General features: G+C 48.0%; 4 protein-coding genes across 5 annotated transcripts; 2 read left to right on the top strand and 2 right to left on the bottom strand.

The window, feature by feature from the left end:
• Window positions 1-79,460: 79,460 nt before the first annotated feature.
• Window positions 79,461-86,118, bottom strand: LOC142592805 (phosphate-regulating neutral endopeptidase PHEX-like). The gene is made up of 2 exons (XM_075704484.1): window positions 84,750-86,118; window positions 79,461-82,350 (listed from the first exon to the last, which is right to left on the bottom strand). The coding sequence occupies exons 1-2, from the start codon at window positions 86,090-86,092 to the stop codon at window positions 80,475-80,477; spliced, it is 3,219 nt and encodes a 1,072-aa protein (XP_075560599.1). The 5' UTR covers window positions 86,093-86,118; the 3' UTR covers window positions 79,461-80,474.
• A 72,455-nt stretch (window positions 86,119-158,573) lies between these two features.
• On the bottom strand, window positions 158,574-556,033 carry LOC142558408 (major facilitator superfamily domain-containing protein 4A-like). Its single transcript, XM_075670544.1, has 11 exons — window positions 555,320-556,033; window positions 188,770-188,965; window positions 186,108-186,332; window positions 185,369-185,486; window positions 183,624-183,727; window positions 182,371-182,463; window positions 180,726-180,806; window positions 178,310-178,457; window positions 175,235-175,305; window positions 171,703-171,820; window positions 158,574-170,694 (listed from the first exon to the last, which is right to left on the bottom strand). Exons 1-11 carry the CDS (start codon window positions 555,601-555,603, stop codon window positions 170,453-170,455), a joined length of 1,680 nt encoding a protein of 559 aa, XP_075526659.1. The 5' UTR covers window positions 555,604-556,033; the 3' UTR covers window positions 158,574-170,452.
• LOC142592804 (uncharacterized) lies at window positions 329,219-473,979 on the top strand. The gene is made up of 9 exons (XM_075704482.1): window positions 329,219-329,694; window positions 412,254-412,651; window positions 437,880-438,050; window positions 439,710-439,900; window positions 440,790-441,104; window positions 442,736-442,948; window positions 444,396-444,582; window positions 454,986-457,485; window positions 470,402-473,979. The coding sequence occupies exons 1-9, from the start codon at window positions 329,555-329,557 to the stop codon at window positions 470,469-470,471; spliced, it is 4,185 nt and encodes a 1,394-aa protein (XP_075560597.1). The 5' UTR covers window positions 329,219-329,554; the 3' UTR covers window positions 470,472-473,979.
• Window positions 481,455-510,441, top strand: LOC142592803 (uncharacterized). 2 transcript variants are annotated; one of them, XM_075704481.1, is made up of 4 exons: window positions 481,455-481,802; window positions 496,305-497,242; window positions 499,246-499,426; window positions 506,669-510,441. In XM_075704481.1, the coding sequence occupies exons 1-4, from the start codon at window positions 481,796-481,798 to the stop codon at window positions 510,004-510,006; spliced, it is 4,464 nt and encodes a 1,487-aa protein (XP_075560596.1). In that variant the 5' UTR covers window positions 481,455-481,795; the 3' UTR covers window positions 510,007-510,441. The 2 variants fall into 2 exon arrangements, with proteins under 2 accessions (XP_075560596.1, XP_075560595.1); XM_075704480.1 differs by lacking the exon at window positions 481,455-481,802 and adding an exon at window positions 490,686-490,774.
• Window positions 556,034-576,716: the final 20,683 nt, after the last annotated feature.

Here is a 576,716-nt window from a genome sequence, read left to right as displayed (position 1 = left end):
GCCTAGGCCGACCTCACCCAAGGCGTCCAGGACGGCTTGATGGGTTACGTTGTCATATGCGCCTTTGACATCCAGGAACATCGCCGCTGACAGTCTCCTGAGGCTTTTTTCGTGCTGAACAGGCGAGACAAGATCTATAACGTTGTCTATAGAAGAGCGTCCGCGTCGAAAGACTGCCATAGCGTCAGGATATAACCGGTAGTGTTCTAGATACCACTCTAGACGCGTCAGCACCATCCTCTCCATCACCTTTCCTAGACAACTGGCCAGAGCAATGGGACGATAAGACGCCACATCTAGGGGTGATTTACCTGGCTTGAGCAAAGGCACAAGGCGGCTGGACTTCCAAGCAGCTGGAACTTCTCCATCACGCCATGAATTATTGTACACGTCTAGAAGTGCATGCCGGGCTGTGTGACCGAGGTTTCCAAGAGCTGCGTATGTCACCCCGTCAGGCCCAGGCGATGAGGAACGTCTGCACGCTGCCAACGCCGCCTGCAACTCCTCGATGGAAAACAGATTGTCCATACGAGAATCCCGCGAGATTGGAACATCACGGGGATCACGTATAGCTAACGATGGCGGTAAACCAGCAACTTTGAAACAGAAGTCCTCCGCTACGTCGATCTCTCTGCGACCTTGGTAGAGAGCCAGGCATTTGAAGGGGTGGCGTTGTTGCGGTGATGTTCGAAGACCACGCACTGTTCTCCATATATGTGACAGGGGTTTACGTGGATCAAGGGTATCCTTCAGGGCAAAGCTTCCAATAAGATAACTGTAAGAAGCTCTAGGAAGCATCTAGTTAAATTGTTTTGAACTTCCTAGTTGTCATGCGCTCATATTTCCTGCGTTCTAACGAAGGACTGCGATATATAAAACACGTGACATGACTCTTGCGCGCTGCTACTGCGGTACTCTCAAACGTGCCGAGTATTGATGAACAGCGCATTTAGCCTGGTGTTTTTTTCTCTTTTAAGAAGTGTCAGGGTTATGTGCCTAATCAAATTCTGGGGTTTTACATGGCAAAACTAAGATATGATATTAAGGCACGCCGTACAACATATCGAGTTCGGATTAACTTAGACCACTTGGGGCTGTTTAAACGTGTCTCCAATGCACGGTAGAGGGCGATGTTGCATTTCGCCCCCATCGAAATGCGGCAGCCGCGACCGGTGTTTTGTCCTGCGACCTTGAGTGAGGTGCTTTCTTCGCAGTGCTAGATGGTGGCGATGAGCAGACTGTAGGTTAAATGCGCTGTTCATTCATGCGCGCCACGTTTGAGAATACGGAAATCGCGGCGTGCTAGCCGCCGTGTCACGTGCTTTCTTTCACATTTCGCGGACTTTCGTTAAGTAGCAGAAAAAAATGAATACGTGAACAAGTTGGTTAAAATTGAGTTTAATGGCGCAAAAGCAACTAAGGCCATGCTGCGCCAGCCACGAGGTATTACAAAATCAATTTTTAAGGCATCAAAAGCTGCGTTACTTCTATTTTCCGCTACGCCGGTTTCATCTAGAAACCGGTTTCATCTAGAAAGTTCAACTCAGTGAATGGCACTAGCGGATCATCTCCCAGTATTGAGGTGGGGTGTAAACATATGTGCAAGTGGTGCAGATTGTGTAGAAGTTTCCGTCTCTGTGTTTCGATATGCGGACATCTGATGTGTCATAACAATGTGCATTACTGTAAGAGGTTCACGGCACTTCTCGCAGGCTGGCGGGTTTTCTTTTTGAAGTATAAAACTATGAGTCAGATGTGTGCGCCAAATTGGAAGTCGACGTCAGATCACCCCGTAGAACGCTTCATGGTGGCTGCACGACTTCCACTCGCCAAGAAAAAGTTCCGTTGCGTGTAGCTTGCAGGTTATTTGCGCAAAAGTTCCATTTTTGTTGCCATCTTGATGCCATGGCCTTATGAATTGCTCGGATACTGTCTTTGTATGAAAGTGTTGCGTGTGTTATGCCTTTGTGCGCCGCCAGGGACGCGCATTTATCTGCTGTTTCATTCCCTGCTATACCAACACGACTTGGGACCCAACATTCCGTATTTGTTACAATGTACTGTATTTAATATATCACCAAGCAGGGATTCACAGGCGAAGTTTAAATTCAAAACTCTGAGTGGACTGAATGAATCGGTAAAAGTGATAGCATCTTTTGCTTGTCGCTGATAATTTTTTTTTACTGCCGCCCATATCGCATAAACTTCGGCGGTAAAGGCTGTAGCAAAATGATCTATCAGGATACTTATTGCCCAATTTTTCTTTACGGTTTCGACACCCACGTATTCTGTTTTAGAACCATCTGTGCAAAATTCTGTGTGATCTTTATCTTTGTCTTGAATGAAACGGAACTCTTGGATCATGTGTTCTTGTGGGTTGTCTTTTTTCTTTAGATATGTTAGTGTGTAATTACATTCAGGAACTCATGAGAAATATCATAAATCTGACAATATTTCTCGTGTCATAAGAAAAGTGGCCTATTCATCTTTGGCTTATTTGTGTAGTGTCATCATGAGTTATATTGTGTGAAGATGTGTTATATTCTGTTGCGATTGTGTTACGGCATATGTGCTTTGGTGGTGACCGAACTCTGAGTACGTAAGAAAGCTTAATACCCGCCTTGCTTGATTAGTGGCTGTGGTATTAGGTTGCTAAGCACGAGGTCGCGGGATCAAATCCCGGCCACTGCGGCCGCATTTCGATGGGGGCGAAATGCCAGAAGACCCCCGTACTTAGATTTAGGTGCACTTTAAAGAACCCCAGGTGGTCAAAATTTCCGGAGTCCCCCACTACGGCGTGCCTCATAATCAGAAAGGGGTTTTGGCGCGTAAAATCCCATAATTTAATTTTAATTTAAGAAAGATTTAGTAGTGCTCTGCGGTGCTGTGAGGAAGGCTCATTGCAGTCAACGCAGAAACTTTGGACAGGCAATGTTCTGTAGTCACCGCTTGCCAGCTGCAGGCTGAGATTATGCATTGGATCAAGTCGCTGAATGTAAAATTGCCTAGCTGCACCATAAACTACACTGCCATAGCAGAGAATGCTACGCACGGACTGGTATATACGCAGTAGGCATGTTCGGTCGGATCCCCAGTGCTTGTGCGATAACTCTTTGAGAATATGTAGTGCTTTATTTGCCTTAATTTTCGTTGTGGCAATGTGGGTCAGGAAGTTTAGTTTTCTGTCAAAAGTTTGTCTTAAAATTTGCAGTCGATCTTCCTTGACCGACAGCGTTGCATCATCGAATTTCAGAACTGGATCGCAGTGTAACCCTCGCTTCTGGGAAAGCAGAACTGTAATAGTGTTTTTTTTTAGTGGAGAAGCGGAAACCATTTGTCACAGCCTATTGCATGAGGTAATTTATGGTTATTTGTAGTTGTCTTTCGCAGGTTGACAGACTTGAGGCGCGGCAAGCCACTTGCAAATCGTCGACATATATTGATTGAATATAGCTAAGGATGGAATGATTTTATTCGCAGAGTTCATTTTGAATATGAAAGCGTCGTGCTGAGAAAACAACATTGTGGAACACCATTTTCTTGTATAAATGTACGTGAAAGTATTGTGCCGAGACCTACCTGAAATGTTCTGTTTGACGTGAAATCAAATAGGTGGGTAAGTGTTCTGCCACGAATCCCCAAGTCAACCTAGGTCTCTCAAAATTCCATGTCACCACGTGGTAGCACACGCTTTCTCTAAATCAAGGAAAACCGCGAGAGAGTGTTGTTTGCATGCCAACGCATCTCGTATTTCACGTTCTAGCCGGGCCAGATGATCAGTGGTGGAGCAACCTTTTTTGTATCCGCAATAATGCGTGTCTATAGGTGTCTTGATTGAAGGATGAATGTGTCTTGCGTTTGTCGCGCTCTCATACGATTTTGCTATACAAGCTGTTAGTGCAGTGGGTCTCTAGCTGCTTGGGAAGGCTGTGGGTTCACCAGAGTTTAGAAATGGCACTACTACTGCGTTTTTCCAATCTGTGGGTATTATCCCAGATTCCCGTCGTCATCATCATCATCACCAGCCTGGCTACGCCCACTATAGGGCAAAGGCCTCTCCATACTTCTCCAACTACCCCGGTCATGTGCTAATTGTGGTCATGTCGTCCCTGCAAACTTCTTAATCTCATCCGCCCACCTAACTTTCTGCCGCCCCCGCTACTTGCCTTCTCTTGGAATCCAGTCCGTAACCCTTAATGACCATCGGTTATCTTCCCTGCTCATTACTTGTCCTGCCCATGTCCATTTCTTTTTCTTTATTTCAAGTAAGATGTCATTAACCCGCGTTTGTTCCCTCACCCAATCTGCTCTTTTCTTATCCCTTAACGTTACACCCATCATTCTTTCCATAGCTCGTTGCGTCGTCCTCAATTTAAGTACAACCCTTTTCGTAAGCCTCCAGGTTTCTGCCCCGTAGGTGAGTACTGGTAAGACACAGCTGTTATACACTTTTATTTTGAGGGATAATCTGAGAATGCCTGCCAAACGCACCCCAGCCCATTCTTATTCTTCTGATTATTTCAGGCTCATGATACGGATCCGCGGTCACTACCGGCCCTAAGTAGATGTATTCCCTTACCACTTCCAGTGCCTCGCTACCTATCGTAAACTGCTGTTCTTTTCCAGGCTGTTAAACATTAGTTTTGTGCAGATTATTTTTTAGAACCACCCTTCTACTTTGCCTCTCCAGGTCAGTGAGCATGCATTGCAATTGGTCCCCTGAGTTACTAAGCAAGGCAATATCATCAGCGAATCGCATATTTGCATATGTTGTTGAAAAAGGGAAAGAATGCCTTTATCGATCCTAGGTGTGCTAGCATATCGATAGGTGTGCTAGCATTAATTAGTAGACATGGTCAAGACTTGTTGCCGCGTTTTAGCGACAGAAATAACTGTGTTTAATTCCTGTACTTTAAGAGAGTCTTTATCAAGTTTACTCCAAGTACTCCAAATAGTGAGCAATCTGTGTTTTTCGGCCGAGTCTTTGTATTTTAAAAATGTATTTCAATGATTCGCTGAGCTTGAGATGTTGTAAAGTGTTGGCGTAATAAGTTGGCCTGATATGTTTGTGTGCCTGGACTTTTAAGTAGTGGTATTGTGCATGATCAGTGCTTTCTTCTAAACTTTGTCACCTGTTCCCGCATTCGAATTTTACATGTGACCGAAATATTAATTGTAAATGTGTATTTTTCCTCGATAATTTCTCCGCCTGCTTTCCAACAAATCGTGCTTTGGCTTTGGCCTGTATGAAGCCTATTCCCGACGCCCTATCTTGTTGTTTGTCTTCAGTAAAATCGCCTGTCCACCAGGGATTTAAGTTGCTTGCGCACAACAACGAATGACTGAGGAATCGCCTTTTTCTGCGGCTGAGATTATGACCTGAATGAATTTTTCGTTAAGTTCGTGAACGCTCAGCAGTCACGTTGATTGCCCAGTTGTGCGTAGCATTACTGACTCTACAAACAAAATTTCATCATGTGGGGTATCTCTCGTTGCTCAATGGATACCTTCACACGTGGCAATCGCCGGAAATGAAGAGGCTGATCGACTGGCTTCAACTTGCGCTCATAACAACTGTGTCTGCCCTGAAATTTTGTGCAAGCTTGATGACCCTCGTCTGCCGATTCATTGGCACCTCCTCAAGCAGCATCCAGACCAGCGCGTCGCAAATAGAACGTTCCCACCGCGTGTTGGCGGCCGAGGCTTGCCTCGTCGCGCTAGAGCGCAACTATTCAAGCTGAGGGCTGGCCTTGTGAACGTGTGGGAACGGAACGTCTATACAGACAAGGACGCGGGGCCAGTTCATCGTGTACGTCTTGCGGCCGCTGCCAGACACTTCAGCATTTGATATTTGAGTGTCCCTCTTTCAATGTGCAGCGCATGTCGCAAGATGGCGCATCATGGCCTTGGCCTACGGTGTACGACACCCGGCGAATGTTTCTACCCCAGTGGTTGTGCGTCTCGACGTGATCAGGCTCATCGCGCTCTACTTACTTTTCTAGAGTTAACTAACTAGGGTTCATGTTCGTAGCGTCGATACTATTTCTTCTATTTACTATTCTGTAGTTGCGTGACCTTCAGTGACCGGCCCTACTGTGTGTGATCTGTACTATGCGTTCTACTTTATACTTTCAGATTCGTGCTGTTGCTCTTTCTTTCCTCTTCCTTCCCCTTCTTCCTTCCTTTTATTTCTGTGTTGCTGTCACCTCCCTTCTGAAGAGCAGGCAGGCGTTGTGCCTCTTCCCCTGGCAGTACCAGCCTGTTGCTCGCTTTTCTTTTCCAGTAAAATATATATACGTTTTCAAAACAAATAATAATAATAATTCTGGGGAAAAGACAACTTCAAGTTCCGCATTCTGCATAAAAACCGGCCAGTCAGTGAGTCGCTATATCCACCGACGGAGCTTAGCGCTCAAGATTGGTGGCGATGGCAAAATTTTGATGATTGCGTGTAAGGGATCACTACCACATGACGTGTTGAGGGCTTCCCATTTAAGATCACTGAAAAGAGCTGGTGAGCAAAGCTTCAAATCTAAACAACTTAAAGTGCGCCAAGTCTCTGGAAAGTGTGTCGATGCATCTGAATTTAAAAGATGTGGGGCTTCGGGCTAACGTGCCCGGACCCGGCTAGCTAAGGTCTAAGGAGACACGTAGCTCGTCCCCACTCCGCAGCGCACGCAAAGGGGCGCCGCGGCGGGTTCGCTGACTCACCGGCAAGGCGTAGAGACGACTCCAGCCGTGGCACCAACGAATGGGGGTTTATTTCCTGCTATGTACAAAATGCGAGTACAATACAGGAATACGGCACTGGGGTGGCAGTCGCAGACTACGGGTGAAAGCTCCCGGGAAGTCTGCTCCGCCACGCTGGCTCTTCCGAGCAGGTTCGCCACACCAAAGGGGGCCGCCTTGCTCAGAGGGGCGCGGGACCAAGGGGGTCCGCACGTCCGACAGCCATGAGCACCGAAAGTCAATCTGTCCGGGCGAAAGCGCCCGCGCACCTCCGATGCTGAAGGAGAGAGAAACCGAAGAGAGGGCGAGAGGGGCCCACCTCCTCAGGCACTGTTCTTACGCGCGGCGCACGGCGTAACGTGAGCCGCGCGCGCAAGCGGCAGGCTCCGCGTCGCGCCGGCGCCCGCGGCCGCGGGGAATGTACGCTATCCAAAATGAGGCTTGGACTGCGTGTCCCCAGCGATCGCGCGGCCGAATGGCCCAAGTCGCGCGTGCACAGGAGACAGGGGTCCCAAAAGGGGTCCCCACAAAGACAGATATCATTGGAGAGAAAAAATCTTCGACGAGCTGCCCTCCTTGGTAACAATAAAATTCAAACAGCGCTAGACGACAGGACCAGAAAGAGGAGGAGACAAACACGGCGCTGAACTACATCTATGCTAAAACCAAAGCAGGAAGCCGGGTTCTCCTTCAAGAGAAACATTACAACTGCCTCCGAGTTAGGCACAACAAACGGGTTAGCCACGGAAAGTGCTGACAAATGCTTATTGAGGTAAGATGATACCACTAATTGCCAAGTTTGGCGTTCAGAGACTATTGCTCGAAAAGGAACGCTGGGCTTATGTGTTTTTGCCGAGAAGAAAATTTCAAGCAAAGAGCGCTCTGCATCCTTAACTTTATTTGCCAAACTTAGAAGCCCCATGCCTTCAATAATGAAACGGCTTCCTTCTTATTCTTTACCGGTTCCTTACTAGTCACTTTAAAATGTTTGCCTATTGCATCAAGCGCCTTTTTTGAAAACTCTTTCTCAGAAAGTACAACAAAGCAACCTTCTTTGTCGGATTGCACGACACGCAAACGGCTATCACACAAGTAATCCACCAGCAATCGAAATCTATTGCTGCGCACTTTAGGGCTGTTACTACTGGCCACAGCGTCAGCACACTCTGATACACACCTAGTTCTGTCCTCGGGCTGAGCCTTAGATGACACATTATGGGCGAAGGCCAACTTTTCAACAGTTCTCAGACCAGGGTCGAGGCAAAACTTAGGTCCAAGGGGAACCCGGCTTCGTGCTTTGGTTTTAGCATAGATGTGATTCAGCGCCGTGTTTGTCTCCTCCTCTTCCTGGTCCTGTCGTCTAGCGCTGTTTGAATTTTATTGTTACCATGGAACACCAACTCGCCCAATCCGCTGCCCTCCTTGGTCCGTTTTGTCACTGCCCAAATAAGTACCATGAGCATTAAAATATCTCCTACCAAAACGAAAGGCTCCAGACACTGTTCTGTTAAATTTTCTAGTTGTTTAACGGCAGAATGGACATGGGGGTGGAATATACAGTGAGCAAATGAGGATGGTTTTGTGAGACGGAACGGTGAGGGCTACAGCCTCGAAAGATGTGTTAAATTCGACATTTCGGGTAGGAATGCCGCCCTGCACGACTATAGCGACTCCTCACAAACGGCTGGAACATTCGCGGTCCCTTGAGACAATGGTGAAACCTTTATGAATTAGACTATTTTTGGATCTACGTTCGTTTCCTGATGACAAAGTGCCAGTGGCGAAATCTTCTTGATGATGTCTTCGATGTCACCTAGATTGCGTACGAGACCTGTACAATTACAGTGTACAACGGAGACCATGGTTATGACATGAAAAAAAATGTACTTATATGTGTGAACTTAAATGTTATAGGTGACACGGTTTAAAGAACAATACTCGTTTGAAGGGTGGTGACAGTCAGGTTACCTGTTCCTTTTTCGGTGCAATTAGTAGGAGCTTGTACTTCTTAGACCGCTCAAAAGAGCGCTTTTCTTTGGGCTCCGATGTCACCGGCGTTTTGGGGTCGAGGTCCATCGCTTTCCCTGAAGCACTGGATGATGGAGAGCGAGGCAACGAGACCGGCGTCTCGTGCCTTTGTATTCGATTTAGCCTTTGGACCTGTGGAACCTAGGGAGTGGATGGAGCTGCTACGGGACATCTGACTGTGAACCCTGTAGACCCATAAGACGCCATTGGCAATAGGCAATAGACTTAATTTCTTTCTGAAAAAGTAAATCTGCGTATATCCGTTTATTCATCTCGTAAATCGGCGTCAACGTGCGGTTTATCATTGAAATTGGTGAAACAAGGGTTTTTCGTTGAAGTGAATGGACTTACCTGGGCCGACATGTTAGTGAGCCTTTCTTTCTGAAAAACCTGACCAGCACATATTTGTTTCTGAATCGCGCAAATTGGTGTCAGCATGTGCATTAGCATGGCGATAGGCGTGTCCATCGAAGCTACGCTTTCCGTTGATGTGAATACACCTACCTCGGCCGACATAATAATGGGCTATAGGCTTATCTTTTTTTGGAGAAGTCCATCTTCACATACCTGTTTATAAATCGCGTAAATCTGTGTCAGCACGCGCACTAGCACGTGCTGCGCCGAACCAGTGTTTCTTTTTATTGTGTGATATTTAGGAGATGTTGTCGCCTTTAATTGGCGCCGGCTACTCCTTTTCACATAGGGTTTTTTTTAAGAAAAGAAAGAATCATAAAAAAAATAGTGGAATAATAAAAGTACACTAATGTCACACCATAACTGGAAGACAACTCCAAATCATAAAAACGCAAAATCCAGTCACGTAAGGTAGGGTAAAGCTGCGTGAAAAACGAGGACAGCGATAGAACAACACAACACAACACAACACTGCGCTCGTGGTGTGTTGTGTGTTTCTTTCTCTGGCCTCATTTTTCGCGCAGTTTTAAGCTACCTTCAAGTTGGAATCAACTAGCCCTCAAGAACGTCCTACCAGTCACGTAAGTAGACTAATGCCTCACTAAAAGTGAAAGTCAACTCAGAAACACAGCAGCATAAAGTCCAGTCACATATGTGCACTAATGTAAACACAAAGTCCAGTCACTTAGCTAGATTGAAATAAGGGCACATCAGAAATCATGGAATAGATTATTATGAAGGTACAAAAACCAGGCATTGGATTGGCCAAAGTCGGATAAAAGAAAAAAAAACATAGAATGCTTCATCACATTTAAACACTTCACTCAATATTTTATTTCTCGCTTCTAGGAGGAGGAGGAAAGAGAAAAGCAGAAGGCAGGAAGGTTAACCAGAACAACGTCCGGTTGGCTACCCTACACCGGGGGAATGGGACAGGGGAAAACGAAGTCATACCCGCCGTGGTTGCTCAGTGGATATGGTGTTAGGCTGCTGAGCACGAGGTCGCGGGATCGAATCTCAGCTACAGCGGCCGCATTTTGGTGGGGCGAAAACACCCGTGTACTTAGATTTAGGTGAACGTTAAAGAACCCCAGGCGGTCAAAATTTCCAGTGTCCTCCACCACGGCGTGCCGCGTAATCAGTAAAGTGGTTTTCGCATGAAAAATCCCATAATTTTATTTTTAAAACAAAGATGACAGGGAGAGAGAGGAGGGAAGGACAGAAGGAAATCAGCGGTAAGTTTGCTGACGCGTGTGATCTAATAGTAATTGCACTAATAGTCGCAGACGTTCACACAGGCCCGTCGTCCTCAAGAAGCACAAAAGTGCCTTCACTGCTTTATGGAGCGATGGGGATGGTGTTCCAGCAGCACCTGCACGGAAAGCAGATGATTGTCCAGTTTTTGGCGACCGTTATCAAGTCCTTATCTTTGTGAGGCATATCGTGAACAGTGGCACAGCAGGTGGTCAATATTTTCTTCAGTGTCGCAGACATCGCATGCTGCACTGTCGGTCACTTCAATTAATGTAGAGTATGCCTTTATGAACGCAACTCCTAATCAAAGGCGACAGAGAAGGGTAGCTTCACGTATAGGAAGTGCGACTGGAGGTCGTAGTTGCAGTGAGGGGTTTAACCAATGCAGTCGTGTAAGTCTTAAGCTTGGCGAGTTCCTCTCGGTCAGTGAGGGACTGCATGCCAGGAGTCGAAGCTGCCTTGCGGCGTCTGTCCTCGAAAGTGGAATTGGAACGCTGTGCTTTTATTGATGCGATGTGCGAGCAGCGTTATCGGCGGAATCATTGCCACTGATTCCACAATGGCCAGGTACCCATTGAAAAACGACCTCGTGACCTTTTTGTTGGACATCATGGTAAAGTTTCACGACTTCGTAAGTCAATTGGTCATGACATCCGTGTCGGAGAACTGACTGCGTGTACTGTAGTGCCGGTTTTGAATCACAGAACACAGCCCATTTTCTAGGTCTTTCAGAATCAATGAATTCCAGGGCTCGACGCAGGGCCGTTAGTTCTGCCGCCGTTGAGGTCGTGACATGCGATGTCTTGAACCGCAGTGTTATTCCTTGCGTTGGTATAACCACCGCACCACCAGAACTGGACAATATAGTCAATCCATCGGTTTAGATGTGCACGTTGTTGCTGTACTTTTCATGCAACACCCGCCATGGTTGCTCAGTGGCTATGGTGTTAGGCTGCTGAGCACGAGGTCGCGGGATCGAATCCCGGCCACGGCGGCCGCATTTCGATGGGGGCGAAAATGCGAAAACACCCGTGTACTTAGATTTAGGTGCACGTTAAAGAACCCCAGGTGGTCAAAATTTCCGGAGTCCCCCACTACGGCGTGCCTCATAATCAGAAAGTGGTTTTGGCACGTAAAACCCCATATATTATTATTATTATTTTCATGCAAGAGGACTAAGATCAGTTGTTTTAGAGCAGGAGCAGATAGGTCTGACTTCTTCTGTGTGCCTGGAATCATTTTATGTACTTGTGGACGGCTCAAACACCACGGAGGAAACACTGGCTTGGCCGCAGCTGCGTACCCTGAAATATACGACGCACGATGTGCACTGACAATACCGCTAAATGTCGAGCAGGGCCTTTCAGGAGTGAGGCTCGCCAGGTGGTCGGATGGGGTCCTAGCATAATGTCTGAAGTGCATATGCATTTGTCTCAACGGTAATGTGCGTCGTGATTGGGCAAGCCTGCGCAATGGCAATGGTTTAAGCCGGTGACGCATTGCGTGGTAAGTCAATATATATCTTAAGGGCATAGGCCTGAATTCTCTGACTCGTACGCAGGTTAGTCTTGCAGGATAGTTGGATATTGCAGGCAGGCTGTACCGCAGGAATCCAACAAACAATGCCAAGTACAGCTGTAACATAGCCTGCATAGATAGTCCCCAACTTTTTCCTGCAAGGAACCTGAACAGGTGACATATAGCAGTCAGCCGCTTTTTCACGTAATTCATATGCGGAGTCCAAGACAGATCTCGGTCAATTACGACTCCCAAGAACCTGTGACTTCTGCTGTATGGTATAAGTTGTCCGTTAATTGATATGCCGCAAGCAGACATTGGCTTCTCGTGAATGCCACCATTACGCACTTTCCGACATGAAATTTAAAGACCTTCTTGACGAAGGTAGTATGATGTTATTGTGGCTGCCTTCTGAAGCCGAGCGCGAAGCTGAAGTGGTGTTACACCTGATGCCCAAATGACGATATCGTCCGCATAGATGAAAAGTCGTACGCTGCTTGGCAGGTTGTCAACTAATCCAATGAGGGTTAGATTGAAAAGCGTCGGGCTAAGCACTCCGCCTTGAGGCACTCCTCGGCTGCCGTAATGCTCGGATGTCGGGCCATTTTCCGTGTGCACGTAGATTGATCTCCTCTGTAAGTAGTTGCACACCCACATATTATCTTACCACCAAGTCCTACGGCTTCTAACGCGCTAAAGATGGCTTCATGGGTGACATTATCATAAGCCGCTTTGAAGCCTAGAAGCAGCAGCAGATAGTCGTTTACAGGCCTTCTGGTGTTGCACAAATGTTACCAAGTCAACAACGTTGTGTGTTGACGAACGGGCACACCTGAATTCGGCCATACGATCTGGGTAGATTTCATAGTACTATAAGTACCATTCCAGACGTGTTAACATCATTCTTTTTATTGTTTTGCCGACACATCTGGTAAGTGCGTTCGGATGGTGTGAGGAAATGTCCAAAGGCGACTTGTCAGCTTTGAGAAGTGGAACGAGGCAACTTGACTTCCATTCTTGCGGAACCGTACCCGTCTGCCAGGAGTCGTTGTACGGGAGCAAGAGTGCCTTCCGAGCTTGTTCTCCTAGGTTACACAGGGCACGGTATGTAATGCCGTCAGGTCCTGGCGCTGAAGAACGCCTGCACAAATCCAGCTCAGCATCTAGTTATTCCATAGAAAGAGGGCATTCCATGCGGGCATCGCGTGAGAACAGTGGGTGGTCGAGCGTTCCCGTACCTGTTCCATCGGAATTTGCTTCGCCAGCAGTCTTTCTGCAGAAAGATTCAGTGACGTTAATATCTCTACATTGTAGATGGAGTGTCAGAGCTTACCAAAGGTTGTGCGAAGGCCACGCACAGTCCTCCATATAAGCGACAAAAGTTTTCGCGGATCCAGGGACTCGCAAAAGGATACCCATTGTCGTGAAGCCGGCTTGTCCATGTGACGCTGTATTTTCTTTTCTGTTCGTCTAGCCAATATCAAAGCAGGATCGGAATCCGTGCGTCTATATCTTCGTTCCGCACGACGGCGAATTGCTCGAAGTTTCTCGAGTTTCTCGAGTTCAATGTCGAAATCGGTGCAGCCAGAACTCTTCAAAAGCGAATTCGTGGTTGTCTGTATGACATCCTATATCGCGCCGTGTAGGTTATAAGAGGTGCCGTCACGACAACAGTCTTGCATGATTAGTTTGTATTTAGGCCAATCGGTGCGCTGGACGGCTCTAGAGGACAAACCTTCGGTAAAACCTTCGATATTCAAATAAGTTGGGGATATGGTCGCTACCCCGCGTTTCTAAATCCAAAAACCAGTGCACTCTTCTCGAAAGCGAACGTGAAACGAAGGTAAGGTCCAAGCAGCTACTATACGATCCATGTAGATCAGTAGGGCTTCCATCATTTGACAGGAAAAATTTGTGTTGAGAGGCAAAGGACACCAACGTAATGCCTCTAGAGTCCACTTTGGAGCTACCCCATAGGTAATGGCGCGCATTACATTGGAGTCGATGTCAAAATTCCCCGTAAGCGCTCACAATCTAGACGACTTGTTGGAGATAAGTAGGCTCCAAGAATTGTGAAGGCGAGCTTTTTCTTCACTGTTAAGCAAACGTATTGATTTACTTCGTTAGGAGGCACCGGGTGATGTACATAAATCAAGTTACGACGTATAAACGCAACAACCTTGCTGCACTCTCCGTGGGTAGAGATCACAAAGCTCAGGTAGACAGGTTGGGCTCGCAAATCACGATAATGGGGAATTGGTGCGTAGAGATAAACTGTCTAAAGTCGGACATGCGTGACTTGCGCCCTCTGGCGTTCCGCTGAAAGACAGATGCATTCTTGTTCTTGCTTCTAGAAATCTTTGAAGGGCCAGTAACGCTCGTCTTTGCAAAGAGTATGTTGGCCAAGGACCTATGATCAGCGGTTCCTGCGGGCCTACTTAGACCGGCCTGTTAATGAGTTTTACGCTTACGTTTTTTTTATTCAGAAACGCCAATCTGCACTTATCTGATTATTAATTACATAAATCGGCGTCAGCACGTGCATAGTGATAGGTATGTGCGCCAAACCACAGCTTTCCTTTGAAGTGAATAGACCTATCGTGGGTTGACATGTTAATGGCAATATATATTTATCTTTTCTTTGCAAAATCCAGTCTGCATATATCCCTTTATTCATCTCGTAAATCGGCGTAAGCAGGAGCATTACTATGGAGATTGGCGTATGTGCGAAGTCAGCGCTTTCCGTTGTAGTGCATAGGCGTGTACTGAGCTGACACACATTATGTGGCTATAGGGTTAGCTTTTTTTCGGAAAATCCTTTCTGCACATATCCGTTTAATAATCGCGTAAATCGGCGTCAGTACGTGCATGATGGAAATTAGTGCATGCGCCGAACCAGTTCTTTCCCTTGAAGTGAATGGTCTTGACTGGTTGGACATATGAATGGGATTACCCATGTTTTTTCGAAAAAGCTAATCTGCAAATATCAGTTTATTAATCCCGCAAATTGGTATCAGCATGTGCATTAGCATAAATATTAGTGTGTGCGCCTAGGCATTACTTTCCGTTAGAGTAAATGGACATACCTGTGCCGAAATATCAAAGGGCTATAGGCTTACCTCTTTTTCAGAAAAGCCAATCTACATATACCTGTAGATTAACTGCATAAATCGGTGTCATCAGGAGATCGGTGTATGCGCCGAACCAGCACTTTCAGTTGAAATGAATCGACCTATCCTAGGTTGACATGTTACTGCTTAACTTTTTCGGAAAAAAACAATCCGCACAGATCCGTTGATTCGTATGTCTCGTAAATCGGCGTCGGTGCATGAATTATTGACAAAATTGGTGTTTGCGCCAAGCCAGCGCTTTCTTTTGAAGTTAATGGACTTGCCTGGACCTGCATTTTAGTGGGCTATAGGCTCACTTTTCTCCGAAAAAGCCCTTCTGCATATATCGGTTTATTCATCTCGTAAATCTGTGTCAGCGCGTGCATTATCATAGAGAATAGTGTAGGCACCAAACCTGCCCTTTCAGTTTACAATGGGCCTAGATGCGCCAATTTATTAATGAGCAATAGGCTTACTTTTCTTGGGTCACTAGGTATGTGCTCGTGGTTGCCTGCGCCACTTCAATAAACAATCTTTTACGCCAGTTTGGGTAACTAAGTATGTACCACAGGGAAAGTGACTAAGATGGCAAAAAAAATCGCGTAACTTTTTCCGATGCTGAGCGGAATTGCTCGCACGTCACAAGGGTTCCTCAAACATGACAACCCATCGCTTTTGCAGCCTGCGTGACAAATGCACTGTGTATGTACCGCTTTTCAATGAATGTCTTTCACGCCAGTAGCTTCGCGAGCTTCGCCATGAATGCATCAGGCATGTTCCGCTGCTGAATCATTCTCTCGCCCGCTTGCAGTCGCTGAGTATGGACTTAGTGGGCGACAAGGGAGGGAACAATTTTCAGCCTTCGCACCCAATGGCGCGCGCAGCGCGTATAGTCTCGGAGGCCACGCACAGGCTTCTAGACGGCGCCACTGGATGGCGCCATGCGTTCAGAAAGAAGCACCAGGGCTGAGCCCAGTAGGAACCGAGGCTGCGCACGCTGAAGGAATACTTTCGACACAAGTGAGTGGACTTCGCGGGGGCGACATTTTAGTGGGCTACCTATTCTCGCCGGAAATCCCATCACCACTTATCATTTCATTTATGGCGTAAGTCAGCGTCAGCACGAAGATTACCGAGAAGAGTGATGTGTGCGACGAACCAACGCTTTCCGAGTGAATCTGGCTACACAGACTTTCTAATGGGCTATAGGCGTACTTTATTGTGATTGTTCATAGCTGAAGAAGTTCGCCAAAGTCTGACGTATTTTCGTCCTATTTAGTACACACTCACCGGTACTACGACAGGTCCGGTTGGAGACATGATGCTAACACATCATATTGTGCAACACCACTAAAATTGTCTCTAAAAAGTATGCATCACTCAGATGCTGGTGGCTCCGTAGCAGTAGCGCCAGAATAAAGTGGCCAAACATCCTCCACAAAAGATTCCGCTTCAGTACGGTTGTCGCACCTGGGAACGTCAGGGAAATAGATCCATGCCGGCAATCCTCTTCGTTCCTGTGTTGGAGGTGGCCTTTCAGCTGGTCTCCCAAGGCTATTTGCTGCTACTCGCCCGCCTCTTCGTCGTCGGCGAATACTGGCCGTCGGCGTTCGTCCTGGTCCCGTTGGTGGGAAGGGTCGTTCTGGGAGGACTGGTCTGTGTCCCCGCGCTCTCGGTGATGCGCGACTTCGCGGTAAACGTCGACGTAACAGTGAGCAATGATGCGAACAGCAGCAATTCGCCTGCGCTGACTGTCGTGGTTTCGGTGGCATCTCTGGAGGCAGCGATGCTGCCTGGAGAAGCGGTGATGCTGCTCCGTTATGTTCACCTGTGCACATTGAGACGTCAACATATAAACGTTATTGATCGCAATATTGCAAGGACGCACTGGGAAGGGTAGCGAAACGCATTTAGAAAAGGTGTGGAATTTGATGGGCGATAGAGATCAAGGAAACTATTTGGTAATAGTTAGAACCGCGATAGTCGACGGAGAGTTCTTGGGAAACAGCTTTTTGATTTTGACTCGTTCATTCAGCGTTGACTGCGTCCAACTGCCGCAGATGAGTGCTTTCAGACAACGTGAAAACTTTCGGATACTCTTTCGGAACTTTCTTTCGGACATTCACATGAGTGGTTCACATAAAGAACTCGATTATCGCGAGGTAACCAAACACATGAATGGCGGTCTAACAATACCAATACTACAGAAGTTTCCTTAGCAGCGAAACTGAAGCTGGGATGTTTTCAATGTATGTGCAGTTATAGTGAATTTTGAATATACTACCTCTGCGGCATATCTTGTATTCTAGCAGTAATCGCCACCTGTTTTGCGCGCGCTTACTTTCCACGTTTTGCACTCAGAACTGAGCAGTCAAGAGCGTTATGCGACGCCACAGTATAAGTGCCATTAAATTACGTTTACTAGAGTATTGCGTAACACGAAGAAATTCCGGGAAATTGTAGAAAGGAACACTAACGCACTTCACTTTATCACTTCCTCATATTTGGCGCCCAACAGTTGCCACGGAACGATTTTTGTGTTGCCCAGTCACTTGGAGCTGCCGAATTTTGACGTGTGCCACTTTTGAGCGGCCGAGAAGGTCCGAGTTTTGCAACAACGCAAGGTACCAGCTGTCTTTACAACAAATGACATTACACGAAATAGTATTAGGCTACAGAACGAAATTTCCTGACGCCCTACGTGCGTTGGCCATCTGGTAAGCACGTTGGGCCGTGAGATCAGCGTGGATAGAGGTTTTATTATCATTGTTGAAGGAAGGTCGAATCACGCAAGATGTACGCAACCTCGCCTTCGGCCTTCGTGATTTTTGCGTATCTCGATATATCTAGTGAGCTCGGGCCATGGTTGCGTAGCGCATGGCTATGGCGTTACTCTTGTGAGCACGAGGTCACCGGATCGAATGCCGGCCTTTACGGTCGTATTTCGGCGGGAGTGAAATCCGAAAATGCTCGTGTAGGTTGATTTAGGTGCCCGTTAAGGACGGTCAATCCGAAGTCCACCACTGGGGCGTGCCAGATAATGGCTTTGGCATGAAAAGCCGCAGAAATAAATTTTTCTTGTCTGTACAGTGTGCATCAGTAGTCGAGCTAGAGATGAATGAATGAATGTGCTTGTGTTATCTAGTGGCGCAAGGGCCAGTTGTGGCCAAAACGCGCCATGCCAGTGTCAGTGACTTCGCAGTCGAGCAATGAGTTCTGTGAAGTTTAAGTGACGTGGCTGTAAACGGGCCTTAAAAACTAGTCTCTGTAAGGTGCGTAAAATGTACGTGTAGTAACATTGTGACAATTTGCACTTATCCGATTATTAATGGCGTAAATCGGCGTCAGCACGATCATCACCATGAAGCGTGGTACATGCGCCGAACTATTGCTTTCCGTTGAAGTGATTGGACCTGTACTGGTTGGATATATTATTTGGCTTACCCTTTGTTAAAAAAAAATAATATTAATGGGCTTACCCTTTTTTCGGAAAAAGCTAATCTGGAGGTGTAAGTTTATTAATCGCGTATATTGGTGTCAGCATGTGCATAAGCATAAATATTAGTGTATGCGCCTAAGCATTGCTTTCCGTTGAAATAAATGGACATACCTGGGTCGAAATACTGAGGTGTTATAGGCTTACCTCTTTTTCGGAGAAGCCGGTCTGCATATACCTGTTGATTAACTTCGTAAAAAGGTGTCATCAGGAGATTGTGTATGCAACGAACCAGCACTTTCAATTGAAATGGGTCGACCTATACTTGGATGACATGCTACTGCTTGCCGTTTTTCGGAAATACCAATCTGCATTTATCCGTTGATTCGTCTCGTAAATCGGCGTCCGTGCATGCATTTTCGCCAAATTTGGTGTTTGCGCCAAGCCAGCGCTTTCTTCTATAATTAATGGGCCTGCCTGGACCAGCGTTTTAGTGGGCTATAGGCTTACCTGTCTTTTTTTTCGACAAGGCCCATACGCACATATCAGTTTATTCATCTTGTAAATCTGTGTTACCACGTGCATTGTCATAGAGAATAGTCTAGGCGCGAAACCTACCCTTTCTATTGAAGTGAATCGGCCTACATACGTCAAGTCATTATTGAGCTAGAGGCATACGTTCTTTTTCTTGGGTCACTAAGCTTGTGCTCGTGGTTGTCTGCGCAACTTCAATAAACGCGTTTTACGCTAGTTTGGGTAACTAAGTATGTACCACAGGGAAAGTTATCTTAAAATGGCAAAAAAAAATCGCTTAACATTTTCCGATTCTCAGCGGAATTGATCGCACGTCACAAGGGCTCCTCAAAAATGACAACCCGCCGCTTTTGCAGCCTGTGCGACAAATGCACTGTCCACGTGCCGCTCTTCTATGAACGTCTTTCACGCCAGTAGTTTAGCTAGCGGCACCATGAGTGTATCAGGTTTTGTTCCGCTCTTCAATTATTCTCTCGCCAGGTTATAGTCGCTGAATATGTGCCATTTGGTGCGCCAAAAGGAAGGGAACAATTTGCAGCCTTCGCAGCCAACGGCGCGGAACGCACATCATCTCGGAGGCCACGCACGGGTTTCTCGGCGGTGCCATTGGATGGCGCCACATGTTCAGAAAGAAGCGCCAGCGTGGAGCCCAGTAGGAACCGAGGCTGTGTACGCTGAACGAATACTTTCGACAGAAGTGAGTGGACTTGGTTGGGCCGACATTTTAACGGGCCGGAAATCGCATCACCGCGTATCCTTTCATTTATCGCGTAAGTCAGCGTCAGCCCGAAGCTTACCGACAGGAGTGTTGTGTGCGCCGAACCAGCGCTTTCCGAGTTGGATCTGGCTGCACCGACTTTATAAAGGGCTGTTGGCTTATTTCCTATGGGCTATATGCGTACTATATTGTGAATGTGATAAAATGTGTCTCAGTAAGTAAGTTCATAGCTGAAGGAGTTCGCTAAAGTCTGACGTATTTTTCTCCTATGTAGTACGCATACTCAGTTACTACGATAAGTCTGGTGGGAGTCATGATGTAACACACATATCGCGCAGCATAACGAAAATTGTCTCTAAAAAGTATGCATCATTCAGATGCTGGTGGCTACGTATCAGTAGCGCCACAATAAAGCGGCCAAACATCCTCTACGAAAGATTCCGCTTCCATACGGTTGTCGGACTTGGGAACGTTACGGAAATAGATCCATGCCGGCAAACCTCTTGGTTCCTGTATTGAAGGTGTCCTTTCAGCTGGTCTTCCAAGGCAATTTACTGCCTCCCGCCCGCCTCCTGGTGCTCGAATAATGGCCGCTGGCGTTTGTCCTGATCCTGTTGGTGGGAAGGGTGGTTCTGGGAGGCCTGTTCTGCATCCCGGCGGTGTCGATGACGAGTGATTTCGCGGTGAACGTCGAGGTAACGGTGAGCAATGATCCGAACAGCAGCAGTTAGCCCGCCCTGACTGTACTGGATCCGGTGGCATCTCTGGAGGCAACGGTGGTGCCTGGGGATGCTGTGCTGTTGCTCCGTTATGCTCACCTGTGCACATTGAGAAGTCAACATTTAAACGTTATTGATCACGTTGAGGTACCCTTCCCAAACACACTGGGATGGGTACCGAAACGGAGTTAGAAAAGGTGCGGGATTTGATGGGCGATGGAGATCAAGGAAATTATATGGTAATAGTCAGGACCGCTATAGTCGATGGAGAGTTTTTGGGAACCAGCTTTTTGATTTTGGCTTTCATTCAGCGACGACTGCGTCCAGCTCCGCTGATGAGTGCTTCCACACAACGTGACAGCGTTCTACACTCTTCCAGAACTTTCTTTCGGACATTCACATGAGTGGTTGACATAAAGAACCCGATTATCGCGAGATAACCAAACACGTCAATAGCGGTCTAACAATACCAACACTATACAGAAGGTTCTTTAGTAACGAAACCGAAGCTGGGATGTTTTCAATGTATGTGCAGTTATAGTGAATTTTGAATACTTTACAACCTTTGCGACATATCTTGTATTCTAGCAGTAATCTCCACCTGTTTTGCGCGCTTTTACTTTCCCCGTTTTGCACTCAGAACTGACCTGTCAAGAGCGTTATGCGACGCCACAATATAAGTTCCATTAAGTTGTTTTCTAGAGTATTGCGCGAAACGAAAACATTCCGGGAAATTGTAGAAAGGAACACTAAAGCACTTCGCTTGGGTATTTCCTCATATATGGCACTCAACAGTTGCCACGGAACGATTTTCGTGTTGCCCAGTCACTAGGAGGTGCCGAATTTTGACGTGGGCCACTTTTTAGCGGGCCAGAAGGTTTGAGTTTTACAACAGCGGCAAGGTGACCAGCTGCCTTTAGAACAAAAGACGTTATACGAAATAACATTAGGCTACAGAACCAAATTTCCTGACGCCCTACGTGCGTTGGCCATCTGCTAAGCACGTTGGACCGTGAAATCAGCGTGGATAGAAGTATTATTATCATTTTTCAAAGAAGGTCGAATTAAGCAAGATGCACGCAACTTTAACCTTCGTGCTTTTTGTGTATCGATATATCTAGTGAGCTCGGGCCATGGTTGTGTAGCGCGTGGCTATGGCGTTACTCTTCTGAGCACGAGGTCACCGGATCGAATGCCGGCCTTTACGGCCGTATTTCGGCAGGAGTGAAATCCGAAAATGCTCGTGTAGGTTGATTTTGGTGCCCGTTAAAGACGGTCAATCTGAAGTCCCCCACTGGGGCGTGCCAGAATGGCTTTGGCGTGAAAAGCCGCAGAAATAATTTTTTCTTGTCTGTACAGTGTGCATCAGTAGTCGAGCTAGAGATGAATGAATGAATGTGCTTGTGTTATCTAGTGGCGCAAGGGCCAGTTGTGGCCAAAGCGCGCCATGCCAGTGTCAGTGACTTCGCAGTGGAGCAATGAGTTCTGTGAAGTTGAAGTGACGTGGCTGTAAACGGGCCTTAAAAACTAGTCTCTGTAAGGTGCCTAAAATGTACGTGTAGTAACATTGTGACAATTTGCACTTATCCGATTATTAATGGCGTAAATCGGCGTCAGAAGTGCATGGTGATTGGCGTGTGCGCCAAACCATTGCTTTCCGTTGAAGTGAATAGACCTATCATGGTTTGACATGTTAATTACAATAGGTGTATCTTTTCTTTTGAAAATCCAATCTGCACATATCCGTTTATTCATCTCATAAATCGGCGTCAGAACGTGCATTATAATAGAGAATAGTGTAGGCACGAAACCTGAACTTTCCATTGAAGTGAATGGGCTTACATGTGCCAATTTATTATTGAGCTATAGGCTTACTTATTTTTTTCTTGGGTCACTAGATTTGTACTCGTGGTTGTCTGCGCCACTTCAATAAACGTCTGTTATGCCAATTGGGGTGACTAAGTATGTACCACAGAGAACATGACTTTAAAATAACAAAAAATGGGATCGCTTAACTTTTTCTGATGCTGAGCGGAATTGATCGCTCGTCACTAGGGCTCCTCAAACATGACAACCCGCCGCTTTTGCAGCCTGTGCGACAAATGCACTGCCATGTGCCACTCTTCTATGAACATCTTTCACGCCAGTAGTTTAGCGAGCTGCGCCATGAATGCATCAGGTTTTGTTCCGCTCTTCAATTATTCTCTCGCGAGCTTGTAGTCGCTGAATATGTGCCACTTGGTGTGCGATAAGGGAGGGAACGATTTTCAACCTTCGCACCCAACGGCGTGGAACGCACATCGTCTCGGAGGCAACGCACGGCCTTCTCGGCGGCGCCACTGGATGGCGCAACCTGTTCAGAAAGAAGCACCAGGGCGGAGCCCAATAGGAATCGAGGCTGTGTATGCCGAACGAATACTTTCGACAGAAGTGAGTGGAATTAGTTGGACCGACATTGTAGTGGGCTATCTATTCTCGCCGGAAATCGCATCATCGCCTATCCTTTCACTTATCGCGTAAGTCATCGTCAGCCCGAAGATTATCGAGAGGAGTGATGTGTGCGCCGAACGAGTGCTTTCCGAGTTGGATCTGGCTGCAGCGACATTATAATGGGCTATTGGCTTATCTCCTATGGGCTATAGGCGTACTATATTGTGAAAGTGATAAAACGTGTCTCAGTAAATAAGTTCATAGCTAAAGGAGTTCGCCAATGTCGGATGTATTTTTCTTCTATTTAGTATGCACACATCGTAACTACCTGAAGTCCGGTGCGAGTAATGATGCTAAAACACATATTGCGCAACATAATCAAAATTGTCTCCAAAAAGTATGCATCACTCAGATGCAGGAGCTTACGTAACAGAAGCGCCACAATAAAGTGGCCAAACGTCCTCTACAAAAGATTCCGTTTCCGCAATGTTGCTGGACTTGGAAACGTCACGGAAATAGATCCATTGCAGGCAAACCTCTTGGTTCCTGTGTTGGAGGTGGCCTTCCAGCTGGTCTCCCAAGGCAACTTGCTGCCTCTGGCCCGCCTCCTGGTGCTCGAATACTGGCCTTCAGCGTTTGTCCTGGTCCTGTTGGTGGGAAGGGTCGTTCTGGAAGGCCTGGTCTGCATCCCGGCGCTGTCGGTGACGTGCGACTTCCCGGTGAACGTCGAGGTAACGGTGAGCAATGATGTGAACAACGGCAGTTCACATGCCCTGACTGTACTGGATTCGGTGGCATCTCTGGAGGCACCGGTGGTGCCTGGGGAAGTTGTGCTGTTTCTCCGTTATGCTCACCTGTGCACATTGAGAGGTCAACATTTAAACGTTATTGATCACAATATTACAAGGACACACTGGGAAGGGTACCGAAGCGCAGTTATAAAAGGTACGGAATTTGATGGGCGATTGAGATCAAGGAAATTTTTTGGTAATAGTTACAACCCTGATATTCGACGGAGAGTTCTTCGGAAGTAGCTTTTGGATTTTGACTCTTTAATTCAGTCACGATTGCGTCCAACTGCCGCGGGTGAGTGCTTCCAGGCAACGTGACAACTTTCGGACACTCTTTCGAAACTTTCTTTCGGACATTCAAATGACTGGTTTACACAAAGAACTTATCGCGAGGCAACGGAACTCGTGAATATCGTTCTAACAATACCAACACTACAGAAGGTTTTTTAGTAACGAAGCTGAAGCTGGGATGTTATCAATGTGTGTATAGTTATTGTAAAATTTGAATACTTTACAACCTCTACGGCATAGCTCATATTCCAACAGTAATCGCCACCTGTTTTGTGCGCGCTTACTTCCCACGTTTTGCACTCAGAACTCACCTGTCAAGAACGTTATGCGACACCACAATATAAGTGCCGTTAAATTATGTTTTCTAGAGTATTGTGTAAAACGAAGAAATTCCGGGAAATTGTACAAAGGAACACTAACGCACTTCGCTTGAGTACTTCCTCATATTTGGCGCCCAACAGTTGCCAGGGAACGATTTTTGTGTTGCCCAGTCACTTGGAGCTGCCGAATTTTGACGTGTGTCAGTTCTTAGCGGTCCAGATGGTTTGAATTTTACAACAGCGCAAGGTGACCAGCTGTCTTTAGAAGAAGAGACGTCATACGAAATAGTATTAGGCTACAGAACCAAATTTCCTGACGCCCTGCGTGCGTTGGCCATCTGGTAAGCAGGTTGGACCGTGAGATCAGCGTGGATAGAGTTTTTATTATCATTGTTGAAAGAAAGTCGAATCAAGCAAGATGCACGCAAGCTTGCCTTCGTGCTTGTTGTGTATCTCGATATATATAGTGAACTCGCGCCATGGTTGCGTAGCGCATGGCTATGGCGTTACTCTTCTGGGCACGAGGTCGCCGGATCGAATCCCGGCCACGCGGGCCGTATTTCGGCAGGAGTGAAATGCGAAAATGTTCGTGTAGTTGGATTTAGGCGCACGTTAAAGACGGTCAATCCGAAGTCCCCCACTGCGGCGTGCCATATCGTGGTTGTGGCGCGAAAAGCCGCAGAAATAAGTTTTTCTTGTCTGTATAGTGTGCATCAGTAGTCGAGCTAGAGATGAATGAATGAATGTGTGTTATCTAGTGGCGCAAGGGCCAGTTGTGGCCAAAGCGCGCCATTCTAGTGTCAGTGACTTCGCAGAGGAGTGATGAGTTCTATGAAGTTGATGTGACGTGGCTGTAAGGGGGCGATAAAGAATATTCGCTGTAAGGTGCGTGAAACCTACGTGCAGTAACATTGTGGCAGTTCGCACTTATCCGATTATTAATTATGTAAACCGGTGTCGGCACGTGCATGGTGAATGGTGTTTGGGCCAAACCACCGCTTTCCTTTGATGTGAATAGACCTATCTTGGGTTGACATGGTAATGGCTATAGGTGTATCTTTTCTTTGCAAAATCCAATCTGCACATATCCTTTTATTCATCTCGTAAATCGGCGTCAGCACGTGCATTACCATAGAGAATAGTGTAGGCACGAAACCTGCACTTTCCGTAGAAGTGAACAATCCTACATGCGCCAATTTATTATTGAGCTGTAGGCTTACTTTTTTTTCTTGGCTCACTAGGTTAGTGCTTGTGGTTGGCTGTGCCACTTCAATAAACGTCTTTTACGACAGTTGGAGAACGCTACCAGCGGCGGAGCATAGCGGACGCACCTCACTTCGGCTCCGTGAATTTTTCCCCGAGATACCGGATATTTCACCGTAAATGGCCTGAAACCTGTCCCCAAAGGTCAGTGCAGGTGCCCGGCACCCGTCTTCACCTTTCTTCGGAACTTTCCGACCGGATCTTGTGCGCGAGAAGCGCTTGTCTATCTGACGTGGTGGCCGCCGCGCTATAGGCCTACTTTACGCCTAACGCAACCGCAACGAGCGTCAAGCCACGACATCCGGTTAGGTCTTTGCCTACCGGCGTCTGTTCCGACCCCGCTCAGCGCCATGGAGCCGTCCTTAGAGATGGCTTACTGTGCCGAGGGAGAAAAGATCACACCAGAAGAGTTCACAAGCGGCCCAAGGTGGCAGAGGGCCTTTGCAGCCCGGAAGGCTGCCTACCCCAAGCTCCAACACCTGGCGCCGAGACCGCTCCCGGCGCCATCGGCCGGTTCTACCGGCAGTGCTTCTAGTTCAACCACCCCACCGCCGGCTCCGCTGACTTCCGGCAAGCCAAAAAGGCACGCTCCTGACTCAAGCTGCCCAAAACGGACCTCAAGATCTTATTCCGACCCGGCGGCGGACTGTGCATGCGACAGTGCATCGGCGGAGTGCTTCTCCCACTCGTGTGCGCGAACGCCCGCATTGACTATAACACCCCCCGGCAGGACGACAAACTGCGCATGAACCAATTTAACAACTCGTTCACGGTCAGCACCCCTGCCAAGGACCGAGCGAAGTGGTATGCGGCTGTGGACTCTAATACTAGACACCGTGCAATATCCGCTCCGCGCTTACGTGGCCGCCCCTGACGACGCGGTACGTGGCATCATTTATAATGCGCTGTACAATCAAACTCCAGAAGAAATCATCCAAGATTTGGTAGCCATGAATAAGAGCTCCCAGTACACGATCACTGACGTAAGACCTCTGGGCAAAACCAAGTCTATCTTAATCACCTTCATCGATGTGCAAGCGTTCCTGAAGCAGCTGAACTATGGTACTCTATATGCCTGCCGCCATTTCAAGGCCAAAGTGGAGTCATGCCACAATTGCTGGAGGGCAGGGCACAGAGTGGACGCTTGTCCGCACCCCAAGAGCAACCGCTGCCCGCGATGCGGAGTAGAACACCAACTCGTCGAACCACCCACCTGTAACGCCAAGTGCATCCTCTGTGGAGAGGCGCACCTCACGGGGTGAAAAAAGTGTAAGGTGCGGTTTGACCGCACCGGCAAGACCAAGTCTCCACCCGCCACCGGCAAGGTGGCCTTGATTGAGAAAAAGGCTACCCCCGACTCCAACCAACAACGCAGCTCCCGCAGTCGCACGAGGCTGCCCTCGGACCCCCAGAAGAAATCGGCCAGGGCCTCTCGCTCCAGGACGTAGTCCAGGACCAGGTCCAGGAACCGATCCAGCACCGGGCGCAGCCGGACCCGGAGCCGCTCCACCTCCTACCCCTCCTCTACCTGGGGCGGAGATTCAGTCCACGAAACAGGCGAGCTGGGGGCCGCGGTCTCAGTCTCTCGAGCGGGAGAACAAGGAGCTCAGCGCCCAGCTTCAGAAACAAAGTGCCGAAATCGGCGAACTACGTGAACAAGTTCAATCACCGCTGAAGCGCGACATGCATACGCGCAGAACCGACTCTCCTAATCCACCACCCGCCGCTAGGGCTCCCTCTGTCAGACCCCCCTCTGTGCCGCAGGTATTTAACCCTCCGTCACAAGCAACGTCCCCCACCACGAATCTCCCCCCCCCCCAGAAGCGCCGTGCGCAGACTGACGGCAGCGGAGAAAATTCCCAAACGGGACCATTTTCATAATAGCTTTGAAAACGCTATCCAAAGCGTGCAACAAAGCTTCATGGCCATACAGAAAGATAATGCTGCCTGGATGGAAAATATAGCTAATAGATTCACGGCGGCCGAGAAACGGCAGGGCACCCAGGAAGCAACCGTGTCTCAGATACAAACTCAGCTCAATGGGCTGCTAGCTTCAATTTCTACAACCTCGGCCTCCGCAGCCGAGTCCCTCCTCCACAGTCATCATCATGGCAGCACGGCCTAACGGGGCCGTGGTATGGCAGTGGAACTGCCGGAGTTACAGGGCTAAGCGCAGCAACTTCCAACTCCACCTACAGTCCCTGCCCACAGATCAAACGCCCACAATCATAGTATCTCAAGAATCACAAGGGCCCGCAAAGCTCTTTAATCACACACCTTTCGAGATAGCCAATGCGACCGCCAGCAGGGTAGCCACATTGGTACACGAAAATTATACAGCTACGCTCCATCCTTTTGATATTCCGGACATTGATGGAGTGCTCATAGAACTCCTTCCCCAACACAGACACGGCACCAGTCTATTTGTGCTCAACATCTACAGCCCCCCCCCCCCCAAGGACCCCGCATCCCCGCTAGTAAAGGCGATACGTAAAACCTTAGACATTTGCGGAAGGAACCCATTAGTAATAGTGGGTGACTTCAACGCAAATCACACTACCTGGGGATACAGAAAGAACTGCCGGAAGGGTACCCCACGCTATGGACGCTCATCCAAAATAACGGGCTCTCGCTCCTCAACGATCTCAATTTTCCCACGAGGATCGGCAATAGTGTCCAACATAATACAAAACCGGACCTTACTCTCACTAAGCACATAACAAAAGGTACATGGCTCAATACGCTAAACTCATTGGGCAGTGACCACTTCATCCTTAGCGCCTACGTTCCTACCCGCACGCTCTCCAGGACAACGCCGCCACGTTGCCATCACTGACTGGGACAGGTTTCGAAGGATTAGCGCAGCCGTACCTGAAACCATCGATAACCTGTACACGTGGGTGCAGCAACTAATGGCAGATGCCACAAGGGCCACATCCCAGGTACCAACCGCGTCAGACTCAGAACTCGCAGTCAGTAGGCTATTACACGTGTGGGAGGCACACAACACTTTACAGAAACGCTGGCTAGCCAATAAGCACAATCGCAAACTCAAAACCCGAACCGCGGCCCTTGTCAAGGAAATGGCACGCAACACACCTAACACGCCAACAGTGGGGGCAGCTCTGTGACCGCATGAGCGCGAATTCGGGCCTGAAGGACATGTGGTCATTCCTAGGATGCCTGCTAAACCCTGAAAATAACAAGATCCAACAGCGCAACAGTTTCGCGGCTGCTGCACAGCAACCCAGCGGAAGACAAAGCACTACTGGACTCTCTGCAAACCCTATATCTGGCGGACAGCACAAGGGTCCCCTTACCTCCTTACACCGGCCAGGACAATCCAGAACTAGATGCAGACATCACTGCCTCAGAAGTCCGCGCAGCCCTACATAAGCTCCGAACCACATCCGCTCCAGGGGAGGTTAACATCACGAACAAAGCCCTTCGAAACCTTGATGACAGATCGATACAGGCGATAACCCCACTAACTCGTACTAGGCCGCAGGAACCCGCACACCACAGTGGACCCACGCAAAGACAACCTTTATTCCCAAGTCAGGCAAGCCGCTAGATCTAAAAAAACCTACGCCTGATTTCACTCACTTCATGTCTAGGTAAGCTCTTCGAACATGTCATACTAGAAAGACTTCAACAGCATATGCAAACACATAATCTTTTCCCTCACACAATTATTGGCTTCCGCGGGCCTGTATCCACGCAAGACGTCATGCTTCAGCTCTTTCAAGAAGTCCTGCACCCCCGGCATGCCAAACGCACAAGGGCCATACAAGCACTCGACCTCACCAAGGCCTTTGACAATGTGGAACATACCGCAGTGCTGAACGCCTTATCCAATCTACACGTAGGCGGGAGAACTCACGTCTATGTCACAGCCTTCCTACAGGCCAGGACCGCAGTCCTTACTGGGGGAGAACTGACAACAGACAAGCTCCAACTGGGTAGCAGAGGCACACCGCAAGGGTCTAATATTCCCAACATCTCGCACTCCCTGTATGCAGATGATATTACCTTGTCGACCGCTATAGACAGGCAGCATAGGCGACATGGAGGCGACCTCACAAGCAGGGGCAGATGTGGTGGTGGAACGGGCTACGGCAATAGGTCTCGCGTGCTCCCCCACCAAGTCGGAACTTCTTGTTCTTCACCGCCCCAACAGTCACACAGACCCAACTCCACCCCTTAGCATCCGTATCCCCATGAGGACATACTCCATTCCAGAGGTCACACAGCTACGAGTGCTTGGCATGGTCATGCAGAACAACGGCAGACACACGGCGACCATGTACAAACTCACCAGCACAGTACATCACACTGTGAGCCTGATTAGGGGATAGCCAATAAGACACAATGGGATAAGAAAGCATGACTTGAGAAAGTTAGTGCAGGCCTTTGTCATAAGCAGAGTAGTATAACCGCTCCCATACCTACATCTCAATCGGGCGGAAACGGAAAAAGTGGATTTCCTTATACATCAAGCGTATAAGACAGCACTTAACCTCCCCAGGCACACGCCAAATGAGCGCCTCCTTCGCATGGGGGTACATAACACATTTGATGAGCTCACGGTAGCCCATCGCACAGCCCAAATTGAGAGGCTCTCCTCTACCACCACAGGTCGGCACATCCTGGACAAACTAGGACTAATCCCGACCTCCACGGTCAATCAGACATGACCTTTACCATCGGACATACAAAACTGCATCACTATTCTCCCCCTGCCTAAAAACATGCACCCCGTGCATCACGAGGCACGCAGGCAGACCAGGGCAAAAGCCCACTACAAACACCAACACGACCACCTAACTGTGTGTCGACGCCGCTAGCTACCCACAGAAACCGGCCTATGCCGTAAGTGCAGTGTCACATCAACTTGGTTACATCACAGCTGCCACAATACAGGCGCGCACGTCCATAGAGGTGGAGGAGGCTGCCATAGCGCTGGCCATCTGAACCACCGCTGCCGAGGTTATCCTTAGCGACTCCAAAACTACAATCCGCAACTACTCGAAAGGCCGAGTTCATGAACCGGCAAGGGAAATTCTCAATCATAAGACCCCCCTCAGACCAATTAAGCTCATCTGGGTGGCCGCGCACGCAGGCCATCCAGGCAATGATATGGCACATTATATCGCTCCAGTAGCCGTCAACCGAGTCATGCCGTCCGATGACCTCGATAACGCCAGAGACCGATCCGTAGAATATCACGAGATCACCCTCCACTACCGCGAAATGCGGTTGAGATACCCTCCCCCAGATAAATACTTGACGAAATTCCAACAAAGTACCTGGCGCCAGCTTCAGGCACAAACTTTCCTTTCTCCAGCTTTTCTCGCCCTGGTTCATCCAGGCCTATATCGACAGGAATGTACGCTCTGCGGCGCGCCTAGAGCCAACTTTCATCACATAATGTTCTTATGCCTTGAGCTCCAGCCACCCTCTGAGTAGCAACACACCGACGTAGAGGGATGGGAGACCGCGGTGTCTAGCTCCAACCCAGCCGACCAAATACGGCTGGTGGTCTGGGCGCTGAGGGTCGCCGAGGGCCACAAACTCCCGGACACCCTACGGGCTCCTGAGCCCCCTCACAAGTAATGTTGTAAAAAGGATCAAGTAATAAATGCTTATCACCACCACCACCACCACCACCACCACCACCACCACCACCTTTACGCCAGTTTGGGTAGCTCAGTATGTACCACAGGGAAAGTGACTTTAAAATGGCAAAAGAAAGATCGCTTAACTTTTTCCGATGCTGAGCGGAATTGATCGCTCGTCACAAGGGCTCCTCGAACATGACAACCTGCCGCTTTTGCAGCCTGCACGCCAAATGCACTGTGCATGTGCCGCTCATCTATGAATCTCTTTCACGCCAGTAGTTTAGAGAGCTGCGCCATGAATGCATGAGGTTTTCGTCAGCTCTTCAATTATTCTCTCGCCAGCTTGTAGTCGCTGAATATGTGCCACTTGGTGCGCGAAAAGGGAGGGAACAATTTACAGCCTTGGCAGCCACCGGCGCGGAACGCACATCGTCTCGGAGGCCACGCACGGACTTCTCGGCGGCGCCACTGGATGGCGCCACGTTTTCAGGATAAAGGCTGTGTACCGAGGCTGGGTACGGTGAACGAATACTTTCGACAGAAGTGAGTGGACTTCTTTGGACCTACATTTTAACGGGCTCTCTATTCTCGCCGGAAATCGCATCACCGCATATCCTTTCATTTATCGCGTAAGTCAGCGTTAGCTCGAAGATTACCGAGAGGAGTGATGTGTGCGCCAAACCAGCGCTTTCCGAGTTGGATCTGGCTGCAGCGACATTATAATGGGCTATTGGCTTATCTCCTATGGGCTATAGGCGTACTATATTGTGAATGTGATAAAACGTGTCTCAGTAAATAAGTTCATAGCTAAAGGAGTTCGCCAATGTCGGATGTATTTTTCTTCTATTTAGTATGCACACATCGTAACTACCTGAAGTCCGGTGGGAGCAATGATGCTAAAACACATATTGCGGAACATATTCAAAATTGTCTCCAAAAAGTATGCATCACTCAGATGCTGGAGCTTATGTAACAGTAGCGCCACAATAAAGTGGCCAAACGTTCTCTACAAAAGATTCCGCTTCTGCAAAGTTGCTGGACTTGGAAACGCCACGGAAATAGATCCATTGCAGGCAAACCTCTTGGTTCCTGTGTTGGAGGTGGCCTTCCAGCTGGTCTCCCAAGGCAACTTGCTGCCTCTGGCCCGCCTCCTGGTGCTCGAATACTGGCCTTCAGCGTTTGTCCTGGTCCTGTTGGTGGGAAGGGTCGTTCTGGAAGGCCTGGTCTGCATCCCGGCGCTGTCGGTGACGTGTGACTTCCCGGTGAACGTCGAGGTAACGGTGAGCAATGATGTGAACAGCGGCAGTTCACATGCCCTGACTGTACTGGATTCGGTGGGATCTCTGGAGGCACCGGTGGTGCCTGGGGAAGTTGTGCTGTTTCTCCGTTATGCTCACCTGTGTACATTGAGCCGTCAACATTTAAACGTTATTGATCACAATATTGCAAGGACACACTGGGAAGGGTACCGAAATGCAATTAGAAAAGGTACGGAATTTGATGGGCGATAGAGATCAAGGAAATTATTTGGTAATATTTACAACCCTGATAGTCGATGGAAAGTACTTGGGAACCAGCTTTTTGATTCTGACTCTCTCATTCAGCAATGATTGCGTCCAACAGCCGCAGATGAGTGTTTCAAGACAACGGGACAATTTTGGACGCTTCTTTTTTTCGAAACTTTAGTACATTCACATGAGGGGTTGACATGAAGAACTCAGTCATCGCGAGGTAACAAAACAGGCGAATAGCGTTCTAACAATACCGACACTACACAAGGTTTCTTTTTTAAATAAGGAAACTGAAGCTGCGATGTTTTTAATGTATGTGCACTTATGGTGAATTTTGAATACTTTACAACCTTTGCGGCATATCTTGACTTCCGACAGTAGTCTCCACCTGTTTTGTGCGCGCTTACTTTCCACGTTTTGCGCTCAGGACGGACCTGTCAAGAACGTTATGCGACGCCACAATATAAGTGCCGTTAAGTTATGTTTTCTAGAGCATTGCGTAAAACGATGACATTCCGGGAAATTGTAGAAAGGAACACTAACGCACTTCGCTTAAGTACTTCCTCATATTTGGTGCACAACAGTTGCCACTGAACGATTTTCGTGTTGCCCAGTCACTTGGAGCGGCCAAAGTTTGACGTGTGCCACATTTTAGCGCTCCAGAAAGTTTGAGTTTTACAACAGCGCAAGGTGACCAGCTGTCTTTAGAACAAAAGACGTTATACGAAATAGCATGAGGCTACAGAACCAAATTTTCTGACGCCCTACTTGCGTTGGCCTTCTGGTAGGCACGTTGGACCGTGAGATCAGCGTGGATAGAGGTTTCATTATCATTATGGAATGAAGGTCGAATCGCGCAAGATGTACGCAACCTTGCCTTTGGGCTTCTTGTGTATCGCGATATATCTAGTGAGTTCGCGCCATGGTTCCGTAGCGCATGGGTATGGCGTTACGCTGCCAACCACGAGGTCACCGGATCGAATCCCGGCAACGCGGGTCGTATTTCGGCGGGAGTGTAATACTAAAATGCTCGTGTAGTTAGATTCAGGTGCACGTTAAAGAACCCAAGACAGTCAATCGGAAGTCCCCCCCCCCCCCCCTGCGGCGTGCCAGATAGTGGTTTTGGCACGTAAAGCCGCAGAAATAAATTTTTCTTGTCTGTACAGCGTGCATCAGTAGTCGAGTTAGAGATGAATGACTGAATGTGTAAGTTAATTAATTTTGGTTTAATGGCGCAAATGCTACTAAGGCAATGCTGCGCCGGCCACAAGATACTAAGGAATCAAATGTTACAGCCTCGAAAGCTGGGTTATTTATACTCTGTGCAAGAAACTGGTTTCTTCTAAAAAGCTCAATAAGTGAGTCAAGGGCACTAGCGGTTCATCCCCGAGTATTAAGGCGGGGGTGTAAAGGTATGTGTAAGTTGTAGAGATTGTGTAAAAGCTTCCGTCTCTGTGCTTCAGTGTTTGGACATGTCATAATATTGTGCATTACTGTAAGTGGCTCATGGCACTTTTCGCAAGTTGGCGGGTTTTCGTTTTGAAGTAGAAAATTGTGTGTCAGGTGTGTATGCCCTATTCGAAGTCGATATAGGATCACCTCATACAAGCGTTGCTGGTGACTGCACGACTTCCACTCAGGAAGCAGGGGTTTTATTGTGTGTAACTTGTTATTTATGCAAGAGTCCCATTCTAGTTGCCGCTTTGATGTCAGGGCCTTATGAATCGCTCGGATACTGTCTTTGTATAGAAGTGTTCTTTGCGTTATACCTTATGCGCTGCCATGAACGCGCATGTATCTGCTGCTTCGTTCCCTGGTATCCCAACATGACTTGGGACCCAGCAGAATCGTAAGGTTCTTCCGTATTCATTATAGGCCAACATGTTTAGGATATTGCCAAGTAGGGCTTCGGACGCGGAGTTAAGGTTTAGAGCTCTGAGTGCGCTTAACGAATCGGTATATATGATAGCGTTCATCTGCTTGTCGCTGGTAATTTTTTTGTTACTGCCGTCCATATCGTTAAAACTTCGGCGATAAACACCGAAGAAAAATTATTTATCCGAATGTTATTTGGCCTGTTTTCCTTATTATTCCGACACCTACGTAGTCTTGTGTTTTGGAGCCGTCAGTGTAAAATTCCGTGTAATCTTTATATATATTTTTTTAATAGCTCGGAAATCTTGTATTATGCGTTCTTGTGGAATGTCTTTTTTTTAGATGTGTTAGTGTCCAGTCACATAGTTGGGAAAAGCTGTACCATGGGGGCAATCTTGGTGGCCTTTCAACAACCTGCAGGACCTCATGAGGGACTTCATAAGTCTGACAGTATTCTTCGTGTCTTAAGATCAGTGGCCAAATCATGTTCGGTTTGTTTGTGTAGTGTATCCGTGATTTTCACTGTGTTACGATGCTGTAGCACATATGTCGTGGTGATGACCGAATTCTCAGTATGTAGGAAAGTGTAAGTGGTGCTCTGCGGTGCTGTAAGGACGGTTCATTGCAGTCAACGTATAAATTTTGGACAGGTGATGTTCTGTAGGCACCGCTCGCCAGTCGTAGGCCAAGATTGTGAACTGGATCAAGTCGCTTAATGTAGGACTGCCTAGCTTCACCATAAACTACACTACCGTAGTCGAGGATGCTACGCACAAGAGACCGGTATATACGTAATAGACATGTTCGGCCAGATCCCCAGTGCTTGTGCTGGGGATCTGCTGGAAGACCTTGAGGATATTTAGTGCTTTATTTGCTTTTATTTTAGTTGCGTTAATGTGGGCAAGGAAATTCAGTTTTGTGTAAAAAATTACGCCTAAAAATTTGTAGTCTTCTTTGACCGGCAGCGTTGTACCATACGATGTGAGAACTGGAGTGCAGTGTAACCCTTGCGTCTGGGAAAAGAGAACTGTAACAGTTTTGTGTGTTGAAAAATGGAAACCATTTTTGTCAGCCCATTGTGTCAGATTATTTATAGTCATTTGTAGTTTCAAAGGTGAGTAGATTTGAAGCGCGGCAATCCACTTGCAAATCTTCGACATATAATGAGTGCATAACAGATGATGGGACGATCTTATTAACAGAATTCATTTTTACTATGAAAAGTGCCGTGCTTAGAATGCAGCCTTGTGGAACGCCATTTTCTTGTGTAAATGTGCGTGAAAGTATTGTGCGGAGACGAACTTGAAACGTTCTATTTGACATGAAATCACATAGACAGTTAGAATTCTGCCGCGAATCCCCAGGTCAGCCAGGTCTCTCAAGATTCCATATCGCCACGTCGTATCATGCGCCTTTTCTAAATCGAAGAAAACCGTGAGACCGTATTGTCTGTGTAGAAACAAGTCACGTATTTCCTGTTCTAGTCGCATGAGATGGTCAGTGGTGGAGCAGCCCTTTTTCTATCTGCACTGGTGCATGTCTATTAGGTGTCTTGTTTCAAGGATGAATGCGAGTCTGATGTTTATGATGCTCTCATAGGATTTGACTAGACAGCTTGCTAATGCAATGGGTCGGTAGCTGCTAGGGGATGTTGCGGGTTTACCAGGTTTTAGAAAAGGCACTACTATCGCATTTTCCAATCTGTGGCCATTACCCTAGACTCCCATATCTTATTGAAAAATTTAAGAAGTGCCCCTACCGATGCTTGAGATAGGTGTGCCAGCATTATGTAGTGGACACGGTCAAGACCTGTTGCCGTTTTTTTACCGGCAGAGAGAACTCTGTTCAATTCATGTATTGTGAGGGAGTCATTATACATTTCAGCTGATGCCCCAGTGGTGGGAAGTCTGTTTCTCCGCCGATTATTTATATTTTAAGAATGAATTTGAATTGTGTGCTGAGCTGGAGATGTAAAAGTGTTCACCCAATGAGTTGGCCTGGTCCTGTAGTGTTGTTTGTGTGCCTGGACATGTAAGTAGTGGTATTGTGTAAGTACTCTCCTCTAAACTTCCTCACCTGGTCCCACATTCGTTGCGATGTAACCGTACTATTAATTGAAGATATATTTCTTTGCCATGATGATTTTTCAACCTGTCTTCGAATGAATCGCGCTTTGGCTTTGGCTTGTTTAAAGTTTAAGAGGTTAATAGGTGGGGTACCTCCGTAGGATTCTCCAGGCCTTTTTCTCTTATTTTTTAGCGTTGGTACACTCCTTCGACCACCAGGGGTTTAGCTTTTTGCGCACAATACCCGATGACTAGGGTATCGCCTTTTCTGCCACTGAGATTATTACTTCAGTGAATTTTTTGTTAAATTCATGAACGCTTAGGTCTGGCGAAAAGACATCTTCCAGCTTCGAATTCTCCGTAAAGAACGGTCAGTTAGCGAGCTTTAATTTCCATCGGCGTGGCCTAGTGGTTAAGGTTGGTGGTGATGATAAGAGTGTAATGACTGCGGGTAAGTGATCACTACCATATGACGTGTCGAGGGCCTCCCAGTTAGAATCATTAAAAAGATGGTGAGCAAAAAACTAAATCTAAACAACAAACTGCGGGAGGTTGGTGAAAAGTATGTCGGGACACCTGAATTTAAAAGACAGATATCATTGGATAAGATAAAATCTTCAACCAGCTGTCCTCTTTGGTCAGTTTTGACGCTGCCCCAAAGAGTACAATGAGCATTAAAATCTTACTAAAACAAATGGTTCGGGTAATTGATCTTTCAAATTTTCTAATTGTTTAGTAGTGAAGTGGGTGTGGGGTGCAATATACAGTGAGCAAATGGTGATGGTTTTGTAAGGTAGAATGGTGACAGCTACGGCTTCTAAAGATGAATTCAATTGGACATTTCGGGTAGGCGCGCCGCCCTGCACGACTATAGTTACTCCACCTGACAAACGGCTAGAACATTCGAGGTCTCTTCGGACAACAGTGAAACCTTCGAGAACTTGACTATTTTTGGACCAAGATTTGTTTCCTGAAGACATACTGCAACTGGTGAAAAGCTGTTTACGATGTCTTTGACGTCACCTAGATTGTGTATGAGACCTCCACGATTCCAATGGATAATAAAAGCCATCTTGAAATCGAAAGGTAAGAAATGGCACTACGGAAAGAATAAGAGGAGAGATTTTAGGTGACATGGATTAAAAAGGCTTATACAAATGAGCAATAACATTTAGGTTATCGCTTTCTTGTTTTGAGCGATTATTGGGATTTTGTCCCTTTTACCGCGCTCGAGAGAGCGCTTGTCCTTCGGTGTCAATGACACCTGGGTTTTTGTGTCGACCTCCATCGCTTTCTCTGAGGCGCTGGAGGACCGAGAGTTTGGCGCCGAGACACGTGTCTCGGGCCTTGGAGTTCGCTTGACCTTAGGGCCCTGCGGGACTGGGGTTTGCAGGGCCTTTGAAGAGGATGGAGCAGCGTCGGCTGCTTCCATCACGGGGGCGGGAGGGGTCACGACGGGACCACTGCGCGTGGGCTCAGAGGACTCCAGAGACCTCTGTGACGCTGCCCCCATCTGCGTCACACCGGCGTAACTTCTTCACGGAAGGTACGATAGCCGCTTTCTGGCTTCATGGAACGAGATTTTTTCTTTGGTAGTTAGAGCAATTACTTCGTTTTTCTTCTTTCCAGCAAGGGCAGGACCGCGAATAAGCTGGATGATCTACCTTGTAGTTAACACAAAATGGGGAAGAGGTGCGATTGTCAGTTTAGTGATCGTTGGAGCTGCCTTTAGCACAGGTTGTTCGTCCTCGACATGCATGCGAAGCATGTCTAAACCTTTGGCATTTCAAACATCGTCTGGGGTTCGGAATATATGGTCTAACGTTTACCTTTACATAACCTGCATCCAGCGAGGTAGGCATTACACTTGTTCCGAAGTTGAGTATAGCATGTTTTGTGGAGATTTCTTGGTCGTTCCTGCGGATGACAATTCTGTGCACTTTGGTAACATTTTGTTCCTGGAAACCTTCCAGCAGTTCTTGGTCGCTCAAGCCAATAAAGTATTCCTCTGATATCACACCCCTGCTTGTATTTAGTGTTCTGTGCGGTGAAATTGTCACTGTTGTGTTACCAATACTGGTAAGTTCTGAGTTTTTGCGCTCGATCTTTGTCATTTAGTTCTAGGAGGAGGTCCCCGCTAGACATTTTTGAAGTTTGTATGTAGGTCCGAGTTTTTCTTTTAGACACTTCGCCACTAGGAATGGGGAGAGCTTTCTCACTGGTACATTGTTTTCGCTGTGCAGTACATAGAACTTGGGAAATGATGGAGCATTGCTCCGAAAAGAGAACTGAAACGTTGCTTCGGTGCAGCATCTTTTCAGACGCCGATCATAGAGAATAGAGGCTTGCGCTGACATGAGAAAAATGAGTATGTTCAGCAACAGCGCCGACCGCCCACCACGGAGCCCAAAGCGGGGACGCGGCAGAGCTTGTGTACAAGTCCGCACGACGCCAGTCGTACGCCGTCACTATAACCAAATATGGTGTACCCTAGGTAGGATAGCCGCACAAGGTTAAGCCTTGCAGCCGTGGAGAAAGAAATTAAATGAAAGGGAGAAGAAGACAGAAAAGGTCACAAAGTGAGCGATAAAGACGAAGATTTGAGGAGAGAGAGGCAAGAAATGGAAAAGGTGACTGCCGATTTCCCCTAGTTGGGTCACTCTGGAGGTGCTGTCTATGTGAAGCGGAAACCAAAGGGGTGTGTTGCCTCCACTGGGGGCCTTAAAGGTCCAAACACTCAGCATCGGCTCAACCCTTAGGATCCCCTTTTCCCGAGACACGGCTAAGCCACGCACAGCTACACCAGGGAGGGGCCAACCCTCGTGTGCTCTGGTACGTGGTGTAGTAACACACCAAATGGCTGCTGACGCAGACACCCCTGCGGAGGAATGAATGTGTGTTATCTAGTGGCGCAAGGGCCAGTTGTGGCCAAAGCGCGCCATGGTTGTGTTAGTGACTTCGCAGTGGAGTTATGAGTTCTATGAAGTTGATGTGACGTGGCTGTAAATGGGCCTTTAAATATAGTCGCTCAAAGGTAACATTGTGGCAATTCGCACTTATCCGATTATTAATGAAGTAAATCGGCGTCAGCACGTGCATGGTGGTTGGTGTGTGCGCCAAACCACCGCTTTCCGTTGACGTGAATAGACCTATCGTGGGTTGACATGTTAATGGCTATAGGTGTACCTTTTCTTTGGAAAACCCAATCTACACATATCCGTTTATTCATCTCGTAAATCGGCGTCAGCACGTGCATTATCACGGAGAATAGTGTAGGCACGAAACCTGCACTTTCCGTTGAAGTGAATGGACCTACATGCGCCAATTTATTAACGAACTATAGGCGTACTTCTTTTCTTGGGTCACTAGGTTTGTGCTCGTGGTTGTCTGCACCACTTCAATAAACGTCTTTTACGCCAGTTTGGGTAACTAAGTATGCATCAGAGGGAAAGTGACTTTAAAATGGCAAAAAAAGATCGCTTAACTTTTTCCGATGCTGTGCGGAACTGATCGCTCGTCACAAGGGCTCCTCAAACATGACAACCCGCCGCTTTTGCAGCCTGCGCGACAAATGCACTGTGCATGTGCCACTATTCTAGGAACGTCTTTCAAGCCAGTAGTTTAGCTAGCGGCGCCATGAATGTATCAGGTTTTGTTCCGCTCTTCAATTATTCTCTCGCCAGGTTGTAGTCGCTGAATATGTGCCACTTGGTGTGCGAAAAAGAAGGGAACAATTTGCAGCCTTCGCAGCCAACGGCGCGGAACGCAAATCATCTCGGAGGCCACGCATGGGTTTCTCGGCGGCGCCACTGGATGGCGCAACCTGTTCAAGAAGAAGCGCCAGGGCGGACCCCAGTAGGAATCGAGGCTGTGTACGCCGAACGAATACTTTCAACAGAAGTGAGTGGACTTGGTTGGCCGACATCGTAGTGGGCTATCTATTCTCGCCGGAAATCGCATCACCGCATATCCTTTCATTTATCGCGTAAGTCAGCGTCTGCCCGAATATTACCTAGAGGAGTGATGTGTGCGCCGAACTAGCGCTTTCCGTGTTAGATCTGGCTACACCGACTTTCTAATGGGCTATAGGCGTACTATATTGTGAATGTGATAAAATGTGTCTCAGTAAATAAGTTCATAGCTGAAGGAGTTCGCCAAAGTCTGATGTATATTTCTCCTATTTAGTACGCACACACCGTTACTACAACTCCGCTGATAGTCATGATGTTAACACCCCTCCCCCCCCCCCATATTGCGCAACATCACCAAAATTGTCTCTAAATCACTCAGATGCTGGTGGCTACGTATCAGTAGCGCCACATTAAAGCGGCCAAACATCCTCCACAAAAGCTTGCGCTTCCGTACGGTTGTCGGACCTGGGAACGTCAGGGAAATAGATCCATGCCGGCAAACCTCTTGGTTCCTGTGTTGGAGGTGGCCTCTCAGCTGGTCTCCCAAGGTTATTTGCTGCATCTCGCCCACCTTCTGGTGTTCGAATACTGGCCGTCGGCGTTTGTCCTGGTCCTGTTGGCGGGAAGGGTCGTTCTGGGAGGCCTGGTCTGCATCCCGGCGCTGTCGGTGACGCGTGACAACCCGGCGAACGTCGAGGTAACGGTAAGCAATGATGTGAACAGCGGCAGTTCGCATGCCCTGACTGTACTGGATTCGGTGGCATCCCTGGAGGTAGCGATGGTGCCTGGGGAAACTGTGCTGTTGCTCCGTTATGCTCACCTGCGCACATTGGGACGTCAACATTTAAACGTTATTAATCTCAATATTAAGGACACACTGGGAAGGGTACCGAATCGCAGTTAGAGAAGGTAGAAAATTTGATGGCCGATAGGGATCAAAGGAATTATTTGGTAATAGTTAGAACCGCGATAGTCGATGGAGAATTCTAGGGAACCAGCTTTCTGATTTTGACCCTTTCATTCAGCGATGATTGCGTCCTACTGCCGCAGATGAGTGTTTCCAGACAACGGGACAACTTTCGAGCGCTTCTTTCTTTCGGGACTTTCGTACATTTTTATGAGGGGTTACCATGAAGAATTCAGTAATCGCTAGGCAACCAAACATGTGAATAGCGTTCTAACAATACCAACACTACAGAAGGTTTTTTTTTTTTAAATAAGGGAACTGAAACTGAAATGTCTTGAATGTATGTGCACTTATGGTGAATTTTAATACTTTACAACCTCTGCGGCATATCTTGGCTTCCGACAGTAATCGTCAGGTGTTTTGTGCGCGCTTACTTTCCACGTTTTGCACTAAGAACGGACCTGTCAAGAACATTATGCAACGCCACAATATAAGTGCCATTAAATTATGTTTTCTAGAGTATTGCGTAACACGAAGACTTTCCGGGAAATTATAGAAATGAACACTATCGAACTTCGCTTGATCACTTCCTCATATTTGGCGCACAACAGTTGCAACGGAACGATTTTCGTGTTGCCCAGTCACTTGAAGGTGCCAAATTTAATGTGTGCTACTTTTTAGCGGTCCAGAAAGCTTGAGTTTTGCAACAGCGCAATGTGACCAGCTGTCTTTAGAACAAAAGACGTTATAAGAAATAGTATTAGGTTACAAAACCAAATTTCCTGACGCCCTACGTGCGTTGGCCATCTGGTAAGTACGTAGGACCGTGAGATCAACGTGGATAGAGGTGTTATCATTATGGAAAGGTCAAATCACGCAAGATGTACCCAGCTTTGCCTGCGTGCTTTTTGTCTATCGCGATATATCTAGTGAGCTCGCACCATGGTTTCGTAGGGCATGGCTATGGCGTGACGCTGCTGAGCACGAGGTCGCCGGATCGAATCGTGGCCACGCTGGCCGTATTTCGGCGGGGGTGAAATGCGAGAATGCTCGTGTATTTGCATTTAGGTGCACGTTAAAGAACCCAAGCTGGTCAATCCCCCGCTGCGGCGTGCCAGACAGTGGTCCTGGCACGAAAAGCCGCAGAAATAAATTTTTCTTGTTAGGAGGTCCTGGTAGCTCCTCAGGATTAAATAAAGTTCGTTGTCTGTATTTCTGTCTGTTGTATGTACAGTGCACATCAGTAGTCGAGCTAGAGATTAGTGAATGAATGTGTGTTATCTAGTGGCGCAAGGGCCAGTTATGGCCAAAGCGTGCCATGCTAGAGTCAGTGACTTCGCAGTGGAGTAATGAGTTCTGCGAAGTCGATGTGACGTGGCTGCAAAGGGGCCTTAAAGATAGTAGCTGTAAGGCCCATAAAATCTATTTGCGATAAGATTATCGCGATGACTGTTGATGTGTACTATGAGCATCAAAATACACGGCGAAAAATTCGCTCTTCCACCCGAAAGGCGAAGCACCGATTGCGATAGCAAATTAGTAGATAGCTGTACGAACTAACGATAGTGGTTTTATCGGCCGTATAAACTTGTAAACATTCGCTTACTAGCTAAATTAACAATGATAGGATGTGTGAGCGTGACTCAATGAGGACTTAGAAAGAAACACACGCAGAGACAGTGCTGTCTTTGTGTGTCTGCTTCTTTCTACGTAGTTATTCAGTCGCGCTTACAAATTCTATCTAGGATTCAAGCCAACTAGCCCGCCAACGTGTTCTAACTAAATTAACAAGCATGGTGTCACGTGCGCAGAGGTAACCATGAATACATCTCGCTCGATGAGCGTGGGAACTAGCTGTCAAAACCTTGGAGGGAGGAATCGCGGCAATAGCAAGCGAATTCGCCTTCGTGTATCTCTCGTTTCAGCGCGAACGAAACATGAACGCACAGCACATACTAACTATCGGCACTACGCGCACTCTGCAAAGATTGCAGATCACTTGAAGATTAGGCCCGCGAGGGCGCGCACTTGGGCCACGTCGCCGATCGCTTTAGACACACGAACGCGGGCAACGCGTCCCTACGGCGTCCGCCAAAGGCGTCTACTACGACGGCGCTTGGCTGCAAAGACGACGAATCGAACTGGACGCACCGCCAACGCTTAATCACCTCGACGACGGGGCAAGAAAGGGCAAAGGCGATTAGCTCAAGCCAAGGTTCATTAGGGAGCTCATCTCAAGGTGGGCTCAGATGCCGGCTAAGGCGTACCTACGAATTATATAAAACGTGTCAACTTTGGTTGCAATTCCTTATATGTTCGACCAGATTCAACGTAAAGTGAAAATAATACGCGTACGTATATCATGTACTTAACCTGTAACTGACGTAGTAGTTCTCTCCACCTTGCGGGTTTCCGCAGAAGTAATTAATGCTTCGTGTGTTGTCGACAAATTCGACTTCGCCCTGCCATCTGCTTAGCCGTCTAGTTAGCTCAGGTGGTGGAGCGGCTGCCCAGGAAAGGCGGTGGTCCCGGGTTCGAGTCCCGGACCAGGACGAGTTTTTCTTCTACTCTGAGGCTTTTCTTTCGAGGAACCCGTATGGGTTTCCTTTGCAGCAATTGCTACGAACGGGTGGTTGTCTGATTTTCTCGTTATTAATTGACCTGTAACCGCATTGTATAATGTTAGCACCACTATTTGCCTTACTGCTACTTCTTCATTGGACCCGCAACTAGCCGTTGGCTATGGGTCTAACCAGATTTGAAAACTATATTCTATGTCTGCATAACAAATTGAAAATTGAAGTTGAAAAAAAGAACCCACTGAAATGCTTTTATGTGAGAACCCCTGCACCGATTTGAATTAAGTTCGTTGAAATCGTCAAAGGAAGTTAAATTCTAATGACTGCAGCTAGCAAAATGTTTATTTAAAACAGCTGAGTCGTCTTACGAAAACTAGCGAAGCGTGAAGTTAAAAGAAAAGTTTAGAATTTAAGAAATCGGTAACTCCGCACCAAGAAGAGACATCGCAGTTGTGTAAGCTGAATCAGTAATAATTCTGTTTTCCATTGCCATTAAAGTTTGTCTTTCTCAAGTACAACAATCTTTTTTTTTTTTTCAAAGTGGTAAAGCGGTTGCCTTAAAAAAGCATTTCTGCAGTTTAGATGTAACTGAATGTGAAAACGGGAGTTGGCCCCGAGCGAAGGCTTCCTCTTAACGGCTGTGTGTATGCGCTGGTCTGAGCAGTAAACGCTCAGCCGGTGCTATCTAATATTTCACACATTTCGCTACACTATCGGACATCGTTCTGTGGCAATGAAGGGAAAGCTACGGGGGCGGAGGCTCTGCACATGTGTTACCGCGCCAAGCAGTCCGCCAGTTTTTCACAGTGCTCTTGGTTGCTCGGAACAAACGCTGAATCGACGCAGCTTACACGCGCGACGGTTTCGCGTTTGCCCAGACGCTGAAGCGAAAAGCCGCAAAATAAGTAAACTTACATTCAGCGGTAGGTTTTGTCCTTTATAACTGTTGCTAATAAGGTTTCCACGTTTTCTCTTTCCGAGCTTAAACTAACGTGGATGAAAACACCGGACTCTTTTCAGAAGCGCTCTCTCTTGTGCGCGCTTTGCCTCCGTAGCTTTCCCTTCATTGTCAAAAGCCGCGTTTACATGAATGCGACAGTGTCGCATCGCATGGAATTTCTAGCGCATAACATTCATGTAAACAGCAGTAACGCGCTAGGAAGGCGCATCGCATTAAAGCGCTAGGCGAGGGTAGATTTACGGGCGCGAGTCGACTCTCGCGGAGCATGTAAACGCAGGATCGTCGCATCAGGAATGATGGGAAGGAATTAGCCATCAACATGGCGGCGGTCCCGGCTGCCCGCTTCGAATTGAATTTGGCGTTGCTTTTGTAAAATGCACTTCGTTCGCAGCAAATGATTGTGTAAACGGCTTTCGCTTAGTCTCAGGCCGCTTCGACGACAGAGTATTACGGATACCCTTGTGGTGTTTTCGAGATCGCTTCTCGTTTCGAACGAGTCGAAGCCTAACGAAAGAAACATTCGAGATTTCAGCGCTACCTATCGCTGGAGTCGGAAAATAGCCGCAACGACGGCATATGGCCTCTGAGATCCGAAGATCTCGCTGGCCAACTAAAGCTGCAAAACACGTGCGCGGCTTTGCGTCCGCTACACTATAGCGTATGCTATAAGTTGCGTACGTTAAACTAAAGCTGTCTATTTCTCGGCACTCAACCACCAACGTGCACTCGGCCGACTACCGGAAACCAGTTACACCGGAAGTCGGTTGCACTTCCCTTATACGGCACCATGTGGCGCTACGTTCTCGCGAAAGTTAAGGCGCTACATGTAAACTGCGTCGCATCGCCTTTCCCAAATGCGCTTGGAAATGCGATGCGCCACTGTCGCATTCATGTAAACGGGGCTAGAGAAAGTTGTCCGCGAGTGTAAGCGCTCACCGACGCCGACGGGTTTGCCGTCGGTCTCGTTATGTGCACCGTTTAAGTGCGACGCCCGCAAGGCCACTGGCGGCGCTCAACACGCCAACGTTTTGAGACGCCCGGCAGCTTCCAGGGTGCTGTTTCTACGGCATGGCAGGGGGCTGCCTTGCGTTTTGTGTGACTACAGCATGTCGCACCCAAATTAAGGGGTAAGCACCATAGGGCTACTTACCTCGGAAATCTGTGCATGCGTCCGTCTGTCGGTAACGCATGACACGATGCGCTCTTTATAAACACGCACGGGATCTTATGGGAGCACACATACGCACGCGCACACGCGCACACATACGACGCCGTCACGTGACCACACGCGTTCGCATACATCAGAGAGGCATGTGTGCAGCATGAGAAACTGGAAAGGATGCTTACGTACTATCTGAAGCGTCCCACTAGAGAGTTCCTGCAGTGTCTGTTTTTTTTTTGTTTTTTATCTAGGAGGCCATTCGTCGAGTCCCAGCGGAACGGCAGACCTTGCTATCGCTGTCAACGCTTCGTCTTACGGGTGGAACTGCCAAACTATTTTGACAGGCTCTTTGACATCGCCGCCGTGGGGCCAGTCAGGGGCCGCTTAACAATCAATTTTATTTTGCTTTGTTCCTTTCTTCTGATACCTCGTGATATGTGGCCCGTCCTTGGCGACATTAGAGAGTCAAATACGAAAGCCAGCAAATAAAGCTTAGGCAGTTCCGCCCGAAGGTATTCGAAGCGATACCTAGGTTTGGCATTGCGCTCGAGCTCCTCACACGGTGCTTTAACAACAAATATAAGCGGCATGGCGCGGTGCATAGCCCGCAAAACAACTGCATCTGCGCAGTAGGAACATCGCCCTGGCCGGTACCAGGGTTCTCACAACGCTGTCGCGATGATTAACGCCGGCAGCGATGCCATAGGCATCGCATCTTGATGCATGGTTCAGGAAGTAAGGACAACAGAGAAGCGTACTATCAGCGTCAAATGAAGCTTGAAGAGCGGAGCGCGTGGCCCAAGCATAAGTGAAGATATAGTGCGCGCCGTCCAGTCATCACCATTGACAGGCGCGCACATCCGGTTTGGCTGCACTGCGCGATCCCCCTCTAGTGAGACAATATCGCTTCTGTTCTGGTTCTTACATTTGAAATGAAGAAAATAAAAAATAAAAATGAAGCTAAAATATTGCAGTTTACGGCGAGCCATGTCACGCAGATCGCCGAAACCACAAGTGCTGTCGGCCCGAACAGCGGTGCGCGTGGTGCAGTTTGCACCGTCATCGCCCGCGCCGCGCGGACGAATTTACCTTGCGATGACGGTGCAAACTGCACCCACAGTGCGTGGGATCTGCGTTTTTTCTTCTAACTGTCGAATTTTTGAATTTTTTTTAAAGGGACAGACAACCGTTCAGAACATGAATCGAGATAACCCCGCTGATAGAATTATTTCCTATCGTAGTGGCAAAGACAAGCCATGTTTTTCTCATTGAAACTGAATTGAAGTTTTAGTTCTCTGAAGTCGCGAAAAAGTGACATTTGGCGGGCCACGTGGCAAAAAGACGAAGCTGCATAATAGGTATAAACCACGTGACCTGCTGCTAGCATACGCGGTTCCTGATCTTTTGAGTAGTATTGAAATTCAGTATACTTTTCATTATTATAAGTGTTTTTCTCACTTACAATGTGCAGATATGCTTTCGTTTGCAGTGAGCAGAAAAGTGGCGCTGCCGTCGCCTTCCTTTTCAATGAGCTGGCTTGGCTCGTCTATCGACAGAACAACGACGACGGGAGCCAGCCAGCCATGGCGTAGGCGTGTTCGCGGAGAAAAACGCGGTACAAATATGAGAAATGTCTGTACAACAACGCGAACTTAGCACACCAGCTTTTTATTTTCGAAAGTGGTTGAAAAGGTCAAAATGTAGGGGATTAGCCACAGTTACATATATTCGCTCCTGTGAAAGCAGAACGATGGGTGTCTTTCACATTTTGCAGGTCAGGCTCTCGACATCGCTCTCATTTGTCGACGTTGCTGGAGGCTCTTTTTAGAGGCCGCTCAGATCGAAAAATTCTGCTTATTAAATGTCCGCGTGCCTTTGGAAGTAACTGCTGCAGATGTATGTTAGATGTCTCGTGTTAAATTTCTTCATAAGCTAGGAGCTGTGCTTAAAAATGATAAAGTATGAGCATGGATTAAAGCCTACCTTACAAACCGCCATCAGTTTGTTACTGTAAATAAAACCTCTGATATAACTGTTGTCAATTCTAGCGTCCCACAGGGATCCGTTCTTGGCCCCATTTTCTTTTCGTTACATATAAATGATATTGTCACTAACCTATCTGTTAAAATCAGGCTTTACGCTGACAACTGCGTTCTGTACGATGAAATTACAACGAAGAAGACCAACTACGGTTATACAGGGACTTTAATAAGGTAGTTGAGTGGTGCAAAGAATGGCAAATGTGCATTAATTTCGAAAACAAAGTATATATGCGAATCCTTAAAAAAAAGCCACTGTTATATCACTATGGCACACAAAGCTCTTTTTTGTCAGAGGTAATGCAATATAAGTACCTTGGCTTGTACATAACAATGGATCTTTCCTGGTCAAAGCACGTTAAAACAGAAATAGCGAGCTGTCGCCACAAGTTGTTTTTTTCTAAGACGCGTATTAAAATCCTTTACTCCAACAGTACGTCTATTGGCATACAAAACACTCATCCGCACCATTTTAGAATATGTTGTAGGTATATGGGACCCGTTCACTAAAAGTGACATTGGAAAGCTAGAAAACTTACAGAAAAAAAAAACAGTTCAATCCATCCACAATACATCTGGGCGTAGTTCTGTAACTAACCTTTTATCTCTGAGTGGCTTGCCTTCTATAAGTGATAGAAATCGTGTATGTCGTTTAACATTCTTTTTCCAACTAATAAATCGTCACTACAACATCGACACGTAACACATTATCACCTATACAATAGGTTACGCTACCAGACAGCGACACTCACTATCTGTAACTCCATTTAAAACACGTGTCAACTGCTTCAAGTATTCCTTTTTGACTAGAACTACAGTAGATTGGAACAAGCTGGTCCATAAAACTGTAACACAGGACTCATCACTTTTCGAGACATATCTTTAATAAAAATCATTTTTTGCACTCGCTGAGATTGTTAGGGATAGCACTGTTTGACTGTATGATTGGAAAAATCGCTGAAGTAACGTTTAAGCGCTTGTTCTTGCACCTATTTTTCTTTTTTTGCGCTTGCGTGAAGCGCTTGTGTGAAAAATTTTTTTCAGTGCAGTTCCCCATTTTTGTATTTGTTTTTCGTATTTATGTTTTGCAAACTTATTCGTGTACCGCGCTGATAAGATCTTGTTTAAGATCGCAGTATCTATACATAAATAAATGAATAAATAAATAAATAAATAAATATGTAAACACCACCGAGGGTGAGCTTTGCGTTGCGCCATAGAAAACTAGGTCCTTAAAAATCAGTTGTCAGTGCCTTTAACAAAATTCAGGCACCAAACCGAAATTCCGCCTCCAACAGTCACTAGAACTTAACTTTCCCACTCAAATGTAACAAGTTCAATTAAAATAGGTTCAGGGGTTAACTCAGAAAAGCATTTCTACGTTTTACATGTATTTGAATAGGCCGCGTTGGAGTTGTGCCCGAGCTAAAGCTTCCTCTTAAGTGGGCCATCTCTATGAAATGAAATGGTTACAATATGACTGCGAACCAATACGTGCTCGTTGGCGAAGTTATCCGTAGCTTTTAGCCACAAGTTACACGAGCGAGTGAAAAACACAACGCCCGCGTGTTCAAAACCACAGAGCGGCGATCCCGTCAAGCGCCCGTGCGTGCATGTTCGAAAGATTTCTATGTGTACGTCGTCGTGTGGGCCAATTGAAAATGGCTTTCGTACGATGCGACGGCGGCGCCATGAGCGGTGCACCTGAACGGTGCGTGAAAAATTTACGTAGGGTTAGGTAAGGTCTTACACGGGGCGCGCCAGTCGCTTCAGCCACGTCGGAAACAGCTCTGAAAAAAATTATGGGGTTTTACGTGCCAGAACCACGATTTGATTATGAGGCACGCCGTAGTGGGGGACTCCGGAATAATTAGGACCATGTGGGGTTCTTTAACGTGCACCTAAATCTAAGTATACACGGGTGATTTCGCATTTCGCCCCCATCGAAATGCGGCCGCCGTGGCTGAGATTCGATCCCGCCAGCTCATGCTTAGCAGTCCAACACCATAGCCACTAAGCAATCACGGCAGGCAGAAACAGCTCTGTATGCCATCGATTGCGCTTCTTGAACGTCTCAGCATTCTTCCGACTACCGGTCGGCAACTTCATGACCGAGTTTGGCACACCATACAAGATCGGTTGTTCACACCTGCGCCAAACCTGGCACGGCCGTCGTGTAGTACAGACACCCAGTTTATGGTTGACCCACACGACACCGTACAGAGGGACAGCCTACTCGAAATCCATTTTCGCTTACCAACCAAAAACTATTTCTTCCGTTCTGTGGCGTTCAGGTATCTGTCTTCCACTGCCGAAGGGCTGAATAGTGCAACGTTGGCAGGCTTCGCTTACCTTCGCCGCATCTTTGCAGAACAGGTTGCCACTGTGACATGCCTCCTGCCTTCTGTCACTTGCTACGAGCTAGGGTGGTGTCCGATCTTCAGTTGCCGAATTCACCGTACTTTCGTCCGCTGGATCTATGTAACCCATAGCGGTATGTCAAAGAAGATTTCGGCGCCACTGGAACGAGTGCCCTATCGACCACAGATGTGGCGAGTCACGTCAGTCGCCAAGCATGCGGTCTGCGCACCTCTTGCGCCTAATCGATCGGCTCGTGGCACATTGTTAAAATGACCACACGCACCTGATAGGAGGCTCGAAGGCCCCCGCTGCCTTTCAAAGGACATTAAAGGAAAATGTTATGCCGAGTTAGATCGTGAGATGATTTTGTTAGATGATTTTGCTAGAAGTGTGTCGCCGTTTTCTGTCTGACAAAGGTGTGACCTTGCTGCGTAGAACATTGCGACCGAGGTTTCGAGCTACTGATTTTCAAGTTTTTTATAGCCCGCGCCGAAAACGGGATGAGTTGACGTAATACTCGCGTGACCCCCCTGTCCGCCGCTCTCAGTGAATCAGCGATCGTTGACGTCACAGGAGTGGTATTACAGTCGGAAATAGGGGGCCCGTGCACTCCGATTTTCGATTTTACAGTGAAGCTGTATATGGGGTTCCATAGATTTTTTCTTGTCCGTGCGTCAACAATAAATAAAAACAAAACATGCAGCAGCGCTTGTCTGTGGTATTTGTTTCCTTGTGTCCTCGTCTTTTTCGCGCTGTTTCACCTCAGTGCTAAGTATGAACCAACTAGCCCTCATCAAGACCTTACTAAAACATGAGCGTTGGCTGATTCCGGAGATAGTACAATTGCGGGCCGACCACGGTGCAGGTGAAGCAGCCTTCAAGCACTGCGCCCCTAATAATAATAATAAATAATAATACACAAATAAAAATGCTCTGTTTTAAGTCTGGAATCGTTTGTGAACAGCACACGAACTCACGAGCAGGAGGCGTTGCCATATACGCCAAGGACAAAATGTATGTTCAAACCAAGGAGGTTTAAGAAATTGAAGTTTTTAGACCTCCTTGGTACAAAAACCCTTGACTCGCAAGAGGACAATGCCTGCCACTGACTGTGGGGATTTCTGTGCTGTGCAAACGAAAGACGTACATGTGATAACCACTGTGTATATATGTGTCTGCGGGCGCACCCAAGTGTGATATCAAGAAGCTCATGACCACGCACTTTGCGAGGATTAGCCGTGATGACACTAGCCCTGTAGCGAGGTCAGAGCAGGTATGGGGGGCTTGGCAGCTTCCAGTTTGACGTACCTATTGTAGGCACTGTTTACCAATGTCCAGGAATTCAAAGAACATTCAAATGTGGCACTTAATTTTTGCTATCCGTCCACTTCACAGGTTGCCTTCTTTCAGTTGGCAGGACATGATAGCAAATCAGGAGATCGACACCTAGAAAGTCCTTCATTTCTTCTGCCAACATAATGAAGATGTCGCCATTCTGCTCAGCACACCGAGCGCTTTCTTTTACAATGCAGCGCTTTTTAAACACAAGTACAATATTCCAACTAGCCCCAACGCAAGTCCTAATGAATTATTCTATAAACGCTCTCTGCAGATCTCTAATATCACAGCAACAACAAATATCTTTAGTGTTACAAGATCCGCCGGTTCTTGCAATGGAGACAGCGCTTTATTTCACTACGTTGCACGGCGGAATCAGCTGTGACTAGCTCAGTTGTACGTGTCTTCATCCATTCGATGGCCTTTTGACTGCACATATAGTTTTTCCAAAAAGAAATTAAGAGATTTTTGGCTACCTTCACTCTTTCGTTATTTTGGCGGCCTTGAATATTTCGCATCCCCGCGTGTTCTGCATCAATCTCTGCACTAACATTGTCAACACCTTCTAAGAGTTGCAAATATTCTTCGTCGAGGTCTGAAGCAGATTCACTGTCGCTTTCATCAAATAAAATCTTATGTAATATCTGTGTCCGATACAAGAAATCTGCGCTGTTTTCCAGCCATAATCTTAGAAAATAAATGTCTGCGTCTAAAATAAAACTGGCCACCACGTGAAGGAGCAAAATGAACAAATTCATTCGTTTCAAGCGGCTATTAGAGCTAAAAGTGCCACCCTCAAGTTAACGCCGCCAAATGAGATCTAGCGTTCCGTCACCGTACGCTGGAACACATATGTCCCAATGCCTCTTTCTCAGTAAGAAAAAGTAGATTGTGCTCGTTTACGTTCGAGAACTTTGGCTTTTTGAAATCTTTTGATCACTGCACATTATCACACATTATCTTTATTCACTGAATAGAGAAATCTGCGAACAAGTACTTAATTCGCCGACGGTGAATTCAGGTCTATCACAGTTGGCCACCTATTGCGCAGTTTGCAGTTAAAAGCCCATTTTTTATCGCACATGCCTAATCTGTACGAATAAAAATGAAAAGGCCCATCTTATTTCAGAGCTCTACCTAATCAATAAATGTGGTGACAGGTGCATAAACCAGGCGTCACTCGCACTACACAACAAGGAAAGATGTTTTGTAGAAGCATCTAATCGTTGAAATTATCGGACTTCTTGCTTTAGCGCTCGTCTTTCTTCTTTCGCTTTTGGTTGAGGGAATGAATTGTGCGCGGGTGTATGCGCATGTGTGAGCTTTCCTATTCATATGGCTGTTTAAATGCAATAAACTTTTAGTCGTGAGTCAGCGCGCGTGTTTCGTATCTCTTCCTCGTCCTTGTTATTAGTGCGTGCTGTAAATAATAATAATACGAATGTATGCCGCACCTGATGAGCACAAGGAGAGTGTAACGTGCTCATTAAAATGTACCAACAAGGCATTTTGATAAGAACACTGTCGAAACATAACTAGGTGTTCTGTGCAGATGAATATCATGACTAATGTAACGAAAGCTGAAAAGGAACACGAGGGTTTAGGACAAAGAAGATGACGCAGAGTATGTGGACTGCTCAAACAGACCAGTGCTCGCTTAAAGGGGCCGTGCAGCACTTTTTAAAGCCACAATTTTTGCTCTAGACCTTTCCTTAGCATTTCAAAGAACTAAGAACGAAAGGAAACATGATAACCAATGCACACACACCCAAATTATCGGTCACAGAAAATTCAAAATGCAAGCAAAATGAGAATAACTCCCATGCCGAATTTTCATGACTCTGGATGCCACATTTCACTCTCCCGTAACATGGGAGTGTAACACCCAATAGAGGCAAAGCGTCGATGTTGCGTAAAGAAAGTTCGCGCGCCATTGTTGCCAAGCTTACTCAGCTTCTTGATGGAATCATCATGGCCGCCGCGATCGGGTGGCATGCAGTTGGAGGTCTGAATGGTACAACTCTATGGTTGCAACAGCTTCGGCAGGGTGGCTGTTAACACATCATGGGCTCAGCATGTTCACTCATCGTTCCCGTGGTTGCAACACCTTCTTTGTGGCTGTGTGGTAATTAGGCGATGCTTAAAATGGCTGTAAAATGCAATGCCGTAGTATTTTTTTTTCCGCAGTACTGGCAGTGCGAGCGTAAATCACGCATTGCAGTTTTAACCAGTGGTCATAGTGCTGCACATCGATATCACATCCACTGCATGACATCACTGCATCTTGATGCTGCTATTGGTGCCACCAAACAACCTTCCTCAGGAGCATCGCAGAGCCCCGTTAAAGGCAAGCTACGACAAATATTCTGTAAGCTAAATTTGTTATAAATCAGTAGTCTATAGCACTGAACTAATCTCGGCATAGCCTCAGGGCTGGTAATTGTACAGTTTGTTTTGTTAGTAGTCTTTAAACAGCACCTAATCATACGCTGCATGCACCTGGTAGTGTTTCTATGATTTGAGTCCCGCCATGCTTCGTCAGAGATTTTTTAACATGCTATGGGCACCGGGCACTCGCGCTGGCTGGCGTAGCCACACCTGGAGAGCCACAGAGACCATTGAGAGCGCTGGGTAGCTTGAGCTTCTCATACGGGAAGAGGGCTCGTTGCAGCACGCCGCCGCAGCTGTAATATCTACACTACACAAGCAGCATGGCCTCCAAGGTTATGGAGGTTATGCCGAGGAGCAGAGCGTTAGATCATGCGTCACTTCCAATGAGCGATGATGGCGGTGATTTTCCAATTTCAGCATCAAAAACGGTTATTTTGGCGTCTCGCGAAAATTCCCGCTTGTATTTCAAACGTAAAATTTTGTACGGAGGCTTCTTTACATCTACACTACCTTGAAGTAGTCTTTTTACACAGTTCAAAATTTTATTGCAGTTGGACTTAAGATAGCCACAGTACTTCTCCCCGTTTCTTCATTATGCTAGTTTAATTTGAACTGTATAAAAAGCAGCCTCAATCATTTATCGCACAGGCAAGATAATATCCCACCTCGCGTAGCCAAGCCACATGATTTTGAGAGACTGTGTCCTAGGATGCTGACTGGCTTGCTGATCCCAAGAATTGCTTCTTCATGGATGATGTAGCAACAGGAGAAAATGTGAAAATACTTGAACCAACATAACAAACTTTGCTACGCATGTACTCTCTGATGAGGCAAAAATTAAGCTCATGCTCATGTTTCCCAAATCGTTCTACAGTCCACCACAAATGGAAAGCACTGAATATGGGCCCTGATAATAGAACGTACATGGCTGGCCAACTACATAGGGATGCATATCCACTGCTTCTGCATGGGCCCTTCTCACACAGGCTCCAAAGGTGAATATTCAATGAGCAAGAACTTCATTTAGTCAAGACTGCAGTATGACTGCAGTGAGAAGTTAGAAGCTTGCGATAAAATATACGTGCCCATCTATGGAAGCGTTGCAGAGAAATCGAAAATTTTGTTAGATTGAAGCTGACGTGACATCTCCATGTGCTACAGGACCCGCTTAGTGCGTACATGGCAACCTGCTGCACTCTCAATGAATCCTTTCTCACGAATGATTGCCAACTACACCATATTCTGTTCATGCCCGAGTTGAGCATGAAAGTTGCACAAAATGTTCCAGGTATGCCCGCCAGGCGAAGCGTAGATTGCGATAGCAAATTAGTAGACAGCTATACGAAGCAAGGATAGTAGTCTTAAGGGCCGTATGAACTTGCAAACATTCGCTTACTAAGTTAAGAAACATGGTGTCACGCGAGCATAAGCAAACATGAACACCGATGACTGCGGAAACTCGCTGTCAAAACGCTGGACTGAGGAAGCGCGGCAGCAGCAGCGAGCGAATTGACCTTCGTGCTGCCTGTCCCTTCAACGCGAACTAAGCGGCGAGAACAAAACGTTCACTACGCTATGAAACCTCGGCGCACCTAGACTCTGTACTCACTGCAGATCGTTTTCAAGAAAAAGCCCGCGTGGCCGTGCCATACGCAGCAGCAGTCGAAGTAGAACGCTGCTTTGGAGCCATTGGACCCGAAAGAATATCCCATAAAGGCATGGCTCACATCACAATCAGCAATAGCGGAAAAGGTAGGTCTGCCATTGGTGGGCCAACCAGTTTAGGATTTGGAGAAATTTTTGGAGCAGAAAAAAATCGCATTCTCGAGCAGTTTAGGAGCAGCCACACCAGCATTTTGGAGCAGTTCCGGAGCAGAAAAATTCGTCTTTTTGGGGCACTTGGAGTAATACAGCAGTAATCTGTAGCCATTTAGAAGCTTGTTATCACTTTGCAATCAGTAAGTGCTGTCCAACAGTGAAGCAAGACACAAAGCCAACGGCAAACAATTACGCTTGTCTTCGCACGGACAGTACACCATGCATGAAATGTCGCGAACATTTTATTTCGGTATGCAAGTAACTGAATTTTGTAAACAATCAAATAAAAGAATGTAGCCTAACGAGAACAAAAATATGCGCCTAAAGCTTTGAATAATCCTAAAGGCCTACTAGTACACTTATAGGCGTATCGGTGCTCGTACTGGGATAGGAGATGGCGGGTGCTTGCATGTATAATTAAGGGAAACATACCGTGTCCGGTGACAATTTCCCCTTCCCACTATTGATATGCTTCACCCCAATACTTTGCGTATTCTTCACCGCGTAAGAATACTCCATTAAGGCAAAGCTAACTTTCGAAAACGGTCGTTATGGAACGCGTCGTACTTTCAATAAATCAATCAATCAATCAATCAATCAATCAATCAATCAATCAATCAAACGAACTTTCTCCACGAAAAATATACCTAAAAAGTACCTACAAAATCCAGCAGCAAGTGAGCCACACTACATTTCTAAATAATATGTTTATGGGAAACAACTAAACATACTTATTGAAAAAAGATACTTTGACAAGAGATAGACAGATAACATGCAGTTACTTAATAGAGAGCAGAATGAGTTTTAATTTGTCATACAACGTGAAAATATCTGAGATACAGGATAAAACAAACTACAAAGCTCTGAAATAAAAAAAATTAAAAAGAAACAATAAATAAATAAAACATCTCCCAATATATGAGGTTAAAAAATCAGCGCCGCATTGGCCAGGTAGAATCTAAAGAAAAGAGGCAATGAAAAACAGTTTGCCATTTGCTCTCACTTGTCAATTAAAATAACCTTAGAATTCTAAAGAACAACGATGAAAAAAATCGAAAAAAAAGAGGCACAAAGCAGAAACATTCCTGACATATAGTAAAAAGTTAGTACCAGCAAAACTGAACAGCGTTCGAGAAAAATAAGACAGTCAGACAAATACAATGCCATACAAATACAATTTGACACCGTTCTGCGACTACTGCAACAAATAATATGCAGTATTGCTGAAACTAAGTAAGCAGCAGCCGGCAGACGACTTGACGAGTATGTGAGCTAAGTCATATCTTGACCTGATAAGAGCAAATAAAACGTGCGCGTGGATGCCGTCTCAGCGATTACGTCATGTTCGGCATATTTTTTAAGAGAGCAGCTAGTTCGACTGATTAGTGACTGATAGCGACTAATTTGCGTAACTTGTGTGGCATAATTGCTGGAGCCAAGGATCCTGAATTCTTGTGTTGCGTAAGCAGTGTCGCCTTGCTAAACAAAACGAGCCGATGAAGTCACTGTTATTGGTTTTTATGGCGAGACGGTAAGTACAGGATAGACGGAATGCGTAGGTAAATTCCCCTTTCAGTATAATAAATGCGTTAAATTAAGGATATATATGAGTAGCACAATAAATGTTAGCAATTGCTCTAACTGCGCGCTTTTGACATAGAATGGGCTTTTTAATGTTGTCTAATGACGTATTGCCACGTACAAGATGTCAATAATTTAGTGTTGATAAACATAGTCCATTGTAAGTCAAACGTTTTACATTTACTGGTAATATTTGACGGTTTTTATTAATCAGTCTAGTGACGCAATTGGATTTGTTGCAGATATTTTCCACTTGCTTGTTCCGTGATAGTGTCTCGTAAAATGCAACTCCCAACGCCTTAATCTTGTTAACAATACTAACTACATCATTATCAAGATATAAGGTTTCTGTGAGTTCAACGACTGTGTGCTTTGTGCGAAAATTTATAGCCTGTGTTATTTTTCTTTTTCGTTGATCTTCAAACAGTCTCTTCTTGACCAAGTTTATACCTGTGCAAGCGCATAATTTGCTAAAGGCACTAGCCTATCTGGCTTTATACTCCTGAAGAAGTACTGTATCATCGGCATAGCCAACCCATTTACACTTTGTAGCAGAGCCAAAAATGTCGTTTATATAGACAGGAATAAGAGTAGCCCAAGAGTGCTACCTTGATGGACTCCAGTGCTAGTGTTTTTAGACTGTGAATTTAAATTACAATTTGAGACAAACTGACTTCGGTACTGTAATATGAACGCAGAAGGTCGTTAGACTTCACCCGCATGCCATACTGTTCCAGTTTATACATTAATAGATTAGGTTGAACGCAGTCAAAAGTTTTCAAGAAGTCAATGCATACACCTAAGACAAGGTTCTTGCCCTCAAATGCATCAAGAATAAGTTTTTTTTATCAAGAAGGGCTTCTCAAAAAAATAGCATCGGACCAAGTAAATTAGAGAGTGTTTATTTAAGAATCCAAGAATTTTTCACGTGCATAATCTTTTCCAATCCTTTGGATAACACTGGTAGTATAGATATCACCTTAAAATATTCTAGATCACTTTTGTCACCCCCCTTGTGAATCGTAATCACCCTCGCTATTTGCATCTGTTGCGGAAAACAGCTAGTTTTTAGCACAGAATTAAACATTTGGGTCAGGATAAGAGCATTTATATCTATGATATATTTGATAGGGTAAATTTGCATCTCATTTGCGCCCAGTGTTCTTTAACTTTTTAATCTGTTAAATATCTCGATAACTCATTCTCTGCTGTCGGGAAAAACATCATACTAAAAGAGAATGTACTGGTTCCCCGAATAGGACACGGATTTACGTTGTAAGCATTTGACTGCCCTACCGCAACAAAATGGTCATTGAGTGCATCTGACAAGTCTGCTCCATCTTGCATTTGACCGTTTATGCACAGACCTGAAATCGCACACTCAGCCTTAGGATTAATTATGGTTTTTAGTCGTTTCCACAGCAGCTCAGTATTGTTGGCCACGACAGAGAAATAAGTATAAAATATTCTTCCTTTGCGCTCTTCAGTCTGGCATTCATGCGGCACCAAGCGATGCCAATTTGTTGTAGCAGGCGTTGATATCGTGCTTCAAGTACGTTGGTCTGACGGCTCACTCACGAAGCAGCAAGCAGCCATCCAGGCAAATGATGAATCGACTGCAAGATGCAATAATCCAGACTGGTGCATGCACCGTTAGAGTACTGCTGCCGAACAAAGTCGCCGGTGAATGTGACAGCGGTTTATATGGGGGCTATAGAATATCGCCGATACCTACGCATGCGGCGTTCTTGACCAGGGGTACAGTAGCGCCACCAAGCAATGCCAATTTGTTGTTGCAGACGTTGATATCGTGCTTCAAGAACGTTGGTCCGACGGCTCAGTGATGAAACAGCAAGCAGCCACCTAGGCAGATGATGAATCCACTGGAAGATGCAATCATCCTGATTAGTACATGCACCGACGGAGCACTGCTGCCGAACAAAGTTGCCGAGCTTCGAAGACGTTTTCGAGGTTTACAAAGTCAGAGTCGCTGCCATCACTAACACTGGCGAAATGTTGCAACGAAAAACACGGCGCCGCACAGCAATAGCTTGGTAGCTAACGTCGAAGTAGCTAGGCCTAGCGTTGCCGCGGTAGTGGCTGCTGCTTCCAGCGGATCTGCGTGCGAGAGCGCCGGGTCGAGGCTTTGATTGATGCAATTTCGGACCTTTGGTCATGGCAAAAAGTCCGAAAAATCAGACGACGAAGTTTTCTTGCGTCAGAAATTTCAGACGTTCTTATACATTGACTTTATGGGTTACGTGAAAGTGCCGCGATGCGTCCGGAAAAATCGGAGGTCCGGAAAATCGGTAGTTGACTGTATTTGAACGTTCACAAATCGATTCGCATAGTGGAGTAGGTGCATAACCCTACTGAAAATATTGCATTGCCGTGAAAACGCGAAAATACCGCACTTTTGCGCAGTTGGAGGAAATGGCGAGTGGGCGCAACCAAGAGCAGGCGAGTCGAATTGTAGCAAAATGGCGCTAATGGCGCAGTTGAACCACCACTGGTCTATCTTAAGTAACTGTCGGGGTACGCACACAATGGCAACAGAGGCAGGCGCACGACATGTGGGCACCATAACTTTATGCCACAAGGAAAGAGGTTCGGAGATGGGGGCATGCGCATAATCTTTATCACAACAAATGAGCCTGTCTTAAGCATACTGAGGCCCTTCTGACCACTGCATGCCGTGGCTAGCTGCACATACCACACACAGCACTTTCTTATTATTTTTGAAAGATCATGCGTAAGCAGTCACTTTGGTGTGCCTCTATAGTCTTCATTGCCTGGGATCTGGCATGCCGATGTTGTATGTGGCCCGCTCCATGTAGGCCAGTGGACCTGTCAGGCCTTGTGCTGCGCCACCCATTGGCATAGACTGCTGGTTTTGTGTAGGCATGCCTTGATGTGTGCCACCTCTTGGAGATGGTTGTGGCTGCGGCTGCTGTTCAGTTGCATTCGCTGTGTCATTCAGAAGGTTTTGCCAGTAGTGAATCTTCTCATTGTACTTCTGTAGCAACTGTTCTTTGCGGGCCAGCTCATTCTTCAGCTCTGTGTTATCCTACAGAAGCAAAATCATTCATGCTTTAAGTCACTATTAATGCCTTCATGCTGAGCGAAGCCCCTTCTGTCATTACTATCAGAAAGCAAGCGCAGTAAATAATACGCACTGCTTTCGATATAGGAAACAAAAGGGGCCCTGCAACATGTTTTCTACTAACAGATACATAAGCCTTTCCGCAAATAAGTAATGCTGCGGTGAACACCTCAGCCAAGTATATGACTTTCCTGCACAGAGTAAAGAACCTGAAACGACAACATCAAAATACGTGATGCCACTGCAAACTGATGCGGGAATTACAAGGCGGTGTTGCCGCCCGTATTTAGTTTTTGTCTTTTCTGGATTGCTAAGCCTCTTCTCGCAGTAAGAGTCGCTTTACTGGAATTACAGAAGGTTAATTTACTAACACAGCACAAATCAATATTCTCTTTAGTGTCCTCTTTTAACATGTTCAGTCTGTCATGAGTCACCTGGGGCAACATACAGTGAGCCGAGCAATATAAATATAGAAAATTTTCAATAACAGGCTCAGCTACATCAGTTCATATGGGGACGTATTCTCAGACGATCAGTTTTGGCGATACTATCGCCTTACTATCGGCTTCGCATGACGTAGTGCTCAACCAGCAAATCTGCGCACGTCTGATGGCCTGGGCGATAATAGGACCAAAAGTGACCATCCCATGGTTGCATACTTAGGATACGAGCAAGCAGATGTGGGTTTGTTGGCTTTTACTCTCATTTTGTCCACATTTTGTGAAACTTTTGTGCAAATAATACCCGCCTTAAAGAAAAGGGCACCTGGAGCCTCTAGCTGGGCAGGAACACAGTAGCCCATGCCACACCATGAGAGAGCAGGAAATGCCCAGCACTGTGTGGGCCATTAGTGACTGATACAGGAAACTTGGCTGCTTCATTACATTTCCTACACTACAGACTAGCAGATAGCGCTGCTGTCACAGTTTGGAAGAGGTGCATAACATTCCCAAAATAATTGTTAACAGAAGCAAAACGCAAACTTCAAAAGTCAAAAGAAACCGCCAATGTCCTTGTGTAAATAAGACACTTCCATCCAGAGCAATCATGCTCCAGTAAATACAAGTTGCAACACATACAATGCCTACCCTTTTTCACAAAAACGGAAGATCTGATTGCTACAATTGATTATTATTATATCTGAGCATAAATCTACCATTAAGAAGCCAAGAACATTTCAGCGTTCCTAATAGTGCAAACACAGCACTTTTTCTTGTCATTAAAGGTTGCAGTGCTTTGCAGGAGCCTTACTAAAGAGTAGAAGATGATCTGTGGTGCAAATTGAAGTATTAATAATACCTTAATTTTAGCTTTTAAATGGGCCCTGAACCACCTCTTGGGCTTGGTGAAAAAAGACAGTCCGCGCTGCTGTTAACACCTCAGCCAAGTTCTGTAGTCGCGTGCGGCAGGTGGAGCTCTCAAGCAAAGTGCGAAGTCGCCTTCTGTTAAACACTCTCTCTTCAACAGAAGCCTGCTCTTCACTCTCTTCGAGACGCTTTATTTCGTAATATAGCAGATTCCCATACGCGGCTGCTATTGGCCAATAGCTGACATCAATCAAGAAGGGTGTCCTACTGTTACTGTGTATATTTATTAGTGTGTATATTTAGTGAGTTTAATAACAGGCTGAAGTAAGCGAACATCTGCTTTAGGATTTCTATATTAACTACGCACTTCCGGAAGAAGCCGACTATCGTCTGCTCACGCTCGGCCAACGCAGCCCGCATAGAGAATGAACTTTGGCCACCCTGCTTATCGGTGTCGTAGCCATCGCGCCTCGCTATTGTCAACTAGTTTTGAACACTCAACTAGCCTATAACCACGCGAAACTTAAGGTCAGACCACACGTACGCTTGCCAGCACGCGCTCGCTCCTTGCTGCTCCTGATATCGAGGAGCCTTTGGCAGACTTCAATTCGTATTGAGCTATTGATGGCGCTTCAATATACTTGTTTAAAGTGGCTACTATCGGTCAGTCAAGGTGGTGCAGGACGAAGCCTGTCCGCCTCATGTAGCACGCACGAGCGCGTACTCAAACCCGGTCGTGCACAAAGCAAACGATGCGCATACGCACTACAGTTGCATGTAGCTGCGGCCTGTTACGTAGCGTAGATGCCGCAATCGCTGCGGGGTGCCATGACAAGTCAGCTGGCTGAGCGCGCTGCAGCTCGCTTACCGCGTTTGGCTTACGTTTGGCGCGTCATAGGCGCCATAATTACAAGTAGTACCGTCTAGTGAACATCCAAAATCAAATTTGAACTGTGCGCCACGGTGAGGTTAAGTAGGCCGAACGTTGCGGGGACACCCCGCTTCGCGGTAGCCTTCTCAGTGCTCCACTCCTGCTGAACGCATTGAAGTAGCACTTTTTGCAGCAAAGTACTTCTGAAATAGTCTAATTAAACTTGAAATGTATTTCTCGACTTCCATAAAAAGATATAAAGTAGTTCAGGGCCCCTATAAGCATTGAAATATGAAGGGATGTGTTAGGCATATGTAAAATACTAAAATCCTTTTTTTTTGTTTTACAGAAGGAGCACTTTGATGCAAACACATTGTATGTAGTTGCACCATGTAGGTTGACTACAGTCCCTTGGACGAGGCAAGATCAAACACCAAATCATAAAGAGCACTTAGATCACCTCAACTTCAATCGAATACAGAATCATTTGGCTAGCGAAACATCCGTTTCTCATTTTTGTCATTCACCAATCAAGGCTGTTTAAAAAACGGAATTTAATCACTGTACTCGACATGTGATTAAAATTTCATGATTGCGTGTGCATGGTTTCTGCATAGTGCTAATGTAAAGGTTGATACTGTTATGTCGTTTATCATCGCGTGGAAGGTTTCATATGGTAACATATAAAAAGGCTACACTGTATTATGCATGGGCATAAAGCTTCTTACCAAAATTTATAGAGGACAATCTGGCGTTGCAGTCATTCAACAATCATCCGGGTGATCGGCAGTGTATGGATCTTTCTGTAATTTCTGATGGCTTCAATGAGGAAGCAGACTGTACCTCCATTTATTCTTTGCGATTCAGGCTCAAAACTCTTTCCACACAACACTTCTTCCTTTAATTCTTTTATAGCATAGAGTGTTTTGTGTTGACAACTTCATTGTGTTTGGTCATCTTCAATGCATACATAAATCTCGACATTCCGCGTATTGTGTTGCTAGCCTCAATGGCTTTTGGGCAGTGACACTCATCATGGCGGTGTACATTAGATATTCTCTAGATTTTTTGTTTGCAATGTCCTAAAAAACAAAACGACGATAGAAATTAGATGGTAAGCAATCTGATAGCAATGCCATGAATAAAATTTGAGGTGACAATAATACGTTAAAACAAAATTGAGAAGCTGTTCAAAGCCAAATGGACTAAATCTCAACAAATTTGTGTACTGCCCATTATTCCCATTCTGAACGAAGCATTGCACTGACAGCATCTGCAGACACTAAACCAGATTTCCCCCCAGTAATCTTGGTATGAAAATCCATGCCCCTGAGTGACAATTATGTTTACACTGCTGTACACAATGCTTACTAAATATCTACCTTTCTCATGCCCATCCTTTTTTGGTAACTACACACTACTCATCCAATTTACACAAAGCACAACAGTGCATGAACAATTGATACCTGTGACAGTGAAAATGATAACTAAACACAGGAAAATACTTCAGGCATAGCTATAAAATGCAATGACCATATACTGGAAAAGGACTTACCTCCATGACCATTTGTTCTGACTTCTGAGCAGACAGTACCAGCCTTTTCTGGACGAAGAAACTCTCCATCTGCTTAGCTACATCCAGGAACCGCTGTATAGTCTGCCCAACTCCTAAAAGCAATGAACCAAGCAAGGGCAACAGCGGTTTTACTAGAGTGGATCATGACAAGAATGAAGCTTAAACAGTGTGGCGTAACAGATTTTTGTCACAAAGATTTGGAAGGGTTTGGAGGGGATTACCCATTTAGAATCTATGCGCATGTGCGGCCAGCTAATTCTACCAGTGATGCGATTTGTCCGAGACACCTTGAACCACCTCTTGGAACAGCTAAAAGCTCACTTGGAAGCGACATGTAAAAATTTTGGAACAGTTAACAGGCATGCATTTTTCCATATTTAAGAGCACACACTGCAATGTAAACTCGCTTACTACAATATCAGTTTTAACATTATATTGGATATAACAATGAGATGCCGCAGCCCTGTGAACTTTTGTAAGTGCTCTATGGTAAAATAAAACGCTTACTACGATGTTTTCATACTGCACCGTTGCTCATAACAGTTAAATATGACTATTGGGTGTCTACGCCGTAAGAAAAAAGGACGCAAAATCCTGGAAAAAATAGCGCTATTAGTAAATCTTCCTTGTGACGGTATGGTTTGTGCCAGTACGCCTAAGAGAAAATTATGCACATCTCTCATACTGTAGAAATCGAAGTTATGCGAAGCATTCTGCAGGTAGCTATATATATATATATATATATATATATATATATATATATATATATATATATATATATATATATATATATATATATATATATATATATATATGCATTGCTACATGCGTTTGATATTTGCTTGTTTGAATGAGGCGCGTGGGCGCCATCACTCGAGAAAAGAGGAGGAAGAACAAACTCGGCTCGCGCTGTGAATCTAACCAGTCAGCGCTGCAACCGCTGCTGTAAATGTAACCTGTAAATAGTTGCTCGTCTTACTGACGCGTCCTTCGCGTAACCATATATATAGCTAGCATATAGTATATGCTCATGTTCGCGTTGCCTAGCTAGCCAGACAGCGTGTGTGTGTGCGCGCGCACACTCTCACACACACATACTCCTCTAAGCCCTCCCACCACCTCTCCACCATGTGACCGGCTTCCCACACTTCACACACTTTTTTTCGACTTTGAAACTCCTAATGCAACGTTTAAAAAATGCAAGCTGCACCCCCCCCCCTCCGACGTGGATGTATGGATGAATGTTATGAGCGTCCCCTTTGCACCACGAAGCTCTTGCTATTATACTGCGTAAAGTGCTACCTAGGTAAAAAAAAAGAAAAAAAAATAACCATGATGAATTTTCAGAACCAAATTTTCTGACCCCCTATTGTGAACTTTGTTTTTGTACGTCTCCGTTTTTTTTTTCCTTTCCCTACTTTTCTTCCAGCAATCTTCCAATCGCCTCTTACAAATCTCTATTGCTGACATGTTTACTTTGTTTCTGCTCTCGCTGAACCCAAAGGCTTCAAGGAGGCCAGTGGTGCCTTAATCGACCGCTGGGCAGATATCTTCACATTCCAATAAACCGTGCTCATGCATATATTGTTAGTCAGTGTGTCACTTTTTACGTCAGCACTGTCGACCAACGCCACCTAGAGGAAATTGTGTCGACTGTCAAGGAGTGGAAGGGAGATGGGAGAGAGGCGCTCGATGCTGACGATAAGGCGAAAGGGTGCCGTGATGCTTGAACGGTACACAGACTGGTTTGGCGGCTCGCCTTCTTTTTTCTTTTCGAAGATTTTGCCTTCTTTTTCCTTTCGGCGCAGACACACGGTAGCAGCCACATTTAATTGTTACAGCCAATAATGTGGCATGGGAACATTGCAGTAAGTGGTTCGTTTTACCACAGAGCACACACAAAAGTTCACAGTGCTTCGGCTGCTCAGTGTTACATCCGAGTATTCTTAAATCTGGTAATGCTAGCCTATAAGTAGGCTCAATGTACTTCTTGCTGGCTAATTAAGACGTTTTGATGGCTGTCCCCTCTGTTGTTTTTTTCGTGCTACCCGGTTATAACAATTATCTGTTATAACAATAAAATTTGCTTGGCATTTGAATGTTGTTATAAGTGGATTCAACTGCGTTTCCATGTTCTTAAATGTGAATTAGGATATGCACATGCGCACGTCCATATGTGTTTTACGATATCAATTAGCCCAGACCAGTCACGTGACAGCGAACGGGCTTCTTCAGTAGGCCATAGCAGGTGACAGTCAACACCATAAGCAAGCTTTCCTGCCATAATTCTTGTGAGAAAGCTACACAAACTTTGAGCTCAAGAGGCCTTTTTCAGCAGCAGGCAAGGCAGTTCATGCAATCTGTGCAGTTGCAGCAGAGAAGTCAAGTTGACAGGTGAGCAATGAGCCACCGCCACGGGCACTGTAGTGTGTTGCCTTGCAGTGTGCCGTGAGGACACGGACAAGCGAACAACGCTGATAGAGCTTCGAACATCACCACTCAAGTGAGATAACGAAACATTTCTGTTGCATTATCTCACTGACAAGCTCCTGCGTCTACCATTTTTTCCTGAAATCAATAGAAAGAACTATTCTGTCTGTATTAGGCTCATCATTTCTCTCCTTGAGCACTCCTTCTGAGCTAGTTGTGATTTGGCATTTCCATATTAAGCGCTTTTTGTATAATACAAACCCAAAATTACAATTTGTTTTTCTTATAGACATTTTCCGTCTGTCCGTTGGCTGATTGACCTTAGGGTATAATAGTGGAAGTTGAAAAAAAAACTCAGGATCAAATAAATGTTGGTTCTTCTATGCCCGAAGCATATAGTGAGCTGTGAGCGACACCATGATGAGTCATATTAAGTACACATTTTTTTGCACAATCGATGCACATCAGAGAGGGACTGCAGTGGCTGAGATTAGGTACCACAACTTTACACTTCATGGTAGAATTCCATAAGCGCTGAGCCACTTCCAGGTGAAACTCTTAGGAATAGCCTTTAGTATAAGTATTTGAAAGCAATCCTGCTGCGCCTCAGCATCACTTTGAACAAATGGTGATACGGCATTTTCAAGTTCCCGCTTTTTTCGTAAAATAAAATACAAATCCTAATTCTGCGGTATTGCACGCTAGAATTTCAATATGATTATGGGGCACGCCTTAGTGGAGAGACTCCAGACTAATTTTCACCACCTGTGGGTGTTTCAACATGCACCTGAATTTAAGCACACAAGCGTTTTTGCATTTGGCCTCTATCAAAGTGCAGCAGCCGCAGCCGGGATCGAACGCCTTAGCCTCTCAGCTGCCAAGCGGGTCGCATTAAAGGAAAGGCCTGTACCTCAATAACCTACAAAAATACACTGAAGCCAAGCCTTTAGAGCATTCTTAATTTCTCTTGAAAGCTTTTCTATCAACCACCCTAGGTTTTGTTTGCCAGGAAGTGCAAATGTCGTGACATCATCAGGCAGAAGGTGGTCTTGAGTGAGCAGGACATCTTGACGTCTTGGCACTCACTCTAGCTTTTTTGATCGTCTATTGTACTGCTACACTGAGCTGTGTTGCGAGTAGCAGCAATGCAGACAAGTGAAGGAGCCCGAGCGAGCGCCGAAAGGTTGTAACGCCCAGCTCCCATGTCACCATCATGTGGTATGACGACACCTGCACTTTCTGAGAAACAATACCTAAGCTACTTCGCAGAAAAGATTTCATAGGAAGTTAAGTATGCGCTCAAGTTTGCCAATAGTATCAAAATGAAGGTCTATGACCTTCATTTTATGCAACAAACGTAAAGTAAATAATGTCATGTTAGTACTCCGTTAATGCAACATTGCCCTTTGTTCAGCACTTATGCAGTCACTGGCTATCAGAGCCATTTCACAGAACCACACAGGTCCAGGCGCCACTTCCATGTGGGCAGTGGCAGATTATTAGTGGCTATTTTTTAGAGCACACGCCTGTTTTTTCTCATGGCCACACAAAATGGCAGCACAGCTTTGAGAGATTGAACAATGAACTTAGAGCACTTGCAATTTATTTTCTGAAAGGTGTCAAAACACCCTTTTGGTTCTGGCGGAGAGCAAAATCTTTTAATTCTGTCTAAGTGCAGCAGAATGTAGTAGGTTTAACCTTTTGGCTCAGGTTGGCGAATTTGGTGTAGCAATCACGTCACTGACAGATATACAAATAATCATTAAGGTAATAAAAAGGGATAGGAAAATATATGCAAGCCTCTGTGCCAAACTTTTTTTTTCGAAGTAGACTCTTATACAGCAGCACTCCAAATCTAGAGAACTGTGCTGCCTCAATTATAACCAGCAGCTTGTCTTCTGATTGCACTTTTGAAGAAACACAATATTTGGAGCATATGGGGCATCCATGCAGCTTTTATGTTGTTATTCACTAGCACCTATTAGACAACAAATATAACATTTAGCGACGTCTTAAGAATGCTACGTGCACTTTACAAGCACCACCACCCAGCACAACGAAGCAAGAACATGAATTAATTGACATACCTGTGTTTACTTCTTCCAAGTCACGCACATAGAAGTAATGTGGATCTGTGACTGCAGCCAGACATGCCTAAAATAAATGCGTGTTAAAAACTAAGCTACTTAAATAATAACAACGATCATAATCTTATTACAAAAAGTTTGTGCACACATGTATTTGTATTGTCTGCTAAAGCCTTGCAAGAAGTTATATAGCTAGAACCTGGCAGTTGAGAAAAAGCTACTTGAGAATACATTACAAGCTAGCACCATATCTGCGCTGAAAATGAACACAAAAGAACACTATTACGAAAGTTCGCAGCTTCAAGTACATCAAGTTACAATACTAGAAAGTTAAGAAGCATTTTTAATGCACCAATCACTTAAGTATACTTGCTGGATCAGCATAAATATCTCAAAATCTTATCATGAGCTACAACATGGAGCAAATGCAAAAAAATACAAATAGACAATATTATAGTAACAGTTACAGTTCATAAAGAAGGCCCATATGTATAGAGAAACTGAGGTCATAACACCTATATTAGGTTTCCTTCAAAATAAACTGTTCTGCTGCAGTACTGAAGTGCGGAGAATGTTAAACAAATTAGTAACATGATGTTTAATATAAACGTGGGTCACTGAAAATAAACTTGTTAATACTTAGCTCTCGTCTGTCGTCTCTTCACTTTTTTTTCTGTCCGGGTATGTGTTTTCTGCGCTACGATTTGTTCTCCCCCCCCCATGTCGAACCAAGCCCAAACAACCACAATTCTGAATGCAATGCATTCTTTGCCCTTTTCTATAATTTGTCAAACGAACTATGCCTCTATGATGTTTACTGGTCCTGAAGAAGTTCACAGAAATTGTTGTCACTAAGCTATTAGGTCACACTAGCAGAAGCAAATGCTTGTTAGGCTTAACTCTATGTGATTTACCTTCGAACAATGGTGTTGTGCGAAGTTGAGAACTGATATATACGCATAATATGCAAAGTAAAATTCAACAACGTTGTGTGCGCAAAAGCTCTATTTAAACGCTGTTAAGGAGCTAGATGAATTTGAAATATAGTCTCAAAGTTTTGGTATTTTGATAATCAGAAAACAAGTTTTCCTCGTTTAAGTTATACTCCACACTGCGAATATTACTAGTTATAAAGGGAGGAGGAGGCATGAGGCCTCTGAGGGAAATGAAGGGTCATTGTCAGAGAGCGCTTAGTTTCAAGATGGCGTCTTGATGTACACGCCAGTTGGCAAGTGGTCTCTTGTGCTGAGAATAGACCTGGGCAGAAGAAAGGTTAATCAGACTCCCTACAACTATTTAAGCAAGCTACTTTAGGTCCCATATTTTGTGGCAAATAAAAGCTGTGTTGCGGAATTCACTTGTGATATGTGACAATAATCAATACTATACCTAAAGGCGTACACAGACACATGCAGGTACAGTGGTATACTGCTGTCATGTTCCCAGTTGTTTTCTCCTGGCTGCTGTGTTGCGTTTGCACTGTCCTAGCGCAGAGCCCATAGAATCGAATGTATCATGTTTTCATTTGATAAGTCTGGTTTTTAATGACTGGCACAACTTATGCTGCATTTGCTATGATAAGTCTGGTTTTTAATGACTGGCACAACTTATGCTGCATTTGCTATGAACTGTTGATGTAAGGTTGCAAAAGAAATATGCAATTTACTATGCAAACATGGTGTATAACCAGCAGCCTTAGCCATTACAGCAATTACCCAACCATCCATGGCATGACATCGTCCCATTTTCCAGCTAGTTGTCTTCATAGCCCATGCATGAAAAAGCCAAAGGCATGTGATTACTTCTCGCAAAAATGGTGATCGTAGTTTCACAACAATGGTAATCCTTATGCATGATATTGCTGTGTCTGTGTGTGCCAAGCAGCTGAAAATGCATGGCACAAATAAGGAACATATATAGATGACACTATAAACACCCAAAGCAGCAGCTATGTGTATTTCGTTCTCCATGTCTTGTCCGCCGTAATGTTTACAACGGTATGGATTATCAACTTGCACAAGCTCATATCACGCTCTTCTGATCAGCGCCCTTTACAGTGGTTGCCAGAAAAAGGTGCTTTTTATTCATGAAAAATTAAAGTAACTCCACTGAAGACTGAAGATATTCTGCCATGGTACGAGACCTACTAAAGAGATGCAGATGGCAGCAATGTGCTTGAAGCACTGAACAAATGACACTTCAAGCTTTCAAGTCCAAGTGTTTCGAAATAGACCACGATAATGTTAGTGACTTCACTGTGTTCATCCATTTTAGTGGTTCCCTGACTAAGGCTTTCCCAGCTCTTACGGTTTCTTCTTCACAATTCCATTAAAATGTACGCTTCCACGGGTATTTCAAAGCAGCTAAATAAATATTGCTGGTATTTTCTTCGTGTTTGTTACGACCCCTCTTGGGAACTGTTACAAATATCTATAATTGTACTCCACAGCGTCTGCATACGACGGCAGCAGGTTTTTAGCACCACATGTGAAGAATTCGCAGGCATTTTTTAGGATGAAGCACCGAGAGGATGGCGACGTTTTTCTCTGCGTGTTTTTCACGGAAAGAACTCGCGTGTGTTTAGTAAATCTGAAGGTGATCTTAGTACTGAGGAGGAATATATTCTGCCCTCAGATAAGCCAGCACACATTCTTGGGATGAGAGCACCTAAGAAGAAAGCGACAATTAGGACACAACAGAAAACCGTTTCTGCAGAGAAAACCCCCACGTGATGCTGGAAGGGAACTGTATACTGTGCAACAGACTTAGCAATAACGAAAACTTGCTAAATGAGTCATTTACTAGGCACTTCTTGAATGATCGTTCTGACCAAAAAAGGTGTATGGGTGAAATAGTAACTGTGTAGACAGAAGTTGAGTTCGTGCACAATAGCATGCACAATAGCATGAGAGGAATTGGCACTGGGGAGGTACAGCCGTGCTTGCTCGCTGCATCTTACAATATCTTGTTGCCAGCACACCCTAATGTTCGTTGGCTGTCATTTCAAAACTGCTGCTCTGCAGAGGTTGCTATTTTTATATAGCTCAATCCTCTACCACATCCAGGAGCAATATTGGCTACCTGCAGCAAGACAACTCGACTACTTTCTCACAAGCCTTCACAGGCCTCCAAGGCCACCCTGCCGTAAAGGCACCTGTAATACTACTGCTACTACCTACAATAGCCGAGATACTTGTATGCAGAATGCCGAAAACCACCAGCCTCAGTTGAAGACAGTGATGAGAAACTGAGATTGACCACAATTCAAACAGACAACAATGACGCAGTGCTAGCAAATAAATTCTGCTGCTTGCAGGTCGAACACACTTCTCTCACATCATTGGCGTGTGTGCTGGCAATGATATGCAAGATGTGCAACAATCTCCGAAGTAAAAATTGTCATCTGTGTACATCAAACGCGGAGGACGACGCTCCACCTCACTATTTTGTCCACCCCGTTCTGTCTTGTTTATACGAGTGATTATGACATAACTTACTTGACTCTATCCTATATCTCATGCGTATTATGTACATGGCGCAGCGATTGAATCGTGATACTCAGCGCGCATTGCCGCCCGTGCTGGTGACACCTAGATCATGTATTATCGCCCAAATGAAAGCCTTTATGATGCAGCGTGACTGCATTTAGGTCCCCCAGTTATCACCTAGTGCTCAACGGTGGCACAAAAAGCGCGCGTCGCCATACACTCCGAGTATCGCTTATCGTTAGCTGAGCACTCTACATCACAAAGAGCATAGGCAACAACGAATAAGCCTGGCGCACGCCTTTCTGAATGTCGACTGCCTCACCAATAGTTAGTTTTTTCTGCACTATCCGTACTTTGTATTATATGCACATTTTTTTAGTAGCAATATGTCATCTTTCTCCAAAACTTTATCCTAAAGAAACTTCCAAAATCTTTCAGTGCTTACACTGTCAAATGCATCGTTAATATCAAACAATGCAAAGTATGAATGTCTGTTCTTTCCACTTGCTATTTGTATGGACTGAGCGAATAGGCCATCATTTATGTGCCAGCCTTTGCTGCAACGTTTCTGTTGTTCTCCCAATATCTCATTCTGTTGTGCCCATGCTTGAATCTTCCATTTCGTGGCCTGCACTGTCAAAATGATTCAATTTGTCTGTAGGATTTAACATCCGTTCCATCTTCTTTTCCTATGTAAATTAACGTACTGTACTTTGTCGCCAAACCTCACGTATTTCCAGATTCTAAGCTTTTTGGATTTAGTTCGTTAATTAGCGCCATGTGTAATACATCCAGTCAGATTATAATGCATTATTGTTTCTATCCCGTGCAGCTTGCCCTGCTGTTCAGGTTCTTCAGAACCAATTCTTCTCATTGGTGACTGCAATCAGCCTAACTTCGTTACCTCTCAAGGGTCGTTCTTTCAACGCTCTTGACTGAATCGATCAGTTATATATACTATGATGTAATCTGGTGCGTGTTTCCCCTCTAAATTCTTTTTTTCTTCATCTTAAATGAAAGCCTGAACTTTTTCCCCATTCCAGAGCAGACAAATGCATTCAACATCACCTAACGATAACTCAATCTTGTCGCGAACGGTTCGAGCAGTGAATAAATGCAGTTAATTTATGAAGACAGTACCTGAAAAGAGTTCTCAAAATCATCCACGATGTCGTTGGACGAAGCCATCTCTGCACAGGCGCGGGCACCTCACGAGCACTTGGTGATTGAAATTCTGCAAACAAAGTCCTGGTTTAGTATTCTAGGGCTGCACTTGATTCACTGGCAGTTGCAACAAAGAGAGTAGAGGCACGTACTACGTACTGGTAGTACAGGATCAATCCCATAGGGAAAGAAATTCAGCAAGAGGGCACACTCGGTGAAAACTGGCAACTGATAGGAAATGCTGGCGTGTACTAGCGGTGTGTTCCAATTCTGGCCAACATCGTAGACGGTCTACGCAGACAGCTAAGGTATGCTACCATATCTAAGGAGAAAGCCGAGACAGCTTTGAGCATGGCCACAGGACAGTTATAATGCATGGCTTCTAGGCCACACAATGGAACACGTTTCGAACTGTCTGTAAGACGTGATGATGATGCCTGCGGGCAGAGCCTTTTGAATCGGGAGATCAAGGGGGAGTCCCGCATCAGGCCATAAAATAAATGGGAAAAGAAAAAGGAAAATGGAAAAATATGGAAGACGCGTCCAGTGTTGCCAAATATCGGCGAGCAGAAGTAGCTAGATCGCAACGTGAAGTAGCTAGGAGTAGCTAAAAAATCCAGCAAGGTGCTAAAAGTATGAATGTTTTTTTTTTCAAGTGCATTTTAACATATTCTGCGTAGATAACACATTGATTGGCAGCTGAATTATCTGAGAAGATGAAGCACAGCTCTCAAGTCATGCTTTCTTGCAGGCAATTACGGAGATAATGTATGAATGAATAAAAAATGTGCTCCAGTTTTGATTCCAACAATTTAGAGCAGGGGTACCTTTCACACAACGTCAAGGCTTGCGCACTCACAAAAGACGAGTGGCGAATGCATCACTGCTCTGTAAATATGTAAAAAAAAAATGAACTACATATATTTTATGGCCTTCCCCAAAGGCCTACGAAATTGAAACTAAGATTCCTATCAAAACGTGCAACTGTAAAAAGTTGAAAGAAACAGAAAATTGCCTCGTCGACACTGAGGACTAACAAAATATTGGATTTTTGCCGCATATTCTGTAGCCCACGCCAACCATTTCTATATTGTACCTTGTTGCCATGTTCGTCAACCCCATTTAGTTACCGTGCAGTGGCATGGAGGATGGCCAGTAGCCGGGAGACATCATGGAGGAAGGAAGAAACTTTGTATTTTCCTTCCTCCATGGGAGACATGTCGGGAGACGTCGTTTTCACAACTCATCTATAACTCGCCCAACTAGGGCGGGGCTTCTGCGCCGCCACCTTCAGTGACATCACATGTCACGTGCATGGCAGCTTTCTTTTTTTTTCATTTCCTTGGCTTAGGACGAGTGTTTCCTGGGCGCGTACGTCTTGGCGCACATACTCGTCTGCTTTGCTCCACGTGCGATCTGTTTGTTTATTAGTGCAAATGGCAGTGGCCTGTCTACAATGAGAGATATGCTCAGGGACCCATTCTTACAAGACACTTGCAGTACTTAAACATGACGATAACATCTGATCTGGCTGCTTAAAATCGGACGACGAGCTGAAATAGCTAGAACGATCACTGGCTGTTGCCAACGCGTAACTGGCGGTTCGTTCGTCACGAAGAATGTCGGACGAGTGCACCAATCGGTGGAGGCTGTTCATTCTGTCAAGAGGGCACTTTCGATCGCGGATTACCTCGATCCAGAGATAGAACTAAATTGGGACCTAGCTCATATTTTCTATCGCATATTTGACTTTGTCCGTCCTTATCCCAAATATGGTATGAACGTTTGATTCGGATTGTCAGATCCATATGTCAGATTGTCATATCCAGAATGACGCCAGTTTGGAGATGTGCACCATCCAAACTTCTCGTAATAATGAACTGTTGTTTCACTTACTTTCTTAACAATATGGTCTTTTATTAATTGAAGTACGAAAGTAACTTCAACGCCCATGTATTTTGCTCCACACTTTTGGAAATATATCGAAACTAGTGTCATCCTGGAAATTAATTTCAAGTGGATACCTCTTGCAAGCACACCGGCTACAATGCGTTAATCGCAATACGTGTTGTAATTAAACTAATTAGGAAGTTCATTAGCGAAATGTCGGTAATTGAATATGTGTTTTAATTTCCGGTGCACCTCTTCGAATAATCCGGCTCATCGATGAGAACTTTGTCATCCCCAACCAGCGATATTTAAAAATTGCTTAATAATTAAAAATGATCAGCCTGTATCAAGTGTGCTCATGGGCATCCCTAAAGAAGAGTACATGATATTCATAAAGGTTTTATTGCTTCAGCAATGAGTGTCGCATACAAATGTTGGGAAAACGTGAGGGATGTAGCCAAATAAGAATTGTTTCCTTTATTTCGCCCTTGATTTTGCAGTAATGTCTTTTCCGGAAACTAATGCCTTTCAGCGCATTTCGCGTTCGTGAGTGTTGAAGGGACACTACGGCCTGCGCGAAGCAACGAACGCAGGCGCTCACGAATGTGAAAAGTGCCAAAAGGCATTATAGTATCGCTAATAAATAGCAGACATGCACGCTCAAAACTTCGCCACAAGTACTACTCGGTTTCAATCTCGTGTCCCTGAGGCAACGTGCAATTCTTAGCGAGACATGAACGCCATTGTGCTATCACACAACATTCGCAAATTTTTGTGAGTTCCTACGCCCAACACAGACTCTGGCCATAATGCTGTAGCGGCCAAGAAGGACGTTTATCACATAGCAAAGAAGTTCTTCAGAAAATGTGTCTTAGATGAGTGAACCTGCCGTTTTTTATAAAATTTCTTGTGGGTGTATTACTACAATCACCCGGATGACGGGGTAGTGGTCAAGTAGGAAAAGACGCTTATTCCTGAGATTTATTCCTGAGATTGCACAGCCATTGGGTGGTGCAGCCAAATACTATATCCCATTGCGCAAAGTAGGCATGGTGTCTACATTGCTTCACAATGAAGCCTGCATGGTCAGTTGAGGAACCAGGTTCATCTCTATGAAGTTAAGACTCTATGTAGCCCTACAAGTACAATAAGTCTTTCATCTCCCCATTGAAAAAAATCACCGACGGTTACAATACTCCCTAATGAGAAGAGCGTAGCTGTATCGCGACAGGAAGCGCGTGGCTGCGGTTCAAAGCAGCCACCACAGACAACCTCTACTCATGGAGTGCTTTGTTTCCAAGCAGACGACGCACTGTACTCCGGTGCCGTATGGTAGCCATCGTAGCCATAAATGCCCTCGTGCGCAGCACTACACTTCTCACACTTTCGCCATGCTTTCCTCCTCACGCTCTCTTTCCTCTCGCCGCTTTTTTCATCCCCCGCTGCGCTCCGCGTTCGCTCTTCTGCTGTGCTCGTTCATTTGGTTACAAGGTAGGGCGCCCACGCTCGCCGCAGGAACGGGCGCCCAAGAGATGCGCTATAAAACTAAAGCCACTTTGAGATTTTTTTTAATTGTCAGTTACAGCATGCTTTACAAAAACATTCTTGCAAAGCAGTTTTTCAAAAAGGTGCAGCAATGGCTGCATTGCGGGCATTACTGGCATTAGCAGCAACACAGGCATCTAGCTATCTTTGCACACAAGGCCTAACAATCTCCACAGAAAAATGTACGTTAGTCACTTTTGCTCGAAATTCGATATCTAGTCATCTACTATACATGACTGGCCAGCCTATCTCCTACAAAAGAAATCATCGGTATTTGGGTGTCACTGTTGACCGAGACCACTCTTCGAGCCCACAGGTTACCCACTTAATTGGCCATTTCAACCCCTTTCACTCGAGTATTAAATTTACTGCGCACAACTCTCCTAGTCAAATCCATTTCCTCGACACGATGGTCTACATAGAAAATTGAAAACTGAGACCGACACTTTACCGGAAGCCTACAATATTTAGAATACAACAGTCATCGCCCGCGACACTGCAAGCAAGGAATTTTTGTCGGACAAGCGAAACGAATAGGAAGAATCGGCAAAGAAGACAACCATTATATCCACCACTCAAATGATATTAAAGCAATGCTAGCAAAAAGGAACTATACAAGTTCCTCTCGACAGAGCTTTTGACGTCGCGCCAAGATTGGAGAGACAGTCAGAGTTAGCTAAGAAACAGCCTACACAAGAATCTGACAGACCGCCAGCCTTTATAACAAAATAGCCCTCCCAAACATAAACAACATCCTGCGAAAATGCCACCCAATATTATGAAGTAACGATCGTCTGAGAAAAGCGTTCCCGCTGATACCAAGGGTTACTTATCGCCGCAACAGAAACGTTAAATATATATATTAGTTCATGAAAAACACAGTCAACATCATTCCCCCGTAATAAAAGCATGTTGTCGGCCCAGGTGCAAAACCTGCAAGCACCTTCGAAGTGACATTAAAATTAAAAGCACCGCAAATAGTTATACACACGAAGTGAAAACTAGCTTTACTTATAAAAGGTCGGATGTGATTTATATGCTTGAATGGTCCTTCAGTAAGAATCAATATATCGGCGAAACTTGTCAATCAGTAAATGTCAGGTTAACGCACATCGCGCGGACACAGCTATAACGCTTCCCAAAGCCGTCGCCGAGCATTTCAACCAACGAGGTCATAGCTTTGATGAAATTGGTGGCAGGACTTATATTTTGCGGGCTTCTTTTTCTTTTATACATAAAAAAAAGATAGCCACACAAAAAATCGCGTGCCGCAAACAATGAACGACTTTAGAAAAGTCAACGGCACCTATCGCGTCAAGGCCATTAAGGAAGGGTCAGTTTCGCTTTTGGAGGTCATGTTCACCGTGGTCATGTTCTCCGTAGCTAGATACGGAGGCCGCCGCTAGGTGCCGCGACAAGCCATCCTGGAATCGAACCGCGCAGAAAACCGCGTGCTCAGATTGTTTTCGGTGGTTACAGGTGTGTGGGTGTGGCGACGCGCACGAAACGTCTGGCGCTGTTCTGACCCCACGCCCAGAAATGTGTAGGGGGCCAGCAGCGGACGTTTTGTTTTCAGGCACTCAGCCTACGCTTGCCGACGACTGTTCTGCGACAAATGCCTGATAATTTACCTGTCCCCCATACGCGTGGAAGTCTTGTAAACATTATCGTACGGTTGTTGCAATCACTCGGGGTGGCGCAGCGTTTCGTGAAGCAATGTGCCCTCGTGTGCAGATAAAAAATCTTTTGCGAAAGCGCTCGTGCGCTTTTGAAGGTGTTACCAGCGCACACCAAGGCATATTTTTCAGCACACGCTTATACAAAAGCGTGAGTCGCAGGTAATGTTTACGTTCAATGCGTTGGTGGCCTTGCCAGACTTGTCAGAATGTGTTCAAAGACACATTCACAAATATAAGTTCAAGGCTGTATTTTGGCATTCTTACCAGCACGGCGTATATTCCAGTGCATAACACACACGGATAAGAGCCCCACGAGGCGCCCTTTACGCGTCGAATCACTTTAAAATTGATTGCCGCAGGAAGGACTCCGTGCGTATACGTACAGCCGAAATGCAACAAAGTAGTAGCGTAAAACATACCTTGGGGGGCGGGGGGCACTCTAATGGCGCGTCACTGGCTTCTCAACAGTGCGTCGGGGCTGTGCGTTTTATACGTTTAACAAAAGCAAACCGCGACCCTCGACAGAAAGAAAAAAGATAGTCATAACATTTTCAGTCTCAAAGGAAGAGGCCCTAGTTCGGACCTGCTGGTGAGTTTATGCCTGCTTACCTGGCACGTTCTTTAGCTTCGCTCTGCAGGCAAAACAAAAAACAAAAACAAATGGGTGCTGCAGCATGGATGCACTGGGCGCACCGACTGCACGGAGAAGTCTTTCTATCATTCATTCGAGCCTGTTGTGCTATGGTTAGCTAAAGCGGCTGCAAGTGAAGCGGACGATGGAGCGCCTTCCCTCAAGAGTCCAGTAATACCACACCAGCGGCCGCTTGATAGTGCGCGTCACTTTATAAATTCGTCCATGCATTGAAAATGATTTCTTACAATGTTTTATGAACCCTCTAGCATTGACAAATATGCCATGAATACACTAATCAGGGTAATTAACCGACACAAACTGGACGCTTCTTCACATCACTTGCTGACAACGTAAAACTCGTTTCAACCACTCAGACGACATTTCTTTTCTTCTTTAATGTTTCTGCATGATGGCTTAAGCACACATCTGCGATAAATGCATAATTGCCAATACGGAGCTCATGCTGTCCTATTTTTCGTCCTTTTAAGGCCACTATTATGTTAAGCTACGAAAGTGCTGAGCTCGCTTTTTTTATTCATGATATGCAGTCATTATAATTTGTGGTAAACAACACACATACAACCAATATGTGCCAGTTGCTTTTCTTCCAAAGGTATTGGCATGTAATAATAAACAAGACAATATGGAGCATTTGGAGCATTGCATTATGATCAATTTTCGTTTGCAAAGCGAAAGAACTATGATACATAGGCAGGAAGCCTTTTCTCGCGATGATCTGCAGCAGTGGAAACTTCAAATTTTGAAGTTTGTCAGAAATTTATGCCGCATACTGACAAATATGATGCCATTAACGGAGATCGCCCTGTATTAGTAAAAGCGAAAATAATGTCCCTTTAATACCGTTTGAACGGATATCAAAAAATAGTGCGTCTCACACACCTATGAACAGGAAAGCGGAAAACAAAAGACAAAACAATTTAAAAACAATATAAACGGTCATTGATCTGGGCCTAGGTGACAAGTGCCCGTGATGCGTCATGGGATCTTCGACAGCTGCAGTCCGCTAGTCCGCGTCGCTCTCCCACAGGCCGTCTCTGCCGTCCCGGTTCCACACGGGACAGCGCGACGCACCCAACTGGTGGGAGCACTTGAAGGCGTCCCGGAACTCTTTCAGGTCCAGGAGTGCGAGGTTGACGCGGGTGCGCGGCGGTAGGCCCAGTCGGTAGCGCAGGCGCTCCCGCACCTGCTCCTGCTCCGCCTTAGGAGCGCAAAAACCCGCTGCGTAGTTTATGAAGAACAGCCTGTCGACCGTAAGGCCGGCAGACCTGTGGCCGGGCACGAATAAGGCGCCGTGCGAAAAGCGCCTGAAGGCCGCCATCAGCGGCTTCAGTGCGGCATTGTCAGCCAGAATGTCGGCGAGGAAGTCGCGCACGTTGGCTGCGGAGGCATTGTCCTGACGGACGCCGTGCTTGTAGCGCCTCAGCAGGCAATACTGGAGCGCCTGGAAGCGGTCCCGAGTCCAGCTGGACCACTGCGGGTCGTCCAGCGACGCCAGGAACAAGGCCCGAGTCACGTCGGCAGCCAGCAAGGGGAACAGCGTAGAAGGGTAGTTGGACCGCGTCACCAGCGACGCGGCGGCCACTGTGCTCGAAGTCAGGTATAGCCTGAGCGCTGACTCCGGCGACCGGGTCCAAGGCACGTCGAGATTAGTGAAGCGTTCACTGAAGCGAGCGTCGTAGTTCGCGCCGTCGGCGCTTGACATCCAGTACTTCCGCAAGCTCTTGGCTAGGAGCTCGCCGTAGTAGCGCACAGGGTTTTCGGGACCGGAGTCGGTGGCCTTTACCGTTGCGTAGTAGTGTTCGACTTCTTCCTCGACCTCTTGGCCAGCCAGGTAACCTACCTGCAGGGACTTGAGACGCTTGATGGCGTCCACGGTGTCTACGCTCTGCATCCAGGTGGTCCCCGCTCGGAAGGTGTGTTCCAGCGACGAGACCATGCTTTTGATCGTCACGGCCCATTGGCGGTCAAGGTCGGTGGTCCTGGCCAGGATGTCGCGCAGTATCAACCGAACACCGTGTGGGAACACCCGCTCGACCAGGTGGAAGCAGCTCTGGGTCCTCGGATTCAGGCCGTGCTGGAAACTCGGGTAGCCCACGCGTAGGAGGTCCCGCGGAATCGACTCCTGCGGAAGCAGCGGGGCTACGAGTGCAACCATCCGGACGCCGAGGAAGTTTAGGATCGTCCGCGGACTGGTCGCCCGAAGAATCTCGTAGAGTTTGCTGGCGTACACGGGGTTGAGAACCACCACTTCGCCATCGTCTCTGGAGCGGAGATGTGAGAGGTAGGCGTCCACACGGAACTTCGGCATGCGCGGGAACTTCTTCACAGGGTAGGTGACGTCCTTCTTCCAGGCTGCCTTGTTGAAAGGCTGTGACGCTTCTAGAAGCTGAGCCTCGAAGCGCGCGACGTCCTCGGCCAAGTCGTTGCTACCGGAAAGCGCCTTCCAGAGGGTCAGCACTTGCCGAAGTATCTCCCTGTATGGTAGAGACTCGTTGTTCTTCTGGATCTCGTACTGCACAAACAGGAAATTCCTTGGCGCGTCCAGGTGCAGATCGTACGAGCGGGTTTCCAGCGACTTCCGCAGTGAGACAAACACGATGGGAAAGATGGCGAGTTGCCGGTCAATGCGCTTAAGCACTCTGTCGAGCCGGAAAGGCTGCTGTGGTTGCGCGGGCGGTGGCTCGGAGTAGGGCCAGTCATCTAGGCCTGTTTCCCGAAGCAAGCCTCTTATGCCGTCCCATTGTGTCACGTCCTGGGCAGCCGTGTTGTTGAGACAGGAATTCAGCACGATGCTGGAGTGATCCAGGAAGCTCTGCTCAACGTGCTCGAGTCCTGCCGTCCCCGCTGCTGGCATGGTGTGCATGTGTTCCTGGAGATACCTGGAAAACGTTGTAATCGAAAATGCTCGTAGCCTGCTCGTAGCTTTTCACAGGCGGTTTCTCCATCTGAAATGATTTTCTTTGATGTGGACGCATCGAAGTCCCGTCGCCCTTGGCTTCGTCGGTTTGCACTACTGTCGCGAACACCTCACTAAAGCGTATTTCATACCTTTTGCTCTTTCGTTGAAATAGCGTGTCGAGATAGCATGTAAATTTTCTTTGTAAATAATATGTGTATTGTTATTACGTTGCTAAAATTTGCTACCTGGTAGCTTGGCAAATAAACAAGTATCTGGGTCACCTTACACTACTTCAATTGCCCAGAACAGGCTGACCAGGTTGCTTTGAGCTATAATCAAGTTCTTTCTCAAAACAAACCAAATTACGCACCACCATTGTTACTAGACTATCAAGAAACTAGAGGAAAATTCCGTCAGGGAAACCCACGGGAAAATTTTCCTCTGCGAGATTCAAAGTGAACCCGGTCATACCCTCATATTATGGCTGGGCGACTGATCGATTAACCTGAGAAATATTTGTTAATCGTCTAATTGTGACAGATAGCACCGCTCCACCTTGCCTTAATATTTCTGCGAAGCAGATACGACTTTTAATTCTGTAGTTCTGTCACGTGCACTAAACTGAATAATTAAATGTCCATTAGTGAATCTTAAGGTAGCTAACCTGACATTTCATTCTGACGTGAAAGTAATCCTTGCCTCAGCAGGTAATCTTTCTCGAGAGAAATAGCTTTCTACGTATACTGTGGTGCCAGCTAACATAAGCCAAGCTGAATACGAAAAAAGAAAATTTAGAAATCACGGAGCACACTAAGATTTTAAGAGCTACGGTGTTCGGTCGTCAGACCTCTGACGACCGAACACCGTACGTCTTGAAATTGTATCTTGCTCCGTGTTGTATGAATATTTCTTTTTTGGTTTCCCAGTACCCCTATCTCGTTAATCTATAGTCTTGTGGCAGGTGACTTCTTATGCCCACATATCTTCTAATTCCATCTCAATGCCTAGCTCCGACTACGCCTCTCCAATTGGTACCCGTTCTTGCTCTAGGAGACCACCACTTATGTGCTTATACGCACTTCATGTCCTGCCATACTCAACTTCTTCTTCTTAATCTCAACTAGATGTATCGCCAACCAGTGGTTTCTCTCTAATCCTCACAACTGTCTTTCTGTCGCTTAACGTTACTCAATCGCTCTTTGCGCGGTCCTCGATTTTCTCAAACTTCTGTGTCAACCGCGAAGTGGCTGCCGCATATATGTTAGAACTGGTTGAATGCAATGATTGTACACTATTCGAAGATATCAGTAAGCTGCTGATAATGACTTTAGGACCAAATATAGTCCTACGTACCGTGAGCGCGCGCACTCATTACGTCACGTTGGCGAGAACAACAGCGTCTACGGTTCGACTGATGCCTCGACCAGGCTTGACGCCCCGGCGCAGCCAGCGCATTACCGGACGCGGCCAACGCGCCCGGCGTCGAACGACGCTCGCCCACGCGCCGATAGCGTCGGACTATAAACGCACCTTTAGTAATGCCAACCGTATAGGCTACGACTAATTTCTATTCTTCAATAAGTTTGTTTCTCGTTATCAGGGTTCCCTGTAACTTACTGGCCTATAAACATTACTGTGCGCACATATAGGGGCTGACTGCCAATCACGAATTCTCCTTTTCGCCAGGTTGTTCGGCATTACCTCAATTTTCTGAATAATAATCTTACCACACACTCTACATGGTGGCTGTCTCCTCTACTTGCTCTACTTGTACAATTGCGATCGAAATAACAATCCCTATTTAACTGCGACCAATTCAATGCACGCCCCAAGCGCATCGCTTTTTCTGTCGAGAAGCACGAGGCTGGTTACATCACGGAAACGTGTGGCCGAACGACGTTACTAATACATGCGCCCGCCAGTGATCCCAGTCACGGCTGCCTCTTCACAATGGTTGAAGGCTACAACACGACCATGTCGCCTGCAACTGGCCCTATGCCGTCATTTTTCCCGCTGTCTTCAATATGCGGTCGTCAGAAGTCTCGGCTCCGAACAAGTAGGTTTAGTATGGATGAACTGCGCACGGGACAGTGGTGTCTGGTACCATGTTACTCTCAGCTTCATTTCCAGTGATGTGCCCGTGGCTGCGCTCTACTTGTGCGTGCTGAACTGATTGCATACTTGTGCGTACTGAACTGATTGCATCAACACGGAATGCAAATTAATTATGTGCAGGGCTGTGCTGGTATCTCTTGAGCGCGCCATCCTCATCGTCGACGCCGAGCGACGCCGGGTCACGAAACGCCAGAAAACGCTGACTGTGGGGCGGCCTTTAGGTAGTACAGCAGGGCGCGGCAGTCCTGATTACGGTCGACATACCTGGTAACCTCGGTGATCACGAAGGCGCGTCCCGCTGCCCTGTATGGCAAGTGGCCGTCCAGGTCCCAGGCCGCTGAGCAGACGTAACCGTAGAAGTCGACGCACGGGTCCACGCTCGGGTTCAGTTTCTCGTCCACCAGCCGGCTCTGCCAGCGGCAGGCGTCGGTGTCGCACTCGAAGTCGTACTTCGCCGCTTCACCGGGAGCTTTGGTGTCCTCGTAGTCGACCAGGGTGAAGACAGGCTTTTTAGTCGCTTTTGGCACCGCACGCGGTGTGGGCGGGCGTTTCACCACATGCTCCCGAATCGGCTCGTCGCCAACCCTGGCGTTCCTATCGGAGCCTTCGGGCGGGTGCATGCGTCCGGTGACGACGTTGCCGCCGTTGCCGACGTTGCCGACGTTGCCTGGATTGTCCTTCTTCGGAAACCAGCCGACGACCATGATCGTCAGAAAAGACGCGAGCAGCAGTGAAAGCACCACGATCACAGCACACTGTTTCCCCAAGTGCTTCACATCGAATTCCCTTCCTATTATGTGGGAAATGGGCGAATACGTATTGCTGCCAGTGGCGGGCGGAAAGTCGCCAGTCATGGCGAGGTTCTCCTCGACACCCTCTCCTGCGTACGGGGTCTCCCCGTCATCCCATATGCCTTCAGTGGGAGTGAAGGCACCCACTGATGCTACTGTGGTCATGGCCGACGAGCTGTTGTCCGCGGAGGGTGGCCAACGATCGTACTCCTGGTCCGGAAAGTGATCTAATGGTTCCGGAGTCCGATAGTTGCGTGACCAGCCAGTCTCCCGAGCCGCCGTGCTAGTTGCCGTTGCGTTCCACTGTGGTCTATCTCTGGCTGTAGTCGCGGCGAAAGGAGTCTCCGGCTCTGCAGTTCTGGTCGACGTGTCTCTGGCTCCTACATTTCTCGGCGTGGGCGTGTTGAGAAGTGGTGTTCTGCTGATCCCGCGTCTTCTGCTCGCCGCTGCTCCACTATTTGCAACTTTCGCGCCGGCGTCCTGGGATGGAGGGGATCTGACAAACGCAGGCTTGGCGCCTTTCCTTTTGAACTCCGCAGTTTTGGACGCTGGGGTCTCTGACGCAGCAGTCCTAGATAAAGGTACTGTGATAGATGTAACACCCCGTCCATAGTTGACGGTTCCATGTGTGGCTGGTTGCTCTGCCGCAGCGGCCTCCTCTTGCTCCTGCCCTTGTTCGCTATCGTCGCTAGGTATTCGCTCCTGTTCGGGAAAACGCGTGGTGTTGGGGAACAGCGCGTCTTCAAGAGACCTGCTGGGCATCCGCATATTTGGTCGCAAATATGAGAAGGGCCGGTTTGTCGCCCGGTGGTCCATTGCTCACGCGAAGCGGGCCTCTCCGATTCAAAGCGTTGCACCGAGACACGACCGCGTCCCAAGTAGCGGAAAGTTGACGGTGCGGTGGGCGACGGACGAACTTCGCCGGCAAATTGGTATCACGAGGCGAGAACCTGACGAGCGACCTGCGATGTTCCTCCTGAAACGAGCGAAAAGAAATTGAAGAAACTGCGAGGAAATCTGAAGCGTTCTAATGCTACGGATGAACCTTTCGCCACTGGGAAATGGTACCTTGCAAATCAGGTCGACTTGTCAATGGAGTCGTAAGACGAAGGCTGAAGCTGAAGGTCGCTGCCTTTGTCACCTGCAACGCGAGAAGGATCGCCCGTGCTGTCAGTGAGGATGATGACGACGATTTCTCAAACCATGACACGTACCCACAATGGGGATGGGCTAGAAATGTGGTGCCTAGCTGTATAAAAAGGTAATAAATTCAGGAAAAAAAATGTATTGAAAAGGTATCACTGTAAATACGTGTAATCGAGAAGTACGATTAAATGAGGATAGGCGATTACATTTTGAAACAAATATAAGGACGATTCCTTGAACAATTTAGAATGGAAGCAATTAAGAAAATTTACAATACCATTAAAAAGGAAGGTCACAAATAGCGTGATATACGTTTTGTTGCTACAATAAAATCACAAATAGCGCCAAATACGTTTGTGAGGCTAAAACCCACTGTCAAGGCCCCAATTAAGAGTAAAACTCCAGCACTTAAACTCGAGCTTAGTTTATCAGTGTGCGTGAATTGTAGTTTCTGAAACCGAATCAAATACAAATCGAATATCGCCATGAGAGAATCGACTCAAATCTCAGATATTTATCCAACAGCTTGCGAATAATGTACAGCTTCCTCACTATTACTGTCAAAGCAATTGCACATCCTGGTATTTTCAACACTAAAGAATATCTTCACATTACAAAGCATGCTTTGCAAAAGCACCAAGACAGTATTAGCAACAAGTAACAGCAGTTCGGAAATTCGGGCTCGTTGGAGCCTAGGTGGCGTTACGGTTCACTATTTGCGGTGATGAAGGAAACGGACTCCAAGCGCCTGAGACATGACGTGCCTAATCATCACGCTCGTCAACACGAAAATACTTGTCCATCGGGTGTGTGCGACGGGATTATGCACCAGTGCACATCCTACCCTCGACTGTCCTCCGCTCAACCCCTCTACGCCAATGAGGGGTTTCTCTCCGAATTCCTGTGTGTGGATTGCCCTGTGCGTTGACCCTAGGTTACCTACGCCCCCCCCCCCTCTGCATGAGTGAGGGAGTTTTCTCCGCATTCCTCAATGTGAACCGACCAGTGTGCTGATACGGCCCTCTACCAGAAAGCAAGAGAGAAAGCGGTTGCCCTGATGGTGTAGGGCATGGTGTACGCTAACCCGTAACGACCTGTTAAACCTCTGTCATTTGTTTTTACATCATCTCGTCTTCCCTGCCGGGCCCTGTCCGATGGTGACCGGGCCCTGTCCGAGCTCCGAGCAGACGCTGTCGAAGGTCGCCGAAACCCCATCCCCGTAACAACTGGAGGCACTAGCTCGTAACAATTGGTGGCAGCCGTAACGGTGGTCATGTGTCATTACATACGTTTTAGAAATGCAGCCTTGTAAGCCAAATCACAAGTGTGTGCCGTCTGTGGCGACAGCAAATGGAAATAAAAGTGCTTTTTAGTTCAAATGGTCACGGGAATAGGTGCCACTATAGTACAAAGTACGTTGTGAGAGACCTTCTTGTTTAATCCGATGAGACGACACACTTTCTGCACCTCCAAATAGTACCAAACAATACTCACTGCCGAATAGTGCGTCCAACCGGCATCTTATTGCGAGTGATCGTGTTTAGCCGGAAAAGTTTGATTGTCGGTGCCACACAGCCCAATACAGTGACACTCTCATGTTATCTAAACAGTGAATGCTGCGAAGGTTATCGCATTTTTGCTTCAATTTCATGCTTAATCGTGCACAGGGGAAGAAATAAATTATTTAGAAACTACTCAAAACTTAGCCGGATTTTAATAACGACTACTCGATTCGAAAAACGAATAAAATATTCAATTCGTTATTCGAAATCTTCGAGTATTCGCATACCGCTCCTACTTTATTAGGCGGCGCTTCCAGAAGTCTTTGTCTTCGTAAATTTTAAAACGGCGACAGATTTAACAATTATGATCCACAGATTGAAGTTCCCGATAGAATTGACATAGGAGCAATATCACCAAACCAGACCTTCGTAAATATTCGTTTAGAAGGGAATACCCTCTATTTGTCTCGATGAGAACCAGTGATGTTTAGTCAAACCTCAGACACTGGAATTCTCTCATAGTCGTTATTGATCGTCCGATAAAATCACCACGTATCTAAAATTTGCGGTACCTAATCGTTGCAATGTAAGCCGATACTGGGAAAATATTAATTATTGGTGCATTCAGGGATGCTATCGCTAATGAATCGGCCATTTCGCTGAAATATAACCCTCAGTGAACCGGTACTGATAATATTATGTTAAGGTTTAGCTGCGTGAAAAAAGCTAATGATAGAAACGCTTTTAATACTGGTGAGTTGCGTGAAATTACTTGTTCTTTTTTTTCCTATTGTGAAGGGAATCCTTGCTACAAGGGAATAGGAAATGTCTATACTCAGCGAAATTAGCCACATGAAAATGCAAGCAGCGTATTTTATTTTATTTTCATTTGCTGATTTAGATTACTTCAAACGTGGCACATACCCATGATGGGGACAAAAAGAGTGTCTCGCAAAAAATTGAAAATTTAAACAAACAAAGAAACAAACAATCAATCAAACAAAACAATCGTTTCTCGTGGTGTTATGCCAAAATGTAGAAAGCAAATGTTTTGCTCTTGTTTCGATGCCTCGTACTTGTGCACTGGCTTATGAGGGACGCTGTCGTAGCGGTCTGCATATTAGTTTTAGCCACGTGGAACTAATTAGCGTGCGCCCAAATGCACGCGTGTCCTTGCAAGTCGCCTTCATTGAAATGCGGTTTCTACGGCCGCTAATCGAACACGTAACTACTCGTACTCCGAGGTAGAACGCCATTGCCACTGAGATACCATGGTAGTTGTGATCTATCTATCTATCTATCTATCTATCTATCTATCTATCTATCTATCTATCTATCTATCTATCTATCTATCTATCTATCTATCTATCTATCTATCTATCTATCCGCCAACTTGAATCCCTTGTATAAGTCCTAGGGCTAATAGGTAGCGCATCAAACTGTTGTGCTAAGGGAATAGAGTTCGAAACCAACCATCGAAGCGACTTGGTCCACTGGGTATGTGGCACTGGGTATGTCCTGCTATTCAGTGAACTTCTTTGATGCCAGCTTGGCAACTGGCAACAATGGGGGACTGGGTGTGTGCCACTCTTTAATGAACTTCTTTGAGGCCAAGTGCGGTCACTGGATGTGTGCTAGTGGGTACGTTCCTCTCTTCAGTGAACCTCCTTGAAGCCAAATCGAATCACTGGGTACGTGCGGCTGGGGATGTGCCGGCCTTCACTGACAAAAAAAACATTATAAATTAATCCACTGTCGGACGGAACGAAGCTCACGTCATGTAGATTTAGGCAATCTTCTCTGAGTATACATTCACACACGCACCACGCGCTGACTTCACGGCGGGCCCGCCAGATGACGCAGCGTGTGAAGCAAAAGAAAGCGAGAGAGGAACCATGGCTACATGCGCGCATAATTTTGCAGGATTTGCAGGATTCTAGCGCGCACATTTTTTTTAATTAAAGGTGCGTTCAAATTTGCATGCACATTACAATCGTAACCAATTCCAGTCAAAATCAAGAACGAAACCGTTTCTCAGTAAAAAAAAAAGGAAAAAAACGCTCAATAAAGGCAGCAGGCCACACAGCAATCGAACGGATCATCTGAAGAAAGCGACACTCGGAGGCATCGCAGGGTGGCTCCATGGTGCGTGGAATGCCCTCCCGCAGACAACGTTTGCGCGAGCCTCCAGAAGTGTCGCATTTCTAATGAATTAAATGGAATTGGAGACGACTTTCGGAGGTCGGTAAACAGCAAAAAGTAGGTGTCATCGTACTCCGATCGCAAGCAATGCTAAGATTCAACTGTTTGCGTGTCTGTGTGTCTCTGTATGTTCCATAAAATTATTGGAACACAGTGCGCGTCGACTCCGGTTTCGCTACTTGATGTGCACGGTAGAATCGGCAGCAAGTTCTTTTTGTTTTCATATTTGGGTGGTAATATAACTGCTATAGAATCGGTGGCGCGGGATTATCGCGCAGATACGGGTACATGACCCGCTTTGGCGGTTGTACTACGGTGTGCCGTTACATTGCTTCAATGCTAATCGTATTGACGTCGACATCCATCGTGAAATGGGTTCTGCTGGATTTTCTTTTTTTTTTACTGCACTTATCTGCTGGATGGGCCCAAGAAAGAGGCAAAAGGAACACATTATAGAAAGAGACCTGCCTTATACGGAAAAGTGGTGGTAACTCACCAAGGTAGATTTTGTCCTCAGAAACCCCGAGCGTGATTTGCACCTCTGACCAGGTCACTTCTAACCCGACACGCTATCCCGCTGTCGCACCTTTTTTTTTCGGCTATCAGACTAGTTTTCTTTTAACAACGAAGCTTTCTTTTCGGAACCTCCAGGGTTTGGTTTGGCTGCCACTGTGTGCTGTTCAGCGCCAGAAAAAAAAAAAAAAGGATATGCAGACGCAACGTACAGGTTGGCATCTATGTGAGAAAAAAAAAGAATAAGCGGTGAAATGCAGGAAGGTTGATCAGATTAGCTGTCCGGTTGGCTTCTCTGCACAGAAGAGGTAGAAAGGAATAAAAATAAGTAGAAATGAGAAGAATAACAATAAGGAAGGAATAAGTAGGTACGAATAGAATTGTTCTCACAAGCATGAGGAAGGCAACTGGCCACGACAACAGTCATTGAGTCCTGATGCTCGAGAGCTACTCGGGTTAACGTCGACTGTGACCAAGGTACAATAATTTTCTGTCCTATTAGGCGATGCTTGTCAAGCTTGTCAAGTGTGGCGCAGAGCGTTTTGCCTTGTGCACGAAAACCAGTCAATTGCAGAGAAGATGCACATTCGTCTCTTTTGACCCACAAATATTACATTTGTGTCTGGTGGGCAATTCTGATGAAAAGAGAGTAAGCACTTGTGAAGGCTACTCCAAGTCATAGACGATAAATGAGAGTCACGTGCCGTCGAGTCAAGTCGTGCGGAAGGCGGAGATATGAGGATCCAGCGAACAAAGGCACTAGTTTCGTGAGGCCGCCAAGTTCCACTGGGTTAATGCAAGCTTGCGTGCGAGCGCGCGAAGCTTTCCCACAACACCAGCGCCGGCCATCGGGATGGCACCGTAATATGCACTGTCAAGGGCAGATCAAGAGGCTGCCTTGGATTTGGTCATCCTTTACCACATCACCATAACTTGGCAACAATTTAGCGACAACGTCATGTCTTTTCTCAACTGCCTAATGGCAAATTTCTCGCGTGTCCGCGACAAGTTGTTCATGGGGTGCATGGCGTAATGCAGAGAACAATCTGTGAAAGGACGTGGGGGGGAGGGGGGTGTACCTGGAGTTTTAACTGCGCCTTGGCAAGGCCAAATCAAAACGCGCCAAGGGTCTAAGCGCGCTTGCTTGCCTGCGAGGAGTTCATAACTCGAAGGACCACTCAGCGGCTTTAATCGGACATGAATGATTTCGCATTGACAACTCATAAGAAGTGCTTAGGTGCCCTCGGATTTTTAATTCGGGCCACCTATAGATAACTGAAACCCACTCCACTGAGAAGGCGTATGGCTCCTGTGTATACGAAACCTATAGATATGCAGACTTTGTGCGCTGGTAATGTACATTCACGCATTCACCTTCGCAGAACTTTTTTGAATCGGATTGTATGTTGGATAGCGCATTTGGTGAGGTAAAGCAGGTATTCGTAAAGGTAAAGCAGGCATGACACAACGAATTGAGTATATGCTATTAACAACTTGAATTTCATGACGAACCTAAGTAGTTGCAGAATACTGAAAATCATTATTCTGTATTTTCGTTTCCTTTCTTTTGCTCTACTGTGATGGTAATAATGAACACGTAGACGTTGAGAGTGTTCCGCGAAGCTTTTGTACTTATGGTCGTATGAATACAGCCTAATAGCGCCAGCTTCGGTGTCATCTTCCGACTTTTATTGAACAACACGACCAATAGATTAAAAAAAAAGAAGAAATAGAAAGAAAGTAATACAAAGATAGAAAATACAGAAAGAAAGAAGTAAGAAAAGGAAGGAAGAAAGAAGCGTTTTCAAGAACGTGGCATCAAAGATCCTCCAGTGAGAATGTTTATCTCTAAGTAAGAAAATTTGGATGCCCCATCATCAACTAGCTCTGTAATTGCGACACTCAGCAATTTGGCTACGCATGGCTGATGCTAACTCGAAAGTAACAGCTTTCTCAGCGTACCGCTAAAACGTAACGGTTATTCACGAAAGCGCAAAAGCACTTACGTGGTGAGCGCACGAGACGTGTTGTTGCATCATATTGGGAGGGCAATTTCGGATAATTGTCGCGCTCAGTCTAAACGCAAATGTGCTGTTGTGGAATCAAGAAAACTCGGCGATAATCCCACTACATATTCTCAACTTAAGGGAACTCGCACATTATATCTCGTAACTCATAAACAGTTAGACGGAACTATACCCGCAAGTTATTACTGAACGTTAATCGCTATACGTGCAAGGGGGGGGGGGGCAGCCCCCAGGTGCGGATTATCGCCCAATTTCCGACGTTACGTCAGAACGACTGAGATTATAGAGCGGCGAGAAATGACGCAGTACGCCACACTTGATGAGGTAAGGAGTCTGGAAAGTTTCCTCACCGTCAGCAATTGCCATGTCACGGTAATTTCAGTATCCTTTATTGCGAAAAAAAAAAATACCAACGTGGTCAACTGCCTCTCAAAGTAGCCTGCCCATCTACTACGTGACGAGACAATCAGACGCGTTCTTGCGCAATGGGAGCTTAATCGGTGCGAAATTAAGACGCAGACGATGAGGCCTGGTCGGAGGGCGCCGTAAATTGCCTTCTGCCTCTTCGAAGGTCATCGGAAGCTTCGAACCAGCGGCAGCAGGAGGACAGCAGACGACACAATTAGAGGTCTTCGTTGAAGGCGAGACCTTCGGGGGAGTCAGCCACTCCTCAGTCTCCTCACCACCACGCGTAATGTGGCGTGACGCGTACGATTAAGTCGTCATCGCGCGTAATTCTGCCACGGAAAGTTGCACTCCGTCAGTCACGTGGCAAACATACAGCGACGCGCGTTCTCGAGCACAAGGAGCCTGAAAATGAATGGCGAAGGTTAGAGGCAGCTGGCCGGCGTGTTGTAGCTCTTTGTCGAAAATGAGCGGATCATGCCGATCGGGACCAGTCGCTGCCCGAGCACCAAATGAGACAGGCGGAGTGCGCTTACTACCACCCCACAGCGTGGGCTTAAATCTCGACATTCAAATACGACAGGAACCCAATATTGCCAGCCCATATCACTGTCTCAGGGGCAGGAGGGCTCTGCTGTTCTGCCAAACTCAATTTCTTCTTCTTCTTAATGTCAACTAGAGTATCGCCAACCAGTATTTTCTGTCTAATCCTCACAGCTGCATTTCTGTCACTTAACGTTACTCCATCGCTCTTTGCGCGGTTCTCAAGCTCGTTTTCTCAAGATTGTGTGTTAACCGCGAATTTAACCGCCCCCCCCCCCCCTTTTACCTTCTGGGTCCGCCCGTGGCCGACACTAAAGTAATGCTTCCCCAAAGCCCTTGCTATCGCGCTGGTGGAAAGAGTGGTATACTTGCGTATATCATACTGAGCAGAATTAACAAAACAGTAGTTTTCGAAGACGGCCAACGAACCACAGACGAAGCGAGCAACCGTCAAGGCCAATGACTTGGAAAGCTTGAATCTCGCAATTTGCTACGCTAGCCGTTGGTGCGTTCCCACGACACGAAACGTTTTGCATCGTCATCAGCCGCGTGCCTGAAAGATCGACTAGATGGAAGCAGCCTGCACGCGTCGGACTATCGCGATAACATCGAATGCGCCGTTGTTTGCTCACGTCGATACCCACCGCGGGTTTCGTAGGATAACGCGTCTGTCGAAACAATGGCGTTTCTGTGTTCTTACGCCGAGAGATCCGGTGACAGTCGTGGGACCTGCATGCTCCGGCGGGAGCCTCTACAGTTCTTGACCTTGAGCCTTTATTCTCCGCGGAGCGCCTTGCATATTGGCGCACGTGTCGCAAGTCAGACGCTCTTATAAATGGCGTCCTTGCGCGTCGTCTGCATCATCCGCGCACGCGATGTTGGCGGTGAATGTAGCATGTACGCGTAGGCGACGCTAAGCTTTTGAATACGACCATTTCTTCAAGCGCCTTAGTGATGAAAGAAGCGGCAGACAATGACGGCTAACGATTATACACCATCGGTCACGTAACGTCACGTTATGTACGAAGGTCTGTGGCTCGTGGAGGTCAGACCTTATCTCGCAAGACCACTGCGCCTCCTTGATTGGGCCTTTCTGACAATCGCGGCTAATGACTCAGGAAAAAGAAATGTACGCCCCAAAGATAGCCCATATTTCGCGCTTGTATCTACGTATTCCGTTCAAGCCCGTCAGCTTTTGTTAAGTAGCGAGAGACATGCAATTTATTAAAAAAGCGGTTGTATGTCCCGAGCCAACGGCGCCGGCACGACGTTCTTGCGTGGTGCTTTCTGGTTGGGGAAATTAACCAACGTGGTTAAGTAATTTAGAAAATAACGTAGCGCAACTTCGCTTATCATTGAGAATAAACGCTCATCGGTGCCTTTTTAGAAAGGGCCTACGTTACAGGCGTGCTGCTAATTACCAAAGTCTATGTGCGTTTGCAGACCCTGCTTATGCAATGGCACCCGGTTACTTAGCGCAGTCAGGTGAACCAGCAACAAGCGACGCCTGTTCCGTGCGAAATTTTTTGCAAAGAAAGAAGAAGTAGAAAGAAGAAGAAAGAAAGAAGAAGTAGAAGAAATGTAGAAGTACCTCACATGGAGCTCCGGCTTTTTCCACTCACAGCGACCGTCAGCCTATAGATTTCCTGGAAGTAACCATCGCCACTACTGCGGGAAGTCATCAGGACCACGACGAGATCAACATCTCGGCAAGTGCTTCCATATCCATCCATAAAACGCCACATTTCCTGCCCGGTTCGCCGGCCGCCGCGTTAACCCTAACGCCGGTTCGGCAGCCCGGCATCTCTACCAACTCATCAGGCAACTATGGAAATAGAAGTGGAGGGGACTGAAATCGCCCCGGAAGAACTAAACGAGGCAGGATGGCTCGCCGCCCATAAGACCCTACAGCGAAGCAAACCAAGCCTTAACGAATCCAAAGCCATACCGCGTACAAGAACTAATTCGGTAGCGCAGACGCCGTCGTCCCGTCCGCGTCGGCAAGTGCCGAAGCCTCACCGCTGCCGGAAGACGACTTCAAAGTGGTTCTCCGACCGCGTGACGGATTCAATACAGCCGGCTGGAGCTCCGCGCTCATCACCGACAACATCATGAGAACGGCCGCTCTGGAAGTGGCAACGCAGCTAGAAGACACGATCCGAATCAACACCAGCCAAAATATCATTATTGTCAGCACACCAAGAGAAGACAACGCCGTCAAATACAGCCAAATCAAGGAGCTCAAGTTACAGGAGAAGAAATTCAGCATGACTACGTACATTACGGCGCCCGAAAACTCGGCCAAAGGAATCATCCATGGGATTCCGGACTACGACACACAAGAAGACATTATTAGAAGTTTGGCGCGTAATACCCCCCGGGTCCTGCACGCCAGGCGCATGGGCAAGACGTCCTCAGTTATCATCGTTTTTCAAGGTGAAGAAGTACCACACTACGTCAACTACCGAAATACTACGTACCGATGCCTTCTGTACAAGAAGAAGATCGAAGTGTGCGGAATCTGCCGAAAAGTCGGCCACCGGGACGATGTGTGCCCCACCCCGAACGAAAAATGTTGTATCCGGTGCGGCAAGCAAAACCCGCCAACAGACCATGACTGCGAACTAGTATGCGCTATCTGCAACGGCAACCATCTCTCCGGCTCAAAGCAATGCAGGAAACGTTTCCAAATCCCCTACATCATCCGACAACGACAGTGGCAGAAACTCTCGGTGGAAGCACAGAACCACCCTAACGAGCGCAGGCAAAGTAGATCGCGAGAACGCCGATCGACGCAGAACAGCCAAGAAACCAGTGCAAGCTTTTTTCCCGGAGGATCGAGCAGTAGGAGCCGATCTCGGTCTTACCCGAGACTAAGCTCAACTCCGAGTGCCACCGACTCCGACGGGACGTCGCGGAACCGGTCGAGTTCCGGGAGACGAACGACCCCGACTAACAGCGGTCCACAGGTGAGCTGGGCTAACACGGTCTCTTCTCCCAATGCTCAGTATCCTAAGATGCAGGCTCTCGAGGCAGAACTCCAACAAATGAGGCAGTTAATAGAACAACAGAGAACCGAAATCACTAAGCAGCGTGCAGAAATCACCCGATTACAACAAAAACAACAGGAGCGCAGTCAAACGCTGCGCCCAACCCCACCATATAATCCCTCACTCAACACCACAGCACCCCCACATAAACGTAAGGCAGAAGATCATACAGACAACTCTTCAGACATATCCCCAAGATTCGAGAAACTAGAACATATGATTACTGAACTTGCCAACCAGATGCTTCAGCAACATCAGGAGAATGGTGCCCACTTGCAACAAATAAGCGAACGTCTAGACGCTCTGGAAACCAGAACCACCAACCTAGAATCTCGGGTAGCCGCGACCGAAGCCAAAGTACTTCGCTGGGAGTCGAGATTTACATCCACGGCCTCCGGCTCCCTTAAGGGCGTGGCATCCAAATCCTATGACCGTCCACCCCTATCCGAAATCTCCAAACCGATCGCTGAACCCTCGCCACCTCAAAATGGCTCACACTCCTAACTACAATATCTGGCAGTGGAAATGCCGTGGGTTTCGCCGCAAACGGGGAAACCTTCAGCAGTTCCTTCGGGGTAAGGCGGCCCCTGATATCATTGCCCTTCAGGAGACGGGAGGCCACGCAAAATTGGCAGGGTACAAATCCTATAATGCTTCTGGGTCGGATTCCACCACCGCTATTCTAGTTCACAGAAATCTAACAGTCATTAAACATGATATTGAAGAAGTCGACATAGACCACGTCTTTATTGAACTCATTCCTAAACGTAAGGAGGATGAAAGCATATTCATTCTTAATGTCTATAGTAGCCCAAAGTGCCGACGTCACAAGTTCGGAACTCTATTCAGGAAGGTTCTCAGAATCTCCCAACAAAAGGCCATATTATTATTAGGTGACTTTAACGCTCCCCACACTGCATGGGGAAACCGCACAGAGGTAGTCAAAGGTCGTAATCTTTGGCTAGAAGCCCAACAACAGGGACTGACTCTCATCACAGACCCCCAGACACCCACCCGTATCGGGAATAGTGTCAGTGTTGACACCACTCCCGACCTAACTTTCATCAAAAACATAGGCAACTATGATTGGACTAATACCGGGGAAAGCCTCGGTAGCGATCATTATATCATAGAAATCCACATTCAGGCGGGTCCACCCCGCAAGAAGGGCAAACGAGTTTCGCTCACGGAATGGGACCGCTTCCGCCAGATTCGGGAGACAACCGCCACCGAGCATATAAACGATCTCGAGGCCTGGATCGGGGATCTCAGAGATTGCGTGAAACGCGCCACGAGGGAAATCCCTGAAGACGATGGTCTGGTAGAGGTGGATAGCCGCCTCCTGCACTTGTGGGAAGCCAAAAATAGCATGCAAACCCGCTGGAAAAAGAATAAACTAAACCGTACACTCCGCTTGCGCATCGCGCAAATTAACATAGAAATCGAGGAATACGCTAACCAATTAACCAAAAACCAATGGGAAAAGGTATGCGACAGCATGCAGGGACAACTCGGTCTAGCCAAAACGTGGAATCTCCTCCGATACCTTATGGACCCGGATAAGAGTAAATCCGAGCAGAGGAAAAGCCTCAATAAGATCACTCACCAATACCAGGGCACGAACGACGAGCTCCTAAAAGAGCTCAAAACCCGGTACATAGGCACAAATGCACAAATCCCCCAGAAACCATACGCTGGTCCGGAGAATCTTAACCTAGACGCACCCATCCTAGAGGCTGAAGTACGAGCCGTCTTGCTCAAAATCCGAACTAAATCTGCACCAGGCCCCGATGGAATAACGAATAAGTCCCTCCGAAATCTAGACGACGTATCTATCACTGCCCTAACAGAGTACTTCAACCGCTGTTGGGAAACAGGTTCTATCCCCTCGCAGTGGAAGCATGCACAAATAATATTCATACCGAAACATGGTAAGCGACTACAGCTCGAGAACTTACGCCCGATCTCTCTGACCTCATGCGTAGGAAAACTCATGGAGCACGTTATACTTAACCGCCTCCAGAATTTTGCGGAGGACAACAACTTATTGCCGAACTCCATAATTGGCTTTCGTCCAAAACTTTCCACGCAAGACATCATGCTTCAGCTTAAACACCAAGTTCTGGACCACATACCTAAGAATGGTACCCGGGCTGTCCTGGGCCTTGATCTTATAAAGGCCTTTGACAACGTAGCGCATCAGGCTATACTAGAGAACCTGCAGTACCTAGGTGTGGGCCAGAGGACCTACAACTACATCAAAGATTTCCTCAACCACCGCACAGCGGAACTAAGAATAGGAGAACTACAATCGGACAAGATCCCTCTTGGAAGTCGTGGCACACCGCAGGGATCAGTCTTATCCCCGTTCCTCTTTAATTTAGCGATGATCAGATTACCGGAACAACTTAATCAGATTCCAGGTCTACACCACAGTCTGTATGCCGACGACATTACCCTGTGGGTGGTTAAAGGTAGCGATGGAGATATAGAAACCACGCTGCAACAAGCTGTAGACACGGTTGAAAAGTACGTTACCGACAAAGGCCTCGCCTGCTCCCCGCAAAAATCAGAACTCTTCCTACTCAGAGCCCCTACAAACCGCAAATCCGACACTGCGCCATCCCCAGAAATCGCTGTGCGAGCCGGAGGAGGCGCGATCCCGGTGGTGACCACCATCCGTGTACTAGGCCTCTTCATGCAAGCTCACGGGCGCAACGGCAACACAATTCATAAACTGGAAGCATGCGTTCAGCAGACGATGCGACTCATTTCAAGAATTGCCAACCGACACTCTGGCATGAAAGAAGCCAACCTCATAAGGTTGGTACAAGCCTTCGTTCTCAGCCGCATCACCTACATCACCCCGTACCTCTGCCTCAAAGCGGCTGAGAGAGAGAAAATAGAGGGGATTATCCGGAGGGCCTATAAACAGGCTCTTGGGCTACCTATAAGAACGGCCAACGCTAAATTGCTAGCCCTAGGTGTGCACAACACCCTCGATGAACTAGTAGAAGCGCACCTTATATCTCAATACGAAAGGCTAGCTCAGAGTGCCGCCGGGCGAAACATCCTCCAGAATCTCGGCATCAACTACGAGTCGATGCAAAGCATTAAAGTAGACATTTCTCACGATCAGAAGCTCCATATCAAAATTAATCCACTCCCTAAAAACATGCACCCCGAATTCCACAAGGAAAGGAGGGCCGAGCGGTCCAAAGCCCTACATCAGAAATTCCACTCCTTCAAAGACGTAGTCTATGTCGACGCAGCAGAATACATAGAACGCAACTGTATGTCCCTTGCAGTGGTGGACTCCTCAGGTCAAATACGCGCTGGTGGTTCAATTCGCACCAGAAGCTCCGAAACAGCGGAAGAGGCGGCTATCGCTCTGGCAATAGCCTCCACACATTGTCATTACATTATTAGCGATTCCAGAGCAGCAGTACGCAATTTTGCGAAAGGTCGGGTCTCTGCTCCCGTGAAACACATAATAGACACAAACCAACACCCACGACCAATCCAGATCATTTGGGCACCAGCACACTCCTCCCTACCCGGCAACGATGCCGCCCACACCGCCGCTCGAGGACTCGCCAACCGAGCACCCGGACGGCTCACGCTAGGGTCAGGGAGGGATCGCATGGTCAGTTACCAGGAAATAACTCAGCACTACAGGTTAGCCAGGGCAGAGTACCCGCCAGCACACAAATCGCTTAACAAGCGACAAGAAGTAGCTTGGAGACGACTTCAGACGAACACCTACCCCAACCCCGTAGCCTATCACTACTACTACCCGGACCAATACCCTAATACATGTAAGCATTGTAAGCAAAAAGCGGATCTATTCCATATTATGTGGTCGTGCCCAGCCGAAAATCACACAAATCACGAAATAAGTAGTACTGAGCAGTGGGAGGCCGTGTTGCTCAGCTCCGACCCTGACCTGCAGGCCAAGGTCATCGAGAGAGCTGAGGAAGGCGCCCGGGCCCAGGGGCTCGTGGCTGCCTAACAACAAGGTCATCCGTCAATACCTTGTTTTCAAATAAAGTCTTTACTCACTCACTCACTGCAAAAGTGACGAAGCACACTGAGAAACAGAAAAACAAGAACTTTTCGAATAGTCTATATAAAAAACCTACACGTTTTCTATAAAATATCAAAACGTTTTTTGAGGCTATGAACTTCTATTTCTTCTTGCAAGTGCTCGGTCTTTAGCTGGCTATCTTATGTGAGCCTTCTTAAGAGAACCTGTTTGGAAATTTGGTAGTCACCAGTCAACCTAAAGAAATTGCGAATAAATGTGGAATAAATGATTGGTCTATTAATGATTTATTGGGTGCGTAAATTGTTTTAATTTAGGCGCACAGTTCTCACTGAATACTTAAAACTGCCTTTAACCTTACCGTATATCGGGGAGAACGCCTCTAATAAAATTCCGCGTTCAAGTTTTTCTAAAATTAAAACACGACAAGACACTTCGCCGCAACAGACAGACCATTTTCACAACTCGTATGTGGGCTACGTCGCCTGAGTGAGTGTCGGAAACATGATATTATTACAGCAATCACTGAACGACTTCTAAGCGATGAACACATATTGCTCGCGGTATACAAAAGTAAATTCGCCTACCCCACATGCACAATAAGCGAAGGAAGTCACACAAGCAGAGCCATGTACGCAACTATATGAATATGTTGACTGCCATATTCTACACAGGATGAGTTATAGATTAGAAGGAGGAGGAGGAGAAACTTTATTATTGCAGAAACCGTTGCGCGGTTTATTCCTGGGTGGTTCCCTCTGACAGGGCTCCACTGGCGATCGCGGCTCGCCGGGCCTGGTCGAGGGTCGCCAGTTGGCTTCCCAGGTCCAGTTCGGAGAGTCTCGCCTCCCAAGACCACGTAGTGAGTGTGTGTGTTGTGACTCGTGGCGAAATTGCGTCGCCCGGACGGTCGGTGCATTCGTGTGTTATGTGCGCGAGTGTCGCTGTGTGGTTGCTACACCAGGGACATGTTCGGGACGTATAACTGTCTGGGTAGATTGCGTGTAGACGAGACAAGTGTGGGTATGTGTTAGTTTGCAGGCGGCGCCAGTCCCTTGCCTGGAGTTTATTGAGAGCTTTGTGTGGGGGAGCGTATTGCGTTCTTCCGAGCCGTTGGTCCTGTAGTATTTGTTGACCTGTCGTTAATAACTCGTGGGTCGCTCGTCGGTCTGTCGGGGGCTGAAGAACGGTGTGGTCTGCCGCTCGGCTAGTGAGACCTCGAGCTGCGCAGTCCGCCTCTTCGTTGCCCCGCAGGCCTTCGTGCCCGGGGCACCAGACGATACCATGGGTCCATTGTAGTGTGCGACCCAGGATTCGAATTAGAAAAAAAAACAGTTAAAGCCACCTTGCCATTCACGAAAAGTGACCTAATTTTGAGTGCGCGAATATCGAAAACTTTGAACACGAACTGACTGTTCTTTTCCATTCGATTCTCACATTAACTAGTTGACACTGTCGAATAATTGTTCGCTTGACAATAATGTATAGCAATAGTATACGACCCTCGGGCAGAAAAAAAAAACTACGACGCAACTGTAGACCATTCCGAATGATACAGCTGAAGTAGCACCACCGTTCTTGCGGCACAGAGGAACCGGCCCTTGAACGAATGCACGGGGCAGACAACTTCTGCGCAGTAAATTCCTGTCATCCAGTGAGATCGCATCGCTCCTAGGAGACCCATGAATCAGTTTGGACTCCGGCGAAGCAGCATATTACTTGTCGCAGACCCGTCATGTTGGTATCCCATTGAAACGATGTGCAGCGTTCTGTAGTATCACCCCTCGGCTCCAACAAACGCCGCGCTTCACGTGCATCTAGCGACACCCTTCAGTTCCCTACGTTTCAGTAATCTCATTATCATAATGCGTCAGACAACCGAAACTCAGTTCATTATCATTAACGAACGCTTAACCAGATGGCGGGCATCCACTTGTGAACGGTATTGTGTGCACGTATGAGATAACGCACGTTCACGTTGTAATTGCAGTGAACAACCAAAGTGGCACACCGCAGGACACGAAACTAAATGTTCATTGGGCGAAAACTTGTGCCCAAGAAAGCAACACTCAGCACAGTGATAGCGGCAAGCACGCTCGTCAATCGTCGATATCTAATCTGGGAGTCAGACGCGTTGGCTATTTGTACTTGGCTCGTCGAACATTCCTGCGTAATGGCTGGTGGGCTCGCAAAGGTTGTGGAACTTAGAACACAATTCGCGTCACGCGTGCAATCTTAATACGAAAAGATTCGGCGACAACCCAGACACAAATAGAATCGGCTACAATATTCGTGAATGTTCTCGCACGAGCAAACACTCACGTCTTTGTGCCGAGCCATTTGTTAGCCGGTCAAAAGTGGTCACAGGAAAAAGATAAGTACAGCAGGTGTCAATTTATAAGCCTTCTCTGACAAAGAGACTACACAAAAACCTCGCATTTTGCTTGAAAAGCAAAATGCGAGGTTTCATTAGAGCGGCAATTTGAGCTACTCGATTATTAATGATCGTATAACAACAGCGCTCAAAACGAGGTACGGACCTAGAAGAGACGTACGCCGCTCCGACTTCCAACTGTTCTTTGTTTTGTCGAAGGGCGCACATTTACAGTCTACACAGCAAAAAATTAAAGGAGTTCGTATGTTGCGCACAAACACCTTTTCCTAGTCAAGAAGAAAGAAAAAGTGCTCACACATTGCTCGCCAAGTCTGTCAATCCAATCTGCTTCGATAATTTCTCTTGTCTGCCTTTTTGCTTTCTACAAAGTGCAGGCAAGATTGGCTTGTCTGCACTCTCCTACACTGTATACATGTGTTAAATTATCTATAATTCAAAGATCGCGCGGCAGAGACCGACAAAAATTTTTTTTCTCCACAAAACAGCGGAATGGGCTACAAATCACGCACTATACACCGGACAAACGCATTTTTGTGCCAAATGGTGCATCCTGGCACTTTTGTTCAGAAGTGAGAAATATTCGACATTGAATTGTTTATTCGAAAATCGTCTTTCTCGAACGTTCTAATTTGATTCGACTTAGAAATCTCACTACTCGAAGGCTCCTATAGTTAAACCAAGGAAAGACCATGACCAGAAATCCAACAGAAGAAGCCTCGCAAGGCTGTCATACCTGATCAGGTCCCCAGAGCTCCCGCAAAAGGCCGTCGTCTAACATCGTCACCGCTGACGATCATCTGTTGCTATTGATAAAGCAAACCTGCTCAAACCAAATTGCGTATGCATCGAAACGGGCTGCCCCGCGCTAAGTGTGCCCAGCGCCTTCCGCGGTGTTGACGCAGCAAACATCGGGGGCACGAGGTATATAGCCTTTAGATTTAAGGAGCCACAAACGACGGCCAGACGAACAGATGGTCAATTAAGAGCCTCAAAGAAGGCGGAAGTCTGGCGAAGTCTGGGTTGAAGGTCACGGACGCGCAGACGCGGCTTTGTCGTTCACCCCTCGTTCGGCCACGTGTTCCGGCCTCGCAACCAGTCACGCCTGCATAGAGCTGGGGGCGGGCGACCATCGATTGCCGAAGATCTAATTAACGCGTGAGAAGAGCTGATCTATGCAGCATCGGTCGAGCACGTCGTGCGGCTTTCTCCTTGAAGGTCAACACACTAAAGTGCTTTTCACGTTCGCGCGTGCGTTCGCGTGGGTTGTGGCGACGGAAGAAAGATGAATGGATATGCTAATGAATGGGCAGGACAATGGCAATTGATAAAACGAGTCGGTGGCATGAAGCTCGCTCTTCTCGCCGCATCTGGTCTTTTCCCTTGAGCTGCTCCGAACGGTGGAGGCCTTAAGTTACGCACACAGCCAAAGGGGCACAAGATGTACATTTCCCGTTGCTGCGTGTTTTTCCTCATTTAACACTATACCAGTCTTCAAGCCGTTCTCTCAATACACAGTCCAATTCCATGCCTATTACTTTTTTCGAAAATAATCTTGGAAAGGTTTGTTTACATGGCTTAACGCTGCGGTAAGAGACCTGGAAACCAGTCACAAAGCAGCGCTTAGCATCATGGCACACATGGTGCCCAACTTCGATGTACATGCTCAACCTTACCAGAAACATAGCATTACATAGCATAGAAATGGGTAATAGAACATTGGATAATTAACATATCATTAAGTAACATGAACCTAGTATGTAGAACAAAACATGAGTATAAAAACATGTTAAACTGAAGCGATGTGACAAGCAATACAATAAGTTAAATCGCGTAACAAAGGTATGTAACACTACAGGATATTGCCTAAAAGAAAGTAGAACAGCAACAACAAACACATATACATTCACTATTGAGGAAATTACACTATATAAAACCAACCAACCGGAAACACAAATAAGCAATTAAGTGATTATTTCGCAACTTAATCGTGACCAAATCAGCGTAGTAAACATGCTGCAATAAAATGTTATAGTACGTGCAAAAAAAAAATAAAGCACTTATATTCAGCGTTTTAGGAAGTGGAGACTATTCATGTGAAGTTGGCTTCGCTATGTCGTTGTAACTATTAGGAATTACTATTCTAGATCTTACTATTCTCCACAGCGCCTCCAAAATTGATTTTCCAACCCTACCTGGCGATGCTCTCTCTCTCTCTCTCTTGCAACATAAGCCCACGGCGCTATGTACAACTTGAACATTAGATGTCAAAAGAAGATGGACGCCCGAACACTATACGCCTTTCATCGTATGAAGTCCTCGTTTGTCGCATTAAGTGTTTTGCAATACTGCTAAGAGAATTCATTATAAGCAATTCAGCTTCGACGATTCATGCAGGAAAGCAAGAATACTGCGATCATCAGTGACCTTTCGTCACAGCTCGACAGACGTAAAAATTGATGAAAAGAATGGCCCGCACCTGAAACATCACCACAAAACGGTTGTGTCACGGCTGCTGCAGGACTAACGTTATGCCCAGCCACCTCTGATGGCCATTCATCGCGTGATAGCTGACTTCACCAAACGTCTTAATGCTTTCCAATGTCACGCCATGAAATTCTCTGTCATACTGTAGTACATTAACGAATCAGGAATCGCCTAAAGTTATTCAATCTGATTGCTATGCTATTTCGTAAACGCGAAGAATATGTTCGCGCATTATGTCTCTCTTTGACCCCATGACGTACAAGCATGACGCACTTGCCCTGTGACACATTTCAGATTGGCCTCGCTCTATTGCCCTTGTTTTGTTTTTTCTTGTCGACTGTGCAAATTACAGAGCAGAGCTGTAGTACTCACTAACAGCAAGGGCCACAACAAACTTTCTGGGAACCACATGTAACGCACTTCATTGGGAAACATTACTTCTTTTGCCTGCTGCAAGGCCTTCGATGTTTCGTGTCATCTCACTCGTAGCCGTCATCATCACATCTGGTTATGTTGTGCCAGTCATTGAAGCCCGAAGTCTGCTCTCGTTAAGAGTCATCAGAGAACACGTCTGCTCACAGACGTACGTTCTTCCAAGAGACGCTAGATTCGAGGCATTGATATATATATATATATATATATATATATATATATATATATATATATATATATATATATATATATATATATATATATATATATATATATATATATATATATATATATATATATATATCCGTATACCTTCTCATCAAAGTCCTTACAAAACCGGAGGAGGGGATGCTCACGGCGCAATGCTTTTAACTCAGGCGAACACTGCGGGTCGATGAGCTGTACTTTCACTGTGGAGTGGCAGTCTACTAGCGTCATCATGAACTGGTCGGGAAACAGGTGGGTAGCGCCGATTCTCTTCTTCAAATGACTTCAATCGCTGTTGGCACCTTGCCGGAAGGGTTTCGACATGTTGCGCGTAGGTGACGCTTGCTGACCTCTGCTCCTACCCAGCATGAGAGAGCTCTCACGTAGTAAAATGCACCATGTTCCCGCACGTGGGCTGCGACATGACGTAACGCACTTTCTCTTGGAAGGCGAATATGGCACTCAGGGCTCCGTTATGAGACGACCTTTTCCTTGCAGTTCGGTGTTAGGCTTATTGGACGTAATCACTTTCTACTTCATCCTGGTGCTCTTTATGTATTCTATGGCTCAACCCGTGAGAACGTACGAGGTTGACGACTGGCGTCACGATCGCTATCACATGCTCAGATTCCATAACATTGGCACAAAGTGCTTTCTGCTACAGCCACGCAGTGTTCCTTCTTAAATTGCACGTCGCTGCATGCATCCAGCAACGCGACGGCTCCCTTTCTCTGCCAAACCATAGCTGGGGCTCCATCTGTGCAAACAGCTGCGAGCTTTCCTTTTCCCACTGCAGGTTGAGTTTCTCGACGACGTGTTTTGACTTCATGTTTATCTCTTCTGCTATTCGCGCGTGCATTGAACACAGCTACGCAAGTTCCTGGGCAACATCAAAGTTTTCACCCACACATCGAATAAAAACAAACAACTCAGCAGTGTATTTGATGTCCGTGGACTCGTCCAAAGCTAAGGAGTTGTTGGCGAACTTGCTGCAGCGCACTTGGAGCTGCTTTGTTAAGTCGTCTGCAATATCATGCACACGTCTCTGTTTCTTGTTTTTTCTTGTTTCTTTCTTCACGTCTCTTTTTTCTGTTCGCAATATCATGCACACGTCTCTCCTTCTTGACGAGATCAGAACTTGAAAGCTCAACTTTTCACCCGGGCACGCCTCTTCGCAGGCCATGATAAGGCACTTCTTTATGACGTCGCACTCAGCGAACGTGCGACCTGATCGAACGAGCAATAAGCTAGGTCATTCGGAAGGACACCCTCGTAGGTGCCTCCAGATGCATTCTTTACTTTCGTAAAGTACACTTTGTTCCGGAAGCAACTTCCGCCTTGAATCCATAGCCCTCGTCTATATGTAGGCGCAGGTAAAGAGCGCCGAATTCACGAGAGTGCGTTGTCTCGTAGTATCGTCGAACGTTGCAGTCCTTCGGTACGGAAAGGGAATATCGACCCGCAAGACAGTTGTGCGTTGACGCACTTTCAACGAAAAAGTACTTGTGCGTAATTTTCGGCATACTTGATCGATTTCTCTATTCTTTGGAAGCGCACTCAGTTTTCAGTATTGCGATCTGAAAACTGCAACACTGAAAACCGCTGTAAGATAGCCTACGCCTCCTGTTTGATGAGTGAGTCGTAACCATCTAAAAGAAAGATACAAATAGTGAAACTGAAGCCTAAACTTCACGTTTACCTGCAACATCGACAGACCTCCGGCGACAAATTTCGTTTTTGGCTCTGAACTGCTTCGTTGTCGCCGCGCGCCACCCTGAAAATTGTATGCGTGTTCCAAATGTTATAGTTCTTATCTGCAGAATGTCAACAACCTCCGGGTGGTACACGGCCGCGGGCCGCTGAATATTCTGTTGTGGGCCGTATGTTGCGCAATATTGTTATAGAGTGTGAATGCATAATTTATGTTCACGGAAAGGCGAGTAGCAGGCGCCGGCCTACAGCAACAGCTAATACAGAAAAGCAGCGCACAAATTTATGAAGTATGACGACCACGCGCTGTCATCATTATGATACAAATTGCGACAACTGGCTCCTTCTACAAAAGTACTTAAGTTACAGATCTTGCTGTAACTGTATTCAGTTTTGTATCTCTGGGAAAAATATTAGAACAGCACCAAACTTGGGTTAATGTCTTTGTAAGCGGTAGCTTGCGCATTACAAGATACGAGTTGCAGATTTCAGTGACCAATGTGCACCTGAGCCACCATAGTGGACATCGAAGAGTAAGCGGCAAATTTAGTCAGCATTAAAACATGTTCAGTCACAAGAAACGACGTGCTTGATATTGCAGAAAGCCGTCACGTAATAACACTAGGGTCAGAGACACACAGCGTACTTCTCGTTGCCAAAGAATGGCTCATACCCACTACGAGAGATTGGCTAAGTAGCAAGCGGTTTGACGATCGTTCTTATTAAAAGGCAACCGAAATGAAACACACCTGTCAACCGTACCAAATGCTCTCTTTAGGGTTTTAATAAGGCTGCGGCAACTGTAAGCAATACAGAAGTCCAGTTCGCTGAAAAAGTTTGATCGGTCTCCGAACTTTCCGCTGGAAGTCTTCTGACAGTGAGAGGGTGTATGCCAGGTTGAAAATTGATGGTAGCGCTAAAAGGGACGAACACATGGTGAAAAGACGACACGACGTTCCCTCGTCGTCATGTCGTCTTTTCGCCGTGTGTTCGTCCCTTTTAGCGCTACCATTAGTCTTAAAGAATGCATCGCCAATTAGACCAGCACCAAGTTTTATTGAAGCATATGCCAGGGGTTACTCACTTGGAGAAAGTTTATGCAGACAAGTTCCTGAAGCATGCGAAATCAGCAGCGAATTCGCTCAATAAGTCCCACTGATCTAAAAAAAAATCTGTTGCTTGTCAGTGTGTGCCATTAAAGTTTGATGTTGCATCTTTGTTGCGCCTACAGTCGTTAGATGATCGTTAAAAATGATCGTTAAACAAATTTCGTACAACTATAACCTCCTAGAATCTTACGCTACGTAGAAACTGCGCGACGTTCTGCAGATTTCATGATCGCCCACGTCAATCGTGTTTTTAACATTCCTTCGCCCAAGTGCACTGGTCATCGTCATTTTGATCTACAACACATGAATTATCCACATGTACCCGCGAGTCGCTGATTACGTCACAATCCGTGTTTCTCACGCTTACGTTCGCCCATTACCTGTGGAGAACCGAACAACCGCCATGTCGTAGGCCCGCGTCGAACGGCTGGTGTAGAAAGCATGCCGTTGCCGTCATGTAATCGTGCACAACGAGGTGGTCGACCTGATGCTGGCGTCACCAACACATGCGCTCGCGACCCTCACAAACACAACTACTCAATCTCAATTTACGGGAGCCCGTTGGTCCACTGGGCATCGTAGTACGGAAGCCCTAGACAATCATGGATAGCCAGGTACCCGCAAAATACTTCGCATGACGTAAGTTTCCACAGTTCGCGGGACCGAACGAACTGCACATTTTATTTATTTATTTATTTATTTATTTATTTATTTATTTATTTATTTATTTATTTATTTACGCATTTATTTTACTTTATTTCCAGCGACAACCAGTGGTATATCTAATGTCCCACGTTGGTCATAAGCAGCCAGGAACAGACGAATCGCAACGTTGGCGGAAAATCCACTGAAAGGTATCGCTTTAAGAACGCCTGCATGTATTAGCACGCTTACTCCAGGCCACTGCGTTCCAGGCGCTTCGGTATGTTCTCTCTTAAGGTGCTCTGGCAATAGCTTCCTGCCTTCGTGCAAGTACTATAAAAAGGCATATGCCATAACTTTAACCGGAACTTTAACAGCTAAGAAAAACCCATAATCCACTAATAAACAGCGATAATCCTTTATCACAGCAAGTGCCGTCGTCTACTAATGAAAACTCGAAATCGGCCTAACGTCCAATTTCGCCGCCAGGCAAAACGTACAACCAGTGCACTACTGTACAACGCGTTTGAGGCAGCAAAAGACCCGCTAACACGACGAGACTATGGTGGAGTCACGGGCACGCATACAGAGGTCGCCACTCTGCTGCTAGTCGTGGAGTGCCCCGATAGAAGCAAAGATGGCGCGGTAGGAAGTTCGTTGTGTTCGCTAAAGAATGGGGTCCAAAATGTTTCTCACCGACTGTAGTTCTACAACGTGCACCTGAATTACGATATCTGAATCTATCCTATATGCACACGATTGCTTTCGAGTGCATAAGCCGGATAAAATTGGACACAGTGTATTCCTTTCGCGCTCAAATGCGCCTAAATTGTTTTTATTGTTGCTCCAACCGTTTTAGTATTCATAACTCGAGAAACCTACTTGCCGTAACATTATAGGGGATTTGCAAGCATGTAGGCTGAAGTCGGCTAAAGGCAGAAAAAGGTTAATGGAACTGCGTTTCGCTGGTGAGAGGCCTTTGTCCAGTAGCAGACATAAAATGGTCATGGCAAAGGTTATCCAGGAACAGACATAAATAGACCAATGTCGATGACTGTAAAAATTGACATAAAGAGTCAATGCGAACTGGCCAGGATCTGGCACCAATCGTCAGTCAATAGCCGTGCTTACGCCATTAGCCGGCTTAAGGAAGCCCAGCCGCAATTGTGAACATTTCGGACGGCTGTACGCAACTGGCTTGTTTGTCACGCTTCTATAAAGTTGCCCATTATGTTGACACAGAGAATACATTGATTTCTGCACTTCTCGTTAGCCAGAGGATGAAAATAATTGATTTTCCTTCAGTGGCTAACAAAGAGAAGAATAGCAATTCTTTTTAATGTTGATTTCACTTTTAGCGAAACAACTAAATGAAAACAAACATCGCTGCGGTGACCATAACTATGTGCAGGCCCATGTGGTTATGATAAATGGGGATAAATGCGTAATACATAACGCATGTGTTAATCATAATATATAATCTCACGTTATATTACAGGGACCCCTGATAAAAAGGCACTGTCACGCGATGCGTCAAGAACGTAACTTTTTATTCAACGAACTCGTGCTTAGAAAATTTAGCTATGGGGCTTTCCGTGCCAAAATCACAATATGATTATGAGGCGCACTGTACTGGGGAACTGCGGATTAATTTTGACCTCCCGAGGTTCTTTAACCTGCTCGCAAGCGTTTTTGCATATCACTCCCTTTTAAATGCAGCCGCCCCGGCTGCATTTAACCAGATTCCAGATTCTGAATCAACCGTAGTACTAACTCAGTTGGGAGTGCGAAAACACCCGTGTACTTAGATTTAGATGCACGTTAATGAACCCCAGGTGGTCGAAATTTCCGGAGTCCTCTACTACGGCGTGCCTCATAATCAGAAAGTGGTTTTGGAACGTAAAAAACGCCATAATTAACTCAGTTGGGTCACAGGGTACGTGACATGGACTTTGTGGCGTTCTGCAACTATAACAAAATTAATTTGTCCTGTGCTGGACGGAATCCAGCCAGCGTCACATATACTCAGACTCTCTTGTCTGCATTGCGGGGTTCTGACCCGCGCTATTGGGACAAAGGAACGAGAACACAGTAATGCAAACCACAAGGGCATTTATTGCACCTTTACAATCACAAGGGCACTTATGCCTGCTAGCCGAGCTGCTATCCCCAAAACATGCCGATGGGCGCGCGACGAATCGCGGAAGTCGGACTGAGTGCGACCGGATAGCGAGCGAATATTTTCGCCCCAGGCTGGATCCCAACGCCTGGTCGTTCGCGCGTACGGTCACGCGAACGGTGGCGCGTTCGAACGAGCCCTCGCGAGACGGTCTCGCAGAAGCATGGATCGGCGCACGCGGAGAACGTCCGCGCTTCTTTCCCAACTCGAGCCAAATAGTAAGAGCCTTCTCCTTTTCGCGCCCAAGTAACCCCGCCGTTAGGTGGCGTTAGCAGCGCTACACTCGCGCCATTTCTCGTGCTGCGCTTCAATCAGACCAACTGCCACGGGCAACAGGCCGCGCGGCGAAGCCGAATACAGGAGACGGGAGCTATGCCGGAAAACAGCATATCAGGGGACGCGTGAGAGTGGCGCATCCCCACAGCATTTAATACATGTTCAGACACGCTCCACACGCGGACTTCACGGCGGCACCTGTAGATGGCGATAGATGGGAAGCGCGATAGAGGGGCCCGGCTGCATACAGGCCTGATACGTGACGCGTTTCGGCGTAAGCAATACGGTGCGTTGCTACATTGTTTCAATACTAATCCCATTAACATCGACATTCACCGAGATATGCGTTCTGCTTGAATCTTTTTATACCAACAGTCCCTAATTACGAAGAGTTTTCTATAAATGGGTCATAGTCTTATGATCTTATTCCAAGGTACTCGTAATTGCCTTGACGGAGAGCCACCGTGGTAGCACGCTGCCTTGTTGGTATATTGAGTCCACAAATATATAGAGCAATAAATATTAATCCGATGTACATTCAAACATCTTTGCGTGTTTCATACAAGCAAGTTAATCTCCTGCCCACAGAAAATTCATGCGCAAGTTAATCATTGGCTGCAGGCATTACAAGAAAGCAAAAGCTATTCTTTCGCCGTTACAGACATGACGCGGCACTTCGAACATGCCCGTCAAGTACGGCAGTTCCTTCGTGAATGTGGCCGTTTCTAGCATCGGCGCACTGAATATGAATGGAGCCATGCTGAGTATGTACAGTATTCAAATTCACCGGACGCCCAATGTTTCTGGTATTTTACTTGCCACCATTGGTTGTAACTGGCGAAATCGCGTCGCGATCGCGAATTTTCGTCACGGACAGTAAGAGAATAGGGACACTAAACAAAGATACTGAATTAGTTTGTATAGATAAAATACTTTTCGAAAACACTGCTTTTGTTACATTCGTAATAATAGGTTGAATAATATTAGAAAAAACAAATCAATTTCCTTTTTTTTTATTTCGAGCGGAAACCTTAGCGCAGATACGTCACTGCGACGTCATGGATTTAAAAGTATTATATCGCATTTAGGCTGTTTTGGGTAGTAAAGCATTTCAGACATCGCTCACTCCAGTTCGTTACACCTTTAGAATTCAATGTAGCCCATCTTTACTGATAAACAATCAACAACGCCAGAACAGAAGTCGTAAAATTTCACACCGTCGGGGCCATGCTGGTGAGAGAACTTCTCAAGGCGGTGTCACTCGACGCCTTTCGTTCTTGCGTCTTTTCTCGCTTACCCTAGCGTCTTCTCGGAATAACAACGGCTTTTCCTTAATTGTTATAGAGGCTTAATATACTAACACAGCTCAAATGTGATCTCTCTCTTAAGTGACCCCTTAAGGCAATATGACAGCGGTAACTTGGGAAAAGCGTGTGGGTTATGCCGAGCTGCCAGAAGACGACGACGCAATCCCGAAAGGAGGTGGAGAAACGTGATGCCGTTACCCCCGCAAGACGGGTGCGCAATCGAACGGAATGTCGGTTGCATATCTCGCAGTCGCTTTCACTCGGTCGCTTCACCTCTGCGCAGGGATGCGGTGCGCAAAGGCATATTTAGTTCTTCGTCAGCTCAACTTCGATGACCCACCAATAAAAGCCATCACATAGCAAGGCCTATAGGTAGCCGGCTAAGCTTGCCATGTCGACACCCATAGCTTATCGGCACCATAATATTGAGTAGTCATTTCAGAGTCATTTACACTGGAGAGTTGCCGATCCATCAGTATAAATATGTACGTGGTCGGCGTATACCTCTCGTGCAAAAGGAGCAGAGTTAGTTGTTTAAGAGCAGGTGATGACAGCTCAGATTTTTTCCTGATTCCTGGTACGGTGAGGTGCACTGCGGGTCGAGCCAAACACCATGGAGGAATCGACGGCTTATTTTAACTAAATACCGCCATCACGAGCCATCTCAGCAGAGGGCGACGAGGGCACTGTTGCGGTTTCTGAGGGCGACAGAATTGGACAGGCGGCTGTAGCCTGAACAGATGTTGATAGTGCGGCAAGTGTCACTGTGCTGTGCGATGACAGTATTCGGTGCCAGTGACCGATTGTGATTGTGTGTCTACGCTCCTTCCTTTCCTTATCTCTACTTTGTTACCACTTTACCTCCCCCTCCCCTCTCTCCCCAGTGTAGGGTAGCCAACCGGATCTTTTTCTCTGGTTAACCTCCTTGCCTTTCCCCTTTTCTCTCTCTCTCTCTCTCTCTCTCTCTCTCTCTCTCTCTCTCTCTCTCTCAGAGTCATTTAATAGTTGCAAAAAAAGTATTGAATTACTATGGTCATATTTACGGATATGTCTATTCATTCTGTCATACAATTGAGTGAATCGAGACAGACCGAAGGGCTAAGCCGCGATGATGACAAACGTTTATTTATTTATCTACTTCGGTATAATACCATCCGAGCAAGATGAAATATGGAGGGGAGTAGGCACATCGGTTTGATGACTTATACAGTCTAAGATAATACAATACTTTAAAATGCGATGCATAAATGAAGAATAGTTAAACAGGATTAGTTCAGTAAAGAATTTTATCGAGTGCAGAACAACACTTCTGACGAACGGTGATGGGCGACTGCAGATCCTGAGAGGTGGTTTCAGTCAAGTGATGTTCGGGAAATAAGAGTAGCACGGCGTGCTTTGGTGAGACATGCCATAATGCCAACTTTATTCAAACGATCAATCCAAGCCGATACGCATGAAGGGAGAAGAATGAGTGTGTCGCGAGGAGTACGAATGTGATAGTTGAGCTTATGGAATGAGCACAGGTCGGCAAATTTACGACGAGATGCCAGAAGCGGTAGCACCAGTGAGTTCTTCAAGGCGCCTGCTGCGCGGCCGTAGTTACGAAGAAATCAGCAACAAGAATTTTTTTTTGCATCATTTCGAGGGCATCAATAAAATTCTTAGAGCCGGGATCCCATACCGCGGCGGCGTATTCGCGTTTCTTACGGAATGATGTCTTCCACACATGAGTAGCTATAGTGACATACCTGTAGAGGAGAGGTTACGGTGGGTGTACCGTGTAGCATGCGGTTTGTGCTGATAATTACGTCACTGATAGGAAGAAAGGAAGTTATACTACCTCTTTCTTTATTTTGTTCTATTTTTCTTCTTCCGCTTACTATTGTTGCTTCGCAACGACAGCTGTACAGGCGGGAACGTGCCACCTCGCATCACACAGCGCGTTTACTGTAAGCCTATACTGTATAGATCCGGTGTTGGGCTGCCGCTCGAACACGAGGTCGCGGGATCGAATCCCGGCCACGGCGGCCACATTTCGATGGGGGTGAAATGCGAAAACACCCGTGTACTTAGATTTAGATGCACGTTAAAGAACCCCAGGTGGTCGAAATTTCCGGAGTCCTCCACTACGGCGTGCCTCGTCATCAGAAAGTGATTTTGGCACGTGAAACCCCATAATTTAATTTAATAAATCCGGTGTCAGTGACACGCGAGCGGCCATATTCGCATAGTCGTCGTCGCCGTCGTCAAGCCATCGTCGACGCTTCAGTCGTCGCTCACTAGTCGTCGTCCTTGATGTCGTGGGGTTACGCTGCCGGCCTAGCTGCCACAGCTTTTCGTGGAAGCATCTGGGTTTTGAGTGGGCTGTCTCGAACTTCCTTTTCGTTATCATTTTTTTTTTTGTTTGGTGCGGACGAGGCCTCACGTTATTCATTCTAACATACTATACTTCCTAATTCTCTGCTACATCGTACGCGTTTCACAAGCGCTTTGGCGAGCTGCAGAGAGTGCCGAACAACTCTTCCGCTGAGTGACACGGCCCACGTCGGAGGCATAATGAAGGTCACGGATGGAACCGCTACCGAAAAATCCCTCCCCCCCCCCTGCTTTCCCAGTTCGTCGTAAGGGCGAGTGCGTTTAGGCAATGTGTCGCACTAATGTATGCAACGCTCGCTACGTATTAATTAGTATGGCGTGAACGGAGGGGAGGGCGGTGTTGCCTCATTTACCGTTGCGCTGTTGGGAGAACGAGCTCCTCGCGCGTAACATCGTGGGGACCCTTCTCGGAAATGATCGCGCATCAGCACGCTCTGCAAAAGCGTCGTCCGCTTAAGCAACAGACACGAAATTCTGGTTGAACGCCAAGTAGCTAGTGAGTGTGTTTGTACGACTTTGTGCGTGTGTGCGCCTGTGTGTCTCTGTGTATCTTCGTGCGTGCGTGCGTGCGTGCGTGCGTGCGTGCGTGCGTGCGTGTGTGCAAAGGGATATCGAAAATAGACAAAAAATTGTTTAATCTGACAAACTGTTTGAGAAAATCATGCTGCCTTTCTTTAGCCGGAAATAAATTGCTGATCACGGAGGGGAAACAGTAGTAGATACGTCACTTGGATTACACACATTAAGCCACGTAGTCCATGACATCATCCAGATGACGCGAATTTCGCCGTAAGATGACATATTTGTGTCCATATTACGCAAGACAGTCATTAGAAGTTGGTAGCGTCTCTTTTCGTTTACATTTAATGTATTGTAAATACCTTTTCGCGCAAATTACCTTGAGCTTTCTGAACTGTTTACAAGATAAATATGTGTTATAGTTTAAAAATTACATGCAGATCCAATGGACCTGCTGGAATATATGTGAGGCGACGCTTTACTGAGGCAGTTAAATAAATACTTTACTAACGGCGATAGCCACAATTGCTTTTGTTTTCATTGTATGTGACGTGTTACTTTACGCAATGTTTATGTTTATAAGCACCGCACACGTGACAACTTTATTTTCGCGAAATGTTAACACGCTACAACGTTCACGAGCCACACGTAAATGCAAACTCGAAATCAGGCGGATGCATTGTGTGATGGGACATCGACGCAGTCACGTGACGAGTACGAAGGTGGCGTACGATGCTTGTCGAGAGAATAATGGTGATGACAGCTGTACGTGCAAACAGAAGTGTGACACATGTCTAAATAATTTATTGTTTTTATACCTCTGTTGTCACCATTCGAAAGAACCTCCATATTTTTTCCCCCCAGGGACTGCGCGCGGCCTCCATACAATTTTTTCGTTGTTGTTGTTGTTGCTGTTTCCGAGAAATACGTTGACCAACCTGTCCTCGGTCCTGTGCCTCTGGTGCTTTGGAAGCAGAAGTCAGCGATAAAACGATCCAAAGCCGTGAAACTTGCTGATCACGATACAACGTGCAGGACAAACGACCCTGCCATCTTCAAATGCGACCTAGAGCATTCGGCGGTTTCCGCTTTCATCATCTCGGACCTTCCGATTCTCGAGGTGAATCCTCGTTCGCGAAGCGTGACTATAGGATCTTCTATGGGCTACCGTTCTACGAGACCAGCTCATTGCACGCTAAGTTTATCCGCTGTGCGTCCTTTGTTCGAGGCTAGCCACGTGGAAGGATCCGTCCATACATATGTGTAATAAAAATAGAATCTTAACGAACAGGTTCAAGGTGTCGGCGAGCGTGCAGCAGCAATGGTAACACATCTGCATAGACGCGCGCAGTACAACGCACCATTCATTGGCCCCGAAGGGAAACCTGCGGTGTCGCCCTGAGCAGACAGAAGTTTGAAGGGCGGGAAAGGCCGGCATCGAACGGGCGTGATTAACTGGATAATTATACGTTAATGAGTCTTCGAACACATTGGTGTGAACGAGAGTTGGCTGCAGGGAACCCCACGTTTCTTATAGCTGTGAAAAGATCATGTCGTTGGAAGGGCGCCTTTCTCTCTCCTTGATGAAGAAGCTGGTTGACGTTTGACCTCGACTCGTATTAGCCTTATCGATCCCTTCCCCAGTTATTCACACGCCTTTGTCCTTCAGAAACGATCCACGCGTCAATTCAGCGTGCCTCGCTGTGTATTGAAAGGTTGATACTTATGCGCTTTGTTCGGTCTTGTTGGTTTGTCAGAAGTCGGTTTGTTTCGAGATCACTGACGCTTGTCACTGGTCATGCTTTGACCTTGAATGTTGCGTGATTTTTATATATTTGCAACCTTACGTCAAGCTTCTAACATGGTTGTATTGCGTACGTAGTAGCTTTGCGTCTCTCTAAAGGACTGCGGAATCTTTAACTTTCCATATAGGTTGTTCTTCCATTTAGAGCTTTCCGTTTGTTTTAATTTGCCAAGACAGGCGCAGCATTGTAACGGAAAACAATAATTTTCACTGTACTTCTCAACTGTATTGAAACTGACGGAACAGTAGTAAAAAGTGCGCGGGATACCACCCGTATCGGCTTATTTTATGCGCTACAGGGAACGAAATCACTGTTGCGGGCCATCATAGCTATCCGTTAAGGCAACACAGGAAGCATGGATCACCGTTATTACCATTGCTCCGCATCTGCAAAAGAATGTAGAGTGTGTGCAAGGTAAATGGGTTCTTGCTTCTTTACTGCGATGGCAAATATACCGACGCCCGAGGTACGCGTACGCACCGTCGCCGCCGCCGTGCTGCTCAGGGTGCGACTGCGCAAGCGCGATCGGCGATGCCCAGCCAGCGGCCCAGCTTGCCAAGTCCAGTCGGCCCGCGCGGCCCGCGCACCACGTGTTTTAGGTGATCACGTGATCAGCTGCGGTGCCAGTTAGCCGAGCGAACGACGAACACGCGAAAAAACCGAAAAAAGGCAGATCGAGCTGCGCTCACTTGATGTGTACTGTGTTAACGCGCGCCTTTTGTCAGAGGTCACGTGATCTGCTGCGTCTTGGAGGAGCAACGCATTTGAAGTGATGAACGGAGCGGCAACACGGAACGTTCGCTTTTGAGTCAAACACCCGGTCTTCGCCGCTTCGGACGCTCCTCAATAGAGAGTTTTAGCGTAAAATCCTTGCGTTAGCGTTAGCGGGCGACGCAACGCTAACGCAAAGAAAGACTGCACTGCGCGGCACAAGGTAGTGTTTTAGAATAGCGGAACGGAGAAAAGCGTTAACGTTAACGCAAACAAATACAGCGCCATCTAGATGTAAAAACACAAAGTACTGGAAAGCCAAATCCACACGAAATGTCGAGCTTATCCAATGCCGAATCCGCAAGTGTGTCCCTAAGTCAAGCTTATCGAAGGCCACAGTCGCTGCGTTAATTACGCATGTAGGTGTTTGGTTTGAGCTTTGTTTTGTCGAGAGTCGCGAAACACACCGATTAATCTTGGCATGCCGCGATCGAGTGTTCTGTGGGACCCATATTACGTGTCCTTTTTAAGTTGGGATGATATAGACGCATTCATGCTTCGGGAATGAGAGCGACCGCGCAGGTTATACGTGTCCTCAAGATCCACTCAACGTCGAAGCTATACCGGAGGGGACGTTTCGCCGGCAATTTCGCTTCCAGAAAGCGGATTTCCCACTTCTTTCCAATTTTTTGCAACGGACGCCCACCTTGACGTCCATCCGAATGGGTTCAAGGCGAAAACCTCCTTCACGAAGTTCATATCGTCGTCGTTGGTAAAACGCACACTCATTGTGACCACAGCACCGACCACACTACTGTGTTTTGCCGCGGAAAACATGACATGCATCGGCTTCATATGCGGCTTTACACCAAGCGAACGAGCGAAATACACTTGGGCGCCATCTCGAGGCGGATACAGCAAACATGAGCAAACATTAGCAAACCCTCTAGTTAAGCCTACCGCCCGGCTAATCGAGGACGTATATCGCAAAAAACGCCCATTTGTCACCTGTGCGCCGCTGCCGAAGCATCATCACACAAATCTAAGGCGAACACGAGCATTAGTGGGGAAGGATAGAGCCTAGCAGTGCAGGCAGACGACACGATAGATCCGAAGCGGGCTGCTCTCACTTCGACTGGCGCCGCCATCTTGCCGTACGTAAGGCTCCCCTTGCGTGCGTTAGCGTTCAACGCTAAATCCTGAAAATAGCGTACGTACGTAAGAGCTCCAAGAGCGTTTACGTATAGCGCATGCACAGTGTGGTGAACGTAACGCTAACGCTAACTCTTTGCGTTTGCTGCTTTACGCTATACTACTAAAACTGTCTAATATGCCAGCGCTGCGACCACGTGTGCCGTCATCGAGTCAAACCTGCTCCTCCGTGACTTTCAGCGCCTGTCTGACTACATTCGGGCTTAGTAAGAGAATGTTTATTACCCTTTATACTGCCCATAAATCTGCGAGCCTTGCTTTGTGTAATTCTCTAATATACTGATATCGCTGCGTTTCATTTTTCGGGTAGATCTGCGATATTTTCTTCTTCGCCTATTTCTGAGCGCGTTCTTTGTGGCAAGACAGTTAGTGCTAACACGCCGTGGGAGAAGGTGGCCGTTGCTTAGTTCCGCAGGCTCCGTCAATTCGCAAGCGTTAATTCAGTGGCTGTTGAAATGGTTTATGTGCTGTTAATAACAGCTCTGTTAAGTCAAGAGAATAGCCGCTTGAAAGGCCTTCAAAATTTCCGTGAGATTCCTGCATAACATGTATTTTTATAGCAGGTTGAAAATGTGTATAACGCAAATGCGTCTAAAGAAGTCTTCGAAAGGGGTCTATTCGTTATTTCAAACGAAATGCCATTCATGCGTATAATATTATGATCATTACACATATGTCTTTCTTCTCCTATGAGTACTCAATAACAAATATTTCATTAACCGAAAACAGACACTGTTGGACCTTCTTATGCCAATGGAAAGTTTCGTAGACAATTTTACTGCGGCATAGCTACCGGCCTTTTCATTCAAGCTGCTTTATGTATTGCTGAAGCTCAGTATCTGTAAAATAGACCTATCTGACACCATAAAAGGGTAAAACAGGAATCCAGCTTACTCTGATTGTTTACGAGTGTCTATTTTGAAAAAGGAAAATACAAAAAGAAGTGGAGTTTCATGAGAAATACTAATTGTTTACTAGTGTTTATATTAGAAAAAAATGTGACAAAGAAGTGGAGTTCTGTAATGCGTCAGGCAGATAACCGGGGGTCTATTAGAGAGAAAAGGATGCATGGAAAAGCAGGGAGGGTAACCAGAGGTAGTTCCGGTTGGCTACCCTGCACGGGGGTAAAGAGCAGGGGGATTAAAAGAGAAAAAGAGTGGAAGGGGTGATAAAGAGAGAGAAAGAGAGAGGGGCACGAACAAACCGTGTACATTATAGAGTGGTAGGGGGTGGCGTTCTTGAAGTCTATCGTGAAGGCCCATAGACCGCAGGAACCTCACTAACGTGAGTAAGCCCTTCAGCGCGGATATTCTTTGGTAGCATTGACCTAAAGCTTTTAGTTCTGATAGTGGACGATTGGCAAACTGGTTCAGCACTTTGCCCATCAGTTGTCTCTGGGCACTATATCGCGAGCAGACACAGATAATGTGTGCGAGCGACTTATCGCTACTGTATGTCCCTCACGTGGGGTTTTTGGCCATTCCGGGTGGTCTATTAGAGTTACAAAGTAGGTACAAGAAGAACGGAATCGCAGACCAGGATGGCAGAGAGCTAGATGTTGTGATGAAAGGTGGAATTTCGCAGGCATTGCACGGATTCAACTGACGCAAGAATGGGGCAATAGGTCGTGTCTAAATACATGCCCCAGCGACAGCTCTCGCTGGGTAACAAAAGCCAATTTCGAAGGCCAGACATGTTTTTGTTGACTGCATGTACCGGAAACGTTTGTGGGTCGGGAAACACGTCATAGACTTCGCATTTTAGACATGACGTTTTGTAGATCGCTCGGACGGAGCTTCGTCCGGCAGCTCACATAAAATGGGCTGGTGATTATGACGATGGTGACGACAACGACGGAGGTGATATTATAGTCATTATATCTACAGTATAGCGTGTAAACTTTGCCTGAAAGACGGTTCGGTTATGCAGAGCAATGTTGCGTACTTCTTCTAATTCCATGTAAGGCTGAACATCTTGAAGGTGACGAAGAGGAAGGAGATTATTGAGGCCTACTATATCAGGAAGAAAGGATCGCGTTGTGTAAGCATGCCATCACTAAATTTGTATGACAATGAATTTGAAATTTTAAACCACCTCATAATGTAGCATTAGATTACAGGGTTTTGTGTTTTTGCTTGCGCACTGATAATGGCGCCATCGATGGGAAAGCACGTGGCTATGGGTTGTAGTACATAAGTTTGTGTATGCCTTCGAATAAAGTTAGTTGTGAGTTCAGCGCTGTCCTGTGTGTTCCTGACTTCTGTCTTCGTCGTCTTGCGCTGCCCCTTCAATATGTTCAACCAGTACCAACTCGCCCATATGTCGATCCTTCTCCATGTAAGGCGTGTACCACGATGCGTGTGGCAATAAGAAGGACAAGCATCACAGGATCAGATGTGCTGACCTCAACTGTACTCCCGTCCAGAAACTCTATTGCCCTTCACTTTATATGAATTAAAAGATCAATTGTAGGGTTTGACGTGCCAAAATCACCAACTGATTATGAGGCACGCCGTAGTGGGGGCTCCGGATTTATTTTGACAACCTGGGGTTCTTCAACATGCACCTAAATCTAAGTACACGGGTGTCCTTGCAATTCATCCCCATTGAAATGCGGCCGCCCTGGCCGGGATTTGATCCCGCGACTTATATGAACGCGCTTGCATGGTATAATGGATACGATATTCAAAAGCGCGTGTTGTTTGCAAAGCAAGTAACCATTTGCAGTAGCGCGGTGACTTATGTTCTGTGCCTATGGGAGACCTTGGCGTGTCGTCACAGCTAATGCTTGACCACGTACTTGGGCTGACAACCTGCGCAAGGTAGCCAAGTCACTGCAGTAAACATCGCTAAAGTGGAAGGAGTGTCACGAAAGGAAAACTTACTCATCCGTGCCTGGATGAGTCTAAGATTTTGTACTTATATCGATCGCAAATTTCACTGTAGGACAATCTTGCGGTTAGTGGATCTCTGTTTGCACGATTGACTGCGAAAATAAACCTTTCCGTGTTTCTTTTTAGAGCGCAGCTCTTAAGCAACCGTTCCTGCGGCGGGCTTCGGCGTTGTACGTCGTAACCGAGCGAACGAGCACAGCGAAAGATGAGAGCGAACAAGGAGAGCAGCGCGCGATGAAAGACGGAAAGAGCGAAGATAGCGCGAGGAGGAAAGCGGAGCAAGAAGGTATACGGCAAAAGCGTTAGAAGAAAAGCGAAGTGCCGCGCAGGACAGACGGACTATAGCGATGATGGCTACGAGATGGCGCCAGAGTATCGCGCGCCGTTAAGGCGTCTCGATCCGGTCGCTCGCCTCCGCTTCGTTCGCGGGGGCGCGCGCATCGAGGCACTGACGATTCGTCTGTTCATCAAAGCGCTGCATGAGCGGAGGTCTGTCTGCGCCGGCCGCTGTGAATCAAGCCCGCGCGTTAGCCACGTTCTGCCTCTCGCGATGTTCCGATTGAGGAGGCAGTCGCGCATCACTTCGCTCCGTCTGGAACGTTCCACACGAGAAAAATTGTCCGCGCCAGCCAGTATATTGCGAAATTAGAACACGTATAGAGTTGCGCTCAAATTTCGCATAAGGGAGTATCGTAATCGGCAGTGAATTTTTAGGGTGTGTGTGTACTTGCGCATTCAATCATGCTAACAATTTGAAGAATAGGTATTTACTATTTGACCAAACAGGGTATCTGGTTGGAAATATGGAGAGTTCCCAGTAATATTTTATCGTTAGTGTAAATGTGATAGTAGTAACTACAACTTGGCAGCCTGAATAGGTAGCTGTCGGACCCTTTCGCCACCACTCGATGAAGCTGCTCATGAAGCTAGGCCAGAAATCAGGCGTTCTGAAAACGTGGGACTCTCACCCAAAGGAAATTCGAATCTGAAACACCGCTGAACAAAACTTCGCCCCATCTCTAGAAGGTCGCTATCGATCTGGTTATGAAAGAAATGATTTTGAGAGCATTTATTCGAAGAGGATATTAATATTGATGATCAACTTCATTTTCACACTCCACTGTACTGCACCTTTTCTTCATGTTTTATTTTAACGATTCAACTCCTTCAACCTGCTCTTAGGCCAAACACCCGAATGCTCAGTGTGCTGTACAATAATTTTTCTCCCACCAACACAACGAACATATTGCGGGTGCCGTCAAGCTGCAAGCCTTGTAAACGTATGCATTTTTCATCGAGGGGATCTAAGACTTGTGTTTTCTAACTGTCGCGCCGATGCAACTTGCGTCGAAATAAGCCTTCATACGCAAAAGGAAAAAAAGAAGTTTTAGGGGAAACAAACTCGCACGTCAGCAGTTACATATTTCTCACTCTGACACGCAGTAGCACGCATAGTGGCAAAATATTTTATGTGCGCATACGTAAGACCACCTACGCCTTGGTGAAACAGACATCGCGCTCTCATTTTTTTCCTGACATCACTGACATGTACATGCATGCTTCTCCGTTTAGCAACTTTACCTTTCATACTCCACAGTGCAGTGTTCTGAATCACAAGGACGCGAAGCTATTTCCTTCGCTGTGTCGTTTAGCAAAGAGTGGGAGACGAACAACCGTGCGCATTGAATATTCAGCATTCGCAAGGCTTCGCGACTGAACGCGACACTGCTACGTCGTCGCGCGCTCTCGAAGCATTATGAATAGGTCATGCGCCCGCATGACGCCATTCTGACGCAGGGATATCAAGAGAGTGCAGTGACCTGTCCACATTTAAGATGCACTGGAGAGGTTACGCAACGTACATCTGCTGGGGCAAGATAACCCGCTCAGTCCAAGCATAAGACGTAATCAGCACTACACATTAGTGGCATTGAAGGACCGGGCTAAGAGGATTAAAAGAAGATTTGCCCCAATTTACAAGCTACGCCCTTGTACTGTAAGCTGGCGGGTATACATCGGATTGCAGCTTCTTTAGCGATCCATTAGTTTGCGTGCATTTGCTTCTAACCATGCATATTTTGAGGATACTTGTTTATTTAACTACGTTCTTATTTTATCATTCCTATCGCTTTGTATTTGTGTACCTCTACTAGGATTTTATATAGGTTGAAGTGAAGGGGTGGCTCCTACAACCCAGCTTTTATGCTTGTCTCTATCACTGACAAGGGCGCAGACGATCATATTCCTCTGATAATTACGAACGGAGTAAGAAGAATGCAAAACAATATACTGTGTTTATGTCGTTCTTATCGAAATTTCAATGGAGATCCTACTTACGCGAAAGCTAAACAACGAATCAGTCATGACCTCCAATAGTTCTATCAAAACACGTCACATTGCATTCCTTATGAGCATCGCTTTACATGTGAAGTGCATAATGTGCGGCAGAAAAGCACAAGAACGAAGATTTACAAATTTATGTCTGATATAACTTCCAAATCTGCTTCAATATGTGTACGTTCTTTGAGAGATCACCTGCTTTAATTCGGAATTTGAAATATCTACACTAATGTATTCAGTAACCCCTCCACAACACTTAGGTCATAATGGCCCCATCTGTTTCATTAACCATAATAAGTTCAGCTTTGTACATAAGTGTATTTAAATAAAGTAATGTCGTAATTCGCCTTTTTACAAAACATTCCGAAATTGCGACACGGCGGCAATCCGACTGACAGTTGGGAAGGGCATAGTCCATGTGTGCGAGGGACCTCGATGATGATATGATGCTGATGACCACGATGTGTGTGCCGTTCTATGGCGCAAAGACCAGGATAGAGTGATGAGACGAGCTGCGTACATATTTTTGGGACGTTTCAAGCTAAGGCCAACCTGCTTCAGTTAGGTTTGCTTACGTGGGGTACACCACCAAAATTGGAGGAGGCTTAAGCTTCGCCTTCAAGAGTGGAACGCGACAGCGTTATCGCACCCCGTTCGGCATGCTCTTGAGTCACACAAAGACATACTTTTCATATATAACCCTTCTAAGTCCACAGCACAACTTTTTCTAATTATTTGTTCCAGGAGCACCGCGCAAACGCCTGACTCCTCGCCAGCAGCACGGCACACATCGCAAGGGACGCTTTCCCACCAGACGCGCTACGGCGCAGCAATCACGTCAGAGGCGCCCCGCGCCGGACGCTGCGCCTAGGAATCGCGCTGTCAGCAGAAAGAGGAGCCGCGTCGCCTAAACACGAGGGTTCGAGGGACGCACTCTGGAAGTTGCAAGGGGAGAGAGCAAAAAAAAACTTATTAAACGCTAGGGTACTGGGGCATCCGCGCACCGGTCCCCGCACGGCCCCAATGCGCTCAAACGAGACGAAGGGGAGAAGAGGGTGAGTGGCACGCCACCTGTCGAGGCAGCGCCGTACATTGCGAGGAGGGGCTCTTCTGTGTTTGCCGCAAGATGGCTCTGCGTGTGCGCCAGGCGCAGAAGGAATGTAGCGGAAACGTGCTTCGCTACTCGTTTAACTGCGATTTCTGTAATTTAGATGCTCATAATTACCGATATACACCGCAGCATAACGCTCTACGGCACGTTTATAAGGCAACATCGCATTCACTAGAGGCGCTTTTGTCCTGCTTTGAACCAACGAACTCATGACTGAGTGGCAGCGTCTCCGTCTCACACTCCGGAGACCCTGGTTCGATTCCCACCCAGCCCATCTTGCAAGTTGTTTTTATTTATGAATTGCCTTCCAGGATTTTCGCTCACGGCCGACGCCGACGACGCCGGCTTTTCTGCGACAAGAGCTCCTTAACGCTGTCGCGTTAATATAAGAACACCTAGGTGTTGTGGTTCGTCGTGGCGGCTTCAGCAACGAAGGAGCAGGCAAAATTAAAGAAATCATGTGCTTTTACGTGCCAAAACCACGATTTATCGAACATGGGGCATGCCGTTATGGGGGACTCCGAAAATTTGGACCACCCGGGGCTCTTTAACGTGCACCTAAATCTATGTACACGAGTGTTTTCGCACCCATCGATATGCCGCCGCCGTGGCCGGGATTCGATCCCGCGATTTCGCGCTTAGCAGCCAAGGAGCGCGCGCGTTTTTCCGATGAAACGCACGATTATTTGCCGCGCTTGTAATTCGAAGGTGGAAAGAAAGAATGCGCCTTCGCACATATGCGAGCATCGCTCTTTTAAGTTGGTGTGACTGGTGACGCATGCGCAATACAACCAAGTCATGCCACTTCAGTTATCGCGATAAAGCGCCTGACACGACACCGAGGATACAATGGCATCCGGCGACCAATGCCATTTCTTCGCTACCATCTAAGTCTCTGTTGGAAAGCTGTGCTATTAATAGTGTGAGCTTATAATTTTCGAAATCTGTACGTCAATGAAATAATTCTTCAACCGGAACCGGTTCCTTCTTGCACCAACAAGAAACTGGTGCCGGCTGAAGTGGTATCCTTTCCTGTCCGATTGTTTCCTTGTGTTCGTTTCTTTTGTCTCTCAAGAAGTATTAACCAACTAGCCCAGCAACAAGTAGTCGTACATTCCATAATTGATTAGGGACATGGAAGAATAGCTTAATTCATGCTAACAAAAAATACTGGGTGCAAAGGGGGATGTCATTTTCGTCTGCTTTGTGACATTTCATCAGGACAGGAAATACTACTCTTCACCACACCGACCACAAACTGAAGATTATTTGTCTAAAAATGCAGGAGCGGGTCACGTACGCATGTCCTCATACGAGCCTGCAGAAAGACGCATCGATTGGTCGTGCTTTCTTTCCTAATGCCAATTTCCCCAACTGTCACTTGCCTATGGAGAGTTTGAAGTTTCATTTCCCCGTTGTTGTTGCCAGTAATTTACTAAATTCTTGCGTAGGAAGGACTTCATGTTTACGACAATAATGTTAACAGCAATGGAGGCGTGTGGCTCGGACAGCATAACGCAGCAGAGGGGTGAGAGGAGTTACATAAAACAAGAACTTATAAGAATGGTAAATTCACCAAATTGGTAGGTACTCATGTTGACAGTTCGGCGCGATGAGTATGGAAAAAGACTAAAAGGAGACATCTTCGTGTTTTGTCTATATTTGGAGCTGACATTTCGACTTGGAACAAGAGCGTTTTGCTGGCAGAGCCAATCGACATGCACGAACTAACGCACCAAAACGCCATGTTAATATTCCACGATGCAGTTTGACATTTAATAAGGCACGTGTTGAGAGCGAAGTGCGTGCGACATCTTTTCTGAATGTCACAAACGCGAAGCCACAATGCATATATTGGTTTGCTGTCTTCCGTGACTAAGTGCTCCTCAGCGCATCACTGGAAGACTTGTTTTTCAGCCATGCCAGCTGATTACCGTGATGCGCATCTTAGCTTGCATTTAACGCAAAATTTTGAGACAGAGAGAGAAAGTAGGACACGGACCAACTTGCGCATTGTTGAATTTCGCTTTCACGAATTCTTTGGGCTATATACTTCTTGATAAGTCATAACGATACGGTCGAAACTCCACCCAAGCAATACGATCTGCTTTCGTTCTCTCAACATGTTCTGGTTTTCAGGCGACACACTGCTTGAAAGAGACATAACCTTCAGCGAAATTTGGGAGTAGGTTGGGGTCTACTTACGAAAGCGAAGCGAAACCAGCGGAACACAAGTTTTAAAATTTTAGTGCCACTAAGTCTTCTACTTTTTTTATATAAAGTCGGCCCGTATTAAACAAAGTAAACATTAAGCAATAGGGTTCTGCCAGTATTTTCAATAATTCGACATCTAGTCGACATGCAAGCATTTGTATTAGGGTTAATAACATTTGTCCATGTAGGCTGAGCACAGGTCGCGAGATCGAATCCCGGCCACGGCGGCCGCATTTCGATTGGGGCGAAATACGAAAACACCTGTGTACTTAGATTTAGGCGCACGGTAAAGAACCCCAGGTGGTCCAAATTTCTGGAGTCCTCCACTACGGCGTGCCTCAAAATCAGAAAGGGGTTTTGGCACGTAAAACCTCATAATAATAATTAAAAAGTTTGGTTCACCTAGTGAATTCTCAAGCACACCAAATATCTGGAGCCATATAGTGTTACTTTTCAGCGAGCAGCCGTACTATAGAGCATCGAAGCTAAAGCAAAAGAAAAAGAAAAGCCCACAAAAAAATCGCTTGCTGAGGCCTTCAGACATTCCTCCGCATTCGTGGGATTATTACACTCATGCCAGTGATTCATCAGTCCGTTAATATAACGGTGCTGTTGAAATCGCGTTCCAAAGTCTTGCAGGTATAACACATCTGTAATCGGCAAATTGGAACGCATCCTTCACATACGCTAACCACACCATGGCACCTAAATGCATGTTAACAGTCGGAAACCTTCCCGCGTACACGGTTTTTGCGCCCCCTTGTACGTAGGAACGCCGACGTACGGACACTGCGAAGGCAATCTGAACGGAGTTACGCAAACGCAGCTGTAAGGTGAGGCGCACGGAGAGAAAACAGGATGCAGCTTCAGTTGAGAAACAGGTTGCAGGCTTGTTTTGTGCCTGCGCGCAGTAACGCGAATCGCTGCCACCGCAAACAGAGACGGCAAAACGCTGCCGTGTGAGCTTTACACGTACAGTTAATGAGACGGCACGCGCCTTCCCTTGCGCGAATTAATGTAATATGCGGGGTGCGCAGGATGCGGGCAGAGCTCTCGAGCCGCGCGCTCAAGACCAATTTGCGCTACCCTCGTGTCGGAGGTGTTCAGGAATCGTGACTATAGTTTGCTTCGGGCATTACCCCTCAACGTCGATAAAGGGCCCGCATTGGTGACGAGACCTTGAAAGAGGTGCACGTTTATTTAATTCTCTTGGCTGCTTGAAGCGGCACATGCCGCTTGATATGCTCGGTCGGCTCGCCTCGCGGCGAGAAGCAGCACGGACCAAATTGACGCTGGCTCTTACGTCATCATAGCCGAACGCGGTTTCTGCAATTATTCCAGGCTGAGAGGAAAAGAAAGAGAAATAGAGACCATTTCTTTAAGGCTTCTTCATCCGAGTTGTCACTGTCGGAGCGCAGCTGAGCCCTCGGTGTTGGTACTGTTTTTATTTGCCTGGGCCCATTGGCGTTTTTACGGGGGCCACCAGCAGCGACCAGGGTGTTTGGTGGCGTAGCTCTTGCAGGAAAGCAAGGGTCGGGAGGGGGAGTGGGTTAAAAAGATTGTGGGGAAGAGGCGTCCAGAAGCGTCCTGGCGAGCTCGTTTCAGAGACATTAGTAGCCCCTTAGCAACCGAAGTCACCAATGACCGCGAGAAGCCGGCTTTTCGCAAACACTCAGATTCAAAAAGCGAGCTGTCATGACGAAAGTGCAAGCAAGATTGCTAAAGAATATTCGTGAGGATGAGTTTGGAAAGTGAATTGTGATGATTAGCACTGTCGGAGACATAGTGCACCTGGTATAGGCAGAGCATCAGCGTTATCCCGTTATGCATGATTTGTCACACAGGCTAAAAAAAAATTGCAAGTATTGAGCCAACATCCGCGCTGTTTCTACGGAACCTATTTAAAACGTAATTACCTTCCGAGGTTTTTCATGCCAAAATCACGATCTCATTATGAGGCACGCCGTAGTGGAGAACTCAGGAATAATTTTTGACCCATAGAAATGCAACCACCAGGGCTTCGATTTCATCACGTGCTCTCGTGCTTAACAGCACAACGCCATAGCTACTAAGCCACCACGGCGGATAGGCACACTACAAGCTGTCCAGCTTATGCAGGGCTAGGTGTAAGACGCTTGGAACAGTCTGGGAATCAAAACAAAAGAGCCTGTTTGGCCCATGTTGGAAAGGTGTCGTTTATTGGAGTGTTTTTATGAGAGGGCTGTTTTTTGAGAATGAAAGGCGGCGTTTTGGGAGAGTGTTTGATTGCCCTGATTATTAATTGATTTAGTTTATGTTCACGAAGCGGCACAAGGTTTCGGGAGGGGAAAAGGATGAAAACTTGACAAGTTTGTATTGCTGCATAGCTGATATCTACGGCGCACTCTAAACGAAGACGAAGGAAGGCATAGACAATCCAAAATTAAGCGTCGACTATCAAATTAAAAATATTATTAAATGAACGAGTTGACCCCTTAATGGCGGCACACATAAATACCCTAATTATTTTTTCTATCTCAATGAGCGAAACACATTGAGAATAAGCATAAACTGGAAATAGGCTTCACCCGAAGCCCCCTATGGCTTCGTTAGCAATTTTTACAGACAGTTCTCGCCATATTTGACCCATACGTGTACATTTCGTTTGCTATACATCACGTGTGTCACAGTACTTTGCGTCAGTCTGTGTCATCCGACCGTGCTTTCAGAAAGCACGGTCGATGAAGAAAGCAAGCCATGTGCCACAATACTTTCTCGTCCTGTGTTCCTACTCTAAACTAATAAATGACGTTTGCTGCCTGTCACTCAGTGTTGGCCGAAGCCATTTAGCTGAAAACTTGGTACTCAATACCAAGACTCGGCAAGAAAAAAAAATTGCTGATGTGTTGCCTGTAAGCAACCCTCCTAAATAGAGTTATTATACACTTCCACTGCACATACGCTTGTTAGGCAACGAATGACGAAGAGAAGGAATTGTGGTTAGATCAGTTAACACAAAAACTGTGGTTGTGAGAGGCTGTAGTGAAGGGCTAAGGAATAATTTTACAGCGAAACATTTTAATAAAAGTCCCACAGCCGTTTTCGTGCGGCGTGCGGCGGTGTGGTCGATATCAAATGTTGAAGCATCGCTTCCTAATTTCTTTTTTTAGGTATCTGTCCAATGAAGCCAAAACCAGGAGTCAATGAGAGAGCGCCACTATACCAGTAGTTGGTTGCAGTTTGTAGGGGCATGGTTAGGGCCACGCCAGTTATCCTTCATGGCATGTGTTTGCACGTCACAGGCAAGGATCGGGCTAGCAGGCCAAGCAGCGGAAACAACGGCCAGCTAAAGTTGTCCATACTCAAGCTATAGCAGGCGCCAAATTACTGGGAATATCGTGCCACCGTAGTGAATAAATGTATTAAAGGTTATGGTCAAACAAATGACTAGCAATAAAACTGCGGCATGTAGAAGCCGCGAAGCGGTTACCGGAACGTCGGTGACAAGGCACAGCCGATCGCCATAGTCGGTTATGAACTGTCACTGCAACGCAACGCATCTCGTAACGTAGCCCAGAAGTGGACATATGTGACCTTCGGAACGCGCGGTTGGCGTCAGTAGAGGCGGTGCGGAATGCAGGAACATGCGTTTGGTATGGCAGAGACTTTATTATAGTGCTGTTGTAGCGAAGCGTTCGAAAGAAGATTCGAATATAGCGTAGAAATGAGACTGAATAGAATGAAGCGCTTGCGAAGTCTTAGGTATACATTGGGGCGTGGAGCAAACAACTGCTTCATACTGCTTAGATCTCACTGATGCACAAGTTGCTCGGGCTGGCACACATATCCGAAGTGATTTTCAACTTTGTTCTCTTGGAGTTCCGCCGTACGCCCAAAGAGCGGTGACCTAGCGTTTTTTTTTATCGTTTTTTTTCCATACGAACTCGCCGCCGGGAGTGGAATGCCCGACATTCTGTGGAGCAGAATGACATCGCCACTGCGCCACCAGTGGTGGGTACCACTACGAACAAAAATATTTGGCATTTGACAAGAATCTCCTACGCCGGACAGTACACGGCCGTCCGGACCGCACAAACATTGCGGCTAACCGGCATCCGCATAACGTCACCGTACAGACCCGACAAGTTTTGCGAACAAGGTCGTGCTGCAGTGTAGATGGCAGCAAGTACCCTCTCTGGCGGTCGCTCAGGTCATGTCGATTCGGCGTCAGCCCACAGTAACGGCTATGCATGCAAGGCGCTCCCGCACCTGGCTTGCTCGACCACTCGCCAAGCAGAACATGCGCTTCAAGCGCTTCAAGTGGCGCGTCAAGCAGATGCAGATAGTACAGTGGCCGGCGATTATATACGTACGCCTCAAAGAAGAATAGATTAACTGAGATTACACTTACTATGCGCGCCTGTACGCAATGCATACACGAAATCGACGTCTTCCGGAAGGACCTAAGTTCGCTGGAATATCGCTGCCCCTAGAGTAGGACGGTGATTAGGCGCGATTGAGGAATCGCGCGGCGGCGTTTCGCTGCATGAAGCGGGCGCTTGGTGCAAGCAGGAGTTACTAGGGTAAATAAGGAATTTGATAGTAGCCGCAAACAGGCCTTGTTCATATGCTTATTTCTCAGGTGTTCGTTATGCAGGCATACGTTGAAGAAAGAATAGTCGAAACAGAACGCTATGTTTGTTGAAAGTAACGCCCGCTGTTTTCTTCTTCCCTAAGTAAGTGTGGTATGCAATCAGCTTAAAGTGGAAAGCCACCTGCGAGGGAGAGCTCGTGGGAACAGACCTCGTGCTGACGCCGTAAATGTTAAACAATTATTACGACTGTATAGCACCCAGGTTGGACCTGGACGATGAGAGAGGCGAGGATGGCGCTAGAGCCTGGTATGCGCGCGGTCAGTTGTAATCAAGTCCTACTGCCTCGCAGAAGCCTGCAAGCTGCTAAAGAATTTTTATATTAACCAAATAACACGGTGAATCGATGTATGTACGTGTGCATCGTTACCACGTTTCTTTAAAGGAAAGATGGTTCTATAGAAAAAAAAATCCCAGATGTCCACAGCTATCACATAAGAGACGCGAAGGCGAAAGCCTTGTAAAGCTTGCTGTGATCCACCTTAATCCACTCTAATCGACCTCAATTCACGCTAATCCAACTTAATCATCCACCTTAATTTGTCCTAATCCATTCTGATCCACCTTAATGCCCATAATCTACCTTAATGCACCCTAATCCGCCTTAATCCACATTAATAAACCTTAATCTACCTAATCCTCCTTATCCTCAATCATTCACCCTAATCGATCTTAGTCCACCCTAATCCACCTTTATCATCTTTAATACATGCTAATCCTACTTAATCAACCGTAGTCCACCTTATTCCCCCTTAATTTTCGTTTATTAATTACTGACTTCGAAGTGTTTGATTTCAACCTTTTCTTTCATAATTATTTCTTTTGCATTTTGTATGTGTAATCAAGCATGTGCATTTTGCCTCCCTATCTACCTTTGCCCCCTCCCCTCTGCAACGAACAACTATGCCTTGAGGGTATAATAAATAAATAAATAAATAAATTCAATCACTAATCAATCATTGATTAACTTTGATAATCATTAATCATCTCTTTTACACGGCTGGACATGCTTTGATTCGCTTCTGACCTTCCTCGGGTCACGTGATACTATTTCCGGTACCTCACAACGCAACCTTTAAACATAGAGAGCTAAGGCTTTCGCCTTAAAACATTTGTACAATTAAAGCAGCACGAAGGAATCAGCTTCCACAACGTCTAAGGGCTTCAGGTATGAGGCAACTTAAGATTACTGCTTGCTGAACTATAGTAGGTCGATTCACGTCCACAGAGAAGAATACTGAGCGCGCGATAAAGCGCGCTCATTGAACGTGGGATAGGTACAGATAAGTTAGAAACGTGTAGATAAGACGAATTCTCTTATCTATACATGTATCTATGAACGTTTGTTTGCCTACGCATTTCTAAGCTTGCCCACGCCTTCCATTTAACGCACAGACTAACGGCGTCATTAATCTTTTTCAAGGCTGGATAGCGCTGATATTCCCGAATCGCAGTGTTTGTTCGATATACACAGAGGGTTCATCAGCTGAACATTGATCACACAGTCATTCACTGCACTGAGATTACTCTTATAGAAATTATAGTATAAATTAACGATTGTCAGTGAGTGCCCCCCCCCCCCCCCGCCCCCGCAAGTGTTCTTGCATTTCGCCTCCATATAAATGCGGCGTCCGCAGCCACGATAGAAACCCCGCACACTCGACCTCGGCAACGCAAAGTCATAGCCGTTAAGCTACCAAGCAATACGCGCTGCGCGTCTCTAAACTGCCACAATTATCACAGCAGAGATAAGTGTTCGTGAATGCTATATACGTTCAGTTCTGTATTGTACTTTAAAGGAGCCAAAGACTGAACAAAGAGGAACTGTCGAGGAGCTTTACTTCACCACAGGGACCTAAACGGGAGTGATTACGCCGAAATCTTTGACGTCAGATCGATGCGCCGTTACTGACGTTTCGGCGCGAAATTTGAAAAATGTAAACCTGGTTTTCAAACTCGGTTCTAGCAACAACCTCTTACCGCACGCGTACTTCAATAAACGACGCTATAAAGTAAAGCTCTCGCGAAAACCATGAGCAAATTAAACGTTTGGAAGTCGTCTAATCATGCGTGCTTTACGCAACACATAAACAAAAAGATATATATCGTGTACATACGAAACGTTCAACTCTTAAATGACGTTTAGGCGTTACCCTAAGGGCTGGTGAGATAAAGAGCTTTCATACTATACCAGATCTGTCGAAATCTATATAGTGTGTATCTTTGAAGTGCTTTTAAAAGCATGCTACATAGAAAAATGGTTTGAGACGCATTAGTAAATTATCCTTCCATAACTAGTAAAAAGGCCACTCTTATAGGGAGAGGAGGCTGGGTAAGTGAGAAAAAATTGCAAAAACGAAAGATCGTCATGATTTGGAATTCAAGTCACGGATTTCAGCGACACCTTGTTAGTTTTTGTTGTCGCTAGAGATGGCACTGTAGTATTTTAAGAGTGCCCAAGAACTTAGCAAGTTTTGAGACTTTTTACTAGTGAAAAGCGGCTCAAGTACTTATAAAATACTTTGAAATCCATGACGTCACACTCACGTATGGCGCTGGATCTTCTGCGCGAAATAAGAAAAAGAAATGCAAGTCTTACGTTCGGTTTATTTTTCGATAATTTATTTAGACATTACCGCGAAATCATCAAAAATGTAATTTTGATATTATACTTCGTCCATCTAAGCTAATTTAGTGTTTCTATTTAGCGTCCATTTCAACGCTCCTCCGAAACACCCGTTAAAGCTTCCCGAGGCGGGGATGGACTGCAGAAGTGCGCTCAGTTGGGCGTCGGCGTCCTTGGCTGTGGCCAGCACGCAGGCCCTTGGGAGTGTGTGCACAGTTGAAATACCGACGCCCCATGCAGCCACCTGGTTGCCGCCGCACGTCACCGGGCGACGCGTCGGCTAAAGCGGGTCAAGAGCAACGGTGAATCGACGCGGAAGTGCAACGCGGGGAAGCCGAGCCAGCGGGAGTTGAATCGGGTAAGATATGCATGCGTTGATGCATCTGGAGAAAAAAGAAAGTTGGAACGCGCTTCTGTTTCGCTGCCGAGAAAAGAAGGCCGCATGCAACCGTCACTACAAATATATATAAACCAGGAATTTTTTCAAAGAAATTAGGAAAGGCTGTATTACTGTGGAAGCTCCGACCAATACCCCGTAGGCACCGGCTGTGAGAACCGGCGCTAGAGAGCCTTAAGATACGGTATTTGTAGACAGTTTTGACGTGAAGCCATGGACGCAGCTACTCCCCGAACATGGCGGCCACGATGACGTCAGTGCATCATATTATCAGCCATACATTATTGATTTCTTTTTTTTTTATTGTAACCGCTTTTCAGAGGATCTTCGCTGTTGTCTATTTGACGTCCGCAGCAAAACGCGCTCAACGTGCGTGCTGTCACGTGTATTTACGTAGCTTATCGACATGCCGGTCCCCCAACATGGCGGCCACGATGACGTCAATGCAACTGTCCATATGCACTGCATTTAATTTCCTTTTCCTTTTTGACAGCGAAGCTGTCCGCCTATAGTTCGTCGAGATCTTTCGTGGCACGCTCACCTAAAGAACGGCAGCTGAAGATGGGACTTGTGTTTGAGCTTCCACGTAACAAAATTATGTTTTCTCGTATACTTACATATCTTCCTTTGAGAAATTCAATTATTTCAATAACGCACTTGCGCCACGAGGAGAGCCTGCAAGAATGAGGAACGTATGCTGTTGCTAACGGTACCGTCACCTGGCAGCCGCGCCCACTCAGTCAGACTTCAAACGGCACCTGAACAAGGGCTTTGTCTTTCACTTTCTGCGTAAGAGATTTATGGTTTCTCGCATATTGGAATAACAATCCGAAGTTATCATTTCTGCAGCTTGCGTGTAAATCGCGCTTTACGCGCTTTCTAACGCAATTGAATTTTAAACATCAACTTAGTTCAACAGGGCACTTGCGCTCGGCGGACGGCCTAGAAGAATGAGGATGCAAGCTGCACTTCCGGTCACGTGCGTGCGCGCGTGACGTACGTCGCTTGTGGTGGTGGTGCTTGCGCAACGTCGCCTGACGTCAGTTGGGGTGGTGGAACTTGCCTAAGGCCCGCACTAAAGCTTTGCTGTACACATCCACTTTCACAGGGTGGAAATGAGGTGGATTGTTTGCTGCTTCAGACTTTCTAGCATGTTAATCTATTTTTGCGTTTCTTTAGCCTACGCGTGCAAATCAACAAATCTAATTATTTTATTAATTATTGTTTGAAAATGTCCGGATTGAAACGTCCAGCCCCAGCCGCGAGGACGAAGCGCCTTGAACGAGCGTTCTCCGTCTCGCGTCTTCCGCCACACATTGCGCGCGATGGATGGCATTGAACTCTGTCAACGGCAACACGATGGCACTGTGTGCTGGCATATCTGAGCTTTCTATGTGTCAGTCCTCGCGCCTGCATAAAGGACGCGCAGGTATTATACATGCAGTGTGGAACTGCTTCCAGATGACTACGCGGGGTGTTGGGCAGCATGTGACTCATCTCGCTGTATTTACTCTGGCCATGGGCCTCTCTCCAGAGCGTCATTACCGTTGCTATTGCGATGACTGCGAAAGTGAGGAGAAAAAGTGGAAGAGAAAAAAAGAGACGAGGAGGAAGAAAAAAGAAGGAAGGACAGAGAGAAAGAAATAAGAAAAAGGAACGTTGCCTGACAGATAACTTCCCGTTTTACATCGCAAGCACGAGGTACCCTTACAAAAATGACTTTAGACTGTCTATAGAAAGTCTATAGACTTTTCATAGACGACCTTTCCTTTCTATAGATTTGGACTTTTGTTGATATAAAGTCTATAGACTGTCTATAGACGAAAGTCGATAAAGTTTCTATTTCTTTTTGTCTATTCGCAGTCTATAGACGGTCTATAGAAAAAAGTCGATAAGGTGTTTGTTTCCTTTTTGTCTGCTTCCCCTCTATAGAATGCCTACAGACGAAAGTCGACACAGTCTCTATCTATTTTTGTCCATACTTTGTCTTTAGACTTTCTATAGACGAAAGTCGATAGGGTTTCTATTTCTTTTTGTCTATTCGCAGTCTATAGACGGTCTATAGAAAAAAGTCGATAAGGTGTTTGTTTCCTTTTTGTCTGCTTCCCCTCTATAGAATGCCTACAGACGAAAGTCGACACAGTCTCTATCTATTTTGGCCATACTTTGTCTTTAGACTTTCTATAGACGAAAGTCGATAGGGTTTCTATTTCTTTTTGTCTATTCGCAGTCTATAGACGGTCTATAGAAAAAAGTCGATAAGGTGTTTGTTTCCTTTTTATCTGCTTCCCCTCTATAGAATACCTACAGACGAAAGTGGATACAGTCTCTATCTATGTTTGTCCATACTTTGTCTATAGACTTTCTATAGACGAAAGTCGATAGGGTTTCTATTTCTTTTTGTCTACTCGCAGTCTATAGACGGTCTATAGAAAAAAGTCGATAAGGTGTTTGTTTCTTTTTTGTCTGCTTCCCCTCTATAGAATACCTACAGACGAAAGTAGACACAGTCTCTATCTATCTTTGTCCATACTTTGTCTATAGACTTTCTATAGACGAAAGTCGATAGGGTTTCTATTTATTTTTGTCTATTCGCAGTCTATAGACGGTCTATAGAAAAAAGTCGATAAGGTGTTTGTTTCCTTTTTATCTGCTTCCCCTCTATAGAATACCTACAGACGAAAGTGGATACAGTCTCTATCTATTTTTGTCCATACTTTGTCTATAGACTTTCTATAGACGAAAGTCGATAGGGTTTCTATTTCTTTTTGTCTACTCTCAGTCTATAGACGGTCTATAGAAAAAAGTCGATAAGGTGTTTGTGTCTTTTTTGCCTACTTCCCTTTATGGACAACCTATAAAGGAAAGTGGATACAGTCTCTATCTATTTTTGTCCATACTTTGTCTATAGACTTTCTATAGACGAAAGTCGATAAGGTTTCTATTTCTTTTTGTCTACTCGCTGTCTATAGACGGTCTGTAGAAAAAGTCGATAAGGTGTTTGTTTCTTTTTGTCAATTTCCCCTCTATGGACTACTTTTAGACGAACGTCGATACAGTGTCTATTTATTTTTGTCCATATACTTTGTATATAGACTTTCTGTACACGAAAGTCGATAAGATTTCTATTTCTTTTTGTCTACTCGCAGTCTATAGACGGTCTATAGAAAAAATTCGATAGGGAGTTTGTTTCTTCTTTGTCTACTTCCCCTCTATATGGGCTACCTGTAGACGAAAGCCGATACAGTTTCTATTTATTTTTGTCCATACTTTGTCTGTTGACTCTCTATATTATGGACAATAGTCGACAAGGTTTCTATTTTTTTCTCTACTCCTGGTGTATTGAATGTCTATAGAAGAAAGTCGATAATATGTAATTCCGAGTTCCCATACCCCCCGCCCTCTGCGAACGCGATGATATGGCACTGGTTCATGCACGACGGCACCGCAACCCTGGCGCGGCGGGCAAACCGTGCAGACTGCTAGTCTGCGTTCGGTGCAGCTGCACCGAACGAGGATCGCGGCGGAGCAGGCACCGTCCGAGTCACCAAGGTCTTCCAGGCACCCGAAGGCCCTAAACCTGGCTGCTTCCCGGACGTACACTTCGCGAAGACCAGGTGGTGAAGGTCAGATGGTGAAGATGTGGCAAAGGGGGTGAATAAGTGGCGAAAGCCCGCAGACCAGGTGGTGAATTCACCACCTCTGAGTTGTCGTGGTCTTGCATGTCTATAGATTAACAATAGACAAACATCGTTAATCTGGGCCCAACCCGTGTACGCTGTAACCAAGCGCAGGTACCGGTGGATAATACATAGCTGCATTTGATATAAGCCACTAAAGTTGTATTCTGCTGAGATTGCTATAGAGCCTATTTGTAGACTTTAGTATACACATAGTGTATACCTCCGCATTTGTTGACCACATATGATCTACGTAGTCACTCTCGGCAATCCCAAGACAGTCTTCACAGTTGTCGCATCACTTTTGCGGCAGTAGAATAACGGAAGCAAAACGCCGATCCAATTGTTAAAATATATGTTATGAACGCCAGCTTCAGATACAAGTGGATTCGAAACAGGCATCAAGCTAACAGCAAAGACACTCGTAATGTTTGTAGCTGACAACGCGGACTTTGTGAATGCGCCATGAACCGATGTCGCGCATGTGGTGTTCGCGTTGTGTGTCGTCCGATTCTCGGATACTTTTCACATTGTCTTCATATCTCGGCTGCGTCACTAACATCGGGCGACTTTTGTTGCCTAATATCCTGCACTATAAGCTCATCAACGTTTCTCATTCACTTAAAATAGGTGCCAAATTCTCTGAGCCCACCCAGTATTTCGCCGGCGGTATGCCTGCGCAGCCACGCATATGAGTACCTCAATGCTGTACTGATTGCTTTGACCTATCATCGGAACAGAAAATTAGCACTAACATACGTGCGGGCATCACATTTAGCGGTACGCTGGAAGATATGCTACAAATACGCTGTATTACTCATCGACGCTGACAATAATGCGTCTAAAACGTCTGAAGGGCACCGTAACGGCTTTTACAAACAGCGCATTCATGTTAGCGTTCCAGTCTGATACGATAACCCACAGCGTTTGTCTTACAACCTGCCAGCGCATATCCTTCGTCCACGAAAAAAATGCATAACGGAAAAGAAAAGCCACCCGTTCCGGCGCGCATGGCGCATCAGAGAAAGAGAAAGAGACAAAGAAAAAAATGAAGGAGGAAAAGGCGCTCACACTCCTCCGAGCGCGCACGCCCTCCGCGCGGAGCTCCTGCGCATGCTCGGAGTTCTTGCGCATGCGCGGCGGTGCGCCGTTTCAACGAGCGCGCCAGGCACGTAAACGGTTGTGCCGGTGTGCGGTGTCTCCCTGAGCGTTGGTGTCTGTATGCGTGTCTTCTTTGCGGCATCACACGTCAACTACACTGAATGGTAAGCTTTATCAAAGACGTTTTGCGTCAATGCCTCATGATTATGTCAGCGCATTTCGTAGCGCGAACCGGCTGCACGTAGCGCAGGCGACTCGGGTATAGTGTCGGTTTGTCGTTGACATGGTTTGATAACGCGCTCCTGTTCTCGCTTCTACTATACGGAATGTTTTACGGCGAGCGATCGCTCGTGCTTGTTGATTTTATCATTATAGCTTAGGTGCGTAAAAAAGGAAGTACACCATGTTTTAACTTGATACTGAGCTACCACTAAGCGGATTGTGTGTGTTGGGCAGCCAGTGTGGTAGATCTCATTTAGTGGCGCTTGATCCGGCCGCGATGAATGCTGCACCGTATGTGTAGCGAAATTCTCGTGACACGCTTTACGCATATATCTCGAAATTGTGTTAGCATCAAGAATTTTCAAACAGACAGGCATAGTTGAATAACTGCTAGCGTACTAGGATGAAAGGCCGTGTTTGCGGGGCATGCATCAGCAGTGTGTGCGCTGCCGTTTTCGCATAGTTTAAAAGTAGCAGTATTTTTAAGGTTCCTGGCAACCAATCTAAATAATTTTGGGAAGTTACAGCAAGCAAAACACGAGACTTGAAGAAATATCTAGTAGAAATCTCTAGATTCACCCAATCTATTTATATGCAACCACAAACGCTTTTGGAGCATGAAACCTGCGATAAGCTTAGTCACTTGCAGCTCCGCAACTTAGCCGAAAAAATTAGAGAACAATAAATTAGTCGCTCCGGTGTTTGGGATCGGACTGCTGGTACGATCTGTTGGGAACTCGGCGCTGACGCCCGTGGTTGTACCTGGGTCGCAAGCCCCAAGGGTAGCGTTGGCCTGGCGGCCTGGGGTACAACTGGAAGCATCCGAAGGTCCCGGCAAAGCATGAGTCGACTGGTAACAACAAAACAACTTGTTTATTTTAACATCGCAAAGAGTTGGCGGTCAGGTTGACCGAAGTAGAGAGACGGGAGAGCACTTCACTCAACAGAAGAAATCGGAGCCCTCTTTTTGGCGTCCGGGGGCAGCTGTTTTTATACTCTCGCAGTTGAGGGCAAGAAGGAACCCCTCAAAAGACGAGCACGTGAATGTACAATGGGCTAATGGTGACGCACACTGTCGTAGCGATGCCGTAGCACCATGTCGAGCACGATCTCGTAGCACCCTGTCGTGGCGCTGCCGGTCGGACACAATGACTGTAATGAGAGGATGGTCCCTGCTTTGGCATCGCCTGTTTCGGGCACAATGACTGGAACGAGATCCCTGCTTTGGCATCGCCTGTTTCGGGCACAATGACTGGAATGAGATCCCTGCTTTGGCATCGCCTGTTTCGGGCACAATGACTGGAATGCGAGGATGATCCCTAGGCGGTCGCATCGCCGCAGTCGCGCCTGGAAACACCTGGCGATGAGTGTTGCGGCGACGACGATCGGGCCAAAATGTCTGCCGCCCCGCCGCAGTCGCGCCGGCAAAACCACGTGTCGCAGGCGAAACGCAACAGACCGCCCCGCCGGGGGAAGGAGATCCCGATGGACAGGGGACTGCATCCGCTGTCCGGAGGGATGTCGCTCGATGATGCTCATAACCGAAGTCGGGCGTCCCTCGACGTTTCTTGAGCGCAGCGCACAGAGAAGGCCTCGTTCTCTCGTTCAGGTTCGCACGGGACACTGCAAAGTGACTTCGGGAGAGTTCACATTTTTGTTCTCGTTCCCGGCAAGCGTTAGAACTACGCTGAAACTCAACCGCTCAGTCAGCAAGCACGGCACAACCCTCACTAAGCCCTGCCAGGCTCTTTCCCCTTTTTATACCACTGCCTAGTTCCTTACAGTAGTCTAGCATCACTCAGAACGCGTCCACAAATTGAAAAATTGCACTAGAAAGCATATCATCACTTTGAAACACTAAACAAAAGCAATATGTTAAAAAAAATCCTGCCTCAGGAAGAAAAACATCAGTAACAAACAATTTTGAGGCTGATTCCTACGTTAGGGGCTTCGACTTAAGCCATCGGCGTTACCGTTGAGACTCCCCTTTTTGTAACGCACCTCAAAGGAATATTGTTGTAAAGCGAGGCTCCAGCGCAGGAGGCGGCCATTTTTGGGAGAGATGGTCTGCAGCCATTGGAGAGGGCAGTGATCCGTCTCAATGATAAACCTCGAGCCGGCTAGATAGCATGACAATTTCTGAACGGCCCACACGAGACACGCACACTCTTTCTCGGTGGCGCTATACGCCTGCTCACGACTGGACAGCTTACGACTAGCATACAGGACGGGGTGTTCTACTTCTCCATTTTCCCGTTGGCACAGTACAACGCCCATGCCTCGCTGACTAGCATCGCACTGAACAATGAACCCTTTTGTATAGTCTGGCGATCGTAGCACAGGCTGGCTTGTTAGGGCACTCTTTAGGGCGCTAAAAGCTCTTTCCTTTGTCTCGTCCCAGACGACTGTTTGAGGCTCTGTCTTTCTTAGAGCATCCGTCAGGGGAGCCGCGATATCAGAGTACCTAGGGATGTACCTCTGATAGTAGCCGGCGACACCCAAGAACGACCGAATATCGGTCTTTGTGCGCGGTTGCGGAAAGTCTCGCACAGCGGCCACTTTTATTTCAGAGGGGCGGCGACGACCCTGACCAATCACGTGACCGAGGTAGACAACCTCGGCCTGTGCTAACTGGCACTTAGGAGCCTTGACTGTCAAGCCCGCTTCGCGCAGGCGGGTTAGCACTGCCCGCAAGTGTGCCATATGCTCAGACCAGGATGCGGAGAATATCGCTACGTCGTCTAGATACGGTAAAGCGAATTCTTGCTGTCCCCGCAACACTTTATCCATGAGACTTGAAAAACAGTATGGCGCGTTCTTCAAACCAAAACCCAACACTTTAGGACGGAATGTTCCCATTGGTGAAATGAACGCCGCATACCTACTAGCCTCTTCTGTAAGTGGAACCTGCCAATAACCCCTGACAAGATCTAGGGTGGAAATAAACTGAGCGCTACTAACTTTCTCAAGGCGCTCCTCGATGTTAGGGATCGGATAAATTTGATCCTTAGTGATGGAATTAAGCCTGCGGTAGTCGACGCAAGGACGAGGTTCCTTGCCCGGTACCTCAACTAAAATCAAAGGGGAGGTATAATCACTCTCACCTGCCTCAATAACACCGAGCTGTAGCATTTTCTTTACCTCAGCCTCCATAATATCGCTCTGGCGGGGTGACACCCGATACGCCTTGGATCGTACTGGCTCTGGGGAGGTAAGTTCTATATCATGAGTAAGTACAGAAGTCCTACCAGGCCTCTCAGAGAACAGACCTTGAAACTCTTGTAATAGCTGGTGTAGTTCGGTTTTCTGCTCAGGCGACAGCGGCGCTTTACTGATAAGGTCACTAATGACTTGACCGGTGTCTTCCCTGTTCGTCACTGAGCCTAGTCCCGGAAGCTCGACCGGAAGCTCTTCAGGAACGTTTACCCTCATGCACACCACTGCTTCCCTTTGTCTATAAGGTTTGAGCAGATTACAGTGGTAAACTTGCTGTGCTTTCCGCTTTCCTGGCAGACTTACCACGTAGTTAACGTCCGACAGTTTCTGAACAATTCGCGCTGGGCCCTCCCACTGCACGTCTAGTTTGTTGTTTAGCGATGTGCGCAATATCATGACCTCATCGCCAACCTCAAAACGACGGGCCCTGGCTGTCCGATCATAATAAACCTTGGCCCTCTGCTGGGCCTTTGTCATTGCTTCACCTGACAACTCCTGTGCCCTTCTTAAGCGTTCGAGGAGCTTAAGCACGTACTCCACCACGACTGGGTCGTCGCCCCTACCTTCCCATGATTCTCGAAGCATGCGAAGCGGAGACCGAAGCGAGCGACCGTACACCAGTTCAGCTGGCGAAAACCCCGTAGCCGCGTGCGGCGCGGTCCTTAAAGCAAACATCACCCCAGGCAGACACAGCTCCCAGTCAGTTCGATGTTCAAAACACAAGGCTCTCAACACGCGCTTCATGACGGAGTGGAGCTTCTCAACGGAATTCGACTGTGGGTGGTACACTGAGCTGTGTAACAGCTTTACCCCACACCTTTCGAGAAAAGTTGTCGTCAAAGCGCTAGTAAACACTGTGCCCTGATCTGATTGGATTTCCGCAGGAAAACCAACTCGCGCAAATATGGACAGTAGTGCATTAACTATCTCAACTGAGCTGAGTTCTTTAAGCGGCACTGCTTCAGGGAACTTTGTCGCTGGGCAGATCACAGTCAAAATGTGTCTGTACCCCGTGGCTGTTACCGGCAGAGGTCCCACAGTATCAATAACGAGCCGTCTAAAAGGCTCCGTAATGATAGGTACCAATTTCAACGGCGCCCTCGATTTGTCCCCTGGTTTGCCCACCCGCTGACAAGTGTCACATGTCCTCACGAAATGGTCTGCGTCCCGAAAACACCCTCGCCAATAGTACTCTTGCAAGAGACGGTCCTTAGTTTTCTTAACTCCTAGGTGTCCGGACCACGAACCCCCATGCGACAAGCGCAACAGATCCTGACGATAGCATTGAGGCACGATCAGCTGATCGAACTCCACTCCTCTTCGGTCTAGATACTTCCGGTACAGGACTCCACCTCTTTCCACAAAACGCGCAGTTTTCCTGGCGATACCTTCTTTGACATTGCAGCGCACGTTTTCCAGGCTGCCATCCTTTTTTTGCTCGGCTATCAACGCCGTCCGGCTGACTTTTAGCAACCTATCAAGTCCGTCTGACGTAGGCGCGATGAGCAAATCAGTAGATAGCTCTTCTAACTTTCCCGAATCGGGATTTTCCTCTCCAGTATCTGGCGCCTTCAACGCTACAGACTCAATTTTATTCAGTTCGGGCGTGCTCTGAATATCAGCTTGCTGCGCCTCTGACCCTTTTTCGTTGTTTGATAACGTCGGCCCCGCAACTACCGCCTTTGCAGCGAGCTCCCGAACCTTCGATCTGGTTAAGGCCTGAACACTAGCTTCACCAAACAAAAGCCCCTTCTCGCGCAGGAGGTGATCGGACCTGTTTGAAAATAGGTACGGGTACTGGGGTGGCAGCATAGATGACACTGCCGCCTCTGTCTCAAGCGCTCCGAAAGGTCCTTCAATAAGCACTTTTGCTACCGGCAGACACACGCTATGAGCTTCCACGGCTTGCTTGATCCATGCGCACTCGCCCGTGATCATATGGGGTTCTACGTAAGATGGGTGAACTACATCCATCGTAGCTGCGGAATCGCGAAGCACTCGGCACTCTTTCCCGTTCACGAGGAGGTCTCGCATGTAAGGCTCGAGAAGCTTCACGTTCTCGTCAGTGCTGCCTATTGAAAAAAACACAACTTTTGGTGTTGTTTCTGGACACTGCGCCGAAAAGTGACCCGGCTTCTGGCACGTATAACAAACGCGCGCTCGCCTCATCTCGAACCGCTTTCTGCGTTTGGCTGCCGCCGTCTCTTTACGTTTGGTCGGACTGCTTTCACTCGCATCCGCACTACGCGTGTTCCCCTTTGCTCTCATGGGTGTGAACTTCGGCCTCTCAAACTTCGAGCCAAATTCACCCTTTTGACCGTCCTTAGCTCCGCGAGCTCGACGCGTCACAAACTCCTCGGCTAGCTCAGCGGCTCTAGCCACCGTACAAACGTCTGGCCTATCCAAGACCCAGTATCTCACGTTCTCAGGTAACCGACTATAAAACTGTTCTAGCCCGAAACACTGCAGAACTTTATCGTGGTCGCCAAACGCTTTCTCTTCTTTGAGCCACTCCTGCATGTTCGACATAAGCCTATACGCAAACTCTGTATATGACTCACTTCTGCCTTTCTCATTTTCCCGAAACTTCCGACGGAACGCCTCCGCAGACAGCCGGTACTTTTTTAGCAGACTCGATTTTACTTTGTCGAAATCCTCTGCTTCCTCTCTATCCAAGCGAGCGACTACGTCGGCCGCCTCGCCGGGTAACAAAGTGAGCAAGCGCTGTGGCCACGTTTCCCGAGAGAACCCCTGCTTCTCGCACGTTCGCTCAAAGTTAACCAGGAACAAACCAATGTCCTCTCCAAGCTTAAACGGCCGCATCAGGTCAGTCATTTTGAACAATACGCGTTCTCCTGCACCGTGTGCCTGACTTCCATTACGAGCGCGTTCCATCTCTACCTCAAGACGCTTCATTTCCAAAGCGTGTTGACGGTCACGCTCTTCTTTTTCTTTCTGCTCTTTAAGTTCGCGCTCCTGTTTCTCTTTTTGCTCTTTAAGTTCGCGCTCCTGTTTCTCTTTTTGCTCTTTAAGTTCGCGCTCCTGTCTTTTTGACCTGTCCTCAATAGTCTCAAGGCATTCCGACAGCTCGTCATCCTCAGCCTCTAACTCAAGAATAGCCTTTAGCAGTTCTGGTTTTCTGAGTTTGTCTGAGACATCCAGACCCAACTCTCTTGCAAGCTCCAACAATTTCGGTTTGCGCAACGACTTCAAATCCATGGCTGCTCTGAATGCTGCTTTCTCTACTGCTTACTATTGTCTTGCCGCAACTAACCCGGCAGCAACGACAACCACAATTACCAGCTCTGTTTCTGACACTAACAAAAGCCTGGCAAAGCTCAGAAGAAGAAAGTCCCGCACTCACCAAACCTCGCAGTCAAGAGTTCCGCGCAGTCGTTCCGCTGCAGGCAACCAGTCGTCACACAGGGCTCGTTGCACTGCTCCCGGATCGTCGTTGAGCTGCTCAGCATACCGTCAACTGCATCTCTTTGCTGCTGGCCTCCGTTGTCGCGATCTCACCGCTGGCAGACAGTTGTTTGAAGTCGGAGGCGATCTCACCGCTGCCAACCAGATGTTTGGGATCGGACTGCTGGTACGATCTGTTGGGAACTCGGCGCTGACGCCCGTGGTTGTACCTGGGTCGCAAGCCCCAAGGGTAGCGTTGGCCTGGCGGCCTGGGGTACAACTGGAAGCATCCGAAGGTCCCGGCAAAGCATGAGTCGACTGGTAACAACAAAACAACTTGTTTATTTTAACATCGCAAAGAGTTGGCGGTCAGGTTGACCGAAGTAGAGAGACGGGAGAGCACTTCACTCAACAGAAGAAATCGGAGCCCTCTTTTTGGCGTCCGGGGGCAGCTGTTTTTATACTCTCGCAGTTGAGGGCAAGAAGGAACCCCTCAAAAGACGAGCACGTGAATGTACAATGGGCTAATGGTGACGCACACTGTCGTAGCGATGCCGTAGCACCATGTCGAGCAGGATCTCGTAGCACCCTGTCGTGGCGCTGCCGGTCGGACACAATGACTGTAATGAGAGGATGGTCCCTGCTTTGGCATCGCCTGTTTCGGGCACAATGACTGGAACGAGATCCCTGCTTTGGCATCGCCTGTTTCGGGCACAATGACTGGAATGAGATCCCTGCTTTGTCATCGCCTGTTTCGGGCACAATGACTGGAATGCGAGGATGATCCCTAGGCGGTCGCATCGCCGCAGTCGCGCCTGGAAACACCTGGCGATGAGTGTTGCGGCGACGACGATCGGGCCAAAATGTCTGCCGCCCCGCCGCAGTCGCGCCGGCAAAACCACGTGTCGCAGGCGAAACGCAACACCGGGAACACCTTTACACGTTTCAAACTGAAGGCATTGCGTTTGACGGTAGTTGGAAGATTTGTTTTTTGTCTCTTTTTTAAACAATTTAGCAGCAGAAGTTATCTTTCGAGCTATATGAAAAGCGTTAAGCGGCTTCCGATGCTTCGGCGTTCTGTAGTTTACGTGCTCTTAATCACAAGGCAGCTGCTGGCGCAGATTCGCATTGTGCTAATCGTGCATGGTATGAAGCCATTGTCGTGCGTAATAAGTGTTCCGGTTTTCATTACTGTTGCATGTAGCGCCGTCGTCTTGGACAGACTGCATACAATATGCGCTGTACAAAAGAAAAAAAGAGCCAGATTATCAATTTGGTGGTCTTTTCTAAGTAGATAACGCACAGATTATTCAAATAATTCAGTGGGCATTGCATTTGTTCTACCCTTATTAACACACCTAAGAGATCGTAACATGTTTTAGTTGATAAGTAACCTGATCAGTACGCCCCCATTCATGTGCATTCTACTGAAAGTGTGGCAAATGTATTCATCTCGAAGTATGAGAAAAGAGACATTGCAGACTGTTCTAAGCGGAAGTAAATTGCAAATCTTAACGTGATTGTTCAAAACTGCAGTCAGTATGCTGAGCATGTTCGTTCGGCACGGGCATATTGTATTAACACCTGAAAAATGTGCACAGTCCAGCCGGGTATCTTTGTTTCAACAAGTATTATTATAGGAATCGTTTTGGATTCTCGCATTTCTTTTATTTTTATAAGTACACTGTGTGTCACATGAACCTGTCCTAAAACGAAACGTACCGTTGCTGGCACCGGCGACCATTACGGTTGTCTAACTGCTTATCATACTGTAGTATAACGAAACATCATAATGGTACTGATTAATATTCCCATGTAGTCTTTAGTCAGAGGTAAACAAAGTTAACTAGAGGCATAAGTGATGAGAGCAAATTATATTGAAAACTACTACTGAAGCGTAAAAATAACTAATTGTATAACTCATTGTATAGTTTTTCCTCACATTGTTGCATTTGCTTTACGTGTGTCTCTGTGTCTTCCGTGCTGTACTCGTGTGGCCATCAATTACGAACTTGCTGAAGCCCTTGTCAGCTTTATTAATCAAGGGATTCAAGTCAGTTGAATCTAACACTGCATGTCAAGTGACTGACGTGTTATTCGTTTTATCTAAATATTATGGACTGGCAGTACTTGGCAAGCATTAAACCACAATATTTTTTTTATTGCACTTAAGCTGCAGGCGTCATAGATTGCCAGAAAATTTTCATGAGAACAGTCAGGGAAGGCTTGGAAAAAGATCGGGAAATTTTAAAATGGCCACATAGGTATGCTGTCTTGTTATATGTCATACAAAGTTTCCAGAGAATCTCTGAGTTAAATATATTTTTAAAACGTTTCACCTGATAAAAATTGAAGGAAATTGGTTCCATTTATTGAAAAATAAAAGAAAGTCAAGCTTGCTGACAAGGCATTTCTTACTCAATATGTGTTTTTTTTGCGTTAACTAAACGTCCTGAACCTCGATAGCCTAGAAAAAATTTTCATCTTTCAAAGCACCTTAAATAATTTACTGTAATAGAATTCATTCGAACTATACTATCAGTTCTGTTTCCTAGGAGGTGCATATCTGTCGTGCCATGACACAAAGTGCTCGTGTGGTATTTCGGGTGCTCATGTGGTATACCTAACTTGGAAACCTGTTAGCACGCCCAAGAGGCCTCATTACCTGTAACAAATTAAGTGACCATATCGATAGAATCAGCCCATCTGCCTTCCGTTGAAGTTATGGCCAATCACCCATTCATTTAAAAGTATGAGAAAGACATTTAAATGTGTATTAAGCAAAATAAATTACAATCTTAGGCATGATACTGTGAATATTCCAGTCACGTCTTCTGAAAATATCCCTCTGCACGGGCATACTTAACTACCAGCCAAAAAAAATGTACAGACAGCCCAACTGGGTAACGTTTCAGCAATAAATATAGAGACCATTTGGGATAAGTACAATAATGCATCATATATGAACGTGTCATAAAAGGGAACATACTGTTGCTGGCACGAGCAGCAGTTGTGACTGTTTAATTGTTCACCATACCATGCAATAAAACATTCTATAAAGGTGCTGATTTGTATTGACAAGCAGCCATTAGTCATAGTTAAACCGCATTAAGTATTGACTTCGATGGTTTGAGCAAATATATTAAGCTGCTTAATGAACACACAAAGAATATACACTTGTTATTTTTGCCTCATATTGCTGCATCTACTTATTTGCAGCATACACCTGCAGCACCTTTGGGACTAATGACACAAAGGTCAAGGCCAGCCTGGCGACCATGCTTGCCAAGGAGTAGTGTAAATATTTAATCTGTTTCCATAATAGCATACGACATGAATTTAAGGAATTCATCTATTATATCGAGCAATAAAAACGGTGAATGCATTGCTGGCGCATTTGTTTTATTTTTCGCACTGCATGATTCAGCACTATATAAATTCTTTCTGTTTGTGCAACATATATGAAAGTACAGCTGGTTCAGAAGCATTATTAATCTACTAACGGTAATGCATAAGTGCAGATGAAAAGGAACAGGTGCACATGCATAAATACATTCAAAACTTTTTGCTACCGCATGTAAACAAAAATGTAAACTAACTTGTAGATAGCCGCTATGGAGTTATGGCCTTATACACTCTTTGTAGACTTGTCTATAAGATGTCTGTGTATATAGAGTGCCTATAGATTAAAAAAAAATTAATATTTGTTAACAAATATCTGCAGAATGTCATAGAAAAAAAGTGTATCGGACTATAAAGTTCTGTTTTTGTAGACTGAAGTCTATAGAATGTCTGTAGACTATCTATATACATTTGTATATAGACATTCCATAGACTTCAGTCTACAAAAGTAGAACTGTATATATAGTTCTACTTTTGTAGACTGAAGTGTATAAAATGTCTACGGACAAATCTCATCTGTAGACATTCTATAGACTTCAGTCTACAAAAGTAGAACTGTAAGCCTATACACTTGTCCATAGACAGTCTATAGACAGTCTATAGACTCAGACTTCTTATAGACTAGTCTATAAAAAGTGTATGGCCATAAGTCTCTAGACTGTCTATAGGCAGTGTATAGACAGTCTATAGACTCAGACTTTTTATAGACTAGTCTATAAAAAGTGTATGGCCATAAGTCTATAGACCGTCTATAGACAGTCTATAGACTCAGACTTCTTATAGACTAGTCTATAAAAAGTGTATGGCCATAAGTCTATAGACAGTCTATAGACAATCTATAGACTCAGACTTTTTATAGACTAGTCTATAAAAAGTATGGCCATAAGTCTATAGACTGTCTATAGACTGTGTATAGACAGTCTATAGACTCAGACTTTTTATAGACTAGTCTATAAAAAGTGTATGGCCATAAGTCTATAGACTGTCTATAGACTAGTCTAAAGAAATGTCTATAGACAGTCTATAGACTCAGACTTTTTATAGACTAGTCTATAAAAAGTGTATGGCCATAAATCTATAGACTGTCTATAGACTAGTCTAAAGAAATGTCTATAGACAGTCTATAGACTTCATAGACAAATGTCTATAGACTGTCTATGGACTTTCTATAAAAATTTTTGTAAGGGTAGTAGCACTGAACGTTACGAACTTTGGCAATATTTGTGAATTTGCTACCACCTTGTGAATTTTCTACCGTGAATCGCATTCTTATTTATGACGCTACTTGTTTCGCTTCAGGAGCAAAAGCACATCTCTCGCCCACCCAGTGTCGGGCCGAGGAGGCGCACACGGCTAGTTATCTTCCTTTCTTCTTTTTATTTTTTACTGGATTATCCTGCTTCGTGATTTCCTCCCAAGTAAGCGGGTCCATTTATAAAGAGTGCGTTTTAATGCAAAAGCCTGAGGTGGCGCATGGGTCGAAAAATCCGACGACCGTCCGGCGTTATGGCACCAACATTCCGGCGCATGCGCCAGTAAGCCATCAATTTCTTTATCAGTAAAATAGCTCAATTATCTCTGTTCGCGTTGAACGGACACGCTTTTAAATCATCAGTGCGGCCACAAAAGTGTCTGCGTGTGGATTTCTCCGGTTTTGTTAGCATTTGCCGAGAAATGCACGCGTGTCTTAGGATGTTTTCAGAGTTACAAGTATACGCCTGCGAGAACTGGCAGTAAATCTTTTGTTCAAAGCTAGAGCTGCGCGTTTGTCTAATTTGCCTTTCCGTGTCCCCTCTCAATCTGCCTGCGAAGCAAGAAAATAAAAGGCACCATATATGCGAGTCCACGTGGCTACTACCCTCGTTGAATAAAGTGTTAAAAAGAAAGTCATTCAGGTAACCTGCGCGCATTTGTCTTAACGGTCTTCATGCACTTGCCACCTCCGTTCTAAAGTGCCATTAAATACGCAGAACCAGTGGAGATGCCTAGGCGACCGAAAAAGAGAACAAGAGAAACGAAGTAACAGAAAGTAACAACGCATTCGAATTAGAATTTCAAATAATTTAATGAATGTCTCGTGATCGCGTAGGCTTGCGCCTTCATCCTCATTAGCGTACACTGTAAAATAATTTACACTCTAAAAAGTGAAAAAGGGTGTAAATGTGTCACACCCTTAGGGTGTTAACAATATAACGGACACCCTAAGGGTGCGAGTTATAGACACATTTACACCCATTATCGCTTTTAGGGTGTAAATTATTTTTTAAAATTAACTGCCAACTTTTTTTTACACCATGCAGAACTTCAGATAATCAATTAGCGTAATTGTAGTCGTTGAGTTGGATTAGTCGATGCTAAGGGCATTACTCACACAAGAAATTTAAATGCATATACTCGACAACTTAATAAAGATTCACCAACTAACTTTTTAAACATCTACATTCAGGCAAAAATTGCAATTTACGTACTGTAGCCGGCGAGTTTGCTAGGCATATCCTCTTGGCACGAATTCCAAGGATCGCATATTTTTCGGCATATGCGCCGTGAGCCGTGAGGTAAAAATGCGCCCTTGCTGCACTAGCGTTTTTAAAAAACCACCGTTTTATGCATTGCGTGAAGGACGGAAGTAATGGAACGCCCCTGTATTTCGTCGCGCACTTAGGGAATGTATACCTCGAACGTTGTCATCCTGCAAATTCGTCCCAAATGTAAACTTTATGGAGGAGATTTAAAGTTTACCAAGGAATTTCCTCAGCGACGCGTAATTGAGTTTCTAGACATTTCCTTGGTCTTCGAAGAAAATCCACGTTTGCTGGTAGTACTCCCCAAGACCTTCGAAGCGCTGTTGAACTTTTATTCCAAGCATTACAAAGTAGTTAAAAACGGGATTGCCATGTCGTGCCTTAAATCTTCTCTCACGTGATCCTGCATGCACAAAATGAGCGCCAGTTTTATTGCACAGGTCCGGCGCCTATTAGAAGCAGGTTATCCGAGTGTAGCAGTGGCCACTATGGCTGAAGGCCTAAAGGAGTCGGTTTCGAGGGGGACGGACGGGATTACAGAAAGCAGTAATAGCAAGAAAAGAGTAGTGGCTATTTCGTACATTCATTCAGTGTCGCACAGGCTTAAAAATGTTGCAAGTAGATATGATGTTAATGTTGCTTTCACTGCTCCCAATAAGCTAGGTAAGATATGCGCTGCCATGCAGAGGAAAAAGGAGCAGGTAAAAGGCAAAAAAAAGAACAGATATTTGTCCAGTTAAGCACAATAAGAACAACAGTTTTACTGACTGTCGTATGGGTGTGGTTTATAAATTTCCCCTTAGCTGTGGCCAGTTCTACGTAGGGCAAACGGGGCGGTGTATCAATCAGAGGCTAATGGAACATAAAAGGTCGTTAACCGGTGGATCGTCTTCTAATCTTTCTTTACACTGCCAAGATTGTAACTGCACGCCACAGTTAGATGAATGCGCGATATTGTACGGGCATAAGAATGAAGATACGTGTCTTATGGTAGAGGCACGGTATATTTATAATGTTGGAAGTGCGTGCGTGAGTTACTTTACATAAGGAAGAGGTTAAGTGCTTTAACAGTTATCTCTCACGTACACCGGCACATGTACCCGACTGTCACGTGGTGATACCATTCCTGAGCTTTCGCAGATGAGTTTTGTGTATTCTTTCTTTTTTCGCCTCAGTGCTCCCTTCAGTTGATAGTCGGCGTTCGTGTTGTGCACTTCTCTACTCTTGTGTCCTGTCTGCACGCCTCACCTCTGTTTTTGCATAATAAGTATTTGTTGTTGGATTTTGGGATAGTCACTTCGTTCAGTGTGTCCAGAGCAAAATTTCCAGAGGCTTTCAAAAGAACCGACACCTCATTTCTTGTGAGACGTTTGGTGCCGACTCGAAAATATACTCCTACATCGTGTGTAGGTAGTTTGTATTAACTTCATTGTGGCCATTATCTTGCGGATCTAGCAAGGCAAGAAAATGCGCAAACAAGAAACGCGACAGCATGACAACACACGACTGGTGCGTTTTGCGCCCAGTGACCTATCGATAACAGTTAATCTAGCCTTCTAGAAAGCACAAGGCGTGTGCACTCCTTTCCATGACGTCATGCTACCTGGACCGACTGCCATAGAATCTAATGGGTATGCTCCCGGTTCAGCCGAACGGCTCGTAGATAGCGCAAGGCCTGTGCACTTTCATCCATGACGTCATGCTACCTTCTCCGACTCAATCTATGGGGATGCTCCCGAGTAAGCCGCGGTGATCTTGAAATCACCGCCTTCGTCACACCTGGCCTTTGCCATGAAAATCGTCAAGGTACCATGACAACATAGATCGGAGCGCCACAGGTGTTGTGCTATCTTGAAGGCGTTGGTTGGACCGACTGACTTGTACTGACTTCGTTGGGTAGGGTTTGGGTACGGGCTAGTTGGTATTCCAATGCAAACATCACTTACAGCGCGTACATAGACAGAGGGACCGAACGAACGACGAGCACAAGCGCTGACTTCCAACTGATCTTTATTTTGAGTGACAGGCATATACATATATAGCAAGGAGGGGGCGCTTTTGTCTTGGTGTCTCGGTATATATGCGTGTTACTCAAAATAAAGATCTGTTGGCAGTCAGCGCTTGTCCTCGTCGTTTTTTTTTTCTTTGGTCCCTGTCTATGTACGCGCTGTAAGTGATGTTTCATCGGGTACCCCGTCTGTGACGGGGAAGTTATCTACATCTATACGCAGAACATTCAGCGGCTGTCATGCAATGTAGACAGGTGCCAGACCATCGAGCTCTTCAATGTGATGGCGAAGCGTACGTGAACTCATGCGCACATGTGGAAGCGTCCGCCAAGCTGCCACGGAAGCCCGCGCATGATCAAGTGCAATAATCATGTTACGGGTGCGAAGGGCATTGGAGGGTTTCCTGTGGCGCACGCGAAAGGCTTTCGGGCCTGCAGGGCGCATGTACTGCACGTTCTGTGCCCACAATGAAAACCAATGGTCGTCACGCCCACTCGATTAAGTCTACTTTGTTTACTGACCGACCGTTTCATTGTCTTCTCAAGCATGCTAACATGTACTGAAGTGCGCGCTAAAGTGCTGTCATGAGCGCTAATAAAGTGTATCGCAAATACTGAAGGAATCCTACTTATATGTTTGGGAAAGGTGCTTCGCTGGCTCGTTGCTTTGTGAAGGTCAGTTAAATTAAATAGCGGCAGCTTACGATTTACCGGCATCACAGTGTTTTCTACTCGAGATGCCCTATCGCAGTGCGCACTTCAATACAACTTCATGACACTAGCGCATTAGGCTGTATATTGCGTTTGGCTTTCCTTTTCTTAAAAAAAAAAAGATATTTTTTCTTACTGCAGCGATGCGCCCAGTGCTGAGGCAGAAGTCGCAGGAGATAAGAATGCAACAAGGGCAAGCGCTTAAGAAGAATTTAAGCTCCCCCGCAGCCAGAATATAATCACCACGTAAATCTATAGCATTCGACTCTTGAGGACACGCAGCGCGTGTATGTCAACGCGTCTACGAAAACAGTGTCGGGTTCCTGAGTACATATCAAAACAGACAAAGCACTTACCCAATTAAGGACGGGTGAGATCAGAGCTAGGAAGAAGGGAGTGAGGCTTTCGCTTCAGGCGGTACCCGGTACATGGAAGCTCGCTGCTTGCATCAGAAATCACGTCATTGTGCATGAAATCCTGGGAAGATACGGTCAGTCTGGCCGTCATCTGTACGCAGACGAGCTTCGTGCGCGCCGGCCATGTCAAATGTGCCAAAGCCAATCCGAAATTGACTGCGACCCTTAAGTGACCGTAACCCTCATGGCGGTAGGTTTCTCGCTATCCTTCACACAGTACTTGCAAATTGTGTTGGCACACCGCGCTTAAGCTTTCCACGTGTTCACGGCAGTGCCGGAACACACTGCCTACGAGGGGGGAAAAGCAAAATTTGAACGACGCGATTGACAATGGCGATGCTACTTCCGATGGTCTATCGCGAAGCACTGAGAGTGCGTGCCACTTGTACGTGGTCGCGAAAACATTCCCAAGCTTGTGCTTTTCCGGGTGCGTAATGCACGGATGAGCGATGAGACATATGGGCGTGCCTCTTGGCGTTTGGAACATCGTTTTGTTTCCTTCGCAGTCTTAGCGGCTGGTGTCGGCGACAGCTGGAGTGTGAAATGGCCAAACCTGAACTACATGTGCCCAGAAACGAACTATAAAAGCGGTTTCACTAGACGTAATTGCTTTCCTTTTGTTCAGGCGATCCGCGGTTTGGTTGTGCGTGAGCTGGTCGGCTGTCCTAGAGACCTAACCTCCTCTGAACGAGTTCGACACCGGCTCGAAGTCGGTGTGGACGGCTGTCAGAGCTCACAATCGTGTATTTCAACTCCGGAAGCAAGTTTTTTGTCGGCTCACTTTGAGTGCCAATACATATATATATATATATATCCAAGTGTATAGTTGCTGCGCCACCATATCGGTCGCCTGCTCGGATGCTGAGTGATCGCTCAACATCCGATATCCCGAAGGAATCACCAAACGACGATCGGGAGACTGCATGGTTTAGGCAGCGTTGGCGAAAGCCTGTCACACTGCACGACGACTCACTGTCGTTGGTCGCGTTGGCGGCCTAGTACAACAGAATAGAGAGTTTTAGATAAGGGACGTACGCAGATACTAGGGGCCATGGTACTGCGCATGCGCAGATCCGTACGACTGAGTCTGCGCATGCGCATTACTGTCGTCCCTAGTTCTTGCCTACGCAAGCCGATTGCGTCCCCTAACCTAAAACTCTCCAATGCCTCTAAGTGAAATAGTCCGCTGGCTAGTCAGCCTATCATCGACGTCTTGCCGGAATTGGTGTCGGCTCGGCTCAGATTAAAAATTAAATAATGGGTTTTACGTGCCAAAACCACTTTCTGATTATGAGGCACGCCGTAGTGGAGGACTCCGGAAATTTCGACCACCTGGGGTTCTTTAACGTGCGCCTAAATCTAAGTACACGGGTGTTTTCGCATTTCGCCCCCATCGAAATGCGGCCGCCGTGGCCGGGATTCGATCCCGCGACCTTGTGCTCGGCAGCCTAACACCATAGCCACTGATCAACCACGGCGGGTGGCTCAGATGCGGCGTGCCATTAGGAAACTCGATCTCCTTAGATTTCCTTAAAGGTGATCATGTAAGAAACGCTGTGCACTTCAGCAACCCAAAAACAGTAAGGATGACAGGACACAGAATCTGCTGAGACAGGAGGAAATATTCTTTTTTTATTTATTGCATCATTTTAAAGACAACTATATGCATGGTAAATAGATATCGCCATGTAAGTTACACATGTAAACACACACACTCAATCATGTTCTTTTTTTATCGACATATATGACTTTGGGTGAACCGGGGTGGTTGTTCGCCAACATTGGCCAAACATTTGCACCATCACATCACAAAAAGAAAAGGGAAGGCTACACCACCTTTAGCTAGCACTCGCACCTTTGTCAAAGGCAGATTAGAACACCTGCGCACCTGTATATTCTGACACAACGCAACTGAAAGCACCAAGAGTACTCAAACACACTGGAGCAAGTTCAAGTTCCTGCATTCCCTTGATTGACTTATTGAACCAGCCCCAATGGCTGGCTTCAGTACTGTACTCATGAAGACGGCGATTCGCGGTTATGCGGTAAACAATGACGAGGTCGTCCACTAGCCTGCGCAGGTTACATTAAAATGCCCCATGTCACGATGGTCACCATTTACTCGCATGTGACGTCTCACTGATTGCTCGGTCGCGTGGAACCAGATTGTCTGATTTGAACGGGTTTGAATGCCCTTGTCTTCCGTGATTGTTCTACACGTCACCTCGACAATTGAATCGCAACCACAAAGAAGACATTTCCGACCCATTTCTGGCGCGTGTTTGCACGCGGCGTGACCCAATCGCGAAGCAGACTTCTATTGGCCAAAGTACGTGCTATGGGGTTCACGCTTCGGTCTCTCTTACATACCGAAAAACACGGTTTGTCCGGTGTAACAGCGCAACTTACAGTGTGGTCATCGGACAGTGTAAGACAGTGTAATATCAATGCCGGGAGATCAGATGAAACGCGGCCAGAGATAAGTCGGAAGCGTGATCGTTGTGGTCACCATTTTGCGGTGACACCTGACAATGGGGCGCGAAAGGAAGACACCAGAAAAAAAAAATGCCCTCAATGGCGAGCGAATTTTCCATCTCGTGTTATTTCTTCATTTTTTGTTTTCTTCAAGAGGTCAGTTACGCCTCAAACCGTTTACGTGAAATCAAACGAATGGCCCGAACCCTCATTATCGTCTCGCTGCGTTTGTAGCAGCCCTTCTAATAAATTGAGGTCCCTGCGTTAATTTCTAATGTACCTTTTTTTCTTTTGTTATTATGACCATTGTGGGCACAACTATGTCAGGGAAACGGAGAAGCCAGAGCAACCTATTGGCACTAACCTTACGTTAAAACAGTTAATAAAGTAAAGCGGTCGCTTATCATGCAATCTCGAACCATGTGCTAGCACATGCTCGCAATAATCTGCGCGACATTATCTCGTGCACATGTATTTGACACGAACAAACGTGGCAACCAAAAAGGATGACAAGCTTTATCTTGGGAAAGACCAGCGAAACGGACAGCAGGAGATGTCCATGGAACGGAGTCAGTCTTTTTTTTTTTTTTTTTTTGGCAGGAAATTGAAGGCAGTGGGATGACGTACGTATTGGAATTACGGCTACAGTTACAGACGGCATGAGGTTCGCATTAGCCACCACGCACTCAAACAGCAAAACTGATTAGGAATAGGCGTGCAATTTCCTTTACTAGTGTCCTAAGGTATTTAACAGTACGCCTCGTTTCCTTGTTTTGCCGTCGTGCCTTTTGCAGAAAGGAAAGCGTTGGAGACTAGCAATGTCAGCGATCGAAAGAAGAAAATGGGAAGAAACTGCTCCACGTCGGAGTCTAAAGTTGCAAGAACTGTCAGAGGGAAAACACGTGGAAGGCGGGAGATGGAAATTCAAGACGATGAGCAAAACGAGAATAAGGTGAAAGCAGGAGCCAACGCTTGGACAAGTGGACTTGTCTTCTTCAAGGCGACATATGCTTTCAAGAACTGTCAAAGTAGTATAAGCGTGGATTTGCAAGTACCGGGGAGGATCGTGTTGTTTCAACCTACAGGGGAATTTGGCGTATTTATTGATTTATGCGTCCATAACTCTGAAGCATCAGATTATGCATACTTGAGCTCTCTTAAAATCGTTCATTTCGGTGAATTTCACAATAAAATTGTGGTTCAGATAACGAAGCCTGGAATCATATTTGAATGCAACATGACAGTGACCGGCTGAGATCCAAAGGCAGTGCTGCTTTCGAACAATAAGTCTTGCACTACGCGGAGAGAAGAGCTCCCAGTGGCGATAATTTCGTCAGTGGCGTGCGATCAGACTCTAGCTCTGAAGCGCAATGACGGGTACATGGTTCGATAAGTGTTTTCTAAAACAGCTTTTAACAAAAAATTAGTTGGTAGCTTCTGACAATATCTCAATCTTTCGATAGTACTCAGGTGGGTACTCGCATAAGTGACTGCGCTAACGAGACCAAATCATGAGAGCGAAACGTTGAATGTAGCGTTAGGTCACCGTGAGTAGTCTGCTTCGTACGCCGCGAACGAAATTCCCGACAGAGGTGGCGTTTTAAACTCAGGTGCAGTGGCGCCTTGCAAGGGCCGCACGGAGCCTATAACCTAACAGGCTTGAGCGCTACGTTGTGATGTTTTTTTTTTTTTTTTCAGTTGTTGCACTGAGTGTAGGGTTAGAATAGCGCACAGCTGCCAAAACTTTACTTGTGAAGCCGGACTATAAATGCGCGCAAAATGCTATTCACTGCAAGGCGCAGGTAAAGCTAGCTCTGTGCAGTTATCACGCACTAGAAGTGAACTTGAATATAAAAAGAAACACTTCTTTCTTTTTTTTGTCCAATGCAGGCAGTCACTCCACGCGCACGTTATAATTTAAGGGCCTATAGTGAGTGCTTCACTTGTGAACGGCATGGGAACGTGCGTTTAAGACTGCGAGGATAGGTCTATATAGCGACAATAGCGTATATTATACTATTAAGAAGACAACGGGTGTACACCGACGATAACAGTATTCACAACACGGAAAAGAGAACAGTTTCTTTTCTTTATACATACGTGTTACGAGTATACACACACACAACACCAGAAAAAAGTCAGCATGTATAAAACAGCGCTGCAAAGATGAAAGACATCGGTTTCAAGGCGAGAGCTGAACGTTGGCATAATCTTTAGCTTGCGCTTATAATATGTATATGCGACTACTAGACTAACATTAAATTGCATGGCTTTTTTTTTTTGTCTTTGACATTCAGCGCTGCCAGGACGCAGTGCTCAGCACTATACTAACTTTTACCCAAGCTTACCATTAGGGGAGTGCGCTCGAACTCTCGTTAGCAACTGCGGCGCGATAACCCGGCACGCGTTCTTTGTTTTGCAGCGTCACGCACACTGCAGAGCAAGGTCTCTCAATTCTCCTGTTCTTACCTTCTTACGATGCTCCCTGTACTAAGGGAGACGTTATACACGATTTGCTTGCTGATTCGCGCCTGATTTTCAAGTGACACGTTTCGGATGCAAAAGGGTCGTGCCATCGTGAAGACCGATAACTGCTCTTAGTCCTATCATAGTGACACGGACACATAAAAAAAAAATATTTTGAAGACAGTCGTTACTGCGGCAGCTTCAGTTTAGAGTGACAAGCGAATTACACACGCAAGCTGCTCCAAGAGACAAGTGAAAATGTTCCAAAGTATTTCAGCTCATGTCTGCGTGACGCATATGCGGTGCGTTTCTTGGCAAACAAGTCTAACGGGATTTATAGAAGAAGACTTCGCTTCGTTACACGACGGGTAAGCGGGAAGATGTTGACGGTTAAAATCACGCTTAAAGGTATCTGCGGTTACGCCCTGAATTTCTGCGCCTCGCGCAGCATATGAATGCGGGACACTTCGCCCGGATCCAGAAACCGTCCGAGTGTTTTCGTCGCGCACCCTGTCACTCTTATGGGATGGTGGTAAAATGGGCTGCAAATTTCGAATGACACGAACAGGCATTTTGAAGCACTGTTGCTGTGTATGCTATCAGCAAACTATCACTCTTCGATGCTACAAACATAATCCCATCCACAGCTTTGGAGAAGAGAAATTGCGATTGCGCCGTCGATAACGCTGAAGCAATTGGTTTATAGCAGCCTCCTGAGGCGTCAGCGTGATGCGTTTTCAGTTTTCCTGTTATTCTGAAGCGAACATCGGTCATGCCTAAATTGACTTGCGGTGATCAAAACATAACATAACACAGAAGTAAACAGCATAGCAGAGGACAACATAACACAGCAGGACTTGATACAAATCATATATAACTTGAACAGGCACTGTACACCATTGCATATCATAACAGCGTAACAAAGTATTTTGTGCCTTTTAGCCAAGCAGCAGACACGTCGACTGGAGTGGAAAGAGTGAAGAAAGCTGCCCATTCCAATTCGTAAGACCACCAAGCGACAGTTAAATAACACTGAAGAAGACGAAAAGAGCAAAATACGGAAAATATAGTCGCACTTATCACGCATGAAAAAGTGAGTCCAGTTATACTTCAGGCATTCGCAGTCGGTGCCCGATAAACAACTGCGGCTATTCAAACGCATTTTTAAAGAATAACGCAGTCAATTGTATATATTTCAACTGCGCAAACTTTCGTTTTTTTTTTCTGCCAGTGGCTTATAGATGATAAGCCTCTAGCCAATGGCAGCAGCTGCTCTGCTCTTGCACGCGGCGCAGCTTTTGAAAGACTAGCGGTACCATAATATCACTCGTGTAAAACGAAGGTATATTTACTATTCCTATAATTATTTTCGAGATGTACACGCAATAAGACACAATACTTCCTCTCAAGTTGGAGCTTTTAAAAACAGTGGTTAAGAATGCGAGCGCAAAACACCTCGTTGGACAAAAAAGAAACCTTGCCCCGCTTTCACTTCATTTGCATACTTCGTTGTGGATGGAGCAATCGCCCGCAGCGACATTTCTTATAGCCGTATTTAGAGATAAATCAAAATTCTGCATGATATAGCATCAAATATTTACGTGTGCAACTAGTGTGTTCTTTATTGTTTAAAAAAAAGGAAGCTTTAAACATTTCTGAAGAGCGAGCACACAAACCGAATTATAGACAATGCAGTGACAAAGAAGTTTGTTCTTTCCTAACCGAAGAGATAACATAATCTCGCTCAAGCATTCTGTGTCGTTCGTGAGTCAATTAGGTATGCATAGCATCGTTCTTGGCTTCATGCGCGTCATTCTGGAGGCGCACATCAGGCGCACGTCAGGAAGGAAGAATGGCTCTTGTTGGCTGGCTTTGTTACTCCGAGGAAAAGCGCCAAAAGAAGAACTGCACGTTTTGCCTGGGCGAGTCAACCGATCCAGACAAGCGAGTGACAACGGCTTAGGCCTTTGCGAAAAATTTCCCACTCATCTTTTAATGAGAAAGATCTCGCTGTACGTTGTTGTTCAAGTAAATGTAATCTTTTGATAGAGAAGTAGCCACACTGCTTTTAGCAACCGTGCTAGCCAGCAGCTTGGTTTTAGCAAGCTACTTTTTTTCTTTAGCAAGCTGCTTGTGCTTGTTTTATATACCGGCGAGTCTCCAGCGGTGGGTTCGAGCGACCAATAAACAGCCCACAGCTGCGAAAAGAAACATGCCTTCTGGATAAGATGGTTTACCAAGGAGTCAGAGAATGTTGCTCTGAAATTTCAAAAGCAGCGTACGAATGTTGTATCACCCTTTTGTCAAAGGAAACAAATGTACTCCGCGCATTATCGCAGCTGAACCGCGTTGTCTAGTGCCCCTTTGTGCTTCGAGTAGCTGCGCTCCTCGAAGCACAAAGTTTCCTATAATTCTGCAGGGTAAAGTGTCGTTGAATGCATGGGAATGCCAGAGAACGAGGACCTTGAAGTAACATCTTCCAAAGAGAGCCAGGATATGCCATATTGGAGTCTGGCGACGAATATTTTGGCAGTCACGAAGGCTTAGCTTCCAATGAAACAACTTCTTGTTACGTTATTTTCATCTTCAGCCTAATGTCTGTCCACGCCAGGAAAAACGCCTTGCTCGGCAGTCTTCAATTACCTTTGTCTTTCGTTATTGTAAGGAATCATAGAAAAAAACACGAGTATAGGTCTCAGAATAAGTGGGGACAACAACAACCGCACGCAGTAACTCGATTTATTCGCGCATTCATGACCACATTTTAATCCGAACTCTGTTGGACACAAACTCGAACTTTCCATTAGACACCATCCTTAACGTGCCCTCAGAGCACCCTTTAAGAAAATGCGACAGCCAGTGGCATCAGATTTATCTCTACGCAGTATTATAAGAAACTGTGGCACGAAATCAAAGCATATGTCGGAATCGCAGAATTCCACAGACCTGAAACAATGCAGCCAAGATACAGCAGCATTTGTGCTCTTACTGGCTTAGTTTCTTTCTTTATTTGGACAGAGGCTGTCCGTCGCAGCGTTACCCTCAACCGAAGCGACGAGAAGACTTCCAGCTCTTGTGCCGACTACCTTATGACTTATATCTTTCACATGTTTCACTGCTTCCCGATGACACAAAAGAAAGCTTACGAAAAAGAGGAAAGGATAGATGAAAGGCAGGGAGGTTACCCATGACTGTGTCTGGTTGGCTACCCTGCACCAGGGGAATGGCAAGGGGGAGCATAAGATGAGAAGAAGCAAAGGAAGTTGAGTTCAGGCGCCGCTGGAGTTACAAAATATAGTTTGTAGTTCCACTATCTGGATGAATATCACGTTCCTTTATCTGAAAGACCTTTCTGTTGATTGACTTTGCGCCGAGTTTGCTATAGCGCACAATATACCATCGTAACTGCCCGAAACCGCAACAAAAGCCAGTGTAGCCTAAGTCGCAATTTCATTCTTGTACTTTCCTCTTAAAACTATGCAGTTGTTTTAAGAGGAAGGGGAAATGGAAACAGCCTGTGCGCATCTGAGAACTAGCATTCAGAAAAAAAAGTGGTTTATATATTCCGGAAGCAGATCGCGTCAAGTAAATGGCGCAGAAGCTAAACAAGCGCACTGCCATGCTCTGCAATTGAAAGGTTCCGATGACGCGTTGCAAATCCGATAACGCGGCGTCATTGCAGCGCATAAACAACATCATTGATTGCCTGAGCAAAACTGTTTTCAATTCACGCTTGTAAACAGTGTTTTCCGACAAAATAAGTCGTAAAGAAGGAATTCTTGTCGAGAAGTAGCTGCCAAAAACGTGGCGTTGGGCTCTGATCGTCTCTGAACTCAAGCAAATGGATTGCGCTCTTGAAGCTTCGCACGTTTGCTTCTTTTGAATTCGAGTAGGAATGAGTGTCCCCTAAATATGTGAACGTTGTGTAGCCACGAAGTATGGTCTAAACGCTATGTTTTGTTCTCACCTGATGACTTTAACGTGAAACGACACTTGTGATATTGATGGCACGGTATGCCGCCATAAAAAGAAAAAGAAAAGGAAAGCAGCTTGATTGTCGGAAAACGAATTAGTTGATTAAAATTATCCGAAAGCGATTTTCGCAAATCGAAAGATAGATAGATTGATTGATTGCACATTCCCATATTTTCTGTCGGCTCTTACATTAACGCTTTTCGCTCAGCAGCGTGTCACAAGTTCAGCGCGTTCATAACTTTTCACCGGGACAGGTTGCTTTTTTTCGTTAACGACACATGGTGATGGAGACCAGCGAAGACTTAAAACAATGTGATTGCTACCATATCAGGCCTCACAATATTTATCACGGAAAATCTCACCAGGCCCAGTCACCGACTGCATCAGATACTTCTGTTCTCAGAAAATGGGCGGTAGAGGGCAACACAGCTAACACGTCCCCTCTCAGAGCTGTTCCGTGTAATGAACACTATTCCGCATATTAAGTGAGGCAGACACCGCGCCTTCACATAACACGAAGGACGGCCTTCGGACGCTTGCGGTGATTGAGCGAATGTCACGTACAACGAACAGAAAGCGTTTGTCCCACTTGACAAACGCGTCCGCATCAAATAACTACAGTCGATAACAAATGAAGAACAAGCGAACTGCAGTGTTTCAAGTGAAGCGCAAGATGTAGGATTGATGGCATGGGGATAAACTTTAAAAACACAGAGTTTGAATGTGGAAACCACGTGAATGTTATACCGCTGTCACACGGACGCGGCTAAGGTCCTTTTAACTCCCTTCAACCAAGGACGCCTTTATCTCGAGGGAGGTGCGCCCCGTGTCACACGGCAGTCCTTTAGCAAAGGAAGTTTAAGGAAGTTCCTAGCGAAAGGAGATGGAAGATCTCCCTTGCAGACTGAAGGGAGTACTCTTGTTCCCAGCGTGCTTGAATTTCGAGTCAAGCAATCACCCTCATTTTTATTAATTTCACTTTGCCAGCAATTATAACTGTTTTTATTGCATATAATATAGTATTTGAGCACCGACAAAGATATTTGAGTTCAGCAGCTGCATTCGACTCTCGAAACGGGCGTTCTCGGAATGGCTGCTGCGTTTGCCCTGACTGCACGATTTTTTGTCGTAATAAATAATTGTATTTTGTAAGAAAAGTCAAGTAACCAAAACTTTTTTAGCAATATATAACGTGTTTCTTTCATGACTGCGTACGAGGTGAGCAGCGCCTAATGGGCCCCCAGTGGCAGCTTTCAAAAGCTCGCTTATAGTCCGTGTAACACGGAGCTAACTCCTTGGAGCTGAAACTCCCTTGCGGTCCTTGAAGGGAAGGAAGTTTGAAGGAGATCCGAGTTGCCCGTGTGACACGGGTATTATAGATTGTACATGATTGTACTTTTGTGTAATCCCTAAGAGCACATTGAATGGCGATGCTGCCTTGTTGGCTTGCAGCGCGTTAAAACTTAAGAAGATGTTGGCATGGGTTGCGCCTTGAAAGGCAATGACCCAGTAAGGCACACAGATAAACGCGAGCGTTGCAGCAACTGATATATAGCTGGTCTTGTTGTTGATCTTCATACCTCATTGTGTCCCTGCCTTCGAAAGCGCAACCCATACCAGTACGCAATCCCAACTCGCCCAAGTAACAGCATTATTAAAAATATATAACATTGCGTTTATGAGACTAGACGAGAGTTTGAAGAACTAAGGCGGCGTAGGGGAAATGGGGAAAGGGGGGGGGGGGTCGGGTTGGCCTCCAGCCGGCAGGCCACATCGAAGTCATTCAATAAGCGAAAAAAATCGCTGATCAGTTAATAAGAGGCGGTTCTGGTCTCAATCAAAGTGACACATGCGGCGCGAGAAGGCACGCATACGAAATGGCTTCTTTTGATTGTTTACGATTTGTATGCGGCCTTAGCAGATTCTTGTACAATCAGTGTCTTCTTTCTGACCGGTGAACAACACAGTTGATTATAAGACGTCAACGCGGACTCACATTATAATGTGAGTGCGTACATAGGGACAATCACGTGACCGTATTCAACATAAAGTTCCCGAGTTTGCTTCTGCAATAGCTGCGTGAACGCGCTCCGGGAAATATTTGATCAGCCCGCCATGGCAGAGACGATCATGCGATGGCACTCAAAACGAGAAAGCTTTTGCAATAGGCATAATTAGTTAAAAATCACAGATACATGAACAAGCGTGGAATGGTTAAATGTTGAGAAAAGGAAGCCGTCTTCATCAACACGCGTTGTCTATAAAGAGCTAAATACTCGGCTATCCTCAAACCTTTCGGTCAGCACTAGCGAAGATTGTCTTCATGAAAGATTTCCGAAAACGAAGACAGCACGAAAAAAAAAACGCAGGTTCTACACACATTAACACCTTACGACCCTAAACACTTGATGTTCACCTTAGGTGTCAAGTGGCACTGATAGTCTGGCATCGTCAACGTTCTCGTACGCCTGATAGCCACTATAAGTATACCTGCATACCTCTTTTTATTATTCTTTTCTTTCTGAATGAAACAATAATCTACCCTCGTCCACCTGAGGTTCTAGCCACAACACAAAAAGAAAAGAAAAAAATGATTTCGAAGCGTCCCAAGCATAAATGCAACATAGAAAACAGTGCTCTCGTACCACAACAACGACATTTTGTACGAAAACAGACTTGTTTGGCTCTCTCGTGGTAGAAGGCATACCAAGGCGGTGCGGACAATCAAAAAGAGCAATCTGACGAAACATACCCAGACGTTTGAAGAGCTAGGGCGCGAAAACACGAACGTATGCAGCCTGGACACATGGCTGGCTGACGAAAAGGGGTCAGCCGCATTAGCTCACACACATTCCTTCATGCTGCCGGTTTGTCCCCTTTCTGTCTGAACGGAGCAAAATCAAGCGATAGCAGCAATCTATCAGGCGATAATGTCTCGGCAACCGAGTTACTGCATGATCGGTTTTCTGAAATACTAGTTCTCGCGGCCCCACCATACTGCTGGAAGTCTATTCATTTACATTACTGTCTATTAATGAAATCAAAGGAAACTGCTGAAACGCCTGCAAAAAGCAGGCCTTTTAAAGCGGCCAGTAAGCCGACGGCATCTAGGCTGTATATAGCGTCGCAGCCTTCGCACACAGGTGAAACCGTACGACACAAGCACGAGGCAGATTGCATAATGCTCGCGCTAGGTCACGTTGCTTGAGCGATCGCATCTATGAAGTCACTGGAATGGAAAGGAAGCATGCTGCGATGATCAACTTCCGTGCGTACGCAGCAGTTCAGAGACTTCCTCTATCAGTGCGCAAGCAACATATCCGAACGCTTCAGCCTGTTGCGTCACTGCTCCAACGTCAGCGTTACAGCTCTTTCCAAATGCCACGAACGTATGCACTGCTCTGATTGGCTAGCGCATCCCCTTTACTCCAGCGCAGGCAGCAAAGACAAAGCAGAGCGATAACGTTACGCTAAAGCGCTCCATTAGACATTTGTAAACTTACGTATACGCAGATTACCGCCGCCTAATTACCATGATGCGTAGACGGGAACACCAAAGCTGCTGGCAATAGTGTGAGGCGCCATGCTGGGCTAAACTGCAATGCAAACACCACCGCCTTACTCGATCCTTCTTCGCAATAAAGAAAAATTTAAGAGCCATAAATGTTATTGTGGGGCCACCAGCATCATTATGGCCGCAACTTAGCACCACAAGTTCGTTCATCGTCATACGTGTTTTGCATGCTTCGTTTAAATACGGCATTACGCGATATCCGCAATCAGCATCAACACAATTGTTTCATTCTACTTCTCCACAATCATGGCCATCAGGAAAGAGAGTTGTTTTCTTTTTTTTAGCTCACCATAAACGTACAAGAATAGACGCCTACCGGAATGTGGAATGGCATAGGCGGTAGCGACAGCTCCGCTGGCATCATTTTATGACGCCGTGTTCAACCAAGTATCTGCATCCGACACATAACATACGCCCCACATAATGTAAACATGATGGCTCAATGCAATAACATAAGGCGAACACTGCCGCTCCGTGTAATAGCATTTCTACGATGTTTGGTTGAACGCAGTGTCATAAGAAGCTGCGAACCGTGCCATTCTCGTGTATTTTCACATTCGCGTATGGCTATTTACTAGTACGTTTAATCAGCTCAGACGCTCTGTTCTTGGTAATGTGCATACGCCCCGTGCATAAAACCTCTCATTAAAAACGTTATACCATGCCCTGCTGCCATCTGAAAACGCCGCTTGCTATGCGGTATCATTTTCCGTTCGGCAGTGGACAATGAGACAACTGTCCACTGAGCGCACGGCTGCGGCAACATTTTGTCGTCTGGCCTGGCTAAGATGGTCGTCTGGTTTGGCTAAGATGGCAACACGACATGGTTAAATCCGCTTTGTTTAAAAGAAAAAAGGTCCAGCTCCTCTCTCGCATAGCGCCGAGTTCGCCGCCAGACCGCGTGTCCGAGTCTGCCGCGTAATGACGGAGACCCTATAGCCACCGTTTGGTAGCTTAGGTTAAGTAGGCATTACAAGGACGTCGTCGCCGTTACTACTGCTGGAACGGGTTGAGCGTGCCGCCCGACGGGGCGACGGGAGAAGTGGCGACGGCAGGGGGCGCTTGCTGCGTCGCCGGCGGCTCCGGGCCGGAGGTGAGTGTGCTCTCGTGCTCGTCGACGCTGTTGTCGGACAAGTCGCTGCGCATGCGCGAGTAGTAGCGCACGTGCTGCGTCATCAGGCCGGAGTCCTCGCCGCATTCGGGCTTGGCTCCGAACAGCCATGCAGTGATGAGGCCTGGGTCCGGAGAACAAAGGAAGCGGGGAGTGGGGGAGACAAGTGAACACGGTGATGGCGTACACATCCAGCGCAAGACGAGACAAGTAAGTTAAATAGACAACGAAACGGGGAGTACCGCCGATGATACTGAGTAATGGCCGGAAGGTTCTTCAGTTTCATATCCTCCCATGAAAGACCGACGTGCCCATATTTAGCAATAAAGAGGTCACCTTCACCAATGTATGGGCCTCTACAAAATAACAATTTACATTTGCAGAGGTAAGCAACTATGTGCGCTTGCGATAAAATAAATGGATTTATACACCACAACACGCGGCAAATATTAACGCAAGACAGACTACCCGCCAACCCTCGTGCAGTGTATAGTATACAGTTACGCTTAATATGAGCTGAAACGTGTCTGCCCGTAGTTAAAGGTGCCCCAAGACCTCTGCGCGGCGCTGACATGCGAAAAATTTTAGAATTAAACATAGTTCCAATTCAATTACTGGTACTTATGAAGCCAATTTTTCGTCTGCTAGAGCCGCCATGAAGTCCTGGAGCTCCAGTAGTACTTGCTACTGGGCTAGTCGAGGCCCCATGCCGTATAATAATAAATTTAACTCCGAAAACACGATCACAGAGAAGGAGGACACAAAGACAGGACGACCTACTTCGACCCCTGGCACCGGTATACGGGCACAAGAAAATCACGCAAGTCTTTAATATATTCTTTTTGTTTATAGGAAGACGACCATGGTCCGAGCAACCATACGGAAGCTTCCGGGATGCCACAATGTACGCAGTCTGAAGTGGGTCATCTTCTGTATACGATGTAGACAACGGGGCGTGTAGGTCACTTCGAAACGTAGGCGGTACAAGAGTTTGCACAAAGCCCGTTCTCTCAAGCTGTCGAACGACACGAGACGTTTGTCCTGACAGTTCGAACTCTTAGCCAAGTACTCTTAAGAAGCGGCGGCGCGCCTTGCAAGAGTAGCAACGAAGCCGGCGCCACATGTCCCACACCTCGTCCTCCGGTGAGCTGGTGGCCCACAGCCCAGAGGCCAACGTAGACGACGCACGAGAGCACGCATAGGGCCATGCAGGTGATTGGAAAGGCCGTGGGTCCTATGCGGTGGAACTCCTGCAACACAAACGGCATGAATTACTGAACGAATCGACGAATCAATCATAGAATCCGAATGAAAGGACAGCGTCAATGAAGATGCTGTGGAGGGACAAGGCAGCACACACGCCTATAGCTCGGTAGCAATAATATGCACTAGTCGCTCTGCCAGTTAACTAGAAAGGTTTTATCACAACCGGTACTAATCGCGCGTGACGTGCTATTTAGGCGTGACAATAATGGTATTACAGTTGAGTGTCTTCTCGTCCTGAACAAACTTTTTATCTTAGTGATTAACTTGGTTATATACGGTGTAGCGTGCTATGTTCTTCTGGTCGTTTGCTGTCGTGCCGCTTGAATACATAAATATTTATTTAGGTGAGGTTATTAAAGAAAGTCACACTGTATGTAATTGTTTAAGTTATCTGCTCATCTTCAACAGCTCTTGCTCTACAAAAACCCATGCACGTTGCGGCCAGTAAATGTGAGGCCAAACACTCCTAAACTGCGCATCGTTATTATACTTATCGGCAAAAATGTCATCACCCCTTAAGGCAGACGTGCAAATCCACAACAAAACTTAACGGAATACTGTTTAGACATTACGCTTTCAACTTCTTGGTTCACCATGTAGGCCGTAAAATCTATACGACAAACTGCCGCTTTGAGGTCCAGGATAAATGCCCTGGCTTTTCGGGAGTTCAGTTTCTTGTTTTTTTTCGGAAATCCCTCATCCCGTAAGCTTTCGTGCCAGGCTGTATGTCATCACATTATCTATGTCACATTTGTTCAACATCAAAAACGTCTGAAACGACTCACTGCAGCATTATTCCTTGACATGAAAGGTGCCTATGATAATGTACCACATTATGACATTGTAGAGGCTCTAATTGAAGCTGAAATCGATGGTCGCACTTTTCAGTGGCTGTACAGTCATTTGACCGACAGGCGTTTCTTTGTCATGTCCGATGATGGCACAACGACTGAACACCAAACATTTTGTGGAATACCGCAAGGCGGGGTGCGTTGAGCCCGACGCTATTCAACCTAGTGCTCGCTGGCCTAGTCACATGCTTGCCCAACACAGTTCTTAAATTATGGCTTTTTACGTGCCAAAACCACTTTCTAATTATGAGGCACGCCGTAGTGGAGTACTCCGGAAATTTCGACCACCTGGGCTTCTTTAATGTGCACCTAAATCTAAGTACACGGGTATTTCCGCATTTCGCCCCCATCGAAATGCGGCCGCCGTGGCCGGGATACGATCCCGCGACCTCGTTTTCAGCCGCCCAACACCATAGCCCCTGAGCAACCGCGGCGGGTCCCAACACAGTTCAAGTATCAATGTATGCTAACATCTGCATCTGGGCGTCTGCTGGAACACGACTGCAGCTACGAGTAAAGGTACAAAAGGCAGCTAAGGTAATATCAATGCACTTGCCAAAACAGAACTTAGAGCTTTCTTCAGAGAAATGCTGCCTTATTATATTCACTCGGAAGGCAATGATGCCTTACTCTGTAAGTGTCAATGGGCAAGCAATTGCAAACGCACGGAAACACCACTTCTTAGGGGGTAATTATCGACCGCCACCTATCATGGAGCCCGCACGTTTCATACCTAAAGAGGAGGTTAGCTTAAATAATACATCTCCCTAAATTTCTCGGCGGAAAGAGACGGGGCACATCGGTGCGGTCAATGCTGCAGCTTGGTAACGCCTTGTTCCTCGGTTTCGCAAGATACAGCCTCCCTGTGCTTGGTAACACCTGCGAAACAAACATGCATGTACTCCAGGGACTACAAGCTCAAGCCCTAAGGACGTGTCTCGGTCTTCCGGGGTGTGCGTCTACAGCGGCAACAATTGTCATAGCTCGAAATCAATAAATATCAACGTATTGGACAACCGACGCTCTCATGGCACTTATTCGGCACGTTGCCCGACTACCTTCTCACTGTCTTGCTATTTTACTTGCAGAAAGGCCACACACTACTTTCAGTCGTATAATTGTTGCCAATCGTACCTTGTTGCCATCGAACTACATGCCTGCAGCAACGCCATCCTCCCCTTTATGGTGCCTGCACAAACCTGAAATACGCCCCACGATCCCAGGAATCGCGAAGAAAGCTAACAGGCCGTTATTTGCCCCGAAGCAGGCCATATTAGCACTTTTACATGAAGTGCACAGTGGCCGCGTACACGTGTACATCGATGGTTCGGTCACACATACAGAAGTTCAGCTGCCGCTGTGGTGACACCAGCAAGATCCTTCAAAATACAGCTAAAAACGTAACGTGTACCAGTATCATCAGCGACAGCTGCTCAACTGGTAGCCCTGCGTGCGGCTCTTCATTTCATTCAGGAGTAACCACCCCGCGCAAGGTCAGTGTTCTGTGATTCCAAGGCAGCACTACAAAGTGTACTCTCAGCACTGCGCCATGGATCACATGAGCAGCTCGTCGCAGAGATCAGAGAAGTCCAGCATCACATAGTTGACGAAGGACGCGATAAGGTATGTGAGTGGTTGCCTAGTCACTGTGGCATGCAGGACTATGCTGGAGTGGACGCAACTGCCCGATGTGCCGATGACAGCGTCAACTGCGTTGCCATTCCGCTTTCTAGAACCGACGCAGCGGAAAAACCTTCCGCACTTGCGTGTGATCTAACGTTGGCTCAATGGAATTCATACGAATTCACAAGTGCAGAACTTCATACCCTCGACCCTGATTTACAGCTCCGTATTGCGCCCGACCTTCCACGACGCAACTGCACCCTTCTAGTCCGTCTATGGCTTGGAGTAGCATTTTCAAATGCGTACTCCTTTCCTATCTGAATGGCCAACAGCCCACGTTGTGACTTCTGCGGGTGCAGTGAAACAATCGCGCACCTTTTTTGTGAGTGCCCTCGTTTCAACCAGCAGCCCCCTCAGCCACCCTAGACCAACTGGACAAGCACCCAATAACGAAAAACAACATCCTTGAAAACACCAGCGCGATCCACTATGAAGTCTCTGCTGCTTTACTTAAAGGGCCCCTCACCAAGCCCCGTAGCAAATTTTGTTTATACGTTGGAAGTTGTTATGTGTCCTCTAGGGAGCGTTATGCCGATAAAAAGTTTTCAAATCGGCTCGCTAATAGCCGAGATAAAAATATTTCAGTGCCGCGAGCCCGTTAATTCAGGCGGCAAGCTCCACTGCCAAGCGGGGTGCTCTCTCCACTCGCCTTGTCTAGACTCCGCAAGCAAAATTCCTTCCCTGAGTTCTCCCATTCTTTGCCTTTCTCTCTCTCTGTCTCTCTGTACATCATGACGCATTGGTATATAGCTAAGCTGGAAGGATACAAAGCTCGGTATTAGCAATAATAACTTCTCTGTGATCACGTCGTAGGATGCATTAAAGGCAGCGAGAAGAAAATGAGATGTGCTAGCAACCACTCACGTGACCCAAGATGACAGGCATCGACATCTCGCCCAGCGCTGCGCCGAAGACTAGCGTGCTTGTTGTACGAGCTGCGAACGTATCAGAACAAGAAAAAAAATCACTTTTAAAAAAGCGACACAAGTTCAGGTTATGCCAAACGTAATTACATCACAATTTCAAATGATTGGTTTGTTTTGTGCTCGCTGAGACCGTGTCGACTGTTCTGGAAGCAGAAGCGAGCGATTGCAGCCGAAATGTTCTGAATAACACCTTTTCATTTTTAAAATATTTCAAGCATTATGAACATTGAATGACTCTTCAGCAGCTTGAGACACCAGCTTCCTCGTGCCGCAATTTCGTGATTAAAAACGCACTCCCCCCAGTTGAAACGTTATCAAGTATTTAGTTATTCTTTTTTTTTTTTTGCCGCAAGCCTTGACTTGACTAATGCGACATGCGGAAGGGGGTGAAGAAAATGACAGTGGCGGTTGAGATCACGCAGTCAGAAATACATTGTTTTTCTCCCATGATATCTTGAAAAGGGAGGTTAATATGATTTTGCTGCTTGCCGGTGTCCCGGGGAACGAAATTAAACATACTATAAAGGAATACAGTAAGAATTTTTGCATTCTGAGCGTTTGCGTTCATCATACGGCTAATATCCTTCACTTCCATTGTGGAAAGAAACAAATTAAGTTTTCTTTTTTGAAGACTTTTGCGGTAAGTAAATATGAAGAAACGAAAACAGACAAAACAAGAACTGTATGAAATAAACTTTTATAGCTATCACCGTCAAACTCTGGTGTTAAGATACTCCGATGCACACCAGGTGATCATAATACGTACAGTTTTAAGCTTCGGCTACTCTCATTCCAAGTGTAATTAGAGCCCGCTGTCGTGTAAAGTAGTTTCATTTTACAGCCTTAAGAATAAGCTCATCAGCCATAGAACATGGCAAGACCTTAAGGAATGTCAAACGTTTCAATATACAGTAAGAAATCTGAGAGCTTACGTAGGATTAATGCTCTGTTTTATTTCAAACCGCTAATCAGCGTCGACTCTTGCAGGCGTAAATGGCGAGGTGTGCTAGAGGGTGGCTGCAGCGGAAAGACAAGCAAATATTTTGGCAAAAAAAGGGGGGAGGAGTTGGGGGGGGGGGAGGGGAGTGCTGCGCGGTGGTATTACTGTGAGAAACCCCCGGCTGTAATGCGTGGAGCCACAGCGTCGCGGAACAGGATCACGTCTGTAACATCTTTCCGGAATACCTGAGGGATACACCGATGGGGACTGGCGAAACGTGATCGAACCTTCTATAGCAACCTCTCGAGTTTTCGTGGTTAATTTGCCTATGCTCAACGGATTTACTGGCGAGTTTCGGCTGTCGCTGCAGATCACCGCCACAGCAATACGCGTGGCTAAACTATTCGTCTTGTCGAAAGTAAATAAACAATCTCTATTGTTTGGTGCATAATGTCGCCTCAGCGATACTAGTAGTTTCATTTGTCGTCAACTTCGCTTGTTCACTATGATTGTGTATGCACGTGTCGCCCACAGAGTACATAATGCGAAGGTTGTGGGTTCGGTTCCCACCTGCAGCAAGTTGTTTTTTCATCCACTTTAATTTAATTACATTAATGTCTCATTTCTTTATCTAATTTATTAAGCACAAGTAACTTCACCTATGTTGTCCTTGGTGTCAGTGTTTGTTGGCTTCTTATTACATGAATAATTCACGAAAAGTGGCATGTCGACGTTAAACCAGAGGCAATGTCAACTAGACGATAAAAAGAGCGTCTTGAAAGCGGCATTTGTTCCTGACTGCTGAGAAAACTACCCATTCGTGTCGTGAAGAAGTGTATTCGCTAGAACATCTGATCTACTTCACGAAACCTTTTTGTTTTTTCGTGTCCAATACTGGCTTGCGTCTCTATGCTTTCGCCAGAAGGTGATATATTTAAAAGCGCTAGCAATACGATACAATAATGCAACTTAATGTTTCTATTCATTTATTGTCTCACCTGTAAAGCAACACATAGGGGTGCTCATTTCACCTTTCAATGGTCTAAAGTGTAGCGCAATTTGCGTTACGAGCTCAGAAGACAGGTCACTGCCGTAATGCACTGCACAATGTACGCATGTTTACTGGGAAACGTGACACATCACAGAGACAAGAACTGGCTGGATAAAAAGTTCACTACTGATTACGATACTCCATAATGCGAAATTTGAGCGCAGCTGTATACGTGTTTTCATTTCGCGATATACTGGCTGGCACGGACAGCCTGTCTCGTGCGGCACGTTGCGAAAGAAGCGAAATGTGGCGCAACTGCCTCGTTTATCTGGAGAAAGCGAGAGGCAGCTCGCGGGTGACGTGTGGGCACGATTCACAGCAGCCGCCGCAGACAGACCTCCCAGACGACGCGCGCTATTCTAGCGCCATCTCGTAGCCATCGTCGCCGCACTACGCTTTTCTTCTCAACCTTTCGCCACAGCCTCCTCCTCCGCTTTTCTCCTCGTGTCTTTAATCACTCGCTGCGCTCCGCGTTCGCTTTCAGATTTCGCTGTGGTCATTAATTCGGTTACACCGACGCCGACGTTCTAAGAGCTGTGCTCTAAAGGACGCGACATACGCAGTCGTGCCCCAACCTTTGTCGCTTCTTTCGCATTGCCCAAGTGAGCCATCATTTAGTAAAAGCTCCCACCGTTCAGTCATTCAGCCCATGTCTTTCTATCTCTGTCATTAACGTTGCTGTTTTTAGTTCTTTTACAGGGCCATGTACATTTTAAGGCTGGTATTAGCCACGCACCTACATCCTACTGTTGATTGCTGTGCGCCACTTTACGACTCGGCAACTAGGAACAACGTCGAACGCAGTATCTGTAAGCATCTCTGCACAGTCGACCGAATTCGCTATTGGACATAGCCGCTCAGGTGCTCCTTAAAAGACAGCATGAGCTTTCAGGTAACTGCCAAAAAATAAAGCACGTAAGATGTGTTCTAGTGTGATGGACATGTACACTCGTATGCAGAAACTAAGCAGAAATCCCATGATCACAGGAGGTAGCCAAAGAAGGCAAATACACATGGCTCACGTGACACGTAGATGCATTGCTCGGCGAGCGACAGTGCGGTTGGGAAGACGCTGCTCATGAAGATGCCCATCAACATGGTGCCCATGATGAGCACGGCCTTGCTCCAGGGGACACATAGCATGAGGGTGACACCCAACGTGCAACCACACTGCGCACGAGAGGCCAAGAAAACATGAGATAAAAATTACCCCCCTACGATACCACCAGCGTCCAACGTAACGCATTCTCATTTGATAAGCGCGACATTCATTCGCGCTTTTATTACCATAGAAATGGAGCTCTTGTGCGCTCGGCTTACCGCACCCCGGTAAGCGCCAGCATTTCTTAATTGAACGCGCTTTATCTAATAGCAGTCGTCACCGATTCTCATGTTTTTAACTTTTTTGTTCTTCTTTGTACAGTTTTCTGCTGATGATGATGACGACGAGGAGCAGCGAACGAAGAATTTCAAGCACTGAAGTCTCCTTCATACACTTGGACATTCCACCGTGATCTTGTCAAGCACCCTTCAGCATTCCTGAAAACTCAGAAAGGACTCTAGGGCCACCTGAAAAACTAGTGAAAATGCATGGGTGTCTACTCAGCCTGAATAACATTTAAATTTGCGTGCAGTATCAGAGGTGCACTGTTCACAGTACAATTAAGAGGCAAGCTCGGACGTGTGAAACATAAACATGTCTGGTTGCGCATACTCAGGAAGCGTTCCTGCTTCATAGTAAGCCAGAGGCGCAATTTCAGCTTTATCGTAAGTTACGCATGAACGACTTGCACGCCCGGTTTATGAGACCGTTCAGTAGTTCTGACATCTCTATGGCCTTGTTACGTCTCAACACGGCCAAAGGCGTTAATTAGACGTTTGCCACGAGGCGACTCCGCCCATTCATCAGTGCTTACCAAGTAGTCAACGCAGCGTTGACAGCGACTGCAAAACTTAGCAGGCACGACATGCGTGTTCGCATAGTAATGAACGACACTAGTGAATGTTATAGCCAAGCCAGGTATTTCTACCTTTGAGTGTCGGGTATTTTCGGAGGTGACGCACCCCCAGTGTCGGGTTTCTTTCCCGGATATTGCAAAACGGACACAGCTGTTTATTTTCGGTTATGCAGAGAAGAAAAAAAAATTCACCGACGATTATGATACTCGCTAATGCGAAATTTGAGCGCAGCTGTATACATGTGTTCATTTCGTGATACATTGGCTGGCGCGCACTATCTGTTTCGTGCGGCACGGTGCAAACGGAGCGATGCGTGGCGCGACTGCTACGCTATTCGGAAGATCGCGAGAGGCAGCGCGTGGGTGACGCGTGGGCGCGATTCACAACAGCCGCCGCAGACAGATTTCCGTTCATGCAGTGCTTTGTTTCCATATACGGTATCGGTGGCGTAATTGGTGAATTGACGACGCCCGCTACTCTGACGCCGTCTCGTAGCTATCGTCGCCCCAAAGCCCGTCTTGCGCGGTGCTATGCTTTTCTTCTCACGCTTTCCTCATGCCCTCTTCTTCCGCTTTCAGCTAGCTTCGTGGTTCCTCTGCACACTCCTCCTCCGCTTTCCTCCTCACGCACTCTTCGCTATCACCGTATTTCACCCGCGCTGCAAGTTCGCTCGTTCATCCTTCGCTGTGCTCGTTCGCGCAGTTACGAGGACGCCGAGGGACGACGCGGACGCTCGCCGCAGGAACGGGCGCCTGAGTGCTGCGCTCAATATCGACACGGATAATGGCAAATTCACCCTCAATGTAGTCCTAACACTCCTGTCTTCGTTTTCTATCTTCTACGTAGTTTCGTTCTGACGTGTACGCTTCCGCGATAGCGCCGCCGCGTCAGGGTGAAACAAAACCTTACATAACCGTACGACAGATGGAAGAAGCACACAAGAGTTGTGGCCACGCACTAAGGGGCGAACATTTGAAGGAAGAATCGCCGCAGTAACGGGCAAAGTCTGGGAGCCACCCTTGCCACCGTTCCCATTTGCGGCTGCGCACTCGCCCGGAGGAACTACGCCCGCGAAGGGGCGCGCCGCGCAACGTTCTAACAAAAATGCAGTCTGAGCAAAGCCAGAGAGATGAGGAAATACGCTTCTAGAGATATGCACAGATTGCGGAAGTAGATGGAGCTCGCCAACTTCGTGGTTACTGCGTACATTTCGTTGGAGAGTGTATAGAACGTACGGGTACGTCAGTGACATTACGGGACAGAAACGCGGGAACGTACCGGTACGTCAGTGACACTGAAAGAGCTAAGCGACGCAGTTCAGCGAACCTCGCAATACAGATCGGGCTTTTCAACCTGTGCATATTATCAAAGCATTAGTCGGGACGCTCTAGGGCATCAGAAGCCTTCGCACCATAAAAAAGATCAATGAACCAGTCACAGTGATGAACGAACCGTGGTGTGATGGCAATGAAAACTCACCACGTTGCACAGCAGCATGAGGGCTGGGGCCAGCTTGGTGGCCAGGGCGATGGATATGAGCCGACCCATGGCAAACATGCCCTGCGAAGAACAGGACACGCAAATGTGAAATGGGAACCGTGGATCGCGTTCCATTCCGGTAAAAGTTCTCAGAGCAAGTGCGGTTCAATGCCATTAGAATTCTACACTCTGTTTTAACTCTGTAGACCAGACCTCTAGTTGATCGACTTGTTCGCGCCAGCATGGTCTTCTATACTCGTTCATGTGGTAGCTCGTTTCGTTCTTTCTTCGTTTATTTTTTTCGTTGCTTTCGTCGCCTATAACGATCCACTTACGTCAGCTCATTTCAGAGCTCACGATTGAGTTGGAGGCCTGCTTGAAGCGTTCACAGGGCGCCTCGATACGGCCGTGGCGCCTGCTTTTGTGTGACGTTTTGTGTTATGGAACAATGAAAGCCTGCTGCGGGGCACCCCAAGCGCTCATAAGCGTTCATGTCTTTAAAGCGCTCAAGCTGTAGGGCGCCACCTCGTTAGCTCCTTGCGCACTTGGCTCGCCAAGCGATATAAACACGCCAGGTCTGCAAGCCTCCGGTGGCTGTTGTGTGCCCTGGGCACGGAGTAAGACATTTAGGAGGGGAAACTCCCGTCAGCGCGAGCGAGTGCGGGCGACCAGATAAGGTCACAATTGTTGTATGCGCCGACGGGGCCGTATACAGTGGCGGCGCCATGCGGCGCGTCGGAGAAGCCACAGCGAAAAAAAATATGCAGCGCCCGGGCAAGCGGCTCCGGCGCGCTCTCAACGGCGGTAATTTCTTTCCAAGCCGCCAGGCGCCGCCAGCACGATAACGGCTCCGCGGGCTTGTGACTTTTTCTGGTCGCCGCAAACAGCGGAGTTTCCACTCCTAAATGTTTCTTGCTCCGTGGCCCTGGGTTGCTGCGATGTGTCCGGACGTGTGGTACTCAGGGAATTCGAGCAAAAGGTGCTTTACAAATCACATGTTTGGTCTGTTCTGCTTCACGCTACAGGCATGAAGCAGCAAGAAATACCAGAAAAGCGTATTTTAGTGTAGTGGCATCGATTCCATTCCTTATCAGATTTCCTGGCAGCAAAATATGAAATGTATTCACATTTTGTGAAAAGCGACTTCTTCTCCAGCGCTTATACTCTTTTTAGCCATTGTGCGAATACAGGACAGAAAACATGCATAATATATATCTTCAGTGTTTCGGACAACAACAAAAACAAAACATCATTTAGCGAAAGCAAGGAAGCTTGCATCATAAATCACAAAGAATTGAGTGAAACGCGTATGCAAAACAATTAGCTAATGGTACAGAGAACACTTGTGCTGCTGTAGAAATCACTTTGCCCAATACCGTGCACGAGCGTGCCTACATGTCGGAGGAGGGAGTCGCTTGTCAAAACGTGAAAGCCACAAACCACGACAACTTATTCTGCCACAGTATGCAAATTCCATTCCTTCTAAATGTAACTGGCCATAGCGACGCCATTGTCACGCCGCTGTTTGGCAGAAGTTGCTATTTCGACAGCACCTGATTCAGTAACACAAGCAGGTGCCGGCCGCAGTGCAATGTCGAATATCGCGACTCCAAGCGGGCTTTCTTGGAAGAAGGCGTGTACTGACCCAGAAGAGGGCGTTGAGGTAGGCAGCGTCGGCTCTTGGAAGACGCGCAGCTCCCTTCACGGCGTAGGAGTAGATGTAGCCGCCGTACGCAGCCTGCAAGGAGGGAGAGGTGGGTCAGCGTGAGTCACGAAGCATTTGGGCGTCATTACGTTTGCATTTGCTAATACCAAACTGTAAACAAAGACAGTTTCTGCAAAGAACTACTGATGGACTGAGCGTACAGGTACGGAACTAACTCTGATATTAAACTCAAGAGCCTAAAGCAAACCCTTCAAAAGCCGATGCCTGGCAGTCCGAATGTTGAACGTTATTGCACTTGAAGCATTTCATCGGCGTCGGTTCAATCACGTCGATACAGTCACTTGTTTTCTGCGCCTGAGCGTCGATTATACACCCTGCACGTAGAGTCGGGTCTGAAAAAGGTCGCCATCAGCGGACGCGACTCCGGCTTCGCAAAAACATCAAGCATGCGGTGTTGTTTGACTGTGCGCTCTTGGCGTGTATCGTGCTACTTGGGCTTGGCGTGCTATCGTTCTGTCGCACTCAATGCGGCAGAGATAATAGCTGTGAGGGTTGCCTATGGTTAACACATCGCGTGCGCGCATCCACAAATACACACATACACGCACACAAATAAACACACAAAAGCACACGGACAAGACACACGCACACAGCGCACCAAAACACACACACACACTAATACACATACAGACACGTACGAACACCCGCACACAATGCATAAACACACACATGCGCACACATGAAGCACGCACACGCACGCACGCGCACGCACATAAACACACACACACACGGACGAACGAATGAACGCGCATGCACAATATTTTGTTCTCATTTGCCCTTCCCACCTGTTAAATACCTGATTTATTTCCCGTTTTGATATTTCAGCTGTCTTTTAAACGTACTTGCGCAAAAAAAAAAACAATATTGCACCATCTTCACTGACTTCTTCCTACAAACTTGTACACTATTTGGAAACGTGATGGAAAAGTTGGGGAGTAACAGAGGAATAGTCTCTGTTAACCCAGAACAGACGAATAATGTACAACATACTTATCTGTGCTTATCTTGAGCAGAAACAAGATTTAGAACACAGTCATATAGTGTCATCTCGGCTGGTGCTGGCGCAGCTATCGGTGGCGTGTTAACAGTTTGAACGTCCGACAGGTTTCCTGCTCATTGAAAACGTGTTGTCTGACTAATTTTTCTGACGTATCAAAGCGCATTGACATCACCTGAAGTCCGTCATAGAGGAACATCATGGCCGCAGTGAGGAGCGCAACCAGGATGATCTGCGAGGTACCAGTCGCCTTGCCCGTCTTGTCCGGGACGGCCGGTACTGCGGCGACAGAGCGGAAAAAAAGGAAAGAATAAAAGAACATTATGCGGGGACCTGCGACGAGTTTCGGCAGCTATACATATATCAGCTATTATTTCGCACTGATTATGTCGCAGGTACCGTAATATCATGCGCTTGTTATGAGCCAGTTTGATGAGGACATTGCACATTGTTAGGTATGGCCGGACACCATGGGCGATACGTCATCCCCCTACCTTCTATATGGCCGGACACCACGGGCGATACGTCATCCCCCTACATTCTATATGGCCGGACACCACGGGCGATACGTCATCCCCCTACCTTCTACTTGGCCGGACCCCACGGGCGATACGTCATCCCCCTACCTTCTACTTGGCCGGACCCCACGGGCGATACGTCATCCCCCTACCTTCTACTTGGCCGGACCCCACGGGCGACAGGTCATCCACCCGACCTTCTCCCAGGATTCGTCGAAAAGAGGATTGACTTCTCCTTCCCGTGCTCGGTAATGCAGGAGAGGGACCCTCTCTCTGTGCCTGTCACGTGACATCGACGGAAGCAAGATCCCGCCCACAACTTGTGGAGAGCCTATTTAAGGGGCTCCGAAATGTACTTTGAGAGACTTCATACTTGAGACTTCATACTTCATGCTTTTCTTATTTTCTTTCAGCTACCTTTTAATAAACAGTGCAAGTTTCGCACTAGCAAATCGTCTCGCCCTTGCTCGGTCGCCATGGTCTACAGGATGCCTGCAGCCCGCGGACGACGCGATGCTACCCAATAAGTAATGTCGGTCGAGCTTCGATAGGCAGGCGTCCCTACTTCTCGGCAGCAGTACGGTACGCTACCCTGGAGTACGCAACAACATCTAGCTGGTGTCATCTTGTGCCACCCTGTTAGAGAAAACAAGGTTGCACCACGAGCTGCGCTTCGCAGTGTTGCGGATGTAATCATAAATTTTAAAAAATAATAATTTTAAGCCAGTTATTTCGGCTTACATGGCCATTTTGAAATGTAGAAACGCGGAACTAGACTTTTCTGACGATTTCCTTCAGTTTTCCAATACAAACATGTGCGGTAAATTTTGTATTTTATCAAGTTTATTATTATTATTCCTTTAATTAGTGAATTGGTTGCTTTGGTTTTTCTTGAAAAGGATTTCCGCCGGGGCATATATTTAGCCTGTAGTTATGTGATTCATGTAACTTTTGTGGACTTTCTTTTTTAAAGCGTTCTAAGTAAAAAAAAAAAACTAACGCACACTGTATTATGGCTTGATGATTGCTGTTGCACGCAGTATGCCAATTTGTGAAGCCAGGGCGTGGCTGAAAATTAGCCATTGAAGTACACGCGACACGTTAAACTGAAATTCATGCTAAATACCCACGTATTGGTCCAAGGATGGAAAAATAATTGAAAAATAAGATATGTGAAATTTTAAATAATCACATTGTAGCGTTTGATAAACAAGAAACTTAGAATCCATAAGACTTCAACTAGTTTCTAAATATGCACAAAAGGGTTTGAAATTCTAAATTATGAAACTTAGTTCGCTATGTTTTCCTTGAATGCAGAAAGGCTGCGTACGTTAGAAGGAAACCAAGCAGTAACTGTTAGCATGCGTCTGGTTGACCATTCAAGCCAAGCCCGCCGACTTACCGGATGGATCGTCCACGGATTCGTACCAGGCCTGCTTGGTTCCTGGATCTTGGGAGGCAAGGCGCCGCCGGTACCACTGCTTTCCCACGAGAGAAAGAGCCAACAAGACCACGGGGACCTACGGATAGAAGAGCAGCTAACAACACCGTCACTTCTATTGGTTATATATATTTCCCCTCAAAAGGCGGGAAATGACTCGAGTAATTTCAAAATACTAGCTGTCCGAAAAGAAGCCGTGCAGCGAGAAAATAAACGCAAATATTATGATGATTGTGAATGACACCGCGGTTTCACCTGCGGTTACCAGATCAGTACGTCTGATAGTGTCTGTGAGCTGCACTCGAAAAAGAGAACGCCCGAGAACATCCTCACGCACTGCAGGAGCTACAGACTGCCATCACCCGCCGCATTGCACACAGAACTCCAGCAACCCTCCGCCGAGTGTTTAACAATATGCAGCGTCCTGTGCAGAAATGTCTTCAAGACAGTGGTGAACGTTTTCAGCATCCCCTTTGGTGATAACTGCACTGCCAGAAGTAGAATTTCAAATTTTTAGGCAATTACATGCAGTCGTTCAACGTCAAAGTAAGATCGCTACCGATTCATTTACTGATTGTGACATTGAGTAACATTGAGCGCAACAGAGTAAACTTTATCTTTCCTATAAAAGAGTTCATCTCTCTTCTACTCCAGCTGAGTGGCACTAGACAAAAAAAAAATTAAAGACGGTGGCACTCGCCATGAGCAGGGCCATGATCCAGAATGCGTAGTCGATGTGCGTCTTGCGTTGGGCCTCGGCGAGCGACGTCGCCGGAAGGCCTCCCCCAGAAGGATTCATGTCCTCCTGGTCCAGCATGGAGTCCGAGCTGTTGTCGATGAACACCGAACAGTCCTCGTTCAGCAGGAACGGCTGCGCGATCATCGGGCTCACGAACGCCCCGATGCCATAGAAGAAATGCAGCGCCTGCATCGAGCAAAATGTGGCGATGCATAAACTAAAAGGAATAGGTCTTTTATGTGCGAGGAGGGGGAGGAAGGAAAAGGAAGGAGGAAGCATGACGTCACGCAGCAAACCTCTGTTTCCCAGCCGTCGCTTCATTGTTTCCTTCTGCAGTGCCTCCAAAAGTCGGTCCAGCAGGTAACATTTCGCTCCGCGGACTAAGACCAAGTTGTTTGGTTTCCAGTAGGTTTTAATCGACGCGTACTTTTTCAGGAGATTTGAAACAGCTATAGCCGCGTTTGCATGAATGCGACATATGGGCGCATCGTATCGGATTTCTAGCGCACCGCATTCATGTAGACAGCGGTAATGGAAAGCGCATCGCATTAATTCGCCAGGCGAGTGCTGATTTACAGGCGCGAGCCGACTCATGCGCATGGCTCGACGTTCTCGCCATAGTTAACGCTCTACATGTAAACAGCGTCTTATCGCTTTTCCCAAATTCGTTTGGAAATGCGATGCGCTGTGGTCGCAGTCAAATCCGCGACAACCAGCTCAACCCTGCAACGCCATACCCTCCGGGCTATCGCGGCGGGGTAAACTTTGCACGTAAATTTAGGCCACACAATGACGGTACGAACCTACCGAGGAGCCAGTGCCTTTTCAAAAACGTCACAGACATCAGTATGCCCGATGTTCGGACAACAGGTAGAGAGAGAACGCTGGTCACGCCAGTCTGAACACTTTCCCGAAAGTTTGCTTTATTTTTTTTTCGGGACAGTCCCTTACAATTCACTTACAGTTCTCTCTAGGCATGCATAGTAGCGCCGCTTGGAGGTTCTCAGCTACGCTTTTTACTTACGTTGACTCATGATATTGTTTCACCACCGACAAACGCGCGTCATTTTTGCACTTTTGCCATCCGACATTGACGTTAGTCTAACTGTCAATGAGAACGGTGCGTCCCGTTTATGCTCAGCCTTATGTCGGTCGTGGGACTCTAGGCTGCACTCTCTGTTCCGAAACACTACGTTGCGTAGAAAGTCCAGCGATACAATTATTAGGCGCTCATGGCACAGCTCGTCTTGGTGCAAGCGCTTCCTGAAAAACTCTAAAATATTCTTGCCCTAACTACTCTGGAAAAACGCAACTTTTAGGCCTCTTTCTTAATGGGCGCTTTGCACATTTCTTGATTTCGATTTTCAGTCCTCCAACGGCACCGGCATCTTTTGCGGTAGTGGCGACGCAGCGAAAATCCGATTAATTTGCCCAATCTTCCATTTATGCTTTTCATTAAACAAGCTTTATATTGCGGAGTGTAATGGCAAACACTCTGTTGTTGTGAATACGAGTACGTAAACTTTGTTTGCTATTAACGGTGAGGAGGCAGTACATTATTCGCGAACTGTTCGAAAAAATTTCATAGTTGATTCTATTCGAATCGCATCTGGCACTATTTGATTGCGTTTGATTTGTTCTCAAAAACTTCCAATTGCACACATCTACAGAATTTCTCCATACGTGTTTATGTTTTCGTTTACGTAATAATGAAATCTACGAGACAGGCAGTCAGATCCCTAACTGATTCTTGCTGGGGTAAGTGCGGAGCCTCTCCCCACCCCCAGACCACCCGCCTCTCCTGCTCTTCATTTATTTTTGTGCAACTTCACCTGCTACCTAACCTGTAGGTGCTTCATCTGAACGTCACGAATCAGCCCGTGTCACTCGCAATACAAGCTACAGCGAGAATCTCCTTGAGGAAGCGCATGTTGGCCTCTCGTGGACAAAAATCCACCTGACTCACGCCACTTTCACGTTGGTGGAAGACAGTAACTAAATTGCTTCGTTCGGCGTTTGACATTTCTTTTTTTTTTTGTTGTTTTCTAGCATACACACGCATTCACCCGTATCTACATTTCAAGAGGCGAAGGCAGTGGACGTCCTAAGGGTGATAGAAGAGAGAGAGTACGCACAAGCAGTATAACTAATGACATTGTTTTTTATATCATTACCATTAGCCCTGCACATCGGAGGAAAAAAAAAACAAGTTTCTGCAATAGGAAATTACAACTCAACATCGCTCGCCTCATCTGCCACTGCTCGCGCTTGGACGGACAATGCCAGACTCTCCAGCATCCCTAAAGTAGACTACACGATCGGCTTTTTGCCAAAGCAAAGGTCCTGCGGGCCTTGCCTCACAGCTCACCAGTCTGGAAAGCCACACGAGCTATTCTTCAATGCACCCGAAGGCGTCAAACTTGATTGCCCGTCTGTAAAAACGCTGGACATCGTCCAGTGAAAGCACATAATTTGAAAGTTTCTCTTTTCTATCTTATTTCACTCCGCCCCTACCCGCGTGTAGGGTAGCACAGTGGACAAAGTCTACTTCGCTCCTTTTCTTTCTCTCTCTCCACCAACACGCGAGCATGCTAAAACTGCGGAATGCGGAATCGTCACTCACTTGTAGGAACGGCGAGACGTCCTTGGAGTATATGCGTATCATGTACACGTTGGCGACGGTGTCGATGCACCCCATGAAGAAGCCCATGATGGCCAGCACCACGGCAAGCACGGCAAGCACGTGACACACCGGGATCAGCGCCATGGTCATCGTCATCATGGCCGTGCCCAGCACCAGCGTCAGGTTGGGCGTCAGCCTGCGCATGTCGTGGCGAAATGTACATTTGGTGATCTAATAAAAACATTCTGTGGTCAGTAAATCAATCAACAGTGGCAGTTGCTTCGGGCTGCTTGTCACGACGGCTGAAGCGCGTGGAACAGGTGACACATTCGCGGATGTACGTTGAATTACTTGCGAACGATTAAACATTCTTCTAAAACTAACGTTGTGATTCACTTTACGGGAAAGCTTCATCATTAGAGCGAGAAAAAAAAAAGCGCATTCTACTCGCCCCCCTTCCTCCTCCTTTCACCTTAAATTTCCCTTCCAAAACCTCAGCGCGGGTACCTCAGTGTATTGTAAGGAATTTCAAAGCGTTTCTTCGCATTGTAACCGTTTATTTACTGCAAAAAATTATCGAAGCTTGTTGTGCTGAGCTCTTACGGGTTCCTTTAGGATGCAATGTAGGCCTTCTTTACGGATAGAATATAAAATATACACCACAGTGGACGCCGTCAATATCAATGGCGGTACGGGTGCAGGTGAGGCAATTTCAAGTTGCATCGCAAACCTGTTTTTTGGTCTTTGCATCTTTTCCGGCTTACCGAGCGTCCGATCGCAGCAAGACCGGTCGCTTCGCTGTGCCTATGTAATATAATCACTTACTATCAAAGCTTAGTTTACTCTTCCTCGGTGGTGTCACTGTAAGAGGAAGCTATAGCTCGGGGCCAGAAACTCCGATTCCGGCTATTTAAATGCATTTTTATGAGGCAACCGCCCGGCCAATTTGAATAATCTTTATTGCATTTGACAAGGAAAGTTAAATTATAGTGGATTCTAGGAAACAGTATTGGTTTGCGCCCTCAGGTATCTTACAATAATTGCCAGAAATTGGCAAGTTTCGAAAATAGAAGCACGAAGTTTACAAATCCGTAACTCTAGACCAAGAACGGACATTGCATTTTTGTGAACTCCATACGTTAGAGCACATGCGGACAGACATGAGATACAAATTTAGAGGTTACCTAAAGTTGTTAGAATACTAACCAGAGTTTCGTAAGAATCCGGCTCACAAATTAGTGGTACATTTCAAACGGTGCTTAATACATCAATTTTCTGCGCCCTAGATGTATTATTGGCGGGGTTTACACGATTGTGATATAAATTTTAATCGCTCAGTTACAGAGTTGTAAACTTGATACGCAACTACTTCTCAGTCTTGCGATTTTCAAGAACTACTGTAAAGAAATTGCCTGCATAAATAAATAATCTTCTTCTTACAGTCACTAAATTTTAACTCTCTCTTTTAAATGCAACAAACTTCATCGTGGAATTTGGTACAGTGGTTGCCGAAAAAAATTATTTCTGTCTTTCTACGTATTTAGGTAAGAAATTTCCAGCCAGATCTTCGTATGAGGGTCTCATAACAAGTTAGCCGCAAATCAGCTAGGTAAAATGGAAACGTGAGGCTGATGGTTTAAGTTCAAACTTGCAGTTATTCAAATTTACATTTTTTTTTTCGCTACGTTAACACAGATTAGCGGCAAGAAAAAAACGACATAACGGGCACAACACAGCCGGGACTTCGGTCACGTGACTTTGAGGCCAGCTGCAGACAGCATTGGCAGCTGATACCGCAGCCAGTTACAGCTTCGTTTATGTCTGAAATCGTGCAAATCGGCGGGAATAGTTTTTCTGGAGAAAAGAGAACTTCGATGTCGAGCCCCACCGCGAGGAGTCAAGTGCAGTTAAGGGAACATGACTCTGCCATTAAAACCAACTTGCTAATTCCAAAACATTCACTGTCGTTCACACACCAAGACAATAGTATGCGCAGTTGGGCGCCACGATAGGACTGAAACACAACTGATAATATCAGGTATGAACGCCACTCCTTCTTGAAACAGCTGACACGCTCCACCTGGCATGGCAGACGCTAAGACTGCGCAAATACAGAAAAAGAAAAAAAAACAAAGAAAGCGTCGAGTCCTCGCAAATATTTTGTCCAGCCGTCTACGCGTTTAGAAGGCCTACGTGTGTTTTAATACAAATAGTACAAAATATCAACGCACCCTTCAGAACTTCATACACTGTGGCACTTTTTGCTTTACGCCATTGTGCAATTTCCTCCATAAACTTTCTCTAAGTAACTCGACCGAAATATCTGCAGAATTCTACACGTGGAAAAATAAATATATTCACAATTATTTTTGTTTCTAATCTTTGGACAATACCTTTTCAACGGACAAAAGAATTCTACGACCAGTAAAAGCCGACCTATTTCAGTTTTACAGAAATAAACAGTAGACGGTACGAATTCGTATTCTTAGAAATCAATACGTCCGGCACCTACTGCCGCTTACGGTTATCGCTAGCGGCACACCGCACACCGTTTCTCACAGGGTGCGCACGACGGGATGACCTGCCGCCACAATTCACCCGGATCTCTGGGTCACTCGGGCCGGCGGCCACGCGGTGACCCTCGCGTCCGAGGAAACGTCTTCCTCCGGGAACGCGATTCCGCTTAATCGCTCATGGAATCGTTCTCTCCGGGGACGCACACTCGCGCCGACGCAAACGACGATACGCGTCGATCACGCGGACAAATTGCGGCACTATGCAGACGCCGGAAGAAAAAGTCGACGACGGCACAAAGGCGCTCCATCTCTCGAAGCACGGTGCGTCGACGAAGATTGCGGTATACGAGTCCGGGACACGCGCACGATTGCGCGCGCTCGCACAAAAGCGATCGCGCCCTGTTCACACACGCAGCGACGAAAGCGAAAGGTACGCGGAAAGCGAAAAGCCAACACACGACAGCAGAGAGAGAGAGAGACGATAGGGAAGGCGTGCGGCGTTGCTGCTCGATCCCATCAGCAGCGCGCACTGCCGGAGACAATCGACTCCGGAGTGAGACGTCCGTGCGCGGAGCTGCGATGGGCGACCTGGCCGTCTCTCCGCGAGAGGCCTCGCACAGAAACGATGTAGTTGGCGTGATCGCAGCGGCGCGCGAGGTTAAAAAGGTGCGCGCACTGTTTTCCTGACATAAATGCTTGAGCGGAAGCTGTGAAGTGACCGAGAATATGCATCATGATTTCACGTCGTGCGTGGCCTTCCAGGTGCAATTGGTCGTGCTAAGCGACGGTAGCATGCGAACGACTGGCACGTGAGTCCCATAGCCGTTCTCCTGTCGCCGTTACACGAGCCGCTGAAAGGTACTGAAGGAAGGCGTAACCCTATACATTGCGCAAGCTACTTTCTTGCGTTGTATGCGGACTCGGACAAGTGAATTATAAACAACGAGAGAGAGAGAGAGAGATCAAGAAAACGTTCACTGAGATTTGGTGATGTTAAACGACTAAAGTTAGGCGATGTTGCACCAGTAAAGAAAGAAGAACTAAAAATGAGCGAGCTCATCACAACTTCGTCGACTAGTTTCGACTCTTAGTTTAGTAGTAGACTCTTGTGTGCTCGTCTGTTCGGTACTGCAGTCCAAAGAATTAGGGATTTCGTCTGAATGATCCGGCACACACCGCTTCCATGAGTGGTCTTAAAGAAATACACGGAACCGAATCGTCACTTCTACATGAACTGATCGCTTTGAGCCATCAGCTTACTCGAAGGAGCCAATTATTCCAGTGGTACGTATGTGGTATTCTGGACCCTGTGATCAGCTGAATCACTTAGACAAATGGGTGGCCTTCTCAATACAGCACCGAATGGGCGACACGGTTTGTCCCGAAAGAGCTTAAAGTAGCTTATTTCTTCCTTGGAACGGAACGTATTAAAGACAGAGGTTCGATACTCTTTTTTGACGTAGACATGATTAACTGAAATATATAAATAATCGGCCACAAACTCGTCATCAGCATTAATTACAGTGCTAAGTTTACATGTCTATATAGGTGACCAATTACGATATATGAAGTTTTGTAGCGTTTGTTTCCGACGTGATCTAGCGACGCAAATGGCTGAGGCAGTTCAGGTTACATCAACATGTGATCATGCAATTTGATTCCTAACGGCTCGGCTATGCATGCTCCATCTGTTCGTTTCAAGGACTGAGTATCTTGCATGCCAAAACACTTTGCCCTGCCACGGCCAACGCCAGCCTCCACAAATAATAATAATAATAATAATAATAATAATAATAATAATAATAATAATAATAATAATAATAATAATAATAATAATAATAATAATAATAATGATGATGATGATGATGATGATGATGATGATAATAACAGCAGTGAGAAGACAAGAAACGTGAGATGCGTCTATGGCGTTTTACAAGCTCATAGAAATTGAAGCGCTCATATTCAACTACAACATAATGGGCCAAACATCGTCAGCAAATTCTGGCTTTGGATGCTGCCAAATTGCGAAAAATATTTTCGAGTACCACCACGTTTCCATCTTCAGCGTAACAAAGAGGCAAATAGACAGTGGCACGCCAGGCATCTTGATCGACACAACATTCAATTAGAGAGTCAGTGAGCCGCATCAGACTATATATACGACGGCGACTTACGCGCCGTGTGACGGACCTGCAGTCGCGTGTTACAAAAACGCTGGGCCCACGAAGGCCGCGTTTGCACCTTTGGCTATCTATCATAAAACCGAGCGCGTGCACTTCCTCGACTGTAGGAAACTCGCGCAAGCGACAGATCTTCGTCGACGCGTGTATACGTTCGACGCGGGCGACCGTTCAGGCAGCGATCGATGACTTCCGCATGCCGGAGGTTATACGCACCGTCGGACGGCGAGACGCAGAACATCTCGCCGCCTGGGGATCGGAAGTGGCCAACGAACTTCCGCAACACTGCGAACACTTACATACACGTTTCTTTTTCTTATTGTTTTTTATCCCTAAGGTTTCCTTGCACCTTCTCAAGGGTTCGTCGTCGTTTCTTCGCCTATGGCAGGCAAACAACTGGGTTATATCGCACGGCACGTACAGTTGCGTGAAATATGACTTGCAACACCCTTGTTCGTGGTCGAAGGGGCCGCGCGGTGGCTCTGACAGGCGAAATAGCGGTTCAATAAATACCACTAATCGAAGCTGTGTTCAAGTCTGGAACTTACCCTGTGCCTGCGCAGCCATACAGTCTTGGAGCCCCTTCGGCCACGGTCATACTGGCCTGCAACACTGCAGGCCAGTATGACCTGCAGTGTTGCAGGTCATACTGCACGTGACTGCACGTGCCTGTCGGTATATGCCACTGCGTACGCGCACGAATACAGGACTTGGGCCACTGTCCATTCCTTGGCCCATCCTCCAGAGTGGGTGCCACCGTGACGCAGTGGGTGCATAAGCGTTAAATGTATTTACAGATCCTGTCGTACTTTTCTGTGCAGGCACCTGTTTTCAACTGCGACGCTTCTCAAGTATCATACCTGGCCTTCGTCATCGTTACACGTACGGGCGAAGAGACCGTGCGAGTGTCATCCACAATGACCGCGGCCTCCATAACTCGAACAAGCTTTTGCTCTATTTAGATTCCATCATTTCCATGGATCCGCGTGTTTTTCGTCATGTTGATTAAAAACACAGTGCTGAACGACTTGACTTTTAAATTCATGTCTTCCACATATGCATTCTTCCCACATCGCTTGCCACTACTGAACATGAAACATTTACTAAAGCATGAGGCAACCTTGTATGATATAACGATGCCGTTTTTGAAAGTTGTAATAGTATGGCTATTTACATCCTCAAATATTTTATAATTATTCATCTTTTCCCATCTTTCACTCGTGATGTCAGTGTTCTTTTCCAGAATAACTTTCATTCACACGAAACGACATCTTGCGTCCCAATTATATCGCATGTTTATTCGTCTTACTGCGCGAAAAACAGCCTGTATGGTATTTGTTGACCTTTATGAAAAGCAAGCAAAATTAAAAGATGAAATAAGATGCGTGTTATCGGATATGTGCATCTATGAAAAATCTCTATAACTGTTTTGATCTATAAAATATACAGATCAATACATAAAAGTTGTTCAGAGTGAGACAAGATATGTATGAAAAGAAGCAGTCGTCAGTTATTAACCTTAAAAATGCCTAGTAACAAGACTAGTCACAAGACGTAGTGACAGACAGGCGCAGGAGCTGCAGTAGTACATTTATTTATTTATTTATTTATTTATTTATTTATTTATTTATTTATTTATTTATTTTGAAATCAAAGACTACGGTTGCTCATCGGAACGGGCTCGCCCAGCGAACACCGTCATCTTGGAGAGAAAAACTGCTTCGCGACACACTCAGCGTCGTGCTCGTTCTCTAAAAGTATTGCTTGTTATGGACTCCGAAATTCGTTTCCAGAGGTCGTCACTCTCCGATTCCGCATGGCGCACAATGCCTCGCACAAATTGCGAGACGCGAAAGTTGTGATTAGCACGCCCCGCTCCCAATCGCGCGTTGCTGCAGTGCAAGAGTTTGACCGATCTGAGGGAAGATGGATTGTTGATCGGCGCGCCATGAATCTCGGAGGCCACACAAGAGGACCCAGACTGCGCGCGGACTTCGAAGGCGCGCGGCTAGATGGCACAACGTGTCCAAAGGGAAGCACGAAAGAGGAACCCGGCTGCAGTACCCGGCTCAAACATGGCGCGGTTTGGCCGTGGCAATACGGCGTGTCGCGACACCGCTTGAAAGCTAATAGCATTAATGTCAGCAGTCCTCGTGAAATGGGTTCTGCTAGAATTTAGTTTGTGCCTGTGCAATAAATGCTATCATTTTTTCTCGAAAGCTGACAGCAATAAGATGATGAAACTAAATACATGTACTGTGCCACGTCCATCTGACTTAATATGTCTAGAGGTATTTCAGGCTATCACTTCCGAGCTAATATTCATATAAATGCATAATTTGATGCATCGAGACTACAACAGCAGACGACAGAAATGATTCCCCAGCAGACGAAGAAGACGAAAAGCACGCGTTGTCTAAACGGAGTGCACGTGCAAAGTAGACGCGGCAACACGAGTGGTAAAAGAGCAGACGCACTTTAGAACTAGTTGCCAAATGCTTCGTTCTGAATGTTCGGCCTTTACCAGTTTTGGTATGTTGTTGGGTGTACGAAACCAACAGGATCGGGCGCGTCAGTGCTGCGTCCTGGCAGCATCGACATGCCCTCGGAGTGCTGGCCTCTGTCCCGACCCGGTACCTGGCGTCCCCCAATTTGTCCCGGCCGAGGCTGTGGCTCGGTGTGGCGACGCCGTCGACAGCTGGGACCCGTGCTCGGCTTCCCGTCTGGCCGCGTCCACGTCAGGAAAGCACAGAGTGCGGAGTTCGCAGGCAGCGCAAGTGAACGCGTCGCGAACAACATCGCGGACTTCCCACTGGTGAATACGTTCTGTTTAGTTCCGAACATTCAAGACTTAGACTGGTTTGAGCACAGCACGTGCTATTCACGCATACAGCTTTTGGAAGCTTCTTGTAAGAGCGAATCTCCTGAGAGCGTTCGTAATCAATAGGATTGTCAATTTTCTGCTGTACTTAACTTTTTTTTTCTGTCAGAGCGTCTGTATTCTGCATTCGCGTGCTTTTGAGTCAAAATGAAGTTTGTTTCGTTGCGCTCTCTGCGTGCGACTGTTCGCTCTCTCGAGGGAGGTGACCGACCAGGTATTGCGTGACAAAGGGGTTTCAGGAGTACGTGCTGAAGTTGTAGCTAAGGGGGTGGAGGTGACCTGGCGATGATGACCTGGTAGACGCGGCGCAATAGAAAGTGTGAACGAATGGACACCGCAAAACAAGTTTATAGCTCTTAACTAAACTGTGGCGTAAAAGAAGAAAAACAAACAACTCATTTATTTTCCTTCGTCTAAAAGAAAGAGACGCAACTAAAAGCCTGAGCAACTAAAAGACGCAACCTGTTTCCCAATTTTGTGCATTTAAGCAATCAGTCATTAAATGTGGCGGTGTTCAGCGACTTGACCAAAGTTCCGACTGCCGCCTCGTACACGAAGTGTTTTACCCGAGAATATGACTCAGTCGTCCTGAAATCGCAAAAGGGCTTCTTTCATCACATTATGTTACATCATGGAATCAATTTTCTTTCTAAAGCATTCCCCTGGAGACTCCGACCTATACGTCAATTGGTCAACGATTCAACATCTTCAAGGCAAGACGTCTTAGCTTGTTTCACGCTGTATTTCGATTTCGCTCTTAATCGCGGTATTCAGCCAGTAAAGCCCGAACTATGCGTCATTGTCAACATCCTGGACAGAAAACAGATGTCTATTATGCGCCAGCAATAGACAATTTTTTCGCGTTCGATCCTCATTTATATGTGCTACGTGATGCTGATTTGTCTTGCACAATACGTATTCTAGACCAGACTTAAGAAAACAAAAGTTGATCATGCAAACCACTGCTTGGTACATAACCTGTACCGATCGAGTACCTAATGGCCAGGTCGAATGCTCGAAAGGTTCAATCACAACTGTATACACTTGGGATTTTACTAGACACAACTGCGTCGTTTCTCCTGAAACGCGTGAACGAAACAGCGGACGAGGCAGCTGCCCACCAAAATCACGCGGCGAAGAGACCGGCGTAGCGCATTGTGAAGGTGTCAATTCAAATTAACCATGGAAGACCGAAGTTCGAACGAAAATTACGAAATGAAGAGGAAAGACGCAATTAGCCAAAAGTCTGTCGCCATCCCGAGAGTAGACGCCGACGCCGTGCAAGGCCTCGCAGAAAGGACCGAAGCATTCACATCCGTCATCGTCACACAAAAAGGACCTCGAGGATCCACATTATTAATGCGGGGCACGTGCCTTATGTGTAGGCGTACAGATCATACATCTTGATAAGCCATCTTAAGAAGAGGTAAGATCGGCGCACAAGCCATTAGGCGTAATGTAAAATGTATCCAGTACTACACGTATGGTGTCATTTAGTTCCTCAATGTGCAAGGGGTCCGATTAAATTGACTTACACCACCAATGTTGCAAAACATTATTAGTTCGAGGCCTCCAAAAAACTTAGAAGAAAACCATTGTAGAGGAGCAGTACCAGATATTCTACGTAGAACATTTCATTTCGTTAGATATTGGGACGGTTTCCACATTCATACGAGGTATCGCTAGAAGGAACACTGAACATTTCGATGGGGGCGAAATGCGAAAACACCCGTGTACTTAGATTTAGGTGCACGTTAAAAAACCCCAGGTGGTCGAAATTTCCGGAGTCCTCCACTACGGCGTGCTTCATAATCAGAAAGTGGTTTTGGCACGTAAAACCCCATAATTTAATTTAAGGAACACTGAAGACAAAAATAAAATAAGTATAGACCGGTAAAGTATTCTTTAAGAACGCCCTATTTTTCGTTCGCCTGGTGGAAAGAAGAAGAAGAATGTTTATTTGTGAGGGAAATGAATGGCAAACGCCCGTTCTTGAATATTGCGGCAAAGCCACAGGTTTGGTAGGTAAGTGTGACGCCAGCAATTTTTAGACGCGTCTTGATCCATTTGGGCCGTGTCATTAGTTTCTGCATTTTGTTCCTTCGAAATACGATAGACTTTATTTGCCGCTAAACCAGAGTTAAACTAGACCTGAGAAGACGCTGTCGAAATGCGTGACGTCACTACGAGCTGGTGACGTAACGGCAGCTTATCACGGCAAATCATTTCTTCATTATGTGCTTATTCTGTGGGTTACCAAAGCTTTCACGGTAATTATGACTCCTTTGGCTTCGCAGAAGCACAATTTAACAATCCCGCTATATCCTCCAATGATCAGCTTATCTTAGTATGCTGTGCTGAGTTTATTACCCCAAAAGTCTGACTTAAGCATGCGAAACTTAACACATAGCCTATAGCAGTGTTTTTGATACGCTGTGGTGAGTCCTCAGTTGAGAATAACTCCACAAACCAAGTACTAATAATTTACTAGAGTAATTAGGCTTTAACACGTGTAATATTTTAACACACGTCAGAATTAATCCGTAGCCGTCTAGTGCGCTTCTCTCACAGCCCGCAATGCTGCGCTCGGACGTTAAAGCCCAAGCGATTACTTACGCGACGAGAGAATAGAAGAAAAATTCCCTTGTTTTAGTTGTACGCAGCTCGCTAAATGATGGGAGCTTCAGAAAGTGCGCCACCGAAAAGCCAGCCATGTCATTCATCAAAAGTACCATCTAACCAATAAGATACTAAAAACAAAATAATTTCAGCGCAGCCCGTCTCACGATCACTGTCGACGTTAATACGATAAACATTCAAGCAATGCAGCGACAAAGAGCATTGCTGGAGGCACCTTTATCTAGATTTCCATTGTTTCGTGTATATATATATATATATATATATATATACGAAATAAACTGTCCGCGGGATCGGTCCATATCGCTATGACACTCGCTCACTATGACCATGATGACTATACGCGTATGACGCGGACTCAGTGACTCTGTGACGATGCTAGCATGACGAAGAAGTAATGACATCAATGGAACAACGAAGGCGGCATGACGAGAGACGGATGACAAAGCTGGAATGACGACGATGCAATGACTCCGACGGCATAATGACACATACCAGTAGCCCAAGCTAATAAATAACTTTGGTCACTGGGTCGGCGTAAGAAACAATATAGACAGGTACACTCAAATTGCTTGAATTAGGCAACGAATGCTAATCGCAATAATAGACTTACACAGAGAGCAATATTAAACAACGCGATTAGATGAGGATAAAGATACACGTAGACACAGAACCCGCACTGTAATGCCAACTCAATCTTCTTATGCAGAAAGCCGATGCTTTTACAAATGTCATCCCCTCACATTTTCCCAAGATGTAATGCATTTCGTGTTTCAAAAACAATAACTGTTCGAAATAAATTACGTGACACTGTCCCGCCACGAAAGCGCACTAAATCCGACACAATGCCCCACGATAACGGGGAGCTGTCACAGGATAACAATTTTGGTCTCGATTCATACATTAAAAGAGCCGCAGTGCACATGAACCCACATAAACCTGACAATGAAGATGGTATTGCGACGACAGCGCGACAGTGATGGCATGCCGACAGTGGGATGACGACGGTTACGTGTCGACGGTGGCTCGACGACGGCGGCATGAAGACAATAGGGTGAGGGAGCTGGAACGACGACGATGCAACGACCGCGACGGCATAACCAGCCCCTAGTAGCCCAAGCTAGTAGACAGCCAGGGTCACTGGGCAGGAAGCTACATAGACTCAAAGTGTTTCAAGTATACAAAGAATGCTTATCGCGTTAAAGAAAATCAATAAATGAGAGCGGTCGAATAAAAGATGGCGTAACGCAGGCACAGCCTGCTATACCATATGCATATCCAGAGCGCGACGAACCAGCTACACGCGAACGTCCAGTCAAAGCAATCATTACGAGAACAGTCACATTATGTATAGCCACACATTCCGAGAGTATACAGATTGCGCGCTGACAGTGGCAAGCCTCCGGTACGCTCATGAACATGGCTAGTCTCCCTTTCCCTGGACTCCGCGTGGTGTAGAGACGCGTGCACAGTAAAGGTCACGGCTGAAATCGCAGCTGCAAATAAATGATGAAAAATAGAGTGTGTATGTTTCTGGCACGCCACCTCACGGAGTGCGCAACAGGCGTGGCGACATGCGCAGAGCCCACCGGTTCAAAGCGCGTAGCACGTACTCGTGAATGGGGGGGGAGCAAATCGTAGCCGGCTTTCGTTGCCGACGTCGAGACTTCCTTCACGTGATGCGTGGAGAGAGAGAGAACGAGTACGTGTACCCTCCCCCCCCCCCTCCTCGTCCCCACGTTCACCGTCTCGCCGGAGACGACAAACTCCGCTCGATGACGCGTTCTGTGTGAACCGCACGTGCGCAACATACGCGTCGTGCCCGATCGCGAAGTCAATTACGTGTGCTTAGTAGCGGGAGCAGAATGCGCGCCAGGTCAATGCAATTAGCGATGTAATAGGTGGAGAACTAGAGAAGGAAAGGACGAATATGACGGATAGCGAAATCGGCAGACGACGAGGGAACCATCGACACGCGCCCGCGCGCCAATATTTTTTGGCCGTACGCCACGCCGTGACTCCGAATTCTTAACGCATACGGCCGGCAGAGCTTCATCCGCGGTTCAGCGAACGTGCGCAGTTCCCGTGGTATACTTGATCGAAGTTTTGCGTAGATGGGCTTTCGAGAAGCAACGCGTCCGGATACTTCAGATCATGGTTAGATTCCTCATACCAATTCTACACCAGGGCCGCTGGCACAGATTCAGAGTGTGTGTTGGGGCGGGAACATGAACATGGGAATGGGAGTTGGAGTGCTGGGGCCCGAAGCGCGGGCAAGCAGTTCTCACTCTTCGTCATGGCGGCGTGCTCATTTAGCGCTGCCAGGTTAGCGAAGTAAGGAAGAAGAGGGAACACGTTACGAAGACGTGCAGAATTAAGACAGGAGGCGAGCGAAAGCTGAGAGCACAACGGAAAGCGTGACGCGACGCGTACCGCTGAGAGAATAACTGGACGCGCCAAAAAGAGAGAAAGGTAGACAAAGAAAAATGAAAAGCTGGAAAGTTGACCAGATTGCTGCTTATTTGCTACCCTATACTGTCACAAGACTTCGAGCAATGCGACCAAGACGACGCTCGCAATCGCGTGGAAGAGAAGGACGATCGCGAAGACACACCTGCAGCCGTCCCAGCTGCGTTAGAGCTCCGCGTAAAGAGCTTGTAACTATATTTTAATTTATTTCTCTGCGAGTGGAAATATATGCACATCGGAGGAAGGGGAAGTGGGAAAATAAGGCGAATAGATAAGAAGCCGCGAGTGCACGCAGAAGAGTGTTCGCCGTGCCACAAATGTTGTAACAGAGTACAGTCGCCTTTGGAAAAGTGCACAATACTCCGGCGCTCTGTGGTCTGTTAGTTTCCTGTCCGGATGACGTTCAAGCCCGATGCGCATCGAAATAGCGGAGCTATTTCTCCCGTTTATGTCCCTCCGTGAACTAGCCGAGTGACGCGAATTAGTTGCGTGTGAGCAGCCGCTGTCCTTACACGTAATACAGTATACGGCTTGCACGTTCAGCCGAGGGGACAAGGCGCGACGCTGCAAGTCGCCGCTAGGTGGCGGGGACGTAAGCCCAATTACCACGCGGAGTCGTGTTCCGCTCACTATATTACCACTTTAATAATTAGCCTTCGAGCGCACGAGCTTTAATGGCGAGCGCCGGCCCTTGGCCTTTGGCGCCACCGCGCTCGCTTCCCACGACATCTGGCGTCGACCAGGGCACAAATATAGCAGCACTCTCGTGCGGGCGGCCATTGCACGCAACAGGCGTCGCTACACAGCAGTCATTACGCGTCACGTATCGCTGCAGTTCTCGCCTCCAGAGGGCGCTCCTATTTTTACGCGGCGAGCCGCGGGTCCGTCTCAATTAGGTCATGACAAATGGTGGGAGGAGAGCGCCGTACACATTCGGGCCGTGTATGCAACGCGGAAGCAATCATTCGGACGCTTTGTTCTCGCGGCGCCTTCCACTTTGCGTTGCGGTCTTTTAATGCGCTCCTTTCTTTATCGCGTGGTATTCCCCGTAGTATAAGGCAGCCCGGTAATCAGCTTTGCCAAGTGGAACGGTGCGGTAATTTCATCTACGCCGGATATAACACTGCCAGCTGTCTGTGTCGAGGTCGTTCTTCACCCGTGGCTGCTCGCTGTATGGCGTTGGTTCACAGTGTCGATGCCGCGGGACGTTTCCGATACCTCTCGTGGAAAGCTCGTCAGGAGACCACGTGCGAAGCTGTGTAAGAATGCCCGTGTGTAGTATGTTTATGAGATACAGTTTCCGCGCGAGCGCTGTTGTAGAGCTCAGTGAGTCTGAAGTATTAACGATCGGTTACGAAAGGACGCGTACTGGCTTAAGGGTCTCAGTTGCTACTAGTTCTGGAGAACATTGCGAAAAAACAAGTGAACTACACCTTTAAAAGTGCACGTTGCTAGGACGCTACGTGGAGAAACCTGCCCGCGGGATTAGTGAAGCATTTCACATGTGTATGCCAACACTGTGTGATTCGTGTGTTACCACACCCGCCGCGTCTCTTCGTTGCAGTGAATTAGGCCACTTATCGCATGTGTGATATCACATATGAGACAGAAATGCCTCGAGATCAGTTTGTTTTCTGCGCAGAATGCTTTCCTGTATGCTGCTACGCTTTGCAATAAAAAAACTGGTTGCTAGTCAGCGCCGCGTAGGCCGCCGATGCTTTATGCCCCCGTCTTTTGCGCAGTCCGCTCGATTCTCTTCAACATGCGCCAACGAGCCCAGTTTTGCACACCCCTGCGGAACCGTTAAAGATGACACCACGGCACGTTTGTTCGGTACACTTTTTCTGAATATACTAAATGACGCGTGATTCATTCCACCCAGCACTGAATAATTCTTAAATAGCTATTCTTTTATTTTTGAGGGGCGATACATATGCCCAGAGCACATATCCAGTTACTCAAGTTGACGCAAATGAGGCTAATTGTAATGTGGCACATATCCGTTAGGACATACCGAGTGACCCAAGTTGCCGTGACAGATGTTTTAAGAGCTGCAATTGCCGAGTGGTATACTTTAATTCAGTGACCCAAACTGGCGCGAGAGAGGTTGATTGAAGAACAGTACACAAGCAGTGTCCCATAATCAGCGGCTGAAGTTGGTCCAATGGTTGTATTTTGATCCCCGTTCCCTCAGCACAGCAGCCCGATGATTTGCCGATTTGACCACGCACCATCCAGTGGCCCAAGTTGGCGGCAACACGGTTAGACACAAACATAGAAATGTACCGGAAAGTGCAAAAAGTATCCTGAGAATGGCAAGTGCGTTAAAACAGAAAAGAAAGAAGTGCGGGTTCGTAGCTGCTCTAACGATTCAAACATCAGACGCTTGTACAACGCATTGCTACTCTAAGAAGTGAGGTGGAGCTATGCACTTCACGATGCCTGCCAACTGTTGCAATGTATACGAAATACAGGTTACTATTTTTTTTTCAATACAGATTTTTTATAGAAGGGCTATAAGCGCAGCAAACGTGGCGCTCCTGCAAAGGAGTCGGATACACTTTACCTCCGATAATGTGAGCTTCAGAATAATAATTAATAAAAGCTAGAGCCACCCTGGAGCATATCCTATGTGAATGTACGGATATATAATACAGGATAGCGATAATATAGCCTCAAATAGCGACAGCCTCCGCGCACGCTGGGAGTCTGCGCTGCTCAGCTCGGACCTGCAGCACCAACTCTGGGCCGTCCAGCGAGCCGAGGAAGCCGCCAAGGGCCAACAACCCTTGGCCGAAACCTAGGCGGAGTCCAGGCCCACCCCACCAAATCGCACGGCGCTGAATAAAGTTATTGAATGAATGAACTTTTTTTATTAGTTCCTGAGGGGCAGTTGTTTAAAAAGCGAATGTGGAGGGAGTCGCATTTTGTGTAAACTCGTTTTTTTTTCTTTTCTTAATCACGAAAGTCGCAATTAATTCGAGCTATTCATCATCGAAATTCAACGCTATAATTCAGGCAATTTACGCCCACGTTCGCTGCGCTCCTTACTTAAAAAAGAAAAAAAATATGTACGCTTTTTTTTTTAAGGACACCCTGTATAGAAGTTCCTAATGAGAAAGAAGGACGCATACAAGCCTGCGTGTGCATTGTACTTGTCGCGGAGTACTCGAATCGATGTTCACTAGCAACGCCAACAACAGTGCAGTTCGAGACTATGCAGCCGCGAAGGGGAGGGCGCAAATGCTGCACGTATTCACGACATCGCGCGCAAGCGACCGTTTCAGGTTCACGAATGTGGAGGCTTTGATCGAGGCGACCTGGCACTCGTGCTGTGTATTCCAGCTCGCAGTTTCGTAACCTTCAGTCGACAGCGCATTGGTTTGAAACCGATCAGCCGAGCAAGTTTAGGCGACTTGGTGCACGCTCGAAACGAACGTTAACTTTGGAAACTCGTACCAGTCCGTCATGCTTGGCCTCGCATGCTTCGTTCAATGAGCGACCGTTTGAGTGGCGGTTAAAACCGCAGATATATACAATTCGGGGAAAACGCTTAGGTGTTTACGGGTATTCCGCTTTCATTTATGTACTCGGTAAACGAGTACGTACTTCGCTCGAAGTGCATCGTTCTGCTCTGCTTCAAGAATAGTTCTGTAATCTTTGTTCCTGAAACCGTTCGTTAAAAAAGCATGATTGCCAGAGATTCTGCGTTCTCTCTGACATCACTACAGCGCCTGCGGTCGCCAAGGGGATGTTGGCTTTGCTGACACTGATATATACTCGCACACACACCTGCCTGCCGCCGACGCAGATGCTCGCTAGTGCGGACGTACCTTAAGTAAAACAATAAAAATGATAACCCCTCCCCTACCGGGAACAGGGGCGCACGCGATGCTCGGAATCCGCGGCTCCTCGTTGTCGTAACGCCGCGGCTTCGCGCTCCCCTCACGGCGAGGTCGGCACGTCGACGACGAGCCCTTTCTCGGGCGAGTTCGTGGCGGCGTTCATCAAACGCGGCCTGTTCTTCGGCACGACGCGCGGCCCGCTACCGTTGCTTCAACGTAGCCTTCTTTTCGGCAGAACGAACTAATCGCGGCCTCCCTATCTGACTGCCGGGCCTGAACTGGCGGGAAACGGCGGGCGCGAGTCGAACGACCTCGCGATCACACCTATTCCCTCCTCCGGAGAGAGATAGAGATTCTTGTTTGGGGGAGGAAACATTGGGGTAAAGTGCAGCGCAGTAACTGCCTCTCAGTTGAGGACACCTCAACCGCGCTGCACAAGTGGGAGAGGGACTTGAAAGAGGGGTGAAAGAGGGGACACCTGTGATTGGCTCACGCATTGCGCTGCGTTTGCTTCGTGCTTATAAAACCCAACTTTAAAGGGCGCTTATCATGAACCGACAGTGGCTCCATCATGCGATTATTTTACCTTAAAAACGTCCGTCATCCATTCCTTCTTGCAGTTAACCGAACGCGTCTTGCTTCCCACCTCCCTTTTCTTTCTGTCACGACAAACTTCGCTCAAGAACTGCCGTTATGGGCCTTCCTGAAGGAACTTGTCGACACTATTTCATTTTTAAAAGCCAGATTAACTATAGAATATTTGTTTACCGTTGACCGAACGTCGCTAAATGTAGCACTTATACATAACCTTTTCCCTGAACCTATGTACCCTAAGTCGTATCTGTCTCCATTTGGTCAAAATGTTCGTTGCCATGTCCGCAGAATGTGCATTACGCCAGCAGCGAAAACATCTTTCTTTAAGCGGCACACCTCCACCCTTCCAGTTAAAACGTGCCTTCAGAAAAGAGGACTATATGTACCCTGGAATTGCAAAATTGCAAACTTTGCAGTGAACCCGAATCAACAGAACATTGCTTTATTCTTTGTCGGGACGCATTTCGTTTTTGGGACATATTACAAAGAACTATCAAAAATGGCCTTCCTCTCATATCTTATGGTATCCGGTTCCTTCCTTTCAAAGAGACAGCCAGTACTACACCATATGATTTCTTTATGTTATTAGGACTTCATTCATTATGGAGAAGCCGAATGATCGACAGACATGCCGAGTCACCTCGCTCGAGAAGTTCTGTCTTTCGAGAAGAGGCTGCTCAAGTACGTATAGTGTGGTTGCTACCTTTGATCCCGTACCTGAATGGATTTCGCATCTGGACGCCTGTGTTTGCTTACCCCAATTTAGAACTTTCATTGGACTGCGTACCACGTGTGCATTTGTTTCTCATGTATGTTCAAATGTAATGTAACAATTTTGGATTGATAGTTTCATGCAATAAAGAAAAAAACCGACAGTTGCTGAATCGATTAGTGGTGGTCTCGCAACCCGAAGGTCGCTGGTTCGCATCCGCAGCCAGACAAGCATTTCTGCGCCGCTTTGGGTATTTTTTTTATTAATACGGCACCCTCGACGCCTACACGAGTGAGGCAATACAAGCTGCCCTCGAAAAGTTGGATGCGGATCCTGCCCACGTGGTATAGGCCGTTTTATCGATGAGGACGCCATTTTCCGTGTATCGTCCGGTACCCCGCTGTTACGTCGGTTCGCGCTCGAGGGTGCACATCCGGTTCTTGACGGCGAGTGGCAATTTTTCGCGTTTTCATTGGGGGGTCACAAGATGTTGCAATTGGGAAACTTCTTAGCATGCCGTCACTATGACTTGAGCTCCAACATAGCCGCAATGTCGAACTGTGACGGGCCTATAAGGCGCTGCAACAGCTTGTCCACAACCGAAATAGGCGGCGAGGCACGTCTGAACACTGCCGGAAACAGAAACTGTATTTTTTCTTATCTAACACAGCGTGCGATGCGCCATGTCGGCCACAGAGCTTGCCGGCGAGATTCGGAAGCACGGGAGAGCCCGTGTAAACTAGGGGCGGCGGGCACGCGGTAGGCATGGCTGTGGTACTTAAGAGAACGAAAAAGAACACAACTTCATTTGTAACTGTCTTTATAATACGTCCTCGGTCAACTCCCCCCAGACCGTTGGTTGCCAAGCATAATAGAACACACTCGAAGAGAATAACTTGTAATGTGCACGCCCGAAGGAATAGTTCACTTCATGCATTCGCACTAGTTGACCTTACTAGAATGCGTACCTTTAGTTCATATCGTAGTTTAATTATGGGTGCCGAGTTCGCCGGCCTGCGCTAATTGGAAACAAAATCGTTTCAACATACACGTGACGAAGCCGACTGCCCAAGTTGTTTGTGACAATGCTGGCCATCCGAAGCCTGCGTTTGTCTGCAACCGCAGCGACGGAGTCCATGGAGTTGGTGCAGCTGCAGATGCACTTCACATTCGCTTCCCAAAGTTGTTGTTGTTGTTATTATTATTATTATTATTATTATTATTATTATTATTATTATTATTATTATTATTATTATTATTATTATTATTATTATTATTATTATTATTATTTTGCAGCCAATACAGCAAATTGACAGCCCACTGACCTGAGTGATCTGACATCGCAGCAATCACAGACGGAGCACGTTAGAATCGCACTAATGTCCCAGTGACACCGCTATGGTCCCAAGCTGCTGCTGGAAGAAACGGCAATCCCCACAGATACCAGTGCGAGGAGGAGAGCGACCCGCGGCGCGCTGGTTCGCCCCCCCCCCCCCCCTTCGCTCCTCCTCGCCGAATAAAACGGTTTATAGTACACGTGAAACAAAGCTTTCTCGGAAAGCTTGAATAAAAGCTACAGATTAAACTAAATGTGATTCGTACAGCTGTCCACATTTTAATCATTTTCAAAGTGTACACTCGCGTTGTCTTTGCATTTACGCACCGTACAAGTAGCAACATCACGGCCGTGCAATACTTATGTTCCTGCAGTGCACCTTTTAACAAGCTAGGCCGAAATGCACGCACAAACCGAGTCGGATGCCCAGTGTGAGATGTCGGCGCAGTGACGTCACGAGACGTTGGGGACGTTTTTGGATTTATCGCGGGAAGAATGGTGATCAGAGGGGGCTTGCACGAGGGGGCTTGCAGAGGGGGCTTACCGAAAATAACAACGGATTTAAGCACGCGTTCTTGTGCGGACTAGGCGTTCTCTATGGAACATGTAAGAACGCGTTCTTAAATTGGTTATTATTTTCGTTATTAAATGTTCGTACAAGCCGCCCCAGAATTGCATGCAGAGAGAAGTGCAGTAGATATACGTAAATACATTTAGGGCTTATACACCACGCGTGTTATAGGGGAACATACTCACCCAGTGACACGTATCGAGCGGCCTAAGGCTAAGGTGGACCAAATAGGACAAACATGCGCTATATGTGCGCAAAAAAAGATTAAAATGTTACGTCTGACACGTCAGAACCACGATATGGTTACGAGGCACGCCGTAGCTGAGGCATACAGGAGGTCGTAGTATTGCCAATTAAGAGGTACATACACTCACGGACAGCTTTGTGTGGCAATGAAGGGAAAGCTACGGGCGCGTGCCCGCTGCATATGTGTTACGGCGCCAAGTAGTCCGCCAGCGTTCGACAGTGCTTTTGGTCGCTCAGAACAGACGCGGAATCGACGCAGCTTCTACTTGCGACGGTTTCGCGTTTGCCCATGCGCGGAAGGGAAAACCCGCAAAATAAGTAAACTTTTACATTCGGTGGTGTATTTTATCTTACTTAAGTGTTACTAATAAAGCGTTTATGTTTCCTCCTCCCGAGATGACACTAACGTGGATAAAAACACGGGACTCTTTTTCAGAAGCGCTCTCGTTTGTGCGCGCTTTGCCTCCGTCGCTTTCTCTTCGTTGCCACATATAGTTGAGTATAGGAGCCGGCATTTTACCTACAGGTTTTAGGAACTTGTAGCGGCGCAACTATCGCCTCCAAAGTCGGCGAAGAAGAAGAGGGCTCGCGTACAGGTAGCGCGAGAACAAAACGCGCTATGGCGCGCTCGACCTGAGCGGCCGCGGTATCGGCCGCTCCCGAAATCCCGCGGGACCATATGGCCGGCCGGTCTAAATAAACTGCGGCTACGGCGGCTACCTATTCGCGCCGCATCCCACAATTTGGCGACCGGGAGGACCGAGCCCAGGCATGCCAGCGTCAACCCACAAACTGTTGAATTTTCCGACTAGGCAGAACAGATTCGCGCTCACCGGTACTTTTTTTGTCGGTCTATATTCCGCGCTGAATGAACCGAAGCATCTCGTGGCTCACAACCCGTTGACTAAGAAGCAGGTAGCCCAGATATACGAAAATTTAAAAAAGCCGTTCAGTATGGTGCGCTATTCTATTACCACTTATCTCTTCACGTTACCGGCACTAGCGCAAGCGGCTCTAGTGGCAGCCGTTTGAAGTGCCCCTCTGTGGAACCGTTCACAATGGCGGCTGTGAGTCGGTAAAATCACAATCGCTACGTCGACGAGCACCTTCGTACACTCAGTACTGCATACGGAATCAGCTGATGATGCCGAAATCACGTTGTTGTTGCCGTTGTTGTTGTTGTTGTTGTTTGAGTATACCGAAGGAAAGATTGTAAGAAACGCAAGGCATTTAGTTTTAAAGAGTATACAATATTCACACGTATACTGTGACGCAGTATACATGTGAATATTAATAATAATGTACCCGCAGGGTGTTTCAAGTAACTTGAGCCAAACTTCAAAATCGTGCAAATGCCACGCATACCTGTACCGAACCAAGGTAATGTTTGGCGTCGCTTCGCGATACTTAGATTATTTTTGCATTCCGCCCAATTATACAATTACTCAATCAATTACTCATCTTCTAAATTATTTTAACTAGATGAAAAGTGTGAATGAGTAAATTGTACAGCAACGTGAAAAACTGCCCACACAGCTTTCTGTCGCTCGATACGTGCCACATAAGAGCGTTTTTCCGGGCGTGAAAGAATCCCGCGAACACACGCAAAATTGACGCGCGAATGGCCGCTCGAGGCACTTTGCGTGTGAGTTACGTGGGACACCCTATGCGTGCATTGTGTGAACAGGCGCAGGTAAAGGGCATGCGTGAATGTGCAATGAGCAGGGTGCAAATAACAGGACAGAAGAAGAACACAAACGACAGGACCGGCGCCATGCAGGATCGGTGCGAAAACTCCGTTGAAACAAAGGGTCCAATGTAGAAGAAATATGCTCAAGTAAAACTCTTGCTTGGGCTAGTTGGTTCGTGCTTGAATGTGGAAAAAGAATGCGCAAAGAACAGGACAGATGAAGAACACAAACGCCGGTCCCGGCGCCGGGGAATTTGGCGATGCAAAATCATAGCTACTGTAAACTGTGCCCACCGCTCGCTAGGCTGTGTTTTATGGCGCTGCAGTCGTCGCGCGAAATTTCAGCGCCGGTTGCCCATAGAAGCCGCGTATGGGAATCTGCTATATTATGAAATAAAGCATCCCGAAAAGATTGACCAGCAGGCTTCTGTTGAAAAGAGAGCGTTTAAGGAAATGTGATTTCACGCTCTGCTTGCGTGCTCCACACGCCGCGCGCGACTGCAAAACTTAGCTGAGATGGTCGGAGCAGCGTATGCGAACTCCGCGGACTGTGTTTTGTCACCAAGCCCGAGGGGTGGTTCCGGAAACTTCTTTTAGATAGAAGGCGCCTATTACCGTTAGCAGTTGAAGGAGGGCACGAGGCGATAACTAAGGCGTTTGATACTAAGTTTGAGAGAGAATGTTGTAACGAAAAAGCCGTCCTTTCAGAGCAAAGCCAAGAACAATGCCAGACACCACCAGGTAGACACCAGTGTCGCAAATCAATAGGCAACCAGCATTCAAGCACTGTTCCAAACATTTACGAAAGCTTCCTACAAATTAAATACGAACGTGTTTTGTCAGGAGAGTAATATCGGGGAAATAAAGGCATGCACTTATGTTGTTAAACCATTGCGATTCAGAAAAGCGTTCGTCACTTAAAGGAAAACTGAGGCGATATTTCGGACCGCATAAGACGCTCAATTTAGGATAATATAGAAAGAGAGAGAGAGATAAAGGGGTGGGGAAAGGCAGGGAAAACTGGCACTGATAATTGACAACTGGACTGGCACTTACAACTGGCCTGAATTTGTTGCGAAGCGTTGATAGAAAAGAAATGACCGTAATTTATAGTTATAGAATCTAGCACGCTGTTCACGATTCAGCTAGGAACTAGAATTTCAAATCGGCAAAGAAAGCATAAAAAAAATCACTAAGTGCATGCATGGCGCGGCATGGCGGTGAAATCTTGGTACTCCGCATGTAGTAAATAAGAGATTACTGCGCGTAAGTCGGCTGTTATTAAGTGCACCATATACTTATTGCTTAAAATTGCATTTCGCACATTATTGGATGCTCGCGCTTTCTTTCATGCGAACTGCTAAGCGAAGAATGTCCACGCCAACGGGGGCCACCCGTGTCCCACAATGCATGGCGGAACACATATGCTGTTGTACGCGCGCGAATTTGCGAGTAACTAGCACCCACGGTTCCGTGGTCTCCCTCACAGATACAAGACGCCATCGACTAGTTGCGCCGTAAATGGGTGCCAGCACTCGAACATTACGTAGCGCGTGCGTGGCTATGGCAACACGCTGAACTATCACGCGTAGAAGCGTCGTTCCGCGTTCGAGGAAACCTGGCTTGGCTTGGCTAAAAAAAAGCACTCTGGTCTGCTTACTGACCAAAGCAGTTGGGCAGAAAACCACGCAAGTATGCGTAGCTATATTTTAGAAATAATTTAACACTGCGGAAAACATTAATTACAGGAACGGCGGCCTGATATACGAAATAACTTTCTGACAGAGCTACGGCGCCGCACTTGAACTCTGCCACCCACCAATGCGGGCATATAGTCCCTATGGCGTTCACCTATCGGCACTTTCGGCGTGCTTCCAGTGAACGACGACATCCTGACTGCAGATGGAAAATTCTGATAGAAAATGTTCCGCGGCGTTTGCCGCGTTACAACGCTTCGCCGTTAGACACTCTGACCGGTACGCTTTCCACTGCACTGAGAAAAAATGGTAACATCAAAATGGGCTGCCGTTCCCTTTAACCGGAAAATATTTTTGTTTGCTACCTTGTACTGGGGGCAGGGTAAGCGGAAATGAAAGACGGAAAGAATAGCGGAGAGAAAAAGCAAAGGTGCACATATCAAGAAGCCTCAGCGCACAATTTTACAATTACGAGTGGAAGCCTCACGAGAAAACTGAAAAAAGAAGCGTTTCTGATACCGGAACTTAAGAAAAGCGCCGCCATTACCACTCGTCGGAAGTGACGTATGACCCGGAACGCGTCCCCGGCGTGACCTGCCAGATTATGCGGCGCCCGCGGCTGCATGCCCGCACGACAATCCTGCAGGCGACAAGCTGGGACTTACGTCATGCTGCACGCGTCGTCTGCTTGGATTCTGCTTAGAGGATGCTATAGGAAAAACTCAACATTACCAACCGAGTGCGGTTTTGCTATAAGAATGCTTCAGCGGTGTTTGCACTCACTTGTACGAAACTTCGTTTTAGTGAAGTTTCGTCGGGGATGGCCTTTGGAACGGCCTCAGTACTGTTCGGGAAATCCACGCTAGCGACAAGGAGGCAGACGCAGCACCGAGCGATATAGCTGCTGCTGATAAAGAGTTAACGCCTGAGTACTGTAACTGTTCCGTGAACCGCGTAGAAGAGATGTTACGAATATGTTACACCATCTTCCCGTTTCCACCGAGCTTCGTGACGCAGGCAGAAGGCTGAAAACATTCAACGAAACATTGTTACGCCTGTGCCGCTTTGCGTGTAACAAACGTGTAGACCCGGCGGTCTGTTGTGACTAGACGGCTTCCAACGCCGCAAAGCCTTAAAACGCGCCAACTTTCTGACACTGCGTCAGAAAAATCTCTCGCGTATACTTCCCACACTCCAGGGCCCGTCGCACTTTCCCGCAGCGTGGGAGACTTCACCGAGCATAATGCAACCGAGACAAACAATGCGCGTTGAGCGGCTACCGATTTCAATTAAGAAAAAAGAGACAGCTTCAGCGCAAGCAAAACAACAACAAAAAAATGCCGTTCATCATTCACACACGCGCACGCGCAAAAGAAAGTCAAGATCGGCAGGGCCATGCAGCCCACCTTCTTCCGCACGGTGGCAAAGACGCGACCTCCCAGTGTCGCGACCTTGTCACGAGCGAGGCCTCACGGGCCCCCTCCTCCAACCCTCACCCGTGTCGTGTGTATTCGTCTGGCGTGCGCGCGCCTGCATCCGTGCATGCGCAATCTCATTAGGGCGCTAATTGTTTCGCTGATCGCCGCTTTTCTTTTTCTTTCCTCCTGCCTGTCTGGGCTCTCCCTAACGTTCTCTCGCCCTGGCGTTGCTCACCGCTGTGTTTGCACGCGCGGTAACTTCGCTTATATGCTCGCTGCCTCAACGTGAAAAGGTATACACATGCGCCCGCGTCTGCAAGCCGGGCGCTTTCTTGTAGCAGACGAGGCTGTTCTCACGGATTCTTCCTCAGGGACGGACCATCTATCACGTGTTCCTGTGCTGGGTCCACACGCATGCGCGTTCTCGCCTGCGGCAAAAAAAAAAAAAGGACGCGCCTTGAACCGACTCGCCGTAGGATGCTATTTTTATTGTCCCAGCGGCCGCGAACTCGCGGAGCTGAAAGGAAGTGGAGAATCCGCGGTTCATTGCTGAAACCTGCAGCGTGCTAAGCCTTGCACGGCGATACAGCCTTGCGCGCTTTCGCAGACGCCCGCGGCGTTCGATTTGCAGAGCACTCGTATCGACGACGCTATACTGGCCGCTGTATGCGTATTCGCCATCGGTGCTCAAGCATAAGGCCAGAGGCGCCGTGTTGAACCGCCCTTGCGGGGAGATTAAGCATACCCGACATCCTTGTTCGCGTTGCCCTTTGTACAACTCCGAAGTATAGCTACAACCAAGCAGGGTTTAAGACTCCTTGGTCGGGACTTGGGATCGATCGTGGTTGAGCTGTGTACTTACGGCAGCTGCCGTGCTTATAGGATCTTACGAAGCTGCTTTGCTCCGCCACCTTTAGGTTTTCCGCCTAACTGAAGATTTGCTTGTCTCATGTACCTGGGCTTTGCAATATTTTATTGGAATGTAAAATAAGAGTACAAGAGTGAGTTACCCTCTAATTGTCATGGCTACTAGTTGCTTTTGAAATAACAGTAATAATTTTTTCTTTACTTATTTATTTCGAATAACGCCGCTCTGGTTTGAGAGCGACACAGGTGAGCAACACAAGGTGTTACACAGGGACAACTGCGCTTGTAAACGTAGCATTCAAAACAATTATCAGGAATAAAAAGAAAAATAAAGAAGCAAATCTACATATCGAAAACATGCACACTCTACGCACAAAAAATTAATAATAATAAAGATATCTTGTATGATAAGAAGAGACGTATAACAGGTTTGCAGAATCTAGAGTTCAGTTAGCTGTGGAGAGTAAATGTAGACGGCGCATCTAGGACGCGCTGGAGGTATACACGGAAGAAAAAAAGGGTGAGGGCGCGAGTCCTGGTGTACGCGCGCACATTCCTCGGCTTCGAGTTGTCGATCAGCAGGGCCTCGTTGTGCCGCCTGCCAGCCTACTGGTCGGCTAAGGTCGGAGCGCGACCGAACTGGGAAACCGCTGGTCCCCGAGCCTGATCCCCGTACGAAGACGAATAGATCTCGTTGTTCGAAAGTGGTGTTTTTGAGAAGACCATTCGGCTTTCTCTTGTAACGTCATGCCCCTGACGAGTGGAGAACAGCTTTCTTTTCCTAAAGTTATTGTACAGCTCAAGTTTTGTTGGACAATGACTTGAGCCCTCTGTTAATCTGAGTAAGAACTAACTTGGCTTCCCCGACGCCTATAGCTGTGGTTCTTGCCTTGTTATGTATATTTGTTTGTTTATTTATTTATACGTGCAAAAGCATGAAACCGTATGACGTCAGAGCCGGCTATCACGAAATCCCAAATCCGTTACTCAAGAAAAAATAAGTGAATATAATATAATATTTGGGGTTTTACGTGCCAAAACCACTTTCTGATTATGAGGCACGCCGTAGTGGAGGACTCCGGAAATTTTGACCACCTGAGGTTCTTTAAAGGGACACTAAAGCGAAATAATAAATCAGTTTAAACTAATGAAGCATTGTTTGAGAACCCTGCAGGCAGTCATTTAAAAAAAATAGTTTGATTATTAGATGAGAAAATGAAGGTCCAAGTATCAGTATTTGAATTTCGCGCCGAAACCCCAGCGCCGGTACGTCAGTGTGACGTCAGGGATCCCAAAGTATGTTTTCGCATTTGGGCCATGTTGGCTGAATAAAGGATCCCGAAACTTGCCATGTTTAATATTTGGTTCCTTTAGAACACAATGTAGTCAATCTGTACCGCTATATATAATTAGTAGGCCCTAGAAGATGCCATCAAAATCCAAGACGTCACAGCCCCCAGGTGCGGGAACTTAAGTAGACGTCGCCACCCGTATTTCGTTCTTGAGCTTTTTCTGGCTTACCAAACGTCTTATCGTTGTAAGAGTGGTGTTTTTGGTGTTGTAGAACGGTAATTTACTGATGCAGAAGAAATCATTTTTCACTTTAGTGTCCCTTTAACGTGCACCTAAATCTAGGCACACGGGTATTTTCGCATTTCGCCCCCATCGAAATGCGGCCGCCGTGGCCGGGATTCGATCCCGCGACCTCGTGCTCAGCAGCCCAACACAATAGGAAGTGAAAGCAATATATATATATATATATATATCACGACGCGTGATGCACACACGAACACAAGCGCGCGAAGGTCTTATGCGCGCACTTTCTTCTTGAACGTGATGTTGCTGTGCCACTTGTGGCTAATATATACTGTGACATTACGTACTGTAATGTACAGGCTGCTTCGCTTAACTTGAGCCAAACTTTCAAAATATGCAAATTCTACGCAGCTGAACAGAACCAAGGTAATACTATTTGCCGTCGCTTGGAGATACTCCGGCTATTTTTACATTCCGTTTAATTGTATAATTAATTTTCATTAACTAATCAGCATATCGATTATTATAGTTAGACGATAAATGACAATGAGGAAATTGTAGAGCAACAAGAATAACTCCCGACACAGCTTTCTGTTGCTCAATACGTGCTAAGTAAGTGTTTTTCCAAGCGCGAAAGAAGCCCGCAAATACACAAAAAATAGCCACGCGACCTATAGCCGCTCGAGGCACTCTTCGTATTCCGCAAGCTATGGGTTAAGTGAGGAAAAAATATTTACGCAAAACATAGCACAATGAAATTACTGCTTATAAATTTCTGGGGCGCAATAACAGCTTTCCCAGGGGAAATCACGCATTGAAAATTTTTTATATTGAAAAAAAGATTCTTTAAGTTACCTTCTCTCGTTAGCTGAATATTTGGAGCACAGACATTATCATGTAAGCGGAATGATGACCGAATGTTGATGATAGGTTCGATCAACGAATGTCATAGGTCCGATAATCGTACATTGTGCCACGCAGTTTTCTTTCTTCTTGAATAACTTGGCTGCGACGCCCTGTGTATTGCCCATTTAAAATTCCGCAATTTGAGCGAAGGCTGGCGGCATCAGCTATACAGCGAAAGCACCGGCGATGCAAACACACGCGGCCTTCGCGCTCGCGTATCATTTTACATTCGGGCACGCAAACACACGCGCGCGCCTTGAAGCATCGGCAATCTGTTGAACTTTATTAGCAGATAAAGATGCCATCAATACCGAATTAGCAACGAAACACTCGCGGGGCGTAGCACGCAATCCCCTCGTTGCAGCAACGACCAGAAAGCGCTGGCGACAGCCCCAGCCCATCGATCCGGGGACCCTCTTTTCGGGTCAGAGACGACTAATCTCGCAAATGCACGCCGGTGGGAAAGCGACGGGGATGAGCCGCGTTTGCACACGCCGTATACAGCCGGCGTCGTGTTAGCGCAGTGGAGTGAATTTTCGCTTCGGAATAAACACGAAATCACGAATGCTACGCATGCCCGTTTACAGTGCTGCTTTGGGAGAGCCTCGGATGACGTCTGGTAGCCGGAATCAGAAGTGTTCGGTGAGTTTTGGGCTGGGCTTCAGCCCAAAAATTGAAGATAAAAAAGCTCACGTATCGCTCATAGCTCGTGCGCAGTAAAAGTTGATCGCGCTTTAGACTGAACCTTTCTAAGGCGTCAGAAAGGTTCAAGTTCGCTATAGGCGAGTTCCGGTATATCGGAATACGCAACATACCGAACTATATCTTTTATCGTGTAAGCCTGTTGTCGTAAACCCGCTTCGACTGTACATGCAACGCGTCCGGCGCGAACGCATAGACAGCGAGTCCGATGCCATTTCAGCCGCCCCAACGCAGCCACCGCGTAAATCCGGCATCCAGGTCAGGGTCAGCGGCGCGGTTCTCCATCATCGAGTCGGACAGGGTGAAGAGTTATATGTCCCTCGAAGAACGCGTGTAGAGGGCTTAGAAGGCAGGCGCCATCTCGAACGGACCGTTGCGTTGGTGGTTCAGACACGCCCCCACTACGTGTTTCCACGCGTACGCCGCAGACGTGTCCGCTTCGAAGACCATATACAGCTTTATCCGTGGCGACAACTTCCCCGCACAATAATGCGCTATTGCGCAAGATGACCAGCTTACTCTTAGAATTCAATGCACTTTCCGTATTATTCACGCGGAATGGACGAGAGATTGCGCTGCGATTTTTTTACTGATGCCATTTGCGATGCTACTCCACTTCGCGATTTGCGTGCTTCGTCAAGGGTTCAGAGAGACGCTCCTCCGCTCGCGTTGTCAGTGGGACCAGCTGGCCCACGAACGGTGGACGATAATCGTGATACAGAATCGAGCGGAAGGCATCGATACAAAATCGCGGCCCACGTATGTGCGCTGTCCCGGTTCTATGTTCCGTTATACGCGAGTTGCTGTCGGTATATTGAGCTACAAATTACTTCGATGTCTAAAATATCCGGAAAACTCATTCGTACCGTCAAAGTCGAAGCAGCAGCGCCCGAGCCGGAGCGTTCGCATGACGTAGCAGAGCGGAGCCTTGCGAAATCCACCTTCAGCTCTTGCAACCGACATGCACGCATTGACGTTAGCGTGCGCGCACCGCTATCCCTAGAGAGTTATAGATTAGGGGGCGCAAGTGGATTGCGTACGCAAGATCTAGGGGAGACGGTACTGCGCGTGCGCAGACCCAGACGTAGGGGTCTATGCATGCGCAGTACCGTGGCCCCTAGTTCTTGCGTACGCAAGCCGCTTGCGCCCCCTAATCTAAAGCTGTCTACTGTACCTGTACGACTGTCAGGATTCTAACGTGCAGCGCATCTTTCCCCCTCACGAAAATCCAAACTCCCACGAACCTCTCACTTAGGACTGATGCAACCAGCTTAGACTGAGGCGACGTTTCGGTACAGAAACTGATCCTGTGAGGAGTGAACCATCCGTCTTGATCGTCCTTTATTACGTGTTATTACTGTCCTCCTATAGGCGCACGGTCGAGCGCTTACTGCACCAGTCGCGTAGTTGGGATGTAGGCGGCACGCAGTTTTCCGTGGCACTATCCTCTCCTAGTCTTTGTACCCTTCTTAACACTCTTCTCTCTGTTATCCTCTCTCCGTCCTTTACTCATGCTGCCAATGCTGACTACCGTTCAGGTCCCAGCAGTCTGCGCTTGACAGGTACAGTGCGGTCAGCTGCGTGAATTTAATTTTTCCCTTCCTTTTTATTTTGTTGTTTAATATCTATGTCTTCAATAGATAAACTAGCAATTACCTCTCCCACCTACTTTTAGCCTCATAGTGATGGGAAATAAGACGTGGTTGCTGAACAAAACATGCTGCGGCAGTCACACATTGTGTATTTCTTTCTTTCTTTCTTTCTTTTTCTTGCGCGCACATAGTTTGGTTTCTAGTTCACTGTAACTACCAACGTTGCTCCATCCATATGAGGAAGCACGTGACTCTGCCGCCAGAACGAAACAGGCTGTGCTCGATCTTGCGGGAAGAACGAACTGTTAAAAACAATGACCAAGGAAAAAAAACTCACAAAAAGCGATGTAGTAAGCATTTAACGGGCAACTCGGAGATTTTGTTGAGCAAGGATTCACCCTTAGGCGTACTCAATCCGGACACGTAAGCACGTTCGACAAAACCGAAACACGACGTCGCAAAGAAAGCGGCACTAGCACTGTCAAATAATTAAGAGACAAAAAAATAAAGAGCCGTGAGTCACTGCATGCACTGCACGGTCACGGAAACTAATACGACAGGTAAAGCATCCGCTTCAAAAAACAAAAGGAAAGAAGGAAAGCTCGCGTGTGATCTCTCAAAGCGGCATCCAGAATGGTGAATTCTCTCCCCGATAAATGGCACCAACGGATGACCGATGCGAAATCTTTGCAGCGAAACTGACTGGACAGCCTGGCTCAGTTCCGGGGACGTCGACCGACGGCTTGGACTGGTAGACTGGGCGGAGAAGGCCAAGCAGGCCCAGGGCCTTACTTGAGCCTGATCCCTCAGCCCCTTCCCCCTTTCTCCTTCCCCTTTTCAATAAAGTTTACGACGCCCACCATGCAAAATCTTCGATTATATTCAAATAAATTATGAGGTTCAACGTACCGAACTACGCAGTGGTTTACGAGAGACGCGGTATAGGGGAGAGATATTCGGAATAAATAATTAGCATAGGAGGCATTTAAGGGGCACATAAATCTAAGCGCGCTTAGCAGTTTTGCATTTGGGCCCAATCGGCAGCCGCCAGCACGGCCCGGTATGGCACACGCGTCTTCCTGCTTCGCAGTGGGACATGCGTCGACAATGTCCCCTTGCGGCGATTTAATGTTATTTTCCGTGCGAGAAATCAGTGTGTGTTGCCTTTGAAGAGCAACAAACATTATTATTATTATTATTATTATTATTATTATTATTATTATTATTATTATTATTATTATTATTATTATTATTATTATTATTATTATTAAAGATGTGCCCTTAAAGCGAGTCGCTGTATTCAGTGTAATTCCGTGATCCCCAAACAGCCTTAGGAGACAAGTGTTTTACAAACGGTTCTTCGTACAAGCCGCCATCGCTGCGGTAACACCTCAGTAGGAAGCGGCAATGATCGTCTCTTCTTTCTCAAGCAGCGAGCTTCAAAGAAAGGGTCGCATGGTAATGTGACACCGTGCTCTGCTCCCTTACCAGCCCGACTACTACTGTCATAGAACCGGTATCCGTTACTATGACTACTACCGTTACTACCCGTTACCGGTACTATGCATCACATGACCTGCCAAGCTCCACATTGTCATTTCGACAAGAGAACTTACGCAGCGCAAATGGCCAGCATATATAAAGAACCGCAAACGACTCGACGGCCTCCGTGTCTCTTTCGTGTGCGTTCCTTTAGTCCTGTCCATTTTCCCTGCAAGAACTCGGTTTTCTAGACCAATGTACCAACTGCCCCGCGAACGCATTTTTCTTGTCATTTCGACTGACACACCATTTATGCACCTTTCATATGTAACGCACAACGCTGCCTATGAGTATGTTGATGTTCTGTCTGTCAGTTTCCTTCCCGCCATTCTTTCCTGCGACCACTTCGACCCTCCTTCCTAGTCCCAAGATTAAGTCACATAGGCATATTCACTGGCAGAACATGCAGAAACTGGTTATCCAGATCTTTTCTTCATTGTATTTTTTTGCAGGTGGAGGTGCGTATAGATAGTTTTGTCGTGGAATAAGCACACGATTATGTGTGGGTTCTTTTTTCTTTTCTTTTTGGATGAAGCGGATCACACTGAACATAACGTTCGCTCCGCACTAGGCTGAATAGAACAAAGATGAAGGTTCCTAGCCCTTTTAACCTGAACGCGCGAACGTTTTCCTTCTTTTTAATTTTTTTGCTTAAGTACATACTATACATAAGACTCACTATACTGCGCCGGACTGGATTCAGCTCTTAACGACGTTCTGCTTCCGTTGAAGCACGTCGCGCGTGGCGTGGCACAGACACATCAATTAAGTCACGGATCATGTACAAGTAATGAAAACCGCAATAATTGTTTTTCAGCAGAATTTAGGCACAGATGGTTTTTTAAGAATGGAGTACGAGAAATGTTTCCTACTGCAACAGCTTGCGAGTTCCTGTTTTACAAGTCTCCTTTTTTGTCCAACGATATTTGGCTATCATCCCATTTTCTGATATTACGATATCATCCAACCACTGTCCTTTCAACTCCGACACCAGGCTTCTCTCTCAAGAAACGTGTAATGGGGCACAATTTCGGGTTTTCCATTCACCGCTCTACGTGGAACTTCCCTAGCGCTGTAAGGTTTCGGTACCGTCAGGATTACAGTGCACGCACAGGCAAAGCTAAAATTTAAGCACACGTGGTGCGTGTGCTTAAACAAACGTAATCGCGAACGCAAAACCCAAAACGCAAAATGACAGTTCGCAGAATATTTATGAAACAAGGGCTGTTACGGGGGCCACAGAATGCTTACAGGCGTTATTACGATAATCACAAAGCGATCTTCAGGCCGGCAATTTTTGGTGTCGAAAGACTTCAAAGCACGCTAGCTTTGTATATTTCCTCGCTTTATGAGCTGCAATAGAACAACTACACCCTGTAAAACGGCACTGACTATACCTCACGATAACTATACTGTGGCTTTTTACCGGACCTACGACGTGCGCTGTGAACGCTGCAAGCATAGCGTTATAAGGTATCTCAAGATACCGACGCAACCGTTATTATCATTGTGCAGTTATTGCGTGAGCAAAAATTATACGCCGCAGCTGCCGTTATGTGCGTCGGCGAGGCGTGTGCCCACAGTTACGCCTCGACTGAGATCGAAGGAGGAAAGATTCGTATAACCTGCCCGCAATTGCTCTGGCCACAGTAACGGCAATTCTTCGCGTAGCGGCGCAGAAATGTCTGAGTCGTGCGCCACACCGCAGGGAACCGCACCGTTCGAGTAATTTCTCGAACGTGCAATGCGACCGTGCACCGGGCAGTAGATTTCGCGGCAGCGACGAGCGTGTATAATCGTTCCGCGAAGACGAGGCAAACGCAGTAAATCGCCGTTAGCCGAAGGTCTTTCCCTAAATTAGTGGTGGTGGTCACCCGCCGTGAGGACATCGGCCGGTAAAGCCAATTAACGCTCCCCCCACCCCCCTCGTTCCTAGTTGGAAAACCTTGGACGCAGGCTCGCTTTGGACGGCGCTGCACGCGCACTGCTCGAGGCGCCACGGCATATCGTCAGACGGCGTGATGCTTCAATTTCTAGCAGTGTAATGGCCCGTTAGAACGGTGTGTGGAGAGGTTGTCAGGTGCGGCACGCGTCGTCAGGGACGACGTGTTCTGGCACAGCTACGCACATGGCTCTGCGATGAAGTCGGCAAGACGAGATTGCTCTATACGCACCGATCTCGCGACTAGACCTAATGCGTTAGCCATAGAAATATATAGTACCTGAAGGCTGAGGACGCACGTACGAAAAAAAAAACGACTGTTTCCTACGTTTCGGCCGTGGTCCTGCTTTATTCGGGGAATCATATATGTTTATATGACCGAAAAGAAAAGGAACCGACAAAGGGCCCGATATTGATTAATAGCACCATAAGAAGCCAACAAACGAAGACAACAATCACAACATAGTGCAAATAGACCACGTTACCATCCTGCCCGATTCCCGATGGTCAGCACCCCGATCCCTAGGTGCATTCGAGACAAGTTCGAAGTGGCCCCTGTGCCCCGAAACGTCTATCCCGTCTACAACGAGGGCAGACGCAAGGCCAGAGCAGCATCCATCCTCAAACAAATCAAGCAACGAGACATTAGAGCAAGCTTCGTCGACGCCGCGGAGTACAGCGATCGGAAGACCTTTGCCGTCATTGTGGTTGACTCCAGCGGCAACATATACAATAGCGCCTCGATTTGCACTTCAGACCCCGGAGTCGCCGAGCAAGCGGCCATCGCTCTCGCCCTGCTAGTCGGTCGTGGGTCCGAGATCTATAGCGATTCCAAAACGGCAGTTAGGGCTTTTCAGAAGGGCTGCATCGCCAAGCAAGCTGCTCGTCTTCTTAGCAGCTCGAGTCCATAAGCTATCATGCATCGTTCAATCCACTGGTTTCCCGCTCACGTAGGGTGGGTCGAGGGTGCTCCCCCGAACCTCAATGAGTCTGCTCACGAGGCTGCTCCTGACCTCACCGACCACGCTTCCTCTGTAAGGAGCGACGACTTCCCTCCTCCATACGGCCACAGGGACGCTCCCGCTACTCACAACGAGGTTATTAAACCCCCTCACCCCAAGTTGAATAGGGCGCAAACCATTTCGCTTAGACTTCTACAGACCAGCACATATCCGTGTATGTCCGTGTTCCACGAGGCTTGCCCCGACGTGTATCATGACGACGCCTGCCCGTCCTGCAGGCAGACCTCCACTCCATCGCACATGCTCTGGGAGTGCGGGTCGACATACCCCAAGTTCATCAAGGAGGAGTGGGACTTGCTTCTGCGTAGCACCGCTCTAGAAAAGCAAATCCTGGCTGTCCGGCGTTCCCGCGACCGGGCCGGTGGGCTATAGACCTTCCGGTACCGACGTGGGACTAGCCGGGTCCTCGCCGGACCTGCAATAAAGTTTCTTCACTCCCTCACTCACTCACGTACTCGTGACTGCTGCGGCAGAAAGGACATAGCTGCGGTACGTAGCTCAATTGGCAAGAGCATCGCATGCGTAATGCGAAGTGGGTTCGTATCCCGCCTGCGGCCAGTTATTTTTACAGCCAAGCTGTTTATGGCTAGGGTTCCGCACATTTTTGTACTCAGTGAATAAAAACTATCATCATCAATCCTTCATACTCCTGTAAGCATTCATGCTCCCGTGAGCAAGCAAAAAATGCAATGGCTCATAGCCCCGTAAGGCGGAGGCTACAAACGCTCAACAAAGTGAAGCGAACAGTGCTTTAATTCTTCCTAATCACACATACAACATACAGAATATCATGTTGAAAACTGTCATCATCAATGGCTCATACCCCCGTGGGCAATGGCTCATACCCCTGTGTGCAATAGCTCCTACCCCCGTAAGCAAGCAAAAAATGTAATCACTCATAGTCCCGTAAGATTCATGGCTAATCAGTTTGCGTGAATTAGATAACACTACCCCTGTTGTCGTTGCCAGGGATTCCGATGTGGATGCGTCGGTACCGAAAAGGGAGCGGTTTACGCGTTCCGTGATGCAGACATGTCCCTTGCGATGCCACACCGGTGCGGCCCAACCCATCACCCAGCGGCGTAGATGCATGGATTTGGCATTATCAAATAATGTGATTGCAGTTGTGATTGAAGAAATAACCAACGATCAAGGCAATAAATGAGTGGATACATTAAAAAAATTAAGGTGTTACCTCCGTGTCGTGCGCTAAACAGCTTCGCTGGTCAACCACCTTCACAGAGTGCAATGGTTCATTGTTTTGTCCACTTTAGTTTCCATTAATTTATCATTTCTTTAACATAATTAGTAAGTACAACTAATTACCCCTATGTGGTATATATATATATATATATATATATATACCGGCCGGAGCGCGGTTTAAATCGTGTATCCATCCGGGACCTCAAAGCGATGCTGCGTAATGTCTCACGCATTTCTATCCCATTTACTGCTAATTCGCCGCTGAATTTTCACTACAGAAGACAGGAAGTTGGGCTGCCGCTGAAGATTTATTGGAACAGAACCGCGCGTGCAAACGGGCACTTCATGGGGAAATCGAACATAAGGCCAACTGGCAATTGATTAGTTCATTTAAATATGTACTAAAATATGTGTTTACAATAACGAACAAAAACGAGCGAAATTTTTTTAGCAGGTAGTCATAGACATAACGAGCCGCAGTAAGCGTGTAGCGCCTTAGGTCGATCTCCTCAACGACATATGCGGGAACCTGATGCACTACCTGAATGTGCAGCATGCTTGTTGCCAGTAAGTGTTACAAATGTGTAACACAAGCCGAACACAATTACGCTGCATCCTCTCAGCAGCGGAAAAGCAGGGGGTCGAACACCTTGCTCCCGCCGCTTCGCACGTCGGACCTGGTTTCTCGCTTGGCGAGCATCCTCGGCCATATACTTCCCAGGCCTACCGTTCAATACGTTAGGCCCCGGGCGAGCGTCCTCCATCACTAGCCTCTCTCGCTTCGCAATCGACTGTCGCCACAATCGCCGCCGACGACGCCGCGTGACGTCAGCGACGCAACACCTGTTTTTCTGTCTGAAGTTGAATTCCAATGGCGGACGCGGAGCAAGTTTTTCTGCTCGTTTCAGAGCAAGTTTGTTCCAATGACAGAGTGAGGGCGGGAGTAAGGTGTTCCAATTAGAGAGTCAGAGGGGATTCAGAGCGGGAGTCATTCCGTGGAGCAGAAAAAGACGCTCCGCCAAAATCGGCGGAGTGGACCGGAACTCTGCGTGACGTATTTCCTTTACCACGTTTGTCTGCTGGGAGGCGCCACCGGTCACGACTCGCGAGGAAGCAAAAGCTACTGCACGCTTGGCGAGATATCCATTCCGCACTTTTAAAAAGCAACAGGTTAACGGCGCTGAAGAGACAAGTGACCGGTGCGGCGGTGCTGGGAGCAAACAGCGGAAGGAAATGACAACACGCAAGGCATCCTGGGTAACTCGGAGATAGAAGAACTCGGAGATAGAAAGCGGCGCAGGTTGTGTTCCACTCGCGGAATTGGAGGCGTTGCTCTACGCCAGAGTCGTGTGCTCGCTCGCGGAGTCCGTCGGCTGCTCCGACTCCGCCATTGGAATTCAACATGAGTGCACCACTCGTTCCCCTCTCCACCCGCAGCTCGTTCAGACAAGGTCACGTGGTTTTTTTAACCACTCGACTAGACGCCGCGTTTTTTTTTTTCAAGGCCATCGCGCAACGAGCCACATAAGGCTTTCGCCTTATTAAAGAACGAAGTTTTCAGTCAGCCTCTGCGTTCTTCTCCCTTTTTAAATTTCGGAGCCGATATCCGACATAAAACTATCTATGACAGCTGTTTTTGATAATGCTCTGGTGGCTGGCCCTTCAACAGGCTCACAGCGCCAGCTCGTACCAACCACGCATTGGCGTTCACGCTGAGAGACGGGCTTCGCCTGTCACGAGCACAGCCTTTCGTTTTCTTAACAGCGTTTGCCTGTCCGACATGTCACAGCGCAGAATAATTTATCGACGCAGCGCGCTTACTCTGGAAGCACTAACGTGAAAGCGCACTCCTTCCGCGAGCGCACATCTCGCCTAGTGATCCGCATTACCTTCGTGCATGGGTATGCGGTTGTCACCGTAACTAACCCCTGCATATTATAGAGTCTGGCCCAGATTCCACGTAGAAGATGGAACCGAAACCAGGCCTTGAGGCCACTTTTGAAGAGCGTAGTTTATCAACCAAGGCCTAGCAGTGTTGTCAGCCCGCATTATAAGCGCTAATAATAACGTGCAAAATCAGGGTGATTAAGTTCTCTGTTTTGTGCACCACATCAATCCACGCTACAGGTGCCGCATTTCCGCGTTATTTGACCTGCATTTCGGCGAAGCTGGTGTCACGTTAAGACGCGTATGAAAGTGTAGAGCGCGTTGACTATCGCCGTCCCGAAGAAGGCACTGCCCTTGATAGGCAGGCTGCATACCTTCCGTTTTCACCTCTGCTTCTACTTTGAGACGTCACGACGGTTTATTTAGTACACTAAGGGCGCTGGTATTTTCTATACTTCGTCTGCTATAAGCAGACGTGGCTGGCGCACTCCTTGGCAGTTTCGTTCCGGGATCTGTGCGAGCGCTCTGCATTGCACTTGAAATGCGGGAGCTCGAAGGAGAAAACTACGATGCGCTGTGTAGGAGTGCATATAGTTAGCAGCGGGCGCCTATCTGCGCGCGAAACGGAGCCATCTTTCCAGCTGCAAGCAGGTTTGTTCGCGTTAATAGCGAAAAAGATAAACAGCATTCTCTCTGTACACAACGTGTCGAGGTCCTGAACTTGGAGCCCGTTAGCGGGGTGCCTGACCTCCTCCACGTTCTCCCCTTCCCGTCGTCACTCGTCACCCCGTCTTTCGCCCGCGTTCTCTCGACTGGTTGTCCTTTGACGGAACGAGAAGCGCCGCGAGGTCGAAACCGTTGCCCCGTGACGGGTTGAAGTTAGTCGGGAAAACACGCGCGCGCAAGCGCAAGGCCAATGCACGACGAGTGCCACGGTCACCGACCTCTCCCTGCCAGGAAGCCACGTCTACTTCGCGTCTACGCCATCTAGAGCAGTTTCGTGGCTGTGAATTAAAATTGTGAACTGAAGGGTATGGCTTGGAGGGCAAGTGATCTTCTGGCAGATCAAAATTGGCGATGAACTAACGAGTGAGTGTTAGTTAGTTAGTTAGTTAGTTAGTTAGTTAGTTAGTTAGTTAGTTAGTTAGTTAGTTAGTTAGTTAGTTAGTTAGTTAGTTTCACCTAATTTAAATTATCAATGGATCGACGTGCGCGTCGTTCAGTCAGGAAGTTATTTTCTGGCAGATCTAAATTGTCAGTGGGTGAAAAAATGGAACCCTAGTCATCGAGTGAAAGTAATCAGTGAGTGTGTGAGTGAGCGAGTGAGTGAGAGTGATTCGCCCGATATTTAAATTGTCGGTGGATGTACGGGTGCGTCGTTCAGTCAGGAAGTTACCTTGCGGCAGATCAAACTTTGCACTGGGTGGAAAAAAGGGAACCCTAGTGATCGAGTGAAAGTAAGCAGTGAGTGTGTGAGTGAGCAAGTGAGTGAGAGTGATTCGTGCCAGATTGAAATCGTCAGTGGATGTACGGCTGCGTCGTTCAGTCAGGAAGTTACCTTGCGGCAGATCAAAATTTGCACTGGGTGGAAAAGTGGAACCCTAGTGATTAAGTGAAAGTGAGCAGTGAGTGTGTGAGTGAGCGAGTGAGTGAGTGAGAGTGACTCGTGCCAGACTTAAATTGTTGATGGATGTACGAGTGCGTTGTTCAGTCAGGAAGTTCCTTTGGTGCAGATCAAAATTGTCAGTGGGTGGAACGGTGGAACCTTAAACAAGTGATCTGCTGAAAGTAAGCAAACTAGTAAGTCCGACACATCAATAGAGTCATTGCCGAAAGGGTACGACATAGTGACTCAGTTTTCTTGACTCTCAACAGTGAGCCGGTGATTAGGTTTTACTTTCTTTAATTTAATAACTTAATGGCTGTGGAAGAAAATATTACACTGTAACAGCACACATATTCACACAAATCATTAAAGAAATGTTCAATACCGCACATAAAAATGAAAGCGCATACACGGGAGATGGTCGCACAGGCGCACTATATGTATAGCAACTCCTCAACGAAGGTCACCGAACATTACGAAATATGCATCGCAAGTCTTTAAACTGTTCACCAAGCCAAGCAGGGCGAATAACGAGTCCTGCGAGCATAGCGGGAACTGAGAATATTCCCGAGCACTCTTCTGCGCGCATCCTTCCGATAAAATCTGCGTGATACTGACTTTTCGGGCGCACTATAGTAGTTGAAATAAAATAATTATTTTAAGTCACTCTACAACAGGCAGTTTACATTTCGACGCTGACCGATAGTGTTGTTTCAAAGCCGAGGAAAATGATCTATTTCCCGAGCATCAATTTTTTTTCAGCAGCATTTCTTTGCAAATCGATGCGTTTCCACCTTCTTGGCACACAGTCGCCTTCGGGTGTCGTTGACGCTTTGCATTCTCAGGCCCTTCTAATCGCTCTCACGGTTTACTTAGAGGTACCCCTCCATATGCATTCGTTGCATGCAGTGGACGTACGCACGTATGCCGCTGCGACCCGAACTGGGTCGTAGGTCCGGTGGCAAGAACATTGCTCCAAAGGTGAAAGGAAAAAGCCATATGCCTAGCCCTGACCAAAAAGAATGCAAACCCGCAGTGGTGCCATACATTCACAAACTTTCCCCCAAACTGAAGAAAGTCGGTACTAGGTTGGGACTGTCAATTGTTTTCTCGGCGCCACGCAAGTTGGCAGGACTGTGTCCGCGCATAAGCCGCGTCGACAAAAAGTCAGGATGCCAGAAAAACCACACTAGACCGTACGTGTAATGTGCGACGGGCGTTGTATACGAGATACCGCTGAAATGTGGGAAGTCTTACGAGTGACAAACAGGGATGTTTCAATGACCGGGCCCGAGAGCATGAATTGTCTATAATTACCAAAGGTAATGCGCATTTACTTGCGCATTGCATGGTTTGCTTGGCTAGCAGATGCAAGCCAATACTACGTGACATTAAGTTACTTGGCAGGAGTGGTGATACGTTAGCAAGATAACTTTTGGAGGCACATCACATAAAAGAGAGAAGCACGAGTTGTACTAGTGATACGTCTGCAACACTGACGTATGCATGCACATTTGTTGATCCTCCCTGGTCTGGTGTAAGGATAAAATCAGTTGATGTTCATCACTCGACCTGTCGTTTCATACTCGGCCTCCCAAGTCGCAACAATGTATTCGTTTTATCTAAACGAACTCGCCCAGCAACAAGTTCTACTCAGCTGCAGCCTTCACTGTGGCAACCATCAACGCCAGATCATTCTGGGAGATGTGCCGAACTAGCAGTGCACAAGCCACGATAAGATTTCTGCACAACACAGGTATTTTTGCTCTGGGCAACGTCCGTGGAGCAGCTGTTAAACGCAGCGATACCGCAACGCCAACGTTGCTGCGGTCCCGCTGTATTGTCACGTGGCAGTGACGGTGAAGAAGGCAGCAAAACTGTTATTAACGAAACTAGCGTTTTATTGGGCAAACTTGTGCCCTCAAAAGCAGGCTACACTCAAAGAACAACGATAGCGGCGAACACACTCGGTGATCGTCGAAAATATGATCAGCGGGTCAAGCGCGTCGGCTTTTATACATCAGTCGTCGAATGTTCCAGAGTAATCACTGGGACCAGCGTGCCTTCCACAAATTTCTACATTATTCGCGTCGCGCACGCATGCAAACAGATTACGCAAGGTTCAGTCCCAGACAGCGGATGGAACCATCGATAACATTCCAGAAACTTCCGATACATGCAGGTGCGTCCTGCGCTGTGCAGTAACATTTGTTAGTTGTTGAAACGTGTCGCCCGTTACAGACGAGCAAGTACACGTGTCAATATGGAACCTGTGCGCCTCAATGTTTGTGCAATCGATGTGGTGCATGGCTTCTCGTACGTCTGTCCGTGGTAATTGTCCCACAAGCTCGCTCCACCCCATGTTGATTTTGATGGCCAGTCTGTGCAGCAACGTCGAGAGGATATTGAAAGATGGACCCGGGTTCACGAAGTAGCTGATATATGCTATCGATCCGTTCACAACAACAGACACTGGCTAATCGCGACAGAATGTATATTAGCGAAAGCTGTCAACAAACATGACCAGCAAGGCGCGAATTCGCAAAAGAAAATATAACATCGCTTACAGCGCGAGCATAGACAGAGGGACCGAAAGAACGACGAATACAAGCCCGTACCCAAACCCTGCTTCAGAAAATGTAACGCTAGAATGTTTCGTAAGAGGATATATCAATCAACGGTGGTACTTGACATATTGTTAACGAAGGTGTCTGGCCAATGCTAAGCGAGCTTATAGTTAAAAACTTCGTAAATTCATATTCTGTTCTTGGCAACAAAATATTTTGCAGCGTGGGGCCTTGACCATGGACGAAATTGAATAAACTTATTAAGCCTGAGTCTATATGACTCGGTGCACCGCATATGCCTCGATAACTGGAAGAAGCTTAAGTTCTGGCGATTTTCAAATCAGGCAACCATAGTATTATAGTATCCAACATAATGAAACACCTTAATATCATCATCTTCTTTTACCCCCTACTACAAGGCTTCTGCAAACACCTTTATTGTGAAACCCAACTTGCTGAGTCTACCCACGTCCCGCTGCAACACATGGATCAGCGCTACCAAATTGGCTCTCTCTTTCTTTTTTACTTTTTAAAGCCCTTCGATCCCGTTGTCTACAGTCATCTAATCACAAAAGTTATCCTCCTTTCGCATAGACATAAATGTATTTATATGGCTTGGGCATTTCCTGAAAGGTTGCGTCCTACTAAAGTTCTACCGATCTTCAAATCAGGCAACCGTAGTATTATAGTATCCAACATAATGAAACACCTTGAACTCAACAAGTTCTTTCACCTGCTACTACAAGGCTTCTTTCCGCAAATACCTTTACTGACGTGACGTCGGGTGTTAAACAAGGTACGCGCTTATCCCAGCTCCTATCTCTGATCCCCCAGGGAAACTAAATGCACAAAAAACTTTTTCACATACAATTGTGTTGTTTGCAGCGTCATTCGCACATCTGATGACAGAATAGCCCTCAAACACGATATCCATACAATCGCTACACGATGCGACAAATGGTTCTCACCGCTAAACCTCCCAAAATGTCAAATCAATGTTGTTTTCACTTAAACTTACTATCAGTCATCACGTCTGTCCCATTGATTCAGTACCACTTCAATCAACTGAGTGTTTCAAGTGCCTAGGTACCTGACGCAGTCACTGCCATGGAGCCGTCGTATTCAGACCATCTGTTCTGATGCATCGCGCCCACTTGGAGCTACTTACGCCGTAATCTGAAAACAGCATATCCTGAAGTAAAAAAAAAATCTAGCATGCCTAACAATCGACCCAAGCTCGAACACACCGGATACATGTGACATCCTTCGCAGACCTATCTTTCTGCTAACCTAGAAGCCGTGCAATGTCGCGCGGCGAGGTTTATCTCAGCCGAGTATTCTAGGCAAATCAGTGTTACCATACCGAAACGCGTTCTTGCACTATCGACACTTGAATCACTGGAATAATCGCCCGTTTATGCCTTCTTCCCCGTCATTCACTTTATTATTTCACAGAATCGCGACGCACGCTCCCAAACACTCCCCTAAGAACATCTTCCAGTTTTTCTCACAGTCAGCCCATATAGCACGCCTCAAGAGTCGAACACGAGTGATGAGCGAACCTGCTATAGGTATTTTGTTTTCATTCGTGCACAATAAATATTGTATTCTATTGTATTGCATTGTATTTTATTGTATTGTATGTTATCGCAAAGCATCTCATTCTCTCTCTCCCCCCTCTACTGCATTGTGGAATTCACTCCCTGATAACCGTGCATATTACTAGGACCGCTCAAGATTCCGCTAAGTGCTCACAAGCCATACTCTTACTAACACGGAAACGCCTTCGCCGAAGCGTCAACAATTTTTTCTTTCCCATTTTATTACTCTTTTTCTTCCATGTGTTCAACGTACTACTTAGTTATCTGGGAGGTTCCAAAGAGTATATTTGCACTAGTTTTCTTTTTCTGCCAGTTACACCTTTATTTTTACATATCCTATAAACGTTACCTTGCTAGTTATTGTAGTGTGTATTATGTAGTGCTGTATGCCCCCCTTATACAATGCCCGCGGTCCTTTATGGCATAATTTATGGCATAATCACGAATCACGGCAAAATGGGCGCAATACGTTAGTCTTCAAATCTGGATCTTTTCCGCAAAACATCGCCGGCTATCTATGGGGCGAGCCGCAGTCGGTGGAATTTAACGACACCCCTATCTCCTTCAGGCATATACGCAATTAAAATAAGATTCGTGTCAGGCAGAAGACGACAACTCTCGTGCTGCACACTCCGAAACTAACTAACCAGAAGAACTTGAAATTCTCACGTCGTGGACGTGCTTCAGGCCTACTCGGAACATACGCAGACACCGCAGGACGTAACAGCAAACTAAGCGCCGATAGGGACGGACCTTCGGTCGCTGATATTCGTCGAGGCAGAGGCGTGGTTTGCCAGTCGCCTCGTCTTCGAGTCGCCGCACGCCGGCCCACTCAGAACGCAAGCGAGGCTGCTCCTTTCACCCTCCAGGAACTTGATCCGTATTCGCGAATAAAAAAAAAAAGCGTTGCGATTAGGCAGAAAGCATCGTCGAGGGACGTCGGAGGCAACACCTCGTCGCGAAATCCGATAGGCTGACGCTAAAGCGGTTGACGTAAGTCGGCGAGAACAGACGTCAGCTACATAGCGACGCCCATTAGTTCGAACCGATCCCAAAGCGGAACAGATAATTATGCTCGCAGGTTTCGAGGGTGGAAGGCGTTGCGTGTATACCGACGTCTCGTTTCTCGGAGCTAGCGATTGTGATGCACGCGTATATCCTGATTTCCAGCGCTCTCACAGCGTGGCACGCAAGGATGAAGCTGCAAGGGGCCGTGCCGGCGACTGCGAACAAGGCCGTCAACCGTTGCCACGCTTTCGCGAGACAAATGAGCCGCAAGAGCTCCGTCAAAAGATTTTCCGGAATCGCTGGGCACTCGTCTTTCGGGAGGAGGGCGTAACCGTCACCGTACCAGCCTCCACGTCACCGAGAGATTAAAAAAATAATAAGAGCAATAGGTCAAGGTGTGGTGAGCGGACAAGTTCGCTCAAATTCGTCAGCGCAGATAAGTGTCGTGATCGCATGTAAGGGGCGACCGGAAACGAGGAAGGTTGGCACGCGCCAGGACCGCTGTTCCGCTTTGAGGAACGTGCGTCAAACGCCGAACGTGCCATTCTGCGCATTGCACGGGCCGGATCGGAACGAAGCGATAACAATCGGTCACTGCTGCAATCAGCCGCGCCTTCTTTCTTTAAATAAAGTATCGCATGCTACACAGGCGCCTCGAGACCCAGCCGAGCAACAACAGCCGCGAACGTCATCCGACACGACCGGCTCACCGGTTCCGCCTTCGGTCAGTGTGTATGTAGTGTAGGATACCGTATTGACGTCACTACAAGAAGACGGACGACCGACAAATAAGCGACGAGCGTGACCAGCTCTAATGAGAATCGCAACAATTCTCCGGCGGGCGCGCTATCCTTTAATCCGACGCGGCAACACAGTCGCCTGCTCGGCGAGAGAACCCGTACCTCCGCCTCGATTCGATGTTGCTATTTGCGGCGTATACGCGCGCATAGGCGCGCGTCGCTCGCGAATGACACCGCGGGTGAGAGGTGATCGCGACAGGCAACCGGCTGTTTGCACGCCCGTAAGGAAAAAAGCTCGCCAACTGCTATGCGTGACGCTGCCGGACACACATCGCGCCCCCACCGGTATATGCCGGGCTGCGCGGACAACCTTTCGCTGCTCCCGCACTTGCGTGCAGTGTCGGCGGTCGCCGAAGAGAGAGAGAGAGACGAAAGGGGAGGAAAGACAAAGAGGTTAGCCAGTGTAAGTACCGGCTGGCTACCCTGTGCTGTAGAAAGGGATAAAGCGAATAAAAGGAGAAAGAAGAGAAAAAAAAAGGAACAAGAAAATTCGCACAGTAAGGCGATGATGCTCCGCGCTACAACATTCAAATACGCTCGCACAATTCACATGTCCTTAAAAACTTCAGCAGAGCCCTTAAGGCCTTGAGTGCCGAGCGAATAAAAGGAGAAAGAAGAAGAGAAAAAGAAGAAACAGAAAAATTCAAGCAGTGACGCGATGCTCCGCGCTACAACATTCAAATACGCTCGCACAATTCGCATGTCCTTAAAAACTTCAGCAAAGCCCTTAAGGCCTTGAGTGCCGAAGCCCGTCTGGACCAGGGTCGTAGAACTGTGGACCAGTTCTGTCCTGGACCAGTGTCGGGCCGAAGAGACGGCAGGCGGGATAACTATGCGGCATTTTTCGGCCACAGCGGACCAGTTCCCTGTGCGCAGCTAACCGGTAGAGCCAGGGTCAGAACGCGTCTCTCTCACTCGCCGGACTCGTCCGTCACATCATCCTTACCTGCGCAGGAGACAAACAGAAACACTGCTTAGACAAGAAGCACATCCTCGCACACGACACGCATAGCTTTTTCGCTATACACTGTTGACGCTGCAACTCCCGTCACATAACAAGTGCAAAAGCAGGTGAAAGTTGATACGAAGTCATAAATTGAAGAAAACATAGTGCCCGTTCTTACACTGTAACAACTACTCGGCCTGCGGCCAAAAATTGTCAAATAAAAGTAGATATTCTCAACACAAGACCGCTGTCATTGTTGGCAGTGCATATACGGGCAGTACATGTATTTCTAGCATTTACTGGTGAACCTAGAATTGCGGAGAATCATTACACATTTAAAACAGTTTAAGAATGTTGGACTTCTTTAGTGTACTATATATATATTAATTCAGATTTGCACGTCGACGTTTGCGATATTTGTCACAACATAGGTTTCAGAGATGGGATGTAAGTTCATTCTTTATCGGACGTTCTTATAGTATGTAATATGGCATACTTTTCGTGGTTTCTATGATTGTTTATCTTTATTTTCTTTCACGCAGATTCTATTACACTTGTGTTCTAGCTTGTAAACATGGATTAGGAACTGGTTGTTCTTGTGTCCCGACTTGTAAAATACTCACGTGAGCTCGTTTTTCGGGTGTTTTTGTATTGCTATGAGTCCGTACGTTATCCCAGGAGTGTTCATCTCTTTACTGCGCATTACAGCAGAGAAGTAACGGGCGCCTCTACGAGACGCCAACATCTTCTCGGATATATTTATTATGTAAAAAATGGGAGTCCGCTTGGACGCTGTCAACGAGCACATAGAAAACGCAGCAGACCTATGCTACGTTACGAAAGAAACACTGCGTAATTTCCTGCGAAACTGGCCGTCTCTGTCAAGCGATGGTATTTATAATTTGTAATGCTCGCGAATAAACCACACACATTAACACTTTAGCCGCGTGTGACCCATAATATGGCGCACATTTCTTGTAAATTTAAACTGTTTGTCACATCTTGTTCCCCATAATATAATAATAATAACGCCACACATGGTCTCCCTCTAGCACAAGGCGAATTGCGCCGCATACTAAGACAGATATATCAGCCCGAGGTTGCAAAGTGACACGGTTTGATCAGAACACGAAATTTATTTGACATTGACTCATCACTTCAATTTCAAATCCCGTTAACACTAAATCCAACCAGAGCCTTTGAAACGCTGATTCACCGTCTGCGTCTCGGTACCGCGTACACAAAACACTTTCTACTTAAAATTTCAAGAGCTGATAGCACGGAATGCACTTGTGGCCACGCTGATGAAGATGACCAGCATCTTCTGCTGGAATGTGCTTGACACGATGCACACAGACAACGCTTAGCACTTGATTTAGTGGGCTTAGGTAGCAGGCCCTTCAGCTTCAGGAAGCTCTCGGGTCTTTGGCCAGCATACTCACTGCAATGACTAGCGTTACTGGCCTTTCGAAGATTTCTAGAAGCGAACGATATTCTCGGAAAATATTGAATAGAGTGTTTAAATGTGATAGCGCATTCTACATTTTCCTTTTACTCGACTTTGGCCAATCCGATGCCTGCTTTTCTGTAACTTCATAAGACTTGTGCCCTTATTTTAGTCCAGCTAAGTGAGCGGACTTTGTGTTTACTTAAGTGCACATATGGTGACTGGACTCCGCGTTGCTGTGTTACCGAGTTGACTTTTGTTTTAGTGTGGCATTAGTCTACTTACGTGACTGGACTTTGTGTTTTTATGACTCGGTGTTGTCTTTCAGTTACAATGCGACATTAGTGTGCTTATGTTGCCGGAATTCGTGTTGTTATGACTTCACAATTTTTGTTACGATTTATTCCTATTTCTTTTAATTCCTATGTGAAAAGGAGTAGCTGGCGCCAATTAAAGGCGACATTCCCTAAATACCATATAATAAGAAAACCTGTCCCTATGTTACCCTGACATATGGGCCTAGTCTCAAAAGTTCGTGCAGCACGTTTTAAAATATAATTTCACAAGCTTTGAGACACATAAATGTTGTCACGACCAAAATACTCCCCTTATAGGCGCAATACGATGGTTCAACCTCTTCTGCCATTGCTAAGAGTTCCCTTGGAAACCTTTTCTGTTAAACGCATCAGAAGCAATGTCATTTTTTGTGTGTTATTATTTTTGTGACGTCCGGCACCCGCGAAATGTGGCCCCCGTAGTACCATATTGTACTTAGGGAACACAAAAAGTCGTGGCGAAATTCGGCGAATAAGGAGGGCGTTCCAGCACAGTAATGAAATTCTATGCGAAGAAACTCACGCACTATCAATAGAAAGCGCACAGGGGCATTATCTTAGTAAAGAAACCAGCGCCTCTTTTTCAACAAGCTTGGTAGCGACGTTTCAGACGCTTCAGGATGTCCACATAGAAAGCTGAACTGACATTCTGACCTTTAGGTACAAATTGGTGATGCACAATTTCATTGCAGTCCAAAAACACGACCATGACCGATTTTGCTTCATTCTGCCGCGCTTCTCATGGCTTTGGCTGAGATATATTTTTCCTCTATTTGTTCTGCGTCTTCAGCTCAATGACGTATTTGTAAATCCAAGTTGATGATAGGAGTCTGCTGGGCCAGTTGGCACAGAAAATCGTAAAAGTATGAGCGCTTTAACGGCAGGGGTAACGAAAGGCTTGACAGGACAGGCGCTCTTGTAAACTTGTAAATCGAAGTTTCGTTGCCGGTGACAACCCTTTCCAGCAATTCGTCGCTGTTGTCCGAAGTGCTCCAATAAATGCAAACTTTTTTTCGCCGCCACTCTTGCTCAGAAGTCAGCAGTCTCGGCACTATCGTGGCGCAAACTTTTTCAATTTCAAATTTTCAACCAAAATCCGGTGAACGCCCAACTTTTCCGAACTAAATGCTTTGGATATCATTCTAACAGTGATTCGGCACTCACTGAGCGCAAGAGAACGGGCTCCATTGATTTCGCAAGAGGTGGAGGAGCATCCTGACCTTGCATCGCCCTTTGGGTCTTCACGGCCTTCCCGAAAATGTTGGATTAACTTGAAGACCTTTCTTTCCTTTGGGACATAGTTTCCGTAGGCCTTTTACAACACCTGGTGAATTTCTGCACAATCCTTGCCCACTTTCTCAAGAAATATGATATTAATATTTTGTTGTGTCTGTCCATAGATCTCCATTTGGACATAAACTGAAAATTAATTCAACAAGAAGTGCATACGTAAAATTCTGTCTTCTAATACAACAGTCCGGTTCGTACTGGAAGTAAGCTGGGCCCTTTCGAGTAGAGAGAGCGAGAGAGTGGTGCCGCTGCAGCCTCTGCCACCTTTCTTCTTTCTTTTTTGTCCCTCATTGTGTGAAATTTTGAGGCAGAGCTTGTAGAAATGTCGCAGGTGCCCAATGTTAGCAGCGAATTTCTATGATGTAGTCTGAAACAACTCATTAAAAAATTTGCAAACCGAAGGACGAAGGTGCGAGGAGCCCTTTTCTTTCCGTTGTGAATTTTTATTGTCTGCGCAGGCACATTAGAGCGAACACGTCGCTGAAAAAGACACCCACACACAGACACCGTACAAGTACACCCCGTACAAGTACATACAGTACAGCCATCAACGCCATTACACGCACACACGCACAAAACAAATATCTGACTGTCCAAGTATCAGGTTTATGTAGGACTTGATTCTGTGACTGTTCGCTGACCATCTTCCACTCCGTGACCATCCCCTTTGACTGAATAGCTCTGTGGCTGCCCGCTGCCTCTGAAGTTCACTGCAGGACGAAATCCTCCTCAAGCGATCTCCAGTTAGCCTTGTCCCGCGTCAGACACATTAAGTTGCCTTGTCAACTCCCCTTAATCTCAAGTAAAATTTTACCGCGTCATTGTAGAATGCACGGGAAATACGCGTTGCATTCTCTCCAATGATCTCGACGACGACCAATTGCACGATGACACTTCATAAAGATGTGCCGACTGCTCTAACCGCAAGGATCGTTCGACCGTGGACTACCGACCATGCTCACCGCTGCCATAATTGTATATTTGTAACGTCGGGGCTTTGTCTTTTCCATAAAGAAGCACAAAGAACATGGAAAGGTAGCCGTCACTGTAAGTCTGTAGTCATTCAATAAAATTAGAATACAATGGTAATGAAGAAACAAGAAGACGCAAACGTGCAACATGAGCCCAAGATCTAACGAGACTAGTATAGTAAGATATGTTTAATATTATGTTGTATATTATATTACCTAAGACGAATGTAGAATAACACCTAACAATGCCGAGCCCCCAACTCCCTGCGTGCGTGCTATACGGAGCTTTATATCCGGCCACTGGGCAGAACCATATCGTCACCACCGGCGTCTGCGCAAGTTCAACACTGAAATGAGGGCTCGCACGCCACTTAAGCTCAAACGCCGAGGCGCAAGTTTGGTGTACAGATGGCAAATGTTGCATAGAGTTGAGGTCCATCTAAGTAGCCCTAAACACGTATGATTCATCAGACCCAAGAGCAAGCGTAGCTATCGACTCTTTCAAAGCGCTAATTCGCCAACATTCAAGGATCCTCGACCATCGCTTGTCTTCCTACCAGCACAAAGACCTCAAGCGGCCTTTTCACGAGTGATCAGAGCTTCATGAAATATGAAAAATGTGTACCGTCCACTTAAACACTGGTTGCTAAACCTTCAGCTCCCCTCTGGTGCCTTCGATAGCCTCAAGTCAATCTAGCTATAATCTGGGATTCCGAAGAAAGCAACTCATTCGTCCTTGGCTAAGAAACAAGTGACACTGCAGTTAACACGCATACGTACCAAGGTCGAGTGCATATTTATGTACCAATGGTTCGACCTTGCCTATTTGCTCAGCAGCAGCGTTCGTGGTTGCGGCGAAAGTCGTCACAATAAATTCAAGGTGTCACACATGACATCTACGGTGGTGGAACTTGGAGCTCTCGGTGTCGCTTGGAAGTATGGCGCCGATGAACAAGCACAAAAAGAATGTGTGACGTTATGTCGCTATAAAGCAGTCGTCCATAGCTTCCAGTCTGCTTTACGTCACAGGACATACGAGCAGGTCGTGTCAGACATAAGGGAAATGAACCACCACGTTTTTGAAAAAAAGGCACGACAACATCTTTCGGTGGCTTCCGGGTCATTGTGGCATTGTCGCCAACGAATTCGCCCACGAGGCTGCCCGGTCTGCCCATGAAGACACCCACACGTTTCCAACTTCTTCAGTGAGAATTAATGCTTCAAGGAAACTTCGTGCGCTTTCCCGCCCATAGGCAAGTTTTCTGGAGTTACCCAAGTGCCTTCAACTGACGGCTGCGTAGGCTATATGCTGGACCCTTCGCGACGGCTCTTAAGTGCCAACTAGCCTCTCCCGCTGCGAAGCAACATAGCTAAGCTGTACCGCTTACAGCTGGGAGTGTAGAATGCTAACTCCCATCCTATTGGTACGGCCAATAGGCCGATGTGCAGCTCCTGTTGGTGCGAGGAAACACCGTCGAGTACATGTTGCGTGTACGTACATGTACTCGGTGCGAAGTCCAGCGCCTCGGTCTGTGAACAACTCTAAACCGGCTGGACTCGAGACCATTTTCTGCGTCTAAGATACCCGGACCGTGGACACGTTCGACGCTGGCACAAAACAGTTATTGGTGCACTTGTTGAAGTGCGCCGACCTGAGTTACTATATATAAGTCTTCCTGTGAATCCTCCCGCGTGCATGCAGTGTTCCGTCTTTCCCTCTTTCTATTTCTTATTTCCGTTACTCCCAGCGAAGGAGAGCAAACCACACGCTCCTTTGGGTGATCTCCCTGCATTTCGTCTCCTTGCTTGCTCTTTCCCTTGTTGTACAAAACACGAGATGGTGTGGCACTCACACGGCGCTTGGCGCACCTCACCGCTCGTGTGAACAGCCCGGATTGCAACCTCTGCTGTACGTTTACCAGAGCCACTATCTTATATACTTTGCGTATGACCAGTGTATAGTCGCAGGAGGGACGGACTTCATTCTCTTTTGGGGCAACCACCAACGCCATACCGTTCTCGAGGTAGTTTATATGTTGATTCACTGACCCCGCATGCGATGTGCTATACACTAAGAGTAAGGGCCAAGATACAAATTATATCCTACACAGGATAGGACTCAGCACTCTGAGCCAAGTATAAGGCGTTGTTGACGACAAGCCTTCATCGTATCACTGTTACTGTCATCATCGCCTTCTATTACACTTTAGCTCCCCTTCCCTAGCGCAGAGCAGCAAGCTAGAGCGCACAAACTTTGGACGGCTCTCTCTCTATAAAAATTTAGCGCCCTTCATCTAACCAGCCCTTACGCACAGTACTGCAAACAAAGGAACATTCTGTACACACCCTACCTAGACACGTTTCATGTACACGCACTTTACACTCGCAAGTTCGAGGACGGAAGCTTGCCGAAATAACGAGGAACCAGTATTCACAAAGCATTTCATTCGTTAGTGTTGGTCGCCATTGGCCGGCTGCTTTGAAATGAAATTCAACACGCCCAGCTCCACGATTGGCACGAATGTGTTCCCATGAACAATACTAACGTAACAGCTTTTCGCGAATACGGGCCTAGTTCTTCCAGCACCTTGTCGTCCTTCGCCAGCAACCGGGATGTTCAGAACGTCTCGTAACAATCTGGTCTACCCACACTTGCTTTCGCGGCCCGCACCGTGTGTCTTTCCGTTTCACATAATCAGGCTCCGCTGAAGAATGCGAACAGTGATCGCGCCAATCTTCTTGCGCGAGGCTTACGCTGACCACACGAGGATAACGAACCTGACGACAGGCGACGCGCGCGAGCTCGGGACTGGCGTGGCATCTAGTGACGTCATTCACTGTTCTTTGCCCCGTGGCATCCGCAGTGCTGTTAGCATCCCAATAGCCAAAGATAATTTACCTTACAATATATACCTTCATGCACGTAACTAAAAAACAAAAAAGCACTATCGCGAAGAAGGGTTGCGACATATCAGCCTGACAATATTGTCAGTATAAAGGGTTAACTGGAATACCGTCCCTATTTTACTCCCAAGGGAAGCCAATTTTACTAGAGGTAATCTTGCGGGAAAGCAGGCATAAAGCCGAATAGAGAACTTGAGAGGAGTTGGTTATCATACACAAAGAAAGCAAATCATATAAATGTGGTTAGGAGAAAAAGAAAAGTAAAAGCTGATATACCGTCGAGTACAACGCATCCTACACAAGCACCACATAATGACATAAGTGTATATATGCCATATACATACATATAAACTTAGATTGTGTATGCAACCAACATTTTGATAAACAGTGCTATTCAAAGAAAAATTGTGCAGACCCAACGCCCATGTTCGAATCTATGTGAACAGAAGCGTTAACGAAGCGGGTGGATAAATTATATACAATTCAAAGACAGACGAGCAAGCTCATTTATTTATTTATTTATTTATTTATTTATTTATTTATTTATTTATTTATTTATTTATTTATATTAAGCAACGTGTAACTTCATACACTGCTTATGCTTAAGCACCACAAATGTTGCAACTTTAATTTCGTTTAACATTGACGCCTGTTCACTGAACAGCTCGCAAGCTATGGCGAAATGCAAACAGAAATCAGGCGGACGTACAGTGTTAGATGTCTGCGCAGCGATGTCTCGAGAACGAAGGCGACGTACGATGTTTGTCGAGAGAATAACGATAACGACAGATACATGCACACAGAAGCGTGACACATATTGTTACGGTGGAGGGAACGAAGAAGGTGACATGAACTAGAGGAAGACGAAGACTGGTCGTTGCCTGAACGCCACATACACCAGTTGTAAATATTATTTTACACTCGTGGGTCTGTTTTCTTCCTGAAACATTTTGGTGAAGGTGCGGGGTTCAAATGCGATTTAAATAGCGAGTAAACAAGCAGCAATGAATGAGCATAGCCATTAACATATTCATAGTAACGTTTTTCTCCTTTCTTTGAGATTTGTTTTTCTTTTTTTTTCTTGTTCCTTTTTCTTCTCGCTCTTTGTCATCTTTACAACCCCTATATGCCCCACCCCATTGCAGGGTAGCAAACCGGAAACTCGCCTCTACTTAAACCTCCCTGCCTTTCATCTCTCTCTCTTTCTCATGTAATGACCGTTCTGCTTTCCAGTAATACCCTTCTTATAGTGCCATAGCGTTTTGTGTGTGTGTGTGTGGGTGGGTGTGTGTGCGTGCGTGCGTGCGTGTTTTGATGCGCGCAGATGCCATCAAGAGATTAATGTCGACGTTAAAGCGACTAGCATTGAAGCAGTGTAGCGGCGCCCTCTATTGCTAAATTCTTAACTTCTGTGTAACCGACTTCTTCAGTTCTCTGTTACCGACATCTTCTTCACTTCCTTCCATACCTCGACGCTCCTCAACCAATGCACGTTCTGGTCCGATTCTGTTCATGAATTCGCCCCTTTCTCCACACTCGGCTGCTTTTGATGCCCACTTTTTCTTTCTCTTCGCTGTAGCTGTCTTCTTCAGTATCCTGTGACTACTTCATCGCTTCTTGCCTCCTGTTCCGCTCGTCTATCCGGGCACCCAACCAGCGGCATGTACCAATTCTGGCCTACTGGCCAAGTATTATCGCCCATTATTGTCGCATGTCCAACTGCGCGTAATCAAGGTCTCAGTTTGCCTATTCGGGCACCACTTACACAGTGGTACGTGCGCAGCGGCACATACCGACTGGCCCAAGTTGGCAGAAAGGGGTTAGGTAGGGACGGACATGCCGAAATATACGTGAACTTCCCAAAGAATGCTAACCGCGTAAAAAAAAAAGAAAACCATCTGGAGAACGCTTAAGCTTCGCCTTTAAGAGTGAAACTCGACAGCATTCGAAGATCCCTGACTGCTTCTCATGCTTCCCGGCAACTGTAGCTTATGTAACCGTAATGTTTACCGGGAAACACTGGCGGCGAGCGGTACGCACGAAGGCGAGCTTTCCGGTTCTTTCTTTCTCTTCCTTCGCCTGGATGGTGTTGTTGCGAGGAACCGAACTGGCCGGCGCGCCGCTTTATGAACGGTGGAAACGCTGAAAAACGGGGTTTATCTTTTTCCGCGTAAAAGAACGACGTTTTCCGGTACATTCAAATTACAGTCTTACGCGACGATGTCTGTAGGCTGTGTTCGGGTTACACCTTACGACTTTTCCGACGCATCTTACATTTAGCAATTCAATTAGTTCAGTAAACGGCCCGGCGCTACCCGCGGAGGGCCTGCGTGGATGGGGTTCGGAACGACTTCTCGCCAAACGGTGTCCGACGCTGGTTTTTGTCGCGACACGGGGCTGTCGCGTTAAAGAGCGCTAAACTAACAGAGGCGCGACTTTGACCAAGGAACGGGCAGAATCGCGACGCGCATCCGCGCACTTGCCATGCCGGCGTCTCCTCCCCCTCCCCCGAGAGACGTTCGCCCTTGGTGCATGAGCGAGTGCCAGCCCGTGCGAGGAGCTGCGGCGCGAGGAATACGCGTGGCGACGCTCCCCGGGAGACTCATCGCCGTCCGCCGCATTTTCCTCTCTCTCGGCCTCCCCCCCTCCCTGCCCGAGCCTTCCTTCGCTTTCGAAGGCGCGCGCTCGCGCGCGTTCTTTCGTTTGCATAATTGACGGCCGCATCCGCCTTGTTGTCGCAGCGCGAAGACGCTCCTCGTTCCTCTGGCGTTCCTGTCTCGCCACACGCGAGCGACCAGTCAGCTCATTAAAAAGTAACACGCGAAGAGGAATAACGAAGCACATCGACCGAGCAGGTGTACGGGAGTGTATTACGATTAACTGTTGATTTTCATTTATAGAGCAGAAATCGGGGATATAGTCGCTTCTGCGCTAAGTGCATTGTAAGAATTTCCTATTTTTTCAGAGCGGTGAATAATGCATGAACCCTGCCCGCCTTGGACGTCATAGCTGATCCATTTCAAATCAGATAAGTGTTTGGCCTTTGCTTCTTCATCCGAAACACCGTCTTTTCTTCCAGAAAGAAAGAAGAAAAGAAGAAAAGTGACAATCAAGTTAAGTGCATTATAAGAATTTCCAGCGAAAAAAACAATAAGAAAGCAAGTGCACAGAAAGACCGAACCAGCGTCTTTATCTCCACTTGCATCCTTCATTTATTTATTTATTTATTTATTTATTTATTTATTTATTTATTTATTTTTTGCTCGAAATTCTTATAACGCACTCTGATTGATTAGCACAGTTTTTTTTTATTTTTGTTCTTTTGGATTGAACAAAAGGCTGTATTTTGGAAGAAGAAGTAAAGGTAAAACATCCGTGCGATTTGAAATGCATCAGCGATGACGTCCGAGGCGGGCAGGTTTGATGCATTATACACGACTCTCAAATAATGAAATAAATGAATGGGAGCAGATCAGTGCATATAGTGCACTTGCAAATTTTCTCCTCTGGGAAGTGTCCCATTCCCCGAATTTGCAGTAGATGACAGGCGGCTGGCAGCAAAACCGCCTTTCTACGGACCTGTTCAGTGCACTTATGTAGCTTTACCAGACACTTGCAGCTAGTGAAGGCCGCACATTAGAGTGTCTCCTTTAACAGCGGACCGCCCTACGAACTATCGTTTGGCGAATAAAAAATATTGCAAAACTGAAGCAATAGCAGCATACATCTGAAGCAAATAGTTAGCTGATAGTTTTACGTGTGGCCTCTAGCTGCTCTAACAAACCTACTCTACAGAACTGCCGCGGAGTTGGAAATTTGATAATACAATAATATGAGCCCTATAGATTTCTGGAAATTTTCACAAATGCCTTCTTGGCCCTTTTTCAAGAATCTAGTTTCAACAATCGGCGTAGTTCATCTTCTCTAAATGTAACAAAGTTCAATGTCAACGAGTCATCAGTGCTGTGTTAAAAAAGAAAAAAAAACAGCAACACTGTGTTTCAGGTGCATATGAATAGTCAGGTCGCTGTCGGTCCCGAGCTTGGGCTTCCTCCTAATAATTTACCTCTCAGAATAAGAATGAATGCGCGGTTCACAATTTCATAGTTTTCTTTTTTCCTAGGGAAAAAACCCGCCAGGGGGCCGTGGAGTTCAGCAGTGTCTCACATGGGCTCCCGCTTTTCGTGCTTCTCAACCCGGAACAAGGCCAGTGACGAACCCAAGTTTTGCACCGGTGCAACCGGCAAGACGAGAGTAACCGGCGGACACTAGCCACTTTCGGGTGAGTGCACCTTATCTCAAGATATAAACCGTTATTCCCGACAACCGCCCACCCGCCCGGTTAAGCCTAACGCCAGAACCAGCTCCCGCGATCTCATCGGCAGAAACACCCTCGCGCCGCGCGCCACGCGACGCGTGAGCACGAGCACACGAGCGCTCGCCCACGCCGCGGCGAAGAGCCCCTACGATGAGCCGAGCTGCTGCAAGCGAAATGACAAACCAGAAAGAAGATGAAGCAAATGCAATGCAAACAGACCGGACGGAAGAAAACACCGGGGAAGGTACCTGGAACTATGATGCAGAAAGCGGCCGAACAATCGAAGCGAAAGCACCTGGATCACAAGAAACAAGAAAGCAAAGAAGGACACCTCGAATTCAAAGACGCCGGCAAAAAAACCAACCAATGAGCAAACGCCCAATGCAGCACCTTTACAGCAACAACGCAGACCCAGGATGCCGCACCTGCCACTTGACGACTTTAAGATCGTCTACCGCCCGCAAGCAGGTCTCGACCTCGCCAAATGGCATACCGTCGCAGTCATGCACGCCATCGGTAGAGCGAGTGGACTATCGCAGCAGGACTTCAATGATAAAGTACGCGTACAAGTACAGAGAATCGAAAATTTAATCATCGCAAGCACGGCCGACAAGGAAGACGCCAAGATGCTGGTCAGCATCAACAGAATACAGCTCGGAGGCACTTACCACAACGTCAAAGGCAACATACGAACCCCTGACGACGTCTCCCGAGGCGTCATCAATGGTCTCATACCAGGAACAAGCACCGCAGAACTTATGGCAGGAATCCGAGCACCGGCACGATACACCGTCCTTCACGCTCGAATGATGGGTCAGTCGACCGCGGCAATCGTCTTCTTCGAAGGACCGCACGGTCCCTACTACATCATCTTCCAGAGCGTAGACTTCCGCTGCAGACCATATCGCAAGTGAGTGCAGTACTGCCGCACCTGTGGCAACACGGGACACCGCCAAGACGTCTGTCCGAAACCCATCACAGATTTTTGCTACAAGTGCGGCAAGACTGGACAACCACAAGACCATGACTGCAAACCGACCTGCAAGCTCTGCGGAGAAACGCACGAAACTGCAAGTACAGAGTGCAAGAAGAGACTGAAGCCAAGCCCTCCACCCTACAATATACGGCAACAGCGCCTTAACAGACTACAAGAAAGAGACAACCGCTGGAGCTCCAGCAGTGAAGAGTTCCCGGAGCTGGGCACCTCGGCCACCAGTTCGAGCAGTGTCAGTGCGGGCAGCTCGCCCAGGCGCAGCAGCACCAAGCCAATACTGCGAAGTGCTTCGCGCTCACGTTCCCGCTCTCGCTCCCACTCAGTCAAACGCGCGAGCTACGCCGATGCGGTAAATGGCTCGAGCGACTCGGCTCGTACGAGCAGCTTGGATGCATCGGCCGAAGCGGCAGTCATTCGGGTCCCAGAAAACAAGCAGCAGAACCAGCAGAGCAAACTGCAGAATCAGCACAGCCAATTGCAAAGCCAGCAAGACCTCATAGACAAGCTACTCCGCAGCCAACAGAAACAGCAAGAGCTCACCGACAAACTGCTTCAAAAATGCAAAGAGCAACAAGAAATCACAGACAAGCTGCATCAAAAATGCCAGGAGCTCGAAAACATAAACAGACAGTCGGGAACGACGTTGACCAAGGCCGACGTTGAAGCCATAGTAGATGCAAGGTGCCTGATATTTCAAGAAGCCTTCATGAAGAACATTCACGCCACAATGGAAAAAGTTGTCCAATCAGCTGTCGAAAAAACAGCCGCTACCTTCGAAAACAAGATCGCCACGTTAAACGCCAAAATTGATGGGATCGCACCACAGCTCAGCAATTTTATCGCGCATGTAAAGAACAACTACATCACTAAAGCACAGCTCGACAATTCGCGCCCCACGACTCGAAAGAAGGCACGGGCGAACAGCCACAGCGACTCTCACTCGGTCTCGCCCACTCGCGATCGCCGACGCGAATTCGAATCCTACGACGATGGCGACCCCTAACCACAAGGCAAAGAACCAGCATTCAACTATACGCATATGGCAATGGAACTGTCGATCATACCGCCCTCGACACGCCAATCTACAAGAATTCGTCAAGCTGAATCAACCCGACGTCATAGCACTACAGGAAACCAACACGCAGAACGTCCGACTGCAAGGATACGCCACATATGCACAAACCCGACGAACTGCCATACTGGTGAAGAAAACTTTCCCAGCCCAAAAACATGACGTAGAGGACACCCAGACCGAACACACCTTAATCGAGGTTTTACCGGAACGAAAGACGCAGAAAAGCCTATTCGTGGTCACCGTGTACAGCCCGCCTCGCGACCAGCTACCGGACTTCTATCACTTTGTGCGAAAAATCAGGAAATCCACGAATGGACACCAACTCGTCATAGTGGGAGACTTCAACGCCTCGCACACGGCATGGGGCTATCATACCACCACAAAGAAGGGTGCTAGAGTGCATGATGCTGCCCAGCAACACAGACTCACCCTCTGGAATGATCCTCTCCAGACCACGAGAATCGGAAACAGCGTCTCGAGGGACACAAACCCCGATCTAACCTTTACTGCGGACGTCCCCTGGGCAGAGTGGAGTCGACTCCAGGAAACCTTAGGTAGCGATCACCATATCCTCCAATTAGATGTAGCACACACCCGTAAACAGACCAAGACCGGCACTGCACGGTTAACTGAATGGAAATCCTTTAGGGACAAGCTAGATTCCGGAGCAAGCATAACTGACATTGACGAGTGGCTCAAAAATGTATTGAACACAGCAGAACGTTACACCAAGATCATACAACTCGATGCCGATACACCCGCGGTCGACACGCACCTCCTCCATCTCTGGGAGGCAAGACGTGGCCTCCTGAAGAGATGGAAGCGACAAAAGCTTAACAGAAAGCTAAAAACTCGCATTGCTCTCCTGACCAAGCAGGCTCAAGACTATGCGGACCAGCTCGCCAGGCAGAACTGGCACGCTTTCTGTGACAAGCTACAGGGGACTCTGAGCACGAAGAGGACCTGGCACCTCCTACGCGCACTCCTGGCCACTGAACCCACCAAAACGAAATAGAAGCAACATCTTCACAGTCTTATCCACAACCACGCCGGATCAGAAGAACACCTCCTGCGAGAACTACAAAAGAAACTATGCGGAGACGCACCCTCTACCGCGTCAACTCGCAGCAAAGAATACTCTGGAAAACCGAATACAGAGCTCGACCGACCCTTCACGCAGGCCGAAATCCACGTAGCCCTATCCAAGCTGACTAGAAATGCTAGCCCTGGTAAAGACCGGATCATTAACAAACACCTACGCAACCTACCGCCGCAGGCCACCGAGGCTCTCCTCCGTTACTACAATGAGTGCTGGGAGAAAGGAGAACTGCCTGCTGTGTGGAAACACTCGGACATTACCATGATCCCCAAGCCCAACAAACCTCTCAGCTTGGAGAACCTACGCCCAATTTCCCTCACCTCGTGCGCGGGAAAGCTTTTCGAACATATGGTTCACGATCGCATTACCCAGTACCTGGAAGACAACGGCCACCTACCAGACACCATGTTCGGCTTCAGGCAGCACCTCTCAACGCAGGACGTTCTCTTACAACTAAAGGAAGGCCTTCTAGATCACTTAAACAATCGAAGCAAATACTCTATAGTGGCAGTAGACGTCAAGGGAGTCTTTGATAACGTTAGCCACGACGCGATCCTCACCAATGTCGAAGACACCGGCTGCGGCGCTAGGACCTACGCATACGTCAGAAACTTTCTGATGGACCGCACGGCAACAGTCGGAATCTGCAACATCCGCAGTGAAAGCTTCCTACTTCCAAACAGAGGCACCCCGCAGGGGTCGGTCATTTCACCGCTACTCTTTAACGTAGCTATGATCAAGCTACCCCCACTCCTCGAAACCATACCAGATCTGCGTCACGCGATGTATGCTGATGACGTCACGCTCTGGACCAGAGCTACGAACGTTGGAAGGCAAGAAAGTAGCTTACAAGAAGCCGTCGACACCATCGAAAGCTATCTCCGAAACTGCGGTCTCCGCTGCGCCCCAGAGAAGTCTGAGCACCTCGTACTGAAAGCAAGAACGAGAGGCCGACCACCCAACTACGAAGAGCCCGACCCTACCATCACACTCAACGGGACAACAATCCCGAAAGTCGACTCCACATCCACAAAGACGGATCGGGAGCTGCAAGCCTACCGTGACTAGAACGCACCCTTTCGCAACTCACGCACCTTGTCAAGAGGCTCTCAAGCCAAAGAAGCGGGCTCAAGGAGCAAGACACTCTAAGCATAATACAAGCACTGCTCACCAGCCGCATCACATACGGCACGCCGTACCTGGCTTTAAAGAACGGTGAAATAGAAAAGCTCAACATCATGATAAGGAAGGCAATCAAAGTCGCCCTGGGACTACCCGCCATGGCCTCTACATCACGTCTCCTTAAGATGGGCGTCCACAACACGTGGCAAGAGCTCGCCGAAGCGCACAAGAACAGCCAGCTAGAACGACTCAAGCTCACGCCCACAGGGAGATCAGTACTGCGACACCTGAACTACAGCGAGACGTATGTCGCAGACACGGACAAGAAAGAGCGAATACCACCGGACGTTCGAGAGTGCATTTGCATCGCACGTGTCCCGCGCAACATGCATCCCATATATCACAAGAGTAGAAGACAGGCTAGAGCCAACGCCATGCATCCAACGAAGTTTCAAGCATGGCCCGAATGCCCGCTACACCGACGCGGCCAAGTATCCGCATCGAAACGCGTACGCTCTCAGCGTCGTAGACTACCAAGGCTCCGAGCTAGCATCGGCAACCATCAAGGCACGCAACCCGGAAACGGCTGAAGAAGCGGCAATCGCTCTCGCCACCATTACATGCACAGACTCAGCGGTTATATTCACCGACTCTCAGGCCGCCTGCAGAAACTTCTTGAGGGGCCGCATCTCGGCCGATACGCTCAAGATACTAAAAAGACGAGGCACTCCGCTCCCGTACACCTCCGTAACGTGGGTACCCGGACACGAGGGACTAGAGGGGAACGAAGCGGCCCACGCCGCTGCCCGCGAGTACGTCAGCCGGGCTCCCCTCTCCCCACGCGCTCTCGGACCCGCGACAGAAGAGACGGAGGCCGTGCCCACCAACTATTCGGCCACATTGCAACATTACAGGCTCGAGCGTCGAGTGTACCCTCCACCGCACCCCAAACTCGACAGAGAAGAAAGCCTGATCGACGCCTGCAAAGTAATACGTACACGCACGGAATGATAATGCATCGCCTCTACCCGACGCTCTACGGATACCTCTGCCCACTCTGCAACGTACCCGACACTCTGGCACACTTGCTCCTGGAATGCCTGTGGCAGGAAGGCAGCGAAATGCAACTAGAGACGCACGCAAAACGAGCAATAGAAGCAAACGACCTATTCGAAACGTGGGAGGCCAAGCTAACCCTCGGGGACCTGGAAGACCAACGAGAACTCGTCGCCAGGGCCAAGAGGGCAGTCGAAGCCAGAGGGTTCCTGGACTAAGGAGCCTTCCCACCTTAGGGTGATCCCCGTCCTCGCTCGGGACACTGTTTCGTACAATAAACGTTTCTTTCTCTCTCTCTCTCTTTTTTCCTAGTTTATGCCGTGCAATGTAGAGGAGGAACAATGGGCGTCTTGCGCTGGAGTTTGAGGTACGTTAGCGGCGCCTGGTGGCGGCACGTGAAACGTTATCTGGGTAGTACAGGCTTGGGTAGTATTGAGCCCTGGCTGTGGCGAAGCACGTTTCTAGTCCGAGTTTTGCGTCGATTCGCACTTTTTTCTGCCCTGTTGCGAGTGCGAAAAGGCTCGCCACTTCCCACAGACCACGCCGACCACGCTGCGAGCTCGTCGCAGCCTATAGTTTATCGAAAACGGACTCTGCGTGAGACGTAATGCTGGAAGCAGAAGGAATCGGCGACGCCGATCCGGAGAGACCTAGCTCAGCCTCGAAAAAGCGTCACCGTCGTTACTTCTGTGTCGTCGGCTGCCATGAACAAGAAGGCCTGAATCCCAACATCATATTCTACCGTTTTCCTTCAGGGCCTCACGAAGCGGAGCGTCGGGCGCGCTGGTTAGCTGCAGTTCGTCGCGCTGGGTAAGCGAAACTTCGCGCCATGCTGACTGCTTCGCCTGTCTTGAACCTTCCTTATCTGCGTTCTAAAACTCGGTCTTTTGCACCTACAGTCCCGACGGCAGACCGACATAGCAGCAGGCATGGCTGGTGATTCACGATTCGAGACCCGGCCACAGCGACAATTAAAAGTTCGGCTGGTGCGAAGCGGTGAAGTGACTATAGGTATGTGCAAATGAGCACAAATGGTCGGGCTGATTCGGTGAAAATTCACTAACCCACTACGAGCAGCACAGGTTAGAGAGTTGAATGTGCTTATCCTTGACCTCAAGCCAGCACGTTGAGGCAGCGCAGTAAGGTAGTATTGATTGCAGCACATCGATGTTCGAGCGCTGTCATTAAAAGCTACATCAAGCGAGCAGCGCACGAGCTCGCGCGATTCGCACGTACGTTACTGCGAGCTCATAGCATTGCATCAGTTATTTATCAGTTGCTAAAGCGACAGATGGCCGCTACTACAGTGCAGCAGGCATAACTACTTGTATAGCGGCATGCAGTCAACAAAGATTACAGGAGGCCCGCCGTTTCGCGGCATGTCGAAATACCGCTGCCGTCGCGGCGCGTACCGTCGTGTGCTCGAGCAGTTCCGTACACATGATGTCGGCTTTTCGCTGCTGTGAATTCATTTATATCAAGCATTTCCTCGCGTTTGTGCGCCTGAATCTAGCAGCGTGCAAACCTTACCTGAAGTTCAACTTCGTACGCGACTCGCTTCACTTGCGATTGACACCGCGCTAAAACTTCGCCGCTTATTTCTTGAACGGCGTACACGTATTCGGCGTTGCATAAGTTATTGCCTTTACGCAGCGTGCCACCCCTGAAAAAATCTTCGGCGCCCGACATTCGCTGCAAGCCGTGGTACAACAAAACCGAAAGTGGCGGGTCCATATTGTAAACGTGCTTTCCGAAGCAGACGACCGAGCTTGGTACTACCCAGTTCAGGACAGAGGGCGCTTTTTAGCACCATTTTCGCAGCGCCCCCTGGACAATGCAAGAGCCCCATAGCTCCTGCGTGCTACGAGAAGGGGCCACAGAGGCGGGGGAGGGTGCGAGGTGGTTGCTAATCTTGGAAAAGAGTGGCCCAACCGTCACCCACGTGTAGAATAAGGAAGAATGAATGTGATAGCAAGTGAGGACATGGGGAGTCAAAAAGTGCCCGAGGGCTGTACCAGTACGTGTGAAGAGTGCCCTGACATTTCCCTATGTAGGCCCTGCTGTAGGAGGTGGCCTTATCGCTGTTCACTGTAACAAAGATCGGCATCGTTTCGTAACCTGAATGCTTCCACTAGTTAAAAAGAAACTGTTCCGTCTGCGGTGGGAACGAGTGAGGCCGCAGTGGGAAAAAGTGTGTGGGATTAGCGGACTACTTTGAGCCGATGTAACGAACAACCATGCTCGCTTGTAAGTATTCAATATGAGCATGGCAGCGCGAAGCACGGCAACTACGGGCGCTATATTGAGTGCTTTGCTTCGTCGTCCTTGCCATTTTTAGTGCTCAAAATGAATCCACAAAACGAGCGCACTGTTGTTTGCGGCACTCCGCTGTGACAGCTCTTGCAGGATAGATATCGGGCCGCCTGATCGGACACTTGTCGTTCAAATTCCCCGAGAGAAAGGACCTGAGTCCTGCATTCCTTGATGGCCAGTGAATACATTCCAGGAGCATAGCCAAAGTTTTGGACAGGACTACACATAGGTGTGCAAGTGACCACGCTTCGTTTCGCCACGCTTCAATTGCAGTAGAACACGTTGTGGGGGTAGTTGGTTGCAAGTAGCGCCTTGTCCTGTCATTGTTGTTTCTTCATTGGTGTGTTGTCTCTTTGGCGCTTCATACTTTGAAAGACACGCTTCAACACGAGAGCCACGGTGAGGATGCTTGCTCTTACGCACGAGCTTACTGCATCATCGAGCTAAAAAGCGTAGTCCACAAATCCACAAATAAATATCTTTATAAGCATTTCGTTTAAAGTATTCCACAGCCACCGGAAATCTCCGCAATATAAGCGGTAAAACATCAATCAAGAAAGGAGTCGGGCAAGGAGGCACAACCTCTCCAATGCAACTTGCTGCATGTTTAGAAGTAGCATTCCAGCTATTCGACGGGGTAAGATTAAAAGGGAGAATCAACAGCGAATACCTCGACAATTTGCGGTTTCCAGATGAATGGAAAATGGTGTGGCAAGTGTGGCAATTTTGCATATGCAAAACAGTATGGTCTGTGCAAAATGAAGGTTTTCTGTTGTTGCGCATGAGTCATTTTTTATGCTTGCACTGTGATAAGTTTTTTATATATATGTCGCTACGTTTTCAATAAAAATTAGCTGTGAGTACCGGCGCTTTTGTGTGTCTTGCTGGCCTACGGTCTACGCGAAGGTTGCGCAGTTTATTTCCATCATGTCTTCAGATGGCACTGGTCCAATTAAGCAGCGCTGGAGACACCTCGCAAGAAATGATTGAGGGCCTCAGCCGGGATATTGTAAGAGTAGGGTTGAAGATTAATACGCAGAAGACAAAGGTAATATTAAACAGCCTGGCAGAGGAACGAGAATTCACGACATTGTCAGCCTCTATAATTGGTGCGAGAGTACTTTCATCTAGGCCAGTCTCTGACAGGGCACCCGGATTATAAGAAGAAAACCTACAGAAGATTTAAAATGTGTTTGAGAGCATGTGGCAGGCTTTGTACCAAATCCTTAATGACAGCCTCACCGCTATCCTTAAATAATGTACAATCATTGCACTCTACCGGTACTGAAATACGGGGCATAAACTTGGAGATTAACAAACAAGCTTGCGAATAAGTTAGGGACTGCGCAACGAGCTATATATATACTATTAAACGAAAGATGTTGTGCGCTACCTTAAGATACAGGGAGACCGTGGTGTCGATGAGAGAGAAGACGGGAGTAGGCGATAGTCTATAGTTGACATCAAATGCAATAAATGAAGCCGGAGAGGATGCGTAGAGCGGGTAACCTATGACCTATAACAGTTACAGAATGAGCGGCAAGAGACGGGAAGCATATCGAGGACAGCAGAGATTTAAACGGTGAGATTAAATTGGGGACATCTGCGGGCAAAAGATGGGGTTCAGATGGTACAAGGAAGAGTAATTGGAGATCGCTCTGCAGGGGAGACAATTATGATGACGACAAAGTATTGCACACAGTGATAAGTAACGTTGGATTCGCCGCTGCAACTGCTCTTGGCCAAGTTCCGCGGACCGTTCGCGCATCCCACATCGCATGGACGCGGAATTCTCGCTGCTTGTTCCGAATGCAAGTTTCGCGAGCCAGCACAACCAGCGCAGCACGACGCGATAACGAAACTACTGAAACTCCTAAGCGCGCAAGGCGCAGAGTCGAGCACGCAATGTCGAGCGAAAACGAAACCTTTCGACCACCCATACTACTCGAGGGTAACGTCAAAATGTTATTTTTTCTTAACATCGAATAGAAGAAGACAAGTAGCATTTTCTTCCGTCTTATAATCTAATGACATGATCTTTTTTTTAATACGAGTAGTTGAGTACTAGTGACATGAATTATGATGAGGAGTGCTTTCGTCATTGGGCTAGTACCGGAATGTCGCTGGGGGGTCTCAAATCGTGTCGTGGATTTACCTCAATTTCTCGGTTACTAAAGCTCTGTTCGCGATTATATTGACGCCTTAGACATTCTAGAGCATTGCTTTATCACTTTAAGTTGACTTTCTGGTAACCTTTAGTGTCCCTTTAAGCGTGTTGACGTCATTGTGTCTGTAGGAAGCGTGCGCCTGTAGTTAAGAATCGGCTAAGAACCCACAGAACAATCACTGCAAAACCGCCTCCTGCAGCTGCCAGTCAAACCCACAGCCTCGGCTGTTTCGGCTCATTTCTCGAACGAATGCCAATATTTAAGTGAAAAAGAAAACAAGCCACGCGAAACGTCCGTGAACTTACGCAGCACAAGGTTGGCCCGCGCACCCAGTTCGTTATACGCGCCGCGCTCTCTCGCGTCGTCGCAAATAAAGACGCGCTCACCCGCGGATGGGATCGCAAAGCCCGGCTGCGAAGGGGGGTTGCAAGGTCGGGACCGAGTCGCGGAACCGGCGAACGCTGGCGCGCGCGCAAATACGAGGTGTCGCGCTCCCCGCGACGACCCGCCGCGTAAACGAAGACGCGCGCTAACTTGACGCGCGTCACCCATCTCGCACCTGCAGCCGACTTATACCCGACGTTACGCGACAGCGTCAACAACGACGACACCGGCCAGCTGGCAGAAACGCAGGCCCACGTCTAGGCGAGACGAAGCGGGCGGCGCCGCGCATCTGCGCGCATGTGTATACGCAGTTCGTTTGTTTCCTCTGGCACATTGTAGCGACCGTAGCCCGGAGGTTCGGCCGAACGCTGCGCCCTATGCTGCGCGACGTTTGTTTATTACGACGACGCCAATTATGCGGGAACTCCAGCCAGCCGCGCTCGCGGCATCGGCGTCGTCGCGTCTCCGCTTCGGGCGACCACCGTGGATGACGCGGAACTGCAGAACGCGGAATAATGCGCGAGTAGCATTTTGCGTGTGAGCAGCACACAGTGTTCCTCCGTGGGACACGTGAACGATGGACCCATGAAAAAAAAAATTCCGGTACAACTAACTTGCGATGACAATGCAAGTATATAAGTGTCATGTAAGAGGAGGGTGCTGCAAGCGGGCTCCTCTCCCCCACCCCCACTCCCCCCCTGGACGCGCTGCGGCTTCTGGCGGTGCCGCCGCTTAAGTCGGCGCGTAAATTCAATTCAAATCGCTTTATTTCCCAGAAAGCGAGCAGAAAAAGAAAACACGAAAAAAAGCTTTCTGGAGAGGTGTGCCGGCTAAAAGCTGCTATCAAGCAGCATGGCAAGGCCGGAAATCCCTTGCAAGGTAGATATGACAGGCATTGGACGTAAATTAAAGAAATACTGAAACAACAAATAAACTGGCCGCTACATACGTTGATCCGCGTTGTGTTTAGGCATTAGAAAAACACTTGTAGTACGACATAAAATTTTTAATTTTAATATAATGTGTAAGTGAAGTAAAGTAACGAACGAAAAATAAGTAAGTACCACGCCAAAAGCATTCCAAGTATGCTAGCACGAACACAGCAATTCTAACACCCTGCGTTTGCAAAGTACATATGTAGTTCGTGCAACGACAAATTGATGGTGTGCTTGTACTGGTCAACTATACTTGGCAAGTTGTAGTTCAAAGTTTGGTGTTCATAATTATTTCGAAACTTCGGAACATAGCAGATATCACTGTATAGGCGTTAAGCTTGCAATATTTGTTAAATAACTGCTTAAAAACATCAGCAGCAAAATAAAATTAACGCGAAATACAAAACGCACACATGCGTTCAACAGTGGAAATACCGTACCTATTTAATGCAGGTCTTGTTGACCAAAGATAACGCCCTCGCGGCATCCCTTGTGATACACGCCTAGTGATACACAATGGCGCTTACACAATGCTACACGCAGACATGAACGGCCCACGTTATAGAATACACTGCCTTCGAGATCGGCCCACATTTTTAGTGTGCAGTATTTCAGGGATCGGCCCACATCTCTGGTGACATAGCTAGATAGCCGGACGGAAAACTTGTCTGACAATGACAAGAATGTTATTCACATTAAAAGCGTAGGCTACTGTGGTGCTACTGTATACATGAGCTGCAAGTATGACGCTTCAGGCAGCGTGAGAATCATCGGAAATAGCACATGGATTTGCCTAAACATCGTGCGTCTAGCTTGGAAGCCCTTCCGGACTTTGCGAATTCGTCGTGTTCGGCAAGCAAATCATTGGGTTATAAATGCTGCAATTGATAGCGATTACGTACGAGCTCGGAAACATATCGGCTTCACGCATTTACAAAGTTCTGAGTGCATGGAAATTTAGAAAGATAAAGCGTGATAAATGACGTGACGAGAACGTCCGAAGCCGTAATCACTAGTATTAGATATATCCAAGTACTAATTATCATTGCCATGGTAACAACGATGGCAGCGCCAGAATTCGTTCCATAGCAACTAACTAGAATATGTTCCACAATAAGGTACTGTGTAAAACTGTACTTGCAAAAGGGAAAGTGAATTTTTGCAGTACTGGAGCAACACTTCAAGATACACTTATTGCAATATCTGATATGGTAACACCATTTTTTTATATCTTCTCTGGTTCTATGTTCTATGTTCATTTTATATGTTCAAGGAAAATGAGCACACCAGTGTGTGTCTCGTCTCGTGGAATCGTGAGGCAGTTCCCGAGTGTAGTACTCCGATATGTCCACATCCCTACAGCACGCACACGCCTCTTACAGGATATCTCAGCCGAGTCAGCTACCCCGAAGCTATCGCTTGACTTTGTCAGTCACCCTCCGATGGTTTTTGGGGTCCCCTGTTCCCTTCCCCCAGAGTAGGGTAGCCAACGAGACGTTCTTAAGTAAACATCCCCGCCTTCTCTCATTTCTCTCTCCGATCGTGTCCGTACAATATTCCACATTGAACTATAGGATACACCACAACCTCTCTTCGATAGCAAGTAAACTGTGGTTACGTGTATAATAAGGAGAAAAACGGAGCACAGCACTGTAAACATTGATTTAATCATTTTGCAAAGTACCTGCAATTATCGTCGAAAGAAATAAACTTTGAAGGTGCACAAATGAAAGTGTGTTACGACATATTGATATACCACGCGGGTGAGATGGCAAAGAAGTTCCTTTTTACTAAAAGGAAACGTAATACGTACGAACGATGACGTAATTAACGAAGCACAGGTTACCTCCACATTTTCGAGCCGGCTTCACGCAACGTCTTGCCGGAATGAGTTACAGATTTACGGCTGCAAAAGAAAAGAGAAGGTAAATTATACACATTGTACGAGAATAAATTGTTGAAGAAGTAAAATATGGAATATTTCATGTCATGGAACTGCAGTGTGTTTGAATGAGATCTGTGTGGAAAGTTCGCGTATTATCCACTGTTTCCGGGACTTTGGCGTAAAGCCTGTCGCCATGAGGTGGCGTCATTCTCGCGACCAATTTTCTGTAATACCGCAGCTGAAGGCTCGTAAGGACTTCAATCGAACGATTCGTGCGCCCGCCTGTGTTTCTGTTGATTCTGTCCAAGCTGAAGTCATTATACTTGATACGTCTTGACAGAGATCTTTACATTAGGGTTCCAAGTTTGCATGTTCTAGGCTTGGCGCAACCGATGCAAGGGACCGGAGACTACAGGGCGTGCGCGAAAAAAGAGATGCACAAAACAACGCAGAGAATGAGTGCCCGTGGAGTGCCTGTGGAGCCGTGGATACGCAAAGGCGCTTGGGCTTGCTATTTCAGAAATTCTCGGGACCCAAGTTATCTGCGCACGCAAGCAAAACCCAAACTTCGTGCGTCGCCCAATCTAAAACTCTCGCGTGCTTCTGCGCGTGCGAGGTTCGGTGTCAGTAAAATTGAAGGGTGACGCTGCCAAAGGACGAACCGGCTGTGCACGATGCATTAGAACAACGAAAGCAGACTACGCTCAATTGCAATACCGCAGGTTAACGATTTAAGCATGAACGCAACCAGTTATTGGAACAAACAGCGCATGGTTTTTACACGCTGCAGCGAGACGGACTTACACTATGCACATTGTCGGCCTTGGCAAGTGGGATATAAGAGCGGCGAAAAGAGAAACCTTCGAGCCCTAATTAGCGACATTGAGAAGACGAGAAGGTCCACGGTACACTGGCGCGCAGAGCTTGGCTGGTTGCTCCAAATGAGCGCGCAATTAAAAGCGTGGCAAAGATGGCAGGCCGCGGACAGCCAATCAATTTTAGTGTTATCGCTCGCGGATGCACAATGGAAAGAAAATCAGCAACAGAGAGTGAATGCTTGGTGGTTACAGCTTGTGAAACCAACATCCAAACGCGTTGAAGGCGATCGCGCTTTCCAAGCGTGAGATGTCGGGCGAAAATAAACAAAAAGTCAACAGTGAAGCGTAAAGGCAAAGAGGTTTGCGGTTGAGAAAAGAAAATACATAAACGACAAAAGGCCACACGTGTGGCTAAGCTGGAGACGGAACCGAAGGAGGAAGGGTGATCTATCTGCGGCCTCTTGTATAACAAGCGGTATGCGGAATGCGGCGTTGCAGGCGCTTTCAGAGCCTGCAGTCGCCGTCGCCTCAGCGGCCTTTGTTATGCTAAGCATGGTTTTCCGGTTTGGCACCAAGCACGCAACAGCCTTGTCCGACGAGTTCGCTTCGGCCGTTTCAGTGAAAGGGTTTTCTTTCTTTCTTTTCTTTTCGTCGTGCTTATTTGTTTCTCAGCACTGCATTGTCGTGAAAGTCACTGTTTAGGGGCGATGCATACGAGCCGGCAGTGTATACTACAGCGTGTACCATGGCCCGAATTCACGAAGCTTTTCGTTCGTAAGTGTACTTTGCCATTGGCTGGCCGCCTTCAGTGATGCACTGTCCAGCATCAGGATCGATTGGAAGTTGCTGTTGCCAACGATTCTAGTGCAGTAGCTTTTCTTTTGAATACGAGCCGTGATTAGCGTTTTAAAGCAGGTAATTTTCCTTGTTCCTGCACTAAACAAAAGCAATTTCCACGAGGGAGATTATTCAAAACAAGAATTACATAACAAATGACAGTGAGCGAAGTTCTTTCTTACATGTACGTCCGCAAAAATCGCCGTTGAAACACAGAACACGTGTGTACCCTTTCACATTGTCGCTGACTGTACATCAGGGCCGGTATTCAAAAAGCGCTTCTTGTACTCAAGTTGTCTTTGCCACTGAACGGCCGCCTTCGCTAATCGTACATCCTGCATCAGGATATCGAGTGGAATTTAATCTTACGAAGAATCCTCTAATGTAAGAGCGGTTAATAAATGCGGCCGGTGGCCTCTTATGGCTCTTAATTGCGAAGTATGCGATGGATTGACATGCACCCCGGTTGTGTCCGACATTGCACTTCTACTTGGCCCTCGTGTACAGCCGCTTTGCGAATCGAGGCTCAACCTGGCCCTCCTGTCAGTATCATAAGCCTGAAAAATATGTGCGGACAAGCATAGGCTAATCTTCGGCGTTGCGGCCACTGCTCATGAAAAGTCGTGCATAATTTTTCGTGTGCGAGGAGTTAACAACCACATTTCTAATACAAGGCGCAGAAACACCATCTTTGCAATATATTGACTCCGCCACCTTTGATGACTTCAGGTAGCATACGAAGGTTTTATTGGTCAGTTGCCTTCTCCTTGGTTCACGTGCTATGCCACGTTAGCGGTAGAAATTGCGCTTTCGTCCGTCGCGTTGGTCATGCGTGGTGGCGCCGACTAACATTCGCAGGACTATATCGAGTACGCATATACAAATGCCCAAGAAAGTGGATGGGAAAACGGCGCCGCGGCAGCTCAATTGGTTCCAGCACAGCACGCGTCAAGGGTAGATGTGTGTCCCTGTGGGTATAATGGGAAGATGCTGTCCTTCCTTCGGTTTTATTGTGCGTTGGCTTCAGATAATGGTGACTAATAAAATTTGGTCCTTCGGTACCCCTTCTTATTGTGTTTGTGCCAGTGCGTGTGCGTTTGGAGTGGTATTCTGGTCGTCAGGGCAGGCTGGAAGGTTGTGCAGTAGAAAGGAAAAGTATTTTGATCGTTAGTGTGCTGCGATCCAATGTAACTTACAATTCCCACTAAGACACCAGGTAGCATATGACCCTTAACCGAGTGCGCGAGCTGTGATCGCCACGCTCTCGATCCTGTCTTCGCACTAACGTTCTCGAGGCAGTTAACGTGCTTCCGCAACCGAAAAGCAGAGGCTAACCTCAACGGTCGCCAGATTATCGCCTCGCTAAACGTTCGTTATACGCTTCCGCTCGCGTTACACCTATAATGCTTCAAGACGCGCTGTACAGCCGAGAGAACCTAGCGACAGGCTTAGTCAGCCAGTGTACAGGTCACGCGGCACCACGTATGCAATGGGCGCACAGATACGCCACCGGTTTACACGGGTCAGAGCCGGCTCGAGTTCACCAAGCGCTTCCCGCTGCTCATTTGCGTGCGAAAGCAGCGAGGAAACAAAGCCAGCTAATGACTGCGGCCCGGTCGGTTACGTACAATCAGGTTACCGTGCCTACAGAGAGGCACGAGGCTCATTGTTAAGCGAGCGTGTAGAACGCTCAGCAACAGCTTCTTGTACCGGAAGTTATCGTTTAGTGCCCACACGATGCCTGCCTGGATTTCAGTGGCGGCATTCCACACATTTCCTTGATTAGTTGCAAAGTGCTAAAACAATTTGACGCAGTTGTTTTCGCCCAGGAGCGCGCACACGCACACACACACACACACACACACACACACACACACACATCCCCGGTTGCTCGACCGTATAGACCTTCATAGTAACGCTCACGAAAGATAATTACTGCCCGAACCATGTACAAGTTTCTTTCTCGACATTTCCCCTTTTTTTTTTCAATATCGGCCGATACTTCTGGTACCCTGCAAAGCCAGAAGCGTATTTCCACCGAAACTGGGCTCGACTTCACAAAGCTTTTCTGTAGTAAGTGCCCTTTGCCATTGGCCGGTCACCCTCACTGATATTATGTCCACCGTCAGGATTTGGCTAAAATTTGCTCTCATAAGAACAATTCTAGCACAAGTGCTTCTAGCTCAAGACCATTTCTTATTTCCTAGCAATATTATAATCGACTGTTTTTCAATTCCCCTTAACTGAACACCCGACTCTAAAGCTTTGCCAACAGGTGACCCATGACATGGCGACAATTTCCCGCAAATTTAAACTTGGTATAGCTTTTCATTCTCTCATATACGCCTCAAAGACTGTGTTACGCTAGTATAATACGAGGTCGAGCGTTGCAGTTGCCAATTGAATCTAAAGGCCAAGCTTAACACATACGCTAACCTTTTAGGTCACACACGCCATAACTGGCCCCCAGATCCACCATATGTGAACTCAGTCCTGCTCCCAGTCTTCTCAGTGCAGCAAGCAAACGTTCCACGTGGTTCCTAAAACACGTGTATGACGATTCGGATAGCTTGTAGCGGTAATTTATTGAAATGATGTAGTTACCCAGCACACATTACCGTCTGCGTAGCATAGCCTAACGCGGACATAACGTCCCTATAAGAAAGCGCAACATAGACCCACTTACCACAAACATGAACTACAGCTGCCACAGCTACTTCTATCAGGACACTGAGAAATATTGCATATAACTGTTTTATAAAGGTTCGCAGTATAAGTAATTTCCTATTTACGAAATTTCAATTAGCGCAAGAAGACGCAGAGAAAACAGACCGAACAGGTGCACTACCTTAAGCTTTCCTCAAGATGAATGCATACCAACTCGCCCAACTTTGGATACTTCTAAGTAATTTCATGAGTTCTTCTGCAAAAGCATGTAACCAAGTGACAAATTTTAGGCTTTGCCCACACATTACAAATAACAAGCCCCCTGTCCCCTCTCAGATGTAAACTGTTTCCCAGATTCAATGCCTCAATGTCTTGGGCAGACTTTGTATCAGGCAGGTACCCAGTATTTTCTTTCGGAGGCCTCCCCCCCCCCCCTATCCAAGGTAACTTTCCTATGAAAATGAGGGGCGGGGGTGTGGAAGTACCTTTACTAGTACAAACGTGAATAATGCCTACCGTTCTCCATAAAGACGCATAAACCCGCAAAAGGGAAATCAAATAAGGTGTATCTCACAGGTACGCCTGTGAGATGCACCTCTCCTTTACTTGACAAGCAAGGAACCACATCAAATGCATTCGCGTAGGAAAGAAGCGCAGGACAAGTAAACACTGCCAAGGACAAGTAAACAATCGAAAGTCAAAAATAAAGACTTCTAGCAGTGTTTTTTGAATTAGCTCTGGAAGAATTGCATAGAAATATTTATTTCGGAACAATCACATTTCTTTTTGAATCCATCGTTTACTGCTCTACCAAGTGCCAAAACCGACTCGTATCGTTATTTAGGAAGTTGCGTAACGATGCGTAGCCGCCGGTCCCGTATAGCCGCTTAGAGCGCCGGACGCTACGGTTCGAGACGTACTGCGCCCACCGCAGAAGGCTAGAAAAACATTCACATATAAATAGCAGAGAAGTGGCTACGTCAGCCGGCTCGACTGATTACTGCAGAAGCATGATTCAAAACACACGGAATCATTCTCCACTTCCGGCGGCGTTTTCTCTACTTCTTCCTTTATAAATAAAAAGATGTTGATCCATAAATGTTCTCGCAAACAACGGCTAATTTCCTAATTTTCGCTTTTCCTTCCTGTTCGGCTGTTGCGTCGGCTCTCTCCTTTAGTAGATCGCGTAATTTCTGAACTCCTTGCGACTGTTGCTTCCAGTTGCCAATTTTCGCGAGAAGTGCTCTACAATTAGGGAAAAACCAGACGAGGTAACGGGTGACATTCATATACTTATGGGTTAAGCACTTGATGCGGGGATTGATGACGGACGCTGTTTCCCGTGATCCAATTTTCCTCGTTTCTAACCCATATCATGGTTCCAAGGGTCTGCCAGCGTTTCGGCGAGCCTTCACTTGTGGAAGTGATGAGGCAAAAGGAAAAGTTAAAGGCAGCTGGCGTTTTCGCCTGCAGCAACTCGTTCCAAAAGCATGCAGACCAGCTTACAACGAACTGAATCCTTTTCCTGGTTCCTGAGTGACTCCAAACAAAGAAGGTTGAACTAAAGAAGGAACAGCGATGCGCGTGACCGTTGCGATAGATGGTGACTACGGAACGCATCTCGAGTTAATCATGCGGGCACCGAATCGATGAGAAAACTGGCCTTCACATCCCAGGAGATGCCGATAACTACCGCCATCCAAAAGGAGTGAAAGAGGGAGCAAAATGTTGACCGCCGAGTAGCTGTCAAGTCTCAAGCTTGATTTGGCGGCGCTTTAGGAATGTGTGTAAGGAGTGGTGGCGTGAGCAGAGGGGGGGGAGGTATGCCACTTAACTTCGGGGACGGTGCAGGCCCTGGCATCCCCAGGCCCCTCCTAGGGTACCTGCCTGCTTTGTATACTCGGTTCGTACAGCACAATCTGTAGAAGGAACGTTTGTATATGCATTATTTTTTATTTTCGAATGCTGTAAATAACCTCGGCTGTTATATCGCTTATCTTCAGTTAACCCATACACCGACGCTGTGTTTCGTTTCCGAGAGCAGCAGCAGGCAAACAAAGCACGCGCTCCGCACGTCTCTGTAAGGGGGAAAGACGAATATTTAGTCATCGTCACCAAATGTCATAGTTAGCTTAAACACGTTATATTTAACTGTCCCGCAACATTTCCCCTCCAATCTTCTTGAAACCTAAAAGTGGATGCCCCACTTGGTTCACCCTCCGGACAGCCGGCGAGCTTTCTACGCGTTTCGTGTAACGTCTCAAAACAGGGAGGAAAGCGAGAGTTTATCATTTTTTTTTTCGTTTTGCTCCAAATTAGCTCACGCATTTCAAGCTTTTCATGCGGACGCAAATTTCTGTGGATTTGATAACACTATACCATAGCAAATTCTGTGACACCGCCCGTACTTCGGTTGTCAACAGTCCGCTATCAGTACTAGTCTCAGCCGCCACCAAAACGCTAATGCGTTTCATTAAGGCTCCGGTGCTTTGCGAGCGCCTCTAAAGATACGTGAGTGAACATTTCATCTACAGGTGTGCGCACGTTGGCTTTCCTTCTTTCTTATCTTTCTGTCCCCACGGGTAGGGCCGCAAACCCCGCGCGTCACATTTGTTAACGAGCCCTTCCTTTCCTTCTTTCACTCGGAACGTCCTTCTTCACTCTTCCTCTTTCACACTTTCCTTTTTCCCTGAACATCCGCGCCAACGCGCGAGCCTCTGGCTCCAAATTTCAACTCCGTTCGACGTTTAGTTCTCCCCGGGCGCCTGAAGAAAAAACATGCATGTGACATTTTCGAGCGCTTCTAATAGCACCCACAGCTACATTGTGAAACGAACGAGCCACTAGAACATTGCCCCGGAAAGCCCGAGGGCTCGGTCATGCTTTCTATATCGTGATATCAGCCTAAGGATCGTGAATTTTAAAGATGCTTTGCTTCTACTGCAGTCTCATTTTTCTGCCTTCTTGGCATCAACACATGCTTCGCGCGAGTTCTGGCCTTCTTGAATCAACGGGGCAAACTGTCGCTAGCTCCCTTCAGGGAAGGCCCCGCTCGCGCTTTCGATCATCCCAGGTTACGCAATAAGTCTGCAGGGCAACGATAACGCGAGGCTAAAGCTTAAACGGATATAAATAAGCAAGCAATACAAAAAGGCGTTGCAGACCCGCCGACAGCTTTATGCATGCAGTCAAATTACCAGCTCGATCTTCGCGCGCTCTTCCCATCAGCTCCTCCGACTCGTTCGCATTGATTTATATCTGCTTCTTTCTTTCTAGCGCCTTCTTTAGCCAATTTTTCTTTATCTATCTAGTTGAACGGCCCCATCAGAGAGTCAGCTGCCCTAATTAAATGGGTGCGTCGAGGTATGCGAACAAAAACGACGCTACGCAGACCGCACGGAAAAAGGAATTGCGTTCCGCCATGAAGCCCGCAGGCACGTAGGTTGAGAGAAGTGTGTGTGCATATGTGCGTGCGTGCGTGCGTGCGTGTGCGTGTGTGTGTGTGTGTGTGTGTGTGTGTGTGTGTGTGTGTGTGTGTGTGTGTGTGTGTGTGTGTGTGTGTGTGTGTGTGTGTGTGTGTGTTTGTGTGTGGGTGTGTGTGTGTGTGCGTGCGTGTGTGTGTGTGTGTGTGTGTGTGTGTGTGTGTGTGTGTGTGTGTGTGTGTGTGTGTGTGTGTGTGTGTTTGTGTGTGTGTGTGTGTGTGTGTGTGTGAGAGAGAGAGAGAGAGAGAGCGTCAGAGACAGAGATAAGCGCGGAATGAACGAGCAGCAAACAAATTCTACAAAAGAAAACAAGGACCCTATACAGGCGAAGGAGACAACGCTTGCTCAGCTGATTGCACTCTTCAAAGCAATCGCGGGAGGCTCGGGGGGGGGGGGGGGGGTGGAGGTAGGGAGGTCAGCTACAGGGCCAAGGAAGCCCACGAAATTGCATAGGGCACGGTGACCCGGCAGCGAATAAGCCGTGGCGCGCACCAATTACGTGCAATGTTCGAAATTGGGCCAAGTGTGAGATAACACCATTTGAGGCGCGCGCGGCAGCGGAGCGGAGGTGAGAAGCGCCAACGAAGGATCCTTGGAAGTTCCGTGCAGTGGAAACAGATCGCAGACGTAGGGGTCAATGAATCGGGAGCGTTGCCTTCAAGACAAACAATAGTTCCGGGTTCTCAATATATAGTCTGCCAAGGTATTTAGGTCTACCCTGCCTTAGTTATACTATTCCCTGGTGGCCTGTCTAATACTGGGGCTTTTATGAGATTGCGTTACTGCTGTAAACAGCTGTGTTGGAATTTACAAAATTAAGGCCGGACGGTCTGGATAATTATAAACATTAAGCTGTATTCGCAAGTCATGCTCACATAAGCGCGGAAATGCCGCTCTTATTGAGAGCGTTAGCTTTGGGAACAAGAAAAGGCGCTAAGGTGCAAGACTGCAGTACAATGTACTTTGACGCAAAATGGCGGCAAAGCCATTTTGAAGTTTCCGCGCCAGTCTCCCTGTGACGTCATGCATATTGGCAGCGCATGATGGGGGCTAGGTAGTCGTTTATCAACAGCCAACGATTACATGGCATGCCGAAGATATCAGATGCTCTTGAGTTTCAAGAAACTCAAGAGTATTTGATAGGGGTCTTGAAACTGAGTTTCAAGACCCCCGACTACATAACGACGACGCTGGAAAGACGAAGAAGGAGTGACATCGATGCAAGTACAAAGAAGGTGTGACGTCGACGGAACGAAGTCAATGGGACGACGGTTCTGATGCGATGACTACGGTGAAACGATAGCGTGACGACGACGCAATGCCGACAATAGTGCGTTGACGATGGCATGACGAGAGTCGGATGAGAGAGAGAGAGCAAATGATAAATGAAAGATAGGGAGGTTAACCAGGATTGAGCCCGATTGGCTACTCTACACTGGGGAAAGGGAAAAGGGGACGGAAAGATTAAAAGAAGAAGAGAAAGTCCACTGGGGATATCGTTCGTTCACTCAGTTCGGGTCACAGACGACGAAGTTACAATGGCGGCTATAGAACGGACGCGACAATGACAACGTGTGACGACAATGGTGTGATTACGATGGCACAACGGCTGTCGAAAGACGAAGCTGGGCTGACGACAATGCAACGACCTTGACGAAATCACGACCACGACAGCGTACCTAGTGGCCCAAGCTGTCAGACATATTGGACCGCTGGGTCGGCGTAAAACGCGTGACGACGACCGCATGACGATGCTGGAATGAAGGCGGCGGAGAGAGCACGACGGCATCAGGACCAGGAGCTCATACCAAGTGACCCAACTTCGTAGACAACTTGGGTCACTGGGCCGGCATAAGAGGCTAGATAAAAAGTAGGGTGTAAATGGCTGAAGCATGGCAAAGAATTTTCATGCATTAAAAATCTAAAGAACTCCCTGTGTAGTAAGCGAATTCCACAGCTGTTTTCATGCAGCCGCTGTGAAAGATGAGGCCTGCTAGCGGCAGCAGGGTCAGTATCAAGTGCCAATTAAAGGTCAGCCAGAAACGCAGCCTGCGTCGGAACCCCGTTGTGGCCACATGACCAGGGCAGATCACGCAGCCGGACGCCGTAGTCTGTGACGAGCTATCACTAAACGCATTGCTGGACCATCGGCAGCTGTACCAGACCGTCTGAACGCGAAGTCAGACGCCGGCGTCACTACAACTGGCGCAGCACGCTGGGTCATGCATCGGGTATAACAGGCTGAGGTGTAGTGAAGGGTTTGAAAAGGCACAGCCACGGAGGAAAGAAACAAAATAGGAGGGGCCCTGACTTCACGTTTTTGAAGTCGGAAATGCAGCCATGTTGGTGTGCATTTCGCCTCCATCCAGCTCGCCGGTACAGATAGACGCGGGCTTTGAACTTTGAACTACGATGCGCCGGAAGTGTGCGCTGCCGACACGCGTCAGAAGAAAGCCTACGAAACTTATGTAACAGTTTTAGTGAATCATGCGCGCTCCTATGCTTTTCCGTGGTGCGTTGAAGAAGACTACGAAGCCCCGCGCCGTGATTACTTGAGTGTCTCTGTTGCTGGCTGACGCACTGAACCAAACACCTAAACCTAACCTAAACACAACTTTCATGCTTACACACCACGCTCCAAAGTCAGCTTGTCTCGCGAAGAGAATGTGCTGCGACAAAGAGACGAGCTGTAAGATCTTTAACTTTTCAGAGGCTGAGAGCAGCAGCAGTGAGAGCTTCAGGAGCGAGGTTGCTATGGCAAAGTTGACATTTGGAGTACCGGTCCCAGTGCTCCTTTGCGAAAAAGATCAAGTGGCTGCCGCGACACCTTCTCCAACACAGCCGTGTGCTAGTCAAGGCCTTTTCTACGCTTTGCTCCCTCCATGGCACAGCTGTACTGCAGCGTTTGCAAAATCTTGTCTACATTTCGTGCAGTAGCAAAACATACACACCATACGATATAGGGTGTGAAAGCCGCGCTACAGAGCTTCTATGATTTTATTTATTCATATTTTTATGTATGACTTTCGCGGATTAGGATACATTTGCGAATTTCTGAAGGCAGAGGTTTCTTTACTCTTAGTCTGTCGGGTTCCTTTCCTAGTGGTATGTCATCTGCCTTCCTTCTTTCTTTACCTTGCTCTGTTATCTCTAAGCTTACGTTTTGAGACAGTCGCGTCTCTATCAGCACCTAAACTTCTCCTATTCCACAGCTTATAAACAAAAACTGGACCCCGGGAACATAAGAAACATCGCGGCACTTAACGCGCATAGCCTGCAAACAGCGTGTAGTTCTAGTTGTATAAGCCGTGGCACTTAATATGATACGTTGACAATAATTCCATCATACGTTAGAGCTATTCCTCCAAGATATGATGTGATTACCGCGGAATTCTTATGTCTGCTTTGCTTTTTCAGAAACACCTGCGCGAGCATATTTTCTTGCTCTTCTAAATACGTGCTCGTTCACATCTCTTTGCTCACGTGTTCAGCAATAGTCTTTTAATCGATGGCCTCCGGGTCACAAAGACGCGCAAGCCAAACCTGAGTATAGGAACTGTGATAGTTAGTAACTATACACGTTCGCAAAAAAAGGGGCTAATCCTTACGGTTCTCGGGTTCCAGTGCCAATTCCCCCGAGGCGCCGACTGCGTGGGCGTCAGCTTTCGCAGCCACAAGCGCCCGCTGAACACTGCACGGAATCTCCGAAGCGAACGCGGATATTCATGCCAGAGCTTTCTCGCCTATAGCCGCGCAATCGCCTTATTCGGGCACGTGCCACGAGGCGGCGAATTATGGCCGACCCCCGCCGAGAGGTGGTGAAAGCCGGGTCGTGAGGTGAGCCAAATCGGTGCCACGGCATACGAAGCGGATGGGCGAATGCTTTTTTATCGGAAATCGCTATTACGTGGCGTTCATCTCGGCCGATCTATAACCTGTGCACCGAAGCTGCGACGGCCTATACGCATGCCCCACATTAAACGAAAAAAAAAAAAAAAAAAACTAAATCATGCGCATCCAACTCTTATGTTGGAATCTGTGCATGAAGCGAAGCATTCGCGAAGCTGTTTCTTAAGTGCTATAAAACCAACTGCGATGTACAACGGTCTTTATTTTCCTTCAACGTGCAGTGTCATGCAATGTATATGCTTACGCGCCCTACCAGTCAATTAATTATGACAGATAATAAATTATGACATGTAATTAGCTTTAGTAAGATATTACGACAAGAACAAATTGAAGCCTTGTGGAAAATTAGAGTCCTTGTCCCCAAAGTAAGTAGCGATCAGTAGCAGTTGCTTTTGTACGAAAGATATGGCCGAATTAGTGTCCGTGACTTACGTTTTTCTGTGTACTCGAAGCGATAAAATCTGCTCTGGGCTGAAAATAAGTATTATAGCTACATTTTTTAATTTATTCCCTCATATAAGCAAATGTGCAGTATATCCATGCACTATTACGTGGAAGATCGATAAATGTGAGGCTCTGAAGCGCCCTTCACGCGACAAAATTTGTGGAGCTCGGAAAGTTGGTGGTTCTATGCAGCCCAGGGGTGGTTAGAGATCAGAGAGAGAAGCCTTCGTCCTGCAGTGGACTTAAAATAGGATTATTATTATTATTATTATTATTATTATTATTATTATTATTATTATTATTATTATTATTATTATTATTATTATTATTATTATTATTATTATTATTATGACGACGACGACGACGGTTTCACTTTGCTAAGTAGCTCATAGAAGCCTGAGCTCTCAAATGCGAATGCCAGCACTTTAGCAAAAGCCGAAAGCACCAGCAGAAAGAACCATAAACATTTGATACGCGTTCCTTCTTGAGCATGTTTGCGAACATTTGTCTTGAGCCCAATGGCACCTCAGCCGAGAAGCGCGTATTCAGAAATTAGGCATCGTTGCTCCGTTGTCTCTGCTGCAAACATTTATATGTTTTCACCCCATTATCTTTTTCCCCTGTGTAGGGTAGGAAACCGGACCTGCGTCTCGTTAAACTCACAGCCTTTCCTTGCTTCTCTATCTCTCTTTAAACGCTTAATGGAGGAACCGGAGTGAGGTGGCAAAGTAGTTGTGTAATGTCGTCGATGCAGTTGGTTTAAAACAATGAGCAATGTGATAAAGAAACAGCTTCAGTATGTGCTACACCGTTCACAATGCCGAAATGAAGGCAGCATCACCTTCGAATACGAAGGCGATGCTGGACGCTTGTCGAGGTAATAATGGCGAGAATAGGTGTATGTAGGGAGAGGTACGCGACACGCGCGTATATTCGCGGTCAACTTTCTGTGGCACTGAAGGGAAAGCTACGGAGGCAAAGCGCGCGCAAGTGAGAGCGCTTCTGGGGAGGAGCAGATTCCGCATTAAGTACTCTAGGACCCTCTGCATGGTACTTTTTGCCGTGCTGATTTGTGCGTATTCCAGAGTAGCTTTCTTGAGAAACCACTATATACTGTTTAACTCCACATAGCCCAGCGTATACGCTAAAATGGACACCTACATACTGTGAGTTAAAGTACCGGAGAGGTGATGGAAAGCCAATTGTAGCATTTTTATGCGCTGGAGCTAGTTCTCAATTTTGTGTAGTTCCGGAAGCAAATTACGCAGTAAGAAAATAATTAATTATTTAATCATTCATTGCTTTCTTTTTTCACGGATCCACTCTCCGTGGCCTGAACTAAAGGTGAACAAGTCGTTCTTTTCCTTTATGTGCGCTGGCGTTGGCAGTTTGTGGGGGCGTGGGAGGGGGGGGGGGGGCGGGGCGTCGAAGGTGATATCTTTGCTGGCTTACCTCCCCCAACTTAGACGCGGAAAAGGGAAAAACAAGACGGCAGAGGGCAGAATGCGCTGGCGCCTGTCGTGGGGAGCAAGGCACACGTCACCCGTGCAGTGTCACATGTCACGAGTACGGCACACTGTCAACATGGAGCAGGAACGTACGCTGCGAAGTGCGGCGCGAAGATCGAGCTCAGACATGCCGCCGGGGCGGCTGCGTTTTTCTTGGTGAACAGAGGGCTCGCGCAACCGCTGCTACCAAGACAAAGACAAGCCCCGCACCTGTTCGTCGCTGGTCCATCTTTCAGCGGGCAATTTTCCTGTGAAATGTTAATTCCAGCAACCGCTAGAATCGCGCTTCAGAAGCTGCGTCGGTGATGTGTATACCGGCGCTCTTACTGCGCAGCTGCCGCTGTGAGGCTGCGCGTTGTAATTCTTTTTGGTGTTTAAATGGCAAGACGAGAAGAAAATGGCTGCGGACTTCGTAACTGTCCCTTCTTCGATGGATTGTCCAGCTGTCCCACGGTCAAAGAACACAGGAACCGAGGCAACGAAAAAAGACTATGCTTAATTGCGAGGGAGACGTAGATACTCTCAGAAAACGACAAAGATGAGATATTTATATATAGGTGCCGAAGAAGCTGGCCGTAAACGGCAACCTCACTATGGGCCAAGCTTTAACGACGATGGACAGGGGAACAAGCGGGCAAAACGTGGCTAACGCTTGAATCGACGCGTACAGGACCGTCTATACGAACCGAGTACCGATAGAAAACGAAAACATGTTCTGCGGAAATCTGAAATGTTGGGAAGCAACAAAGGAGCACATAGAGGTTCCTCTGAGAGCGGCAGAGTATAAAGGAGTCGTTATAAGATGATCGAACACGTTTGGCTGCCAGAGATAAAGCGAGTGTTGCATAAATATCCAGCATATATGAGAGCCTAGCCATTGCGCCGTTACCGTGAAGCCTTCGCACAAAGGTAGCATTTTGCAGCGGGTTCAATTTATTACCACGTTTGTAAGCACTGCTAGCCTGTTTCGCCCACAAAAATCCCGAAATGCACGTAGTCCTCTGCGACTTCACACGCAGAAAGAAATATAGATTTTTCTGCAACAGAATGGTGGCGCCACCTGTCAAGGTTACGGAAAAGATGTGTGTCGCCATCACAGTAACCGATGGCTCCATGGTTTCATCGCAGCAAAATCGATATTTTTAATGGCATCGACGTAGACGATGAATACGTATATGTTTTATCGCGAATGACTGAGGCAAGTAAAGCTTTAAACGTAACAGTAAACTCAACCTACTGTAACCCTCTGTGTGAAAATTGAGCCATTGGTTTAGATGAAATGTAGCTCCTGTAGCTCCGTAGCTTCTCTTTTTTTTTGTTTCCGAGAGTCAGAAGAATAGTAAAATGCGGCAAAATACAGACGCATTGTTTATTTCGATGTCGTCGCAACAATTCCCGTGCATGATTGAGTGCTCGGGCAATCATTCCCAAGGATGCGTGCTTGAACGTTGGCGTCAACCACGAGAACGAGGAAGCGCTGCGTTTCTCTATAGTTTCCCATTTTCGCGTCACTACCGTAATGCTTTCATTATATTAATTATTTCACAAGCGTTACCCTATAGCAACAAATTTCCGGCGACAATATAAGCTTCGCCAATCCAAAGTTACCATGCGATCACTCTAAAAGTCATTGAATACATACTGGAACATCGAAGTGCCCTGCCTTACGCGGTTCAGTCCGCGTACGCTTACTGACGACTGGCCGTGGTGTTCATGCCGGCGAGTAAGCACCCCGAAATAACGAAAAGGCGCAAAGAGAGAAGGACGTTTAATGAAAGGAAAAAGCCGAGAGGTGGGCCCGAGGAGCGTGCCTTTGGCCGGCTGCTCCCCTCTGGGGTAAAGGCGAAGCGGGAAACGGAAAATACGCGAGAGAATGAGGAATGATTGCGGATTAATGCAATCGGCTAAGCAACTACTGTCCACATTCGCCATTATGGCTTGTTCGTTTGGTACTGTAACAATATATCCAAACTATCTAGGTGCCCTATTATATCAAGAAGCACATCTCAGCAATCAATCGCACACATCCTATCAGCAAATCGCAGCCGCTTATCCCAAGCAGGCATCGCCTAAAAGGGGGCTAAAACAGATTTCCCTACACGTTGGCCACTCCCGGCAACTTCTCAGGCACCTAGAAGCTTATCCTAAAAAAAAATAACATTAAGGGAGTCTAGAGAGAACACAATCACACGAAGTGTGCTTCAACACTGCGACACGCCTAGGTTTCTACATGCCCTACGCCTTCTCGGCCAATGCGCTTTGAAGTTGGCGACAGCGATAAACCCGTACGGGACGACCTTCCAAACGCGGCTGCGTGCAGAGCTAGACTCAATTTACACCGCACGCCAAAAGGGCAGAGCCAGAGGAACGGCGACTCCCTGCTCACGCTTCCACAATAAAACGTCTTTTATTCAAGGACCTCGAGTGAGGGCCCCGCATTTCCCACCGTTGTTCGTTTTCAGTATCACGGACGTTGCGCGTTCTCTCCGTATTCCACCTCGCCGTTGCCCGCCTGTCCTCGTGCAGGTAACCTCCAACGAGCATGATGAGGAACGCCAGTCCGTATATCAGAGCGCGACCCGGTATGCAAGACGTTGGAATGGTTCGTGTGCTCGCGCGGAAGCACACCCGCGGCGTTATTGATCGCGCAACAAACACTGGCGCACAAGGTAGCGCTTAGTAAGGAGACGCTTCGTACACCTATTGATGCACAAATGAGAAATTAAAGACCCCGGATAATGCGAACGTCCGCGGGAACTGGCCGTTTGTCGGGGAACACGCGCTTGCGTGCATGCGAACCCGGTTGCGCGCGTTTCCAGCAGGCCTTCCGGCCCACAGAGCGACCTCCCAACGAGTCACGCACCGTGTACACAGCCAGCTCAGAGCGAACGACTGTCCAATTAACCGGTGTAAAAAAAATCAATTAGGCGTTCTTTTGCGAGGATCGTTCGTACTCGTTGGATGCGGCTCACGGTTCCCGAAAAACAAAGCTGCCGCGCGAGAAATCTTGCTTCGGAGGCGTCCTCGACGCTCCCTTGGAAAACCCGACCGTGTAAGCCAGCATCGGTCTTCAAGGGCCGTTTGATTAATTTACGTGGGGATACGGGCTACTGATGATGCGCAAGTTAGCGAGGCAGCGACATGAAGGGGCTCGCTAATGATTATTGAAACCGAAGCTGTCAAACGAGAAGAACGCATGGCCGTAGGCAGATTCGGAACTCTACGTTTTCGTAGCGTAGTGCGCAGCAATCTGTTTCTGCATTTCTACAGTTTCCCTAAAGGCAAGGAAGGTTCGCTTTAAAACATTAAATGATCATCACTGGCAAACTCCGCGTCCTCGTACATATGTTAGTCACGTCTCAAGATTTCCCAAAACGAGGACGCCAAAAGTAATCACGGAAGAGCTTTAGACTCGTCTTCCGTGATGACGTGAAAGGCGCTGGCGGTATCAGTCATCGTCAGCCCCGGTCGATGATAAGTTGGTACGGCGGGCGCAACATTAATGCCAAGAAATGAACAAGCCGTAATTTGAAAGGCCGAACTAATGATTAACTGAATTTGAAAAAGGTGACAGAGTGCCGTAAGCTGATGCAAAACCCAACGCAGTGGCACAAAATGTGTCATCGTCTCGTAAAAAATAAGCCTCGGCCCTTCAGCTCGCACTGTGAATTGGGCTGTTATGTGCTCTTGGGCCCCCATCATAGTCCCTCGCGCCAGAAAACCCCGTATACCATCATCAGTGTGAATTGGTCCTCGCTGTGTATATACACGCTGCATACACTAGCCTAGGCCGCTGTCTTGTACACGTTCGAAAAGCCGACGCTCGATTTCGCCTCGCGCGATTGTCCAGGCTGCGCCGATATCGCGGCCTGGGCCAATCTAGTCCAATCGCGTGAGGTGAAATCGAACGTCGGCTTTTCGAACGTGTACAAGATAGCGGCCTAGGTGCCATTTTTTTTTTTAAGCCCATACAGAATTTGTTGATATCACCTACGGCAGACCGCATTTAGTTTTAGGCATTCAGATGGATTACTAAAGAGGTGGATATTAGTTACACACAAAATCGACATTCATCATCTGTTAATTAACAAAAAGTTAGTAATTATCTTTCTAATTATTTATTTTGCCGTGCATATACAATTTACGAATCGTACTCTGTGTGTTCGCAAGGTGTATGCACTTGGAAAAACATTTCCAGAATGGTACCAGTTTCGAGGCATTAATTCCCGAAGTTGGCGACAAAATAGTAGGCGTCCCAGTTAGCTTTGTGCTTCAATCCGTAAACCAACGTCTGCTTTAAAAAGTAAGTGGAACACCAGGGCCTACTACACCGTAAGTTTGTTGGCGAAAATATAGAAACCGGTGCCATCCTCAGTATGAGCTTCAAATGGATTTGCTCTGCATCCTCTCCGGCTACAATTCGCTAATCGCGATATGTCCTTGAATGTAGTAATTAACAATATTTAGCGAATTATTGTAAATCAGTGAATTACGCATTCGGATTTCTCGTTAGCGTAATGTCCACCGACTCGAATAATCCAGCTCTGGGATCACAATTACGCTATCTGCCACAGATGATTTGTTAAGAAAAATTCCCTATTGCATATATACCCACCCTGTATATGCGAATACTAATAATTTAGATCATTTCTTCGCCAGAAGAATCATGCTGTGCCTTACTGAGACATTCAACGAATACTCTACTCTTCAACAGCGTCGAGTTGGACTGCAAGCGCAGAATTAATTTTCTTTGTGCGGGCATCGTAAGTGTATTACTCCTGCCATACACCTCCGCCCCAATTAACCTTGATTCTCAAACTTTATGTGTCCTGTTCCTGCAGTTGAGCTACAGCACTCCACCCCGCGAACGACCGAAGGTGCAAAGCACTTACACAGCTGTTGTAGATCACGTGACAACGTGTGCTGTGTCCGACCAGAATCGCGGTGGTGGTGGTGGTGATGATGTTGAAGCAGGCGGGGTTAGCCTGGCATACATAGCCGGCAATTGTTCCGCCTGATCCTCCTTCGAGTTGAGATCGGGGGTGTGTCACCAGGGGTCGATGAGCCCCGTGTCTCACAGGAAGGCTATCAGCAGTCGTTGCGCTCTCTTCCTGAATGCCGCGGGCCCTCCGGGGAAAACAACGTCTTCAAAGGTCCTGTGCGTGAGACCGCTTTTTTCTAGGTTGTCGACCATCGCTTTTCTTTCTGTGTCAAACTGCGGGCATAGCCAAATGAAATGTTCGATGTCGCCAATGTCACCACAGAAAACACAGAGTGGGGAGCACGAAGCCCAGTCTTGAATAACCAAGCTGGGGTGTACGCTTGTTCGCTTGTAAATCCATGAGTCACACAGGATTCGTGTGGATTCTTGTGTATCTCTCTAAAGTGAAGGCGGATTGCACGCTTATGGTTTCGAAAAGCTTTTGGAGCTTTCACTTTTGGGACACATGTCAGCGCTAGGCGTGCAAGGGCGTCAGCTTCCTCGTTTCCATCAATTCCTACATGTGATGGAATCCACTGAAACCTTATGTTAAATCCTTTGCTCGTTAGGTCGTCGATCAGTGCCAGAGACTGCCTTGTAAATTTCTCTAGAGGTAGGCACCGATGTAACCTCTGTAATGCTGACTTGGAATCCGTCAGCACCACGACATCTCGTGCAGAAAAGGCCCGTAGTTTCCGCAAAGCCGCGGTGATTGCGGCGCTTTCTACTGTTGTAGAGGAAACTACGCGATCCAGTCGGCCAGACCATGACACATCAAGGGATGGTATGTAGAATGCCGCTGCACAGCTATCTGTTTGTGCGCTCACCGAACCGCCTGTGTACACTTGTAGATGGCTTTGAAACACAGTGCTCAAGTGGTCCAGCGCAATAAACTTGGCTTCGGCAGTTGAAATGGTGCGTTTTGTCGGTAGGTGAGGTACGTTGAGGCTGCAGGTAACGTCCGGAAAAGACCATGGCGGGTCAAGGCGACTTCGTTTAGGCCATTCCAATCCTGAAAGTCGGAAGGTGTTCAGCGCCGCACGGAAATGTGAGCGAGTTCTTGCTCTTAGCCGCCGAAGAAGCGCCGTGCCTGCGCGTGACTCGCCCACCCTTAATAGCTGCGTCAGCAAGGCCTGAGATGCCAAGAGGCGGAGTAGAAGAGACTCTGCCTCATTGGTGACTTTCTTGTTTGAAGCCGCCGTTGGAACTCCCGTCGCCAAGCGAAGTCCCTTTTTGTGCACTGCCTCCAAGCGCTCGCATTGACTCGATGACGGTGATATCAGAGGGAGCTGATAGACAATGCGGCTTGTTATCAGTGCGGCGTTCAGTTTAAGCATGGATATAGGATTGTTTCCCCAACGTACACCTGCCAATCGACGAAGTGCGTTGATTCTTTTCACTGATGCAGCCACAGCACTTTCGACCGCACCACGCCATAGTAGCTTGTTGTTGATGGTGACGCCCAGGAATCGAACATGAGTTGCACGAAGAATTGAATGCCCTCTGATATTCAGCGTCAGACGTGTTGACTTGCGTCTCACTCCCGCGAAAAGCATGAAGGCTGATTTTTCTGCTGATAAAGATAGGCCAAGCGTCGATAAGTGGCGATCGATAGTGGAGATTGCGGCCTGGGCTATCCGGGCCAAACGTTTGTGTTGGTACCTCGAGATCCAAATGCAGATGTCATCTGCGTAGATGGACATTTTAACTGCCGTCCCAGCTACTTTCAGGGCATCTGGAAGGCTGGCCATGGCAACGTTAAAAAGCAAGGGGCATAGGACACTTCCTTGTGGGACGCCGAGGGAAATTCGTCGCTTGTCACTCATTATACTTCCGAGCTTAACTTGGACACATCGATCACTGAGAAATTCATGGACGAATCGAAGAGCATTTATCGAGACGCCCATGGCTCGGAGTACCTTTATGATGCCTGTATGAAGCACACAGTCGTATGCCTTGGCAACGTCCATAAATATGGCGAGTGTGGAAAGGCCGTCTACGCGATGGTGCTCGATATGGCTTAGTAGATTCAAGACACTGTCCTGGGCACTCAACCGTGGACGAAATCCGGTCATGCATAATGGCAGTCTATTTCCTTGCTCAAGATACCATGTTAACCTCGTACATATTAGTCTTTCCATCAACTTTGATACGCATGACGTTAGCGATACTGGCCGATATGAGGTGAGGTTTGCAGGATCCTTTCCGGACTTGAGCACTGGCACCACCCATGCTGTCTTCCACGCTTCTGGGATCTCTCCTGTGCTCCAGGCGTGATTAAATATGTCCAGAAGTGCTCGTTCTCGTTCATATGGCAGATTTGTCAGCATCTGATTGCTGATCGAATCGGGACCCACAGCACAGCGTCTTCTTAATTTGCTAAGCGCCAAATCCAACTCACGAAAGGTGAACGGCGTATCCATGGTATGGAATGCTTCAGACAACAGAGTGTTTGATACTCCTGCTGATCTGCCAGATGTGTATACGTCTGCAAAATCTTCTGCAAGGGTTTGCAAATCTTTTCCTTGCTTTAAAGCAAGGGCTTCGAATGGCCTGTGTAGGCGAATCTTTCCGGATAGGCTATTCGTTACTCCCCATATCCTTGTCATGGGAGTAAACGCCGATAAACTCTCACTGAAAGCAGCCCATTGAACTCGTCTTAACCTTTTTGTGTGACGACGGATGACAGCGTTTATCCTGTTGTATTCCGTTTTCGCAGATGGATTTCCCGTTTTTCTCATTAGTTTTCGCTCCGCTCTCCTACGCGCTGCGCAGAGGTTCTTTAGTTTCAAGTCAGGAGTAGGAAAATGATCTGGCAGTTTCAACATTGAGGTAGCCACTCTTTTGCTCCGCAGCATATCTGCGAACAGCTCACCAGGGGATTCGTCCAACGCTTCTCTGTATGTGTCCCAGCGGATCACAGCACAGAATTGTCGCCCAGCAGTGTGAAATCCGGTGATGTTGGTGAAGATCGGAAAGTGGTCCCTGCCCATCCTGTCTGGGGCCGTTGTTGACGATACGACAAGGTCTGTAGAATGGATCACGAGGTCTATGGCACTCCATGAATCTGGTGGTCTGAAGAAAGCCGGTTTGCCATCGTTCGCGATACATAAGTCAGCAGCATCCGCGGCTGTGACAAGTTCCTTGCCTCGGGAATCTGCAGTCTTATCTCCCCAAAGCGAAGGATGTGCGTTAAAGTCGCCACAGATTATTATAGGAGAGGGGCAACGAATGCAAAGGTCCTTTATGAACGCCTCCATGGCGACCTTCATGCGCGGACTTATGTACACCGACACCACACTGAGTTTTCGTTTTCCTAGGCACACTTGCACAGCGGCCACTTCCAAGAAGGTAGAACAAAGGTCTTGCACTGGTAAGGTGACGTGAGGTATTTCTCGCCTGATGTATATCATCGCACTTCCATTTGCAAATGATGGTGTACTCGGATTTCCATGTCTGATGTACCCTGGGATCGTCCTTCCACCATTTGGGAGACCGGCCTCCGAGAGGGCTAGAATTGGTATAGGTATGTCTCGAAGGAAAAGGCTGAGTTCAGAAAGACGCTGTAGAATACTGGCGCAGTTTCATTGCATCATTAAGGGCACTTTTGGACGACGGAATGGACCAAGTGGGCGACACATTGCCATTATGCTACTGAGTGTATGTGGAAGTAGAGCAGAGTATTACTGACTCAAGAGCCAGCACTGCTTCCAGCATATCCTTCGTTGAACTAGCACGCATCTTCGCTACGTGGGAACATAGTGCCGTGAACAAAGCGCGCATCACATGCTGGCAGTTTTCCTGCTGACTGTTGCCAAGTGGTACTTGAGGTCGGTTTACTGCGGCCGCATAGGTGCGTTTTTCGGACTCTTTTCGAACAGGTTTCTCAGCCGCTGTGACCGTTTGCGTTGGCTCAATAACTTCGTTTATCGGTGTGAGACGCGGGAAATGAGATGCGTACTCTGTTTCCAAACCAGTTAGTTGTGGCGCTCTGGACGTCTTCTTCGTGTTCGATGGTGTGCTTGCACTCTTTGGGCCTAGAACAAACAACTTATTTCTTCGCTGAGCTTCTCGACTACGTGGAGACACCACCGCGCTGTTTTAAGTGTCAGCGCTTCGGACATATTGCTAAGTACTGTCGTGGGGAACAGAGGTGCAAGCGCTGTGGGGGACCTTATGACTTTAAGACGTGTGCAAGTAAAGACAACTTTGTGCTAATTGCGGCGGTGACCATCCTGCTAGCTACGTTCGACCAGAATCGCGTTACCCTCAAAGCCCCAATGTTTCCTTCAAAGAGCACGCAGTCCTCTGAAGGAAGCGCTGTGGAAGTATAAGCTGACGGAAATAAGGAGTGTTGCGTTTCGCCTGCGACACGTGGTTTTGCCGGCGCGACTGCGGCGGGGCGGCAGACATTTTGGCCCGATCGTCGTCGCCGCAACACTCATCGGCAGGTGTTTCCAGGCGCGACTGCGGCGATGCGACCGAAAAGGATCACCCTCTCATTCCAGTCATTGTGCCCGAAACAGGCGATGCCAAAGCAGGGATCATCCTCTCATTCCAGTCATTGTGCCCGAAACAGGCGATGCCAAAGCAGGGATCATCCTCTCATTCCAGTCATTGTGCCCGAAACAGGCGATGCCAAAGCAGGGATCATCCTCTCATTCCAGTCATTGTGCCCGAAACAGGCGATGCCAAAGCAGGGATCATCCCCTCATTACAGTCATTGTGCCCGACCGGCAGCGCTACAACAGGGTGCTACGAGATCGTGCTCGACATGGTGCTACGGCATCGCTACAACAGGGTGCTACGAGATCGTGCTCGACATGGTGCTACGGCAGCGCTACGACAGTGTGCGTCACCATTAGCCCATTGTACATTCACGTGCTCGTCTTTTGAGGGGTTCCTTCTTGCCCTCAACTGCGAGAGTATAAAAACAGCTGCCCCGGACGCCAAAAAGGGGGGCTCCGATTTCTTCTGTTGAGTGAAGTGCTCTCCCGTCTCTCTACTTCGGTCAAACCTGACCGCCAACTCTTTGCGATGTTAAAATAAACAAGTTGTTTCGTTGTTACCAGTCGACTCATGCTTTGCCGGGACCTTCGGATGCTTCCAGTTGTACCCCAGGCCGCCAGGCCAACGCTACCCTTGGGGCTTGCGACCCAGGTACAACCACGGGCGTCAGCGCCGAGTTCCCAACAGATCGTACCAGCGGTCCGATCCAAACATCTGGTGGCAGCGGTGGGATCGCGACAACGGAGGCCAGCAGCGAAGAGATGCAGTTGACGGTATGCTGAGCAGCTCAACGACGATCCGGGAGCAGTGCAACGAGCCCTGTGTGACGACTGGTTGCCTGCAGCGGAACGACTGCGCGGAATTCCTGCCTGCGAGGTTTGGTGAGTGCGGGACTTTCTTCTTCTGAGCTTTGCCAGGCTTTTGTCAGTGTCAGAAACAGAGCTGGTAATTGTGGTTGTCGTTGCTGCCGGGTTAGTTTGCGGCAAGACAATAGTAAGCAGTAGAGAAAGCAGCATTCAGAGCAGCCATGGATTTGAAGTCGTTGCGCAAACCGAAATTGTTGGAGCTTGCAAGAGAGTTGGGTCTGGATGTCTCAGACAAACTCAGAAAACCTGAACTGCTAAAGGCTATTCTTGAGTTAGAGGCTGAGGATGACGAGCTGTCGGAATGCCTTGAGACTATTGAGGAGAGGTCAAAAAGACAGGAGCGTGAACTTAAAGAACAGAAAGAAAAAGAAGAGCGTGAACTTAAAGAACAGAAAGAGCGAGAGCAACAAGAGAAAAAAGAAGAGCGCGAACACGCTTTGGAAATGAAGCGTCTCGAGGTAGAGATGGAACGCGCTCGTAATGGAAGTCAGGCACACGGTGCAGGAGAACGCGTATTGTTCAAAATGACTGACCTGATGCGGCCGTTTAAGCTTGGAGAGGACATTGGTTTGTTCCTGGTTAACTTTGAGCGAACGTGCGAGAAGCAGGGGTTCTCTCGGGAAACGTGGCCACAGCGCTTGCTCACTTTGTTACCCGGCGAGGCGGCCGACGTAGTCGCTCGCTTGGATAGAGAGGAAGCAGAGGATTTCGACAAAGTGAAATCGAGTCTTCTAAAAAAGTACCGGCTGTCTGCGGAGGCGTTCCGTCGGAAGTTTCGGGAAAATGAGAAAGGCAAAAGTGAGTCATATACAGAGTTTGCGTATAGGCTTATGTCGAACATGCAGGAGTGGCTCAAAGAAGAGAAAGCGTTTGGTGACCACGATAAAGTTCTGCAGTGTTTCGGGCTAGAACAGTTTTATAGTCGGTTACCGGAGAACGTGCGATACTGGGTCTTGGATAGGCCAGACGTTTGTACGGTGGCTAAAGCCGCTGAGCTAGCCGAGGAGTTTGTGACGCGTCGGGCTCGCGGAGCTAAGGACGGTCAAAAGGGTGAATTTGGCTCGAAGTTTGAGAGGCCAAAGTTCACGCCCATGAGATTTAAGGGGGACACGCGTAGTGAGGATGCGAGTGAAAGCAGTCCGACCAAACGTAAAGAGACGGCGGCAGCCAAACGCAGAAAGCGGTTCGAGATGAGGCGAGCGCGCTTGTGTTATACGTGCCAGAAGCCGGGTCACTTTTCGGCGCAGTGTCCGGAAACAACACCAAAAGTTGTGTTTTTTTCAATAGGCAGCACTGACGAGAACATGAAGCTTCTCGAGCCTTACATGCAAGACCTCCTCGTGAACGGGAAAGAGTGCCGAGTGCTTCGCGATTCCGCTGCTACGATGGATGTAGTTCACCCGTCTTATGTAGAACCCCATATGTTCACGGGCGAGTGCGCATGGATCAAGCAAGCCGTGGAAGCTCATAGCGTGTGTCTGCCAGTAGCAAAGGTGCTTATTGAAGGACCTTTCGGAGCGCTTGAGACGGAGGCGGCAGTGTCATCTATGCTGCCACCCCAGTACCCGTACCTATTTTCAAACAGGTCCGATCACCTCCTGCGCGAGAAGGGGCTTTTGTTTGGTGAAGCTAGTGTTCAGGCCTTAACCAGATCGAAGGTTCGGGAGCTCGCTGCAAAGGCGGTAGTTGCGGGGCCGACGTTATCAAACAACGAAAAAGGGTCAGAGGCGCAGCAAGCTGATATTCCGAGCACGCCCGAACTGAATAAACTTGAGTCTGTAACGTTAAAGGCGCCAGATACTGGAGAGGAAACGCCCGACGCGGGAAAGTTAGAAGAGCTATCTACTGATTTGCTCATCGCGCCTACGTCAGACGGACTTGATAGGTTGCTAAAAGTCAGCCGGACGGCTTTGATAGCCGAGCAAAAAAAGGATGGCAGCCTGGAAAACGTGCGCTGCAATGTCAAAGAAGGTATCGCCAGGAAAACTGCGCGTTTTGTGGAAAGAGGTGGAGTCCTGTACCGGAAGTATCTAGACCGCAGAGGAGTGGAGTTCGATCAGCTGGTCGTGCCTCAATGCTATCGTCAGGATCTGTTGCGCTTGTCACACGGGGGTTCGTGGTCCGGACACCTAGGAGTTAAGAAAACTAAGGACCGTCTCTTGCAAGAGTACTATTGGCCAGGGTGTTTTCGGGACGCAGACCATTTCGTGAGGACATGTGACACTTGTCAGCGGGTGGGCAAACCAGGGGACAAATCGAGGGCGCCGTTGAAATTGGTACCTATCATTACGGAGCCTTTCAGACGGCTCGTTATTGATACTGTGGGACCTCTGCCGGTAACAGCCACGGGGTACAGACACATTTTGACTGTGATCTGCCCAGCGACAAAGTTCCCTGAAGCAGTGCCGCTTAAAGAACTCAGCTCAGTTGAGATAGTTAATGCACTACTGTCCATATTTGCGCGAGTTGGTTTCCCTGCGGAAATCCAATCAGATCAGGGCACAGTGTTTACAAGCGCTTTGACGACAACTTTTCTCGAAAGGTGTGGGGTAAAGCTGTTACACAGCTCAGTGTACCACCCACAGTCGAATTCCGTTGAGAAGCTCCACTCCGTCATGAAGCGCGTGTTGAGAGCGTTGTGTTTTGAACATCGAACTGACTGGGAGCTGTGTCTGCCTGGGGTGATGTTTGCTTTAAGGACCGCGCCGCATGCGGCTACGGGGTTTTCGCCAGCTGAACTGGTGTACGGTCGCTCGCTTCGGTCTCCGCTTCGCATGCTTCGAGAATCATGGGAAGGTAGGGGCGACGACCCAGTCGTGGTGGAGTACGTGCTTAAGCTCCTCGAACGCTTAAGAAGGGCACAGGAGTTGTCAGGTGAAGCAATGACAAAGGCCCAGCAGAGGGCCAAGGTTTATTATGATCGGACAGCCAGGGCCCGTCGTTTTGAGGTTGGCGATGAGGTCATGATATTGCGCACATCGCTAAACAACAAACTAGACGTGCAGTGGGAGGGCCCAGCACGAATTGTTCAGAAACTGTCGGACGTTAACTACGTGGTAAGTCTGCCAGGAAAGCGTAAAGCACAGCAAGTTTACCACTGTAATCTGCTCAAACCTTATAGACAAAGGGAAGCAGTGGTGTGCATGATGGTAAACGTTCCTGAAGAGCCTCCGGTCGAGCTTCCGGGACTAGGCTCAGTGACGAACAGGGAAGACACCGGTCAAGTCATTAGTGACCTTATCAGTAAAGCACCGCTGTCGCCCGAGCAGAAAACCGAACTACACCAGCTATTACAAGAGTTTCAAGGTCTGTTCTCTGAGAGGCCTGGTAGGACTTCTGTACTTACTCATGATATAGAACTTACCTCCACAGAGCCAGTACGATCCAAGGCGTATCGGGTGTCACCCCGCCAGAGCGATATTATGGAGGCTGAGGTAAAGAAAATGCTACAGCTCGGTGTTATTGAGGCAGGTGAGAGTGATTATACCTCCCCTTTGATTTTAGTTGAGGTACCGGGCAAGGAACCTCGTCCTTGCGTCGACTACCGCAGGCTTAATTCCATCACTAAGGATCAAATTTATCCGATCCCTAACATCGAGGAGCGCCTTGAGAAAGTTAGTAGCGCTCAGTTTATTTCCACCCTAGATCTTGTCAGGGGTTATTGGCAGGTTCCACTTACAGAAGAGGCTAGTAGGTATGCGGCGTTCATTTCACCAATGGGAACATTCCGTCCTAAAGTGTTGAGTTTTGGTTTGAAGAACGCGCCATACTGTTTTTCAAGTCTCATGGATAAAGTGTTGCGGGGACAGCAAGAATTCGCTTTACCGTATCTAGACGACGTAGCGATATTCTCCGCATCCTGGTCTGAGCATATGGCACACTTGCGGGCAGTGCTAACCCGCCTGCGCGAAGCGGGCTTGACAGTCAAGGCTCCTAAGTGCCAGTTAGCACAGGCCGAGGTTGTCTACCTCGGTCACGTGATTGGTCAGGGTCGTCGCCGCCCCTCTGAAATAAAAGTGGCCGCTGTGCGAGACTTTCCGCAACCGCGCACAAAGACCGATATTCGGTCGTTCTTGGGTGTCGCCGGCTACTATCAGAGGTACATCCCTAGGTACTCTGATATCGCGGCTCCCCTGACGGATGCTCTAAGAAAAACAGAGCCTCAAACAGTCGTCTGGGACGAGACAAAGGAAAGAGCTTTTAGCGCCCTAAAGAGTGCCCTAACAAGCCAGCCTGTGCTACGATCGCCAGACTATACAAAAGGGTTCATTGTTCAGTGCGATGCTAGTGAGCGAGGCATGGGCGTTGTACTGTGCCAACGGGAAAATGGAGAAGTAGAACACCCCGTCCTGTATGCTAGTCGTAAGCTGTCCAGTCGTGAGCAGGCGTATAGCGCCACCGAGAAAGAGTGTGCGTGTCTCGTGTGGGCCGTTCAGAAATTGTCATGCTATCTAGCCGGCTCGAGGTTTATCATTGAGACGGATCACTGCCCTCTCCAATGGCTGCAGACCATCTCTCCCAAAAATGGCCGCCTCCTGCGCTGGAGCCTCGCTTTACAACAATATTCCTTTGAGGTGCGTTACAAAAAGGGGAGTCTCAACGGTAACGCCGATGGCTTAAGTCGAAGCCCCTAACGTAGGAATCAGCCTCAAAATTGTTTGTTACTGATGTTTTTCTTCCTGAGGCAGGATTTTTTTTTTACATATTGCTTTTGTTTAGTGTTTCAAAGTGATGATATGCTTTCTAGTGCAATTTTTCAATTTGTGGACGCGTTCTGAGTGATGCTAGACTACTGTAAGGAACTAGGCAGTGGTATAAAAAGGGGAAAGAGCCTGGCAGGGCTTAGTGAGGGTTGTGCCGTGCTTGCTGACTGAGCGGTTGAGTTTCAGCGTAGTTCTAACGCTTGCCGGGAACGAGAACAAAAATGTGAACTCTCCCGAAGTCACTTTGCAGTGTCCCGTGCGAACCTGAACGAGAGAACGAGGCCTTCTCTGTGCGCTGCGCTCAAGAAACGTCGAGGGACGCCCGACTTCGGTTATGAGCATCATCGAGCGACATCCCTCCGGCCAGCGGATGCAGTCCCCTGTCCATCGGGATCTCCTTCCCCCGGCGGGGCGGTCTGTTGCGTTTCGCCTGCGACACGTGGTTTTGCCGGCGCGACTGCGGCGGGGCGGCAGACATTTTGGCCCGATCGTCGTCGCCGCAACACTCATCGGCAGGTGTTTCCAGGCGCGACTGCGGCGATGCGACCGAAAAGGATCACCCTCTCATTCCAGTCATTGTGCCCGAAACAGGCGATGCCAAAGCAGGGATCATCCTCTCATTCCAGTCATTGTGCCCGAAACAGGCGATGCCAAAGCAGGGATCATCCTCTCATTCCAGTCATTGTGCCCGAAACAGGCGATGCCAAAGCAGGGATCATCCTCTCATTCCAGTCATTGTGCCCGAAACGGCAGCGCTACAACAGGGTGCTACGAGATCGTGCTCGACATGGTGCTACGGCATCGCTACAACAGGGTGCTACGAGATCGTGCTCGACATGGTGCTACGGCAGCGCTACGACAGTGTGCGTCACCATTAGCCCATTGTACATTCACGTGCTCGTCTTTTGAGGGGTTCCTTCTTGCCCTCAACTGCGAGAGTATAAAAACAGCTGCCCCGGACGCCAAAAAGGGGGGCTCCGATTTCTTCTGTTGAGTGAAGTGCTCTCCCGTCTCTCTACTTCGGTCAAACCTGACCGCCAACTCTTTGCGATGTTAAAATAAACAAGTTGTTTCGTTGTTACCAGTCGACTCATGCTTTGCCGGGACCTTCGGATGCTTCCAGTTGTACCCCAGGCCGCCAGGCCAACGCTACCCTTGGGGCTTGCGACCCAGGTACAACCACGGGCGTCAGCGCCGAGTTCCCAACAGATCGTACCAGCGGTCCGATCCAAACAGGAGCAAATGGGAAGATACGCTCATGAGCACACGTATCAGACAGAATCAAATTTTAAAAAATTGTGCGACAATTCTTTTTTTCGGAACCAAGACCTGTATTCACAAAAATCAATTGCGCTAGAATAGCTCGCAGGAAAATTTCCAGCCAATCCCCATGCTGGATATACTATTAGCGAAAGCGGCAGGCCAACGATCAAGTTCAATTACGAACGAGAAATTTTTTTGAATTTAGCCCAGGAATACCTAAACGCAAAAAAAAAAAAACGTCTGCAAGAGATTTTTATAGCACATTGCGAGGCGTTTTCACCGCGCCAAACTAAAATAGAACGACGATTCAATTTCGCTCCAGCGGGGGAATACACTTCCGCTACGAGTATTCAACGGAAAGTCATTGCAAAAGGTAACTGCAAAACCAAACCACAAAACGCGTCAACATTAAAAGCACTTTGAATGACTTCGCGAATTCGAGCAAGTTTTGGGAAGAACACTACTGCAGCGTCTGCACTGCTCTCCACTGCAATGACAACTAAGGCCAGGAGCGCGGGGGTGCCTTCGTCCGGCAACGGCCGGCGCAGCGTTCAGCGGTGACAGTGACAGCGGGAAAGATGTACTGGAGAAGACGCATCGTAGATCAACAAAGAAGGAAGCGGAAGAAAAAAGAAAGATGGCGGAGGAAGGAAAAGAGAGACAGACGGAAGGATATGCGGATAGCAGAAGGTGGCCAACGCAAGGCACGCCGCTGCCCTTGTCAGGGCCAGGTCCTTGGATGAAGAAGTGCCACGGCGGCTAAGAGTGCGCAGGGGAAAGCGGTGGCCTCCTCGCCACCCGAGCTCCCTTTCAGTGTGCAGCGAGTCGCCGCCCGTGACTGGGCCAAAGCAGGTCAAGAGCGCCGACACGGCCGGGAGGAGGGGAGAGGAGGAAGACGATATAGGGGGAGAGAGAGACGTGCCTCCGGCAAGTCAGCACGCCAAAGGCAACTCCGGTGTGCCTTGGAAACATCAGTCGGAGAAGTGTTTCCAGCGTCTCTGCGTAATACATCGCAACGAAAATAGGGGAAGGCGAAAGGACGACTATACAGTGGATCGCCGCGGACACGTGCGCTTTGCACGTTCCGTCGGTCCGTCGGTCGCGGGACCGTATTTTGTAACGATACACTTTGTTTGTTTTTTTTACTCTTTTTTTTTTTAACTTTTCGACGCTTTAGTACCTTGTTCAATTGGCTGGGAGTCTAGAATACCGGGACGCTATTCTGGACATTCAAAACTCCGCCATTTAGTCGAATTGGGCTGCTACAGGGCTGCTTTGGTTGGCTCAAAACGCAGCCACTGCAGAATTCAACGATGTGGCGATAGTTAAGCCTGTACTCCCGAGTATCGACGAAAGATAAGAAAGTGAGAGCGAAAATCGAAATGGGTAGTTAGAATTCCGAAATCGGCGCCACGGGTTGTATTTTGTAAAGCTACACTGCAACGCAACAGGATGAGGCCATGCGTCTGCTACGTGAAGAAGTACGCACACTATTTAGTACTACATCGTAACGGATTGCCGAGATTCACTTCCCTCAGCCAGAGCCGTATAAGTGACATCCATCTTCCCGAAGCCCTGAGGTTCAAAGTTGATGGGCGCGTTAACCAGCCATCGGCAAAGTATTGGTATAAGAGCATAAGCGTCCGTTACGGGGGAAGGTGTTGTTTTGACGACATCCCCCCCCCCCCCAGGCCGCTAAACTTAGGCTGCCCCGTTTAAGAGCTATTGCAAAGTAGATGTTACAAGGGAATGAACCATGCCCAAATAAACTCCCAAATTTTGATCGAAACAATTGCTGATTTATTTTTTGTGCTTCCTTCAATGCACACTTAGTTCAAGTAGCACAAAACTCCCCCCCCCCCCCCTTCCCTAATTACCCCCAGGGAATATCAGTCTGGATCGTTACAGGTATACAGGCAACTTAGCCACATAAATCACATGTCCTGAGGATGCCCCTGAGGTACCGTACAAGTTACAACACAGTTATAAAAAAGAACATTGAGCTGTGTGTCGGTGGAGCTTCCTGGTTACAAAATGTGGCTCTATTTGATCTCAATGCGCTGAGCATTGCTGTACACGCGACTACTTTGCTGAAGGTTCTGGCGTGTTTCGCCGGACGTTCGACTTGCCGCGTTCCGTCAGCAGTCACGAAGCAACAGTTTTCGCTTCGTCCTTTTTTCGAAGCATGCAGTAAGCCTTCTTAGCCGCGGAAACTACCGTCACCGTAGAACATGGTTCAACACAGGACAGCGCACACGCAACGAGTCGGCGTACACGTGTAATAGCCATCTCTACACACCCCCTCCCCCCCTTCCGCGCCACCCCCCCCAGAGTTACCGCGGTCATTGGCTCCGCTCTCTCCGTAATTACGCAACGAAATTACAAACGCTGCCTTGACGTCCTCACAGCGACAAATAAACGCATTCAAGCGCACCTATCCTTTGACCAACCAACTTGATGTACGTACATGGCTACATCGCCCGTTTTTCGCACTCCGAGTTTAAGCGCAACGGGGATATGCTCGCGCACGTAGCCGCGTCAGAGCTTTTTGGCATCTGAACTCCGAACGTTTATATCAAGTAGGCTTTTAAAAAAAAAAAAACTTCTGGAGTGGAGATGACGTTCACAAGGTGAAGCCGGCCACCTCCTTCTTACCAGGGGAATCGACTAACAAAATCTTCGATTGTAGCGCGAAGTGACACAGACAGAGACTAGAAGCAGGCAGGACGAGCGTTAACTTTCAACTAAATCTTTATTGAAGCTATCAACATATATATAAGTCATTGCAAATGCCGCAGCATGGGAACGTGACAAGGTCTAAAGACATTAGTTAAACATATCAATAGGTAGGGAAGCCAAAAACCAAACAACGAAAGAAACTACTTGTGATCAACACACGTGCTGAGGAGATATTGAAATTTGCTTTCTAACAGAGCTATTGATGCACGGCTAACGCAAGCCTCTCCTAATCTTTTAATGTGAAATGCCTCAATTATTTCCCGTGTGGTTTGGTATTTGTGCCTTGAAAGGATTTTTGTGTCTTCAAACAAAGGTTTACAACCGCTATTGAAACAATGCGGCGCTAGATGTGAAGCATTAGGGTTGTTAAGCGATTGTTTGTGTTATTTTAGTCTGATATAGACACCTGCCACTCTGTCCAATGTATGTTTTCCCGCAGTTTAGTGGAATCTGATAAACGATGCCAGTGTTGCAAGGCACTAAAGTGGACACACGCATAACGCCGCAATATTTTTTTTTCTTTTTATGCCACCCTGTTCAGGTTTCCTATTTATCATAGGGCACATGATATACAATTTGCAGGGGGCCGAGAAAACTGTATTGACGCCATATCTATTGGCCACGTTAAGTAAACCGTGTGACAATGCACATAGGGCATCACAGCAAACTCTTTTTTTTCCTTTTTCTGTTTTTCTGGTTTCTTAGCAGCACTTTCTACGCATTTCAAAAGCTTTTCGCAGGTTAGTGATAACAAATGAGCAGGATAACCAGCCTTATCGAGCCCATCTATCTGTTGCAAAAAACTGTTGTATACTGTGTGGACATGACTTAGCAATGACAGGCCTAAGAGCTGAGTATGCTATCCCCTGTTTTATATGGATAGACACTAACCCCCGTATTCAGAAATACATCTTAGCTTGAAGCCCATGCTTCATATAAATGACGCCTCTCGTGAACATGTCTAAGACGCTCATTGCGTTTCCTTTGCTGCGTTCACGACAGGCGTCCTTTAAATCAAGTCAAGCGTGGGCTTCAAGTTAAGATTCATTTCTGTACGAGCAGAAATTTGGGACTGTCCTCTGTGTAGTTCAGCAAGGCCAACTTTGCGGTACAGATGCTTCTCGATGTGCCTGTCTGTGTCGCTGGTTTTAGGATGAAGCTTGAAAGTCTTGTCAACCTGTATGGGAGATCAGGGTGTCACTACCCAGCCTAGGGGAATACTTTAGCTCGAAACAACGTTCTATTATTTTCCAGTTAGTCCAAAATTTATATTGACAGATCAAGAGCAGTCGAACTGCGACTGTTCTCCGTGTAGTTCAGCGCACTTTCAAGGGTGAAGTAGGGGCAAGTGTTCGCTTCGCCTCTGCTGGTAAGAAGAATCTGCGAGGGCTGCCACTCCACAATTTCTCTTTATAGACCCTTTTCAAACAAGCTTCCCAGAAGACTCCCGGTTAAGCCCTCTCGAACAACACAAGTTGCAATAGCCTATTAATTTACATAAACCTCCAGCTGGCATCAGTTTCGTTGTGAAGTTGGAATGTTCTACAAGTGAATTTTATTGTTCAGTGCAACAAGAAAAGCTCAAACATGAGATCGACACATGCCGCACTTTCTTTATATTTGAACACATCAAGAATATGTGCGTATACAGTAAACTATGCGCAAAATACTTCCATTTCCTTGGCTAACTTGACTGTCAGAAATGTATGACCAGAAGTTTTCTGGGGTCATGAATGCGCTGCTGCCACAGCGTGGACAAAAAATGTTTCTAACCTCCTTGGCTTACATGCTGTGGTTTGTGCTGGCGCTGGGTCGCGTTTTAACACCACCTGCGCGTGACAACGACGGAATGACGAGAGTTAGTTGACGAAGATAAAGTGACGACAATGCGATGACGACGATGACACGCCAACGTGTGAGGACACATGACATGACGACGAGGCGTGGTGACGACTGTATGACAGCGACGGTATGACGACAATCGACTGCCGATGATGGTGTGATGACTATATGGAGCGACCACGGCGCCATGGCAACTACGACTGTAATCGGGCCTTGATGGCACACGACAGAGAATGCTCGGCTACTGCGTCACGACAATGGCGCGACGAAAACGGCATGACAAAAGTCGGATGACGAAGCTAAGTCATGACGATGCAACGACCACTGCGGAATTGCAACCACGATCACATACCAAGTGGTCCAAGGCATTAGACAACTTGGCCCACTGGGCCTGCATAAAACGTGTGACGACGACGGTTAGACGGATATCAGATCACGAAGCTGGAATGAAGACGATAGAATGATCACAACGGCATCAAGACCACGACCACAAAGCCCAAGCTGTTAGACAACTTGGGTCATTGGGTCTGTGTAATAAGATTAGATAGATAGATAGATAGATAGATAGATAGATAGATAGATAGATAGATAGATAGATAGATAGATAGTAGATAGATAGATAGATAGATAGATAGATAGATAGATAGATAGATAGATAGATAGATAGATAGATAGATGGATAGATAGATAGATAGATAGATAGATAGATAGATAGATAGATAGATAGATAGATAGATAGATGACTGGCTGGCTGGCTGGCTGACTGGCTGGCTGGCTGGGTGAAAATGCCTGAAGTAGGTAGGCAAGGAATGCTAATTGTATTTAAAAAGCAAAAGAACATAGGCAACGAAGCTAAATGCCCGAGCCACGCCTTCCTATAGGAAAATGTCGCCCTCATTCTCTCTTCGAGCCTTTTCTCCGCAATAGACCCTCCCGTGAGTGCAAAGCCGCGTTGCGTCAGCTATTATTTCTTCAAGGGGCATTGCGTTTTTTCCGTGCTCGCGTCCTGAAGATGAGGATATTGAGAATGCGCAAGTGACGCGATGCGATGGCAACCGTTATTGCCAGGCCCTCCGTTTGAAGCACCAAGAATAACCAGTATCTCGCCAGGCGTTGCGTGAACTGTCGTCATGGACGGACGACTTTTGGCGACCTTCCTTTCTTTGTCGTCGGGTCTCTACGCTGAAATTTCCTGCCAACGGCAGCGCTACGGCTATCAAATCACGGGCTTTTTGCGTTGCTCAGCTTCCGCAGGCCTGTGATTGCATAGTTTATGTGTAATAATACGCCACCAGCCTATCATCAACAAACACGTCAGCAACTAGTTACGTTTAGTAATACCTGTAAATAGCTATAACTTCCACTCCAGCGCCTGTGAGGTACTTCTTTAGATTACGCCTACATGTCATTCTTTTATATCCTGTTTTCTGGATCTATCTATCTATCTATCTATCTATCTATCTATCTATCTATCTATCTATCTATCTATCTATCTATCTATCTATTTATCTATCTATCTATCTATCTATCTATCTATCTTTTGCTTCCTTTCTTTCCTTCTTTATTTCGTTCTTTCTCTCTTTGCTTCAATGTCTCAGCCTGTCTTTCTCTTTTTCGGTCTACGTTGCTATTTATCTTTCTGTCCGTATCTCTTCGGCGCCGGCACGTGGGCGCACGTGCGGCTCGCCTAACCGCTGCTGTCACCTGCTTCGCGCCACCGGGAACGAAGCCAAGACATCACAGCAGCGCGGAAAAACACGTCCGCCCGAAGGAACACTGCAAACGCGGTTTCTTTGCATTGCTTCCGTCGTTTCGCAGGACGGTGACATTGAACTCCATCGCTGTGGGAAAGAGACCATGCGCGGCGACGTTCGGGTAATTCTCGTAGTCTCTATTTGTTTTTGTTTTTTTGTCTTGTTTTTGTTTTTGTTTTTTTAGTGCTGTCTGCCACTGTTCATAGGCTTCTCGTAAGTCACTCGTCCTGGAAGCCACGTCCCGTACAGTTAGTTCACGGGTATTTTTTGCAACTTCCGCAACTGCTTTTGCCGCTGACGAGATGGTCCGGCTTCTCGTACGTGCTGGCCATCAGTGTCCGTCAAGAGCTGAGCGGATGCCAGAGTAAAACGTGACACTGGGCGTGCCCTTCCAAACAGAAAAAAAAAATAGAGAATGGAGAAGAAGAAAATTACAGATATGGTGACGAGCGTCACGGATGCTGCCAACTCTTTTTCTTTCTCTTTTCTTTTTTGCGATCAGCCTCTTGCTCCGTAGCTGTTTGTCGTTCCTCCGTTCTAAGAGCCAAGTGTCAAGTTGTGGGCAATATCCAACGCAATTTGGCAGCACATCTGCAAAACAGCGCTATAAATGAAAGTCCGTCTTTAAAGCAATAGTTCCCATCGTCGACGTGGCTTTAGGTCAAGGAAAAAAATAAAGAAAAACAAGAAACAATGTATCCAATCAGCTGCTCGAACTCGAACTTCATTCAGGCTCATCTACAATTATGTAAGTTAAATAAACTCGGGCATTAGAACAACAGCTTCTTCTTTAAACCATAGCTGCCTATCTGTGCTTAGCTGCGTAGGTTTTAAGCTACGCCAGCGCAAGTATCAAATCGGAAACCATCACCCACATCCTATGTCCCCATTTCAATAAGGTTCCCCGGTGATTCGTCATATATAGAATTTCGCAATCGCACACAGTCCGTTTCTAATAATTGACGCAAGATACATGCATCGGCATCAAGAGCGATTCGGTTCAACGCCGCTGGACGGCATACCTCAAAGTTCATCATTGCAACAAGTGTGACGGTACGTGGCTTGGTAAACAATGTTGCCTGACCTAAGGTCGTGGATAAACAGCAAGAAAACTTATGCAAGCTTTCAGAGTGGCGCCATAAAAGCGGGTCTTTTTCTTCTGGTGATTATATTCGCGCACGTTCTTAGTTCCTGCCTCGTCGCCGTACTGCCAGGCATCCAATGCTTGTCCTGACCTGGAACATACAGAAGGACGTTGCATCGCTACGCACACTGCTGCTATACGTTTAGCCACAGATCGTTTCGACAGAAGTACCACCTCTATCACGTCACTCTCGCTGAAAAGGCGATCACTGTACCGGAACACTTGTCAACGTTGTCAACGCTTTCTTTCGCGGCTCATCCAACACTGGCATTGACCGCGCATCGCGAGCGCCTTAGTATGCGCTGTTTGTCAGAAGCACACGGGCTGCGTTACGTGCGACCCTCATGCTCCCTACAGCCTGTTCAAAGGAGTTCGCGCGGTATGGTAATGTACCACACACTGTACCGCACTTACCGCCCATGGCAGAGGCCTGTACTGGGACGAGCGCACGGGAACCGCATCTTATACAGAGGCACGACATGCAGTCAAACACCTTTATAACGAGGTGCTCGGGACCTCCGAAATTCTTCGTACTATTCACGCCCATTCACAATATAGCAAGCTAAGCAAGTTGAACAGAATAAAATGTCTATTTGATTTAAATTCAGGACAATTTAAGACGGACTTAATGAAATCAACCACTAATCGTTTCGTGTACATTTTCCGACAGAATGTGCCATTTCGTCCATTATGGCACCGAAGTCCTCAGCGTACACCGTGGCAAAACGCAGGAGCAAAGTAAAGCTGCAGATCGTCGACTGCCGCAGAATTCTTACGAAATTCTTGGTTCGTTTACAAGATCTTCAACACTGTTTCCTTCCTTGACACTGATGTCCTTTCCGCCATAGATGACTAAAGACGTCGTCCGCCGTCAAATACGATTGTATCATCTCGTAATCAACTGCGACGTATTCGTCAGCTGTCGCATCAGCTGATGCGATAAAACAATCCACGTACGAGTTCAACGATTCCTAGAGCAGTCGAGCAGGAACGATTCTTATATCGGCAGGCTCTGCTACGGGAGGGTTCTTTGTAAAATAACAAATCTGCCGTCGGGGCACCTAAATTCAGCACAATGCGTTGGCGGGCAGGTTGGTGCGAATCCATAATTACTTTGTTTAGCGCAAGACAACGGACACAAGACAGACCTGTCGTCTATCTTGTGTCCATTGTTTTGCGCTAAACAAAGTAATTAGGGATTCACACCTAAATTCATTCGTTGTACAAGCAAACTTGTTGTACTGGTCTTCTTTGTATAGAGGCCCTCACAATACATATCAAAGGTAGGAATAATCAGTCGGGACAATGTTGATGCTTTGTTATACAGCTAATTTCGCTGTAGAGCCGCTCGACTGTGTTTGGCGAACTAGCGGAGTAGCCCGCATACTTCCGTCAGGAGCTGTAGATTCCCGAACCGACCCGAGCACCGTTGTATGCGGAGGAATGGTCGATTCAAAGGTCGACGGCCGTGTAAATACATCTTCGGAACAAAGCGCCAATTCGCAAGGGACGTACTAAAGCAGACAAGCAGTGCGTCCGTGTGTTTTGCTAGTTCCCTTGTCTGCCGGCGCTTACTTTTGGAGCTGAACGCATAGGAATTTGCCCGAGGTTGTTCTCTTACTAAATGAATAAATGGCTCCCGGACTCGAGCACTGCGTTTCAATTATACGACTGCCGGAGGCACTCGATGCTGTCGCTAACACCTAATGAAACATTCGAGCAGTCGTTTCCGAGCGTTCTCGCGAAGCCAACAGAGTAAGTTAGTTTGTTGTGACAATAAGCGGGCTCCTAACAGCGTTAACAAGGCAGGAGTAATCCAACTAAAGCCATTTGTCTCTGTAGTACAGCTTAATTGCCGCTCTGCACCACCGTAGGGGAGCTTCGACAGCGCTCTCGAAAAACTAATCGAATGTGCCATAAGTGGCACTTAACATCCTGGGCGCAAGCTCGCCCAATAGAGGGTGCAATTTCTATCGTTCGTCCCTTCAGCTATATAGTGTGTCAGCCTGCACCATGTCACTGCCCGGTGATTGTTTGGAGCCGCGCAACAAGGGGACAGTGTGTCTCGTTAATATGCAGATGACCAAATCGTAGAAGTCGGGGAAGAGCTTCAAGTCGAAGGCGCTTGAGAATACGGAGCCACAGTTCGGCAAACTGCAGCACTAACGTGAACGCGCTTTGCTAGACGACGGAAACAGTTTAACGAGACACGCTGTTGGACCGGTCGGTTCGTTATGAAGAATAAATTAAAGAACTGCTGACGGACCAATGCAACACGTGTGAATCCAGAGCCACTCTGGAGCATATATGATGGGAATGCCGAGGGATATATAACAATAAGGAGAACGCGGTCTCTAGCAACAGCCTTCGCACGCGCTGGGAAGCCGCACTGCTCAGCCCCGCCCTCGAGGATTAACTATGGGCCGTCCAGCGGGCCGAGGATGCCGCCAGGAACCACGAACTCCTGGCCGTCACCTATGCGGGGCCTTTGCCCCCCTCCCCAACAACTCGCACGGCACGCAATAAAGTTATTTCCTCCTCCTCCTCCTCCTCCTCCTCCTCCTCCTCCTCCTCCTCCACCACCTCCTCCTCCTCCTCCTCTTCCTGCTGACATTTATTTGCTTTTTCAATTATCCCTCAAATGAAGATCCTCAAAATCGAAATCAAGCCCGGAAAAAAATCTGGCCCCCAGCGCTAGAGCACCCTAAATAATTTCCCACGAGCGTATAACATATTTTCTCCGAAAGCGTTTCGGTTTCATTTGCCCGGAGGTATATGGGACGCAGAAGGTGGTCCCGTGCGAGCAGAACATCGCGACGTTTCGGCATTCACTTCGGCTCGTTAGGTCACCTGCCTCGCTTTTAGGAGAGGCCGCGCCACAAGCAGCATTCACTGCAGACTTCATAACAAACCGGAGCGAGTGCCGAAGCGTCGCCATGTTGTGCTTCCACGTGACCACGTTTTGCATCGTGACGTCACGACACATACACGTCCGAGAAAACGAAATCAAAACTGTTTGGTAGAAAAGAAGTTATAGTCACTTGTATATGGCAATCTCTGGCTATAGTTTAGTACTTTCATTTGAGTCAAGAAATGAAAAGTCGAACATGGCATATCGACACCTGTTTAAGATAAACGCAAGAAAAAAGAAAGAGAAGAAGACACGGATAGGACAGAGAACAGCACACACCCTCACTAACAACTGCTGCATTTCAGGAATAAGCGAAATAACAGTAAGTTTTATTTCGAACAGCAACAGTCACCTACTCACACTCACGCGCCTCTGTACAGTACCCCCCAGAGGAGGGTTAACTGACGCCCCCTGCGCACGCTACGACTATCGGCACCCGCAATCACTCATCGCTTTTCGCGATCTCTCCCCCCCCCTCCCCTCTACGGACAAGCAAAGACGCGCACTACGCACCCGCCGTGGCGCAAAGACAAACAGCAGCGAATCGCCATGACGCGCCTGCAGCCGCTGCAGTGTATATGGAACGGTAGGCGGGCGCGGCGTTTTCCCAGCGTCCTCTCCGAGCCAGCGAGTGTGTGCGCGCTTCCCGGGTGATAAAACAATTCCTGGAGCGGACACAACCGTGCCAGGAGTGAAAGCCTGCACTGTCCTCGTGTTAGCGGATGAAAGTGCGGGAGGTCTTAAAGGGACTACAAGAACGGGCAGCGGGTCTAGTCGGTGTAATCCATCTTGCTGGGAGCTTGAGAATGCAAGAAAACACCGCCCACACATGCACACACGTACACACCCAAGTAAGCCACCGCCACCCCATTTTCACAAACGCCTTCTTTTTTTGTTTGCTGCTGTGGTCACGTTCTCGGAGTCCTAATTTTGAAGATTGAGCCTTATGAGAAATAAGTAAGCGGTATTGATGTTGTATCGTGCATGCGTGGTCACAGTGTAATAAATGCGCACCATGGAGCCAGTAAGCCCTTCGCAGTGAGCACTAATGCGAACAAGAGAGAAAGATGCGAGGAGGGGGAGGGGAGCTTTCTTGGGTGTATGTGTGAATGAGGGCGTGCGTGTATGCGGGTTTGTTTTCTTGCGCACATATAAGCTGTCACCAAGATGCGTAAAGTGACTAGACCCCTACAACAGTTCAGGCTTGCAATGTATTCTCACGAAAGCTTATGGCCATGCATTTGTCAGAGAACAAAAAAAAGGATAGATTATTACCGACGGAACCTAAAGCCAAATTTTCCTTCGTTGAATTTCGCGTCAGGACGTCATATCAGGTAAGTCCGCGTGACGTCAGTGATATTTCAAAATGTGCTCTCGTATTCGGGCCGCCTTGCCGCGCACGAGAACTTTTAGAAACTCAGTACACACACACACACACACACACACGTATATATATATATATATATATATATATATATATATATATATATATATATATATATATGAGGTCCCTCTTCACTGATGAACGATTCAATGTACCCAAGTATACAGGCTGTCAACATCAGTGACGCCATTGCTTCGGTGCGGCATTCTCAGAAAGGCGCACACCACTGACGTTTCTCTTTTGCACCGCTTTTCTGACCTTCCAAGCCTGCCGTAGAAATTTGTGCTTTGCTATTGGAGAAATGTAATTTGCAAATTCAGCTGAACAGTCCTCTTTGATGACCAACGCATTGACGCGTTCATAAATTATGCTTTCCGATAACGGCTTATACGTGTTCATTGTGATTATAAATAAAAGTAGAGGTCACGTGTTACACCGGAAGCGATTACATGATGATTACACCCTGTAGAGAAATAGACACGCCGACGCCGGGTGATGACGTCACTCCAAAAAGACGTCTGAATGCGTTCAATGAGATCGCAGCTATCGGGTCCCGTCGAAATGCGAGAACGAAATGGAGAGCAGTGGCTCGCATTCTTTCGAAGAAATGCGTTTCTGCGTCGCGTGCTTCAATTTGATAAGTGAAGACAAAGACGGACTTATTGACGTCGAAAGCCAGAGCGAGGGCCTGAACCACCGAGAGCTTTTGTTTTTTTCTTATCTTTCTTTTTTATCTCTTTTGAACAAAGAACGTTGCGGTTTCCCACAAGTCTCTCTCCTACACCGAGGCACGTATATGGAGGTGATTGCAAGCCGGTAATTACGTCTGCCCATATTTGGTCTATCTTAGGCAAACAGGCAGGCAAGTATTCTACCACTGAACCAGTACATGACCGGGGTAGTTGGAGAAGTATGGGAGAGGCCTTTGCCCTGCAGTGGGCGTAACTAGGCTGATGATGATGATGATGATGATGAGGCAAACAGGGGACGAAAATGACGCCAAATGCACAGATTGCGGCGAGAAGGGTACGCCAGATCCCATAATCTGGGAATGTGCCGGTTCCCCAGGGATCAGCCAAAACTTAGATAGTGGAGAAGCCTGGGAGGTCCGGCTGCGGAGCGAAGACCCCAACGTCCAGCAAGCGAGCCATCCTCCTGGCGGCTGAGTCCTTCGCTTCAAGAGTCCTTAGTCTGCGGGGCAGTCCCTGATTTCCCCTCGGCCTGCGTGTCGGGGACGGGCTCAGACAGCCCCTTCTCGGTGGAAATAAATTTTTTTCATTCATTCGATGCCGTCACTGGTCTTCCAAGCTCCAGCTAGGCGCATGAGGGCTGTTTGTTGTCTAGTACATGTAGCCGCCCAAAGTTGCGAATATTCCCCCGAGCTCTGTAAATTTATTGTACGATTAATCCGAGCGCGGTCGAGCACTCTCAGTATGCGCAGGTTATCCGGGTTCTTGAATCGTTCACCGACGTGGCCGCCGACCACGTTGTAGAGTTTCTCGCGCAGTCAACGATTTCGATTTGTTTTCCGGGCGACGACTACGAAAATTATATGTGACTGATAGGAAATCCACATCATTTTCTCAAGAATAATATGGAAAATATAGACTTGTTTGACTGCACGTGAAACCACTTCCGTAGAGACGCATCTTGACGGCCCTTCGACATAGCTGCCCTCTGCAGCTTATTTAAGAACAGCACGCAGTGCCTGCCATATAGTTCATTCTGATGAGTCTCAACTGGCGAACAATATTAGAGTGCAGGGCACACTACAGTCATGGATCATAAGGCAAGATGTCTGTACATCTTGCCTGATGATCCACACCAAGCGACACCAAGCCAAAACTTGGTGTCGCTTGCGAAGGAGTTTTGTGAAAGACGCGCACTTTGTTTCGTTCATTTACTGGCATAACTTCAGTAAGAGAGAGAGAGCGTAATTTTTTTAAGAAGCTAGTTCGCTTGGCCGTTGGCAGAGTCAACCTGACCACTTCTAAATTTCCCTCTTTCTCTCCCCCGCTTCCGGCAATAGAAGGGGAAAAGGGAGAAGAAGGCTTCACACGCGATCGCAGGCGCCTGCAAGGACTGCCACTCCAGTAGTTGTTCACAACCTCGTTGTAATGTACGCCCACACGTTCCGGCTCGGTGCCGTAGTGACCGTGTGCGTGTGTGGGAGACTTCGACGTGACGACGCATGCAGCGGCGGTGCGCTTGAAAGAAAAAAGAGAGGTAAAATCCGAGGATTGCGATCTCGAAAGGAATGTCGCTCTGCATTGCGGCATCGCTTTCATTCAGTCGGCTCGAAGCGTCGTCGCGCTTCAGTAAAGGACGCGGGGGTTCCCATAGCTTACTGGTGAATCACGACCACCTGACTGTCCTACAGTACAGGGAATAACGGACGCTCTATGGTCTCAGTGCGAATTGGGATTAGGAGGAGGAAAGAAAGGGAGAATATGTGCGAAGCACGGAGATCTTGCAGCGGATTCCAGCTTTCAAACATTCCACCATTTCGATTTAACGCCCCCTCCCCCTCCCCTTGCTTTATTACTTCTTTAAAAGTACATTGAGAGTCACAATCAAAGGAGGTCTTTTCAATAGCGCTGTACGTAGGCCATAAATAGTTCCGGCGCTTCACTAAGGAATGCGCAACAGCGGCTTCCTTTTATCTTCCTTTTTTTCTGTATATTTTTTTTTTTTTTGGCCGCACGAAAATCACATGAGCTGCTTTGTAGATAGAATCATGTTCGGCCTGCTTAGACAGCGATGTGGGCGTAGGGAATGAATAGGGCGGGGGATGAACGGCTCCGTTCGTAATGGCGCTGACGGAGACAAAATACAGAGCAAGCCTTTCTTCGAAGATGGTCTGCGGCAGCTCATACAGTAGTGGGCTTTCAAAACAAACCTGAAAGAAACATTACTCAGACTGCAAAGCTCTACCACGAAACTTGGATTTTACGTCGTAAAAGAGCGCCATCTACTTACGCATAAACTTTATCTCGGAGGCTCCTGTCTAAACATTATTTATTTATTTATTTATTTATTTATTTATTTATTTAGTACATACTGCAGACCACATTGTGGTCCTTGCAGGACGGGCAGACATTGAGTACAAGACATATACAAGATATATATATATATATATATATATATATATATATATATATATATATATATAGACTTTACAATTATATATTGTTCACATACATGGCGACCGAGAAATAGTTTTCGTCAGCAATCAGAGGCGAAAATTTGATTACCTGCTGTTGCATGTGAAAGAGAAAGAAATAAAATCTAGTCCACTGTAAGAATAATATTCCATAATTAGGCCGTTTATATTTTTCACGGCAAATGAGGCAAAATTGCATTAATTCAGAAAAACGATACCTTGTGGATTACAACTCGGTAACTCATAGATGAAAAACGCTATCAGTTTCTGTACCTCGTATAAGTTTCTTACGATTTCGGGGACACTGTCACGCGATTGCGCGCGCTCAACACCACCTCGAAGAAGATGGATAAATTCTTAAGTGGGTGAATGAAACAACTCGCCCAGCTCTCGATTCTTCCACGTGTGCCTCTAATGTTACAAAAAAAAAACGTGGTCGATGGTGAGCTCAAGCATCTGTCTTCCAGCCCAGCATCCCAATACTCTAACCGCGATGCCGCAGTCGCACTCATGCTTGTGACGTGCTAAGGTCGTTCTTTGACACACTGGCGCGTGTCAAAGTGTTTCAGTCTTTCGCATTCTTCGCTCGTGGCAGCTAGCTCTCCGAGACGTTTTGTTAGACTGCACTGCATCCTGAATCGGCCCACACACACAAAAAAAAAAAACTGCATTCGGGATCACTCCACAGTACATTTTCGTCAGACGCATCCAGAGCGTGTGAGGTCCGCCTAAAATGTTATCCCATTGAAATAATTATATATATATATATATATATATATATATATATATATATATATATATATATATATATATATATATATATATATATATATATATACGCATGCCGCACGCACACACATGAATACATACACCATCAAATCATGAACAATACACCTCGCACTATTTTCTCACACAGTCACCATCGACACTGAGACATTTGTCGTAGCGTGCAGTCAGATTTAAGAAACCGCTCTGGTAACACTCGGTGCCCTGCGATGCGTGGAATTGTCACGCAGCCTGTTCCACCTAAGCATTGTTTCGGAAGTGAAGTCCGAAGAGTGCGGCTTTCAATGCGAAGAACAGCAGCACATTCATACCGGGTCACAGCACGCACTTCCATTGGCGACCACGTTGTCAGCACACGTCTGTCTGTCATCGTGATTTACACTCGAATAACCTCGGGCACACCGGTCTGCTGCTAGTCTCTCCTCTTCGGTGCTCTGCGCATGCATCATTCCTCCTCCTTCCGAAGTCGAACCACCAACGGGCGTGGATTCTTGGGGAGAATGTTTGTTTCACCTGAGGTACCATCTTCTCTTTCAAAAAACATGGCGAAGCTTACTTTCTGAAGGTGCCTCGTATTTACGCTACCCGTTATGTCTTAACATACACGGCATTGTTTGTTATGCATACAAGGATAAGTTTCATTTGAATAGCAGCAAAAATGTCTTTGTAGTTTATGAGAAATTTGGCCGCAGCAAACGGTGATGAACATGGCATGTCACCCGAAACTCAAGTTCATAATATTCAGAAATACCTTTCGTACGGTTTCGCTATTTTTATCCTCCCTCAAATTATTCCTCGTGCAGCCCGTTCAGCCCGTCCGGAGATCTCTTTATTATTATTATTATTATTATTATTATTATTATTATTATTATTATTATTATTATTATTATTATTATTATTATTATTATTATTATTATTATTATTATTATTATTACGATGACGGCTTGCTTTAAGGCGTAACGTACTTTAGATGTGGGCTATACCTGTGCTATAAGAGTTGTGTTGTGCCTCAATTAGCAGCAAAGAAAAAACAGGGAGGTTAACCAGAAGAATTCTCGATCTGGCTGCCATATACCGGGGTTCGGGGAAAAAGTGTACGAAAGATGGGAGAAAGAACGGGGAAGAATGAACAACATAAAGCTTTCTGTAAAGGCACCACGTTGTCACGCAGTTTCAGCGCCCCGCTGGCACATACGGCGTCACACAGCGCAGTGTCGCTCATGTCCGGCATACTGCAAGTAACGCGACAGTGCCTTTGTAAAGCAAGCGGGCGACGCCATGAAGGTTGTTCACCCGCAGCCCTACAGCAGCCGACAGTACACTATAGCGCTTAAGCAAAACGATGTGCCCCTCAGTATCAGTCACCGTCACGAGGCAATTATCACCACGCGCCGTTTCTCTCTTTCCACAGCCCAAACACGAGAGAGCGTTACAAGCACTGTCCATTCTCACGCCCTGCCCAGTTCATTTGTAGTCGCACACCAGTGCGGCTTAATCTATTCCGATAAACCTAAAACGGCGAGGACGATAATGTGCAGCTTGGCAATACTGTATAGAGTTTCCTATACAAAAGAAATTACTGGAAAAATGCTTGCCGCTTGTGTCTGTGAGAACTACAGGCGCGGTTGTTAAAAAATTAAGATAAGTTACCTGGTTCAAGGACCCTTAAGTGGACAGTGTTATGAAGGAGGCTGTGGTGAAGAGCTCCGGATTATTTCTGAAAACTTGGAATTCCTTAACGTTCGCCCAAAGCTCGATACACCAGCGTTTCTTGCATTCTGCCTACTTCGAAATGCGGCCCCTAAGGCCGGGATTGAACCAATGGACTCGTGCTCAGCAGCTCAACGTCATAGCTGCATTGGCGGGAATAAAATAAATTGCAGTCGTCACAGCTGACCACCACGCGTGAAAGAAAAATCAGAAGGTCCAAAAATGGAGAGGAGTGGGGATGGCGTGGGATAACTCGCAAGAGTGTGTATTATTCGCCATTGGGGTATATGCCTTCACAGTGTTTACATTTAGGAAGTACTGAGCCCCAGACACGGTGAAGTCGTAAAAAAAAAAAAGAGAAAGAAAGAAGCTTTGGAAGAACACAGATTGCACGGACGTATTTACCAATGCGTCTTTAACGCAGACGACAGCTAGCAGCCTCGCGTGGCGTGACGTCGCTGAGTTCCCGTGAGGCGCCGCCTAAGTATTGTGCGCGTGGTGTGACGATTGCTGGAATTTAGTGGCAAGACATTGGTGATTGGTATGCTCAAGATAAGCACCTTGCGAGTCACCAGATATCAAGTGTGTGGGTGGTGGTGGCGATAAACTTTATTGGAAGGAGGAAGGATAAAGGGGGACGTGGCTGAGGGATTGGGCTCAAGTAAGGGCCTGGGCCTGCTTGGCCTTCTCCGCCCAGTCCACCAGTTCAAGCTGTCGGTCGATGTCCCCGGAACTGAGCCAGGCTGTCCAGTCAGTCTCGCTGCTGACGGGGGGATGAGAGAACGGGAGCGAGGCGCATTCCCACATTATGTGTGTGAGTGTTCCTGTTTCTGAACAGAGCCTACATTTGTCGCTTTCCCTGCCCCCTGTGATTTTGTTAATGTACTTTGGGTGTGGGTGTGTGTTTGTCTGAAGTCGCCGAAACGCGACCGCTTGCGTTTTATCGAGTTGCTTGGCCGGTGGTGGGAGCGCGCGACGCCTCAGTGTGTCGGAAAGCGAGGTAGCTGGTTTCATCATGTTGTTACGGAGCAGTGGGGCATAGTCAACAAAGACGACGATTTGTCGAGAAGAGCGTGCGGCTACAGTGCCTAACTGGTTCGGGCAGCCATCTTGTGCCAGATATAGACAGATTTCCCAGACTGAAAACAAACAAAAATCCTCTTGTTAGTAAAATCCACGGATTTTATGCACGTAAATTATTCTTGAAACCGACAATGGTGTCCTGACCGGCAATTGCTTTTGCTGACTTTTGCTTGCACAGATGGGGTCTGGCGGTATCTCCTTTATGCTTCCTCTGCAATTAGCCGGAATCTATCGATCACTTTTTATTGTCGTGTCGGTGCTTTTCTACTCACCGAAAACGGCGTTTAGAAATTCCGCTTCGAAATCTAGGACTGCCTTTATGCAGTAATGTCATACTCTCACTTGGGGCAACGGTATTAGGATAAAGCCACAGGAACGTTTGCCGAGCCATTTACAATTTACCTCTGTGACACAAAGATTGCCTTATTAACATACCGCTTTTTCTATGATTAATCTAGGCTTTCTTCAATATTTTATAAATTTAGAAAACTCAAACTATAAACACAAGTTCACAGTTATATTATTATTATTATTATTATTATTATTATTATTATTATTATTATTATTATTATTATTATTATTATTATTATTATTATTATTATTATTATTATTATTATTATTATTCGAAATGCGTCTATTACGTATTACGTATTATTCAAATTACGTCTATCCTTTACTGTTTACTATTCCTATCTAAGCAAGGCTGACTACCTTATTATACACTGCTTTATCTCATTTATTATCGGTTTACTTTTCGTCTTTGATTACCCATTCATTTTCCTTTTTATTACTTATTTACTTATCATCATTCAGAAGCAACTGACCACGGCGGCGGTCAGATCTGTAACGCTGCAGAGGGTGCTAAGAATACCTGGCTCCGGACAGGCCGCCATTGGAATCTGAACCTGGCAACGTTTAACGTTAGAACGCTATCTAGTGAGGCGAGTCTAGCAGTGTTATTGGAGGAATTAGAGGGTAGTAAATGGGATATAATAGGGCTCAGTGAGGTTAGGAGGACAAAAGAAGCATATACAGTGCTAAAAAGCGGGCATGTACTGTGTTACCGGGGCTTAGCGGAGAGACGAGAACTAGGAGTCGGATTCCTGATTAATAAGGAAATAGCTGGTAACATACAGGAATTCTATAGCATTAACGAGAGGGTGGCAGGTCTTGTTGTGAAACTTAATAAGAGGTACAAATTGAAGGTGGTACAAGTCTATGCCCCTACATGCAGTCATGATGACCAGGAAGTCGAAAGCTTTTATGAAGACGTGGAATCGGCGATGGGTAAAGTCAAAACAAAATACACTATACTGATGGGCGACTTCAATGCCAGGGTAGGCAAGAAGCAGGCTGGAGACAAGTCAGTGGGGGAATATGGCATAGGCACTAGGAATAGCAGAGGAGAGTTATTAGTAGAGTTTGCGGAACAGAATAATATGCGGATAATGAATACCTTCTACCGCAAGCGGGATAGCTGAAAGTAGACGTGGAGGAACCCGAACGGCGAGACTAGAAATGAAATAGACCTCATACTCTGCGCTAACCCTGGCATCATACAAGATGTAGACGTACTCGGCAAGGTACGCTGCAGTGACCATAGGATGGTAAGAACTCGAATTAGCCTAGACTTGAGGAGGGAACGGAAGAAACTGGTACACAAGAAGCCAATCAATGAGTTAGCGGTAAGAGGGAAACTAGAGGAATTCCAGATCAAGCTACAGAACAGGTATTCGGCTTTAACTCAGGAAGAGGACCTTAGTGTTGAAGCAATGAACGACTATCTCATGGGAACCATTAAGGAGTGCGCAATAGAAGTCGGTGGTAACTCCGTTAGACAGGAAACCAGTAAGCTATCGCAGGAGACGAAAGATCTGATCAAGAAACGCCAATGTATGAAAGCCTCTAACCCTACAGCTAGAATAGAACTGGCAGAACTTTCTAAGTTAATCAACAAGCGTAAGACAGCGGACATCAGGAACTATAATATGGATAGAATTGAACAGGCTCTCAGGAACGGAGGAAGCCTAAAAACAGTGAAGAAGAAACTAGGAATAGGCAAGAATCAGATGTGTGCGTTAAGAGACAAAGCCGGCAATATCGTTACTAATATGGATGAGATAGTTCAAGTGGCTGAGGAGTTCTATAGAGATTTATACAGTACCAGTGGCACCCACGACGATAGTGGAAGAGAGAATAGCCTAGAGGAATTCGAAATCCCACAGGTAACGCCAGAAGAAGTAAAGAAAGCCTTAGGAGCTATGCAAAGGGGGAAGGCAGCTGGGGAGGATCAGGTAACAGCAGATTTGTTGAAGGATGGTGGTCAGATTGTTCTAGAGAAACTGGCCACCCTGTATACGCAATGCCTCATGACCTCGAGCGTACCGGAATCTTGGAAGAACGCTAACATAATCCTAATCCATAAGAAAGGGGACGCCAAAGACTTGAAAAATTATAGACCGATCAGCTTACTGTCCGTTGCCTACAAAGTATTTACTAAGGTAATCGCAAATAGAATCAGGAACACCTTAGACTTCTGTCAACCAAAGGACCAGGCAGGATTCCGTAAAGGCTACTCAACAATAGACCATATTCACACTATCAATCAAGTGATAGAGAAATGTGCAGAATATAACCAACCGTTATATATAGCTTTCATTGATTACGAGAAAGCGTTTGATTCAGTCGAAACCTCAGCAGTCATGGAGGCATTACGGAATCAGGGTGTAGATGAGCCATATGTAAAGATACTGGAAGATATCTATAGCGGCTCCACAGCCACCGTAGTCCTCCACAAAGAAAGCAACAAAATCCCTATAAAGAAAGGCGTCAGACAGGGAGATACGATATCTCCAATGCTATTCACAGCATGTTTACAGGAGGTATTCAGAGGCCTGGAGTGGGAAGAATTGGGGATAAAAGTTGATGGAGAATACCTTAGCAACTTGCGATTCGCTGATGATATTGCCTTGCTTAGTAACTCAGGAGACCAATTGCAATGCATGCTCACTGACCTGGAGAGGCAAAGCAGAAGAGTGGGTCTGAAAATTAATCTGCAGAAAACTAAAGTAATGTTTAACAGGCTCGGAAGAGAACAGCAGTTTACGATAGGTAGCGAAGCACTGGAAGGGGTAAGGGACTACATCTACTTAGGGCAGGTAGTGACCACGGATCCGGATCATGAGGCTGAAATAACCAGAAGAATAAGAATGGGCTGGGGTGCGTTTGGCAGGCATTCTCAAATCATGAACAGCAGGATGCCACTATCCCTCAAAAGGAAAGTGTAAAACAGCTGTGTGTTACCAGTACTCACATATTGGGCAGAAACCTGGAGACTTACGAAAAGGGTTCTGCTGAAATTGAGGACGACGCAACGAGCTATGGAAAGAAGAATGATGGGTGTGACATTAAGGGATAAGAAAAGAGCAGATTGGGTGAGGCAACAAACGCGGGTAAACGACATCTTAGTTGAAATCAAGAAAAAGAAATGGGCATGGGCCGGACATGTAATGAGGAGGGAAGATAACCGATGGTCCCTAAGGGTTACGGACTGGATTCCAAGGGAAGGGATGCGTAGCAGGGGGCGGCAGAAAGTTAGGTGGGCGGATGACATTAAGACGTTTGCAGGGACAACATGGCCACAATTAGTACATGACCGGGGTAGTTGGAGAAGTATGGGAGAGGCCTTTGCCCTGCAGTGGGCGTAACTAGGCTGATGATGATGATGATGATTCATCATTTATTGGACCCTTAAGGACCCTTTACAGGTTATTACATAAGGGGGGGAGAGCCATAGACATACATAAGTCAAAGATGTTACATCAAGAATGAATTGAAATAACGCAAGTTAAGTAATGCAGCAAAACAAAATAGGAGTACAGGCGACTTCAAATGCAACAACACTTGGAATGAAAAGAGAAATCGTTCAATTGTAGTTTCCAAAATGTGAAAGCAACCACTCTTTAAGTTCTTCAGGATCATGCACCCTGGCAATTGCATCTGGGAGTGCATTCCATTCCTGGATTGCTGTGGGTAAAAATGATTTATTGAAGGCAGAAGTTGATCCATACAGGCGCTGTAAACTAAGTGAATTGAACAGGCGTCGTGACGAACGTGCTGGTGGTAGAAGAAGTGATTCGCGCAGATGTTGAAAATGGTAGTACAACTTGTGGAATAAGCATAGGCGTGTTTTCTTGCGTCGATAGACTAATGTGGGTAAATTGAGCGATGACATAATACTATTGATACTAGTTCTGTAGTCATATTTGGAAGATATGAATCGAGCAGCACGGTTCTGAACCGATTCTATTGCATTGATTAGATATGTTTGATGTGTACACCAAGTCGCGGAAGCGTATTCAAGTTTTGTTCGAACAAAAGTTTCGTATGCCAGTTTACGGACGGAAGGGGATGACAACGATAATGTTCTTCTGATGAAGCCTAGTGTTTTAGAGCTCTCGGCGATCAGTTTCGTGATGTGTTCCGACCAGTGTAGATTGCTAGCGATTAGGACACCGAGGTAGCGATAGGTTTGTACTTGCGAGATGTTGACTGTGCGTAATCAGTACTCATGGGTGATGTTAGTGTGCTTGCGGGAAATTTGAATAAATTTGCATTTAGAAATGTTAAGCTGCATCAACCATTTGGTACGCCAGTTATCTATTAAGTGCAGGTCGTTCTGAAGAAGGGCCTGGTCAGACTCAGTAGAAATTTGACGATAAATGACACAGTCGTCCGCGAAGAGGCGTATAGATGATGAAATACCACAAGGGAGGTCATTAATGTAGATGAGAAAGAGAAGGTGACCAAGGACTGATCCTTGTGGAACTCTAGAAAATGCCTTACTTGAGGCTGAAGAACATCCATCTATAACGGTGTACTGAAGGCAGTCGGTGAGGAAGCATTTAATCCAGGCTAGAATTTGCGGGTGTAGGCTGAGAGAAAAGAGTTTGCAGATTAGTCGTAGATGGGGAACACGATCAAATGCCTTTGAGAAGTCTACGAATATTACATCAGTTTGAAATAATGAATCTAGGTTTAAATGAAGCTCGATGGTAAATTCAAAAAGTTGCGTTTCGCTAGAAAGACCAGACCTGAAGCCGTGTTGATAGGCGAAAAAGAACCCGTTGTTATCAAGGTGTAGGGCGACTTGAGAATAAATTATATGTTTCATTAGTTTTCATGCAATACATGTTAAAGAGATCGGACGATAATTTGAAGGATCAGACCGGTTACCACATTTGAATACTGGAACTACTTTGCCGACCTTCCAGTCATATGGAAGCGCGCCTTCATTGAGGGATTGGGTAAAGATTATTTGTAGTAAACGACTTGATGGGACTACGGTTGCTTTGAGCACTTTAGCAGATATGTTATCGCGGCCGGGACCGCTTGATAATTTCAACTTGTCGATCAGCTTTTCGATGCCTTCCGCCGTAACTGTAATGGGCAGCATCTGAGAAAATTTGGGATCAGAAAAGTTCGGGATGTTATGATGCGGTTCATGAGTGAATATCCAAGAAAAGTAAGAATTCATAACATCAGATCGTTCGTCAGGCGACACATGTGAACCATTCGGCTTAGAAAGCGATATGCTGAGCGATTGATAGCTAGAAGAGGAAATCAGATTCCAGAATTTTTGTGGATTTTTGCTCATTATGTTCAGTAGATCCTGATGAAAGAATTTCTTTTTGGAGTTATTCAAGAGGCTTGTATACTCTTTCAGACATGTGAAGTATTTTTCGCATCTGAGGGCTGAACTAGAACGCCTAGCTATGCGAAAAAGACGTTTTTTCTTCCGGGATACATTCTATAGGGCACTACTGAACCAGGGTTTGCCAGCGTCGCCACGAATGTAAATCACTGGAACACAGGTTTCAATTAGTGCCAAGAGTTTGCGCTTGAATATTAACCAGTTTTGGTTGACAGTCCTGGAAGGAGCGAGCTGTTTAAAGGTGTGAAAAAGATTCGCGAGTTCAGCGTTCATAGTAGTGAAATCTGCTTTCTTATAATCACGGATAACTTTAGTGGAAGGGTTACGGGGAGGCTTCGACACTGATAGGTTAAATAAAATTATATTGTGATCGCTGAGACCGTGAGCACGAGACAATGAGTGGACCATTTCTGGGTGCGAAACAAAAACTAGGTCAAGATCCTAGTTGGCATATTGACTGTCTGTATAAGATTATACATAAGTACAAGATCGAGGAATTCTTTGGATTGGCCAGAAGTAGCGCATAAGGTATCCCTGATTATATCAGGGTAATTGAAATCACCGCAGAGAATATGTACACTAGAATAATAAACTAACTTATTTCATTTAGCAATCATGTTAACTCCCGGTTCCTGGCCCCGTCACAATGGGTTTGTTTATTATCTGAGGCCTCTTCTTCGTCTTCTATTTCATCATCATCATCATCATCATCATCTTGTGCATGCAGTGTTGCTGCAGCTTTTACACACTTGTATATACACCCAGGCTGCACTAATTCAGCCCCGCGGCATTCTGGTGGAGGTGCTCAGTAGCCCCAAGAGACATCAAGGCATCATATAAAAAAAATTATGGGGTTTTACGTGCCAAAACCACTTTCCGATTATGAGGCACGCCGTAGTTTAGGGGTCGTAGATTTCGACCACCCCATTCTTTAAGGTGCACCTAAATCTAAGTACAAGGGTGCTTTCGCATTTAGCCCCCATCGAAATGCGGCCGCCGTGGCCGGGATTCGATCCCGCGACCTCGTGCTCAGCAGCCCAACACCATAGCCACTGAGCAACCACGGCGGGTAGTCACGATATCCACCACCCGCTCGTTCGCCACTCCTCCATTGTAGATTTGTGTCCGTAGTATGGAAATCATCATCATAATCAACACAACCTGAAAGAACTAGATTGTGTTGGGGCGAGATAATTACACGTAGGTTTGTGCCATAAGGGTTAGAGGCATCACGCCGCTGCGCTGACGGGCTACGGTTCGAATCCCGGAAGACAACAAAAAAAGCAGAAAAGTGATTACGCAGTGCTAGCAGGTAGAGATGAAAGAACAAGTCTACGGCAATGCATGTAACGCAACAAAGCAAATCATTAGAGCGTATACAACTTCGTCAGATATAACTTAGATGCAGAGTACGGTGAGCAGTGAGGCATTATGCAAACAATATACAGGGTGTTTCAAGTAACTTAAGACAATGTCGCGTTCCATCACCAATGAAGAAAGAGTGAATTTTCCTGTCTCGTAATGCTTGAAGCCAGTAACTAACATGTGCATGCAGATATGAGCCGCGATTCCATGTTAAAGCGAATGTTTCTTTGCCTATTCTTACGAGTTTGGCGTGGCTGTTTGCTGGGTCTCTCAGTGTCTCGGCGGACATATTTGTGGATATGTACGTGAATGCGTTGTACAATTCCAAGGTATCGCACGTGGTGCTTACCGGCACCGGATGCAGTGCACACCGAGGTGGCCCGGGGCCGCAGGCGATGTACAGTATCAACCACAAAATTTTAAGGAACACGATATTCGAGCAAAAGCTGAATATCTGCGCAGCCTCAGAACGCACCCTAGAATTCGCATTTTCAGCCTCTACTAGTATAAGTGAACATCATTGTGATGTTCGGTTTTACTGGATACTGCCAGAAGCTGCTCGGAAATTGAACGTTTTCCGAGATCACGTGGCCCGAAAACTTTTGTGGTTGACTGTACGTAAGGCGCGGATGGGGTCGCCGACACAGGGACGCCGTCGTGGACCTTCTGATCGCCTACATTCTGGTTGTGATGATTCCTTCGATTCATATCTTCGTCATCGTTCCGCGTCTTCACTCTGGCCGTCGTTACTGCGGTGTCATTTCGTTGTGATCACGCTTTACGTTGTCACGTCATCATCATTATTCTGTCGTCATCATTCCATCGTCACTCTGTTGTCTTTCAATAACCGTCATACAGTCGTCCGCATGCCACAATTAATCATTGTGTCGTCATCACTATTGTTTCGACGTCATTCATTTCTCTTCATGTCTTCGTCGTAACGGTTTGTTACGAATAAAAGAATTTTGACAGCACCAACATTGTGACACAATTTGTATACAGAAGGCTTAGGTCTATTTACATATGTCTTACTTACGTATGCCCCCCACGCACCTCTCATCAACACTCTACTCTCGACAAGCGTTACACATTGCCTTCGTTCTCGAGGCGCAGAGAGACAAATGCGAAAGACAATAGGCGCCATGCGCGTGTCATTCGCAAATGATAGCTCAAGCAAGTTTAACGTCGTATAGATGTCAGCATTGCGTTGAATCGGTGTGCTTTATTTGCAGCATGTATCGTGTCGGGTTAGCAAGTGCACTCGTTCTCCGCGTACTCCTCGCCAGTCGCGTGAGCGTACGTTGCTCTATTTACTTCGCCGTCATTGTGTAGTCGGAAGTAACCGCGCGCGCTTGTCGTTTCTCATTGCAAAACTCTCGTCACGTGCATAAAGCTCAAGTAAGAGGTAAATAAAACCACCACCTCATTCAAACTTTCACGTTACTCGGTCTAACTGCAGCCACTACAACTGCTCTTCGCGATGCGCTCCCACTGACTGGCAGAAGCGGAGGCGTCTTTTATCTGCGGTCTCTATAAGGGCGTGGCGGACCCCGTTAACTGCCCCCCACATCGTCATCGCTGTGAGAAACGCGAACTCGCGTTTGCAGGTGCAGTGTGGCCTGCACAAAACAAGCGCACGGCCCATAGCCTCTAAACAACCGCGGACGTATGAAACGGGCGTTTCCTTCCAAAGGCACGTCCGCCGTTAGAGGCGCGCACCGCACCCGCGCGCGATTAACGCCGACTACGCTTCGATCGTGGCGGCTTGGCTTTCGCCTGCTCTGCTTGGTTCAACTTATGCGTCGCCGAGTGTGGTTCACTGTAGCAGAATGTCGCTACGCTGTGGAGGACTGTCACGTATCCATGAATTCAACCACTGTCGTTAATCGACAAGGGCCGAGCACGGAAGGGTCAACGTTCCGTCAGAAGGGCACGTCTTCGTCGGACGTAGCTGAAGGAAGACGCTAGGGTTGAGGATTGGGCGAGTTGGTATTGCACTCTAAAACCGGTGCAGCACAACATAGAACGGAAGAAACAAGCCGAGCCTGCCAGACGACGGCTCCTTTATCTGGCCGTCTAGGCTTGTTTCTTCCTTTCTACGTTGCGCTGTACCAGTTTTAGAAAGAAGGAAGACGAGGGCTTCACTCGAAACGTCGGATCCAATCTGAAGCTTGCCTTGTTCACTGTTGACAAATTCAAATATTTGTCTTTATGTAAAAGCTATACCTTCAGTAGGGTGCAGCCATGGCGGACTTCGTTCCTTGTAAGCTTTCGTCTTCCGTAACGCGCCGTAGTAAGAAGCCTATGTCTTGTTTAGATTTATTGATGTTAAGAGCCCACAAGCAGCCAGGTCGGCGAAGAAGCCATTGGTGCTGAACCTAACCAGCAAATTGATCTGAACGTACACGAACGCAACAACAAAAATTATATTTCATTGCATTGTATTGTCGTGGATTGCGCTGCACTGTAGTGTATTACACAGTACACTGCTCAGAAAGCAGGTGGATAAATCGTTGTTGGATATTTTGACGCCACTTCAACTGCGCCAAGCTCGAAATACCTTTGCCGTTTTCTTACAAGCATCTACAGAAAGCGATTAATATAGGGCTCAGAATCTTTGTGTGGTGAAGGAGGGCTCTTTCATTGTCATGGCTGCTCAAGGAATGCGTGGTTGAGCGAGATGGATCGCATGAAATTTGACGCTCATGGTAGGGGACGTTTAAAATTTACAACTCAAATGCATCTTCGAGTCAGCAGGGAAGTGACACTCAAGATGATAGAAAATAAGTGAGACGGTGCCCGCTTCAGGGCAGGTCAGGAAGAAGGAGCGAAAGCAAATAAATAAGTAATTGAGTAGATGAACGAACTAGTAAGATGAGGAAAATGAATCGAACATGACAATGCAAAAGACGTTCCATAAAACCGAAACGACGTTGTCGAAGTAGTGGCGGGGCACAGATTTGATTGTCTATTGAGAGAATATGGTCCGTATTAGTGCAAGGCTATCTATTGGTCCACATGATTTCTGTTTTATCTTACACCGCATACAGCCAGCCGATCCTGGCAATAATGCAAGAGGAGTGTCATTTTGATCACACAGAAAATGCGAAGAGAAATATAATCGGCAAAACGTTGGTGTATCATCCCTGACTCTGAATCTAATAGAGAACGCCCCTGTCAGATTTTATGCTTGTGCATTGTAAGGTTGGAATGACGCACTTTTCTGCCGACAGCAGGCCGATAAGCATCGTGCGCTATGCCTTCAACAGAAAACTGGTAGCTTCAGGCAAGCTCTCTAAGCTGGTTTATGCCCTCTCCGCCATAAACAATGTGCTCATATTAATTATTAGAAATGAAACACATAGGCAAGTACTCTCGCGACGAGGCTCTAGCTGCTACATTCCGCTCTCCAGAGAGAACAGCTAAAGATAAGCGGAGTGTCAAAGATATGGATGTGTAGCAAGCAGAAGTTCGATGCATTACAGGGAGCACATTTCGCTAATTGCCACTTCTTACGTATGCCCTTAAGACGATTTCAAGTGGGAAGGGGTAAACACACGGCAAGACGTTGGGGATTCGAGTTTTGAAGTCTGAGTACGTACTTCACTTCTACGCCAGCGGAACTGATAACAGCACGACGCTGTGTCCTTTGACCATTGTCACCTGCCCTATAGGCTGAAATGTTACCGTTAGACTATGACTGAGCGCGCAATTTTCGAACTGAATCATTATCATGGATTTACTCAGCGATAACGCGGGCTCATGTTCGAAACGCTTTCTTCACTTAACATAATCGTGGGCTAATGGGATTTTCTCGGAGAGGGCAAGAACTCCGAGCGAGAATATTTCCCGGACACGATGGCGCAATAAATGGCGGAGTATCACGCGTCTTCAAGTATTACTCATGGTAGCCTTAAACTAAGATATATTTGCATTCCCCGCACAAAAATCTGACAGCTTGCATGGTTTCCACAGCGCTGGTGACCCCGCATAGCCTTTGTCCATGAAATGCTTAGTCGTGTCATGCAGTTCATATCGGCGCCGTAGCTACGTGAGATCCTGTTTACACATGTCTTGTGCGTGCGCTTAAGCAATGTCTTACGATTAACAACGTCAGTGCCTTTCCGCCAGCACAGATAATTTTAGTCACGTCGGCGTCCTTTGCTTCTGCATAACTCGCGCTGTCGCGTCTCGTTTCATTAAAAGGAGAACCTTCGCCCTCGGTTACCGCGTGCCGCTCGCACGGTGAGCTCGCTAATTACGCTCGCTTTCTCCGGTTCCTGTTTACGTCTCGGCGCCTCCAGGAAGGAAGCCGCCGACGCCGCCACCAACGCCTAGGCCGCACCGACGAGACCGGACTGCCCAAAACAGGCTATAGAGGCACGCGCTGTGGACGCGTTGCGAAGTCCCGGCGCCGGACACCACGCGACGCCCGGTAGGCGTCGATGACTGCCCGCGCCAGGACCCTCGCCGGCCGCAACGGTGGCGACGTCCAACGCCACTACCGAGGCATCGCGCGCCGGCACCCCCGAACGTTGAAAACGAGCCAAATACAAAAAAAGAAACCATTCGCGCATACCTCTGTGCACAACGAACGGAAGCCGCGTGCAAGCCCACCCCTACCCGCCCCATGCAGCGCCCCATCGTCCCACGGACAGCGCCCATGACGCGCTGGTCAAGACGCACTTGCGTATAGAACATGCGGTGCACGAGACCGTCCGGTGAGTACGCCGCCCACACGGACGAAAGGTTTCGCTATACAGAATATTAATAGGGATGCTTCGCAGAGCGGACGGCGTTGTCAGTTGAAGCGGCCACACCCACGCGGCCTTCACATGCCGAAGACGGTGAGGAGACCCTGCACAAACGCTTTCCTTTTCGATCAGTCTGCCCGGCAAAAAACGTGCCTGAAGCCTCAACATGAACTGAGCCCTTAGTGTCCTATATCTTGGGTTGGGGCGTGGAAACCGCAGATAAATTTCCCCGAAATTGCAGCTAGCCTTTTTGGACTAGTATAGCTGTCCCCTGGCGGACCAAGATCACATCTTGTGGGGACGCCAAAAGAACCCTCCCCCGAGAGAACTCTTTCGGCGAGCTCCCTCACATGACGAGTTGGAGAAAAAGACGAGAACTTCCAACCCGCAAGACCAGAAACTGTTGGCGGAATGGGCTGATAGCGTCGCGGCAAAGCGGACGCCACGCCTAGCCCACACCGCTGGGAAAGAAAGCTCCACTCAAACTTGACAATAAAAGTTTTCTCTCTCTCTCTCTCCCCGAAATTCTCCTCGGGGTAAAGTTACGTGGGAAAGAAGAGTTACACAGAGCTCAAGCTCCCGCGCAGCGTGAGAACAGATGACGGGAAACTACTTTGCTGTATTCGTTTTGTTCTGTAGCTAGAATTGAGTACGTTTGATTCATACTTTAAATAAAATATTGTTGAGGTGTTACCCTCCCTCCTGTTTCGTCTCAGTTTCTGCAACAAATGGCAAATACGTTGTTGCAAACTTGATAGTTGTTCATAGACTGTGTGAGCACGTCTTAAACAAGAGTTCCCTGTTATCGATCCTGCCATGTCATGCACAATCGCAATTTGAACGATGCTGGGGGGGGGGGGGGGGGGGGGGGGGGAGTGTGTTACTTTTTCTACTCGAGATTACTTTCTGTTTCGTAGTAAGGAGTGGAGAACAGTAACACCTAAGAGGAACGCCAAAAAAAGTCCGCACAGGGTCATTTCTCAAATTTTTTCTCACATTTGTCCGGCGCGGCAGCGCTTGCAGGCTCTAACGTGCAGCCGAGGCGCTGTATATAGACCTGGGCAACGCGACATTTCGTGACTTACGACAACGCTAAATTCCATACATCGTCAAAAGCTTTCCATCTTCCAAAGTCGAAGCTGGTACAAGTAGACAGAGCAAGAAGTATTCAAACTGCACATCAGCCTGACATCGAGTCAACCTTCGCGATCAGCACGGCTAGTTTGAACCCTTTTCCGTCTCTCTGCCTATATGTGCCTCGATGTTGGAAGATGGAAAAGCTTGGGAAGATTTATGAGGGGTATTGGGCGTCCGGCTGTCAGAAGCTTGATCGACAATGGGCATTGTGCTCGCAACCAGCAACGCTGTAGAATGCCCAGGCATAGTCACGAGCACAAAGAACAGTAAATGGAATGTGAATTCAAGTATTCATTTATTTTCATCTCAGACAGACAAAAAGGGACAGCGGAACAAGGCGACACTGGATTCGGCGCACTCGCGACTGTGTGCCTAAAGTTGGCGCAGTATAACGCGGTGCATGAAGCCAAGCCAATCCAAGCCGGTGACATGGCAAGTCGCAGCGCCGTTCGTGTGCTGCCATAAGCAAGGCCTTTAAGCCGCGATACCGAGAGCCAATCTCAAAGTGATCGGCGCGATAACCCCGGAACTTTGCTGCCCAGGTGAGATGACGGGTATATAGCGAAAAGACTGCAACGCCATTCACCACTGGAAGCACGGGCGAATGGTTCAGGCGTTGCTGCCTCTTGTGATTTCAGGAAGTTTAAAGGCTTAAAGGCTCGGTCTCGAGCATGTCATTGAAGCTTTATTGTAACTCTCTCTCTACAAAAGCTTGGTGCGCTCGTGTAGGGTGATGACGAGTAGTTGTCGCTCCATTCTGGCTACGGCAATCTGGAACTGACCGAGACAAAATAAAAATCCTTCGGCGGTAAAGTGGCCGCCCACCGCGCTTTCCGTAAACGTAAAGTGGCTTCGTCCTCAGTCGCGAGACGGCGCTGTGCTCGGCTCGATAGAGTGGAGAGAGTGCTTCGAGTAGAGAGTCGTCTGAGCATACGGGGGTAGCGCAACACATCGTCAAGTTTGTTATAGGCGAGTTTGCGTGTATCGCATTACCTGATATACCGCACAGACCTACCAGTTGACTATGTTCGGGTTCAAGTGTTTATGCCTATTTTATTCCCGTCAAGTCATGATGTCTTACGCCTCTATCAGGGCCACTAAAACTGCTTATAAATGCACATTAAGAGCGCGCGCGGACAAAAACCAGAAACAACCAAAAAAAATGAGTATGATTGAAAGAGCTTGCCGAGACACGTCCCATACAAAAACAAGAAAGTTAAAACTGAGATTTAAGAAACGACATACATTCATGATAGTGGATAATTTCTAGCGTTTCGTGTGAAGGAATATCAACTTTGCGAGTTTCTTGCAGTGCTGCCTAGGTTAGGAGGTTTGATAACACGCTATCAAAACATTTTTTTTTCGTGTCCTTGAGCAAACGTAATTGGCTAAATGCGTGTCACCAAAGCTACTGCCTTTACCTTTACCTTTACCTTTACCTTTACGGCGACCACAATCACTCGTCGCGTAGGCTAGCGGCGTAGGGGTATATACAAGTAGCGGAGTTTCTAATAGTCAGTCCTGGTCCGCCTTGTATCTCCATAACCGGCAGCAATTACACAGCCCCACGCGCACACAGTGGGGAAAACGTGCCGCAGCTGTACTACTTTGCTGGCAGGCAGGCAGATGGTGTTTGCCGCAATTATCGCTCGTCGTAAATATAAGCTAACCTGACGACAGTCGCCATCTGGCGGTGTGACCACAAAACGTGACTCGCTGGCCGTGCCAATGCACGCGGATGGGCTTGCGGTCAAGCCTGCTGTTTATGATCATTTTCTCATAGATGATAGCGCAAGACGAACGCGGGAGTGTCACGACTGTGTCTTTGTGTGTGCGTGTGTGTTTCTTTAGTCTTTTTTTCTTTCCCTTCTTCCACTCGTTTCATGTGTGTGCGCTCTTTCTTTGAAGATCTTTCTGTCTCCCCTTACCTAGAAAACTGGATATCTATCTTCCGGTTAACCTCCCTGCCTTTCTCATCTCTTTTGTCTCTCTCTTTAGACATTATTAGAGAGTGAAGGGAACAACCTTTACTGCTAGCACAAGGATTCTTACCTCAGATGGGGATGACAGATATGAAAATAAAGAAAGGACAAAAGGAAACGGAAAGGATGGGGGAAAGTCATGCACCGATCAAATCAAGTCAAAGAATGCCCAATAGTCCCCGCTACTGCAAGAAAAACAGCAGGGCGATAGTGACGCAGTTACGTCGTCCACTGTCCAGCACAGCACACACAAAAGAAATCATATAATAAAACTTAAAAAGCGAACCAGCGCAAACTCTACGCAACGACGTCAACCGTATCGTGCAATACTGTGGATAGGCCCTTCCACTAAAGGACGTGTCCCAGTTGAAAACACTACTGTAAGCGTCCTGCAAGACCAGAAAAAAAAGTCATACTTTATTAGCTTTGCTTAGCTGTGCTTAAAGAAATGGCGACGCCACTGGGTTGCGCCGCCTACTTTCTCTTCTCTGATTAACAGATACGCCCAAAACGACGAACGAGAGAAAAAATATGTATACGGTGACATCAGATGTAAAATTTCCATGCAAAAACAAAATTGCGTTCCTGGGCACTCTCAAAACACGTCCCTTGTGTGCGCCACAAATACAAGCACAATATTCCCGAACTCCCATTATACAGTTCTGCCGTTGTACACGTAGAGTGACACTGCTTAGATGTTCTTCGTTATTGGTGTGTTGGCATAATGAACGCGCACGTAAAATTTGTATTCTGACAAGAACCGTATTTCTCTATGCAGATACAGTCCCGGTACGTAGTGTAGACTTCTGACAAAATTGAACGTTTTGCTGCAACCGCAGGCACATCACAATTTCACGACCTTGTCCAGGAATGGAAGTGACCATATCCAAAAATTTTAGTAATAACACAGCATTCGAAACTTAAGCAGTTCAAGAGAGATATATACTTGTTTTATTGAACTAAAGGAAGAGAGATCCGCCAGACCTGCTCTAACCTGCTGCTCCACACAGAGGTAAGAGGGGAAAGGGTAAGAAAGACGGGACGAATGATGATGACGACGACCGATTAGAGTGATGCTGGCATGCACGATATCGCAGCAAGGTGAATACGCTAGATCTGAAGGTTTTTGCGCTGCGTTATAACCTAATGCGAGTGTGCCGCGTTTAGATTCTGAGCAGCTTGCAGCAGCTTGGATGACTAGCAGGTAGAGAGTTTCCGAAGAAAAGTAGTGACGACCTGTGGCCACAAGACGTGCAGTCTGAAAAGGTGGTTGACGAGACGTCACAATTACCGTGACTCTGGCAGTAACCCGCGCTACGACCAGATGTCTGGGGGCGCTTCCTGAACTACGCGATAAGCCTCGAGACGCAGGAGAAGAATACGCTGTCGTTTGTGCAATAATTGCACACTGAATGCGTATTATATGGGAGGGCCTGCTGCCCCATCCCATATCTGCACAGTGAACAATAGTTGTTGATCAGAAACGGTTAATTTTCTATTCTAGTGCTTTTGCAGACGAAGGCCATGATTTGTCAAGAGATACGTCTAGAAACTTGTGCTGCCGCATGAGCTGCAACCATAGCCGTATCGAGCGGCAATCTAGTTCGATACGCAGCTTTCTCACGTATCTCGGGATAAGACAAAGGTGTTACGTAATGTGACAGATTCGTACCGGGCAGTGTTCTTAAGATGCACGGCATGACATGAGCACTTGAGCCAGATGCCTACATGCACAAGTCGTCTGCATTAAAGAGAACGATGCAAAGTGCGGAAGATATGTGGCAACTCATGGGTTACATAGTTGAAAATAAATAGACTGTCTACACTTCCTTTCGGAACACCCTGGCTAAGTTGGTCTTCTTGACTAACTAGGTCTTCGAACTTGCCATGGCGCTCTTTGACCATACCTGGCCCTTGCGCCACTAAACACCACACATTTATTCATTCATTCATTCATGGATGAATGGCTACAACTTTCTTCTACGTCCGGCAAGGTTTAACGCGACTCGGGCTCAGGTCTCCCACGGGGGAACGTCAAGGCCCTGCCGCAACGCTGCCTCACGGGCTTGCTGGACTGCCCACGTCTGGATTCCGAGGTCTGAGCTGCGCAGAGCGGCGGCCCACTTCGACGACAGGGTCTCCGGAGTAACTGCCATCCCTCCTATAACCACATTGCACTCCCACAGCATGTGTTTGAGTGTTGCTGGTCCTTCCTGGCACAATTTGCACGTGTCGTCCTGATGCTTATCTGGGAAGATACGCTTATCGGGAAGATATGTCTCCAGGCGACGGCCTGCCTCCTGTTCAATTTAGGACTCGGCGGCATGAGTATATCCTGCTGGCGTTCTAATATGCACTGGTTATGTCGTTGTATCTGGTGTGCCTCTCCCGTTCTGCTCGAGAAGCGTTCGCTATCTCGCGAGAGGCGTTGCCCTGTTCGGCGCGGCGGGCCATGTCTCGCGCCGTCCGGTGCGCCGTCTCGTTTAGGTTCGGGAGCGCATCGCCTTCCGTGGTGACGTGCGCGGGGAACCATATGATCCTCGAGCTCGCGGTTTTGGATCTGCCCGCTTTGGCCAGAATGGACAGGACTTCCTTCGAAATTCGACCTTTGGCCTAATTCTTTACTGCCATTTGGGAGTCACTTAGTACGACTCCGCATTCCATTCATTCATTCTTTCTTTTTTTCGTCAGATGTATCAATGAATTACAAACTCCGTGATCCGTTTCAATGTTCGGGCGACAATACCTAATTGAAACAAGCTATACAAATGGCACGAGAGTGGCTTTTTGTGTCAAATGCCCGCTTAGTGTCGAGAAACGGAATAATTGTGATCCCACCACAGCTTCGCACCTGCTCTACCAAGTCAGAGTATTCGAAATAGCATCCATAATTAGCACAAGCCCACCATGGTTTCAGAAAGTGCTTGACTGCGTTCTGGTTTCCATGACATTGTCGCGTCGAATATCTTCTTTACGTCACACAGGCAACTAGAAAGGCTCACAGAACGAAAGGAATCTTAAAGAAAGCGGACACAAGTCAGGTTTAACAAGGCATTTATACAACCTTTCTTTTTCTGCACTTTCTACAGTACACAATAACCAAGGTCCCGGCTATTCAGAAATTAATTAGCGAAATTTGCAAGAAGCAATACATTCTTGTATATGCGGTTAATTAAGTACTTTCAACAAAACATTGGTACCCGAAGGTCTCACGTTTTTCAAACCAGCAAAGGTCTCCCTATCAGGTTCAGCTACAGTGATAGTTTTCCGACGACGTGACACGAGTTCGTTATTCAGTTCGCCAAAAGCAAATGGTTGATCCAGTTTCGGATACCGCGAAGTGATGAAAGAATCGACAGACGTTTTAACGAATTCTACAGTGCTTATGCATCAGGGTGAGTTCAGCGCTGTACCGGGATCCGTGTAATGAGCTGGTGAAACTTATCCGTGATGGCTGCCTCCCGCACATTCTGAGCTAAAGCAAGGTCCCTGGACGGACATTGTTACTTTACAAGCTCACGTTAAGAAGGCCGAACGGTCCATAATTTTGGACCAATTATAAAGTCAGTAAATGACGCGCATAATTCCTGCCAGCGCTATGTACCTAGCAGTTTTCGTAGCGGCCGTTGCATAGGATAATGAGTTCTTTCTGCTCCCTCGAAATCATCAAGATGGCCTGCGCGTCGTAATTTTTTTCTAAACTCATCGTAGTACGGTTCTAAACGACTCGTATGCAGACTCTACACAAGTGCTTCTTTCATAAATTGTTAATAAACTTTAAACAACGGTTTACTTTGTCTTGGACGAGCGATAATAGACTTTGCATCTCTGAATGTTTCAGTTTTGCTAACAATGTGGCGCTGAATGGCTCTTTTCGCGCAGGCTGCTGATGAGCTCAAAAGTGAAGGCAAGGAAGGAGTATTACGACGGAGAAGTCGTCGGAAACCTTTATTTCGATACGACTTCTTCATGCTACCCTTCTTGAAAGATCGTTAGGCCGCAGTGTAAGATATGTAAGTCAGCGTGTAAGATTTGTAAGTGGCATATGGCATATATGTAAGTGCCTCTGTAAAGATGTCAGTCGCTTACCGTTTACACGGCGCCCCTTTCATTAAACAGTATAATTTCCCAAATGCGTAAGAACAAACATTCCACTAGGGACAAACGTAGGTTACTTGAGCAGCCCGCTGCGTGCATTTATTTACAAGTTGATGTACTTCACAATGTTCCTGGACATGAGCATCTTTTCTTTGTTGTTGTTTTTTCTTTCTAAGGGGAAAAGCCGTAACCATTCTTTGGCATCCGCATATCCTGAGTTGTTGACGCAGTTAGTGTTTGATGAAGTTAGTGGTTGATGAAGTTAGTGGTTAGTTAGCGGTCATGTGAAGAAATAAAGAACGTACACGTGTTTCATTTTAACGTTAACAGAATTTTGAAAACTGACCTGTGGCACTCAGCACAAATCTACATATTGAGCTGGAATACTCGAAGAGTTGTACTTTACCTAGCTATATGGGAAATCAGCACGCACAATTGTCTAATTAACAAAATTTTACTAATGAACTTTTCTACTAAACATTTTAACGCACATATTGCAACAAACGATTTAAAGCCATCGATTTCACAAGGTACATTTACTTGAAACGAATTTTGAAACCAGCACGACTTTTGAGATGAGTGCAGTGAAACTTGCCGCAAATATGCGCTGTTGTTCCACTTACCTATTTTTTTAGCAAAACGCCTCTTATATGCACCGGAGCTCTAAACTTACTGGGACGCCAGTGCATTTCATCACAAACTTTGGGAACACTTATCTCGAAACTGGTGTCATTCTTAGACTTCGTTCCAAGTGGATATGACTAATGTCACCGGCTACAATTCGTAACTTTCAATATGTGGTGTAAAGTAATTCGTTTAAAAGTTGATTAGCAAGAAGATGTTAATTGCTCAAACATGGACTCTCAATTGTGCGCGAATACTGTCTGCCTCTGAGAGTAACCTAGCACTAGAAGTGGAGTTGTGCTGCATGTCACGGGAAGGTTCTTAAAAATTATGTTAACGACTCAAATAAAACACCCCGTATTCGCTAGCCCGAGAATGGTTAGGATGGCTAAAAATATCACGAAAAACGCGCGGGGGGGGGGGGGGGGGAGACCTACGTATACAGCCATAATGCAACTCATGAAAATGCCGTTGTGGGTGGTTCTGATTGAAGTTTGCCACTTGAGGCTCTTTAATGTTAACTTGATCTAGCTAAAAGAGCGTTTCTGCGTTCCGGCATCATCGCAATACGTCCTCCGCTGGTACGAGTCGAACCTGTGACCTTCTGCTCACTGGCAGAGCGCGTTAGCGCCTAAATTTCTGAAGAGTGTCTGATCAAAATGATTTCTCTAGTTGAACAATTCACCCATCGAAGCAGTTGTGACAGGAGTGATATTACGTACAGTGCCTCTTTTTTTTCCGTTCTTGCAGCATAATTCAGTGGACAGCCCATTCCTCCTAACCAGGCGCCTTGCCCGCGCAGTTCATTATCGCCCCTGTATTATCAAGGCATAGATGCCTTGAAAACTTGGTAGCCAAGCGATCAGAACCTGCGTTTGAGGACAACACGTTAGAAATAACCGCTGAGGACAACTGAAAGGAAACCAAACGGCAAACCAGCTAACTATACCATCACTACTACACAGCAAAGATTGCGTACGGGAGCTTCGCAGCTCCTAATTATAACTATGGTGCAGTTCTTTGCTACGAGCACCTTTGGTAAAAGTTGTAAGACCACGGAAGGCGTTATCAGAGGTGATGACGGACCACACCTTAGTTCATGCTACGCATCGCCAGTATTCAAAAGCTCCGGACACGTAGTTGGGCTGTCATCCCTGACTCTCAGAGCTTCAGGACGGCGGGACAGCTACGAGAGCCCTGCTGGACCGCCCCGCAGAAGCCGCTGACAGCCGCGATCTCCACGAAGGAGGAGACATACCCTCGCGGACAGATCACGTCTCAATCACCCGCCCCTTTACAGTGGTCTTCGCCACCGCGCACCGACGTCCGGCGGGAGAACGCGTGGAAGGGGAAGAAGGAATCTCACCGCGACGGCGCCGCCTCCTCCGACGTCGGCGAAGAGCAGCAAGCTGCGGCGAGGCATCGTCTGCCGAAGCGGGGAGAGCCGGTCAAGGTCCTGGCGCGTTATAAGCCTCCCGGCGTAGCGCGGCCGCCGTCTCAGTGGAGCGCCGTGCGTCGACCGGTTCGCACCCCGCTCCGTCGCCAGCCGCCTTTCCGTTCCAATCTCACCGCTCGCCGGCAACGCGAGTCGCCGGAGGTGTGTGTGTGTGTGCGCGCGTGTTGCCGCGTGACGAGAGACGTCGCCGCACTCCCGTCGCGAGACACCTCGCTACTTCGGACACCGCTTTACTCCCTTTCGCGGGGAGTCAACTCCGAGCTCGCCTTGCGCGTCCGGTGGCTCCCGGGGAGCAGTAAGTATACGCGCGCTAGTGCGGTTACACCGCGACGACGACGATGTTGGTCCCGTCGGTGCTCCTGGTGTTCGCTTCGTGCGCTGGATTGTCGGCGGCGCAGCGTTCGACCACGGCGAGCGTGCCCGTCCCTCGGGTGGATCGAAATCTTATGGACTGGGCGCTGCAGCAGGGCCTGGAAACGTGAGTACGCGTAGGCTTCGTAGGTTTTCTTTTACATTATTATTATTATTATTATTATTATTATTATTATTATTATTATTATTATTATTTGAAGGTAGACTCAGATGGCCACTCGCTGTGTGATGTATTGGTTCTACTGCTTTACACGCAGTCGTGTCGGATATCGGGCATCTAGATCTTTCGCCACTGATTGTCTACATTTTCATTTTTTAGCCCGAAGCATAATTTGATTCCATTCTACACGATTCCATTCTTGCGCTAGGACGTCTTCGGCAGTGACGCTCTCATTAATTCGCACTGAAAGTGAGACAGATAAAAGCTCCCTCTTAAGATGACAGTGTGGCAAAGCTAGACCGAAGGATAAGAAGGACTTCCGTAGGCTCTCCAGTTTGACTTCTTTCGCCCGGCAATGAGAAAGTGCTCTCGTTGGTTTCGGGCCCGTTGTCTTGTCTATGGGAAGCGGCAGATCGGGCTGATTTTGCCAAGGAAGTCGCAATACATCAACGTTGGAAGCAATCATCACTGATCCTTCAACGTTAAAAGAGAAAGTAACGTCCTAACTAAAGGTTATGCCTTATTATACGTATTCGTACGTGGCTGGTGGAGCGATACTGTGATGATGCAAAGCCGGCCCGCCCGAAGGCGCCTGTTTAAATAACGCAGACATCCGGAGAATACAGCCGTGATCTTGATAATATCTTGAAAGAAAACCTTATCGCCCCAATGGGCAACTGGGAATGACATTTTACACTTCGATTGTTCACTTCACCGAATCCTTCGCGTTTGTATAAACAGTTTCCTTTACCTCGTTAGCAAATCTGCCATACAAGGCATAGCTGGCCTTCACAACTCACATTTTGTTTTACGACTGAAAGCAGCTGGAAAAATATATTTCTGTGTAGCGGCATTCTTTCTTTTTTTTCGAAATATTTAGTATCCCTAGACCGACACGCGATCGGCATGCTTCCAGGCATCTTTCGCACCTTTACTTCAGGAAGTCCGATCAGCATGCACTCCATATGAAGGAAGGTAGGGTCAAGCAGTTCACCATTATTTCTTGGCATGAGCACATTCGTGGAAAGAAAAAAAGACAAATATATTTGAGAAGAAAGAAAGAACGTTTAGTAAGTCGTTTATTAATTGCCCATTATAGTTTGCTGAATTTCCCACAAATGAGAACTTCCTCCAGCGTACCAAATGATATTATAGGGTGGCGTGAAATTCATACTCGATACCTTTTTGTTTGTTTCGTTTTGTTTCTGTTTAACGTAGACATTTGTTTGTTTGTTTGTTTGTTTGTTTGTTTGTTTGTTCGCGTGCGCAAAACTCCAAATTCTCGTGATAAAGGTGGTGGTGGTGGTGGTGGTAACAACTTTATTGACAATCCGGCAAATTCATGACCTGGGCCTAGGCCGCCCCCGAGGAGGTCCGGAGATCCTGTCTCCTCGCAGCCTCACGGTCTTGCTGGATGGCCCATAGTTGATTTTCGAGGTTTGAGGAAGACAAACTTTTTCTTATCCCCACGTGAACGCGTTCGTTGTCAGCCACGAGCCGTGAGAGGAAGGGGTGTCGACCCCTGTGGCCCCTATCGGGACCAGTTCCAAAGATAGGCCCGCGTATGTACCGTATCGCCCGATCCACCGTCTCGCTGCCAAAGATTTTTTTTCTCAGATGAACGCTACTCGGGTCAGAGTACAAGGACTACCCAACCATTGACTCGTGACCTCCCTTGGCACTCGCATGCCTACGGCACCCACAGCGAGGCATGAATAGCATTGACCTGGGTGGACTCGCGCCAGTAATCGGAAAGAATGAAATGCTGCGCTCGCCGTATTAGAAAGTTGGACTCGTGTTACGCTACCGCGAAGTGAATGCCTTCAAGAGACTTAACAGCCCAGCGATTCAATGATGTAAGCAACTCTGAAGTATATTTTTCGGTAGTGGCGGCGTGAATGAAGCACGGTGTGTTATAAGAACGGGGTAAGCGCCACATTTTATTTCTGCCTAGTACACGCTTGTGACAGGAGCGATGCGGCAGTAGTTTATTGTCCAGTTCATACAGGATGAGGTTAGCCACGGGGATTGTACCTGTCTCGTGTTTATACGCGAACACTTGAAACGTCCCCGCCAGTAGTCACGGGACGGTAAGCGGCGGTTTGGAGGGAAAAGGGAGGAAGGCTTAAAAGAAAATTTAGGAATGGGATTGTGCATTGTGAAGGAGATTACAGTTACGCCCAAGATTGATTACGAGCTACGCCCACAAAAACGCAGTGCCCCATCCCTGCAGCTTTGAAAGTGCGCCGAGCCAACTGGAGGCCCATCGCAGTTTAATGACTTTGCTAATGTAAATGTCAAGTTACATTTTTAAAAAATAGAAGGTCGTTGTCTCAAGCTAAAATAGTATCTCTCTTTGTGCACTGACACTAGAATTGCCAATAAAACTTGCCAAGGCATTCAGCTACCACCATAAAACCAGTGACACAAAGAGGTACAGATATATAAGGAGAAAAAAAGAAGAGCTGCTCGACGTCAGGGAAATTGGCGACCCTAATTGGCTGGTTCACCTATGCCAATTGCGTTTGAGTTGGACAGTGTGCACGTGTAACCTTTTACTCTTAGCTTGTCACCGACAACAGCAGCACTATAAATGCGTTTCTTCCCACGCCCAGCCAATTTGACTTCGTCTCGTCTTTCTTTCAACCGATATCCCAGCCCACGTCTTGGTGGTGTGGGTGACGTTATTTTCGGTTCGTCGACCGCCCGCAGCGTCGGCCTACTATATACTATTCCGGCCTGACCTGGTGATCACGTGGGCGTCCGTACAACCTCTCGGAAACGCCGGTATAGTTCACCGCGATTGCGCGCTGCGTCGCGAACGCGTCGAACGTGCCCTGGCCGCAGCAGCAGCTGTAGCATACCGTTTCGAGCCGGTACGTAGCAGCACGCACGATCGCCTGCGGTTGCGTGCCTATACGTTTCTCTCTCTCACTCTCTCCCCTCCCTCTTTCTCCGTGTGCTCTTTCCGAAAACGTGAGCTCCGTATATCAAAAAAAAAAAAAAAACGCGACACCGCAGTTTCACGCACTTATGGCCCCTTTCGGTTATATCAGGTACGTATTATGCGATAAAGAGGCCTCCTCCTCATTATCGGCCCTCGCAATCCCTTCCGATGACTCGCCTGCACTGCACACCGACGAGACGCGTGCGCGTCACGGCTCGAGCCTCAATCAGCCCCCCCGGATGACCATCATCATTACGCACTCTTCCCGTTCTCTCTGTGCGGCCTTCCCGTTACGGTGCGGCTCGAATTTCGCGCACGTGCCGGCATCCGATATCAAGCCGCGATTAGAGGACGCGCATATAACGCGCCGTGTTGCCTTCTTGCGATAACCTTGCGCCAGAACGGATCGAACGTGCGCGGGAAATTTGTACGCGACCGGTGCGTGTAATGCATCGATCCGGGGCGCGCGTGTCGCATCGAGGGCCGTATTAACGGCCGCGCCTGGCCGTGCGAGGTGTGTGTGTGTGTGCGTGTATATATATATATATATATATATATATATATATATATAATGACGCCATTCCGACAGACGGAACTTTCTCTCGATTGTTTCGTTTCGTTTGCGGCGTTCTATGTAGCGCGACTCGCTGCGTGGTCGATGCGATAATACACCACGGAGGCTTCCGCAAGAACATCGCGCCAATTTGCCATTTCGCGCCCCTCGTGATTACAGGGAGATAAGCTCTACACACGGCGCGTGCGCGGCTGCTGGCACATTCGACTGTGCTTTCTTCAGATCGCTTCTTTTTAAGCGCTCCGATGGTCGCGTAGAATGAAAATAAAGCTGTATTAGGGAGACAAATGACCTGGGTAGCATTACATAGTGCCGATTCTTTAACGCCAAGCTTGGTTAGGTTCTTAAACGACCTTCGAAGCTTTGCAGGAAGCGTTTCAGGAACGGACAGTCGAATGTGGCAATAGTTCTCCGCGCGAACCTCGGACGGGAGATTGCGTGCGAGCGCCGCTGTGAGACGTTGTTTCGACGCGCCTTTCAGTTTGGGCGTGGCTTCCGAGATGGCACGAGCGCGCAGGTGCGCCGTTATAATCTCAGAGGCCACGTTTCGAGTCTTATACGGAACGCTTACAATATGAATGATGGGTGACGCATAGATTTGTCTAACAATATTCGCGCTCTTGGCTTCGCACATTCTTGCACCGTTATTTGGTGTACGCCTTGTCTTTCTTAATTGCCGAGCAATGGACATTTTTTCGAAGCGCACGGAGCCAGCGGGTTTCTGCGCACATGCATATACACTGCTAACCTCTGCATATCTACTGTAGGGAAAGTTGACTGTCGCTTTAGCATACGCTGAAGAAGACGAAGGTTAAATCCTGCCCGCTCGCGAGACATTAATTGCGTTACTTGAGATTCTCATTCGAATGCGTTGTTACTTCATATTGTTTTCTCCCACCAAAGGTCATGTGTTCGAGTGCCTTAATTATCTTTGCCTTAATTAACATCAAAGGTCGTGGGTTCGACCCCCCGTTTTGGTGCCATTGAATTTTGGTGCAATAACGCCGGAAGGTCAATTTTTCTACTCACGAACCATCTAAGGTTTTCGAACTTATTAAGAGTTTCACGCGTTGGGAAAAAGTACACCTAAAGTGCAGCATGACCGCGAATGTCGAATACGGTACGGTACAAATTATATCTATCCGCCTTACCGTGTGATTACATAACTGGAAACTGGCCACGTGGTGCTGCTGGGTTCCCGGAATGACTTGCAAATTTCGGGGTATAATTGCGTTTGACCTCGATGTCACGTACACTATTGAAAACGAACACGCAACATTGCACGTGTATTTAATTTCACGCCTCTGTTTACACGAGCGACCGATCGGTCCGCCGTCAGCTCATCTGAAAGTAGGTGGGTGTAGCCGAGGAGGAAAGACGAGGTTGTCTTCGCGTTGGAACAGCAACATCAGTCTTGTTAATTCTAATGAGTGCGCTATTCCAAGAAATATATTACCAAGAAGGTCAGAACACTGCCCAAAATGAAGGTAATGTTGAAAACGACCAGCGGTATACGGTGCCAACAAAACGTCAATGCGACGTGAGCTCACCGACTACTGTCAAAGAAGCCGCTCACTTTCTCTGTAGCGCAGGTATGTAAGACGCGTTACGCAAGCAGCGCATGAGATGAAAGCGGTATAATATATATATATATATATATATATATATATATATATATATATATATATATATATATATAGAGAGAGAGAGAGAGAGAGAGAGAGGGAGAGAGAGAGAGAGAGAGAGAGAGAGAGAGAGAGAGAGAGAGAGAGAGAGAGAGAGAGAGAGAGAGAGAGAGATTTTGATGGGGCACGGAGAGGGGTGGATCCCCGTTATGGGTGGAGCCTTCAGTCCAAGGCCCCAGCGACGGTGGCAGCACTTACGGCTCTGGCCATCAGCTTTCGCTGACCCTCAAATAATAATAATAATAATAATAATAATAATAATAATAATAATAATAATAATAATAATAATACTTTATTGATGACTTGATAATCATACAGTGGAAGAATCGGGCCTGCCAAAGCCGCAGTGGGCTTGAACGGCAGTGCCTGGCAGACAGCGACAGAGCCATCAGTAACACGTTATTTGTATACAACAGTGAGAAAAAACACACACATGACAGACACAAACACACAAATGCCGAGCTGGTCTCTGCTCGTGCATTAGGTTACGCCTGGGGGGGGGGGGGGGGGGGGGTCTACTCGAAATTTTCTGGCAGGCCCATGTGGTGCGGTATAAGGTAGCTCACTCTGTGCGGAAAGGACAAAGGGGTTGATAAAGGGCGGGGTACATCGGATCGAATAGCGTCAGGTGAGGATGGGTGTTGGTCTGGAGTTGCCTCCAAGCCGTGGCTTCAGCTCCGGTGGGAGATGGATGCGAGGTGGCGGTATCGCTCTTCTCGAAAGGCGGTAGTGCTGGAGTATTTCGCAGTAAGTGTGTAGGTGTTTGTGGAGTGCGGGTTATTCTGACGTCTCTTGCAGTGCCCGGTTGCAGTGACCGCGCTTTTCATCTTCCGGATGAGTGTGACGGACTTTGGATACGGAGAGAACAGGCTCACAATCCAAGTCGGTCTCGATCACGATGAATATTCGTGAGCAGCTTAATTACATTACGTCTCGTATGTGTTTGCATGGATGAAAGAAGCCGTTACGTGTCCTGAACTGTCATCTTCCGGATGAGCGTGACGGACTTTTGAGTTCAGCATGGACAATGCGGGTTAGAAATATGTCACGCACGTTTAAGTTCGCGAATATGTAGTCACCTATGATCACGTATACTTGCGTGTGTTTGTGTTGGCCCACTCATCTGCAAAGCTCTGCACGTCAGCGCGTGCTTTGCGGACTTACCTGTGAAACTGCCTGTACACGCATTTTGTGCGTTTACGTTACTCGTGGGCGGAAATTTGCATGAGTGGTCTTAGACAGTTTTCAATGTTTCTACTTGCGGTTTTTCATGAAGAAGAAGAAGAAGAAACTTTATTAAAAAGCTTTTCAAACTGCTCCTTTTATCCTAGCCGTGTAGAACGGCTACGCGATGGTGCCTGAGGTCATCTCGGCCACTCCTTGAAACGTATGAAAAAGAAAGAACGAAAGGAAAGGAAACAGAGCAGAGATACTTCGATAGCCCTGACTTTCGCCCATGCCCGCTTAGTTCATCTGTCCGTGCCCTCTTTTGGGCGCGACCTTGGCCTGTTTGTTCTCATGGCTCTAAAGAGCGACCTATCAACATTATCTGCCCACTATTATTTAGGCGTTATTAAGCACCCTCGTCAGCGCCTGCGCTTACGAGACGCGGGGCTGGCTGCAGAAGAAAAAAAGAAAAAAAAGAACACAATTCAGCTGCGTGAAATGCGTTATAATGACCTATCCAATAGAAAAAAAAGCATTTGCAGGTTACGGAGTACAAAAAACATCAAAGTTTTACTCCACTATTACCCCACCTTAAAAGACTCTCGCACACATTGAAAAAATGCTTGCTTGGTTCAGTGTTAGATGCCACGAGGTCAAGGATTCGATTCCCTGTCCCGGAAATCACACACCAACGGGTGCTGAATGCAATATTGTGCGTGATTTTATGTTTATGCGCGAATTAAAGTACTATTAAATTTTGGGGTTTTGCTTGCCAAAACGACGACGAGATTGTGAGCCACGGCGTAGTAGGGCACTCAGGACCACCTGAGGCTCCTTAAAGCACACGGGAATCTAGGCACACAAGCGTCGGGCAAAGGCGGCGCAGCTGTCACGTGACTGCGTCATTGACGAAACGGAAATCCGCCGAGCCTAGCAGCGCAACGCCATATCCATTAAGCTGCCGCGGTAAATAGATTTTACATTCAAATTGAAGAACACTATGTGGCCAAAAGTGACCCAGAGCCATCTACGTACTACAGCGTCGCCTGTAGTATACTGCTTGGCTCCAGGACGTGGTATTGAGTGAATGAATGAGTTTGCCAATCGATCGATCGATCAATCAATCAATCAATCTATGAATCAATCAATCAATCAATCAATCATTTTTTTTTCGTGACTGCATACTGATTCAGTGGTCTTCGTGTTCGCCAAACAAGCAAAGAGCGAGACGATGTTGTGTCGTCAAACAGGCTCCTGCAAAGCAAGCTTCTCTTCGAATATAATGTCACCCGGGTGGCGTCCGCGAAATGCGCTGGCGATACATTGGTCGCCTCGTAGTCTCTGTCATGACATGTGCAAGGCGCTAGCCGTCGTCATAGCTAGTTGCTCTCCTATGACAATGTCCAGCACTCTTCACATCACTTCTCTCTGGGAACTATATAGCGGGAAAGATAGTGGACAGATAGTGGACAGATAGTGGACAATAGTCCACTATCAAAATTAAAAACTTTAGGTCAGTGCCGCCAAAGCACATCCGCGCTAAAGGCCTTATACTAGCGTTACTAAGGTTCCTATGTTCTACGGGGCTCCATGATAGACCTTAAGAACACCGCCTCTTACCGCTCCATAGTGTACGCGGTTTGCTTGTGCTCGTCTCTCTTTCTCTCTCTCCTTTCCACGATCTTTCGCTTTTTATCCCCCTTACACCCTTACCCACGCGCAGGATAGCCAACCGGAACTACCTCTGGTTAACCTCCTTGCCTTTCCATGCATCATTTCTCTCTCTCTCTCTTGATGATGTAACACATGAAGCCATCCTAGATGACCTCAAAAATAACGGAATTGGCGGACGAATGTTTCGGTAGATTCGGAGCTAGGCATTCAAAAGGTCCTTCGCTGTGTAAAGTGCGGAGGGCCGAACCGCTGACCCTTACACTTGCTGTGGCATCCCGCAGGGCGAAGTTCTCAGCCCTACTTTGTTCAATCTTGCAATCCTTGGAGTCGTCGAGGTTATACCACGTACAGTCAACCTTTCCGCATATTGGTGACGACATATATGCATCTGGGCCTCGGCAGTTACACGTTCCTGGGTGCGTGCGTGGCTCCAAAAAGCAGTGACCCTGACAACGCCGTATCTGCGTGCTCGAGCCCTCAACATTTCGACCGAGAAGTGCGCCTTAGTCGCTTTCGCCCACAAGCCCATGACTTGGTGCCCCATTTCTATTGACCACCAAACAATTCCTTACGCAATATCTCACCGATTCCTAGGCGTTATTATTGAAAAAGAACCTTTCACGGAGCCCCCCCCCCCCCCATCTCATATATGAGCTTACCTCTATCGCCCACATACTAAGGCTTCTTGCAGGCAAAACATGCGGCACATCCGTGGCATCTGTGCTTCAATATACAGGACGCTCTCCAATAGTGACTTATATAACTGTCGGCGCACTGCGGGCGCGTGTTCGCCATATATCCAGACTTCCTGACCACCATCTTGCTCGCTTGCCTGAGAAAAGATCCAAGGCAGCGTTTTCCAGATCAGTTGCGGTTAACCAGCACTCTTTGTCAATGAGATACTCGCCCGCAACAAGAACGTCATCCCCTCTGCGGTGCTTGGAAAAGCCTCCTGTGCACTTCGCAATTCCAGTTCCAGGAATTGCGTAGAAGGCTAGCCTGACCACCGCGGCTCTCAAGCAGATCACACTGGCACTTTTGCATTGTTCGTACGCTAACCGAATCCATGTTTACGCGGACGGTTCGGTCTCGGAAAGTTCGACGGGCGCCATTGTTATACCATCTCAATCGGTCGTCATCAAGTTTAAGACTTCACACATAACCAGATCTACAGGTTCCGAACTGGCCACTCTTCGCGCTGCTGTCGAATACACTGAGAAAGAACCGCCCAGCAAATGGGCAATATTTCGTGATTCTAAAGCAGCCCTCCAAATTTGGCAAGGTATCCGACGTGGCAATTACGACCAGCTGGTGTCCTAAATCAACGAAATTTGCTACTGTGCTTCTGAACGAGGACATATGACATAATCTATCAGTGGCTGCCGGGACATTGTGGCGTCACTGGTAATCATCTCGCCGATGATGCTGCCCGACGTTCAAAGGCTGATGCGCCGACACACCTTATGTTTTTATCGAAAGTAGACGCTGCAAGAGAGCTTCGCAATCTCCCGCTTACCATCACGTTGAGTTACTGGCCTACTCCGCAGAACTCTAACTGTGGATTACACAGCTTCGACTCGCCACTGAAGCTGAAATTACCAACAACCCTTCCGCGAAGTGATGGAAGACTGCTGTGTCAGCTGTGGGTAGATGTGGCCTTCGCTAACTACTGCAACTATCGTACTGGATTGGCGGACTCACCCATGTGCGCTAAGTGCAAGTGTGAAGAGAGACGATCAATCATCTCCTGTGCCACTGTTCTCGCTTCGATTATCAATGACTGACTCTCCAGTGTGTCCTGACGAGACTGGACGACAGGCCATTTACAGAAGTCAAGGTCCTGGGAGCCTGGCCTCACAGTTCGTTAACCCAGAAAGCTAGTCGAGTGCTTCTTCAGAACCTGAAGGTGGCAGATTTCAGTGCCCGGCTGTAGACATGCTGCCCCTATAGATCAGGGCATGTGAAAGTGCAGTCAAGATTCATGTCTTCTCTCCTTTTTTTTTCTTTTCCCATCCCCGACGTGTAGGATAGCAAACTGAACTTAGCCTCATTAGCCTCCCTGCCTTTCATTCCTCCCCTTCTCTGAGAGGATGGGAGAGATGCGGGTGCCCTCCCTTCTCCTCCACCCTTTACTGCGTTATCTCACGGCAGCACTGCGTTTAACAATGACAAAGTCCGCGTCGTGAGTATTGGGCCGGGGCAACAGAGATGAATATTTTGCTGATCCTATACTTCAGTGCGTCGCCTTCAGCGATATATATAGCGTTCTTTTTTCGTGGCACATACACTAGGGCCACGCGAGTGATGAGCAGCCATTGTGACCCCACGGCGATCAAAGTCGGCGCGTTTTGTGCAAATAAATAAATAAATAAATAAATAATCATCAGGCATCGTTACTTCGCAACGCCTAATGGTCACGTAAGCCTCCGCCTCTTCGCGCGCCGGCGATAACGCTTTCCCAACAACACTAAGTCGCCGTCGCTACCGTCATACAGTCGCATCGTTACCTCGAGGTGTATGTACACCCCAAGGCGTTGAGCGATAGAGCGTCCCGTCGTCAAAAAGAAAAAGAGAGAAAGAAAAGAAAGAAACGGAAAAAGAAAGACACAGGAATGAACGAACGGCAAGAAGAACCCGAGCAAACGAAGAAAAAGAAAGCAAATGGAGGAGAATGTTGTAGACGGACGGGGGGTTGCCTACATGGAAAATGACAGAAGCGCCTCAATCAATGAGCTCGGTTGCGACACGAGTCTGTAGTCTAGCTCGCAAAGCCCGACGAGGGCGCCAGATCAATGTGTCTGTCGACATCGTCGTCTCGTCGACGGGCAGAGTGCGATGAACGTGTCAGAAAGAGTCGACTCGGAGAGAGAGGGGGAGAGAGAGAGAGAGAGAGAGTGCAGCGCAGAACGTACTCGCTGGATGGAAAACAAAAGCGATTTTGGCGCGACGACTCCGAGGCGCTACCGCGTTACCCAACCGCCGCAAGACACTTAAAAAGGCCATTGTGCCGCCGTTGTTGGCCCGGGGGCAATAGACCGGTAACGGCGCGTGCTCGGGGCTCGCAAAGCCGGCTGCCGTTTTATCGCCAAGCGCGCTCTCGTAAAAAAAACATAAACGAACGGCATTGTTTTCGACCGCGGTCGGATGTGCGGGCGCCTGTCCGCGTGCGCGGTCTGTCGCTGCTGAAACAAAAGAGTGCGTCTCGATGAGCTTTCTCACCTCCGAGTGGAAGACGAGAGTTCGGCTTCATTGTTTCCGATTGCCGCTTTGTCTTTCTTTCTCGAGCGCTTTCTCTTCGTTGATCGCCGCGTCGATCATCGCTCGCGCTGAGGCGCGCCTGCGGGCGCAAGCCTAGACCGACCCGTAGCTGCAAACGCGCGGCGCATCGCGCTGTGTGCGAACATGGCGCCTACGTCTTTAACCTGGTCTGCAGCTCGCACGAAAGTGCAGCGTCATAAGGTTCCCGAAGGCTCAAGACCCGACACACGCAGCTCGAATTGCACGAAGCGGCCTCCATTGTCAATAATGCGCGGCGGGAACACAACGCTAACATACTGAACTGTTGTCGATAGTAGCGCAGCGAGGACATTGTAATCCGAACCATTTGTTGTGAATGCTGAGAAGGCGATTGGAAGAGTGAAAGAGCAGCTGCGAGCGGGTTAGCGATGGAGAGGAGTGAGTGAGTGAGTGAGTGAGTGAGTGAGTGAGTGAGTGAGTGAGTGAGTGGATCAGTCAGAGCGCGAACAAGCGAGGAAGCGAATGAACGCGCGGTTGAGGTTGAAATGAATGAGCGAGTGAGTCTGTACGTTAAGGAACAGTGAGCGATTCATTGAGCGCGTGATCCAATGAGTGTCTAAGCGAATGTATCAGTGAGCTATTGAGTAAATGGACGACTGTGAAAGCGACTGAACGAGTGAATAATGAGAGTGAGTGAGACAGCGTGTAAATGAGCCAGCGATTGATTGAGCGCACCAGTGAACGAACGAGCGACGCAGCGGGCAGGACTCGTAGTTGCACGAAAAAAAAAAAAAAGAAAGAAAATGAAAAATCCACTCGTGAAAAACGCACTACCCCTCAGCGATATTCAAATACTGCACAGCGTTTAGGGTACCGACGCTGGGTCACCGGTAGCGATTCCAAGCTGAGACAACTTATTCCCTCGACAGTTGTCGCAGAAAAAAAAAAAAAGCAGTGAAAAACATCCCTCATCTAGCACGGCTTTCGCTCCTGCCGCGGAACCGCAGACGCCAGCTAAAAAAGAAAAGACCCATAACTTGCTAACGCGCTCGAAGTTGGCGAAAAGCATGAAAAGATCTTTCCCAGTTCGATCAATCCAGTCTGATCGGGCGCCTCGACAGGAACATGAAGGACAGCGCTATCCTTAACGGGGCGGCACCGTTATACTACGCTCAGAGCACGTACAGCCAGCCCTATATACGGCGGCCGCACTCGCGTAGGCGTACGAGACCTTCCCGGCGGTCGCATAGGCGAGCCGGGCTTTTCTTTATCGCCGCCTAAACTCAAAGCACGCGCGCACAAGCGAAAAACATACACACACACACAACCACCCACGTATATAAACAAGCAAGCGCGATGCCGCTTATAAACACACACACACACACGCACGCACACCCACACCTTGCACTCCTATACAAAAGGCCTAGTTGCTGACTTATAAAGTCGCCTATTGCCTCAGTCTATATATGCCACCTTCGGGGATGCTGAAATCCTGCATGGTTTTCTCGGCAAATGAATCTCCCACACGGACTTTTCTGTTCCCCTGTCTGTACCTCTACGTTGTATAGTAATCTCCCGAAGCCCGTAGACTGAATGAAAAACGAAAAATCACTGAGGAACCGCAACGTCATTCTCGTACGTCCAGCGTACGCTCCGTCAGCCGACTCGGAGGTTTCTCAGAAATGATTAAGCGTCAGCGTGAGACCGTCCCATCACGCCCTATACGGGACTGGCCGTATACGCATAACACATTTCTTTCAGCGGTTCCCGGCTAAACACGTTCGCGTGATTCCCCCCATCTCACGTACATCTTGCACCCCCATCAGCATGCAGTAACCTTAGTCATACATCCGAGCACGCACAAGCGCAGATATTGCTGCGTGCAAGCCCCAAACAGATGGCATAATAACGCTGTTGTAGTCGTACACACACGGGTAGTACGTCATGCGCGTACGCCACCGGGGCGAGCTGTACATAAGCCAACGGACAAATCCGCTTTAGCTTTTTTTTTTTTTTTCACCTCCCGTATGCGAGCAGCTTAGGAGCGCGGGCGTGTCAACTCCCACGCGGCCCGCACGCTGTATACACGAGGAACGCAAGTCGACGACGACATGCATACATGCATCGCGCCGCTGTGTACGCGCGTCGACACGCGCTCAGCTCGCAGTGCAGTATACGCACTGTATATACATATACGGCGGCGAGCAGGGAAATCCCGGCACGTGCGCGGAGACGTATCTCTATACGGCTGGCCTCCGAGATGGAGGGCCGCGGCGCGCCAATCCACCGCGCAGAATGAGAAAGAAAGAAAGAAAGAAAGAAAGAAAGAAGGAAAGAACGACGAGAGTAATATATGGAGGCGTAGCGCCTTTCGCGTGCAGAAGGAAATAAAGGGGGGGACTCCCGTGTTTCGCGGCGTCTTGAGTGACGACGGCGACGCGACGTCGTCGCGCGCGCTCTGCAAAAGCGCGCGTGCGCCCTTTCATGACGTCGAAATTGAAAGCGGGAAGACGAGGCGGGGGCCGCTACTGCGCTTTAGCTTCGCGAAGGGCGTGAAATATGCGGTCGTCTCGCGTATAGGCCACAAAATGAGAGCGTGAAAGGGCCGCCTGGCAGTTCTGGGTTTAACGTCCGAGAAATGGCTGCCGAATCGGGCGCCACACCGCCGAGTTGTCTGGAAGACGTGGGCATCAAGAAAACGCCGTTGTTTCTATGTTGCGGGTGCCGTTGCTATACAGCTGCTCCTGTTCGGTGGCAATGGCCCGTTTCGACGGGCGTGCGACTCGTAAAACGCGAACTTGATCGCGGTGGCCGCGTTTCCTCGGAGCAGTGGAACGCAGCTCATGCGAGCGAATTACGCTCAACATCGAGACCACCCAGTGAGGCTTCCTCCCTCCCGCAACATGCGAAGGGTTTACGCCATGGTGAAGTCGGGCCGTTACAGTCCACATCGATGGGAGCTGCTAGTCACGAAAGCGATGGGTCGTTAAGAGGGAGCGCGTCTTTATTCCTTACCATTCTGGTCGGTGGCCCCAAGTTTTCGCACTCGGAGAACCTATAACGAGACCATGAGACCTTTATTTTTGGAAGTGGCCGTTTCACACCTCGTAAAATCGTCTCCGCATGCCCATGTGTAATTTTCTTTTTCCGCAAGACAAATGTGTTATTGTCCCGCAAACTACAGTGAAAATGTGTTCCACACTTGTATAAGCTGTTCGGAAAAGTGCAAAAAGCGTGTCAGCGCGTCCTCAATTAGGCTGGCACAATGATGTTCGACAGGCGAGGCTTCGGACTAATAGCTGCCATAAACGCGTGGAATCACACAGGCATGACGTCTACATACTCTTCATTCGCACATTACCCGCCCTACCGTTGTCGCACTTCGGTGGTGGGCGCACGAAATCTTGCAGAACGCATCATACGTTGTCCAGCAGCCACATACCTTGGTGGCCTGCTCCATCCACTAATGATCCTCGCGAGGAAACAGCGCCGCATCTTCAGGACTGTAGCCCGCACTCGGCACGTGATAAACAACCAACCTCGAACACATCAATCTCGAAGTCGCACAGCCGAAACACCGTGGTATACGACCAGGCGTGCGACTAGTGTGTATAATTGGCAGCAAAAAAAAAAAAGGGGGGGGGAGCAGAAAAAAATGCACCGACGATTACGATACGCCCTAATGCCAAATTTGAGCGCAGCTCTACAGGTGTTTTCATTTCGCGATATGTTGGCTGGCGCAGACAATCTGTCTCGTGCGGCACATTGCAAACAGAGCGAAGAGTGGCGCGACTGCCGCACTAACCAGGAGAAGGCGAGGGGCAGCTCGAGGGTGACGCGTGGGCGCGATTCACAGCGGCCGCCGCTGACAGACCGTGTGCTCATGCAGCGCTTTGTTTCCGTATGTGGTATCGGAGGAAGCGAGTAGCTCGCCGCGTTCCGTCGATGAACAGACGACGGCGCGCTACTCTGGTGCCATCTCGCAGTGGTCGTCACCGCAGAGCCCGTCTTGCGCAACACTACGCTTTTCTTCTCGCGCTTTCGCCACACCCTCCTTTTGCTCCGCTTTCTTCGTCGCGCTCTCTTCGCTGTCACTGTCCTTCATCCCCCGCTGCGTTCCACGTTCGCTCTTTCAACCTTCGCTGTGTTCGTTTTCTCGTTTACGACGAGGGACGACGTCGAGACGCTAAACGCAGGAACAGGCGCCAAAGAGCTGCTCTCTAAACAGCAGATTAAGCGCAATGTTGGAGTCTAAACGACTCGAAGCTTGTTTCAGTTAGCGAGCAACAGCGATGGTGGAATAAACGCGTACGACTTCGTCGCCTGTATCTGCTAGCTCTCTTTGCGACCAAGGCGATGTATGATGCTTATCAAGGGAAGAATGGTGATGAAAAATGCATGCACAGAACACATAAGCGAATGATTGAATTAAGAAACTGTATTAAGAAAGCAATGGATCTGTGCCCTACGCTGGGATGCGGGAAGATGCAGAGTATAAAGCAAATAAATTGATGCCTTCTATACCCCATGAGTGACGCAGTGGCCTGTTTTGTTGACTCGGGAATCTCCATGCTCGGCAAGACAAGTAGTCCGCAGCAAGTTGTCCGTTTCGCCGCGTACCCGGGAGACACATAAGGGCAGTGCTCAAAGCTGTCGTCTACAAGGCAGTACAGCAGTTCTCGCAGAATGGAGGGCTAAGAAAACTTCGATTTTGAAAGGTTAGCGCGCGGCGTTCTGTTAAGCGAAAAGAGAATTGAGAGTTACAAAGAGTTGGGAGGAAGATGGAGGTCGGAAACACGCGTTCGTACACGTGCTCAGCTGACCAGGATATCACTACCGATGATCATACATGGGGGTCTAGAAAACAGGGACAGGCCACAAAGCGCACATTTCATCGGTAGTGGGCTTATATGAAGGCTGTATATGTCCGGACAGGGATAAAGCAAGCGGCGTACCTGCAGTGGAGACCATCGCAAGCGAGCATTCGAAGTTAGCCCATTACCTCCTTCTTCACCACAGAGGCCAATTTGCCGCTACTTTCATAGCGAAACTTTCATTGCCTCTTCCTCTTTGCGTGCGCTGGGTAGAGGCTCCTAGCTACTAGCTGTTGGCTGCTTCCTTGCCTTGTATACAACAACTTGGGCAAGTGTCACTATAGGTATGTGAACATCCTTGGCTAATTCCGCAGAATGGGGATGTACCACTTGGTAGGTGCCCCATCAGGCAAGCACTACAAGAGGCGGGAAGTGAAGACGACGACCGCAGAAATTCGAGGACGTCGGCCACAGAAGTAGCCGAGCGGGTAGGGAGACATGAAGTGAACAAAATGGGAACCGAGTGTGCATTGAGAAATGGAGAACGTTGTACTAAACAGAATTGAAGGAGTAGAAATGAGCACATCATAGGAAACTCCTGTTATGGACGATTCACGCATATTGTGGGATCAAAATAATTTTTTTAATAACTTGATTATTTCTCTCAAGAATTCAGCAAAGCGAAATTGCATGGGACCCAAAGGCAATGCGTATAACGAATGTTGACGTTCGTATGTGCCTCGCCTAGCTCGATATAGATTAAGCATTCATCTGCCCACACGCAAGGGCTAGGAGATCTGGTGTTGCAAGCCAGGGTTGCAGCGACCTTTCACTTTGCTGCCTCGCTCGAATAGTTTTCGAGACACCCGATGCGCGAAACGCGGAGATGCTCTGCAGAAACCTGCACTGTCAACGCCTTCGGAATGCCTAACAAGTACCGAGCAAGTCCTTATGCGGAGCCCAAGAAAGATCGCCCATGCTCTTGCATAGATCATGTGCTGCACACCACGTGATTGCAGTGCGCCTTTCGCTACATATCTGCGCTCGGCTCTCCCGTCACGGCACGCATGCACTGCAACTGAGTCGAGAATCCACATTACAAGGGCGCCGGCGTCATCGGGCACACATATACGAAACACGTAGTCACGCTACGCGCGCATGCCCATATATAAGTCTTTCCTCGTGACTGCAGAGCGCGCCGACGAACACTGCAGGTTCGCCGTCTCTGCGCCGCAGTCGTTATCCGGCGCGCGAACGCATTACACTATTCATAAAGCCCAACTCTCCCCGAGACCTCCGCGATGGGCGTTGTCGCACTTCGCGCGCCCGCGCCCGAATTGGCGCCTCTCGCGTAGATGAAGATGGTTAGGCGGCGCAAAAGACGTGGCGCAATGCGAGGCGTCGCCGCGGCAGTCATCTCGCGGTGGCCGACACCACTTTTCGCCGCTTTATCGCCGCTGGAATTTGTCTTCTGTCCGCAAGCAGTTTTATGCTTACCCAACGAGGAAAAACGTCCGTCCGTCCGTCAAGTAAGACGATCGCTTTCAAGATAAGGCCCGCAGCAGCGAGCGGATTGACCTTCGTGCTGTCTGTCGTTTCAACGCCAACTAAGCGGGGAGAACACGGGGCGCACGAAGCTAACAGCACTCGCCACACTGGCGCCATTGCAGATCGCTTTCAAGATAAGGCCCGCAGCGCCGACTGAATTGACCTTCGTGTTGCTTCTCGCTTCAACGCGAACTAAGCAGCGCGGCGCACACGAAGCTAACAGCACTCGACGCAGTTCAACGCGGATGGACAATTCGCTAAAGAGCGATAAGGGCTTATAACGATCGGAACGCCATCAGTCCACCTGGCGCCGCTACCTGTCGTTATTTGTTTGCCTCATGAATTTACCTTGCGCTGCAGTCCGTAGCAGTTCGTGTCGCCGCAGCGCGGTTGTTTGTACTGGTCGGATCAAGTTTCACAACATTGATAATGACACCGAGCTGCGTGGAGGTGAGCAAGTGGCACAATGCTTACGTACAATTAGAAAACTAAGAGTTTCTGCGCAAACGATTTTTTTTTTCAATTTCATTTCATTTCTCGTGCGCCTTGTCTGAGTCATGCAGCTTCCTACAAAGACAGAGAGAGAGAGAGATGCAAATGAGAGGAAGGCAGGGAGGTTAACCAGACTTAAAACGTCCGGTTTGCTACCCTGCACTAGGGGAAGGGAAAGGGGAAATAAAGACGGAAAGAAGAGCGTGACAAAAATAAAAGCGAAAAATATGAAAAGGGACGAAATGGGGTCATTACAGTCTTTCTAATAGGCCACTGTCACGTAGAAAAGTCAACAGAGCCTTGACCGACTTTTGCTGCGACGACAGTTCACGTCGGCATTCCAAAACTGACTGTTCTGAAAGTGGCTTCCTACAAAAATTACTGAGGGAACTTCGGCACTATGCAGGTAGCGGTATACGGGAGAGGCAAATTTGGGGGTTCAGCCAATGCCACCTAGATAGATCCATAACAAGCTGATTTATGGCGTCATGTAGGCCCGAAATTTTCATTGCGAAGCCCTGCGTGACGAAAGCAGCGACGTCAAAATAACCGCGGCTCACTAGGAGCATCCCCATTAATTCTACGTGGCAGTAAATGATTAGGCGGAGAGGATACCAGAGAGGATAAATTCAAGGAGAACTGCGTACATATTTACAGCACGGCGGCTAAAAAATATACACAGTCGCACTACACCAGAGCTCCCTCTGGCTTTTTTTTTTTTTCTTGCTGGAAACTAAAGTTCGGAGGGTTAGTGATGCGCCGCAACATGTCGAGAGTTCGATCGTTTGCGTTTCGCAAGCTTGTCACGCGGCAAATGATGTGTGTCGAAAGCACTGTCATTGCACTCGCGCGCATGGGCGTAGTCAATCTGTTGCCGAGACAGCGCGGCTCGTTTGCGCGCGTATCTTGTAGGTGTGACTCTTTTAGGAACGGCATAACATAGCGACGCGGTGACAGAAAGCAACGCGTCCACGACGTGGCGATGACTAACGCGAGCGTTTAGGCGCCGCTGATGAATGACGGACAATTGCGCACCGGCCGTGGTGCACGACCTCGGCGGCACCCAGAAAAAAGACATAAAAAAAAAAGCCTAGACAGAAACGTTGTTCAATGTTTTTTTAGCTTCGTATCGCCTCATACTGGCGTGTTTTTGACGCGATAAGGCACTCGACGCTCACTTTCATTCGCCTCTGCGTGGCGGCCTTGGTAAAGCATTTTGGGTGTTGTTTATTTGTCGCCTGACAGTCGCGTCATTAGAGCGAACCTTGATTGCGTGAGTGACGCTGCTGGGCGAGAGACGGCACTACGAGACACGCTGCAAAGTATGTTCGAAAGCAAAGAAAATTCATCTTAGCAGCTGCACGTCGACGCATGTCGAGGGACGAAATAAATTCGAAAGCTGGAGAACAACGCCTCTCCCCCTTCTCCTTTCCTGCTCCGACACGCTCTTAGAGAACGCGGGAGTGTCAGCCCGTCAGAAGTGCGTTCGCGCCGTATACGCGACTCGTTCGAAAGAACCTGCTTTGCGCATGCGTCGCCAAATGGGCTCGTTGCAGCTATTCGTCCATCTCGCTGTATGCAAGTGTCTTTAACTACACGCGTTTATCTAACGTGCGGGGTAGCAGCACTAAAGCTACCACTAACGCTTCAGCGCACGGAGAAGCCAGTGTTCGTTCGTTCACACGTTCGTTGACGTCATTTCTAAGGGCAGCATGGCCAACCCGCTCGCATCCGCAGTTTCTCGTTCCCTCTAAAGTATTTCCTGCAGTTCTACCAGCGAGCTTTGGCCAAGTCCCTTACAGAGGCACCATCTGAGGTATACGCCCTGTCCAGGCAACATTTACACGCGGTGCGAATGTTGCCGGTCTGTTGCCGGAATGTCGCCGTCTTCGCCCTCATATGGTTGCCGTCAGTGAATTCCCATATGTCTAACGCAGCCGTGCGTCAACAACATACCAGGGTAACGCCAATGCCCTATGCGGGTAATTCAGGCTACAGCTGCGTATCGAAGAATCGGAACCGACAGCAACAGCCGCGCGCGAGGATACGGATCATGGCGGCGCACGAGGATACGTCGCGCCTTCTTCGAGAGCGCTCAGAAACAAAGCGAGGGCGACCGTTCGGTCATTCGGCGGTGGTGGAAGATCAGCATATACGGCACCGAGAAAGAAAAAAAAAAAGGAAGAGCTGCGGTCTATACGAAAGAAGCAAGTTCGGCGACGGCGGCCGGTCACCGTCGACCCGTTTTAGATCGACAGCACCTCCGGCCTGCCGGTAGCCCGGTAGCGGGGTATGAAAGCGCCCCTCCGCTGACGGCAGTCACGTGTGTCTGCGTGTCTTGACCGAGACGTCTTCTTATACTCGCGCTGAGCCCTCACCCCGCGAACTGCCGCTCTTCCTCTTGCTGCCACCCGTTTTTAGTTCTTTCTGTCTCTCTCGCCTCTTTTGTTTCTGGGGTTCGCACGTTGTTCTCGCGCTGCTACGGCTCGGTTCACGAGTCTGAAAGGGACTGCCGATCAGGATAAGTAGCTTCGTTCGCAAGTCATGGTAACCTGTCCTCCGAGCTGCTGAAATGGCTGGCTAGGGATACGCTTTCGATGTAAGGGCGCAAACCTTGGAATGGAGCCTGGCCTTATCGTAGTATATAGTATATATTCTACAGAGCGAAAACGGAACTGACTGCCTTAGCAAGAACTTGCCTGTCTTAGTATTAGTTAACTAATTCATTAATTCGTTCCGATTCCATCTTTCCCTCCCTCTGTCTTGCTTCTGGTTTTTTGATGTTGTCGTTAGTTATTACATTACAGCGTATACATAGGAACTAATTTGCATAACGGCTACTGAAGTGGGAAGTAGGCAAGTTTGTTCATGTTTTCAATGAACAGCACAACATAAAGTCGACAATTAGCTAGCAAAGAAAAGTACTTACTACCGACTCGGTTTTCTTTATGATAGCGGTGACGTAATGATGACAAAAAGGGAGAAAGGTACCCGCCAGAAATGCAGAGATTAAAAAGCACACGGGAAAGGCACCGGCGTGCCTTTCCTGTGTGCCAACGATGCGTAGCACAGCCTGTAGCTCTGGCGGGCAATCGTTTCTGTAGTACAACGGCGCAACAAAGCATTTTTACTTAGCGGCGAAATGTATCGTGATAAAGTACTCGCACGGGGATTTTGTTTCTTAGCTTCTAGTTTTACGTTAAACGTCAACTACTCCTTCCGCTTCATTTTGACTGTGTAGAGCTTCAGACTTGGCCGCTTCCGTTGCCCTATTCTTACAGAGGTGTCAGATCCCGATATAGGTAAGAGAAATTAAGGCTGTGTCTCCAAACACACAGTGGAGCAATTTACGTCAACGTTAACGCATTACACAAGAGGCCCTCGGTGCCCCACGTACAATCAGCACAGCTGTAAATCAGTTCGAGCAGAGCGCTGCTCGACATTGACAGGAATTCTCTTTTGTGAGTTCCTTCTAACATTGACCCAACACCGCGGTTGTTATCACACCGATCGCTATCTCGACTGGTTGGGCATTGGAGCGCAGGCCTTGGAATGACCCACGGAGTGTTCTAACGCAGCAGAAGTATTGTGAACACGGGCTCCGGAGAACGGAGCAGAACCCTCACCTTGCCGTTCCCCAAGGATATTTATTTATTTATTTATTTATTTATTTATTTATTTATTTATTTATTTATTTCGCAAAACTGCAAGCAGCTACGCTGCCCAAGCAGGAGAGGTTACACAAAGTGTACCTGTAAGCACTCTTCAAGCAATGAGACATTATTACATAGTATAACAGACAAAGAAAGAGACTTACATTTCTCAGCGGTGCTATAGGGAAAAAAAAGTGAAGATTCGGAGAAGCTTTGTCCTAACGAGGTGCGGGAGTATGCAGCCACAGTATGGTTTAGCCGTGACCACTGTTCAAGTCTTCATCCCGTTCTATAGGCTTGTTTAGAACAGTTTAGCACTAGCGTCTACACTGGTTCGATGCGACGTAAGGGCAGGACTCGGGAACACCAACGCTTGAAGCGGCGTCGCTCGTTTCTACGATTGCTGTATACACCACGTCTACTAAAGACGCCGTTCTTAGTAGGGGGAAAGGGGGGGGGGAACTGAGTATAAAAGAAAAAAGCGAACATACGTGGAGTGAAGCGATATAGCGAACATGCCGAAACCCACGCAACCGCCAGAGTATAGTTGGGTTCCGTTAGGCGCTTCGTTTCTACAGAGTCAGTTGGCACGAGACACAGGAACGGGGGAGGAGGAGGTCGTTCATCTCTCTGGGAGGAGAAGGCAATTAACGTGGCCACACTCTGGGCCGACCAACTCGTGCAGAGTCAGCTGGCACGTGCATTCCGCGGATCGCGTCCTTCGCGCGGGCAAGGACGACCCCTGAAAGCCCACCGCGCGAGCCAATTGGAAGCGTTTCATCTCACCATCGATCTCTATTACTCTTATTTCTCACGTAACGGAAATCTTAAACATGCGTATACCTTAAGTGTGCGAGTCCGAATCTCGGAACAGCTGACTTCCTTTGGGTTTGGGTTTTTTCGCATGTGGTGTCGTTGCGTGTCGCATCAAATCCGCTTTCCGAATATACTCGTAAGCGCTGGCGCAAAACCTGTAGCAATCCACAAACGAGAACAGTGGACCAAAATACACCAGTCATTTGTTTAAAATAAGCTCACCACACACACAAAAAGTTAACGACAGCACGCAGCGAACACCTTGAGACGAATTATTACGTCCGCTTGGTTACCTTCACTGATCGTTTTTGTTGGTTCTGTTTTTTTTTTCATGGGTGTGTGCGTGTGTGCGAGTGCATGTGTATGTGTATGTATGTGTAAGTGTATGTGTAAGTGTATGTGCGCGAATATTGGCGGCGAAAGCTACACTCCTCTTCTGCGAGACGATAATTGGTGCAAATATCACAAACAATGATAAAATAAACTGCAGGCACGTCATTTATAAAGTCCAACTCAGCAGTTATAGATTAGACGGCGGCCAAAGACGACGCGGGGCAGAATACGAAGGGAAAGCAGGACACGTGCTGCGACGCACACACAAGGACGATTGTCGCTACACTGTCGGCGTCTCGCCGGCTTTCCGATCGCTGGCGGACTGCACGAAACAAGGAAGGCACTCGACGCCAGGAACCGCAGGAATGCGCACGGTGCCCTGCCGCGGAGACGGTCGAGGGGGCTCGCATAACCCGCGCCGACATCCGCGATCGGTGGCAGGCTACAGGGACGCCGCGACAACCGCGCATATCGCGAGGCGTTCTCGGTAATTATACGTTGTCAGGCTTTCAAGCACTCACTATGTGGGCAGAACCGGCAAACCGCATTATAGGTGCCCGCACAGCGATGGGCGCGATCGGGTCTGCGGTCGTCCGTTAGCTGCCTGTTTCCTCACTGGCCGCGGACGAGCAACTGCGCGGGGAAAGCTTGCACTTGGAAGCGAGCCCGGAGGAGGCAGCCCCAGGCACTGTTATACAAAGGGGCTCTCCGAGAACAATGAAGACGGACATGACCGCGCGGTAACGGCGAGATTAAGTACTTTATAGGGAGCATCGCGGAGTGGTTAGCTCGTCTACAAACGCATCACCGTTTGCGGAATACCGGCTTGCGAAAGAGAGAGAGAGAGAGAGAGAGAGAGAGAGAGAGAGAGAGAGATGGACATTAGGAACGTGCCTTTTGAAACGGGGGAATGACGGATGGATGCCACCGAACTTGTCACGCTTACGTTTCTGTCCGCGCATTTTTTCGGTCTTTAAGACCCATGCTTCGAGTTAACAAATCATCGATTGAGAAAGAAGTTTATTGCCCTAAAATATACTTAAGTTCCCTGCTTTTCCGCCACCAATATTCCAGTCGTCTTTTACACTTCTCCATCGGAGATAGCATTAAGCCTTTCTTTACCATCCCTGAATTCCATAACCTATGACAGGCTTGCTGCCCTCTCACTGACCCCTGGATGGATACTAGCAGCAACAGCGCTGGCAACGCGACATCTTGTGACGCAGAGTTTAACCAGGTTGCGCACAAAACTAATACTACAGCGAGTTAACTTCTAATGTGAAACGTTAGTCGTGGCCCCGCCGTTAACCTGTAGTCATTTCTATAATATTCCTTCGAGAAGAACACTCACGCAACACAAAAGTGTCTGATACGTGCTGTATCTTGCCAAAGCATGACAGGGTGTCGCTGTTAGCTTTGTCACTGTTACTTCTGGTCCGCGTCTCTGGTAGTCCGATAATCCATAAGACGGTAGGAAGTTTGCGGACAAGCTAAAAACTCTCTAATTAGCTTATTGGTTAAAAACATATCCGGTTACCGCAGACGTAGACGGCAGTAGGAACGCCGGTGGTAACATCTAATGACGCTTTGTCCGACCACGACACGCTAGAAATTATTTTGTTACGAGGGCGTTCTTAACGAAGGAAAACAAGAGGGTTTATGTTGCTAATTACGTCACCCCTGGCGTCTTGCAGCATAGTAAATTAACAAGTGGAAGTCATGTGTCTTATCTGCGTAAAGTCAGCGCCACGAGATGTACCACCAACGCGGCTGATCACGCGTGCACGCAGGCATATATATATTTCATGGAGCTCCTGAAGGAGATATATAGGTACAACCGAGTGCAAATTGTATGGGGAGACAGCACGTGTAATTAAGTGGCGGGAACTCATCATGAACCGAAGCAAGGATATCATCTGTTTCTATTGTTGTTCTCGCTTTATGTTAAGGGCATAGAAAAACGACTGGAAAGCAGTGAATTACTGTTTGGTTTATTACACACGCGTAATGGACAAATGGTGCAACAGAAGATCACCGTACTGATGTGTGCGGACGAAATAGTGTTACCAGTGGACAATGCAAGAAATTTAGACACTTGCGAATATGTGTGGTAACGCAGCGACAAACCTAGGCGTTAAGTTTAGCACAGAGAAATCTGGAATTATCTTTAATTAAGAGATGAGTAATTACGTGGTGTCAATGCAACAGCAAGTCATACCCATAGTCAAGCAATATACATACACTGGCGTACCCGTAAAAGAAGGAAACTTGTCGAGGTTGGCAGTTAACCAAAGATCGGTAGGCTGGCTTGCTTTGGGAGCCGATGCCAAATACACAAATTAGGCAGTGTGGGGTGAGAACAGTTGGACCTCGTATGAAGTCAGAGAAGCGCAGAGCAGAAATAGTTTTGAAGAAATACTCAGGAACATTTGACAAGATAATTCGGCGGCTAAAGTGCACAAATATCTGTACTTGAAAAGCGTGGAAACAAAATAGAGGAAGAGGTAAAAAAAAAATCGCGAACAAGTACAGGGTAGGACTATGGAGTAGTAATAATTGTTAGATTCTGGAGTAGCTGCAATTAAAGCCTTTGATTTTTTCTTGTTCCTTCCGCGCTTAAGAGGAAGCTTTAACTTGTGCCCAACTCCGGTGACGCTCATTCAAATACGTGTAAAACGCAGAAATGCTTTTTTTTAGATAACCACTGGGTCGATTTTAATCAAATTTGTTGCATTTGAGAGACGATGATAAATTCTAGTTTTTACTAGAAATGCAGTTTTCATTAAGGGCGCGAAGTTTTTAGGAGACAAATTCGTAGCTCTAAAAATTATGGGGTTCAACGTGCCAAAACCACTTTCTGACTACGAGGCACGCCGTAGTGGAGGACACAGGAACTTTTGACCACCTGGGGTTCTTTAACGTGCACCTAAATCTAAGTACACGGGTGTCTTCGCCGCCATCGAAATGCGGCCGCCGCGGCCGGGATTCGATCCCGCGACCTCGTGCTCAGCAGCGCAACACCATAGCCACTGAGCAACCACGGCGGGTAAATTCGTAGCTCTAGATATCGCAGTTCTGTAAATTGCATCAGTTAAAGTACACAAAGTGGACAAATTTAATGTACCAATTTCTATTTTCCATGAATTTGTCACATTGTTTGCAAGGGCTTTGAAAAAGACCTATTCACATATTAGTAGTCCATTTGAGGGCCATATAGAATACATCAATATTGTCCGCTTTAGATGCGCTATTAGATACAATTTATAGAATTGTAATATGGTTTTCAATGCCGAGTTACAAAGTTGTAGACTTCATAGTTTCGTTTTCAGGAGATTTGCTATTTTCAACAATTTTCACAACATTTTGACGCCCTAAATCAAGAATTCTCTGCAACAGTCACTAGATTTGAACTTTTTCTTTTAAATGCAATAAACCCCGTCAAATTTGGTGCACTGGATGCCAAGAAAAACTATTTCTCCTTTACCATGTATTCAGGCAGCAGCCCCTGAGCTAAAACTTCCTCTTAAAGCCCATCGTTAATAATTATGAAGCGTTAAAAATACCACATTTAAAAAGCTTTTAATCGTGCTAGCTACAACTTTGCACTTGTTCAGAAACACGGAAATACTTTCACGCGGTTCAATAGCTCAGCCATCTGATTCCCCGCAAATATTTGTTGACTTGTTTGTGTAATATGTTAGACATTATAAAGAGCACATTTTCCCAAAAACCGTTTAGTTTGTGGCCATGTCTCTAAACCCAACCAGATGCGATGACTGAATCAAGCCAAACGTTCAGCACGGGCGTACCACAAGTGATAACGTTATCGTGCCAACAGTGTAATACAAACAAACTTTAGCGCACTTCCGTCGACCGTGGTCAGTAAGTTTGGGACACCAAAGGCTGACATCAAGCCGGCTTAGACGTCGAAAGTATTCTGATAATATTCTGTTTGCGTATGTTTGGCCTGGAAAATAGTGTTGCGTTATCAAGGAACTGATTCGAAGTCCAAAGTTCAATTTTTTTTTTAATTTCACGCCCAAACAACACGGCCGGCACGTCACAGTGACGTTATGGATTTGAAAATGCCTGCGCGTTCGGGGCCGTTTCTGAGCCAAAAATAATCTCAAATGTCGCTAGGTGCAGTCCTTCGTTTCTATAGAATTAATACTAATTGCTGCCATATTGACAAACAAATAATTTAGTCTCCAGCAAACTCAGTTGAATCGCGTGACGTCAAAAAAAAAAAAAAAAAAAAGAGGGGTGGGGGGGAACGTTATGGGTTACGGGACCTTCAAAGGTGCGTTGTCAGGAGTCTTTTCGTTTTTCGCGGGTTCTGTGGCCTACCCATAACGGGAAGACCGATCTTTTTGCTACTTGAAAAGTTTAAAATTTAGCAACCCAGTTCAATATTATAGAAGTCTGTAGCGTCTCTACAGAAGTGTGCAAACAGATCTCTTTCGTCAAAGCTCACGCGAATGTCTGCAGCCTGCGTCATGCACCTGCAAAGCACACAGCTCGTCGGGCAGTAGGCTAACCTTCTGCATTTACGCATCCTTTCGCTCTTTCTTTCGTCGGCGAGGGGTGTGCTAGAATCCAGTAGATTTCCAGACGCTTGAGCAGACAACTCAAAACCAAGGAGAAAGCCTCATCCACTATAAGAAAGGCGTAAGAAGCAAAAGTATAAACACGCAGCTGCATCGCAGGCAAGGGACGCAGAGTGAAGAACGATCAAAGAAACACCTTGAATGTGCCGCCCGTTCCGGCTCGCCGTCGCCCGCACAACATGCTGCAATTGAATGTAATGGATAAGAGGTGAGGGGAGTAGAAGCGAGAAGCCACGCTAATGTTCCGCAGCAGACGACGGTAGCAGCAGACGACATTGGGCGAGCGCAGACAGCGTAGCGCGAACTATACGCCGTGCGCACTACACGTTTCTTCTTCGTCCGCGTACTTCCCGATTTCAATGCTAGAGATTAGGAGACAGTGAGAACGCGAACGCGTTGTAAAAGAAAAGAAAAGGAAAAGCAAGCAATAAACAACAGCGGCTTTTCTACAAATGCCGGCCCGAAACCTTTCTTTCTCTTTGCCTCCCACTGGGAGACTCGACGACGCCCAAAGCGCCAGCATTCTCTGGGAAACCACGCGAGCCGACGCGTTTCGACAAAAGCGCGGGCAGACGACGGCGGGCGGTCATCAAGGTCGCGCGACGTCACGGACAGCTGCGCGTCGCTTGGCTGATGTCACCGCGGCCCGTTACGACGTCACGCAACTTTACTAACTTTACTCCTCAATCGGAGAAGAGGGGGAGGAGGCGAGCCAGCTGGATGAAACGCGGCCGTCGGTGTAGCGTGCGCGCGTGTATACGACTACGCACCTGTACTGCGGTTGCTTGGCGCTTGGCGTTTGCCCGTATTTGGCGGCGGCGGCGGGATCGCGATCCGGGTGGTACCGTCCAGGAAAGCGGTTTGACGACGCAGCGACAGAAAATAAGACGTTAACGCAGATTACGTCGCGGGGAGCGTCCCGGACGGGAAGAATGAACAACGCTGCACGCGCGTTCCGCCACACCTGCACAAGTACCTTCTTACAATCGCGTGCTTTCCTGCTGGTCGATGCCAAAGTCACCACACGTGGCGAGTATCCTGCTCACAATGCCGTGTTTGTGCCAACATCTCCCATAAGAAAAAGGATCTTGTGTACAATGGGCTCGGACGGAGTCGCATTTCTGCATGAGCGTAGTGATTCCCCGATTAGGTGGCAAACGAAGATCATGTCGAAATCGGATAGATAACGTGCCTGTTCAATGTTTTAACCAACACGGCACTGCTGTGATTGACGGCCGCTTGCCGACATAGAGATTACACATAAGTTTACGTACTTATTCATCGAAACTCATTTACTTCTTACTGAGCTGACCGTGTTACGCCAATGAAGCTGTCAAATATTTCCTCTTTCACCTACTTCGTGAGGAAGGGCACAAGCTTTTCATTCAGGTGCCTCAATTACGGAGCACGATCGTGTCTGGATGCAGAAACCGGATGTACAGTCGACGTCAAAAGGTTTCGGAACGCGGAATCTATACGCATTTCGATGAGGGCGAAATGCGAAAACACCCGTGCACTCGGATTTAGGTGCACGTTAAAGAATCCCAGGTGGTCGAAATTTCCGCAGTCCCCCACTACCTCGTGCCTCATAATCAGAAAGTGGTTTTGGCAGGTAAAACTCCATAATTTAATCTATGCATATATAGGCATACATACCCCCACGAGCATGATGACTTATAGGGTCTCTGTTTGCATCCCAGCGGCGACAGAGGCTCCAATATTCAAGAGGTTTTGATGTATGTTAAACAGCAAAGTTGGGAGCATAATCTCACGCGAGCTCGGAATTCGCATTTCCCCAGTCATGGTTGCTTGAAATCAAATATGCTGCGTTCCGCTACGCAGTATATACGCACGCTTTGAGAGAATTCAGCTTTACTTTCGCAAATACTGCCTTTCGTAAACATTTCACGCCAGCAGTGGAGAAACGCGCTCGAATTGAGAGAGGAAAAGAACCAATCTTAGTCCACATGATTCATCTACGGGCACCCGCGTAAGCCTGCGCGTTGGATCACCAGGTGTACTACGTCCTGCTGCCGAACTCGAAGGTCGTGGGTTCGAATCCCGGCCAAGGCGGCCGCATATCGGTGAGGGCGAAGCGTTAAGAAACCCCAGGTGGTCAAAAATTAACGCGGAGCCCTCCACTATGGCGTTCCCTCGTAACACCACATTTTGCTTTAGGACGTTGAGCCCCGTGAATCAGTTAGTCAGCATGCTTAACTGTAACTTCAAGTACAAATCAATTAATCCGAAACCTCATATCCCCCCCCCCCACCCAAAAAAATACAGTGAACCGCAAAATTTTACGGAACACAATATCTCAGAAAAAAAGCCGAATGGTCCACACAGCCTCACAACGCAGCCTAGCATTCGCATTTACAGCCTCTACCGGTACATATGCGAGCAACATTGTGATGTTGGGTCTTATCGACCACCGTTATGGGCCGCTCGGAAATCGAACGTTTTGCTGAGATCCCGCGGTTCGTAAACTTCTTGTGGTTTACTAGCCCTGGTGGGCCGAATAAATCAAAATGGCAACAGATTTGCACACGGTCATCTTCCACTGCAAGCCCCGTTCGATCAACTTTAGCCCGCTTCCCAAGGCTGCAGCGCTGCCGGAACACCTGCGTACAAACGCGCGGCCATTTTGGCGCACATACGGAGCGAATCCCTCACCGACGCGGCTCCCACGGACGATCGGAGTAGCAATGCGGGCGTGTTGATATGACATCTTGATCCGAGTTCTCTTTCCTTTTCTTTCTTTCTTCTTTTAGCGCGGATAAGACTGACCACAAGAAGACACACACAGAGCCCTATGTGTCTTCTCGCGTCCAGTCATAATCTCGCTAAATAGAACACTTAGATCACGATGCCACGGGCGGGGATGGCCGTTGCCACCCTTGCGTGTATAGGCTTTCCCTCTACACGCACATATACGTCGGCAGTTGCGCCAGCATTTTCCGCTCGCTCGGCGTCACCGCATTTCGGCACGCTTCGCGCCCCCGCCGAGCACTCGTCGAGTCGAGTTTCCCTTCGAGCGGAGACACCACCGTGGGCTGCGCGTCGACGGAGCGAGCCAAGACGCGACCACCGGGCCCGTTATGGGCAGCTCGACAATCCTCCACCCGCTCGCGCGGGGCAACAGGACGTCGGTGACGCTACGCTGTTACGCCAGCCGGCCTCAGTCCGCCTTCTCGAGGGGAGAGCGGAAAGGGGCGACCCCTTCCCCTCTCTGCCCAACCCTCTAGTCTCTGTATTGGTATTTGGTCACTCTGCTTCAAAGTATCCATGTTCATTCATTCGTCCACACTGCAGCACCGCTCTCGCCCTATCTCTGCTCGTGGCTGCCTTTTGTTATCCTTATTCCTATTTTTTTAAGTCTGAGCGTACGACCAAGGATCTCAAGCTTTTGCGCGTTGCAGTGGCGAATGTCGGAACAATACTTCCGAAGAATCGCACGCTACGCTACGGATGTCTTCATTTATTTATCTCTCTTCTTTTTTTTTCTATGTTGTCTTTATGTGCACGAACGCCACACTCTAGCCCTCTCGTGACGCGGGACACCGCAAGTCTTAAACGTTAAAGGCCAACTGCAGCTAAATTCCGGACCGCGCTAAAGAAAAAAAAGAAAAAAAAAGAAGAAGAAGTTTCAGACAGAGCAGCCTCCGTGCAAAGTTTTACGGTTTAAATACGAACGGACGTGTCAAAAAATGCTAGCAGAAAAAAAAGCGTTTTTGACACCGAAACCCAATGGAAACGCCGCCATTACACGCCTGACGCATAGCATCGAATACTGCAGCCCCGCTCTTCGGATCCACGCCTCCGAGGGTTGCCGGCGCCCGCGGCACGCTGGAAGATCGGGGAGAGGGGGGGGGGGGGGGGGGGAGTTGACGTGCTGGGATTTGAGTCGTACGCCCTGACCTCCTCGTGCGCGCGTTTACTCCTTAGGTGTTGCTTAAAACTTCAGCAACACAGCTATTAGTTGTCTAGTTATCTTAATAATGCAATAGTAAGAAAATTAGACAACTAATAGCACTGCAGCTTCGCCAAGATTGCTTCGTTAGCACATACACCTCATTTACAAGCAATTTGGCCAAAGTGAACTGTGGTTCGAGTAGGCTTAAAATGTGGGTGTCTTTGTATACATGGGTGCGTGTTATATGGGGAAACCTGAATGCCTTAACTATGTCTTTGGTTATTCGGCTCCGAATGTAGCTCAGTCTATCATTCGTCAAGAGCTATTAAACAACGAAAACCTCGGAAGCATCGTTTGACCACCATTTGACGTACTTTTCTTATGGCTTCAGCAATTTGTACGTACAACATAGTAACCTACTGCACGACCGGTCTACAGAACGCGCACGTTTTTCACTGTGCCGAATTGCTGCCTTAATGGACGCACAGAGGCATCACTAAGAGTACCCACGACAGTTACAGAAAATTCTAGAGTGATTGCGAAAGAAACTAGTACATGCTAGTAAAGCATTTTGCAGTTAGGTTACGGTCTGGGCAAACCGAGGACCACCTAGCGTTTGCTACTCTGTTTACACTTCACACTCTTCGCTTGCGCCCTCTGACGACAAGTCAGTAAGGCACACCATCCCTTGTAATAACCGCACTCAAGAATAAAAAGAAAAAAAAATGAAAGTCACTTCGCCGCTTGAAGTGGCGCAGTCCGAAAAAGAAGAAAGGGCCTTCACTGAGGGAGACGCGTCATTAACCCGCGAAACCAGCCATTCTCCACGCTCACCCGCGTTGATTTGGCGAATCGTTAAAATCTTATTCCACAATCCGCACTTTGTACTGTTTTTTTCTCCTCTGCCATCTTTAGTGCAGGGGCTGACGTGTCTGGAAAGCCACAGGACACACAGCATGGCGGCCTCCCCGAAAGAGACTCAGCCGGACGGCAGGCAACCTCGCGTTAGCGACGGGCGGTGCCTAGCGTCCCTGGCTTTATAGCACCCCTCCCCCCTCCCCCTCCCCATCCCACCTCTAAATCTTTCGTCGGTCTTTTATACACACACGCAGAAACGGGACGCTTTGACGGCGACGCGGTGAGAGCGAGAGACGTTTCGGCGCCGGCGAGACGTCCTTCCGCTCGCTAAGCGCGGCGCCGTGCAATTAAGCGCCGCGTTTAGTCGCGTATAAATCGACCGAAGAGTGACATTTTTCCCCAATTCAAGTGTACTTTTTTCCCGTGTTTCTGTTCTAGCTCGATGACCAACATATCGCAAGATCGTTCAAAACCTTACACTCATTCTTTTTTAACTCAGCATAGCAGTGTCTGAATTTTTGAATTTCTGTTCCTTTTCCTAGTGCCTAATGTCTGATTGCTTATCCATGTGTAGAATTTGTGTTACAGAATAATCAACCGTCAATCACCTCGTCTGGTAGGCGTCTCGCGCGCATCGTGTCCCGTATCTCTGGACGTCCTTCACGATATAGCGTCGCGCTTTAAAAAAAAGACCGTCACGACATCAGCTGTCACGGAACGTCGACATCAACTGCAAAACAGAAACTATAGAGACGAGTGAATCCGACTTACGTTGCGATAAAGACGGCATTCCGGGGTGTGGCCGGGACGGGTTGGAAAGTGTCGGCGCCTGCATGTACCCACCCACCGCGCGGACCCAGTCGCTGGCACGAAACGCTTGTCGCCAGGCGGACCTACAAAGCGCTGCCCGCAGCCACTCTCCACGCGTTCGAGTTAGCGCGAAGACAACGAGCAAAGAAAGAAAGAAAGAAAGAAAGAAAGAAAGAAAGAAAGAAAGAAAGAAAGAAAGAAAGAATGAATGAAGGAAGGTGCAGAGGGACAGCGGAGTAAGAAAAACCTTAATGAGCGACTACCCTTGCCGTCCTGCGTCCGCTGTCGTCCGTCTTGCAAAGCAGAGACCGTATACGTATATACCGTATACACGCACGCTCGGACGCCCACGCTGGCCTGCACAGATGTCCTTGCCCAACCGCGAGAAGCGCGTACTTACGAATGAACGTGCCTGAGTGCAGGCACGCTAATACGGGACCCCGCGCCAGCGGCCCTGGACGAAGCCAGACTTTAATGAGCGAACGGGAGAGAGGCCGAGGAACAAATGCCAGCGCGCTCTTGCAAAGCTCAGGTGAAAAGCGGAAGCGGCAAGAAGAAGAAAAAAAGAAAGACTAAATCTCATGATGAGCGCGCGCGGGGAAGGATCTTTCTTCCGAGTGGGACGAAAGACCTCACGAGCCTCGTGGTTCGGTTCTTGGCATTGGAGTCCTTTTTCCTTTTTTTTTTATAACGACGCACGTTTGAGTGTGCACGCGCGATTTCGGCTTCTGCAGACGCGTTGTTTGAGGAGTCGCCAGGGTCTCCGCCACGACGGGCGTCGCCTCGGAATTGCAGTGAAGGCGACGAGGGCAATTAATCGCTCACCGCGGTTTGGATATGGTGGTCCTTTTTTTAGCCCCCGCCGAATCGCCCCCGCACCGCCTTAAGGTCACTATACTCGTCCTGCCTGGTGCTCAAATGCGGGCGCGTATCCGAGGGTGGTTTAGACGGGCTGCAGGAACGGCATCGCTATGCGTGTCTTCTCAAAGTCCCGCGAAACGCCTCTGGTGACTGTGCTCAGAATTTCGCGCCTACGAATGGAACCTTTGCTTTTAAAGCGATTCATATTCTTATTTCCTTCTGGAGAGGGTAAAAATAAACGCAATCGTACGCGTCGCATTTATTTGCGTTGAAGTTGAGTAACCCCGTCACTATAAAGCTTGGCTTCACGTAGTGCCCAACATGTGCACAACATCTGCATAACTTGTTTTTCTTCTCGTTTCTTTCATTTCCCTGCTTAAACTCATCGCGTTGCGATGATAAGGGGACTCAGTCACAGTGCGCACTGCCCCCAAATTCCGGTGTATACCGAGAGTTGGGTCCGTGTTGAAGAATCGTAAGAGGTCGAAACAATTCTGGATCCTCCCATTACTGATTTTCTCATAGCCCTTGCGCTAATTTAGGACGATCAACCTGTGGGGAAGTCCAGGGTCGGAACCATGGCTAGCTCTTTCGGGTCGCGACGATCTTTCCTTGTTCTGATCTTCCTCCTCTTCTTTGTGATGTTGCTCTCACTTTTCTGTCGTCGTTCGCGGACGACGTGACAACAGTTTCCCAAAAACGTCGTGCGCTGATCACTCTCAGCAAGCTTAAATTAAGTTCAACAAGCTCACCGACAAGCTCAACAAGGTTAAATTTCAGCGTGCCGTTGCTTCGTTGTAGACTTTTGACAGTGTTCCGTATTCTTTCACTTTTCTTCTTTCTTAGCTATGACTTTGAGATAGCGGACTTTTACTCTGGCCAAACTTCCCTCGTTTCGCACCTATTAAAGTAAAGCATAGTAAGCGTCACACCGTGGCCTCATCTCGGGCTCTGCTGCGCACAACTCCCGACGACTGCACTGCACACGCCTTCTTCGCCGAATCGCCCACTCGTCCAATTATTCGCCCACGCGCGCTCGAGCGATGCCGTTCGAGATTGCGTGCAGCGCTCGGAAGTGCATGTAAGCTGCCGAGGCACAGTCATTATATACTTATATACCTAGCTCAGCCTGACCGAAGGTCAATTTCGGACTGTGTCTGCTTCCGTGGTTTCCTTGCTTTCCTGGCTTTTTTTCTCCGTTTCCTTCTCACCCTTTCGTTTTATTCTTTTCTTTGTCTTTTTTTCCTAGAATGCCTGCAATTCAGAGTCCATGAGGCGTAGCCACGAACACGACTTGTCCCATAAAGTCGCATAATTAATTACCCAGACCGTCCGACCCACGTTATGTTGCCCACGATGAGACCATGTCGCGAGGCGAACTCTCTTTTCGGTATACTACATCATCTCAGCCTCATAAAGTAGGGGTGCACCGACAGCATTTGTACATCCGTGTGGAAACAAGTGAAAACCTTCCTTCCTTTCTTTTTTCTCACCACTCGAGTCACTTTAAGTGTTTCTTCGGTTGCTCCTGCGTCGCGGAAGCGTCGAAACCAGCGAGGTGACTGACGTCGTTGTCTTTTACTCCGACGCCTTCAACGTGAGTGCGAAGCTGAGGCGTTGTCTGACTTTGTCAACGATATATATATATATATATATATATATATATATATATATATATATATATATATATATATATATAGAAGCCGTATATATAGAAGCCTCGTCTTTGAATGCTATAAGCATTCAAAGACGAAGCACATCTGGCCGCTCAGCGGACGCGCCAAGGCCTGAAGAAAGTGTCCACTACGTGGGACGCGTTTCAGCCAGCCTTTAATCTGGTTGCGAGCGCCACCCGTCGTTAAACCGCACGATTTGCGGGGTCTACCGTTAACATCGACGCAAAACCTCACAGCACGGACAATGTTGGTGAATTTTGAATGTTTAGAAATGTTGATTTTCACCCATCTAAATTCAGCCGGGACTAAAAGAGCCGTCCGCATGACCTGTGGCGAGTACGAGCATACCCTCCAATCCCGCTGAAATGTCCCGAGTTGACATAGAGGAAACTTGTGCCACAAATGGGACCATGACCTCACGCGTGTTCGATGCGCAACGCAACGAAAGCACTGCTGCGTTTCTTCAGATGTACAAGCCTTATAAGGATTGTACATCTCAATCGCTCTTTACCAACTGAACCATGAACGCTTCATCACGTGTGTGCGCGCGCGCATACTGTGCAAAATTAGTATCTCCTTATTCTCATATTTTACTCCACTTCTCTCCCCTCTTCTAGTGCAGGGCAGCCAATCTAGCTGGGCCTAATTAACATCTCTGCCTTCCCCGTTTCACATCTTTTCCATTTTATCGTTCTCCGGAGTTCACAGCAAAGCTCCTGTTACCCAGATCACCTGACCTGCACATTCCAGAGGCGCCCGCGCGCTGTGTTAGGGTCGTCCGCTGCCCCCGGATCTGTTCTTTCTCGCGGCTAATCCGCCCCCCCCCCCCTCCCCACTCCTTCCCGTCACTCTTCCCCTTCCGAATGCCACTCTTTCGGTTCCCGCAATAACTCTTCCTTTCGTTCGCGCGGCTTCGGTGAATAGAGAGAGCAGCGAAGGAGCGCGCCGAGCGGAGATGACAGCGCGATCACGACCCCGGTCGAGAAGAAACAAAAGAAACTCGGTCAGGCGCTTACTCCTCCCGAACGGTCTCCCTCCGCTCTCCCCCTCCTCCTCTCAGACGCTGCACGCCTTTCGACGCCCTTGCGTTAAGCCGCAAACGAGGCTGCACCGTCGTGACTCGGGGGCTGGCATGGCCAGGATGCACGCGTTACACGCGCGTATTATACGCGCCCGCGCGCGTATAACGGTGCCCCAGAGCACGTGGGAAAGGTGCGAAGAAAAAAAAAATGAAAGGAACAATGTAGGGGGAAGGAGAGCGGGGGGGGGGGGGGCGTGAGAGGGTCGTCCAGCGGACACTTCCTGGAGGCTGCTTCGAAGAAAGATGGCTTCGCGAGACCCATTCTTCGCGACGCCTTCCTTTCCTTTTTCTTTTTACTTCTTTATTTTATTACTGTTCCTTCTTTTCACCGGCCTCGCGACGATCGATACGTTCCCGTCATCAGCTGTGAATGCATTCTCTGAATGATTCTGCGGGGCCTCGTGCATAGTACGGATATCGGTCAGCTGAAACAGGTCGAAAGCACAGACCCCACGCGGAGACCGTGAGAAAACATCGCATGCAAACAAGGAGGGAATGAATAATTAAAAGTGAAGATAATTATGAAGGAGAGAGAAAGAACAGCAAATGCTGCGATTTTTTTTTTTTTTTTTTTGCACTCCGTGGAAGTAATTGGAGTGGCATAGGATACAAGCCGTATACCGAGTGCTGTTAACGCTACCGTCCCGGCCACCTCGGTTCCTTCGTCCACGATCTGTGCTGCGCGCATATGCTGCACAGATCAGTCAGCGCACTCAGAACTGAAAGGCGGCCGCAGCCGTTTACGGGTGTAGCGCTTCGCTGGAGGTGAACACATTCGCGCCGGCTGGCCGCTATTTCAGATTTTTACCGCAAAAGCACATTGCTCCCGCAATTCTATGGAGGATGACGTGATCGCCAACTGTTGTAGCTATCTATGCTCCAGCTCAGCAGTTCCGTGCAGCACAGCCAAGGCTAGTGCTTGTCTCAGCCAATCCGAAACGAGAGTCGACTGTGCGCTCTGAGAAGGGAGGAAGGCATGCCCCATTGTGCGTCACTAATCATTCCGTGAAGTCTTCCATTCAGTCGGCGTCGAGTAGGGGTTGATAGGAGACCTCCTTCTAGTTATCTTTTCAATCAATCAATCAATCTATCAATAAAGCAACCTTTTTACACATCAGGTTAACAGCATGCAAAATAAAAAAATATACAATCGATGGTCTCGAAGGCCAAGACTGCAGCGGGAACCTCGTCGAGTTGGCTGACGCACCCCGTAGGTTTCACTGCACAGTACGAAGTTGGTGTGACGGACTATAGCCCCGTGCGAGGACGGCAGGAGGGGAGGGCGCGGCATTGCCGTCAACTTCTTCGCCCAGGCGCCGCTTTTAAGCACAGTTGAAGAAACCTAAAATATTTAGTCGTCCGGCAGTCTCCCGCTAAACGACTTTTCGGGAGTTATGATGTCACTTGTGCTTGTTCATCATCTTTCATCATCATCAGCAGCAGCAGTAGCATCATCCTATATTTATGTCCACTGACCCCAGGACGATCATTTCAGTCATTCCCTGCAATTCATTGCCAGTGTTGCTGAGCAGCACAACGTCATCTGCAAGCCGAAGATTGTTGAGATATTCGCCATTGATCCTCACTCATAAGCCTTCCCCCTCTAAGAGCTAGAATACTTCTTCTAGGCATGCAGTGAATATCACTGAATAAATTGTGTCTCCTTGCGTGACCCCTTTCTTGATTCCTATTTCTTTATTAGTTGTCACACACGGGATGTTTGCATCAGGTCTCGTAACTCCCCCTCCTCCCCCCGTCACTTCCCCTTTCTTCTCACTTGACCTGAGAGCCAACACAAGTGAGAAAATCGCGTCGAGAAAATATTGGCCAAGGTGACGTGTTCATGCTGGACCAAAGCCAGAATCATCTATATACGAGACGTTCGGTTATCTCGTTGCAGCAACTACTATTACAAGCGGTCGCGCAAGCATCGAGGGGGGTTGCGGGCTGCAGGGGAGTGGGGGGGGGGGGGGGGAGTCTTTATACAAGAACCTCGCTTCACGGCTCGTTCAGTATCGCACACTATACGCTTATAGGCAGCGTCTCGCTTAACGAGTACGACCTTGACCGGCGGAAAACTAGCGAGTGTGTCGATGATGATGATCGCCTCCTTCAAATCGGCGGCCTTGGCTTATCCCCCCCCCCCGCCTCCCCCGCCTCCCCCGCGGATTCTGCTGCCCTAACGAGACTCGCACTGAATACTGCCGAGGTCATAGGGCGTACCGAGCGCACCGAGGCACACGCGAGCATAAATCAAGAAATGCAGTGCACTATACCTGCCGGAGTCTCTAAACCTACAATGGGGCAGCACGTGGTTATTTGTAAGACGAGGGCTTGTCCTTGCTCCAATTAGATTGTCACACGGCAAGACAGGAGGCATCCAACACTTTGTTTGGCATATTGTTCTTGTTGCCGTATTCTAAAAGGTGTCGTTTGATAGAAGAAACCGACGACAGGAGTGTGGCGTCGCTCACGTCTTATTTTTCTTCAGGGTTTCGGAAAAGAAATGAGAAGGGGAGGACGGAGGGCTGTCCCTCTGTAATGCGCGCACAAGCGACTCGTCCAATAAGTGTCCAATTTATATCTAAATGTTAGCCTGCCTCAATGTTGCCCGCAGTGCCTGAAGTGAAACCGACCAAATACAGCAAACCCTCGTTAAAACAAGAAATGACTTTATTCGAAATATCGCTTTATTCGAAATTCTACGTGGCTCCCGCTACTACAATCTGCCCACGTTATATCGGATTATTCAAACCGGGCTGGCGCCTGCAGAGTTCCGCGTAGTACTACAGCGCGATGCAGGAAATGCACACGAGACAGCTCTTTGCATGCAGCTTTCCTTCGTGCCAACCTAGACAGGCAAAGAGAGCTGCGAATATTTCTCCTCCCCGTGGCGGGAAATCCTCTGGACTGCGGCAGCATTACGGAATCATGCCCGACAGGCACAACGCTTATAGGAAGAACCAAATACGTGTGGTCTATCTTTCTGTCCTGCTATATAAGTTCTTTCTGGGTGTAGAATACAGCGAACGGGCTCGCCAGCGTGTTCGAAGGGCAAGGTTTCTAAGGACTTGCAGCACTGGTGAAGGCTGGGCGAGTTAGTCACTGGCATTGCGAAACATGCTAACAGCGCTGTAGGGACGAGCGCTAGGCAGGCTGTGTGTTAGAGCAGCTATTACTTTACAGACCGCTTCCGAAGACTGCGCCGCACTAGGATTACGACTTGCACCTCCAAGTGTTGCACTTTCACAGCCGACGGAGAAGCAGACGCAAGCGCTTTGCTCGCAACGAAAGCGCTTCTGTAGCCTTCGTTAGGACTCAAAGTATCAACTTCGCTTTGTGAATGCATTTAACGCGTATGCTAGCGCTCATGTCGGTTAGGTCGTCAAGTGTACGTGATGTGTGTCATCCAGCTCCACACGCAATGGCACACCAGTCTGTTCGCCGGGCTAGCATCTTCAGCGTCTCGTTAAAGAATAATCTCTCCCCCTCCTTCTCCTCCTCCTCCTCCTCCTCCTCCTCCTCCGCGCGACTTTCAGCCGTACTGCATTTTCTATAGCGCATCGCTTTCCTTTCTTCCAGCGCACGTGGCTGATCATCGACGGTAAACTTGACGTTGTAGCCTGTATTTATTCGACAAGTTGCGACCATCGGCAAGCGACCTTAACACACGTAGGCGCAATACTTACCTGCCGTGTTTAAGTGGGCCAAGGACAACACACTGCCCCATCTTAAACTATAGGTCTCTTCGCCTTCTTTCTCGCTCCGCGTGTGTGTGTGTGTGTGTGTGTGTGTGTGTGTGTGTGTGTGTGTGTGTGTGTGTGTGTGTGTGTGTGTGTGTGTGTGTGTGTGTGTGTGTGTGTGTGTCTCTGTGTGTGTGTAAGACGCTGCTTAAGCTCAGACATCCTCCCGAAAACAGCGACTGCGGCACACCGGCTCAATTTGAAAAGCACTCCGAACAGCAAAGAGAAAAAATTACAGGGGGGAAAGGCACAATGGACGTCGCAAATGACTGTAGAAATAAAGCAAGCAAGCCCCGCGCATGCATGCGTCGCTTCCATCCGTCACATTTCAGAGGGCCCGTTGGACGTCGCGGATCCCTATCTCTCAAATCACAGCGGAGGCCTTTCGCATAGTACAGCCCTCTTAGCCAGCTACGTAGTAGTACTTTTAAGAAATAATGACCCGGCGTTTGCGAGCACTGAGCTAACGGCGTGACGTGGACCTCGCGCGCGTCCCTAGCTTCCCATCTCGCGGAGATCGACGCAAACGAGCAGCGGCGATTTGCACGAGGCAGGTATTCCGTAAGGTCGGTTGGAACCCCGCTCCTCGAGCGCTGTCTGTCAGCAATGCACAGTCGTGTGCGGCGCGTTTACGCGTGACAAATGGACCATAGAATCCACGCCGGCCGTGCGCGGTATACGCACGCGTACGCACAGTGCAGTGAAAGCGTGCAAGGTTCCCGCGACCCAGATGTAAGCGGAGCGCCGCTCTTGTATAAACGTCGCCGGGATGAGCGCGCGGAATCGCAGCCGGTCGGCCGGGACCTCTGTAACGAGCGCCTGGCATGAATTTCAAATCCAACGGCGCCGGTTCAATCGGGCACCGCGCTCGAGACGATTACCGCGAGGAAAGGGAATTACCGCGAAGATTACCGCGAGAAAAGGGAATTACCGCGAAGAAAGGGAACAGCAGCGGGACGCTGCGGCAAAAAGTTTCGATTCTCTTTCTGCGCGATTTCTATTTAGGTCAATCATTACGAGACATTGGGGTGTCGTTTTGGACTCGGTGGAGAGAGAGAGAGGGAGAGAGAGAAAACAAGGAGAAGGAGCGAGAGAGAGAGAGAGAGAGAGAGAGAGAGAGAGAGAAAGGGGAAAGGCAGGAAGTTAACCAGAGAAAAAGATCCGGTTTGCTACCCTACGCTGGGGAAAGAGGGGACGGGCAGGTAAAGTGGTAACAAAGTACATATAAGGAAAGAAAGGAGCATAGGAAAATTCCGTTACGCTAAATAGTATCGCTTCTTTTTCTTGCGTCGGTCGCAGCAGGCGAGCTCGTAAATTGGACGGGCGGCGAAACGTTTAGACTATATGCGAATGGAAATTGGAAAAAGACCAAGCTCTTTTCCGTCCGGACGTCGCGCTACTTTTATTTGCTGCGAGCACGATTTCAGCACCATTAAGCATACAAGTCAGCTTCGCCGTTCAAGACTGCGTCAGCGTTTCTCCCGCCGTGTGCCCATTCCGGCGAGTTGGGCGACACGCAGCACTCGATGTGGTCCTGCCGGCGTTATTATACTCCCGAGCGAAAAAGAAAATATTACCTGATAACCATCAGAGAAGAGCATTTGTACACAATCGTTTGCAGTGTTTAGCGCTTGAAGTGTAACAGATCGTTGGAAAAGAAATGTTGCGCCTCCTTCTTGAGTCTCTTCGCGACAGACAGTGTGCGTTGTGACGTGTGGGCATAAAATATACAGGGTGTTTCACGTGACTTGAACCATAGGCGTATACATACCGGGAGGGCGGGGGGGGGGGGGGTGAGGGGAGTTGCTTCCCCTGCCCTATATATATACTCATTGGTGCCTTAAGGGTTTATACTATAATATGAGAAAGAACGCGAGACAGCAGAAGGCGAGAAGACGCAAATGAACGTCATGGCTGACGACGGGGCTCGACAACATGCTTAATTCTGTCTCTGAAATCCTGGTGAATGGGCAAGTCGGCTAGGAAGTACACCTTAGCCAATTACTATTGGGGCTATAACTGCTGCATACAGTTAGAAAAGTGATTTGAGAAGCGCGAATGTAGCTTTGCAGCTGCCTTTTCAAACGAACATAAAGAAAGTGCGTGACGACAACAATGAAAATGTTGCTGAGGATGGCCCGTGGATTTCAGTCGAGGAGATTTATTCGACGGCAAGAAATTTGTAGCGGGAAGCGTTGTGTGTTACACACTGAAATCAATTCATTTCGAGGAAAAAAAATAGTTAGAAGCCAGTAATCAGGGATCAGAAATTATCGCAACCATCCCGATCTCTCACTCATATACCAGAAAGGAGTTGCCATCAGCTCCATGTTACTTTCTGTTTTCTAGTTTCTTTTTCCCTGAATATATGTGAATTTCAGAGAACGCACTGAAAACTCAGACACTTGAGAACTACCTGAATATTTGGAGAATCTATAAGAAAGGTAACCGGTATTAGCTTTGGGTCAGATATCGACGCCTCATTTGGCTTCGTTGGGAGAGAGACATTTGGAAAATACTCGCCTGGCACGCCGGTGATTGGCAGAACTTTCTACGCCGGGCGATTCTCGCTTGCACTCAATATTTATTCGCATTCCGTTTGCGGACTGCTTAAATAGGAGGCTATACATGACAGAGCGGTACTGCTTGTGTAGATGTGTGGCACAAGAGTGGTCGACGACTGTTCATTTTACATCGAGAGCGATAGAGGGGCGCACGATGGCGTTTGACGTGAACAAATCGTCGCGTTTCCAGTGGGGTTCGTTTTGATTGGTTTATTAAATGAATTAATCGTTAACCGATTGGTCGATTGGCGATTGAGCAATCATCAAATTGGTGAGTCGATCAATCGATGGTTCAATCGATCTCGGAAGGTGTTGACTTTGCCAATACTTGAGGCTCTGCTGTGTGCACCGAAAGTTCAGTTGACTAGCCTTGCTCTCTCTCTCTCTCTCTCTTACATTACGCTCCTATCGAAATGCGGGCGCGTGACCTCGCGTTCGAGACGATACTAAGCCATAGCCACTCCGTGACCAGTTACTGAGTTCAGCGATGAAAAGAATTCGAGGCTTCTCGGTTGGTATTTATTTATTTATTTATTTATTTATTTATTTATTTATTTATTTGTTCCTGAACACAGGGGAATGAAGTAGCCGACAAATTTTGTACCTCTCACTCTCCCCGCAGCTACCCATTGAGAACAGAAGAGATGAAAAAAAGCACAGGCTACTCAGTTCAAATAAAATTTATAAATACGATCGTAACGCATTACCAGGGTACTTTTTTTTTTTTTCACTCCAAAGGCGTATACGCTCGCGAACGAGACTCGGTGTCACGCGTATTCCCGCGGCCTCTCGTCAGTGAAAGGCAGGGAGCGAGTGGCGACGAATGGCGGTGCGCCCACCTCGGCCACCGCGATAACGCCGACGTTCCCACGGGGCTGCCGAAATATCACGGCGGCCAATTTTCGGCCGCGAGCGTCAATCCTTCCGGGTCGCGCGCGCGGGCCGCCTCCGTTCGCAGATCCTCGCGCAGTCGACGTCGAAGAACCGAAAAAAAAAAGCTTCCGCACCGGCGTCGACTCTCGAATACGTGCTCTTACCGAGGGGAGCGGAGAGTGTGAGTTCCCTCCCCCCACAAAAAGAAGAAAACGGCGAAAGAAGGAAGATCACAGAAACGAGGCGCCCGTAAGAAAAAGAACCGGAAGCAGCGGCGGAAGCGACTGCACGGTCTCCGATACAGCGGCGTTCCGCGGTCGCGTCAAACAAAGGACGACGCCGACGCGGCGCTTCCGTCGCGAACGGGACCTTTCTCTTTGTGTTTCAGCTTGCCGCCGCAGTCCTCATCGAAGAAGACCTACAGACTGACGCGGCGAGAGAGCGAGCGAGAGTTGTGGCGGCGCCGTATAGGGGCAATCAGCATAATGACTTGCTCGCGACTCGTCGTCTTGTGCCGATGTCGTTTGTGTGCTATACCCGTACAAGGCGCAGAAAACACGACGCCGGCTCTGCCTTCGGAGAGAGGACGATGCCGCTACAGCGCCCGTTGGGGAGCGTGAAAGGCGAGCGTTGCTTTTCGCCTCAAAGCATGCTGTAGCTTTTTGCAGCAATCAAAGGCACAGTGAGCGCGAACACTTTCGCACTCCATGTTGCGTGGACGTTGCATGGAACGCGAGGAAACAAAACATTATTCACACACACACGGTTTATGGTCCCAATGCTACAGTGGGGTTATCGGAGACGCCGTAGTGGAGAGCTCCGGGACGACTTTGACCGCTTCGTGTCCTTACGCGCGCCTTAAGCTACGTACGCGAGCGTTTTAGCATTCCGCCGCCGTGTAAATGCAACTGGGAATCGAACCCGTGACCTCGCGCTCAGCAGTAGAGCGCCATATGCGCTACGATGGGTTAGAAACACACACGCACGCACGCAGGCCTGCTACACTGACAAGTGATGAAAAGACGGCATATCGCAACGTGGGACCGCACTTCCGTACCGAGCGCGCATTGGGTCAGTTACGATGTTCCATGCGAGTTTCTTTATGCGGGTTGCCGTTTCAAAATGCTTAGTCGTAACACTGCAGTGATAGCAACAAAAAATGGCTATTCAAAAAGATGTGCGAATTTGTTTGGTCTCGAAGAATGGACGGAAGAAGCAAACTATGAGTGACCGAGCGCACCCATCCACAGTACAAAGGAGAATGCACTGAACTCGTGGGTGCAGAGAGCGCGTGCTATTTGACACCCTTCGAGGTCGTGCGTGCTCGTATAGGCTTCGTGCGCTAACGCATGCGGACTTCGAGCAATCAACGCACGCGACTTGCGGTCGCCTGTAGCCGAAGTCCCGGACGTAGCGTGTTTGTCATATACTGTGAACTGTTATAGGGTCGACGCTCAGAGCGTAGCTTACACGGACGAAGTTCATCTGTGGTGGCCATCCGCACTTATAGCATGTGGCCGCATATTATGCTATATAAGACATTGCTGTTAACACATTTCATGGGATTGACACATCGCTACCCCGACCCGCCATACACGGCTTCGAATCGCGCGGTCACCGTGAGAACTCCCAAAATACGTCACGTGACGGAACAGGCGGTTGGACGAGTTGGTGCGAGTTGCCGGGCCTTTCAGCTTCAGCGAAACACATAGACTAAGGCGAAGACAACGAAGCTCGCTTTGTCGTCACTTCCGCCTTCGCCTATTTTGCGCTGAAATTGTGAAATCCGTGACGTCACGCGGCCCGCCCGGCCAAAATCACATCGCCTTAAGCCCTGCATTGTATCTCTCGTAGAACGCCCTCCACTGCAGGTTGTGAGCAGTTGTCGAGCAACGAATGTCCCGCGCGCGCTACCTCAACATCTAAGCAGAGTGCTGGTCTTATACTGCAATGTTTACGGAAGGATGCTCCGTTCAAACAGGGCCATGAAAGTATCACCTATAAATGCTTCACGTTTTGTCCTACCGAAGACGAGACCCCCCTCTTCGAAGTGTTGGCTCCCGCGATAGTCCTTGTTCGAGCACCTGGTTCGAGTATCGCTTCGGGCCTCCACCTTCCTGCGAGCTTCTGTCCCGTTCAGAATCCGTCATTGTAATTACGATGCCAACATACATTCCCGCACTCGATCGCGGAGGCAGAACGCTCCGCCTTCGCTGTTGGCAGTACATCCACGCTGACGCCTACAGACACCTGAAGTCCTGGCGAGACGATTCTGGTCCAACAGGCACGTCATGTCTGTCTCCCGTCTATGTAATACAAGCAGATTCCCGGCGAGCGATCGAGGACTGCAGGCTCACGTCTTCTTCGCGCGTATACGCAGGCCCATTGCGGAAATCATTTTCGCGGCGCCCGTTTCCCTTCCGACACCGAAAACCACGCCGCGTCCGACTAAATTTTAACGCGCCAGGAGATTCTGTCGCTGCTCCGGTCGACCTACATTCGCGACGATGCGGAATAGAAACAGACGGCCGCCAAGCGCGAGTTGCGCACGCGACGCCTCGCGCGGCGTCGAAGCGGGCGACGAAGTGGCCCTCGAGGCGCTCGCATAAATCGGTAATTTCGCATTCCGCCAGCAGACTCGATGCGGATGTCTGAATGCGCAATTCCCGCATGTCAAAAAAAAAAATGAAAAAGAAAATGAGAACTTGACGTCGTCTGCGGTAGTTGAAACATTTTAAAAGAAAGAAACAAACAAACAAAGGAAAGCGCGTACAAAAATAAGTGGGACTCGCTACATAGCTGTATAAAGTACCGAGTGACCTATACGCCGTCGCAGCAGCAACAACAAAAACTTCGCCAACAACTATACCACCATAAAAGTCAGAAGTCTTTCGAGAACTGTCGTCTGGCGTGGACACAGAAATGAGACAAGAGCCAGCAAAGCAAGAAGGGCCACGTAACACCGCGTAATAGGAGTTTTCACTGACGCTGAACTCATGGGGACGAAGGAAGAAGAAGAAAAAAAAAAAGCACAGCAAAAGAAAAAAAAAATGCGACGGGCCTGTTTCACAGGGTAAAAAGCAGTCGGTTCTGGAGACATGCCGCGGCTGACAAGCAGAAGTGAAGCCCGCTCCGTTGAATACGAAACTATCGCGGAGCGTGTAACCGACATAAGAATGATTGAAGAGATCGGCGCGTGAATTGAATCGGGGAAGCTCGGCCGCGTCCAGGAAGCGCGTATAATAGCCGTGACAGTATAGTTATGGAAATGACGAAACATGAAATAAGAAAAATCTAGCCCTCCGCAATGGCTGCACTGCAGCTCGCCCGCTACAACTGGATAAAGCCAGCGCCGCAGGCGCAAGCAGCGTGTTGACCCGGATATATACCATACAGGCGGCTGTCAAAGCGGCTCTCTCTGGTCCAGAATCGTCAACAGCCTTGCCGTACACGCGTCGTCTCCATATACAGGCCGACACGCCGCTATAAGGACGTTAAAGAGGTTTGCCCAACGGCGACTGGGCTGCAGGGTGTCTCGGAAGACGTGTTATTATGGGATCCTCGCGTGTCGACAGCCTGCCGGGGGACGATCCTACGGTATACACAGAGTTCGAGTGCCGATCATGGGCGGCGCCCCACGTTACATATTTGAAGCGTCCCTTCTCGGGATAATAACTTCCGCAAACTCGGTGAAAGTGCGAACGCGAGGCGCGCGGTTTGTTCTTTCCTTCCTGATGTTTCTGAGAGGTCCTGCTATACCGGCCACTTGAGGCCGGAAGCCGCAGCGGAAATTTGGCATGGCGGGGCTATATACGCACACTCGTTTAAGCTTTCGAGACCAGTGACAACTGTGACTCGGAGGTCCTCACGAAGGTGTCACAGGTTGACGCGAGGGTATATAGCTGAGTGGGAGTGCAGATACAGGGCACACGGAAACGCTGGTATGTACGTGGTTACGATCCCTTTTTCTTAGAAGTCTTGAGAACGACCTGACGCCAACGCGAGTTTCCTGTGAGCTAGTTGGTTAATGGTAATGACTCGGTATAGCGTGAAGCCGGGGATGCGGGACAGAACAGATGTAGATGGTTTGTGTTGACGTCATCGCCGCGTTCACCTTGGGTTACTATAGAACGTCGAAAAGCTGCGTAAACAGGAAACGTGCGCTGCAGCACGGCAGGCGCATTTTGCGCCGAGCGATCGGCAACGGTGATAATGCGGTGAAAAACGGTCCATCGTCAAAAAAAAAAAAGAAATCCAGACAATGCACGCACCATAGTATGCAGCGAACTGACGTCATCGTTACCACCATGTTCGGGTTAGCCGCGACATCGCGCCGAAAATATATCGATTGATAGCTTTCGGGTGACGTCATGAACGCAGCTTATCACCGTGCCCGTGCACTAGCATGACGACTACAATAACGTCAGTGTAAAAGACAGCACCCGACTCCCATCGGGCCTGAGGCTCGTATCGCGCAGTATTACGGAGAATGGGCATTATATTGACACTGCGAACGTGGCCGTACCCGGTAGCGTCACTTCTTGAGGCTGCGCCGTTCTCGAAGACTTACAGCAATATCGGAACGCCGTGTCGTATATACAGTCGCGGACGCAAGGTGACCGTCTATACCTGTGGACCCGTTGCGACAGCAGAGTCACGCATTCTTGTCTCGCACGTCCCGAGTCCCTATCGCTCGTCGCGCAGCGTCGATGGCATGGATACGCAGCCGCAAGAACAGCGTTAACTCCGACGTGTCTAGAATAGACTTACGCCAGTTGTCTGTAACACAAACCACAGCGAGGCGCCAGAGCACGCCCCAGCCTGCCTGCGTGGACGTGACCCCCGTCCGTGCCGCGGCAATGCGAAAAGAATCAGAATGTGCGAAACGCGAAATACTGGCGCGTGCCCAGTGCTGCTGCTGCGGCAAGTACGCGAGTCCTTATACAAACGAACCGTGCACGGAAAAGAAAAAAGAAAAAGAAAGCGCGTCGGTCGCAAGGCCACGGCGCGGTTACTTTCACAGGCGAGCTAACTTACAAAACGGGGACACGCCGTCGGTTGACGGAAGAGATCCTCGGCGCCGATTAGTTATCCAGTCGAATCACGACGCCGCAGGCGTTTCTTCCGGCTGTAGTCTATAGTGCTTACACGCATAGACATCGGAAGGAGACGCGACGCGCTGACTCGAGCGACGGCTCGAGTTGGCTTCAGGGTCGGCTTCGGTTTGTCGCCAGCGAAACCACGGCCGTAGACCAGTTGCCGAAACCTCACGGAATTTCACGGAGTCGAATAATTATACCGACGTGTCGAGAATTTTCTACCTGTGGGTCATTGTGAACGCGGCTGAGAGATTCGTGCTTTTCTGTCTCTACCCGGCGTGTCCGAAGGCTCAAGGTCGTTGAAGCAGTTGCGTTGTCATGAAAATCCCATCGCTGGCTGCGCAAGTTCGCGCTGGTGCGTTAATTACGACTCCTAATTGGCGCGTGCTTGCGTCAAACGAAGGAGCGCCTTTTTCTGCGACGGTCCCAGTCGTCGTCATGCCTTCCGGCATTCTGTTCACACGTTTGAACAGGTGGGTTCGCGACTTTTGAACCCTCTGATTGGAGTTGCTGTCGCGGGAGAAAGTGCCTAACTGCAGCTGATCGATGCTTTCAAGGAAGAACCCCCGCAGAATGTGCTTCAGTTTTTCTCGCAAGTTTGCAACTGACAAATGAGCTTCAATTTATTCGTTTCTCAAGGGAAAGTTGTTTATACTAACCCATAATCCTGCGATCTGAGCACTGGAATGCTTTAACCACTCAGGAACTACTGCTATTGGATTTCAGGCATGAGGAAACTTTTGGAAACGCGATATCCAAAGCGCAGCGTGTGTGAGCATGCTCGCTTGTGAAAGAATACAGCGGAATATACGCCATCTTAACGTGTACACGCGCGTCATCGGGCTCGTCTATGCCAGCGAATTCTATCTGCGAAAGCGAATTACCAAAGCACGGCCAGGCTTCTTGGTTACCTACCCGATGTGTCGTCCTCGGCATGGGCGGCCCCCGTATACACCCATCGGATATCGACCTTCACCAGAAATTGCATAAAGCAGGTCCGATCCGCGTCCACTTCGTGATCGTTGCCTATTGTACGACAGACGCAGTGCGCGGATAAAGCGCAGACAAATGCCTTTCTAGCTGGTTTCCAAGCGGCGCGACGTCGATAAATCAGAAGCGCACATTCAAGAGCTTATATAGCATGCACCGTTCGGGTCTTTTCTTGCTCGCCACGCAGCGCGGAGACCCTCCCCTTTAAAATTCTGTAGTCGAGAATCACGCGAGCGCACACCGATCCCATACATTTTACCTCGAACCCAGTCCGCACGACAGTCAGACTCGGAAATGAATCGTTCTGGGCACCCAGTATTGTCCGTGACCGGAGGGAGACCGGAACGGGGAAAAATCGATTTCCTCGTCTCTCGCCGGTTCAGACGCGTGCCGCAACCACCCCCCCTCTACCCACCGTCCGCGGCCGCGCTCGATCTCGTTCCCAAACAGATCGAATTCGATTTTGCCGCGCTGTCGCGTGCGTTTCTTCCCGACGACGTCACGGGCTGACATTCCGATTCGACCCGATGTGAGATCGCGCACACTCCACTATCCCTAAGATGACTGTTTGGGCACGTCGGTTGGACACGAATGCAGCTTTTTTGCGCACAAGACGAGGACGAGGAAGAGGCTGAGACACACGAGCGCAGTATGTGTCTGCGCTCGCGTGTCTCAGCCTCGTCCTCGCCTTGTGCGCAAAAAGGTGCGTTCGCGTCCACCATCGCGTTCTGTTTCGCACACTTGTCGGCCTCTGGTCACAAAGGGGGACTGGGAGGTCGCTCGATTTTTTTGTTTGCGGTATCAGAAATATATCGACACCGAATACGTCGCCAGCTTATCTACAACCGTAAAACTCTGTAAAACCGTATAACTCCGTAAATCTCGATATTTGCCATCCGAACATCAACTCGTCTCTCGTAGTGAAAGACGCCGTAGTCGGGGGATTGGGGGTCGGAGGGTTGGGGGACGAAGGGGGGGGGGGCGGATTAATTTTGACCACTTCGGTCGCATTCGCGTGCACCGAAGCCGCGGCAGCGCACAAGCGTTTCCGTGTTTCGCCTCCCACATATGCGCTGCTCGATCCGATCAGCGCGACAGAAGCCGAAATTCGCAGAAGTGACCTCGAAGGCGACAATGAATAAAGAAGTATTATACAAGCCTAAGTAGCTCTCCACGGTACACTCACAAACGGGCCGCGTTTCGACGCTCTTCCTCGGCTCCAAAATGACGATGAAGATTATTTTAAATGGCATCCCCTTTCCAGCGGGGCGGCGACAAATAGTCACCTAGCCTGCTTGATGTAATCACGCTTTACTACGCGTATCGCTGTATAGCATTTTGCCTGTCTCTCCTTGTTTCTTGTTTTTCTTCATTAAAACCGCTATTTCTATGATGTACAGTTAGTTACCTGGGCCTACATGTAACGGCTGCGGTTCGATCGATCTCTTTCAATATTATTTCTTTTTCCGCCGATACTATGGACGTCTCTTGCTTATTTCGACTGCTGATCCGTTGATTCTGCCCGTCTGCTTTTAATCCCAGTACTTCCGGAAGGTGTACGTTTCCCAGGGGTCTTGCTGGGTTAATATCGCGCCACAACGTTACGATGGGCTGAATCACTTCCGGGGTTTTGCTGAAGCAGACACATGCTTCATCCTTTCTCGAGTTCTTGCTCCGGTATGTTTTTTTTCTTTTTCCTCGGACAGCCAACGCGGGCATGAAACTGCAGATAGCAAGGAACTGTCTTTTGCGTTAGCGTTCAGGTATACACCGCTCCCGATTTTTTTCCACCGAGCAGAACCCAGTGCCACACATCGTCCGAAGCAGAGATTGCGCTCCACTATTGTCCCACTATCGTGCGAACCTCTCCTTCAATTACATATTGATAAAAAGAAACAGAGAAGAGATAGGGGCGATGTCGTCACAGGCACAGACAATGCATTACGAGACAGGCACGACGCTAGGTTGCGATAGACATTTAGGAACCCCAAGTCAGCTAACGCAGGCTGCGCGACTGTCTCCGCCCTGATTAAACGGGCACGCCATTGGCGATCATCGTCAATCATCGCTCAGCCGTAGATGGAGTCGAGCGACAAATGGACACTCGACACGTAGAGACGTATTGCAACAGCTACACGAGAGTTCGCGTCGCGCCGTGGAGACAGTATATAAACGTCAGCGTACAGGTGTGTGCGCGAGCTCCGTTCACGCAGCGTTGAGTCAACGGTACACGCACTGTACCTCCGCCCATGGTATACGACTAATAATTGGCCCAGCAACGAAGTGGGCCTATAGGACGAAACGCGGTAGCTCAAGGTGCGTGGGTAGCGAGCTCTCGCCACGTGCGTGTAAAGCCTTTACGTGCGCGTACACGCGTACGCAGCCGCTAATCTCCGCCGCAATCGTGATCGATTCGCCGATTCATCGCCGGCCGCAGAGTATCAGTGGACAGCATCGAGAGACGGAACGACTCCCGAGTCCCGCGTAGGTGGCGCCATCGGCGCTTGTATAAGTTCTCTCCGTGCGTGGGATGACATGAAGTGCGCGTGGCGTAGCTTGAGCGTGGTTCTGGGAAATTTGGCTTACACGTCTCGTAATGGAGTGAGACTGGCTTCGTTGTCCGTACAACGTGGTGTGGTTGGGACTAACAAAAAGACAATAAAAACGCGACCCTCGAATCCCTCCCCTTATCCGTCCGTCTTCAAGGGAGAGATTAGCGACCGTCACTGACTCGAACATTTCCAATCCAAACTCGTCTCGCTTCGATATTGCGTGCAGCTTCAGCTGCTGCGGGCGACGAGGCCGTCTGCATACACGGGCTTGTGAAATAACCTCCTGCACACGGGGCCAGAGAGTGTGTCGCCAAGTGTTCTGTCTCTTTTATCTTTTTTTTTTCTTTAATCGACCTGGCGGCGTTCGAGCGTGTCCGGCTGCGCGCGACATTCCGGCGTGCATCTGCAACCGCGCGCTGCACGAGCTTGGCGACGCATTAACGAAAGGCAAGGCTCACTGCAACTTCCTGGAAATCCGGCAGAACGGTGACAGTCCGTCTAGTATGTGTACTGAACTTGGCAAATATAATAGGTCCTTGACGAATATTCCCGCAACGTCAGTGCTTTCTTTCTTTCTTTATTATTATTTTTTTTTTTTTGCGGCCTTATGTCGCATCTCGCAGTGGCCGAACTTTAACACGATAGCGTTAGGGGCTCCGTGTCGCAGAAAATCCGGCGTCGACGTTCCACGCCCGAAGTCGGACGTCGCTTTGGCGAAAAGAATTTCGAGCCGAATTCCGCACCACGCAGCTAGACCCAACCACTCTTCATCCCACAAAGCTGCTCATACCTAGTCTTTCATTCTTCACAAAGTTATTCCTCAGAATGTTGAGAACGGCAGCCAACAAACAAATTCAATGGAAAGAAAAAACACCGACAGCGCATATCCTTTATGTTAGCTCTTCTGAGACTGAAATATTAAACGTACGAAACAATAACAGCAGATTCACCCACGCAAGAGGCCGCGTTTCTACCAGAGAGCTTGCCTTCGTGCATACTGTTCACCGCCAACGTTTCCCGATAAACATTACGGTTACATAAACTGTAACGTAAACATATATGGTCGTGACTAATAAAAGATTGTGCAGAAACCATCGACAATGATTTTTCAATGCAAGCGAATAGAACTAACTAACTAACTAACTAACTAACTAACTAACTAACTAACTAACTAACTAACTAACTAACTAACTAACTAACTAACTAACTAACTAACTAACTTCTTCCTTGCCGAGTTCGACCATCAACCACCGAAACCGCCGACCAACCACTAAAACGAGCGGAAGAGGCAAAGAAAGTTACTCGCTTGAAAGATATACCAACTCGGATCCCCTAGTTCTCGCTCGTGAACTAGAGAAAGGAGGGGAAGAAGCACGGCGTCTTCTACACACTCCGCAAGACGTGTGCAAGTCAGATAGACGCATATATATAGATAGACGCATATATATATATATATATATATATGAATATACTATACCTACGCACAAATGGTGACTCCATACATGGGAGCCCGCGTCCCAAGAGTCATTATTCGCGCTCCCAAGAGTATGCGAAGTGGGCCCTCATTCCTTCAAAAAAAAAAAAAATTAGGTCCTTGCCCGCATGCGGTGAGAAAGTGCAATGCCCCGTGGAGCAACCCTCTCCCAGATATCACAGGCCTAGGGGCAACGCCGAGGCGGCACAGATATTACGGGCTCGAATGTCTTCGTGACCAAGTGCACTTCGGTGGCCGTGCTTGTTGCATTCATCGGACCCAATTCCCTCCCCCCCCCCTCTCTCTCTCTCCGGAAAATCACCTCGCGGGCTTTTGCGGCAAGCAGTATATATTTTTCGGACACCGGCGATCGCGGGGCTTGCTTACGACACTAAAACACGCGCGGCATCCGGTGTGTTTGGGGACGGGGGTCGGTGTAGGAAACATGCCTTTCATGTCGCCCTGACAAGCGCCGAAGAAAAAGCAAGAGCGCGAACACTGCGGCAAAGCCGAGCTCCCAAGGTGGGCTTCACTTGTATATAATGTAGCTGAACACCTGAGAGCCACGAAGCAAAACGCAGACAGTCACAAGAGTGCAAGTATACTACCGTGATTCTCTGAGCTATCTACCGCGGTAATCGTCACCCATTTGGTTAACAGAAATGTTTGATTGATATGTTTAGTCGGAATGAAATCGGAAATGTTGACAACTGCTGCGTCGCCGACTTCTCTGCAAACGATAAATTGTTCAGCGGGAGGAACGCTACTGACGGGCCTAACATCGATATCAGCTGTTTAATTAAGTGAGAGGTAAAGTACCAGGCATCACACGTGTTGCCAACTCTCCTGCACACAGCGCTATATTAACAAGCAAATAAAATGTCGATCGTAAGCTTCAGCTACTAATTCGAGCGTTTTCCTTTTTTTTCCCGCAGAAGGTTTCAAACATTGCCCTATCGTTGTAAGTACGTAGCGATTGTGCTTGAAACGAATACTGTGTTATTCCGGTCTCACTTGATGTGAATATGCGCTTTGATAATGCAAATTGTACTCGGCTGGCGGCTTCTGTGAGGTGCAATTGAATGTGCGCCTTCAGGCCGCAACTATTAGAAACCCGAACAGAGAGAGCTAACGTGAACTTATGGAATAGCAAACATAATTACGATGTGAGGAAGTAGGCAAATCGCTCAAATTTTAATTACACATGCGTGGATATACAACTGCTTCATGCATCTAATTTTACAAGAATGAAGCGTAGCACAATGACATTACGTAAGTTTAAATGGCGGGAAGGTAGCGAAAATAAATTAAAATACAATTAAGTGGTATGGAGTGTAAAAACGGGCTGCTCGAAGAAACTCGCAGTCTATGAACAGCTCCGTGAACAAAAAGAACAAAAAATGAGGACGCCCTGTACGCAGTTGGTCATCTTCCACGACTAAATTTGAACCCTGGGGGCCTCTCACTAATGGGCGCACTTCGCTATTACACAGCTGGAGACACGCGCAGAACGAGAAGCCAGAGGACCTCCGTCGCCTATATGCCATTAATCGCGCTGTGAAAATCGGCGGAACACCGATTTTTTTAAAGCCTACTCAAACGAAGTCCCTACTCCGTCTCGTACAGGCACAGCACACGGACAGATTGCAGCCCAAAGAGTGTGAGATATACGCACGCTTTATATGCCAGCGCATCATTACATTCACCCGAGACGGCGCAAAGCGCAGACGCGCCATCACTTTACATTCTTGGTATTGCCTAGTTTATATTGTCACGCGCTAAGGCAAGAATAAGCAGCAGGATCAGCAGCCAGACACGAAAATGTCAGACACAAGGAGGACGGTTCACCAGCTGGCGCAAGATCCTTGACTTCGTCGTCTTCAATCACCGTTTTTGCTGGGCACGCAGCGCTGGCTCAAAACACCAGGTGGCATTATTCCCCCTCCCAACGGAGCATCGACTCGATGCTCAAACACAAAACGTACATGGAAACTACACAAATTAGGTAAGACAAAAAAAGTGCGGGGGAGGGGGGGAGGACGCGCTAGCACACATACGGAAATGCACACGGAAAAATGTGTTCTGTGGTCGGGAACAAAAAAAAACGCTTCACAGTTCTTTGGAGGAAGACGCGAGGACAGCGAAAAAAAAGGTTGTTTCACGAGTACACTTCACCGTGTAAAATACGGCTTGAGGCGGACCACATGTACAGTCTCTGCGCGTGGTAAACGGCGCTTGGACGATGGCAGGTCTCCATCTGGGATCACTTCATAGTTCACGTCGCTTACACGCCTTAGTACTGTGTATGGTCCGAAGTACTTGCTGAGGAGTTTCTCGCTGAGGCCTCGCCGTCTAATGGGTGTCCAAACCCAAACTTGGTCACCAGGCTCATAGGTCACTTGTCTATGGTGGAGATTGTACCTTATTGCATCGGTACACTGCTGCTGTCTTATGTGCACGCGGGCCAGTTGACGCGCTTCCTCGGCGCGCTGAATGTACTCCTCGACGGCAGGAGCTAACTGGTCGAGCTGGTCGGTATCTTCATATGGCATCATGGCGTCTAGCATAGTTTGGACATCTCGACCATAAACGAGGCGGAATGGCGGGAAGCGTGTAGTTTCCTGCGTGGCAGTGTTGTACGCAAACGTTACGTACGGGAGGATTTCGTCCCACGTCTTGTGCTGCACATCCACGTACATAGCGAGCATGTCTGCCAGTGTTTTGTTTAGTCTTTCTGTCAAGCCGTTAGTCTGAGGGTGGTATGCAGTGGCCTTTCGATGACTCGTGTAGCTCAGCTTGAAGATGTCATCCAGAAGCTTCGCCGTAAATGCCGTCCCTCGGTCAGTGATGATGAATGACGGTGCGCCGTGCCGAAGCACAATGTGATGCATAAAAAACTGGGCAACTTCAGATGCAGTCCCGCGTGGTAGTGCCTTCGTCTCAGCGTAACGCGTCAAGTAGTCAGTTGCGACAATGATCCACTTATTGCCGGAGGAAGACAAGGGAAATGGTCCAAGAAGGTCCATTCCAACTTGATCAAACGGCGTACGCGGAGGGTCGATGGGTTGTAGAAGGCCTGCAGGCTTGCAGGGTGGTGACTTGCGGCGCTGGCATTCACGGCATCCTTTCACGTAGCGTTTGACGCAAGCAGTCAGTCTAGGCCAGTAGTACAGTTGCCGTACCCTGTCCAGAGTCCTTGAGTAGCCCAAGTGACCAGATGTCGGCTCGTCGTGGCAGGCTAATAGGATGTCGTCGCGAAGGGCTTGAGGTACTACTAGCAGATGTGGTTTGTCGCCGGCACCTGTGTTTCTTTTGTATAAGATGCCCCCTCGTAGGCAAAATGACGACAACCGTCGCGAAAGTGGGCGAGGAATGGACGCGATGCCGCCTTCTAAGTGATCGATGACGGGTCTTAACTCAGCGTCCGATCGCTGTTTAGCGAGCAGATCCGGCCCGCTGAGGGCTCCCAGAAAGGCGCTGTCGTCTTCCTCGTCAGGATTCTGAGATTTAATAGGTGCCCGTGATAACGTGTCAGCATCTTCATGTTTCCTGCCTAACTTGTACACGATGGTGATGTTGAATTCCTGGAGTCGCAGACTCCAACGTGCCAATCGTCCAGAAGGGTCTCGGAGGTTGGTCAACCAGCACAAAGCGTGATGGTCGGTCACAACTTTAAATGGCCGCCCGTATAGATACGGCCTAAACTTTGTGGTAGCCCAAATAACCGCGAGGCACTCCTTCTCTGTGGTGGAATAATTGGACTCTGCGCGTGACAGAGTGCGGCTCGCGTAGGCTATAACTCGTTCAGTGCCGTCTTGTCGTTGTACCAGGATAGCTCCGAGACCGATATTGCTGGCGTCAGTGCGTACTTCTGTGTCGGCATCCTCATCAAAATGACCGAGCACGGGAGGAGAAGACAAGCAACGTTGTAGCACTGCAAAGGCGGTCTGTTGTGCATCAGTCCAGAGGAATGGCGTGTCGTCACGCGTAAGGCGAAATAGCGGATCTGCAATCTTCGAAAAATTTTCTATGAAGCGTCGATAATATGCACACAAGCCCAAAAATCGTCTCACACTTTTCTTATCGGTTGGAGCGGGAAAAGCTGCTACGGCAGCAGTTTTCTCAGGATCAGGCCGAACACCTGCCGCGCTTACGACGTGACCAAGGAACTTCAGTTCCTCGTAACCGAAATGGCATTTCTCTGGCTTGAGTGTAAGGTCAGCCGATCGAATGGCTTCGAGTACATTCCGAAGGCGTCGAAGGTGCTCGTCAAAAGTTTCCGAAAAGACAACGACATCATCGAGATAGACGAGGCAGCTTTTCCATTTGAGGTCAGCGAGAACGGTATCCATCATTCGCTGAAATGTGGCTGGAGCGGAACAGAGCCCGAAAGGGAGTACTCTAAATTCGTAAAGGCCGTCCGGAGTTACGAAAGCAGTTTTCTCGCGGTCACGCTCATCTACTTCAATTTGCCAGTAGCCGCTTTTCAGATCGATAGAGGAGAAATACTTCGCGTGCCTCAGCCTGTCCAGAGAATCGTCGACACGAGGCAACGGGTACACGTCTTTCTTTGTGACGTTGTTTAGCTTCCGGTAGTCTACACAAAATCGAAGCGTGCCATCTTTCTTTTTAACAAGGACGACTGGCGATGACCAGGGACTGCATGAAGGCTGGATTACGCCGTCTTGAAGCATTTCCTTCACCTGCGTTTGAATAGCATGTCGTTCGGTCGGGGAAACACGATAAGGCTGTTGCCGTATGGGGGGCACGTCGTCATAGGTGATGATACGGTGTTTCGTAATCGATGTTTGACGTACCTTCGACGACCGTGCAAAGCAAGAGTGGAATTCAAGCAACAGCTCGCGCAGGGGTTGTCTGTTCTCTTCAGGAAGCGTTGGATTAATGTCGACGTTGCGTAGAGGTGCTTCAGCAGTGCCGATTGCCGCGGAAACAAAACACTCAGTGACATCGGCGATCGGGTCGGCGTAGGCGATGACAGTACCGGGAAAAAGGTGCCGGTGTTCGTAGCTGAAGTTGGTGACAAGAACCTCACAGTGGCCATCGTGGAGATCGACAAGGCTTCTGGCTACGCAAACACCATGAGAAAGCAGGAGAGACCGATTGCTTTCTACGACTGCTTCACCGTGTATGAGCTTGTCACATGCCACTTGAACCACGACACTTGCACGCGGTGGTAACGTGACAGCGTCATCGATGACACGAAGAGATGCTCGAGGGTGGATGGTGTTGGTCGTCGCTGTGGCGCTTTTTGTCGAGAAAGTGACGAGGCGTTGTCGAATGTTGATTATAGCGCCGTGCTCCCTGAGAAAGTCCATGCCGATGATTAGGTCTCGAGAACACTGAGGGAGAATGCTCAAACTGGCAACAAACGTAGAGCCGCGAATCTGTATTCGTGCCGTGCACATGCCGAGTGGTGTGACGATGTGCCCGCCAGCTGTACGAACTGGCGTTTGATTCCAAGGCGTGGTCACTTTCTTCAGAAGGGTGGCCAGTTTTTCGCTGATTATAGAATAATCCGCTCCAGTGTCCACTAAAGCAGTCAATTCACGACCGTCAAGCAGTACAGGAATGTCCAAGGAAATTCTTTTTCTGGAATCAGCAGGTACTGTCGTCGTCGATGTATCGTCGGTCCGCGTACGCCTCAGTGGGGGTCCTTGAGCACGTCCAGACTGAGCGGCCTCGCCCCCAAAGGTCGCTGTGGTTAGTTTTCCCGTCGTGGGCTGGGCGACCGACCCTGCACCACGCTTGCATACGTACGGCGAGTCGGAGAAAGCCGCCGCGGCGAAGGGGAGCGTGACTGGTGTCGAGCTGATGGAGATCCGCGCTGCTGGGCAACGTATTCTTCAATTTCAGGAGGACGCTGGCCGAACCTAGGTCGCGGCGAGTTCGCTGAGAATCCGCGTAGTCCGAGCTCTCGATAGGAGCACTGTCGGTAGACATGCCCAGCTTCGCCACAGTGAAAGCAAAGGGGACGGCGATCAGGTGCCCGCCACACGTCGGATTTCCTCGGGGCCTGTCGGTGGTCCTGGTAATACGAGGCAGCTTGGACGGGCTCTAGCATGGCCGGGCGCGCGGCGCGAAGCGGGGAGGGAGGTGGAGCAGGTTGCCTCAAAGCTTGCGAATATGACATATGTGGGCTGTCATGTCTTAGCGGTCGAGCTGCTGTATTGAAGGGTGGTTCTTTTAGCGCATGCTGAACTTCGTCACGGAGAACGCTGGACAAGGAGCTGAGCGTCGGCTGTGAAGGTACCGACAGTTTCTGGAGTTCTTCGCGGATCACGGAACGAATGAGCTCTCGAAAGAAATCGACGTGACCCCCGAGAGCTCCGAAGAAGTCCGTAGGTGAGGCAGTGTTCACTTGACGTTCGTATGATGGTGTCCGCTGGCGAAGAGTCTGCTCCATGGTGATGGCCTCGGAAAGAAATTCTGACACAGTCTTGGGAGGACTGCGCACGAGACCGCCGAACAGCTGCTCTTTCACTCCGCGCATCAGGTACCGCACCTTCTTTTCTTCCGACATGCTGGGGTCGGCTCGTCGAAAGAGACGCGTCATGTCCTCGACGTACATTGCGACACTCTCGTTCGGCATTTGGATACGGGACTGGAGATCACGCTCAGCTCGCTCTCGGCGATCAGGGCTCGCATATGTATCAAGAATCCGCCTTTTGAATTCTGCCCATGAAGTTAAGGCATCTGCACGGTTCTCGTACCATACACGTGCGCCATCGTTAAGGCTGAAATAGACATTTTTCAGCTTGTCTGCGTCATCCCACTTGTTGAACGCGGCAACACGTTCATAGTGCAACAGCCAATCTTCAACGTCCTCATGTATGGCGCCGTGGAAGGGATTCGGCGTTCGCGGATTGAGTAGCATACAATGAATCGGCGTTGTGCCTTCCATACCGGTTGGGGTGGTCGGAGCTGCCATTTTCTCTGGGAGGAGTCCAAACTCAGGGGCTTGTCCACGGATCCTTCTGCTGGCGCGGTGTACAGGCGTAACCACCGGTACGGGGCTGGAGCTCCTGCTGCCCGGAGGGGTTTGGTGCATAGATTAGATTACCCCGCACCTCCACCAGTTTGTCACGCGCTAAGGCAAGAATAAGCAGCAGGATCAGCAGCCAGACACGAAAATGTCAGACACAAGGAGGACGGTTCACCAGCTGGCGCAAGATCCTTGACTTCGTCGTCTTCAATCACCGTTTTTGCTGGGCACGCAGCGCTGGCTCAAAACACCAGGTGGCAATATTATCGACCTCGTTTGCTTGCTTTCTGATCATGATTGATCAGAACTTCGACTCTACTTAATTTTTCGTTACTTACTTTTGAAGATCAGAGATTTGAGACCACGAAGAGACGATTGTGCGTTCTTCATTATCTATCTATCTATCTATCTATCTATCTATCTATCTATCTATCTATCTATCTATCTATCTATCTATCTATCTATCTATCTATCTATCTGTCTGTGTGTGTGTGTGTGTGTGTGTGTGTGTGTGTGTGTGTGTGTGTGTGTGTGTGTGTGTGTGTGTGTGTGTGTGTGTGTGTGTGTGTGTGCGTGCGTGCGTGCGTGCGTGCGTGCGTGCGTGCGTGCGTGCGTGCGTGCGTGCGTGCGTGCGTGTGTGTGTGTGTGTGTGTGTGTGTGTGTGTGTGTGTGTGTGTGTGTGTGTGTGTGTGTGTGTGTGTGTGTGTGTGTGTGTGTGTGTGTGTGTGTGTGTGTGTGTGTGTGTGTGTCATTGAACGCAGCCTTACATACTTCTTTCACCTTATTTTACTCGCACTCTACAGCACTGTATTAGCCACGTACTAGAACAAGCTTTGCTGTGTTTTCGTGTTGTTGCCTTTTACTTGTAGAGCGCGCTTGTTCCTTCATCTGCTTTCTCTTCGACCTTTATCCAAGCCAGGTTTATCCTTGCTATGTAGAGTCTCCAACATATATATATACACGTCCGGGTGCTTAGACGTCGAATAGCCCGAGACCTTTGCCACTCGTATAACGCCGCCGGTATACAGAGGAGCACGCTGCATTGTTGCGAGCCAAATACGAGATGCGGACCGAACTGAACCGAGATATCCCGCTCGATGAACGCCGCTTGTTTACTATCATTACTAGCGAGGACGCGAAGCCGCCGCAAATGATAGTAATGCCGCCGAGAATGTGCCTTCCATTTTTATTCTTCCTTCCCGCATCGGCGAGCTTCGGCGACGTCCTCTCTTTCTGGCGTCGCCACCGACTTCTGATGCATTCACTTTCGGTTAAGAAAGAAAGAAAGAAAGAAAATTGAGAAAGCACGAAAGTGAGGCGCTACTTTCCTCCTGGTGGAATTCCCCCTCTTCCCCGCGCCCTGTCCCATTGCACATAGCCCTCTATATTCTCTGGCACGGCTCGCTCCTTGGGGCACTCCACAGCGTTGTCCGATTCCCGCGTAATCGTCGCGAGGACGACGTTACGCAACGCTGCGCGGGGAGGACATCATTAATGGAGGGTGATAGAGGAGGGAGAAGGGGGGGGGCGGGAACCGTCTCAAGAAGGGGGTTTTAGGTTGGGGGCAAGACAGGTCGGGCGCTGGGCGCCCGGAATACACTTTCACCCGCCAGCGACGCTCGCCCCCCTGTGTATTAACGGCGGACGAGGAAGAGTCTGCGTGAGAGAGAGAGAGAGAGACTGAGGGGGAGCAAGGCATTGCGCCTACACACGGAACTTGGGAAATGCCCCCGGACGGAATGCGGCAGCTGACGCCGTGCACCTCTCATCGTGACATGGCATGCCCCGTAGCTCCAGTGGTCTCGTGGCCCACCCGGATGACGCGTCCTTGCGCAATCCGCGCCATTTTTTTTTTTTTTTTTTTTATGCGGCGCCGATAAACGGACTAAGGTGGGAGAGGAACCGCGGGTTTTCTGCGCGCGCGAGAAGGTCGCGCGAAATTAAGCGGCCCTTTGCCTGGGGACGGAGGCGCGATTATCGCGGTCGCGATGGGGCGTCGCCGGTGGCTCGTCCGCGCCGATCCAGGCATTATCGGCCCCGCGCTTTAAAGGACGGGTGGAACGGAAGAGCTCTGGCACGCGGGGTTTCGCAATACGAGCGAGAGATTATAGCTGACCTGTCGACGGGTATCGACTTTATCTTTTTCTTTCTTTCATCTTGCTTTTCTTTTCAAGTAATAGCCGGAGACACTGCCCACTGTTAGAAAGGGACAACGACCTTCCGCCGAAGGTGATGTCGGTATCATCAGTGGCTGTCCCAAACAGCACTAACGTAACGCGTAAATCGCTCTCCCGCTGATATTGCGGTGAATTTTCTTTCTTTTTTTTTATCCAGGATATCTTGTGCACGTCAAGTCGCTTCTACAGCGATAAGATGATATAATGATGCTGCAATTTAACATATATGAGACGTGAACTGTAAGAGACGCCGCATTGGAGAACATAACCTCTATTAATTTCGACGACGAACTCTTCGCTTGAATATGCAAAAACTCTCATTTAATTATTATTATTATTATTATTATTATTATTATTATTATTATTATTATTATTATTATTATTATTATTATTATTATTATTATTATTATTATTATTATTATGCTCCGAAACTACAGCGCCGGTAGATCGTCGTAACGAATATAAATGCAGACTTTCTGCTATTTGGACAGCTTTAACGCAAGAAAAGTTCCGCATACTTGCTATGTTTAGCCATTGGCATAGCCTCGAGGAAGCAATATAGTCCTAATTATTTACTGATAAGCAATAAACTTGGCCGTTGCAGTCGCTGTCAAAATCAATTACGTCGCGGACAAAGTGCAGGGACTCGAGTGTGGCGTCAGTGCCTGTGTTTCGCATTCCGTGTCTTTTCTGGTTTACCAAGTCTCAGGCAACGTTGACATTGGACAGGTTGATACTTCGAGAACGTAAGTTGCTAATGCAGTTCAATTTAATATTCCTATGACTGTTCTTTTGAGCACTGACCGCTGGACGGAAAAGGTGCTTTTTCCAGGAACGGCACCGAAGCCCCAGAACTTCGTATTCAGCTGCGTATAAAGAAGGAACGCTTCTCGCTCTTAGGATCTGTGAACCCAAAATGTAAACTTGCCTTCTAGCACCGCGTCTGAGTCTGAGAGAACGAACAGCAGCAGTCGGGCAACGTACCTGCAGAGAAAAGAAAACAGGCAAACGATCAGTGTTTTTGAAAGAACGAACGCAGAAAAAAAAACCACGCTGGGAAGGCAGTCTGCGAACGCGCACCTGAACGCAGGAGCAAAAACAAAGACGTGGACGTCCTAACGAAACAACAACTCTCCCAGTGTTCCATTGTGAAAACAAGCTGCACCGTTTCGAGAACACTGCTTCCCAATGTGGTGTTCTTGTACACGAACGTTCGCTGCAGAGTCTAAAGGTTTAAAAGTTTAAAAGATACAGATAAAAATAATCTTGAAGACGACAGGTTCCTAACGTTTCGAAATGCAACTTTATATGTGGCGTGTAGTTAGTAGAAGTCACTACTAGTGCTCAGAACGAGGAGAGTCCGGCGAGATCGCATATAGGACGTGCGTTTTGATCGAGCGGCCATGAGACAGATATACCTGCTTTTAAGAGAATAAATATTCCAACCTCTGGACGCGACCATCAGCATTTCGAAAACTAGCGTAACTGCTACTTGTTTCCTTTTGGGTCGCTGTCAGGAGGGTGACAACTTTCATAGGCATACGATGCACGGATGGAAGGATGCTATGAGCGTCCCCTTCGGAACGCGGCTATTATATAGCCCTATATCTTAATAATAATAATAATAATAATAATAATAATAATAATAATCAGCCTGGTTACGCCCACTGCAGGGCAAAGGCCTCTCCCATACTTCTCCAACTACCCCGGTCATGTACTAATTGTGGCCATGTTGTCCCTGAAAACTTCTTAATCTCATCCGCCCACCTAACTTTCTGCCGTCCCCTGCTACGCGTCCCTTCCCTTGGAATTCAGTTCGTAACACTTAATGACCATCGGTTATCTTCCCTCCTCATTACGTGTCCTGCGCATGCCCATTTGTTTTTCTTGATTTTCAACTAAGATGTCATTAACTCGCGTTTGTTCCCTCACCCAATCTGCTCTTTCTTATCCCTTAACGTTACACCCATCATTCTTCTTTCCATAGCTCGTTGCGTCGTCCTCAATTTAAGTAGAACCCTTTTCGTAAGCCTCCAGGTTTCTGCCCCGTACGTGAGTGCTGGTAAGACAAAGCTGTTATACACTTTTCCCTTGAGGGATAATGGCAACCTGCTGTTCATGTCCTGACAATGCCTGCCAAACGCACCCCAGCCCATTCTTATTCTTCTGGTTACTACAGTCTCATGAGCCAGATCCGCGGTCACTACCTGTCCTAAGTAGATGTATTCCCTTACCAGTTCCAGTACCTCGCTACCGATCGTAAACTGCTTGTCTCTTCCGAGACTGTTAAACATTACTTTAGTTTTCTGCAGATTAATTTTTAGACCCACCCTTCTGCTTTGCCTCTCCAGGTCAGTGAGCAAGCATTGCAATTGGTCCCCTGAGTTACTAAGCAAGGCAACATCATCAGCGAACCGCAAGTTACTAAGGTATTCTCCATTAACTCTTATCCCCAATTCTTCCCAATCCAGGTCTCTGAATACCTCCTGTAAACACGCTCTGAATAGCATTGGAGAGATCGTATCATGCTGCCTGACGCCTTTCTTTATTGCGATTTTGTTGCTTTCTTTATGGAGGACTACGGTGGCTGTGGAGCCAATGTTTTACGCATGTTAAAGAAAGAAAAGGAAAGGGGGGAAAAGAAAACCACGAAGGATTCCCATCGCCAAAGTTACCGAACCCCTATTGGGAACTTTGTTTTTGTACGCCTCCATTGTTTGTCCTTTCCCTACTTTCTTCCACCAAGCTTCCAATCGCCTCTTACTAATCTCTATCGCGGACACGTTTGCTTTCTCCCTGCTCTCGCTGAACCCAACGGTCTCAGGGAGGCCAGAGGTGCCTAAATCGACGAAGGAAAGACAGAAACGCCACCAAGCGGTTTCTTATAGCGCCCACGCCGCTGTACATATAAGCAACAGTGCAAAGCAAATAAAACACAACATACATAAACGGTACTCTATCGCACAGCAACTGCCTGTCTTTATATTCGCAGTTCATCGTCTTCAATTCTTTTTATTATCTGCTTCGTACCACATCACCCCATTTAGGTGACAGCCTATCGCAAACGTAAATCAGATGAAATGCTGCGATCATCATTCCCCCCGTCAGCTGAGCATCTGGAAAGGCGTGCGCAAAGGGTGGCTGCGTGATAGACGAGAGCATCGGTAACCGCGGTGTATATGTATACGACGCGAGAGGCCACATACTTGCGAGGAGTTGGGTCACGTGGGCCACACTGGATCGTCTCGTCGAGCACGTACAATGTGGCGCAATCATTACCGACGCGTCACCGTCCGCATATCAAGCGACATTCCCGACTCGATCGGCATCACTAATTCAGCGCAGCTTGGCTGAAGCGCGCGACTCAGTCACAACCATGCGGGCGTAGACCGCGCTCGGTTCTTATAACGTCACGGCGTTTCGGCCGCTTGTATTGGCATCCTGCCTCTCCTTCCGCCACCGCCGCCTCCCCTCCCCCTCCTTCCTCACCCTCCTTCCTCACGCTTATTTATTTGGGAGGTCTGTTCGTGGCTTCAGATACGTCGTAGCAGTTATCATTCCCTCGTTGTCAGGTTCGTGTGTGCCGAGTGTTGAGTAAAGTGCTCTCCCGTCTCTCTACTTCGGTCAACCTGACCGCCAACTCTTTGCAATGTTAAAATAAACAAGTTGTTTTGTTGTTACCAGTCGACTCATGCTTTGCCGGGACCTTCGGATGCTTCCAGTTGTACCCCAGGCCGCCAGGCCAACGCTACCCTTGGGGCTTGCGACCCAGGTACAACCACGGGCGTCAGCGCCGAGTTCCCAACAACCGATCGCACCAGCGGTGCGATCCAAACACGAGCAAACCACAGTCATACGGCTGCCATCGTGTTGTTTGGATCGCACCGCTGGTACGATCTGTTGGGAACTCGGCGCTGACGCCCGTGGTTGTACCTGGGTCGCAAGCCCCAAGGGTAGCGTTGGCCTGGCGGCCTGGGGTACAACTGCAAGCATCCGAAGGTCCCGGCAAAGCATGAGTCGACAGGTAACAACGAAACAACTTGTTTATTTTAACATCGCAAAGAGTTGGCGGTCAGGTTTGACCGAAGTAGAGAGACGGGAGAGCACTTCACTCAACGGAAGAAATCGGAGCCCTCCTTTTTGGCGTCCGGGGGCAGCTGTTTTTATACTCTCGCAGTTGAGGGCAAGAAGGAACCCCTCAAAAGACGAGCACGTGAATGTACAATGGGCTAATGGTGACGCACACTGTCGTAGCGATGCCGTAGCACCATGACGAGCACGATCTCGTAGCACCCTGTCGAGCACGATCTCGTAGCACCCTGTTGTAGCGCTGCCGGTCGGGCACAATGACTGTAATGAGAGGATGGTCCCTGCTTTGGCATCGCCTGTTTCGGGCACAATGACTGGAACGAGATCCCTGCTTTGGCATCGCCTGTTTCGGGCACAATGACTGGAATGAGATCCCTGCTTTGGCATCGCCTGTTTCGGGCACAATGACTGGAATGCGAGGATGATCCCTAGGCGGTCGCATCGCCGCAGTCGCGCCTGGAAACACCTGGCGATGAGTGTTGCGGTGACGACGATCGGGCCAAAATGTCCGCCGCCCCGCCGCAGTCGCGCCGGCAAAACCACGTGTCGCAGGCGAAACGCAACAGACCGCCCCGCCGGGGGAAGGAGATCCCGATGGACAGGGGACTGCATCCGCTGTCCGGAGGGATGTCGCTCGATGATGCTCATAATCGAAGTCGGGCGTCCCTCGACGTTTCTTGAGCGCAGCGCACAGAGAAGGCCTCGTTCTCTTGTTCAGGTTCGCACGGGACACTGCAAAGTGACTTCGGGAGAGTTCACATTTTTGTTCTCGTTCCCGGCAAGCGTTAGAACTACGCTGAAACTCAACCGCTCAGTCAGCAAGCACGGCACAACCCTCACTAAGCCCTGCCAGGCTCTTTCCCCTTTTTATACCACTGCCTAGTTCCTTACAGTAGTCTAGCATCACTCAGAACGCGTCCACAAATTGAAAAATTGCACTAGAAAGCATATCATCACTTTGAAACACTAAACAAAAGCAATATGTAAAAAAAAATCCTGCCTCAGGAAGAAAAACATCAGTAAGAAACAATTTTGAGGCTGATTCCTACGTTAGGGGCTTCGACTTAAGCCATCGGCGTTACCGTTGAGACTCCCCTTTTTGTAACGCACCTCAAAGGAATATTGTTGTAAAGCGAGGCTCCAGCGCAGGAGGCGGCCATTTTTGGGAGAGATGGTCTGCAGCCATTGGAGAGGGCAGTGATCCGTCTCAATGATAAACCTCGAGCCGGCTAGATAGCATGACAATTTCTGAACGGCCCACACGAGACACGCACACTCTTTCTCGGTGGCGCTATACGCCTGCTCACGACTGGTCAGCTTACGACTAGCATACAGGACGGGGTGTTCTACTTCTCCATTTTCCCGTTGGCACAGTACAACGCCCATGCCTCGCTCACTAGCATCGCACTGAACAATGAGCCCTTTTGTATAGTCTGGCGATCGTAGCACAGGCTGGCTTGTTAGGGCACTCTTTAGGGCGCTAAAAGCTCTTTCCTTGGTCTCGTCCCAGACGACTGTTTGAGGCTCTGTCTTTCTTAGAGCATCCGTCAGGGGAGCCGCGATATCAGAGTACCTAGGGATGTACCTCTGATAGTAGCCGGCGACACCCAAGAACGACCGAATATCGGTCTTGGTGCGCGGTTGCGGAAAGTCTCGCACAGCGGCCACTTTTATTTCAGAGGGGCGGCGACGACCCTGACCAATCACGTGACCGAGGTAGACAACCTCGGCCTGTGCTAACTGGCACTTAGGAGCCTTGACTGTCAAGCCTGCTTCGCGCAGGCGGGTTAGCACTGCCCGCAAGTGTGTCATATGCTCAGACCAGGATGCGGAGAATATCGCTACGTCGTCTAGATACGGTAAAGCGAATTCTTGCTGTCCCCGCAACACTTTATCCATGAGACTGGAAAAACAGTATGGCGCGTTCTTCAAACCAAAACTCAACACTTTAGGACGGAATGTTCCCATTGGTGAAATGAACGCCGCATACCTACTAGCCTCTTCTGTAAGTGGAACCTGCCAATAACCCCTGACAAGATCTAGGGTGGAAATAAACTGAGCGCTACTAACTTTCTCAAGGCGCTCCTCGATGTTAGGGATCGGATAAATTTGATCCTTAGTGATGGAATTAAGCCTGCGGTAGTCGACGCAAGGACGAGGTTCCTTGCCCGGTACCTCAACTAAAATCAAAGGGGAGGTATAATCACTCTCACCTGCCTCAATAACACCGAGCTGTAGCATTTTCTTTACCTCAGCCTCCATAATATCGCTCTGGCGGGGTGACACCCGATACGCCTTGGATCGTACTGGCTCTGGGGAGGTAAGTTCTATATCATGAGTAAGTACAGAAGTCCTACCAGGCCTCTCAGAGAACAGACCTTGAAACTCTTGTAATAGCTGGTGTAGTTCGGTTTTCTGCTCAGGCGACAGCGGTGCTTTACTGATAAGGTCACCAATGACTCGACCGGTGTCTTCCCTGTTCGTCACTGAGCCTAGTCCCGGAAGCTCGACTGGAAGCTCTTCAGGAACGTTTATCATCATGCACACCACTGCTTCCCGTTGTCTATAAGGTTTGAGCAGATTACAGTGGTAAACTTGCTGTGCTTTCCGCTTTCCTGGCAGACTTACCACGTAGTTAACGTCCGACAGTTTCTGAACAATTCGTGCTGGGCCCTCCCACTGCACGTCTAGTTTGTTGTTTAGCGATGTGCGCAATATCATGACCTCATCGCCAACCTCAAAACGACGGGCCCTGGCTGTCCGATCATAATAAACCTTGGCCCTCTGCTGGGCCTTTGTCATTGCTTCACCTGACAACTCCTGTGCCCTTCTTAAGCGTTCGAGGAGCTTAAGTACGTACTCCACCACGACTGGGTCGTCGCCCCTACCTTCCCACGATTCTCGAAGCATGCGAAGCGGAGATCGAAGCGAGCAACCGTACACCAGTTCAGCTGGCGAAAACCCCGTAGCCGCATGCGGCGCGGTCCTTAAAGCAAACATCACCCCAGGCAGACACAGCTCCCAGTCAGTTCGATGTTCAAAACACAACGCTCTCAACACGCGCTTCATGACGGAGTGGAGCTTCTCAACGGAATTCGACTGTGGGTGGTACACTGAGCTGTGTAGCAGCTTTACCCCACACCTTTCGAGAAAAGTTGTCGTCAAAGCGCTAGTAAACACTGTGCCCTGGTCTGATTGGATTTCCGCAGGGAAACCAACTCGCGCAAATATGGACAGTAGTGCATTAACTATCTCAACTGAGCTGAGTTCTTTAAGCGGCACTGCTTCAGGGAACTTTGTCGCTGGGCAGATCACAGTCAAAATGTGTCTGTACCCCGTGGCTGTTACCGGCAGAGGTCCCACTGTATCAATAACGAGCCGTCTAAAAGGCTCCGTAATGATAGGTACCAATTTCAACGGCGCCCTCGATTTGTCCCCTGGTTTGCCCACCCGCTGACAAGTGTCACATGTCCTCACGAAATGGTCTGCGTCCCGAAAACACCCTGGCCAATAGTACTCTTGCAAGAGACGGTCCTTAGTTTTCTTAACTCCTAGGTGTCCGGACCACGAACCCCCGTGTGACAAGCGCAACAGATCCTGACGATAGCATTGAGGCACGACCAGCTGATCGAACTCCACTCCTCTGCGGTCTAGATACTTCCGGTACAGGACTCCACCTCTTTCCACAAAACGCGCAGTTTTCCTGGCGATACCTTCTTTGACATTGCAGCGCACGTTTTCCAGGCTGCCATCCTTTTTTTGCTCGGCTATCAAAGCCGACCGGCTGACTTTTAGCAACCTATCAAGTCCGTCTGACGTAGGCGCGATGAGCAAATCAGTAGATAGCTCTTCTAACTTTCCCGCGTCGGGCGTTTCCTCTCCAGTATCTGGCGCCTTTAACGTTACAGACTCTAGTTTATTCAGTTCGGGCGTGCTCGGCATATCAGCTTGCTGCGCCTCTGACCCTTTTTCGTTGTTTGATAACGTCGGCCCCGCAACTACCGCCTTTGCAGCGAGCTCCCGAACCTTCGATCTGGTTAAGGCCTGAACACTAGCTTCACCAAACAAAAGCCCCTTCTCGCGCAGGAGGTGATCGGACCTGTTTGAAAATAGGTACGGGTACTGGGGTGGCAGCATAGATGACACTGCCGCCTCTGTCTCAAGCGCTCCGAAAGGTCCTTCAATAAGCACTTTTGCTACCGGCTGACACACGCTATGAGCTTCCACGGCTTGCTTGATCCATGCGCACTCGCCCGTGAACATATGGGGTTCTACGTAAGATGGGTGAACTACATCCATCGTAGCTGCGGAATCGCGAAGCACTCGGCACTCTTTCCCGTTCACGAGGAGGTCTCGCATGTAAGGCTCGAGAAGCTTCATGTTCTCGTCAGTGCTGCCTATTGAAAAAAACACAACTTTTGGTGTTGTTTCCGGACACTGCGCCGAAAAGTGACCCGGCTTCTGGCACGTATAACACAAGCGCGCTCGCCTCATCTCGAACCGCTTTCTGCGTTTGGCTGCCGCCGTCTCTTTACGTTTGGTCGGACTGCTTTCGCTCGCATCCGCACTACGCGTGTCCCCTTTTAATCTCATGGGCGTGAACTTCGGCCTCTCAAACTTCGAGCCAAATTCACCCTTTTGACCGTCCTTAGCTCCGCGAGCCCGACGCGTCACAAACTCCTCGGCTAGCTCAGCGGCTCTAGCCACCGTACTCACGTCTGGCCTATCCAAGACCCAGTATCGCACGTTCTCCGGTAACCGACTATAAAACTGTTCTAGCCCAAAACACTGCAGAACTTTATCGTGGTCACCAAACGCTTTCTCTTCTTTGAGCCACTCCTGCATGTTTGACATTAGCCTGTACGCAAACTGTGTGTATGACTCACTGCTGCCTTTCTCATTTTCCCGAAACTTCCGACGGAACGCCTCCGCTGACAGCCGGTACTTTTTTAGAAGACTCGATTTCACTGTGTCGAAATCCTCTGCCTCCTCTCTATCCAAGCGAGCGACTACGTCGGCCGCCTCGCCGGGTAACAAAGTGAGCAAGCGCTGTGGCCACGTTTCCCGAGAGAACCCCTGCTTCTCGCACGTTCGCTCAAAGTTAACCAGGAACAAACCAATGTCCTCTCCAAGCTTAAACGGCCGCATCAGGTCAGTCATTTTGAACAATACGCGTTCTCCTGCACCGTGTGCCTGACTTCCATTACGAGCGCGTTCCATCTCTACCTCAAGACGCTTCATTTCCAAAGCGTGTTGACGCTCTTCTTTTTCTTTCTGTTCTTTAAGTTCGCGCTCCTGTTTCTCTTTTTGCTCTTTAAGTTCGCGCTCCTGTTTCTCTTTTTGCTCTTTAAGTTCGCGCTCCTGTCTTTTTGACCTCTCCTCAATAGTCTCAAGGCATTCCGACAGCTCGTCATCCTCAGCCTCTAACTCAAGAATAGCCTTTAGCAGTTCAGGTTTTCTTAGTTTGTCTGAGACATCCAGACCCAACTCTCTTGCAAGCTCCAACAATTTCGGTTTGCGCAACGACTTCAAATCCATGGCTGCTCTGAATGCTGCTTTCTCTACTGCTTACTGTTGTCTTGCCGCAAACTAACCCGGCAGCAACGACAACCACAATTACCAGCTCTGTTTCTGACACTAACAAAAGCCTGGCAAAGCTCAGAAGAAGAAAGTCCCGCACTCACCAAACCTCGCAGGCAGGAATTCCGCGCAGTCGTTCCGCTGCAGGCAACCAGTCGTCACACAGGGCTCGTTGCACTGCTCCCGGATCGTCGTTGAGCTGCTCAGCATACTGTCAACTGCATCTCTTTGCTGCTGGCCTCCGTTGTCGCGATCTCGCCGCTGGCAGACAGTTGTTTGAAGTCGGAGGCGATCTCACCGCTGGCAACCAGATATTTGGATCGCACCGCTGGTACGATCTGTTGGGAACTCGGCGCTGACGCCCGTGGTTGTACCTGGGTCGCAAGCCCCAAGGGTAGCGTTGGCCTGGCGGCCTGGGGTACAACTGCAAGCATCCGAAGGTCCCGGCAAAGCATGAGTCGACAGGTAACAACGAAACAACTTGTTTATTTTAACATCGCAAAGAGTTGGCGGTCAGGTTTGACCGAAGTAGAGAGACGGGAGAGCACTTCACTCAACGGAAGAAATCGGAGCCCTCCTTTTTGGCGTCCGGGGGCAGCTGTTTTTATACTCTCGCAGTTGAGGGCAAGAAGGAACCCCTCAAAAGACGAGCACGTGAATGTACAATGGGCTAATGGTGACGCACACTGTCGTAGCGATGCCGTAGCACCATGACGAGCACGATCTCGTAGCACCCTGTCGAGCACGATCTCGTAGCACCCTGTTGTAGCGCTGCCGGTCGGGCACAATGACTGTAATGAGAGGATGGTCCCTGCTTTGGCATCGCCTGTTTCGGGCACAATGACTGGAACGAGATCCCTGCTTTGGCATCGCCTGTTTCGGGCACAATGACTGGAATGAGATCCCTGCTTTGGCATCGCCTGTTTCGGGCACAATGACTGGAATGCGAGGATGATCCCTAGGCGGTCGCATCGCCGCAGTCGCGCCTGGAAACACCTGGCGATGAGTGTTGCGGTGACGACGATCGGGCCAAAATGTCCGCCGCCCCGCCGCAGTCGCGCCGGCAAAACCACGTGTCGCAGGCGAAACGCAACAGTGTGCAAAGCCTTTGCCATAAGTGTATACGTGCTATATATGTATTCTGTGCCTTTGTCATTATATGTTATTAGGTTGGGTGAACTTCCAGAGGCGCTACCGACACTGCATAGTAAGATCCTTAGATGGGTATCTAGGTGCCTTACTCTAGAGACCTGACTGATGAGTGCGAGAGTTGTTATCGTTCCCTACGCAGGGCGTTGGAACTTCAGGCATACTGTAGCAACTCGTTCGAAACAGCCTGTATAGCCAGCGTGGCGGTCGCACTCAACAAACTCGTGTACTTTTGGCAAACACTGTACAGTAATATAACGATTCAACCATTAGAAGACGACAGGGAACTTGAAATAAGAGCAGGTGGAGATTATAGGAAGGATAAACATGGCATCCGATGGAAGTATGTCTCCTCTTCAGGAAAAAAAAAACGACTCCTAAAGCCACTATTCAAACCGATATATTTTGAACGTATCATTCATTTCATAGGGGGAAAAAAAGCTTGATGTGACACATTGGGTAAGACATATATCAGTACAAAAATCTGCTGCCGAGGTTTTCGTGTATTAACTGCAATCGTAACCAGTCCCGAAATATCAATTACGTGTCCATGGCTTGAAACGTCCTTTGTATCAAACGCGGGCCCCAGAGAAACGTATATACAGGCGAAACGACGCCGATTGGTTCGGTCATCAAATTTATCGGCCCGCTTAGTCTCTCCAGGTGAGACGGATATGGCTACCATTAACGCAACAGCCGTAATCGAGACGGGCGAAAGAAAGCTCAGCTTCAAAATGCTAATGATCTAATTTCGACGCAGCCTGGTTGCGCAAACTGAAACTCAACTTAAGAAGCGCCGCGCGAGTCGCGGAATTGTGAACGTCGCAGTCGTCCTAACCAAGATAAATGCACACCGTGGTGGCTAGGGCTGCGTAATGGAACAACGCCACGTAAATATTGAATGCGGATGCTATAACTACGACGGCGGCAAAACGAATGCGGAGACTCGAACTTCGAGGTATAGTACGTCGCGCAAGTGTTGACTGCGATAATCTCTATTTTATTGTTTCTTTTCTCTCGACCATCTTGTTCCGTAAACATCAGTGGTCGATAATACGTTTTTGCATCTCTAGTATTGGTCGGTAACACGTTTTTACCTCTCTGGGGACATCGATAACGCATCCAATACGCCGAGAAATAGGTGCCTGGCGAACAACTTCTTGGCCAGGAATTGCACTTGTTATGCTTCTGGCGTCCACGTAAACGTTATATGTTCTTGGCACGATCCACCGATAACGTTTGGTTTGGTTTGGCTTTCCTTCTATGATCGTGCATACTCACTGCGGGGTATCGGCCAAGATTTGGATGGTATGAGGAGACCGTCTCTACTCTTGTCTTTTCTTTTTTTTTTCTGCACGCTGCTAATGCCAGATGCGCAGCATACCGCCCCACATTTATAAGCGTTTGCCAGCGTTAAAAGACGCGATTTTGTTGTTTAGCAAGGCTTACTACTCCTTTCCTGTGATATGCGTGACGTTGAAAAACAGAAATACATCGGTGTGGATTATAAAGCAAAGGGGTAGCCGATATTCTTGTTGAGATAATGAGAAAGAAGTAGGCTTGGGCAAGCCAAAGTACAGATAGCGATTGGTAAAATAGACTTACAAAATGGGTGCCAAGGAAGGAAAAGTCCCGTCGAGGACGGTAGAGAACTGGGTGACGCGATGAAATTCAGAAATTGGCTAGGCACAGGGTGGCCAGCTGGCAAAGACGGGGCTAAATGGAAAACGACAGGTGAGGTCTTCTTCCGGCAGTGGACGTAAACACGGGCTACTGATGAGGATTGCTGATTTCCTCCTGCCGTTACGGGCGAATGACCCCCTCGTTCGCTGTGCCGAACGCATGCCAGTCGATTCCTTGGCTACATTTCTTGTTCTGTGAGAAAAAAAGTACGTTCCTCTTAAGGACCTATTAAAGAAAAAAGAAAAGCTTCTGCATGCGTTTCTGTAGACACTGCTCGCAGAAGGGTCAGTTATAGCCCGCAAGCAAGCTTCCCGTCTTCTCCTTGCGTCCCTAAGAGAGACCAGTTCGACGGGCGCGTGATAGCGTACCTCAGTGACACTGTAAGAGACGCTCCGGCGTAGCAGTTGTTGACCTCTTTCCGCAGGGTAAATCTGCCTGTTACTATGCAATCCACCACCGCCTATACTGCCACCACTTACTTCTCTTTTCTTTTTGACAAACTTTCTTTAGGGGGCGGGGGTGGGGGTTCATTAAGACACTTTAAGAGCAAGAACATTATTAATTGCATGAAAACTGAACAAAACCCTGAACTGCGATTCAGAGTCTGCGGCAATACGGAAATTTTCAGCTGAAGTGCACGATTGGTCACCAACGTACGTATTCGAGTGGTCGTTTCAGAGCGTTACAGAGGAGATGTCGCGCAAAACAGCACCTATAGCTTTTGATGTGAGCAAAATCGAGATATATATATAGCGGCGATGACGAAGCCAGTTTACCACAGCCGTACAACCCACGACTCACGCATCCTCGCATAATATGCACGGCTGTGAAACAGTATTCCAGTAAAGGTTAGACGCACTCCCGGAGTGCTCTGAAACGACCAATCGAGCATGCTATATGAAATATCAACGGGTTCGCATGTTCATTCTCTGTGGGAATAGCCGATGTTAGCCATGGATTTGAAAAAAAAATAGACCTTGGAAAAAAATAGTAGCTCAGTCCGTTTTCCACTGATGAAACCGCCTCAAGTCTGTACCGCGTACTCTGAGAAGCGAAACCAGCGCTGCAAGCAAAGTGATTGACTTAGCCCTTAAACGAGGACCTTACTGTTTCCTTGCTCAAGATGTGGCGGACGTACACGATTTTGCCCCGTGAACTTAGCGCTGTATCCCACTTCGACGGATTTCAATGCACTGTGGCCTATGCACATATGAGCTCGCTGACGAGGAGGCAAATACAGAGAGAGAGAGAGAGAGAGAGAGAGAGCAAATGATAAATGAAAGGTAGGGAGGTTAACCAGGACTGAGCCCGGTTGGCTACCCTACACTGGGGAAAGGGAAACGGGGAGGGAAAGATTAAAGAAAGAAGAGAAAGTCCACCGGGGATATCGTTCAGTCACTCAGTCCGGATCACAGACGCTGACTCAATCCTGCATCTTTCTAATATCGCAGCAGCGCTTTTGTGGCCTTTTGTAGCTGCGATATATGCGAGGCCATGGTCCCAAGATCTTGTTCAAGGTGAACGGTTTTCTATCTAACTGGTTGAGAGCTGTGCAGAGATCTTGTCTTTCATTTTCAAATGATGGGCAGTAGCACAGTATTGAAACCCATATTGAAACCCATGGAAGTGATCACATTCCGACCTATGTGAGAATCGATGGACTAGACGCCGCGTTACCGCATTACAGGCAAATACAGATGATAATAATGCCAGGCAAGTGACCATCCCATTTCCTCGACCAAACACTAATGCTCCAGTGTATGCACACTATTGCACGAAAAAAAAAAAACTGGGATACATATGGGGCTATAGCCGAGTTTCCGTCATCACGGTCTCCACGGGCTCGCGACCCAGACATGTGGGGGAGGTTACCATCCACCAACAAAAGAAGCAAAGCGAGCTGGCCGCGCCGGTAGCGTGCCGTTCACTCGGAGCTGTCTACGACTCGTCGGCCGTGCAGACACTCCGGTCTGCCAGGAGTGCGATATACCCGAGACCACATAACACGCCTTGTACATCTGCCCTGAATAAGCTCTGCAAGGACAGTCACTGGCATATATGATTTGTCCAAGTTCATCACTCAACCTGGCACTGGCCCGACTCTTGTAGTAGGTGCGACATACTAAACGTTGTCATCAGGTTATTCCAAGATGGCGGTCTGCATTTGAAACTTTGAAGATTGCTCGCTTTTCAAGTTCATTCACCACCATTTTTTTGTTATCGCAACGAACGCTTCTTTCTCTGTCTCCTGTTCCAATTTTTCACCTCCAGCTGTGTAGTGGGCCAGAACTTTGATTAAGGCCAACCTCTCCGCTTTTCTAACATTGAAAATCTCTCTCTCTCTCTCTCTCTCTCAAAATGCAAAGTTCGCGCCATCAAAACGCAATCCTGCTTCGAGATCGGTCATCAGTCTTTACATCCTGATCGAGAAGCTCGCCTCCCTCACTCGGTGGCTTGAGCAATCCTTCGTATCGGTGCAATGGTGGGACGCTATGGCTGAGAGCATGCATACACGTCAAGCGTTAAACAAGACCATATATCTGCGTATTGATGGTGACAGAACACTCGCTTGCTCGATTACTCTGAGACACCGGCCGGTCTGTGAATATACATATACATATAGCTCGTCCTGCGCGTCAGCTCAATGCTAACACCATTAATCAGGATCTGTTGAGCCGGCACTCACAATTGATTATGCGGATACACCTATCATTACACGGCGCCGCAGATGGTTATTATAACCATTCTAGTAATCTAGTGGTTCTTCCTAACCGCCGCGCGTCCGTGACACGCGACCCCGGCGTTGGTGCGACGCGCCCTGCCGACTGCCGAGGTGAATCAAAAAGGGTGTCCGCCATTAACGTTTCCGCTCACATAGACCAGAGAGGTCTCTCCGCGAAAGAATTATGGTCTGCTAGAGAGACGAAATCTGCTGATTGATGGGGTTTTAAATGCACCGTATCGACGCCTGCCCTGCGAGAGACGTCCTAGTGGAGACTTTCAATTAGGTCTTGCCGACGGAGGCTTTTAAATGCGAAGCATTTCTTGGCAAACATTTGCCACTTTGACAGTATCTGCCTAGCCGCCTACGTCTTGGTGCTCTCATGGTCGTTTCGTTAACTTGGTATGTGCCAAAATTGGCATAATATGACAAGAGTCTATCACGAACATACATGATAAGTCATGACATGAATGTCGTTTTATGCGTGTGATGTAGGTCACGAAACAGGCGCCTACGGCTTGGTGCTCTCATGGGATTTTCGTTAACATGGTAGGCTGCCCGCACACTGCTTCGCATCCCGTCGATTCCAACAGGTCATGGGATGTGCCGACTTTTTTTCATCAAGTGGTGAAAACTTCAGTACAGGAACGCTCCTCAACAGCAGCCACGTCGGTGCGCGATCGAAGGGCCTCAAAAAACCCGAAGACCTCAAGCAGCACGCCGCTGCAGTGCGATAATCCGCGAAGCTGTAAATGTGCCACGACAGACACTGCACGCGACTATGGATCACTTGCTATGGCATTCTGCTGCTGAGCTCAAGGTCGAGGGTTCGACTACCGGCCGCGGCTGCGGCGTCGCGAAAGCAACTATATAAACGCTCGTGTACCACCGCTTTTACGGCGCACGGTGAAAGAAGTCAAGGCGGTCGCCGCTAACCCGTAGCTCTGACGCAATGACGTCTCTCCCAAATTCTCGCGTTCCTGTCACTAAGTGCACGGTAAAGGGCCCCACGTGATCGAAATTAAGCCGGGGCCCCCAACTACGGTACGCCTCGGAATCAAATCGTAGTTTTCGGCACGTAAAACCCCAGAGATTACTTAAATCTCTGACGCCGCCGCACTCGATGCCGCACCCTGGATCCGCCCCTCGCCTAGTGAGACTTGACGGGTGACTGTTACCATAACACTCTGACGTGGGAAAGGGAGGAAATAAAAAAGGAAAATGCACACATAGGTGAGAGGGGAAAAAAGTTGAGACTAAAGAACGTAAACACATACGCGACAAAAGCGCAAGCAACGCGACAGCGAAGGATACACCGCAAGCACGCGCGCGTTGGAAGAAACGTCGCTTTCTGGTTCCCGCGCCATCGGCGTGACACTCGCATCCGGCAAGTTGCCGGGGCACCACGCAGATACGATCCAAGTGATGCGCGACCTTGGACGGGGCAGTTTTGCGAGGTTGATTGACTCTCATTTCGAGCGGCTACGAGTATTTTATTTCTGTTCGCAATTTTTCTTTTTTCTTGCACGTTTCACCCTTCGCGCAGGTGAGAGAGAGAGAGAGAAAAAAAACAAAGAGAGAAGAAAATAGAAAAGTGAAATGAAAATGCAGGCCCTTAGACTGGCAGATCGCGGGACCACCGCCAACGAGTTCTTCATTCCTCTCTCTTTCCACCTTCGATAACTGTACACGGAAACGCGTCCCCGTAAACAAGCGGTAACAACTGGGCATGCTGTCCAAGCGTGAATAAATTTTCACCTCACTTCCTTCTCGTCTTTCTTTCTTCAATTCTTGCTTGTTCTCATTATTACGGGATCGAAACAAGGCAGATGACTGAAACGTCTCCACTCCCTCCTTTTTTTCGCGAAAGGGCGACCGTATCCTGTCCCTGCGCTTGTACTATTGTGCAAGGAAGAGGGTTGCGCAAGAGATAAAACAGCCTCGTCAAGGTTTCGCGAAAACGCCAGTGCACCGAAGGTGACGTCCTCCCTCGCTTGCGGAGCGGACGTCGCACAGACGTCCCGTTCAAAGACGCTTCTCGGACGTGGCAGGTTGTTCGGCGGGTCGGCCCTGCCGGCCTTCCGGAGTACATAGTGACGACTCACTTCGCGGCTACCAAGGATCGGCGGTTAAGCGCTTCTCGCGGGGCCCGGCGCTTTGCTGCAGTTTGACCTTGCGCAACGCACGTTTTAACTTTGACCCATAGGCCACACCAAGCGAATCAACTATAGACGAAAACCAAGTGTGTTTGCTGCGTTGGTATGACCACCACCACCACCGCCCATCATTATATAATCATCATAATCACCATTATAATCGTCAACTGCAGTAGAATCACCACCTTGTTATGCCAAACGATTGTAATTGGGACGATGACGGTGCTGCTGACAACAAAGCCAAACTTGTGCTTGTTTGCCGTCTGTGAACCATGGTGCTTAACGGCATGCCTTGGCTGTATTATCCCGGTAAATTTGAATAAGGCTGAACTTCCTTTTCTTTCTCGGCCTGGGAAGGAACCCCGCTCTACAACTCTCTAATAGCACCCAAATTAGCGTTCTATTAGAGAGAGAAACTTATTTGCTGCGTGCTAATTTGTGTGCTAGCTATTTCTAATTGTACGCAACCTAGCACCCAAGAACGAAGGAGTATAGAAGAAATTTGTCAATTTTATCCTGCCGTTTCGCTGTTCATGATACGTTATAAGCAATAAAAAGTTGGATTATATAGTTTATGACCGGAATATTGTGCTTCGTGGTCGGAAGTGACGCCTATGAACCGATACACCGTGCTAAACCATTCAGTCATGCACTGTGCTCTTGACACTCTGATATTTGGACTCAGATCAGTGTTCTTAAATCAATGGCGAAGTCAGAGGGCCGAGTAACTTCAGCACTAATAAATTCGCCCCTGAAGAACGAAAATTTAAGGCTGTATCTGGTAGCAGCCGGGCAGTCGAAAAACACCCGAAAATGTACGCTGATTGCCACAGACAGAGTAGCTGTCGTGCTTCTGGATTCCCGTATCCGTTGACTGCAATACTGTTTAACCATTTATAGGCAGTTACCAATCTACTTATTGTAAACGCTCTGTCACGTCAGTATTACGTAATACAGTTGCTTGCCTTTATTATATATATAATTTAAGAGGCGGGTGTTTGTCATGTCCAGACGTACCAGTACTACATTTTACAATGTCTTCATGGCGAATTTCAAATATACAAATGGAAACGGAAGAGCTGAACAAGTGACCAGGAAACGCGAGAAAGAAACCTATTCTGAAGGGTCTTCTACAGATACGGGAGAGAAATCGACGACTGCGTCATTGCTTTATTAAATGCGTATGCCAGCTTCGTCCTTTCTGTCTTCTCTGCTGTTCGCTAGATGTTCTGCGTTTTCCTGGCAGTTCTGTGGCCCCTCAATTCGGCAACCTCCGACACCTCCTCGTTTACCATCACAAATGGGCGGACTGCCTCAAAGTGGCACGGTTAAACACGGTTCCGCCGTCCGTCAGCAGGCCGTGCGTGAGGAGGTCCTATGCCTCCTTCCGTCCGAAAGTGACCACCGTAAAACGTATCGAGGGAAAACAGCTTTCGAATACCTAAAAACAATGAGATCGATCTATCGCGAGATAGGAATGCATCGACAGCAACGAACTCAGCAGGCCACACTGCAAAAGGGAGCGCCAGGCGGATAGTCTCTCTCGGGGCTTTCGAAACGAGCAGCGAGCGCTGTGACCGTGGATGTAGTCGCGCAGAATGGAGTCATCGTGGAGTGTACGCGGTACTCGTGTATGCCTCCTTCGTGATTGATTTCACTGCCTCTGTGTGTATGTGGTTGAGGCAGTTCTTCTTTATGCCTCTCATTCACTCTCTGTCCCTGTGTGTATAGGACTCAGCAGCTGTAACTACAGCGGTCGCCTACTTTGGTTCAGGATTAGAATAGCCCTGAGTCTTTAAGGCTGCAAAACCGTCACGTGACGCTTCGCCCTATGCTCCGTTTTTCTCGTTTCTTCTGAAGTTCTAAAGCTATATCCGTGATCGCTTTCTCTCTCTCGGCCGCCAGGCAGCAGCACATCTGGAACATCACCGAGCCGGCGCTGTTCTCGAGCGGCGTGGCCATGCGACCGGGCCAGCCGCCGTGGTTCTTGGGCGCCATGGGAAAGACCAAGGTGGTGTCGAAGAACATCTCGGCGCTGGCGCTCATCACCGAGCAGGCCAGCAAGAACCTGGCGCGGCAGCTGAGCCTGTCGCCGCGCGACGTCACCTTCGGCCTGACCAAGGTGGACGTGCGCGGAACCCTGGCCCAGGCCCTGTGCCCGTACAAGTCCGGCAGGCTGGCGCCCCCGTGCTCGGCGCAGCGGTTCCGGACGTACGACGGCTACTGCAACAACCTGCAGAACCCGTACTGGGGGAGCGCCAACCTGCGCTACCTGCGGTTCCTGCCGCCCAGCTACGCCGACGGTGAGCCGGGACCTCTTTGAGCCTCAGCCTTGTTGCTCAGGCCTTCTTTCTTTTCTTGTTTTCTTCAGTTTTATTCATTTGCGTACGCGTTCCGCACAAAATTTTCAGTTGCTCCTATGGAAAGATGCAAATAAGGCGTCGTGGTTGCGTTTTTAATCAATAATGAGACTCGAAACGTGGGCCACCAAAGGGCCAGCTATCCCAGTCGTCAACAGCGACTACGGAACGCAGAAAATACAAAGTAAATAAATAAATAAATAAATAAATAAATAAATAGAATCACGCAGAAACTCATTTGGTAGCATGCGTAAGCACTGTGCCACTTGCTCATTTCAACGCAGCCCGGTGTCATTATCAAAGTTATGGAACTTGACCCAATCAGTACATAAACCATTATCAACCCTCATCGGTCGTTATTAACCTTATCGAACATTCGCTTATGATGTTCGACAGCTAGCATGATAACCCGCTACCATTGGTGTTAATTAAGGTGATATTAATTAGCCACTGTTACTTAAGATAGAGTTAATCAAGGCACCCGAACTCTCGACCTTTGGTGTTAATTAAGGCGAATTAAGGTTAATTTAGCGAAGCTGTTGTAAAACCACCACTACATTTACTGAGGGGGGAGGGGGCGGGGGTGTGCAATGCTTTATTGATGGTTCAGATGCTTGTTTTGAGCTTGTTCTTTATTGAAACGTATGTTGTCATGTCTGTTCTATGGGTGACGAAGAAATCGATTGGCGATCCAGTTACTTCTTTAAGAAACCGCTGTTTGATGCACGGAAGTACAAAAGTAACTGGACCACCAATGCATTTCGATGGACACATTGAAAATTGATTTCACGGAACTGGTGCTGTTCACAGAATTCGTTCCAAGTGGCTACGCCGTGCGAACTCAGCGGCTATTATTCATAGACTGAAAGATGTGGCGTAAGGCAATTAGTTAAAAAATAATTAGCGCAATTCCTTAATTATCCAATCGAACACTTTGATTTCTCGTAAAGGTAATGATCTTCTCGTCGAGTAAATTAGAACGAGGGTTAGAATTGTGCTATCTGCCATAGGCAATCTTTAAACAATTTAGTGGATCTAAAAAAAAGAAAAGAAAGAAGGACACCCACTATATCGGCAACGTGCGACCGTACAGTCACAGCGTGTCTTACCTGAACAGCCACTATATCTGTAGAGTCAAGTCTCGTACTGTATACGACGTGATAACAGCACTCTACACGGAACAGCGACGAACGCTATGCAGCTGGGTAAGCTAAAAAAGAAAAAAAAAGCGAAGAACAGCGAAAGGTGCTCGCTGATGGTGCTTCATAATGGCTAACTGCATGCGCAAAGCGGTGATCAAAACTAGACACATAAAAAGAACTCCGGGCACGGCGAATCCACTCCGTACACCCACGTCATTTCCGGAGTCAATCCTGTGTGTTTCGTTTTCATTCCTGCTTGGAGCGCGATTAGCCGATACGTTATGGAAATTCCCGCCCACTAGGGTGGTCGTGCGTTCGTCAGAGTTACTGCCAACTCGTGGCCTGCCACTTAAAAAAGAAAGAGAGAAAAAAAAAAGAACGGGTACACAGCCTCGCTATCCTTGACAACGTTACACGTGGCATACGTACACAACACGCACAACCGAGCAGCCACTAAGCTAACGTCACCTGTAACTAGACATACTAGGTAACGTTCCAGTTCGGAGGGAACAGGGTCACACAAGTGATAAGCGTCGGAGACACAATGAAGACGGCTCACTTTTCTTTCTTTTCTTTTGTTTTTCGAGAACGGCAACAGCGCTGACAAACAACCGAGAACCGGTGCACAAGCGGGCCCATTACAATAGAGCGGGTGGGAAAACTGCCTTGCACTTAAGCATCCTGCCTCCCATTGAGAATAGCGGCGCTAGCTGTCAAGGAGTCTGGGCGATGCCTCGACAAATACGTCAGCCAGCGAGCGGTTTCATGTACACAAAGAAACCTGCGTCCCGTTAATTCATCGCCACAGTACACCGCGGGTCACCTATCCTAAGCGTTACACAGCCTGCCGTACTCCGCCACCTCTTAAATATCTACTCGCGTTGATTCCACAACACGTATACGTATAGCCGTTCTACAAAGAAACCGAGGTGTGCGGCCTTTCTCCATCGTCGACAAAGAAAATCATGCTTGCTATATTGACTTTCCTGCCATCAATGAACCTGGGAAGACTCTTATGGACACCATGTATTTTTTTTTATTTATGTGATGTCCTCTTTCTAACCCCTACCTCCCAACCACAGTGTAGGGTAGCAAACCGGAGACTGATATCTGGTTAACCTCCCTGCCTTTCCTCTTCATGTCTCTATCTCTCTCTTTATTTATGTACGCGTGAGCGCTCTCCCTTATTCTTATTTCATTAATTACTTCAATCCCTCATCCCCTTTTCCCCGTGCAGGATAGCCCACCTGACATATGTCTGGTTAGTCTCCCTGTCTTACTTTCCCCCCCTCTCTCTCTCTTATAAGTTTCAGTACTTCGCCTCGAACACAATACAGCTACTCATATTCACAAAGCTTTTATTTACGGTTGCATACGTTAGGAGCAACACCAGAGGCACTTTAGTGGCGTGCAGCATGCGGAAGTTGCTTCCGCAAGGTCCGACAATATATGCCGCAACTTTAAGCTCGAGTCGCAGTGGAAAGCCTTCAGATTATTCTCTCTCTTGCGAATAATGGCCGCAGTCACGTGAAACATTCTGTACTTTTAGACTGGCAATGTGCTCACTGGAGTAAGCGAAACTGGCAGCAAGAAAATGCTAAAGCCACAAAAAATACAATACGACAAAAAATTGGCTGGAGTGCTAATGTCTTCGAAAGCGTATTACATTGTTTCGAGACACCTCCTGCGGTGGAGAAGAGAAGCCGACGCTGAGGCTTTGCAAAGAAGGCTTTCAACGTAACAGCCAGAAGGAAGCCGGCCGTAGCCGAAACTTTTGAGTGCAGGCTTGGAAACTTTATCCAAAGAGTTCATCAGCCCGATCGACATAATCACTTTTTTAATTTACTTTTAATTTATACACGTAAACCTTTCTACAACAACTCGCCTTTACCGCTTTTACATTAAACTGGTGCGAGCACCACCTCCCCAGTTGAGATCAGAAGATAGGACGCAGGGAAAAAAAAAAAAACGAATATACCCCCGTTCGTTATGGCGAGCAACCATGACCGATCTTCGTAGTTTCGTCGTTGTGTAACATCACAATAGGAGGTCAAAGTTCGGCATCTCACTCTCTGTCGTGAGCGCGGTCTGCACACTGTATGCCACTAAGTCAAACAAGGTCACGCGCCGAAGGCGGCGACGATGCTCCCTGGCGATCTTCTTTTTTTTGCTGAACTCCGAGCACGCCTTGAGGCCGTCTAGCTGTGTGTGGTTTACCATGCGCTTAAAAAAAAAAAAAAAAAAAACAAGAGAGGGAGAGAGAGTAAGCGGGGAGACCTGGCAATACAGCATCCGATACACAAAGAAGAGAGAGAGAGAGAGTGGAAAAGGGAAGGAAAGGCGGGTGACGGCGCCGGGTTATTTTTTTCCCCGTCCGGGGAGAACCGGGTCACGCATGGAGAGCAGCCACGGTGCTGTCAGAACAAAAGCGGCGGCGCTCGCGCGGTTACGGCACAAATATGCAAACGAAGAAGAACGGAGAGCGAGGCGAAAAAAATATTGGTACGAGAGGAGAGCACGCCAGGCGTGACTTGTTTGTTCTTTTGTTCGAGAAATGGCTGCAGAACTGCGGCCCACTGTCCTTCGCGCGGGATCGTGGGGGCAGCCGAGACACGGGAGTGGCCAGTCGTTTGCTTAAATCGATGACTTCGCTAAATGGAGATAGTGTGCGCTTGAACAGCTTACCGGCACAGAAGAGAGGGGAAACAAATTGGATGTATAGCCATAGAGGGCACCGTAAAGGGAAAAAGACGGATTTGCAGATCTGTGCTTTTGTAACACGTTACCATGTGCTAAACGTGGCTTCTCATTAAAAAAAAAAATAACCTGCAAGAGAAACTCACTGAGAGTTCATATTACTTTCTTTTTCTTTTTACTAGGATAATAAACTGGCTAGCTCACACCCTCCGGGAACCGAAACCATGTCCTCGTGCTCGACGGAGAAAGTCATAGCAGCCAATTGCTGTGCACGGCCAGGGCAAAAAACGGCCATCGTCGCGCGACCAATGGCCCGAGCACTTTCGACACGCCACTTTCGCATGAACGATGCGAAGGAAAGACCAGACTCACTGGCTCGCAGTGGTATATATAGACTCGATAAGCGCTTCGTAAATGCACAGGTGAACGCTTGCGAGAAGATTCGCACGCCTTCTAATTGTAGCGTTCACTTGCACGTCTGCAGAAGGTGCAGCTCTAATCACACAACGTTTCTGTTATAGTTGTGTAGGGTGGGCCACAGTATATACACCTGAGCGCGATCAGTGTGAGAACAAATGCAGGTGCTGGCCGCTGCTTTTGTTGCGGGAATAATTAGTGTCCCGTATGTAAGACTCGATGTAGGGGACTTCTTCTGCCGTGATGCAGCGTGCTCTTCCCTCAACTCAAGCACAGAGTGAGTGCGCTTGAAGAAATGAACGATGGATCACGAACAACACATTTTCCACGAGTCGCTTTTTTGTTGCATCCACACGAAACTTGCCTTCGTGCTTGAATTTAATTTGATCCCCGAGCTGCGCCGCGTGACAACCCAAGCGAATAAAAAAAAAAGAAAAGCTGCACTTCATTCAAGAACTTTCTAAAAGAGACAGAAATTCGACGGTTGCGGCGGTCGCTCCTGCAGAAAAAGGTTTTTAGCGCTACCTTGCTTTCCTGGGATGACCGTCTTATTCCATCCTCGCTAAATTGCTAACCGTCTTGGGAACGAAAAGAAGAACAGGCACTTAAGGCAGCTTTTCGGAACCCCGCGTTCCGAATATATGTATGTGGATGAATGTGAGAAAAGGTCGCACGACCAATCGTATGGCAGGCTCCAAACCAATCGAAAATAAAAGGATATCGGTGAAAAATACAACTGCAAACAAAAAAAGAAAACATTCAGAAAGAAATAAGAAAATTTTAGCTATCGTGTCGTCAGTTCTTGGTTGAGAAACGTACAAGATAGATGAAAGTATTCAAATGAAGCTGTAACGCAGTTGGCTACAAAAAATTGGAGGACGCTTAAGCTTCGCCTTCAAGAGTGGAACGCGACAGCGTTCCTGTCGACCCGCCAAGGGGTGTAAGACAATGGGCTACGGCGCAGCGACTACGCGCCCCGCATCGGACGCGGTGAGCGTCGAGCAACGCAGCGTTCGGCGCGACAACGAAATGTGCGCCTGAGCAAGCGACGCACGCCTGAGCCTTAGAAACAGCTCGTTTCTAAGGCAACACCGCGTTCACTAGAGACGCTTTTGTACCGCTTTGAAGCATCGAACTCGTGGCTCAGTGCAATAAAGAAAAAAAAAAAACTCGTGGCTCAGTGGTAACGTCTCCGTCTCACACTCCGGAGACCCTGGTTCGATTCCCACCCAGCCCATCTTGGAAGTTGCTTTTTATTTATGAAGTGCCTGCCGTGATTTATCGCTCACGGCCAACGCCGCGGACGCGGACGCCGACACCGACACCGACGCCGACGACACCGGCTTTTCTGCGACACGAGCTCCTTAACGCTATCGCGTTAAAACCTCGCCGCTCGGCTCTCCGGGCTCATCGGTGATCGTTATCTGAATAACGAAGGTAAATGCACGCATACGCATCTGCACTTGGGTCTCGGGCACTTGACGATGATTTCATTAACCGGCTCTGCACTGAAAGAAAACACAAGGCAACGGAAAACATAGCCAAGACGAGCGCAGCTCAATTTAAACGTGTGAAGTATAGATGAGAGTTAAATAAAGACCAAAGTTCGTATTGTTAGTCAAGAAAACCAAATGAAAAAGAAACAGTTTTTTTTTTTTTTGCCGTCGGTGGGAGACGAACCCACACCTAACCTCATGACGTGTGCCAGCTCTATCATACAGCTACGACCAACTCTACCACGTGCTCTACCACACTGCTGCCTGCCCTCCTGTATCCTGTAATATTTGTTTTCCGCTTTCCCATTCCCCCGGTGTAGGATAGCCAACCGGACGTTATTGTGGTTGACCTCCCTGCCTCCTGCTTTTCTCTTTCCTACATATGCACACTAAACGCTGCCCTGGCAGTGTTAGCCAGCTCCATCCGCAGCCATAGAATCCTTCCAACTGCAGCCGCTCATGTAGCACGTGACGTTCAGGGCAGGCGCGATTGGCCGATAAACCCTCGTACGCAAGTTCAAAGCATCGAGAGGTTGCCCGAGCCGCTATTCTCGCCACATAGGCGACATGTGAGAAAAATAACGGCTTCTCGTGCTGTGCTTTAAAAAAGTAAGGTAGTCTACCTTGATTTAGTCGAGGTAGACTGTCTTGATTTACTTACACACACGCACACGCACACACGGTTTCTTTCCGCCCCCCCCCCCTTCCTTCTTGCGCTGCAGGCAACATCTTAGACGAATTCAGCAACCGACTGCCCTGCGCAACAACGTCAGCTAATTACTGTCTGGCACATAGCCTCCAACGAGGAATGACCATACTTTCTCTATGGGCACGCCGCTGGTGTCGTTGATTTCTGCTCGATTGGTGATTGGTGTTGATGGCAGTACGAATGAAGAACAAAAAGCACGGAAGGTCTCTTCGACAAATTCTGTTTTTATGTATAGGAAACACGCCAAATTTGGGTGTATAATTATTATTTTGTAAAGCGATTGCGCAGAATTCATTACAAAATATTCTTTTTTTGCGCCTGCGTCCCCTGGCGTTTGATGAGAGCATTAGTTCGTTACGTAGCCGTGACGTAGTTCCTGAGGCCAGATTTCTCGGAGTGTCCGCTCTTAGTCTTTTTCTTTCTCTATGGAATGACAGTTGAGGCGCAAGATAATTAATGCGACGGCGCGCCGCGTCTGCGGACGCATCGAGCGACAACGAAGCGTTTCCGCCCTGGTCGGACGCTCGCATATCGAACGTGTTTACGCCGTCAGTCCGCCAGTGGCCAGTTCATAAATAATTCATACCGGACATAGCGCCTGGCTCACAGTGTGCGTCACAGAGAAATGCCGGGTGTATTACCGACGGTATACTTTGTTTCGTCCTGGCTGGCGAGATCGAGGGACAGAGGTTCAACCGAAAACGCGCAGCTTATGGAAGAGCGATGACAGGAAACACTTGTCCGCTGTCAACTCCGAAACATTGTGCCAGTCAAATCGTCGAAATCCTAAGGTTACGTTTTGCTTCTTCCGGCGTTCGTGAGTTTTCGGCGACGCGGGAAGCGACGATAAGGGCACGAAGTAACGCCGCTCGGTATTTACTGAGGGCACCGTAACTGAGTGCAGAAAAATAAAGAAAAGAATCAAGTAAGTGCCTTTAACTTATACTTCCGAGAAAATATGTCGCGAAACTGTGGAATTTATAGCGCCAAAGCTCCACCGCCTCGGTGGAGCGTCGCAGAATACTTTGGCCACCTCGTTCAACGTGCACGGAAAGAGCCCAATAACCCGCCGTGGTTGCTCAGTGGCTATGGTGTTGGGCTGCTGAGCACGAGGTCGCGGGATCGAATCCCGGCCACGGCGGCCGCATTTCGATGGGGGCGAAATGCGAAAACACCCGTGTGCTTAGATTTAGGTGCACGTTAAAGAACCCCAGGTGGTCAAAATTTCCGGAGTCCTCCACTACGGCGTGCCTCATAATCAGAAAGTGGTTTTGGCACGTAAAACCCCAAATATTATTATTATTAAAGAGCCCAATACACGACCGTTCCAGGCATTGCACCATCGTCGGAATCATTGTAATCAACGGATACTGTAGTCATTGTTCCAATGCTGACTGTTATTCCTTATCCAAGCTATTTTACACTGCAGTTACGGCAGATATCTTTTTCCTAACTGTTGCGTGAAAGTTGATGCAGAATTTGCAGATTGTGTTTTTAACACATCGCCTCCATCATAACCGTCATCTGACTACCTCACATTCGTTGCAGGGCGATGGTATCTCCCAGCCATTCTTCAGACACTAAAGCAGTTGAATGTTAAACGCTACATTATTCCTACCGCGTGAAGTACCTTTAATACCGTCGTACTTCGAGAAGACGTAGGTTTGCCCATGCTTTACGTACTGCGCCCCGAAGACCAACGCATAAGAGACAATTTGCATTCAATAACAACGCCTCTTAATGTACACAAGTCATTGTAGTGTAACGTACACATCTTTTTCTCGGTACGCTACCCCAGGTACAACCGACAATGCCGGTGCAGATGACGTCACATGTATTTGCGTGCGTTCGCCATCTTCCAGTCGCGCAGGCGGCCGTTTGCATTTTATCCCGCGAACAGCGCGTTCCTTTGCCCAGACAATCAAGGTACCATGTGCACTGTTGTGACAGTGCACATGGTGCCTTGATCGTTCTTTCGTTCATTTCCTGCATTTCTCTTTTTACCCCGCGCAATGCGTTGTCGTGACTGGACTGACCCCACACTGCTATACGACAATATATATAAAAGGTCTTGCGCCTGCGAAGCGCGCAACCATATACATTCCCACGGTAAGCCATAAACCGATGAGAACGGATGGAACCTCCGCATCATTTTTTTCCCCCGTAGAAGGACACCACAGTGCAAAGAGCAAGAATGCGCAAGAACGCCGAGAGAGACAATGCGAACGCAATTCTTCGAGAAACGCTGTCGTAGCAATGTCGATGAAAGGGACCTCGAGACATCATTCGTGGAGGCGTGCTGTTTCGTTGTCTCGTGATTCTTTCGCGAGCGGGCCGGATGATAGGGGAGATCATCTATCTCCTGCAGGGATGGCGTTGTTTTCCTGTTTACACTGAGCCAAACAACACGAAAGCATGCGAAAGATAGGTTAGGTTTTGCATAGAGATACAGAAGGACTTCGCGTTTGCATGCAATACCCGCGTATAGACGGAACTTATAGACGTGCTTACACTCTTGCAAAGTTATATTTATGCGCAATATTTAAGAATGAGCCACGTACACTGAGGCAAGCGTGGACACAAAGACACCAAGTGCACGGTGTCTAGCTGTCTTTGGTTATACGCGGGCACAGGACACAGCCTTGGCGCCCCTGTGTCTGCTGTCTTACGTACGTGTGTACTTCAGTCACGGAGCAAGAAACATTTAGGAGTGGAAACTCCGCTGTTGGCGGCGACCAGAAAAAGTCACATGCCCGCGGAGCCGTTATCGTGCTGGCGGCGCATGGCGGCCTGGAAAGAAATTACCGCCGTTGAGAGCGCGCCGAAGCCGCCTGCCCGGGCGCTGCATTTTTTTTTTTTCGCTGCGGCTTCTACGACGCGCCGCATGGCGCCGCCACTGCATACGGCCCCGTCGCCGCATTCAACAATTGTGACCTTATCTGGTCGCCCGCGCTCGCTCGCGCTGACGGCGAGTTTCACCTCCTAAATCTCTTACTCCGTGACTTCAGTGCAGTTTTGTGGTAATTATGCGCGCACAAATGCGTGTATCTTTAACCAGTTAGCCCGGTGTGGAATTGCGGAGGGGGGCACTTAAACAATAACGTGTGCCATACTCCAGAAAAGAAAAGAAGAAGAAACTATAATATGCATCCACAGGCATAAGCCTATTGCCAAAACGGCTCATCTTCGCTGGTATAATGATCCCTTTGCTGAAATCTGTATCATAAGATCTGAAGATTGTTACTGTTTTTCTAAATGTTCTCACAAGTGTGAACTACATATAGTAACAAGAACATCCCGGAGAGGCTTCTTTAGCCAGTATAGGGACTGCAGAAAGCAAAGCTACGCATAAAGCGCTGAGAAAGAACTATATCCGGACTCTATAACACCATGATCCAACATCAATTAGTCCATAAATACATCTTAAGTGCTTCATTGACCACAGGCATTATTTGTTTACAGTTGTACTATGGTAACTGCGTTGGTACGTGACACACATATACTCTACCACAAGGCATATTTATTTGCCTTAATTAATTTCAGGGGAACAGAAGGCACGAGTCTATGTTTTCATGATATCATCATTTTGGAAAACAAAGAGTCAACTCCTTCACCCATCTGCTCGATCACACAGCGTGTCGCGAGAGCAGAATAGCCTGCGATTATGAAAACATATCGGTAAATTGATTATCGATCGTAGTGATAGTTTCTTTTAATTATCGGTAGTGCAACAAACGTCATCGATAGCAGCACTGTCAATAACACCATTGATAGTATTACAATGTTTGCTATTGAAAGTTCTATTGCTAGTTTTGCAATCTTATGCTAGTAATGTTATCAAATAACTTGCGATAACTGATTATCAGTAACACTTAGTTTATGCAATGGGAAACAGGAAAACGTCGCTGATATTGTGTTGTCTTGTTTACGCGCAATACGGCGCGTAATTTTACGCTATCGATAAAACCATTTATAAAGCGCTATATAGTACTACCGATATCAGTAGCGCTATAGCGATCATCAATTTTTTTTTTACACTATGCATAGTAATATCGATAGGTTTGCATCATAAAGAACGTGTCCTTGAAGTTCAGAGTTTCTAGATGGGGCGCGCTAATTGTCACACATATACAGAGAAGGATAGATCCAGAAGAGGGCCAGTTTCAACAACTACATGGTGTATGACTCAACAAGAAATACTTCCCAGCTGTTTGTGTTTACGTGCGTGCGCGTGTTACGCATCAGTTTGCTCCCTCGTTCAAAGCGCGTGACCCCCGTATTCAGGAAATGCGTCTTAACTCGAAGCCCACGCTTGGCTTGATATAAACGACGCCCGGTGCGAACGCGCCCAAGGCGCTCATTGCGTTTGCCTCGGCGCGTTCACGACAGGCGTCATTTAAATCAAGTCGAGTTAAGAAGCATTTCTGAATAGAAGTCCTTCTTTTCGGCCTGTCCCTTTCCTTTCGCACCGGCACGCAAGCTCCGACGTGGCTTTTCGAACCCAGCGAAATTCGCGCAGGTTTAGCTGCGCGTCCGTGTGCCGCCATCGCATGAGGCACGCGCGGCGACCCGCGCAGGCAACGCGTCAACCCCGCCAAAAGAAGAAAGAGGACGAGAAGTGAACCTCGCGAGGGCCGGTAGGTGGCCTCGTCGTCGTTGTCGCCGCCCGTGAACGCGTGAGAATTGTGGAGGCACGTCTCTGACCCGGACGACAGGGATCGAGAGCCTGGCTTGTCTCTCGGCGGTGCCGTATAGACAGGTTGCGCGAAATTTTTCAGAAAATGGTTTCCACGACACGATCGACGAGGCAGCGGGTATACAATTAGGTGAAGTTGGCCAGGAAACGTAGCGGGACGATTTTTTGTTTAATGAGAACCAGTAGCTTCCCGGTACACCTGCTGAGATGTGATTGCACGCTGAGGTATATGCTTAACGGCTGGCTCTGTTGGTTAACGCTATGTGGCGTGTGGGTGTCGGGACGTTGAGGTATCACGAGGATCGGCTCGCGTTACTTATCGCATCATAAAACCCTGTGGGTTTATGATGCGATAAGTTGATAACATCAAACGCGCAGTGGCATCAGCAATCAGCGCTGATTGCGTTGATTACGGTCCGTGCAGGATGGACCCCGTTTACTCGGCTGGACAGCCGTCAGTGCCAATTTAATATGAAATTCTAGAAGTTTACGCGCCAGAACCACGGTCTGATTATGAGGCTCACCGCATAGTGGGAAACTCTGGAAAAGTTTCGGCCATTTGGGTTTTTTTTTACGGGCACCCTGCGCACGGTACACGAGCGCTGTTGCTATCTACCCCCATAGAAAAGCGGCCGCAGCGACCGAGATCGAACCCGCGACCTCTAGCTCCGCAGTGCAATGCCATAGCCCCTGGGCCGTTCGTGTGAATGGAGGTCAACAGCCAAAGAAATTGTCGCTTTAAAGAGGCCACCTGTTTGCTACAGCTATTTCCATTTGCGCCTCCCCTGTTACAGGGTAGATAACCGGAGACAATCTATGGTTAACCTCCCTGTCTTTCCTGTGCCTTCCTCTCTCTCCATCTCGTTCTTTCTCTATTCGCTCAATTATCTATGCCGTTCTTATTATTGATAACTATTGATAAGGGGGGCGCCTCGCCGCTCTGGTCAATGATGAAGCGCGACAAGGAATTACATTGGAATAGACTAGTTGCATTACTTCACCGCAGCTTTGTTTCGGTTTGTTCATATCTCCTGCCAAAGCATAGACAAATCACCTCTTCCGACGTTGCTCATGGAGTATGTCAGATGATTTTGCAGTCATTTGTTGATATTTCAGTGCCCGTATGAGCGACCGAATACACGAAGCTTTTTGACGCATAAGTTCTGCCGAAACCCGCAAAGTGGAGAGATTGTAGCAGTGAGCCACGTTTGGGTGGGTGTTTCATTTTCCTTTTATTAATAATGAAGCTTTTTGTTCGTAACAACTTTAGTTTTCTGATTGGTCAGTCGCTTTCGATTGCTGTCACGTTCGCTGTCACCATCGGCTGGCTTTTTTTTTTCTTGTCAACTTCACTAACGTAACAAAGTTTCGAGAATATGAGCCCAGATTCCAATTTGATCCAGAAATCTTCAAACGTAGGCTTAGTTTCTCCTGTGCCACTGCAACCGACGACACGCTACGAGTACGGGTTTTTTGTATCTGAGGCCATCTTACTCACTTCCGCTAAACACCGCCAAGACGACCAACACGTAATGGAGCACATATACAAACATTAATGCAGGGAACGCTGCCGCTTTATATGCAGTGTCTACGGGAGCTGCCATTGGCGTTTCAGCCAGAATGAGAATGATGGGTGACACATGTGTTTGGATAGACTAGGTCCATCTGGCTTCGAACGACCTCGTCACTTTGTAACTTGATCACTGTCAACAAAACATTGCGTTGTAAACGCCGACATTCGCATGTTTAAGCATGTACGCCGAGATTTCTTGCCATGCTGCGTTCCGAATGAACTAGGATTACTTGGGAATTCGTGAAAATGAAACGTACACAAATAACGCCACAAGAACTTCCGAAGCACGAAGATTGGACGAATCCGCCTACAACTCATCCTTCCAGTGGTAGCTGAGCGATCGCTGCGCCAGAGTTTCTCCTGGTGATTTTTGTAGGAAAATCTATGCGCAATGGTATGCACGCGTACACCGATGACCGCGCAGGATCGCCACATCTTCAAACGGTCCACAGCTTCCTCAGCACCACAGAAATTACATTTAGGTGAGCCCTCTTACCTTTCTCTTTCGGCAACTAACGATACGGCAACTCGCTGTCCCTCTCCCATAGCTATCATCCCGCGTGTCAATTTTAGTCGCTTCACACTTCCTGCTGCTCAGCCGCCCCGCTAAGGTCACCCTCACTCTCTATCCCTCTCACTGCTCACGTCTTATAAGACGGCGAACAATGAAGGCCTGTAACACTGATCAGGGGCCCCGAGTTACGGCAGTTAGCAGGAGAGAACAAAGCACGGGTGCGCTTCGTTAACCAGCCGTGAGAAAATCGACGCCGAAGGCTGCGCATTTGCCACCGGGCACAGCCAGCTCCTCAGTTTCCACGCCGCGGACGCCTCGCAACCCGTGACAACGAGCGTTGTTATGCCGTCCGACTCGCAGTCACGGCGAGACAGCAGTTAGAGATATTACGCGCGCAGGTCGAGTTCGCCCCCACCGATCGTCTGTCCGGCCGCATAGCTGGCCAGCGTGGATTGCCCATCGGCCGTGACGATGCGCGCGGCACCGGTCCCGAGAGAGAGAGAGAGAGAGAGAGAGAGAGAGATGTAAATGAACGGCCTTGCCCGCAGCCGTCCCGTGGTGGCCCTCGATCACAACGGGCCACGCAACGGGTTCGCCGCCGCGTATCGTCTCGGCGTTTCCTCCGCAGCGCTTCCGCGCTGTGCCGGGACCCACCACCACGAGCGAGGAGTGTTCCTCTGGGACGGCCAGTTTTGGTTCTTTTTTGTCTCGGAGGGAAGGAAGGAGACTACGGCAGTGGGAGAACGGCACGCGATGAAAATGAAGTCACAGAAAGTCGGCCCAGCGCAGCGCGATCGTGTGGCAGTAGGTTCTTTTCCCTCCGGCCGCGTCCAGCGCGCGCTCTTCCCGAAATTGCATCGGGTGCGACATCAATGCGCGGCTCCGGTACGCGCATGTCGCAACGAGGAATGTAGAAATGCATACACTGCAATAAAACCGCCAGGGTTGCACGACCACATCGGGAGAAACATGTGCACGCAGCTTTTCGAAGAGCACACAAACAAGTATGAGTCGATTAAAACCTACCGGATGCCAAGCATGCTGGGGCTATGGTCCGCCTAGAGAACACACGAGCGCAGCGCCATGTAAAAAAAAAAAGAAAAAAAGAAGAACCCTTTTCATTTCGATCCATGGTGCAACGCAGGTTCGGTGGTCGCGTGCTAAGCCGAGTTTTGGAGTCACGGGAGAGCGAAAAGGCGAACAGGACATGTTTACGAAGAGTTCGCTTGCGAATGCCGGCCTCCGTGGCTTCATATACCCTCATAAATTCTTTCTTTCCTCTGTGACTTTAATGACAGCGGTTTTGCGTGAGCCGCACGGTAGCCTTGCAGCTAGTCGGGCTCCTAGCGTAGCGGTGCTCCGGGCGGTTGCGCGAGTTCCGTGGTGCTGTTCCGGATAATCCCGACATGCTGTAAGCGTTTTTGAGCCAGTCAGAGACGACAACACGGCGGATTTAACAGTGCCCAAAGTGAACACCATTGTGTCTGCACCAACGCGTCTACACCATGGCGTGCCCTGCTAGCGTATAGACGAGCTGCAAGTTCGTAAACGTATAGCACAGTAGACATATAGTAGTAGCACACATATAGTAGAAGCAAGAAGAACGGAGGAAGACGTCAAAAACTCGTCGCTCTTGGTCATTCTAACAACATCCGCGAAGTTACTCTAGAAAACTTGGGGCTGTCTATTATTCTTGCGTGCCGAAAAGCTTCACGCCAATAGAGGGGCAGGAGCAGCTAACTTTGCATAGTTCCAATGTAACGGGAAGCCTCACGCCAGCAATATAAATTCAAATTAAAGAGTGGGGTTTTTACGTACCGTAAGTGCACAGTGGTTTATAAAAGGTCGCAATAGAGAGCTCACAAATAGCCTCGACTACCTGGGGTTTCGAAACATGCACCTAAATCTAAGTACACGGGCACTTTTGTCCTTTATCCCCACATTTTAACGTGACTATAGAACCTTTACTCCGCTCTGTGGCAGCAGTCTACTCAGGACCCCAGACAACTTCACAGCTTCCTTCGCTGCATTTTTGACAGTCAAGTTATCCAAGAAAAAAATAAGTATTTTTTTGCATAGTATATACTGTAGGCGCATATTCTTGATGTGCTCAGATAAAAAGGACGTGAGCCATGCGTCGAGCTCTGTATGGGCCTTTTTTATTTCAGTACTTCACAATAGAATGCCACGGCCGTATACAGTAAAATGTAGGTGCGTTTAACACTTGTGGTCCGTGATTTAAGTGCACGCCCGGTAACATGTAACGAATTTTTGTGCCAAGGAAACAGCGGGCGAGTTCACGCGCAGGACACGGATCACGCTGTAACAGACGGAGCAGAAATCGCAGAGCAAGCAGCCGGCAGCGGACAGACGCGGATGGGAACGCGAACCCATCGCGACAGCGTGGTTGCCCAAGCCTGCGCGACAGACCAGATCTGTACTGCCCGACCAGAAGAAGAAACCAAGAAGGGACTGCAAGGACCTAGTAACCCATAATGGTGGCTTTACAACGTGACAAACGTACCACACGCGGACGCAAAATACGGACTGTACTATGTACCTTCTTTCTATAGGGGTAAATAATACCCTTGAACATCTTGAATATTTCGCCTCACATCTTCAAGAATTGAGAGCCACGCACAGTCTGATATGGCATCACAGGTGTAATCAAGGCCTAAAGTACGAAGAGAATCGCTCCTTTGAAGACGGAAAAGGGGACTTAGGCGTGTCTGTGGTGAACCAATGAACAAATAACGACATTTTGAAAAATTTAGCGCAGCACCTGAAATATTTCCGTACTCGGGGAAAATTCGAAGGCTACAGGATAAGCTATCTTCATTCCTGAGATATAATGTGATATCATCGGCGAAGGCTGTCACCTTCACAACACCTGTATTCCAGGCAGCGGGAGACCGCATACTTAAGGGTCTCTCACTACTGAGCGCAGAAATGGCTCAAGGCTGAGCACAATGAGTACTCGGAACAAAGACCACAAGTAACGGGAAACGGTGCACTTTCACGACTATCAAGCAACAATGTTCTTCGGATATTTGAATATGAATTCCTATAAGCTCAACAAAATTTGACGAAAAGCCGAACGAGGTCAGTACATTAAATGTGTAGCCATGTTCAAGGCGATCGAATGCCTTTTCTTGATCTAGTGAAACTAAGAGACCACGTGCTGACCTGGCCAGCCTGTATGTCATTATGTCACGCGTAACGAACGAAAGACTGTGTATCTCTCTGCCAGGGACTGAGCATGCTTGATGGTGTCCTATTAAGGAGGACATAAGGCTTCCCAAGCGTCGGTTAAACAGCTGTGAATGTTTTGTAGTGAACGTTGGGAAGCGTGACTGGCCTCCGTTCCTCTGGACGAACTGATGATGGATCGTGCTTAGGTATCAGCACAATACGACTTTCGCGAAAACGAGACGCGAATTCAAAGTTCTCAAAGCAGCGGCTGATAACAGATACGAAAGTGGCACCAATATCTTCTCAGAACGTTAGATAAGACTCAACGGCTAACCCGTCCGGCCCAGGGGCCGAGCCACGCTTCATGGAAGATAATGCTTCCTTCACTTCATCAGCTGATGGCCGTACACAAAGACGGTCAGCTATCTCCGGTGGAACCTGAGGCAGCCCACTAAGCATTGTACGAAATCCTCTAGAGCCAGGATCTATTTGCATATTCATACGTGGCATGTTTTCAAAATGCGTTACAATGAGCAAATAATCATGCGTGGGAGGCGACGTAACACGAAGTGCTCTTGGGGCTGCAGAATCGAATGCATTCGGCTGTCTAAAAAGCAAGTTTCTTGCAAAGCGCAGAACTTCAGGGTGTGCACACGGATTACGTCTGCATCGCCAAGGAGCAGTTGACAAAGACGACGCTGTGATGAGGCGTTGGAAACGCCTCCGTAGCTTACGCTGCCATGACCGCATCAGCGGAGTCAGTTGACTGACCCGAAGGGCAATACGGAGCTTCATGGCAGTATCCGCCAACTCTTCCGACACACGTCGTCTGAGTGAACGTCCTTCAACTGAACAATGCAGACGCCACTGCGCCTTGAGCGCATCCCATGACTTTGGGTCAGATCTAGAAACAGAGGCGCGCAAGACTCTTGACAAACAAGAGTGCGAGCGCGCGTCATGTAAAATGCGATTGTCTAGGAGCCAAGGTTTTACTGATCGGGAAGCAGGGAAGCGAATTTCAAGTATAACTGGTCTGTGATCGGAAATATAACAGGGGATGAAGGTAAAGTTATCACATGAGATCGAATGACGTACTGAGCTAAATTGCTTGGCACATAGGCACGGTCTAACTTGCTTGACGATGCGCCGCGTCGCCACGTCCAGGCAATTAAAGAACCATGAAAAAGTTTATGTGTATCCAGCAACGAAAAGTGCTGGACAAGCCGACGCAACTCCCGTGCGTTCCAATCAGGGTGACCCCAACCTGCGTCTTGCACATCTGCTCGCATGTCTAACCGCCGTATTCAGAAATGCATCTGAACTTGTAGCCAATGCTTGACTTGATTTAAATGGTGCCTGTCGTGAACGCACCAACAGAGATGCAATAACCGTCTTGAGCGCGTTCGCACCAGGCGCCATTTATATCGAGCCAAGCATGAGCTTTAAGTTAGGATGCATTTCTGAATACGACGGTAAGACGCAATTAAGATCTCCAGCAAGCACCACGTGACGACCGTCCAAAGAATACATGTGCAAGTCACGAAAAAAAAATCGTTGGACTTAATGACCTGCGCGGGTTAATATATGCACACAATCCGTAACCTAAATGAAGATAGTACACAATCAAATGCGAATATCCGCTCTGTCCTATCATAAAAGACATGATGATCTCGCAGGAGAGATCTGTTGAAGATAATACCAAGTCCACTAGAGCGTGATGTCGCGAAGTTGAAAAAAACAATCTAGACTAAAAGTGCGTTTGAAAGTAAGAACATGTCCAATAGTGAAAAAATTTGCTTCTTGCAAACAAAGTGTGTCACAATTCTTGGCGCGGGCCACGCTGATAATTTCGGCTTGTTTTATTGGACTTCGGAATCCTTGTGGGTTTAATGAAATAATGTTCAGGGTGTCAGCCATGTTTCATTAAAGGTATCACCAAACTGACCTGGTCGTGTTGTCCAAGTCGGCGCCCCGGGAACAAGTCGAGGGGTTATGCAGCACACACGGCACTTCTTCGACCCTCTCGAAGAAATAAGGCCGAGGTTCTTTGGGCCGCTGTAACTCGGTGCAGCGGTCCGGGCCGCCGTCCGAGCCAGAGGCTGACGCATGCGCACGCTTTACGTCTCGTGGGGCCGCCATTTCTATGTCGAGTCCATCCAGGCTTGGCGAGAGTCCAACGCTGCTATCAACTCTGAGACTGAAGCTATTTGCTTATGATGAGGATGATGTCGGTAGCGATAGGGCAGCGGGATTGATTTCATCGCCGCCGACAATTTCGGCAGCCGGGGGCTCATTCAGATGTAACGGATGCGGCGATGCAATTGAGGAGGATGAAGCCACAGCAGATTTCGTAGGTGTATCGACTGTAGTAATCGCAGGGTCAAGTGTTTTATCTGTGTTTAAAACTTCGGTGCGATCAGGAGGACTGATGGTAGCAGCCGAATCGGAGGCGCTGTCGGGCCACAGCATGCGTGTCCTTCGCTGCTTGGAAGGCCAGCGAACATGGCGTGTTGCGATACGCCACGTCACGGTCCTCTTTTTGAGTAGAGGAGGCCGGCGAACATGGCAGGCTGTGATTGCCCGAGCTGCATGCCTCTTCTTTTTCATTTGTCTACGCTGGTTGACGCGGTGTCAGGGCAATTTTTTTTTGGTTACGGCGTCAGGCGCAGTCGCAACCGCAGCTGACGCCGGCGGTAAGGAGGGAAAGGCTCCAGCAGCAGCGTCCGAGTATGAACGCCGCACAGGCCACGCTGCCGTAGGGTGACCATCCCCGCGACGCCGACAAGGACGGTTACATACGTCGCATTCGTGGCCATGGATACCACAACGGCCACATAGCGCTGCGGTGCATTGTGCACGGTATAGTGGTCGCTATAGCCGCACCGACGACACGCGCGTTGCAAGCCGCGGCAGTCAAACGCCACACGATGACCAGAGACTCGCAGGCAATTGGGGACCGGGGTTGTGGTACTCATTTGCATACGAACGAAGCGGGTGCCCGTGAGCAGGTCACGTCGTCCGCTCATAAGACCAGCGTTGACAGACAGAAACTTGCCGTATGGTGATAGTGCCTGGACGAGGACTTCGTTCGGAACGAAGGACGGCAAAAAGAGGCAGGTTACGTTGGTGACCTGCGGGCCGACAGAACAACGCTCGCCACCGAGGACGAGGCAGCCAACATCGACGATTAGAGTCCTGGAAGCCGTGCTCTTGACGGTGACTTGGAAGTTCAGGCCTCCCATGTGCTGAACGCAGTAGACATGAGAGAGGCCAACTATTAAGGCCGACGGTCTCGGGACCATTCCCCGTAGGGACAGCAAAATCGAAGACTTGGACCTTCCAGGGAGTTCACGACGCTATAGGCGCCATGGCGTGAGAGGTGGGCGTCCCCGACGTGGAACACGCAGGGATCGACGTCAGCAGAATCTCTTGCACCGTTCTTCTTCTTCGTGACGGCATACTTGAAGAGGAGGCGAGGATGTCCGACAGTCTTTCAAGCTATTGATGCTGTCCACGAAAGTGTTTGTAATCGTGGAACAGCCAATAGCTTGGAAGACTGTCTGACATCCTCGCGTCCACTTCAGGTATGGCGATCACGAGCAACCGTCCTCCTCGTAGAAGTTGGAGGCCATGTTTGCCAGTTAATTATTTCGTGAATTGTCGAAAGTAGAGTATTTGGTTTTCCGCTGTATCTTTCGCTACTCGGTCTTGTCTTATTATCAGGCTTCTTCGCTATCGCTCAAGTTTTAGCCCCGTGCATTTGTAGTGCCACAACGCGTTCATCGCAAAAGACCATGATTGAGTAGACTATAAAAGAATAGACCTTATGAACCTGTGCCGCGTGTCTGTACTCAGCGCACTCGGACTTGCGTGTCACCACCACCGATGTCGATACCGGCTACATACCACAAGCCTTTTCCGCACATATCTGCCACGCACCTAAAGAAGCCTAGATAGCAGCCGGCGAAAGCGCCCATGTGCCGCTTGAAATGCAAATAGATGCGAGAATCGCGGGGACAAGGTCGCCCAATTCGTGGCCCTTTTCGAAGTCATGTGAATGCCGTCGAGCCAGCACGAGCCAACGCAAGTCGATGCGCATCTTGACCCGCTTTCGGAGACGCGTTCGTGCGTACCCGGCCCGCGCTCTCAAGGTTAAAATAATAATAGAAAAAATGAGAAACCGGGAGCAGAAGACAAATCGCGTGTGAAATCAAAATTCCAGTCGAAAGTGAAACGCAAACAATCCTTGACCCCGAAGGGCCTTCATTCCTCTAGCTACCGAGAGGCTGACCTGCTGAGCGAAGTGAGAGCCGAAAAAAAAGGAAAGCAAAAAAAATGACTAACTGCAGCGTATCCTTTTTCTCTCTCCGCTCACAAGTATACATCACGCGACCGCAGCTGTCTCTCACGGCAAAAATTGCCACTTTGTTTGCTTTCTTGCTTCTCAAATAGTGGCGCTATCTCCTTAAAAAAGAAATTCGTCGCGATGCACACGATGTCGTTTTAGCCGGATACAGTATACTTCCTGATTTGGCCTGTGAAACAGATGAACAGATGCCGCCGCTAAGATCAAAGGTGAGCCGAATATCCCACCTCGAAGTGTCGTTGCGACTTCAATCCCCATTTGGTGGCATCGGGAGGGTTTTTCGTGATAAACAACCACAAGTCGAGGCGGCAGGACGGGGTGCGCCACTCGAGAACCACCCGCTGAGCCGGCGCAATATGAATTAAGCCCGCGCGTGCAGTTCGAAAAAAAAAAAAAGAACAAAGCGTAGCTGTTCGATCGTGTCACGGGGACTCGTCTCAAAGATACACGACTGCGCTTCCGTGGGGATGAGCTCGGGACCACACGACGGGACATATAGCAAGAAGGAGCGGCATTCTCACTTACCCTCCCCCACTCCACTTGTAAACCCTCTCTATACACCCGGTAGGGTGCACTGTACACATGCGCTTTGACGCACGTAGCGGCATCGTTTTCCACACCAGGTTACGCGGCCAAGGTAACGGTTACGCACCTCCGAGCGCAACGCCTAGGAGACTGTCTTTTTTTTCCCTACCTGGCCTTCCTGCCACGCTCCGCGTATAACAAATGTCCTCTCGGCGACGTCAGTAGCGCACGTAAGAACACGCGTCTTCGCTCTCGCGAGTATAAGTTCTAGACGGTTAAAGTTATCTGGCGATGCTTTCTCGTATTCAGATTTTTTTTTTTACTTACGTTCTTTCTTTAGCGAGCACTATTAATATAGCAGCGCATTTTTTCAATAATACTAGAGACCCGTATGCAGGCTCTGACGTTTTTGGAAGCGAAATATTCTATAGGATCGGGACTACAAACGGAACCGGCGCCGAACGCGATTTTATAGCGCTGCCTCAGTTCGTGAAGGCCGCCGGCATGAGCGACCGTTTTGATCGCCGAACGTCGTTATGTGTGCGCCACAAGATTCACCTTCTTCCTCGTTACTCTTCTTACCCTTTTCCTGCGTATAGGATTGCAAACCGCGCGTTCATCGACAGTTGGCAGCCTTCCTTCTCATGCCGATTCCTCTATCTGTGTCGCGCGGTGACTGTCGCATCTAAAGGCACTTCCAGTGCCGACGCCACGTGGTGTGTGCGTTGCAGGAGGAAGCAACACAGCGTAATGAGGCAATTATGCGCGAGCAGTGGTCATTCCTTTATGCTCGTCAAAACCGAAAGTTAGGCGATGTGGTGCAAATTCGTCTCGCCAAAAACAGCGCGAAGCCGGTTGAGGAAGATGAAGAAGAAAGAAGGAAAGAACGAAAGAAATTTGAAGCGAGAAACCCGCTTACATTCTCGTGTTAGGACACTAACCAGGCCCTTGAGCTAAGGCAAAGGAAGAAGAGGGTGGTGGTGGTGGTGGTGGTGGTGAGAATGATGGTGGGCTGAATATACAAAGCTTTTAGTTCGTAAGAGAAATCTGTCATTTGCCAGCCGCCTTCGCTAATATGTGTAATACCACAACAATAGGATTGCACCTGCTCTTAGAAACAATTTAAGCATACAAGGGCTTTTTTTGTGTGTGAATACTGGCCTAGAAGTTCTCGCTCGAGGCTGTCGTAAGCCGTACTGCGAAACTTTCGCATCGTCCAGGACGTGGAACGGGACAAACGCGCAAACTACTTTCTGTGCTCGTCACGTGAGCGCTGCGAGAGTATCGAATGTGGAGAGAGGGAGAGAGAGAGAAAATAAACGTTTCTATGTGGTCCCAATGACCAAGCATTCGCTGCTTTAGTACCAGCGATTTCCTATCACCTAATATTTTCTCGATGGCCTCACATGCGCGTGCATTTCGTCTTCTACCGAGACCTGAAGATGGCGACGTACAATTCATGCCTGGGACAATTTATGACCTTAAACAAAGGCATCTTGTCATGTGGTATCCACGTGATGTCTTAGTCCTCGGAAGCGAGCGGTTCGCGCGAAAATCGATATCTAAAGCGAGCAAGAGTAATCGAGCAAGGAATGCCTCTTGGGGCAACGTTTCGAGAAGGGCGGGTCCTGGCACGAGCTGAAGAAGCACAGCCTGGCAGCCTATGTAGCTTAGCCTCCCTTACCCCTTACCCCTTCTAATAATAAAGTTGACACTCACTCACTCACTCACTCACTCACTCACTCACTCACTCACTCACTCACTCACTCACTCACTCACTCACTCACTCACTCACTCACTCACTCACTCACTCACTCACTCACTCACTCACTCACTCACCCAACAAGGGGGACTCGCCTACGTCAGAGACCAAAGCGGCACTGCAGAATATGAAGTTTAAATTTCTTCAAAGTTGTCACTTGGCAGGTTAAAAACGACCAGCGACTGTTTTAGCAAGTTTCTTCGCGGTGTCTGTAGCATGTCCTCTCAATCTAACGTACATTGTCTGTTCTGTTTCATCGATGTATTGTTTGTGGCAGAACGAATATTCTAAGGTGTAAATGGCGTTTAAACTAGTAAAGGTAAATAGGCACTTAATTTCAGGCACGTTATCACTTGCAGTGTCGTTAATTTTTATGGCGCTTTCGAAGGTGTTCGTAGGTCACACCCATGGGGCGAGAACACACTGCTATGTTAACGGTATGCACTAAAGGTTTACTTTTTCTTGCGCAAAGACTTCCTGTCAAAGCTTTGGCTCAAGAGACGTCCCTTGTTGTAGCATTGCTGTTCGTTTATTGCTCGGGATGGAATGATGTGCTTCTATTATGCCGTGCTTTCAGGTCTTGCGCATAATAAGTACAAATGTTGCGGATACCTGACGCAAACATCAAGCAACACACTATATACATAAGGTACGAAACAGCGCGCACAATGTCTCCACTGTATAAATTGGACAAACTTCAGCGTCCTTAAGCCACAATCAGCAGCTATAGGAGACGCTGCTGCTGAGGTCTCCAGATTATATTGGCCAGCTTTGGTTCTATGATTTGCACCAAAATCTCGGTGAAATATAGTGTTTTTACATTGTGCTTTCATCGAAATGCGGCCGCCGCTGCCGCGAATCCAACCCGCGACCTTGTGATCAGCAGCGCAACGCCGTAGCCACTGAGCTGACGCGGCGGGTGTTACACATACTCTGCATTTACACATTATGCATGTTGGACCGTGCTGCTAACTTTATATCTTTCGAGAAATTCCCCTAAATGCCGCCCGAGGAGGTTGTGTCTGACGAAACGAATAATAGGAATAAGCACGTAAAGTGGAAGCTCGTTATGACAAAGCCACAAATATATGAAGAATCATTCGTTATATCCGATGTTCGTTATATGTGTGTGTCTACATGTTGATATTGGCAAGGAACATATATCTACTTGGTTATATCCCATAATTCGTTATAACATACTCGGACGTAGTTGTATATCCCCGCATCTACAAGTATTTAGGTATGTGCGTACACGCTCCAACATGCTGTTTCCGCACATTCTACTGCTATACAGGATGTCCGAGCTAACTTTATCCAGGTTTGAAAAATATGCGAATGCCATGTAGCTGGACTGAATCAAGTTAATTTTGTTTGCCGTTGCTTGGAGATACTGAAACTATTTTATTCCATTCTACCTAATTACATAATTAGTCCTAATCAATTATTCAACTTCTAAAATATTAAAATTAGATGAAAAGTCGCAAGGAGAAAATTGTAGGGCGACATGAAAAACCCTCGACACAACTTTCGGTGGTTCAATACGTGCGACATAAAAGTCTTTTTCCGAGCACACAAAGTGCCTCGAGCAGCCAGTCGCGCGACAATTCTGCGTGCGTTTGCGGGCTTCTTTCACGCTCAGAAAAACATCTTTTATGTAGCACGTATCGAGCAGCAGAAAGCTGTATCGGGAGTTTTGCATGTTCCTCTACAACTTTCTCTTTGACACTTTTCATCTAATTATAATATTTGAGAAGTTGATTCATTAATTAAAACTAATTATATAATAAGGCGGAGCGAAAACAATAATTTGAGTATCTCCAAGCGACGTTGGCAAACAGCATTACCTCGGCTCTGTCCAGCTAAGTGGCATTCGCATATCTTTTTTTTAAACTCTGGCTAAAGTAAGCCGGGACACTCTGTATAGCTCAGCGTCTTCAGGATTGAGCGACCATTCCTGGATGTGCTGGGTCGTCTCAGATGTGTTCGCAAAGCTCGCGCCTCTGCTCGCCCTTGCCGGGTGTTCGATCTAGCCCTTCGTCTCACCTTTGCCTTCCCTCGTTACTCTTTCTTTCCTTCTCGCAGGCATCAGCTCACTTCGCGTAGACTCCCGCGGCCGACAGCTGCCCAGCGCGCGCACAGTCAGCGCGTCCATGTTCCTGGACCAGGACCGGCCCCACGACCATGCATCCATGATGACCATCGCCTGGGGGAAGTTCGTCTTCCACGACATGTCGCACACGGCTCAGACCGCCGGTACGTATAGTACGCATAGTACGGGTCACTCTCGCATCCGCCAACTGTCCGAGCGCTGGATACATGGCTCCGTTGTATTCGCGAACTCTGTACCGGATTGCAATTACCCGGCATTGTTACAGTGAGCTTCAAGATACTCCGCTGAGTCATGGTCCTCTGCACGCTTTCTCGCTCTTTGCTTCTCCCTTCCCACGTGCCTTTTCCATACGGGAAATAGATTAGGTCTAAAGCATGGCGTACATATGATGTGTTTACGGCTTCGCGATTGCCTCCGGCGAATGGAATCGGCAAGAGAATGGCCTTCGAGATTTGTACATGGACAAATTTTGCCAGTCGGATACTGCGTTGTGCCCGCCACTACGGTTTGTTCGAGGATGGTACCGCGCGACACAAGTTCTGGTCAGCCTCGATTCCTTCGCATGTCACAACTAACAGGGGCGCCTCCAAGCCGAGACGAGTTAATTTTTTTCGCATCATCTTTGACACAAGCAACGTTAAGCGGCCTCACGTTTTCATTCCTACACCAAAGGCGTCCGTATCGCGTCATTATTTCTTCTCAAACCCGAATTTCGTAGCTAAACTGACAAAAAAAAGCACTTTTCAAATACCATTACTTCTATTTCTCTGTAGCAGTTCGGTGATGCTGTTAAGGCCGCCAAGCACTTGGGTGCCTTACGCAAGATGAGTATCGTATCTAGCTAAAATAGTGCATTTCGTAAAATCTATTACCTTCTGGCCCTACGCGAAAATTCAATTCTTCCAGCTTCGTGCATCTCGCCAAGCAGCTGACCACCCTCATAAAGCCGGAATCATGTTGTGCCGTACGAAAACCTGTCAGCAGTCCTTCATCCCACCTAGTTCGGAAGGCTGGAACCACCTTAATTCACCAAGCGATTAAGGCGATTATAACAGTAATTATAGCGCAGCCTTAGGGGAGCCAATTGCTTTGATTTGATTTTGGGGTTTTTACGTGCCAAAACAACTTTCTCATTATGAGGCAAGCCGTAGTGGAGGGCTCCGGAAATTTCGACCACCTGGGGTTCTTTAACGTACACCTAAATCTAAGTACACGGGTGTTTTCGCATTTCGCCCCCATCGGAATGCGGCCGCCATGGCCGGGATACGATCCCAGGTATAGTATAGTACTATACGCAGGAGTTTAAAGAGAATTTTACTGTTCTTCCCTTTTTTTGTTGTTGTTGTTAATATACATCTCATCCTTTCCTTGTTATCCGCTATTGTTCAACTAAAGCTAATCGAACTCATTTTGTTTATTGCAGCATAACACGTATTTTATCCTCTAATAGTACAATGAGGAACTTACTATAACGTGTGAATTTTAGTGTCTTTTCTTAGCCACTCGCCTCTCTGACGCCATCTGTCCTGAGGGTACCATCACTAATTAATAATTAATATGTGCGCGCAATGCAGAATGTGTGGGTTTGGCTCCCACTTGCGGCAAGTCTCCACTTTCATCTCCGTGTTGCCTATTCTCTTCTTTTATATATTTCAATTAAAACACACAACAGTTCAGTTCGCCCTTGCCTCCTCTGGCTTCATTGTCTGCTAGCTTCATACGTGCAGTTATATATTGACATTTCGAGAGTGCGGCAGACTCAACAATCTCCTGACAGACGGACGGCCCGTGAAATACCGCAGGTTTCGAAGGGTCACGCATCAAGTGCTGCGACGTGGCCGAGGGCTTCGAACACCCGGAGTGCATGCCCATCGACGTGCCGGCACAGGACCCGTACTACGGCCGCTTCGGACAGCGCTGCCTCGAGTACGTGCGCTCCAGCGCCGCTCCTCGGGAGACGTGCGGACTGGGACCGCGGGAGCAGAACAACCAGGTACATAAGCACCACACACTATACAGCCTCTTACGCGAGATGGTTTTGTACCTTAAGCGGAAGCTTTAGCTGGAGGCGGACTTCGGCGTCCACGTCCAAACATGCGCGAAACGCCAGAAATGCGCGCGCTAGACAATCGCCCATGTGAAATAAATTTGACACATTTAAGATAATAAAAACCTAGCGTTCGCTGACGGGAACCTGAAGTTAAGTGTACGCAAGCGTCTATTTGCATTCCACGTCCATTGTAACGCGGCCTCCGCGGCTGAGAGTCGAACCCGCAACCTCGTCTTCAGCAGCAGAGCGCCATATATCCACTAAGCCACCACGAAGGCACATCAGGTACACCTCCTCGGCACTGATAATAATTGTGCCTACTTCCGCTCCCCGCCTGCCCTCATTGCGCCCATATTATAATATTTAACGCAACACTGTGCGGCACTCACTTTACTGTCGCCTTAGCTGCAACGGCCGGCCCGGAGTTATGCCGGTACACTGCGCAGGTTTCTGTAAAACGATGCCAGCGCCACCAACCATACGTCGTCCGCTCCAAAGCCGAGCAAATGTCCACTTCCGAGAGGGAAACAAAATTCGCCCGCGCTTTGCACTGAACGTGTTTCTTTTTAACAGCGGACCATAGCGTACAAGTGTGTACAAAATGTGCGAAACGTAAGAGTCTTACACAACGAGCGACGCGCACGTACCTCTCCTTAAGTATAGCCAGCATGCTTCTGAATTCTATACGAATCGAAATGCGGTCGCCGCAGCCGAAACACGCAGCGCCCCGTTTTTTTTTTTGTTTTTTTTTTTAAATCCGCTCCGTGTACATTTCGCCCTTCCCCGTCTCGCTGTCTTCCGTTTACTAACACCGCCGGCGCTGCGACCGTAGGTGACGTCGTTCCTGGACGGTTCGACCATCTACGGCTCGTCCGAGGCCGAGGCCAAGTTCCTGCGCGCCTTCGAGGCGGGCCAGCTCCTCAGCCAGCGGACTGCCGGCGGCGAGGAGCTGCCCCCGGCCGACCTGGCGACGCTCGACTGCCGCCGCGGGTCGCAGGACCCGCCCTGCTTCTCGAGCGGGGACCCGCGCATCAACTCCGACCTCGGGCTGGCCATGATGCACACCGTGTGGCTCCGGGAGCACAACCGGGTGGCGCGCAGCCTCCAGGGTCTCAACCCGCAGTGGGACGACGAGAGAACCTTCCAGGTGAGACTCTTGGGCGGAATTTGACGGCACGCACGAAGACGCCGTGCCACATTCGGTGCCCCTGGGGTTCGAGTTGTATCGATTGATTGGGCCTCGTTCTGGTGGTCTGCTGTATAGCCTCCTGGTTTAGCCTCGGATGGTTAGAGCGACCGCGCCGCCTCGGAAAGGCGTTTGTCCCGGGTTCGATCCCGTGACCGGGATGAACTTTCCGTCACCTGCGAAGCTCCTTTTCCGGAGAACGCACGAGTTTCCTTTGTAGCTTCGCGCCTTTGCGAGCTTTCCTCTGCTTTGCGGTCTTCCGCAGTACTCATTTGCAATGTCTTGCTTGTATACACAGAAATAATGAAAACGAAAAGCAAGGCGGTTGTTCTTTTTGAAAAAGCTGCAGATAAGCGAACAAATATATGGCATAAGAAGAAAGTTCCGAAAAGCGAGCGCGAAGAGCCTTTGCACATATTTTGCTCCTCGGTGATTACCTCTGTCGCCGCGTCATCATGAATTCTCGTGGCTCTTGTGGGCGCGGTTGCGAATGCCGTGTTCACGAGAGGGCACGCAGCCCAAACGAGCGACGTCATTTTTACTTCCGAAAGAACATTCCTATCTTAGAGGCTGTTCAGGAAAATTTGTTTTTGTCTAATTGTGTTTGTATATTTGTGGACCTTAAATATGTCGTTAGTATATTCTTCTGTGTATTCTGTGTTTGAATCTTCTGCATCGTTGCGTACTATATCTGTCCATTAAGAAGAGTGAAGTAGCAAACGCCATTTGCAGGCGCCAACATCTCCTTGAATGCGATCAATAGCAGTGACAAGAGCTCGGAAGAGTAATTAAACGACGTACGTCCCGATTTCATTCGAGATGCGAACGAGCATGTGGATATAAAAGGCCAGAACAGGCTAGAGTGCACATGTAGACTGTATAGACCGAGTCACAAACAGCTAACGAACCACGCGAGGCCCTTATTTCGTCCGAGATGCAAGATGCGCGGATGAGAATTATAGACAGGCGAGATAACGCGCGCATACAGATGCAAAACGTGAAAGAGGACTGCAGTGTTTGGACAACGCCCACGGATGAGAACGACACACAGATGAGACGGTACTTGCATGCAGACACAAAATGTCAAAGCCAGTTACTATGTGCACGACGCTACTCGATTCAGCGCCATGACACAGAGCCCGCTCGTTCAATTGATGCGGAATATGTAGGAGATACAATATGGGGCAAGAGGATGAACAATATGAGATAAGAGGAGGTGGGTATTGGCAGTCGCAGGCGGACCTATATACCACCCCAAAACGATTCAAACTCAGTGAAGTAATTCCGTGTGTCGTCTGTTTTGCAGTCACACAATTCATGCGGAACGGTACGAAATGGCTGAAAGTGTCGTATACTGCATACGGGAACGTGTCGTTTCCGTAGCCTTGCAGCTACGGAAGCTACTAACGCAGCTGCACCGCGAGTGCCACTTTTCAAAACATGTGGCATAAGTACAGCACACGCGGAAACCTATCGATAAGGCAGCTTCGCTCGACACTGTCAAAAGCCAGAAAGAAAGTTACGCGTCTTCATCTTGCTTGCACCGGCAGTCCCCTTTGTGCTTAATCGGTGCGCCCTCCGCAACCTTGCAGGAAGCTCGCCGCATCGTGGGCGCTGAGATGCAGTTCATCACGTACAACGAATTCCTGCCGGCGCTGCTGGGACCGGAAGTGGTCGAGCGGTTCGGACTGCGCCTCGAGAACCAGGGCTACTTCCGGGGATACGACGCACGCCGCCTGCCCGGGGTCACCAACGTCATGGCGGCCGCCGGTGTCTGGGCTCTGGCCTCCGCTGCACCCGCGCAGGTACGGGGCGAAGTCGCTTGGGAAAGCCTACTCCGGTCGTTTGACGGTAACCTTGCTTTAGCGAAATGATCGGATATAACGAATTTTTTTACTTTTGAATGTTCGCGCGCAGTCTAGCCGGAGCTTCACGTTAAATAACGAGGCCAAAGCCTTAGAAATGTGAGCGCTGTAGCGCTTATGTAACGAAACGAAATAATTTCATTTGCGTCCTGTTCAACAAGCTGGTCACTAAGGTTCGTTTCAATATTCACCACCATTAGAGAAGTCTACGTTGACAGCAACAAAACTTCGGGCGCAAGTAACGGAACGAAAATGAAGATCTTCTATGCCACAAGGCAGTTGGCACTACCTAGCTTCGAGAACAAGAAGCTAAGAAAAGCACATATATCACTGTATTAAATTTTTCTTTTCGTGTGGTAACCTACGAAAAACACCACATCGCTTATATTATGTGCCTAAGAAAGTGTGACTACGTTTTCTGGTGCGCAGGTGACTTTCCTTTGCAGTTTCCGAGTACTCTGCTAAGCCGCTTGGACAGCAAAGTAGCTGGCATAGCTTGTGACTTAGAAGAAGATTAGAAGAAGACATAAGGCGTCCGCTGTTTACTTAGTTGTACATTTAACCATCTACGGCGAATATTGGAACAAAAGCTATTTCAGAAAGCATTCGCTGCCAGTGCAATAAACTCTGCTAGCGGAAGTGGAGAACGAGCACCGATGAAACGTATAGACGCACCGAGCATAGTGTCTTAAATGCCCTCTCAGCATTCTTTATAGACCCTCTACTAGCACCTCCCATTAAAAACATAGGATTATCATCCTCATCGTCACCATAATAAGTCTGTTATATGTTCACTGCAGATGAAGGCTTCTTCCACCTATCTCCAAGCCCAGTGGTTTTGCTTAAAGGTGTTACCCAGACAATATAATGACGACACCTTGCTGCGTTGTATTCCAACCCGACACTTTAAAAGCCCTTTTTGTCATTTGCCAAAGTGGTGGAGGAGTCTGTTGGTGAACGTCAATGTACAGCCTCTGGCAAGAAAAGGAAAGGCCAGCCAGCCGTTGCCGAGAACGGCTTAATAGCTTTTACTTTTTATGCGCTCAGGACGTACGTTCGGTAATGTTACGACGCTACCGACTTGCTTACGCTAGCGGCTAATTACAACATGTCTGTCGTAGAAACAACAGTTCTGATTGCTGAGTCTGAACTCAGAGCCTTAAGATGTCGCCAGTAACGCTTCTTGCTTCCGTCTACGTCTCCATCATTTCGTAAACGCGACTCTCAAGATTCCTTCAACAGTCCTTATATAGTGAGGCCTGTGCAATAAAACAGATGGTTGTAACCGCGTGGTTATAGTTACGAAAAAAAAAAGAAAAGAAAGCAGTCCCGAGTCCTCGAGCGTTGAAGCTGCCACCGACAAACAGTCCCTGCTTGTTGCGCGCAGGTGGAGCTGTTCGACCCGGGCCGGTTCCAGCGGCTGGGCAGCCTGCCGGAGACGGCGTTCCGGCCCCAGGAGCTGTACTCGAGGCTCAAGCAGATCGCCGCCGGCGCGCTCATGCAGCACGCCCAGAAGATGGACAACTTCGTCTCGCGACACGTGACCCAGGACATGTTCGCCTCGTCGAACAGAGGTGAGCCACCGCTTTACCGGATCCACGGGGATCCAGGAAAGGGGCCCCGATCATTTGCCGCGGCCACCGCATGCTGTAGAGCGTGTTTCACGTCCTTCGATTCTGTGCGAATTGTTCCGATGACTGGCACTGGGCCACTGTCGCGAGAGGCAGGCTTCACGCGCTTCTGTTCCACGAGCTTCTGACGCTGCCCTCGATAGCCACTCTCTATAGTAGCCGCGGGTGCGCGCTGCCTCTTGAACATCAACAAGTGCATATACATTACATCTTGCTGCAACACTCTCGCAGGCAAGATGCGAAAATTTTCGTACATAGGCATATCGCAATAGTCCTATATGTTTTCTGTAGAAATATTACTCAAACGATGTGGCCAGCGTGTTAGACTCACACTAATTTCGTGATAGTAGTTAGCGTAAGAGTAGCATAAAGAGTGCAGTTAGCGTTCTTTATGGCGTATATCTGCTGCGGTGAGGACACTTAAATGCAGTTTGTTGTTCAACTGCATAATGGTAGAGAACAGAGGCGTTAACCGGAACTTGAATTGCGGTGCTACAGCCCTCTCCTGCAGCCGCCACAGAGTTAGAGGGTGGCGGTAGAAGGGGAGGGCTGTCCTTCCGGATCGCTTATCCACAGAATATATAACAACTGAATCTGAACCTTCAGACGCCCCAGAGTTGGCCGTCGCCCCACACTACGTGCAGGCAGGCTAAGCTAGCTATTCGTTTACACGCACAATTAATCACACGATGTTTTCAAAACATGCATTAAAAGCCGCCGAAGCGTGTCCTCGCATTGTCGTCCATTGGCTATCTTCGCACCTCCGCAATAATAGCCAAGAGTGTTTAATGATATCTCACGAAATATTTGTTTTACCGTTGCAGTGCCGCCCCAGAAGTCATAAAGAACTACGTTCCCATAGAATGTTGTGGCCGTTTCGTTGTTATTCTTGTCGTTGTCGTTCGTGGTTATGGTGTTCTTTGTTATACGTAATGATACCGTTCTTCGCCGAACACCAACAACACGCGCCCTTTGCATGGGCGCCTTTGTATCCGCAGTGAAAATCCGATCACCAACCACCGACAAAACGGGCAAAATAGCCAAAGAAAGGTATTCCTTTTAATACATAGGGAAAAAGTGGTCCGCGCGGCGGAACGCCTCGGCGTGGCAACACGCCGTCGTCGAACACTGCAGTAGCAGCGCGGCCACACACCGCTGACACAAGCGATTTAGACGCTGCACCGGCGGGGGATCGCGAGTCAACGTTCGCCGCCGGAGTAGCGAGACAGAGGAACCGCGAGTGGGTTGAACGGAACAGCGCGTAATAGTCAAGTCTGGCCGGATGCGCCGGCACGATCCGCGGAGACGTCACGGCAGACAGCTTCCGGGTCGTCAGCGGTGGCTCGAGGGTCGTCACTGCGGCGGCCGCCGAAGACCACTCGCAGCGTTCGAGCGAAGCGCGTGCAGAGGCGAAATCTCGTCGAGCACTGCTGCGGTGCACGGCCCGGGCACGTATGCAGGAGACGCAAAGGAGAGTTGAGCACCGCATGACAGCGTAAGAACCGCACGCGCGTGCACCCGGCGGCGTTTCAGCCGCGCACGGTCCGGAATATGCCGGCTTTCCTTGCGTTTGCTCCGGCCCGTGGGTGATGGTTTCGAGGCCCTCGAAAAAAAAGAGGAAGATGCACGACGACAGAGCGGGAGCGGTTATTTCGGTTGCAGGTTGCCTGACCTCTGGCTCCACTCTGCGTTTGCGGTTGGTGCGCGCGCCGTTCGTTCTTTGCGTGTTCGCTCCCCCTCCGCGAGCACGTGCTCAAGAACAACAACAAACGCTACGCAGTTTACGTTCTTCCCAAAGAACGACGCCACGAAACGGCAACACGAAAAGGAGCGCTCGAGAGCGTGACGGACGCACAGGCGCACCTCGAGACCGCAATTTGCGTCAGTGGCTTCCTCCAGGCCACTTTTGAAACGTCACCAGACGCAGGTGAATGCTGTGTGCCCTCTCCCCCACACGCCACCTATTGCCGGCAACAAGCGACGGCAGCTAGGACATAACAGCTTGGAGAAACCGAGTCCTCGTGCTGGTCATATTACCTGAGTGAGCATTGCGTGAGTCATCTGTGTCCACAGTACGCACCAACGTACTTATCAGCGCAACGCCTTCAAAGAATGCGCTTTTATTTTGCCTCTAGTACACAGTTTCTCGTGTACGCCAGGTGGATGTCACTGTGGTAGAAAATTTAGCATTGTAGTTGAAGTTCACATCTAACGGCCAAGAACGCCGAACGCCGTCTGTACAATAAAACACCGGAAGTATCATGAACATATATACCATGTCGGAATAAGTTAAAAGACATCGTTGTTCCCCGCAACAAATGTTGTGAACCGAAGTGACAAACCATGCACGGAAATGGAGGTTCGAAAATCTCGAGCAAATACATCTCGGCTTCGCGCCGACATCTGCGGACAAAGCCCTCTGCATCACGCAAGGCGCACCAGACATCCGAGACATGCCTCGGGTCTAGACAAGGAAGGGTCTAGACGGGAGTCATAAGCCACCTTGAACCATTAAGACTTCCTCGGCTCTCTATAGACCGATCGTTAATGAACCGACGCCGTCAATCCGCGAGAGCGCGCGACTCGATTAACCCCTTGACTCGCATGTCTGGGCGCAGGGAAGATCTCTCTCTCTCTCTCTCTCATGCTCGCTTTCACATCCACTTTCGTCAGGGCGCACCGTGATGGCACAACAAACCAGCGGTGAAACAAGCGGGAACAGGGGGGGGGGGGGGGGGTGAAAAGAAAGCGAGGACGCCGCCGAATCGAGTTTTCCTGTCCGGGCGCGCACGCCGTGCGTGTCATCGTTTCTCGATCATCGATCTCTCTCCCTCGCTGCACCGCGACGCGGTGGCGACCCACGTCTTCATTTGCTCCTCCTCTCACTCTCCTCTGCTCCGCGAACGCCGCAATCTCCTGCGCCGCCACGCCGTCTGTTCAGCCGCCTGCTGGAATCCCGGCCGACGTCGTACGACCCATTGCGCAACTCGCGCGACGCGGCGCACCGCGGGCTGCCGTCTGCGGAACCCTGCTGGGGAGCTAGTACGCGCACGTCAGCTGCAGAGCGTGACGTCACAAAAGTGCGGCAGTGCTTGCCGCCACAGTCTGTGCGGGCGAAAACACTCACGACTGGCTCTAATATTAAGCCTGGGTTTTCTTTGAAGGCAATGTTATAGTACTTGTAGGTAATTACATGTACAGCGCGGTGCGGCTCTTTGCTGGCGCTCTCGTCTCACAGCTACAGCTGAAGCTATGTCAGTGTGCTGAGGAGATATCTAGGAAAGTGGCAGCGCCGCAAACCGCGAATCACCTGCTGCAAAGCCGGGAGATTGTGCACGTGCTAGGAGGAACAAATTCGCACGTGCTTTTGCACTAAAGCGTTTTCTGCAACAGCGGACAGCTTTGAATGTGTAAGGAGTGGTCGCGCGACTTATCGTTCAAAGCGATGAACGGCGAAAAAGAAGAGCAGGGTATATACATAATTGTTTGCTAGTTTTGCCTGAAGTAGTATACGCCATTTTGTTTAGAAACATGCAGCTTGTCTATATATGCCTTTGCGGTACCATGCATCGATGGTGGCATGCATCTAGCGGCGATGTGCTCGAACTAAAATGCCGTTAGTCTGCTGTCTGTGACATCTTCCGGCGCGGGCAGCAGAACATGAACTATAGTATGCGTCGCCGCCGAAGCCACGGTGGTACGCACGACTGATCCCGCGGTCGCAATTAGCGCATTTCCGTAAAGACAAGCCCATTTGTCATAATGCTAGACAAATACGAGATCCCGTGGCTCGGAACTTTTCAGCACTATATTGCAATACAATACAATACAACACAATACAATGTATACAATACAATACAGTTTTATTTCCGCCAATACGACACGATGGAGGAGGTGGGGAAGAAAGGAAATCGCTTGACGAGTTTTCCACTTCATTTACAGCAGGCAGCGGCAGGTGATGATCGATATTCTTCCATTATCATCGAAAGTTGCGCATACCGAATAAGTACCGGAAGATCGGTTCTGCTTCGGTGCGCTTACGCTTACCTACTGCTGTACTCTCTTATGCCGCACGGTATACAGGGCGTGCCAGCTAACGTTAGCCAAGCTCTTAAATAAAGAATACATGAGGACGCAACCAACGGTATTCTGTCAGCAGTGGCCTACCTCACCAGGAGGATATCCTTTTTTTTCATAATTCAACTGTCAATGATTAGATGAGATTAATTAACGAACATTTTAACTGCCGAAGTTAGGGCGCGAATATTGACAGAAAAGTAATAATTGTGCGTTAAAACACCCGATTCAGTTGTTTTAAGCGTGCTATGTCTCGCGCAATTATTTTTCATTGCTAAAAAGAAAACGCGGGAAATATGAAAATAGCCGTCCGGGCGCCGCGACACCAACAGCCCCAGCCGTTACTCGGAATAACTGCACTAAATTCAGTAATTAACAAATTCGTTAATTAATATCGTGTAATTATCCATGCTTCAATTATGAAAAAGTACTCCTGGTGCGGTACGCCACTGCTGACAGAAGACCACTGGTTGCGTCGTCGCATATTCTATATTTTAATTTTAAGAGCTTCGCTAACGTTAACTGGCACACCCTGTACACTTCTTTAGTCAGTACTCGCCGCTGCAGATTAAGTCGCAGCGATCTGCTTTTGAGACTAGAAGGCGGGGTCTCCAAATCGCATTTCACCGGTTTCGTATTGTCCGGAACGATCGCCCAACCCCGGACACGACGCCTGTGTTATGGGGGAGATCGAGCGACCACAGCTAATAAAGGTGCCGCCTCGCTTCATCTTGAGACTGCGATGCCGACGCACCGTATAGCTTCACGTTTCCATATCGCACTACAGGGTCGCGTGACACTCGCGAACTCTCGTCCGCGACGCGAGAAAAGACGCGCGACGGCGACGATCCATCAGCGATTATACGGGCGACTCCAGAGACGTGCAGTGCGTGCGTGTGTTTACACGCTCGCGTCTTGTAGACGTGGCAGTCGCGACGTACGTCGGTGTATGTCAGGTCGGCAGCGCGCGCACGGCAGCCCAAGAAACACGTGGCTCGATCGCGCGCACTCAGTGACGCAATGCAGGGAATGGCCCATACGACGAGTATACGCGCGCTAGATGCCGGGAGGACAAACGGTTCTGGCTTGCAGTGCAAGACGCCCGAGTGCGCGCGCGAGGGAAGACGACCCCGTCAGCTGCACGGTGACGAGCGCACAGTTCGCGACGCGGATTGCGAATGCAACCTGCGTGTTCTGCGTTTCGCGACGACCCCCCCCCCCCCCCCCCCCCGACACGCGCGCCTCCGTTTCCTCATCGTCCTTTGAGAGACGGTCGCGAACGACTGCAGTGCGCGATCGCCCCGGGCGTAGCGGAATTTCCGAGAAAAGCAAAACCAGGTTTGTGTGGCGCAGTGGGTTGGGGGTCGGGGGGACGGGGGGTGATGAGGAGTAAGCGGGCTATGCGTGTTTGCGTGGCTGACCTAACATGCACGCGTTTGCTCTGCACTCTCCCTTCCTCACTGTCACCTCGCTACTACTTCTCATTCGCCGCGTGGTATAAGCTCGTTACGACGCTTCTTTGCAACCGAAGCGGTCTCTCTTAGAACACGCTTTTGTAAACAAGCTCTTTAGCGATTGCCTTCTCTTGTGGTATTGCGCTAAACACTGCACATGTGCCCATCTCTCATCGGGTTCCTCGAGTTCTCGATTAATTCGCGCTCGCTCTGCGATCGGCTAAACCCCCCCCCCCCCCCCCCTCCGCTAAGCTCAGATGGTAGAGCGTCCACCGCGGAAAGGCGTTGGTCCCGTGTTCGAGGCTCCGTCCGGGACGAATTTTTCTTCAGCTGCGTGGCTTTCTTTCAGTAAGCCGGAACCTCGCCGGAGGAAACTCATTTATGCGTCCATACGTGTCTCATATTCTTACCCGCATATAGACTGTCGTGCGTCGATGGATCAAAGCGACGGAGCTAATCCGCGAAAACAGTTCCTGCAACAGTCGCTGCTGTTCCAACATATAAAAAAAATCATCCTGTCACTGGCAGTTCAGAACAGGGCAGTACTGCTGTGCTTTTTCAAATAAGAAAGGAACAAACAAGCAAACATACAGTTCTTTCGTAATGTCAACAGCCTATGGTGACTACAGAATATTTTTTTTTGTCTCTTGAAATGTACGACAGTTTGTATGCTTTAGGTTTTCTTTTCTTTGTGTATACCTGTACTATAAATGCAAAAGGCGGTGCCGTCTATGCCATAGTCCTGAGATTGTTCGGAAGGTTGCGCGTAAGTTCAACGTTTTTAGATCACGATAGGAGCACGTCTGTGTTACAAACGACAGATGCGTGCGTTCCTTGTTTTCGCATTTTAACACGACAGCGTTAAGAGCCCCGCGCCGCAGAATATCCGGTGTCGGCGTCCGGCGCCGACCGTCTTCGGAGCGAAATATAACTCCAAACCAAGCGTACCGAACCACGCGGGCGCTCCGTGTAACGCAGAGGCGTTGCTGAACTAAATGAATGAAATAAAACTGAACTAAATACATGAAAGTAAAACGCGCCAAAAAAATTGTAAGGTATGACTTACACACAACTTACAAACATGATAGCGTCGCACTGTAATTTGAATGTACGAGAACACATACTAATTCTGTTACGCGGGAAGTCGAACACGAACCTCCTCCTCCAGCGTTTCTACCATTCATAATACGGCGCGCCCCGTTCGGCTCCATGCAACACCATCCGCAAGGAGCCGCGTTTCTACCAGAGAAAGCCCGCCTTCGTTCATAGCGTTCCCCACCAGGGTTTCCCGGTAAACATTACGGTCACATAAGCTGCAGTTGCCGGAACGCGTGAGAAGCAGTCAGGGATAGTTAAATATTATAGCGTTCTGCTCTTAAAGCCGAAGCTTAAGCGTTCCCCAATTTTTTAAAGATCTTCAGTGCTCCGGGCCCGGCTCCGTTGCTGAATGTCTTTCAGCAACGAACAAAAATGCTTTAGAGAAACAACCATGCCAAACCGACGCTAAGCAAGAAAAGTCAAGACAGAGACCCCAGAGGGCCTAGAAGGCGTAGACCCCCCCAGAGAGCGTAGAAGCGAACGCACTGTCAGAGATGCCGAAGCAATCCCGAATCTCCGCAAGGGAGCGCATCCTCCAGGGCTGGCTGACAGAAAGATTGGGACTTTGATGTTAGTGAGCATAGGCGTCGTATCTTCTCATAGAAGCATCGTCCTTTTGAGAGACACTAAAGAGACGCGCTAAATCAGGTTACACATATGAGGTAGTCTCTTAAAACTCGATTTTCCTCGATTTCGTGGTCAGCATGTCGATTATTAGGAGAGACAATGGAAGTTTAAAGTTCCACTGCTTCCAATTTCGCGCCAAAGCACCAGCGCCGGTACGTGACCTCACAAAGTTCAAGTACTTTTGTTTTTTCGCATTTTGGCAGCGGTGACTCAGCCAATTTTCTCGGGTCGTTAAGTTCAGTCTTTGGCTTTTTTAAGATACGACGGCGTCCTTATAATTAAACAATTACCCAGATACCATCAGACGCCGTCAAAATCCATGACATCACGGCGACCTGTCGCGTGAACATCAAAGCGGCGTCGTCTTTTGGTTCCATGGGTTTCTTGGTATTTTTGAAGGGTAATTTACTAATATAACTTAAATTATTTTTCTTTTTACTGTCCCTTTAATCAAATTTATATTTTCTCTATAAGCGAAATAAGAGTAGCCGGAGGCGTACCGTTTTAACAGCTCCAGTTTGCTCCGGTTGTGTGTGTGTTTTTTTTTTTTTTTTTCGTCCCGTGCAACGCTGTGCTGTTAGTTTTCTTTCTGTGTGGTTTTGCGACTAAAAGTCAGGTGAAAGGAAGTCCGGCGTGTCTCCTGTGCCTTCCTTGTCCGTCGTCTAACTGTGAGCGCTGCAAGAACTTCAACACGAACGCCGACCAACTTGCGTACTTTTCTGTCTTAATCTTCAGTTGGAGCCCGCTTAATCCTAGACCTACAAGCATCGTGCCATCTTAAACATTACACAGGTCAGGTGCAACTACAAGGCGTTATACTTAGGGAACCGGTCGCATGCATCATCCACGCGTAAATTTAAACGCGAATGGAGACAAATTATGTGTACTAACACCACTCCCGAGTGATAACTGCACAGTTTAGCAATTTCCTATCTCTGATAATTACGTGCGAGCAACATAAGTGATGAGTCATAATGCGCTTACTATTCGTTCGTTCGTTCGTTCGTTCGTTCGTTCGTTCGTTCCGCAATTCGTCTATTTATCTAAATATATTACCACAGGCGACTCTGGCACTGGTGCCTACGGGAGCTGCAGTCATGGGGATTCAGTCAGCATGGCAGTGACGGACCGCAAAATGATTTTGCTTAAGCTGCGTGCTTTTCCCTTCGAATGGCCTAATCACTTTAAGAACAGATCGCTTGCATCCACATAATGCGTATAAACGCGACAAACCGCACCGATTATGCATATGCGCAGAGACTTATTGCCTTGCTGCATTCGAGGAAAAACAGTGATTGATATACGTAAACTAAAAAGAAAATAATGAAGCGTAATAAATAATGTTACCAGAACGTTTGTAGCCGCAAGCGGGAATGCAACAAACATACGCAGGTAACTGAAGGATCGCATCGCCAGAGTTCCCTATAATAAGCCAACCGGGCTCAGTGCTGGTTAACCTCCCTAACTTTCATTTATCATTTTCTCTCTCTCTCTCTCTCTCTCTCTCTCTCTCTCTCTCTCTCTCTCTCTCTCTCTATGTGCTGGTGACGAGCTTCACCTCTCATATTCCCGAGCTGACGGGGGAATCTCGCTTAGTTAAAAACCTTTGAACATACAAAATTTTTTGAATTTCCGGTTCTACACGAAGACATTGGGAAAGGCTTCTGTTAACGCACGTTATAGCCTTTTATGGCCATCAATTTGCAAGCAATGTGGCGCTTGCACGACCCACAGCGCCGTCATTTTCTCACGTTAGAACGCTCACATCGGCTGCCGGGGATGTCGTGGTTTTGATGCCTGCTGATCCGCGGTCAAATCATCGTCTCCCCTCCTCCCATTTCCCGAGACATGCAAATGGTACTGCTATACGCTAAGAAAATTAAGCGTGCAGGGAGCCCAACAACCAGGTTCCATACCTCACCTCCAGAAGACACTGTTTGTGCGCATGTCCGTGTCGGTGAGTACCGCAGCGTACCTAAACATTGTCACGTGACACGCGCGCGGAACAACGCGAGGCTCTGGACGAGCAGCAAGCCCTGTTGGAAGACGCCCAGCATAATCACTCAGCGAAATTTATGCGGGCGTACATCAACACCTGTTGCTGCGAAGTGCCAGAAACGAGATGCTTTTTCACGGCAACGGAGATGTGCGTGCGTGTGACCTGCTTACTTAAAATGCGCGACATCCTTCACTTCGCCAGGTACGTGCTAAAAGAGAGTTTCCTGACGAAATTCGGGGGGGGGGGGGGCATTTAATTCAGCTGGGTTTTCCGCGCTATGCACGCTGTTGTGAAGTCGGTGGTCCGCGCGGCCAACGAAGTTTCCATGAATGGTGCTGTGCCAGGTGCGAGCAATGTAAGCAATACGTAATATTCTCTCGAGGAAACAAGGATTTACAAGAAGCATTACGGAGAGATTAAGCAAATAGTGATCAGGCGCATTTACTTTGGCCAAGTAGCCGTACAGGTAAACTTTGAAGTTCTAGAACAATATGGACGCCATGCAGTTAAATTTACAGCCACGTCGAAGTGCGACATGCAGCGCACTCTTTTGCCGTTGAATTAGAAACATATTGAGCGAATTTCACCACTGGTCACCTTGCGGACTGAGAATTGCAGAGTGACGGAAAATGGCCCGAAAACTAGCGACGGTCATAGTGCGAGATGGAAAGGTTATCTAAGTGCAACATGAAAAAATAGGAAGACACCAAGAAAATAGCATGGATTATGCGTTACGGAAACGGACGTCATGAGATGACACCCCGTACGTACTCTAGCAGAAATAAAGAGTGGACCTCAATATAGCCTGCGATGAGTGTATAGACAACCGGTATAATCAATCTTAGTATCAGAGCAAATACCTAGCGATGAATGACGTGTTGGCGAGTGGCAGTGAGTCGAACTAAATGGTAGGGTTTGTAAAACGAGTTAAAGGGTGCAGTAAGCGCAGGGCAAGTCCTTGTTGAATACCTTTGAGATATGAGTTTTTGCTGACTCTATGGAATTAGTTCGGCTTATGACGATGTACGCGCAGTGCTTGACGCCCGTAGAGGCTCTGCGACAATGTTTTTCTTTCTCTTTTTTTTTTTCAGAGTCCGGCATAGACCTGGCCGCCGTTGCGATCCAGCAGGGCCGGGACCACGGCCTCGCAGGCTACACCAACTGGCGCAAGTTCTGCGGCCTGCGGACCATCGACAACTTCGACGGCCTGTCGCGCGTCATGAGCTCGGACGCCGCGTTCAGGCTGAGCCAACTGTACCCAACTGTGCACGATGTCGACTTGCTGCCAGCGGCCCTGGCCGAGACTCCCGTTGAAGGCGGCCTCGTCGGTCCCACTCTCGCCTGCATCTACGCCCACCAGTTCCGGCACTTGCGCGTCTCAGACAGGTTCTGGTTCGAGAACGCCAACCAGCCGTCGTCCTTCACCGAGGACCAGCTGCGCGAGCTGCGAAAGACCAGCCTCGCTCGCGTCCTCTGCGACAACGTGTTCCTCAAGTCCGGCGGAGGAGTGGTGCAACCGCGGACCATGCGGGTTCCGGACCCGTGGCTCAACAACCTCATGTCATGCGAGGACAGGCTCCTCACGAACGTTGACCTGGACGCTTGGCAGGAGGGATCGAGACTGCTTAACGTACCCGATTCGGTTCTGCAAGACGCGCTCGCCGATCTGGCAGCGTCCCAGGGAGGCCAGTTCGGCAGGTTCAACAGCCGCGGCGGTTTCATGAGGGCCACGGCTGGTTCCAGGAGCATACACAACCAGTCTGAGGCTCTGGAGCTGGCTACGAGGCGCCTGCTCAAGGCAATGAAAAAAGGCGAGGGCAGGCAAGACGTCATACCGGCACTCAGGCAGGTGGACCTGTCCAAGTTTGCCACAGAGTTCGAGGAACCGGCCGCCTGCGAAGAAGAGACCCTGGGTCCCTGCGACCAGAGGACGCCTTTCAGGACGCTTTCGGGCCGCTGCAACAACCTCAGGCGGCCTAACCTGGGTAAAGTGGGAAACAGCTTCAGAAGAGTTCTGCCAGGTCTGTACGAAGACGGCGTGTCGGCGCCGCGTTCACGTAGTGTCACTGGAACACCACTTCCCAGTCCCCGGCTAGTCTCTTTCACGGTTCATGGAGACTCCAGCCGCCCGCACCAGAGGTACACTATGATGCTCATGCAGCTGGGACAGTTCATCGACCACGACATCGCACACACACCGCTTGCCGAAGGCCCCAACGGCGAGACGCTGCGTTGCCGAGCGTGCGACTCGCCGCGACGCATCAATAAGGAGTGCTTCCCCATTCCCATCCCTACCAACGACCCGCACTTCCCTAGCGTCAGCAGGAAGAACCCTAACATCCCCCAGTGTCTGCCCTTTACTAGGTCCATGTCAGGGCAGAGGACTCTCGGAAGCAGGGAACAGATAAACCAGGTCACAGGGTACATGGATCTGTCGACTGTGTACGGCTCGGACGATTGCGCCAGGGAAGAGCTCAGAATCTTCCGCGGTGGTCTGCTGAACATGAGCGCCCACCCCGCCGGACCACAGTTCAAGCCGCTGCTGTCCGAAGTGGACGGTGCTGCTGACTGCATCTCGTCCAACGGCCGCTGCTTCATAGCTGGAGACACGCGCGTCAGCGAGCAGCCCGGACTCACTTCGATGCACACCATCATGTCGAGGGAGCACAACCGCATAGCTCGAGCACTTCAGGGCCTAAATCCGCACTGGAATGACGACCGCCTCTTCGAAGAAGCGAGACGCATCGTCGGTGCCATGTACCAACGGATCGTCTACTCTGAGTTCATACCGCGGACGCTAGGCTGGGAGTCCGTGAGCCAGTGGGGCTTGCACCTGCTCGACGAAGGATACTACAGCGGATACGACCCCAACTGCGACGTCGGATCCTTCAACGAGTTCGCGACGGCCGCATTCCGCTTCGGCCACACGCTGTTACCCCCGGTTCTGAAGCTGGTAGGACCTGCGTACGACGAGCTAGGAGGCCTCAAGCTCACCGACGCGTTCTTCAACAGCCAGACCCTGTACCGCAGGGACAGGTTGGACCAGCTGCTGCGAGGCCTTCTCTCGACGCCAATGGAGAACTTCGACAACCACGTAACCGAGATGGTCACCAACCACCTTTTCGAGTCCAAGACTGTGCCCTTCTCCGGCCTCGACCTGGTCGCCATCAATCTGCAGCGGGGTCGCGACCACGGACTGAGGACGTACAACGACTACCGCGCCTTCTGCGGGCTGACGCGTGCCCGTTCCTGGTCCGACCTGGAGGGTCACATTCCACGCAATACGCTCCGGGCCATCGCCGGAGTATATCGTGACGTTGAGGACGTCGACGTGTTCACGGGCGGACTCTCGGAGTTTCCGCTGGCCGGAGCCGTGGTTGGCCCGACGTTCAGCTGCCTGCTGGGCTTCCAGTTTCAGCGGCTTCGGCGCTGCGACCGCTTCTGGCACGAGAACGGCGGCACCGTGGGGCGATTCACGCCCGACCAGCTGGCGCAGATCAGGAAGGCCTCGTTGGCCAAGATCATCTGCCAGAACTCGGACACGACGCGGTTCATCACCAGGAAGGTGCTAGACGTCTACGACCCATTCCTGTGAGTACAGTTCTTCATGTTAAGACTGTTCTGCTTGATTAGTCAGAGCCAGAAAGTGGCGTGCCGGTCCCTAATATTATTCAGGCTGCGTCAGAGTACGCAGCCTACAGAAGAGCATCGCAGAGTTCACATGTTGAGCTCCTGTTCTTCGTGAATGGAATCTATATAGCTCGGTTTCCAACACTCGTCATTTGCATTCTCTAGTTCCATGCGCATTATCTAGATCCAATAATGCTGTATCGTCATCCAGGCAACAAAGCTGCTGAGTAAGGCGTCAATGCTTTGTGAACAACCCCTCTTTAATAATGGATTCAGTAGTCGGCATGTCGTTCCAGAATCGAAAGGTTGAAGCAAGACAAACGAAGCTGGCGGAAAAGGAAGGCAGTGTTGATTAACTATACACTTTGTCCAGTGTGCTACCCTGAAATTGTTACCCCTCTTTCCTGTGAAGAATACTGTGAAGAATTCCTGTGTAGAGATAGAATACGGGTAACCATTTGCACTAGAAGAGAAACATCGTGTCTGCAATCGAGCATTCTTGGTCTTGCCTTCAGATACGAAAGAAGCGATGTGTGCCGTTGCGAGCTCATAAGCGGAGAGGAGCTGGATAGGGCTTGAGATATACGAGCGAGGAAGGAATGTATGAAAGGCACTGCCTCTTGCAACAAAGCATTCAACAGACAGGAGAAACAAAAGACGCGCTTGTTTCATTTTAATTTAGAGGCGGCCACAAGCAGCCTACGCCCATGCGCCGTGGCGGGGCGGAGAAACGCCCCGACGATTCTTCACGCCTTTCGCACTTTCCGCACGTGGCAGCCTCGTTGACACACAAAGAGAAGAAAAAAACGGTGCAAACAATGCCGCTATATAACGAAAAGCTCATGATACGTGCTTTTCCGCGCTTTCGATTCGCCGCGTCTTCTAGTCGCGAGCATTCTTCTCCGTACGAGCGACTGAACTCAATAAAAAAAAAAAATTCTCGCTCGAGCAATACGCCACGCATTGCAGGCCGATTCGCGTAGCGACCGCGCCGAGCCGCTGACCGGAAAGACGAGTGCGAAATGTCGGACACGCGCGTCGCCTCGCTGGAAGCAAGCGTGCGAACAAGCAGCAGCAGCAATGTGAGTCCCATCGTGCGGATTTGACGGACACCGAGACTCGACTCGCCGCTGGGCCGAGGCCGCCATGGGAGGGCGCCACTTTGGCTCTTGCGTGGCGCGGTTCGAATTCCGACAGACCGACCGATGAGCGTACGGAAATATGCAAGCATGCGCGGGAAAGGTCGCGTCCGCCCCCTTCCCCCTCTGTCGCCTTTCACGTGGCCTTTTTTTTTTTCTTCTTATATGCCTTCTTTAACGCTTCCTTATGCCTCCTTGGTCGAAGCTAAGTTTCTCTTTCTCTTTCTCTCTCTCTCTCTTTTTTTATTTTGGAGGCGCGAGTACCTGACTCGAAAGAATCCGCAAGCTGCCTATGAGGATGACGTGCAAGGAACGCGAAAAACGAAAGAAAAAAAAAAACGACACCGTAAGATACCTGGGAAGGCCGAATCGAATGCAACCCCAATTCTGCCGACGCTGTCGCTCTCTCGCTCCCTCGTATGCAGGAAGTAAGGAATGGCAATAAAAAGGAGAAGCTTTCGATTTTTCGGTTAATCTGATACGGCAAGCGGCTATTTCGCATGGTCACAGAATGTCGAGGATTACAGCACTCCACCTCGTTACAAGCCAATAATGTATGCAGTAACAGGCAACTGCCTCCAAGATAACCTCGGAAAAAAGAAAGGCTAAATTACATAGTGGAGTTTAACGTCCTGAAACTGCACAGACGTCATAGTAGAGGGCTCTGGTTTAATTTCGACTGCCCGGGATTCTTCAACGTACACCGAAAAACGTACACCGAAAACCAGAGCTTTTCGCATTTCGTTTCCTTATCGAAAATGTGTCCGCCACCACGGGGAATTGAACCCACGACCTCATCCTCAGTAGCACGACGCCATAACCAGTATAAGCCACCGCGGAGGGTAGATAGGCTGCGCCTCCTCGGTACGCTGCGCCTTTTCTCTGGAATTGCTAGTCGCTCGACCACCGACACCGCAATTCCAACAAGCAAACTCGCTCAGCATAGCTGCGAGCATTCGCGAACTGCGCTGAATAATACGTGCTGTAATACACTGCGGGTGCATTCACACTTGCGATTGACGGTGTTTGAAGTCGTAGGCGATCTCACCGCTGCCAACCAGATGTTTTGATCGCACCGCTGGTACGATCTGTTGGGAACTCGGCGCTGACGCCCGTGGTTGTACCTGGGTCGCAAGCCCCAAGGGTAGCGTTGGCCTGGCGGCCTAGGGTACAACTGGAAGCATCCGAAGGTCCCGGCAAAGCATGAGTCAACTGGTAACAACAAAAAACTTGTTTATTTTAACATCGCAAAGAGTTGGCGGTCAGGTTTGACCGAAGTAGAGAGACGGGAGAGCACTTCACTCAACAGAAGAAATCGGAGCCCTCCTTTTGGCGTCCGGGGGCAGCTGTTTTTATACTCTCGCAGTTGAGGGCAAGAAGGAACCCCTCAAAAGACGAGCACGTGAATGTACAATGGGCTAATGGTGACGCACACTGTCGAAGCGCTGCCGTAGCACCATGTCGAGCACGATCTCGTAGCACCCTGTCGAGCACGATCTCGTAGCACCCTGTTGTAGCGCTGCCGGTCGGGCACAATGACGGTAATGAGAGGATGATCCCTGCTTTGGCATCGCCTGTTTCGGGCACAATGACTGGAATGAGAGGATGATCCCTGCTTTGGCATCGCCTGTTTCGGGCACAATGACTGGAATGCGAGGATGATCCCTGCTTTGGCATCGCCTGTTTCGGGCACAATGACTGGAATGCGAGGGTGATCCTTTGCGGTCGCATCGCCGCAGTCGCGCCTGGAAACACCTGCCGATGAGTGTTGCGGCGACGACGATCCGGCCAAAATGTCTGCCGCCCCGCCGCAGTCGCGCCGGCAAAACCACGTGTCGCAGGCGAAACGCAACAGACCACCCCGCCGGGGGAAGGAGATCCCGATGGACAGGGGACTGCATCCGCTGGTCGGAGGGATGTCGCTCGATGATGCTCATAACCGAAGTCGGGCGTCCCTCGACGTTTCTTGAGCGCAGCGCACAGAGAAGGCCTCGTTCTCTCGTTCAGGTTCGCACGGGACACTGCAAAGTGACTTCGGGAGAGTTCACATTTTTGTTCTCGTTCCCGGCAAGCGTTAGAACTACGCTGAAACTCAACCGCTCAGTCAGCAAGCACGGCACAACCCTCACTAAGCCCTGCCAGGCTCTTTCCCCTTTTTATACCACTGCCTAGTTCCTTACAGTAGTCTAGCATCACTCAGAACGCGTCCACAAATTGAAAAATTGCACTAGAAAGCATATCATCACTTTGAAACACTAAACAAAAGCAATATGTTAAAAAAAATCCTGCCTCAGGAAGAAAAACATCAGTAACAAACAATTTTGAGGCTGATTCCTACGTTAGGGGCTTCGACTTAAGCCATCGGCGTTACCGTTGAGACTCCCCTTTTTGTAACGCACCTCAAAGGAATATTGTTGTAAAGCGAGGCTCCAGCGCAGGAGGCGGCCATTTTTGGGAGAGATGGTCTGCAGCCATTGGAGAGGGCAGTGATCCGTCTCAATGATAAACCTCGAGCCGGCTAGATAGCATGACAATTTCTGAACGGCCCACACGAGACACGCACACTCTTTCTCGGTGGCGCTATACGCCTGCTCACGACTGGACAGCTTACGACTAGCATACAGGACGGGGTGTTCTACTTCTCCATTTTCCCGTTGGCACAGTACAACGCCCATGCCTCGCTCACTAGCATCGCACTGAACAATGAACCCTTTTGTATAGTCTGGCGATCGTAGCACAGGCTGGCTTGTTAGGGCACTCTTTAGGGCGCTAAAAGCTCTTTCCTTGGTCTCGTCCCAGACGACTGTTTGAGGCTCTGTCTTTCTTAGAGCATCCGTCAGGGGAGCCGCGATATCAGAGTACCTAGGGATGTACCTCTGATAGTAGCCGGCGACACCCAAGAACGACCGAATATCGGTCTTGGTGCGCGGTTGCGGAAAGTCTCGCACAGCGGCCACTTTTATTTCAGAGGGGCGGCGACGACCCTGACCAATCACGTGACCGAGGTAGACAACCTCGGCCTGTGCTAACTGGCACTTAGGAGCCTTGACTGTCAAGCCCGCTTCGCGCAGGCGGGTTAGCACTGCCCGCAAGTGTGTCATATGCTCAGACCAGGATGCGGAGAATATCGCTACGTCGTCTAGATACGGTAAAGCGAATTCTTGCTGTCCCCGCAACACTTTATCCATGAGGCTTGAAAAACAGTATGGCGCGTTCTTCAAACCAAAACTCAACACTTTAGGACGGAATGTTCCCATTGGTGAAATGAACGCCGCATACCTACTAGCCTCTTCTGTAAGTGGAACCTGCCAATAACCCCTGACAAGATCTAGGGTGGAAATAAACTGAGCGCTACTAACTTTCTCAAGGCGCTCCTCGATGTTAGGGATCGGATAAATTTGATCCTTAGTGATGGAATTAAGCCTGCGGTAGTCGACGCAAGGACGAGGTTCCTTGCCCGGTACCTCAACTAAAATCAAAGGGGAGGTATAATCACTCTCACCTGCCTCAATAACACCGAGCTGTAGCATTTTCTTTACCTCAGCCTCCATAATATCGTTCTGGCGGGGTGACACCCGATACGCCTTGGATCGTACTGGCTCTGGGGAGGTAAGTTCTATATCATGAGTAAGTACAGAAGTCCTACCAGGCCTCTCAGAGAACAGACCTTGAAACTCTTGTAATAGCTGGTGTAGTTCGGTTTTCTGCTCGGGCGACAGCGGTGCTTTACTGATAAGGTCACTAATGACTTGACCGGTGTCTTCCCTGTTCGTCACTGAGCCTAGTCCCGGAAGCTCGACCGGAAGCTCTTCAGGAACGTTTACCATCATGCACACCACTGCTTCCCTTTGTCTATAAGGTTTGAGCAGATTACAGTGGTAAACTTGCTGTGCTTTCCGCTTTCCTGGCAGACTTACCACGTAGTTAACGTCCGACAGTTTCTGAACAATTCGTGCTGGGCCCTCCCACTGCACGTCTAGTTTGTTGTTTAGCGATGTGCGCAATATCATGACCTCATCGCCAACCTCAAAACGACGGGCCCTGGCTGTCCGATCATAATAAACCTTGGCCCTCTGCTGGGCCTTTGTCATTGCTTCACCTGACAACTCCTGTGCCCTTCTTAAGCGTTCGAGGAGCTTAAGCACGTACTCCACCACGACTGGGTCGTCGCCCCTACCTTCCCACGATTCTCGAAGCATGCGAAGCGGAGATCGAAGCGAGCGACCGTACACCAGTTCAGCTGGCGAAAACCCCGTAGCCGCATGCGGCGCGGTCCTTAAAGCAAACATCACCCCAGGCAGACACAGCTCCCAGTCAGTTCGATGTTCAAAACACAACGCTCTCAACACGCGCTTCATGACGGAGTGGAGCTTCTCAACGGAATTCGACTGTGGGTGGTACACTGAGCTGTGTAACAGCTTTACCCCACACCTTTCGAGAAAAGTTGTCGTCAAAGCGCTAGTAAACACTGTGCCCTGATCTGATTGGATTTCCGCAGGGAAACCAACTCGCGCAAATATGGACAGTAGTGCATTAACTATCTCAACTGAGCTGAGTTCTTTAAGCGGCACTGCTTCAGGGAACTTTGTCGCTGGGCAGATCACAGTCAAAATGTGTCTGTACCCCGTGGCTGTTACCGGCAGAGGTCCCACAGTATCAATAACGAGCCGTCTAAAAGGCTCCGTAATGATAGGTACCAATTTCAATGGCGCCCTCGATTTGTCCCCTGGTTTGCCCACCCGCTGACAAGTGTCACATGTCCTCACGAAATGGTCTGCGTCCCGAAAACACCCTGGCCAATAGTACTCTTGCAAGAGACGGTCCTTAGTTTTCTTAACTCCTAGGTGTCCGGACCACGAACCCCCGTGTGACAAGCGCAACAGATCCTGACGATAGCATTGAGGCACGACCAGCTGATCGAACTCCACTCCTCTGCGGTCTAGATACTTCCGGTACAGGACTCCACCTCTTTCCACAAAACGCGCAGTTTTCCTGGCGATACCTTCTTTGACATTGCAGCGCACGTTTTCCAGGCTGCCATCCTTTTTTTGCTCGGCTATCAAAGCCGTCCGGCTGACTTTTAGCAACCTATCAAGTCCGTCTGACGTAGGCGCGATGAGCAAATCAGTAGATAGCTATTCTAACTTTCCCGCGTCGGGCGTTTCCTCTCCAGTATCTGGCGCCTTTAACGTTACAGACTCAAGTTTATTCAGTTCGGGCGTGCTCGGAATATCAGCTTGCTGCGCCTCTGACCCTTTTTCGTTGTTTGATAACGTCGGCCCCGCAACTACCGCCTTTGCAGCGAGCTCCCGAACCTTCGATCTGGTTAAGGCCTGAACACTAGCTTCACCAAACAAAAGCCCCTTCTCGCGCAGGAGGTGATCGGACCTGTTTGAAAATAGGTACGGGTACTGGGGTGGCAGCATAGATGACACTGCCGCCTCTGTCTCAAGCGCTCCGAAAGGTCCTTCAATAAGCACCTTTGCTACGGGCAGACACACGCTATGAGCTTCCACGGCTTGCTTGATCCATGCGCACTCGCCCGTGAACATATGGGGTTCTATGTAAGATGGGTGAACTACATCCATCGTAGCTGCGGAATCGCGAAGCACTCGGCACTCTTTCCCGTTCACGAGGAGGTCTCGCATGTAAGGCTCGAGAAGCTTCATGTTCTCGTCAGTGCTGCCTATTGAAAAAAACACAACTTTTGGTGTTGTTTCCGGACACTGCGCCGAAAAGTGACCCGGCTTCTGGCACGTATAACAAACGCCCGCTCGCCTCATCTCGAACCGCTTTCTGCGTTTGGCTGCCGCCGTCTCTTTACGTTTGGTCGGACTGCTTTCACTCGCATCCTCACTACGCGTGTCCCTCTTTAATCTCATGGGCGTGAACTTCGGCCTCTCAAACTTCGAGCCAAATTCACCCTTTTGACCGTCCTTAGCTCCGCGAGCTCGACGCGTCACAAACTCCTCGGCTAGCTCAGCGGCTTTAGCCACCGTACAAACGTCTGGCCTATCCAAGACCCAGTATCGCACGTTCTCCGGTAACCGACTATAAAACTGTTCTAGCCCGAAACACTGCAGAACTTTATCGTGGTCACCAAACGCTTTCTCTTCTTTGAGCCACTCCTGCATGTTCGACATAAGCCTATACGCAAACTCTGTATATGACTCACTTCTGCCTTTCTCATTTTCCCGAAACTTCCGACGGAACGCCTCCGCAGACAGCCGGTACTTTTTTAGCAGACTCGATTTTACTTTGTCGAAATCCTCTGCTTCCTCTCTATCCAAGCGAGCGACTACGTCGGCCGCCTCGCCGGGTAACAAAGTGAGCAAGCGCTGTGGCCACGTTTCCCGAGAGAACCCCTGCTTCTCGCACGTTCGCTCAAAGTTAACCAGGAACAAACCAATGTCCTCTCCAAGCTTAAACGGCCGCATCAGGTCAGTCATTTTGAACAATACGCGTTCTCCTGCACCGTGTGCCTGACTTCCATTACGAGCGCGTTCCATCTCTACCTCAAGACGCTTCATTTCCAAAGCGTGTTGACGGTCACGCTCTTGTTGCTCTCGCTCTTTCTGTTCTTTACGTTCACGCTCTTCTTTTTCTTTCTGTTCTTTAAGTTCGCGCTCTTGTCTTTTTGCAGTCTCCCTCTCTTCAATAGTCTCAAGGCATTCCGACAGCTCGTCATCCTCAGCCTCTAACTCAAGAATAGCCTTTATCAGTTCTGGTTTTCTGAGTTTGTCCGAGACATCCAGACCCAACTCTCTTGCAAGCTCCAACAATTTCGGTTTGCGCAACGACTTCAAATCCATGGCTGCTCTGAATGCTGCTTTCTCTACTGCTTACTATTGTCTTGCCGCAAACTAACCCGGCAGCAACGACAACCACAATTACCAGCTCTGTTTCTGACACTAACAAAAAGCCTGGCAAAGCTCAGAAGAAGAAAGTCCCGCACTCACCAAACCTCGCAGGCAGGAATTCCACGCAGTCGTTCCGCTGCAGGCAACCAGTCGTCACACAGGGCTCGTTGCACTGCTCCCGGATCGTCGTTGAGCTGCTCAGCATACAGTCAACTGCATCTCTTCGCTGCTGGCCTCCGTTGTCGCGATCTCACCGCTGGCAGACAGTTGTTTGAAGTCGGAGGCGATCTCACCGCTGCCAACCAGTTGTTTGAAGTCGTAGGCGATCTCACCGCTGCCAACCAGATGTTTTGATCGCACCGCTGGTACGATCTGTTGGGAACTCGGCGCTGACGCCCGTGGTTGTACCTGGGTCGCAAGCCCCAAGGGTAGCGTTGGCCTGGCGGCCTGGGGTACAACTGGAAGCATCCGAAGGTCCCGGCAAAGCATGAGTCAACTGGTAACAACAAAAAACTTGTTTATTTTAACATCGCAAAGAGTTGGCGGTCAGGTTTGACCGAAGTAGAGAGACGGGAGAGCACTTCACTCAACAGAAGAAATCGGAGCCCTCCTTTTGGCGTCCGGGGGCAGCTGTTTTTATACTCTCGCAGTTGAGGGCAAGAAGGAACCCCTCAAAAGACGAGCACGTGAATGTACAATGGGCTAATGGTGACGCACACTGTCGAAGCGCTGCCGTAGCACCATGTCGAGCACGATCTCGTAGCACCCTGTCGAGCACGATCTCGTAGCACCCTGTTGTAGCGCTGCCGGTCGGGCACAATGACGGTAATGAGAGGATGATCCCTGCTTTGGCATCGCCTGTTTCGGGCACAATGACTGGAATGAGAGGATGATCCCTGCTTTGGCATCGCCTGTTTCGGGCACAATGACTGGAATGCGAGGATGATCCCTGCTTTGGCATCGCCTGTTTCGGGCACAATGACTGGAATGCGAGGGTGATCCTTTGCGGTCGCATCGCCGCAGTCGCGCCTGGAAACACCTGCCGATGAGTGTTGCGGCGACGACGATCGGGCCAAAATGTCTGCCGCCCCGCCGCAGTCGCGCCGGCAAAACCACGTGTCGCAGGCGAAACGCAACAACGGACGTCGCGCGACCGACCGCGACGAGCGACAAAGGATCGACTCGCGGCGATCGATGTTCACACTGGCAAAACGCGACCCGCTCCATTCGGCACACACTGACATGTCTCGCGGTTCATGCCGTTCACGTCTTCTCACATCTTCATCAGCACGTAAAATAAGCGTCACGTATATTCAGACGTCTGACTCCTGCGCAACCGATTGTTTCAGTAGGCTTGCGACTACAGCCGCCGCTACCGACCAATCGAACAGCGAAGCGACTGATCCCAATCAGTCGCTTTTCCATCAAAGCGACCATTTGCAGCCGAGGGGAATGACACCTACGCGCTACTCTGTTTTTGGTCATCAAGTGACCGCGGATTTTTCTGCAACCGACGGTGTCGACTTTGAGGAGCGGCTGAACTGGTATATCTGAACGAGTCGGTACTCAAAGACAGCCGGGACCCGATGCTGATGCTCGCAAACGTGGTTTGTTATTTGCAAGGCGCAGCAGGTGTGTCTTATGAGGTGCACGATGCGAAGCTCTCGACCTCAGCCTTGGACCCTTGCACGCAAATTTGACTTTTTTGGTGAGCCGGACGGTTGTCAGCGCGCCGCGAAGAAAGGACTCGCCACTCGGGCGCAAACGCCCAATGAGTCTTACATAGCCTACGTCCAGGATATCTTAGCCCTTCCGCAGCAAGGTGCCAAATCAGACAAGGTCTCCCACGTGCTAAAAAGAATTGCCAACGACGCTTTTCTGCTGCCTATACTCAAGAACTGCGCTAAGGTCGCTGACGTAACTGCGGAGTGCCATCGGTTCTGGGGAAGCAAAAATGTCGCCGAGTATAGAAGAAAATCGTCCGGCTTTCTCTCGCGACGACCTCACACCGTCAGTTGGTCACAGAGCTCGGCGACTCTGTGGACTACGGCTGTTCCCTAGCTCCTCGTTACAGTATGATCCGCGCAAGGGGTGCACCCGAAAACTCACCCCGAAGAGTGCCGCTGCGCTTCGCCGCGCTGCTCTGGGGCACTACAGCAAACATTACGACGCGGGTGCACATCCTTTGCGTTGCTCGCGTCTAAGGGACACTAATGAGGGCTGCTAACCCTTCGTTTCACAAGAGAATGTAAGGGAAAATGCTAATTTAGGCGCCCGTACTGTTTTAATGCATATATGGAGATGCAGTTTCGTGTTTTCAATACCTTAAAAGTGTCTCGTGCGTTGATAATAAATACTTCACCAGGCGCCACAAAGCCCAAATCAAGAGCGTGCATACACTTACCACAACAGTTGTTTAAGTTGGTAAACAAATTGTAATGTTTATTAGGATAAATCTTTAAATTATGTTACACTTCTCGAATGTCAGAAACGTTAGCCTCATCACGAATGGAGCCGTGGGCTAGTTAGAAGGTGTTCATGATTATCATGGTGCAGGAAGACGGTTAGAAGAACGTCAAAATGCACGGGACCGGTGCTATTTAACATCGAGGCGTTTAATGAAAACGCAGTGAAGATGTATGTATTGTAATAAACAAACAGAAACTGCGGAACCTCGCAAGGTGGACGAAGTATCATGAAAGGGAATCCATACGGGTTTCTCTTCGAACGTAGCACGAACGTAGCACGAACCACCCCAACGTAGCACGAAGCTACGAAGGAAATCCATACGGGTTTCTCTTGGAATCCTGGACCAGGACGAATTCTTCCTCAACTGCGAAGCCTTCTTTCTGACAAACCCATATGGGTTGCATTTGTAGCATCGTGCTACATAAGGGTGGACGACAATTTTTCCCTTTCAAGGAGAAACTCTTGTAACCAGCAAATGAAAAGATTCAATCAAATACTCCGAAATCCTAGCAAAAGTATATTTGCCCTCCATTGCCATTCTTTGATGCCTAGCCCTCTTTCAAAGGATAAATGCAAATACAGTGTTTAAAAAATATAATACTTCGCCACACTAAACTAACTTGGCGTTCACCCGTGATGTAACTTTGATTACGCGGCTGCCCCGCACGTGAAGGGTATGTTTACCCGCGGCTCGCGACCGTGCGGAACTAACCCTCACTGAACCAGCTCGCCGTGAACGCAGAATGGGAGAAAGCGAGAGTTCCTCACCGCCCCTGCTGGCGACCTTTACGTGCTTACTGGGGGCGCGCACGTACGGGCGCCAGACAAAGCGTTCCAAATTGCACGGTCGCCCCCCTGCTGTTTCCGGGGTCCGGGTCAGAAAGCTGCGCGAGAATTTGGGGGGGCTAAGACGCCGCAACAGCCGCGTCATCTTCCGCCAGAAACAAGTGTGGGCACGGGTGGATAATGTTGCGTTTCTTTTCTCGTAAGGGTCACGCGAGTGGCGCAATCATCGCTAGCGATGTCGGTCCTTTGCCGCCTGCGCTGAACTGGAGTGTTGAGCGCGCCAACGTGCTCGGTCTCGCAGATTTCCGGTCCGCGAGGCCGCCGCGTGATTGTGGCGCAGACCGCGCGCGATTACACGGCGCTTATGCTAACGCTGGCGCCGAGCAGGGAAGAGCGGACTTTGCAGCCGAGCGCTGAAGCAAATTAATCGTGCCCTAAAAACGAATGTATAAAAGTCTGCAAGGAAGTCGGTTACAGAGAGATACCAGCAGTTGCTATTGCCTATCGAGCCATCGCAAGTTACTGAACCGTGCTAAGTACTCATCGCTTGAACATTTTTCATTATTGCAACTCTTCCTCCCTACACCGTTCTGCGGGCGCGCGCGCGCGATTCTGAAATCATCATTATCATCATTATGTTCAGCATGTTTATACCTACTGCAAGAGAAAGGCCTTGCCTAGCGATCTTCAACTACTCGTGTCCTGCGCCATCATACTTCCATCTTTCGCTTTCGAATTTCCCGATTTCATCACACTGCGTAGTTCTCTGCGGTCCTCGGCTGCGTCTCTCATCTGCAGGCATCCCTTCTGTCATACTAATACACCACGTACCGGTTACCTGCTCTTTGCGTTAGGTGACTTGCAGTGCCTAGAATTCCAGAATGTCGTGAACCAAACAACTGAGCTGGTTACTGACAAACTGTTAACGGGACAGTAAAGTGAAAAATGATTTCTTCTGCATCAGTAAATCACCGTTCTACAACACCAAAAACACCACTCTTACGACGATAAGACGTATCGTCGTTTGATAAGCCAGAAAAGGCGCAAGAACGAAATACGGGTGGCGACGTCTACTTAAGTTCCCGCACCTGGGGGCTGTGACGTCTTGGATTTTGATGGCATCTTCTAGGGCCTACTAATTATGTATAGCGGTACAGATTGACTACATTGTGTTCTAAAGGAGCCAAATATTAAACAGGGCAAGTTTCGGGAACCTTTATTCAGCCAACGCGGCCCAAATGCGAAAACATACTTTGGAATCCCTGACGTCACGCTGACGTACCGGCGCTGGGGTTTCGGCGCGAAATTCAAATACAGTATTTGAATTTCGCGCCGAAACCCCAGCGCCGGTACGTCAGCGTGGACCTTCACTGGACCTTCATTTTATCATCTAATAATCAAACTATCTTTCTTAAATGACTGCCTGTAGGGTTCTAAAACAATGCTTCATTAGTCTGAACTGTTTTATTGTTTCGCTTTAGTGTCCCTTTAACACTATTTAGTTTGCCATCTGGACACGACGTATGACTTTGCAGTGTTGCCCTACGTGTATGCATACCTACTTCCCGAAAGTGTACCATTCTCTTCTAACCACCGTCTTTTCTTATTTTTTCTTCTTCGCAGTAACCCGAGGGTTTCCTGCGGTAGCATACAAGACGTCGACCTCAACTTTTGGAGGGATAACATCGTGTAGACACGGTCCCGAGCAACGAGAAGACGTTCGTGTGAGAGTAGCGACTACCGCTTGGCGGCGCTGGAGCTGCCATCGCGCACGGAAGCGATGGGCTCCAGCTGGAGAAAGACTGAACGTGATAGTGACGTCACGTGCCGTCATGTGACGGAAGTGTCCCACCAAACGGCATTCAACGCGGGAGCTCTCCGAGAGATCACAGCTGCGAAACTCTGCGGTTTTTCTTTTCCGAGAGTGTCTACCGAGGTGTGTTTGCGCTAATATGTAACAGACACGTCTTTGGAGAGTTTTAGAGAGCGTTAGCTTGCCCGTATGACTTATTACCCTGCACCGAATACCGGGCAGCCGAAGGCGCAGACGTGAGCATTGACGTGAGTTGGCGCCGGATTAGTGGCGGCATCTTGCGGCGTACGTTTTATCCAGAGAGGACACTTAGCTATTACTGTTAGTGGCCTACTGTAATCTGCATAACTGCTACAGTATTGCAAAGCGTCAGTAGCGACCTATTCGTTAATCATTCATTTCCTTTTTCCTTTACAGAGAACACTATGTAACAATAATCACTTAATTAAATAATCAAAAAAAACTTTTCGAACATTGTGCAGTTGGGCAAAGAGTCACAAGACGTCGCTATCAGCGTTGCTAATGCTATCCACATCCCTGATAGTACGGTATTTTGCAAAGGGTGATACGTCTGCGGTCAACTGCTATAGCTCTCTTTAACTAGCAACATTAGAAATAAGCTGGAGCGTGAACGAGGCCTTAAAGGCACGAACAGTGTGATGGCGAGGAAGTGCTGACAACCATTTCTTTTCTTTGGCTTGAAAGAGGGGGGGGGGGAGGGTCGAGTAAAGCGTGCGTGTGTCATATTTAACTCCATTCTACATTTCTCGTACTCCCTGATAATGTTTGTCGACTCTACCGGGGGAGTTTGTTCACGATGCCCATGCCACAAAAAGAGTCAACATACATGAGTCGAGAAAGTACGAGAACTCTCGGAAATGGAGTAAATTAGTAAGAATTTTTACTCCGGTATAACGGAGTTGCTTGCACCCATTTTCCTCATAGATCGAAACAAAAAAAAAGAAAGAAAGATACCGTGCAGCTTTTCCTCGTATTTCACGCGTTTGTCGCAAACCCCTGCCTACCATATCACTGTGCTGCTTATGATGCGTACACAGAAGAGAAGTGCTGTCAGAACGCTACCTCGCAAAAGACGCTTTCTTTTGTCTGTCTGCTGTCGTGCATAGAATGGATGCTTGCGAGTCAACGAAATGGGCACGTGACCATTGAAAAACCGTAGTTTCGCAGCCATGTCTCGCTCGTAGGACTCGGCTGTTCATTTCACACGTAGGCGCCATCATCATGCTTAGATGCGCATCACTAAACGTAATTCAGCACGCCTTTAGGATAGCTTGTATCACGTAACTCACTTCGTCGAAATCACACATAGCGCCATCATTTCACCAAGATTTCCATCATTAGTGAAGCAGAAAAACAAGTATGTATACATCCTAGAAGCTGCTTTACAAGACTACGCGCGGCATTTCTATATAATTTAGACGTCACAATAGCACACTCCTGACTGAATAGGTTCGACGATAAAAACTGAACGTATATCTATAGCAATACATAACGGTGTTGAATCGAAAGATGCAGGTCTTTTGTTCCGTTCTACGATTGTCTCTCCGACAATTTCTCTGCTAAACAGCAACTGTTACCGGATTCAGCTTTTGTTCATTCTTGTCTAATATTGCCGTGTGACACGTGTTATCAAGTACAAATGGAAGAGGAGAAGAGTGTCAAGCAAGAAAAGGAAAATTATGACAGCTCTTGTATCATGATTACTATTGTACCAAGCCATCCGATTGGTGGCTTATCGTTCGTAATGGGCTGCGCCACACACCACGTGTGATCAACCAGTCTTGTATCAAATGATGAATATCGACATAAAGCTTGAAGTAGTGGCGGTATCGGGACGACTGATTTGGAGAATGACGTGTTTACTGCTTAAGAACACATGATGAACACCAAATTATTAAAGCAAGCGCAGTGTTTGGTTTCACTGACCTTTCGTAACACGATGTTTTAAAACATCTGTGCCGCATTCGCAAACTATGGCACAATATTCAACGACCTAAATTTTCACATTTACCGTAGTTCACAGACACATGCCTTCTGCTTATTCTATAGCCCGCAAGATTCAGCTTGAGCAAAGTATAAAAAGGAACGCTTCAATTGGGCTGTGCACATCTAGCAAACAGTCAGCTAGGTATTTAAACCCCATTGAGTGCTGAAGTAGCCCCGTATCGGAAGTGTATACGTAGCCATGTGCATGCGTTGTGCAATGAGTGGTACGCGTAGGCTATCGGCCTCTCGTTCTGTCTTTCTATGTAGGGACAATATTCCCGAGTGGTGCTTAAACTCCAGACAGCAAATAGCGCGTCGCCGGGTGCAGGAACAGCCAATTACAAAGAGATGGCCTGCATACTATGTAACTGGAGACAGTCCTCATTGCAGGGACATCCGACATTTAAGCTATTACATTCCGCTGGCGGGAGTCCAGAAAATGCAGCAAATGTTTTGGAAAAGATTCTCGATTCGTCAATATGCCTGCCAAATGATAGTGCAATGCGGAAGGACTTTATGCATGAAAGTTACCGATTAGTGACACTGCTTATGCTTGCGCATGAATGGACAGTATGCTCTTGAATGTAAAGTATCTCAAGATTGTGCAATTTTCGCTTAGTAACTCTGGCATATTAAAAATGCTTGTTATTATGATGATGATGATGTTAAGTGCCAGTGGTCACGCAGACTCATTCAGCGCGTTTGCTACGCCGTGTCTGCACGCGCACATGCTAGGCTTTCGGCTAGTTACTTCACTCGACACAATTTGCGCGCACAGTCCCCACCAAACACAGCGAGTGGGGCGAAGAATTCCTAATGCCACCTAGAGTTGTTTCGTTCAAGGGATCGTCCGGCGATTAGTTGACAATGTGCTATTGACATACAATTAGGTGGGCCAGCTCACAATATTTTTTTTTGAAATTTCAGCCATATGAGCGGTGCGAGACGTCAGAGGCGTCCAATATATACGTTTCACCCATAGGGCCCTATTCTTCCCTTGCATTTACATTTTTTGCTCGGACTCGCTATGTGAAAACCTTTTTGGTAGTCTCGTACGAGCGCACACGGAACAATGAGCCGCCTACGACGTCACGTTGTGCCATCCGAGCTGTATTATTGCAAGTTTCGCATCCAAGGATAACAAAAAAATTGATAAGACGCTGTTAGTCTGCTATTCTTCAAAATAAAAGAAAATGAATGTAGGTTGTTTTAGAGGTGTACGAGAGCATGATTTCCTTCAGATCTCGAAATCACATGACACCGCCCGATGATTCCCTTGGAGCAACGCGTTTTACCTGTGACAAATGTCGCGACAAATAAAGTCCTCTTGTCTGTCGTATCGTCATATCTGTAAATAAACTTTTGTTCATAGTTCCTGAAACTTCGTCTGTGTGTCAATCATTTTGGCGGCAGCGGTATTCAGTGCAAGCACCCGCACGAGAACGCATCCCTGCAGTATTTTTCCGAAGCAAGAAGATCTTCACCATCCACATCCTGAACAGCCTTACCGATAAGTTTGTCTTACTGTCGCGAAGCTTCCTAAGGGAGTTCAGCCTCAAGGAAGTTATGGTCGTGTCACACGACCATAACGAGTGTTTAAAGGAAGCCATGCACCAGAGGCGCATTGAGCGGTGTTTGGCTTTTGTACAAGCAGAAGAATGTAACTTCTAATTGCACTCGTAGCTATCATGATTAACGCCCCTTCCATAACAATATTATTCAATATATTTGACGCAAAAAACTTGCACCTCGTTAAATAAAAATAAAAGACGCAGGCCTGCGCGGCACAAGCCGCACAGTGGCAGCGTAAGCTGGAGGTACGGCTATACAGGAGACCATCGTAAACTCCAAGACAGCAACTGCAAGTATCGAGTCTACGGAAAGTAGGGTTTTAATTTGCGAAAGAGCTGTCGTGCCTGGTTTTTTTTGGCAGCATGCACTTGACGGTCTTCGCGGCGAAGCTGTCGGGCCGCATTTTCGGCAGCCCTCACTAGGTGATGATATCTGTGAATAAAGTGTCTAAACAGTCTACATGACGCGCCGTCATGTTAGCAGCCATGAGCAATTCATTTTATGGAGGCCTGTTTCAGAGAGTGGTGAAAGTATATAGCAGCAAACTTTTTCACACAAAATGCGCGCCCAACTTTTTCTTTTACGAATTAATAAAGTGGCCATATTTAACTAGGACAACTCACCAGAGTAATAATAATCATGGCGAGAACTTCGCTGGGCAGTGTCTTTGTAACGCGGATAACATGTTGACACCAAATACCAATATTTCTTTTTCATGTAAAATATAATGTATCTCATAGCTAAGTACTAAGGGAATGTTAAGTGTTCAGTCAAGCATCATACTCAACTTCGCGCGTTGAAATTGCAGACATTTTTACGCAACATTTATGGACAGACACGGCGCGTATATGCCTTGCAAAACCGGCAGACCCCTTCAACGGTAAATAGCTTGCGATATACAAGCCGCAAATTTTCTCGACTCACGCCCTTTTAAAGAAGGAACTGTGGTTCAGGCATGGCAGCAGAAAGAAGTCCACATATCTTTCAATAAGTACGGCTCGAGCCACCAATACCCCAAGCATGCACGAAGCAGCGCGCGCGGCAGCTGAGCGAGCCGGAGTGAGCGGCTTCCTGGCGGTGACGTCACTCGTGAGAGGGCTACATTCCAAGCTCTCAACGCTAATACACGTCATTGCGTTCGGTGCTGAACTGTAGCTAGCACTGTCAAGGGTTCTATCGTATAGCGTCTACGCAGAGGGATGTCTTGTTCAAATCCACAGTATTACCGGAACCAAATCAGGCACGCACATAGAGTTTCATATTAGTATACCTAGAGGCAAATCTGGCGCTGCGATCGTTCAACCATCATGGGAATCACGGAGGAAGGAAACTAAGGAGAGGCCCTGACGTCACTCTTTGTGAAGCAAAAGTGAAGCCGGAAGTTGGCGTTGCTCATCGCGATGCTCCGCCTTTTGTGCCACCCTCCTCTCTTGTTTACATCTTTCGCGAAACCACGCCGCGCTGCGCATGGTTTCGCGCACGCTCGCGCAACATCCGGCAGAGCACGGTGCAGGTAACACAGCGCAACAAGACACGGTGACTAACGCAAACCCGCCCACACAGCGCCTTTGCCACGGCACGAAACCTACCAGAGCAACACGTGTGAGCGCTCAAAATCAGAACAACGCCGCCATTGTTGCCCAAAAAACGTGGCCATACAACAAAAAAAAAAAATAAAAAAGCAGCAAAAAAATGAGAACCTACTACGTCATTTCCGCCACACTTTTCTCCTAGCGCGCGGATGGGGTAGGGCCTCTCCTTAGTTTCCTTCCTCCGTGATGGGAATGATGGGAAGTACAGGCTTCGGATTGGCATTCTATTGACTAGCGAACTAGTCTACAAGTATTTTTTGGCAGTTTTGGTTTCGCTCCTAGCGCAATTGCTATAACCTGCAGTGGGACAGTCCAACGCAAAGCTCTCTGCCTTTGTACTGTTGCCCGAAGTGGTGACAGCGCGCTGGGCCAGCGACTGGGACGATGTTTGTGTCGCGGTGTGGCGTCGAAGCCCTGACGAGAAAGCGGCGGCATCGTAAACGTTGAAAGAACATGTTTTGAGCGTTTGGACCTTGGTTTGTTAAGTGAGTTAGGTTGGCACTGTAGCGTTACTTGCTTTATGAAACTTCAGAATAGGAAAAAGAAGGCACTGTTGATACAAGACATATACAGTTGTACTTCTAGTGGCTTGACAATCAAATTTTATTGAATGCTTCATTATGCATTGCTCGTTTATGTGCTCATTGAAATGCGTGTTTTAGGTCTTTGAGAACACAAACTTACTTGTGGTAGGAAAAGTTGCTGCTTCCTGGCTGTAGTTTAGTGTCGCAAAATGGGTACGTGCAAAGCCACGCCGTAACGCTTCGGAAGCGGTACGTCGATATAACATATGATGAAGCATACTCGTAGGAGGCCACTATAGCGTCCTAGCTAACACTGTAGCAGATGTGCTTAAAAGTACTTGAAGACGTTCAGCAATCACGACAGCTGACGCAGTCCTTCGAAAGAGCGAGAGAGTTCGCAAGTGCCTGTCGTCTGCGAGAAAAGTCTCGCGTTTGCAGCGAGCAGGCGTCGTAGCAGATGACACTTGTAGCATTCCGCTCAAGGGCGCAACACTTTCTCACAATAAAACATTTTTATTTCCATAAATACTGGTTGAGTATTTTTATATAAGTGCATGTACGGTTGTTATTGCTGTTGCAAAAATAAATAAATAATTATTCTCTGGGGTTAAATCAGGAACAGAAGCGCACAAGAATGCATACCCTGGTGTGTCGTGGTGTCAAACCATAGTAAACCATGCTTCCATCTCAAAGTCATACAAAGTTTATGTAGCGTGTTGTACATTATGTAACATACTGCAGAAATAAAATTGGATTTTACGCGATAATATTTGAGTAAAGCTTCGTTTACTGCGCCGCAACCAAACGCCGCTATCTAAAGATCGAAGTCAATCCGAAGCCTGTACTTCCCATCATTCCCATGTAGGTTGAGGCAACGCTCATGAGAACCCCCGTAGACACTAGCGCCACATTTCCCTCTAGGTATATATTTAGAAACTCTGTGGGCACGCGCAAGCCTTGATGTTGTCGCTCATAACCACTGCAGTCACTCTGGCAATTTTTGTAGTCTTCCGAGAAATATTTCGTCATTGTACGATTCACGAGAAAGTCAGAACAATCTTTGCACACCACTTCGGTAGCAGCGGGAGCGTTTTAGCTCAATGTCTCCCATGGAAAGCCCTTAAAAGTACAAACGCGATGTTGCATGTCATATTGCACAAGAACGCGCCTTTTGAGAGTTGAGAAAAAATACGCATCCATATCTATGCCGCATCGTCGACGCCGACCAAAAAGGTGGCTTTGCGCCGACCCTCATTTTCAAGAAAAATCGCATTACGTGAACGCCACCGTGTAGGTGCGATGTTGTGATACTTGCAGTGACCCAAGTTGACGCCAAAAAAGGTTCATTGATGAGTGGCAGATTCCCGTCGGCTCCTGGGGCACACACCCGGCGGTCCCATCATACATACCCAATTGTAATAAACGAGAAGAAAGGGGGTCAACCGAGGGGCCCCAATTTCTATTAATCATATCACAAGAAGCCACAACCATTGACATCCAGGACAACGTAGGGGAAATTACCTGTACTTACCAAATGGATTAAAGAAATGACAAATTAATGGAAATGAAAGTGGATGAAAGAACAACTTGCCGCAGGTGGGGAACGATCCCACGTCCTAGCGTTACGCGTGTCATGCTCTACCAATTCAGCTATCGCGGCGCCGTTTTCCCATCTACCTTCTTGGGTATCTGCGTTTCCTACTAGAACCCTGGAAGTGTTAGCCAGCGCCACCACTCACAAACCTTGGCGGCGGATGTGGAACATCCTTTCTGCCGCAGGCGTCACGAGTACTTGATCATTTTGGGTGAAGGCAACTGGTCAATAAGCCTACGCATGCTACCCGAAGGCATTACAAGAGGAAGCTTTAATTCGGCCTCTCCTGTCAATATACATGGGAATGGAGAAATGGTTTTTGTTGGCAGTCATTGCACCGATGTTGAATATGTTTATTGCACTTGAAACAGAAGGTTAACATCTAATGATTGTAGAAAGCAGATTTTTTTATTTAGACAGCAATTTTTCTTTTCAGAATAGTGGGAAATTGCAAAATTAAAGAAAAGAAAACTCAAGTGTCAAGTTTACAACATAGCGACAAAAACGCTACGCAATTCTGTAAACAGCCCCTAATAATAGACCAGAAGTGGGCAAAGTTGGTGCGTGATACCCAGTTTCTAAATGTACCACTAATTTGTGAGTAAGATCTTTCCAAAATTTCATAAACATTGTAACATAGAATCTAACGCAAGGCGTCATTTATATAACAAGTTTATCTCTACATGATGTATTTACAGAACTGCGCTAAATGTTTTTGGTACACAACTACAGATTGCAAAAAGAATAATTTAAATAAAGCCATGGAAAGAAAGCTCTTCGTCCCTGCCCCTATCCAGGGACACATCGTTAGCGTTGCCTTTCGCCGCAGAGCTGAAAGATGGCGCCACCATTCCGTTGCAGCGGCATCGACATGCTTCGACTGACGTTCTTCAAGAAGAATATAAATTATTCTGGCCAAAACTGGTAGGCAATGCGCGCAACGGTGGTAATATTAAACTCAACTTGATGCAAAATGATACCTTTGTGTGAAATTTGAGCGGAGAGAGGCCATTAGTTTAGCAAGAAGAGCAGTGTATACGTGGCGAGGTTATTGATGCAACACAAGGCATGTGCCAGGTTATAGACGGTGTCTTTTGTTCTTAGACCATACAGATTTTTTTTTATTAAAAATGCTATAAGCGCAGCGAACGGGACGTTTTTGCAAAGGAGTTCCTAGGCCTGGTGGACACACCATGACGCTAATAAACTGAGCTTTAGAAGTCTAATTATAAAAAATAATAATTAAAATCATTTTCGTAGAGATTAGGGGCAGTTGTTTAAATGGCATAGGGAAGGAGTCACATTTTAATGCACCCATATTTTTTCATTCAAATATCACGATCTCCTTTCTGTAAATAAGAGAAGTGCGAGTTTTCTTAATTTTTTTTATTTCGACCTCCCAGTGGTGAAGCGGAAAGACTCAGACTGAGCCACTGGTCTCTACTAGAACAAAGTTGTTGCTTTCTACTGCTACATTCGTTCGGCTTTTCTCAAAATTCTATTTCGGCTGCCCAATTATAGGCTTCGATCAAGCTATAGTTGAAGAAAACAAGACGACGTCAGCGTCCTCCAGTAAGTTTCACGAGGTGAGCAATAGAAGACAAATGAAAAAGAAGCAGACGCGTTCAATCGTACTCATTACATGTAAAACAAAACAAAAAGGACTCATTCAGTGCCATCATTCTTTTTCTAACGAGCACCAATGCGACCTCTCTGATGGTAAGCTTAGAGCAGCTCACTCTTTTTGTTTGTTTTTAACACATACATATCTCTTTCCGCAAATCCGAAGGGAACGTGTAGAACACGAAGAAGCCGCAGACGCCAGCTGCATCCAGAAAACAGTCTAAAAGTTATACGGTTGTTTTTACACGCATTCTACTGGCATAATCGGGTGCCAAAATTTTCCTGTAATTATGGCAGTGAACTAACTGCATGTGGGTTTTCTTCTTATAATACTTCTTGTGAAATGGAAAGGCAGTCTGTAAAAAATGACATTTTTTTTAGTATACTGAACATATTTGAACGTATATTTTACAGAAAAGGCAAAAACTTGTGCAAATCTTACGGTTATGTGGTGCTTAAAAAAAAAAGAGAGCCTCTCTTACGCTGTAACTGGTTTTCTTGTAATTTGCACCTCTTTCCATGGAAAATTCGCAACTGTTTTTCTTCATTTAAAGTGTACATTCATAACGTGTATCTAAAAAAAAAAAATTAAACTAACTGAGATGTATCGCAATGGAGACTACGTTATCTAGGGGAAAAAATCCTATATTTCTATTTTATTCACTTGTGTTGAATATTACAGTAGAAGAGGAAGCAGGAAAGTTTAGCAGATTGCATGAACTTCTTTCCTTCGCCAGCATCTCGACCTGCTCTCCAATGCCCTCGGAGTCGCCGAACGGCTCCTGTTCTGGCATTGAATCACAGCGATCCCGCTCCTGTTCGCTCATTGGAACGCTCTTGAAAGAGCGCTTTGGGGACGCTTTTGAGCGCTCGCTAGCCTGGCAGATTTATTTTACCCTGGCCTCCATAAACCACAATTTACCACCTGCCGAGCGCCCCGTGCAAATCTTTCCCACTGTTTGTGGAGCTTCCCCACGACCACGGCGGTAGAGCCTGCTCCCAACCCTTGCTTTTCCTCGTGGGAGGCCACTCTTCGGGCCACTTGCTCGGATGACTAGCTCTTGCTGGTGGACCGTGCTTGCCTAGAGATGTCGGCTAGGGGGCTACCGTACGTGTAGGGGCCCAACCACGTTTAAACAGATCCGTTAAAGTTTCATCCATCCATCCATCCTAGCCTGGCGCACAGCGCTCGTGCTGGCGGCGGAAGGCAGAACGTAGCGTTCACTGTGCGTCCGCTTCGTTTCGTCGCGCTCACACGTCGAGCTCTTGCAAGCCAGCGAGTTCCGGGTCTGTGGAAAATCCTAGCTCTTTGACTTACTGCGCGCGAATCGCGCATGCGCCGTCGATAGCGGGACAGGAGGCACGAAGGCGCCTACGGCGACGGTGCAAACGCGCGCCGAGCGTCCGTATAGTTGTAACAAAAATAGACTACTTTCTTGCGTTTATGTGTGCCGTTCCTGTTTTGCCATCAGCGTCATCAAGTGTGTATGGCCCACAAAAGCTCGCTGCGGCAGTACGAAAATATGACACAGCTGCGCATACGACGAATAAGCTGTACGAGCTGTATAGTAACATTAGCCTCCGCAATGGCAGACTCTGGAGAAGATTATACTTATCCAGTATTTGGGTAAACGCAGGTAGACGGGGCCGAGGCGTAAACGTGAGCGGGCAGAGCGGCCTGGATGGTGCATGCCACTTGGTGGCGCAGCGCTCGAACAGACCAAAAACAGCTAATACTGCAGTAAGCAAGTGTACGTTATTATGCTGCGGGTGTAAATTTTTGCAGCAACCCGATTGCGCGAGTGCCGAAAATTTACACCAGCAGAAACCCGAATACCGCACAAGCGAAACCTCTTTTTGCGTTCTTGGGCGAAATACCCTCTATTCTCGGTGAGCACCCTGGTTGGAATTAATTATCATCATCGTTATCTGGGACTCCAACACATGTATAGCTGTCACGCACCACATATCCATTTGCGAAGAATCATCGGAACGCCACGGCTGCGAAAACATTCTCCACAAGCATGACCGCGAGCGCGTCCCTCTGGAACGCGCGTTGCCAGGCTACGAGTTAGCTGCGTGGGACCAACTCATTGTGAGGCGAGCTTCGGGAACGCTACTGGCGTGCACGACACACGCAAAGAGGCCATAGCGCCGGCGCGCGCTTCGCCGCAGTCGCAGGAATCTGCAAGCCAAGGGAAGCTGGCTACTTCGTGCGTTCGCGACAACGTAGCCCGCGACGGCAGGTGTTGCTTGGACACTGGCCAGCCGAGGTCCTGCTCTTCTACTCCCATGGACGGTAAGCGTCTATAGGCGAAGGTTCTTCGTTACTTGTTTTGATTGCAGTCCCGTATACGTTGGTAACGAAGAAGCAGTGGCTGCTCCCGGAGGCGTGGCGTTACAGAAACGCTTCTTAGATCAAGGAGACGTAATTGTGTACGTGAAAGCTTTTCGGTGCGTCATTCTTTAGCGTTTACCGCAGCTACGGCGGATTCTGGCAAATCTGGTTTTAATCTCTTCGATTTGACTTCCCGAAATGCCCGTGCACTGCCGGAGACTCTGCTTTCAGCCAATGAGCGTTGGCGTACCCATGGTTCTCGGGCAGGCCGGGACGACCAAGTAGCGTTAGCGGTGCATGAATCGACGCCCCGATATCCACACCCTGTAAGAACTATATCGGCATCCGCCGAAGCATCGTGGTACCCCCTCCCCCCCGTACACGCATTAAGACGCATCGCGCCAGTCCCGGGCTGCCGCCGCCTCGAATGAATCAGAGAGACGTTGACAGCCACAGACCCCTGGGTAGGACCAATGTTCAGACCAACAGGATCACGTATATAGCATCGGCGGGATATTACAGGGACATTATGGACCGAATTGATGAAACGTTGGCGAAAGAGCTAGTTCCTACGGTCAAAGTGTTCGATAAGGAGCTGCACGCGTTTCCGACAAGCACTCGGTGTTTGCGAAGTTCTATAAACGATCGACTAACATTTTTTCAGTAGCGCGGCTTTGCGCACATTGCCCTCAGGTTGCTTCGATCTCCTCCTCGCCCGCTGCTCCAAACAGGGTGCAGACAACCGCCTCGTCTGCTACGGCGTCCGTCATTCGTATACGCCCACTGCGAGGGACGCGTATTCGAACCCACGGCCTTTGGTGTTAATTAAAGCGAAGTTAATTTAGGTGCAGCGAATTAAGGTAGAGTTATTTAGGCACTAGAACCCACGACCTTTGCTGGGCACCTATTGGCTCTCGCCGCAGTCCACTTCTGCTAACATGGCGGCACCCAGGGCCGCGGCCTATGACGTTGCCTCCGAGATTTAAGTTTGTTTACGCTACGACGCTGGGCTGCCCCCGCGGCGAACGTTATGCAGCAGTGGGCACTGACGCGCATTTGGTGGTAGGAGCGCGCGTCACTTGCATTGTGGTGTATCCGAGACACGTGAAGCAACTTGAAATGCTTCAAGAAACGCCTGTGCTACGTTGCGCAAGGGTTGTGTGCAGGCCTTTGACAACGCCGCGCCTCGCTGCCGAAAGCCGCATCGCTCCGTTTTCAACGACGCTGAAAAAGCGTTCATGCGGAACGCGGACACGCGCCACATCGAAAAGCAAGAAGACGCCGGCGGCATGATCGTGGAGCCATGTGTTGAGGCCGCAGCAATAATGACGACACAGTAAGCTTTGGTTGCAGTTCAGAGTGCATATTTCTGAGAACGCTAGTGCGATCGGGTAAGACTTAACGCCACATACGTTACACGGTGCGCGCACTTGTCCAAAATATTTCGACGCCACACAGAGTTACTGAGTGCATGCCATACGGAATGAGATGCGCGATATATTAGCAGATATGCGTCCATAAGCCTTTCAAAGCACGCTTCAAACCGTAAACACATTCCTGCTGCCGCGCGTGCGGCTTAGCTCTGTCACCCCCCCCCCCCCCCTATTTTCCATGGGATATGATTTTCTTATACCCACTATGCGTGAAGGAAAAGCCCTTGGCCAACACATAATTGTCTCGTCTCTTATTGGAATAAACCGTAGACTAAGCGTGAAACTTGCTAAAACAATGAGCTTGCTACGATTTTGAAATCTGTCTAATGCGGCGAAGCATTTAATGTATTGCAGTGAAGCGAGTGAGAATTTGCGAGCATACGCAGTGTAAGCAACGTGTTATTATAAAAACTGTAAACCTCACTCGGCCACCCTTCTAGCCGTTATTACTATCTCAGGTCATTCCCTGAGGCTTCCGCGCTGACGCACACAGTGTGTTGCAGCGAAGCGAAGAGAGAATTTCTTATAAAAACTGGAAAACCCCACAGGGCCACGGTTGTAGTCTTTATTATTATCTCAGGTGCGCAGCTGAGGCCTTTGTCTGCCGGTATTATTTTTTCGTTTCGCTTGCTATACAATGTCACTGCAGTACATATAAATATTGTGCAGAAGCATTTCGAAGCACGTTCATCATCATGAAATCCGTTTCTTTTTGTACGTCTTTTTATAAGCCTTTTGATGCTCTAAATCGGGAAGCAGGCTTGATGGCACAATAACAACATGCAAGTCTGCTGTTGCTCATGAGGACAACGCTCTGCCACGTTATACGTTTGAATGAAAATATTTTCATTTACTGCAGTTCTGCACGCACATATAATGAACTCAAGCTTACTTCAGCATGCTTTGAGAATTAAAAGCAAATTAAGAAGTGCTTCCCTGTTAGTACACTGTTTCTTCTAGGCTAGTTGAGTGATCCCCGAGTTATAAGAGAAAGTGTAGAAACAATATGCTACCCTTAAGTGGATAACCTCTCTACTTGCTTTGTTTTGTCAGGTGGTTTCTCTGAGGTCTCTCAGCGTACCAGATGTGGGTCAAGTATTTCCGCCTGCGCTCGTAACCGCAAGGCATTATAGAATCCTCTACACTTTTTCAGATTATGTGCCTTGTTTTAATAAGCATTGGTTTAAAAAATTGTGTCTAAACAATGCCAATAAAACCAAGACTTGTTCGTATATTTACAAGATGAGGAATTATTTATGAAGATTACACTCCTGTTTCTGCTTCCATTTCATGGACTTTCTTGCGTCATTTGTGATCTGGTGGGCTTCGTTCTTGTTTATTTTAGGGGGGAGGGAGGGGGTTATACGCATTTCATGATGGTGAATGTGCTTTCAAAAGCTTCTCCACAATACTTGCGTGTACTGCGGTGAAATTGTATAGCAAGCGAAAATAAATATACCGGCATACGGAGGCTTCAGGTGCGCATCTGAGATAGTAATAGACTACAACCGTGGCCCAGTAGGGTTGCCAGTTTTTATAACATGTTGCGCGGATGCCTCAGATGAGCATCTAAGATAACAAAGGCTAGAAGCGTGGCCTAGTGAGGCTTGCAGTTTTATAATAACGGGTTGCTTACACTGCATATGCGCGAAAATTCTCAGTCGCTTCACTTACAGCATACAGTTAATGCTTCGCCGCATAACACAAATTCCGCGCGTTGAAGCCATCATGAACTACGTTTTTCCTTTCTTTTTTTCACAACTGAAGATCGTCGCAAGCTCGGTGTTTTAGTAGAGGTTCCCGCTTAGTGTACGCTTCATTCCAATACGAGACGAGACAATTACGTGTTGGCCACGCGCTTTTCCTTCACGCATAGCTGGTATAAGGAAATCATATCCCACGAAAAATGGGGGGCCGGAGTTGGCAGCAGGAAAGTGCTCATGGTTTGCAAAATGCTCTGAAGGCTTATGGATGCACATCTACAAATATATGCGCGCTTTTCATTCCGCGTGGCATGCACTCAGTCGCTCTGTGTGGCGTCGAATTATTTTGGAGAAGTGGGCGCTCCGCGTAACGCATTAAGCGTTAAGTCTTACCTGATCGTACTGGCGTTCTCGGAAATATGCACTTTGAACTGGAACAAAAACTTACTGTGTCGTCGTTATTGTTGTGGCCTCAACACATGATGATGATTATGATGATGATGATGATGATGATGAATCACCAATTAATGGCACAAACCCACTTGGAGGGATAAGCCATGAATCCGGTGGCAATATGATTGAAAAATAAAATAAATTAGTTAATAAATAAGTAAGTAACACAAAAGGAAAATAAATGAATAATATAAAATGAGAAAAACTATTATTAATGAGGCAAATTAGTGCCTAATACGATAGTCAGCCTTGCCTTGATAGGGGTAGTAGCAAGAACTTATTGCTGAAATACATAAAGTAAACGATATACTTAAACATGAGCAAGTTAAACTTTGAGTAATAATATTAATAATAATTTAACTGTGAATCTATGTTCTTACTTTCTGAATTTTCCAAAATGAAGTAGAAGAAAATCAAATATGGAAGCTACGAAATATTAATAAGGCATTCTTTTTCTGTCACATGGGAAATTAGGAATGGCAAGGCAAACGTTCCTATGGCTGTATCCTAAGACAGTTGCTTCAAAGGAGAGTAAAACAGTACTGCTTAAAGGCAGTCCTAGATTTCGAAGCGGAATTTCTAGACACCGTTTTCGACGAGTAGAAAACAGCCGACGCCACGACGATGAATTCAGACTCATTGCAGAGGAAGCATAAAGGGGATACCGCCTGACCACATCTGTGTAAGCAGAAATTAAGTGGTGGAATACGGCAGCGCAGCCTTGTAAATGATACTTCGAATTGCCGGTTAGGACAGCATTGTCGGTTCCAAGAATAATTTAGACGCATGAAATGTCTAGATTTTGCTAATGACAGGCCTTTACTTTTTTGTCTTCGGTCAAAGAAAACCGCCTATATCTGGCTGCAGTGATGTGCGCATGCAGTTACCCGCAGCACAGATATCACCGGACCTGTTAAAGAAACTCTAAACTGTCAAGTGTCATTGGAGCGATTTACACTCATAAGCACCTCCTCCCTATAAAAGGTAAATTGTTACTTCACAATTCATTGTTCTGTTCCCATCTAAATTATTGTCATTTGGTCTGGGGGAAATATCGCTCACGAATCTACGAAAATTACAAGTTCAGCAGAAAAGAATGCTCAGAATAATATACAGTGTAGCACATGACACCCATCTAAACCGCTCTTTATGAAAGACAACATAATGCCGATTCATGATCTGTACGCATACCGCCTAATTGCTAAATACATTACCGAGCTCAAAAACAACGTCTCGTTCATTGCAAAACTAGCATCACTGCAGAAAAGAAATATCACGTACGCAACCAGAAACACCGGTATTTGGCCCTGCATTCATTCAGAACAGGTTGCGCACAACATATTCTCAGAAACACTCTTAAATATTTCTTAAACCAGTGCCAAAATTACAATTTAAATCTCCAACGCATTCGGCCGAAAGATTTGCGTCATTTTGTCTCACTTACACGCCAAAGGAGGGCACTTTTTGTTTGAAATGTGTGACGTATGATATTATGCACATCGCTTTGCTTTTTTGGAATTGTACATTCGTGTAAACATTGTCATTTGTTTGTGCATTGTGATATTCCGTTTTGTCTGCGCTCATATGCTTGTACTGTTTGCCTTCTTTTTTTTCTAAACATGTATTTGTATCGGGGAGGCGAGAGCCCGTCAAGCTGGAAATCTAGCTTTTTCTCTCTGCCTCCCACATCCTTGGGATGGAAAATAAAGGAATTTATTATTATTATTATTATTATTATTATTATTATTATTATTATTATTATTATTATAAGCTCGTGCTAAGAAATCGGCTATTCCATGGCTCCACGATCATGCCGCCGCCGTCTTCTTCCTTTTCGACGTGGCGCGTGTCCACGCTCTGCATGAATGTTTTCGCAGCGTGGTTGAAAACGGAGCGACGCGGCTTTCGAGAGGGAGGCGTGGCGTTGTCAAAGGCCTGCACACAACCCCTGCGCAACGTTGCAGAGGCGTTTGTTGAAGCATTTCAAGTTGCTTCACGTGCCTCGGATACACCTCAATGCAAGTGACGCGCGCTCCTATCACCAAATGGACGTCAGTTCCCACTTGCTGCATCGCGTTCACCGCGGCGGCAGCTCGGCGTCGGAGCGTAGACAAACTTTAATCTCGGAGGCAACGTTGGAGGCCGCGGCCCTGGGTGCCGCCATGCTAGCGGAAGTGGGCTGTGGCGAGAGCCAATAGGCGCGCAGCTCTGTCCACTCCCCCCCCCCCCCCCCCCCCCGCGGCACCTGAGCATATGTTTTCAGGGCAGGTGGTTAGTACCATACGGGCGCACAGATGACCTCAAGTAGTCGTTAAGACACGCTTTACCCTCGCTTTTAATTAAGTACGAGAAATAAAATGCCGTCGGAGATACGTTAACCCGAAATCAAATGCCAAGAATAAGTAATATAACTAAATTACGCAAGAATAAGTAATATTGGAAAGGGGGAAAGAAAGCTCAATTTATTTTTATTCCGCATTAATTGCTGTGTGTTACAGACATTCGCACTCAGTGTATTTCTGATCCCACGGAACCCGATAACGTGCGTCTTGGGTATGTTGACAGCAGCGTTAATTTTTAACTGTATGTATAATGTAGGAGGTACCCTGTTAACCGTATTATATGCGCATGTTAGGTGTATCGATGGCATATTGTCATTTATCTTTCTCTGTAACTGCATTGTAATTACATATGTTAAAATATGAGTGTTTTTATGTTGTACGCCCACTGCAGACGTACCCATGCCGTGTGAGGGCCCTTCAGGCACATTCAGCAGTATGTATGTAGCAGCTTTTCGCCTTGATGAACTCCGAACGAACTAGCTAAAAAACAAAAGCATTGTGTATTTGGTATACACGACGCAAGAGCCGACGTAGATAAGAGAGTGGTGTAGCAGATTAACACGAACTATATTTTCCTAGCGCAAGCGTCTGCGTTTGCAAGCGACGCAGCTTCTAATCGCACCGACGCTGGTAGCGCTTTGAGTTCGCCTCGTTCTCTGTAGTAGAGGCGAATCCGTTCACATTTACACTCTAAGAAAAATACCGGGAAAAACGGAAGTAACTGGGCAGTTAGTCCTAATAAGGGCGCTTTCGTCCCTCAAGGGACTAACTGCATAAATGTGTGTGCCGTATGCAAATTTCGGAGAGTCGAAATCCCTGGTCGGAAACTGAGCAACGGGAGGATGAACGACAACAGTTACTCCCCATGCGCTCCGCTGTTATCGTCCGTGTCGTGCAGTGATGCGGCGAAAACGGTGTTGTCTATAAATCGTGAATAGTTCGAAGTTCGCGCACTGTCTATTGAAGTGCATGCAAAGCAACACTTTGTCTCTTCGTGAGAAAAATGCGTGAAATTTGCAAGGTGGAATGTGAAGAGCCATATATAGATAGAGGTCTCGCAGTGTCATGCTTGTTTTGGATCGAGTGTCGAGGCGAACGCGCCGAAGCGCAGCGTTTCGCGGCCGTCTCGGTGGCCACAGTATTCACTAACAAAGACTCTGTAATTGCTATACAGATGGATGCTTTCTGTAAACAGAGCACGCAAACTGTCTTAGCAATAGTTCCAACGCCGGGCGTCGCCAACCCAGCGCCGGCCCGATCCGTCGCTCGTCGCTGTCGCGCACAAAATCGCGCTCATGGGGTTTAACAGCCGTGGACGTTATTCAACTCTCATTTGTAGCTTCATTACTTGGAGCGTGCCTTGCACCTCACAATTGCAGAGGCTTTGGCGAAATGGCAGGTAAGTGCTTTTTTTGTCCGTTGACAAAGTGTCTCGAGCATATTCTAGTATTGTCGTTCGGGCTTGAATGTGAGAGGGCATTGTCGCTGACACATAATAGAGAGCAATCAGCTGAGACTAAGCAACGTGAAGACTGAACAAATATGCGCTAGCGTGCGCGAGAGAAATGCTAATTTTCGAATATTCGACGTGTGTTGCGGTGTACTCCAACCTTAGTTCTGTTATTCTAAGCGCGAGAAAACATCGGCACGAATGAACCCAGTTCCAGCAGTCGCGTCTTGATCTTGGCGCAGAAAGCGGAGTGCGTACACAACTCCAGCACGGAGCGTTTGCGAAGCTAGATTTGACACGTAACAACCACTGCGCGTCTGTTCTGGAGCAAGACGAGCTAAACAACTAATTTACTACAGCGGGAATCAGTTCACGCGTTTTTATGTAGTTGACGCTTTAGTGTGTGTTTTTACGGATGCCGCTGCTGGTTCTTTTTTTTTCTTGTTCTTGCGTTTACGTTTTAGTTCGTTTAACCGAAATTCGCAAGACGGACACGAACCGCGACAATCCACTTCAGCCACCGGATTGCTTCCACCGGTTTTGAAGGGAAGCGGTACAGTCAGTACAGTTTGATGCCGACATCCCCTTCGCGGTTGGGACAATCCATAACGCAGCAGTATCTGCGCTTGTTCTTTTTTGTTCACACTTTTCAGGGAGGAGCTGCCAAGAGGCCGCGGTGAATGCATTGGAAAATCGGAAAAGCGGGCTTTCTGGCGGCTTTCTGAGCGCGCCACGAACGATGGTGAAATGACGGTGAGGGCGTGTGAGGGCCTACTCGCGGGTGTTCACCGCCGCTGTTAGGTGGCGCGACATGTACAGGCAAACTTCCTTGCAAGGGTGCGGGCGAGCGGGCTTGCTGAGCTACAACTTCGTCCGCTTCGCGCAGCGTTCCCATAGGGCCACAGCACCCAAAGCTTGAAGCACCGAACCTGCTATTAAATAAAACCCTGAAAAATAAAAGCATGCTTTGTGGCGCAACCACGAGAGACGATTCGGACGAAGCGACAAAACGAAGGGCGAGGAAACCCTAAGATATCTAGGAGAGAGTGAAAGAATAGAACGAAAGTACGACTGAAAACATCTTAGCGAGAGGAAGGAACCCTTGTTCTCGTAACTTAGCAGTGGAACTTGGGTTATTTGCCTCCCATGCTTTTCCTCCTCCCTGCGCCTCAACGGCCTTTACTACTCGGGGCACACGTGATAGCTATTCGCCAATAGAATGTCAATGTGATCGCTTGAGGCATTTGAACATTTTTCCCGTCTCGTTCGGTTAGCAGTGCGCGCCGCTTCACAAGTTTTGCCGTCGGCGCCATGTGGGGATTGTAATCGCAGCGGCTGAGCGTCAGCGTTGCAATTTTTTTCGAGCTTTCGATTTGTGCGCGGTGTGTCGCGGGAAGATCAAGCGGAGGCTGTGTTCCACGTCTTGTGGTGGACGCACGCTGTCTGGCGTGCGCGCTCTTGTGTGGCGTGCGGATCGGTGGTCGCTTCGCTTTGTTCGTCGCCATGAAACGTGTCCGCCGACTGTGGAATCGACTGCGCTTTGCCATTGCGGGTACGTATTTCATTATCATTTTGCCCGGTGCCGTGTTTGCTGACGGTTCGCCTTCATCAGTACTATTCCTAGGGCTGCATTATGCAACGATTTCTTTGGAAATTCATTATTACGCCGCAGAAGCGGGAGTTAGGCGGCGGTTTTCTGGTGGTTCCTCTATGATGGCCGGCGTGCGATGACGTGGTGGATGTCAAATGTAAATGCAACGCAGCGAGTGTCGGATTCCTGAATTTGCTTTGAAACGTAATAATAATATAAAGGTTACCGCGTATATCGAATTCGAATGCACAAGAAATATATATATATATATATATATATATATATATATATATATGCGCTTTTTTACCAGTAATCTTGTTGTTTATAACGTCGCCTTAAGCCGGTTCACGTGTGAGCCGGCATGTACGTACGGCTGCGGCCGTGAACACTGACTTCGTGAAGCGGTTACGCAGACTACGTGGAGGCCGTAAGGAATAATTTGCTTTAATTGCTATTTGCTGATGATAGTAACATGAAAATTACCTTGTGTATACCTCAGTCGTTATGCGGCGCTTTTCAACGACAAAAAAAAAAAAGAAACACTTTAAACTTTGTCCGGTGCAGGGCGGAATCATACACCCGCATAATGTATATTGAGAAAATTTTGTCCGCATACATATTCACACGCGCGCCACGTGCGGACTTGGTGGCGGCGGCGCCAGATGGCGCAGCGTGTCACGAGGGCATTGGGAGCCTTCGTACGCGTATGCATACATGGCTCATACTTAGACACGTTTCGGCGGCGGCAAAACGATGTGTTGTGACACTGCTTCAATGCTACGCGCATTAACGTCGACATTCATCATGAGATGGGCCATTCCGCCGTAATTTTCGTCCGCCGTGATTAACTCAGGCTATATAGTTAGTGTAACGCTCTCTGCACAGGGAGCCGTATACAGTAACTCTGAGACTTAGCTCGGGTGGCCTCCGCGTGACCGTTATCGCGCGAGTCAGCCATCGGTGCTTTGCATTGGAACTGGAACTTCTGTTGTCTCCTGTAGTCATACTTTGATTGGTTATGAATGAGCGCTCTGACAAGTAATATATTCTTGCACGTGATGTTTTAAGGCGAAAGCCTTTCTAGGCTCATGCTGAAGTTTCTGTCAGCAGACCTGATCGCCGGAGTGTCCGCAGAAACGTCATCAGGTCATATGAAGGCCGATTAAGGAATGAAAAATGATGAATGAAAAGTGACAGTTAGTGAATGATAACGTTATAGTAGAGATTGGTAGAGATTAATAATGACTAGCTAATAACGAGGCTAATAATAGATAATAGATAAGGCTAATAATGAGTACTAATGATTTGTAATGACTACTAATGACTCCGAAATTACCAATATGTCTAACGCCAGTTTGTAATAACCACAATGACTACTAATGACTTGTAATGACTACGAAATGACCAGTATGCCTAACAACGGCTCGTAATGACCACAATTGATTACAAATGCCAAAAAATGCTTAATTGTGAACAGTAATAACTAAAAGAATGAAAAGAAAGAGAAGAGGCAAAGAGAAAAAGGCGAATGATAAGAGGAGGAAGAGTAGCCTTTCGCCGTTCACCTCTTAAGAGAGATCTTAAAGAGACCCTGTAATTTTTTTCTCTAGGTTTCGTTCTTCTTTTTTTTCTTTTTTTTTTTTGCGGCGCACAGTGCTAAGACATGCATATAGTGTGTGAACATTCAGGGTTGCTTTATTTTTTTAATTAGCTGTGCTTCTTTGTGTGAAGTAACTTGGTTGAATGTGTAGAAGTATACTAAACGCAGGTATCACTTTGTTTTTGTATAGCGGGAAAATGGTCATTATGCAACATAGGGTATAAAGTTGTATATCGCGTACACGTACTGTCGTGAGCAGTAGTATAAGCAAGAAGACGCGAAGACGTGACAAATAGCCTCGAAACCGAGTTAGCGCTATACGCGGATGGCGTTCTAGAAATCAGAGGGGAGAGGGGGGGGGGGTTCTACCGCCAACTGTTTGCACGCCCGCCTCGCTAGCGTTGCTACGAAACGGCAGCTGATTGCGTTTCACCGGTCGCTAGCGATGATAAGGCGTTAGAGGGCGCAGAGCGGGGCAATGTGTTGCTTGCAGTTCTGCTCAAAATACCCCTCTCTCTCTATGACACGCACGGAACGTCTGGCGGGGATACTGGCTTGATACGATAGCGCCTGTAATAGCGTTCACGCGCAGGAGAAAGAAGTATTGTTCTTTATGCCTATTTCGCTGTATCTTTGTTCTCGGGGACCGAGAGAAGTTGCACCCAGCAGCCAGCTAGAAAGCTGTTATTGGTCGCCTGCGTCACGGTAACAAATTTTGAATGCACACACACACAAAAAAAGCCCCTTATATCGGCATTAGCTTACCCTTGCGCGTTTGGTGGGCTAATAACGGGTGATGGCTCCGCCGGCTTGAATGACGGCCTCCATTCTTTTTGGCAGAGACCCGTAGAGAACCTCGACAAAGGCTGTGTCACCTTCAAGACGTTTCCACTGTTCTTGTATAGGTTCCCACAGTTCATCAGCAGTCGCCAAGTGCAAGGGAAAAAAAATTAAATTATGGGGTTTTGCGTGCTAAAACCACTTTCTGATTATGAGGCACGCCGTAGTGGAGGACTCGAAATTTTGACCACCTGAGGTTCTTTAACGTGCACCTAAATGTAAACACACGGGTGTTTTCGCATTTCGCCTCCATTGAAATGCGGCCGCCGTGGCCGGGCCAAGTGTAAGGAGTGCGTGGAAGTCCAAAGAGAGCCTTCATACGTGCCTAAACATACTCTATTATGTTCATGTCTGTACCCTTCGTGCACCACTCAAGGCGCATTACCCCTCGTTCATGTAAAAGGCGTGTCACGACCTTTGCTGTACACAGGAGACAAGTCCTGTTGGGATAGATTGTACCCATCCGGGTGTGGACCATTCAATGCATATGGGATTATCTCGTGCTCCAGCAATGTTCAATACGCAGCACTCGTAAATCTCCCAGAGATTCTTACAAGTGAACTTGGGCCGTCACGCGAACTAGCCGCCCGCACGTTTACTGACGTGCGTCTGCTTGCGGCCACCTCCTTGATGTTCTGCGGACGGAAGCGTGTGTTCTCTATGCGCCACACTCGATCCTGCTGGTCCCAGCGGCTCGAGAAAGTAAGATTCGTCGGTGAAGATGACATATTTCTAATCCGCCACCCTCCAGCTGCAATGATCGACAGCGAACTTCAGGCGAGCAGTTTCGTTGGCCGCTGTGAGAAGGGGCTTCTGAGTGGCGATGCGACTTCCGAGTGCGGCTTCTGAGCAAATGATCACGTGAGCAATGCGATTGCTTGTAAAGAGCAAGCAGATATAGCTGCAGGCGCTTCGACTATGTGCATGACAGTAAACTACATTTAGTGCAAAAACAATTCTGTTATACTGAGCTATGTTTCTGCTGTGGAACACCAGCACCGATTGACAGCTGCAGTTGTGTGATCTGTAATTGCAGTGATGGTTGACGTTTGGCTTACAACTGTGGATGTTGGAATGGGTGCTTCCAATTTGTTGCGACAGTGACGAGACATTTGACAGCTCTGAAGACTGCCTGGGTGCTCATACTAAGGCAGAATGCGTCACTTATTGTCAGCACTGATGATGATCAGACAAGATTTCCCAAACTACGAGGGCAAATAAAAGACATTGCCCCCATTTTTTCAGTCAAATAATAGCTGTAAATGCGAAGTCAATATATTCATGCTCAGCGGTGAACCTTTCTAAGGACCGGCCCGGCCTTAACTGCCGGTAGCTCCGCGGTATGGCGCAGTTGTCAGTAGTTGCAGATGGTGGTTGTGCTTCACACGTCCACGGCGTACGAACAACGAAGTGTGATTCGTTTTCTGTGGAGCAAGGGACGAACGCCTGTTGAAATCCACAGGGAAATGCAGCCCACGTATGGGGAAAGGTGTAGTGCAGAAAGGGTCCAAGCTCAATGGCACATACCCATGTGGGCTCGGGAACATGCAACACCCCTTGAACTATTCGTGTCACACGTGGGAGCCAAAGAGGTTCCAGGTACACGGGTAAGAACAGGTGTTTTTGAAGAAATGTTTCGTATAAAATTTTCAAAAAGGGCGTAAATATTCTCGGTGCCAACCGCGCAAACGCTTTAGTGCCACTGCTCGCGCGTTCGTCGTCGTCCTCGTCTTCCACAGCTGGCTCCATTGTGCCAAAAAATTTCATCATGAGCATTGGCGCGAGCGTCGTCGTCATCCACACGTTGCCCCTCATATCGCCACTATGACCAGGACTAGGACAATAAACATCTACGTACCGTTGTCCGTTCGGGGTCACTGTGTGTCTTGCCCTAAATAGCTTGGCTGGTCATCCGCCCTCACAGAGTTGGATGGCTCATGATTTATTTTTTTTCGGATAAGGGGAGGGTGGCTGCACACTTGACACAAGGGGGGTGTTGAATGACGCAATTTTTTTCGGGGTAAGGCGAGGGGGTGGGGGCGTGCTCATTGTTTGGCGAGGATTTGAGATGGTGCATGCGTATCCGAGTTTAGGTCGCACAGTAGTTTTATAAATAAGTTGCTTTACGGAGGATGGTGCCATAAAAAGCTCATTAGAGAGATCGGACCCCTCGGTATTTGATCGAGCTAGTAGAAGTGACAGTGGAATTTATAATCACACAAGTTGTAGGTGCCTAGAGTTCTGGCGACACTGAAAATAGATTAGTAAGGCTTTGCTGGCGTTCATCGACATCAGCCAGCAAAAGAATGTGGAAGTCCTGTTACGTCCCTCGCATCGATTCCTTGTATTGAAGGATGCATGCCTTCGAAGGAAGGCTGTTTAAACATTATATTTGGGCGTAAGAACAAACCTACTCAAAGGAAGGTTACTAAAATGAAAAACGCGAACTACAACTCAGTTATTGACTCAAAGGGCAGCATAAAAGGCGCAATTTCTGCAATGTTGTGACATACGTTTTCTTTCTTTCAATAATTAACTTGTTACTTGGCATTTTCTCTCTCTCTCTCACTCTCTCTGTGGGTGGGTGTGCGTGCATGTGGCGTGCCCTTCCTTGCGCCCAAAAATAATGTTAGGCAGAATTTACAAACTGGCCTAAGGAGTTGTCTTTATCTTTGCAGCGCGAAAGCTCGAAAGGGAAAGGTAACAGTGAGAGGAAAGGAAAGGCCTCTTCTTCCTCTCACTGTCGTCTTTCATTTTAGTCTTCTTCTTTTTTGCGCTGCAAAGATCATATAACTCAACTTCAACACCAACTCCACCGAGAAGTTATTCAGGAGTCCCCTCCCTTGGGAAGGTTCTTTGGTTTAATTGGAGAAACGAGTAAATTGTTTACAAATTTAAACAAAAGTATCTCGCGCGCGCGCGCCCGTGTGTGTGTGTGTGTGTGAGTGTGTGTGTGTGTGTGTGTGTGTGTGTGTGTACGCTTGCTTGGCTGCTTGCTTGTGTGTATACTTGAAGCACTCGTGCTAACCGAACCGCCGGAAACGTCTGCAGGTGCACCGGCAGCGACCCAGAAACCCATGCATACTACCCCAGGAGCGGATGCGGTGACTCCGGAGGAGGCACCGCAAGGGCCGGTGGACAACCGGCGCGCAGGGAGCGGAGATACCGCCGCCGACGTTTGCGGTCTGGATGGCGCTGCAAGCATCGCTTCCGAAATTAGTGGCTGCGACACGGACGCCGCCACGCACTGCAGCAACGAAAGCGGCGGCGCCCCATCACGAGAGCCGGGTGAGCCCGACGGCACTTCGGTAAGCTACAGCGTGGCCTCCGCGGAAGCTGCCAGCACCGAGTGCTTCGCCAGCACAAGCCGCAGCTCCCCGAGCGTCGGCGCTGGAAGAGCTAGCGCCCTGGGCGTTGCCGACGCTAGCGGCAGCGTCGAGAGCGGCGAGTACGGTGCCACCGGAGACGGCGCAACCGTTGTCGGTGCGAGCTGCGCTACTCAAGCTGCTGCTGCAGTCGGTAATGTGGAGACGGGGGACGCCGGAAGTACCGACACTAGTAAAGCCGACGTTGGTAGAGCTGCCGCCCGCGGTAACGGTGCCGCCGAAGACGTCGCCACTGCAAGTCGCGAGACTGAAGGCGGTGGCGTCGAAACACGCGCGAGCGAGGACGGCGGTACCGGAGAAGCCGGCGCTGGTGTCTCTGCGAGCTGCCCCGCTCGAGTCGACGGTACCGGACGCGGCGGTGCCGAGATGGGAGTCACTGGAAGCGCGACCCCAGGGAATGCCGAGATTGGTGGGGTTATTGGTAACGAGGCTGCTACTGGTGGCGGCACAGGCAGCGCCCGGAACGTCGCCGGCAGGACTGCTGCGGCCCGCGTTGAGCCCCCAGCGGTTCCATCGTCGGTGCACTACGGCGTCTACGTGACTAACATACCGCTGGACGTCGAGGACGACCAGCTGAGGGTGCTCTTCGAGCCTTACGGAAAGGTGCGTCCTCCATGGCACACATCGTGTATATGGTACAGTGAAACCTCGTTATAGCGAAGTCGCGTCCAAAGTACAAATACATTTATTATTTCCGATATTCCTTGTAGGTATATATTGGTTACACGCTGATATTGGCTGGAAACATTTTATATTTAGTTCGTTGTATTGGATATGTTCTGTGTTCGTTATTTTCGAGGTACGTAGCCATGGCTACACGGAAACAAAGACTGATTGACAGAAAATAGGAAAGCATGCTGACCCAACTGTCTAGCGCGCGGCTAACGCCTGGACATCGGTCAGCGGTGTAGGGAAGGAGAAGCGACGTAGCACTGACAGATATACGCACGAAGGAGGACAGAGCTCGGAGCTGGCTGCTCTGTTGGCATAGGTTGCTCCGCTAATACTTAGAACGATCAGTAAGAACGCGGAAAGCGACAGCCCTCGGTGCACCCGCTACGTTGTGGGTGCGAATCTCGCTACCTCGCGCACAGCTGTCAATCCTCGCCGATCGATGAAGTTCGTCAGGCGGTGTGGTTATGCGGTGTGCCTTATCTCCTGCGCGGGCGGACCCACGCGTCCACTGCTTTACAAAGGACGGGCCGCGGTGAACCGGTTTGAAATCGTAATAGCAACTGAGCGATGTATATAGGAAAACAAGGGTGCCGCATGTATATACTCTCGGTACTGCAGCAGCCGGGTAGCTGGCTTTGCCGTCCTTTCGTTGTCTCGAAACTCTTATCACTGGCAGCAGTCCGGCTGTTCAAAATTCTGCCCGATCTCCCGAACGTTTTGCCGAACTGTCGTTAACCAAAGTTAGTTGCCTTTACTACTGTAGGTCTCTCGCGCTACTAAGAACTTCGTAAAGTTGGTTACAAATGGAAATAGCAAACGTAGTTGTTGCTTCCTTTTGTCCGAACTTCTTATGAGTGGCACCCAGATGATGACATATACGATCGTGGTGCTGTTTGCGTCGACGATCTCGGAGGCTGCAGGTCTATTGTGGACGTGTACAGGGTCAACCACTGAGTACTAATGACTCAAGGGCATACTTTACCGATGAGCGTGGATGCATGCTGTGGGGTTCGAAAAATTAGTTGCGCAAGAGTAGTTAGAAGTTGTGCTCTCGGTCTTATATGCTGCACACGCTAGCATGAATATGTGGCAGAGGTAAATGTGTAAAGGGCCTAGCGAAAAACTGTATGATCCATATGAAAAGCCTTTGCTTTAGTGTACGAACCCTAATGGAAATGGCTGATTATTATTAAAACCAGTGCAGTGTGAATCGTGCTTAAATTGGTCGAGCGGCCGGCTATGACTGCACGAGCGTCCGCGCATGCTGGGTTTCAGATCTGTTTCGTAAGTTCACAGTACCGAGCATGCGGCAAACCATTCCTGTAGTCGTATAGTGCGACGTCGGCCTGCACTTCCTTTTGTTTTTTCGCGAAAGATAGTGACCGAATCGGCTGATTGTCTTCACAAGGGAAGTGTGATGCCTATAAAGGCAGTTTTCTTTTTCTTCCCCATTTCGTGGGAAGACTGCATTTTACGACGCGACGCCTGTGGTGTAGGTACCTCCACAAACTAAACACTCTAAAGAATAGAGAGTTTACACCCGTTGGGCTCTATCTTGTCGGCAAACGATATTCGTTGTCTGTTTTGCTTGCGTTCCCTACCTTGTTTCCTACCTTGAAAGCTCTGGGCTCACTACACGTCCTGTAAAGAACGCTACGTCACGTTGATGACGCGCATGCCTCTGTTCGCGACCTGACAGTCCCGTGCGCGCAGCCGTTAAAGAAAGGAAAGGCACGCAATATTGAGGACGATTATTGTTTGGGGACAAGCCCGAATCGGTGCAAACTTTCTTTTTTTTTCGTTCTTTTTTCGTAAGAGAAGATCGGATTGGTTAAATTCCATGCCCAAGTTGAAAGCTGTCATGAACGCTCGCCAGACGTCTCCACCCAAAGGTTGGGGCGAACCTGCTGTGCGCGCGCTGTGTTCGGCAGGTGCTTCGGCTGAAGCTGGTCAGGCGTCCGGAGTACACGAGCTTCCTGTTCGCGTACGTGCTGCTCGACTCGGACGACAACACCAAGCGCGCCATCCACGAGCTGAACGGCACCGTGCTCAACGGGCAGCCCCTCAAGGTGGAGTCCACGTTCGGCCGCACCACGCACATCTTCGGCATCGGTACGCGCCTCTCTCTCTCTCTCTCTCTCTCTCTCTCTCTCTCTCTCTCTCTGTCTGTCTGTCTGTCTGTCTGTCTGTCTGTCTGTCTGTCTGTCTGTCTGTCTGTCTGTCTGTCTGTCTGTCTGTCTGTCTGTCTGTCTGTCTGTCTGTCTGTCTGTCTGTCTGTCTGTCTGTCTGTCTGTCTGTCTGTCTGTCTGTCTGTCTGTCTGTCTGTCTGTCTGTCTGTCTGTCTGTCTGTCTGTCTGTCTGTCTGTCTGTCTGTCTGTCTGTCTGTCTGTCTGTCTGTCTGTCTGTCTGTCTGTCTGTCTGTCTGTCTGTCTGTCTGTCTGTCTGTCTGTCTGTCTGTCTGTCTGTCTGTCTGTCTGTCTGTCTGTCTGTCTGTCTGTCTGTCTGTCTGTCTGTCTGTCTGTCTGTCTGTCTGTCTGTCTGTCTGTCTGTCTGTCTGTCTGTCTGTCTGTCTGTCTGTCTGTCTGTCTGTCTGTCTGTCTGTCTGTCTGTCTGTCTGTCTGTCTGTCTGTCTGTCTGTCTGTCTGTCTGTCTGTCTGTCTGTCTGTCTGTCTGTCTGTCTGTCTGTCTGTCTGTCTGTCTGTCTGTCTGTCTGTCTGTCTGTCTGTCTGTCTGTCTGTCTGTCTGTCTGTCTGTCTGTCTGTCTGTCTGTCTGTCTGTCTGTCTGTCTGTCTGTCTGTCTGTCTGTCTGTCTGTCTGTCTGTCTGTCTGTCTGTCTGTCTGTCTGTCTGTCTGTCTGTCTGTCTGTCTGTCTGTCTGTCTGTCTGTCTGTCTGTCTGTCTGTCTGTCTGTCTGTCTGTCTGTCTGTCTGTCTGTCTGTCTGTCTGTCTGTCTGTCTGTCTGTCTGTCTGTCTGTCTGTCTGTCTGTCTGTCTGTCTGTCTGTCTGTCTGTCTGTCTGTCTGTCTGTCTGTCTGTCTGTCTGTCTGTCTGTCTGTCTGTCTGTCTGTCTGTCTGTCTGTCTGTCTGTCTGTCTGTCTGTCTGTCTGTCTGTCTGTCTGTCTGTCTGTCTGTCTGTCTGTCTGTCTGTCTGTCTGTCTGTCTGTCTGTCTGTCTGTCTGTCTGTCTGTCTGTCTGTCTGTCTGTCTGTCTGTCTGTCTGTCTGTCTGTCTGTCTGTCTGTCTGTCTGTCTGTCTGTCTGTCTGTCTGTCTGTCTGTCTGTCTGTCTGTCTGTCTGTCTGTCTGTCTGTCTGTCTGTCTGTCTGTCTGTCTGTCTGTCTGTCTGTCTGTCTGTCTGTCTGTCTGTCTGTCTGTCTGTCTGTCTGTCTGTCTGTCTGTCTGTCTGTCTGTCTGTCTGTCTGTCTGTCTGTCTGTCTGTCTGTCTGTCTGTCTGTCTGTCCGTCCGTCCGTCCCGTCCCGTCCCGTCCGTTCCGTCCGTCCGTCCGTCCGTCCGTCCGTCCGTCCGTCTGGAGAAATAACGGCGGTGACCGACGGTGCTGCAGAATGCACAGCGTCGCGTTGAGTTCCGCGCTACGCCCACACAGGCCACCCCGTGATGCGTTGTTTGCCTTGCGTACACCATCTCACGGGCAAACTTCCCACAGACGGAAAGGGAAAGATTGCTTTTTTTTTTGCACCACGTGCAGCCCACACTAACGGGTACAAGAGGGGACACCAGCTAGCGAGGAAAACAGGCCGACGCGTGTGTCAGTGTGCTTTCCTTCCTAGTTGCTGTTCTCCTTGTATCCGCTAGTGTGTGGCTGAACACCCTTGACGTTGTTTTTTTCTGTTAACGATATCGCCCTATCGTCGACTGCACGTCGTGCCAGGGCTTTGTAGCGGTGCCATCGGCGACAGTATAAGCGTGGGCGCGCAAGACGATCTGCAATTCGAATGTTGTCGGCAACGCTGATCGCTTCAGAGGGTGCCCTCGCCCTCTACGAGAGCGCGCGATACTATTTTTAAAAAAAGTTACGAATGTGTACAGCACACACTAACGAGATTAAGAGGAACGCCGACCGGGAAGGAAACCACACTAACAAAATTTGTAGTGTGTTTTCCTTCCTAGTCGGTGTTCTTAATTTCCCCGTTGTAATGTGTGCACCACGGAGTACTAGAACAAGGAACGTACATCATGCGGCCCAATTCATCGGTCTGTTTAGATGAAAGTTGTATTCGGAATTCATGGCCATGTCATTGGGTAAATCGCCATGCTATTTGCGTCAGTATATTTAAAGTAACACTGCTTTATGCTTAAGGGTTGTATTTAGCGCGAACTTTAGCTTGTCCCTGTAGCCAGAGTATCGTCTATGTTACGCGGAATTTTACGGCTCAAAACGATCGCTCTCAAGGCAGGTCCCGCAGCAGCGAGCAAATTCCCCCTTCGTGGTGCCTCTCGCTTCAACGCGAACTAAGCGGCAAGAATACAGCGCACACGAACCTATCAGCACTCGGCGCTCTGTGTACCCATCGCAGATCGCGTTCAAGATAGCGCCTGCGCCGGCGCGCCGTACGCAACCGCCGCGTAGTACGGTTGACCACGGTTGATAATGGTTCGACGCGTATGAATAAGGCGCTAAAGAGCGATAACGGCCTATAATGATCGGAACGTGAAGAGCGTGCTTGTTGCCGCCACCTGCAGTAGGTTGCGTGCGTCATCAATTCACTTTGCGCCGCCGTCCGCAGCAGTTCGTGTCGCCGCAGCACTGTCGTTTATACTAGTCGGATCAAGTTTCACAACATTGATAATGACACCGGGCTGCGTGGAGACGAGCAAGTGGCACAATGCTTAGGCGTACTTGGACAACTCCCAGAGTAAATTCTGCGGGAATTTTTTTTGTATAATTGAGCCAGTTTTTTGCTTGTGGACAGCTCAAAAAACCAACTACAGTTTATTGTGCTTATTTTTACATAAGATATCATTGTTTTTTTGTGTGTGTGTATGTGTGCAAACGTACTCTCCATGGCCAGACAGAAATAAAGGTAGACGGATTCTAATTTTCCTTCATGATGAACTGTGTGTGAGCAATACAAGTTTAAATAATGCAATTCGTTCCAACTGTAGCAACTTCATGGATGGTCACGAGCCAAAACGAATCCAAGACGAGCACAGAAAAAAAAATCGATTTTCGTATGAGATCGCTAGGGGACGTTCATAACATTCTAAATCCCTATAGTGCTTTTAGAATGTGATGTTAGAATGTCAATAGAGGACGCAGATGTGTTCTCACAGCTACATTGAATACCATGTTATTTTTCTTCGAGCAGTGCCCTCGCGAGATTCCGCACTTCGGCGCAGAAAAATGAGTTTATGGTACGGTATATATTACGCATTCGTCGGCGTGAGAAAGAGGTATTGGTTTAACAACTGATTGAGAGGAGGAAAGCCTGCTCATCGCGCCGTTACGCCTAAGAGAGTGCATTCAGGAGCGTGCCACTGTATACCGCCTCTCCGCGCGACATCTTCAGTAACCGCCTGTACCGAAGATGTCGATTGTGCGCTATAGATTGTGCGCGCATTTTCTCACGCCTGCGAATCCGTATCGGTCACTCAAAGAGTCACCCTAAGTGACAATTTCCTTGTTCTACAAGGCATTTTTTCTCTTGTCTTACCGCCGAAGGCGCGCACGCTGCCTTGACGTTTCGTGTTTTCGAAGCGCAATTTCTCGCGTTGACTGCGCGCATTGGGACGCATATAGGAGGCATATATATATGCCTCATGACTTCGAGCATACCGGAATCTTCGAAGAACGCTAACATAATACTAATCTATAAGAAAAGGGACGCCAAAAACTTGAAAAATTATAGACCGATCAGCTCAGCTTACTGTCCGTTGCCTACAAAGTATTTAATAAGGTAATCGCAAATCGAATTAGGAACACCGTAGTCTTCTGTCTACCAAAGGAACAGGCTGGATTCCGTAAAGGCTACTCAACAATAGACAATATTCACACTATAAATCAGGTGATAGAGAAATGTGCGGAATATAACCAACCCTTATATATAGCTTTCATTGATTACGAGAAAGCGTTTGATTCAGTCGAAACCTCAGCAGTCATGGATGCATCACGGAATCAGGGTGTAGACGAGCCGTATGTAAAAATACTGAAATATGTCTATAGCGACTCCACAGCCACCGTAGTCCTCCATAAAATAAACGAACAAAATCCCAATAAAGAAAAGCGTCAGAAAGGGAAATACGATCTCTCTAATGCTATTCACAGCTTGTTTACAGGAGGTAATTCAGAGACCTGCATTGGGAAGAATTGGGGATAAGAGTTAATGGAGAATACCTTAGTAACTTGCGATTCGTTGACGATATTGCCTTGCTTAGTAACTCAGGAGACCAATTGCAATGCATGCTCACTGACCTGAAGAGGCAAAGCAGAAGGGTGGGTCTAAAAATTAATCTGCAGAAAACTAAAGTAATGTTTAACCGTCTCGGAAGAGAACAGCAGTTTACGATAGGTAGCGCGGCACTGGAAGTGATAAAGGAATGCATCTACTTAAGACAGGTAGTGACCGTGGATCCGGATCATGAGACTTCAATAATCAGAAGATTAGGAATGGCCTGGGGTGCGTTTGGCAGGCATTCTCAGATCATGAACAGCCAGGTTGACATTATCCCTCAAGAGAAAAGTGTATAACAGCTGCGTCTTACCAGTACTCACGTATGGGCCAGAAACCTGGAGGCTTACTGAGAGAGTTCTACTTAAATTGAGGACGACGCAACGAGCTATGGAATGAAGAATGATAGGTGTAACGTTAAGGGATAAAAAAAGAGAAGAATGGGTGAGCGAACAAACGCGAGTTAATGACATCCTAGTTGAAATCAAGAAAATGAAATGGGCATGGGCAGGACACGTAATGAGGAGGGAAGATAACCGATGGCCATTAAGGGTTACGAACTGGATTCCAAGGGAACGGAGGTGTAGCAGGGGACGGCAGAAAGTGAGGTGGGCAGATGAGATTAAGAAGTTTGCAGGGACAACATGGTCACAATTAGTACACGACCGGGGCAGTTGTAGAAGTATGGGAGAGGCCTTTGCCCTGCAGTGGGCGTAACCAGGCTGATGATGATGATGATGATGATGATCGGGACGCGCCTTGATCGTTCTCGAACTTTTTTTCGGTGTTAACGCCCCATCTGAGCGTGCCCCCAGCTTCCTCGCGAAGTTTTGCTGTGCTTAGCGAGAGTTGTAGAGAACTTTCAGCGTTGAATGCAAGCCGAACGCTTAAAAAAATTTATTATGTGGCAAAACCACGATCTGATTAGGAAGCACGCCGTAGTGGGGGGACTGCGGAATAATGTGGACCACCAGTGGTCATCTGACGCGCACCTAAATCGAAGTACACGGGTGTCTTCGCGTTTCGCCCCCATCGGAGGGCGCCCGCCGTGGCAGGGATTCGATCGCGCGACCTCGTAGCCCGACCCCATATAGCCACTGAGCAACCACGGCGGGTGAACGCTTTCATAACGAAGTGCTTGGGTCCTCCTAAATAATTCGGTATACGGGTCACTTCGTTGTGAGGTGTGCTGTGTGCGACATTTACAATAGAACCGGGACAGAATTATTCCTTCGTTGTAAGGCGCTCGACTGTATATAGCAGCCTGCCGATATGCCGCCGGGTTCCGATGCTTTCACACCCTGCACTCGAGGAGGTCGCGCGGCCACTCCCGACTGGCGACCGGCGTTCACACCGGCGCGTGAACATTCGCCATCAGCTTTCGATTGCGTCGCCACGTGAACTAAGTATCCGCGGCTAGAGGCTTCCTCTTCCTGCGCGTCTGATTCGGTGAGCAGGTTTGCGACCGCGGTCGCGTGACTGAAAAATCGAGCAGCGAGTGGCCCAAAAAATTGTCCATTTGCGACTGGTCCATTTGCGGCCAACTTGGTCGCGCGACCGCTGCTCAGTCACCGGTGTGAATGAAGAGCCTTAAAATGTACGCTCGCCGCCATCGCTGCTGCACGTTTCTTGAATTGTAGGCACAAGTTCGCCCAGTTGGCTGTTTACAGCTTCTTCGTCCTGCTTGGTCCTTCACCGCCTTTGCAGGAATAACTTTAGAAGTGTGCAGCTGCGGCAAGTTTGTACGGCTTCGGATTATAGCCGCGCAGCGCGAGGGAACGAGGACACGAGGTAAAGAAAGGACAGGGCGAGCGCTGACGGCGTTACACATGCCATGAATACAGGCGCGAACCAATTTTATCAGACGCTTCGGTTGTTTGTAAGTGATCAAATCACACGGAGATGGCGGAGGCTTTCGTAATCCAGAGAAATGGCGACATCTGACCAACCGCGTCACTTGACTTTAAAGAGCGAAGTGAATCTGCCAAGAAAATCCGGCGAGTTACCCCCCCGCTGACCTCTTTGTCCGAGCATGTGCGCGCGCATGTGTTTTGTCACCCTTGCTTTTTTTTTTCTTTTTTGCATGATAGCTTCCGTTATGGATTTCAGTTTGAATTGGGCGCTCGTCCTTTCCTGCCTTCAGCTCGTGTGCCCGTGTGTAGTGTCGGAGGGAATATTTTTGTGCTAAAAAATTCGGAGACGAGTGTGGGACAACAGGTGTCAGGCCACACGCCATGGTGGCTTTTAGCGGCTTTGGTGTTGCGCTGCTAAGCACGAGGTCGCGAGATCGAATCCCGGCCGCGGCGGCCGCATTTCCGTGGGGGCAAAATGTAAAAACGCCCGTGCCCCGTGCACATTGAGGGGCTACGATGAAGAGCCCCAGGTGGTTAAATTTATCCGGAGGCCCACACTACGGCGTACCTCTTAATCAAATCGTGGTTTTGGCACTTAAAACCCCAGAATTCAATTCAGTACCCTACATGTGTACTGCTACTTTGGAAGTAGGCATGCGATGTGCACGTGATGTGAAAGAACTTGCATGATGTTCAGCGAGTTTGACCTTACCCTCCCCCTTCCATTTTTTATCCGAGCACAGCAGCTTTGTGGAATACCCTCGCGAATATACCTTCTGAACTCGTGCTCACTTGAATATTTGTTATCTACGACGAGGTGTATGTCTAACTTCATACATTATACCGGCAGAACAAACTGCGCGATGCCTGCAAACCTTACCAAATTGTCACACAGGATTGCATTTTCAAGGAGTAACGCTTTTCGTTTTCGCTGTTTTCTTTAAGTAGCATTGTAGGTGATATCCTTCCTGTATCTCTTTTTTTTTTACCTGACACAGTGCTTAGCGCGCAAGTGAATTGCTGTGCAATACCGCTGCTCTGGCCAACAGCATCGATGTATTCCTCGTCTTGAAGTATTGCCCACTCTCTCTTACGCAGGCGAAGGCACGCCGTACAACCGCAGTCGCGCAGAGCTCGAGCAGTGGAGACAGAACCGAGATGCCAAACAACGAAGCGGCAATCGCGACAGACAGCCGCGTAACGACTATCAGTGGCGAAGGGGCTACAACGACCGCAGCAATTACGGAGACCGGAGGTTCGGGGACCGGGACTACAGGGATCACCGCTACGGCGACCGCTTCAACAACGACCGTCGAGTCGGTGGCGCCAACCGTTTCGACAACGGCGGCGGAAACCGTTCCAGCGGCGGCAACGACCGCCACGGCGGCTACCGCCACAACTACAACAATCAAGGTCGGCACAACAACCACTACGACAACGACAACTGTCGCAGTTTCGCCAGATTTCAGCGGAATGGATTCCAGGGAGACGGTGGCGGCGGCCACTGGCAGCACGGTTATCGCTCATCCGGAGGTCGTAACCAGGGAGGCTACAGGTCGTCAGATGACGGGCAAAGACACCAGTACGGCCGCTACCAGGACCGTTACGGTGGCGACTTCTCCGGTCGCCGCGGTGGAGGCGGTAACGACGGTGGCTACGGGCACGACGGCTACGGACACGGGGGCAACCGTGGCGGCGACGACGACGGTTACGCCAGCAGCTACGAACGTTGCCAGGAGGCGAGGCGCAAGATGCGCGACGCGTGGACCAGGCGTTTGGAACGCCTGGCCGCCGAGGGAGACGACGGGGAAGAACTGCCGACGTTTGACGAGCTCCTGGAGTTGGTCAGGCACGCGCCTTACAACCTTCCCGTGCGCGCCGACGATATCGACGACGAAAACGAAGAGTACGCCGAGCAGCCCGTTTTTTGGTGGTCCCGCGACTCCATCGCAGAGGGTGGTGGCGTTTACTTCGGGCCGGAGCAAGCGCCTCGCTCCGTCCCCGAGCTTCTGCGCTGGCGGCACGGAGAGGAGGCGGTCGCGCATGCCTTTAGCAACGCGGACAGCGAAGAGAGCGAGGAAGACGGAGGCGTTTGCTTGATCGTAGACGGTGGCGCCGACAGCGAGCAGCGTCCCCGAAGCCCGCCACACGACGACTGCTTGTCCGCGGTCTCGGAGCAGCGCGACAGCGGTGGCCAGGACATTGTGGGAGCCACGGTTGACGCCGCTTCTGGAGACGGAGACGAGGAGGGCGGCAAGCACGACGAAGAAGCGCGCTTGACACAAGGTGACTGGACGGTTTCTGTCAAACAGCACGTAGGTGACGAGCGACAGCCGAGGGCTGACGATGGTTCAGAAAACAAGCTCGCGGAAGGAAAGAAGGCCGGCGAAGAGAGCGCCTCTTGCGAGGAAGAAAGCATCGAGCATAGTGCGGCGACTTCCAGCCATGGCAGTGTCGCGGGAGACGGAGACGTGTCAGAAAACACGTCCGTCGGTCCCTTTTCCACTGTGGGCTCGTCGGGCGACATCTCCGTTAACTTCGGCGACGTGTCAGCCAATGACAACAGTGAAGGACAGGCCGAAGACGACCCGCTGCAGAGCAAATTGGCACCTGGACGTTCCCTCTCGCCTCCCGGGCACTTTTCTCGCTTCACAAAAAACGCGGAGGGCAACGATGTGGGTGGGCAGTCGCAGGGAGAGCAGCCGTTGCCGCAGGCTGATGACGGGCGTAAGGACGCTGATACCGCGGAGAAGCCATCGCGCAGTACCTCGATCACCAACGACGGAGCGGGCAAGGGTCGAGAATCCTCGATGGACACGGAAGATGTCACTGAAGAAGCGTTCGAGAACGCAATCAGCGAGGCTGCTTCAGCTGGCCCTACTTCCTATGACTTAGCCGACGCCGAGGAGCACCATTTGGTAGTGGCCCCGGAGGCCAAATCCGGCAACTCTGAGAAAACCTTGAGCGTCGCGGCCAAGCTGCAATGCAGCATCGAGGTGACGCAAAACGAGAGTCTGCAATCCCACGATTGCCGAAAGCAGCGCAGAGTAGGAATCTCGGCGACAACCAGCATCGCGGACAGGATGGCGGCGGCATCGTCGTGGAACAGGGCGCAGCAGGCCGCCGCAGTGAAAGCGGGCGCCGAGGACTACGAGAACGAGACAGAGGAGGATGAAAGCGACTACACTTCTGACGAGGAGTCCTTCTGTACGGCGATCATTGTGCGCATGAAGAACGCGAGGAACGCCGTCCACTTGGCGGCGCGGCCAAGCGCTGCGGCGACTGAATCAAAGTCTGTTCAAGAAACAGAAAAGCAAGACTTGCCGCGTGAGCCCCGAACGGCGAAAGTCATCTCCGAACTCATGATGTCAAAAGAGAGCGGTGACGTCCCCTCAAAGACGGTGGCTATGAACTTTTTCGGTCTCGAAATTGGTCAGTCGTCGGAGAGTATCGCTCTCCGCGAAGCCCCAGCCCAGACTGACCTACGTTACAAGGAGGAAGCACCAATCGCGGGCGGCGAAAAGGCATCCAATGTGGACAAACCCGAAGGTGGTGTCAGCGACGAAATGCGCGCTCTGGTGCTGGACGAAACGGAAGGCGGTGGCAGAGCGGCAAATATGGCGGCCGCAGGTTTTGGCCGAGGAGCGAAGCCTAAAGGGACGCGTGTCTTCCAGCGCGCGAAGCGACGCCAACGACAGAACGTCGCCGACAGTGTCGCGCGATGGGTGCCGCCGGATCAGACTTTGCGAAACGTTGCGCGCGACGCCGTTGACGGCGGGAACGGGTCTGGCGCGCCCGCGCGTCGCAAGGAAGATCAGCAGGAGGCGGGTGCGGTTGATGACGGCGTCCAGGATGTCCGCGCACGCGAGCGCGGTGCCCGAAGAGCTCTGCGCCGCAAGCGCGACTTCGAAGACGACTCTGAAACGGACGATGAACTGTCCGACTCGGAAGTCGACGACCGGATGCGTCGAGCTTCTCGTTGGGTCAGAGTCGGCGAACATAATGCACCGGACGCAAGCGAGGTCGATCGCCGGGCGGAAGCGGCAGCAGCGGATGTTGAGGACGGAATGCTCTCAGTTTGCGGGGGCTGCGCCGAGGACGACGGCGGTTCGAAGGGAACCGGCGGGCCGACAGGCCGAGAACCGAAGTGCGGCGGCGATGTGGTGCTCGAAGCGAACGGCCGAGGAGGTCCCGGAGAGGACGACCCTGAGGCAGAGCCGGCGATGACATCGGACGGCTTTGAAGAGGGCGCCCAAGATGGCGTCGGCGGCGCGCAACAGACGACTGCGGCCGAACAAGGGGCGGCGCAGAGTTCATGTGCCGCCGGCGACTCGAGCGAGACGGGACGCCGCGACGCGGTCGATACGAGACGCCCTTCTCGCGCTTCGCGCCGCGGCGAAGAAATTGAATGCGAGCCAAGTGATGACGGCCAGTAGTAGTCGCAGCGCCATGGCGCTTACGCGCGGCCGCGCTTCCCCCTGCTCGCAAGACGCGAGAGCAAAGTGGGCTGCGTGCACTTGTTCCCTGCGATGGCGTCGAAAGCAGAAGAAGAGAGAGAAAAAAAAGACTTTTGGCGAGCAGGCCTTGGACAGCCGCCTTTATCCTTTGGGCTGTCTATACCCAGCGAGCGCAATCTTTTTCTTCTTTGATCCCCTTGTTTGTTCGGGCATAAGGCTCAGAGCCGCCTTTTCATTCCGTCCATTTGCGATATCGTGATGTTCATTCTCCGAGGAAAGTTATTATAATCGAGGTCCACTGCATTGCGGCGGGTTGCATGTCGAGTCTGACCATCATGCCATTGCACATTTTTTTGTTTGTTTCTTTTGTTAGTTCGCTTGCGTTTGAATAAAAAAAAAGCGCGTTGAGGGCAATGTGTGTCCTGTTTGCATTTTCTTGGCTATGATGGCTTATGCCTTGGTCTGTGGCCGGTTGCTTCATCATCATCAAAAACGTTTATTGGTCTCTGCAGGATCTTTTGTTGTAGACAGTCAGGGTCTTCTTTGACGCTCTTGACTGGGTTTAGAATGGGTGGGGCCCTTTGTCCAGGGCTCCAACGGCCTCAACTGCCCTGCGTGTTCGCTGCACGAGACCAATCTCGTTAAAGGAAAAAAAAACACTCACAAAAGACAAGACAAGGAGAGGTTCACACCACAATGGTGTGAACCTCTTGTATTTTGTGACTGGTTTTTTTCTTCAATTATGTACCAACTGCCCAGATTTCAACCCTTCTGCAAACCAATTTGGTCCTCGCAGCGGTCGCTGGCCAGCAGTGCCTCCCATTGCTCCGCACTTGGATTTATGGTTTTGGGGACTGCTGTTATAAGTTGGCATTCCCATGTGGTCTGTGATACAAGGTTGTTTTATTTAGCATACTACATTTAGGATACTACCGTATACTACTACTAAAAAAGCGACCCGCGACTTATACAACACCAGTCAGAACCTTGCACCTCCAGACACAGCGATCACCAAATGGGGCGTCCGTGCCCACTGCCTCACTGCGCGGGCAGCCAGCGGCGGAGCGTAAACAAACTGGACCGCACTCTGCAATGCCGGCATGCCCAGGGGACAAACGCATACAACGCGCGTTAAGAAACCTCCGTAGTGCCTAGGCAGAGTAAAGGAGCAAGGGCCCCCAGATTTTCTCTCTCGCACCCGCTCTAACTCGCGCCTGCGCAGAAACGTCGAGCGCCGTGAGAAATGCGACGCCCCGCTGTATCTTTTAGCAATTGTAAAAACGCGCCCCGGAGCAAGGAGGTTAAAGAAAACTGCTGGAGTGGAAACTATGTCCCGAAGGTGAAGCCGCACAGGAGGGACACAATAAAACTATAAATAAACGATAAAAATTATGAAAAAGCGCTTTTCGCACAGAAATTAACGGGAGTTAATCAACCTCCTTGCTTAATCATGCCTTATTTTACCAGACAGATACGTATCTAGGTGTATCTCTGTATTACTGATTTTAGTATGAAATCTGAATATCCTGGTCTATTGTATTGGGGAGAACGTCATCAATATTCAGAAGAAATTACTTTTTTCGTTGGGAACAACCAGCTTTTATTTTCTAATTAGCCTAGCATTACAATAAAGGAGCCAAATCACTCAATCTTTAAGTGGATATCACCCAACAAGGCTCTATTTCAGATGAAGGAGGGGCAAGCATTGGCTTCACCTTTCCTGGTAAGAAGCTATGGGAACTTCCACTCCAGCAGTTTTTCTTTAACCTCCTTGCCCCGGAGGTAATGCAGTATAACATGGCGGCTCAAAGAGCGGGCTGTGGTAAGGAAAGAAGACGAGGAAGTGGTACGGGGCGAACCCGCCGAGTGTTTGAAAGAGCTGGCTGACTTTCCCGATTTTATTTTAGCACATAACTCTACGCCCCCATTCAATGCTAATTCCATAGATGTTCGGCAATTTACGCTCCGTATTACTTTGGAATAATTCACCCATTTCTTGGCCAATTCCCCATCGTGGCTAGGAGCCACACACGTGTAGGCAACAACGACAGTTCGCTGGCTTTGGAAGGAGAAGCATGCGTTTATGTTATTAGAACGCTATTTACTATGGAAAAGCCGCATGATCGACGTACATGCCAATCCACGTCGCCCGACAAGGTAGGTCTTGCGAGAAGAGGCTGCTAAAGTGCGTAGTGTGGTCGAAACATTTGATCCCATTGCTGAGTAGATGTTGCATGTGGCCGCTTGTCTTTCCTTGCCCGATTTTTTAACTTTCTTTGCAAAGCGTAGCAAATGCGCGTTTGTTTTTCGTGCCTGTCCAGTGTAAATAATTTTCGAAATTACATTGTTCATATTTACATGTGATAAAGAAAAAAAAAGTCATTTTGGGCAATGGCTGAGCACACGGCTGCTCTTCTGGACGGCAGAGGTTCGATTGTCACGTCTGCCACTCATTATTTTTCTTACAGTGAGCCGAGACAGGCAGGAATCTACCTGACTATCTACCGCAGAGCACCAAGACAAACAGAGAATACCTCGCATTGATAAAGTGCAGTAGGGACGGCACAAGATGAAGGCAAGCTTTCATGCGCGTCTTTCTTGAAATGCGGCCACACGATACCAATAAGGCGTATAATGTAGCCTCCGAGATTGGGCATCGCGTCACTTTATCTCAGAAGACATGTGCATAACAGAGTTGCCCTTCAAAAATTTAGCACTACAGGGAACTATGGCGCTGCTGTAGATGGAGCTGCAGGCATGGCGGTTCAGCTGGCGCGGAAGTTATGGTTACCTAAACTTCGTTTCTTTAGCTTTAAACGGCTTAGTGGCTTTGCACACTTCACAGAAAAAAAGAAAGTTACATAGCAAACGCGAGAAGACGCGGTGATAGTGCAGGCATGCAGAATCTTATAACCTCCTGCGTTTTGGAAAGTACGATTTCTTCGATACTCGAGCCGTTCAAAGCAGACACAGCGTAATAAATATAAGGTCGCCAGAACGTATCATGCCACAAGCAAAAAAAAAAAAAAAAAAAAAAGAAACAGAAAAACAAATTCACATAGAAAAAACATTGTTCAAATTCTAGCTAAACGATCCCAGCGCCAGAATTCCCTCTGGTAATTTTGGTAGGAAGCTCTATAAGGCCTCATGTCATGAGGCTGTTGAACAAACTTGAATTCCCGTTAATATTGTTACGGAAGGATGAAAGAAGAAGGTCGCGAGATGCTGGCTGCTGTCCGGGTTGATCTTCACACGTCGACGCTGCGGCAGTATTGGGAAGTCTGGCGAATGATTGCAAGACGCGTCGGCTTTTGCCCTGCTCGAATGGCCGACACTCTTTGATGATGGCATCAACTGTAGAGCAGCTTTTGCACATGAGCACATTAAACGCGTCGTCAGCAATGCCCTTAAGCACGTGCCCGACCTTCTCAGCTTCTGTCATGGCATGATCGGCTCTACGACAAAGTGCCAGCACGTCCTGGGTGTACCAGACATAGGACTCCGTGGGGGATTGGGTACGGGAGGCCAGTTCCTGTTTTGCGGCAATATTACGGCCGGCTGGTTTGCCAAACAGCTCTGCCAACTTCTCTTTGCAATGGTCCCAGCTGGTTATCTCCTCTTCGTGGTTTTCGTACCACACCTTCGCCGTTGCATGCCTCTTAGAACAACAGGTTAGCTAGCATAAGCGCAAGGTGGTGACCTTGCGCTTATGCTCTCTGTTGATTCCACTATCTGTTGATTCCACTCACGCGTTCGTACATGGCCACCCAATGTTCGACGTCGGCGCCATCGGTCCCGCAGAAAGTTTTAGGATCCTCGGGTTGCACAACCACAACCGAAGGTGACAGCGACGTCGCTGGCGACGGTGACGTTGAAGGCGGCAACGAGGTTGATCCCGAGTGCTCACCGTCATTCATGGTGCGGACGGTGATGCGACGTCCACGGCGGAGCTCCGTTTCCAGCCGTGGTACCCCGCACCTCCCACCAATATGTTACGGGGATGTTGGGAGTATAGAAAGACTCTATTTACAAAATATATACAAGATGAGCCGGAGTAGTTAAGATGGCTGACCACCAACGACACGCAGCAACCAGTGGTATGGTATGGTATGGTATGGTATTCCTTATGCGATGGCGCACACCCACTGTGGGGGATTGGCCAAGATTTGGATGAAATTAGGCTATCTTTATTAAAAACTGAAAATGGTAAAGCTAACTGGAGGAAATGAACAAAAATAAAATGTTTAAGAATTCAAGACAATCTCTTTGTAGCAATTATAAAATCCTCCACGGTTGAGCAAATATCCCTGTGGCACTGTCCAAGAGAGGAGGCTCCTAGAGAAAGGATATTTATAATTAAAAAGCTCAAACCAAGCTGTGTAAATCTTGATTCTAGATTTTTTCTTAAAGAAGTGAAACGGCGGCAGAATGAGAAAAAAACCAACCAGTGTCTCGCCCGATCTACTTCTTCCTCTCTCTTCTTTGATCCTTCCGTAACAATATTTTTTTTTCTTCTTGTCGCAAGATCGGGATTCTATCAATTCCTTATAATATGTGAAGACGCTGATAGCGATAGAGGCCCAACGGGATAATTACCAAGGGCAGAATAGTGCCACGACAGCAGTGGTAAGCCGCCGTGCCGAATCCCTCCGAGGGCTAATTAGCGGCATCGGCCGCGTCCCGCGTCAGCACCTTGTGGAGGAATTGCGATGGGCTGCAGCTGGTTTATTCGATTGAGTGGCCGCGTTTTACTAATAGGATGACTCCACAGAGGCAGAGATGACATTATAGAGCCTGTGCGGAAAGGGATAAATAAAAAAAGAAAGAAAAGGAAATGGAAGACGCGCTACGGGCGTACCTAAAACGACAGATTCGTAACCGGATCTCAGATATCTATCGAGTTTGCAACGATACTACGCGTCTAGCGCACTTTCGGGCATCAGGAGCAAAATGAAGACGCAAAGACAGTGATGACACACCCGTCCCGTGTGTCGTACTCCGAGCTCTCCGGGTTTTTATATGCTTGAAGACGCACTGCCAGACTTCTCAGGCATCCATCTTACCCGCATGAATCAATACCGACCGCATGGCCCAGCTTTCAGTTCTAATATACATCCTGAAATCTGTCGTGTAACAAGTCTTCGTAAACGTACCGTGTGCCCCAGCTGACGTCGGCCATGCTAAACAACTAATGAAGAAAAGATTAAAGAAAAGAACACGGAGCAAGATACGGTTATAAGGCCCCATTCACACAGCCGTCAAACGTTCCGTCGCGTCACGGTCACGGCGCCGGTTTTCGCCAGGTGGGAGGGTTGCGTGTGTCGTTTTCCTCCTCAAAAACGGGTCGCCGGCGACGCGCAGCAGCGCAATGCGTTTCCGTCGCCAGCACGGTGACGGAGCCCCGCTGTCTTTGACTCAGTTTTGATTTATTTACGCTGTTCGATGTATGCAGGTAACACTGGAGTCTTCAGGGACACCATAGTGGACGACTCAGTCGGACGCTGCCAGGGAACTTCGCCTACTTGCACGCAAAAAGTCACAGGATCTCTGGATTTCAAGTGCCTTCAATTGCCGATTACATAAACTGGACCCCACGCTACGGCTACAACTGCCATCTAGCCTTTCCCGCGGCGAAACAGCCTTGCTGTGCTGCTTGTGGCTGGAAGTGGCTTTCAGGAACGCATACTCATATCGTTTGGGAATGGCGGAGAGCCCGATGTGGCGACTCCTGTGGGTGCGAGGAAACCATCGAGCGCCTATTGTGTATCTGTCCTCGCTACGATGTACAACTGCTCTCTCTGCGGGCAACCTTACACCGATTGGACTCAAGACCGTTCATCGAGTCAAAGATACTAGGACCGTGGCCACACCCGTCACTGGCACGAAAAGCGATTCGTGCACTAGTGCAATACTTGAAGAGCACCGACTTAAGAGACCGTTTATGGTGTCCCTGTGTATAGTGTCCCTCCCACACGCACTCAATGCATGCTCTCTCCCTTTATTCCTTTTTCTATTCCCCTTTCCCCCACCCCCAGTGTAGGGTAGCAAACCGGGTGCTCTTCTTGTTGACCTCCCTGCCTTTCCTGTCCTTGCTTTCTATCTCTCAGCAATAATGTTGATTGCGCCAGGAGTTATTTTGATGTGCACCTAAACCTATAGGGCGACAGTCATTCTTGCTTGAGGAGGAAGCCTTAGCTCGGGGCCAGCTCCGACTTGCCTATTGAAATACACATAAAACGCAGCAACGCTCTCGTGGCACAGTCACTGGACAAATTTCAATTAAATTGGCTGAACTTGGCAGAGAAAGTCAAATTCCAACTGCTGCGCGAGCGGAATTTTGATTTAGGGCATCAAACGCTTTGCGAAAATTGCCGAAAACTGATAGGTTTAACAAAAATGGAAGCATGAGGTTTGCAAATCCGTGACTCTGCACCACAAACGAGATATCGCAGTTCTTCAAACTGCATCTGTCAAAGCGTCTCACGCGGACAGGTGTGATATGCAAATTTATATCTTAGGTGACACTGCTACAATGTTTACGAGGGTGTTGTGAAAGGCCCTGCTCTCAAATGGCTGGTATATTTTAGAGGGCTGTATAATACATCAACTTCACCTGCTTCTTATATATTATTAGGTGAACTTCTCGGAATTGTGACGTCGTTTTATCTTACTGCTCAATTACAGAGTAGTAAACTTGACACACGAGCTTTCTGGAATTTCGACATTTTCAGTATCTTTTCTTAAAACGTTGATGCCATAAATTGAAAACTTACTTCAGAAGTTTCAAGGCTTGAACTTCTTTTAAATGCAACGAACTTCACCAATATCGGTGCAGTGGTTGGCAAAGAATACGGCTTCTCCCCATGCATGCATTTAGACGGGAGCTCTCTGGCTGGAGCTTCCTGATAATTTGTCCCTCATTGGAATGCGGCCTCCACTATCTGATTCCATTGAGCCGTGCCCATAGTAGAACATCGTTTTTTTCTTTTTTTAGCCACAGTAATCTTTTAAAACACAACCGCTGACAGATAGGACGATTATAACCTTCGTATTAAACTACTCGTTGAGGTGGACATCACTTCCACGCCCAGTCCAGTGCGTAATTGGCTAATTAACAAAATTTTACAAGAGATCAGTTTACTAATTAAATTACAGCACGTATTGCAATTTGAGAACTGTAGCTATTGAGTTTACAAGGCATATAGACGTGGAACGAACTGCGAGGATGCATGGTACCGGTTTCGAGATATATGTGCCGTCAAGCTTGCAATAAAAAATGCACTGTTGTTCCACTTACATTCTTTTTTTTCTTGTGTTTTGATAACGCTCTCTCACGCATTGAAGTAGCACAAAAGTAACCGGAACGCCAGTGTATTTCGTCGCACACTTTGAACATGAATGTCACGAAACTGGTGTCGTCCTGAGAATTCGTGAACGCGCCGGCTGCAATTCGTAAGTTTCAACATGTGCCGTAAAGTTAAGTTCAATTAAGAAGTTAATTAGTGAAATTCTGGTAATTCTTTAAATAATAATTTTGATTTCCTCTAGAAATAACGTCCACCTCATTGAGTAATCTAGTTCAAGGTTTGTTAGTGTGCTATCAGCCACAGGCTATGCCTTTAAATAATTTGGAGCAGCGCAAAAAATTAAAAAAAAAAATAAAAAGGAAAATCCGGTATATCCACTGTGCTTGGCTGCAAGCACCGGACATCTGTCCCAACGTCATCAGAGGCCGGCTGTTGAACGAATAACCTTGACCAGCGCGTGTTTCCTACAATGCCCTAAATTTCACCGACAAATTCTCGCTTTCCTTTATTTTCCCATTACCTCGTAACGTGCCTTGGTCGAAAGACCTAGGCCTCATTCACATGGCCGTCAAATTTCGTTCTGTCGCGTCACCGTCACGTTTAAAGAAAACAAAAACAAAACCTATCACAGGCGCGACGGAGTAGTGTGCGAATAGGCGACGGCAGTGGTGACGTCGACAGCAGCACGGCTTTGTACAGTGTTGGCTGACCGGCCCCATGTTCGCCTAAACTTAGACAAATATAATTTTGATTATGCATTGAATCTGTTAAATAACGTTATCTATGCATAAATTGCATGAATAACTGAATGCAAGAATAAACTGATGAATGAACAAGACAATGTCTTTATCGGCGTTGTCCACATCGCATCCACCGTGGTTGCGGTGGATGCGACGCGGCAAGCGTTTACTGCGTCCTTCCTTTCGGATTCTCCAGGTAGCCCGGTTCGTCGCAGCGCCGAGTGCAGGAACCGGTAGAGAATTTGCCGGGGGATTCGTCAGGCCGCGCGGAATTCCTGCGACTAATTTCTTTCGCCGCAGCCCTGATACGCAATGACGTCACTCAGTGACCACGGCACTCGCTGCGGCGACTCAGCGGCTGCTGATTTCTAATGCTGTGCACAAGTTGTCAGGTTTCGTTCAACCCCTGCCCCCACCCAGTATAGTAGCGCAATAAATAAGTAAATAAATAAATAAATAAATAAATAATATTGGCAGTGGCATAGCCGAGCTATGCCAGGATATACGTAGCGAAAGCTAAGGCATGGCATGGTTACCCTTGATTAATCTTGATTGCAAGTCCAGGTTAGTCTGGTTGTCTAGCTATGTTGCGGCGTTTAGGCAGTCGTTCGGCGCGCTGTTCGTCTGTCTCCTGGGCGATTCGTTTCCTCTTCATCTCGTTCCGATGTAGATTCCAGGCCTCCTCTTGCTTATCAGAATTGTCGCCGTCCATGCTGCCGCCTCAACTGTGGTTGCGGCGCACGCGAGCTCTCCTTTTCAATCCTCCGACATGTTATCAGGCATGCGACGCAGCTGGCGAAGCGAGCGGAGGCGAGCGCAACGACGAGGAACGCGGTGTGACGTCATGTGCCTCCTCGGAGTAGGGCCACGGCGAAATCGCAAGTTCGCGGCGAGTAAAGCTTTCGCTTTGAAATAAATTATCCGACGATTACGAGACTCCCTAATGCGAAATTTAAGCGCAGTGCTATACGTGTTTTCATTTCGCGGTATATTGGCTGGCGCGGTCAGCCTGTCTCGTGCAGCGCGTTGCAAATGTTGCGCGACTGCCTCGCTAATCTGGAGATCACGAAAGGCAGCGCGTGGGTGACGCGTGGACGCGGTGCACGGCAGTCGCCGCCGACAGACCTCCCAGGCCACGCGCGCTGCTCTGGCTCTATCTCGTAGCCGCCGACGCCGCACTACGCTGTTGCTCTCACCATTTCACCATACCCTCCTCCTTCCGCTTCATGGTTCCGCTGCACCCCTCCCCTCCGCCTTCCTCATAGCGCGCTCTTCGCTATCGGCGTCTTTCATCTCCCGCTGCGCTCCGCGTTTGCTTTCATCCTCCGCTGTGCTCGTTCGCTCGGTTACGCCGAGGGACAACGCCTACGCTCGCCGCAGGAACGTACACCTAAGAGCTGCGCTCTGAAGAATAAATAGCACTCGTCTTCCAAGCACTGGCTGCACGTTAAGGTGATCCAGACAATGAAAATGAATCCTGACTCCAGTAAGGTGTTCTTTAGATCGAGACTTTGGAACGAACGAGAATAAAGAAACGGCATTAATACGGTAACAAATAAACCGGGGGTGTCGGGAAAGGCGCAATGGTTCACACTTTGGGAAGTCTTTCACTTCGTATAGCCAGCTATAGGCAGCCCAGCAACGGCGGCCGAGTGACCGCTCCCACCCTTCTGACCTTGTAGCAGAATATGAGATCTTCGTTTCCCTGTTCGAGTAACAAACAGAACAGATATTTGCTCGTTACAGGGCGTCTTATGTTGGCTGCGATGGTTTTGCCAGCCGCACAAGGAAAGAGACTGTTTCCAAACGTGTGCGTTTTCATTGTACGTATATCGTCGCTCCAATTTCCGCTTGTTCGCTGCTGAATTCGTGATGATAGTGCGTACGTGCATATATACCCATTTATAATCACCATAAATGCATGTAAGCACCTGGTACTATCAGTATAAATATAAACGCTAACAATTCCGGAAATACTCCAATGCGTTATTCCGTTTCCCGTTTCGAGATTCGCCTGCATTTGTAACGATGACTTGAATAAGACTTCAGAATGCATGCCTGGGTCTACTCCAAGAAATCGGCTACACAGCGATTAGTTATTTCTTGTTCGCGCTTCAACTTATGCCGATGGTGCACGCGCACGCACACACACGCACACAGAGAGAGATAGAGAGAAAGGAGGAAGCGTGTCCGTATAGTAGACGGCGCAGGTTCAGACGGAAGGTGACGTCGACAAATTCGAAGCTACAGCGCGTGCGAAGCTACCGCATTGACAGAATCATTAGGACAACATATGGAAACACCTTTTGGTCCGAACCGGTCCTAATTTGGTGCGCTAGAATAGTAACGATGACCCCCGGGCCAGAAGTAAGGGCTACGGCATCTGTCGTGACCGTCGTGATCAGATTACCTTATAGTTACGCCCTGCGTAATGACGAGTTATTTGAGCTTCGCTTACACGATGCGAAAGCGCCGAACAAGCGACTGAAACGCTCGTGGGAAAGCGGGCTGGAAAGGGGAGAGGGAGGCGTTCTACATGACGTCACTTTACGCGAATATATTTGCGCAAGAGAGGCTGCCTGGCACGCAGGCGTGCGCAGTATATCGTACACTAATTGGGCAATCGAGCGACCGACTCCGACGTGATCTCGCAATCGATCGCTCATCGGCCCGCATCGAGTCACGTTATTCGCCGATCGCGCGGCCACCTCGATGACGTCGTCTATGAAAGCTTATACGCCGCACATGTTTATAGGTGAGCTCGCCTTCCTACTTTTTACTTGTACGCCCGTTATGTCTCTCTCCTTGGTCAATAAGATTCGCGGTACAACGAACATCTCTGGATTGATTGTCCACATTCGAGGTAACCTCAGCTACACGGTTATTTAACTTATTTCATTCGTTTATATTTTACGCGGGCAATTTATCGCGGAAATCGAACCGACCATTTCGCTTTCAGCAGTGGCGTTCCGCCAAGCCACCGCCTGGAATCGAGCAAACGCACGTGCGGTCGATTAGGACATAAGAAAAAAAAAAAAAAAAGAAACGGACGTCGCCATTATATAGCGCGGAAATACATACGGAACGGCTTTGATTACACCGTCATAAGTGCACTTTACTGGCCAGTTTTAACGGACGTCGCCATTATATAGCGCGGAAATACATACGGAACGGCTTTGATTACACCGTCATAAGTGCACTTTACTGGCCAGTTTTAACGGACGTCGCCATTATATAGCGCGGAAATACATACGGAACGGCTTTGATTACACCGTCATAAGTGCACTTTACTGGCCAGTTTTAACGGACGTCGCCATTATATAGCGCGGAAATACATACGGAACGGCTTTGATTACACCGTCATAAGTGCACTTTACTGGCCAGTTTTAACGGACGTCGCCATTATATAGCGCGGAAATACATACGGAACGGCTTTGATTACACCGTCATAAGTGCACTTTACTGGCCAGTTTTAACGGACGTCGCCATTATATAGCGCGGAAATACATACGGAACGGCTTTGATTACACCGTCATAAGTGCACTTTACTGGCCAGTTTTAACGGACGTCGCCATTATATAGCGCGGAAATACATACGGAACGGCTTTGATTACACCGTCATAAGTGCACTTTACTGGCCAGTTTTAACGGACGTCGCCATTATATAGCGCGGAAATACATACGGAACGGCTTTGATTACACCGTCATAAGTGCACTTTACTGGCCAGTTTTAACGGACGTCGCCATTATATAGCGCGGAAATACATACGGAACGGCTTTGATTACACCGTCATAAGTGCACTTTACTGGCCAGTTTTAACGGACGTCGCCATTATATAGCGCGGAAATACATACGGAACGGCTTTGATTACACCGTCATAAGTGCACTTTACTGGCCAGTTTTAACGGACGTCGCCATTATATAGCGCGGAAATACATACGGAACGGCTTTGATTACACCGTCATAAGTGCACTTTACTGGCCAGTTTTAACGGACGTCGCCATTATATAGCGCGGAAATACATACGGAACGGCTTTGATTACACCGTCATAAGTGCACTTTACTGGCCAGTTTTAACGGACGTCGCCATTATATAGCGCGGAAATACATACGGAACGGCTTTGATTACACCGTCATAAGTGCACTTTACTGGCCAGTTTTAACGGACGTCGCCATTATATAGCGCGGAAATACATACGGAACGGCTTTGATTACACCGTCATAAGTGCACTTTACTGGCCAGTTTTAACGGACGTCGCCATTATATAGCGCGGAAATACATACGGAACGGCTTTGATTACACCGTCATAAGTGCACTTTACTGGCCAGTTTTAACGGACGTCGCCATTATATAGCGCGGAAATACATACGGAACGGCTTTGATTACACCGTCATAAGTGCACTTTACTGGCCAGTTTTAACGGACGTCGCCATTATATAGCGCGGAAATACATACGGAACGGCTTTGATTACACCGTCATAAGTGCACTTTACTGGCCAGTTTTAACGGACGTCGCCATTATATAGCGCGGAAATACATACGGAACGGCTTTGATTACACCGTCATAAGTGCACTTTACTGGCCAGTTTTAACGGACGTCGCCATTATATAGCGCGGAAATACATACGGAACGGCTTTGATTACACCGTCATAAGTGCACTTTACTGGCCAGTTTTAACGGACGTCGCCATTATATAGCGCGGAAATACATACGGAACGGCTTTGATTACACCGTCATAAGTGCACTTTACTGGCCAGTTTTAACGGACGTCGCCATTATATAGCGCGGAAATACATACGGAACGGCTTTGATTACACCGTCATAAGTGCACTTTACTGGCCAGTTTTTAAAACGAGAAGCACGTAAATTCGAGTGTGTTAAACTGATGCCACCGCGGTTAGTACAGGGAAAATGTTTCAATGTGTTTCCTTCTCCGCCCCCCCCCCTTTTTTTTAGCACACCAGGGCCTATACTAAGGAAAGATACGCGTGCTTGTTCAATAGCTTTGCTAGAAAAGAACATGTTTCAGACGTTTATTTTTGTGCGGAATACTTTCCTTTAAAAGAAGCTGACGCATTACGAAACGGCCTGGGCCGTTTCTGCACATTAGCAGCAATGTGGCGGACATTAGCAGCAAGCAAATTTGAAACAATAATTTGGCTGCTCACCTAAAATGCCCTCAATAACTTAATAATAATTTGGTTTAGGGCACAGGTTGTAATTATTAAATTGTAGCCGAGCTTCAGCGAAGTGGTGTTTGCTTAGCTCAAATCCTAAGTCGTAATAATGGGAATTAAGAGGAAGCTTAGCTCCGGGTCAATTAGGATGCCGCCTATTCGAATGAACGTGAAACGCAGATATGCTTTTACAAGGCAACCTTTGCATCGACTTGAATAAAGTTTGTTGTGTTTAAAGGGCCCCTCGCCAAACCTTGCCATTTTGAGCTGACAAGCGCAGAGCATACGTAGCGCGATAACGATCCAGTCTCAAAGTACTACATAGCTATGCGCCGCAGAAAGGCCTGACATTTCAAATCGAACGCCGTTTTCCCTTCTCCTCGCGGCCGCCGCGCCCCAAGCCGGAGGATGACGTACACGAGCTAGTGCGGCTACGTACACGTGTTTGCACTGTGACGTCGCTCGTGGTGACACGTGATTTCGAGAAATATTCAAGGCAACGTCTGTTATTTGTGTAACATTTTGCTTGAATAGACGAATTAAAGCTTAAAGAAATAATAAAACGCACAAGCCGAATGTCTGCATGTTTTTGTTTTACTTCGCACCTCAGCAAGAGAGATGTACTTCCGTTTCGTCTGCTTGTTCCCTCGTCGTGCAGTCGTGCGTGAAGACACCGAAACTATGTCATTTTCTACAAGCTTCCAGCGCGGGATCATGCGCTGTGATCCGCTCGTGTCTGCCTCAGTATTCGTGTAGCACTGAGTTATACCGCCAGTTAGGTGGCCTCGTGCACAGCGCGCAAAATCATGCCACACTGCGCGAAACGAGACAATCACAGCAGCTCGTGCGCGACGCCGTCAGCGGAAGTGCGCCGCGCTGCAAAAACGCGAGGAGAAAAAAAATTGGCCGGCTATTACGCTTCTTAGTAATCCGATCTTTGAGCGCAGCTGCTGCCATATTCCAACAACACGCAACCACATACAGAACACGCAGTGCCGAACGGAGGCGGTTCTGCGTTTAGGAGTCGGCAGCACACAGCGCGATCCGCCGCTACCGAGCCGGCGCTCCGGCGGCGCGCCATCTTATAGTGGGTCACAGCCGCGGAGGGTAGAGGAGAGTATCAATTATTATTTAATCTTTCTTCTGAGCTGGGATGAGGAAACGGGTGGAGAACAGCGGTATTGAGTAGAGGTGACACACTCATTCACTCAAAGACAATCCTCAATGTGGCCGCACAAGGTTGGGTTGGGAAGTAAAAGTAAGGGGACGAAGCGCTATAACTTTATTTCGAGTCACCGCTACGGCACTGCGTCAGGTAAGGGGACGTACAGGGCAAGGGTGGAGGCGGGAGAAGGACAGCCAGTCGCAAGCACTGCCAGAGGCGAGAAATGCCACTGAGAAACGCGCCCCGCAAACGGGGAATCGAGAGACACGGCTGAGAGCCGTACAGCCCCGCGACGCAGGAACAGAGGAGCGGAGAGCCGTGGAACAAGTGCGAGGCGGCAAGACACGCCCGCCGCAGGCACCGCGGCAGTGCCGCGACAGCCGGAGAAGAGACGACGAGGGCAGAGTGGACTATAGCGGCGAGAGACACTGCAACGGCGCTGCACGGAGGAAGGGGGCTAAAGGATAGGCGAGAACATGGGATCCGGCTTTGTAGGACAAAGCGAGAGCAAATTTCGCGCCGCGCGCGAGAGATGGCAGCAGGAGCGCGCTCAGCTAGAGCAGCGTGCGGATGATGACCTTGGTTACGGCGAGGCTGACGGCGACGCAAAACGTGGAAACAGCCGCCAAAGAGCTGCGCTCTAAAAAAAAAATGAAGGCGGGGCCCATGACGTATGCGTCACGCGATCCTCGAGCTCCGGTATGGTAAAAAAAAATTATGGCGTTTTACGTGCCAAAACCACTTTCTGATTATGAGGCACGCCGTAGTGGAGAACTCCGGAAATTTCGACCACCTGGGGTTCTTTAACGTGCACCTAAATCTAAGTACACGGGTGTTTTCGCATTTCGCCCCCATCGAAATGCGGCCGGCGTGGCCAGGATTCGATGCTGCGACCTTGTGCTCAGCAGCCCAGCACCATAGCCACTGAGCAACCACGGCGGCTTCCGGTATGGCAGAACCCTGTGAAAGAATTTCGCTTGCGGTGGCTAGACGGGGCAAGTGTAGAGAGTGTCTCGTTTGGCAGTGGAGCTCGCCTACTGAAATCATGAGTTCGCGGCATAGCAATATTTCTATCTCTGCTATCAATGAACCGAAATTTGCAGCAGAACGGCCGCTAGAGGACACGTAACTTCCAGCGTATAACCAAAATTTGCTATGGGGCCTGGTCAGGGGCCCTTTACGAGAGAAAATTATTCTAATGAGCGACTGTAGAAAGCAGAATTTTTTTTATTTAGGCCCCGGGTTTTTTTTTTTTTTACGAGAATTGCCAGAAATCAGCAAGTAAGAAAAGTGAAGCACCATATTTACACATCTGTATATCTGCACCAAAAACAGACACCGCGGTTTTGTAAACTGCACCTTCAGAACATCTAAAGTGGGCGAACTTGATATATCAATTTATATCTTATGTGAATTTGTTATTATGTTTACTTGGGTTTTGAAAAAGTCCTGCCCATATAATGGTGATGTATTTAGGAGCCATCTATCATACATCAATTCTGTTCGCTTTAGATGTACTATTAGGTGCCAGTTTACATAATTATGATATCTTTTTTCATTGCTGAATTACAGCGTTGTAAACTTCATAGTTTCGTTTCCAGAAAATGTGCAATTGTCAAAAACGTTGTGTGAGAACACTGCCGGCCTAAATCAAAATTTCGCTTTGAGTAGTCACTGGATTGTATCTTATACTTTTAAATGCAACATACCTAATCACATTTGGTGCCCTTACTTGCCGAGAAAAATTAGTTTTTCCTTCCCACGTATTTACATACGAGGCCGCCAGCTAAAGCTTCCTCTTAGCAGCTCTGACCTTTACACAAATCGTGAGACGCTTTGTGCAAGAGTTCGAAGCACTCAAAACATTGATACAGCCATAGCGGCGCAAATGGCGAGAGCGGCAGACAACAGTATCACAAAGGACTCCCTCCCGCAGTTCGCGACGATATTAACTGTAACGCCAGGGCACGTCACATGCTTTTTCTCTGGCGTGAACGATGTTCGTGGGAAAGCGGCACGCATGTACACATGTGCACTTACTCAGTGACCCATGTTGGTCTGACAGTTGGTTTCGAACCTTACTTCCTCAGCAAAGCAGCTCCACGCGCTAACCAATCGATCGCGGTTACTACCCAGTATCGCGGTATAGGCAGGAAAACAGTTGGATACAAACGTAACTATATATACACATGCAAATATGGATATAGATAGGCCCCGGAAAGTGCGGGCAGTACTCTAAGAATTCTAACGCATTAAAGAACTTCTCAGCCGTAGCTTCGGCGCGGTATTCCGGATCAGCTCGGCGGCGACGCATCGCTTCTCGCTTGGCAGTACGGCGCTCTTCCTGGTAAGCCGCTTCTCCTTCGGGCGTCCGGTCTTCGGTCTTCACATGGCAGCAGCACGTACGTACAGACTAGAGGAGGCGAGAGGTGTGTCGCCGCGCCCGCTGTTCCGAGCTTTTACTTGCCTGCGACGTCACGACTCCGCCCTACGCGCGTGGGGGGTGCGACGAGGTTACGTGGCTCGGTGCTCTTGCAGGTGGTTGCTAGGCAACGCGAGGCGGCGCATAGTTTGGCTGAGTTTTCTGGTAACGCTCCACGGCGGAACTAAAAAGCTTAAACAGCTATTGTCTGAATATATATGACGCCCGTTCGGTCCTATCCAGTACCGGAGTTATTTAAGCTTAAACAGCTCCCCTGTTAAAAGTCATTTAGAACTTCTCCGGTACAGGACGGAATCGAACGGGCGCCATATATAATCAGACAATCATGTCGGAATATATAATCACACATGTGCCACGCGTGGCCTTCGCGGGCGTCACGGCAATATGGCGCACTGCGTAGGGTGGGAAGCGCGAGGGAGGATCGCGATCCGATGTAAACACGCCTCATAGACGACTCGTTTTGGGCGTTGGTATTTGGTTTTGGGCGGTTCGGTATTCATCGCAAGATCGTGAATCGTTGCGTTGCTTCGGCGTTCATCGCGTTAAACGTCGGTATTCATCGCAAGATGGGTTCTGCAGAAATGATTTCTTTAGGATTAGGTTATGGAGAGTAAACTAGCGAATCATTTTTTTAAGTTACCCGATGCTGTGGCTTTGGAGTTCTGCTAGTGGCCGCGAGGACGCGGGTACGGTTCTCAGCCGCACCGGCAACCTTCCTTATCATCATCATCGTCCCCTTTCTTATGGATTAGGATTATGTTAGCGTTCTTCCAAGATTCCGGTACGCTCGAGGTCGTGAGGCATTGCGTATACAGGGTGGCCAGTTTCTCTAGAAGAATCTGCCCACCATCCTTCAACAAATCTGCTGTAACCTGATCCTCCCCAGCTGCCTTCCCCCTTTGCATAGCTCCCAGGGCTTTCTTTACTTCTTCCGGCGTTACCTGTGGGATTTCGAATTCCTCTAGACTATTCTCTCTTCCATTATCGTCGTGGGTGCCACTGGTACTGTATAAATCTCTATAGATCTCCTCTGCCATTTGAATTATCTCATCCATATTAGTAATGATACTGCCGGCTTTGTCCCTTAACGCATACATCCGATTCTTGCATATTCCTAGCTTCTTCACTGCTTTTAGGCTTCCTCCGTTCCTGAGAGCATGTTCAATTCTATCCATATTATACTTCCTTATGTCAGCTGTCTTACGCTTGTTGATTAACTTCGAAAGTTCTGCCAGTTCAATTCTAGCTGTAGGGTTAGAGGCTTTCATGCATTGGCGTTTCTTGATCAGGTCTTTCGTCTCCTGCGATAGCTTACTGGTATCCTGTCTAACGGAGTTACCACCGACTTCTATTGCACACTCCTTAATGATGCCCATAAGATTGTCGTTCATATCTTCAACACTAAGGTCCTCTTCCTGAGTTAAAGCCGAATACCTGTTCTGTAGCTTGATCTGGAATTCCTCTATTTTCCCTCTTACCGCTAACTCATTGATCGGCTTCTTATGTACCAGTTTCTTCCGTTCCCTCCTTAGGTCTTGGCAAATTCGAGTTCTTAGCATCCTATGGTCACTGCAGCGCGCCTTGCTGAGCACGTCCACATCTTGTATGATGCCAGGGTTAGCGCAGAGTATGATGTCTATTTCATTTCTAGTCTTGCCGTTCGGGCTCTCCACGTCCACTTTCAGCTATCCCGCTTGCGGAAGAAGGTATTCATTATCCGCATATTATTCTGTTCCGCAAACTCTACTAGTAACTCTCCTCTGCTATTCCTATATGCATGTGCCATATTCCCCCACTGCCTCGTCTCCAGTCTGCTTCTTGCCTACCTTGGCATTGAAGTCGCCCATCAGTATGGTGTATTTTGTTTTCACTCTACCCATCGTCGATTCCACGTCTTCATAGAAGCTTTCGACTTCCTGGTCATCATGACTGGATGTAGGGGCGTAGACCTGTACAACCTTCATTTTGTACCTCTTATTAAGTTTCACAACAAGACCTGCCACGCTCTCGTTAATGCTATAGAATTCATGTATGTTACCAGCTATATTCTTATTAATCAGGAATCCGACTCCTAGTTCTCGTCTCTCCGCTAAGCCCCGGTAGCACAAGACGTGCCCGCTCTTTAGCACTGTATATGCTTCTTTTGGCCTCCTAACTTTACTGAGCCCTATTATATCCCATTTACTGTCCTCTAGTTCCTCCAATAGCACTGCTAGACTCGCCTCACTAGATAACGTTCTAGCGTTAAACGTTGCCAGGTTCATATTCCAATGGCGGCCTGTCCGCCATTGGACCTTCCTATATACGGCGGCGGAATGCAAGTAATTACGCTCGCGCGCTTAGAATTTGGCGCATGGTAAACGATTCGAGATAGTCGAAACCGATACGTTGGTCGATACGATGGCGGATGCGATGGCCGATACGACGGTTGACGAAAACGATACGATGGTAAAGAGAGAGAGAGAGAGAGAAAAAAAGAGAAAAGATACCTTTGGCATTACAGCTAGGGTTACGAATGGGAACATCGCTGTATTTTACAGGCGACTAAATATATGTAAGAAAAAAAATAAAGAACACAGGTGTTAGGCTGCAGACCCGCGTCGAGCATGACATTGAGGAACGCTCCACAAACGTGTATCAATCTGCTCAAAGAGCACAGGCACGGCCAACATGGCGTTAAAAGCGACGCGTGAATGTATACACCTACGCTCTTTCAGAGTGGCCGGGGTAATTTGCAGAGCCCACGGCGCCGCAGTGTGTTACAACCGCGGTCATTCCACCGCGTGCCGAATTTAAAGCCGCCGCACGTATATAGAATGCGCAGCAGCTTATGCGCTCGTCTCGGTCTAACGCTGCCGCCGCCGGCACTGAAGATTGCGCGGTGGGTCCGCGACACGGACCTGCGCGCGTCGGCGCTGGCGCATGTGGGTCTCTCGGGCCCTTGCTGCAGATTACCGTGACTTCCCCAACATTGTCCGCTCCCAAAGGTCGCGCTACATGGAACGGTGAAAATCAGCTCAATTTCTCTTCGCACCCTATATGCGCACTAAAAGTTATTGTAGTTTGGGGATTTATCTCGTCTTCAAATAGCAAACGTCGTCTACCTACAACGTTCCTTTCCTTTCTCCAACGATGCGCACCGCGTTCTTCTTTCAAGTCACGAACCTGCGTGCGCGTGATCAGCGTGACGCAGAATTCTAGAGAGGAAAGTACCGAATGCAGAGCTTTTTCAAGAAAGGAAACGTACGCAAGGCAGATGACGATTACTGTTCGGGAACGGTGTAAACTTTTTTTGTTTAGAGTGTAATTGTCACGTATTTCGCGCGTCCGGCACTTTCTTGTCAGGAATGCTACGTCACACTGACACGGGCGTGCCGTTCGTAATTTGATTATATACCGCACTGCGCGCGCAGCGTCCAAGAATGAAAATGAACTCAGCAGATGACGCAAACATCCGTGCTTTTCTTAATTTCCCTTGGGCGAGAACACCGATACAACAAATGGGTTTTCCTACCTTTCCTTTCTTCATTTCCCCCTCATCCTTATAATGCGTTGTGATTCGACAAACCGTCGCAAGATGTCGCTTACGGCTTTATTAATACCCAGCGGTCGATTTAGGGACCACTGGCCTCCTTGAAGCCCTCGGGTTCAGCGAGAGCAGTGGAAAAGTAAACGTGTTCGCAATAGGGATTAGTAAGAGGCGATTGGAGAATTGGTGGAAGTAGGGAAACGACGAAAAATGGAGACGTACAAAAGCACAGTTCGCAATAGGGGATCAGAAAATTTGGTTGTGGGAGTTCATAGTGTTTTATTTTCTTTTTTTATTGTTTAGCCTAGGTAGGACATTAGGCAGTATAATAGCAAGAGCTTGGTGGCACAACCCACCGCCTCGTTCCAAAGGGGACGCTCATAACATACATACATACATACATACATACATACATACATACATACATACATACATACATACATACATACATACCCATCCATCCATCCATCCATCCTTCCATCCATCCTTCCATCCATCCATCCATCCATCCATCCATACTAGTGCTTGCTGCGGTAAAGCTAGGGAAACAATCGAACATGTTTTATTAGAATGTGAAGATATCTACCCAGCTGTTGGCCTAGGCTCCTGTGGCATCCTTGAAGCTCTTGGGTTTATGTATAGCAGGTGAAAAGTAAGCATGTCCGCAATAGAGATTAGTAAGAGGCGATTGGAGGTAAGTAGCAGAAGAGTTGGGAGACCACTAACAACGGAGGCGTACAAAATCTAAGTTACCAGTAGTTGTTCAGAACGTTTGATGCTAGGAATTCTCTCTCTCTCTCTGTGTGTGTAGTTGTTCAGAACGTTTGATGCTAGGAATTCTCTCTCTCTCTCTGGGTGTGTGTGTGTGAAACGCTTGCCCAGTATATATACACTAAGCTCAATATGTTGAGCCTGATGACTGTAGTACAGAAACTACGGTAATCCATATTACTCCGCACAGTTGTATACGTATGTCTGAAGCCTCAGAATCCGACATGACCAATTTGACATCCGGGCAATCAAGGTAGCGGAGCGAGGGCCCGTCTTTATGAGACTGTCTCGCGTGCACAGTGGAGCCTGTCGCGAGAGTCGGTCCTTGACTTTGCTGTTAACCTACACACGCCTCGTCCAAGTGCTAGTGCAGTGACAAAGTGTGGTGAAATGCAGCTGGTGTCCTCGTGAACTTCTTTTCCTTTTTTTTTCTCTCTTTTCTTTTTCGTGAATGACAGCTTCGCGGCAGCGGTACCTTGACATCGTTTCACGTATTCGGAGTGCGGCGCTTGGTCCGAGTAATAAATTTTAGCTTAATTAGCGCCAGTGCAATCTATACTACTATCAACGTTCATTCCATAGCACGCGGCACATACTCATGACTGATATTGGCCACACACCTAGGATTAAAGTAACCGATAACATTTTAAATTTTGCTAATTTTTTTGGTGCACGTGCCTTGCTGAAAATCCTTCGAATAACTAAAGATACAACATATCTTCAAGGAAAAGAGAAAAAGAAACTAGATCACTAAGTGGCAAGTTGAATAAAGGGCAATTATGAGAACAGATTTTTAGAGCATGTGTTAATAGAATACTAAAACAAATTGCAAGGGAAAACCAGGTCTCTAGAAACGTAACCTCCTTTATATATGCGTCAATTAACTTTGTGGTATGCAGTACAAATTGCGTTCTGGCTGAGGGGCAGACTGTATAGCCGCAAACGATGATAAAGTCAAGACAGTTCTCCAAAGCTCGAGATAAGAAAGAAAGATAAAATAGGGCCGACTGCCATATAATGTAATGGGGATACTGCTGAGCTAGCCGTGGTGATTATCACGTCACCGCCTTCGTCACGCCGGGCTTGGCAATGAAGATTCCGGCCCTAGTAGCATGACGTCATAAATCAGAGTGCACAGACACTGTGATATCTACAAATGCGCTGAGCAAACACACTTTGTCGTCCATGACTGATTGCCTCCCACTGGCAATCATTGAAAAATCAAATCATGCACGGTACACTTGCACATAGTATAGGCAGAAAACGGGAGAACTTGAGCTCAGAAAGAAAAAAAAAAGTAAGAAGAGTGCCACTCACAACAGCCTCAAGTGGCTTGACAATAGCAACGACTACGGCCAGACGACGACGATAACGTTGGCGGACATTTCCGCAATGACGGCCAAGGAACGCATAAAGGCGACGATGACACGATAACGGTGACTACAATAAAAACACTGATGACGACATCAACGTCGGCGAAGATAACTAAAGAGGCGATTATTTTTTAATTGGAATTGGCTTCCCCGCATTTGGCTGCGAACTCCTTATTGTACAGCTGAAATGTTTCACTCCACCAATCATCATCCTTCATTCGTGGAACATTGTGCAAACACCGGCCACATCGCCAAGTCTTATTGCCAACATTTCCAATCCTTAGTAAGTAAATAAACCGATAACCGGCACGACAACGATGCGGCCAACGAAGGCATCGACACGATTACGGTCCGATAACGGTGACAATGGCGTCGCCGATGAGGACAGTAACGTCGGCGAATATGACTGCAACGAAGGCGGCGCAACAACACTGACGACAAAAGAAGGTGCGGCCACAACGGTGACGACGTCTGACACCATTATAAGACTACAGTGACCGGATCGATGACGGCATGATAACGACGTTGACGACACGACAGCATGCAAATCACTGACCCGGGACTGTATCCCGGGGTGAGGACAGACTTTTATGGCGGCTTCTGTCATGGGAACATGGTGATAAACATGATGTTGCCTCAGACAGACGAAGCAAGAACTGTCCGAAGTGGGCGCCACTGACAGCTGCTCACAGGCTGAAGGTAATAAAAAGGCCGACGCCTGTTTGCACTTCCGTTCCCATTCAGAACGGGCAACGCTGCCCTTCGTCAAACACCGCTCACGTCGCTGAAATTCTGTCGATACTGCGGCTCCCTGTGCCGCGTACTCTGCCGCTGTTGTGCTTTTTGAGGAGCCAGTTCATCCCCTTTTTGCCCTCCCTCTCCCCTACATTCGTAGGAGAGGGCAGGCGCGACCGGCGGTCGCAGGTCGTTGCGCGCGCATCTCCCCCGGGAGACGTGCCGTGTCGCGCCGTTCCCTTCCTCCCCATTTGCCCGCACGGTATAGGGAAAAGAAAGAGGGCGCATCGATCGCCTCGCTCGGGAGCGGCGGTACCTTGCGATAAAAAAGCCGCCTGCGGGGAAAGGATGGTGGAAAAGGTGGCGAGGGGGAGACGATCGCGAAAAGAAGCGCACTTCTCGTTCGCGCTGGCCACATCCGCTGCTCGGCAGCTTGTTGAGCGCTTCACGTATTGCAGCGCCGCTCAAAAGGGTATTCCACATTCATTCATTCATTCATTCATTCATTCATTCATTCATTCATTCATTCATTCATTCACCGAATTGAAAGCTTTCGTAGTTTTCTCATCGGTGGCATCATAGTGAAGGACTCCGGAGTTCTGACCACGACGTACGCCGACGCACATTGGTGCCTTGGCAATGCGCCCCCACTGTAATGCAATCGGGAATCGAGTCCGCGACCCCGAGCTCAACACCGCAGCGTCCCGGCCGCGTAGTTGCCGTGGCGGATACAAAAGACACTGGTCAATGAATGAACGCAAGCAGTGTTGTTGGGTGCCGCGAAGCAAACACGGCGCGGTTTCTCGCATGACGGTGCGCGCGCATTCGTGGCAATATCGGGTGGCTCTGAAGCCGTACAGTTTGCACCTGCTCTTTGAAACGCGGTTCTTTGTGGTGGGGTACAGGTAAATGGACGTTTGCCCAGCGCAGGAATGAACAATAGTGAACTAGACGGAACCGCGGTTGGAAATACTATACGCTGCAAACAAATGAAGGTGACGAAACAAAAAAAGGAACACCGACTACTATCTTAATGCGGAAGCATTATTTGACTCGGGAATCGGAAATTCCGGCGGCTTGGCAAGAGATTGCGCAAAAAAAGTCACGTGGTCACAGAGACGCGCTCGTGCCACTGCTCCCGCGTTCGTCGTCGTCTTCTTCCACAGCTGGCTCCGATGCCGCTCACCATGCCAGCGTTCCCCCATACCGCCCCTCCCTCTGCGAAAGTGCTGACGACACTGGCCCACTGCCAGTCGGTGCGGTGATTTCGGTGAGTTAGTCGTGCGCTCCGATGGACGAACCTTCGCCTTCGACTTCTCAATCGGTATCTGCGCTCGGCTCCTTTGCGCCTCCACGCAACTACGCGAACAGGGGCGAGGCACGTGATGCAATAAATGATACAAGGCAACGTGAAAACAATACGATTACGTTTTGTAAAGCGAGTGGTCATCGAGAAGACGTCCCAATGTTTTCGCAGTCATCCACATAGGGATACCTAAGTACTCTTGGATTTTTACAGCGAAGCTGCACATGACTAGGTTCTGGGGAAAAAAACTGCGTCCGTATATCGAGCCGTGTAGATCGAGAATTTCTCCCCTTGCGCTGGCCGATCCAGAAGATAGTGCATTACCGGGCCGACCTGCATGCGGCGGAGATGAAACGGGCTTTAAGCAATCCGCCAACATTTACGTATATGTATATACATATGTACACACACACACACACACACACACACACACAAACACACACACACACACACACACACACACACACACACACACACACACACACACACACACACACACACACACACACACACACACACACACACACACACACACACACACACACACACACACACACACACACACACACAAACACACACGCGCGCGCGCGCGCGCGCGTTGTGAATTGCAATATAGAGGTAATTAGTTAAAAACTTAATTAGTAACTTTTTGTTCACTAGTCGATTATGCATTTCAATGTTTTTTTGTGCCAATAATATCCGCCTCTTCGAGTAGACCAGCTCATGAACTTGAATTGTGCTATCTGCCACAGACAAGCTTTACAAATTTTTGAAAGTGTTGTCTGAAAAACCCCGTCTACACAGAGGGCTCATCTCCAACGCCAAGTATATGCGACGCGCCCGTCAGGACCCCGACGACCGTGAGTTGGAAACCGCAAGGCGACGACGTGGTTGCAATCCGTTGAAACGTATTCCCGGGGCGACGACGAGGTTAGAGCGGGAGTTTGTGGCAAACCCGTTTGGTGCCACGTGTACGGTGTGTGATCGACTGTCAAGCCACGAAGTTACGTGTATGTGTCTTTATTCAATGAATATAGCAACAGCCATATAAATCAACGTAGTTGTCAATATAGTCATCCCAGTACAGCTTCGCCGGTTATCCTTCTTCACAGAGTGGCAGGGCACTAAATTATTATTATTATTTTTTGCTACGGAATCTTTAGAACGGGAAGTGCAGATATGCTTTTATTTTTAAAAAAAGTTACCTTCTCTGTTCGCTTATAAACTCAGCGCTGCGGAATCAACCGTGGTGCCAGGATTACAGAAGAACACCTACTAAATCTGCACACTCTCCACATGATCTACCCGTTGGCATATACAGACATGTGCCCGTGGTCTTCCTTGCGGTCCTACATTAAGATTTGCGCGTAGTTTCACCCATCACGTAAGTGTAAGCAGACAAATCTTGCACGAGCAAGCGATTTATTCTTAATTGCAGAAGAAAGGCGGCTGCCTTCCGGGCCAGTCATGTCACCCAGACCGTGGCTATACAAGCACCGATATAGAGTCTATCCTTGTATGTGTCGCGTAGTGCCGGGTGTATTGTCGCCTCTCATGTGCTCTAATGGTGTGATTATCTATAACTACTATTACCTTCTGTCGCAGCCCCATCGCAGCACTTTTACTCTTACGTACTCCTTGAAAGCTGCAGTCAAAAGGGCTGTAAGATTTAGCCCCACAAAGGAGTCAGTTATGCAATCTTTTTATTGAAGGAAAAATATACCAAAAAAGTGAGTAAAACTGCATCGAAACTAGCAAACAGAAAAGAGAGAGAAAAAACTGTTTTTCTTTATAACTTTAAAACATATTTTGTTTTTTCACCATAGATGCTTGTAGTGTAGTGAATACAAGAGAAGACAAACGCAGAACTATCTTGTGCACTTTGAGTGCGAGCCATAGTGCTTATAAGACATTATAAATTTATTATTCCTATAAGTAGAACCCGCTATGACACTCAAAAGCTTGAGTGTGTATTGATTTCATAGGCATTTCTTTCGCATACACTTTATCTCTAGAAATAAAATAAAATAAATATTTTAATAGGTCGTTCAAGTTATACTTAGTAGCAATCATGCCAGCATTCACACGAACTTTATTTTCAGAGTATTGCTTCCAGAGTACTGGATTGAGCGGATACGTAGAATTCTTATTAAGTCCTTGTCATGTCTTTAGCTGCTTTAATTAGGACGCTGTCATGCCAGTAAGTGCTGTACTCTGTTTTATTTTGTGCTATGCCATGCTGAGTGCGTCGCAAGGGCCCTTGACCCCGTCAAGCCTTTCGTCTGCTGGCTGCTGGACATTTCTTTGTAGTAATAAAGACTCGACTGAGCTGAAAAGCGATAGGAATGCCAGTGTCAGTACGAAGTGCTTAGGCGAGTGTCGAGGTCAGACTAGAAGACCGGGGGAGCTATTCAGGATATCGTTAAATGCCTCTACATTGTCAGATTCTGTAAATTCGCGCGTTCTGAGCCAATAAGAGGAGCCGTAGCAGCCGCTTGGGCCAATCATAACTGCCAAGATGGCGAATTTGACCATATGCCGACATTCGTCAACGCCCGTAACAACAACTCGGCTTACTCGAGCGGGTTGCCGCCCTACATGGCAGGTACTTGTTGACAAAGAAACTCGAGAACAAGTTAAGAACCGCGCAAAGGACGATGGAACGAAAAATGTTATGCGTAACGCAAAGGCACAGGAAGAGAGCGGTGTGGTTCAGAGAGCAAATGGGCATAACCCATATTCTTGTTCACATTAAGAGAAAAAAAAATGGAGCTGGGCAGGCCGTGTAATGCGTGGAGCAGGTAACCAGAGGATCATTAAAGTTACAGTATGGGTGCAAAGAAAAACAAAGTGCAGTCGGGAACGGCAGAAAATTAGGTGGGGTGAGGAAATGAGAAGATTTGCAGGCGCAAGTTTGGAATCAGCTAGCGCAAGACAGGGGTGATTGGCGATCGCAGGGCGAGGCCTTCGTCCTGTGGTAGACATAAAAATATGATGATGATGATGATGATGATGATGATGATGATGATGATGAAAGAGTAACTTGCACAGTGTACCTTACATAATCCGGCATCGAAGTCCCGGGATTCGTAATTTGGGTACACCATTCTCTGAAAGCCCATCACTTGCCACGCTCCTGAGGAGTATTCAGATGGCGTTACGCATACGCCATTTTGTAGGCGTATTCGCAGCTTCCAGTTTGCCAATGGAGTTCATATGCGGATGTGGATTACGCGTAGCCTTTCGCCGTGCTGGCTGTACTGCAATACGGAATTCAGTTGAATTCTGGGGTATTACGTGCCAAAACCACAATTCCATTATGAGGCACGTCGCGTAGTGGGGGACTCCGGATTAATTTGGACCACCAAGGGGATTTTTAACGTGCCCCCATTTGTCCATATGGCGGTCTCGATGACGCCGAGTATTCACATGACGTCCCGCGCGCCATTTTGTAGTTCTATTCACAGCTTTCGTTTTGCTGCTGGAGATAAGCGGATTTAGATAATGCGCAGCCCTTCATCGTGCATTCCGGCCTTCAACTTCATGATAGACTTTAAGAACGCCGTCCCATACCACTCCATAGTGTACGCAGTTTGTTTCTGCTAATCTCTCTTTCTTTCTCTTTATTTACCCCTTCCACTATCTCTTCTCATCCCCCTTAACCCTTCCCTGCTGCAGGGTAGCCAGCTGGAACTACCTCTAGTTAACCTCCCTGCCTTTCCAAGCGTCATTTCTCTCTCTCTCTCTCTCTCCTTCAATATGACGACGTCGCTGATACCAGTGCTTATCCCCTGGAAGGCTCACGTCGCGACCACAGGTACGTGTGATGCGCTAACAAGAACGTCGTTTGACCGTTTCCCTCTGTTCAGCGATCGCAGCAACACATCACATCGCGTGACGATGCCTCATTTGGCGTTTCTCTGGCTTTGTACACGCGTTGAAACAGCGCCGTCTGGTTTTAATAGAAACGCGATATGGAAGAAGAATAAAAGCGCGAGTCGGAAGCATTAACACGATGTCACGCACGTCATTTTGTAGTGAAATTAACAGATTCCAACGTGCTGCTGTAAAAAATAAAAGCGGATATACGTATAGATAACGCGCAGTTTTTCACCGTGCTGGCTGTACTACAATATGGCGGCCTTGATGACGTCACTGCATGTAGCTCCGATATACCACATTCTGCGGCCTGTGTGCCAAAGAGGAAACTCGACTTGTTGATAAGCTTGGCCGGGTTTTAACGCGATAGCGTTAAGGAGCTCGTGTCGCAGAAAAGCCGGTGTCGTCGGCGGCGTTGGCCGTGAGCGATAAATCACGGCAGGCACTTCATAAATATTTCTAGTTCATATGGCTCGTTCATAGGCGCGACATCTGTTGCAGATAAAACGACGTGCACTTTTGCTACAGAGACTTTTGTTGCTTCTGCCACCTACCAACCCTGCGGTGAAGCTTGTCGACCATGATTGTGGAACGCGTTCGGAAACAATCACTACTCATGCAGACCAATACAAACACTTCCGCACCGCATATTTTTTAAATCGTTCTCATTGGTATACGATAACCGATATCCAGAGCAACGTTTAGCCTAAAGAAGGTCGTAGCAGTGGCGATTAGTTATGGTAACTTTTAGGATGGGGGAGTAGTTGAGGGCCAAATGAATGAAGCGAGGTTGCTGGCAATGCGTCTTTCAGCGCAACCGCCATTCTAAGCGTCCCTTTCACGACGAACGCTATCGAGATGCCAATCGACGAAACGTAGTCGTCCTCCTGTCGCCGTCATGCAACGACATCACTGTCACGCTACCATGGCCATCGCCGTTGTCATGCAGCCGCCGTCGTCGTTGCCATGACCTAATTCCTCTAAGCACTGCGAAGCAGTAAAGCAGCTAACGGTAGATTAGACGCACGTAACGCGTGCTTTCTACTATTAAAGACTTTGTTTTTACTCAAGGCATTGTAATTCTTAAAATTTTTTTCCCAAGATACTGATTCTGATATCAATGTAATACTTACACAAATATATTTTTCCGTTTTGCTGCTGCAGTACACATTGGGTGGGTGACTATTTAAAATTTCGATTATTATGATCGATTATTAGACACCAATTATTCGTATTCGATAAATTATCTATTCGGTGTTTTCGAATATAGAAAGTAACAAAACTATTCGCAACAACTCACTATCAAAGTTGGCTTACTTCCCCTCCTGATAAACAAAGTACCACACGTTGCCAGACGTAAAACAGCAGCAAAAATTTTCAAAGCAATACAAGAACAAGATACCTACTCCCAGTTTTGTTTTCGGCATAGCGGCGGAAGCTTGCATGGCAACCTGCGATTTTTTTCTAGTAGCTTTATTTAAGTCTTCGTTGCAGTCTGTTGTTGTTGTTGGAGAAATATTGGAGAGGCCTTTGCCCTGCAGTGGGCGTAACCAGGCTGATGATGATGATGATGATGATGATGATGATGATGATGATGATGATGATGAGGCAGTCTCGTCATGCAGCAGTTTTATCTCTTGGGCCACTACCGGTGATGCTTTCCTTGCAACTGACTCTTCTACATGTGTCTATGGCACACAAGTCTTCCAGTAGTTTTTATTTTCTTTCTCTGCTACGTATAATCGCTTTTCTACATCTGTTTACTGGGCGTTTTTGGAAAGCTAATCGTACGTCAGCCATTCATTCTTTTGAAAGCCTATTTGCCATAAGGATATAGTAAGATGTTGGCAGGCCATTCGTGCAGTTCTTTTATTGGCAATTGGTTATCTTGCGTTTGAAACTGATCCTAATTGATAGTTGACTGGCCTTTTCTTCACTTTTGAATACAAGCGCCGTATCTAATTATACCGAAATAAATACACCCGTTGTAGATGCATTCGTGTCCCCATCAAACCAGATTTTCTTTTCCCGCGTATTTATAGGCAGAAAGTGCGCGCCATGAAGCTTCGTTCGAAGCAGCTAACCAGCAACTATCACATGCTTGGGTCTTTATACGAGGGCTAATATAACTCCCGTATATTTGCTTAAATTCTAACAGAGACACCGCGGATGCTCAAATCCCTATTACAATACGAATTGAATATCGGGAAGGCCGCATTCGTATTCCTAACCTCGATTTCTCACGCATCCCGACAGAGTTTTAGAATTTCGATCTACTTACTATACGTCAACAACCGCTGACTGAATATATCGTCGATTCCCTCTCTCCATTCCCCCAGAGTAAGGTAGCCAACTAGACGCATTTCTGGCTAACATCCTTGCCTTCTCGTTTTATTTCCTCCTCCTCCTCCTCCTCCTCCTCCTCCTCCTCCTCCTCCTCGTCAGTGCCACCTGCTAATGTGCCTGCAAGCTCTCTCCGATATTGACACGCCTTCCGACACTGGTTCTGTCTGAATGACGACGACGCCTTCCACGTCAAAAGCCTGATGTAGGTTGACGATTCTTCTTGCCTCGCCCATTTCCGTGCTTTCTTGCTGCCCTAAACCCGCCGCGGTTGCGTAATAGGTATGACTTTGTGCTGCTAAAAAAAAAAAAAAAAAGTCCGTGTATCGCGCATTTGGTGCACGTTAAAATATATATAGGTGGTCAAAATTGATCAGGAGTAACCGAATACGACGTGCCTCAAAATCGTAAACCGTGATTTTGGCAGAAAACGCTCCGGAATGTATTTTGTTTTTACTGCCCTGAAAGGTAAGACATTGTATGTGTTTACCATAACACCCGTTGTGCATGTGCTTAACAATTTCGTAGCCTTGGTTCGCGATCCGCCGTGCTGTGTATCTGAGAAGAAAAAAAAAAGAAAGAGATGAGTGCGAAAACCGCCTTCAAATGTCACTTTTCAAACCAAAACAGACGTGGCCACTACTAGAGAAGGTTTAAAAATAAAGTGAAGAAGAAGGAGGAGGAAAAGAGAAAGGACAAACGCAGCGGTGATTGGCAGCTTAGCCGATTTTCCAGACAGTGGAGACGCGTGCTGTCAAACGTGGGTTAAAAGCCTGCCTATATACGAGAAAGCTCTTTCGCGTTCCTCTTTACGCCTTCCCGTTTCGCTTGGGCATCGAGGGCTGCTGGATGGAAAGCAGTTTCGACCACTGGCTGCAGCTCCAGTTCACGCAACGGTCAGCGCACTTTCTTTTAAACCGCCACCCAGTATGCGGGCGTGTGTGGCAAGCACGCATGAACGCTTCTGCATATGCTCCAGTGCCTGCTCTTGTATTTGCTTTGCGTCTGTTCGCGGATGTGCTTGTTTATTTATCCTCGTGCACGTGTTTGTGCGGGTCTGCGCACGTTGTTCTGTGTGCGCCCACATCATTTCCTTACCTTATCCTTCTATTTTTTTCCCCGTTTCCCTCGCGTTTCCTTTCATTTTCTTTAGCTGTCTCTCACACTGTTGCGCGCGTGCCTGCGTCTATTTGGGTTTGCCTCTATGCGCGTGTCTGTATTTGTGTTCGTGGCGACTGTTTGTGGAGTGCGCCTCGACGCGCGTCATCGACCTTATCATCGCCTCTCGATATTAACACCATCTTGCGCTCGATTCGCAATGCCCACCGCGCGCATTACTGTCGAACGTCTCGGCCGTTGTAGCGCGTCCACCTGCAAGGTACTACAAACCGCGTGTATGTAGTGGCGGCATACGGCGTCGCCGTAACAAGAGCCCATCTGCGAGACTACACCACGCAACCCCGGCACTTATCGCGCATCAGTCGCGCGCGCTCTTTTTATTTCCGGCGCGCTCTTGGCACGCGCGCACATATGCACAGCGACGGGAAAACATAATCAAGGTCGGCCCGTTTGCAGGACAAGCCGGTGGCTGCTGCGGACGGGCACGCGAAAAGCGCAGTGAGCGACGTCAGAAAAGAGCGCCGTCCCGTTTCCGTAATTGCATCGAAGCCCTTATCGGACGTCTTCGATCCTAAACAACGTCATTCCACTCGACACTCAACTTGTTGATTGATTGGGTGACTGACTGACAGACGGGTAGATTGAAGGATGGGTAGAAAGATGGATAAAAGGAGGGATAAATGGATGCATGAATTGATTGAGACAGACGTTATGAGCATCGCCTTTGAAACTTGGTGGTGGCGGATGCCACCCAGCTCGGTCCTTTTACCTTGTTTCGGCGCGTGTCATCCGTACTCGGAACTCGTGGTTTGTAGTAGCAAACCATCGAACGTGATACAAACTTATTGCGCTAGAGTGTATTACAGGCAGAGTTACTACGTCCTCGTTAACCTGTGGACGGTTACTGCGACATGTTAGCAAAAAAAAAAAAATCAACCTAGTATGCAAGAAAGTGATTGTGAGCGCCACGCTTTTCGACTGAAGTAATCACCGCCCTTCATTGGCACTCCGGGGTAATTCTAATAGGGCTCTGTCGACGTATACTCGAATACACTAGAGCGGAGGTGCGCATCTCGCGTAACTCATGCATCTTCGTGTACAATTCACCGAGGAGCGTTATTGAAGCACAGTGCCTTCTTCAGTCTATAGGGACAGCGCTGAGATCCGGTGCTCGAGCGAACTCGGTGCAGAGACTATATATAGGACATGATATAGGACATACTTATTATGGACGCGAAAGCGTCAAGTGGCTCATTGAGCGCAAAAGCCGGCGTCTGTAGCAAAGAAACAGCGCCTGAATTCCCATTGGCTGCGACGCCACGGTACGAGCGCGCCTCGACGGTGCAGAGCGGGTGAAAGAAAGGAGCTCTCCTGCTGCTTTAGCGCGCCAGGTGTTGCGTAAGGAGAGAGGACACGGCCGCGTCGGTGGCATGCGGCGTTGGCACTGCAGGCTGCAGCTGCTGCTGCTGCAGCTGCTGCTGCTGCTGCTGCTGCTTGCTGGAACGCGCACACGTACCGCTGCAGTACATTACTCGCAGCACAAAGCTCAAAGGAGCTTTCGCATTCACAACTCGTAAGAAGTGCTTAGGTGTCCTCCCATCTTTATTTTAAATAAGAGGAGGGTGGGGGGAGGGTAGCAGACCAATGAATAATGACACGCTGTTACTGCGAATTCGTTTTATATTAAAATATCCGTTTGCAGGTTTACTGAAGCTCACATTCGTGGCTGGTCGGAGCATACACAGAGCAAGCTCATGTTTCAAGTAAGGTAAAGGTTCGCCTCCCGTCGGAGGGCCGACGACCCTGGCACTGGCAGATCGCTGGCAAAATAGCGCGAGCGCCAAAGGCTCATCGCGAAGTAGCAAGCCTCATGTTACGTGCGCCCCGGTTACACGGGCCAACCACTGACGAAAAAAAACTTCCGGTTCGTTATTACGCATTCTGTCGGCCGCTATGATCTCACTTATATAACAAACTAGTTTTGCGCCAGAACCACGCCCACAAGAAAGGAGACAGCACGGGCGCTTGCTTCAACTGTTTAATGAGCGTAAAAGCATCCTACCTTCCCAGACCCCGAGATTTGAGTATTTTGGGTAGAGGCAGGCAACAAAGGGCACGTGTAAGCTTGGAAGTTTTTTACATCAGAAAAGCTGGTCCGCATTGTGTCAGTGACACATCTGATTTTCTGTGTTAGGCCGAGCAGAAATTTCTTTCACGCTATACTCAGATAACGAGCTTATTTTTGCCCGAATCTACTTGATGCCTTGTACGTGTGCGCATGCACTCAGGGTCTGGGAGTACCATATATGTAGGATGCTTTTACGCTCATTAAACAGTTGAAGCAAGCGACCGTGCTGGCTCCTTTCTCATGCACGTGGTTTCGGCGCAAAACTCGTTTATAATGTCGCATAACCAACTAGCCCAGCAGTTCCCTCTTCTAAAGCACGATCCCGTTTGAACGGAAATCCAAGCGGCCGTTATACCGAGCAAAGCGCGTTGTCCTCCATAGCACTATAGGCAGAGGCAGATATTGAGAAGCAAAAGTGCCCGGCAATAGTCCGCGGATTTCCCTCATGGGCATACCTCGGGGTCGTGTGAATACGAGAAAGAAGCTCTTGCGGCCGCATGTGCTTGGTTCGCGGTGTATGTTTCATCTTCGACGCGCACTTGTTCGGGTGCCTTGCCAACCGCTTCGTGAACACTTTTCTCCCAGAAATATGTTCGCGCAACTTCGACCGTTTACGTAGCAACGTGTTCGTTGATCGCCTTCGTCGCTATGTTCGAGTTCGGCGGCCGCACATTGCTGTCGCACCCGTTTCCCTTTCGTTAGAACGTGGGCTGAGCACGGCTATAGCCTTGCGGTGGGAAGACATTATATATAACCCCGTGTTCAGAAAATGCGCCTTAACTTGAAGCCCATGCTTGACTTGGTCAATTCTGGCCACTACGAGAAGCCGCCACGAGCGTAATGAAAAAAAAAAAGTAAACAGGAAAGAGATTGATACTACCGGATCCTTTGCAATCATAGGTAGCGGTGCAAGGTGGATGGATAAGTTTTCAAGAAGACAAAAGATATTAAGAAGACGTTTACAAAAATGCTAGCATGAAAAGCATGTATAGCATACCTGATTAACTTAAGCACGCTGTAGGTGACTATTTGTCATCGTCCCGTTTCAAATGGCGATGCCAATCAATCGTCATCATCGCCGGCGAGATTTTTTAAACTTTGGGCGGGGCCAGCGCGGGATTGCGCCCTTGCGCCCCCTGGCCGTCTTCCCCTGTGCAGCTTCCAGCGTGCTGACGGAAATGAAAGGAGAGAGAAAGCCGTGCTAGGTCCGATAAATACGTCTAAATTCGTTTGTGCTTGAAGGATTCGAAGGAAAAAAAAAAGTAGATTCGTGAGGTGACGTAACTTAATAGTGATGATTATAACTAGAAATGTGTTCCAGGGTCCCTTCAGTTCATCATCCCGTCTCCCCTGTGCAGGATAGCAAACGGAACGTCCGTCTGGTTGAGCTCTCTGCCTTTCCTTGTTTCTCTCTGTCTCTCATTCCACGATGCTTCATGTATCCCATATTGTATCCTCCATAGTTGAAAGAGTTGTTTTGTCATTGCATACTGACGTAGGAAAGTATGTAACAGCTGTGTCTTAGCGGTACTCACGTACGGGGCAGAAACCTGGAGGCTTACGAAAAGGGTTCTACTAAAATTGAGAGCGACGCAACGTGCTATGGAAAGAAGAATGATAGGTGTAACGTTAAGGGATAAGAAAAGAGCAGATTGGGTGAGGGAACAAACGCGAGTTAGTGATATCTTAGTTGAAATCAAGAAAATGAAATGGGGGGGGGAGGCATGGGCAGGACATGTAATGAGGTGGGAAGATAACCGATGGTCATTAAGGGTTACGGACTGGATTCCAAGGGAAGGGAAGCGTAGCAGAGGGCGGCAAAAAGTTAGGTGGGCGGATGAGATTAAGAAGTTTGCAGGGACAACATGGCCACAATTAGTACATGATCGGGGCAGTTGGAGAAGTGTGGGAGAGGCCTTTGCCCTGCAGTGGGCGTAACCAGGATGATGATGATGATGATGATGATGATGACTGACGTAGATAGTGCCTGCGCACCGTTCTTGTATGATGCAGGCTTGTACATGTTTTCTGGGACTTACATGTCCTAAAGCTACTTTTTATACCCTTTTGTCTGGAGTCCATTTCACAACTAATTAGCACGACTAAAGCATTCATTTATTCACTTCTTGCAGCCTCAGAATATATCTGCACAGGAAACAAGCTACAGTGCCGCCCGTGTCGTCTGCATGCTTAGTCATTCGGCGTTGTATGCGGACTATAAACCATTTTATCGCGTTAAAATCTTATTGCTCTCGTGATAAAGTTATTAACTTCATATAAGAGGAAGCGAAATTCACGCAAACGTCTTCTCTCAGGAAAAACGGCACGCAGCTATTTGGCGCGCGCGTGATAGTATGTTTTCGACTCGCCTTAAACTAAGCCTGATGTGTTTATGATTTTGAACTTGCGATTCTAACCACATCCTCTCGGACGAAGTTAGTTCTAGATATTCTTACCTCAAATGTGTCCCTGATCTTCGTGCTAAGACGTAGGATTGCATTGCAAAGTGCGGCCACAATATTTGTCTCCAAACGTCAGTTTAATTTCGTTACTACTCCCTACCTCATAACACGTTGATGCAGTGTGGCAAGCAATGTATAACCGAAGGTAATGATTAACAATTGTTTATTAGGAACTCTCTTGTTTCTGTTGAAAGTTTCATGGAAATTCTATAATTTTAGTTAAACTCTGCGTACATAGGGTGGGAACGAAAACTTTTTTTTACAGAAATCAGCAGTTTGTATCGGTTCGAACATTGCGCCTGTTCTCAGCAACATTTTTGGGCTTATGTGGGCAGAATAATTCAAATGAACATTGGTGACTTGGCTGTTAAGGTTGCGCGATATGTTGATGATTTTCTTGCTATTGTGAAAACCTTTGACGTACAAAGAAGAGTCGTTGATGTGTTGAAAGTGTTTCGGGAATGATAATATTAATAATAATATTTGGGGTTTTTACGTGCCAAAACCACTTTCTGATTATGAGGCACGCCGTAGTGGAGGACTCCGGAAATTTTGACCACCTGGGGTTCTTTAACGTGCACCTAAATCTAAGCACACGGGTGTTTTCGCATTTCGCCCCCATCGAAATGCGGCCGCCGTGTGTTTCGGGAATGAGGTGAAGGCCTTAGTTTCACGTGTGATTTGCCTGCTGAAAACGAGTTACAGTTTTTGGACTTAAGGATAGTATATTCTGGAGCAGATCACGTTTGCTGGGAGTGTTCTCCTAGGGCAGAGATACGTTTACTGAGATTTTCGTTTGATCACTCTATAAAGTAGTAAAAACTGGTATTTGTGTTTCTTGCACACACTCTTTGGTATATCAAGCCACCACAGGATGCAACATAGTTGTGAGAAGCAAGTATCTAGACTAAGAGAAGCAGGGTACCCTACTGGTGTTATCACAAGGGCTTGTGAAAAAGTGGCAAAATCAGTCAAAGGCTTTTCGAAAAGAGCAACATTTGAAGATGTTTTTAAGAGTAGAAGGAATGCAATTGCACTTCCTTATGTGCATAAGCTAGCACACGGGTTAAAAAACGCGGCAAGCAGGTACAAGATTGATGTTGTCTTTAGTGTAGGCCACAAGCTTGGTCAGGCTTGCCCAGTTGTCCACAAAACAAAAACAAAACATGAATGGAGTGGCGAGCGACAAATCTGCAGGAGGTTCTGTCAATCATAAGAACAAGTACGTGGATTGCAAAATTCAAGTTGTTTCTAAAATACCGTGCTCTTCTGGAAAGGTTTACATAGGGCCCAAGAAAATCGATGTTTAAATAACAAGTCCAAGACCCGTCTTTTTTTTCAACGTTGCCCATTTTGGCCGAGCTTGTGAAACAGACGAGTACGCACAGTTAAGTCGATACAAACTTTACGCTTATACTTTATGGCGTAATTCAGATCAGTTTACCCATAGCAGTAGTTTCATTCGCACTTGAAGCATGAACGTCTTATTCATGAATAATAGGTAATCTACCGCGTGCTACCCATGTGAGTTCAACCCAGCGCTGAGAAGCCTATAACCCAGATCTGCGGCTTCTGCCTCCAGTTTTCCTATTAGCTGGGTGCTCTTTGCGTGGTCTTAAGGTTACGCGTGATGGCTCTACGACAACACTACATCTGTGAAATACCGCTGCCTTTTGCGGCCCGTGGCAAACGAACCATCGTCAATCTCACAAGTAATAGACGAGCTGCGCGAGAAGTATACACAGCGCGACGGGCCAACTACCGGATATCTTTTTGTCGTCATTTTTTTTATCCCAGAGCTTCGGCAAAAGTGGCAATTCCTTGCTGAAAGTGTTTGTTGCAAACTCGACCATGGCTGATGGATTATATTCGTGTCTGCCACGCAGGTGTATCGCACCTCCTCCTTTCTCGGGCGACGAGTCGGGATGAGCTCATTGTTACGCTGTCACATTAAAGACATTTTCTTGCCCGTTGCACATGCGTTATTCCGGGTGTTTCGGCGCACACTTCCAAATTTTGACAAATTGCCTACGGCCGACAGCAACAATTGTAGTTCACGAGCTAGTCTACTCAAAGAAGTGGGTGTTACTCGCGCACACACACAAAAAAATTGAAATGCGTATGATCGCGTGCCACGCCACTGCCGGCGCTCTTCATCACGCCAGGGTTGCCAGACGCTTCGCGGCTTACACGGCGCTGTTACTTCTGTCCAGCAAGATGTCGCACCCGCCTATACTTTGAACGCCGTCCGAGGAGACCAAGCACGATGCTGAAACTTGCTATCGCTGTAAACGATTCGTCCTAGTTTAGGGATTTTTTTTCTTTTTACGAATCATTGGCACGTCTTTATACGTGAAAATGCATGGGGGCCGATCCCGAGCATAGTGCAGTAAAAAATTTAAGAGTCGGACGCTCCTCCCTACACCCTGCACGCGATGGGTGACGCAGTTTAGTGCCGTGCGCAGTAACTCCACCCCCTACCTCATCCCCAACTCGCTTATTAGGAAGACTGTCTTTCATCGACTTCAACTGGAGGTTGAACAGCCTTCCAACTTTTCGTTTTCCTCTACCTCATTCGCAGCTCCGGTACTGGCATCACCTTCGCTCTGTAATAATATCGTACACATATTGCAGACACGTGATGAGCATGTCGCGGAGGTTGCATTACGAGTATACTACAAGACATGTTAAACAGCAGATAAAACGGGCCTAACGACGAGTTCGGTTATATACGTTCGACTCTGTTATACTATCAGAAGTGGTAGCATATGCCGTTGTGAAAAGTTTGTCAATTAAACCAGTGCTTGTTATCTTGCTGAAAAAAAAAGGAAAAGTGCTGGAAAGCAGTTGTAAGACGGTAGCAGTGACAAAATTGTACGGTTAAGCCGCTGATCCATCGTTCTGCTGCACGTACAACCGTTCGGCGGAGTCCCGTGATATATTTTTATACGCAAGAACAAAGACAGCGCCTCTCTCACCAGTGGCTGCGTTCGCGTGTAATTCAGGTATACTGAGCCTCTTTACAACAGACGGCGATGGCCTAGAGTGGGCTTGCTATAACGGCATATTGTCGGTCTGTTCCTCTTTTTAACGCGATAGCGTTAAGGAGCTCGTGTCGCAGAAAAGCCGGTGTCGTCGGCGTCGGTGTCGGTGTCGGCGTCGGCGTCCGCGGCGTTGGCCGTGAGCGATAAATCACGGCAGGCACTTCATAAATAAAAAGCAACTTCCAAGATGGGCTAGGTGGGAATCGAACCAGGGTCTCCGGAGTGTTTGACGGAGACGTTACCACTGAGCCACGAGTTCGATGCTTCAAAGCGGTACAAAAGCGCCTCTAGTGAACGCGGTTTTGCCTTAGAAACGAGCTGTTTCTAAGGCTCAGGCGTGCGTCGCTTGCTCAAGCGCACATTTCGTTGTCGCGCCGAACGCTGCGTTGCTCGACGCTCACCGCGTCCGATGCGGGGCGCGTAGTCGCTGCGCCGTAGCCCATTGTCTTACACCCCTTGGCGGGTCGACGGGAACGCTGTCGCGTTCCACTCTTGAAGGCGAAGCTTAAGCGTCCTCCAATTTTTTTTTTTTTCAGAGAGACCTCACAGGCCTGCGAAGAGGTGAGGGAGGCATGTGGTACAGTTTATCACAAAATACAATCGGTATTCGTTATACGATCGGTATCACCCTTAAAGCATCGATAACCATTATTAGATTCATGTCCCTTCGAGCAACGCAGTTGCAATCTTCAGGTCATTCCTTCCTCGAACCGCCAGACGCAGTCTTTGTTTCCATCAGTGATAATTCATATTTTCGTGCTGCCTTACAACGGCACGTACTAAAGCGCAGTTACATACATGTCATTATACATTATGTCATTATATCCTACTTATCGTTTTTTTTTTGTTCCGTGTTTGATGTATTCCCGCCAAAGTACTGCGCATTTAAAGCTGTGATTCTGACTAGATTTTTATTTTGTCTAGTGGTTTCTGTTGTGGCCCTGTAACCCGCTCTCTAATCACAATTCCTTGAAGAGGCTTGGTGGGCGATATAAATAAGTAAATAGATAGGGTAAATAAATAAATACACGAAATATATAAATAATTTTGAAAGTAAATAAATAATGTTGATAGTCGGCGCGTTGCATATACGCTGAGCTACAATTGTTGCGGTCATGTATTCTAATCCCCGCGTGCTTTGCCTCGACCACGAATTGGCTCAGAGATTGTGGGATCTTGTGGCTAAACAACGCATTCAAAGAAAGAGAGAAAGTAAGAAAGAAAGAAAGAAAGAATTAAGAAAGAAAGAAAGAACGCAAGCAAGGAAGCAAGCCCCAAACTACTAGCAGCTGATTCGTGTCTGAACAGAAGCCAACAATGCCTATCTATTCTCTCGCTTATGCGTTATATAACCTTCCGATCCTACTCGGGAAATAAAAGAAAAAAGCCATGTGAAAACATAGAAGCCTTCTTTATGCACCCATTCTTTTGCCCTTTAGGTGTACGGTTCGGCAGGGCGGCACACAAAGCGGTCGTATACATTATACAGAAGACACGGACTCCGTGAGCGATACGATATGTTTACGTGCAGAGCCTGCCGTTATTCCTCGCGCTCGCAGTGGCATCCTAGATCGCGGCAATATCCAACCGACCGAGAGAGGTAGGGAAAGTAATTATGATCGCAGACACCTGGTTTGACGTTAATTATCCAACAGCCTTGGAATTTCGTGCCAGGATTTCCGAGGCGAAAGCGAACTTTTAGAGGTAAGTTGAGAGAACGCGGTTCTAAATGAGATCGACGTCGTGGTGGCAACGCTAGCCCACTTTATTGTAGTTTAATGTAGTTTAATGAGGAAGCGAAATCGAGGGAGGACCTCGAGATTTGGGACGTCATGGCAATGACATCATTGCCCTAGCGATTAAGTTAATCTTTGGCCAAGCCAATACCGTTTCTGCTGATTACATCGTCTTTCACATTCCTGCGAGCATTTCTCTTCTGCTCTGACTGAAATTTGTTGTATATAAGAGAAATACAAGAATAAGTTATGGCTGATATTAATATATATAGACCCGTTCGTTTGCTTTCAGTATTGTGTAAAATAATCACCAAGGTAATTTCCAATAGAATCAGGGTAACATTTGACTTCAACCAACCAAGAGAATAGACTGGCTTCAGTAAGAGGTACCCATATCCATGTCGAAAATTCATTTGATTCAACACAGATACTAAGTGCACAATCAAGGAGCGAAGGCAGCATGGGTGAAAATCTTAACAAATATCTATAAAGGCTCCGCAGTTACCCTAATTAATCACAAAAAGAGCGAAAAAATACCAGTAAAAAAAAGCGGTGGGGGACAGGTAAGGAAACACGGTCTCACCAATAATATTAACTGCATGCTTAGTAGTGTTCAAGCTATTAAACTGGAATGAATCGGGAGTGAGTATCAACGGCGAATATCTTAAGCTACCTACGGCTGGCAGACGACGTTGTCCTATTCAGGAACGACGGGGGTGAGTTGCAACAAATGATTGCGAGAGATATGCGAGCGTGAATGCAATGTAATGATACGGTGAATGATACAATGATATGTTAAATATAGATATGCGAAAGACAAAGGTATTTCTGGACAAACTGGCGAGATAACAAGGATTCATGATCGGCAGTCAACCTCAAGAGTACGTGCAAGCGCATGTTTATCTAGATCAATTATTCGTAGGGGACTCATACCGTGAGAAAGAGACAGAAGAATGAAACAGAAGACAGAAGAATATACGGCACGCATTACCAAATCATGACAGGGAGCTTACCGCTACCGTTGAAAAAAAAAAAACATGTTCAATGAAGACATTCGACGGGTACTAACATATAAGGGGAGGAAACTTACAAATTAACAATGAAGTTGAGAAGTTAAGGGCTACGCACCGAGCGTTGGATCGAGAAAAATGTTAGGCGTAACCTTAAAAGACAGGAAGACAGCGGTGTGGATTAGAGAGAAAACGGGGGTAGCCGACATTCTACTGGGCATTACCAGAAAAAAAAGAAAGAAGCTGGGCATGCCATGCAAGGCGTAGGGTAGCTAACCGGTGGGCCATAAGAGTTACAGAATGGGCGCCAAGGGAAGGGAAGCGCTGTCGAGGACAGCAGAAAACTATGTGGGGTGATGAAACTATAGGAAATTGGCAGGGGCCAGTTGGAATCAGCTAGCGCAAGACAGGGATGATTGGAGATCGCTGGGAGAGGCCTTCGTCCTAGACTGGGCATAATAACAACGAGCCACAGGCCAGCGCGAAGGAACGACATTCTAAAGTAAGCCTCGCGTGTGCATCCACTGGACATTATATAGCTGGCAGAAGTCTCTGCTTATTTCGCAGAAATGCGGACTGTCACTTTTCTGAGCGATCGCCTTCTGCGCGGAAAAGAAAATTCCTGCAACGGAGGCGACGAGTGCGGGCCCCAGCCGACGGTCGTCTGCAACCTTTCCAAATAAACAATCTAAACGTTCGTTGAAACAAATTGATTGATGTTCTTTATGTGTACATGCGAGCACCGTTCGCTTGTGCTCAACAGAAAGCCGTAGCTTTCTTTTTCCCCCTCTGTGCTTGCTTCCCTTTGCTACGCGCGTGGCGCAAGGTGAAAAGAACTATACGGCGTTGATAGACCTCTCCTGGCCCACGTCACAATGAATCGGTCACGTGACCTTCCGGTAAGCACGGGAGTGTTTGGTGGACAAAAAAGCACGGCGCATCGCGCGTTGGCACGCGCTGACAGCTTCGTGTATCGCGGGTGTTCATGCTTTTATTGTGTTCTTGTGCGCATCCACCTAGACGGTTCGTTGTACCGACGAGTTGTTCCATGCTGGATGATGTTAATTTACACAGCAAACGCAGGGGGCAACCGCCGGGACAAATGCGGTCACGTTCGCGTTTACGCGATGAAAAGAGCACATGCCACGGAGGCGGATTTTCAGTCTCTACTTGACGTATTGTATTAGATTAGTGTGAACAACGTGAACAGCGGTTTGCTACTATACGACCTCTTGCAGCATCGATTGATGCCCCTGTCACACCCTGTTGCGATTGATGCCCCTGTTGAGACAGCTTTGGATGGAGTGCCGGCTGCTACACGGGCACAAACGGACGGCGATTTTGCTCGATCTGGTTTCACTCCGTCGTGATTGAGCTTCTTGATCACCATCGTAGGTGTCAATCGTCTGCACAATGCTTAGTGAGTTGAACCAATTGTCTGCACATGTCCCTCCATGGCAAGACCGTATACGCCTTAAGCGAACGGCACGATTCCACTGCTAGGTAAACATATATGTCGCCGAATTGCACGTTTGGCCAACACTTCGGATCTCTTTTTTCCAGCCGTCTATGAGGAAAGGATCAAGTTCTACCGCTCGCTGCTGGCAAAGATCTTCTCGGCGTACAACTGACGTACAGCTTATGGCAGCGAATGCAGGCACTCGGACAAATCCATCGCGGCAGATCCCGGGGTAGTCACGGCGCGTGGCAAATGTGCTGCGCGCCAGCTCTTAAGCACAGGTCTCTGACTTCGCTTTGGCACGATCCGTCACGTCAGGCTGTTTACGAAAGGGGGGAGCTCCATAAAAAAAAAAAATACCCTAATCTAAACAAACACATTTATCTCAAGAAAGCTGAGTCGTCGTTCGCGTGCCAGAATATAAGAATTCTCACAACATTATTTTGTTTCATTTCTTGATATTAACCTTTTTGGGCTCTTCTGTTTTGTTTTCTTCTTCTTGCAGACGGGCAGCACAGGTCAACTGTATGCACATAACGCAGTCAGCTACTGCGACACGTTGGACGAATTAATCAGCTGAAATTATTTTTCCCCCTTTTAAGTGCACAACTCGAGCTTCCCAATTAAAAAAAGCATAATAAAACAATGCATTCACGAAATATTCGCTACACCAAAAAGCGAAGTACCGCGTACATATTAAAAAAAAAAAAACGAGCACTTTCCTTCAACCGTATGGCGCATATGTTCGCCAGTCTCCGGTTCGAGTAGTGGTGCGTAGAAATGTGTTAGTGTGCGAACATGGAAACGGCCGTAGCAGCTGTGGAACACTCGCGTGAAACGGAAGTGCCTGAAAAAGCGCCGCACATTTTCGCGTCGGCAGCCCGTTTGTGTAGTCTGGTAGTGCTGCACCTACACCAAGCTGCTGACAGAGGCGACCGATTGAAATTACGGTTGCTGCCTCTCGTATATATATATATATATATGCTATGTTCGTGCGGCGTCGAATGCATATGCCAAGCCCGAAAGCAGTTTCTCTCCACGCGCAATGTCGTCAACTGACATGCCCGGCTGGGCGTGGGCGTGCTTAGCGGAAACTGGAGATATCACGTGCTAACACGAACACGAGTCACCCAGATCGCGAAATGCACAGAAAACAAAAATAGCAGGAAACAAACAAAAAAGAAAAAATGGCCATTTCTAACAACTTTTGCAGACGTTCCAATAATTCCCCCTCTCCCCCCTGACCAATCGTCATGGAACGGGATGGATGATAAGCTGACTTTTTGAATTGCCAAAGAAGCGGTAGGAAAGTAACTTTCAGCGTAAGTTCCTTCTATAGCGTCTAATGTGGATCATTCTCGTTGAAAAAACCCAGTGGCTCATGCAGCGATCCGCGCACTTTGTGCTTTGCACCAACGGGAAATAGCAAGACCGAACAGATAGCTGGTTTGCATGACGGGAACGTCTAGACGTCAACGGCAGACGCGTCCGCGCGTCAAGGCGGTTCGACAAGTGGCGCTTGCGCGAAGGACCCGAGCCCTGAGCGGTGACTAACGCACTGACCTTTCCACGAGGACACCCCCCGCGGCCGCGCCGAGCAGGATGAACAGCGACTGGCTGAAGAACACCCAGGACATGGTCGAGAACACGGTCTGGGTCTTGCAACCCAAATCCAACAGCGTCGGTCCCAGGAAGGCGACGCACATGCCGAAGCTCCAGAACACGAAGCACAGCGTGATCGTGGTGTGCTTGTGGCGCCAGAACAGGTCCAGAAAGTACTCGCGCTTGGACACGGACGACACGCCGTCCACCGCCGCCGCTCCACCGGCACCGGCCGATGCCTCCATGACCCCGCGAACGGAGACGGCGGGGCGGGCCGTCGGAGTTGCCGAATAATAGCAGAGGAGCGCGGATTGCAGAGGTCCTGCGGCGACGGCAGAAGCACTCCACCTTCGGGAGAGAAGCTCGTGCTCGGAGCGGCGGGTTCTGCCGATCCGCTATAACCGCATCGCTCGGCGGCGAACACGCGCGCGCAGCAACGCTGGTCGATCAGCAGGCCGTTCCGCTCCACGGACTGTCTCTCGGTCCGGCGCCGCCGAGCAGTGGGGCTCGCGACGGCAAGAAGGAATCGGCTGCAGAGAGCCACTTGCGGCGGGCCGAAATGGACTCCCGCGCGACGTGTTTAGGGAAAAACCGACTCTCTCTCTCTCTCTTACTTCTCGGGGCTCCCTAAAGAGGTGCGCGCAGATCGCGAGCAAAACGAAAAGATCGCGGGGGCAGGTCTCGCCCCTCTCTCTTTTCTGCCGTGGCGCTCGATGTTCCGTTTTCTATATCTTTTTAGAAGAGGGCTGTGGCGACATCTGGCGACACTACTTTCGATTAGCGCCGCAGTGGACCCCGGCTGCGCGAACGCTGCGACGGCGGAGTCGTCTGCTACTACTGCGCGGCCGCCCGTCTCCGCGATCCGTGACGTCACTAGCGCGCGCACCCCCACCGCGCGTCATCGCCTTTTGGCGCGAAAGATATGAAAGCTGCGCAACGTTGGAAAGAAGCTGTGAAGGTTATACGGAGACGTGAAGGGCGCAAGGGGGGGGGGGGGGAGGAGGCGGGAGCGTAACTTATATCGCGGCGCGTGCGCTATCTTTTCTGAACCACACTGGGTCACTCGTTATTCCGCGTCTTGCGCTCACGCCTTTGCAGGTTGATGCGTCGAGACGGGCACGAAACAAAGTGCGGAACGTGGCTTGGTATGCGCAAAGTTTTTCCGAAAGCCTTTGTCCGCTTGCTCCGGTGGAGCCAAACAGGTGTGTTAAAGGAAACCAGATGTGCTTACGGCGAATTGAATGTGTCCGATCGGAACAAACGCGTAATGAAACAGAGCCGGTATTTGCAGCGATACACTCGACAAGCTGTGCCAGACGATTGAATGCCAACTACAGAGTGTTCTCTTTTTTTTTTTTTTCTCAGTATACGTTTCATTCATGCACGAAGAAGATCGAGGCGCCGGTACGCACCCAAACGAAAGATTACCGAACGCAGCACAAGCGATGACCGCCGATATTATTGGTTGCTCGGAGATCGAAGGCGAATATTTCATCGCCACGCGCCCGCTAGGTGAGCTTTTAAACGACTGCGCGGCTGCACTTAAACTGCGAGGAAAATAATTGTGCAAATATAACGCGCGCGCTGGCCTTTACGCGAAGCAAGCCTTTCGTGAAGCGTTTAACTAAATGCTACGCAGCCAAATGCGATGTGCACGACTGACATAATTTTTGTCCTACATGCAACGTCGAATGTCGTGAAACGTTTATACTTGTGCACCGCACCAGTCGGAGCGTTGACGTCAGGCAATGTTCATCTTTACGCGCTACTCCTTTGACAAGCTATGCCTACGTTCGAACACAATTTCAGACGGACGCACGCTGGCACGCTGCGACACGAGAGTGCCGAAGTTGACAGATCTCTCTCTCTCTCTCTCTCTCTATATATATATATATATATATATATATATATATATATATATATATATATATATATATATATATATATATAAGGAACCGATCGAACGGGCATGTTGGAATCTATGCGTGAACGAAGTGTTCGTGAAATCGTATGCGATGAATTTATTGTCGTTTCAATTATCTTTCATAGTGTGTTATGGGCCGCGTTTTTGACAGCGATGCCTTTTTTTCGACGCTGTCGCGTTTTCGGGCGTCGTCAGTGGCCAGAGTGACGCTCCGTCCACTTCATTAATGGAACCAGCCAGCCGTGGACGGTGGATGATAAGGGTTGCATAGAATCGAGCGATAAGCCTCACTAGAAAATCGTGCTCATGGTTGACGCTAACAGTGTCCTTTCGAGCGTCTTATATCATGGTGGCAATGGCGTACTGCGTTCCAAGTGTTTCAGGAGCGTCATTAGTTTCTATTTCTGTTGTGTCATATGACTAACGTTTCTTCATCCATTTGCTTCCTGCTCAAACCAACGTATAATAATATTTTGGGGTTTTACGTGCCAAAACCACTTTCTGATTATGAGGCACGCCGTAGTGGAGGACTCCGGAAATTTTGACCACCTGGGGTTCTTTAACGTGCACCTAAATCTAAGCACACGGGTGTTTTCGCATTTCGCCCCCATCTCAAACCAACGTGGTCAGCCTACTTGGGGCCGAAACCGTAGCGCTACCTGGTGTCACCGCTCTCGTTGCTTCTTGTCATTCGCGATCGGACGTCCATGCATATACGCTATATAAACTTAAAGAACAGCGAGGTTTCGTGTCCTCATAAGACGCCTTATACAACATATTGCCACAATGCCTTCCATTTACTTTTTTTTCGTAATTAACTCGGGAGCAATTACTCTAACTATTCGTTCTGGATATGAAGTTCGGGGCATGTGGCACTGTACAGAAGTGCTTTACTCATACTCTTGTCATCCGCTTTCCAGGAATCAGGCACTAAAGCGATCTGGACCCCTGTGTTTTCACAAACGGCGGAAAGCAACCTCGAAGTACGTTGAGAATGCTTCGAGATCGCGTGAAACTCCAGCAGGCAGCAGCGTCTTGGCAATGTACAGCACGTAGTTCCATCTTCACCTCTGCATTTAGGCAAGATAATGCAGTTTTTACCATAGTAAGCAGGTGGAGATGGTTCCTTCTTCCACGTACGTAGATTTGAAGCTCTTGGCACCTAACTGTGGTATCTAAATTAAACAAGAACTGTTTTTTCACGTTCGTAACTTACCTGTCGACTTCAAATAGCACCTTGAAGAGCGATTATGTTCCACACCTGCATAGGGGCCCCAGGATACACAGATTATTTACTGGCACTTATTTAAAGTTAAAAATGGGATTTGACACGTTATTTCGGCAATGCCGAAGGTGCAGAGCTCCGCTTCTACATCCAGAATGCTCACGAAGTGTCGGGAACCCGACTTCTGACACCTCAATTGCTCCTCCCAAACCACCTCCCGACAGACTCTCAGCACGGCAAAGACCTGATTGGATCAGCTGGTAATGTGGCATGCACATGACTGCCGCTGTCTCTCCCTCTCCACACCGTGCAACCAGAGAAGGGAGAGGACAGGAAATACGGCCCGGATCGAACCGGCAAGCTCGAACTCATGCAGCACAACGACCGCTGGGCTTATACACCACGGTGCGTGTTTTAAAGCGAAACTTTCTTTGTCCCTTCCTTCCTCGTTTCTGGCCATGATGACAGCTGTCTTGCTCGATTATACAACTTAGGCCACCGCCTATGTGCCCAGTTAGGCAACTTCATCATCATCAGCCTGGTTACGCCCACTGCAGGACAAAGGCCTCTCCCATACTTCTCCAACAACTCCGGTCATGTACTAATTGTGGCCATGTCGTCCCTGCAAACTTTTTAATCTCATCCGCCCACCTAACTTTCTGCCGCCCCCTGCTACGCTTCCCTTCCCTTGGAATTCACTCCGTAGCCCTTAATGACCATCGGTTATCTTCCCTCCTCATTACATGTCCTGCCCATGCCCACTTCTTTTTCTTGATTTCAACTAAGATGTCATTAACTCGCGTTTGTTCCCTCACCGAATTTGCTCTTTTCTTATCCCTTAACGTTACACCTATCATTCTTCTTTCCATAGCTCGTTGCGTAGTCCTCAATTTGAGCAGAACCCTTTTCGTAAGCCTCCAGGTTTCTGCCCCGTAGGTGAGTACTGGTAAGACACAGCTATTATACCCTTTTCTCTTGAGGGATAATGGCAACCTGCTGCTCATGATCTGAGAAGGCCTGCCAAACGCACGCCAGCCCATTCTTATTCTTCTGATTATTTCCGTCTCATGATCCGGATCTGCCGTCACTACCTGCCCTAAGTAGATGTATTCCCTTACCACTTCCAGCGCCTCGCTACCTATTGTAAATTGCTGTTCCCTTCCGAGACAGTTAAACATTACTTTGGAACTTTGAAACTTAGGAACACGCTATGTGTGATCGAGTGGGCATGTGCCACTGAACGTAGGTCTCATTGGCGTATAGCCAGAAATTTCGTTCGGGGGAGGGAGGAGGGGGGAGGGGGCTACGTCGCAGCTCGGCCTCCTACTCATAGAATTTGTCGGGGGATGAAATAAAGGAACAATAACTGCATCGCCATTGCCAAAGAGGCTGCAAATGAATTCTTGAACGCTACGCACAGTCAACACAAGTAAAATATGCGTTTCTTCATGAAAGAATATACTTGTGTGTCCCAAAAATTGCGCTCGAAACAACTGATATCAACGCTTCAATGTTTTTTGTTGATTTAATAAGCAAAGAAAAGATCACACAAACTTTAGAACTATATCAGTTCGAAACCAGCAAAGCAGTGCATGCCGCTGATATGAAAAAATAAAGGCCGTGAAATGAACAAGTCGAGGACAAATATTTTAGTGAGACTGTCATTCAAGATCCTTGTTTACATTGTTGTACATATGCAACCGCCAGGGAACAATCTCAATAACAATGTCCTTTGTTCCAATGTATTGTGCACTAGCAGCTGTCACCGGTCGTGTATTGTAATTGCACCGAAGTTATAGTCGCAACAGAGAACACCTATAAAAAGCCGTTCTGCAAAATATTCGAGGGCGACTCATGTGAGAGTGAGCCAATGCGAATATATGACAAACGGGGTACTCTATTTAAAAGTCGTCTCCATGAGAATTTAGACATTTGTCCCAATGAATAATGCGTCGCGTGATTCCCGTCCCATAAAACCCCTTGGGTTGCTACTTCAAAAAGTCTGTAACTGACTCTTTCACGTCATCGTCCGACACGAATCTGGTCGCTTTGGAGCTGTTCTTCTATTACCCCAAAATGTGCAAGTCGCAAGGGAAAAGGTCTGGGTTGTATGGCGGATATTGCAGCGTTTCCCACTTGAACTTTGCCAGTTTTGTGCTAACCACATCAGCGATGTGGGGACGGGCATTGTCGTGGAGCAAGATGACCCCATTCGCCGATTTTCCACGTCGTTTGTTCTTGATTGCGACACGCGGTCGGTCCGACGTTTAACAATATCGGAAACGATTGGTAGTCTCTCCAGGTTTAGCAAATTCGATCAGTAATGGCCCCTGACGATAGAAAAAAAAAAAGTCAACACCTTCCGGCGGGAATGATAGCCTTTGCTTTCTTTGGGGTTGGTGAATTCGAATGTTTGCACTGTAAGCATTGCCGTCGTGTTTCAGGCTCTTAGTAGTGGCACCACGATTCGATTGCAGACAAAAAGTCGTCACCCTCATTGTGATACCGGATCAGATGAGTCAAGGCAGCGCCGAACCTCTCCGTCTTCTGGCGGTGGTTTAAAATCTTGGGCATCCATTGCGCACACAAGAGCCGATAACCGAGATGATAATGAATTACGGTGTGAACCGAACCGTGACTGATGTTCACACGTTCTGCCAGTTTATCGATGCTTACCCTCCGTTATTGTCTAATAAGCTCATCAACCCTTGCAACTGTGTTGGGGGTGATTGCACGGTGGCTTTGGCCCGGTCTTGGATCGTGTTTTGCAACTTACACGTCCTTCTTTGAACCGTTCTCTCCAACGCTTCACAGTGGCCAATGAAATGAAATGGTCAACGTACACAGCAGCCATACAGCGACTAATTTATTTTTAGGAAACACCTTCAGCTGGTCAGAAACCTCACGACACCACGCTGTTCAACTTTTGGAGTGTCCATTGTGTCACGCAACTATGTTCAACCCAGTGTATGAGAGCATTAAAGAACCTTTATCCTCACACTTGCGTGTCACTTTTGTAAATGGGAGATGCATGTGTGCAATGCGCATGCCTCGCACATAATGAACCGAACCATCATTGCGAAAGGTGGGTAGGCTCACTTTCATTTGACTCGCCCTGATACATTAGAAATGCGAGGACACAATGGAATATACAAATGCGAAGATACAGCTTGGTAAAGGGAAAAAATGTGCCACTGGAAACAAAGTTCACTGCACGTCTATAAAAAACCTCGCAACAAGATATTGAAATATACGTATGAGTCTCCAATAAATCTACGTATCTATAAGTCACTGTATATAATGCGTCAAACAAGGCAAATAAACATGTTGCGCAGTCGCAGATTCACAGATCACAAAATCTATATAAGGCCTGCCCTTCCCCCCCCCTCCGCTCCTCTTGATTTATCGCGCACGACGGAAGACGGTGCGCTTCCTCCCCGCTTTTCTCCCTGGCGCACACACGACTGAGCCACCATCGTCGGCTCACCCATGCCACCTCCTTCCCTTTCACTCGCACATACAGCATGTCGCGCGGTCACGAGGTTATCGTTCTTGGACTTTATACGGAACATGAGGGCGACCGGCGATGGCAGGAATGCGCCTGGAGTGTCCATATAATTCCTATCGCAATGATATAATGAGAGTATCCGGCAACTGAAGCGTCCCGTGGCCCATTACTTTCCGCAAAAGAAGACGTAAAAAAATCGAACTTTCACCACGCGACAAGTCGCTGCGCCGCAACAATGTCATATTCATTTTGTGGGGCGAGGGCACCGAAATGAGAGAGAGAGCGAGAGAGAAGGGAAGACGGAAAGGCAGGGAGGTTAACCAGACTGAGTCCAGTTTGCTCCCCTCAGGTGGAGAGGGGAATGGGGAGTGAAAGAGAGAGAGAGAACTTAGGTATAGGATGTCTATAGTCGGGCACTCAAGTCTGTTGCCTTCAGGCAGTGAAAAAGCGCTCGAACTGCTTTCTGGGCTAATGAACTGTGAGGCCAGGCTCTCAAGATCTTCGCTTCCGTAAATGGCCCGTGATCCATTCTATTCAAGGCACACTGGAGAGTCTCACGTTGATCATCGAAGCGAGAACAGTGGCACAGAAGATGACTGGTCTCTTCCCACTTGCACTTAGCGCACATTGGTGAATCCGCCATTCCAATACGATAGCTGTAGGAGTTGGTGAATGCTACTCCTACCCACAGCCGACAGAGCAGTGTTGCGTCACGTAAAAAGAACACGAAGAAAAGCATGTTGGCCACAATGGAATGCCTACTTTGGGCCCTTGATGTAGCTACCGAAGGGATGTCGAAGAAAACGGGAGACGCTTGGTGCACAGAGAACCATACGCGTACTGCTAGGTATCCTACACCGGCGAGATAAGACTTTGTGCAGAGGTTGCGCTCAAGCGAACGCGTTGCAATCCGTCGAGTCCCCATAGTGATGGCGGCGAGCGACCATTGTTTCTTTTTCTTGTCTGTTAGCCAGAAAGTGTCCAAAACTGTGCCAGGCGAAAATCCACTCGGCCAGAGAAAAACGAACTCGCACCAAAGTGCGCCGCGCGGTAGTCGGGGCAACACGAGAAAAACGCATGCGCTCTGGCTGGCTCTGGCAGCCCGCGGGTGGCGAGAACAAGAAAATTGAAGAGGCTCAATGTGGTCCTCGCTAATAAAAGGCAAGGTAGAAAAATGAATAAGAACGTAGTTACCTTTGCTGGCTTTAGTTACTTGACATGGATGCTTTGGTTCAAGTGAAAAAAATGTTGACAATATTTTCTGTGACATGATGGCACAAATGAAACACCACAAGTCTTCGTCTCATCGGAGCTCGCTGCGTGCTTTGTCAACTTGTCTCATAGTTTGTAGATTGGCCAGTCTCGTATGCTCCGATGTACGACTTTAGAAAAGTAAATGCAGCTTTGTCGTGAAATGTTCGGAACAACATTATCTATTTAGTTGTGATACCCTCAAGGTATTAATTGTACGTTGCAGAGGGGAGGGGCGAGAATACATTCCAAGCGTAAAAAATACAGGATCACTCCTATGTATTCACATTGCAGGGAACAAAAGCGATATGAAAATACCAGTAATGCATTCAAAACAACTAAAACAGAGACTTACATAATATGAAAATACAGAATACAGAAAGAGTACACTTTAGCAAGCAGACAATATAAGCCGACACTTTAGCAAGCAGACAATATAGGTATGTGTAAGTGGGCATGTGCCACTGGAAATTGGTCTGAATAGACCACTTGAAACACTGGGTATGTGCAAGTTGGCATGTGCCACTGAACGTCGGCCTGAATAGACCACTTGGAACACGACACTGCGTATGTGCAATTGGGCATGTGCCAGTGAACATGTGTCTGAAGAGACCACTTGGGACAGTGGATATGTGCAAGCGGGCATGTGTCACTGGATATGTGTCTGAATTGACCACTGAAGACGCTGGGTATGAGCAAGTGGGCATGTGCCACTGAACGTGGGTCTGAATAGACCACTTGGAACACGATACTGGGTATGTGCAAGTGGGCATGTGTCAGTGAACATGTGTCTGAAGAGACCACTTGAGACACTGGGTATGTGCAAATGGGCCTGTGTCACTGGATATGTGCCTGAATTGACCACTTGAGACACTGGGTATGAGCAAGTGGGCATGTGCCAAAAGACATGGGTCTGAATAAGCCAGTTGGGATACGACACTGGGTATGTGCAAGTGCGCATGTGTAACTAGATATGTGTCTGAAGAGACCACTTCGGACACTGGGTATGTCCAAATGGGCATGTGCCGCTGGAAATGGGTCTGAATAGACCACTTGAGACACTGGGTATGTGCAAGTGGGCATGTGCCACTGAACGTGTGTCTGAATAGGCCACTTGGAAAACAACACTGGGTATGTGCAAGTGTGTATGTGTCACTGGAAATGGGTCAGAATAGACCACTTGAAACACTGTGTATGTGCAAGTGGGCATGTGCCACTGAATGTGGGTCTGAACAGACCATTTGAACACGACACTGGGTATGTGCAAGTGGGCATGTGTTAGTGAACATGTGTCTGAAGAGACCACTTCGAACACTAGGTATGTCCAAATGGGCATGTGCCACTGGAAATGGGTCTGAATAGACCACTTGAGACACTGGGTATGTGCAAGTCAGCTACAGAGATGTGAGGAAGTCGACATCAAAAGCAGATGAACCTGGAGAAAATATTTAAGTGAGCAGAATGGGGGCAGTGCCCACGCACGTACACTATAAAATAATTTACACCTTTATTCACTTTTAGGCGTGTGGATTATTTCACACTGCACATGTGCTTTAATCCACTAAAAAGGCTTGGCTTTCATCTTTTTTTTTTTCAACTTGTGCCGTGTTAGTTCGGGCAGCTGGTATAGAGGACCGTTAATTAATGCAAGTCTGAGAGTGCACAAGAATGTGTGTTCAGTGATTCGTGGCGCCATTTTCCTGCAATCATTGATGGTAATTTGGCATCACGAGGTTACATAATCTAACGCGCTAAACAAAATGAAACGTCTCGTTTAGTCAACGTGCGGTGATATCGTGAAACTGCAAATTCCAACGTGAGAAATTCGGGTAATGTTTCAGCTTACGAGTGGAAACGCGCGAATGACCTCGAGCGGTGTGCGAATATGGATGAGACAATTAATGTTTTTTAATGGCGAGACGAATACTGATGATCGGTGTCCGGCTGGTCGCTCTCGGACAACCCCGACTAAAATAAACAAGGAGTTCGTCGATGCAATTGTCAAGGAAGACGAAATAGCGATAATGCTCGAAGTAAGGCACCGGCAGTTAAGGAGATGATGTAAAGTTTAGGTTACTGGTTCAAGAGGCGTTAGTGGGTGGTTGGCCATACTAATTGAAAAAGCAAGGCGGTGTATCATTTGTTTTCGTTTTTTTTTGTTGCCTTTTTTGGATCTTCTCTCCTGTGGGCAACGCTTTTCGCCTTAATACCTGCTTCAGGTGCCCCCTCGACCCTCCTTCCGCTTCTACCCCCCCCCCCTCTTCATTTCACCCGCAGCTGCGTTGTATTCAAGCATGAACATAAATGCTTCTCGGAAAGCAATATAACTTAGTTGCAGTTGAGCGCACGTATTTGTGCGATTTATGCTCCCGTATTCTCAAACCATCCTTCACCCAAGATGTTCTTCCTCCGCTCCACCGAGGTGAGTAAAGCGCCACCCTTCCACCGAAGAAGACACTACATTTCTGAAGAATTGATGCCGGGTGTCACTGAAGCGCAGTGACATTTCTGTCGTTGGGCGGCTCTAACATCAACTTTCCTGATGTCAGCGCTGCCCCTTGGTGCCTTTGTGTGCTTAAAGTTGGATATCTTGTCGGGGTTGGAAGTTAACCAAAGATCGGCAGGCCGGTTGGCTTTGGGAGCCCACGGTAAAACCACGAATGAGGCAGTGAAGGGTGACGTGCGTTGGGCGTCACCCGAAGTCAGAGAAGCGCAGGGCGAAATCAGTTTTGGAGAAAGACTGAAGAACACGAACGAAAATAAGCGGACGTCTAAAGTGCGCAAGTTGCTGTACGCCAAAAGCGTGGCACAGAATGGAGGAAGAGGTCAAGGAAGTTGGCAACCGAGCGCTGGGTAATTGAAAGTGCAAACAGGCAACCAGGAATCATCGAAAGAAAATTAGGGAAACAGAGACAGTAAATTGGATGGGAGGATGGAAAAAAAAACAACATGAAGATTTGCGAGAATGCGAAGACAGAAATTGAAAGGGAAAATCTGTACGATAACACAAAGCGCAGCGGCTTGCTGTTTGAGGCTCGAGCTGGTTGGCTAAGCACAAGAAGATGTCGGAGCAAATATTCGCAACAAGGTGAGGCGTTTATGCTGCAGCAAAAATCCGGGTACAGCTCGGCACACTCCAATAGAATGCGAAGGTTTTCACCCAGCGAGATCCGTAGCCTTCCAGAGGCGCTTGAATTCAAAGTGGACGGAAATACTAACCAGTCAGTAGTTAAGACAAGCAACAGAGATTTAGAGTATTGGTGAAAAATAAATCAGGGAACGTACTGACAGGACCGAATTCGTTACAGTAATAAGTTACGGTACATTGTAAATATAGAGGTTTAAGGGGAAAAAAGAAAGTATTAATGATAAGGGATGCAGGCAATATGCTAGGTTAATAAGCACGTGACTAGCTCAAGAAGGCTAGGTATAACAATTTGTCGCCGCGCCCATTCAAAGGGGATGCCAATAAACCTTGCAGTTGTTTTTTTTTTTTGTATCGCAAATAGCACAAGGACGTAGAATAAGAACAGAGACACACGTATACGGCGCTAATTTCCAACAACCTACGCCAATAAATCATCATTTGTGTAGGGGTGGAGGTAAGTTTTAGAATACGGGAGTTAGTGTTCGTCCACGCCTCAACAGCTGCGCTACCTTCAGAATGATATTGGTTATAATTGTAAAATAAATGATGCCATACAGTACGTTGAAGCTCTGCAGAATCTCTGTCATTCATTGCGCAATGAGCAAGCTGCGAGAAAAAAACAAACAAAAAAAACAAAGGCAGCACGACAATGCGTGTCCTCCTGCAAGGATCGGCAGAATGTGAAGGGAAGTGTATAGCCAAGCTTGAGCAACGGCACCTCCTTCTATATGTTCGACCCAATACGCAAGGCGTACTTACCGAACAAGAAACATTTTGATTGATTTATATGCGGAAAAATGAAACAAAAGTCTAAGAAATATCGCAAGAAAGAACAAGTTTCGCTTTCAGCAACGAATCGTAATAACTCGTTTATTGCTGCTGACCATTATTCCTTACTTTCAGTGTAACGCTCGTATGCAATCTCTATGCAATCGCATCGCAACAACGAAGTCTGCGAGGAGAGAGTGGTCGAGACACCATCGACTTCATTCTCTACTGCGACATCCTTTTTTATGACTGACAGCATTCCTCTTATGCCTAGTGCGGGTTAGATGACAAAAAGCAATCTGGCTAAGACCCGGACCGCTACGCGCTCTTTTCTGCGAGAAACTTTGCTCTCCCTCCTGGAGATTTCCCGCTCGCCTTCCGTCAATTTGTTTCCTGCAGCGTTTACTTCCTTCACTATTCCCTGTAGCCGCTCGGCGTATATTGCGGGAGTGGCGCCGCAGCGTACATACACTGCAGCGCTGTAGGGCCACGGCTAAGTTTCTTCGGCGAGCTAATATGAAGAGTTGTGACAAGCTGTGTCGGGTCACTGACCCCGGCATGCGCCGATGCGTCCTTTCTGTATACAGTGGACATTTTGTTGGTTTCCTTTTCAACGGGAGAGTACGACGCTAAAAGCAATAAAAGAGGAGTGACGTGGCATCCGGTTTCTCTGAGAGAAATAGAGTGACGAAAACATAATAGCCCATCATTATCAGAAGCAGCAGCGAATTTAAACACAGAAGGACGAAGGCCACTTTCAAAGCAAGAAGGGTTTCCAGCTGAAAGCAGCGATGTGGACGGATGGTAAAAGTCACGACACTCCAATGGTCTAGCAACTGTCAAAAATAAATAAATTAAAGAAATAAATAGAGAAAGGCTGCCTGCGTAACTCGTCTACCAGCTTAAGAAACAGGCTATTCGCGTGACAAGTACGCATAGAAAAGACCATGCATTGGTTGTTTTGTGCTATAAAAAGTGTCGAAAGCGAGTATTTAACGTTGATTTGCTGGTCCAGAGTGACGGCGTGTGTCTTCTTCCCTTCTTTCCGTATCAGTGCTCTCTGCTGGAAACCTTTCTTGCAATGTCCAACCAGCAAACTCAAGCATGCATTGCTCTTCGAGAAAACTCTATTTACGCCTGTCACGCATTCAGTAAAACCCATACATCACTTGCAAATTTTATTATTTCAACTTCATCAAAGCATGTTGCCGGCTTCGACTGCGTTTGAGGGGAAGCTTTAGCTCGGGTGCTCCTATACCTAAATACATGTAAACGGAGAATTCGTTTTTTCTCGGCAACCGCTGCACCAAATTTGGCGAGGCATGTTGCATTTAAAAGAAAAAGAAAAAGAAAGCAAGTCACCTAGTGACTTGCTTTCGAATTCTTGATTTAGGTGGTAAATATTTGATTAAAAAGTTGCAAAAATCGAAAATGTTCAGAAAACGAAGCTATCAAGTTTCATCATCATCATCAGCCAAGTTACGCCCACTGCAGGGCAAAGGCCTCTCCCATACTTCTCCAACTACCCCGGTCATGTACTAATTGTGGCCATGTTGTCCGTGCAAACGTCTTAATGTCATCCGCCCACCTAACTTTCTGCCGCCCCCTGCTACGCATCCCTTTCCTTGGAATCCAGTCCGTAACCCTTAGTGACCATCGGTTATCTTCCCTCCTCATTACATGTCCGGCCCATGCCCATTTCTTTTTCTTGATTTCAACTAAGATGTCGTTTACCCGCGTTTGTTGCCTCACCCAATCTGCTCTTTTCTTATCCCTTAATGTCACACCCATCATTCTTCTTTCCATAGCTCGTTGCGTCGTCCTCAATTTCAGCAGAACCCTTTTCGTAAGTCTCCAGGTTTCTGCCCCATATGTGAGTACTGGTAACACACAGCTGTTATACACTTTCCTTTTGAGGGATAGTGGCATCCTGCTGTTCATGATTTGAGAATGCCTGCCAAACGCCCCCCAGCCCATTCTACAACTCTGTAATTCAGCAATGAACAAAGATATTACAATTATGTGAATTGCATTTAATAGTACATCTAAAGCGGACAAAATTGATATGTTACACATGAATCTGGAAAATCTTAGTAATATGGAAAGACACCTTTTGCAGGACCTTTGCACACAACGTAACATAGTCATGTAAAACATAAAATGACATAAAATGTGTCCGATTTTAACAATATAGTGGATGCCATTTACAGAACCGCGATATCTGTTCTTGATGCAGAGTTATTTATCTGCAAACTTCGTGCGTCTATGTTTTAGAACTACCGAAATTTTGAAAACCTTTATAACAAAATTTAGGCCCTAAATCAATATTCCGCTTCAGCAGTCACTAGAATTTAACTTTTCCTCTCAAATGCAACAAATTTCATTAAAATCGCTCCAGAGGTTATCTCAGAAAAGCGTTTTTTGCGTTTTAGATGTATTTGAATAGGCCGCATCGGAGTTCGACGCAAGCCACGGTGGAAGTGGCCCGAGCTAAAGCTTTTTCTTAACTTCCGTCGGCAACCATTCTGCTCCTAATAAAGTTTAACGCAAGCAGGACAACACACGAAAAAAGCAGTGTTGCCATTTTAGCGATTTTCTCGTTAGATTTAGCGACCTATTTATTGTCTGTTTAGTGACAACTTTTTTTTCTATTTAGTGACCGGCGACCTTTTAGCCACATGACATTACAATTAGCGAGATTTTAGCGACTTCAATGTTAAAAAAGTTGCTTCGGAAATGACTTTTAGAACGCACTTTGTTATTCAAAAACCACGAATAAGCCGCCCAAACTGACTGTACAGCACGTGAGCTCCGTGACCATGATGAAGCAACGGCTTCTTCACATCGGTGGTGTTCACATGTGCTTGTGCTTCGCGGCGCGCTAGTCCCAAGAGGCCTCACATTGTGCTGACAAAATGCGCTTTTTTTTTTCTTACAAAACCAATTTGAGCGAATCTTAGCGCTGCAGATTCTGCAATTTCACTAAATACGTTCGATATGGCGAACGTTCACGAGAGTACCGGTATAACAACAACAAAAAAGATTACCAATACTAATTGCAAGAAAAGTGTATGGTGAGATTCAGAACGCCGCAGGTGAATAATCAGACAGGTAGAATGCAGAAAGGCGTACATGTCCCTGTAGTTGGGCTCGTCCATGCGAATCTGAACGCACAGCTTCGGTTTGTCACAGCGTTTGGACAAATCAACCCCACCAAGCTTTCAGGTGGTCAAGGGGTAGACTTGACCTACGTAAAGATCACGTTATTGTTATCATCGTATTAATAACATCGGACAAGCACGTGTTGAAGAATTTTGTTCACTTCTTCAAGAGCGCGAGAAGTATACAGAATTTGCTGGGACAATGTGGTCCAAGCCCCATAATCTCGTGCTAAGAAATTAAATTATCAACGTTTTTTTTTTTGGTCCTCAATTTGTAACCGCGCAATATAACGGTAAACGCAGTATTCCAGTTCGCTTCAACCGTTCTTGTGTAGATATATTAGTAAATTAAGAGGCCTATACACATTGCCGGTAAGTTTATTGTTTATTTTTTACTTGCGCGGTCATCATACAGAGGTGAAAAGCTTCCGTAGAGGACTTCCGCCACGTTAATTAATGATATATGGTGCGCCAAAATGCCAACGGAATTTTAAATCCACGATACAGTTCTAGCGGCAATTTTAATGACAGTTATGCAAAATTTAACAGATATTTAGCGGCTTCATTGTATTGGTTTAGCGACACCCGCCAAAAAGATATGACGACACTGAAACAGAGAGGACAATCCGCTACTTTCAGCTGACATTTTTATTGTGCTGCACACTTACTAGTGAGAAGACGTGCCTGGGCTACAGTGGCTAGAATGGGGCGAACGTTCTCCTCAATTCTAGTACAGTGTACCCCATACAGGCGGTCGTGCGCCTGCGTCGCCACTGCTCGCGGCTGTCGCGTGACGGTGCTGTGTGAGTAGAATACAGGACTTTTGGAAATGCGCTTGTTTGCTTTAAATCAGGGGTACAATCAGGACTCCACGGGAACCAAAGGCCAATGGGTCGCCTCGCATAGGGCGCTCACGGGAAGACTACGAATGAAGCTGTGCAGGGTGATAGGGGCTGGACTAGTTTTGAGGTGAGGGACGCTCGCAGTAAAATTGAGTATGAAGAATGACTGAGGAATATGGAAGAAAGTAAATGGGCTGGGAGAGTGTTCAGGTATCTGTACGGGAAAAACATTGATTCACAGTGGAGTAAAATAACTAGGAAGCTTACCAGCAAGTATGCGGCCTGTAGGGTGGGTAACACAGCAATAAAGAAGGTCGAGCGGCAAATCAGAGAGGCTTAAATAATATCATGGGTGGCGGCAATGGAAAAGAAACCTGCCATAAGTAACTACTTAAGAGGAAAAAAACGAAATCAGGAAAGAAACCATTTATGATAACTCAAAGGGAAGCTCATTACTTTTCGAAGCGAGATCGGGATGCCTTAGAACACGCACCTATAAAGCGAGATATAAGAAGGAAGAAGAAGCATGTGCTTGCTGCGGTAAAGCTAGGGAAACGACGGAGCATGTTTTATTAGAATGTGAAGACGTCTACCCAGCGGTCGATTTAGGCACCACGAACCCGCCGTGGTTGCTCAGTGGCTATGGTGTTGGGCTGCTGAGCACGAGGTCGCGGGATCGAATCCCGGCCACGGCGGCCGCATTACGATGGGGGCGAAATGCGAAAACACCCGTGTGCTTAGATTTAGGTGCACGTTAAAGGTCAAAATTTCCGGAGTCCTCCACTACGGCGTGCCTCATAATCAGAAAGTGGTTTTGGCACGTAAAACCCCAAATATTATTATTATTTAGGCACCACTGGCCTCCTTGAAGCCCTTGGGTTCAGCGGGAACAGTGGTAAAGCAAACATGTCCGCAATAGGCATTAGTAAGAGGCGATCGGAGGATTGGTGGAAGAAAAGTAGGAAAACGACAAAAGACGGAGACCTGCAAAAGCACAGTTCGCAATAGGGTATCAGAAAATTTGGGCGTGGAAGTTCATAATGTTCTCTTTTCTTTTTTTCATTGTTTAACCTAGGTAGGGCATTAGGCAGTATAATAGCAAGAGCTTGGTCGCGCAACCCACCACCCCGTTCCAAAGGGGACGCTCATAACATCCATCCATCCATACAGGTAAGATACAATTAGGATCTGAATACGTCTTCCCAGCAGTCGATTTAGGCACGACTGGCCTCCTTGAGGCCCTTGGATTCAGCGAGAGCAGGGGATAATTAAATATGTCTGCAATAGAGATTAGTAAGAGGCGATTAGAAGATTGATGGAAGAAAAGTAGGGAAACGACTAACAACGGAGGCGTACAAAAACGAAGTTCGCAATAGGGGGGGGGGGGGTGCAGAAAATGTGGTTGTGAGCGTTCATAGAGTTCTTTTTTCTTGCTTAACCTAGGTAAGACATTAGGCAGTATAATAGCAAGCGCTTGGTGGCGCAACCCCCCGCCCCGTTCCAAAGGGACGCTCATAACATCCATCCATCCATCGCACAGGTAGGATATGTCCAGGATATGTAGGTAGGATACGGTAGGATATGCTGCGGTAAAGCTAGGGAAACGATAGAGCATGTTTTCTTAGAATGTGAAGACATCTTCCCAGCAGTCGATTTAGGCACCTCTGTCCTCCTTCAAGCCCTTGGGTTCAGAGAGAGCAGGGGAAAAATAAACATTTCCGCAATAGAGATTAATAACAGGTGATCGGAAGATTGGAGGAAGAAAAGTAGGGAAATGACAAAAAACAGAGACGTACAAAAGCAAAGTTCACAATAGGGGGTCAGGAAATTGGGTTGTGGGACTTCTTCGTGTTTTTTTTTCTTTTTATTTGTTCTTTAACCTAGGTAGGACATTAGGCAGTATAATAGCAGGAGCTTGGTGGTGCAACCCACCGCTCCGTTCCAAAGGGGACACTCATAACATCCATCTATCCATCCATCCAGCCATCCACAGGAAGCTGGTCCTGACCGGCCGCGCGCAGTACGAAGCTCACGAATTCCTGCTTGCATCAGTGTTTTATTGCATTCCTGTTTTTCTCAGGCTTTCGCAGGTGCGCATTCCACATGCAGTGTGTCCGGCCGCGCTGACAGTGCGAAACATTGGATTCGCATTGTTCTTTTTTCAGGCTTTTGCAAGCACCTGTTCCGCATGCCTCGGTATGTCGTACTGTTATGCACCATTGTGCAAATCGAACGGAAAGAAAAGAGACTGTCGGGCTGTCGTTTCATGAAATACCAGCTGCCGCTGGCGTACGAGAGAGGTAGGTGGCTTGCAGTAATCAGGCGCGGTAATTGGTCGCCTAATACAGCTTCAAAGTACACTAGAGTATGCCATTTCAGAACAAAAGATTTCATAGAAGAATAAACGCGGCATGCAGGTTCTGCAGAGCTTCATGTGTTGCAGGAAGCGCGCGGAAGAACGAGCTGTTTTTGTTCGTTTTTGCATCATCCCGATTTAACTGCTTTGAGTTCCTAAATGACGGAATCAGAGGGCACAGCTCCTCATTTTCTGGCGCCAGCTGTGGCTTCCTTGCGGTGGCAACAAGCGTGATTCTCAAACACTTTACGAAGGGAACGCAATGTCATGTACCGCTTTGCAGGCAGTCTAACGACATTACGTGCCATTTAGCGCATGCACTTCCGGCTTGCGTGTAGTCCGCTACACGAGTATACAGTAGCACGTATAGGGGCTCTTTCAGCGCCCAAGCTTTCACATTATATGCTGGCAAACACTTCTTTCGAAAATCGAAGCGAACATAACTGTGACAGAACATTTTCCACGCATTGGATTTCAAATGGCGCGCGCTCTCATGTCGGCGCAGCAGACGAGGCGCGAGCGCATCGAACAGCAATAGCCGCGAACGACACATGCATCTAAAATGGGCTGGTTGCCCAGAGCAACAAGTGCTTTAGGGTTCGCGTTTCAAAGTTTTGATTGTACTTGAAACAGCGCGAATAGTCGAAAGCTCAGCCATTTAGCAGCTCCGAATACAGTCGCGCCCCTGCGCTTCCACGAGCGACGATTGGATGGATGGTTGGATGGATGGGTGTATGGATGTTATGAGCGTCCCCTTTGGAACGGGGCGGTGGGTTGCGCGACCAAGCTCTTGCTATTATACTGCCTAATGTCCTACCTTGGTTAAACAATGAAAAAAAGAAAAGAGAACATTATGAACTTCCACGCCCAAATTTTCTGATACCCTATTGCGAACTGTGCTTTTGTAGGTCTCCGTCTTTTGTCATTTTCCTACTTTTCTTCCACCAATCCTCCGATCGTCTCTTACTAATGCCTATTGCGGACATGTTTAATTTTCCACTGCTCTCGCTGAACCCAAGGACTTCAAGGAGGCCAGTGGTGCCTAAATCGACCGCTGGGTAGACGTCTTCACATGGTAATAAAACATGCTCCATAGTTTCCCTAGCTTTACCGCAGCAAGCACATGCTTCTTCTTCCTTCTTATATCTCGCTTTATAGGTGCGTGTTCTAAGGCATCCCGATCTCGCTTCGAAAAGTAATGAGCTTCCCTTTGAGTTATCATAAATTGTTTCTTTCCCGATTTCGTTTTTTCCTCTTAAGTAGTTACTGATGGCAGGTTTCTTTTCCGTTGCCGCCACCCATGAGATTATATCAGCCTCTCTGACTTTCCGTTTGACGTTCTTTGTTGCTATTGCCCCCACTATAGGCCGCATACTCGCTAGTAAGCTTCCGAGTTCTTTTCCTTCACTGTGAATCAATGTTTTCCCTGTACATATACTTCAACACTCTCCCAGCCCATTTACTTTCTTCCATATTCCTCAGTCATTCTTCATAATCAATTTTACTGCGAGCTTCCCTCACTTCAAAACTAGTCCAGCCCATATCACCCTGCACAGCTTCATTTGTAGTCTTCCCGTGAGCGCCCAATGTGAGGTGACCCACTGACCTTTGGTTCCCATCGAGTCCTGATTGTACTCCTGATTTCAAGCAAACAACCGCATTTCCAAAAGTAAGTCCTGGAACCATTACGCCTTTCCACATGCCTCGGAACACCTCGTACCTATTGTATCCCCATAGCGCTCTGTGCTTCCATTATGGCTGCATTTCTCTTCCCCTTTACTGTTATGGTTCTTTCCTGTGTTTCCGTATATCTATTGCCTTCGTTTATCCATATACCAAGGTATTTATATTCTATTACCCGAGCTATTTCTTTGCCCTGTATCTCTACTGTCTGTTCACTGTTTTCATTGAATACCATAACACCTGATTTTCTAACAGTAAATTTCAAACCTAAATTGTAGCCTTCCTGGCCACAGATATTAGCCAGACGTTGCAAATCACTTTGCTTGTTAACTAGCAACACAATGTCGTCCGAATAAAATAAACCTGGGAGTTGCTGCTCTACTACTGTACCCGCCTGTTCGTATGAGAGATTAAACCCGATATTACTTCCTTCTAGCGCATTCTCCATTCTCACCATGTACATCATAAACAGCATGTACCTGGGAGTTGCTGCTCTATACTACTGTACCCGCCTGTTCGTATGAGAGATTAAACCCGATATTACTTCCTTCTAGCGCCTTCTCCATTCTCACCATGTACATCATATACAGCAGTTTGGCACGCCTTGACGACAGGCCACTTTCAGAACAGTCAGTTTTGGAATGCCGACGTGAACTGTCGTAGCAGCAAAAGTCGGTCAAGGCTCTGTTGACTTTTCTACGTGAAAGTGGCCTATTAGAAAGACTATAATGACCCCATTTCGTCCCTTTTCATATTTTTTTTCTCACGCTTTTATTTTTGTCACGCTCTTCTTTCCGTCTTTACTTCCCCTTTCCCTTCCCCAAGTGCAGGGTAGCAAACCGGACCTTTTAAGTCTGGTTAACCTCCCTGCCTTCCTCTCATTTGCATCTCATAAACAGCAGCGGGGATAAAGGGCACCCCTGCCTCAGTCCCTTGTTGATATGAACTTTCTCCTCGCTCCTCATCCCTTCCCATTCAACGCAAACGGTATTTTCTAGGCAAATCTCTCTCAAAAGCTGTAGACAATCGTCACCTAAGCCTTCCCGTTCCAGAATATCCCACAAAATGTTGCAATCTACGTTGTCATAGGCTCCTGTAATGTCTAAAAAGGCCACATACAAGGGTATGCTTTCTGCTTTTGATATTTCAATACACTGAGTAAGAACAAACAAGTTGTCATCCAAACGCCTACCTATTCTGAAGCCATTCTGAAGCTCTCCCAAAATGCCATTATTCTCTGCCCATGCTTGAAGCTTTAATTTGATTGCCTGCGTTGCTAGCCTGTATATTACCGATGTAATCGTCAACGGTCTATACGAGTGAATTTTGTCTTTCTCCCCCTTACCTTTATAAATTGAATTCATTCTAGTTTGTCGCCAACTGTCTCGTATTCGTCCATCTTTTAAAGTTTTTCTACTGCTTTCACGAGAACTTCCTTACTTTTTGGTCCTAGTTCATTCATCAGCCTAACGGGAACCTCGTCTAGCCCCGT

This window comes from Dermacentor variabilis, chromosome 9, assembly GCF_050947875.1.
Source record: "Dermacentor variabilis isolate Ectoservices chromosome 9, ASM5094787v1, whole genome shotgun sequence".
Lineage (NCBI taxonomy): Eukaryota > Metazoa > Arthropoda > Arachnida > Ixodida > Ixodidae > Dermacentor > Dermacentor variabilis.
The sequence above is the reverse complement of the archived record's forward strand: the minus strand, read 5'-3'. Positions and strand labels throughout refer to the sequence as shown.

What these genes read in the sequence shown, in the direction of transcription:
- LOC142592805 (XM_075704484.1), bottom strand. Translation starts at nt 86,092, where the DNA reads ATGGACCACCGGGCGACAAACCGGCCCTTCTCATATTTGCGACCAAAT. An exon ending in GTGATCACCGAGGTTACCAG is followed by an intron (nt 82,351 to 84,749) that starts GTATGTCGACCG and finishes AACGTTTTCCAG; the next exon opens with GTATCTCCAGGAACACATGC.
- LOC142592804 (XM_075704482.1), top strand. Translation starts at nt 329,555, where the DNA reads ATGTTGGTCCCGTCGGTGCTCCTGGTGTTCGCTTCGTGCGCTGGATTG. An exon ending in CTGCAGCAGGGCCTGGAAAC is followed by an intron (nt 329,695 to 412,253) that starts GTGAGTACGCGT and finishes CTCGGCCGCCAG; the next exon opens with GCAGCAGCACATCTGGAACA. An exon ending in ACGACGAGAGAACCTTCCAG is followed by an intron (nt 441,105 to 442,735) that starts GTGAGACTCTTG and finishes GCAACCTTGCAG; the next exon opens with GAAGCTCGCCGCATCGTGGG.
- LOC142592803 (XM_075704480.1), top strand. Translation starts at nt 490,726, where the DNA reads ATGAAACGTGTCCGCCGACTGTGGAATCGACTGCGCTTTGCCATTGCG. An exon ending in ACTGCGCTTTGCCATTGCGG is followed by an intron (nt 490,775 to 496,304) that starts GTACGTATTTCA and finishes AAACGTCTGCAG; the next exon opens with GTGCACCGGCAGCGACCCAG. An exon ending in TCTTCGAGCCTTACGGAAAG is followed by an intron (nt 497,243 to 499,245) that starts GTGCGTCCTCCA and finishes TGTGTTCGGCAG; the next exon opens with GTGCTTCGGCTGAAGCTGGT.
- LOC142558408 (XM_075670544.1), bottom strand. Translation starts at nt 555,603, where the DNA reads ATGGAGGCATCGGCCGGTGCCGGTGGAGCGGCGGCGGTGGACGGCGTG. An exon ending in GGATCATGGCCCTGCTCATG is followed by an intron (nt 185,487 to 186,107) that starts GCGAGTGCCACC and finishes TTCTATCCGTAG; the next exon opens with GTCCCCGTGGTCTTGTTGGC. An exon ending in GCAATGCATCTACGTGTCAC is followed by an intron (nt 175,306 to 178,309) that starts GTGAGCCATGTG and finishes ATACGTTCGCAG; the next exon opens with CTCGTACAACAAGCACGCTA.